The sequence below is a fragment of the Ambystoma mexicanum genome, chromosome 12 (genome assembly GCF_040938575.1).
Source record: "Ambystoma mexicanum isolate Mex_15411 chromosome 12, UKY_AmexF1_1, whole genome shotgun sequence".
NCBI lineage: Eukaryota > Metazoa > Chordata > Amphibia > Caudata > Ambystomatidae > Ambystoma > Ambystoma mexicanum.
Window position 1 is genome coordinate 1,068,033,952 of NC_090936.1, and position 576,716 is coordinate 1,068,610,667.

A 576,716-nucleotide genomic window follows, 5' to 3' on the forward strand; every position below is an offset into this window, starting at 1 on the left:
TAGAGGACTATAGGTCACGTGACAAGACACGGGAATATAATGAGATATGGGGGATACTGAAGTGAGGGAAGCTAGAGGACTATAGGTCACGTGACGACACACAGGAATATAATGAGAGATGGGGGATACTGAAGTGAGGGAAGCTAGAGGACTATAGCTCACGTGACAAGACACGGGAATATAATGAGAGATGGGGGATACTGAAGTGAGGGAAGCTAGAGGACTATAGGTCACGTGACAAGACACGGGAATATAATGAGAGATGGGGGGGATACTGAAGTGAGGGAAGCTAGAGGACTATAGGTCACGTGACTTCACCGGATGCCTGTAAACTATCCATAGGTTCCTTTAGGGGCACAGAGTTTGCACCAGGCAGGCCAGGCAGCCTCAGAGCGTGGAGGGCAATTGGCTGCATCTTCACTGCTTATAAGCACCTGCGCCCCCACACGAGCAGGGTAACAGGCAGCCTCGGTAGTGACAGTGTGTGCCTCCCCTCCCCCCCATGATCTTTCTCATACCAGGCAAGGCAGCCTCCTGCTCTTTTCCCATAGGCAGGCAGGCAGTCCAGCAATACATCAAAGGAAGGCACAGCAGGCCACAGAGTTTGCATATTTTGATATCTATTGGTCAGAGTCATTGCCCAGTTAGAAAAGGACAGCTGATAAATAGCTGAAAGGTTGACTCGACAGGATTAGGGACTTTGGAAATCACAATATTTGGCTGCATAAAACCGTTTATCTGTACAAATAGATCATGCAGATTTATGATTTGACATTTATGAAGGGTAGTTGCTGCCCCCTGGCAATTATAATAGCCTTGTTTGTTACGCCAAGCATTGCCTCCAGCCCTCTGCAACGTATCACAGCAACCAGGCATATCAAGTGTATGATTAGCACAGATCTGAACTAATCTGATGCTTGCCCCATTGTGCCCCATCTCAATCTGGATGCGACTGCTCTGGCGGCACCTCGTTTTCGTCTTTATTTCTCTGCGTATTGCAAGAGGGGTGCCACACCAAATAAACCGACACACCCTGAAATGAGAGGATTGCAAAGAGTCGAAAACACATCTGCTATTCCTATCCACACTAGCGGGCAGGTATGAAGAGTTATATGCGATGTTATCGACCTCAATTACAGAGTGGTACATTTCATCGGGGCCATAACACCGAATTTATTGCAGGTATCTTCACCTCAAAACCCTGTTTTTCGACCCTTATAATGCCACCCTGACCCCATCCCGACTGATTTTAACCCCTTACCCCACTACCCCATCCATAATTATTTCCGGTGTTATGTACCCCGCTGAAATGTACCACTCTGTTTTGTTTTTGGTAAAATGACTGGCATGATCTCATACAGGGCAATTTCTGGTGTGAACATTTAACACGCCTAATGCAGGTTCTTTGACTTGAAAGTATAAGATATTACTTTGGCATCTAATTCGTCAGTGCGCTTGTTTGATTGGCTGGAAGAACATAGTGAAGTCACAACATCTCTGATTACTGCGAACTGTTAATAAGGAAAGCTGAATATGTAAAAGTACATAGTTCTGATTGCACATTTTTTAAATAACAAAAACAGTAGTATATTCAATATAAAAATGTGTACAGGTATAAATATTTGAAGGGAGCAATTTTCATGGACGAAGTCATTCAGCTACGATGTAGTACAATGGGACAGGCAGGTGCAGGGTTCCAAGCAGGGCCGCTCGCTCTTCAGGAGTCTTTCACTTTGCGGCCAGAAGGGATTGGCGGGAGAACCGGCTTCGTATTGGAACCTGGGCGACTTGTGATGCTCAAGTGGTGAGAAGAGGCTTTTGACTTGCTTGCCCTAAGATCCGACCGGTCAGAGGAAAGGAGGCGGAGGCGGGGAGTTTCTGGGGTGCCCTCGGAGGCTTCGAACCCTGAAGGGAATCAATCAAAAGGACAGCTGTGAGAAAAGCACATGCAGAAGGGGAGCAAGACAAGAACTAGGCACCTCTCCCAAAAAAAGCATAATACATGTTTTCGCCAAAGTAATAGGTCTCCATAAAAGTAACACATTCAAAATCTCTGGAATCATAAAAAGGATGTTTTTGAAAACAACAAGGTGTCAACCCTAGATTGGTCTACAGCTTGGGTCTGGTACTCTACTTCTCTTTCCTAAGGGGGGGGCATGGTTGTTTCTCCCAACAGGCCACTTGATTCTGCCTCTTAACTACTATTTCTCTTATTTTCCTGCCCCTCTCATCTCCGAAGCCTCACCAAAGGCGTGCACCTCCAACCCTCCTCCATTCTATCAGGTGTGTGACAGGCCCGATACCCTCCTCTCTGTTTTCTTGGCCTTGCTTGGCTGACTCATCTCCTCCTTCCTCTCCGCTCATGATTTTCCACACTCCTCCTCATGTTTCTCTGCCTCGCATCCCATCTCCTCTGGCCGCCCTCCACCTCCTTCATGTCAGTCTTCTCCTTCCTTGTGTGGTGCTCCTGCACTTCTTAGTCTTTCCTCTTCTTTTTACCCTTTCCCCCCCCAACGCCTTTCTTCCCTAATCCTCGTCAGTTGTAACTTCCTGAATGACCGCCTCCTCCTGAATCACCACTCCCTCCTGACTTTCCCCCTTCATCTCTCCAGTCTCCTCTCCCCCTCCTCTGCTCTCCAGCCTCCTCTGCTCCTCTCTAGCTTCTTCGGCCCTGCACCTCCGCCTCTCTGGCAATTCGGGCTACTGCTATTATATGCCCAGGCACTCATACTATTTTACTGCGGTTACCAATAATGGGCAGTTAGTACCATTATGGCAGCACCTGGAAAATGCCCATCTCATGCCAACACAAAAGCCTCATTGCTGGGTTGTCTCTAATCCTTCCACCACATGGCACTTCCAAAGTGTTGCCTGCTGTCTCTCTGCCACCGTGTGGCTTGGCTCTGGATTCCCCCCCCCATTCACTACCTGGTTGCATGGCCAGTGGGAAGTCATCAGCTAAATTGAGCAAGAGTGAACTATTACTATGAAGGGTAGCAGGCATTCAGTAAGAGGGGTGATATAAAACGTGATAATAATATGTTTTATGGCGTGGACCACATCTCTTTGGCTTCCACTTCATGACTAGATGATGTCAGCCACTGCAGTAGTGTCTTCGAGCAGTAAACTCTAGAAGCAGAGTTTAAGTTTGTGATGAAGTAGTGTTATTTTGGAACAGAGGTTCCTTCTTTCAAGGGTCGACTACAGTGTGCTTTGGGGATTCAGACCTTCTAGTGTAATTTGCTTGCCTTAGACACATTGCCTCATTACAAGGTCCCTGGTCCTGCATTTTGTCCAGACCGAGAAAACACAAGTTTGCCAGTAGGGGCAGTGAACTACTGGCAGGCCTGACCTGCTAGGAATTCAGGACCCTACCAGCATATAATACCAGTAATTCTGGCAATCCCATCCCATGGAGACCTATGGGATTCCATGGAATGGGAACTTACCGGTGTCTCCACCACCCGTAATATCCCAGTAATACCGGAATATTATGGGTGGTGGAGACAGTAGGGCTGTTTGCCGGTATCCCGCGGGTTATTCCGGCCGGATATGGGCGGAAGGTTGTCAGGAAATTAACACTATGCAAACTGTTCAGTGTCTATTCACAGAGAATTGGTAGCCTAGCTTATGCCCCTCAGGCCATGGAAAAAACCTTTCAGCTCCATAGGCAAGGGATTATTATGCCTCTCCTGTGCGCCCTCCCCCCCTCCAATTTCCCCTCTGCCGACCACCCCCCACCTCACATGGCACACCTCCTAACGTGCCCCATTCACCCCACAAGTAGGGTACATTTTAGAAATCCCAAATAAATAGTGCAGTGAAGCTTCAATTTCAATGCATTGCGTATAAACAACTGAAAAGGGGAGACCTCTCTGAGCACCCACAGAATCCTTAATGCTTTTTTTCTTTTTTAAACAGGTATGGGCCACATTTCCTGGGGCTGGCACAAGGTGGCGGGTCATTCCATACGTGTGGGCAGGGCACTCCCACGGCACTATGGATCCCCAAGAGAATAGTAGCTCAAGGGAATTCACAGTCATGGGCAAGGGGAACAGGGGCCGAAGTCAGTGGGTCTCCGGTGGGGGAAGGGGAAACACTGACAAAGGACAGGATCCAATATGCCATGTAAATTGCTGTATTACCAGCACAGTCACGTGAGCCGTTCCCTGATGTATTGCATGTTCGTGTTATATAATAAACAGCACCAACGACAATACGGCCTGTTCACTGCTAAAGTGTTTTTGGAATGTTGTCTGTCTGGCAGTTCATTGTTTGAGACCCATTGCCCGCTTAATGACTAGTTGGAGTGACTTTTAAAGCATTAGGTAGATTAGTTCACTAAGGTCAATTGTGGGAGGGGAGCGAGTCAAAGAACTCAGAAGCCCCCTAGATCATCTTCTGTTAATGCTAGGTAGCAACATACACACATGAAAGGGGACTTAGAAACACATGGCTGCCTGGCATTAGGACAGCACTTTTTGAGCAATTAAATGCATTTTGGGAGTTGAAGTCTGGATTAACTTCAATTGCACAGCTGACACCAATGATTTATAAACTTAAAGCAAGTATAGGACAGTATCGTGCACTCATCTGGTCATGCTACCTGGAGTAGTTGTATTTTCTAATTCAAGGCTTTGTTGCAGAGAGCGGTTGTTATCAATCTTTTTTTTTTTTTACTGATTTTGCATAAAAGGATCTGTGGGTGAATTAAGCACTTTCACATTTGGCGAGTCATAGCACTGCAAGATCCAAACCAAATGTACTGCTCCACTGTAGCAACGGGATTGGTAGACATGCAAAGGATAAGGGAGGGATTGGTAGACATGCAAAGGATAAGGGTGGGGTTGGTAGACATGCAAAGGATAAGGGTGGGGTTGGTAGACATGCAAAGGATAAGGGTGGGGTTGGTAGACATGCAAAGGATAAGGGTGGGATTGGTAGACATGCAAAGGATAAGGGTGGGATTGTATGACATGTATGATCTCCCCATTTTCTCATACAACTCCTGCGGCATTCATCTGCCATAAGCAGCGGCTCTCTTATTCCAAGACGCTGCAGGCTTGTACCTTTATAACTGTCCAATCTGGCCCCGATCCCAGTCAGATCCAGTGGTTCAATGGGGACATCCTCGGCCAACTGGAAGTTGATGATTGGAGTTTGGAGAATGCGTGAGCCTTCTGCTGAGTAGGCACCAGCTGAGGAGAGCATAGATAAGCCAGAGCTAGCACGTGAATCCCTGGAACTACAAATGCAAGATATGGGTGACCAGGATCTATGAAGACCACACAGGCAATGACATAACACAAATATGACCTTGCATATATAGCTGCTGGATCATTTCATTAGGAATTCATGAAGTATGAAAATATTATGTTGAAATAAAATTCATTGGCATTTACACAGAGAAAAACTGCAGTAAAGATACAAATTTAACTAAAGAAAGGCAAACAAGAAAGAATGACCTTCTGATGGTTCAATCATGTTAGATAATCATTCAGGTACAAGGTCCATATCCTGGCGATGGCCCAAACAAACAAGGCAAACTGAACAACAAATTAAACCAACTGCTACAAACAATGGAGACCTAAAGATGTGTTCATATTTCAGAATCATTTGTAATACAGCCCCGGATAGCCCTTCTGGGGCTTGCAGTGGCCTTCCTTCAAGTCTGCTGCAGGTGAAGGAGCAGTGGGGTTAGCAGTTGGTGAAGTGCCAACGCAGTAGGAAATTGGCTCCAAGGTTTGGAAGGTGTAAACCTTGGAGGTCTTGTGGTTTCCCCCATCCCTCCAACAAAAGACAGGTGCTGCTAAATGGGGACGCTGCTGCCGGTTAAGTCAGCTAAGCGTTGATGGTTGAAGGGTATGCCACGAGACCCCCTGAGAAAAGTAAGAAAAAGTGGGGTTGTGAAACTAAACAAAAGCTAGTACTAAAAATCCACAAAGCTATTAATATGAACATTGTGACCCCAACAATGGTAAGAATAGCATTACAGGTGTTTAACAAAATGTTTCTCCACTTTATTTATGAATGCAAGATTATTTGATGTAGAAACAAATATATAGAACCATTTATGAGTTGTGTGATTCGACCAAATACGCAAATTAAATTAATTCAATCGTTTTTTTAATGAGCGCCAGTCACCTCAAGGTTTAGCACCCAGTACAGTTTCCTCCCCTTTGCTATGAATGACTTCTGTTGTCCAAGTCTTTTCTCTTCCACTCACCAGTTTGATGTTCATTTCCTCCCTCATTTCCGTACCTCGGATATCACTTTTCACTCCCCTTTTGTATGTCCTCCAACTTCTACTTCTTCCCCATTCCTGGACTCATTTCTGCTTCTTTCCCCTCCATGTGTGCGCTATTTCACTTTTTACCCTCTCATGTGCCCGATTTCCACTTCCCCCAACTTGCAATGGCTGGTTTTCCATTCTATCCGCCATGTCCAACGTTTGATTTTGGTATGTCCAACTTCACCTTTTCCCTGCTGTCTAAGATCATTGCATTCCTGCTTCATGTGCATCATTGTGGGCTATGTTCCTGATCTTGGGTATATTGTATTGTAATGGGCATTTGTATAGTGCCCTTCACCATTGGTATGGTCTCAACATGCAGTAGGAAGCCCGAGTATTGGAAATTCATCAGAGAGAAATAGAGTGCCTGTGTGCACTTAGCCAGGATAATGGTAGTTAGGATTGGCCAAGTCCCTGCTAGTCTCCCATGTTGAGCAAGGATGTGAGTGGATGCAGAGAGGTAGCCCAAATAGGTTGTGGGAGAGACATTATGTGTGCAGCTAGACCAAATGTTATCAAGGGGGATGGCTGCATTCTAGTGTTAGAGATATTGTGTAGAGTATGTGAAGCGGGACTGATACCACATGAGTAGCCAGACCGAAACCTTACCATGGGCACTGCTGCACCCTATCGTCAGAGGTTTTGAGCAAAGTCTGGGAAGGAAAGCTCAGGGGCAACGTGCTTGCCTTGGAAGCAAGACGCACGGAGCACCACAGGTTCAATCCCTGGGTCCACGTTTAGAAACCTCTGGTTATTAAGCGCATTATAAATAACCTATCATATCAAGTATGTGAAGCAGGAGACACATTATGTGAGCAGATAGAGCTAATTCTATTGTGGGGGGTGGCTATAGTCTAGTGCCAGAGTTGTTGAGCAAGGTGTGATAAGTAGGAGAGACATTATGTGAGCAACCAGATAGAATTTTATGGCAGGGATAAAAAATGAGGTTCAAACATTTAGTGCACCCAAAATGCACCCAGATTCAGGGCATCGGGTGCACCTACAGACACCCAGATTCCTACCGAATGTCATGCACCTAGATTTGGAACTTCCTTGCACCTAGATTCAGAGCATTTCATACACTTGGATTCAGCAATATAGATGTATTAGTTATGAGTGTGCTTCACGTTTGGAGCATGTGCAGAAGCTGAAATGGGTGTCCAGTCAACTGGTCGACGACAAACTGGTCGACTGCAATTTGGTCGAATGCCAAATGGTCGAATTATTTTTTTTTTTTATATATATATATATATATATATATATATATATATATATATATATATATATATATATATATATATATATATATATATATATATATATATATATATATATATATATATATATATGTATGTGTTTTGTGGGTTTTCGTGTGGGGAAAAAAAATAAAAAAGAAAAAAAAAGGGGGTTGGGGGGGGGACCCCCCCAAAAAAAACCAAAAAATGGGTAAAAAAAAAAAAAAAATTCGACCATTTGGCATTCGACCAAATGGTGTCGACCAAATTGTCTGTCGACCAAATGTTTTCGACCATTTGACTGGTAACCTCGAAAATGCACTCAGGATCAAGTATATATAGTACGTTCCCTTATCTTACCAGGCTTGTAGCAGTTTATTCTTCCAGTGTGACGCATAGTCCACCCTCAAATCCATCTAAGTGCAACCCAAGGCATTAAATGTGCTGGGGACACCCCCGCATCCCCTGCGCCCACAAATTATCCCCCCCAAAAATATTGCTCATGGCGCTCCAGACTACCATATATACGGCGATATTATTGGTGGGGATAGTATGTAGGGATACCTTCAGAAGGCATACATAGATTCTTGCAACAGGGTAACCTTCTGGACAAGCCTTACCAAACAAGGTAGCATTGGTGGCGGTCAAGACTAGGTCTCAGGAGGGGTGAGGGTGATCAAAAAGCCCACAATGAGCACATACAGTCAATGACACTACAAATTCCACTCAGTCAGGTGTATATATCAAAAATAGATATACATTTATTAAAGGCCTTTTAAATCATACACAAAGCAAATATCAGTAGTAATAACTAAACCAACACAACACTAACATTAAACATATATACAGTCACCAAAAGCCTAAAGGAATAACACGCAGTAAGGGTCCACAACCTGTAAAAAAAAGGGTGCATACAGTGCAAATATCGTTTAGGCAGTCCTTCACAATTCCAACCCTAACTGAGAGAAAGTCCAGTCCCCAAGATGAGAGGAGCCTTATGCTCAAAAGTACTTTCGGTGCAGGTGCACGCGATTATAAGGTTAAGCAAAAATGAGGCTCTTGCAGGGGCTGTAGTGACTCAGGAAGGTGGGTGAGGCAGTGAAGAATAAGTTCCCACTATTCGAGGAGGTTCTCCCCAAGAGGGCAGAATAGGATCCAAGAGTTGAAAATAGTTCGGTAGCCACAGGCTACCTCGATAAAGAAGAGTGGCCCTCACGGGGCACTCGTGCATAAAAGTGGATGGATGCGGATGCGCCAGGGGCCACTGGCAAGGGTTTCAAGTATTCACTGACCCTCTGCACACTCCGGACTAAAACTTTGGCAGTCAAGTCCACTTCGGTTGCAGGTTCAAATCCTGCAGTTGTGCGTCCCTGCATCTTTCAGGGGCTGCGTTCCAGGAATGATCCGTGGCGGGACAGTGGCGACTTCGCTGGTCCTGATGAAAGAGATCAGGCAAATTCTGCTGCAGCGAGTCTGAGGACACAAGGGGGCACAGTAGCAAGGCACCCACGAAGTTCGTCACCACAGCTGGGTGACACAGTGACCGCGTGTGCTCGGGTTCAGGCGTACTCTCCTAATTCCAGACCTAGGAATGCTAGGTGTACGAAACTTGGCGGGAGAGTGTCTTATATCCAGAGCTTACAGTCTCCAAATGCTCAAGTGTCAACTCGAGACAGTGGTGGTTCCATGGCAAATGTCCCGTGAAAGCTGGTCAGTTCACTGGGCGTACTAGGAACACTTCCGAAAAAGCTCTCTTACAGGTTAATTTGGAGGTGCGGAGAGTAGTTATCCCCACTTTTCCAATGGGTCGAAGCACCTTTGCAGACCTTCTAGGTTCGATCAGAAACAGGGGGTCCAACGGGACGACAGCGAGCTCAAGGTGCCAAACCTTCTAGTGGGTCACCAGTGGTTCCTCGGCTTGGCTTCTTGGTTTCAGGATACTTGGCTCCTTACTTAAGTTCGGTGTGAACTCAAGAGAGCGACCTGGAAGGGGTGTAAGATGTCTTCTCTTATCCAGAATCTCCTTCACGCCAAAGCAAAGATGACCCAATGAGAGATCTGCTCACATACAACCATCCCAGACATGGACCAATCACAGACCACGGTGGTCCCAGTCATTCCCAGCACACAAGACATCCTTGCAACCAGGATGTGTATTGGAACTAGACCGTCCAGCCCACGTCCTGGAGGCACACACACAAGGCCTGCAGAAGCCCACAAAAGCTTCAGGTTTCGCGGGGGTCTGCATGTCCAAATAAGGAATTTCCCGGGTCTGCTCGACCTGGGGAAGGCAAAGGGACAAGATGGCCAAAGGACAGTACAAAGGACTTTGTGGCATGGCCATTTTAGGCACTGGCCACTGTCCTGGGCCAAATGCAGTAAACGCAGTAGGGACTATAGGAAAGGGTTAAAATTATATGAAAAGTAACAGCTGCCACCAGTTCTGTTCAAGGCACTTCTATCGAAAAATCCTCTGAGGGTGTCTAGGGCCTTAAAAATGAAAGGACGACTCCAGTGCACTGTACTGTAAATTGTTGCTAAAGAATAGCAACAAAGGTGAAAGACTAAAGGAAACAAAGTCTCCCAGTACGGACCATCTTTAAGGGGATGTCAATTTCCCCATAACAAAGTGAGCAAAGCCCAGTGGTGTACAGCAGAAGGCTTGGCTCCACTGGCAAAAGTTAGGCTAGGAAGGACAGACAAAGGCAAAAAAGTTGGGGGGTTCACAACTGGAGGGAAAATTACACATGAATGGAAATATTTCCTAACATTCCTCAAACCCAACGTCATCCTTAACACGCAAAAATCCAGTTTCCACTGCCATGGTTTCCATAGTTGGTGACCTCTGCCTTACTCTCGCCATTTGCCTAGATTTGTTGGCAGAACTTCAACATCCTCCATTAACTGTGGACCGTGGCAGGGTGTCTTGCAACTCCTTTCAATGGCTCCAATGTCACCTTCAGAAACGTACTACCGAAGTTCTCTAGGAAGTATTCCTGCCTTTCCCATCTCTATCTAATTGTCATAAAATACCATATCCTATATCTCTGTACCTCCAAATCATTATTCACCCTCTAGGAGAAGTTGGGGCATTACACTTGGAAAATGCCTGAGGCCCAAGTTACAGGCAAGAGGGACATGAAGGCATTTAACAGGCCCAGCACCATTACAAACCTGTGCCACCCCCCTGGCCCCAACAACAAAGATGTTATAGCTGTTAGCACCCTGACCTGTTGCGCAGAGGCACCAAAGGCTTTTTTGAATGGCCCAGTAGCCGTTTCACAAGTTCAAAAAACTACAAAAGTAATCATCATGGAAAAAGGAAGGATGTAATGCTTTAGGAGGGAAAGCAACACGTTTGGCAGGCAGGAGAGTAGGGAATGTGGGAGGGGGAAGTGCGGCAGGAGCGGAGGTGGAGGTTTGGCAGGGTATGTAAGGAAGGCATGGTATCAACAGTAAGACAGACAAGTGACCACACTTCAAAGGTGTTTATTTAACTTCAATAAGGGTTTGGAAAACGCCCATCTAATCCTAAATCTACAGATGGGAGCAAGCTACAACCATAAAAAAATAATAATGCAGTCCTAGTGGTGTCTTGTCAAGATATAAATGCCTATACTAATAAACCTATTGCCAATTCTTACCTCTAAATACATATAGTGTGGCAAACAATGTTATGTAAAAGAAAGGAGTGTTCAAGAAAGATATGTCAGGATTTTCAGGCCGTTGGCCTCCCTTCCCCATGTTTTCAGCACAGGACAGGGTGATACACTCGAGTTTAGCACAGTCTCTGGCTTCTCTAGCACGAGGGTGGAGTTCAAACATTAGCATAAGGCCCTTCTATGCCCAAGTCTTTTTGCCTTTCAAATACTCTTCTTTCAGAGAACCTGATTCGACAAACAAACCAAGTTCCTTTCTCTTAGGTTTTCACACGTACTCAATTTCACAGGTGATTCACGATCTACCTCAGAATCCCCCTCAACCGGGCTTAGTTCTCCTTTAATACAATGTACTTACTTTTTTTTAATTTAATTGTATTACTTTTTTTTAGCAATACCACAATTCCACAATTCCAAAACTGATGCATCTAAAATATGAAAAGGAAGAAGATCTTCCCTAAAGGTTTGGCGATCCACTATCCATGAACAACTTGCAGTACCTAGGTTTAAGACTTCAGAGAACATTTCAGATAGAAATATAATAACTGCAATTACGTATTTCGTCTTGCCTCCTTCCAGCAAAGACCTGCACCAGATTTCTGAGTCTAAAATCTGGAACTCAGTCAGAATGGGTCTGAAGTGCCCCCTTAAGAGCCAGGCACATTGTTATAAGATGCTTTAAAGTTTTGACCTCAGAGTCATCTTTGCAGTAGCGACATTTGTTCCCTTGTGATAATCCACAAATTGCCAGTATCTCATTCGTAGGATGGAGAGTCGGGCGGGTTTGCAGAAATTGGTCCCTGACCTTCCTGTCAGGAACCTGTTTTAAATAGTTGCATACTGTATTTAGTTTCTGGGCTTCTGGAGGCAAAAAGGCAACAGATTGGTAACTGTCAGCCGCCTCGATGGTTGAAATCCAGTCCTGCTCTTCAAGCCCTTTCTTAATCCATGTTGGATTAGACACTAATAGGTCCAGTGAGCCTCCAATCGCTGCCAGTTGTTTCATCGTTTTCAGTTTCCAACTGTTCAGTATTGGGTTCTTTGCGACCGTAAATTCATTGTACAACATTTCCAGGATAACGAGGCGTGAGGGCATGAAACATTTCCTGAATAAGTCAAGTCTGTTCCATTCTATAGTACTTTTCAGAGATGACAGCCCTAGTTCTCTCCGGATGATCACAATAAGTGGGGATAAAGGGATACCCATCACCTTCTTCCAAAATATGCCTTTGAGGCGTGACCAAAAAGACTCAGGAATGTTAAGCATGGCTTCAGCTCCATGTATCACAGCTGGGACCACTTTTGATTTGTAAAACAGGAGTGCCGGCATTATCGAAAAGTGGCCGAACTTTGGCTCGACTGGTAAGACCTTTAGTCTTTGCTCGTAGGTGTAATACCATTGGGGCTTCCAGTCTCAAATCACTTAGCCATACACCAAGATATTTAAAAGGAGTGCAGTTGTTCGATCCCCTCTCCATCTAAATAACAGGAGAAGTATTTTTTCCCTCTATTTGAGTTACTATAACTCAAAATGTTCATTTTTTCTTCGTTAATTTCAAGACCATTTGACTTGATATAGCTTTGCAGCAAGTCCAGTTGTCTTTGTAGACCTACGGGGGTCTGGTCGATTAAGACATCATCATCCGCGTGTAATAGGCATGGTAACTGGACGCCCCCAACCTTTGCTGTGTCAATAAGATCATTCCCTCCAGACTCCTTCATATCTTCCAGGAAAAAGTTAAAAAGAGCTGGTGCTATTGGGCACTCCTGTTATACACACCTGGTGGTGCTGATTTCGTTAGATCAGAGGCGGGTCTTGTTCAGTCGCACTCTCAATGTAGTGTTGAAATACATTGCTTTGATAGGTTCAAGTAAAGATGTCGGGCACTTTTTGCTTCAAGTTTACAACGATCGATTTGGTCAAACGCCTGGACCAGATCCACAAAAGCCATGAAGATCCTGGGCTTACTGTTTCCTGGGTTTCCCCTTCAGTAGTTGAAGTAGAAGAATGTTCACTGAAGTCCCCAGTCCCTTAACAAAACCTGTTTGAAATGGGTTGGTTCAGTTGACTTGTCGACACCAACTGTGTAAGTGGTCTAGGATTATCGAGCCATAAAGCTTATCAATTACGTCCAGGAGGGCGATAACGAGATAGTTTTGGGGATTTTCCAGATCCCCTTTTTTGTGGATTGGTACCACCATCAGCCTTCCTCCATGAACTGAGGATTTGGTGAAGGTTGGTAACTTGGTTTACCAAGTTGTAAATGAAGTCAGCCCATTCTACAGAATGCTCTTTCAACATGAGGTTGGTCAACCCATCCAGCCCTGGTGCTCTCAAACAGTTCAGCCTCTGAATTGGCCTTTCAATGTCGCTGGTATCATTGGAGAATACCCAAGGTGCCGTGCCCAGAGCATCAAAGCTGCTTGATGTGTTATCCAGGTCTATGACAGAGTTTTTTGAATTGGTTAGTTCAGCTCTCTTCACTTATTGGGTTGGACTGTTCTTCCGTAGACACCATCCCCTCCGATTTTACCAGTGTCCAGAAACTCCTCGAGTCCCTGCCCGCTAAAGCCCTAAGAATTTTCTCTGAGTCGTTCTGATACAGTTGCCGTCTAATGGAAAGCAGACCGTTTTTATACCTTTGTTTTTCTGAAAGTGCAATTTCTAAGTCCTTGGGTGAATCAGATTTCCTTGCCACCCTTGACATCTTCTTGGTCTGTTTTCTTCGAGCCACTACTTCTGCATTAAAAGCATGCTGATTATTAGCAGCCGAGTTAACTTTATCAGAACGCATGACACTAAATTGTTCCAATAAAGGAGCATATTCAACTGACGGATCTTCTGCTCCAAGGTCCACAGCTAAACTACTTATCTTGTTATTAGATCCACTCAAACGTGATCCACCATTGCATACATCAATTGATGTAGACATTCTTTCCCTATTACCAGGTCTAGTGGCCATCCATTCCAGTAAGGGCAGATGGTGGTCACTGTTAGTAGTTTTAACCACTTGATACTTGTTCACCAAGGATACGAAGTTGCTAGAATCAAAGATTTCATCTAGCACAGAAGCACATCCCATGCTTTCCCACGTTGGTTGCTGTGGTATATCACCTAATGAGTTGCCGTTGAGCAAGTGCATGTCTCTGGAGTCCATCAATGAACTCTACATACCCTTCCTGATATGCCGGGGGGGGTCTAGATCCGACTTTTGACCTCGTACAATCTCTGTTAGATCTAGGATGTTTAAGTCTCCACAGATGAAGACATATCTGGTCTGTTGATATATATATATGCGTCGTCTATCTGATCAGCGATTTGATCTATGAAGGTTTCATTCGCGATCAGCACAGGATTCCAGAAAACGTTAATTATTACTAATTAAGCTGGGTTTCCTGTGCTTTGCAGTTGTTCTGGGGGCTCCCAGCCAATCACAAGTTCTTGCTCGCAGAGACTGTCTCCAATAATTTTAAGGAGCTACCTGATTCTACTGCAGTTAGAAGGCTGCCCTTTTCTTCCTTTGACAGCTGAGCTTATTGAAATTTCAAAGTCTTCAAGAATGGGGATCTTTCTTAGCCAAGTCTCTTGTAGACAAATCAAATCATAATCACCCAGGTTTGTTCCACTGGGTTTGGTCTAATGTATAAAACCTCGGGTGTTCCATGAGGCCAACCTTAGGAGGGAAGGATTATGGGGATGTTCTGTTTTATTTGATCCCCGGCACATCACAGCTGAAGCTCAGCTGGATTACTTAAGATTGTTCTGGGCTGATAATGCTCTTGACAGCCATGACCAGTCTGCTGTTTTAGTACTTGATACCTGAGAGGGTGCAATTGTGTGTTGGTACAACCCACTTGACGGGAAGATGCCTCCATTTGAAATGTAACGTTCAGCCTTAGCCCAGGGCCAGTCGGGACCCTTCCTATGGCTATGGGGTCCAAGTAACTGCCAGATGGTATTTCCATTCCGCCTGGAGAGCAGAGGCACGGACGGTGTTACAGTGACACGCCAGACAATCCTCGCCCACCGGCGAATAAGCTTCCTTACTATTATGATGAAAGGATGAGGATCATCACTCCCCGACACGGCTCCCCTCTAAATTGGCTACCACCGCCTCTGGCGACGTAGGCAACTCTTGAGATCTACAAGCAGGCAGCAGATCCACTCTGGAAGTCTGTATTTGAATACACAACTCGGCAGTACCAGCCCTGAAGAAGGATTATTCCGAAATGTGTCTGCACCACTATACAGCATTGTGGATACTGCCCCTATAATAAGCACCAAGTGTGAGACAGGAATGCAGATTTAACAAGACTGGTTACATATAGACTTAAGATAAGCACATAGTGCTTCAATCACAAACCAGATACCCTGCATGAATTACCTGTTAGCATTGAACTTTAACTTTTTGTACATTATACTGTGTTGATAAATTGTACTCCTGAAATTGATGTAAAGGCTGTAAGAATTGTGTTACGACACTTTCATCACATGTATTCAATTGCGGTTGTGCCTCTAACAGCCACTAAATTGGTTTTACCATCTTATAAAGTTTTCATTTGATTGAATTTAAAGCAAACTCCTCCAGTAATTGTTTCTTTACTTATGTTTTTACTTATATGGGTTTCTTTACCTATATAGGTCGAAGTTTTAATGATCAGTAACAATTTGATGTTATTAACAACTGAATGATCTCAAAAACGGAATAAAAGTTATTGATTGAATTTGGCGGGACATAGATCCCATAGGAGTGCAAATTGGGACTATCTGTCAGTACATGATAGTTTCTTTTGGTTTACCGTATAGTCTCTAGTGGTCTTGAGACTTGTTTCAGTCCTGTTGCACCTGAAATATGTGAATATTACATATGATGAGATTTGAGAATTTCTTTAAGAAACTGTAAATAATCCATACACGGTTGTGCCCCTTGAATCCCCCTGTCCATTTCCCATGGAGTGCCACCTCCAACTACTCTATTTCCTATGATATGAACAGTTGAGCTGTTCCTCTGTGAAACTTTCTGTGGTAGGTGAGCTGGCTCAGGGTCCCGGTCTGTGCAGCCTATAGTAATCAGGTCAAAGCCCAGCATCAGGAGGCTTTCTGATGCATTAATCAGCATGTTTTTAACAATTGGGGAGGCAATATGAAGGTAGATAGAATCCATTTGCCGCTCGTCGCCAAATTCAATGATCTTTAAGTCTTCAGATGTCAATTGCCTCAGATTTGGGACACAGTGTAGTAATTCGAGAACTGTTCTGCGGTTTAGAATGAGGTTGTGATCCTGATCCAGAACTCTCTCCAATTTGAGAGAACGAGAGTGTTGGCTTTTGGTGCCCGTCCTTCTTGGGTCTTGGCTAGTGTTGGCCCGTCTCATCTCATGACTCCTTAAGTACTCAATCTGTCTTGTTTTCTCGCCGACATCCTCAGGACGATTAAGCTGATTAGATGCGGATTCCTGACTTTTTGGATCCTTCGGTTTCATCTTTGAGGGTAAAACCTTTGTCTTAGAATCCAAGGACAGAGGTCCAGCTTCAACCTGCTCTACAAGCATATAAATAAAAAATAAACCGTAGAGCCAAGATTTGGTCCCAATGCCTGGTTGCTGTCAGTTTCACCGTTGCATTCTTGATTATTGTTTATTCTCCTTCTCTTTTCAGAGATTGTCAGGAAGGTGAAGCCAGCGGGTAACTCTGATGACCGTAGCACACCTACCTACCCTATGCCAGGTTCCTCTACCGCCGACTCTGCTCGTTGACTACCCATTGAGTCATCCATTGAGTAGGTGGATAGGTCCAGCAGTGTTTGTAGTGAGGGGCTCATTAACTCTGCAGCAGGGACTCCAGTTAGTGGTTTTCCATACTGCCAACTGACAGCCCGCTACAGAACGTGTTTATTTCTGGTCGAGCCTTCCATGGAGCTGGTTTAGGGGGACCACTCAAGATGATCTGGTGCTGAGGGTGAATCAGCTTCAAAACAATGCTTGTCGGATTTCCACATATACAATTTCTCGGGTGATTCACGATTCACCCCGGATTCCCCTTAGCCGGGCCCAGATACGTTTCAACACAATGTTCAATCAGTCTCCCTCTGCCAGGCTCAGACCAACTTTTATTCACTTTAACACAAACTTACTTTAGCCCAAAAGCTTTTTCAATTGATCTCCCTCGTTCGGGACTAATCAACTATCTCTATTTTGTCCTCAACTTGCTAGGCAGTATCAACATCAAAGACTTTCCATTGTGCATAGGATTTTGCTTGCCCGGTCGCAGGACCACTTCAATGTACAGTTCTTTGCCAATCTTTCCCCTTTCTCAATTCTCAGTTGGATACATTACAGAGACCTTCGAATAAGCATGCACACAGTGCTGGACCACTTGTTACACTCACCTGGTCTCTGCGGGGGCGTTGGGGCACGGTTGGAGCCCTCCCTTTACTTGACTCCTCGGAATCGCCTTCCCCTCCAGATAGTGGTTAGACCTGCGGCTCGGGAGATGGGTGTTGCCCCTGAGTGAAGAGGAGAGGCAATGAAAATGGAGTGGGGATATCGTGACTTCCCCCAGCCCTTTTGTGCCAAAATACGGTGTGCAAGCGCTTTCCCATATAAGCTCACCTGTAGTTCTGTAATGTTGAGCTATCCGTCCTGCTTATCCTAGCAGGGGCGTGTAGAACGGACCAAGTTGCTTCACCGACTTCGACCGTGATGGAATGCCGGTAAGAAAGAAGACTTTGGCTCCGACTGTGATGGAATGCAGGTAAGGGGAAGAGTCCGACTCTGGCCGCAATGAGTTGCAGGTAAGAAGCGCTCTCAGCGATGTAGCGGCTGGCAGCAGGTAAGATGCCCGCTCAGCGATGCAGCGGCTGGCAGCAGGTATGATGCGCGCCCAGCACTCTAGCGGCTAGCAGCAGGTAAGGAGCGCCCTCAGCGATGGAGTAGTTGGGGTGGAAGGTGCGCGCGGCGATATAGCGGTATACTGCAGGTAAGGAGCGCTCTCAGGAATATCTTCAGGATGGGGCTGCAGGAATCCAGTGATGCGCAGGTGAGCACTGCGGAGAGTGTTACGCTGCTGAAAGCAGAATAACGCGAAGCGAAGGCACGTGGATGGGCCAACCTTATATAGGCTGGCTCAGGCCCCTCCCTTCAGCCCCGCCTATTTGCTCCACCTTGCCCTTCTTTGGGACTGTAGAACGTGCCTTCCAGTTCTGTTCTATGGCCACGTCCCGCCTAGCTGAACACGCCCTTGGCATAGAGTGTGCAGAGCACACTTTTACATGAGCATGGTGCCAGAGGCGCCAGGACTGGGTCCAATGGGACCCTGGGGATGAGGAAGGACTGGACTAGTGGCCATGACACCACTCTGTCAAGGGTATTGTGTCTTGCTTTGGTTATCAAATGTGTTTCATACACTGTTGGCTTCAGCGCTCACCATACAATGTTGCCGCAACCTTGGCATCAACACAAACCGGACTGGTATCAGTCTCCCCAACTCAATGGCTGTGTTGATTTCACTGGTGCTGCTTTGTTGTAGGAGCCAAGGACAGCACCACAGCCGCAAGCGATTCTCCCCACCTTGATTAGCAAAGTGGGAGGATCCCAGGTACCTCTAACACACAATATAGGATTCTTCAGCCTGGTTTCCTGGCCTTACGCTTTCTAGTCTTGAGGGTTCATGAAAGTCATGGTTCTTTGTTGAAAAGGTCATGGACACTTCCCGCCATGTGATCCCCTTTTGCTGTCCTGCTCCTCATGTTAAACTGCCATCTTGGAACTGCTGCTTCCTCGTGTGCTTTGTCTTGCTCAGAGTGTGCTCTTGTGCTAGGCATTTTATCCGTGTGGGGCAGTGTAATGAAGTCAGGTGTGTGTAAGAGTCAGTAATTGCCTGACCCTGCCCGACTATTGACTCGGTATACAACTCGGGTATTAGTTTGTTTTCTCTCATAGCAAACTGTCCAAGAGAAAGTGTTTGTGTTGTGAAAGGGGACAGGGGGTCGAGTTCCTAAATAGCCTACCTGGCAGGATGGGGTAAAGGTGTTACAGGAAAGGAGATACCATGTCTCGCTATCCGGTGTCCCACGTCCACTCCCTGAAGACCCCTCACCCAGGTGATCCACCCGCACTGGTCCACCAACAGGAACTGGATCCAAAAGTGATGGCCATGTCCTGGCCACCTGGATGATAGATCCCCAGGGACTATCGGGTGAGACACCTTCAGGTTTCTCACAGGTACCAGGACAATTAGGGGATGGGGCCTTAGAAGGAAGATGGTGGTCTTCAGCACATCAGGGGCTAAGAGTACCTCATGGAATAGCTTGCAAAGCCCACATTCTGAGCTCCCCAATTAGCTGGGAGGCAAGCTTAGATCACCTCTGGGGTGCTAATTGTAAATATGCATGATGTTAATATGAAAAGTAAACTATACAGTGAACACCCTTACCCCATCTCAGTTATATCCGTGTTACTGTAAGCAAACAGACCCAACACACTATACTGTCCTAAGGACAGCCTCACCTGCTACAATATAAAGTTCTCTGTAAAGTGCTCATCGGAGCTAGGTCTGTGCTATGTTAAATACTTGAAACAGAATAATACAATTGAAATCTATGGTAAAAAAATGGGAGAAAGAGCCCATTCAACTATATTGGCCACCAAGGAACATTTGACTATGTACAAATCCACCTGTAACAGACTATCAACGAGCAACATCCAGATCATTCAACATGCCACAATATAAACACCTCTGGTGAATTAAAAAATCTATGGTGAAATAGGGATCTCATTCAAAGGCTGAGGGGCGGCTCTCACTTGAAATCCTTCATACTACTGTGAATGGGGACTGTGCTTGGGGTGAGGCAAGGAACCTATGATTTGAAAACAGGGTGCAGAGGCATGGGCCTCTTCTAAAACCATACACATCTGCAAAACAGATGTAGCATCAAAGGTCCTTGGATGGCCAGTTACTCACACACCACTTCATACAGGACCTTTGCTGGACGACCTCGAGGACCTAAAAGGGTGAGGCTTTTTGGAAAGCTTAAGGGAGACAGCCCCACTGCTAAGTGTGACGAGGGGCCTCTCTAGCTTCTCTGATCTTTTTACCACTGGTGGTAAACCTGTGTTTTGTTATGGAAATAAAGAACCCCTCTCATACTGGTATCGCTAAAGAGAATTGTTGTGATTAGTGATATGAATCATGAAACCAAACAACAAACACAATTGAGTCATATTGTTGCTGTTTTTCTATGGATTGTTTTTCGTAACAAAATCCCATTGAAAAAAACAATTTGAAATATAGAGGGCGTAAGGGGATACAATTAGTAGGGAGGGGTTGGGGTAGTTATAAAAATATGGTGAAAGGGGACTTCGTGGGGAAGCCCCCAAATAAAATAAAAAATGTCAATGAGTTTTTTCACTGAATGTTTTCAAAATCAAAATAACTCCTGTCAATGAAACAACATAAAACCAATGCTGGGGCTAGTTAGTAGGATTGATGCTCCATCAACAGACGTGCTAATTTGGACCTCATCACTGGCAAAGTACAGACTCACCTGGTGTCTGGGCTAGGGGGGAAAAGGCTGTTCTCCTGGGTTACCAAACTTCCACTTGGGAGCAGCGAAGGTTCAGATGAAGAGTCTGTTAGTTCTGGCTGAGGACCTAATGTTGGAGGTGCAGTCACTGTAGCTCTGAATTAAACAAAAAGACATGAACATCGTTTATATGTTTTAAAATCAATTTACTGGCAATGAGATAATTAACCAGGGCAGATTCTAATGCATCCTTACTTATGGAGTGATACCAACATAATACTGATCATTTAAATAGCATGCACCACAAACCCACTTTCCCCCTTGGTGTTTTTGTTGTTAAACTCAGTGGGACATGATTGGCCAATGAAGTATGAAAGTCTACTTCAATTAGAATTTCTGTGTGTGATCTGCACAGTGCATACATATCTCTGCAGAGGGAGACTCAACTCACAGAGCTACCTCCCTGGCTGCTGAGTTAGCCTACCAGCATACAAAGTATTCTGGTTCACGCTACGTCACTGCACTGAAGTAGTCCACTAAAACACCTGAAAGGTTTCTTTTTGCTATGTGGATTTGATTTAGAATTTGTTGGGGAGGAGGGACGATCGTCCCTGCACCCCAAAACATTTAGTTGAGGCAGAGGCCTGGAAGTGTCCAGTAGGGACTCAGGGAGGGTACCGAGGGGATGGATGTGCTGACAGGGGCTATAGTGTGCGGAGAGTGGTGTGTGTTTTTGTTTTAGTGTACACAGGGAACCAAACGCCATCTTAGATAGTGGCAGCCATATTGAAATCAAAGTCTAGTTCTGCACTGCAACGAGGGTTGCGGCTTTAGCCACACACACATGGAAATATGTGTCTGCATGCAAGAATAGGGAATAGATTGTACTGTGGGCACTGATGAGAAAGAACAGGGCTACAGAGATTCATAGAGCCATGATTGTCTTATGTTACCAGCATTCGAATTCAAATCCCAGAAGGCCACAAGGGTGTTGAGAGCTCTCTGAGAAAAGTGATCCCACGAGAAGGAGGGCATGAGCCTCCGACCTTGCATGTCCCAACTCTAAGTAATAGCACTCAGATGCCCCCATTTCGAGACCCCTAGCAGCCCAAGGTACCAGTCTGTCCCAGGCCACCAACCATAAAACTGTTAAACCTCCCCCAATCAAGATGCGACGAGCCTGGCCTTGAAACGACAACCTTTCAGAAGATGTTCTCTGATCCATCCCCAATTCAGAGAAAGCAAGCTGCTAGTGTCGAATCGTGATTGTGCCTTATAGATCAGCTCTTTCCGAGAGTTCTCCTCAAGGAGCCTTATTCTGAGGTGTCTGCACCAAAATAATAAGCCATGAGCATCATTTTAAAAGGGTTTTAAATGCTCTGACTGTTGCCATTAAGGGGTGGCAGACAGTGCACCTACAAATAATCTAATTCCCCACGTTGCTACCTATACCCATCACTGGCCATCAACCTCATCTGCGGACGAAGGGCCACCATAGCTTCCGTACTTCTATGTATGACCTTGCCACACAGTGAAGCAGCATTTCTCCTGATGGCAGTTTTCCTTATGCCCTTGTCACCAGGCACATCTCTTGGTGCCCAGATCACCATCCTCTTCTTCTAGGCCTCCTTGTTCTGGGCAGCTCACAATCGCAGAGGGCTTAAAGAGGTTTTCACAATTCCTTCAACACCATTAAAGGAATAGGCACTTTAGGTGTCATAACTCACTTTTTTCATCATGAGTGATTGTATAGTTGTACCAACAAACCTCATTTTGAACGAACTTTATTATTTCTGGATGTTTTCTTTTTTAAGCGTGCACTTGTTATTATTTTATGACATTTTGGTGTAAAGCTGTCAGAAACCCAAGGAACAGATTGGTGATATCTGAGTCAGTTGCAACTAATGGACTACACTAATCATATGGCTTCATTGACAACTCTGGTTGAGATGCATGAAGGCCATGCCACCAACTCTTGCTAAACACTTCCTGGAAGTCAAGTGTGCCTTGATCAAAGATTTGGACCAAATTCTACATTAAATCTTCAAAATGCCACGATGAAATATGTGTCCCTTTACCTCTGAAGCATCGGGTTACAGGTGCTTGGGGTCTTAACCACAAGCGCTTGGCGTGCCGCCTGCTGCCGTCGCTGAATGGATGCTTCTTCCTGCATAAAACAAAATAAGGAACACATAAGTGGTTGCATACAACATGTCCGAATAGCAACGCAAGATGAACTGCTCCTCCAGCTTAGTCGTGGTTTACATGGACAGAAGCATGAATGTTGACACATTTGTTCCCCCCTTCTAGCCCAGAAGGAGTTGGATGTGGAGACTCTGGGAGAGTTCACCCACAGCAGTAGTACCTTTACTTACATTGTGGCTTCATTGTAATACATTCTAAAATCCCATCACACTAATCACCCCCTGAGTGAGTTTGGATTGCAGTGAAACCTTCATATGTACAAGTATCTCCCTATATCATTCTGACCCAGTTGGCTTCGATGCTGCCAACAGCCCTTTTTCCTCAGTAGCAAGTACAAATAAAGAGGTGTATGAACCGACTGAACCAAAACTGAAAGGGGCAGGAAGCGAGGGCGTGAACGTTCACAGAAGAACAGTCTTAGGAGATAGAATTGTAAGAATCCAAGTCACACCTACCCTTTGATGATAGCTTTTCAGGTTGTGTTGACAGTTGAAGGCATCACCACCATAACTTGTAAACCCTGTAACTAATATGTCATACTAGTATATTTTAGAAAGTCCTGAAAACACCATTACCCACCCCCATCACACCCTTTCCCAGAACTGTCTTCTATTAGAATTGTCTTCAGTCCCACTCTCCAAAAGATCTCCCTGGCTACTGGTAATCAAAGACAAAAATGCCTAGACTGCAAGTATGCTAATGGCCTGTTCGGAAAATGAATGTCAGGATGTTTGGGGTCCTGAGTTTCACCCACACATTTGGGAAGAGCACTAGACCCCTGCAGCGTCGAACAGTGGCAGAATAGGATTCCCTGGCTGTGAAAAATGCAACAGTTTCTGTAGGTCAGTGTGAGCATACTCCATGTGGTTGGGTGCTTTGGGTCTACATTAGGCAACATATGGTACACTATAAAGCCCAGGTGAAAGACCAGGTTTCCCAGACACACTAGCACGGGAGCTGTTTTGGGAGTAACCTATAAAAAGGAGTCCTGTGGGACAGGGCCAAATTCAGGAGGCTGGTGGTTGAGGACTATGGGATCTCCCCCAAACTGGATCCCAACCCTAGTCTCATGTGCCAGATATCCCCCACTGTGCCACACACCCCAAGGGCCAAAGTGCTGTGTTTTATCTTTGGAGAGAAGGAACTTTGGAGATCCGAAATCGCAGGTCTAAAAATCCAGGGCTCCATATACTGTGTGCTGTCTTTACCCATGACTGCAGCTCGTGGGACCCAGCATGGGCTTAGCCCGTAGTGGTTCCCAGGAGCCCAGGGTCAGCCAATGGAGGGAAAAATGCATAGCGCTGAAGTTTTGCCAATGTAAACTGCAACAGGGTCTGTGTCCGATTACACGATGGAGGTTGGCCATCATAGATTCAGACCATGCAGTGGCATGACAGCCGGCTGTACAATCAAAAAGAAATGGGGAATTTGTAGTTCACACTGCCTCAGACCAATCACAAAGCCCACCCCTATCTAGTGTGCAAGTGCCACATATAACACCCTAACGTGGCCAATCACTCACACTGCTAGCCTATAAAAGGGGAACCAGTCAGAGGGGAGGTGCCAGAGATGGATTCTGGATATAGAGAGGCAGGAGTAGTAAGAGTGGTGAAAGAGAGATGGGGTGAGGCTAAAAGAGAGAAGAGGAAAGGGAGAGAGAATAGGTGGTGGAACGCAGAGAGAGCAAGGATGAGGTGGTAAAGAGGCATCAGACAAGATAGGGAGGGAAGAAAAAAATAATCAGCAGAGGGAGAGGGGAAAATGCAACGAACCTGTGGTGGAAGGGAGAGACAGAAGAGGAAAGGTGAGGAGAACACTAAAACTGGTAGCAAAGACCCAAAGTGAGGGCCAAAGCTAGGCCAGAGACAAGAGCCTAAGGCAGAGGAAAAGCTGCAATACCATGGGATCCAACTGTTGAGGCTTGGTCTGATCTTCATCGGATAATCTAGGTTTGCCGGGTGTGGGTGCTTGGTAGCAGAGTCCAGGCGGTCGAACATGTAGAGATGGAGGACCCCTGCTGCCACCAAGAAAGAAGTGTTCAGGACACTAAAGCCCAGAGACTGAGTGACTGTCTGAACATCTGGAGAGGCAGCCTTGAAACAACAGAGTGAGGGAAGGACTGAGGTCCTAAAGGAAGATAAGGCTACATTTGGGTGGCATACTGTTTATCTACCATTTCTGTTTCAATCATTCTTGCACCAGACAACCCTATTTGTGATACAAAATAAAGCTGATACATAGTCTTTTGTTGCTCACTCAGCAGTGTGAGTGTCCAGAAATGCGAGACAGACAAGTAGAGTTTTCTCACAAGTAGCCATTTTATTAAACAATAAGGGTGAGGCAAACACATAACTTTCCCTAGCCTAACAAGGGTTTCCCTACCTATCAAACCCAAAGCTAAAGGAAAATGACCTAATGTCCAAAGATTTCTGTCCCTCACACTCATACAAGAAAATCATACAGGAGTGATGTGGCTGTTCAAACTTCATAAAATAACCTTTAGAGTCAAACAGAGAAATTATAAACATAAATCCTTGTGTCCAGGGTTGAACCCCCTTCCGCTGGATCAGTTCAGGATGTTTCCAACCAAAATGCCAAAAGAAAGAAAGTTCTTTCAATAGCCAAGTTCCACTTGATGTATGACACAATGTTCTGTTCATTTCATAGGCTCTTCACTAGGCAATATAATGGTCTTATTTTCCAATAGGATTTCTCAATCTTCAAGGCAATGGTTAAGGTATCCACAAACCTTTGCTTGATAAACCAAAAAGACTTCTTCATACAACAAGACTGTATACATGCAATATTTCTAAAGATCAGTAAGTCCATCATATCACATTTCTTCTTTATAACCAACACAGTTTTGTCAGGATGAATTAATCATAGTTCAGTAAAGCACCCCAGTGGATGTATCACTTACTTTCCACCATAACCTTCTACCACATTGCAATACTTCAACTTCTCTTCTTCCTGGTCCACTCGCTTGCCAGGACTAACCACTAAGTGTCCCTTTCCTGGTGTACTCGCCTGCCAGAATAAAACTCCTACAACTACTATCAATACTTTGAGGTGAGGTTTGCTTCACACTTTCAGTGCTTCCATCCTCAGTGAGGAAAGTTAAATCAACAATCTTCGGATACTTTTTTTTTTTATTTGCTACAACCAAAGTAGGTTAATAATTTCTTCAACAATGATGCAGTAAACTTTGCACCAGGCAATGCAGATTATATTACTCTGCCCCTTGAAAACTGTCACAAGGAGAGCTTTTCTGTCTCACGGGACAGCTACTTCAACACGGTGTCTGACTTTCAAAACAGTGTCTTCGTTTTCTTCTCCCTCCGTCTTCTGCTGCTTCCACTGCTTTCTTCTAAATGCCTTCACCTGAAGGGGATTCAAATATTTAAAAGCCCCACTCAGGTGTGGATCATCAAAACCACTAGACTGCACACTACAGTTCTATACATCTGAGCCCCTCTTCCTCATCTTAGTATCCAGAGCATAATGGGACTTGAAGTCCCTAATGTTCTGATTCATTTTTTACAACTTTACACTATGTAATTAATAGGGTATGGTCTTCAGGGAAATGATTTAAAGTATTCTCCCATTCTTCCTGATCTCCCCTCATGTGATCCACCCACATAATACTGTCCCCAGGGTCAGGAACAGGTAGCAGCTGCCTTTCCCTCGCCACATGAGAAGGGGTCCGGGGCAGGGTTTCTGGAGTGATCATCTCAGATTAATCACAGCAGTAACGCACACTAGGCAGCCATGCTAATCAACATTGCTTCTAGGCATCTCCCATCCTTGACCTCCATCCAGAGAGTGTGGAATTATCTGCAGAAAAGCAGCTTTGGTACAGAAGCGTGCATATGTACAGAACGTCAGCAGAAAGATCAAGTAAGTCTGCACTGCTTGGAGAATACTTGGAAAGGTAGCTGTGTACAGGTGCACACACCTTAGATATTGCAATTGTGGCATGTTCAGAGCCCACAGTAGATGGAAAAGACTCAAAGCATAGAATTAATGAACCCAACATTGCTTATAGCAGAGATAGATATTTGCAGGGGTGAATATGGGAATGCTTCCAGCAAATACAGACTATGTGTGAAAGCATCTTCGATCTGTCCATAGATCTGACCTTGGGTTGTTAGCTTTGGTTGGGAATGTTCCCTAATGAGTGTGATGTTACATTTGTTTTAATGGGATTGCCCATAGTCACACAGCTGAGTGGGAGATGCAAACAAGCCAGATGCAGTTACTCACATCAAATGGTTATTCACACAACATATTAAAAATTGGGGAATTCCCAAAAGGAACGCCACCACCAAAAGGTCTCTGTTCGGATATAGTCTTTCTTGTTTGCTTTGTGATGGTTTATAGTGGTTCCTGAACCCTTTCGTCTAATTTCTAATCCCAGGCTTATGGGTCCTGCACCCTTCTTCTTAGATGTCTGTTATAGGTTTCTACAGGTGGTCCTGAACCATTTCCTCCAGTCCTCTCTTTACAGATACTACTGGACATGTCTCTTATTCTCCACAATCAGCCTTTGGTATAACAGGACTTTCCCTACAGAAGACAGCTGGAGTCACAAACCGTACCCTTTGACCTCCTGCTGAAGGTCTCTGATGAGGAGGCTTACTACCATCCCCTCTTGACATCCTTCTGGCCTTTCAGTCCTCAAGTTTGTTCTTTCTTCCACTTCTACAGCATTCCTTGGCAAACCTGAGCCTCTTCGTACCTACCTGATATGTTTAACTATCAGGTCTTCAAGCTCCACTCCCTCCTTATCTTCCCAGAAGCAACCTTCAGATGTTCTGACATCCTCCTGACTTGTACTCAAACCACCTGTTACCCACCTTCTCCTCACCTTCCTTCAAACCACCTTCTGATTTTCTCCTATCCTCCTCCAGCAACCACCTTCACCCCATCTAGCTGCCAACCTCTACTCTGGACTCTCCTCACTAACCTTTGTAATACTCTCCAACTAAATTTGAACGGTTGCTCCAACCTCCTTCTCTAAACTCGCATACCAACAGACTGAGCCGGTGGGTCCTGATAGTCCAGTGTCCTCCTCCTCCTGGGCCAGGTTCTTTGTGAGGGGATATACCGGTGTCTTCAAATTAGTAAAGGGCTCGGATTGGTTTACCTCACCAGTTCACTGAGGTAATACAGGGATTTAGGGGCTGGACCAAATCGTCATCTGGCTTTTCCGCCATTTCAGAACAGAGTTCCTGAATCACCTGCTCGGGAAAGACACAGCTCTCTTGCTTTCCCAACGTAGGAACAGTTGCTCTGATAATCCTCCAAGCCGCCCTGAATTCCTACCCCACTGAGTTTGTACCCTGATGTACTAGTGTGACTTTACACCCTGCGGTCCCGCAGTAATTCTGCTCTCTGGTATCAGACAGTTATTCCGCCATGCTGTGATTATGAGGCTGGTGTCCTGTTATCACTTGTGGCCAATACAGTAAATTCCTTACTATGATGTGCCCTAGTGTAATTTACTTGACTGGCTCCTAGATACTGCACCTGACCTAGCAGCATACTGAGTGGTGGTTCTTAAGAAGCCCACCTCCTCTCTCTGGAATCCCTACTCTGAAGTCTGCTGAGGAATCATTCTCACCCACTGTCTACCAGTCACTCACTGCTTCATCCTCATGTTCATTTCCCCCTCCTTGTGTTCTCCTAATCTCTCCCAGGACCGGTCTGTTAACATTGGCCACTGCCGGAGATATCTGCCCGCATGGTGCCTCAGGATTTCATCTTATCCAAAGGGAAACCTCACTGAGACTTTGCCAAAGACACATCGGATAGACACTCTAAGTTGCCCACCAGGCAATCACTCTCCTACCTAAATGTAGCTTACATGCATAAATACACTACATAAAGACCAACTCCTAAAACCTATACAATCAACCTATATACAGCCCTGGCCAATGCATCCTAGATCCACGAGCACACAAGTCTCCCCATTGGACAAAAATGCAACTATGGCAACTCTTGCTATAGAATACCTAGAAACACATCCTCACACGGAGCGCAGTGTAATTCTGCTGCACATGCAACAATACAACAGCATGGACAACTATCATGTTTCCTCCCTCACTACTAGCGAAACCATACCCCTCCGCTTATAGAGATTTTACATTTTAAAAAAAACAAAACACTACTGCGAATTCATATTTTTTTTTTTACAAAAATGCATATTAGGCCATTTATCAAAAACACCTGCGAGCACAGCCATTTGTGAAAAAACACCTGTAAAAATGGGCAGTAAAAAAAATATGCACTTTAAAAATAAAGTAACGCCAATAGTGAGAGATGGACGAAGTGAAATGGGGCATGATGGGCGAAAGTGCAGAGAGGAAGCGAAGGGATAGAGAGCCGAGAGGGAGCAAAGGGCAAGATAGAGAGTAAGTGATGGACAAGTGAGCGAGTGGTGGGCCAGAGCGAACGGTGGGCTAGAGCGAGCTGTGGGCCAGGTAAGGAGCGACTGGGTGCAAAGAGGGTGTGAGCAGCAGATTGGGAGAAAGGATGGGCAGGAGAGGGCTATAAACTGGATCCAAGCCACAGAAGAAGTGTGATTTGTGGAAAGAGTGGGGTACACACTGGGACAAAGAGAAACTGAGAAAGATTGATGGACTGAAGACTGCAAGAGGAACTGGAGAGCGTAAGATGAGAGCTGGGTGTCCCGTTGTGAGTGTGGCAGAAACTAGCACTGAGTGTTGTGACTTGGCAGTGTGACAGTGCTAGGGAATATGGGCACAACTGGCTGGCTGAGAGGTTTGGGTTTAAAAGTTGTATTTTGTATTTTATTAAGTGCCTTAAACCAAAGCACTGTACAGAGGATAAGAAACAGTACAATAAAAATTAATAAACAATAAAATTCAGAAAACAATCACTCAGGTATCTTGGAGTAAATGAGACTTCGGGGAACCACGGAATAAGAAATAGACAGAAATAGAACAGATGGAATACAGAAGCACATTCCAGTGAAGAAGGGCAAGGAGCTCAAAAGAGCGAAAGCGAGATTGAGCACAGGGAGGATGAGGGGCTACCAATAAAATCTGAGAAGAAGAGCAAAGGGGGCGAGAAGGAGTATAGGAAGATATCAAAGCAGTAAGATAACTAGGAGCAAGACCGCAGAGGGATTTGAAAACAAGACAAAGACTATGAAATTCAATTTGAGAATGAAAGGGTATCTATCCAAGAGTTGCAAGCGAAGAAGAAATAGAATCCTGAAATGAAGGAAGACACAAAAGATGGATAGAAGAATTGAATACTGATTTAAGAGGAGCAAGACAAGTACTGGGGAGCCCAAAAAGGGCAGTAGAACAGTAGAAAAGTCTAGTGAAAATGAAAGAAGAATAAGAAGTTTAGATGCTTAAAAATGAAGGAATGGGGGAGCTTTACGAACGTTGAGAAAATGGAAACGACAGGAATGGGATGTTAATGAAATATGATAAGACAAGGAAAGATTAGTGTCAAAATAAAGGGCGAGATTTTGGGCCGTGGGTGAAATTGAGAGTCTAGATGGGGGAAATAAAATAAAAGAAGGGGACGGCTGGGGAGGAAGGGTATTAGCAGGAAAACACAAGACTTCAGTCTTCCCAGCAGTGAGAGTAAGATAGTGGGAAGACATCCAAGATTTGATAGCAACTAGACAAGCAGAAAGAGTATGATGAATTTCAGGAAAAAAAGAGGAAAAGGAAAGAAACATTTGGGTATTGTCAGCATAAAATGTTGAGTAACCCAAAAGAAGAAACAATAGCAGCAAGATAAGGGGTATAAAGAGAGAATGGAAACAGGCCCAAAACTGACCCTTGGGGAACACCATGGGCCAGCGGGAAAGATTTACAAGACTTGCCAGCTAAAGAAACTGAGAATGTTCTATTGGATAGATAAGAGTGAAACCAGGACAGAACAGACCCCGTAAGACTGAAAGAAGAAAGTGAAGCCAGAAGTAAAGAGTGATCAAGTGTCAAAAGCAGCTGATAGATCTAGAAGAATAAGAAAATATGAGTGTTTAGAATATCGTGCAGAAAGAAGGGATTTAACACAGAAAGAAGAGCAGTTTCTGTGGAGTGGAAAGGATGAAAACCAGACTGGAATTGAATAGATGAATTTGAACCAAACATGGAGATCTGAGTGTAGACAAGACGTTCTAATAGTTTAGAAAGATAAGATAATAAAGAAATAGTAAAGAAATTAGAAACAGAAGATCAGCAGTGGGTTTCTTTAAGATTGGAATGATGGAAGCATGCTTAAAAGACGCAGCAAAAATAGAGTTAGAGAGACAGGGGTTGAAAAAGGAAATGAGATAAGGTCCAAGAAAAGGATATACCTTAGGAATAAGTGCAGAGGAATAGGACCAGTGGGGGATGCGGTAGGGTGAGCTTTAGCTGATAGAAGAGAAACATCAGAATTAGAAATTGGAGCAAACTGAGCAATGGAAGTGTGAGGAGTAGGGGCAGGAGGGGTAACAACTCTCGGTGAATTAGAAGCTTCAAGGGAATTGTTTCTTACCTGTAACTACATTTCTCCAGTATTGGTATCTTTCGTCAGGCTGGGCACCCTCGGTACATTTATAAAGACGTTTTCCATAGGAAAATATGTTGACACTTTTGTGTCCCATCTACGTCGTTTTGGGCTGCTTACGCCTGCCCCAATAGGACTTAGCCGTATAAATACCCCCCCCCCCCCCGCGACTCCCTTCAGATTTTTTACCCCCACAAAGTAGTCTGGTATAACTGTTTGCATAGAGGGGAGGCCGGCGGGCGCATGTGAATCCATGAAAGATACCAATGCTGGAGAAATGGAGTTACAGGTAAGAAACTATTCCCTTCTCCAGCATTGGATCTTTCATGGATTCACATGCTCAGAATAGATTGTATAGCAGTACTCCTGATTTGGAGATGTGTATGCAAACCAATACCATCATAGCCATACATGCCCTTTGCCATGGAAAAAAACTTTAGTCGTTGTATGTTAACATTAAAACACATATTAAGATACATTGATAGAAGGATATACCCCTGTATAGGGCTTACCCTACCGAAACAGATGACGTAGGACTGCTCGTCCCATCTGTATATCTTCTGCATGTTGTTGCTCGAGGCAATAAAGGCGGGTAAATGTATGTGGCACCGACCAGGATGCCACCTGACAGATATCTCCCAGCGGAATCCCAGACCACAATGCCGCCGATGACAAAGTGGATCTCGTGGAATGGGCTCTTGGACGCTTTTCTAGCGGCTTCCCCGCCTTCGAGTGGCAAAAAGCAATCGTCGACGAGACCCAGCGAGCCAGTCCTTGTTTTGAGATTGCTTTTCCCTTTGCCGAAGGGCCATAAACCACAAATAGTTGTTTTGTATCTCTAAAATCTTGAGTACGATGAAGGTAAAACGTTTTTTCGCGACAGATGAAGGAGTTGCGAAGAATGTCGGCAGTACAATAGACGAATGCTTATGAAAGACAGTTGGAACTTTTGATATGAAATTAGGGTTGGTTGCCAACACCATTTTGTCTTTTAAAAATCTCAAACATGGAGGATCAATGACTAACGCCGGTAGTTCCGATAGTCGTCGTGCGAAGTAATAGCCACCAAAAAGGCCAATTTCCATGATAAGAATTTTAAAGATGACAATGATATAGGCTTGAAAGGAGCTTCCATTAGTTCTGCCAGTATCAGGTTAAGACTCCAGTTCGGAGGAAACTTTTTAGTTGGGGGAAAGGTATGAAATAAGCCTTTCATGAAGTGTTTAACTAACTGATCACTAAACAGTGGCGTTGAATGTCTTTTACGAGTGAACCTTGAAATGGCTGCCAGATGAACCTTTATCGAGGAAAAAGACAAACCCCTTTCTGCTAAGTGTAGCAAGTATGGAAGAAGCTGTTCTGGTGCGATATTCAGGGGATCCAGTCCTGGTTGATCCTTGCACCACATGCAGAATCTCCTCCATTTACATGCATACGCAGAGTTAGTGGACGGAGCTTCCTCAGGTAGAACATTGTCATCGTATTGTCTGTCAATATTCTCACGACCGATCCTTTTATGTGTGGTAAAAAAGACTTCAGGGCCCAACGTACCACCCTCAATTCCAGCACGTTGATATGAAGGGATGACTCTTCCGACGACCACAGGCCTTGCACTTGCAGGGACTCCAGATGCGCTCCCCATCCAGTCAGAGAATTATCCGTCACTAATGTCATTTGAAACTCTGGAACCTGCAGAGGCATCCCTCTCGATAGGTTTTCGAAGAGTTGCCACCATGGCAGTGCTCGAAGAAGCCCGTTGCTGATAGGCAATTTGTCTGACCAAAGCCCCCGACTCTGGGACCATCGGTCTGCTATAAATTCTTGAATTGGTCTCAAAGAGACAACAGTTGTTTACTAAGGGAATACACGACGCCATGGTCCCTAGTAGTGACATATATTTCCTTACTGGCACCCTGGTGTTGACTTTCCACTCCTTTGCCTGTATCCTGAGTTTGTGAACTCTCTCCACAGATGGTTTCACCAATCCTGACTGCGTTTCGAACTCTGCACCCAAAAACACCAAGTTCCTTTAGGGAGTTAAGGAGGACTTCTCGAACTTGATCGGAAAGCCTAACTGTTGCAGAAGTTGCATGGTGGCCTTTAGACTTGCTTGCGCTATTATTGGAGACGACCCCTTACCAACCAATCGTCTTCTTAACCAAGCTGCTACTGGAGCCAAACACTTTGTGAACGTCCTGGGAGATGACTTTAGTCCGAATGGGAGTACTTTGAATTGATAGGGGGTTCGTCCGACTACTAACTGCAGACATTTTCTGTGTCGTCGATGCATTGGTATATGAAAATATGCGTCCTGTAGATCTAACAACGCCAGAAAATCCCCCGGCTGGATAGATCGGATAACTTCCTGAAGCGTAAGCATCTTGAACTTCAGATTTTTTAGAGTCTTGTTGAGATCTCGAAGATCTAGAATGGGGTGCCACTTGCCGTTGGTTTTTTTTGAACTCCCTGACCTCTCTCGGCCACCGGGACCAATTCTATAGCCCCTTTTTGTAGCATAAGCACCACTTCTTGTTGTAATATGTGAAGATGGGGCTGCGCCAAAAATACAGGTGGAATGTGCGGTGGCATGCTTTTGAACTGCAGAGAGTGGCCTAGTTTCACTGTGTCTAATACCCACCGGTCTGATGTTATATTCTCCCACTCGTCGACACGGCGAGACACTCTGCCTCCCAGGACATCCTAAAGCTCGTCATTGCTGGGTCTTTGACTGCTTGTCCTTCGTGGACGATGAATAACCTCCTCTTCTTCTTGAAGCTTGATAGTCTCGTCCTCTTCGAGCAGTTTGGGTAGCTCGTCTATAGCCTTGAGAGGAGTACGATGGCCTACTGAAGCCCCGTCCGGTAGATGTGGCATCGTTTAGCCCCACATACTGGAACATCTCTCTGCCGTATCTCGCCATAATAGATAGAGAGTAGGCTGCCTTTACCGTTGTTGCTCCTACCGACACTACCTTCTTGCCAAAGGCATCTTGCCTCCTGGCCTCGTTGTCCTGGGGAGGTTGTACATGTTGTGACCTCGCCTTTCTTGCAGCAGTTGCCGATACCACCGATTCCGAAGAAGGTTGAGAAGACAAACATTTGGAGTAGACTCCGGAGCTTTGAATTTTTTTTCCAGTCTACCTTTAGTCACAGGCTCCGAACACGGATGGCGCATTGTTCGTAACCCCTCTTGCCATACGTGATCTAAAATTGGGACCGAAAACACAGACATCCTCCTCTTCCCCATATGATCAAACAAGAAACAGTCTTTCTTTTCTTCCTCCTGGGCCAGGCCAAACTCGGTACATGCCTTAGCCATCATTGTGTGGAAGGAACCGATGTCATCCGGCGGTGATGGTTGAGCTGGACTTCCTGGAGCTAGATCTCAGCCTCCGACTCCCATATCGGGTCTCTTGAAGGGGATGATATGTCTGATAAAGACACTCATCGTTCCAACTCGGACTCTGGTAGTTCTCCTTCCTCCACCTGTGAGCGTGGAGGATGTTCATCAACTGAAAGGGCTGTTGGTACCTTAGCCATTGACCGGGGGACAGGACCTGGCTCGTTGTCGGCTGGCATAGCATGTACCACTGCAAGAGCATCAACTTGAGGCAACTTCGCATCCAATCAGCTCAATAAAGTCTGTAATGTGGACAATACCTCCAAGGACAACACCGCTTGGGGATTGAGTAGAGGCGTTGTAACTGGGATACTTCGTCCACTCGAGACTGTCAACGAGCTGACCCCTGTAATCCAAGCTCCGTTGGCCCAACCACCGGTTCACGGTCATCTTCTACGGTCTATGTTGCAACAGGGTCTCTGGTAAGATCGGATCGTACATCTCCGGCTGCCAGCCTTCTGGAGGGGCCACCGTCGCCGATGCCAACTTTTCAACAGTCGTCGTCGCCGTCTGAATCGACGCAGCTACTGCAGCAATGCCCTGAGTTGATGGTAATGAGGGTGTCGACGATCGGACTCCCGTTGAAGACAACGGTGGTTGTGGCGCAGAATCCTTAAGCGTTCCTGCCTTTTTTGAGATTGACTCATGATTCGACGAATCTCAACACAAGGATGACCTATGATGGTCACCTGAGGAGGTCTTTAACAGGTCTTTTCGCTCCATTTTTGATGAGGAGGAAGAAGACAAAGCTTTTGTTTTTAATGACGATTCCCTCGTAGAATGTTTCTCAGAGGAACTTTTCTTCGTCGAACGTGACTTCTTCGCCGGCAGCTCTGCAGATACAGAGCGGTGGGGGACCACCGGAGATTTAGCCTCGAGGCCAAACTATCTCGGTCTTTCAGGGTCTTCTGCGAGAAGTCTTTACAAATTTCACAATTGTCCGCCGAATGAGGAGGATGGTGACAATACATATAGTCCATAACCTTTTTTAATCCGCATGCAGCACACGGACGGAATAAAGCCTTCCCAGACATTGGGAAAGAAAACGAAAAAAATCAGCCTTGTAAAATACTAGATGACACGAGGTGATCCCACTACTTTATAAGACGGTTGAAATCTGAAGGGAGCTGCGGAAACGGGGATATTTATATGGCTACGTCCTATTGGGGCAGGCGTAAGCGGCCCAAAACGACGTAGATAGGACACAAAAGTGTCGAAATATTTTCCTATGGAAAACATCTTTATAAATGCACCGAGGGTTCCCAGCCTGACGACGGGGAATATTCTAAGCATGCGAATCCATGAAAGATACAATGCTGGAGAATGTCATTACAAAAAGAAAGGACTTTGGAGGAAAAGAATTGAGCAAAGTCAGAAGTGGATAAGATAGAATTAGCAGAATGATCCAGGGTGGGAGGAGAGAGGAGCTGAGTAAGGGTTTGAAAAAGACTCCTACGATGAGTAGACTGGGTATTGTAAGGAAGGCATGGTATCAAAGCAAGACAGACACAAGTAATCACAGTTCAAGGGTGTTTATTAAACTGTAAAAATGGGTGAGATACACCCCTAATCTAAACTTAAATATAAGATGGGAGCAAGCTACGACCATCAAATAATAATAATAATACAGTTCTAGTGGAGTCTAGTCAAATTAAAAGGGCCTATACTGAGAAAAACCTATTGCCAGTCCTTACCTCTAAATACAAAATAGTGTGGGATAATTTTCACAAAGAAAAAAGTGCTCTCAAAAGGATAAGTCAGGATGTTATAGCCTGGATCTCCCTTACCCACGTTTGAAGCGAGGCGGGACTCTCGAGCACAGCACACTTCTAGGGCTTCTCCGGCCTGATTTTCAGACCCTTTTTCTCCCATCAGGGACTTCTGTGCCCAAGTCTCTTTATGCAAAGTCTCTTGCTTCAGAGGGCCCGATGCATCACAAACAACAAACAAACAGTTCCTTCTATAGAACTTCAGGTTGGGCGACTCTTCTTAACCCGAGGATCCCCCTCAGCCAGGTTCCGATTCCTTTCGCAATATCAGCCTCCCTCAATCGGGCTCAGACCAACGTGACACTGTGAACGTCCCTCAGTCGGGTTCACATTCATTACAACAATGCAGTTCACTTTAGCTTTGCAATTCACAACGTGTCAAAGACATTTTACTGTAAATGGGGTTTGACTCAACCCTTATATGACCACATTGACATCTTTTGCTAGCATCCCATGAGCCTCTTGGTTATTGTAGTTTTCTCAGTTCAACACACCCTCCTTGTTCAGGAGCGGGGCATTCGTTAGAGTCTTTCAAATGAGGGCCCACGTGGCACCGGACATCTCTAACCCTGATACCTCGGTTGTTCACAAAATACCTTTGTTTATTATCTTCTTTTCTGTATGCAAATGTTGTTACTGCAACCATGAGCTTAACGCATTCTGGTCTACTATCAGTTTTCACTGACTCACCAGCTGCGTTGAACTCACTGGCTTTTTATCTGCTGGAGTCAAGGACGGTAACACAGTGGCAAGCTCTTTTCCCTGCCCTGGCTATCAGTGCGGGAGGGCACCATGTACCGCCAACATCTGCCACACCAATCACCAGCTGCAATTCCCGGTCTTTATTTTCCTTTATCAAAGGCTTTGCAGGTCTGGGTTGGCAATGGCAATTCCCTCCTTTTCGTCCTTTCAGTTTCCTCTGCCTTTGTCCTTCATTTGAACTGCCATTCTGGAAAAGCTGCTTCATTGTGCTTGCTGAAAGTGTACTCAAATGCTCTGCCTTTTATCCCTGTGGGGAACGGAAAGGGCCGTCAGGTGTGCGTAGTTATTGGCAGTTGCCTGAATCTGCCTGACCCTTGTGTTGGGACATGTAAGGTAAACTGCTCTGGTGCTAGTCTGTTGTCTTTCGCAGGGTGAGAAAGTGTTTGTGTAGGAAAGAGGTTTGGGGGGGTAGAGCTTTTACATATCCTACGAGGTAGGATGGGGAAAAGGTGTTATAAGGAAGGGGGTACTGCGTCTCACCCGTCACTGTCCCACTTCAACTCCCCCTAGACTCCCTCATCCAAGTTATCCTCTCACACTAGTCCGCCCCTAGGAACTGGATCCAGTAGCGATGGACGTGTCCTGGCCACCCGGATGACAGATCCACGGGGACTAGCAGGTGAGACACCTTCAAGTTTCTCACAGTATGTAAAAGATCAGAGAAATAAAGACGCTTCGCAGAAAGTAAACAGTCATCACAAAGAGTGTGATATGAAAAGTAAGATGAGTGATCGGACATTGATCTGGTCTTCAGCTGTCTTTCAAAATGACGAAGAAAATTGTGCACAGTAGAGTGTAGATGAGGGGAAAGCCAAGGTTGCAAAGGTTTACGTGCAGGATGGAAAGAGGACAGAGGATAAAGCTGGTCAAGAGAAGTGGAAAGAGATGAGGAAATAGAAGATGTAGCCTCGTTAGTGGTAAGAATTGAAAAGGAGGAAATAGGAAACAGCAGACATACAGGCAGAATTAGATAGGGAAGAGTTAAAATTGCATAGGTCACGCTGAGCGAAAGTTAATGAAAAATAAAAAGCAGTAGAACATGCAGAAGTTTGAGGAGATAATGATACAGAAAGAAGATAGTGATCAGAGAGGTGGACTGGGAGAGATGACATAGAAGCGGAGAAGGACGAGATGCAAATTAGATCAAGGGAGGAACCAGAAATATGATATGAAGGAGTAGAAAGAGGCAGAAGAAAATGGAAGTAAAGGACGAAAAGAAAAGGAATAGTAGAGTGTGTTGATGATGGGTGAAGATTTAAGTCCCCTAACAATACAACAGGGGTAGGGTTAGGTAAGATGTGAGATAAGGAACAAGTTACTTACCTGTAACTGTTGTTCTCCAGCATGGGTCTGGCATGGATTCACATGCTCATGAATATTCCCCGTCGTCAGGCTGGGAATCCTCGGTAAAGAAAAAACCAGTATCAGTTTAGTTTCTGATCTGTCTTTCGTAGTAATAACCAATCACTGATCTCTGCGTCATACTGACCACAGCCAATGACTGCCCTCTACCTAAGCCCCGCCTCTGGCAGCCATCTTCAGATTTGGAAGCACGTGAAGTGGCAGTATGACCAAGTGAAGAGCCGCAGAGGGGTAGGCGGGAGGGTTCGCATGTGAATCCATGCCAGACCCATGCTGGAGAACAACAGTTACAGGTAAGTAACTTGTTCCTTCTCCAGCATGGGGTCTGGCATGGATTCACATGCTCATGAATAAAGAATACATAGCAGTACACACATGCACAACCACGGGAGGTGGCAAAGGCTCAACATTAAGCATCACATCAAACTCAACATTAAGCATCTTACCTCCTCACCAGGCTCACCTCAGGCGAACAGGTTGCGCAGCACTGCTTGGCCGACCCTGGACTACTCCCTGGAATCCCGGTCGACGCAGTAGAATTTCGTGAAGGTGTGCGTCGACCTCCACGTAGCAGCCCTGCATATGTCCAGCAGGGGCACACCAGATAGGAACGCCGTGGTAGCTGCGATCGCTCTGGTGGAATGGGCTCTCGGACGGCCAGGCAGCGGTCGGTTTGCCAACCGGTGACAGTACGTGATACAGCCGGAGAGCCATCTGGAAATGGAAGCCTTCGAGAGAGCCTTCCCCTGATTGACAGGTCCAAAGTTCACAAAGAGTTGTGACGTCTTCCGAAAACACTTCGTGCGGTCCACGTAGAACTTCAGCGCTCTAGCCACATCCAGCGAGTGCAGAGTCCTCTCAGCCGGCGACGAAGGCGACGGGAAGAACACAGGCAACACCAAGGGTTCGTTGAGATGGAAGTCCGACGGTACCTTGGGCATGAAGGAGGGGTGCGTCCTGAGCACTACCCTCGTGTCGTGAAAAGTCAAGTACGGGGCCTTGCAGGAAAGGGCCTGGATCTCTCCCACTCGTCGTGCGGAGGTGATGGCCACAAGAAACGCTGTTTTCCACGACAGAAATTTCAACGGAGCTGAGTGCAGAGGCTCGAACGGAGGTCCCATGAGCTTGGTCAGCACCACGTTGAGCTCCCACGCCGGGGCCGGAGCCTTCACCGGCGGGAACGATCTGAACAGTCCCTTCATGAACTCTTTCACCAGACGATGAGACCACAAGGACGTCCGCCCCGTAGTTCTGGTGTATCGGGAGATCGCAGCAAGATGAATCTTGATGGACGCGTGTGCCAGTCCAGCTTTGGCCAGCGTCAGCAGGTACGGCAGTACTTGGGGGGCCGTAATCCGTAGAGGGTTAATCTTCTGTGCGTGGCACCAGACAGAGAACCTCTTCCATTTGTGTCCGTAGCATTTAAGAGTCGAGGACGCCCTGGCCTTTGCAAGAACCTCTCTGCAGTCGGCCGGTATGTCGTATCCTCCAAACTCTAGCGCTGCAGGAGCCAGGCCTGCAAGTTCAGCGATTTCGGGTCGTGGTGGAGGATGGCGCCTCCTTCTCTGGAGAGTAGATCCGCGTCCACCGGCAGCTTGATTGGCGGGGACGCTGACAAGTCCAGAAGGTCCGGGAACCATATCTGCCTCGGCCACGCAGGTGCGACGAGGATCATCCTGCACCGTGACCTCTTGAGCTGGTTGACCAGCCGGATTAGCAGTGGCAAGGGAGGGAACGCGTAGAGGAACAGGCCCTCCCAGGGGAACGAGAAAGCATCGCCCATGCTCCTCGCCTGGGGAAACCTGCTGGCGAACCTCCGGCACTTGGAGTTCGTCGCCTTCGCGAACAGGTCGATCTGGGGTGTGCCCCACCGTCGGAAGGGGCGATCCACTAGATCCTGCCGTAGCTCCCACTCGTGGCACGAGCGCAGCTCCCTGCTGAGTGAGTCGGCGATGGTGTTTTTTATCCCTGCCAGATGAAACGGCACCAGAAATATCCTTTGGGCGACGGCCCAATGCCACAGGTCCTGCGCCTCCTTGGACAGTGCTGGGGACCTGGTTCCGCCCTGTTTCCTGATGTAAAACATGGTGGTGGTGTTGTCGGTGAAGATCCTCACCACCTTGCACTTGAGGGACGGAAGGAAGGACCTGAGGGCCCAAAACACTGCACGGAGCTCCAGGACGTTGATATGTAGGGATTTCTCCGTCGGGAGCCAAAGGCCTCTTGCGTGCAGATTTTCGGTGTGCGCTCCCCACCCTTCCAGGGAGGCATCCGTGGTCACTGTCTCCTGGTGGGCTGGGGTCTGGAAGTCCATGCCCGCCGTCAGATGCGCGCGGGTGCCCCACCACCGGATCGCTCGTCCGAAACTCTCGTCGAGTGTGATCCTTTCCTCGAAGCTGCCCGTCGTTTGGATCCAGCGCGCGTCCAGGAACTCCTGCAACGGGCGCATCCGGAGCCTGCACATGGGAATGAGGTAGATGCAGGAAGACATAATTCCGAGGAGGGTCTTGATGGACCATACCTTGGCCGCGTCGGCCACCAACATCCGCTGCACCTTGCCCAGGATGGTCCTGGTCCTCTCCTCCGACGGGGAGGCCAGAAGGGACACTGTGTTGAGCCTCGCTCCCAGAAACAGAGCGTCTTGCGCGGGTACCAGGTGGGATTTGGCGTAGTTCACAGAGAATCCCAGGTCCGTGAGAAGTTGGACGGTCCTTGCCGTGTGGACCACGGCGAGCTCCTTCGTCTTGGCTAGGATGAGCCAGTCGTCCAGGTAGGGGTAGACGTGGACCCCCTCGCGGCGCAGCTGCGCCGCCACCGGTGCGAGGCACTTGGTGAATACCCTGGGAGCTGACCGTAGTCCGAAGGGGAGGGCTTTGAACTGGTAATGACGCCCTTGGACCACAAACCTGAGGAATTTTCGGTGCCCCTTTAGGATGGGAATATGGAAGTAGGCATCCTCCAAATCCAACGACGACAGGAAGTCTCCTTCCTCCAGCTGCCCCAGGACGTGCTGGAGGGTGACCATACGGAACTTCTGCGCCTTGATGAACTTGTTCAGACGTCGCAGGTCCAGTATGGGGCGCCATCCCCCCGTCTTCTTCTTCACGAGGAAGTATCTCGAGTAAACTCCGGAGCCCCGAAGCCTCTTTGGGACGAGTTCGATGGCGCCCTTCCTGAGCATTGCTTTTACCTCCAGGAGAAGTTGAGGGACGTGAAGTTCTTTCCTGGCCACGGGGGGGACGCGCGGACACTGTCTCTGGAACTCGAGCGCGTGGCCCCGGGCCAAGGCGTCCAGCACCCAACGGTCGGTGGAGATGGACTCCCACACGCTGACGAAGCTCGCCAGCCGGCCTCCCACCGGGGTGCTTCAGTGGGGGCCCGACCCCACGGCTGGATCAATCCTGCTTCGACGAGGCTTTGCCGCCTTGACCTCCTTGGCGACGACGGCGGGGTCCGCCAGACTTGCCTCGTCCTCTGTAGGCCTCCTGAGACGACGAGCGGGCCGCTTGACGGTAGGTGGAGAAACCGCCGCCGGAACCTTTGGAGGCGCCCTTGCCTCCGCTGCTCCGAAAGGGCGTCCGTCATTGTTGCAAAACTCCCAGGGCCCGGGCCGTCTCAGTGTCCGCTTTAATGGCCTGAAGGGAATCGTCGACTGTTTTCCCAAACAGGTTGTTCCCATCGAAGGGCATGTCCAGGACTCCGGTCTGAACGTCTTGACGGAAGTCTGTAGCCTTGAGCCATCCACGCCGCCTAAGGCAAACGCCGTTGCCCAACTGGCAGAACCCAGTGTCGGCGATGTCCGTCGCAACGGTAATGGCGTGGTCAGAAGTCACCTCACCTTCCTGCAGGATCTCCAGGGCCTCTGTCCTCTTGTCGTCCGGCAGGAAGTCCAGCAGGGGAGCCAGTTTGTACCAAAGCTCCCTGTTGTAGCGGGGCCACGATAGCCAAGGCGTTGGCCGCTTTAATCGTCGTCGCTGCCGACGAGATGACTCTGCGTCCCATAGCGTCCAATTTCTTTCCCTCACCGTCCGGTGGGGAAGTCGATGTGGAGGCCGCACCCCCCCCCCCGCTTTCTTCCTGGCCGCCGCGGAGACGACGGAGTCCGGGGTAGGCTGCGCCCGGAGGCACAGGGGGGCCGTGTCCGGGACCCGGTACTTCTTCTCGTACCGGTCTCTTCTAGCTGGCGTCGTGGAAGGGTTCTTGAGGAGGGTGAGGCCCTCATCCCAAATGTCGTCCAATAGAGGCACTGAGAGGACCGTCTTCCTCTTGGCCTCGCGCCGCTGATAAAGGAAACCTTCCTTCTTCTTCTCCTCAGGGCAGAGTTGGAAAAGCTCGGATGCCCTGGTGATCATGGAGTGGAACGATCCAATCTCGTCGGGCGGAGAAGCCCTGGTGGGAGGCGACGACGGTACATCCTCGTCGTATACCTCGTCGTCCGTACCCGTCGCTGCCGTGTCAGTCCCCGTATCATCCCCTCGGGTGGACGGGGAGGAGGGCTGGAAGGGGCGCGACGGCTGAAAAGGAGGTGGAGGGTGGATCCTTCTTTTCTTAGTAGGGGGAACACCAGAAGGTCCCGGTTCTGGGTCCCCAGACGGGAGAGGTTCCTCCGTCGGCAACGGTAGTCTCGTCCTTATCTCTGAGCATAAGGACCGTATAGCCAACAAAATGGCCGCCGAGTTGTCTCGCGGCGCTGGCAGAGGGGAATCCGACGAGCGAACAGGGGCCCCGTCGGTACCCTCGGCGATGTCGTCGTCACCTGCGTCGGGATCCATCCCGACGGGTCGGTCTTCTTCCACGCAGAGGCCGTGGCTTAAGACCTCGACCAGTTCCTCCTCCGAGGTTGAGGCCGAATCTACGACGACGCCCTGCCCCCCCTTTCTCTTCCCCTCGGGGGATTTCACGGGGGTCCTATCGATGGGCACAAAAGAGGACTCCCTCCGTGGTGGTAGGGAGACTCTGAGCCCCGAGGTCGCCACCACTGGTGTAGCCTGCACAGGCTGAGCCAGGGCCGCCGCGACAGTTTCGATAGAGGGCTTGGCCGGATGGATTAAGGCCTTCACCACCTTAGGTGCGCTCACCGCCTTTTCCTTGAGGGGGGGCACCGCCTCGCTCCCCCTCCCCCTGCAAGCTCGACCGGGGCCTCTCCAGGAGCTTCGCCGGGTGCTTGGCCTTCCTCTTACCCGACCCAGAGCATTGGCTCGTGGTTGATGGTGCCGGGGAGGGTGCGCCCTGCCTGGCGCCCGTAGAGCCCGACCGTTCGTCGCTCCCGGTGCCAGCGGACTCGCGGTGCTTGGCCTTATGTTGGACCCCCGTCGCCGGGGCGTCCTCAAAGGTCTTAGAAGACCGCTCGGATTTCTTCTTCTTCTTCTCGCCGGACGGGCTTTTCCCTTCTAGCCAGTTGGCGAGACGTTGATGGCGGTCCTTCATGGTCCGCTCCGACATGTTGCCGCAAAACGCACAGTCCTTCTCCACGTGCGTCTTGTCCTCATGTAGGCAGTAGAGACAAAGAGAGTGTTCGTCCTCCTTGAAGACGTTCTGAAGCTGGCATCCAGGGCAGACCCTGAACAGCTTTCCGGGCGTCGAGCTTCCCTTCTCCTGGGCCATGACCGGGCCTGAGAAACTTCTGGAGTCCTCCAAAAGCGTGGCTCGACGAATCTTCACCCTTGAGGGGCACAGACGAATCCGACACGGGTCCCCGTTGATCGGATAGAGAGTCGGTGGAGCTTGAGGCTCTTTTGACCGAAAAAACAAAGTTTTTGAGAAAAAAAAAACGTGAAAAAATAGCACTAACGCTCGAGAGCAATAGCACGAGGATCCCAACACATGAACGTGCGGTAAAAATCTGAAGATGGCTGCCAGAGGCAGGGCTTAGGTAGAGGGCAGTCATTGGCTGTGGTCAGTATGACGCAGAGATCAGTGATTGGTTATTACTACGAAAGACAGATCAGAAACGAAACTGATACTGGTTTTTTCTTTACCGAGGATTCCCAGCCTGACGAAGGGGAATATTCATGAGCATGTGAATCCATGCCAGACCCCATGCTGGAGAAAAGAAGATCAATGTGATGGGAAATTGGTGATTGTGAAGGGTGATGGCATGCGTGTGATGGGCACGGATGACTGCAGGGTTGGAGAATGCAGAAGGGGAATATTTACATCATGTGAAGTGATAAACATCAATAAAGTTAATAACATTAAATGGCCAAACACGTCCAAAAAGTAAAGCAAATCAAATACTGTTCTTTCAAGCCTGAGACACCAGGGACTCTTTTTCCATCAAATTAATAGCAAATGCAAAATACAAAAAGGTGCAATTGACAACTCACCTCTCTCAAGCCTTGCACATTCCGCCTCTTTGTTACACCCTGGTTCCCATACCTTCCAGGCCAGTCAATAAATAAATCACAGCAAAAATGCCAAAGAAAGTACAATTGTGTGCCGTAAAATGTCCTTTTTTAAGCACAGCATATTACATTTCATTATGCAGTATCCTGGAGGGCCTGCCTAACCCACCACACACATTCTGAGGTCCACTAGAGGCTCCAGAGATCATGAACACGGCAGCCAAGTGCAGTATAAATCTCAGTAACATAACATTAGAGCACACACACCCTACTAGAGACACATCATCACAGGCGTGTTGTTCAGTGTGCAATATTTTTTAGTAGGGGTCTGCAACCTTTGGCTCTTCAGATGTTTTAGACGACTCTCTTGATCCTTTAACACTCACTAAGCGGACTAGGGATGATAGGAGTTGTAGTCCAAAACATGCGGCGATCCAAAGGTTGCAGACCCCAGTTCCATAGATTCATACGTGAATAACAAAGCCTCAAGCAATGAACATCCAAAAGGAAGAGGACATTCACAATTGAGGCCTGAATTGAACAGGTTAATGAGGACGAAGTAGCTAATGTCTGTGTTTATCCTACAGTCAGCATTTTAACAGCAGCGCCCACAGAAAATATAAGATCTGACTTGGGTGTCGATGCCGTCCAAAATGTCAATGATAAATATGTCATGAAAGAGTGCAACAATTGCAAGTATCTATAGGAATCTGTAACACCAGATCTATGTGCTAGAATTAGTTACTTTGGTTTCTAAAAAGAACTCGATCCCATCCAGCAAGTGTAGAAGAAGACTACTTGGTGCAGTACTTTATAATTATACTGAACTATACATACTTATAAAGTGTAGCAAATGCCAAAAGTGCTCGACATTTCGAGCGAAGCTTGCAGATGAAATGAATGCTGAATTAGACAGAGTTATAATTTGCTTCTGACAGGAGTTAGATGCAACTGACTATAACTATCTAAAGAAATCGCCATTACCATTGCACAAGCCATTACTGGATCAAGATTGGACTATTGTAAAGTCCTCTTCTTAGGAACCTCCACAAAAAACCTGGCTAAACTACAGGTCATTCAAAATAATACCCTACGAGCAGCCCTAGGCATCCCTAAAAGACAGCACATCATAGATGCAAGGAAAGAAGCACAATGGCTTCCTATCAAAGAGTTATTTTCAAAGCCCTTGCACTGACACACAAATGTATTCACCAAACCGCTCCCACCTACCTCTCTGAAAAAGTCAGCGCTATCTTTACATATATATGGGACAGTGTCACCTAACGGTGACAATACGATTCAGACTATAAGTCAAGCAATTGAATTCACTTATAATGATGCAGCATAGAAAACACAGGAAAAAGAACAGTTTTGATTTGTGAACAGATAGTGTTTAGGTTAATATGCCACCTGCAAAATTATGTTTAAATACAAATGAGCAATCAGCAGGTAGTCAGGAATGAAAGACAAGGTCTTGAGTTTATATACAATCTTCCCTCCCCAAACAAGAGAGAAAACCATTTTTGGAAAATTACACTTTAAACTGACAGTTGAAAATTGCTTTGTAAAATAATGCAAAAGGGTGCAAAAATGCTTAAATGGATAGAAATTCTGAGGAAAGCAACACTAAACAGGTCCTAACACACATGAGCTATAATATAAACAACAGTACACACTTTAGATCAGGATGGCATGGAATAAGCACTTTGAAATGGGGAAAAGACACCTGTAAACTTTTGAGAACTGCAAATTCGCGGCACACTTTTACTATGCAATATTGGAGAAAAACGGGTCAAATACACTGTTCCGCGATGTGGGTGTAGCTAAGGGTCTTAGGTATCGTTGATAGTTGAAATTTCGTTTCTATCTTTAAAATTGAAGACGTTATAGAGGTTTTAGTGAGAGGCGTTTTTGCGAAAATAGGCACGAAATGAAAACAGGAATGCGGTTTTACAAATGACAGATCGGTTTGATTACACTATAGTAGGACTATGAAAAAGAGGAGGCCACACATGAATCTTCACAGCTACATGGCCAGCGCAACCATTGACATGGTGGCTACTCGATTTCGTTCTGGGATTTACTTTAGTTACTCAAAATCACTAAGGAGTTATGTTTTTGTAACACAGATGAGAAAAACCAGCGCAGGAAGGATTCGAACGATACTAGGGTTCTGAATTTAAAGATGGGATGGTTTGAGATTGGGATAATACAATGCAGATATACTATGGGTCACTGTTCTTTCTATTAATACTTACAGTCCTTTGTAATTAAATTGGACTGTCAGCTCTGGTCATTGGTTCGGATCAGGTCTACCGGCAGCAGGGCACCTCTGGAGGGTTTGGATCAGCGGCGCGGTTCTTGTCAATTTTGGACTGCTCCTCAGACTGGATTTTGGATGGCCCCTTCTGGTCACTGGACACGGTAGATTACAGGATGCAAGTTTCAGTGGGCAAGCCTTAATGGTAGCAAGCCAAGCTGAATCAGAATTATTCTTTTAAGTTTTGGAGGTTTTGAAATTGGGTCTAGCTAGCATGAGTTCAGCAAAGAAATCTGGACCTTCAAAGAAGTCTGGAGTCAGCTACAAGATGAAGAGTTCTGGAATAAGGTGCTACATGGAAATTTGGATGCGTTCTGGAAGCAGTGTGTCCTATGTGGAGTGAAGTTCCTATATTTATACTATCAAATGCCATCCCCCAGTTTATGCTGTGGGCAGAATTTCAAAAAACACCCCCACGGCTGTGAGTGGCTGCAGGCACGTGCTTTGTTTTCGTTGGCAGTCAGAACAGAGCTGTCCTCTTTACGATGGATGGGATTTAGGAACTCCCACATTGATTTTTATCAAAACATAACTTTTGCACACATGTACATTTCTACAATTATGTACCCTAATAAAATCGGACACATACATTTCTCATTTGATTGTCTATATTCACATTCAATCCCCATCTTTGTGCAAGCTGTCTTCTTCATTCTACAGATTTTTATCAACAACAGTTTGGATTAATGATTTCTAATTTGGTAGATCTCGGGGCGCTTATCAGTGAATCATTTACATGCAATCTTAGGTTTGTGACATTAATGGTTCTGCTACAATGGGATTGTTTTTTATAACGTTGGTTCCTTAAATGGTACAGGTTTCATCAAGGTCTTCAAATCAAAAGCCTGAAATTAGGTTAATGTCTACCAATTTTCAGATTTATTCTTCTTTCGGTTGCACAGCTAAAGAGTTTTAAACTTTAAACACAAATAAGGATTTAACATCAAAGTTCTCCTTCGTAACCTCCCCTTCCCAGGCAGCAGCTGTCCATTCCTTTGATCAGGGAGGTGTGTCCCCTTCCTGGAGAAGGAAGCTCCCCTGTAGAGATCAGTTGGGCAGCTTGCCATTGTTCTTGGCTCAGCCAGAGACGAATGTCTGATGCTCTCATTGTGCTCCTTGCTGTCAATATGTGGGAACCATTAAGCAGCCATTAGTCTTCCTGTAGCAATTGAGTGACAAGCAGAAATGTGAATCTTTCCCAGGCTGGGCTGTCAGATCAGAATTAAATAGTACATTAGCTCCAGACTGGGTTCCTTTAAATTAAAGTCTTTTCATTTCACATATAAAATATAAGCACAGTTTATAAGGGATTTGGATATTTTAAAAGAGTTAGCCCTTCACAAACATGATTTAAATAGGCAGATTTTGCAATTTTAATCAGGAAACAGAAACACTTTAAACTGGGTTTGACAGCTAATTTCCTTAAGCAGCTGTCAGGCAGGGAGGTCTGGATTCCCCTGACTGCCTGGAGAATCTTTGATTTCAGCTCACTTTTCCTTTCAATAATACACTGGGAAAATGACAGAATTTTTAAGGGCATTTTTGAATTTTAGCCCTTCTGTGGCAGGTGACTGGTGACAGGTAACAGGTGACAGCAGTGATTCCTGTTTGTACACCAACTTTGCCTCTGTGTGTCAGGGTGTGCAGCTCTTTCGTGGTTTATGAACGATGTGCAGTTTTGCAGGTTTGGTGCGCACAGGGGTTATTGCCTCCATTTTTGGCAGTTTTCTTTCCCCATTGGCAAAGGGGTTTAGTGGGGTGCATTGGCATGTGTAACAATATTCCATATGTGGGAATGCAGTTCAGGCAGCCACTGGAAAGCCAAGTATGGATCAGGTCGAGGTATGCCCGGCCCTTTTGTTGCTGGATGTCTTCTGTATTCGTGGATGTGGATTATTGGGGGCTCCCATAGGCTTAATGTAGAGGTTGTACAACATGGTTCCGTTGATGGATTTCTGTGGGACTCCATATGCAGCTGGTAAAAGTGGTTATCTAAGTAACATAACATCTAGAGGTGAGCATCTGGACAAACTGATTGCAGTCTGTAAGCGTGCAGAAGTACAAGTGACACAGTAGTGGCATGCTTGTTGGCAAAGACTTTTATTCAAAAGAAAATAAGGGGAAAAACCTACTGAGCCCCATTACTAAGAGGGGGTTAACCTATCCCAAAACAAATGCTAAGGACTGTGCCAGTACGTCTGTCAAAGTATAATGTCCACCATCCTGTGTTAAAACCTATTTTCGCCCCTTACACTAAACTTACTAAGGAAAAACTGTGCAGTGTCTTGATGCAGAGGGAGGCTTCCCTTACTCTGGACATGGGTTCAATTGTTCAGATCTTTATGAGGAAACAGTTGGAGTGATTCTTTAACGTAAAGTTCTTGCTTTTTAACTGTTCTTCCAAACGTATACAAAATACAGTTCTCAACTGTCAGACGGGAGTCCTTTCCCCTGCCCTCTCCAACTTACAAATGGCAGCGTCAAGTCTGGTTTCCTATCCTGCCAGACTTGACAGTGGATTTCCCCAAAAACATAAAACACACAGTTCTCACATATCAAGGGGGCAGGGGAGTCTCTTCCCCTGTTTTTGTCTTCAACTCCCAAACAGTGTTAACATAGTGTTAAGCATGGTTCACTATCCTGCCAGGCTTAACTGTAGAAAAACTATTTCTCAAATGTCAGAGGGGAGTCCCTTCCTCCTGCTCTTTCCAACTTACAAATTGCAGTGTCAAGTCTGGTATTTTGAAGGTAGCCCATGTTGTGAATGTGCATGGTGAGATGGGCAGAGTGGTTTCTGCATTGAGGGATCTTGACGATCTTAGCAACAAAAATGTTGATGGTTTTCTCAAGGAAGTGTGATACAGGAGGGTGGGGGAAAGGGGTTGATGCACTACTTGACTGCCTGTAACAGAGTTTTGCTTTCATTATTGGATTCGGCTATAGTGTTCTGGTAGTATGAGTCATCTGCTGTGTTGATGAATTTTATGCAAAAAGTCAGGAGTCCTTTAAGCAAGGTCAGATCATTCGGGGTTTCGAACTTGCAACATATTTGGTCTTGCACCATTATTACTCTTGTGCTGATGTCTGGTGGAAATGATCTGAGGCACAATGACCTCCTCATTCCCTGTGTTATCAGCTCTTGGCAGACTATATCAATTGCTAAAATGGTGAACCCATTGATTTGTTGCAATACTTTAACCTACATCAGACCTTACACCAGAAGCCCCAAATGTGACAATTCCCCCAAATATCTTCTGGCCCATGCTGATTGCTAATAAAGCATCCCAATTTCTATTTTACAATTTATCGTTTTTCTTCTTGATTAAATCTTTATATTCTTCTGCAACTTTCCCTAATAGTTCTGGGTTTCCGCCCTCTGAAGATTGTAGAGCTCCTTTAAGAAAACCTTTTCCCCTACATTCCCTGTTAACGCATAGATCCCTGGTCTGTATATTCTGACTAATCTTTGTAAAAGATTTTGTGGTGAATAGTTGCACTGCTCCAACAAGCTCAGAGAAAACTAAACATGCAATACAATTACTGACATTCCTAGTCAAAAATTATTTGAGGGAACAAATTAATGAACCATAATTTGTAGGAAGAAAATGCTCCCGATTAAGACAGGACCTTGTTAAACCTATTCTTGTTAAGAGTGGGACACATTTCGCAACTCATTTCCTCTATAACATGCATTCTCACTACAACAGTATGAATTTCAACCCTGGGCCTCAAAGGCTTGTGGTCACTCTCTTTCCTGGGATAAACCATCATGATACCATGCTTCTAAATTGACCAGAATATGATCCAAATGGCTACATTAAGAGTTGAACACAAAGGTCTGCTTAGCTGGCGAGTCAATGTGGAAGTGGCCATTACATGTCCTGAAACCCAATTTAGGAAAAAAAGCGCTAACTTACAGGCATTCTGGTAGGAGTGCTGCGGACTGGGGTATTAACTACAAGAATATTACATAGGGCATCTGCATGGGGGGGGGGGTTCAATGTGGGCATTGGAATGCCCATTGACATCTATAAAGCGAGTCAACGTCCATTAACCAAATATTCCCAGAGGGGATCCCTCGAACACAAGCAAAAGTAATGTAGTTATCGCGCGATAGCAGCTTGGTCTGAAGCATGTTTCTAAGGATGGACAAAGTACTCATGGGATTGCTGGCATAACAGGGGCCCCATGCTGCCCATGCCCAGCGGGGGATGAGTGGGTGAGTGGCAGTGGGGGAGTGAGGGCTCATCAGGGCTTGCAGGGGGCACCCTGCATTTTGTGTTACGCCACTGCAGGGATGACAGTTTTGTTTACCTATTTCCCTTTAATAGGACAAAAAAAGGATCATTCTGCTGTCTGAGAAGGTGTTTTGTAGTAAGTGCTAGAGTAAGCCCATGAAACCTTGCTTTTCTGCACTGGTTCAACAAACCTTTTTCCTCAGTAAGTCCAAATCTAAGGCCTCAGTAGAGTTGCAACTCTGTTATATGCCCTCTCCCCTAAGGGACCTAAAACCTTTCAGGGAAGCGGAGCACCAAGGAACTTAATGTTTCCCAGGGTGAATAATCTTGCCCAGTCACCTGTGTTGACACCACATGTTTGTGGCAGGGTTATTTTGTGGCAATGCCTTTGTAATTTACTTACAGTTCGCCAACAGAGGCCTATTCTCTGGAAGAGCCCACATTGGTGCTTGTGTTGGAAATTCTATAGAAATATTATAGTTCAACTTTAGGTTCTTCGGTGTGAAAGAAGCTAGATATTACCATCTATGGTTATGATCACTGCCCCTCAAAAGGTCTGTGGCATGGGTGGCTGGGACTAGATTTGGCCAGTGACTGAACAGCATGGCTGGATTCAAGTTCGACTCCACACTGTGTGTGCTTGCCCAGGAAGAGGCCTGGGAAGATCAAGGTTGCAGTCCCAGACGGATTTAGGGTGGGTTAAGTGTCAAATGTTTCACAGGATGCATGATGATGACTGGAGGTCGAGCTTGCACTTAGCTTCCAAAGGTCCTTCTAGGAAATCAGTGGACCTCTACCTTACCTGTATCAAAAAACTCTGCTGCAGTATCTGCCTGAGATCACACTCAGACGTTGAAGTTCTTCCTGTACCTGGATATACCGGACTTGCCTTGGCCAGAAGTAACAGTGAAGTTAGCACTCCATCCTAATGACCTGGGGGTGGGGAGGAAGTTGATGTAAAAGTCTACCGGAACCTCTGCCCAAAAAAGACACATTGCCACTCCACCATGCACAACCTGACATGAAAAGGCTGAAGCATCAGAAGACTAGAGCACCGGACATGCATACAGCCAGTGGCCTTACAAGCAGAAACTCCAAGAATATTGAACAAAGGCCCTGGAGATTGCAAGTTACACAAGTCTTACATACCCTGTGCCGATGACTCATCGTCTGCACATCCCAGTAACTAGATTTGAGACATCAGCTAGCTGACTGCTGCACTGTACTCCAGCATCTTGTGACACAATTTTCGGTCCAACATCATCTTCAGTGACTACAAAGGTGACCTACAGTGTGTAGCGGTTTTGTTGATGTAGCACTAATCTGATGATCCCAGTTGGGATGGGGGGAGTTCACCAACACGAGACAGCTCAAAATCTACATTTCATTAGGTTGCTCACTTTTTACTTCCCTACAAAGCACATACAGATATCCTTCACAAATATAGCAAAATGAAATTTTTGTCATTATGACTATTTGCACACCGATGTAGCCCTCATCATGAGGTGAAGATTTACTTTGGATCTACAATTATGATGTAACTATATACCTGGTCCTGCTCACCGGGGACTGTATTACCACACTTACTATAACTACCGCGTAGATGCCTCAGGGTTTTATGTGCTAATATACATTTGAAAATAAATATTGTGCTGACATTCTCTTACTTAATGCTAAACTATCACACTCCCCTCCTAAGACTTTAGTTTTGACTTTTTTGCTACGTTTACCTCTAGGAAAAACAGCAGGGCCTGAAGGAACCCCTATTTCCAGGTTGTGGGGACATCTTTCTCACACCCTGAACAAAGGGTTGATAAAAATACGTCCAAATAGCAAGTCTAAGAAAAAAGGCAAATTTAGGGAGTTTCTGTAAAGCAATTGTTTAGAAACCTTAAGAGAAACAGATTGGTTGAAATAAAAATCTGAAACCATTTTCATCAAAGGAAGAGACAAGCTAAGGACTAGTTTTCATGGTTCAGTCTACACCATTTGATTGTGTAGACAGATTCATACTGGGGAAGAAATCAGTGACCATTATGATACAACTGAACTTCTACCTTGAATGAAGTGTTGGATATGGGAGGGGAGGCAAAGTTACAAGCTCATTTTGTACAACCCTGGGCCAACATGTGCTGCATAAGCAGAGTCTTATTTTCTTTATGGATCAATGACCGAGAGAAACAACTAGTGGATGTGGTAGTTGATGTACACCTTTAGAGGGGAGAAGATGTATCCTTGTTCTGCTTTATCCAGATGATATTGCACGGATAGCAATCTCTCCCAATATTATAAAGTCAGCAGTAAAGTGGGTGACCCTAGAGAGCCTAGCAGAAGAGCAATATAAATCAACAAAGACAGAATAGAAGAGGTTATACATTTCAATTATGTGGCGTTCATGTTTGTTCAAATACTATCCTTGCAATTTCACAAGACTTAGCTAGTAGTTGGGGCTGCCCAATTCAAAAGGAGCATCTTACACCTTCTGAGGCAATACTAGGGCATATCCTAGATATGACACTGGATCTTTATAAAGCCATGGATAGATGCATTATAAGAACTGGCAGTGGAATCTAGGGCGGCTATGGGCCAGATAAAGACTTAGAAATACTAGAGTGTACATTTTTTAAGGCAGTATTGTTGATTACAATCTCTACCGACTTGCTATATTTGGAAACTGGGTTAGTGTCAGTAAGGTTAGAAACATCATTAGCACTGAAAAGACTGTTGGGATGAACGTCAGACATCCCACACGTGAGAGGAAATACAAACTAAGGAAACCCATGAAGCACGAGTTAGAACACATCTCAAAGGCCAAATGCCCAGGCTGCAAGCAGATTACCCTTTCATTCCCGCCATATTCCTTCACCGGGAGATAAAAATGGAAAACAGCAACACACACATGCATTAGAGGTGTAACTGTGCCAAAAGACGGCAGGCACAACAAACCAACACATATGTGCCAAGAATCAATGTGGCATGGACATAGAGATAGGTGCAAGTAAGTAGGCCCAAGAGGCAAGAAGCATGAAAGGGGATAGAGTAAACATTCATTAGATAAAGCAGGCAGTAATAGATTTAAGCTATGAACAGGACCCATCGGCAGTAGGGATAGCTCTCATTACATGAGAGGAATAGCAGCAGGCAAAACGCATATGCACAGATGGATGCATTCATAGGTAGGCTAAGCCATGAAAGGAATGGTGATGACAGAACAACACAGGGACAGATGTTAGCCCACAAACACACACATTAGCACAGGCTAGAAGAATTGAGAAAACACAGCAGGAGGTTAGGAGTGTGTGGTAGTAACATTAAGTAATCTAGAAACTCATGGAGAATCTGATTATCCCCCAACTGATCCTCCACACCGAATTGGCTGGCTGCCTCCATGATCACCAGTCAGGTTTCAGAGCATCCAGAGGCATAGAAACTGCTCTCCTGAAAACCTGTGAAGACCTGCTCTTGAACCTTGACTCCAACTCCCCCTCTGTTCTGATCCTCCTTGATCTTTCTTCTGCCTTCAACCCAGTCAACCACTCCATCCTCATAAATCATCTCCATGATACCCTTGGCATCAAGGACTGGGCACTGGTTTGGTTGACCTCCTTCCTTTTAGACTAACCCTCCCAAGTACAAATGGGTAATTTCCTCTTTTCCACCTCACTCTCTACCTCTGACGTCCCTTAGGGCTCTATTCTATGGCTCTTCAACATCTACCTAGCCCCTCTAGCCAACTTTATCTCCACCTCCTCCCCCCATTTCCAGTGTTATGCTGATGACACAGCTCTTCTTTTAGCTGCCATCCTCAACCTCTTCTACTTCCTCTGCCATACCCGACTGCCTGACTGCTATTCAGGCGTGATGCTCTGCCAATGATATCTGTCTTAATGCCAGTAAGACAGAGATCCTTCTCATTGGGACACCTGCTCCCTGCTCCCCCCCCCCCGCTCTCTGTCACACTCCTTGGGACCCCTCCCTTCACACTCTTGTGTGTCCAAAAACCTTGGGATCATCTTTGACTTCTCTATCCTTCTCTCCACACATCACAGACATTGGCAAGAAGTAAAATTTCCAGCTCCACCTCCTCAAAGGCATTTTCCCTTTCCTCACCTTCCCCCAGAAACTCAATGTCTCCAGAGCTCTAGTTCTCTCTACACTGGACTGCTGCAACAGCTTCTTCCTCAATCTGCCTCTTTCCTCCTTTCGCCCCCTTCAACTAACCCAGAAAATGGCTGCAAGACTTATCCTTGGCCTCAAGCCCAGGGACTGCACCTCTCCAGCCCTAAAATCGCTACACTGGCTCCCAGTGACCACAAGCATCACATTCAAGACCCTGTGCATCATCCACAAGGCCACCTGGGGCCTGGGACCTCTTTACATCCTGTGTTCCCTCTCTAAACACCTCCTTGCTAGAGTTCTTCGGCCCTCTAGCTCCATCTCTCTGCGGGTCAGACGTGTCTCCAAGCATAGAACGGGAGGTAGATCCCTTTCCTCGGCTGGTTCCTTCCTCTGAAACGGCCTCCCTCAGACTGGAGATTGGATCTTAAGTTCCGGAAACTCCTCAAGATTTTCCTTTTCTCATCTTCCTACCCTCTCCCCCTCCTGTGCTACTGTCCCTCTGCAGCTGCAACTGAGGCCAGGTCCCTTCTGTGTCTTACTGGGGACAGACAACCCCAAACCAGTCTCTCCCAGCATCCCTATTCAGCACTTGCCCTTGGACACCCTTCCCCGGACTAGCCCTAACCTGGTCCACCCTGCCCATTGCACTTATCGGCCCTTCCCCCTTTTGCCCCTGGCCCTCATTGCCCCCCCCTCTGCACTTCTCCCACTCCCATCCCTGGCCCCTACTCCCCCCCCTGCACTTATCACCTTTGCCTTGCACTTGCATGGTAGTTTTACTTTACTTTATAACATTTATAATGCGCAACCATAAACCCATGGGTGTGAGGGCGCAGACAAGACAGACAAAAACACAAAACAATTAAGGACCCAAGAGGCAGGAGAGAGGAGAGCTTCATCTGAGAAAGGGTAGGATTGCTACAAGGCCACTATAATCATCATTGATGTTCATTTTTTCCTATTGCTCCCTCACTCCACCCCTGCACCCCATTTTCTGTTTTGCAGCGCCTGGAAACACTTGTGTATAGGTGCCATACAAATTATGTCCAATAAATAAATAAAACCCACATCTGCATATATCGCTGCACAATGCACTGTACACAGGAGGGAAAGACTGAACATTCCCCAGTAGATGACCTAAGAGTTATTCACTGTTTGTAGTAACGTACCTTCTTCCTTCCCTGGCAATTACTATCTTCAACAATTAGCAATAGCCCCACCTTCCCCACAGGCCAGTTAAATTGTATCGTTGCTCGCTTCCTGCGTGCCCCATGCTTTGAATCCTTAAAAAGAGCTTCCCTGCAGGATACTCCTGCAGGGTGTCCAGGTGGGTCACTGTAAATAAAGGAAGTCGAAGGACAAGGGGTACAAAAGTCACCACAATGGTGGAGTAAGCTTTCAAACTCTAACCTTCAGATTTCTCAATTTCCAAACAAAAGGGAATTACAGCAGTAGTGATGATCAGCATGAGACCAAAAGAGAGGTTTCTCATGCATGCCTCTAAACATTCAGCATCTTCCTGAAGTGTTCAGATCAATGAGTAGTGGTTCCAGAAAGCATTACATATTACCTTAAAAGATGTTTGCCTTTGAAAAGTAACTTAAGCTAACTTAACACTGACAGAGAATACATGTGTCTCTTCCTGGGCAGAGCTCAGTGCCTCAAATGCAAAATGCTGCCCCTGCATCACCTTATTACCACAACTCGGTGGCTGACATTAACTGAGAGACCATGATAATGTCCAACGAACCTTGTGCTTGGACAGATCCTCACCTACTATCATTTACTATTCAAGACAGCCCACAACTCACGTGGACCAACCTCTTCGTGCCCCCGCTACTCACCAGCAATAAATGTAACATAACAGTGGACAATGTATTCCCGTTTCTCTAACCCATTACAAATCCTATGCCTGTTAGCTCAGACCCAGCAGCCCTAGTAGACTTCTACAACTCTACTATTAATCAAACTATATAAAATATTGCACCCCTAAATATGTGCAAAGGCAAACCCACAGCCCACCTTAATGCCTGGCTCACCCCCAATCTTAAAGCCTTAAGAGCAGGAAAAAAAGGAAAGGTTTTTACATCCTTGACTACTTTAATATTTTAATATCTATACCATCAATGTTAAATGATTCAAACTGGTCAATAAGTTTAAGTTTAGTTGGAGCTCCAATGAGCAGGAGTTAAATCTTTTCATCATTCAGACCAAGTCCATTTGAGGCCATCCATGCATGAATAATGAGAGATTTTATTCAGCAGGGCAGAGTCAGAGTCATAATCGTCAGACATTGGTATGAGGATCTGGGTGTCATCTGCATAGTTAGTGTAGGTGGAAAAATAATTCTGACAGCACTAAACAAGGATAATCTTTTGAAAATCGCAGCAAAATATAAATCTGTGATTCTCCAAACTAAACATGATACATACAATGACAGGATTAACAAAGCTGCTAGCTCAAGTACAAGAGAACTCTGTCATCCTAGGAGAACTTGAATCCCCCACTCCTCCAACTGACACATGCATAAAGGGCAAGACGTGGTGCAGAAATATTCAAATTGCATTGTCCAATAAAATATCTCTTCTACAAGCATAAATTGAAGTTAAAAAACAAAAATTCTCAAAGTCCCTTCTACCGCAGGGATCTCTGCCAGAACTTACTAAACTACCTAATCGATTCAAATTTTCCTCGGTTTCTATCCAGGAAGAGGAGATCATCATAACCTCCCTCAAACCTTCTGGGTACCAGGGAGACACTAGCCCGGCTTCGATAATCAAAGAAGCTGCAAGGGACCTAGCCCCATTCATCACAACGTTAATCAACTCGCATGGACTTTGTCTGAATGATGAAAAGACTGAACTCCTGCTCGTTAGAGCTCCAACTAAACTTAACAAACTTAGTAGCCAGTTTCAATCATTTAACATTGATGGTATAGATATTAAAGTAGCCAAGGATGTAAAAACGTTGGGCTTCCACTTAGACTCAGCCATGAACATACAGAGGCAAGTCAACGCCACTCCTTCGGCAGCAGCATATACATGCAAGCTAATACACGCCTGCAAACCGTTCCTCTCTACAGCTAGCTGTATTACTTTAGCTAGAGCGCTAGTTCTTTCAAAACTAGACTATTGTAATGCACTACATCTCGGTTCAAGAAAAACAAAACGTCAATAAATTACAAATACTAGAAAATAATGCTTTAAGAACTGCATTAAGTATCCCGATAATGCAACATATCTCGGAGGCTAGACGTAACACAAAGTGGTGCTCAGTTTATGATAGAATACAATTCAAAGCATTAACCCGTACCTACAAATGCCTAGCCAATTCAGCCCCTAAATACCTAGTGGATAAATTTGCTAAAAACATAACAGTAGGTCCCACCAGTTCCTTGTATTCACATTGTCTTAAGGTCCCCAGACATAATCTTAAGAAGGTAGGGGGAAGCAGCTTTCCTGTCAGGGCAGCACAGCTGTGGAACTCCATGCCCACAGCCTTAAGATCTGACCCGTCCTCCTTCAGCTTCAGAAAAAAAACGAAAGGTTGGCTTTTTGCTAGGGATCTATAACCGGCACCAGATGGCCACCTTTTGTTCTTTTAGATTACTACGTTGCTGCTGCCTGTATAGCTTTGTACATTTGTTATGTTAATCTCCGATTTAAAACCATGTAAAAAATATTCTATGTAAATACTGTCTTGTAATTGCTTTATTCATGCATCTGATACTATGTGACTTGTAACATGTAATTTTAAGTAACTTGTAACACGCCCAGATACCTCCGGGTTTGGGGCGCTATATAAATAAACAAACATCCCCATATATACCTTACCCCAATTTACCATCTGCATTTTGCTGCAAAAAAAGTGGAAACAAAAGTCGGCAAAAAAGCATTCAGCGAAACTGTAGGTCGGCAAGACTGGGCTAGACCATAGAACCCTGAAGTAAAAAGACAAAGGCCTTCATTAAGAGTTTTCTGGTATCCTGCCGATATTACCGGCGGGATACCGGCAAACTGCCCTTACCGTCTCCATCACCCGATATATCCCGGTATTACCAGGATATTATGGGCAGCAGAGAGCTGAAATGTCCCCATTCCCGTGGAGTCCCAAAAGGCCTCCATGCTATGGGATTGCCTGAATCACTGGTGCCGGTCATTCAGGCCTTTCTTTGCCATTAGGGGGCAGATCTACCAGCAGGTTACGCCTGCCTGGAGATCTGTATTTTGCCGGTCCAGAGAAAATGCCAGTGCCAGAAATACCAGCATTTTTTCTGTACCGGAAAATCAGAAATGAGGGCCAATACTATTAGAGTATGCATACTCCAATAGATCTATGGGCACCAAGTCGATGTGAGCAAGCCAATCCTAGCCTAGCTTAAGCTAAATGAATGGTTCTGGCTCGGCTCTAGGTTCCTTGGGAAACAAGAGCCAAGCCAAACATTAAATGCAATGCCCTAACGAGAGGAAGGATGTTTGAGCAGGCAGAAAAGACACATCCAGGGAGATTACTGTGAAAGAAAAGGAAGGTTGGAGGTGGTAAAGAGTGAAAATAGGGTGAAGAACACAGACGATAGACAAATGAGGCATGTGAGCAGCGACTGAGAAGATTTTGAGAACATTGAGTGAGACGCACACATTTTTTGAAAAACAAGATGAGAATGGGGAAATTGTATAGCAAGTTTCCTTAAGGTGGTGTGTGTTGCCTCTTTCAAGGCCTAAAAGGAGGACACGCACACGGAGGGATTTCTCAACACGTCTTTATTTCCGTTTCACCAAACAGTAACTGGCGCTTCTCACGCCTTACCCAGAACTCCCTTCGTTCCCCAACTGCCCATTATCAACTCCGCCTCTCCAACGGTGGGGGCTAAACATATTAACCCATTGGTGACCGGCAACACCACTCCCGAACAATATGTCCAAACATAAACTTAACATTCTTCGACAAGCCTCATAGGTCTCTTGATGGTTCGCCATGGTCTCTCGTCTTGGGCAACTGGCCCTGACGTTCCCTGAGATCCTGCTTCATGGCTTGTCCCTCCAGGATCTCCTACCGGAGGGGCTATAGGTCGTCTCGCGGCTCTCGCGGATCTGGGGAACACGGTCTCTGAGGTAGCTCCGTTCCCTCTCGTCTGACATAGTGCCTGAATTGCTGACAGTTCCTGGTGACAGCTCTGTTTTGATCTTCGGCTGTCACCATTGTACCTGTCACTGCGGTTACCCTCATGGGACTTGGGGCAAACCGCGGATCTGTCTTTCTAGGCGTTGGCTGTTGGACGAGAACTTCATCTCCTATGTGGAAATCTTTTGTCACTGCGTGGCGGCGAGTGTCGGTGTCTTGTCTTGCTCCGTCTTTGGCTTCTGCATCCCTTTGGAGTATGTCCATGTCCGCCGGTTCCTCGCTTGCCGGGTTGCGTGGTATGCGGGTTTGCACTTCGTAGCGGAGCATTAACTCGGCAGGTGTCTTGTTCGTGGCTTCATGGGGTGTGTTTCTATAGTCTCGTAGGAGTAGACACAGTGCCTGGTGGGGATTGACTGCTTCGACTCTGGCCCTCTGGATCGTCTTTTTAATTGACGCCATAAAGCGTTCCGCCATTCCGTTCGCTTGCGGGTGGCGGGGGGGTATCTTCATGTGTGTGAAGCCCAGATGCTTGGCCAGTGCCCCGAAGTCGTGGCCACAGAACGGTGGTCCATTGTCAGGCGACTGTTTTAGGGATTCCCCACTCGCTGAATACTTCCTCCACTGCCGCTGCTACTTGGGGAAACGCTGTGGTGGTAACCAGTTTGACGATTGGGAATCTGGAATGTTCGTCTATTAGCAGCAGGAGATAGTCACCCGCTTCCGTGGGCCCATAAAAGTCCATGGCTACTCGCTCCCACGGGCGATCGGGTATCTGCGTGTGCTGTAGTGGTGGTGGGTTTTCAGCCGGGGCCGTGCACTGGCAGGCATGGCAGTTCTTCATCCATTCCTCTACTGCTGCATCTAAGAAAGGGAACCAGACGTGGCACCTCAGCTGTTTTTTGGTGTTTTCGGCCCCTCTGTGTCCCTCATGGGCCGTTCGGACAACCTCGCTCCTTAGTGTGGCAGGGATGACAATCCTGCACCCTCTGAGAAGAATGTTGTTGTCCTTGACAGCCAGTTCCTTGTGTACCCTCGCTAGTCTTTCGATCTCCTGCCTGCTCACTCCCGGGTGTGCCAGCATTGCTCTGTGATGGTCTTTCCACTTGTTGGCCAACGTGAGGCTGATAGCGAGGGCTGTCGTCGGGTCAGCAGCTGATGCGGTGGCGACCATCTCAAGGGATAGGGCCGGAGGTAGCGAGTTGGATGCTACGTACTGCACATAGGCGACATCGCCTTTCCGGGTCACTGGAGATCCGACTGGATATCGCAACAGATAGTCGGCGGGTTTGAGGTCACCCCCGGGATGATGCATAATGTCAGTTGTATTCCTGTAGACGGATGCCCCACCGCTCAATCCTCGGGGGCATCTTGGTGTGCGGGTTCCCGAAAAGCGACAGCAACGCCTGGTGGTCAGTGATCAACGTGAACCGTTTCCCAATGAGGAAGTTGTGAAAATGCTCACATGCCCAGACCGCTGCCAAACTCTCCTTCTCCGCCTGGGAGTAGGCCAGTTCCGGAGTTGACAAAGCCCTGCTGGCATAAGCGACCACGTGTCTGGGGTTGATGTCTTCGCCGCTGGTTTGGGCTAAAATGGCGCCAAGGCCAACCGGGCTCGCGTCAACCACCACTTTGGTGTGCCATGCGGGATTGAAGTAGGCAGGGCGGTGGGCTTCTGTTAGGGCGTGTTTGATGCTGGTAAAAGCCTGGCGACATGCGGGAGTCCACTCAAAGGTTGAGTCTTTTTGCAGTAGTTTCCCTCAATGGGTCAGTGAGGGAGGCATAATGGGGTATGTACCTCGCACAGTATCCCACCATGCCGAGGAAGGAGCGAACATCCGCAACCTGCTGTGGTTCACCGAGGTTGCTGATTGTGTCGACCTTGTCGGGATCCGGCATCATCCCTTCACTGGAGAAGATATGTCCAAAGAATTTAAGTTTTGTCTTGCTGAATCGGCATTTGGTGATGTTGAGTGTGAGGCCCGCCTCCTGGAGCGCTGCACACGTGGCGTGTAGTGCCTTGTCGTGGGACTCTTTTGAAGACCCAAAAACGAGGATGTCGTCGCTGTAGTTCAGCGTGCCTCTTATGGGCCTGATGACCTGGCGTATGGCTTCCTGGAAAATCTCCGCGGCGGACGAGATGCCAAAATTCAGTCTCCGGTATCTGAAGAGTCCGTCGTGCGTTGCGAACGTCGTGATGGGCCTGGAGTCAGGATGCAGCTCCAGCTGGTGGTAGCCTTGGATCAGGCCGAGCTTGGAGAACATCCGGGCATTGTTTAGTTGCACAATCATGTCTTCAATGCACGGGCCCGGATGCCTCTCCCGTTGAATGGCGGTATTTGCTACCCTCATCTCCACACACAACCGGATCTTGCCTCCTTCCTTGAGCACAACCACAAGAGGGGATACCCATGGCGTTGGCCCCGTAGGCGATTCGATGATACCATCGGAAAGCAGTTGTTGGAGGGCTTCCGACACAGCCGCCTGCATGTGGAACCCAACTCTTCTGGGGTGTTGTGGCACCGCTCTCACCGAGGGGTCGATGTGGAGTCTGATGGGAGGGGCCTTGAGTTTGCCCAGCCCTGTGCATAGGTTGGGTAATGTTCTAGTGATGTCGCCTTGCGTGATGAGGTTCTGGGATTGGTAGCATGCAATAGTGCCGACAGAGTCTCTCGGATTCAGTCTGTTCGAGGTTGCGGTGATGGTATTCCCGCCTTCACGTGTATCTCAATCAGCCCGAGGCGGGATGCCGTATGATAACTGAGTAAGCATCGGCTTCTGGCAAGTGAGCGGATGATGTGAATGGTTGTGTCCACTTGCCGACCATTCAAGAGGAGCCGTTGTGTGAAACGGCCCACTGTCTGCAGGGGGGTGGCAGCTCCCCATTGAAAAATTCTCGAGTGCGATGGTTCGAGTGTCGGCGGGTTTGGTATTTTAGCGTAGTCCTGTTCGCCCATGATATTAACAGTAGCGCCTGAGTCAACCATAAATTGGAATTGGCAGTTCCCCATTTTGATCGGGATTTTGGGGGCTTCCCTGGCCTCTTCATTGTCAAGTATAAGATTGACGTATTCGTCCTGGTCGAATTGATCATATGGCGTCTTGTACGCTGCTTCCGGCTCGTCGTGGTAGAGTGTTTCAGGCCTATATTCTGTTGGTGGGTAGTCATACTCATCCGTGAAATATCTGGTTTGGTCTGCCTGGTCTAACTGTGGTGGGTACCCCTGTGCTTGGTACTCGTCAATGGCTCCGACGTATCGCCTCTGTCTTTGCCCTCGCTGGTAGTATCTGGGTTGATTGTATTGTGGGGACGGCGAGCGGAGAGGCTCCTGGCAGGCGCTTGGGGGCGCATTGGAGGAAATGGTATACCTTCTCTACATACAGAGTGAAAATGTCCCTCTCTTCCGCAGTTTGTGCATCATTGGGATAGAGCTGGGCATGACCCTGAGTGTGGGAAGGATATCCCACAGCGGTAGCATTGTCTCTGTTGGTGTGGAACCTGCGTAGCTTGGGCTCTGTATGGCGACCCTCTGTCGCCTTGACAAGGGGGATGTATGGCTGCGACAAGTTCATTGGCGTCTTGTTTAGGGTTGCCTGTGTTGCTCATGGATGATGCTTGGGCATCAACCCTCTCATGTATGCGAGCAAGCTCGCTGACTTCTGGGATGGTGAGGGTTTTTTTCAGTAGCTGTTTGAGTGCGGGGGAAGGCACCCTTCTATGACCCTCAGCCTTATCGCTTCTTCCAGGGAAAATGCGTCGAACTGACAGTTTGCTCCCTTCACTCAAGCGGGTAATGAATTCATCGACTGTCTCTTGTGGCAATTGAGTGCATTTGTTAAATAGATACCGCTCGTAATCGCGGTTGACTTCAATGATGAGGAGTTTGTCTAGAGCCCCAATCAGGTTTGTGAATGTGGTTTGTTGAGCTGCGGGAATCGTTTTCACAACTGTCTTTATCTCCCCCCCCCACCAGATTGACGAAGATGTCCCTGATATTGGGGGAGTTGCCATCACCCAACCCCCGCACGTAGTGCTGAAAGTCTTCCATCCAGTCAGTCCATCTCGGCCCCTTGGTGGCTTGGGGCGCCATGGTGAATGGCGGGGGTAACCGCAGCTGTATTGGTTTCGCCTCGCGGGCCAATTGGGGGATCCAGGATTGGACACAGGGTTGCTCATGTTGCTGGGCGGTGGGAGCCCGCAGGTGTGTAGTCAGTCCAAATGCTGCCTCAAAGTCTCTGGGCCGGAGTGGCGACCGTGCCACAGACGATGGCGTATGCTGCTGTAGGCCCAGCACGCGGGTGAGCGTGGACTTGCACTCACTTGAGGGTCCGGTTACAAGGATGGGCCCTTAGGAGAAAAGGGCTGGAGGTGCAGCTGGAGGGCGTGGGTGGGATCACCGGCACGCGTCGCTGGAGCGGACCTGGCGGACTGCCAGGACCAAATGCGCACTTCCCAGCGCTCGCACAGCTATCTGGCACGCTGTCCCAGGCGTGACGATGGAGGAGGAGAGGAGTTCGGCGTGTAAGCAAACGCCCAAGCGCATGCAGCGGATTGCCGTTGCACGTACTGGAGGAGGAGGAGGAGACTCGGCGGACATCCGAGGGAGGATATTGCTGATTGCCAAAGGAGGACTCCGTTGTGCGCACGGACAGCCTTCGTCGCCAGTGTTGCCTCTTTCAAGGCCTAAAAGGAGGACGCGCACACGGAGGGATTTCTCAACACGTCTTTATTTCCTTTTCACCAAACAGTAACTGGCACTTCTCGCGCCTTACCCAGAACTCCCTTCGTTCCCCAACTCCCCATTATCAACTCCGCCTCTCCAACGGCGGGGGCTAAACACATTAACCCATTGGTGACCGGCAACAGTGTGAGTCAATTTGTCTTGAAATGGCACTGGGTCAGTGGTGCTCTTAGCAGCAATGACGAATTTAGGTACTCATACGAACACAGAACAGCAAAGTGTTTGTGAGCCCACTAATTCCAATATTTATGTGGTGCATGAAAATAATATTTGGATGACATTCTCATTTTGAAACAGCGGTCCACTAAATGTAAACTACAGTGCAGCAAATACTGTCATCTCAGAATACAATGAGCAATCTAATTTCCCTGTGAAAAAGATTTAAAATTCTATCTAGTAAAGGCCCATTGAATACCAATAATTAGTATAAAGCACAACCTCATCAAAATGATGTCCCTGGTTTGTGCTCTGGTATGTCCAACACAAGCCCCTATTTTGCAGTGCATCAACAGCAATATCCATGTTCTTCATTTCATGAAATAGACCCGACCCTATGCTACCTGGGAAAGAAAATCCCAGGCAGCCATTTGTGGGGATTTCAAGCTGAAAGGGGTGCAACCTGTCTACTATCCACCATATCTCAGTGAAAGGCATAGTAAACGTAAACGTGTAAGGATGTTAGGATAGCTCAATGGTTTAAGTAGTCTCAAATATTTGAAACCCATCGTCATAATTGAAATCCTGACAAGGCTATTCAGCCCTTTACCCTTCTGAGATCATTAAATAAATCAAATTAAGTTGGCGAGTAACAGTCCTGATAAGTACAGCGCTTAGAAGCGGGATAAATCAGTCATGTAGTTCTATATAGAAAAGTTATATTATTCTCTTACCGAAACCCTCACCAGCCTGTGTGACTGTTGGACAGTGCTCTGTAAATGAATAACAATCTTTAATTTTACTGTTTATATAATTAAAAAGCAGCATTATTTGTTGTATAGGATGATTGTGATGGCAACTACAACATTGCCAGTCACTTCTGTTATTTAATATTTACCAGACGGGCTAATTTACACACTTGTTTTCCTATGGCTCAGCTTTCTCAGGTTTCTACATATTTCAACCAATCAAAGTTAGAATTAGGACACGCAGACCATAGTCTGCACCCCCTTTTGGAAAGTCTGATGACGATTGTTAAATAATTTTTAGTTAAATTACCCTTCAATCACTCTTTTCTTGTGTTGACCTTTTAGAATATTCCTACGACCCTTTGCCTATGGCTGGGACCTTGTGGATTACCATCACTGTGAGAATTGTCAGTGGCTGAGTGATTTCATAGACATTATGGGGTGAAATCTGGGTAGATTGCAGAGAGGCGTTAGTCAACCCTCCTCCTAACCTGGCCCACATTACGGTTTCTGGCACCCGATATCCCAGTATTAACGGAATATTACAGGCGGTGGAGACGCCGGTAAATTCCCATTCTATGGAGTCTGATAGGACTCCACGGATGGGATTGCCAGAATTACCATGAATCAAGCATTTGCCGGTATGTGGCCTGAACTCCTGGTAGATCAGGCCTGCTGGTAGATCACTGCCCCCATTGGCAAATGTTTGTTTCCCTGGTACGGATAAAATGTTGATATCGCAATTACCAGCATTTTTTCTGGCATTTTTTTACAGACCCGGGAATTTATAATGAGCCCCATAGAGTGTTTAACAATGGATGCAGTTTCCATCAACATTCTCAAAGAAGATTCCGAAGATACAACGATGCAACAAAGGCAGAAATCAAGTAATGTTCAGGTGCATTTTTAGGAAACGTTTGAGAAATTGAAAAATGTGCATCGCTGCAAACCTTCAATGTGACCAAAATCCATGGGATTCAGTTTAACCTCAAGCCCAGTACACAAATGAGCTCTATAATTGTAATATATGATGCATTTGCAGTATGGTTGCATTGTACTACTCGGTTTAATGCAAGAAGGGGGTCAGAGTTCATGAAGGCAATTTTCCCGCTAGCCTTGAATGTTTTTACAGTAAAAGTGGCTAATTGGTAATCTTGTGGGCTAATTAGTCTTGCAAGACGTTCTAGTCCAGTTTTGCTTATAGATAACAAAAGCATCATTTGTATTTACATGCTATGCTAGGGTGATGGTAAATTCAACATTTTCATTATTGCACTTCTGTTATTTATGCAATATTAAGCTATCTAATGTTGACACATTATTTCCAAGACTCGGCTCGTGATTTGGCTCTTAGGGCCCGGCCAGACCTCTGGCTCAGCTCTAGCGTGGCTCTGCTTGTAGGTTCCTTGCTTGGCCACTTCTAGCACCCAAGCAGATTACGCTCCTGATTAACGTGGCAATTGAAAATAACTTTTAAGGCGTGCTCTTTTCACTGTCTTATGCTAAACTGTAAATGGTTGGAACAGCAAGAGAGTTTGCATTTTATTTACACCATGAGCCAAGGTGATACTATTCTGCCATTGCTTTCTAGCTACCTTACTTGGTCTCACATATTGCCATCAGCTTGTTTGGTTTTGCCAACATGGCTAAAGTGTCATCTCTTTCAGCAGGCAATGAAAAAGACAACACTGCAACAGCCCCACACATCTTTAAAGCTAGCCTTTGTGGCACAGACCTCTTGCGGAAGAATGGGACCTAGTAAGATGTTTGCAACACTGATAAAACAGCTGAAAAGAAATAATGCTCTAAAACATGTGTGTAATATATTTTTGTCTTGGTTTGGTTGGAATGTGCTGTTTGTGACACAGAGTGATACTAAGGAGTGCTGGTGTCCATGTTTCATGTCAGTGTTCTAAGTCTGTCAGTTGGGGCAGTTGCCTCTAACCATCCTGTGTGTGGGATGCCAAGTCCTCTGGCTCCTCTGTTCTTCTTACCTGTCCTACCTACCTGGAATCATCTACATGCATCCTGGTTGGTCCACAATAAACCTATTTGTGATTACATGCCTGAGTCAGCGTGTTACCTGAACCACCAGGCGTTCAGACAATACTACGCCATGCAGTCCTTAAACCTCTGATTTGTGGCACATACTGACGCTTCCGGTGCCAACTGAAAGAATTGGGCTGAGGCAAACACGCCATGCATGCTCGGACATGTACAGGCAGAACGCTCTTCTGGACTCACGCATGAGGTGTTGGCACAGGTTGTGGTATTAGCCACAAGAGGGTAGTGTAACCACAAGTTGGAAACGTTGGGAGAAAGACAGTAAGCCTGTAAACTAATGTCTGACATTTTTATATGACAATTCTATTTGAACCTACCAGTGGGTTTTTCGTTGCTGAAAGTTTGGCGGAGACTCGAGCAGAGTAGGTTCTAGCAGCAGAGTCCAGAAATCCATTGGGGCCAGTAGTCTGAGTCCGGGTGCCAGACCCACTCGACAACAAGCTGTACTTCGTGTCCACCATTTTGCTAGAATCTTGGGGAACAGAGAACGTGTACAATGAGGTTCCCTCCGAGTCATGGGTAGACCCTAATGCTAAAAGGTAATTTACTACATTGAAATGCAGGGTTAATTTTATGCTAAATCATGAACTAACATATTAAAAACCTGCAGAGTACAAATAAAACATAGCATCCCCAAGAAAAAATAATACAATTCCTTCAAACGGTACAGATAATGTCATTGATGAGCGGGTACAAGACACAGCTTATGTTAATTAACAAAGTAAGGGTTAACTCACGTGCTTTATTCAACCAATCATAATCATCCACATGGCCCCATATATTGATTAATTAAATTATGCACTGGTTCCCATTTGATATGATAATTTGTATAGCACCTATAAACAATGTGTTTCAAAGTGCTTCATGACAAGGGAGGGAACAAGGGAAAATACAAAACATTCTTACAGGTCATGAACAACAAGAATGTGAACAAAAAACGATCGTACTCAGCCTGGTGACATTTCAGATAGTGCAAGAGCTAATACACAAATAGGAAGGAAATGGGAAACAGACATGCGACTACCGTTCTAGGCCTGACTACGTTTCTGGTAGAGCCGGAGAATTACAAGAGGGTAGGGAGAGGGGAGGAGAATGGGGAAGAGAAACAAAACAAGCGGCTATCGTACTAGGCCTGACGACATTTCAGATAGTGCTGGAGGGGGAGGAGGGGAATTCACAGGTAAGGAAGGGGGGTGGAGACAAACAAGTTACTATCATAATAGGTCCAGGAACCATTCAGATAGAGTAAGTGCATAGAAAAAGAAAGAGGGAGGAGGAGAGGGAGAGAAAAGAGGAAGGGAGAGTAGATGAGAACTGAGAATAAATCGGTGATAAGAGCAGAGAAGCAGAGGGGAGACCGAAAACAGTTGCAGAGGTCAGTGAGGCACATAATGTTACAAGGGAACAAAAAATGTAGGCAAGGAATTTCACGATGACAAGGGCACAGCATGATTCTGGCCCAACCTGAGTGGGGGATCCAGGGAAGGTCCAGCATGTGAGTTGAGGGGGTGAAGCCCCAAAGCACCAAGAGTCAACCCTTCATGGAGAGCCAAACACAACAGTACTCCTAGTCCAGGAGCATGTTTGATGTCCAGAAACACATGCGTCAATGCCACTTGTCTCCAAGGCAGCTCAAGAGGCAAGGCTCTGGGGGGGCACAAAAGTCAAAAGCTGCAGCCACAGCTCGCAGGACAATGATGTGTGCGTGGGCCTCCATCACAGATGTCCATTGGAAGGAGTAAATGGGTGTTGTGCCCCTCCTGTAAGCAATAGTAAGAAAATTTGGCCCAGCTCAACGACAGCGGAAGGTGGATTGCCCTTGAATGTCTTCAATAAATATCTAGGAGCCAAGCCATCCTTCTGCCGCCAGTCCCCCGTGAAGTAGTGAAGTACACCACCGGGAATGTAAACTTGGGTGATTTGCTCAGAAAAATGTATAAACAACAAACAGAAGAGCAAGTGGGGAGGTGTATGCCCAAGGAGGAATATACACACTTGAGGAGTACTAATATTAAAAGGCACACCTACATCTCATGGCATACACAACTCTGGGAACGATGGACAAATCAATAAGAACCAGGAAAATACCAAGGCATTTCAGGGTCAACTTAAACAAGATCCGACTTACTGTAATGGTTTTGGGCGTAAAATCATGTTCTCACATTCCCTGGGTCAAGATTACACACCTTGTCTTAACAGAACGAATGTTATTTTGATTCTCAATGAAATTTCAAACTTAAGAGCATTATTGCCGGACAAAGGTGATACATTGATGAAGAATAGGTTTGAGAAGAGGAGAATAGAAGATCTATGAGGAAAGAGGTACCTAAATACATGAATGATAGCCCTTAGCAAAAGAATCTTGTCCCTAAAAAGGTCGCAGCACAGACAAATTGGGCGGCAGTTATCTCCACCTTGTGGCAAACATCTTTTTGGTAATTGGTTCAACCGAGAAACAAATACCTATGTTGGTAATTACAATATCCAGGGAATTATTTGCCATGCTACTCTTGAGGATTCTATGAAACCGGTTGAAAACAAAGTGTGTTATGGTAACGTGGAATATCAGAGGTTTTAGCAAAGTGATTCGGAACATCATGGTAATAGCAATGTTAAAGGATTACCCCATAGTGTGTTTTCAAGAGACTTGTGCATTAGATGATCTTGTATGGGATGGACATGTGATCTTTCAGCAGGTAGCAATTGGATGCCATGGTGGGAGGCCTTCAGGGGCCTGTGCACAATGATTAAAAATGGCCATGGAATAATAGCAAGTGTGTTTGCGGATGAATGCAGAGGCGTGTTGGCACTAAAATTACAACTGGAGAAATCTGAATTAAATATTCTCCTGGTGAATATCTACTGGCACCCGGCCCATTGTGATCTCTCGGCCATAAGCAAAGATTGATGGACATGAACACAAGTGGAAGGAGGCTATTGGCGGTCAGCAGAAGAAAGGTAAAGGACATTAGATGGAGAAAATGTTAGCGATACTAGCTAGCTATCTTAGAAAGGTTCTAGCAGGTCAGGTTGGCCCTAGGCAAGCAAGAACGGGTGGAGGTGGAATGTGCGTGTGGCAGGGTGATTATTGCAGGGGCAGAAATTGGGTCTAAAAGTTTATAGACTAGAATTGTTTAGAGAAGGATAGAGCTGTGGAGGAGAGAGACAGACAATTAGTTAAGAAGCGGATTGCAGAGAGTGAAAGCTTGAAGTTATACCTAAGCTGACTACAGGATGGAGAAAAGGGACCAATATATAAAGCCAAAGGGATAATACATTCCTAATGAGAGTAGATGACCATCATCCCAAGCTTCCTTCCTCTACACCCTGTACTCCGGAAGCTTCCATGCTCAATATCAAAGGCCCTCAATCCCTTGATTCTCAAGACTGAGTACTTCCTGGAGTGTGATTGTATCAGGAAACCGATTAGCAGAGTTCCAATGACAGTAACAAATCGCGGGCTGTCTCTCCTAATTTCTCCTCCTTTCCCTTTTTGACCACAGATGATGTTTCTAGACAAGTCTGATCTATGAAAGTCTTGTTAAAGCAGGTTCTCCCCTGCTCATCCAGAACCATCAGGACCACATTGACACACTTGCTCCAGCCTTGGCAGATTTCTGCAATCACTCCTTTGCCACTGGAAATTTTCCCTCCCCCTTAAACACTCCCTTGTGCACCCCCTTCTAAAGGAGCCCTCTGCCAATCCTTCCTTTCCGACTAACTATTGCCCAAACTCCATCACTCCTTTCCTGGACAAACTCTTGTAAAAGCTGGCCATCTTCCAGCTTAATCTGCCCACTGAATCTGTTGGTTGTCTCCAGGACCACTAGTCTGGCTTCAGAGCTGCCAGAAGCATGGACACTGCTCTCCTGAACACTCGTGAAGGCCTGCTCTCTAACTTTGATTCTACCGTTCCTTCTGTTCTCATTCTCCTCCATCTTTCTTCTGCTTTCGATACAGTCAACCATGCCATCCTGCTCAATCGCACCTGTTATAACCTAGTTATCACTGATCAGGCCGTGACCTGGCTGACATCCTTTCTCACTGACCAACCCTCTCAGGCCCAACTGGGGTCTTTCCTCTCTATTATCTATCTCTCTCTACCTTTGGTGTTCCCCAGGGGCCTAACCTTTCTCCCTGACTTTTCAACCATTATCTGGCACCTCTTGTCCACCGCATTGCTACCTTCTGCTACAACTTTCAGTGTTATGCCGATGACACCCAGCTCTCTTTAAGGCTCCACTGAGTCACCTCTTCCCCTTCTCTCATACCAGACTGTCTCGTCACAATTCAAGGAATGGTGTGCCACCAATGATCTCTGCCTTAATGCCAGTAAGGCAGATTCTCCTGATCAGAACACAAGCTCCTGTCTTTCCTCTCTCTCTGTGGGCGCCCATTCTGGGCCCTCTTCCTGCTCCTACCTGTGAGGCTACGAACCTTGGTGTCATCATCCACTCTTTCATTCTCTCCTCTAAGAAGTCAAATTATCTGCTGCACCTCCTCAGAGGTATTCTTCCTTTCCTCACTTTTCCCCAGAAGCTCACTGTCTCCAGAGCTCTGGTCCTCTCTAGGCTGGACTACTACAACAGTCTCTTACTAAATCTGCCTGCATCTACCCTCCGACCTCTACAACATATCCAGAACATGACTGTGAGACTTGTCCTTGGTCTCAAGCCCAGGGATCATATCTCTCCAGCTCTGAAATCTCTGCACTGGCTCCCTGTGGCAGCAAGGATAAAGTTCAAGACCCTTTGCACGATCCACAAGGCTTTCCGGGGCTTGGGACCGCACTACCTCCAACTCTCTCTTCCTAAACCTCTCTGCTCATCCACTTCCAACTCTGAGGGTCAGACGGTTTTCCAAGCAGAAATTTGGGGGCAGATCTCTCTCCTCGGCTGGGGCCTCCCTCTGGAACAGCCTCCCTGCTTCTCTCAAACTTGAGCAGAACCACCTCCGGTTCCGGAAGCAACTCGAGACCTTCCTTTTCGCTTCCGCTTTCTCTCTTCCTCTCACCTGCTGATGTCCCGACTGCTCCATGCACTGGTCACCTGGCTATCCTCTGACCTCGGGCCCAGACTCCTGCATGTCCAGCTGCCCTTGCACTGCCTCTGGGCTCTCTAAGCACTTATGGTCTGCATCTGCAACTCTACAGTCCCTTCTCTCTGCACTTATGAGCCACCCCATAGCTGCAGTTACTGAGTCACCTGCACTCTTCTCCGCCCCCGGCACTTCTCCCCTTCCACTTCCCTGCACTTGCGCGATCTGAATGACACAAGGCCTAGTAAGATTGTTGTTTTTTGTCCTCCCTCTGTTTCCCCCTCCCTGTCTTGTCACGCCTAGAAACACTTGTGTACAGGCGTGTTATAAATGCCATAATCATATCATAAGAACAAAGCGACAAGGAGGAAGGAAAGAAAAGGGAATATATCCCCATCACACCTAAAACCACCAACGCCTCTGGGAGAAAGGCAAGTCCCAGAGATTGTGAAACCACACAGACCGTATCCACTTCCAGGGAGGTAAACTCTGTATCACCTGAAACCCGAGAGACATTTTGAACATTGAGTTTCTCCGAATTTTAGATTGAGACCATTGTAGTGTCAAGTACGTCTGATGTGTTAATCCCAGTCACATATGTATTACACAAAGATTTGTGGTCTTTCCTCATTGCCCACTGATACCGATGATAATGTGGTCATATGACATCACGGCAGGCCACACGATTGGGTATTAGCACCTGGGGTGGGGAGAGCAACCAATCAGGTTGCTTGGATCGCGGGCTGATGCCCAGGATCCAAGCCAACATTCCAAACAACCCAAACGGCTGCTTCCCCAGCCCACTATCGTCCACCACCCCCCCTTACCCTTCAATTTCCTGTCCCTTCCCACTTCCGCCACTCTGTCTTCCTGCTGGTTGCCATGGAAATGGAAGAGGGGCTCCGCTTGGAGCCCAGTCTTCCAGCTCTGTGGTGCCCATCTTGCGTTCGTTTTTTGTATAAATGAACGGGACCTCATGATACGTCCCGTTCATTCATATAAAAGACATTACTATCAGCACCCCAGTTTACCGGATTGGCAACACTGGGTGCTAATAGCAATAATCACGCATTCCACAGGTTGGAACGGGTGGTAACGGCACGGGGGACCCTCGTTAAAGGCCCTTGTATATTAACTCGGGACCCAGGCGATTACCACCCATTCTAGCCTGTGAAACGAGTGATTATTGCTCAATTATAAGCACTGACCAATTTGGCAGGCTTTGCAAACTCAGACAGGGGTAGGAAGGAAGGAGGGATTGTTAATTCCTTTAAATCCAAATCTGGAAGAAACAGAGAAATAATCTTAAATAACCAGGTCACACTTTCACACTATATAACAAACATTACTGCATAGCTGAAAATGTTTCTTGAAGATATACCCTTTCAAATGTGTAATGGTCACTTGCTTGCTGCGAAAACTTGGAAAACTAAGCAGAGTACCTGTATATTGCTTATCCAAGGATGGGCGCTGGCCAAGGCCAGAGCCAGCGCTCTTCTCTGTAAGGCCGAGGTATTCCTTCACCAGTAGACTCAACTTCCTGTATGCATCATCCAGATCATCTATAAGTGGAAAGTGTGGGCATTACATATTCTCAGCCAAAGGAAATCCCACAGGAAGTGAAGGAGATTAAAAAGGTATGCAGCTGTTCTGTGCATCTCCATTTGCATCCCAAATAGCAGAGGCGGGAAGACAGACTTAAAAGGAAGTCATGCATTTGTCAAAACCTATTCGCAAACATTTGCAATCACCGTCCACGTGCACACAATTGTCACGGAGAAAGTGATTTAGAAACACTATAGGTAAGATAATCCTGCCATAGCCACCCCAAGACCAATATAATGGAGATCTGGTAAGAAACTGTACCAGGTAAGAAACTGTTCAGGTTAGTTGTATTAAAGGCAGAACAATGTGCATGTTAAGTGGACCTTATCAGTCCCTTTCTCTGTTTTTAGCTACAACTACTTTGGCTAAAAAGGTGAAATCAAGTTTAAGCAAGCAATCTTTGCAGCAATGGGTCTATTACTATACAACTACCCAACAAACTGCTTTTTGTTCAACACACAGTCTCTGCAGTAATTGTCTTCAATGTTACATTTGCGTGATATATTGCTGGACTAAAGCAAGGGGTTTTATGTCATTGGTACAAGTTACACAACTTAACAGATAAACGGCAATCTCTTTAGCTACATCATTGTCACTTTACACATTGAAATTGTTACCAGTGGGGGTTTTCCCATCTATCACACTATAGATGCAACTGTGATGAGATTGGCTTTCAGCTGGGATGCTGCGACCCAGGCAATATATCATACGGCTGCACAACCTGCGCCTTCATCTTACTCATTAACTCATGAAATACAGATTGACCAATGAAAATCTGTCTTTCTCAAGCACGATGCTCTAATCATCGCCCGCAAGGCCATTAAAATAGAAAAGGGACTAAATCCCTTTTCGGATGACGGCAGCCATTTTGGAACATGTTTCTTATGTCCGTCATGACCCGAAAAAGGACCTAGTCCCTTTTCCATTTTAATGGCACTGGGCATATTTTCAATTTTTTTATTTTTCTCCAACGAGCTGAGCTCCTGTCAGACAAAAAAAACCCCAAAACTATCTGCACCCTCGGTAAATCCCAGAGTGCAAATAACTTTCACTCCCCGGCGGAAGGGGGGGGGGGCGAACATGGGCTTTAATGGCCCACAGCCCGAGCTAAGGCCTTCCTCTGTTTGCCCCTACCAAAGCTCGGGCTGGCGGGCCCTTAAAGTCCACGTCGCCTCCCTACCGGGGAGTTAACAGCTATAATCTCATCATAATGCGAGTTCTACATATGTCACGAGACAGAGTGCAGCTCCATAAACTATACTATGAATTGCTGATGTAACAACCAAATCAACTAAGCCAGTTGCCATTTTCAGCAATGTAGATCAAACTGATACAGATACACCAGGGCACTAAGAATTTGGCAGGTAATGGGCAGAGTTGCACTCTGAAATAGTAACAGGAATGATCTTGGTCAATGATCTAGTCGTTTTAAGTAGCTACCCTTCCAGATTTCTATTGCCAACAACCTATAACAGACTTAAACTTCCATGGAAATAATAAAGATGAACATGAGAATGTAACCACTTATTTCCTCTCACACGTTCAGCATTCTCAGAGACCGTAAAACCTTTCCACTCATGAACATCAGATGTATAAAACTGGCTATCATTTCGCTGTCAAATAAACGTGGCTGTGCCTGCTCATACCGGCATTGATGACGGCATCGAAGAATCCTGGGACATCCTGATTGAGCTGGATGTAGGTGTCCACCCTGGAGACCGCCAGTTCAATCTCTGGCCTGCTGAAAAGCCCCTTCCTGCGGAGAGAGCCTTCATATTTCTCCTTGTTCATTGGCACCAGGAGGATGTATCGTGGTTCGAAATAGGAATTTTTTAAGCTCCTCACACCCTGTAGGAAGAGATTGTGCAGATGGAAGCTTCGAGTTAGCAACACAAACTGTAAACAAGCATGAGTAACTGGGGTCATATTAGCCATGTTTAACTATATGCTGCACTATATCCTAGAAGCTACATCAAGGGGACAAGAGGACACATGCACAGAAGTACAGTAGCATGCTTCCATGTTGCATCAAAAGCCTACTCTGCCTTTCTGTTGAGATGACTGGCCAAGATCCGATGGTTGGTGAGATAGCGGCCATTACCAAGGGATCAACACTCAACTCAGACCCAAGGTCACATGGTTCAAATGTTTATTAAAAAAGGAAACAGAAATATGGTAAAACCTAACTGGAATTGAATACTCTACATATCATCAGAAAATCAGAATTCCAAGAAAAATGCCCCAACTCATTCCTGGCGCTTGTGCTTTTGATGCTTAACCTTAATAGAAACTTGACTGGATTCCCCTCTTCTCTTATGTGTAATTGGCCCGACCAGTCCCTGCTCTGGCCTGTCTGGATGTTGGAGAGAGATCAGAATCTTTCATGTATTGGCCAAGATCGCAGTGAACCCGTGGAGTTAACAAGCTCAACCTCATTGATGCTGGTCTCTTCCATCGCTTGTGTCTCAACCATGCAGCTAGTCCCCACCTTTTCCTCCTCAGGGTCCCTTTCCTCCTGGACACCTTGCCACCCTGCTCACCTCCCCTCTCAGCCCGCCCTTTTCCAACTCTCCTTGGCACTACTGCTGGATTTTCAGTCCAGCAGCTCTTTAGGTTTCTTGCCACCACTTCCTTGATGGTCGCTATATGCTCCACTATCTTAACTGTTGCCTCCTCCCCCTACTTGTTTCTCTTCTCACCTTCCTACACCGCATTCTGCCATATTTTTCTGGCCTCTACTTCCTACTGGTAACTCCTCTCCTCCCACTTCACCTCTGCTCCACTTTGTTTAGTCTTCACCTCCTCCTCCTCTATCACCTCCTCTCTCTGCCTCTAGCCTCTTTGCTTCATCCCCACTCTCAATCCTGCTCTCTATGGCTCAAAATCTTCACTCCCAAGCCTTTTCCAAAATTGGTCCCTTCTGTAACCCACAGGGTCCGCTCGCTTACATAGTAATAGCTTCATTACTTTCAGCTGGTGTTTCATTTTAAGCAAGTCTGTGACAGAGTGACTCACTCCTGGCCGAGAAAGTCTGCAGCTGATTGCAATTTGCATGCACACTGTGGTGTTGTACCATGCTCCGAGATTTTAATAATGCAGGGCCGTCAAGTTTGGTTGATGTGTTCGCCATCTGTGGATAACACCACTCCGTACCATTCACTTTGTCTACTGGTCGTGTGTGAGTGAGTGCATCTATGTGCTGGCTGTCCTTCAAGAGCCCTTGCAAATCTGGCATGTGAGAAGCTGCGCAGGATAGCGCGCTGAATGGTGTATGTTTTCTTTTTGCCCCTAGTCCCAGGTTTTACATTGTCCAGCTAGGGGGGACCTGCTATAGTAGTCCCGCCAGGAAAAGCAGATTGCAATTCTTATCTCGCTCTACAAGCATTTTCTCTCCTTTTCAAAGATATTATCTCCCTCTGCGATAATGTGTCAGTTAGCCTTCTAAGGTGGGCTGCCCTTGCATTCCAAACATTAGGTCTTTTAATACAGATGAGAACAACTGTCTGTGCATTACTAGGGGTCCTCTTGTGAATGGGTCGGAAGGTTCCGGTAAGCACATGGCTATTTATGATTGGTCAACTTGATGCCACATGCTCGCTGGAGTTCTGTCGGGCTATACGTTTCCTCAAACCTTCCCTCCACAGTCGCTTGGGCTGCAGATGACTTCCGAATCGGGCTTCTGACAGGCCTGAGGAGGTTTTAGATTGGCAGTCTCGGGTTTTAGCGGTTGTGGGGTCAGGCTGTATACCAGAGCTGGTTTTGTACTGAGGGACCTGCAGCATCCTCAGTGTACCTCCTCTGGAACCTGCATCATGGAATGGGTGGTGGCAACTGGCCCCGAGGGTCACCCCAGGCCCATCACCCAGCCTCCAACACGGGTCTTTGTCACATAGCACAGCAGAGGTGCTCAGTTCAGAGCGTGCAGCCTAAGGTCACAAGTATGAATACCAGCACAGCAGACCCAGGTGTTCAAACCTTTCAAGATTGTAAAAGGTACCACCGAGCTGGGAAAATTAAGAAGTATTTAAGCAGCAAGATACAATTCAGTTTGTGGTCTGAGCTTCTTAAATAGTCAATATAATTATTAATGTGAAGTACCTGTAGCAGATTACAAATGTACCACATTCCTTTAAATGTATTAATATTAACTGACATTTTAATGTATAGAGTTGTGTTCTGTTTCCCAAAATACCTAGATCTTGTGAGCACATACTAGATATATCACTACGCGTCATGCTGGTGTCTAAGTGCCAACTAACGCCTGGGCTCAGGAGGTGATGTACTTGAGTCCACTTTTGTAAATCCCCCTCCACAAGTTTGACATTTCTACATATGGCTTGAAACAAGGGTAGACTGAAGTATGTATGTTCGACAGGACTGAACAAACATCACAGTGGCAGCAATGAGATCAGCAATTTACCCTCCCACCAGCATTAGCAGAGCACGCTATAGATTAACGTAAAAAGAAATCTGTCAGTGTATCGCTGGCTCCTCATAGATCGCTGGCTTTGCCATTTAGCTGGTTATTCTTCATGAGATGCGCCTACCTCGATTTCCATGTGTGTGCAGCAGGCCAGCCCGTCTCTTGCAATGGATTCAATGGTGTCTCTGCTTAATCCGTAGTAATGGCCGCAATATTTCATCGTCAGAATAAATTTACCCTGAAAATGAAATGTGAAGAATGACGGTTTGAAAGGGAAACAAAATCGGGGAAATCAAGGGGACAGAACTTCAGCAACTCCTTCAATGTCCCTTCAATGGCATCGAGAGCCTACTTGGTTACAGGGGCTAATGGGGACAATGAGGCCATAAGGGAAGACAGATTTGCATTGTTGCTCCAAGCAAAGGCTTGTCTCAGCACTCGCCCCATAACTAATCCATTGTGGACTTCAGCATACAAAAGAAATCGACATCAAAAAGGGCTAGCAGCTCCACCTGGTCTTCCCATTTCTTTGCATCATGGTGGACTACGTTTGGTCCTGCTTAGGAGAGGCGCTGTGTATTCGTTTTGCTGAGAATGCTCAACTTGGTCCAGCACGTATTTTAACAGGAAAGTGACCGCTTCCTTGAAAAAGAAACAAAGTTAAAGAGAAAGCGAGAGGTGTCGTGAGGGAAGGAGACTAAAGTAGAGGTGGGAGAGAAAAGTATTGGAGAGAGATGAGAGTAAGGGAGGAAAGTGGAGCGAGTGTGAGCATGCTTGCGTGTCTAATGTCTGTCTCAGGGACTTATCCAGGGATTACTATACATAAATATCAAGACTTCCGATTTGAGCAGCGGAAGCTGTAATGGTCTATGACATAACTGTAAAACTAACATGGACATGCATGTGCAGCTGACTTTCCAGTGGTAAGACTGTAATAAGGCCAAAAGGTACAGAGTCTCAGTTAAAGCTCAACTGGCTGAATACAAAGGGATTGGGATGAACGTGTGAAAGTAAACTTGCAGGTCCAAGACCCTGACATTAGCCCAGGATCTTGGGGCTCTGGTTCAACTGAGAGACGGATTTCCAAAATACCTTAGAATTGAGGTTACAGGCCATGTCAGATGTGGTTTAATGAAAGTGAAATGCTGCCAGATCTCTGGTGCCAGGGGGTGGGGGGTGGGGGGGAGGAGGTGGGGAGGGGGAGTACTGCACCAAGCGATACCCAAAGGGCAGCATCAAGGAGCCGTTTTCTGAGGCAAACTGCATAAATAAAAAAAACCTGCTAGAAGTAGGGGACTGACTTAAGTCGGATCCTGGAATTCACACAGGTAGGCTGCTGGGAGCGAGAGCTGGTTTGGGCTGGCGAGGCAGAAGACCACAACAAGGACATCACACACGTGTTGGCTTGTATTGACTGATGATGGGAAACAGGAAAGAGGGTGGCCGCAGCAGGGGGTTAAAGATGAGAAACGGGGTCTGTTATGAGGGAAGCAGGGTGGTGCGGGAGAAGGATGGGCTATAGAATGGATGGAGGGGAGGAATTGCTCCAACGAAGAGAGAGAAAGGTGGAAAAGGACACAAGTAGGAAGGCAGATTACAGCCAACACAAGGGAGATTGCAAGCTTTACAGGAGTAAATGAACTCATATAGGGGTGGACCCTGGTTGCTGAAGAGGTAAGTTAGGAGGAAGGTGGCAGGGTGTGGCAGGAGGTGCATTGACTGCTCCGTGGATGAAGGGAAGCAGGGGGCTGCAGAAGGGAGGAACCGTGTAGTGCAGGAAGTACACAGAGGGTGCAGCAGGGATCTACAGGAGGAAGACAAGTAGGTTGCTGCTTTATAAACAGGATTGGGTGGATGGAGGAGAGGGCAGGGTGAGGCATATTCCTGCAGGAGGAAGAGAGACTGTAGGTTGGAGCGAATTAGTGGGGTTAGCAATAGAGTTAAGTCAATTACTTGAAACTGTGATAGTCTTACGTGTTGTGGTGCTTTCTAGCTTGATCACAATGGATATGGTGATTTACATGCTTTGTCAATGTGGACTAGTGACAAGATGAGGGAGTAGAATCGTGATGTCACTTCCCATAAGCACAAAAAAAACGAGAACTAGGAAGTCTTCCTAATGCATGATTCGCTCACGGTGTGCTCTTAAAAGGAGCAACATCAGTTATCAATCATTGTTTTCAATTGTTCTCTTTTCATAGAGTCATTTTCGACACGGACTTGCACATTTTTTCAGTAAAAGAGTTTCAAACTTTAATCAGAAAGCAATATGCATTTCCAGATCAATAGTGTGGCACAGTCAGCTAAGCATTTCTGATAGATTTCCATCATCAGGGTTTAGCGCCACATTTTCTAGATATAATAAACAATTCAACACATAGTGACACACAACACCCGTGACCAACGATATATCCACACAGTGATGTCCATAAAACTAAATTGCTGGGGATTAATACATACCCAACATGTTGTAAAATTCATATTTTGTATAAACCAGATGATAATGTAGGCAGAAAAGAACAGGAAAATGAACATACAATGGGCCTCATTCCAAGTTCGACGGTAGCCTTGCTGGTAAAACCAGCAGGCTGTCGCCGAACTTGCAAATCTTTCCAGCACCCGCGAATGGGCAATTACCGGGTCATTTCTGCCCCTCCAGACCCGGTAATTGCCAATTCACGGGCGCAGGGATAAAATGCTCCCCATTCCAAGGGCTCAATGGGAAACTGGGAGGTCGGATGCACCGGCACCCTTTGTGAATGTTGCCGGGGCATGAGACATGCTCTGCTCGCTGGTATGCCCGCCAGGTCAGACCTGGCGGGTGGGAAGGCACCCGCAAGCAGCACTTGTAGTTTGCCGGTCCGGTAACAACAGTACCGGCAAGCTTACTGGTACCGTTGTTACCGGACCGGCAAACTTATAATGAGGCCAAATGAGGGCGTGTGGTGAACAGTAATAACATAGTAACCAGGTCATGTTCTAAATTCGTTTACCTGGTGGTTAGAAACTGCAATCTGCGTTCAAAGTGGATGTAAATATAAACAGACCGGTATTAGAAAAATTGCAGGGATTCTCCTACTGTATGCATTCTGATGTGCTAAGTAAACATGATAGAGAGGCAGCTGAGCTGCTAGGTAGTACCTGTAGCACCATGTCATTCTAAAGGACATGCTGGATAGGTGCACCTCCTGGTAACAAATGGTAAGTGTTATTACAGGACTGAATTCCTGCATTCTGGTGTTCATAATGGGAGCTTGTACCATCTTGTCACTCATCTACGTCTGACGTGCATCGATCGTAGTGGCGAGTCAGTTGCAGCTAGGAGCGCAGGCTGGTTTCGTGTTGTAAATGTAAGGCAACAATAACTGGCGTTGCTAGGTGACGCCGCCGTGAGCATCGGCTGACACTCGGCGGCCTCGCATCCTGTGTGCCCATGGTGACGGAATGCCGGCCATCTTGCGGTTGGCCTAGTTACATGTACAATAACTCCAGTAATGCTCGGCCATGTTGAGGTTCGCATCCTAGCACTGTGTATTCATGTAATGCAAGTAAATACGTGGCAGCAAAGAGGCCCTCGCTCGGGGTTCCCATAACGCAATCGGGCTAGCCGATATATGTGCTAATTACAAATTACACTCAATATGTGACTTGCGTTGGGGGGTAATCAGTAAGTAGAATAAGAATTTACCATCTATATAGTGTCAACTTCTATTAAGTGGCGTACACTTATTAAATGTGTATACTGGAGTGTAGGTGGAAACAAAATTGTTAACTAAACCGGTTGTCCCCCATTCTTAATGCTGTGTAAGTTTAGTAAGGTGGCAAAGGTTTGATCGCATATGTTTAAGTGAGGTAATAACAATTGTGACAGATAGAGCAAAACATGTTTCACATGGATGAGAGAAATGCACATATTGGTCAGTATTCACATGTCCGGATTACAAGGGGGCGCCCATCAAATGTGGGTCTGGAGCGATCTACCACATGATGCCTCATGGAATCCTCCACTGATCTCTGAAATGTAGCAATGTAGATAGTTAAATTGCTGCAATATCCTACATCTAACTTAGATATAGCACATGAAGTTAATCTCTTCATTTATTCTCCCAGGTGGCATGACTTCTAGGCGGTCAATCCAATATGTTTCTTGTTGGTCAAATTTGATGCCCAGATTTTCATATGGATTGTATTTGACGATAGTCTCCACAATTTGGAATCTTATTTGGCTAATGTACGACTTTTCCATCCAATGTCTAGCAACTGTACAATTACTTTTCTTGTTTCTTATGCATGATCTATGCTCATTACAGCAGATTTTGCTTGTCGCTTTGACTGTCCCACATAGTACATGTCACAGGGGCATCTGATAGTGCATATAATGTTTGAGGTGTTGCATGTAGAAAAGTTCCTAAGTTTGATCTTTTCACCTGTTCTGGGATGGTTAATTGTGTTGCCTTTAGTTACGAATTCGCAATTGCTGCAGTTCAGGCATGGGTAGGTTCCTTTCTTCTTGGGAGTTGTTTGCGGATCAGTAGGTCGAGTTTTCACAAGCCGATCTTTCAAAATCTTACTTCGTTGGTAAGCAAAAATAGGTGCTCAACCCTAGAGCTGCAGGTCAATATGCTCCAATTTTTCTTGATATTGTTTTAATTCTTTTGACTCTGTAAGGAGTATTGTGAAACAAATACCAGTGATGCATGGGTTTTATCTTTTCTATCTAGATCCTGGACTTTACTCTTAGTTGGTTCTTTAGCCAGGTGTTCACTCGCTGCAGTGATTTCTTCTCGTCTATATCCCCATGCTAGACATTCCTCTCCCATTTTCTTGATCTCAATTTCTCTGACTTTTGAGTCACTGATAATTCTCTTAACATCTGGCTGTGGGGTAGGTTCTTTATGAGGCTCAGTTGGTGGAAACTTAGCCTATTCAGTAGATTATTGCGATCCGTCTCTTTCTGGAATATGTTTATCCTGAATTTCTCTTCCTTAACCTGAATGGCAACATCTAGAAAATTTATTTTTTCTTTGGATGAATCAAATGTGAATTGAATTATTGGGTTGATAGTATTCATGTACCTGAATAGGTCTTCCAACTCCTCCTGTGTTCCTTTCCATATCCCAAAAATATCTATGTAGCGGACCCATGAAGCGATATAGCTCTGCCACACTCCATGATCTAAAATGTAGTCTTTTTCGAATTTGTACATGAAGCAGTTCACGTATCTTGGTGCCATTGACACCCCCATAGCAGTAATGGAGACTTGTAAATGAAAGTCTTTGTTGTATTGGAACCAAGAGTTCTCCGGGATAAATTATAATAGTATGAGGATAAATTCCTTAGAGGCTTCCATTTCCACCTTCTTGTAATAGCATCCATTCGATCGCTTCAATTCACAGGTTATGGGGAATAGATGTGTATAGACTTTACGTCGATTGTGAACATGATATAATCCTGCATTCAATTGGTGTTGCACAAGTATTGAAGAACAGAGTCATTTCTTACCTGTAACTCCATTTCTCCAGCGTTGGTATCTTTCATGGATTCACATGCTGTGAATATTCCCTGTCGTCGGGCTGGGAAACCCTGGTAACTTTAATATAGCAGTTTTCCTATGGAAAAAACGTTGACACTTTGACTGTCCCATCAACGTTGTTGTGGGTGCTTTTGGCAGCACCAATGGGACGTAAAGTGTATAGCTGCGTCCCAGCACCTTCCCCTCATGTTTGCCTGAGAGGGGGAGACTGGAGGGCACATGCAAATCCATGAAAGATACCAATGCTGGAGAAACGGAGTTACAGGTAAGAAACTACCCCATACTCCAGAATTGGATCTTTCATGGATTCACATGTTGTGAATAGATTTTGTAGCAGTAGAAATGCTTGGATGTGTATATCAAGCAAACAGGAGGTAGACCTTAAGCAGACATGTACAGTAAGCAAAAGCATACATTCTTTAGGTAAAAAACTGGAACATACCCCGGAAGCCGCGGGGCTTACCTTACTCGAACAGTCGTTGGAGGACTGGCCGTCCCATTTGCACATTTTTGGCATGTTGCTGATGAAAGCAGTAGTGCCTGGTGAAATTATGGGGCACTGCCCATGTTGCCGCATGGCGAATGTCTCTGATGGGTACCCCCGACAATAGAGCAGCTGAGGCCGCTGTGGACCTCATTTAATGAGCTCTGGGAGCCGATTGTAATGGCCTGTTGGCCTTTGTGTGGCAGAAGGATATTGTAGATGCCACCCATCAGGAGATACCCTGTTTTGAAATTGATCTCCCTTTATTGGAAGGCCCAAAGGCCACAAAGAGCTGATTAGAGGATCTAAGCAATTTTGTGCAATCCAAGTAATACTTCAGTGCTCTTTTGACATCTAGAGAATACAGTATCTTTTCAGCTGGTGAAGCGGAATTTGAAAACAAGTTGTTGCATTTTTATGAAATTTTAATGGTATCTTAGGAATGAAATACAGGTTCGTAGAGAGAACCACTTTGGCCTGGAGTTCTGACACCTGTCTAGAAGATGTAATGGCCACCAGAAAAGCCACCTTCCAAGTGAGTAGCTTGATGTCGGCTGATGACATGGGTTCGAAAGGGGGTTTCATAAGTGCTGCTAGAACAAGGTTAAGGCTCCATACAGGTGGAATCCTTTTCCTTGGAGGAAAGGTTCGAAAGAGGCCCTTCAAGAAATGCTTGATTAGTCGGTCACTGTAGAGTGCGGCAGATGTTTTACATGTAAATCTGGATATCGCTGACAAGTGCAGCTGAATGGAACCCACCGCTTGACCTTCTGTAGCTAATAACAAAAGATAAGGAAGGTGTTGTTGAGGTGTTATATCTAGCAGCTCTATATTAGTTTGTTGTACACACAATTCACAAAATCTCTCCCACTTTCGGCCATATGAGATGTTGGTGGATGGAGCTCTTGCTGCCCCCAGGATGCAACGACAGTCCTGAGGGATATTCAGATTTTCGAATTCGGAATGGTCAGGAGCCATGCCGCCAATTTGAGGGAGTTTGGATTGTGTTGTAATATCATCCTGTTGTTCTGGGACAGAAGATTCGGCTGGGATCCTAGATGAATTGGATCGTCCACTGCCAGCTGTAGCAGGTCCCGAGAACCAGGTCCGCCTGGGCCAGAATAGGGCCAACAGGATTATCTTGCAAGGAGACTTGCAAATCATTTGTTTCCTTATGAGAGGAAAGGTGGGAAACACATAAGCAAACATCCCGTTCCAAGTGAAGGGGAATGAGTCTCCTAAGGAGTTCGCAAACAGCTGGCATTGCTTGTTTACGGGGCTGGCGATAAGGTCTAGAGGGGGAAGGCCCCATTTAGTGAAGATCTTTGCTACTTGGGTGCTGTGCAGTTGCCACTCATGTGTCTGGGAGGAGTCCCTGCTGAGGGTATCTGCCTGCTTGTTCTGCATCCCTGGTAGGTGGAAGGCTTGGATCTGAATGTCGTGCTGGATGGCCCAGTGCCAGATGGTTTGTGCTTCCTGGGATAAGACGTCTGAACGCGTTCCCCCTTGCTTCCGCAGGTAGAACATTGTGGTCGTGGTGTCGGTGAGGACACGCACCACCGGGTACTTGATGACGAGGAGAAAGGATTTGAGAGCCCAATGCACTGCCTGCAACTCTAGGACATTGATATGCAGTAAAGTTTCTGTGGGTGACCAGAGGCCCGTGACCTGGTGCTGGTCTAAATGAGCACCCCATCCCATTTGCGAAGCATCAGTCACAATGGTGCATTGGAAGTTTGGCTCCACCAGTGGCATTCCCTTTGTGATGTTGACTGGGTGAGTCCACCATTTCAGAGCGTCTGCCAGTGGCTGGGAGATGATTACCTTGTTCGATCAGAAGCCCTGGATTTGGGACCATATGGTTGCGAGGAATTTCTGCGCTGGGAGCAGGTGTAGGCGACAGTTGGAAATCAGAGGAATGCAAGATGACATGGTTCCCAGAAGAGCCATGTAAGAGTGGACTGTTATGGGTTTGTTCGGTGTAAATGAGCCCGTTAGAGCTAGAAGCTTTTTTACTCTTTCTGAACAGGTTTTTACCCGATTGTGGTTTGTCAGGAATTGTGCGCCCAGGAAGACCAATCTCTGAGGGAATTGAGCAGGATTTGTTGTAGTTGATGGTGAAGACCAATCATTGGAGCAGAATGTATGTCTCTTTGAGAGACGATAAAGCCTGTTAAGTAGATTCCCAAACCAACCAATCGTCCAAGTACAGGTAAACATGATGGCCCTGCCTTTGGAGGAAGGCTGCTACCGGTGCCAGGCACTTGGTGAAAGTCCTCGGTGCTGATTTTAAGACAAATAGGAGAACCCAAAATTGGAAATGGCTGTCGCACACTACAAACCTGAGGTATTTTTGGTGCTTTGGGTGAATTGGTATATGAAAATATGCGTCTTTAAGGTCTAGGGAAGCAATGAATTCTTGTGGCTGCACTCCTTGTCACCTCTTGCAATGTTACCATCTTTTTTTTTGTATGTTTTTGTTTAGTACCCGAAGCTCTTAAATCGGGCACCATTTCCATCTGTTTTTTTTTTTACCACAAAGAACCTTGAATACACGCCCTTTCCTTTTGCTGAGAGGTGTACTTTCTCAATGGCCCTTTTTGTTATTATGTGACGTACCTCGCGCAGCAAGACAACGCCTTTATGCGTGGGATTGGAAATTGTGGACGTTTTAACTAACTCCAACAAGTGGCTGAACTGGATAGCATCTAGCACCCATCTGTCCGTAGTTATAGAACAACACTTGTTGAGATGGAACGCTACATTTCCTCCTATTTGACTGTCCTTGTGGCAGTCATTGCTGTGTTTTATTTGCCGGCCTCTCTGGGAGAAGGAAAATCCACGTTTCCTTTTTTCCCTGGTACTCTCTATTGCACCGGGTAAATTGGAAGTTGCGCTTTTAATCTTGTGAATAATATGTGGCTCTATTCTAGCGTTTCTTGTCCCTAGAACCTGAAAATCTTGAGTGTCCTGAGACTCCACGAAAAAAGAACAAAAGGGGCGAAAGGATCTTCTGCTTTGCAGAGTTGTAAGTGATTTAGCTGTGTCTGAATCACCTTTCATGGCCTTCAGGGCTTCATCTACCTTCTCGCCAAAAAGACTTTCACCTTCGCATGGCATATCCACCACCTTGTGCTGCACCTCTTGGTGAAAGTCTGTACTGTGAAGCCAAGCATGGCGTCCGAGAACCACCCCATTGCCAATCTGTTTAAAGCCTGTTTCGGTCAGGTCTACAGCTAGATTTATGCTGTGATTTGACACCGCTTTCCCCTCTCGCACCAACAGCATAGCCTCCTTTCTTTGCTGTTCTGGCAGGTGGTCTAATAGAGGGGCTAAACTATGCCACATTTTAGTCGTATCATGCAACAACAGCCAGGGAGTTTGCTGCTTTCACCGTTGTTGCCCCAATGGTAAGTAACTTTTTAACAAAAGGCATCCAACTTATGTGCTGGCTTTCCGGATAGCTGCAGCCGAGATGAAAGACTCTGGCTTTGGTTGTGAAGTAAGGCATTTTGGAAAGGAATCCGGAGTCTTAAATGATTTTTACTATCGCCCTTTCACTGTCGATTCTGTAAAGGGATGCTTCATGGTCCAGAGACCTTCCTGCCACACATGATCAAGAATTGGAATAGAAAACACTGCTTTCCTCCTTTTTCCCATATGTTCAAAGGGAAAGCAATCTTTTTTCTCCTCTTCCGGAATCAGGCCAAACTCTTGGCAGGCTTTCGCATTTATGGAGTGGAAAGCTCCGATGTCGTCTGGGGGGAAAGCTGAGGTGGGCTATCTGGTGCTGTGTCCCAAAGTTCCGTTCTCTTTGGCGACGAGGAGATGGAAAGCCTATCCTGTGGGTCGGTGTCCACCAGCTCACCCTCTTCCTGTTCTCTTCGTCGGGGACTAAATGCCAGAGGAGGTGGAGGAGGCGGTCTGGGAGACTATTTCACCCTAGGGCACTAGCCCTGGTCTTGAAAATGATAAGATGTCTGTTTATGTAGAGACATAACTTGTGGGTCTCCATAGAGTGGGATTGCTGGAGCCCGAGTTAGAGGAAGTCTGGCGTCCAGCTGACCAAGCAAAGCTTGAAGTGTGGATAGGACCTGCACGGATAGCAAGGAATGAGGATTTAAGAAAGGGTACTGTGATGGAATACCTCCTATATCTGCGGATGTCGACGGCAAAGAAGGTGTTTCAGTTTGCTGTAGGCCCAATCCTGTGGATGGATATCTGGAATGAGTGCCTGTGAACCTCCTTCCTCAGGATCTGATTCGAATACTGCTTGACATTCATAAGGAGGGGCCTCGAAATATGATGCGATTTCGTGCTGCAAAATTTCTTCAGGTAATACCATTTGACACATTTTCAAACGAGACTAGTTGAGTACCGTGGGACCAGATGGGGCTTTCAATATACCTCGCGGGGACAATACCTCTGTCTCCATTCCTGAACACTATGGCCCAGTAGACTATGTACGGGTCTGTATTTCCACCAGGGATTTTTTTCTTCATCGTCTACGAGGTGGTCGTCGACGGAATGGCCGTAATCGACGATGTAGTCGAATAGGTAGGCGTCGGCGGGAGTCAAGACGTCGATGGTGGCAAGATTGTCGTCTACGTCATCGTCGTCATGGTTGACACCGTCATTGGTGAAGTAGACATCGGTTTGGACAACGATTTTGTCACCGAGTGATATTTTGAGGAAGACTCATGTCCGGAAGAAGACCTGTGCGATCCCGATGATGAGTGTTGTTTCTTAGTGCTCGAAGAAGACTTTTTCACTGACGAGGTTGAGGACGATGTTGGCCTCGATTTATGCTTATCTGTCAATGACAGATTTCCGAGATGAGTCTGCAGATCTCGAAGACTGCTGTGAGCCCTTTTCTTTTGGTCTCTCCGAAGGCGACTTTGACATAGCACTCTGAGAAGAGTGCTTAGAGACAATGTGGAATTTTTCACCTCTTGAAAGAAGTTTTTTTAGGAGGCATTGAGTGCTTGGCCTTATGGCCAGAAGACAATTTAGCCTCACCTGTCCTCTGCTTTTTCATTGCCAGTTCCTCAGATTTGGATCTCTGACGTGACAGCGATCTCTTGTCCGAGGGAGTGGTTGCCCTCCCACTACGGGACAAGCCGACCTCCGACGCCAGTTAGGCCCCTTCATTGAGCCAACAAATGAGGTGTCTATTCTGTCTCTAAGGGTCTTTTGCGAGAACCCTTGGCAGATGTCACATCCGTCGACCGAATGGTTCGGGTAAAGACAATAAAGGCCCTCCGAGTGCCTGTCTCCCTCATACACGTTCTTCAGGCCGCAGGTCTCACATGGCCTGAACAAGGACTTTTTCGGTCCTGAAGATTCCATAATGGTGTCATGCTGAGGCGTTGGAAGCTGTGGCATCGCTGGAAGTACCAGAACAGAGCAATACAGAGACCTACACTAACAACAGCAATGGTCCAGTCCTCACCCAAGATGGCTACCGGAGGTATATCAATGCACAGCCCATTAGGAACTGTGCGTTGTATCTGTCATTTTAGGAACTCGCTGTCTTGAACTACAGCCTTTGCCTGCTGCCGTGCTTATTTCCTTTCAGCTTGTAGTGGAACTTCCCATCCTTGTCTGGCCTTCTAATATTCAAGTTTTCCTGACCGTTTTACGGTAGTCCTAGTTGGTGCTTTCTGCTGGAGATTTTGCACTGCGCTCTCTTCCGCGTTCGTTCGTTCGTTCGTGCTTCCTTTCTTTCCTCTGCCTTACGGGCTGAGTTCAATTATGATTCTATTCTTTGCTTTCCGGATTGTCGGCTTTCTGATAGCCTTTCTGACTATTCTTTTTTATTCGCACCTGTGCACACTATTTCTAGATTCTGACTTGCCCTCTGATATCTCTACGCTGTGTTCGAACCGCTATGGTTCATTTTTCTAGCCTTGCTTTTAACTGTCTTTTTTCTCCTTCCGTCTTGCTGTGATTGTTTACCTACCTTTCCCTTCCTTCTTTATTCATTTCAAGCTTTGGAATCAAACGCCTTTCTGTGGAGGTAATCCCACAGTTGTCCAGTCTGCGGTGGCGTGTACTTCGGAACGCTGCTTCAATTTACCTTTGAGGGCTGGACTTGCATTCCGCAGTGGTCCAGTCTGCCGTGACGTGTACTTCAGAACGCTGCCTGAATATCCCTTTGAGAGCTGGACTTGTATAATCTAGTGGGCCAGTCCGCCGTGGCGTGTACTTTGGAACGTTGCCTGAATATAACTTTGAGAGCTGGACTTATCTTTTCTACACATTGGAGTACACAGACTCTCTACAGAGACTTGTTGGACATTAACCTTGCCTTGAGATCACAGAGGATCACTGAGGTCTCTCCTGTATTTGATACAGGATTTATCACACCATTCCTTAAGAAGAACCTCATACTTCCATCCCAGGGTTTTTAGTGTTTCAAGCGTTTCCCCTGGATTGAGAGTGGCTTCCCGGGGTTCCCGTTGGCGTGGGCTTTTATCCCAGTCAAGGTGGCCTCCGGGGGAGCCAGACCTTACTTGCACATCAAAAAGAGAAAAAGAGCAAAGAAAAGAAGACCAAGGAAGGCCAGAGGAGGAAGCTTGGGAGGGAACCCCAGATTCTGAAAAATTGAGCTGCAACAGAGCTTTTTCGGCATCAAAAGACTGGACAAAGCAAATGCGGAAGAAAACCATGTTTCTCAAATAAATGTAGATATTCTCTCAGGAGAGAAGAGTGAGGAATCCCAACGGTTTGGAAGATGGTTGAAATCTGAGGGGAAGCTGCTGGGGTGGAGCTATACACTCGCCATCCCATCAGTGCTGCCCAAAGCACCCACATCAATGTCAATGGGACACTCAAGGTATCAAAGTTTTTTCCATGGGAAAACTACTATATTAAAGTTACCGGGGTTTCCCAGCCTGACGACTGGGAATATTCACAAAATGTGAATCCACGAAAGATCCAACACTGGAGAAATTGTGATGTATCCTCGATGTAGGTGTTTGTCGTTTGTATCAAAGGTTGCAAGAAGAAGTTCATATAGATTCCTAATGGTTGTAATATGCTTTCAATGCCTGCGACGATGGGTCTTCCTGGTGGTTTGGTGGCATCTTTGTGTATTGTTGCTAATATGTAAAAGTTAGGTATTCTAGGGTTCTTTTTCAGGAGAAAACTTCTTAGTGTGTTGATTAACCAACACCGTCATTTCCAATAGTTCAATAAGATTAGATTTAATCTCAATCATCGGATCTCTGTCAAGTCTGGCATATACTGTGCTGTCACTCAGTTGCCTTATGCATTCTGTGTCGTAATCTTTGACGACCATGACGACTAGTGCTCCTCCTTTATCTGCTGCACGGATAATACTGTTCTTCCCATAAGGCAATAATAGTTTACATGCTGGCAGCAATATAGATATGTGACATGGGGATAATGGCTCACATGCGGGTGGCTATGAGGATTACTGGAATTGAGATGGTGCTTTACAAACTGATAACAATGTGGATGGCTGGTGTGGTTATAATTTACATGCAGAGACCAATGTGTACAACTTGTATGGTTATTATACCATCCATGCTAGCATCAATGTGGAACACGGCTATGGAAATAATGCTTTACATGATTAGAGCCAGTGTGGATACCGGGTATGGCAGTAATGCTTTACATGCTGAGCGCTATGTGGATTGCAGGAATTGTGACTGTAGTTAACATACTGTGGCCAATGTGTATTGCTGGCATGGCAATGGTGCTTTGCCTACGAGGGTTAGGTGGATAGCAATGTGTGCTTTATATTCCTAGGCACCATGCCACTATTAGTACTTAAATGGATGCTTGGCAACTAGAGGCATGAGCATGTAAAAGCAGTGTCCTGTGGATAATATGTAACCTGCACCAGTCAGAGGCACACTGTGAAACCACCCTAAGAAGCAGCCTAAGACAGAGAGCAGCCTTGAGTTCTTTTCTCCCCCTTGATAGGATGGCATATTGAGTAGCACCCAAGGGAGGGTGGCACATTGAGCATCATATTCTCAGTAGAGCCATGGGGTATTTGCAGCCGAGTTCAGCATATTGTAGCGATAAGCCCGGTGTACCAGGGTGGAGGAGGCAGTTAACGGCCAACCAGCCTGAGCCAGGTAGGCTGGACACAGCAAAAGCATCGCAAGCCATGGGGTGTCTATTCAAATGCTGTGAAATTCCCTTATTATCAGAGAGCCCCGGGTAAACACAGGAACACATAAAGATGGAGACAGTGTTATGCCATGCAACAAATCGCTGTTTGCAAGTTATTAGGAAAGGTCTCCCCCTCTCCCTTAAGTTTGATCTGTCAGAAAAAGTTTAGAATTCTTACCGCGCAAATCATCTCTTCAAACATCTCGGTTGACACAAAGTGGTAATCAAACCTCTTCTCTTCTCCAAAGTATGGATTTCTGGTGGTGTGGCAGGCCCTGTAAAACATGGACTCAGTCAAGGATTGTGCACTGTATTATTTGCTTAATGGAACGTATAGTTCGCACATGACATACTAGGAAATATGGAGCAACCATAATAGTGGAAACCCATTATTACCTCTACAATGGTGGAGGGAGAACCCTAAGCACCAGAATCATGGTTTGATAAATGGACACAATGGCTTGAATGAGTCTGCCTTGCTGGTGTCTGGACACTAGCTGATCATTACAATGCCCGTTTCGTCCCCTTTGGCGGTTCGAGCCAGTTCGAACCATCAGCAATGATTGTTTCGAATCAGTTATAATTGATGCTACCTGAACAATTACCAATTAATAAAATCATATCATAAGTAGTAAAAAGAGCACATGCATTCAAATGAATGTAAGGAAAACAAGAAAAGGTGCCAAATGGTTAGTTGGATCGAGCCATCGGGTACGTTTATCCATCCAAATGAGATGGGTTTTGTCTGCTGCAGGCTAGTACTCCAAGTAGGTAAAGTAAACAATGGTATTATAGTTATATTGTATTTCCCCAATCATTAAGAGCTTCAATTTGTTGACACTGTTGCTCAAATCATAAAGCCACCCATTTAGGCTGTTTATTTTCTAGTCTGTGCATTTGGACAAACTTACATCGGCAGCTGCAGCGCATTTAGAACGAAAAAGGAATGGGATGGAACAGATCTTAGTACTCCACCGGATGCTGCAACATAATGTAATTTTGTATATTTGTGCGGTACTCCTCTTTAATTTAAAACACTTACCACCTAGGCTAATGTTACCTTTGTAAGTCACCTGTTTCTCATATGTTTGGAGTTTTTTGACCTGGGTCTATGTCCAACTTTGCGCACGCCCTCAAACTGGCTCACCACTTGTTCTCATGTTTGTGCTATTCTACAGGCACTCATCACAGGAATGCCTCTGCCATCTTGAAATGTGTTATTGGATGTCATTGTATGTTATTTCTAATCCCAATTGACATCCTTGTTATTCAAGTAAATAAAAACAAACGGCAAGAATAAACAGTTCCTAGTTCCAGTCGCATATGTCTCCGCTTCATTCTCAAGCCAATTTTGCGCTCGTGGGGTATCCCTGGACTGGAGTTCCTGAATCCACAGTCCTTACTCACAGGCCTCAGAGTAAGGGTATAGGTGGAATGAGGTCAACTACTAAGATCCTTGGGGAGGAGCTTTGCAACAAAATAGGGAGGTCTCTGTACACAAAGTGTCAGGATTGTAAATTCAACTGCATTCAGAAAGGAGCCTTATTCTAACAAGCACCAAACTAGAGCCCAATCCCTTAGGCTCATTCTAAACTCCTAGGACATCTGCTCTCAGGACAGTGCCCTTCTATTAAACTACAGTCTCTGGGTTTAAAGTATCCCAGAACACGTTTTGAGCTTTGTCTTTACCTTTGCCTTGCTCCATCCTCTCCAGGATAGGCGGACAGCCTTGCAACGGTTTCCACGGCAAGCCCTGTATTGGACTCCTGTTATCCTGACAGTTTCTTTACTGTGTTACTAGAGCAAGGCCTGTACCTTTCCCAAATGTCCCCCGTGTAGTTGATCTCTCTGCCTTTAGATTAGAGGTCTCTTGACTTCCAGGGAATTTCGGGAAATGATTCTGCCAACTAGCTCTCAAAGATTGCAAGCGTTTTATGGCGGCTTTGCATCTGCCACTTGATCTGGGCTACATGCCCAAAGGTGCCTTTCCTGTAATGTGTTCAATTAAGGCCTGCTCCCACCCGCCTCGGGGCGTTAGCTCAAAGTAGGCCCTCTATACTCGCCTTTCCTTGTAGCCTGGAATGATTTTCAGTGGTGCTCAAATGGCTTTGGTACAGTCTACCTTGTGTTTTCCCTTACAAGTGACCTTTTTGACTTGGCCAATTCAGGGCCTCTCCATCTAATTCTCCTCCTTCGCTCACTCACACTCTGGGGCACTGCCATAACAACCTTACAGACATGAGGCTTGATTCTCTTTTTATAGGTGTCCTCCAGGAGTAAATTCATCAATGCGTGTTCGGATTGCTACGCCCATTACCACAACAGCACCTTAATTCCAGAGCTGTTCTTCCACTGTCTGACTTTGGCTGGAGAATGTGAGGCATCAGAAATATGAGGCAGACCACATTGCAAGGTTTTCTCAACAAATGCCAATTTATTATATTCAAAAGTTGGATGAACGCCTCACTAGCACTACCCTAACAAGGATTTCCCTGCCTAAAATAAACTAAAGCAAACACTAACGAAAGGATATCTGTCCCTCACACTTATACATATAACAAATAAATAAGGAAATGCATGGCAGCTCAAAACAACACAGATTTAACTCACAATGTAACCACAGTCTCTCTTCACAACCTGGACAAATTCCTCTTCCCCGGGTTTAAATGTGTTTCTTCTTCCCAGTTCAACAAAGGAACACAAGGAAATCCTGCTTTTCAACAAAAGTTCCAACTCTGGTTTATCCCTCTTCAACTTGTCAGCAGAAAGTTCCAACACAAAGTATAAGGCTTCTCTTCCTCCTTGAACAGGTTCTCAGTTCATCAATAGCAACAATAATTGTCTTGGTCAGGATTATTTGCCACAACAAAATAAATTCCAAAGAAGTATAGTTCCTTGGCAACAGCTTTTCTTAGCTTTTCTCTTTGCACCACATACAACATAAATAATCTCTGCCAAAACCACTTTGTAGCACGTCTTCAACTTCTACCTGGTTTACTACAATGTCAAGCCTATTTCTCCAAAGGTTTGTCATCCGGGTATACTCCCCTGCCCGAACAACGCTTCACATCAATAGTCCTTTTGTGGTTTAGTTCATTTGACAAGAGATTCACAACAACTTCACAATATTCAATACATTGTAGCTTCAGCACTTGCAACAACTCTGTAGAGTAAATAAAATTCACATTGATGCTCTTTAATATTATTGTACAAATGATGCTCCTCTCCTTCTGGATATCCCTTACCCAGAAGGACAGACTTTTTGACACTCTTCCCCACTACACCATTAACCAATGACTGCCAAGGATGGGGTTTTTTCTGCTTCTCCCTTGCCTTAGACAATGAGAGTTTACGCCAGCTTTCACAATATGTTTGGACAAAGTATGGGCAACAGGTTTCCCAGCCTGTGGACCCTTCATTAGCCCCCTTTGCTGATGGCAATGTTGACTAAATTGTGCTTGCCTAGGTGTTAGTCTTTTTTTATTTGTTAATCTTTAACATTTCAACATATAAATGACAATAAAACAAGAATAACATACATGATTAAAATATTGGTTTTAGTCTTTTTTGGCTTTCGCAATGCTTGTAGATCTTAACTTTTACCAATTTCTCCTCCTTGATTTGCTGGGCTTCCCGCAGACTCACACTTTTAACATTACAGTAATTCGCCTAGGTTCCAATGTGTTGCCTTTCACTAGTTAGAGATTCAAAATCAGTTTGTAAATCACTTTCTCTGCTAGGCGAGTGTTGTGTTTGCTACTGTTCAATAGTCGGGTATTCAAAATTTCCTTTGAACTTCTTTCACCCTGACACGAGCGTTGCTCACTCGTTGAACGCCTACCTGAGCCATGCAGGTGGGCAGAGTGCTCCGTGTCACTACAATTTGTGAATTCACCGGATAAGACAGGCACCTCCATTCCCCTCGCTGCTTGCAGGGCTTCTGATTCTGTGGCTTCTCGCTTTTCGGCAAACTGCTTTCTTTAGTCTGCCTTCGCCCACAGCACCTAAATTTGGAGCTTCTTTTGCTCCGGAGGTCTTCTGATGCATGCCAGCCACCAGGAACCTCCTCGAGACCTTTGGTTGCATGCCAGCCACCTGATTCGGCCTCCAAGGAAGGAAAGCTTCCTTTGTCTATGCTTCCCACTGCGCAGCCTCTGCAAACTTGGTCTCCAATGGGTAACCTTCTCTCCGGCATGCTTCTCTGCCCTTCAGACTCCGAAGGCAAAGACGCTCTCAGGACCTCACATGGGTCCCGGCGTCTTCTTTCTCCTCCAGCTTCAGTTTAGGCTGTCTGCATGAGTCACGCTGCTGCTGCTTCTTACTGTTACTGCTCTTCTCCTGCTCTTCCCTGGCCTGCACGCGAGGGAGCTTTTTAAGCCCCTGAATCTCACTCCGGTGTGGGTCATTTGCATTATTTGACTACTTTGCACATCTTCAGCCCTCTTCATCTTCTTAGTACCTAGGGAATTATGGGACTTGAAGTCCCTAGTGACAAAGTTAGGTTTCTGCGCTTGAGTTTCACTTTTGAACACAAGTGTAGTGCTCACAAAATTCTTTAAAGGAATTTCATAAGAATTAGTCACCAAACTTGATTGACAAGGGACAGACAATTCTTTTGGGCTGTTATTCATAGATTTTTCGTTCACTGTACCTTTGGGTGTCAGAGAGGTCTTTAGTTTTTATAAGTCTTTCACATTTTAGAAGGGTTTTGATTTCTCCCAAGATCTAGGAGTTTGTGATTATTTTCACTCCTATTTAGATGTGTTTCTTGTGAAACAGCAAGACGGTTATTACAACAAACCATTACATACTTTGGCATTGTGGAACTCTCTTGCCTAGAGGAAGACAAATGCTGTGACACAAACTGTGTCTCATCCCACTGATCCCTTGGGCCTGTTCTCCTCCCAGGTGATCCTTCCACAGAACACCACCCCCAAGGTCAGGATCAGAAAGCGTCTGCATTTCCCTGGCCACCTAGGAGGAGACTTTAGGCAGGGAATTAGTGAGGAGTCTGTATGATTCATCACACAAAGTTAGGCATAAAATAGCACCCTGTATAACAAAGACAATGTTCTGGAGCTAAAAGCTTGCATGTGGGATCATTTGCATACCCACAATGCTTTACTTGGGTGGTTCTAAACTGGATATGAACTTTAAGTGAAGGCTACTGGGTGGTGCTGTGGCATGGGTGACTTGGCTTAAATGGCTTATTCTACTTCCAAAAGTAAAAGGGCTTTTTATGTAAAGCTTATTAATACCATCATAACTTAGATAGCATTTTCTACACATGACCCAATACTCCAAACACTCCTATGTATTCTTGTTGGTTTTGGTACCAGTGGGCTTGCATTTTCCTTTGCTAGATGCTCATTGGATAGAGAAATCTAAATGTGTGTGCTTTGTGAGAGTACAAAGTGTTGTGTTAATAAATGTACATGAGAACATCTTTCCATATAGAATGAATGTATAGTTCAAATATGTGGTGGGACTTCAACTGTTCTTTAAATTGTTTAGTGTGCAAGACAAAAGAAAATAGTTTATCATATTGATTTCACATAGCCAAAGGAACACGGAATTACTGATACCAGAATAAAGTTAAAGCATTTTATTAAGCAAAAATATTGCATGGAAATTGTTTCAGGATGGCTGTAACAAAGGTTCTCGGGAAGCATAGTCTTTGAAAGCAGGATTATATGTGGAGACCAGCAACAAGAAAGACATTATGTTTAGATCTTAGTCCTTAGCCAATCTTCGGAGGACCACAAGGCCTCCTTTTGGATTTAGGGTTTCCTTTCTTTACAAAGTGTCCCAATAGTCCTCCCCTTTCACTTTCTCCCCTCTTCCAGTGCCAAGGGGCTTTCGCCCTGTACTAAACATACCCTCTTCCAAGGATCAGAGTGTGTGTGTGTGTCTCTCGTTCGTTCTTTCTTTCTCTCTTTCTGTCTCTTTCATTCTCTCTTTCTCTCTCTCTCTTTCTCCCTCACTTTCTCTCTCCCTCCCGGGTTCTCCCTCTCGTGCTCTCCTCCCCTTCACTGATGCACACCCCTTCTCTGGGTTCCAACAGGGTCTTGTCTCCAGTTACACAGTTCATCTTCTGGGGATCAAAGAGACTCTCTAACTTCTTTTCACCCGCCCCACCCCCTTGGGTAAGGGTTCTCTTCTAGTCTCAAAGAGATCCCCTCTCCCTCACTGTCCCGCACCTTTTTCTGGGTTAATTGGGCTCTCCTACCCCACCCCAAGTGGAGCACACTCCTCTCCTAGGAATAGAGGGGCTCACCTCTTCCTTACTGGAACATACCCCTTTCTGGGGCTCAGGGGTCTCGTGGCCCCCTCACTGTAGCAAAGCCCTTCCTGGTGCTCTCTAGCTTCCTCAGTAAACTCATCCCCTCGGCGCCCAGCCCAGAGACCCATTCTGGGATTCTTAACCTCAGTTTTAAAACCCTCACCATCTTCGCATTGGCTGAAGCAAATTGGTCGGATAAATTGTTACATAGTACAGGCCAGAGAAGGAGGTCTTTAAAAGGCCACCATTTTAGAATTCTTTCAGTTTGTTTCCAGTGCAGGTGTTTGTGTATGCCTGCTGCTGGGCCCCTCCCTTGACTCCTGGCTGTCCCCTGGCAGTGAAGTTAGTTTTGGGGGTTTCTGACATTTGAAAGGCCATCCTAAGCTACTGGAAAACCCCTAGTAGGTTTCCCCAACTGTGAAGAAACAGGTCTCCTTAACTGCTGCAGCTGCAGGAGAGAAAAGTGTTCTCCTTACAAGCACTGTTGTCGGGCGTGAAATGATTTAGGATTTTCCCTTCAAGAATTCACTCCTGTCTAAGGGGTCTCTCTGAATATGCTAGTGTTTTCCCATGGTGTATTTTTCTCTGAATCCCTGATAGACATTCCATAATCTGCTGCATGTTTTGGATCACTAAACATGATGCATCCTGGGAGTTACAGTCCTGAATTTTCTGTGTCTTTGGGACCTAGTAGTTACCAACTAGTTGTTCTCTCAGGGGACTCGGGAATAGTGTAGGGATGTTCCACCTAGAGAGACTCTCTGGTAGGGCGTTAGGGGAGAACACTATAGGGTTAGCTTGCAAAGGTCTACCCCCTATTCTTCCTGCATTCTTCTCCTTGCGCTGAAAAACATTGGGATGCTTACTGGTCAGATTGGAGTGTGTGACGAGGTCCTGTCCATTTTACCACCACTGAAGACAGTGGGCAGGAGACAAGGTTGGCACGGAGACTTAGTCAAATGCAACAATAGTGACTAATACAAGCAAGGATATTGATTTTACCAATTCACCATGGTCACACCAGTATTAAATAGTATTCCTATTAGGAGATTTGCTAAATTTAGTGAAGTGTTACAGACTGACAAATCAATGAAAATGGCAACAGTCATTCTTTTATTAAACATCATAAGATGGTGCAAAAGGATCTAGCCAACAACAAACCAATGTCGGATATTCCCATCACTACAGAAAATATTGACAATGGACATCATTGTGTAGCTGAAGGAGCAGTTAGAGGAGTATAAGGTGATTAAGGCTAAGTGTTTTAGATTAGGGTGAGGAAAACAGGCACTGTGGTATGTGTGGGAGATGGCCGTCTAGGGATAGGGAATTAAAGGACGACACTCTCCATCATCTAGGAGGCACCACATGATCAGGAGGGGAAAACCCCGCTCTAATCACTCTGCTTTCTCTCAGGGTGCTATGCCAGCACCACTGGTATGAACATGTCTGACTGCCCACTGGGCAATTTAGTCAGGAAATTCCATATCCAGTTCAAAAGCAGGATTCCTGGCAAGCAGCAGAACATCTGCAGTTTTACATACGCAGACATCCAGAAACTGGCTGTGGCTTAATGTAACCCAACACAATTTCACTTGACTCTGGGCATCTGGCTCCTGTCACTTTAGCTGTGTTTCCACATGAGCGACCTCATTGATTTGTTAGACAAACTTGGAATTCTGAGACCCCAATCATACAGAAGGTAGCATTAGCCATTTTTACATGAACATGGTGAGAAAATGATTGTTCTTCTGAATGTTCAGGAAGCGCAGGAGACTGTAAAGAGATTCTGTGATACAAAGAGACTGCCAGCAAGTGTTTCTACTGTGCTGGCTCCCAGAACATTTCTCTCAATTATGGGGATACACAGCAGTTTAATTGTAGAATATACACTAAACATATTTTTCAATGCACAATATTTATTGCAATGAAATTCGCCGATGGGTGGCTGGTTTGGAAAATAGGAAATTGAGTTTACACAGGTAGGGGGGGTTGGGGATTAACAGAGGGCACGGTGGCCCCATTGTATTTTTCAAGTAAATAGAACTTAAAATTCAGTAATATAAATATCGTTGGCAAAAAAAACTTTAAAAAAAACCCTGGTCAAAACATATGCAACGAATTGCAATACGCATAGGAGGTTTTACCTCGCTCATTCGTACAAAAGATGGCTAAGAGTGCGTTCATGTCTCTTCTGCCACCTTGTGTAATGGCCGTTCCATACCCTGTAACACAGATTGATACCTCTTATGAACAAAGGCAGCCTGAATCACAGAAGGGATGTCCCTATATAGGGGGAAGGCAAACACCTATCAGGTGTTGGTGGCATGAACAGGAATAAGTCCAAGGCCCATGAGAAAAAGCCAGGGGCGGAAATCCAAAGGATGATCAGAAATGCAGCATCAGCTCAGGCAAAGTCATGAATGCCACGGAAGTACTCGCCGCCATTTTAAAATTGCTTCAGAATTTGAAAGGGTCCTGTGACAAAGTCTGACACCTTGCCAGGGGCGTTGCTAGGGGGGGGCTAAGGGGGCTATAGCCCCTGATCTTTTGGTTGTAGCCCCGGATAGAATCTCAGGAGCTACAGCCAAAAGACGACCTAGCCCCCAGTCCCAACAGTTCTGACATCAGCTTAGCCCCGGGTCTTTTCCAGACCTAGCAACTCCCCTGCACCTTGCTTTGGGGACACCTAGTGTGGTGCGAATCAGGGGCTGGTTAGTAGGGTTATCTCTTGGTCCCAGCGGGAAGGGAATTGCCACATGCACCAAAGCATTGCTTCTGACCTTTTAAGGGACAGGCTTTGTATAAGCCGCAGGGGTGTTGCTAGGTCTGGAAAATATCCAGGGCTACACTAATTTTGGGACTGTCGGGACTGGGGGCTAGGTAGCCTTTTTGGTTGTAACCCCTGAGCTTCTATCCGGGGCTACAACCAAAAGACCCGGGGCTATAGCCCCCTCAACCCCCCCCTAGCAACGCCTCTACATGAAGGTTCTAGTGCTGCAAGCAAAACGTCCCCGTGCCGCGAAAGGCAACGTTTATAATTTCAATGCTCGCAGATTTTGGGCTACATTAACACACACCTGCCAGAGAGTAGTACACGTGGCACCACCTCTGAAGTTGAACACATGCGTGCATCCGCATGAACACAAGACACAGCTTTTAGAGCAATGGTCCACCCGCCAAGCCAGAAAACCATGACAACACCTGTAGCCAAGATACTATTAGGAGGGAACCAATAACAAGTTACAAAACAGCACCCAAGTGGAAACACTTGAGCAAAGCCCAACCCCAAGGGAAGGAGGTGTGGGATATATAAACCCACGAGGAAAACAGCAGAGTATGAGTTGTGTGAAGCAAGTTGATAGCAGGAGTTTTGAGTGAGAGAGAGAGAGCGAGAGAGAAGGGAGAAGGACATTAGAGGAAGAGGTGGGAGAAGGGAACACATTACGTGGCAGGAAGAGAAACTAAGGTAATGGTAGGAGGAAAGAGTAAGGTGGGGACGGGAAAACAGAATAAAGTGGTGCATGAGGCTAGCATAAGGTTGTGGCAGGGATAGGACAGAAGGAGGTGACAGAAGAAGCACTTTGAGTGGCAAAAGGAGGGGATCAGGCAGTGGAACGGAAAGACATGGTGGTAGGAAGGAACTAGCAGGAAGAGGCTGGTAAATCAGCAAAAGTATCCTTTCCAGGACTGGGGATTCCAGAACTAGTGAGTGGGAACAGGCAAGAACTAGATGGCAAGCATCGCCCAGGCCAGGGGTAGCGGTGGGGCCCAGTTTTGATCTGGTCGAGCCTATGATAGGAGGAAGAACAAGCATGTAGTTTAACTTTGAGGAGGGTCAAGATCAGAGGAGAGTCAGAAGATAGAAATATGGATTCCAGGGAAAGAAAATGATCAGCCCCTCAATAGCACCCCTATGAAAGGTGGGGCCAGAAGGCCTGTCTAGCTAGGAGTACCCCTGGAAGCTACGCCTCCTGGTCCAACTTGTGGTGGAGAGCCAGTAACATCTACGGTATGTAGAGAAGGGACAAGAGGAGATCACTCCCCAAGGCGAGTAGGTGGCAAGCCAAAGGATGTTCATCTTTGGAGAAACTCCTGGAGAGGATTGCTGTTTAGGACTTATCCTGAAAGCTTTGTGAACCTTTCTCTTGAAGACCACCTTTTTGAACTTGGACAGTGGAAGGAAAATTGTCATAATACTTTTACTTTGTTTAAATTGCCAAGTTGAAAGTTTTGATTAATTAAAAAAAAGAAATCAGTGTTTGCATCATCCTAGCATCTGGTTTCTTTATGGTTCCCAACTCGGCTATATGACAGTTCGTCCCTACTCACACTGCTGGCCACCAGCTTGGGTGATTAATGGCTTAATAGGTCTGCGATGCCCACATTCTTGATACTCCTGCAGTGGTCATGATACAATTGTGGCTGTATCAGGACCCAAAGATGCAGGTCCTCAGAGGCCAGCGAGGCAGCGTGCACTGTGGGAAGACCAGCATCAGCCCCCAAGGAGTACATCAGTGGAGCAGATCTGAGGGAGCATCGTTGGCTATGCAACCAACATGAGTAAAGCCATAGGTGTAGACAGCATGAAGGCCAAGGGGTCACCTGTCCCCTTAGTTTGTCAGCAACGGGAGCAGGAACCTCACTTTGCCCTGCAGCGACATTTACAGTTGCTAGTTTCCGGCTGTAAATAAGACTGCAGCATATCAATGTGGATAGAGATGAAACAACTTTTGCTTTCAACTCAAACATGAACAGCACTGTTGGAAATGCAGTGACTGCCGGGTGATGGAGCTCCTGGGCGGGCAAGCTATACCGCAGGAGTTTATACCACTCCACAATACGGTAGCAGGGTGATTATCGGATATATTAGCAGATGAGAGGGCATAGCAGAAGGTGTGCAAACGATGGAATGAATGGTTCTCGGATTCCAGAGACATCCTGTGTTTTCGATCTGGCGTTTCTATGAACCGGGCGACCCGATGAGGGGGAAGTAGCTCGCTTTGATCCGCACAGCAAAGACTCTGCCTTTTACTTTCAGAACACAGGATTGCCCTGCAGCCCATCATCGATTTGATAGCGGAAGAGCCAGCATGCGATAAGCATGCGATAAGGAGTTCAGAGAGCTCTGGCAGAGTGGGGGGTTGTTAGGTGCCATATGCTGTTGGCCCGGTGGTGGCACTCTCAGTTCAAAGTTGTACCCCTGCTCATCCCCATTTTTATATAACACCCCTTTCCTTGTTTACAACATTCATTTGAAACACACTTTATTTCCAAAATCAAGGAGTCCATAAACAATTACAATACCCTGTGAGAAATCTGAAGCGTCTCACCCACTAGTCCTTGGGGATCTGTCATCCAGGTGGCCAGGACACAGCCATCACTTTTGTATCTAGTCCCTGGGGGCGGACCAGTGCGGGAGGATCACCTGGATGAGGGATCTTTGGAGAGCGGGAGTGGTACACTGGATGGTGAGACACGGTATCCCCTTTCCTGTAACACCTTTTCCCCATCCTACCAGATAGGATACTTAGGAACTCACCTCCCTCCCCAAGCCCCCTTTCCCGACACAAACACTTTCTTGCAGACAGCTCACCGTGAGCGAAAACGGACTAACACCAGAGCCGTATACCTGACATGTCCCAATACAATAGTCACGCAAGGTCAGCCAATTACTGATAATTACACAAACCAGACTTCCATCACACATCACACGGATACAAGGCAGAGCACGAAAGTACACTCTGAGCAAGACAAGGCAAATGTGGAAGCAGCAGTTCCAGGATGGCAGTTTAATACGAGGAGAAAGATGGCAAGACCACAGAGGGTTGCAAGGAAGGGAAGTGTCCTTGACCTTTTCAGACCGTTACTTTCATGAGCCTTGGAAAATAAGAAACCGAAGACCTGGAATTAAAGCTGAAGAAACCTGCATTGTGTATCAGCCCGGCCTGTGAGTCGGGGAGACTGATACCAGACCGGCCTGTGCTAGAACCAAGTTTGCAAGCAACAACATCTAAAGAGAACAGTGTGTGAAGCGTATGTGACCCAAGCGTATGTGACCCAAGCGTATGTGATCAGTGACGCAAATATAATTGAAAAACAGAGGAGTGACTGAACTTTTGAACCCAAGAAAGATACCGTAAACAGAGTGGTCTGGCACCATGTGGACGCTCACTCGACGGTCTCAGTTAGGTATCCAACTGGTTGGCAAATGTGAAAAGGAATTCGAGATCGAAGTGGTCCTGCAACAAGTCAAGCTAAACCCTGTGCACATTCAAAAGTCTTTGATAGTTTAATATTGACTGAAACTGGCCCGAGCCTTGCTGAGGGAGGTATCCGGGGTGAACCGTGAGCCATCCGAGAAAGAATATTCTCTGAACATTGTAAAAAGGGATTTCAGCCTGGAAGAGGGGGATCCAAAGTAATGATCATTGTAAGAAAAGGATCTGAGCCCGGCTGTGGTGGATTCAGGGTGAAGAGTGAATCACCTGAATTGAGTATTTGTGAGAGGAAAATAACTTTTCTTTTGTTTTGTACATCAGGCCCTCTGAATCAAGAAACTTTATTATAAGTAAAGTGACTTGGGCAAGAAGGCCCTGATGCTGGTAATTGAACTGGGTCCTCGTGCCGAAGAAGCCAGAGTGTGCTACGCACGAGTGAACCGCCTTGACCCATGCTGAAAACGTGGGGAAGGGCGGGCCAACGGCCTGAACATCCTGACATATTATTTTGAACACTTCTTTCTTTTCATAACATTATTCCCTACACTATTAGTATTTATAGGTAAGGATTGGAAACCGTTTCTTTTTAGTATAGGCCCTTTTATTTTGACAAGACACCACTAGTACTGCATTATTTTTATTTGATGGTCATAGCTTGCTCCCATCTGGAGATTTAGGATTAGATAGGTGTTTACCATACCTATTTTGAAGTTCAATAAACACCCTTGAACTGTGGTCACTCATGTCTGTTTTACGGTTGATACCATGCCTTCCTTACAGAACTAATGCTCAACATTTGCGAACCTGCACAAGACAACTAGATATCTGTGTGTTACCCTACTTGTCTTCACATCAAAGAATTGTTTCACACAAGCATCTTCTGATAAAGTGTGCATGAGTGCATTCATTACACCGTTTCAGGCTTATGTGATGCAGGCATTTACTGTGGAGAATATGGAGAATGAGTTCCTTTGATGAAGAGTGCAAAATATGTATTGAATATTCCTAACGCCCCATCAGGACACACCTGATATTTTTGCCTTCAAAATGTTATCAGCTACTCACCATTCACTCCAAAGGGCTAGACAGGAATTGGAGCTTTGATGTTTAAATGTTTAACAAAACATTGTCAATAATTAGGCATGCTTTTTTCATGTCATCTCTAAGCAATTGTTTTATGTTAATATGTAGTGCCAGATGGGCATATGACCCATTTGTTTCTTTCAAAGTATTTGCCTGAAAGTGAGCTGCGACTTGTCAGGGAAAGGGGCCATTAGCACTCTCCAATTCACAGGTGTCTGCCCCAGCCCAGTAATAAAAGATAAGACATCAATGATTCGGACTTGGGGAATGACCTGTGGCCTATGAAGCCCTGCTATGGCGGTACTTCAAAGCTGTGGTTAGTGCAAACCAGCAAAACAAAAAAAACCTGTTTGTAAGGTTTACAAGGAGGCAGACCTCTGTGTTTACACTTTGAAAAAGCACCCTTTTCTGTGTTTTTGGGGACAAGGATGCGTACCACAGAGCATTTGAAGTACCAACCCCGGGGCTGTCGGCAGCGGGGCACCGGCCACCAACACCACACTTGCTGCATCAGACCCACCATAATCAATTAAGCGATCACCCTGATGGACGCAGAAATGAACCGAATGTAGTCCCTGAACGCCGGCTCCTATAGCCCGCTCACCTGAGAAACTGTCTCAGACAGTGCTGTTTGCACGTGGTACATCCACCCACATTTGTGCTGTTCCTAGTGCTTTTGGCTAAAATCGATTTTATGTAGGGATCCACCTCCATTTTGTGCTGTTTCTAGTGCTTTTGGATAAAATCGAATTTAGGTGTGGTACCAATTGTTAACTGATCTGCCTATCTGGGCATTTCCAATGTGCTCATTGATCTCTGTCTGCTTGGCCGCCTGGTGTGATTCTACTGTTGCATAGTGCTGAACACTCCTCCCCCCCCAATATCCACTGGCTCCCCCCCAGCTCCTCCTCCTCTTCTCTCACCGCATACCATAGGCATCAAAGACAGGACAATGGTGTGACTTACCTCCTTCCTTTCAAACAGACCCTCCCAAGTTCAAACAGGTCCTTTTCTCTACTCCACAACACACTCTACCTGTGGCTTCCCCCAGGGCTCCATTCTATCAGCATGGCTCTTCAACATCTACCTACCTGATCTCAACTTTCTCACCTAATTTCCAGTGTTAGGCAGACGACACACAGCTCTCCTTCAAGCTGCCATCTTCTACCTGCTTCTCCTCCTGCCTCATGCCTAACTGCTATTCAGGCATGGTGCTGTGCCAATGATCTCTGCCTTAATGCCAGTAAGACAGAGATCCTACTCATTGGGATGCCTGCTCCTTGTCCCCCCCTATCTATGGCCAGACTCCTTGGGTCCCCCATCCCCTCACCAACCTGTGAGGTAAAAAACCTTGGAATCATCTTTGATCTCTCTCCCTCTCTGCCTCCCCCTCTCCCTCCCTCTCTCTCCCTCCCTCCCTCCCTCTCTCCTTCTCACCCTCCCCCCCACATACATCATGGACATTGCCAAGAAGTCCAAATTTCAGCTCCACCTTCTCAGGGGCATTCTACCTTTCCTACCCTTCCCCCAGATGCTCAATGTCCCCAGAGCCCGGGTTCACTCTAGGCTTGACTACTGCAACAGCCACTTCCTCAATCTACCTCTTTCCTCCCTTTGCACCCTCCAACTAAATCCATCTAGGACAGCAAGGCTTATGCAGGTCGTCAAGCTCAGGGACTGCATCTCTCCTGCCCTGAAATCTCTCCACTGGCTCCCGGTGACCGCAAGCATCTAATTCAAGACCCCATGCATCATCTACAAGGCTGTCTGGGGCCTGAGATCTCTACGTCCAGCTTTCCCTCCCTAAATACCTCCTGACCACAGTCCTTCGGTCCTCTGGCTTCACCTCTCTGCAGGTCAAACGTTTCTCCGAGAAGAGAGTGGGAGGTAGATCCCTCTGTGGCTGGCTCCTCCTTCTGGAATTTATTTTTTATTTATTTTACTTATACGCGTGAGACAAAGCCCGCGGGCATGAGTGTGCCTGGACAGAACAAACAAAACAGAAGAAAAAAAATAAATAAAGGTGCTTCCTTCCCCTCTCTGACTTAAGCCACATCTTCTAAAGTTCTGCAAACCTCTCAAGACTTTCCTTTCTCCTCTTCCTTTCCTCTCCCTCTCGTGCTAACTCTCCCTCTGCTGCTACGACTGGGGACCGGTCCCTTCAGAGTCATACAGGGGCCAGACCATCCCCCACCAGTCACCCCTGCATCCTTTGGTAGCACTTGCCCTATGTCTCCCTTTCCTGGACTAGCCCAACTTGTACACCCTGCCCACTGCACTCATCGCTCCTTTTTTCCCCCCTCGCATTTGCCTTCATGGACCCCCAGCACTTCCATGGGTGCACTCCACTCCTGCTCGTCTCCCTCTGCCTCCTCACCCGCTGCACTTACCACCTTCTCAAGCCCTTGCACGGTAGGATTGTCACAAGGCCAATATAGGCATCTTTTGTTTTTTGTTGTTATTCCCTTGTCCCCATCCACCTCCGCCCACCCCTAATGGCTTGTGGCACCTGGAAACACTTGTGTATAGGCGCCACACTAATATCCAATAAATAAATAAAATAGTATCAGAGATCCCCAAAGATAGCACAGCAGGTTGAATGACGGTTGCAGAGAGACTACACGTTCATAGCTGCCAGTAAATCATTCGTTTTCTTTGGATTATTTCTCAGACATGTGCTATAAAATGCCTTGTGCCGATATGGGGAAGTTGTGCACATTCTCAGTGTGTAGATTTCATGGGAGAGAAACAGAAATCAAATGATGGCAGCCATGAGTAAGGCGACCAGGATAGGCAATGCCTAGCCCCAACCGTCCTGCAGTCTGGTCATATAAAAGTGGAAGGTGAAAGAATGAGAGCCACACACCTGTAGTGTGCTGCTTTTCCTTTCCTTTCAAATCTTCCTCACAAATGTGTAAAACTACGAACCAGAGAAAAAAAATCACTAATGTAACAGCCTTCGATGGGGCCTCATCAGCGAAAACAGTTTCTTGCACTGGTTCAGAAAATAGGCATAAGCAGACAGGCATGCCAAAATGCATCCTGGAGAAGCCTCTTGGGTGAAGCTGCAGAGGCCTCTGCACGGTACACGAGGCCTTGCTGCGCACTGGCCTGGATTTCTAAGCAGAATAACAGCAAAAAGACAAAGCAAGAGCTATAGCCTCAAGTACAGTTGTATCTGGCACAAATTAGTAGTCTGTGATGGGATCATTTGCAATAATCAGCCCGTGAAACTTCGCCCTCTCACAGATCTTAAATAAAATGGTTATTTAAATGCCTGGGGTAGGCGTCACTTCAAAGTCTTAGCTTGTGAACTGTTGGATAATGCGTTCTGTTCTGCTCTGTGTCAGCACAAGCGCTTGTAGGTTGCCAGAAGAAGCATTTAAGTGTGAAATAAGGAAATGGATATACAATAATGAGTAAAAAGAGACTATTCAGTTTATTGGCAGAACGGTCTTAGAAATCTGCTCATAACAAGTTTTGAAAACAGATTCTCACTCACAGGAGCAGGTACAAAATTAATATCGGTATTCCTTTGGCCGTAAAGCGAATCGGAAATGCCCACCTTCGTTTTTGCCTCACCTGGAGCTCCCCCAGGGCGGGGTGCAGGTTGCCAGTGTGGAGGCCGCTTTCCCAAAAGGAAGATCTTGCAGAAGGCTCCAAATAGGGGAAACCTGGGGTTGGGGGGAAGCTCTAGCCTGGGTTAGGGTGCACGATAAACGTGCAGCACCACAGGCCCTGGTACAGTCACTTGCGTAAGGAACATTGGTGGCATAAAACGAGTAGCTGTCCTCGTGAACTAAGGGAAGTCAGTTTCTGACTCTGTGAATCCTGTAGAGGAAATTCAATGATCATACCCAAAAATGGAGCTAGAGTCGCTGAAGGGAAAAACTGTGAACCTTCTTCTTCAAGTGCTTGAAATCTTAGAAGCTTGCAATGTCTACAGTATTCCAAAATGGTGGTAAGGAAGGTTAGGTGGCATTTGTATAGCGCCTGTGGCCTCGAAGCACTGTGAGGATGAATGCCCTTCAGAAGAACGTAGTCCGTGATTGAAAAGTACTGAAAATAGTGGCGAAAAGCGTGTCTGCATTTATAGCCAGAATTAAGGGAGGTAGTGAAGGGCTCGGTCTGCAACAGCAGCCCATATTACAATGGCATGAGGATGTGTGATGTGTCAAATTGTCAAAGAGTTAAGCTACGCCAACAGCTGGACCAAATTTGGCATGGGACTCCGCTGTATTCTATGGGTCGAAGCGCTTGGGGGTCGCGGCTGATGTAGGTTTAGGGTAAGGTACAGTCAAACCGCGTCTGTCTTAAAGGTATGTGGCTATGTGAACAGCTGGACCACTTTTTGTGGGATTCAGCTGTATTCTACAGGACGCAGTGCATGACAGTCTGGTGAAGAAGGACTGAAGCATATTAGTCTTAGTCATGAAATGCGTACCGTAAAGGCATGGGAAGGAGTGCTATGTTCACAACTGACTCCTCTTGTTCACCAGATTTCCTCGAGAGGGAGGGTGGGCGGCGGTTAGTGCTCGAGTTGGCCGTGAGATCCACACTAAGTGTGTGAGGATGCTGAGGGGAAGAGCCAAGCTTTGAGTGCCTTCCTGAATGCAGGGTCGTCCGCTATGCGGTTAATGGGATGGAGTTCTAGATGGTGGATGCTTAGACAGAGAAGGAGGACCCACCATACAGGCTGGTTTTGTCACTGGAATGACGAGAAGTGCTGAGCCTGATCTGAGGTTTCTGTTAGGCCTGTAGCGTGTAGGTTTATGCGGCAGGTATTCCAGTCCGTTGATGTAAAAGGCTTGATGGGTGATGCACATCGTCATCCAGCATTCAAACTCAATAACATCTTAAATCGTCCATACGGACAACTGTAACAACAATTGGTCAAAAGACAGGATGCACTTTTTGTGGCAGACACTAGTTAAAAAATGAGGACATTCAGAATCTGTCTAACGTCTCGGTTTCTTTTATCTTTCATCCTCTAACACTTCTATTACACTCCTATTACTATGATGGGGGGGGAATGAGAGTCCAGAGAAGATTAGTAGGTGGCTGAAGCCAGGCACCTGAATCTAAGAGCTCACTGGACCACTTCCTCTGTAAAACTGGTTCAATTACTTGTGGGGGGGGGGGAGGATGATGTACTTTTGAGTTATTTAAGGGAAGACTGTTCATCCCAAGGGGATACATGTACCAACACAGAACCAGAAACCTGTGAAGGGAAGTTGTGGTCATCTTGGGTGAATTCGGACGAGGCCTCATCAACCTGTTCCAGGCTGTGGCCGACTCGGATTTGTCACTCCCAGTGCCAAGCACTGTATGTATCAGCTCTAGAGATAACAAGTTGCGCAATAAAGACTGGCGAGGATAAGGGTTGAGGGATTTGGTGTCCTCAGGGGCTACTCTCAAACATGCAGGCTTAGATTGAGCCTCCGAAATGACCCAAAAGGGTCACAGAAAAGGCATGGCAGGTTTGTACTGGTATCATAAGCCTTTGTCAACTTGTTCTTTTGTACCTAGCTTTGGTCTTCTGCAGTCTGTAACAAAGGTATTGGTCTTCTGTAGCGTATGTCCCATGCCTTTTATCTGGTCTCTGCAGAAGATTGTCACAAAGGCGCTGATGCAATTCAGGCACAACCATAGAAAGAAGCCACGGGATGGCTGTTTCCCGACATAGTGACACAGACAATGCTAAAGGTATGCCAGCTACGGCACCTTTAGAATACTATGCATAGCTTAAAGGCAGACCTTAACAAAATGCCGTAATTAAGTAACTGTAGCCAAGTAAAGCAATAACTCTGGATTGGCTGTGAAAGAGAGGAAAGCCTTGCTCACTATTGTGCTGCATGGCATACCAATCGGGGATACATCACCAAGGAAACCAAAGCAAACAGGCCCCTGAAACAGGAACATGCTGGTCAAAGACCACAAATCAAGTTCAGGCTCATATCAATTAGTGGAAAACAGAGAAAAGATGGTGGCAATTTAAGATACGTAGGTGACAGCAGGATTGGCAGATGTCCAATGGATTTATATCCTCATTCAGGGTAACATATTGAGCAGCCAATAGGATCCTGAGAGACTGCTTTGGTGTTGTATTCACAAAACCCACAAGGATACTCTGCAATTACCCCCATGTACACTCTTTACAACCAATGTAATACTGGAGAGCTGAATGACTAGGAAGGAAACAGATTTGGTCCTCGACGAAGCACTACTGATGGTCTGAAATGCATTGGGCATCTGTCTTTCTTTTCCTAGTGTTGTGTCTTGATTAAAAATCAAATACCTTACGTAGATTTGAAATGTATATATACAAGTGGACACTAACATAACATTAATATTTGAACTAGGTATAAACTCAGCAGCAATTTATCCGCAAAGGAACTGACCGTATTAAAGCACTGTGTCCTTAGTCTCAGGCTTGTATATCATGTTTGATTGGCTCCAAAAACATCAACCTTGCTACTACAAGTGTTTTGGGAGACCGTCTGCGATACCTGTGTACCATTTTTAGCTCTGGCACCTGCCGCTAAGGTACACTGACTGCTATTTTGCAACTGTGCGCATTTAAATTCCCCTTTCACATTTTATTCACCTTTTCAGTGCCTTCTTATGACCCGGCGCTCTCTGTGCTTCCCCCATCTCGCTCAAGCCCACTTCCTGCATCCCTCTGTTCTTCCTGGCCCAGGACCTTCCCCCAGCCTCTGATTGGCTCCGAGATCCCATATAGAACAACCTTCCAGGGCAGCCCTTCTGCCCGGACAGTCCTCAACTAAGGGCCCGAGGCAAGGGGAGCTCCTGCAGAAGCAGCTCCAGACCGTGTTGGCCCGTGTTAGCCTGTGAGGCCTGCAGCCGTCAACCAGCAGCTACTGACAAGGAAAGTGAGATTCAGGCAACTATCACTGCTCCCCCCTAAACTGACCAACCCAATCTTATCTTAACATATGCTCGAACAGTTTATAGTCTGATACGTACAGCCCAAAGTGTGTATAGTAATCTTATCTTGCATTTAGCCAGATTGCATTAGTCAGCCATAACTTGCATTTAGCCAGATTGTATCAGTCCGCCATAATTCGCATTTAGCCAGATTGTATCATTCTGCCATATCTTGCATTTAGCCAGATTGTATCAGTCAGCCATCTCTCACATTCAGCCAGATTGTCTTGATAATCCATAAACTCCAGGTGTTACCACATTTACTGTTGCACCCCATTCTACCTCCAACCAGGTGTCCCAAATCTAGGTGCTACTGCATTTACTGTTGTACCCCCTTGTAGGCCATTCTACCTCTATCCAGGTGTGCCAAAACCTAAGTGTTTTACTGCACATACTCTTGCACTCCATTTTATGCCATTCTCCCTCTATCAAGGTATCCCAAATCTAGGGTTGCTGCACTTATTTTTGTACCCCGATTTTGGGCCCTTCTTCCTCTGTCCAGGTATCCCAAATCCAGGTGTTACTCGATTTAAAACTGGCATCTAGGCCAGTTTTAAAGCAGGTGTTTGTTAGCTATACCTTGCAGAGCCGCTGTATCCTCAATCTGAGCTTCTCACCCACCTGCTTGGTAGCCCCAAGTTAGGCATCAACGCATTTACGCTTGTGACCGCAATCCTAGGTTTTCACCCACTTACCAGGCATCCACAAGCTACTGCTGCTGTGCCTCAGCTTTGGCCCTGCCATAATACCTAAGGTACAGGTGCCCTTTTGAGTAATCACTGTCTCCAACCGAGACACCTCCACCCATTGAGGATTTCGCATAACCTAGCTCTCCCACCGAGCACAACACCCCAAATCTAGGTTGTCCCGACCCCAGCGACAGTGTCCCCATCCCAATGCCCTCTCCCGCTGCATGCAAACCACCAGGTCTTTACCACCTCAACGGCTAGCTAGCAGCACAGCCCACCCTCCCTCTACAACATCAAAAAGGAGCCCCAATACAAACACCAAAAAAAGGCAAAAAATCCCCACATCAGTTTTAGAAGTGAAATACCAGTAAATGACTGAACCGCAAGGGTTTACTAACCCTGGTACCCCAACCAAAAGGTCCTCAAGATAAACACCAAAAATCACATCGGAGCCAGAAAGGAAGTACCAGCAAACAACCTTACCGTGAAGGGTCTACAACCCTTGGTTCAACAAACCCAGTCTCACCAAAAACAATTAATCACAAACAACAAAGACTGACTCACAAGGACCAGGAAACACCAATCCAAAGAGGAGGCCCAATCAATGGAATACAACTCACAATCAAGGCACCCTGCCTCGCCACAAGCAAGACAAAGCCAGAACGGACAACAGAAATAATAAGGAATCCCCAACCGCGTGGGAAGGTGCTGACCAACTCTGCTCTGTTTTTTGAATGTGTAATCAGGCCCTCTGGCCCGTTCTTTAGCGAGTTTTTCAAAGACGGACTACATTGCTTGCTACCTCTCCACATACGATTGTATGGTCAGAGACTGACAAGCAACAACAAACTGACAGGCAATAAGCGTTACCAATACAGATCCCACCAGGACGCCACATGTAAGACGGCAATTGATAAACCACCCCAAGCCGGACTACACCGAGGACAATACTCCAACCAGAATCAGGGACAAACTGGAATCCATTACCCTCTACATGCCCTACATCACCAAAGGCAGGAAAAACGGACGGGTACCAGCACAATTCACCAACCGGAACAAAGCAAAATCAACCAACCCTGCCATCAACATTATCAGTCTACTCGACGAAGAGACTGGCCATCAAATAACTCCACCTCCCAACAGGCACAACCAGGGGAGAACCACCAGCAATGGAAACCCTATTGACAAAACACTGAACCGAACTAACAATACAAACAACATCTGAAAGGAAAATCAAATGAACTACTGTAAGGAAGGGATGGTATCAAACAGTGAAGACAGACACAAGTGATCACAGTTCAAGGGTGTTTATTGAACTTCAATGGGTTGGTTGAATGCATATCTAAGCCCAAGTCTAAGGATGGGAGGAAGCTACAACCATCAAATAATAATAGCGCAGTACTAGTGGAGTCTCTGTCAAAATAAAAGGGCCTAACTAATACACCTATTGCCAATCCTTACTTTTAAATACAAATGGTGTGGGACAATAATATATGCAAAAAGAAATGTGTTCAAGAAATAATATACCAGTATAGTTGAGCAGTTGGGCTTCCATTCCCCATGTTTTCAGCATGGTGCAAGGTGGCACGTTCGAGCTTCGCACAAACTCTGGATTCTCTGCCACATAGATACAGTTCAAAGCATAGCTATCAGGCCCAAAGCCTCTTTCCCAATTACAGTCTCTTATTGCAGAGGACCTGATGTAACTAACAAGCACCAAAGTTACTTTCTTATCAGGATTTTCACACACAAGTTCTCGCTTCCAGTGTTCATCATGGGTCTCCCTCCTTCAGGTTCAGACCCCCTTTTAGCACAATGTTCACAATTGGTCTCCCTCATTCAGACTCGGACCATGTAATCTCACTTTCTACATTTTTCTCTCTGTATCAAAAATCGAAGACTTTCGAATGAGCGATGGGTTTTGCTTAAACCGTCGCAGGACCACTTCGATTCACTTCACTTATCAATCTTCTACTTTCGTTTCTGCCACTTCTTGGCTGGATACCTTACATAGACCTTCGATTGAGAACCCCTCACAGGTGCCAGACCACTCTGTCACTGGTAATGTATCTTTTTCCATTAATGTTCAAACATGCATCAGCAATTGAGCTTTCCTCACGTCTTATCACAGACGTTACCAATTTTCGGTTTTGCGCTCTATATACAATGTTGCCACATGCAATCTTGACTTCAACACAGACTGGTCTTGCATTGGTCTCCCCAACTCACCGGCTGTGTTGATCTCTCTAGCGCTGGTTTGATCTTGGAGCCAAGTACGGTACCAAAACGGTTGCTGTTTCTCCCAGACTCGGTCAGCCATGCAGGAGGGCCCCGGGTATCTTCGACACACAATACAGGATTCTTCAGACTGGTTTCCTGGTCTTACGCTCTTTAATCTGAAGGGTTCTGCTGACGTCGGGGAAAATACTGTTCCTTCGTGTCCTTTGCCTCGCTCATAGTGTGCTCTCGTGCTCTGCCTTTTATCTGTGTGGGAAGCTTAATGGAAGTCAGGGGTCAGTTGTTGCCAGTAATTGCCCGACCATAGCAGTGGGACATGTCGGGTCCAATGCTCGGGGGTGAGTGTTTTCTCCCAGCACGGGCCGTCCGTGTGAAACTGTTTGTGTAGGGAAAGGAGGGGGTATACTTCCTAAATATCCTACCAGGCAGGATGGGGTAAAGGTGTTACAGGGAGGCGGATACCGCGTCTGACCACACTGATCAAGGACACCAAGCTTGCAGGATCCCCAACGCACCCCTGCCCCCCTGACATCTTCAAAGGAATGCTCAACCACAGAACACTGGCAACGCGCTTCCGGAACATCATGAATCTATCACTCAAAAGAGTAATAGTACCATCCGCCTTCAAATCAGCATACATCAAACCACTGATAAAAAAGGAATAAGACCCGAGCAACTACAGACCGATATCCTACAGAACAATATCCAACCTGCCCTACCCCAAAGATCCTGGAGAACCATGTATACAAGATCCTACTTAAATATGTCGAAGCAAACAGAATACTGGACTGATCACAGGTTGGTTTCAGACCAATGAGAGGAACAGAACCAGCAATCCTATTGATGTGGGACGCCTGAAAATAAACACAGATGACAACACCCAATCGCCCTTATACTACTAGACATAGCGCATTTGACACAATCAGTCACGCAACACTAATAAAAGGACTGATGGAATGTGGCATACAGTAATCCGCACTAAAGTGGCCAACCTCATTCCTAACAAACTGAACCAAAAGAATCTACCTACCACCGTTCACCTCAAACACCAAGAATATATACTGCAGAGTCCCTCAGGGATCCAGCCTCTCTCTTTTGCTTTTCAACATCTACATGTGCCCACTAATGAAAATCATCTGCACCCATGGACTTACCATGTACAACTACACAGATGACAACTGAACCAAACCCAGGAATAAAATAACCACAACAACTGCCTCAAAGACATCTACAATTGGAGGACAACAAACAACCTTAAACTGAACCAGGCAAAAACAGAACTAATGCTCTCACCCGCAGGATTTGATGGAGGGAACCCACAAATGGGCTGGCCGGCTGGCTGGGGAACACAACCGGAGCCTACCAATGTAGTAAATTACCTAGGAATACTAATGGTCAACAGACTATCTCTGGAACCGCAAGTCAACGCAATCACCAGGAAATGCTACTTCCTCCCAAGGCTACTCAGAGGATTACTCCCCTACCTCTTCTTCCCTCACAGAACCCTCACAATCATATGCCTAATACCCACAAGAATTGACTATGCAAACAGCCTCTACCTAGGAATGCCGGAAATACTCACCAGGAAACTCCAAAGGGTGCAATATACAGCTGCCAGGATCCTATTAAGACTAAGCAGAAGGAATCGCATCAAACCAGCACTGAAAAGCCTACACTGGTTACCAGTAAAAAAAGCATCAAATTCAAAGCACTCTGCATCGCCCACAAAGCCTTGCACAAACAAGGAGCAGAATTCCTCTAAGACAAGATTAGTCAGTATTGCCCAAGAAGGGACCTAAGATCCGGCAGCGACCTACAAATAGAGGAAAAACATTACGAAAAAGGAAATTCGGTAGAGAAGCATTCTCACATCTAATTGCTAACCACTGGAAAAACATGCCCAAAGACATTGGAACTACAGAAGACCACATCACCTTCAGGAAACGTCTCAAAACCTTGTTATTCACCAGACAATAACAGCCGCAAAGGGACACCAGCAGCAATAAAATCACAGATAAACAACTAGAGAGGAGGCTAGATGGGCAGACAAATGACAACCAAGGACCTGGGTACATACCATCAGGCGGCAACCAAAAAGTCACACCAGGAGCTCCAACAAACCGACAGAATTACTAAGCCACTGCCCCTTCCTGCTCCTTTGACATAACCAATGCCACTACTCCAGACCCTGGGCTAGCCACACTACACAAACAAACCAAGAATTCATTTGATGTTCACACCCACCATCTCTGAGATCTCACCTAGAGTGAATCACAGCACATAGTCGATAAAATAGTCAACACGCAAGTACACACCTAGACACCATATAGTCTAACAGCTCTGGCAACCCGTGACTCTGGATCCCTTCTAGACAATATCCAACCAGGATGCACAACCGCAACCCACCCCAACACCACCAACACAAATACAAGCACACACCAGAAGCACAGAGTCTCACCCGTACGGTTACAAAACACAGGGCCATCCGCACCAACTCTCACATGCAAAACACTCACAGACATCAGTTCCTCCTGGTTCTGGACCTATACTCTCATCCTATTCTCACTAACCTCCCCACCCCACTTCTCTTCCAGAGCCACGCAGGTCCCTGGAGACTGCACCTGGGTGCGAAGCTACCCTAATGTCCTGGTCCAAATGCATAAAATAACACAACTAATAAGGATAAAACTAATGAAATCATTACATTAACCAGAGGGGGTGCCCGCTTCCCAGTGGTAACTAAACAGAAAAGCAACTCCAGCCACTTTCCCTTACTAGGTTAAAAATACGTAGCCAAGGAACAGAAGGATATTATTTTTTTTTTTTAATTAAGTATTGAGTACAGGCTTTTGACTGACTAACAGAGTTTATTTGCTATGCCATATAAAGTGCGAGTAAGTCCACATAATTAAGACCTGATCAATAATCTGCCTCCCACACGGAGGCCAACACTCAACACCATTAAAGACACGATGAGCACTACATATTGAATGCTATCATCTAGGGGCTCTTCATCCTATCAAATTGAAAAGAAGAACCCAGCCTTCGCAGGGGCTTGGTTTGACTTACTTTACTACAGAGGTGCCCATCCAAATCCCTAACCCATGCAACCACTTTGATAAATTGCTGAGCTTGTCTAGGCACAGTCTCTACCATTCTATCAAATAACTGAAATTTGTCCATAGCGTTCGCTTCGAGGGATTTGCAACCGTTAGCACTCCAGATGTTTGGACTACAAATCGCATCTGCCCTACCCAGCATAGATGACGATGGGGGGGGATCATGTAAGTCTAATATAAAACATCTGGAGACCTGCAGGTTGTAGGCCCCTGCCTTAGGTCCTCTTCAAATCTAACATAATTTGTAGATATATCCTCAACAGAATTAAATAATTTATCAACTATCTAATGACATGAATAACTGGGTCAATACGTCTGGGAATGCAACTACTCAGTGGTTGCATAGAGCTTGAAACCATACCTTCAAAAGATCCATCATGTCACAGCATCACGAGTGACAACCAAAGGTGAACTACTAACCGGACACACGACGACGGAGTAGCTTCGCCAAACAACTGCTACACAGTCAATTGGAAAGTGACACAATATTGGCAATCCTCCTCCAGAGGCTCAAATAAGCGTTTGTTCCATTTAAATTATGATCCTTGGCTCAGCTAAACAGCCACAGGAATGTGTTTCATCCATAAGATACCAAGGATGATGTGTTGCTGCACTAATATTGGGGCAGGAGAGATTAATTTGGATGAATGCTTTAACTTCACTTTAAAGAGTTGTATGCAGCATTCACTATTTCCATGTTGCTGCGTTTACCCTGAATGAGGAGGCATTATACCTTCCAATGCTGATAAGAGACATTCCCTCCTTAAATCTTGGCCCATAACCATTGCAGCAATCTGAAATGACTGCGATCAGAGAAAGAATACCCTCAGAAATCGTTTTTTCCTTTTCAGGGATACACGAGCCCCACAGCACGACTGGCAGAGGAAAGAGGAAGGTGTGTTCATCCACACTCACATGTTGTGAGAAAGCTGGCAATGACACCAGCAAAAGAGTGCATTGGGCAGCAATTCTGGTTGTGGGCTACTGGTGCGAGAAGGATCGAGAAAGTCGAGGCTGAAGCGCTGAGCCCACTCAATGTTGAATACTGAGGATGTGTTTTCCAGTGAGAATGAGACGACAATTCAACCCAGTGTAGAGCGAACCAACGTATACTGTTGGATGAAAACCTGTGCCAAAGGGGCGAGAAGGTTGCAATACCTGCGAGCTGAACAAGCTAAACATCGATTTGCACCAATGAGAGAATGGCAAGAGGCAATGCAAGGAAACGTCACTGTTCCGCAGAGCCAGAGAGTAACGATCCAGCGAACATGATAGTGAGGTCAGAGGAGAACAATTGTAATAGGACCTGAAAGACCAAAAAAAGAGTGAGGTTGAGAGGATCTCCCCAGTGTTAAGGAGTAGAGCATAAGCCAGCAAGAGCGGATGGATAATACGGGACCAATATTCCCAAGACGGAATGCAGACTTTTTCCCTATACCCGTTCCAGCCATTTCACATGTCTCCTCGACAAGATCTCAAGGCGGTATAAAATGCTGGGCACAATACTATGGTATTGTACGTTTTGACTGTATCTAAACGGTCGCATGTACAAAAAAGGTCTAGAAAATGCTACCACCAAAGGTTCGAACACCAAAAGTTCGAACCTTTGATGGTAGCATTGCAGGTAAGTAAAAACAAAATAATAATAAAGCCTATGGGGGTGTCCCCCGCAACACCCCGCTCACTATACTGTGTGGTTAAAGGGGGCTGCAGGGGTGTCCCTCGCAACACTCTGCTCATTATACTTTACAGCATAGTGAGCAGGGGTTGTGGGGGGGGGGGAGAAACCCTGGCAGCCCCCCGTAAAAGAAAAGGACCCTGCAGCTCCAGTTCCTGCTCACGGAAGTGAAAGGGAACTGGCGCTGCAGGGACTCAGCGTGAAGAAAAAGTTACGTGGGGTTTGTTTATGTTGGGGTGTGGGTGAGGGTGTGTTGAGGGTGTGGGTGGGGAGTGTCATGGGTGTGGGTACGTACGTGTGTTTGCATGAGAAAGGTGCAAACTTTTGGTGGTTCGCACCTTTCTCATGCAAACTTTCCGGCCGCGGGCAAATCAGCCACGGTCGGATCACGTAGATCTCAATACTACTGCCATATATAGACAGCAGGCCCTCGATATTATTACCCCTTTTTTGCATGATACATTCTTTTGATTAACGCCCATCTCTTACACATTTTTGCTGTAATGTGTTTGTCGTTAAAAAGTTTTGCTCGGCTAGATTTTATCAGAAAACCTAAATAGACAGTTTGTAACCATCTCCAATGGGTGCTGATCCATTTTCCACACAATCCCACGGGTCTGCTTGCACTTATTCCCAATTATCAGCACTTTGGTTTTGCCTTTATTTATGGTTAGGTGGTTTAGCCCTGAGTAATAGATGAGAGCAGTAATTGATGGCTATAGGTGGATCGCAGTGCGATAGATAAGTACTGTATCACCGGCGTATAGCAGCCACGGCACAGCTTCATTGCCTATACATGGAGGAAAATATTCGCACTGAGCCAAGGGAGCTGTCCAAGTCTGATATTTACAGGTTGAATAGAAGGGGTGCCAAAAAGCAGCCTTGCTTCAATCCCTGGTTTGTACTACTCTCTTGAGAAAGAGCGCCCTCCTGGCTCAAGCGGACAGGCCCTTTAGTGTCACTATACAGAGACTGTATCAAGTACCCGTCTTGTGGCATTTGTACTAAGAGTATGGTATCATCCTAATATAAGGCAGATAGGTACTCCAGCCAGACTTCTTCTGCGATAGCGTTAGTTTCTGAGGCAGCTACATTCAATAGAGATTGCCTGTAGTGTGCCCAAAATATTTTGCTATTGTTCGTTTTTAAAAGAGAAAACATATATTTCCAGTTACTATTGTATTTATAATGCTTTCTCCATTTGTGCCAGTTTTTGCACTTGGCATAAGCATCAAATTAAGATGTTTTTTCTATTTGTGTCTATTGTAGAGGAAGCATGGTATCACAAGTATGACATGGACACAATAGGTACAATTTGTAAAACCTTTATTGAAGTTTCTGGGGTCTGTCCTATAACTAAGATGGGAGTAGTCTCGACCATCAAATAATAAACAAAACAGTCCTAATAGAGTCTGTCAAATCAAAATGGCCTAAGCTAACAAAACCTAATGCTTGCCCCATCTCTTGTACAAAAAAGTGTATAAGGGGGAAATGTGTGCAAAGGAAAATCAGTGTTCAAATTAATAAAGGTAGCTAAATCAGCTCTCCTCCCCATGTGAGACCACATGGAGTAAGGCAGTCCTTGTAGGCAGGGTGGCACACTCTGGCTCGGATTTTCAGTATTCTAAACAGTTCCAAAATGTGGGTCGAGGCCCGTCTGGCCTTCCACATTAAAGTCTTTTGTTCCGACCTCCAAATTATATTTCAACACAAAGTTCACATAGGTCCCCCTCTGTCGGGCTCAGACTTCTTTAGCACAAAGTTCAACAAAACTTACAAAGGGGCTCCCTCCCCCAAGTTTATTACACTTCTGGTCTCCCTCAGCCGGGCTCAGACCACTTTCGGGTATCAGAGATTTTTGAATGTGTGTGGCTTTCTTTACAAACTTCTGCAGGACCGCTTTGACTAAAAGTTCAAGATTTCAACTTCCACTCTCCCCTTCTCTAGGAGGTAATTCTGCTTACTTGGCTTTTTCACTTCATTCGCTTTATCCTTAAAAAAAATGCACCTTTCACAGAGACTTTTGAGTGGGCTGCTCCGTTATTCAGTATCGCTGATTCCACTGCTGTACTTCAAAGTTCATTCACAGGTCTGCCTTTCCTCGCTTCTCATCCACACATGTGCAGCCTACACTTGCGAAATAATGTTGCCACTTCAAACTTTATTTAACACACATCGGGTTCGGATCTCTCAGGTCACTTGCCAACTCATGGGCTGTGTGTGTTTCTTTCTTAGTTTTACAATTCCCAATTTACAAGTCAAGGGTATTATTACCACAGGCTAGGCCTCGCCTCCCCAACTCTGCCGTTCACCTTGGAGGATTGCTGGCTTTCTTGAAATACAATGCAGTCTTCACTTGAGGGATCAGGCCTTTTCCACGTGTCTTTCACTGCCTGTCTGAGGCAACGACGTCCAGTAGGGAACTGTTGGGGTTTTCGACCCGCTGCTCTCGTCCCTTGGTCCATCGCTTTGTCCAGTAGGTTTGCCTTCGCCCCGGAAGTCCTGCTCATACTAGTGTCCCGCCTTGCTCAGAGTGTCTCTTTAGGAGCTTCCTTTTATCTGTGTGAGGAGAGCCAATTGGTATCAGGTTCATGCACTTAAAGTCAAGCCCAGTACGATGTATTAGAGTTTGTTTTGTTACTTTCAGTCACCCTCTTCCTCGGCCCAGTGTTTGTCTAAAAAGGGGGGGTTGGAACCTCAGAGAGTCCTGCAAAATAGGATGGGGTAGATGAAGAAAAAAGGAGGTAATACAGCATCTAACCATAGGCTGCCTCACCCCTACTCCCCAGAGACACCACACCCAGGTGATACTCCCGCACTGGTCCACCCCCAGGGTCTGCATCCAAAGGTGATGGCCGTGCCCTGGGCACCTGAGAGAGAGATACCTGGGGACTAGCAGGTGAGACACCCTCTGGTTTCTCACACTGTGTAATTGTCGTTCTTGATCTTTGCACCTTCTTTACGGTGCAACCTTTTGCACTGTTAAATGGCTATGTCATAAACCCCTTCTCTATGGTGGTGGAGGTTCCCTCCGGGAGATTGGAGGTTAAGGCGTCGGCCCATGTGGTTAATATAAAGGCACCTAGGTCCCAGTTATCAGTGGAAAGCCAAGATTCTGAAGCGCAGTGATCTAAATGGATCAGGGCAGACATTTTTTGATGTTACCATCCAACCAACTTATGCGGTTCCCCTTCAATACTGTTGACACTCGTAGGTAAAAGGGATCCAACTGGCCACTTCTTTGGCATCCCTCTTTGCATCTTGAGAAGTAACAACTGATGCAATTGAGATATCCTTTTCCGGTAGATCGGCAGGATTTTGTTTAGCTGGACCCATAGGCTTGGAGGTCCTTTGTTTGTTGTTTCTGGGTACAGATGTCATTTATGACAAACCATTAGCTGAAAACCTAGATTAGAAATGTCTGCAAAGGAAGAACTCAGCAGATGCAAAACCGCAATTTGATCACAGCCCAGTTAGTAGGGCTGTCCATCTTGGGCAACTCAATTTGTTTAATTTCGTCTGTGGAGATGTTTTTCTGGGCCTCAATTTTGTCAAAATAACTCAAGCAGAAAACGTCTCTTGAGGAAAGGGCTGCAAGTAGTCAGATACAATTCTTCTCGTTTGACCCACTTTCCTAGTGGCCTAGTATTCTTGCTAGGTAAAGAATTCCAGGCAGCTCTTGTTGCAGTGCTGTGTTGATGTTGAAAGATAGCCGTTCTGTCTTGTGGGGTGCTATGGTCCATTGGTAGGGCAGCAGAGGGCACCATGTGACAGGAAACCTCTCGGTTTTGTGGTAGTTCACTCTGTGCTGTCTGTGGAGCAAGCTGTACCCACTTATCCATCGGGCCTTTTCGGGATATTTGCCTAGTAATGCCCTAATAATGACCTCTTCAGAAGTACTTTCAGAGGGTGCACTCTCAGATGGACCTGGGCCGTTGTTAGAAAAGCAAGTTAAGGCTGCTGGTTCAAAACTAACAGCACTAGCTGACATGATACCTAGCTTGACGATATTTGTTTTGCCATGTCTCTGTTGTTTTTTCCTATGGGTCAACGGCTTACGCAAAGTTGCAATCTGAGCACCGGGTGAATATAAATCTGCCTCAGCCATCAGCGGCAATGATGTAGGCATTCCTGCGCCCAGGCTGGGAGACCCAGCTTGTTCTGTGAGATCCTTAAAGCAGTAGATGCTTCATGCAGCAAGGCAAATTGGGGGAGCTTAGTTGCACCCAACAGGTCTATAGTTACTGGCTCGATGTTAGAGTTGGATTGAGATCCTGAGTTTGCAAGGATAACAACAACCCGGGATACAACCAGTTTAAGCTCACACTGCATGTCTGCAATTCTCAAACAGAATGAAAATAGAGCATCAACAGATGCAGCCACTACATTGAGAGTGGCAGAGGTACCCAAGACTTCATCAAGGATGGGGCTTGAGAAGCGGGCTGTACTGAGTACAAAGAATCACAAAAACGTTCATTTGAAGGAAAGTAAGCATTCCAAGTCGGGCATAGTTGAGAGCCAACCACGTTATAGTATTTGACTTAGAGGTTAGGTAATTGCCCAAATTCGGCAGATGACGTCATCTGGAGACCCATGCAAAAGGAATTATTATTGTCAATAAGGGTGGAGCCCGTGGAACCAGTATCAGATTCACATCCTGTATAGTGAGCTGGTCTTCCTGTCACGTCGTATACACGTGGCAAGAGCATTACCAACAGACGAGAACAGTCCTGAACAGAAGACCACCACCACATCATAAAATATCCGGTCAAGAAGAAAGTGATCCAAGCAGTGAAGCACCAGCAGGTGGGGAAGATAACGGAACTACAAACACACCCCTGCCAAAAGCAATCAGTCTACACACATCTCAAGAAGCTACGACATCTAACGCTCAACATACATCTTTTTCAGAAACAAGACGACGAGAAGAGGCAACAAGAAGCCTAAGATCAAAGAACAAACATAACAGCTAGTAGTTAATATATCAAAGATTCAACTAGATGTGTTGAATTTAGGATTATTATGCATTCCTACACAAAATTCCTTTATTGGAAGAGAAAGTTAATCTCCACAGACTAACACGAAAAATGAGATTGAAAGTATGTTTTGAAAGTATGTTTTGATCTCCAACCTGCAGTAGAAGAACAAATCACAACGCATGAATACCTTGAAATAAAACCGAAAAGTCAGTTCGACCCACAACTAAACAGCATGGCCATCAAAATATTTGAAAGACAAATGCTAAAAGATCTGAAGACGGTGAACTTTACGAAGACACCAAGTTATAACATCAGAAGACATCAGAGTCAGATTATAAAAGACCTAGCGGATGACCACACAACTTAAAAACCGCAGACAAAGGCAAAGCTATTGTCATCATGGACACCACATTTTACGACAACAAAATAAAGGAACTACTAGAAGATGAAAACACATATATAAAGATTGCTCAAGATCCAACACCTCAAATTACAAAAAAGACACACTGATAAAGGCACGGGACAATGATTGGATAACAGAATAAACACAACGGTACCTAACAAATGATCACCCAATAACACCAATATTTTATGGGTTACCGAAAATAAATAAGGCTCTAAACAAACCACCATTAAGACCAACAGTGGCTGGGACAGACATCTTTAATCCTACAGCAATATATGTGGATAAGGCATTGCAACCATTGGTACAAGCAACTTGCACCTACCAACTTTCTGAACTCCTTGAAGGAGCTAGTGGACATAAAGGAAAATGATCTACTGGTGTCATTTGATGAACAAAGTTTATATACCTCAATTCCACATCATGATGGATTAGAAGCATTGGAATGGTCACTACCTGGGAGAACAACTGTGAAGCCAATAAGATATTCATCCTAGAATTAAGCAAAATCATACTAGTCAACAACTATTTTTGCCACAAAACACAGTTTTATTTACAAGCTTCCGGTACATCGATGGGGTCCTCAATGGCCCCAGCGTATGAAAATCTATTTATGTTTCATCTAGAATTAACCCTTGTACTCTCAGACACAAGATGGCAAACAAACATCATAACCTGGAAAATATACATAGATGACATTGTTGTCATCTGAAGAGGAGAACGATCAACATTGGATAATTTTTGGAAGTTTTTGAATTCCATCCACAGACGTATGAAATTCACTATGGAAGTAGGAACACTGAAGTTACATTTTTTGGATGTCGAATTAGAAGTGAGAGAGAATGGGATAATAACAAACAAATTCCATAAAAGGACAGATTGTAACAACTCACTGCATTATCCAATTCATTATCCGCAACATCTGAAGAACAATCTACCGTACAGTCAATTTTTACGCCTAAAAATAATTATATCAGAGGAAAAACTAAGAGAAGAGAACCTGAAAATGTCTGAAAAGTACAGCAAAAGGGGATACACCAGGGAAGTCATAGAAAAGTCCAGGGAATAAACAAGCACCCTGAACAGGAAGGACCTCCTAGTTCCAAAAACAAAGTCTAAGGACGTACCATTCATATATGCACTCAGATACTCTAGCCAGAGTCTCCACATTACAAGACTTATAAAAAGAATTGGAGACTTATTGATTTGGATATGCAACTTCAGACACTATTCCCGAAACCACCCATCATTGCCTACAAAAGAGGACGGAACCTTAGAGATCAGCTGATCAAGGCGGAAAGGCCACAAATGGACAAAAAACAGAGGACAGGAACATTCCCTTGCCTCAACTGAAACAATGTGATGAGAGGAAGCAACATAAGACACGCAAGGAATGGAAACAAAAACAGATTGCACGATTTTGCAACTTGCAACTCAAAATCAGTTATGTATGGATTAAGTTGCCCATGTGGGATATTCTACATAGGGCAGACAGTAAGGAAAACCAAGGAACGATGGAACGAGCACAAAAGTAGCATTCAAACAAACATCAGGTCTCCAGTAGCTTAACACTTTTCTGAGCATAGACGCACAATAGCCCAATTGAAGGTTACAATATTAGAAGTGGTAAAAAAAGGCCAGAGAGGGGGGGAACCATGCAAAACGTATGGACCAGAGAGGACTTTTTTGGGGTCGAGAGATTGGGTAGTCTAGCCCCAGTTGAATGAGGAATTCAACTTGGGGGCTTTCCTGTAAGATCAGGGGGGGAGGGGGTGAACTGTCAAAAACACACATTTAAAGTAACTGTCAGCAGGTAAGGATGAATCCAATGCAAATAACAATGAGCCAAGAAGTAACATGTGTGACAACGTAGAACTGTGATAATCTGAAAAAAATCTTTATACCATTCCTTTATCTGAAGACATTATGTTATGTGTAAGCGCAACATGCCATGCATGAAGCAAGAGTGTGAGCATGACCCTGTTAATAAGCATGTGGATGGTGCTTTAATAAAAAGTAATCACTGCAGTGGATACTTCATATGACATTAACAGAGACACTAATAGAAGGTATCATCATGTCAAGTGGAAATAGCCCAGCAATATGTAGAATCATCGAAGTTCGATAAAATCACACAATTGTAAACACTGCGATGACGTCATCACATGGCGGCGTGATAACGCTAGTCAACAAAAAGCAACCATTTTAGAAATCGCTCCTTGCGGTTCGTACTCACTCGGGACTAAAGGCCCAGAGAAAAGAACACTGGTAAGCTTTAAGCTAGTAACAGTAGGCCTATATTGAGAACATGCCTCTTAATAATGTAGAAATGGATAAAGCAGATCTCAACCTGATTTCATCCATAGGGGATCTACTTGAGGATGTGCTACCACCTAGGGGAAACAGGACAATGTATTTTAGCCAATTGAAGCAGACCAAGTATAGAACCTCAGAAACCGCATTAGTGGGATCCAAATACCAAACACCATACAGGTAAGGGCCTCTTTTTAATGCCAAGATATATTTATGATACAGATCAATGGGTTAGGTTGCACTAAATTAAACTAATTATTTACCCATAGGAAGATCTCTGATAAAAAGAAGAAATCCAGAAATTGACACAAAGCAGAATCATCCAAGTGATTATTAATATAGGAATCATGACAGCCAAATTAAGTTACATAGATAAAAGTGGGATATCATAGGAAATATCTCACATCGTTATCATTATGATTATTTCTTCTGGAGATGGAACTGGAACAGAAAGAAATGAATAGACCGCTCCTGATGAAGGGAATGTTTTCCTGAAAAGCCACAAAGGATTGAACAATCATTTGTCAAAATATCCGTCTATATATGTGCAGAATAATCGCTGTTCCAAAACATTGTGATTAATGCAATTCTGGATATTGGAGAGTTCAAAAAGTTTTTTGAAAAAAAATAGCCATTTGTAAATGAATTTTTTTACTACTGTGTGGGAGTGAGGGGCCAGAAGGCCCCCCGCCTCTACACTTTCCTTTAGTACAACTTGGACCATGTGCCTCCAATGGTGGGGAATGCCCCCATCGCCCTTATGTAATACCAGCGTCGGCTGGCATTTGCGTAGATGGGGCTGTTGCGCAGGACGCGTGGCATCCATGTTGTGCCTCCTTGACTCCATCTTTGTAACTAGGCCTCACTGCGATAATACGAGAAAGCCTCTCTCCCAGCAGCGCCGTGCACACCGCGCACATGGCCCCCACCTTTTCTCTCACTGTATCTGGAAAACTTTGCAGTTCCATTCTCACACTCGAGCCGGAGGTAATTGCAACAAAAACAAATGTAACATCTCACTCTTCCTCTGAGATCACTGTCCTGCGTGTGAACCGGCTTGAGTCAGGCCCTGTAACTCATCCATCTCCACAAACCTGCTCATGCCTCCTCACCCTCGCTATTGGAAAATTACTGGCAGTATAACCCTGTGTCCTCACAAGGTATTCTCTTGATGTACCAGATATGTGACCTCGCCATGATGCCCACCCAGCATGCCCCCAGCTAACATCAGACCGCGGTCGCAGTACATTGTCTCCCACTTCTAACAACCGCCAACCTGCCTCAGCTTCTTTACGAGTCCAGACCTTCGGCGCAATCAATTTTATCATATTGGTCAAGACCCTTAACCTAATATCCCATATACGTCTCAATAAGTAATGATGTAAATACATGAATGAAGTTTATAGGTTTATAATGATTTACTCAAAGGACTTGTAATGACTATCATTTAGTGCATGTTTTATCAGGTTGCCTTATGTTAGCTTAGTTAGTGGACACCCACTTCGCAGCAACCTGACCCTCACCCCTCCTGGACGATAGCAGCCGGACCACGTAATGTTCACCCTCCCGCCAACAGAGCAACCAATCCGGATGAAGCAGTGCCTCCATGAACCTATGTATCTATAAAGTCTATCCAATCCTGCACTGATCTAGTACCCTATGTTAGTTGCGTCATCTATGACGATTTTTCACTTTATAATGTCATGTAAATGCAATGTTTGCCGGAGCGCTCTCGGGCAGCAGAGTTCTCTGGATGCCAATTATATATAAAAATCTTGAACTCTTGTAACCTCTCCTCTTAGCCTCATTCCCCGTCTGGGGTGTGTCATTTATTTGAATTGCACGTGGTAAGACGGGGAGGGCTCTCTTACTCTATTATCAACCTGTATTTGAAAAAAGGAATAATATAAAGTAAACCTTTCTTTAACAAAAATTGAATCCCTGGGATTTTGTGAATTGTTGAATAACTAAAAAGAAAAAGATATTGTTTGGTTCACAATATAAACAGGGTGTGCAGGGGACGGGAGTATTACACAAGTATGTGGACATTTGTTGATTTTCCAATTCTTCCTGTCACCTCAAATATAGGTGCTATGTTGTTTCTATTGTTATTAGGTAGGCTGCTGTGGGTGCTTGTTTTATAAAAATCAGTGATCTTTGTGTTTTCACCTACAATACGGTTTGCTGCTACCCTCTCGTTTATCAAGAGGCAATCCAAAAAAACGGCAGTATTTGCTGGGTCCACTTTCCCAGTTAGTGTGGTGGGGTTTGCAAGGGCAAAGCGCCGGAATGTTTGTTGCTTGCTTTTCAGCTTGGGCCGTGGAGCTGCACAAGCCATACATGCATGCTTTTTGACGTTTTATGGCAGAAAAAGGAAACTGTTTAGGAAGATGATGAAAGGGCAGTTAGGTACAGCGAACAGGTCTCACTTACTGTGTTCACCGCCAAAGACTTGAGCACCTATCGACGTAGGTTCAGGGAAAGCTACTGTGGTCCTCTGTAAAGAATTTGATGTCGGGCAAGTCCTCTCCAAATGCTCCTCTGGGACAATCTACTGTGCTCGCAGCACAGAACCGCTGGCTGCTAGTCACTACTTTTATCTACAGGCGCTCGCTCTACACCGCCGGCAGTCAGGGATCAGACTGTGGCACAAAACTGCTTCAATGGAAGTCACACCTGCACTTTAGTTGCTACAAACAATTCTAGGCAAGACAGGAGGCTCCTATTATGCATAACAATCTTTACTCTGACATCGCAGCAGCAAAGAAGAAAAACTTTTGTATACAACTTTTTTGAACAGAAAAACTCAGCACAGTTGTAATAATGCAATATAAAACATCCCAATCCAAAATGGGGGACAGGTCATGCCCCCAGTGTAACCAATGGGCATAGAGCCAGTTCCATAAATGTCCCTTTCTCCAACACCAACTCCTCTTTCTTTGCTGCTGACACCACAGCTAAATACACTCCTCCTAGTTCTTGCCTTAGTGTGCGTTATACAGAGTTTAGAGCGTTACTTTGTGTTCACATAGAAAGAGTACTGTGTTATTGCACTGTGATGTTGAAATTCTATTCCTTTTCTTGTATTTTCTCTGGTAGTTAATATAATTATCGCATTCGTGTTAGAACGCTTGGCCTGTCACAGTGCTACATTGTTTCTGTGTTCCGCTTGGAACGTCCACTCTGAGGGAATTACTTTCACTGTTAACGGCGTCTGCCGCCGTGTTATTTTTCATTCACCTCGCGTCGCCTGCCTCTCATGATAGGCGGCGACGCGTGAACTTAGTTTCCCCTCAGGGGAGTTTGTTTCCTTTTATATACAGAGCCGGCGCTCCGCCTGCAGGCTTGTTAGGACGTGCGCGGTGGATTAAAGAAGCTAAGCTTCTTACCGTCGCGCGTCGCCTTTGCGAGCATCATTTTCCTTTCCTGTCACACGCGTCGCGTGTGTTTGTGATTATACGCTGCTCACGTATGAAGACGGGTGCAAACAGGTTAGGCGTGTAACAACTTGCTGAGGTGTTTATGTGGAACAAGCCTAAGCGGCTGCCCTATGTTTCATCCTGCTAGGGTGATTTCATTTGGAGGATACCAAACTTTATAGCCTGCTCGGCTGCCTCCAGTCCGGTCACCCTGCTCGGGTGTGTTTGTTTACATAGCCTGCTCGGCTGCCACCTTTTTTCTGTCAACCTGTTAAGTGATATTTAATTATATAGACATTTGAATAGCCTGCTCGGCTTATTTGATTACACTTGCACCTGTTGGTCAGCCTGCTCGGCTTCTTTTGGCTGGAGTGGTGGTTGACACTCCTTGGTGGCTCTATATTGATTAAAGTTGGTCATGGATAAGGATATGGCTCCGAGTTTGGCGGATGCCAGCACTCAAGTGCGTCCTTCAAGAAAAAATGATAATGTAGACCAGTCTAGTCAGCAACCATCTGTAGCTCAGGCAATCCAGTCTTCCCTGGATTCAGCCTTGTCTGGTCTCAATGATACTCTAGCGTCAGCGTTTGATAGGCTGATCAACCGCATCGCTGATTTTCACCCCTCTCAGGGTGCTGGACCCTCTGTCAAGCCTCAGCCCCCTAAAAAATGCACCATGAAAATTAAACATATTTCAGGACAACTCAGTCCTTGCCCTGTCACATCCCCCGAGTCTTCCCCTAGCAGAGGTCAGAAGCGCAAGCAGGATGAGTCCCAGCAAGCCCTCTCCTCGACCCCTTGGCCATCGTACGCACAGTTCCCTGCAGCAGTATCCCCTATACCTATTTCCACCTCAGATACCTCTGAGGATTCAGATTCGCCCCCCAAGAGGCGCAAAAAGAAGGTGGCCCCAATCCCTGCACAAAAGGGTCCAGTGTTAGATATTAATGGTGTTCCATTCTTTGACCCTGTCCTCATATTATACCCTAGGTCGGCAGAGTGGCAACCTTCTCAGGAGATCTCTTCATTCCTAGAATATTGGATCAGGCGTCCATTACCTAAGGGGGACAGGAGTAAGTTGAGGTCTGAATGTCTGAGGCCAGTCCTTCAGGACAAGTTAGCTTGCACCCCCGAGACAGACCAGCCTATGGCAGTGTTCCTTACTCAGAAGGGTAAAGACCCCCAAGAAAGGGGTTGACAAGGCCTGGCGTAACTGTCAGGTTAAGCTGTTAGATGTTTTGGGTCCTGTAACACAAATCTTTGAAATGGCTGAGGGGGGTGCGTCCTCCGATTCCCCGGTTGATGTGAGTGTTTTAAGGGGTTGGACCCAGAGGACCGTCTGCCTGCTCGGCAATGCGAATGCCTCAATCTCCAGACAGAGGCGTAAGTCCTTGCTTATGAGACTAGATTCCAAGTTAGCGGATATGTCAGAGAGAGAAGCAGGACCTTCTGCCCAAGGAAACTTGTTTGGGGATAGTTTCTTGAAAGACCTTTCGGCATATGTACATACGTTTACAGCTTTGGATAAAGCTCAGGCCAATATTAGAAAGGTGTTTTCGCAAAAGGTTTTCCCCAAGTCCGGACGAGGCAGAGCCCGCTCTTCCAGCTGCTTCTCCCAGGGACATTCCCGTCCCCGTCAGTTTGCCTCCTGTGGAGCACATAATTCCTCCTCTGCTCGAGGAGCGAATAACCAATTTTTCCCTCAACACAACATGGGTTGGAGAGGACGTGGAGGAAGAGGTGCCAGGAGGTCCAGAGGAGCATCAGGTACTTTCTCAAATGTTAAGAATTTTTTCCCCACAGAGGCCTCGGGGGCAGACTAGCCTGGTTCCTCCCACAGTGGGAGTCCCTCACATCAGACCCCTGGGTATTGCAGACAGTCCAAGGTTATCGCATAGAATTTTATTCCCCTCCTTGCCAGCTCTCAGCTCCCCACCCAGTAGTTTTGGGTGAGGTAAAACAAGCTCTAATAGATTTGGAGGTCAAGGACCTCATCTCCAAGGGAACGGTAGTCCAGGCCTCTTACAGGGCCTCTCAGTTTCTGAGTACCGTCTTTCTAGTTCCCAAACCAGATCAAGGGTTTCGCCCAGTGATAAACCTAAAGGCCCTCAATTCCTTTGTAGTATACCAATTCAAGATGGAGGGAATCCATCTTCTCGGGGACAACCTTCTCCCAGCAGACTGGATGGTCAAGTTTGATCTCAAGGATGCTTACCTAGTAGTTCCTGTGTTCCTTCCACACCAAGAGTTTCTCCAGTTTCTGTGTGATTGGGGGGGGTCGGGTTTGGCAATTTGCCTCCCTCCCGTTTGGCCTGTCTTCAGCCCCATGGTGCTTCACCAAGTTGATGAAACCTGTGATGGCTCTTCTCAGGTCCAAGGGGATTCGAATAATTATATATCTAGATGACATGCTCCTGTTAGCCCAGAACTCTGAGAATCTGTGCTCTCACCTGGAATTTACGGTGACTCTTCTTCAGAGTCTGGGGTTTGTATTAAATGTCAAAAAGTCCATATTGAAACCTACGCAATGTATCCAGTTTCTGGGCACAGATATAGATTCAAAGCGTTGCATCCTTCTCCTCCCAGATACCAGGTTAACCAAGATAAGGAAAGAGATTTGGATCATCCTCAAGAAAAACAAAATTTCTCTCACATTGTTGGCCAGAATAGTAGGGATGTTGTCAGCATCCATTTTCCCAGCGCCCTTCACTACAGAGCGTTACAACGTCTGAAAGCTCGACATCTGCGCAGATGTCTTTCTTACTCACAGATGGTAGTGCTATCCCCAGAAGCCAGGTTGAAGCTCCTTTGGTGACTCAGACACATGGATGCATGGAATGAGAAAGCAATTTTTGGTCCCTCTCCGGATGTAGTGCTGGAATCCGATGCCAGCAGAGCGGGTTGGGGAGCAAGGCTGTGTTAGGTTTCTACAGGGGGAAAATGGTCCAAAAAGGAGAAAGAGCTCCATATCAACTGCCTGGAATTGTTAGCAGGGTCCTTTGCAGTCCAAAGTTTTCTCAAGGATCAAGGGAATTGTTGTGTTCTCCTCCGCATGGACAATGTTTCGGCAGCGAGATAGGTCAATCATCTGGGAGGGACCAGGTCCAAGGTCCTAGCGGATCTGGCAAGGGACTTTTGGCATTTTTGCCTAGACCGCAATATTGTGTTAAAGGCAGAATATCTTCCAGGGATCAGCAACGAGGTGGCGGATTGGAACTCCAGACACCTTTAGGACAAGAGCGACTGGATGTTAGACAAGGGCCTCTTTGCCAAGATAGAATTTCTATGGGGTCTGTTTTCAGTGGGTCTGTTTGCCGCGAGGCTAAACTGTCAGGTGCCCAGGTTCTACAGTTGGAGACCAGATCCTGGCACTCTAGCTACCGATGTATTCCTACAGGATTGGTCGGGTCAGAGGTTGTACGCCTTCCCTCCCTTTGCTATGATAGCCAGAGTATTGGTTCAAGTTCGCAGACAAAAGGCTATGCTAGTGATTCTAACCCCCTTTTGGCCTTCCCAAATTTGGTTCCCGGCTCTCTCAAAGTTGTTAGTAGACATTCCTCGTCTTCTTCCCCTTCATCCCCAGTTGCTAACGAACCCGGGAGGTTTTCCCCACGAGCTGGGCCTTCGGGGGCACCTCTCCCTTATGGCTTGGAAGATTTCAGCTCTTCCTGGTGCTTCCTAGGGCTTTCGCAGGACTCTATGTCAGTCATCAGGGACTCTTGTGCCCCCTCTACAAGGTTGGGATACTCTTCAGCTTGGAACTGCTGGGTTAGCTGGTGTGTGGTTAGGCACCTCGATCCCATTTCTGCCCCTCCTGTAGAGGTAGTTAATTTTCTGGTAGATCTATTTAAAGAAGGCAAAGCTTATAGAACCATTAATGGCTTCCGATCTGCTATTTCAGCGGGACACCTTTTGGTGAAAGGGGAACCTGTACGTAAACATTTTTTAGTGCGAAGGGCCCTTAAATCTATTCGTATTAAGGTCCCTCCGAAGCCTAAGTATTCAGTCCTTTGGGAAGTTAACATGGTATTAGATCTCTTCCGAGCCTGGCCCCCTAATGAGGATCTGTCCTTTCAACAGTTATTTTCCAAGCTAGCAATGTTGTTGTGCCTGATATCTATTAAGAGAGTGTCTGATATCAGAGCTTTAGATGAGGACAACAAAATGTTTACTCCTCAAGGGGTTACCTTTTTTGTTTCACGGAGGACTAAGTGTATGACTTCTTCTATATCTTATGCAGCCTTCCAGAAGACAGTAAATTATGCGTTATCACATGTTTGAAATGTTTTGAGTTAAAAACTGAAAGTCTGCAACCTCCAAATACCTCTCAGCTGCTAATTTCTTATAGGAAGCCCCATAAACCAGTATCGCCTTCCACTTTGGCCAGATGGATTAGGTGGCTCATGCGGGAGGCGGGGGTTGACACTTCCTCTTTTGGTCCCCATTCGGTTAGGGGTGCTATGGCCTCAAAAGCCACTTCCTTGGGCGGCAGCCTGGAACAGATTCTTAAAGCAGCTGATTGGTCAAGAGAGTCAACTTTCAAAATGTTTTATCATAAGCGCATTGCTCACGTAGCTGTTGATGTTCTGCAAGGGCTTTGAACGTGCATAATAGGAGCCTCCTGTCTTGTCATAGAATACAAAATCCCCCACACTAGCGTGAGATGGGGGTTTAGATTCTATTAAAGACAAGGAGGCGAATATTATCCCACCCACCCGCCCTTACTTGTTTGTTTTGGTTATTTCAGATTTCGGGTGAGAAGTCCGGGTTGAAAGGAGATTAGTTCAGGTTCGGTTTGCAGGAGAGTTCTAGTTCTGCCTGTTTTCATTGGGATCATCACTCCTCGTGCTACGTGGATGATTTCTACAGTGAGCGTCCAAGGAAGTGCAGCATCAGAAAGAGGAGTTGGTGTTAGAGAAAGGGACATTTATGGAAATGGCTCTATGCCCATTGGTTACACTGGGGGCATGACCTGTCCTGCTTTTTGGATTGGGATGTTTTATATTGCATTATTACAACTGTGCTCAGTTTTTCTGTTCAAAAAAGTTTTATTCAAACGTTTTTCTTCTTTGCTGCTGTGATGTCAGAGTAAAGATTGTTATGCATAATATTCACCTCCTTGTCTTTAATAGAATCCAAACCCCCATCACACGCTATTGTGGGGGATTTTGTATTGCCCACCACGTCCCACCATGGTCTGCCGTAACCTGTACTTTTCTCCGCACTTCACGCCAGCTGAGTCCCTGCCAGGTGCCTTTAATCATTCCTCCCTTCACACAAAATTAAAGGCGCTGTGATCCTGCCAAAGAAAAGGGAAATGCAGTCCCGGCAACCAGCAGATAAGGTCAAACACTGCTGCTATAGTCTGTATTTTTCTCCGCACGACACGCCGGCTAAGGCCCTGCCAGGTGCATTTAATCACTCCTCCCTTCACACGAAATTAAAGATGCCATGATCCTGCTGAAAAAAACTGAAATGCAATCCTGGCAACCAGCAGCTAAGGTCAAACACATCTGCCATAGTCTGTACTTTGCTCCACACTTCACGGCGGCTGAGCCCCTGCCAGGTGCTTTTAGTCACTCCTCCCTCTACACAAAATTAAAGGCGCCGTGATCCTGCTGAAGAAAAGGGAAATGCAGTCCTGCCAACCAGCAGCTAAGGTCAAGCACCTCTGCTGTATTCTGTACTTTGGGCCGGCTGAGCGCCTTCCAGGTCCTTTTAATCACTCCTCCTTTCACACAAAATTAAAGGTGCTGAGATTCTGCCAAGAAAAAAGGGAAATGCAATCTCGGCAACCAGCAGCTAAGGTCAAACAAGTCTGCTGTAGTCTGTACTTTGCTCCGTACTTCTTGTCTCACTACAGAACATACGCTGACACCTCAGACTCCCACTCTCCCACCTCCCTGCATTCTGAGATAATTGAGACCTTTATGAATGAGCCCAATTAATGCTAGATCTGTGGTAGGCAATTCAATACCAATTGCCGATCTTATATTGGAACACTGCCAGCAGTCTGCTCTTCACTGAGACTTGACTCACTGAAGATTCTGCCAACATGTTTCCACTGCTAGTTCCAAATGGCCATGGTGTGAAATGTCTAAACAGAACAGCTCAGCATGGGGTGCGTTTGTTTTGAATTCAATTTCCTGGAACAGTCAGTTCTCAATTCTATGGCAAGACAGATGGCTTCATATTATGCATTAATCTTCTTGATCTACTCATCCAGCAGCAAAGAAAAAAGACACCTAAAAAAGATTTTTAAGGGTAACATTAGCAATTTCGTAATGAAAACATAAATGGAGCTCGCCAGAAAGCCAGGGTTGTGACCCTCATAACAGCCAATCAGCAGAGTTCCAAGTCTATAAAACCCCCTGCAATCTCTCTTCCATGTTCTCTTGCTGCTCGTCACAGCAGTTAAGTACTTCGCAGTCGTAATTCTGTTTTCTCATGGCAGTTATGTGTAACACGTGCTTGATTTTTTCTTTTTAAGCCGGTCAAGTGGCCCAGTGAGTAGAGCGCTCACTTTGACATCCGTGCAGAGCCTGCTAACGCAGGTTCGAATCCCGGCGGGGCCAAAATCAGCCTTTCATCCTTCCGAGGTCGATAAATGAGCACCACACACCGTGGGTAATAATAAGCAGCGCTCAGATACCTGAGGGTTCGTAGCGCTATATAAATGCCAAATTATTATTATTATTTAATTAAGCTGCATTTTTGTACAATAGCATATTAGTTTTGTATTAGTTATGTTTATCGGAAAGCGCAATGAATTCGAATGTCCTCTGACACTGCAAAAGGGCAGTCATATTGATAAAGTTGTGGTGCCCGACAATCATTAATAAACGCTTCTCAAGTTTCCCTTTTCCTTCGTGTGTCCTCTGCAGAACTCGCCTGTTTCCGTTGGAATGGGACTCCGTTCCTTTCTCCGCAAGCCCGGGTTCAAGGGCAGAGGCCAGCCACAGGGTCTTAATCAAACCGGCGTTTTCAGGCTGGACGGTGCCCATAACGACTTCACTTTCTCCATAATTCACGCTGGTGCTCAGGCTAATGTGTTGGCAAAGCCTTGCCACTGACTCCCATCTCATTGGTTTGTCGCTGCAAAGGTAGGATGAGTTAGTAGCGGTAACGTATTAGTGGCTTTCTTGAATGATTTGTTGCTGTTTGTTCTTCACCTGCTCAGTGGATGTTTGTACAGCCTTAAAGAGGCAGTATGGTTTTTAAATGGTTGGCTTTAAGTTGCAGTTCTGTTAAATTGTCTTGACAGTCCCCCAACAGCCTAAAGGGCATTTAGATATACATTCCAGCATGCCCGTTCCTACCACAAGCTCTGTGAATTGGTAAACATCCTTACGTAGGCACTACCATTTTTAATTGATATTATTTCAATTGCTTCTGGCAAGGAAGACAATTTTGGGCAGTCTCAAATATGGACTCGGGGCGCTGCTTTATCATTGTCCAGTTATTACATACTAATTTGCACCACCTTCGTGGTGGTTGCCATTTTGAATGGTTATGAATATGTAACCGGCTGCTCGCAGATTGTTCAGTATACAGTTGTTTTGGCAGTCGCAACTATGGCTTGGGGCATTACATTCATCATTACCCAATGAAGATTACATGCCCGTCATCACCCCTGTTCAGTGGATTATTGAACAGCTTTGAAAAGGTGGTGCCATATTTACTTGCCATGTGCTTGCTGCTCGCAAGTAACAGTTTGCAGTTTGGCCACCTCCAATATGGCCTAGAGGGTATTTCGGCTCCCATGCCCGGCCCAGAGCCATCACCCTGCTCGGGTGTTTTATCTCATGCTACATATATGCAAATGCATATTTTATCGGATGTTGACCATACTAAGAATAATGGTGGTAAAAGGTGCTGTGCTTACAAGATAAGGAAAGCTACCTGCAGGATCAGCCACATGCATTTTACTCCCCAGCGAGGGAGCTTAAATTCGGCGTCCCATGGGTGGAGGAGCTGTTCGCTCCATGCTGAAATCAGGGTTTTTCTTCTCCCCTCTCCTCCACCAGTGGATTAGCCTAACATCTCCCATTATTCCACAGTAGTTTCGCAATCTAGTAGGAGTAGTGGGTTGGTAAATTTTCTTACAGCAATGTTCTGGACATTTGCATCCTTTTAGGGTAAAGTGCACAAATGATCAAAGCAATGCCACATGATTTTCACTTTCAAGGTGCTCTAGTTGGGTTTGTTCAGTTGTGCTGTTACTGCCATTCCAATAGTACAGGGGCTTTGACGCTGAAGGACAAAGAAGCTCTGAGCATAGTCATTTGCAACATGTAGTAATATGCTGGCCTCCTTACCCGGGATACATTTTTTCTTCCCCTTAATGACTTTTAAAACATAGGCTTATTAGTGACCAGCTTTCATATCCTTATTACACGTTGGCCCTATGGCCCTTTATCTGCAGTACAGACTCACAAACCTATTGGAGGTTATTTCCTGGGCAAGCTTGCCCCCATTTCTGTCATTCATTAAAGGGTATCCCCATTAATAACAAATGGCTTCAGGCTGGCAAGCTATCCAATAGTTGTTTGTTTTCACAAGTTATGGTTACCAACGTTCCTCCACTTTAACTATCTTGTCTTCAGTCAGTCTGGTCTCTCAAATGAATGTTGGGGGGGGAGGAGGGAGAGTGTCACTGTTAATATATGAGATTTATATATATATTTTTCTCAGTTCCTAGGAACAATTATTTAGTAGTTGAGTCAGTAGTTCCAAAGAACAGACAAGGTAAATGCAAACTGATATTCTTTTTTAAAAAAAAAAAAAGATTTTATTGATATATTCAAACAAAAACAATACAAACCACACACGCAGTAGGTGCATCACCAATACAAATGTTCATCGATTTGTTCTGGTCACTGCTTCCCCATCCCACCCCCCTTCCGAGCCTATTTGTTCCACATATTCTGTATCTGCCTCGCGTGGTGGGGTCTCACACTCTGTGGATCCTGTCAGGTCTTGTGCCGTCCCAAACAATTCCGCTATGAATGATCTCCATGCCATCAAGCTTCCCGCCTCCTCTTCTCCCCCTACATTACTCGCCTCTTGCCATACCATGGTTTCTGCCTCCGCCCACTTCCGCAAATCCTTCCACCACACCTCCACCCGTGGCTTATGACATGTCTTCCATCCCATGGCAATCCTTTTTGCGAGCACATATGCTAAATCCCTCAATTTACTAACATGCCTAAGTTTCTGCGATCTGGGGAACCCCCCCAGCAAGCAAGCCCAAGCTGTATTTACAACCATTGTGACCCCTTTTTCCTCCAGTTTCTGTGCCACTTCACCCCAGAAGCACTCAATTACTGGGCATGCCCAGAACACGTGCACCATGCCAGCCTTCTCTTCATCGCATTTGAGACATGCTTGTCTCCCTGTATCCTTGAACCTGGATATTCTTTCTGGTGTCATGTATGCTCTATGCGTAATATACAGCTGTATCTGTTTCAGTCTCGCATTCCTTGACACCTTCTTGTGGTATCCCAAAGCACGCTCACACATCCCATCCTCTAGCGGGGCACCCACTTCCGCTTCCCAGTCTAGTCTCAATTGTGTTAACTCCTTCCCAAACTTGGACATCATCATCTCATACAGCCTGGAGATCTCATGCCCCCCTCTGTCATATCCTATATCATGTCTACAGTAGCATCTGGTTCTTCCTCCAGTACCGTTTCGGGCCATGTTCTCCTAATTCTCTGGACCATCCTGTGATATGTAATGTACTGGCCCGTGTGTAACCCAGTCTCCTCCCGCAGCACTTCAAAGTCTGTGATGGTCACCTCCCGCCAAATATCCCCCATTGTCACCACCCCAACCGCCTCCCAATGATTCCCAAGTGTCATCCTCAACTGCTTATCTCCCCCCGCCAGCGCAACAAGTGGTACCTGCGGGGAGCATGGGAATGGGTTTTCCATCATCTGGCACACTCGGCGCCACATCTCCCACCCAAGCTTCATCATCTTGGGGCGCCTTTCCATTTCTGTCTTGGGCAGCCAGATCAATTCTTTCAGATAAAATGGGGCACAATCATGTCCAAACAAACTGGATTCAGGGGTCAGTTCATCTGAGAGCCATTTAGCTACATATTGCAGTTGTCTCGCTACATAATAGACCTCATAATTGGGCAGTTTTATTCCCCCTTTTTTGTAAAAGTTCTGCAGCTTCCACAATGCCACTCTGTTACGGGTACCATGCCAAAGGAAACCCCTACTCATGCTACACATGCTATTCAGTTTGGTGAAACATTTCTTGGGTATCAGATATGGAAATCTGCAAAATAGTGCAGGAGCCTGGGTAGGACCACCATCGTAAGCATTGCCCCTCGTCCCATCATTGCTAGAGGCAACTTCTCCCAGAATGTCATACATTTCTCAATCCTCTTGATGGCTATCTCAGTATTGTATCTGTGCTCCTCTTCCAACGTGTGTTACACATCTATCCCAAGATACCTAAATGTGCCAACCGCCTATGGTGTTTGTAGCACCGGTAATCTTCCCACAAGAATTCCCTTATAACTACCCAGCGGGAAGACACTAGATTTTTGAGGATTCACCGCTATGCCAGACAGCTCTGCATATTTATCCATCACTTCTAGTATGTACTGGAGGTTTTCCTCCGGGTACCTCAAGTACAGCAGCAAGTCATCTGCATACAAGGAGATCAGGTGTCGTTCTCCACCCACCTCGATACCTATAGTGTCATATTGTTGCCTAAGGCATATTGCTAAGGGCTCTAAGGCTAGTATATAGAGCATTGGGGACCATGGGCACCCTTGTCTAGTGCCCCTGCTTAATTGCCATCTTTCAGATATCACCAATCCTGTTCTGACCCTAGCCAAGGGTTCACTGTATAGCATCTTTGCCCACCTTATGTATCCAGGCCCCATTCCGTAGCTTGCTAAGGTGGCAAGCAGCCATGGCCATTTGACTGAATCAAATGCCTTAACCGCGCCTAGGGACACAATCGCCATTTCGCCCTCATTCTTGCTCCCCCTCTCAACCACCCGATGGAATCGTCTATGATTATGCATTTTATTTCTATTCAGGACATAGCCCGTCTGGTCGGGGTGCATTAGTTTACCAATAACTCTGCGCAGTCTCTTCGCCAGGACAGCCGTCAATATCTTGCTGTCCTGGTTCAACATTGACAAAGGTCTATAAGAGCCACAACTATGCCCAGGCTTGTTGGGTTTGGGTAGTGGTATTATGATCGCCTCCCTGAGTGACTCTGGCAGCCGTCCCACCTCAATCGCTTCATTTAACATTTCTAGCATTGGGGCAGCACTCCCTCCTTCTATACTTTATAAAATGAATGCAAACTGATATTCTGTATAGGCATCTAGTTAGAGCCTCCTGGATTTAGGGGACCTCTGCCCATTGTCTCTTTTTTCAATATTATATACGTTTGGTTTTTTTGCTGTTATATTTTGCTCATTTTAAATACAACGTTGGTAAGTATTTGCTTACACCTTATTTGGAAATATTCCTTGCGAAGGAGGTTAAATAATGCCCCCTTTTTTCTTTTGTGAACAGTGGCCAAATCTCATAATGGGCATTACGGGGTCTCTTTGTTGTCTTCAACTTGACATTTCCCATGGACAAAATTATCATCTTTTTTCCAAATGTCGACAGCATGCCTAAGAGAACATCCAAGTGGAAGTTTTCTTTTGCACGCTCTTTCCCTATCCAGTTTTTCCCCTGGGAAGACACTGTTGGCATCCATCTGCACCCTCATATGTATTCCCAGCCTCCCAAGGTCTGCTTTAGATCCCAATGTAAGCCGTTGTACACTTACCTAACAGGTTCTCATGCACCATTATCCTGACGCTTAAAAATAAGTTTGATAATGCTGTATATATTCCTGTCTATGTATCTAGTATAATACTGTAGAGGAGCAGCTGCATGCCTCTTCAGGAAAATCCGCTCCCATACTTCCTGTATGTTGGAAACCTGAGATTGTGCCATGCTTGACACCAGCAGTTGTGACCATACCAAGGCGAATATTCGAAAGGAGATACCCTCTGAGAAAACCTTACCAGATGTATTCCTGAAGAGACAATAATCTGAGGGAGGAACTCCCCAAAGGAATATGGAAAAGAGCAAAGGAGGAGCTGGTGACGTCACAAGAGACGAACGTGACACACTGAGAAGACTGATTGGCGAGAATGCATGGACCTTCTAGAAACTGATGACAAAGTTAAGAATCGAGTAAACTTTCATATGCGAGAAGAAGATTGCATGTGTGTGACGCACTGCAGAAAATCCAAGCCATTCAATAATGTACAGATGCAGCAATGCAAGTCGATTAAAAAATCTTAGAAGCTGGCTATATGTAGTGAATAGACTGTAGGCGCAGCCACCATTGTATAGAAGCTGGACATTGGTGTCATGAATTTAGTAAACCAGGGCCCATGGAGAGGAAAGGCTGAGAGCTGTGTCACAGCAAGAATTAGCTGAGATTGTGGATAGGAATGGTGAGGCTGAATGGCCTGGTGTCAAAGGTGTAGCAAGCGAAGGCTGGTTATCTATTCTCAAAGGCAGTGAACGTGAGAAGCCGAATCATCCCTTGTTAAGGTGCAAAGAAAGAACACCATGCGTGCCAAGTTTTATTAATTTAAGACATTTAAATGCTGAAAAATGATCCAAATCGTGGTCTCCTGTCACATGAGCCAAGGATAGAAATAGAGTTTAGCTTGGAGTTCTAGAACAAAGATAGTACATGCTCGCACTCCCTTATATTCCCAGGGACAGGAATACTCTGCAAGGCCAAGTTCAAAGACCATCTTCATGGCAGAAGGCATGGGTGATGAGACATTGGGCTAATTGGGTGAGGAGGTAAAGTCAAGTCCACCTCCTGGCACCTGTGTTTGAGCTTATGTGCTGCTAAGTGAACCGAATATTCCAGACATGGCATGAGCGTGCCAACCAATTATAGAGGGCCATATAATGGAGGGCTTTATAGTTTGAGAGATAATGATATACTGTGTACTTAATATTGTTGAAGATGACATGTTTTAGAGGTAGGCATAAGTTGTCCACCTGACAGTAGATAGCCAATCACAATCCCACCCCTTATAGAAAGTATACTTAGATGTTCCCGTTGAGCCTTTCACAACCCCTTGTAGATGTTTCTCATTTGCCACGTAATATGACATCACTTATGATGAATCTTTAGTATATAAATGTGTTTTTATGTAACATGTATTGGGAACGCAAGAAAATATCTGTTGATGTCCATTGTAACTCCTTGTTTTGGACAATTGATATTAAAACAGTAAACGTTGCCATATTCTTAAGTTGGTTCAATTATTTGGTGTCAGAGTTAATCTGCGTTCCCATCCATTGCATGCACGCTATGCAAAGGGCCCTAGGCTCAATACTTAGCTCTTCAGCGAGTGACAACTAAGTTCCCTATGGCTTATAGGCCCTTGGGTTCCTCAGGGGTGCATAAATGTAGGATTTAAAGAGCTTGGCTCCCAGGTCTGGCACAAAACCATGAGATAAGAGTTTCTTTATAAGTGATCGGCCCTCTCCCCTGGCTGTAAGAAGAGGTTGGTCCTCTGCAGACTGTCGCATTAGTGCAACAAGGTCCTTTCAGTAACATTTTTGTGTAGGGAATCATGCACCCCATCAAAGTCAAATATTCCTTAGATAAGGTTCAGTCGATAAGTCAATGTTGTTTGTTTCCTTTCACAATGTCTTGTTCTTTTATACTTTTGTTTAATATATATGCATGGTTTGCCTAGAGGTAACTTTTAAGGTTTCATTTTCTTTGTACCATAAACTAAGATATTTGTATTTGCTCTTCCTATGAAGAAGGAATATATATTCTTCAATTATTTGGATGTTTCTACAATGGTAATATGGCTTATCTATACCGACTATTTCCAATTTTATTATTCATAATTGACTGGATTATTGGCCAACTACAGTTCATTCCTACTTCTAAGAGAAAAGGTCTCAACACCTGTGGGAAAGATACTACGTTTCTTAAAAAGTTTCATGTTTCTTTCTGTTGTACTACATTAGATTGTTAGTACAATAGAGTAGGAAGTGGATATAGCTTCATTACTACCACATACAGACTTTGTTCTTCTCCTTCTCAGTTTTCAGAAGCTGTCGAGGTGTTACAAGAGTTTGGAGGATACACTGGGTCTTTCTATTGGATATTTTGATACTTATCTACTGAATCCTGTTTTTCATTAAAGGAATTACTGCTGTTTCTGCGTGCTAACAGAAGAAGGAAGAGAGAATGATTGCAGTTTTTTTTATAGACTTATAGACTTGGACCTGTGCTGATTGGCTGTTATGGGGTCATGACCCTGGCTTTCTGGTGAGCTCCATTCATATTCTCATTAAGACATTGCTAATGTTACTCTTAAAAATGTTTTTTAAAATCTGTTTTCTTTGCTGCTAGACGAGTAGATAAAGAAGATTAATGCATAATACTCACCTCCATGTCTTTAATAGATTCTAAACCCCCACTCACCTTAGTGAGAGGGATTAGACATTCTTCACCATCTCCCTGCAATACTATAAAGACAGTTCTTTGCTATGGCCTTCCTGGACAAGTGTAGCTATTTTCTTGATAGTTTTGAGGAATTTTATTTCTTTACAAGAGCTCAAATTAAACTACATCCTATTTGAGCTCAAGATCTGGTTTGAATGTATTGGAAATACAGATTCATCCAGATTGAACAATCTACCAACAGTACATGATTTTCACTCCCTAACATCCTCCGCTTCCCATTATAAAAGTCAATGGGCCTCATCACGAGTTGGACTGTAGCCCTTAAATGCGGTGGTAACGGTATTACAGCCGCATTTAAGGGCTGGCCCTATCACGAGTTGGGCGCTAAATGGGCTGTTTTACCTCCGGCCTTTCTCTGCAGGTGAAAATCCCCTGTTTTCGGCTGTATTACCGCCGGATGTATAAACCCGCATAATTAGCGCTGAAAATACCCCATTGAATCCAATGGACCCAATGGGGAATGGGGATTTACCGTTAACACCCAACTCGTGATCCGGCGGTAATACAGCCGGACCGGTCGGTGCTAGGGCTATTACAGTCAGCGGTATTACAGCCGGGAATACAGCCCAACTCGTGATGAGGCTCAATGTCTAGACCCGATATTCATTAGAGGTTTCAACACTAGAGTAATAGACAGTTTTCCTCTAACAGAGAGTGACCAGTTTGCTAGGATGTTTCAACTCTCTGTTGCCGAGTGTACCCCTGGGGCACTTGTGACTAGGAATCTTTGATGCCAGTTCATCTTGGTGTCAGTTATTGAAGCAGGAGAACAGTCATACATAAATACTGTGAGAAATCTGAAGGTGTCTCACCCACTTGTCCCCAGGAATTGTCATCCAGGTGGCCAGGACATGGCCATCGCGTTTGGATCTAGTTCCTGAGGGTGGACCAGTGCGCGAGGATCACCAGGATAAGGGGTCTTTGAGGAGGTGGAACTGGGACACCAGATGGCGAGACGTGGTATTCCCTTCCCTGTAACACCTTTACCCCTTCCTACCAGGTAGGATACTTAGGGATTCAACCCCCCCCCTTTTTCTGGCATGAACACTTTCCCATGGAAAACTCCATGTGAGCAAAAACGGACTAACACCAGAGCAGTATACCTGACCGGTCCCAATACAATGGTCAGGCAATTACTGATCATTACACACACCTGACATCCATCACCCTTCCCAACATGGATAAAAGTCAGAGCACGAAAGCACACTCTGAGTGAGGCAAAGCACACGAGGAAGCAGCAGTTCCAAGACGGCAAGACCGAAGAGGATTGCAAGGGGAGAAGTGCCCTTGAGCTTTTCACCAAAAGACTGCATCTTTCAGGAGTCTTTGAGAAGAGGAAACACAAGACCTGAAAATTAAAGCTGAAGAATTCTGCATTGTGTGTCGTAGGTACCCAGGGCTCTCCCATATTGATAGTGAAGGCTAGGAGAACCGTTTACCGCTGTGGTACTATTCTTGGCTCCTACAACATAGCAGCACCAGTAAAGTCAGCACAGCCAGTGAGTTCGGGAAGAGTGATACCAGACTGGGCTGTGTGGAAACCAAGGTTGCAAGTGGCAATATTGTATGTCGAAGATTATTAAAACAGCAGATGAGTGAAATAATTTTGCAGCCAAGATCCAATACTGTAGACAGAATGGTCCGGCATCACCTGGGTGCTCATTCGAAAAGTCTCTGTTAGGTATACAAGTGAAAGGGTGATAACGTTAAAAGAAAGAATGGTGAAATTGAAGTGGTCCTGCAACCGGTCAAGCCAAACCATGTGCACATTCGAAAGTCTTGGATACTTGATGTTAAATTGACATTGGTCCGAGCCCAGCCGGGGGAGACTGTGTTGAAGGGATGAAGGGATCTGAGCCTGGCGGAGGGGGATCCGGGGTGAACCGTGAGTCACCCGAAAAATAATAATCTATTAACATTGTGTGATAAAGTGCAAGGTGAAAGACAGGCTCGAGCTCGGCCAAGGGAAAACTGTGCAGAACTTTGTGCTTAAAAGGTCTGAGACCGGCTGAGTGGGATCCGGAGTGAACAGTGAATCACCTGATGTGAATACTTGTGTAGATCTAAAGAGGAAAATAACATGTCTATATGGTTCTATCAGGCCGTTTGCGTGAAGAGACTTTGAGAAGCAAGGAGACTTACGCTCCAAAGGCCCTAATGCTTATTACTGAACTGTGACCTCGTGCTAGGGAAGCCAGAGACTGTGCTGCGTTTGAGTGAACCGCCTTGTTCCGTGCTGAAAATGCTGAGAAGGGAGGCCAAAGGTCTGAACACCTGACATATCATTTTTAACACTTCTTTGTTCGTCATGAACATGATTCCCCACACTATCTGAGAGTTAATGATTGGCAATCATTTATTTTAGTATAAGCCCTTTTATTTTGACCCGACACTACTAGGACTGAGTTATTGTTTGATAGTCGTAGCTTGCTCCCATCTATAGATTTAGGATTAGATAGGCGTTTATCATACCCTTTTTGAAGTTCAATAAACACCCTTGAACTGTGGTCACTTGTGTCTGGCTTACTGTTGATGCCAAGCCTTCCTTACAATACATTGGAAAACATTCAAGAATAGTGATTCTCTTACTTCCTCTAAAGCAGTGCTACTTGCCTATAAAATATAGTCTTGAATGTGAACGCCAGGAGCAGATCGCTCAAGTTAAAATTAAACCCAATGAGATTTTCAAAATAGTCTAATCCTTCATTACAACCCTTGGGAGATCTGTTAGCCAATCAGATTGCTCAAACCCGGGCTGAATCTAACAATGCAAGCCTGGGTTCGGAGCAGCCCGAGTGCTCTGCACACTTCATCTCCACCCAGCACTGCCCGTCCCTCTCCTCCTCCGCCTCCCGCCCCCATCTCAAGCCCCTCAACACCCTCCAACCCCTTTCCTTACTTTAACAGGGCTCCTACGCCCAAGCCGCACCACTTGGCTTCCTCTTTCAATCATGGAAATGGAACAAGGGCTCAGAGCAAAGCCCCACCTTCCGTCTCCATGACAACCATGATTCTCACCCGCCGCTGCTGCGAATGAAGCAGCGCAGGAGAATTTTCTTTTTTTATAAATTGCTTTTAGCGCCTCAAGGGTTTGCCTCAGGATGGTAATGGCAATAATCACGTATTAGGGAGGCTTCACAGGCCCAGTAATGTCACTGGGGCCGGTGTTAAGTCTGGGCCTACAACTTGTGTCCTGGGCTGTTACAGGCGGGTGAAACCCGCCCGAACGCGTGATTGTCATATTAATCCCCAAGACGTTTTATAGAGCCCTCATTTCTAAAGGCTAAGATTTCAATAATTTCTTTTGTAGATGAGAAGCCAAGTGCCCCTACCGGAAGTACCGCCCCCATCCTGCCTACATGTTGGCAACCGGAAATTGCAACATGCACGAGACCAGTAATAGTACCTATATCGCAAAGAGTTCTTGAAACAAGGTATCCATTGAGAAAACTCTATATGTATCTGCAGAGAAATGACGGTCTTCTGGAGGAAGTTCCGGAAAAAGGGTGAAATGGAATGAAAGAGAAGACTGGTGACGTCACATGAAGCAGATATGACGCACCCAGAAGAGATACCAATGAAGAAAGAATATAAACCTTATAGAATCTGATAACGATGTAGTGAATTAAGAAACATTTCGGGAACAAAATGAAGAATGCACGTGCAGAGAAGCACTGAAGAAAATGCCAAACCATTTTACAATTGTACAAATGCAGTAACGCAAGTAGACGAAGTACTCATGAGGCTGGCTACATAGTAAGTAGATTGTAGGCGATGCACCAATGTATATGTATAGGAATGTATAGATAGAATCTGGATGTTTCACAACACACTTTTGCAAACTTGGACCCTGTGAATGCAAGGGCTGCAAGTGTGGCGCAGCAGAATATAACAAGATGAAGGAAGATTCGAGAAGGCTTGCCTGGCCCACTGTCAAGAGTCGGACCGCCGAGAGCCTGTCATCTACTCAAGAAGATACAATGAACGTGAAAGGCTGTTTGAGGTGTAATGGAAAAATACTAGACGTGCCAGGCTTTATTAATTTAATAATATAAAATCCAACAAAGTAGCTCAAAATGTGGTCTTGAGTCACATGGTCAGATGAAAATAGACTTTGGGGCAAGCTACACTGAGAACAGAAGATAAGACTATGCCTCGACTCCCCTTTATTCTTGTGCACAGTGAGCCTCTACAAGGGTGAGTTCAAACATATTAATTGAATTGCGGACCGCAATGAGTGATGATGGATGTTGGGCTAATTGGGTGGGGAGGCATGCCCAGGCCAACCCCCTCCGCCCCCCAGCACCTGGATACCAGCTTGCGTGCTGCTAGCGAGTGGAATATTCCAGAAGGGTACAAGCGTGCCAACCAATTATAGAGGGCCACGTAGCAAAGAGCCCTATAGTTTGAAGAGCCAATAGAACATTGTGTATTAGTCAAACAAGGAAGATGACTTGCACTTGGGGTGGGCTTAGTTGTCCACCTGACCTTAGAGACCCAATCACGATTGTATCGTTTGACTGCCTACACTGTTTCAATATTGTAAGTAATTATCCTTGTACTTAACTGCCTGTACTTTTTGTAACTTGACATGTATGTAACCTAGTCACAAGACTAAGCGCCTAGCTATCTCAGGGTTTAGCACGCTATATAAGCAAATAAAACAAACAAACGATCCCTGCCCTTATAGAAAGTATACTTGGATGTTCCTCTTGAACCAACCACAATCCCCCATATGTTTTTTGTACTTTGCCAAGTAGTACGACGTCACACGTGATGAGTTTTTGTTCTAAAAGTATAATTTTTTATGAAATGTATGGAGATCGTGCTGTGCGGCATCCGTTGATGCCCGTTGTACTCCCCGTTTTAATGAATGTTATTTAAACAGCCGAGCATTTGCCAAACTTCCTGAGTCGGTCTGGTTATTGATGTATGAGTAAGATCTGCATCCCCATCCATCGCAGATATTGTTACCTCGTCTTAAAGGGCCTGAAGGTTCACTTAGTAGCAAAGAGAGGATGGTTTCAAACACCCATCAATTAGTAGGCTTTTAAAACTTTCGGAACATTGGGTGTCCTGTCACGCTCTCGTCATCTTCTACCTCGCATCACACTCATGCTTTGCATCACACACATGCATCCACGACATCCAGGGGTTCCACTACATCCACACTACCTGTAGCCCCCCTTTCTGTCACGTGGGGAGGGGGATGCGTGATCAGCGGGTTCACCCCCGGTGCCATCGCATCTGTGTTCGAGCAAACAAGCACAGGTTCCGCTCATGCGACTCTCCATTCCTTCATTGGCATCTACCATGGCGCATGCGGGACAGCTGCTTCCGCGTCGTTCAACGCTGGACTCACGGTCACGTGTTTCCGTCGCGGAACACGTGACGCAGAAGCGTTCCATATTTAAATGCCAAGCTGCCCGCGATTCCTCGCTTCACAGCTGTTCCCAGGAGCTCTGTACGGCGATCAAGATTCATACCGGTTTTCACAGATTTACGACTCGGAACTCTTCCATGGATTTGCTTTGGTATTGCCCCTTTGTTGCATGTTACCTTGACGGATCATCAGACCTCGGATTGCTAACTCGGACTGCTTTGGATTTACCTTCTTGGACTTGGCGTTTTCTGATTTTGCTGCCTTTGGACATTCCAGGATACTGGTTCTGGTTTTTGTTGAGACTTCACTACAGGCAGGTTGGCCGGGGTTTATTCCCTAGGCTGCTACACCTCACCCATCTGTCATCGGGGAACCTGCTCACGTGCTCCTCCCACGGAATGACACCCTAAGCCCCTGGGGTTACAGCCACATCATCTCCCTTGCTAGGTAAGCTGTTAATGCTCATTCCAAGTGATCTTCTCTGTACTGTGCTCATCTGGTGCTAATTAACGCTTTCCTTTTCAGCAGTCTTGGGGTTGTCAACGTTCCGTGGTTCCAGGCTTCGAGGATCACCCACCTGTGGCCTCAATGACTGCATAGGGGGTAATCTTGTATTCTCTCTCTGCGGTACTTGTGGATGGAGGTAGTCCTACTCTTCACGACAATCAAATCCTGACATGTCCTCTGCCATTTAGCTGGAGGATCGCAAGGCTTCCTGTGGAGAACAGCAGATATAGAACTCTTGCAAGAAGATTGATACAGGTTGGACGGATCCCTCTTTCACAAAATCCCTCCGAAAGGTGAATGGTGAGTAGATTGAGGGGACTGGCAAAATATGGGAATGTGGATTGTGGTAAAAGTATAAGGTAATGGGGGTTTGGTTGGTTAATATATGATGAGGAACGTCTAGATGACTGGCGTCTGCATAGCCCAGAGTCCTAATCTCAAGGAGCTTTTAGAGGAACTAATTTTAAAACCCAAAGGGTACTTAGACGGCACAAAGATAGATCTATGAGACAAAATGATTTAAACTCCAGTTGGAGTATTTTAGTGGCAAGAGATAGAGCACTGAGGAGATATATGTTGAAGTCGACTAGTTTGTCTGCGTATTTTATGTTTTAAAAAATGATGTGTCAAAGACGGACAAAGATAGGCTGTGTTCAGTAGAGATCGAAAGCTAATATCTATCTCTTTAGTCATTGTTGGCACCGACTGAAATAGGTAGATTGGCGTAAACTGAGAAGAAGAGGTTTTGAGCGGTGACTGTTGGTGCACGCTCATATTTGTTATTTTTCTGAAACGTATTTTGTGTAAATCGATGGTAAGTATTGACAGTCAATTGAGACTTGTCATAATTGGGGATTTTACTCCACTGATGATTCTTTACAAGCAACTGCCAAACCATGCAGCCAAGCTCAAACAGCATAGTGTGGAATGGCTTAAGGGTACTGCAGATAAAATGTTCATGCCATGACCGCAAGGTGGATCGCTGTCAAAGGCGGTTTTATAACGCATGACCAATTAATTGCACGCTGCGTACACAGGGAAGAAATTGAAGAAAAAGCTAGCTAGTTTAGAGCTTTGGAAAATGTACCAGGAGGAACAAAAAGATCCGCCTCCTGAAGATTGGATGCTTAATCAATTTAGGGAGGAAGGTGTTGAGCCTTCTGCTATCCCCACCATGCCGGATGTAAATGGCGATAGTACAAAATATGAAGGATTGTAACCATTAAGGGAACTAAAAGCTGCAACAGGATATAGTAATTCGATACATGAACCGCCTGATTATAGCAGTGACAAGAGCCCAGAGAAGGATTAAAGGATAGGAGGAGATCTTAAGGCAATAAAAGACAAAGAGGAGAAAAGCGAACGACCGAATGTATCCTTAGATATAGAACAAGAGATTAAGAGCTGGAAAGGAGAAAAGGATACAGCTGACGAGGTTATGCTTGCACAGAACGAATGGATGGGTGGACAGATATTGCTCAAACTCGATGGGAAGAGTATCGAGGAAGTAAGGCAAGGGGAAGACCACCACAAACAAGATAGAAAAGACAGGGAACGTGGGAAACGATTGAAAGAGGATGAACATAAAAGGAAAGATGGACAAAGACAAGAACAACTATATCAGGAGGAGCAGCTTAGAAAGGAAGAAAGGTCAGAGGAGCAAAGGAAGTATGAGAACAGGCAGAGAGCAATCGAAGAACGAGAGGCTAGAAAAGAAGAGAGACGAGGAACAGAAATTATGAGATAAAAGAATGCAAAGATGAAGAGACGAAGCCGTGCGTAGAGCGAATGAAAGAAGGGAAGAGAAAAGACAGGAGGAGCAACTAGTTAGATGGGAAGCGAAGAAACGACAGGAATTAGACGAAGCAATGGAGCGGAAAAGGAGACAGAGGGCACGCAATATTGATTGCACTGAGAAAGAGCTGATGGAACCAAGTCCAGTAATATCATGGGGTGACAGAGGAGTTTCTCCCATTGCAGGGCGTAATGCCAGGACCATCGAGGGTAAACGTTGATGGGGATTTTGAGATAGGAAGCATCAGATAGGATCGATAAAGCTTATCGGGAGATGAGGACAAAATGTGAATTGGGAAGCAGGGGATAAGAAGATCGATCTATAGTTGCCTGGTCACAAGGCAAAGAAGGTAGCCCATTTAGTCTTGAACATAGAGCCTTGTCTTTAGACAGGCTGACATTAAATAAGGATAAAAAGGATGAAAGCCATACTAGTTGGGGACTAGATATGTCAGATGAAGACAGAGAAACATTCCATGGGGAGGAGGGAGAGAGGGAGAGAGAGAGAGAGAGAGAGAGAGAGAGAGGGAGAGAGAGAGAGAGAGAGGGAGAGAGAGAGAGAGAGAGAGAGAGAGAGAGAGAGAGAAAATGTGGTCCTGAGGGATGTCTGCAGACAGACAAGGAAGTGAGATGGTCTGATTTAGACCAACCTAAAGATAGGACGCCAGACCGGATAGCATATACAGCGCGACCTAAAGGACGATCGCATAGTGAGAGGGGGAATCGCCACCATATGTGAACAGGCTGAGGTCATTGCCAGGTAGAAGGCAATCGGGAACCATTGTCCCCAATGTGGATAGGTGACGATGAGAGCAGATTGCGGATTTGGGTTCACGCAGTTCCGCCTATTGGAGAAAGGAGGGGCAAGACTGCAGTACATCCCTTGGCCGCAGATGGACAAGGATAATTTAAGGTGTAAATTCCCTAGTTTAACAGTGGGTGCAGGAAAATTGATTTATGAGCTAGAAAAGATGACCGGAGGAAATACTCTAGCTATAGGGGAACTTAAGGGTCTCCTAGCAGCCATTCCTGGGGAAAGTGCTGATGACATTTGGACGAGAGCAGGTTATTCAAGTGTCACGGCACAGAACACAGCACATGACGGAACACCATTTATAATTGTAGGGCAGCTGTTCGGAAAGTGCTCAGGGTACAGTATCCTGATACGTCAGATATGGGTGCAATTATGGCACATAAGATGAAAGATGACAAAGATCCGCTTGTTTACATTCAAAGTATTCAGGAACGGTGGACCTTGAAAACTCTAGAGCCGTGGGGGAAATCAGTGCCAGTATTTTACCACATTTTGTGTCAGGGATTGCCAGAGCAAGTACAGAAACAGCTCAAAAAATTAGTGGGAATGGAAATTTAGTACAGAAGAAATTGTCAAAGTACGCCATAGAAGGAACAGTACTGACAAGCAGAGAAGGGTTGGGAACGCAGCAAGCAGCGGTTATGACACAGGCGAATAATCCACACCAAACAGATCAAGAAGGGAATGTGTTTTTGCCATGAGGGAGATGAATGGATTTCAGAGGAAGAGGAGGTTTCCAGAATAATCAGGGTGGCTTTCAAAATAACCAAGGCGGGTTTCAGAATATGCAGAATGACAATCAAAATATGCAAGGACGACAAATTAGAAGACTCCCTCCTGTATTTGGACATGTGGAATGACAGGGCACATTGCGCGAACATGTGGAAGCCAAGGGTATGTACAAAATGGGCAATTCTCAAGAGGGGTAACAGCTTATCCTCCAGCATATAGCTCACAAAATAGGGGTGGGTTTGCCCAAGACCAGACAGTATATCAAGCACAAGCACCGCAAATGCAACAGGCTTTGCAACCACAGAAAGCACCATTGAATCTGCTGCAAGGGCAGTCACAGCATGCACCCATGCAGATACAGCAGAATGCAAACACAGGGCAGTTATTGAAACCTAGAGTAGGGGGTGTCACTATCGTGGGAGGAAGTCCTTTTACAAGCGCGGGAATAAGCATGTACCCACAATAGGACAGCTCACATGGTGACTTGAAGTGTTCAATACTATCAGTGACACCGAATCCTCAAGAGGAACCAAGGGTTGATGGTACCATAAGAGGCAAATATTTTTCTTTTTTAGTAGATACTGTGGCAACTTGCTCATGTATACGAGAGGGAAAATATCTGGTATCAGGAAATGCCATGCATGCTCAGGTCTTCTCTGAAGCTACAATTAGAGTTCATTTTACTGATGAATTACCAGTCTCCATGGGAGAGTGTGACATGTTTGTTCCATTATTGTATTCAAGGCAGACACCAGTTAATATTCTGGGCCGAGATTTAATGACAAAGCTTAACATGGTGATTTTTTTCACTGATTAAGGCATAGTGTGTTCCACTTCAGGGATACATTATTTAAATATGGGCAAATTTATCATGACGTTTACAGGGCAAATAGCTCCGAGAGGAATGCCATTAGAGCCAGATGTCTTTTTCTATGGAGTATGCATTTTTTTGACATGGCTACCTGGTTTAGTGGGAAAGACTAGGAAGATACCTGATGACTTTTTGTTCGGCCGCACATACCTATGGATGAGGAGGGGGGGACAGATTATTCCCTTAAAGCTGCAGGCAGCCATAGTGCAAGGGAATTGGCCATTCTCAAAGGATTTTATGATGACGGCAGGCCATGGATAACAGTGATTGCCATTGGGGAAGGGTATAGATTGACTGACATCACTGACGAGGATATGTTTAGAGATGATCCGTTAGATGATGAAGTGATATTCGAGGGGTCTATTACATATTGGATCAAGATAGAGAAAAGAGAGGTCCCACAGTGCATGATGATAGTGCGGCAACGCCCAGCATTTTTTGACGAGGACTTGGAGAAAGTGCCAACCTCTTTATGGACTACAGGCACATATGACGTAGGCCTATTGAGCGGGGTGGGAGAAGTTAAGATTAAGCTTAAAGCAGGAGTAATTTTACCTTGAGCAAGGCAGTATCCGATGTCTCGAGAGGAGGATGAGGGTATTTTTAAGACTATATCAGCTATGATGGAACAGGGTATCTTAGTGACGTCAGAGACACAGTGTAATACTGCTGTGTACCCTGTGAAAATAATTGAAAGGGGGGTTGTGGAGACATGAGACAATTAACCAGATTGTAGAGGCAGAGTTTCCTCTAGTTCCGAATCCAGCAACGATTTTATGTAGTATCCCCACAGAGGTACGATATTTCACAGTGATTGACTTGAAAAATGTTTGCTCATTCCCGTTGCATAAGGACTCCCAAAACCTTACGTCATTTACGTTTCATCAGACTAGGCTGAAAAGTACCAGTTTGCCCCAGGGGTATTGTGAGTCTTCATTGAACTTTAAGAGAGCCCTGCAGATGGACCTAAGCAATATTGATTTGCCAAGTGTTATGCTACAGTACGTACATGACATTTTAGTTTGTAGCACGACACAAGAGGAGTGCAGACAAGATTCGATTCAGTTACTGACTATTCTAGCAGACAAGGGATATAAAGTAGACAAGGGGAAATTGCAATATTGTTAGGAGGTGTTGTATATAGGGCAGTTAATTTCGCATGAAGGAAAGAAAGTTACACCTGAAAGAGCTGAGGCGATTATGAAGAAAACAAAACAGCACACGATAAAGCAAATGCAGCAGTTCCTGGGATTGTGCAACTATGTTAGAGCATGGGTATTTGATTGTAGTTCATACACAAGACCCCTTTTGTAGGCTTTAAAGTAAGTTGAAGTGAACAAGGAGAGGATTGAATGGACTGAGGAAATGGAGGAAGGGTCTGAGGAATTCTGCAAGTACCTAGTGGATATCTATCTATCTAGGTTCTTATATTGCGCCACTAACCCAAAGGCCTCAGGGCGCTCACAGAAGAGAGAGAGAGCAGACAACAGACAACAATGACAAACAAGTAGCACAAAAAAGACAGTGACCAAGGAAAGGCCGTCATCACACAGGCCAATCATGATAAAGAGAAATGACAGAAGGAAAACCAGATATCAAAGTGCAGGGTCGGAAAAGTTAAGAGTGTCCTAACCTTTATCAAACAAGAAGGTCTTTATAGATGTATGATTGAAGCTGGTCCACGTACACACCCTGATGCCACTTGCGCTGAAAAGTTTCTAGTTCGAGAAGTCTTCCCTAGATGGGGAGTATGTGAGGTGCTGAGATCCAACAATGGGCCCCATGTTGTTAAGGAAGTATTCAAACTGATTAGCTTATTGCTTAGCATAAAACATGTGTTTTCTTCTGCTTATCGCCTGCAAGCAAACAGTATATGTGAGAGACTCAACAGTCTTCTCAAAGAGAGAATTAGTAAACCTACAATGTCACTGAAGAAGGGATGGCTGTACTGCCTACCCCTTGCATTGTATGCATTGAGAAATCAGCCTGGGTTGGACCAAACCTCACACTGCATGAGTTAGTAACAGGGAGGCAGATGAGAAGGCCTCTGACTCCTCCATCGAGGATTAGAAGTGATGCCCAGAAGACAGCAGAATGGTTAGGAAATGAGCTACGTGCGTATTTAACATGTGTGACCGCTAGTATCTGTGTCATTTCAGATCGACTAAAGCATAAGGGGTGTCGGTCTCATGACACAGAAGAAGACCATTCAGGAACCGGACCTAAAGAATTACCTGTACCTAAATTATTTGCTGTAGATCCCATTTTAATCCGCAACTTCACTAGAAATTGGCATGAGCCCCGTTTCAGTGGACCAAAATTGTTGAGAATGTCACACTCTCAGCAGTAAAAGTCCAAGAAAGGCGTGTCTGGATACACTTGGGCGACGTGAAGCTGTATGCTGGCGAGACTGGAACACCCCCCACCCGATTCGGAAGCAAGACAAGAAGAAGCAGTTCAGCACATGCAGACTCGGTTGATGACGAGGAAGGACGATTAAATAAATGCAAGTGAGCATTTGGACTGTGGCTTACCCCAGGCACTCTTTATAGATATTTTAGCAGGAGTGCGATAACCAACGTTCTTAATCCAAAGGAATCTCTTTTAATGGACTTTTGAAAGTGCTGGTGTGCACAAAATGCCAGACCTTGACTTCATATTTGATGATTGGAAGAGGGAGCAGTTCCCCAATTTCTTCCTCGCAGTGTTTCTCTTTGGCTAGGATTAATTGTTTTATCAAACATCGATGCCCACAGGCTAATTATTATGGTCTTTATTTATATCATTCGAGTCCAGCCTTATCTTGTTTGGCGTAACACTAATACGTGTTTCTGCGAGACCCTATAAATCGTCCTGCATTAGTCGGCTATTTGTGAAAATAATTGAGCACATTCGGCAGCTACCTGAGCATCTAACGAGGCTGCCTGATTAAAACGTTTTTTTCCTTCCTTAACAAATAGTACATAGGCATAATGTGGTCCATGATAGTTCCAAAATATGAGCAGACTCAATGGCGTGTATAGAGACGCCAGTGGTGGGGTCTCATGTATTTGTGCATAATATATGTGTGCACAGCATCTATTATTCTTTTCCTGTTTTTGCTAATGCATGCTGCTTACCTTGCTGGTCCCAGAAAGGTAGGAGTCCCCTTGATTCTTTCCACACCAGTGACCTATGCAGAATTAGATGTTGCAAGGAAACCAAGGCCATATGTGATTATCCCGACACCACTGACACATGCAAGGTCACCTATTTCTCTGACAAGTGTTCCTATGGTTCCCCCTGTAGGAAGGTCCGTTTTTGATATGCTCCATGATCATTACGAACACGCTTACTATACAAGAAAGAGACCCATGAGAAGTGCAAGAGAGGATGATTATGAGTTAAATAATTATCTAGACAGTACAGCACATTTGGGGAACAACATGTGGTATCAACACATGAACGAGGTAGGAAAGAGACCTCTAAGGAGGACTGCTATGTATGTGCTCTCCTACTTTATGCCATGGGGAAGTCCAAGGTATTCATAGCTATATAAATAGATGTCCAAACAGCTCATTGCCTGACTCTCGTTCCACTCTGCCATACAAGAAGTCAGTTCCAAGGTTGAACAGCATCCTTGGTATAGGTGACGGAATGGTCGGCCCCAGAAGAAGATGATTATGTTCAAGATTTGAAGATGAGAAAGAGCACACACCAGAGATCATGTGATAAGATACGAGCAGCCTGGAATGAAGGGAGCAGGATTCAGACATGAGATAAACAAGAATCTCAATTGCCAGGGAAAAACTGATGAAGAGATGCGAAGATGCAAGGAGACAGGACAGATGCAGATCTGGCGAACAGTACTTTCTCCAGATGGCTGGGAGGAAGGCATAGTCATATGCAGAGCTGTGGCAGTAACAGGACATAACAAACCTGTTATAGATCGTATGGAAAAAATATGCAAACCTCTATGGTCGAGGCTTGCAAAGTTGCTGACTTGGGTCGAAGACAGATAGTGCCTCTGGCCAGCACAGAGCAATGCTTTCGAAACAATGGCACAAGAAAAGTTGTAGAGAATCAGCAGTGTGGTTGAATCTTTGATGTACCAGGAATGAAGGATGGGACAGTAGTGATAATGGATCACTACTGGGCCTGTGGATCCAGAACATACATGAAGCTGCCCAGAGACTGGGACGGACTGTGTTCTATAGTGCTCGTTCATGTTCCAGCATTAGTAATTCCAAAAAGTGACCTAAATATTGGTGAGTTTCCAAAAGCAGATTCTCACCTAAGAAAGAGGAAATCAAGTGGATTCCTCAATCGAACAAGCAGGGAGAATTATTTCTCCACTAAATCGATAGAAACCTTCAATTCTATATTCCGTATGAACACAGGTTGTTCAGCCAGGCTCCAGCAGTGTTCGCAACAATCTTCATGCCAGTGATCCAGACAATGGCAAATGCCAAATGGTTACAGATAACCAGATGGGAGCTTCTGCAGAATATCAACACTATAATAAAGGGATTCAATGCTATCAAAGAAGAGCTGAGAGCCATAAGACTGATGACTCTTCAGAATAGATATGTCTCGGATATTATTACAGCTATGGGTGGTGGGTTTTGTGGCAAAATCAGAGAATCATGTTGCACATTCATACCTTCTCACGATGAAGAGAATGGGACCTTGACAGAGGCCATAACGATGTTGACAAACTTGCACGTCAAAATGGAAGATGAAGTGGAAGACATTGCTGATGACAGCTGGTTTGCATCAATCTTCTCATGGGTTCAACAATGGATGATGAATATTTTCTTGGAGCCCTGTTGGTGATGATCATGTTTGGATTCTGTGTGATCAGAATAATAATCACACAGTGCAAGAAGACGGCAAAGAAAGCAACAGGAATGAAGATCATGATTGATGTTCAGTTTGGGTTCGGACCCAAAGAGCTGACAGATGAAGAAATGAGAGACTATGCAGAGGCCATTGTTCATGCATCCGAGGGAACAACGTTCCTGTATCTGAAGAACCACAAGAAGTATGTGGGAAGATGGATCTACTGTAACCCAAATGGGCAGTGCAGTCTGATGACCTGGAGTGTTGATGAGCATATGAAATCAGCAGGATGTCTGAAAGGAGTGATCAAGGTATGGACTCCAAAGAAGCACTTCTTCAGGCGAGGAGGTCTAGACATGAAGACTGATGGGAGAGTGGTCCATAAATCAACCAGAGGGGGGATTATAGAGGAGAAGCTAAGCGCCCCTACCGGAAGTTCCGCCCCCATCCTGCCTATATGTTGGCAACCAGAAATTGCGACATGCACGAGGCCAGTAATGGTACCTATGCCGCAAAGAGTCCTTGAAACATGGTATCCATTGAGAAAACCTATATGTATCCGCAGAGAAATGACTGTCTTCTGGAGGAAGTTCCGGAAGAAGGGTGAAAGTGAATGAAAGAGAAGACTGGTGACATCACAAGAAGCAGAAATGATGCACACAGCAGAGATGCCAATGAAGAAAGCATATAGACCTTATAGAATCTGATGATGAAGTAGTGAATTAAGCAACATTTCTGGAGTGAAATGAAGATTGCACGTGCGGAGAAGTACTGAAGAAAATGCCAAACCATTTTACAATTGTACGGATGCAGTAACGCAAGTAGACAAAGTAATCATGAGACTGGCTACGTACTAAATAGATTGCAGGCAATGCCCCAATGTATATGTATAGGAATGTATAGAATCTGGATGTTCCACAATGCACTTTTGCAAACTTGGACCCCGTGAATGAAAGGGCTGGAAGTGTGGCACAGCAGAATAAAACAAGCTGAGACGAAGGAAGATTCGAGAAGGTTTGCCTGGCCCAGTGCCAAGAGTCGGGCCGATGAGAGCCTGATTATCTGCTCAAGTAGATACAATGAACGTGAGAGGCGAGCTGAGCTCCTGTTTGAGGTGTAAATGGAAAAATAATAGAAGTGCCAGGTTTACTTCATTTAATAATATAAAATGCAACAAAGGAGCTCAAAACGTGGTCTCGAGTCACATGGTCAGATAAAAATAGACTTTGGGGGGAGTTACACCGAGACCAGAAGATAAGACCATGCCTTTACTCCCTTTTATTCTCAGGCACAGTGAGCCTCTACAAGGCCAAGTTCAAACATATTAATTGAGTGGCAGACCGGAGGAGTGATGGGCTAATTGGGTGGGAAGGCATGACCAGGCCAATCTCCCCAGCACCGGGGGTACCAGCTTGCGTGCTGCTAGAGAGTGGAATATTCCAGAAGGGTACAGGCATGCCAAGCAATTATAGAGGGCCACATAGCAAAAAGCCCTATAGTTCTAGATGCCAATAGAACATTGAGCATTAGTCAAACAAGGAAGATGACTTGCACTTGGGGTGGGCTTAGTTGTCCACCTGACCTTAGAGACCCAATCACGATACCTGCCCTTATAGAAAGTATACTTAGATGTTCCCCTTGAACCACCCACAATCCCCCATAGGTTTTTGTAGTTTGCCATGTAATAGGACATCACACATGACAGTTTTTTGTCATAAAAGTATACTTTTTTCTGAAATGTATGGAGATCGTGCTGTGCGGCGTCCGTTGATGCCTGTTGTACTCCCTGTTTTAACGAATGTTATTAAAACAGCTGTGATTTTGTCAAACTTCCTTAGTCGGTTTGATTATTGATGTACAAGTAAGATCTGCATCCCCATCCATCTCAGATACTATTACCTCGTCTTAAAGGGCCTGCGGGTTAACTCTGTGTCAAAAATCTTAGATATTTAAGATGACATCAAATCTAAATTGAAAGCTACACTATCACATGACCCACTGCCTGGCAGCTCATCAGAATCATTTTTTTCCCTTCCTTTCCAATTGTTGAAACTCGTTAATTCAAACTTTGTCACTTCCCCCATCAGCTAGAAGATGCCCTCCCTACTCTCATGGCGCACCAGCATGCCAATATTCTGGATGTCCCATCATTAATAAATGTGGCCCTTGCTCAGGGAGTGGGAGTGGTTTCTCCCACCTTTATATAGGCCAATACTTCTCCCCGCTTAAAAAAACTCCTGTGATCCTACAATATTGGAAAACTATGGGCCCGATTCATGGAAGTGTTTTGTAATGCCACAATCCCATAGGAAAACGCTCCATGAATCAGGCCATATATCCGTACTTTCCTGGATGGGCACAATCTTGGAAAAGGCAGTTACCACCAAGCTGGAAGACATGTTGGAAAAATCCAAATTCTTAGTTGTGATGTAGTCAGGATTTTGGCCAAAACATGACACCGAAACACTGACTAGGGTTTAAGGTGACAATTTGGTGAACGCTAAGGGGCACCTGTCCCTATTAGTGAGGGTGGACCTTGGTTGGGCAGTCAGACTCTGCCCCCAAGTGGTTCAGCTCATTTTTAGCTGACAGATGCCAGAGAGTCTTACTGAGTGCCTTTCTATCAGAGTCCATGCCCGTGCATTGTGGGATCTCTTAGGAGTGCCCTTTGTCCACTCTTCTTCAATATTTATATTCAACCATTGACGGCCCTGTTTGCCAAGTTTAAGCTTAAAAAACATTCATAGTCCAGCAACACTCGGGCGATCCTCAAACTCTTCAACCCTAATGATGATCTATCTGGTCTGTTTTTCTCTGAGTAAGATGAGCAAGTGGATTTCTTAAGCCCTCTAAAATCTATGTACCTCTGTTAGGTCCTAGAAGCTTGGCTAGAGATCCTTCTGATATCCCAGGACCACCCACACTGTTTGACCTACATAGGTTATATTCCGAAAAAATAAAACAATTTGGCTCCATTTGTCAAACAGATTTAGGTTTAAAATGTCAAGTTAGTTTAGTTATGATGTCTGCCTATTTTAGGCTATGACTGTAGCATCAGATCCTTCTGTTGGGAGGCAGATTAATATGTCATCCATAGCTTCTGCCCTCCCCCACACCAATACCGCAAAGATGAGAGATGTTACTCATTAAGACGGCCATTCAGCCCTTATCCCCCTACATGTACAGCAGGGTTTGGAGACAACGTGAGCTGAAGATGGCCCAAGCATTCAAACTAACATTGTAATAGTAAAAGAGCATGCATTAGACAAGAAGCAAACAGGCACTCCACATGAAGAATGTGCTTTTAGAAATTAAGAATACCAACATAGTCCACAGACATGAAGTCCACTAATATGATCAATGTATAAAGTAAATGCAACATGAAGGGCACACGAATATAGCTCTTTAACATAGATGCAAGAGTGTAGTGGGGTAGCCATTTTATTCAAAATGGAAGCCGCAGCGCATCTCTAAATGAGCACAGGCCTCAAAACATCTGGAAACTTTAAAAGGCTGAATCCACCGAAATACATATGCGTGCAGAACTCAATGTGAGGGGTCAGTAATGTGAGGGAGACAGCTGTTTGAAGATTTATCAACATATGCCATTTTATTCTTAAAGAAAAGATTCAAAATACCTCACTATCCCCAATCTGCTGAGAATGACCCTGCCTAACCAAAGTTAAAGGGAAACACTCTAACACAGGATAACTGGCCCTCAAACTAAGCAACAACTACTCAAATAAAATATATGGCAATACAACAGGACAAGAACAATATTCACAGTCTCTGAATAACCTAATATCCTAGGTGATTTCCCTTCCCCAGGATTCAAGGTCAGTTCTGTTAGTGTTCAACCATTGAAGGAAATGTCTTAAATCAGTTCTTGATATTTCAAAGTAAAAGTGTGTTAACCAACGCTCCAATGATAGCAAATATCTTCTCCTTGGTGAAAAATCCACTTACCACTTCCACCAAATAGCACCAATGGTAATCCCAGCACAATGCTTTGGTCACCTCTTCAAGAAGACTTGCCACAGTTAAAAAAGAATTGCAATATCCACAACTGCCAGTAATATACAGTTCTTGGTTAACAGTTAGTATTCTCTTGGTTACAGTTTTAGACTTCACAAATGGTATATTGATCAGGATGACTTCCTAGTGCTGCCGATTCCTCTTCAACAACTTCACTTCTACTTGATACACTATGAGACCAGTCGCCTTTGTCTCACGGTACTCCAGCTTGTTTAGGCTACTACAATTTTGCATCTACTGACACTTGGCTATACATCACGGCTTCAGTACTTCGAACTACTAACACAGCTTCAGTGATGTATACTTCTAGATCGGCCTCAACAAGATACACTTTAAAGTAGTTCAACAACTTCAAGTAGGCAAGGCACTCTTCCTCTGAATAACTTTCTTCAAAAGGGGTAGCTTCTTGCCTCTCTGGTCTGTCTGCCACAACAACAACAACCTGGGCTTGCCTTTAAGACTTACTTCTGTCTCTCTTCCACAGTCTCTGGCACTACAGGTTGTGACAACTTCTAAATAGTTTCTACAAGCAGCCAGTTTCCCTTCCCCAACTTTACCTGCAGCTTTCTTCCAGTTATCAGCCCTTACCCAGAAGCCTTAGTGCCACACTCTTAGCTTCAGGTAATGCGTGCACGCTTGTATATCAGGCCAATGAACTGTTAACTTCACAGTGCAGTTAGATTGCTTTTGAACTTTGAGAAAGTTTGGTTTCCCTATTAATATGGGGGGCTCTTGGCATGGGCAATGTCTGTTCTCTTCAATAGTTTATACACTTTAACTTCTTAGAAATTAAAGGTATGCTGTGTTAAAGTAAAGAATAGAGTTCAGGCTTTCCTTAGAAATCACAAGTAGGCACACATGACCATTTCTTTATGTAGTTTGCAAGGTCTAAAAATTGGTATATAAATGTATTCCCGTGGAAAAGTGAAGGATAGAGTTCAGTCCTCCTTTAGGTATTTGGTAATGGTCTTCACAGTGTTCCCTCTCCTTAATTAGCGACACACGACCACTTCTTCAGGCAGTAACAGTCTTTTAAAATGTGAACAATGGGTTTAAACAAGGTTAGCTTCTCACACGAGTAAAAGACCTTTCACGTCACGCGAGTCATTGTTCAGGGATTTTGGTTTCAACAAACCACTTCTACCTGCGTTCACTGTTAAACGAGTTAACAGGGTGCTGGATACTGTTGCCAGCAATGCTCATGCAAAGTATTAGAATGCTGTGGTTCACTCACCAGCTTCTTTGACACTTGCTCTGCGGGTAACACTGCTTTCCTGACTTCTGCCACAACTACTGCTTCTGGCTTCTTAGTGACCCACACCCTTCCTCAGAAAAGGTCTCTCCGGTCCTGCCACACATTTCTGGAGCCCCTCTCGCTCCTGAGACCCATGGCTTGACAACTGCCCCTCGCCTCGGTTTCTAGCACGTTCTCTGCGTGGCAACCACGGCAATTGGGCTCACATGGGGAAAGACTGCTCTCCTGCACACACTCCGCTGCACAGCCTCTGCACTTCAGAGTTTGGGGGAATGGGACCCTCTCAGAACAAGCAGGTGAAATCTGCTGTCTCCATTTTCCGGCGTCCCTCTTGTTCTCGCACTTCTGCTTGTTTTACCAGCCTTGTGCCTTCTTCTGTCTGCCACTACTGTTACATCTTACATTCCCAGTTACAGTTACAGCTCCTTCCACTCCTAATTCCCTGCACCTGAGGGTGCCTTGTATGCCTCCCAGGTTCCTTTAGGTGTGGGCTGTTAGGCTTAATTGCCTGACCACTGCTACAGCATGCCTCTTCAGCCCTCTTCCTCGTCCCAGTACTCTGGGATTATGGGACTTGTAGTCCCGTTCAACAAAGTTGTTTCTTCCAACTTCTACAGTTTGGCAAACAGCCAATAAAAGTGTGTGATTACGGGGAAAGTTAAACCGAGGGGTTTCCCAGTCTTCCTGGTCTGTTTCACCCCAAAACCCCATGTGATCCTCCCACAGTACACCACCTCCAGGGTGAGGAACAGGAAGAGTCTGTCTTTTCCTGGCTACATGAGGAGGGTCCCAGACCAGGTTTCTGGGAGGAATCATCACATCAGACAGTAGCTGGAAACTAGAGCCAAGCTTAGAGTGAAATTAGGGAGGATTGCTATGACTGAAAAAAGGCACTAAATAGCAATTCCCAAGGCGCAAGCAGTATACTCCCAGATGAATTAAAGTTTTATAAGAGCACAACCACCCTCTGTTAGCCAGGTGCAGTACAGCAGAAAGCCAAAGGATTCTATGAAGAATAACTCAAGAGTGTTCCCAGTGGCAATAGAAAACATGACACGCATTAATATTAACTTAACAAACGGAGGGTAAATCTATTCCAAACTCGGTCCCATTGCACATAACCCATAATTGGAGAACACTGCCCATTCATTAGAAGCAAACACAGATAGGACACCTGCCGTACTCTCTAAATGCAAATGTAGTGACAAGCTGCCACACAAGGCCAAGTACAAAGGGATTTCCGGGTCTCACATCCTGAGAATGAGGGATGGGAAGTATTAAATGAAGGAGGAACATTCCATGGGCCTCTCTCCTCCTACTCTACGTCTGGCTCATATCCTGACATCCTGTCTAGTATCCAAGGTTGGTTAGCAATGTGCTAACCTATCAAAATCCTTAGAGGCCCATCAAGTAGTATGCCAACTAACTCCTTATCATGTAGGTAATATAGTTGACCTTTTATCAATATAGAGGTGGTAACCGGTGGAGGGATCAGATACTTGTGTAACCTAATGAACTGTTCAACCTGTATGGGATCAATATGTACCCAAATCCACTAACCTATCCCCATTCCCCATAGGTTTTGTAAACTGATATTTTATGAAATCAGTGATGACGAGTTTATAGTAGTTAAGAAATTGTTTTTTGTAAGTATGCGGAGAGCAACGAGATTTCAGTGCTTGCATGCTGTCCCGGCTTTGTTTCAATGTGAATAAAGCTGGGGTTTGCCTTGCACTTTGTCTACTCCGTCATTGAGTTTGGTTTAGATTGACTAAGAGTCCTCTGGGTCTATTTGGGATTTTGGGCCACCTTAACAATTCTTTTCTCCCTAGGAAGGATTATACGATTGTAGTTGGTGCCCTGTAAATTCCAGACTTGGTCTATGCAGGGATGCTGCAGTACCTGTAGCACAGAATTCTGCAGCGTGCTTAATTTGTAATCCCTATAAATCACTTTCAATCTCCCACGCCACAGATAATCTCTTCATTGGCTTCCTATCCAACGAAGAATTTATTTCAAATCGCTGTGCATGGTCCCCTGAACTAAGTTGAAAAAATCCCTCCACACCAACCCAATCAACCATTTAGATCTCAAAACAGTCATCTGCTGTCTTTTCCCCTCTTGAGATGCAAAACCAGAGGGAATAGGTGATTTCCTGTGGTTGGGCACCCCATCTGGAACTCATTGTTCTCTGGATTCTTTATTCTTTTTTCAAAGAGCCCCGCAGTCCTTTACGTTTTAACTCTGTTCTTATAAGGCTTCTTAATATATATAGAACCAGCACCAGGGTCCAGCCAACTGTGCAGTATGAATAATCAAACTAGCTGTTGCTAGTTCAGAGCTGTAGCACTTCATCTTGGGGAAAAGAAGTCTTAAACCACGTCCATTCACCAAAGGGAATTGTGCAGTACCAGAAACATTGTACCATGAGGAATTGAGTTTTACAGCATCCAGAAAACAACTGCACACCTTGATTAAAAAGTACCCAAGATAGATGCCGATTTGACTAAAACACAAACCTACTCTGACAACCAAAACAAACTGTTTTGATAGATGACTAAGGTAATGTTCAACATTCCATCTGACTAGTATGGTAATCTTGTTGAGTCTGTCACACTGTACTAGACGAACGAAGAAACAATCAAGGGTTGGCAGGATGGCATAGGTTTTCAACACCATGATAGGGTAGGACTCATTAGGGAACAAAGCTAGACAACAGATTATCAGCTTTTTCAGTAGAATCCTTGCACATAGGACATTCGATCTTTATAAAACATACCCATAACGGAAGAAATCCTTGAACTCCCTCACAAGTCTATTTGTCAGTTCTCGCTTCCCGCACGATTGGGGACCCGTTATTACCAGCATTGGGTACGGTGCATCCTGGCTTGGTAAAGTGCTGCAAGATAAACACAATATATACATTCTGGTTAGTGTTCACTGCACAGATTTGATGCTTTCTTTTTTTTTTTAAAGTAGACATTAAAATATCCTTATTCAAGACATTGTAAGGAGGCCAAGAGAGTTAGATTTTTTTAAATTTATTTTTGACATTATTCATCCCAGTATTCTCCTATGCACTGCTAACATTCATTCACTACATCATTTCACAAAATGTGTAATACTCTAAAAAGGGCAAACCTAGACTATAAATAAATAAATACATGGTGGGGGCATGGCCAAGATGGCGGAGCAGGCAGACATCTTCCCCTGAACCACTCCGGCCTGCTAGAATGAAGGCGAGCCTGTAGCTTGATACTGCGCCAAGGAAGCGGAATAGACACCGGAGGCTGAGGGGAAACCTTGGTGTGGTCGGTGTTGCCACGACAGCAGGCTTGGTGCCCGAGAAGCTTACACAGCTAACGGACCTGATCCACAAGATGGCGATGAAAGAGGACGGACCACGCATCCAGGAGTGCTCCCAGGCTTGAGCGGTAACAGGTGGTGGAGGCTGGGTGGGGGCTTGGCTGCCCAGTAGCGGCCACAGAGCAGCTGCAAGCAGTGGCACAGAGCAGGTGCTGACACATTGAGAAAGGGGCCAGTGGAAGAGATGAGGATGAGCGATGATGCTCCCACCAGAGTCCTTCTGTGGCAACGGAGAAGCAGCGTACAGTTCACGGGCGATGGCTCACAGCGTGGCACACCCGAAGACCCCTGCTGCAAGCCTTGAGGACCAGGATTCAAGGGTGAGCATTTCTAAGGGTAGGCCCAAAGGCACAGAGGGCTGGGACACAGGCACTCCACGCAGCTCCAAGCGAGGAACCACAACTCACACCTGAATTTTTTAATTTCCTCAATGCTCTCAATAGGGGTATTAAGGGCTTGCTACATTCAGAAGATGCAGACCTATGCAGCAAAATGCATGACTCTGCCACTGAATTCGGGAAGGATATATGGGGGCACTGGGAGACAGAATTGACCATAACGTGCTCTCCCTTACTGCACTAGTAGCCAAGATCAGAGAAGTCTGGGGAATGAAGGCAGCTTTGCAAGAAGCAGCGGAGGGTGAGAACATTGAGGGCCGTGTCTGGAGGCTCTTTTCCCAGATCACGACGCAGGCCCCTTCTCAGGTCATTAAGATGTGTGGGATATATTGACCCACTCAACAGAATTTTCCCACATCACTAAGCTGCATTTGCTCAAGAAACTGCAACCTGGCTGTGCTGGCTCCTGTGCACACCAGGACCTCAAAACTGTGTTTTTGCCGCAACAGAAAGATGGCTGCACCATCCTGCCAAGCACACTTCAGGCAGGATGGAACAAGGGGACACACTGAAGGAGCATGCCATTATGTTCTGAAACAGATAAATTGAATAAAGTGAAAAGGCAGCACTGCTTTGCTGGAAACCCAAAATTCCCCTTCAAAATTAAACTTTTCTACCCTTTAAAAATGCTGCTTTGACACTAATTCCATCTGTTCGGTCTTAAACTACTGTGATTAAAAACGCCTTGCCATGGCCAGGATATTTCATTATACCGCAGCAGAACCAGGCATAATTCCTGAATGACGGGCCCAGTCAAACCAACTCAGAGAAATCAACCAGGAACTTTACTTTTACTTGCACGGGAACACGCGTTTGTTTCTTTACAAACGTATCCAAACTCAGCAGTTCAAAGAGAATCTAACTCTATGAGCCAGGTCAGTTTCATTATATCTGTTCTTCAGACAAAACTCCTGATTTCAAGAAAATGATTATGGCTGCAAAGACAGTGTGGGAATCTAATGGAGCTGCCAAACTGAATTTAAAGAAATAAATGCTAGTAGTTTTCAACACATATGGAAATGGGCCTTTGCTGACTGAAGGAAAAAAATGGCCTGTTTAAAAATAAATTGTTGAATGAAAGCCTGCTTATTTAGCAATGTGAATGGGTTTTGTTGCTGGTGAAGATACACACATGGCTATTTTCTTTAACAGGTCTGTTTTAATTCAGGACCCAGAATAAGAAAATAAAGGTTTTAAAACACATGGGCTGAATTTGCAAGCTCTCAAAAACCAGTTATTCCAGTTTTCAGCCCTGAACCTCCCCCCCTCAGGAAGAGAGCCACACCATCAATTCTCATCAGAGGCTAACAACCCACTGATAATTACAGGGCAAGGAAGTTGGAAGTGTGAAGGGGCAATAAGACCTCCAATCAAGAGGAGAAACCCCCACCTTGCCTCGAAGGAAATAACAGTTGGTTGCAGTTGAAGAAGATCTAGTGACAATGGACTGCCTTTTGTTTCCAAAGACTTTGTAAAAATGTAGAATTTTCGCAGTGTAAAAGTGAATTTTTGGGCTTTCTTTTAAGACTTAGTAGAATTTGCTGACACCTTGGGGACAGAGATGGGAGAATATGGCGGATTACAGGAAAAGCATCCATGTTGCAAATGTGAATTTGTGTACACATCCCTGATGATCATCCACATCCATGTATAAAGTTATAGAATTTTGAGTAATATAAATCCCATTGAAAGCGTGAAAAACTGGTAAAAGGGCGAAAACAAGGTCTCACAGACTGGAGGATTGGACTGCGATTTGCTGCACAAAATATGTAACCTTTGTATATAATTTGCTAAGAGATTGCAATTGAATAAGTGTATGTTTTTGGCGAAATCGGATTTTAGTTAGAGTAACTGTGGGAGGTTTTTAGATATTGTAAAACTCAAACCATAAATCTGATATCATTTTCCTGAAATCCAAACAACTGAGAGTGAGGCGGAGACTAGCACCCTTGTCCAATCCCTTCGTCAGAGGCGTGTTTAGTTAAGCCTGCCCCAGTCATATACTTTGATGATGTCATTAGGCATTATAAATAAGAGCCACAAGACTCTAAACACACACTCTTCCTGATTTTCCTGCGCCAGCGTCCTGTTCCTATTCCATCCATCCAGACCCCAACTACAAGGCCAAGCATTGTCGACCCTACTCTAGGGCCCACTGCAAAACCCAAGCATTGCTGACCCTGTCCCAGCAAGGCCTAAATTCTGAAAACCACTAAAATACCCAAATAACCAAAGGGGAAAGCTGTGGTGTTTTTGGGAAGCATCCTGATCCCAATAACTGCATCCAGAGGTACCTGTGCCATCCAGCTAACCTCTAGTATCCAGTGACCAGAATTGCCAGTCCAAAAGTGCTATCAGGTGACCAGAACTGCCCAGCTGTGTGCCAGGCGCCTTGCCGTTAGTGACCAGAACTGTTGACTGTCCAAAATCCAAAAACTAAAAAGTGGACCTTGAGTATCAATTGCTACCCCATCTAAACCCATAGCCTATCTTATCTTTGTCCTTATCCCACTCTCTAAGTCACCCTATCCTTATCATGATACCTTGTTCAAACTGTCACAATCATTCTTGCAATCCTGCCCTTGATTCCTAGTGTTAGCGCCACGTTTCTCTTCATTTCTGTCTTGCATAGATCATAAGTCATTAGCGATATTGTGTTTAAATACATTCATTTTCCCTTAAGAAAAGGGGTACACTGTGTGAAGGGTTACAACTGCAGCATAACTTGATATTCACGGGTGGCGTTCCTCTTTTCTTAGCCATTAAATCTAGTTTAAGTAAGATTTGCCTTTCAATTTTAAAACCGATAATTCTTTTCACTGTTCTATTTTCCTAAAAATGACCCTCACTCTACCTTCCATATCTATCTCAATTTACCAGCTAGAGACTTAATTTCACTTCCATAGTGCACCTGTGATATTTATTTCACCTGTTTTTATTAAAAATCGTTTGGGTAATTTCAGGCAGGAATTGCAAGGTTTGCAAAGTTTCCAACGTGTCTTTTTGCTGTAATCTGTTTTAACCCTGCCACTCATTTCGAACTGCATGCTTTTTGTAATCTATTCTTTGTGATTGTTAGTGTATTTGCAATGTGGCTTTAGTGAGGAATTATATTTGCTTCAAGGTTTTTAACACACATTCATTATTTAATTGTCCATTTCTGAGTGCCATTTCATCAACATTGTTTAAAATCTTATTTGGGGAGGGAAGGTCAGATTGGATTCCGATTCTTGCCTATTATTGCTGATTACCAGCTGCTTCTATTTATCCATTCAGAATTAATTATTTGTGGGTTGAGGGAACATTCCATTGGGAAATCCTAACTTGGGTGCTATCTTTCCCAAACCAAAAGTGCTCCTATTCCCCTGTGCTGTTCCACTAGAAGGTTAAACCCTGTGCATTGCTCACATTCTCATTGTAATCATCACCCCATTGGTGACTGCTCCATATTAAAAAGTGTATGATATCTTTTGAATTTTAAAATAAAATAAATAAATACTGTATTTTACCAACCAGTCTGGTTCCTGGTCCATTGTGACCCAGGGTATTTGCAAAGGGGGTGTGATATGAGTGGTGTACCATCTCAATATTGAATCTAATATAAAAAGATAAGCATTTCAGTTGTGCGCCGCATACTAGGCCGAGACCAAGGTGTGCGTCACCTGATTGAAATCTTTAACAGATGGACAGGGCTCACATAGTCGGCTCGAGGAGGGGAGAGGACAAATCAACCCCCCCACGGACAACATAGTGAAATTCCATTATTATAAAGTGAAAGAAGCATCCTGAGGGCAGCGAGGAAGGCCAACAGAATACAATATCGCAACTCTGTAGTTCAAGTCTTCCAAGATGTCTCCCAGCCCACATTAACCAAACAGAGTGCTGAAACCCATCAGGGAGGAGCTACGCTGTCAGGACATTAGATACAAATGGATATACCCCATTGATCTCCAGTTCAAGTGGAAGAATTCTTTCCATACGAACTTCACGCTGGAGGCTGGCGCCCGCCTGATGTGTCTTGCTATTCGCGAAGGAGGAACATTCCAAGGAGCGGCTCGGGAGAAGGATTCCGGATCTGTAGACTCCTAACAAACGGTCCAAACAGGAAAGAAGAGAGTCAAGCGATGACACAGATGACTCCTTTTGATCTATACTTTCAGGCCTCCTGGAGGGGGACTGGACTCCTGAGAGTGGAAGGATCTTGCACTGGGGGGTACCAACAATTGCAGGAGACCCTTTGTTAGAAGCCAGAGTGTTGGTTCTGTTTAGTTCTCCATTCCGCAGTACAGAATGTGTATACAAGTTGGTTTGCCAGTTATCACACGAAAGGGAAGCAGGCTGGATTGAGTGGGGGTGGAGGGGCGCTACATCTTCTACTCCAAGTCTGGGGTGGATTGGCAGCTGCACTTGGGAATGTACAGGACTTTATATTCCACATGGGTATGTTGGGTGACTATCCTCAGAGTGGGGAACAAGAAAAAGGGGCGTTCTAAACATTGCACTATAACAGGGTGTTATACGAGTTCACCTGGAGGAAGGAGGGACCTATTGATGCAGGGGGTCCCCAGGGAGCAAAGACCGACAAACCGGGGGGATGGCGATTAATGTCGACACCTTAAACGGGTGAGGTCTTAATACCCTGGGCAAAAGCAACCGGCTCCTCAGAGAACTTCAGTGTTTACAACTACACATAGTGGGTCTGCAAGAAATGCATCTCTTACTTAAAGACCAAACTTGGCTTAAGAGCAGGCACTTCCCACACCCATTCCTTTCTTCGGCAGCCAGTAAAAGGGCAGGGGTTGCAATTCTCTTGCAGAAAGATTTGGCATTTAAGCACATTGATACCAAAAGGGACACCAGCTGCAGATACATTATGATTGGGGGCGGGATTCAGGGGTGCGGGTTCCCACTAACTATAGTTTCCTTTTATGCACTGTGAAGGCATCATGAATGATATACAGACAACAGGATAGAAGTTGAACATATAAACTATTAACTAAAAAGGAAGTTTGGGAAAATGCCTAACTTGCCCTAAGCTAAGGTGGGATTTCTTTACCTAAATGAAAAAATTATAGTCTGTGTCAGGAAGTCCAAAGCAAATGTATTCTGTGTCCAAACCCTATACTTGCCCTCACATCTAACTGAATACAATGTGTAGGGATGTCAGTATCACAAATGATAAGTGTTCCAAACAATAGTTCAGAGCTTCTTACAGCTCTTAAGGGGAAAAATGGTTTTCCCTTTTCCATGATTCAAATAGTTCACTTCACAACAAAGGGGCTCCCTTCCCATGGCGTTCAAGTCTTCCAATGTTTCAAAACAACACAATACCTTGGGATAGTTAATGTTCCAACATAACAGTCCCTTGGGATATTTCCCCAGCTCTTCCAGTTTGGTTACTTGTCACCAATTTCAAGATCAGCTCATCAATATCAGTTCACATAGGCTTTCTTGATTTAATCACAGTGTGGCTTTTCCTTAGGTGGGTGTATTCGGTCTAGGCGCAGTTGTCGGACCACATGGTCCACCCATTACAGGTCAAGCAACAGACACACCTTGCTTGATTCTGTTTCATAGGTTTCTTGCCATTGGTTCAGCTTCACAATGAGGCTTGGCTCAATGTCCTTTCATCTGCATTTGAAGCTTTATTCTCACAGATTTAAATAACATTTACTTATCCAGTAGCTTTCACTTGCAAAACCAGCAAAGGCTTCCCAGTACACACTCCTGCTAGAAAACGTGGCTGCTGTTATAGTTCAGGTTTCACAATCTGCCATTACCTTCCCAGTACACTCTCCTGCTAGTAAACATATTCTCTTACATACCAGCTTTGCTACTATTTTAGTTCTCCTGCTTAGTTATTCTTGGCTCTTGGCAATGCTTGATCATTGAACTCTTAGCAATGTTAGCTTACTTGTCGCTTATCAATACTGGCTTATTTTATTCTTGGCAATGCTTGTTTTCCATTCACTTTTCCCTTATATTCAATTCAGATATTCATTATCAACTGTCTCTTGATTGCCATTCACCTTTTCCTTATATTCAGTACAGATATTCAAAACCAAATGTCGCTGGCTTCAAAACTGCCCATCCACCGTGTCAGGGGCCTCCTTTCCACCATGGCGGACTCACCGGATTTCTTACAGTCGGATTTCCCCTTTAGGTGGCATTCTGGAGGCTCTATTCACGGTCTGCTCGCGCTGGTTCCTTCTAGCGTTTGGTGTCCTCCACGGCTTCTTCAATTCCCAGCTGCTGACTGCAGGGTTCCGGTCAGCTGCAGTCAGCGGTCCTGCACCGGCGAGCAGTCAGGAGACTCTCCAACGCTCCCAGTACTTTTGCTCTGTACCGCACTGCTTTCTCCACTCTGACTCAGCCTGCCAACGATCCTCGGTCGTTGCACCAGATTGCACATCATAAACCTCCCAGTGTCTCGGGAAGGTGCCTGCTCGCTGCAACAGCTTCTGCCCTTGAACTCTCCTTTGTGCTTGCTGTGCTTCCCCCGATGCCTCTCAACAGAGCCTGTTTTAAAGTTCCTGGCTCCAAAGTAATGAGCCCAACAACTAGACCGCTTGTGTTTCTTCGTCCAGTCTTTCTTCTGTTTCAATGGTGACCTCCTCGTATGAGTACCTAAGTGGTATGTCTTGGGAGGAGGTTTTCTAGGAAAATAGGGAAGGGATTGATAATACCCTACAAAGACCTAGGGAATATGAGGTTCATTGGAAATGGGAAACTGGGGATATCATGTCTCACCCAAGAGTGCCTCATCCCCACTCTCCAAGTCTCCTCCACCCTGTTGATCCTCCCTCACATATCCACCCCCAGGGTCAGGTTCCAAAAGCGATGGCCTTTCCCTGGCCACCTGGGGGGGAGGGTATATTGGGGGAAAAAAGTGAGGATCTGCTCACGTTCCTCACAGCACCCAACACAGGACAAGAGCTTTTATGTGGCAGGTTATGGATAAGCTAGAGCTGAGGGGACGGGGCAACCTCATAGTGGTTGTGGACATGTACCAGTCATGGACGGGGTTAAGAACAGGTCTGGGCACTAGACATATTCCATAACCAGCACAGCCTCAAAGGCACTGTGGAATTGTATCGCTGCATGTGCTCTCATTGATGCATGGCATACCCACCACCCCACCGATATTGCCTTTACTTATACATCTCACGTACACACCTCAGCATAACAAATCAACTACATTTTCATTTCCACAGGGCTGGCGCGACAGGCTGTAGCCTTGAATATTGAACCCATGACCATGACAGACCATAACATGGCATTGCTACACCTTATGGGCTGGGGGAGGTCTGGACAGCTGCATCAGTTGAGGATGCCCCTGGGCATCCTACGAGATCCGGTTTGTTTGAAGGAGCTGATAGGGACATATAGGACTACCTGAGGAAAAACCCTATGGGGAACACCAGTGAAAGTATCTTTTTTGACGCACTAAAGGTGGTGGCTAGGGGAAACATTGTGGCGAGTGCAGCAGTATTGAAGTGAACTAGGGGGCTACTGGAAAGGGAATGGATAGAGGAGGTTAGAAGGGCAGATGTGATGTGCGCTGCAGACCCGACCTTTGGAATGGGTCAAAATATCCCAATGTACCTCACTACATCACTTTACTGAAATGGTGAAAGAAACCACCCAAAATGACCCCGCTGACTCCTGTGCATGCCAAAATCTTTAAAACTGAGTTTGTGTCACAACCACAAAAGGGCTGCACACCCTGCCACACACAGTCCGGGGGGGGGTGAAAACAGAGTCCTCACTGCAGGAGCATGCCAGTGGGCTCTGCCAAAGTCACCATGGAGCAAACTAGATGAAACCGCATCAGTGTGCTGAAAACCTGAAAATGCCTTTTAAAATGACATTTTCCTAAACTTAAAAAGTGCTGTTTTTGGCACCAGATCCATTCATTTCTACTGAACCATTGAGATTAAAGAGCCCTGCAATGCCCAGGATCATCCAGTGTGGCTCAGAGGAACGGGCCTCATTGGAATGACAGCTCCTATAAAATATATCTATTAAAAAGCAACCCAGGAACCCTCATTTTCATTTTCGATGGAAAATGGCGGCTATTTCTTTGCAACAAGTATCAGAAAACAGCTGTCTAGAGAAACTCTAAACAAAGGCATGATACATGTATCCAGGCTGCAAACAACTCCAGCACTCAAGGGAAGAACTAATGCGGACTAAAATGTGTATTTGCTGCAGATGAAACTCGGATTTAAAGAAATAACTTTAATGTGTTTTTTTATGAATGAAGAGAAAAATCGCCTGTTTTTAAAGTATGTTCTTGTGTAAAGGCTTAATTCTTTAAGAATGTCAAAGGATTACTATTGTTAAAAAATCCACCTATAAACTGTTTAATTTTATATGTTTAAAGGAAAGATTTAAAAGGTGAAACTTAAAGCTGAACCCAGTCTGAGCTAATCAACTATATAAAAAAACCTGCTCTGTCAGTTCTTCGCCCTGAGAAAGGTTGACACTTCCACTGCTGGCAGGAAAAGCTAATTGCTGCTGGGAGGCCTTGATTCCTCATGACAAAGGGACTTCATTAGACATTCGTCTGTGCCCCAGGTGAAGAAAATAGCAGGCTTGGACACTCACCCTTCTAGGGGAGGGGCAGGAAGCTCCAATCTCCAGGGAGAGGCCTCTCATTCATTTTCAAAGTATTTGACATGTGCTTACACTTGGGGGGAAAAAGAAAAAAAAACTGACATGTGACTTTTGGGTTTAAAATGCTTATTTTGCCACTGAACTTCAAGACATTTAACTTGGCAGCAAGAATAAGAAAAAGGGTGAAAGGTGCATACATCTAAATCTGAATTTCTGCTATTCATTTGAAAACTTGGTAGAATTTCTTACTGCATAAGGAACAGAAGTTATAAAGAATGATCAATTGCGCAGAAACTATTAATGTTACAAATATAATAGTGTGTACGCATGTTCTAGGGGTAATTGTGCATACGTGTACAGAATTGAGAAATGTTAGGCCAAGCCTTTCATGGTTAAAATTGCCAAAATACAACAGAAAGACTAAACCAAGTCCCACAGACTTGGGAGTTGGATTTAAATGTGACCCACAAAATATGTAATTTATGCATCTGATTATCTTAGAGGGCATAACTACATAAATATGTATTTGTGGGAAAGTTAGATTTTGGTCCCAATAGCTATGGGAGGTTTCCAGATCATCCCATAAAACCGGACATCCCTTTCTGTCATTCAACTGGCAAAGAGCAAGGTGGTAACTGTGCTTTTGCCCAATCATAGCATTGTGGGTGTGGGTAGTAAGTCTGCCCCTACCATACACTTAGTGATGTCATTTGGCATGATAAATAAGAGAACCTCACAACACACAGACACACTGATTCCTGAATCCATCCTGATTTCTGCGTGGCACCCTGCTCCTGAATTCTCCATCTTTGGTCCCGATTCCAGATTTTTTTGTAAAGCTAAGGCCTCTGCATTGCTGAACTCCTTTTCAGCTACACCCAAATTCTGAAGCAATCCCAAAACTTAAGAGAAGCATTTTGATCCAGCCTGGCTTGCTACCACTAAATGCTTGCCTACTCCAAACTCGCCATCCCACTGATCTCCGGTCTCCAGTAACCAGTGTAGTAACCAGTGCAGTCTCCAGTCCGAGGTGCCAGTCCAGGTGACCAGAACCACCCAGCTGACCCAATTCCACCAGATGTGCCCTGCTGTCCTTTGTCAAACTGATCCGTGCGATGACCAGAACCCTTGATGGTCCAAAATCTCAAATTAAAGTGGACTAAGTATTAAAAGGAATCATAGTAAACCATAGCATATCTTGCCTTGCCATATCACAATCTCTCAACCATCCTATCTTTAACTTAAGAACATGTAATATTGTCAGAACCATTCTTGCAACCCCGTTTGTGATTGCTAGTGTTAGCGCCGATCTTATCTTCATTTTTGTTTGACTAGACCATAATCCATTAGTTATTTTGATTAAATAAAGTAATTCCCATAAAAAAACAGGGTATCTGCCACGTGAAGGGGTACACGCAGCCATGTAACTGTGGGTAACTGTGGAGATTCACAGGTGGCATTCTCTTTTTCTTAGCCATTAAATCTAGTTTATGTAAAATTAACCTGTCATTTTAAAACCGATATTCTGTTTTTCTCTGCTCTATTTTTCTAAAAACACCTCATTCAACCTCGCATAACTTCCTCAATTCCTTGTATTTCCCCATTTTTCTTTAAAACCATTTAGTGAATTTTAGGCGGGAAACTTCCTCAATTCCTTGTATTTCCCCATTTTTCTTTAAAACCATTTAGTGAATTTTAGGCGGGAATTCGAATTTCTGCAAAAGTGTACATGTGTGATTTTCAATTTCAATTATTTCCAAACTTCCATTATGATTCAAAGTGTGTACTGTTGCTCATACTAAAGCTTATGATTGTTGGCACCTTTCCCATGTTGCTTCCATAGAGATGTATATTGATTTAAGGACTTTTGCACACTTTTCATTGTTTTTCTAAGCCATTTTCGAATGTCATTTTAAAAGTGTACAAGTCCCAAACCGCTTCTCTCTCTAGTTTGGGGAGGGGAAGGTTATATTCAAAGCCTGTACAGTGTTCTTTATTCCTGAATACCTGCTGCTCCCTTACATCTGTGTAGAATTGCTCATTTGTGAGTTGAGAAATTTGCGGGGGGAAATCTTAAATTAAGTGCTATCTTTCAAACAAGCCAAAACTGTTCTTTTCTCTGTGCTTTATAGTTGGTGTTGCTAAAAGTGAATTTAACTGCATTACCTACTTTCTTATTTATATTGTCACCACATTGGTGATTGCTGCCCCATATATTAAAACATATGTTTGATTTGAATTTTAAATAAATAAATATTACCTTTACCAACCAGCCTGATTCCTGGTCCATTGTGACCTGGGGCTACTTTGAGAAGGGGTGTGATATGAGCAGTATATCACTCAGAATATTGAAACTATAGACATAATAAAATAAGTATTTCATGTGCGCACTGCATACTACGCTGAGGCCAGGGTGTATTGCCTGATTGAAATCCTTAACAGATTTGACACAATTTTAAGCAACTTAGTGCGGCTAAACCGAAGTGGAAACTACTGTGGGTGCAGAGGATGGAGTAGGTATTGCTGGGGTGGAGACATAGCTATTTTGAGCAGGGGAATATATCCCAGGCAAGTTGCTAGCACACCTCCTTACATAGCAAACAAGCCAGGGTTGTCCAAGTGAGACCAGAAGGAAGGAGGATGGTGGAAAACAGAGTGGAGAAAGTTTATAGCAAAGCTGAGGTATTTGCTGGTAAAAGACAGTCGAACTGGTGTGTGGGTGTGGGTGGGTGTGTGTGAGAGAGTGTCTGAGTGAGTGAAAGGAGGGTGAGTAAGGAGAAGGTGTTGTGGAGAAGTAGTGGTTTGGAGGTGGGCTGCAGACCAGCATTGGAGTAGAAAGAGGCACAGTAGTGATGGAGAGGCATAACGTCTTATAGGTGTGGGGAGCAGTAGAAAGTAAAATCGGAAGGTGGAGGTAGATTGTAGCTGAAGGAACATCAGAGGGAGTAAGAAGGTAGTAGTTAGCTGACAGATGGCGTAATCAGCAGAGGGACAGCTAATAAACAGAGAGGGAGAGTGGAAACAGAGGGGATGAAGGAAGGGAGGGGAGTAGTTAAGCAGAGAGAGCGAAAGAGTATAACACTAGGGAAAGGAGTAGAAGGGTGGGACGATCATGCTAGTGCCCAGAGTGGCTGAAGGGCACGATCCAACCCGGGGTCCCAGATAAGTGGCACCTAGATAGTTCCCAGGGGAAGACTAGATAGAGAATGCATTTGTCTTTAGGGCATTGCCTATAGATAGCTTTTAGATGGTAGGGGTTACCGATCAGTAGCACCATTCCAGAGTTGAGGGAAGTCTCAGTGAGGGTGGGTTTGCCCATCCCTACGGTTGGAGAGAGTGGGGTGGCCAACAGTCCCATTAGAAATCAAAATACAAACCCTTTAACCTCATCTGGGAGTTCGTGTGTTCTTGAGGCCATCTGTGACAGCAGCTGTAATAATATTGCAAAATGTAAAGAATGCTTCCTGCCTAATGCTTGCATTTTTGGAGTGCAGAAAATAACAGGTAGTAAGTAGCATTAGGTTAGGTCTTTCAGATACCTTGTATTTGACCTGTTTTAAGTGTTATGAACAGTTTTAAGTACTTTGATAAAATAATGATGTACCCTTTGATAAATGGGAAATTAGGTTTTAATTTGTTTGCTATCCTAAAGGAAATGATGATGTCTCTTGACTGCTGTATGGTTTATGTTGAGAATAGAAAGCGCATGAATAATCTAGTCTGACTGGGAGGGGACACTGTTCATGCAATTAATGTGTTGTGCCTAAACTTGTGAAACAATCGAGTCACAGTGATCAATTAAGAACTTTACTCTGGAAGTAGGATAGCTCGGGGGCAACGAGCTCGCCTTGGAAGCAAGACGACACTGAGCACCAGAGGTTCGATCCCGGGTCCCCACTTGGAAACCTCTGGGTATTAAGTGCAATCGTGCTGCCCTCCAAATAACTTTTATAAAACAAGGCAAGGCTTGCAAAAGGATATGTGAGGCTGCGAGTAGACATATACGTCGCAGCCACACTGTCAAGCAATGGTTTGTGCAGGTAACAGTCGGTTTAGCCTCAGGCTTCCAAGATCTCAAAATGTCACCCTTTGCAACCAGCACAGTTCTATTCGGGATACTTTGAGCTACTTTCAAAAGCATGGGGGAGGTAGTCGGCAGTGCAGATAAAGTCAAATACATTTTACGTGCCTCAATTAGAATTTACAGTGGCTATTGCACACATGGGCAACCCACCCTGTAGCCCAGGGCTCAAGTCGAGCGACCACACAGGTGGCCGCCATACGACCCACGTTTTTGAGCGAGCCCATGCCATCCTCCTGTGCTTTTAAGGAATTAAAACAAACATTTTCTTTATACATTTTAATTGTGCAGCTACGCAGCGAGGACTCGAACCCGGGTCGCGCACGACACTAATAGCCACAAGACAAGAAGAGGCCTGTATGAAGACACCATTAAGTGTCTCCTATGTTCACTTTTTGTGACATCACTTACCAAGGCGTGTCTCACCATCCCCCCCACTTGTTATTGAGGAGTCGAGCCCTGGGGTCTAGCCCAAGTTACTCCTATTGCTTCATTTACTCTCAGAATGTTCAACTTCTGATGAGTCTGATAGACAAAAGCAGGGGATGGCGCAAAGGAACAGCTCTCGTTATCCCTATTCTTCTCAATCAGCGGCCTAGGTATTAGTTATGGGAGACGAGATTTCCATGGCAAGTGCTGAGGATTTCAGTCTTGATCAAGTTGAGTTCAACTTAGATCAAAACGATCAGCCTAGAACTATCAGAGTGGATTATGGTGATACTTGACAAATGCATTCGCATAACAAACTTCATCAAAATACAAGAACACAAGCAAATGTATATGCATAAGTAAAAAGTCGGAGAAAGGTGGGTTCTAGGATCGAACACTCCTGTGCTGAGCTTAATATTTGATCTACTGGTTTGGGTAGTACTGTGCAAGGTCACAGGTAGGAAGAGGTGAACCCACACCTCTTCTAAGGAAAATATTTAGAAAATCCTGGCTACCTGCAGCGATAACGTCTCATTAGATCTTGTGACCAAATAGATTTGACGCGGATTGCCTTGTCATTTTCCATGCAGCATACCTGCACCAGTGAAGGCAACAGCCAGCAATTACAACCCATCTGCGTGATCCCTGCCACCCGGCTACAGTGAACTAGAATTTGTCATTACGATATGATCTACATCGCTAACCTTCCATGATAAAGAACCTACGGGTTGAAAACATGTTTCGGCTGACCATCTTTTACACTATTTGTCTAGCATTGGAACATTAAAAGAAAAATACACCTTGAAACAAGGCATTCAGCATGCATAAGTAATAACACCTGATGCAGTGGGCTTCAACGGCTAGTAACGGCTTGGTGCCCAAATGACAGGCTGCGCACCACAAAACCTTATCACGGACTCCAGCAACATTATCAGCCAGCAATGTCTGCAGCAGTGGATGCTATTGCTATTGGCACGCAGTGGGCAACCTCCTGAATGAGATGGTAGAACTTGGTTGGTATGAAAATGGAAGCAGGGGTCCTGCACGGAGCACCTTCATTTCCATGGCGTGAGTTGGCGCTGCAGTCTACGGTAGAGGAAGCCGGTTAGGGCACTGTGGAGGCGTCATGTGGAGAAGGTAAGAAGGTCTTTGGGAGTGGAGTAGGAGTGAGCAGGGTGTGGATCGGAGAGGGGGGCGGAGCAGGCGAAGGCAGCAGGAGACCAGGGCCACTGAGATAAGGAAGCTCGCAGAGGAAGGTACCACCATTCAGGAGCCAGCGCAGGATTGAACCAGTAGATTCAGCCTGCTTTCTCACACTTCTGATTGGCCGGCGCCCTTTCACCGGGTGACAATTTACCAATAAGACCCGATCCAGCAGCCCTTATCGGGTGTTATTACTATTAGCACCCTGGGTTGCCAATCCCGGGGTGCTGACCGCAATGTTTTTTGTATGAATGACCGGGACAAAATACTTACGCAAGATGGCCACCATAGAGCTGGAAGACGGGGTTCCGAGCGGAGCCTCTCGTCCATTTCGATGGTGGCCAGCAGGGACATGGAGCGGCAACAGCGGCGGGGGAACCGCCTCTGCTCAAGTAATCGGGTATGTGGGACTGGGGCTGGGAAAACAGAGAAAGGGGGGCCTGAGGGAGGGGGAATTGCAAGGCGGGAGAAGCAGCCATCGGGTTGCTAGGAACATGGGGTGGGATCGTGGGATTCAGCCCGTGATCCGAGCAACCCAATTGGTTGCTTCCCCACTCCTGGGCACTAATTATTAGTACAAATATGCCACTAAAAGTTAGGTTGGCTGTGGAACTGTGCTTTGAAGCACATCACGTGTGCATAGGCGCTGTATAAATAAACAAACAATGGCACACTCTATATTCATAATAATGTGTATTTATAAGTGCACGCACATGCATCTTTAACTGCTTTTAGCACACGGATATTCACTTAACATTCGATAGGTATATAGATTTTTAATGTGCGTGTCAAAATACCTTTTTACAGGGGTGGGGGGTGCACACTGCTAGCTGTGCACGTGAGAGTTTAACTTGCATCTGCAGCGAGTGCAGCTGCAAGATGGACAGATGCGAACTCCTAAACCAAGACTCTTACAGCCCAAAATAGGCCTCCTTACAATTAGGGGACTTGGAAAGAAGCTGCGTCGTTAGGCAGCCTTTGTTAACGAGTGCAGTGCGCGCTCCGCCAGCGTAAAGTTGGCACGTGACCGCCACCCAATTACTGTTCCTGGCTGCTGGCAACATTTACCGACGGCCCATATGTTTAGCCATTCCCTTTTCACTGACATGACAGAAAACTGGGCCCAGAGACCGACAGGAATGCCCACCCCTGATGGTCAATTAACACCCACTGGCAAACGGGAGTCACTTGGAGCACGCCTGTGTGCAGCAACACAGTGCTTTCAAGTGGCACTTAGTGCCCGGCCCTGTTTTACGGGGTTTACAGCCCCAGTTTAAGCAGATATGGCTCAATAAAGCAGTAGCTCGCGACATCAAAGATAATGTGTGCAATGCGAGGTTTAGTTTGGGATTGGATGGTGCAGTGCCATCTGTTTGATCTTTCTAGAATGTTTTTCTGAACTATTTTGCACATCCAAGTCAAACCAAAGTGGCAAAGCAGCTTTGTGGCAGCAGGCAGTGGCCGTTCATAAAATGCTTCAACACGTTACACGGCGCGCCGTCAAAAATAAAAACATGTTTGCAAAATGCCCAAATGTTCTCATCAAAAATGCTTTTAAAATGATTTTCAAATTGAAGGGATGAAAAAGGCCATAAAGGATGAAAAAGGAGAGAAAGAAAACGTAAAAGGTGCGGAAGATCTGATTGGTCAGAAGGAAATTGAGAAATGGCCAAAACGTCCTCCCCGATTGATCACTGTAAAGTTCACCAGGAGGGACAGCAAAACAAACAGATTACAATCTGCATCCCACCTCTCTCCATCAGCTCCCACTGAAAATCACCCTAGGGGTGATAGAGTGATAAGGGTTGCACCTGTCCTGAAAGTGAGACAATGCTCCCTTGCCTTCTTTTCTCCTTCAAATCCCTTTAAAGGCCAGAAAGGAAGCCGCCAAAGGCTTGCTCGGATATTGGTGGATTCTAAGGTTTGTATACGCAGTAACGTGTATGGTGAGCGATCGTGGGAGTAGAAGTCCAAAACATCTGGAGAGCCGCAGGATGCAAGCCCATGATACAGCCCCAGTGATCATCTTCATGTCTCAGCCATCATTTCATGTGCTTTTCCCATGACAAGAGCCCTTCCTTACTGGGAATTACACACCACACTATAAATTCCCAATCCAAACCCCAAACTGCACTCAATCTCAAAAATGGAAACGAGCACACTAAAGCATTGGATATTGTTTATATGCAACAATAGGTTGTGTGGTTTATTCGGTGACAACCCCGCATTTGCTTATCAAATAAGCATTAATCTTAGGGATCTTCTTGGTGAAAACAAGACCAGACAAAACACCTAGACGGAAAAGGAAAAAAAATAGGAACTTTTCCATGAAGGAGTTGTTGCAATTGCAACAGTATAATCAAGGGCAACATTGGCTCATGCCCAAAGACAGGAGATAAAAATCAGGCTACACTATACCACATGACGCACCAAACGTAATTTATGCTCTAAAATGCGCCTGTGGTCTCTACTATGTAGGACAGACAAGTCGAAAAGCGAAAGTCAGGTGGAATGAACAACATTCCAATATCCGACTGCATAATCCCAACTCTTCAGTAGCCATTTTGACCACGAAAGGCATCAGATCGCACAGATCCGCTTCCACATACTTGAAGCGATTAAAACGAGAAACGTGGGCATGCATGTTAACAGAAAACTTGATCAGAGAGAGACCTTTTGGATTGACAGACTGGACTCTGTCTTTCCAAATGGACTCAATGAAGAACTCAGTCTGAGCTGTTTTCTGTAAAACACCTTTAGATTTATTTGAATGCTTCTAAACCAACCCACACGAACACTGAATTTGCTTAACCTATCAGACAGATCATATTTCTATGATGTGAACTGATCTCTATTAACGGTTCAAAGTTAAAAAAGTGCTTTAAGTGGCGATTTGTGTAGTGACATGATGCTGGCCACACAGGAAACACTTGTTGGGCTAATATGAGATTGCTTATGGATATTTTGTATTGCACTTTACATGTAATTTCTTCTCTCTTGTAATATTAGCAGTTTAGATCATTTACTGATATGAATTTGTGGATGGACTCAGCACAATTTCTCTGTTTTACATCAGCAGCATACATTGTATACAAGATATAGATATTATCTGGATACAGGACATATCACGGACACACAGAATCCAGGAAAGTGATAGGTTTTCATAATAGTAACAATATTTTGTTAAATCTAATGTTTGTAACCATTTTTTCTATCGCTATCAGTGCAGAAAATCACAAACAGCAGATGCTTTATAAACTGATTGAGCATTCCATGCAATGTGCCAATCTAGTCAGCTACACATGCATCTAGTAGCATAAACAAGCACCCTTGAGATCCTTTGGTGGCAAACAGGACGAGAACTACGACGTGATGACAACAAGCGCACGTCCCGTTTTTGCCAGCAGTAATATATTTTAAATACAGATACGGCTTTCTCCAGTCTACAGACTGACCGCAGCAACACTTGAGGAGGAAAATCTGTGCAGATACATTACTGATCTGGTAACAGGATGTTTTACTTTACAGACCTGTTCTTTTAACTTCAGTACTCCACAAGACAGCGAATACGGTACATTTTCTGCACAATATTTTGTACTGATATTTAGTTTTGGCTATTAGGTGGCGCTAAAAGCGCTACCTGTAAAGCCAAAAGGATTGTCATTAAAATAAGAGATTTAACATGAGAACTTGAAATAGGGGCTTGGATGCTTTTGGGAAAGTTTGATTGATGGCCAATCTCAACAAAAGACGATAGCGGTAGTTAAGATGCTGGAGGACTGCAAGTTAGATCTGTGAAATCTTGGTAAGAGCATCCTCGGGGGTCTGGCGCGCAATATGTTTTCGTTGAGGAAGGCAAAGTTGTGGACAATTCATTCTTTTTTTTGTGGATGCAATCTTTTTTTCTTCTCTGTTTTGCCCTCTTTCCCCTCTGTTTTTTAAGAGTTGAAGGTTGAAAAAAAATTGGCTTATCTGTAATGGATTTATTCTTAAGTTTTTGGTTTTTATTCATAGTTTTAAAATGTTGTATGTTTGTGAAAGGTTATTTTTGTAACCAGATACAATAAACAAAAAAAACAAAGAAATAGGAGCTTGAATGCAGGTTTGTAATGCTTTTCAATGCAGGTTGGCATATGAGGATGATTATTATATAGTTTGGCCATGTGTCCCACCCATTTAACGCCCATCGCCATGTGAAACCTATAGGGTGTTCCCCCCATTCCCACTCAACTCTTCCCACAACACAACTCTTTTTACACTCTTTGCTGATTTTCTATTGTGTGGTGAATTTGTCAGCCATGTTTCCTTCCAAAATGGCGTCTGCAATGTTTTAATGTTATTACAAAGTTATTTAACTTGATTGATGCTTTCAAATATATTTACTGCAGCTTTGAAGCTATGTTACACATTGGAATGTATTTTGTATTTAACATAAACAAGGTACTGTACTACTTACATTTTGGCTTAAAATGGTTCTGAAAATTCCCATTTACTGATTTGTGGGGGTTGCTCTAGTGCTATGAAATGTAAGCAGTAGCTAATTGGCAGTCTAGTTTGTTAGGGATGTTACTCTTATGTGATTGGCTCTAGAGTATGTGCTTTTTTTCCCACACTGCCGCCATTTTCTTTCACCAAATCCGAGCAAGGTTCTAGGGCTGTAGCTGTTTTATTAGCAGTCTGGGGCAGTGGCGGTTGCTTATTTAGGGGGGCGCCGCCCCAAAACCCAAGGGAGTGCAGAGAAAATAGTACTGTGTGCATCAGGTCTACATGGCAGGGCCGCTATTTTGCAGCAGTGTGCAGTGATGCACACCTTGCATACCCCAGGTGCCCTGATGCCCCCTGACGTGCCTCCATAGTAAGTTCCCTTTGTGCAGTGGTTTCCATAGCCCTGGTGTCCATCTAAGGTGCCCAGCAGCTGCTGCGTCCCGCTCTCCTCGTGTTCTAACACCGCACTCAGTGCACCCTGCACTCAGTGCACCCCAGTCCGCCTTTCCCTTCCACTTCCAGTGCTGCTGCACTGCCCGGAAGGCGCACCCATCTCAAGAGCCCGCCGCTGCTCTGCCCTTTAGGAGAGAGTCAGTATGTCTATTGCCTCGCGTGAATGGGTGGCAGTCTGGCAGAGCTTTTGTTCCGTATTTCTGTTTCGAGAACTTTGCCACAAAGTCTTGAGACCCACCGACGCAGTGAAGCTGCTCGTGGGTGTAGGTCTCCCTCCTCTCTCAGTGCAGTTAAAGTGAAGTGCTGGGTTTTTCTGCTTTGGAGAATATGAGGCCTGGTGCAGCGTTTCTGGAAGGTGTCTTTATTGTAAACACAAAAAACGTGAACTGGAACCCTTCTGAGCATTGAACACGATGTTCGCAATTTCTTTAGCAGACTGACCGGCCGAGGCACGGGGATATACACCGATGGCGACGCCATCATTAGCAGCACAGCACAGTTCTGGCTGCAACCTCAACAACTTTGCCACAACACCAAGCAGGCATTGGACCAGTCCCTTGATCTGCGCCCACATAAGGATGCTTTGCCTGGGAATACGCTTTACATCGGCCGCTGTGCGTGCAGTTTACATGAAGCATCCATGTCAGTGAAGGCTGAGGGTTAATTAACTATCACTGTCATTTTGTACTGTCCCGTCACACCTTTTACTGACATTCGTAACCGCTGTGTGCCCCTGTCGCCATAATTCAGCGGTTTACAAAGTTAGGCATGCTGAGAAAAATAAAAGTTGCACCCTGGCCCCAGAACTGCTGCAATTAAATGCAGCCACTGACTCATTGTCCTCCCTTTCAAAAGAACATTGACCCCGGCAGCCAATACCACTCTACCACCATAACGTGACAGCCCCATAGTTTCAAATCCACGGCCATCAATTTGAAGCGCTATTCCCCATTCTCTGCATATTCGGCACTCTTTCTGAGGACTTTTAGTTCCGTGGTCCCTGTTCTCTTCTCGGCTTTAGTCTGTTTTCACTGGTAATGGCTTTCCCTATTCTCCCCTTTATTATAGGTATCTTAATCTACATCATTCATTTTACTACTCTGGACTATCGGCTGCTTTTGACATTTTACTCTAAAATCACGCCACTGTGCTCCCATTTGGCTCGTGAAATTGACTTTTAATCTGGAGGATGCAATGCTTTTTTTCTCCTCAATATTGGTGTGTCTTTTTGTACAGTTTGGGAGGGATTGTAACACAAACAAACCCATTCATGCAGCAACACAGTTTTCTCTGAGAGCTTTAGTTAATCTAGTGTTTCTCTTGTCCAATCAGTCCTGCAGTGCAGCACTCGGCACACTCACGGCCTAATTTACAAAAAAGTTTTGAATCGGATCGTGCCATTGTAAAATGCCTTTGTAAATCAGGGCCCCAGTCTCTACACCAGGGGTGCACAGGGCAAACAGTTCTTACTCGACAATTCTTATTTCTTCATTATTCAAAACCAAATCAGTACCATATTCTGATCGGGCCCTTGATTTGTGCGCAAACAGAACTCTGTCACAAGCAATCCCAAATCTTCTCAAAGGTTAATTTCTACCTTGTCCCACTCATGGTACAACAGGTGATTTAGACCCGACCTACTAATGCCCCCCAGAGGCATTGGGGAATCCATTAGCCTGCTTTTGAGCCCTGGTTACCCTGTTAAAATGACCGCCGCCATTTATATCTTCCTCCTGCTTGGGACCTGCTCACTCTCAGAGCCGACCCCACTCACTGCTGATTGGCTGCATTCTGTATTTTTGACCAATCACAGGGAGCTGGCAGGCAAAGCCAGCCCCCTCCTACGGCCCGCACACAAGGCCCTCATCTGCTGTCTGGCCTGTGCAACATCTAGGGTGGACGCAGGGAGTTCTGTTTGAGCACATATCAAAGGCCAGAACATTGTACTGATTTGGTTTCGAGGAAGGAAGAAATATGTATATCTATTTAAACCTTTGTGGATAAGAGCACAATAAGGTCTAGACAAACCCTTACACGAGTCTACTCTAGTGTGATCCCGGGGCTAGTGTAACATTGATGTTTAGACTTTTGCAGCTCATCATATGAAGTAGTGTCAGAGAGATTAGTTTGAACCTCGGAATAGTTTCCACTTTTTTCCAGTTTAATCTGAAAAATGCAGTTCATACCTGTGCTAATGTGTGCATGAGGTACTGTATTTTTAATTTGCCCTAAAATAAAGATGAGTGTTAGACTTAGCTCATCACTACCCAGAAGCACAACTTAAAAAAAAATGTAAACACTGGCCACCAGGGGGCGCACGGACGATGATCGCCTCCGTGTGAGCTCCTAGCCCACGGGCCCCAAAAGTGACCTGAGCCCCCCACTTTTGCCCCCCCCGGGCCCAACAAGGGCAGATTAAGTCACGGGAAGAGCCCCCCCGCCCCCTGATCGAAAACCCGACGAAAATCGGACTTGCAGGACAGAAGAAAACTCCGTTGGAACTTGTCCCCCTCTCACGAGGACACAAACTGGAGACGACGCCCGCGGCACCCGCCCACTCCCTCTGCTTCGTCCGCGGTGCCGCTGCACCAGGCCCAGGCGCCGGAGGAGGCCACGGACACCCAGCCGCCCCGACGTGATTAAAGCACCGGCCATTCCAGGCGTCCCTGTGCGCACTCCCCGCAGCTCGGGACATAGGCCCGGCGACGGGTGGGAGCGGGCCGCGGAGGTAAGTGCCCGCCCTCCCCTTAAGCGCTCCCACGCACTGCGCTTTGACAGGGGCCCCACTCCCCATCCCACGCCCTCATCGAGGGCCTGGCCTGCTACCGCCCACAGAGGGCCCCATCAAACACAAGGGCCCAGCTGGAGGTGGTCACAAACTCAGTACGGACCCGCTCACCCAAAGCAAGTCACACTCCGGCTCATCGGTAACTGTGGCACTACGTAGCTACGCAGCACCAACCCTAGGGGACCACAAAGTCGCCCGTGCCTCCTAACAGCAGGGACCCCACACAGTAACTGAAGTGCCGCTCGCACCCCGGCTACGTCTGCCCCTAGCCAGACCTAAGCAGGCAATTCCTGCGGACTACGGACACAGCAGAATACTCACTGGTGCACCGTGGCGAGACAGAGGGTTGGGCCCCCACTCCTGGGGCGAGTGCCCTCCTCTGGTGAGGCCCCGGCTCAAGACTTAAACAGGACACGGAAAAGTGGCCCACCAACGGAAAACAGCGAAATACCTGGAGGTGCCCGCCCCCCCGCCTCACCATTACGGGACTGCATTGAGACCCAGACCCCCCGGTCAAGACATTGGACCCACTGAGTGAGACAGAGCGGAGTGGAGGGTAGAGCCCCTGGAACCAGGGCGTGTGCCTCCTCCTACTCCTCCAAAAGAACTCCCGCCACCAGAACCATCACCCCGGTGCCCGCCAATATTGTCAACACACCAGGCCCGAGAAGACGGCCTAACCTGAGGCGTGCACCTCCGCGCCCGCGAGGGCTCCATGAACACTCAGAGTAAGCTTGCCAAGTACGCCTATACTCCGCTGTCACAGGCCCACGACTCCAGACCAACGATGTCAGTCGAGGCCTCCGAAACGGGGGCAGCCGCTACCAAAGGAGACATCGCTGCCCTTCTGACCGAAATTCGGAACATGGGTGCCAACCTTGGCGGTAAAATGGACAAGATGACCCAGAGGATAGACAACATCGAGGAGAGACTAGAGGGAGTTGAGAACAATCAAGCCTCAATCGACATCCTAGAGACCCAAATGGACCTAAGAATACAAAATATAGAGAAGAAAGAAGACAAGATCTGCCTAAAGATAGACGATTTAGAAAATAGAGAGAGAAGGAATAACCTTCGGTTCTTTGGAATTCCGAAGAGAGAACGGGAGACAGAAGAAGACCTCAAACAAACGATACATGATATTGTCAAAATCCTGACAGCGGAAGACATCGAACTCAAGATCGAAAGAATTCACAGAGCTGGCGGCCCCCCGGGTGGCCCGAGGTCGGTCCTCGCCAGATTCCACAGGTATCAGGACAGAACAAGGATACTGGCGAAAGCCAGATCTGGAGGCACCCTTACCCTTGGAGGGGCCCAGATTACTATCTAACAGGACCTTTCATCACTGACACTGGCCCTACGTCGCCTCTGTGGTCCTCTCACGAGATGGCTAAAAGAACAAGGCACAAGATATAGATGGGGATATCCCTTCTCTCTCGCCTTCAAGCACGGGAGCAGGAAGATCCTACTCCGCTCCGAGGAAGAGATCCGAGAATGCATCGCCGACCTCCTCGGACCGCCATCAGGTGAGGGAACCCAGAATACCCTTGCACGCGACAGATCGGGATGGGAACTTCAGGGCCCGAGAAGGAAACGAGTAAAAGGATCCAGGAAGTTCAGGCGACCCAATGACACACCGGATAGCAACAAATGACACTCTAAACCCAAGCTCTACACTCCGGCGACCATTGTTTCCACGATACCCGCAGGGGACCTATCTACACCCTGTATCACGGCACCCCTGTATCTCTGATTTCATCTTGTGACAAGTGAACTGCCTGAACCGCAAACAAGAACTGCTGAGGGACGTGGACGCCGGAAACCGCATGTATCACAATGTATAATTGCCTACAGCCTAAATTGTTGGTGTTCGACACATTACTGTTTGTTATATAATTTCTACGAGAGGGGGGGTGGGGGCTCAAAATGCTATGCTGATGTTATCAGTTGACGGGGTCGTGCGGTTACGACCCCCGCTGGTGGTCCGACAGTAGACCGGCTGTTTACATCCAGTCCAACTCGGACGCCATCACAAACAGACAGAAACCCTCATTGAAGAACCAAAGAGCAACGCAAGAGAACAGAGGGCAAGGGGTATGATGTCCAATACCTTACAGGGATGGGGGGTGGGAGGGACACAGGGGATGGCACACCCTCAGGTAAAGCCTCAGTTAAGGAGAGGCAGCTACGACATCACTTCCATCAAGGCAATTTCCAACAATGGGCGGCGTGACATTGCAAATGCTTGCTACGGAACTGTCAATGTCCCGCAGACATAACGAACCAAGTGACGGGCAGGGCATAATAGGCACGCTGAATGTTAAGGGTCTCAACTCCCCCACCAAGAGATTGTTGGTAACGAGAGAGTTCAAGAGAGCCAATCTAGACATACTTTTCTTACAAGAAAGCTGATGCAGCAAGGGAGAAGAGAGGAAGGTTTTATACGCTAAACTGGGCTCTGAATACTGGGGCTCTGGCCCACTGAAGAAGGCGGGAGTCGGCATATTAATCAACAAAAAGATCCGATTTGAACTCACAAAATCATGGATGGATGTCAGTGGTAGAGCGCTGGTCCTAGTGGGCAGGATACAAGGCACTGTCACACTGGCGGCGATATACGCCCCCAACACAGGACAAGACAGATTCCTGCAGAGGATAATCCCGAAAGTCATGAGCGAAGCAGAAGGCGACGTAATACTCGGTGGTGACCTGAACACGTGGATGGATCCGGAACACGATAGACAATCCGGACGTACCTCTATACCCCCCCCCCAGCAAGCACCAGACGCTCTCCGGTTGCAGATATGATGGCTGCCTACAATCTTACCGATGCATGGAGACATACCAATCCTAACCGAGCTGGCTTCACTTTCTTCTCAGAGCCACATGCAACCTTTTCCAGAATAGACTATATATATATATATATATATATATATCTTACTGCAGATCTCATCACAGCAATGACAGAAGCCATTATAACCCCTATCTCATGGTCAGACCATGATATGGTCACGGTCACTCTGGATCAAATAGCCCTCCCTCGCAGATGCTCCAAATGGCGCTGTAACGAGACACTGTTTAAGGACCCAATTTTTCGGGATCAACTAGAGCAGGACATCACCCAATACTTTGAAATTAACAACATAGGGGAAACCTCTATGAATACAATTTGGGAGGCAGGCAAGGCAACCTGGAGAGGGCTTCTTATTAAAGAAGGAGCAGCGAAAAAAAGAGAAAGACAGTTGATAGAAAATAGGCTGCGTAAAAAGATTACCCAACTGGACCTCATGGCACAGTCAGCTCAACAGGATAGACCACAAAAGATTAAAGAGGCCAATGATAAGAGGGAGGAACTGCGACAACTGGAGGCGGATAACATTGCACACAAGCTTCAATATCTGAAGCAGAAACACTACGAACACGGAGATAAGGCGGGCGCCTTATTAGCTGCAAGACTGCGAGGTCAACGCCAAGAGCGGTGGGTGCCCACGATCCAAACAGAAGGGAGCTCCCCCGAACCACCTCCCCCCAGTGTCCCGGAAGCCTTCGCCGACTTTTACGAAGAGTTATATACCTCTCGCGCTGCCACGCATCCAGAAGCGATAATTGAATTTATGGATAAAATTCCACTGCCCACTCTCCCATCTAATACTGTAGACACCTTGGAAGCCCCCATCACTGGAGAAGAAATTGAAGAGGCAATCAAAAGACTCCCAACGGGGAAAGCCCCCGGAAATGACGGTTACACGGCAGGGTTCTATAAGACCTTCAAGGATGCCCTTCTCCCATTCATGGTTGACCTGTTCAATAACATCCTCCAATCTGGGGTGGCACCCGAATCCTTCTCCGAGGCATTGATAACTGTCATCCCTAAGGAGGGTAAGGACCCAAAATTGTGTGCTTCCTACCGCCCAATATCCCTCCTGAATATCGATGCCAAAATCTATACGAGAGTCCTTACTGCAAGACTGGAGTCACACATGCCCGCAATAATCCACAATGACCAGGTGGGTTTCATCCTAGGCAGACACGGAGCGGACTCCACCCGGAAAACCTTGCACCTAATCCATGAGGCACGATCATCATCGAACAAACCGGCGTTACTCTCAATTGATGCCGAGAAAGCGTTCGACAGAGTCGAGTGGCATTTCCTAGAGGCCACACTAAAGAAGATAGGCCTAGGCCCCACACTCCGTCGAGGGATCAAAGCAATCTACACAGCCCCAAGAGCCTTGGTCATGGTGAATGCACATTTCTCCTGCTGGTTTCCCCTCAGCAGGGGCACGAGACAGGGATGCCCCCTCTCGGCAATACTTTTTGCACTGTCCCTGGAACCCCTAGCCGTAATGCTACGGGCAAACCCTGCAGTAGAAGGGGTATGGGTGAACGGCAAAGAATATAAGTTAGCCTTGTATGCGGACGACATTCTACTCCACGTGTCAAACCCAACATCTTCCATTCCGCGAGCAATCCAGCTGATAGAAGAATACGGCACACTCGCAGGATTCAAGATCAACAAATCCAAATCCACTCTCTTCCCACTCCATGATCCAAACCCGGAACATCAAATCGCCCTCGAGCACCTCGGGCTGATCATCGGAGGCCCAACACTGAAATACTTGGGGATCAACTTAACGCAACACCTAGATGACCTTTACGAAGCCAACTTCCCTTCACTTCTCGAAGCCCTCAAGATTGATCTCAAAAAATGGAAACCACTGACAATTTCCTGGATGGGGCGCTTAAACGCAATTAAAATGGTGACTCTCCCACGGTTCCTATACCCCTTCCAAGTCTTACCCATTACAATCCCAAAGCACTTCTTCCGACAAGTCAGGAAGGCCATATTAGACTTCCTCTGGAATGGAAAGAAACCCAGAATCCCTTACGACGTCTTAATACTACCAAAGGATTTAGGAGGAGTAGGTCTGCCGGACATAGAACGCTATTATCAAGCTACACAGCTAAGAATTCTAATCCCACACCTACGAGATAGGAAGGACCTTCAATGGGTCCAACTGGACAACAACGTTTTAGCCAACGTAACTCTGGCAGAATGGCTATGGGTACCCAGAGCGAAACTTACGAGAAAGCTGCGTGACCACCCGATACTGGGCACAATGTGGAGCATATGGAGGAAGGGGAGAGCGATGTTGGGAGTCACCACGTGGCCTTCACCTCTGAGCCATCTCTGGTCCCCCGGGATCAGAGAAGAAATCCCGGAACATGCTAGATACCAATCGTGGTTTGATGCTGGCCTCGAGAGAGTCGGCCAGCTGTGGAGAAAAGGGAAATTCATCTCAATAACAGACCTAGAAGAAACCCTCCAAATCCACCCAGTACCAGTCTTCCTGTACCTGCGATTGAAGGGCACCTTATCCAGGAAAGAATGGAAGGCCACCACACAGAGAGAACTAACGCCTTTTGAGAAGATCCTAGACACAACTACCTCCTCCAAAAGCGCAAATGTACAAAGCCTTAATTACTAAAGACGACACACCGAGCCGCCGTCTCAAAGCAAGATGGGAACGAGACTTCGCCAGAGAGTTCGATCAAAAAGCCTGGGAAAAAATTTGTGAGACGCCATCCAAAACATCAATCGCAGCCCAGTACAAATTGCACGCTATAAAACTGCTTCACAGATGGCAGTACAATCCATACAGACTGTCTAAAATGTTCCAGACCTCAAGTCCAAGATGTTGGCGACAATGTGGTACGAATGCTGACTACTGGCACATGTGGTGGGCCTGCCCCAAAGTGTGCATTTACTGGCAGGAGGTCCTGGGATGGATCAAACAACTGGACGGCATAGAGAGGGAATTGACACCCCTCCTGATCCTCTTTGGCCTCGAGGAAGATAACATGATCAGGGTAAAAGGTCTGATATACACTCTGTTACTCGCGGCAAGAGCTGCTCTAGTGATAAAATGGAAAGCCCCACGCCTACCGGATAACAAGGACTGGATACAAATAGCCACAAACATCTACATAATGGAAAAAATAACGGCTATATTACATGACAAAGCCGCAAGACAAGAGGAAGTCTGGTGCGATTTCACCGCACAGTATATCCCACGTTCAACCATTGATGACTCTACACAGCAAGGATCTTAACGGTTAACTTGCGCCCCACTGGCGGAAAGCAAGACGACCCACGGCCTATAACCCTTGCCCGTCACAGTACGTATTGGAGATCCGTGACCTAAGGACAGTTGAAGAGGAACGCCATGCAGTTTACGTCGATTCAAAGTATCGTTGCCTTGAAAGGAGGAGACTTGATAAGAGGGAGGGGGGGAGGGGGGAGGGGAAGGGGGGCAGGGCTTTCATTTTCTCTCCTCATTGGAATGATGAACACTAATGTTGTTAAATTTTGTTAAGGTGGACTTGAACTCTGACGCGAAATAATTCTCAGTGTGTAATACGTACCCACCTGTATGTTCAATCCAATGTCAAAATTAATAAAACTTAAGTGTTAAAAAAAAAAAAATGTAAACTACCTTTCAAGTATGCAATAGCTTACTTGGCTTGAGACACCATGCAAACGATGCACACATTGTAAGTCTAAAGCATCCTATTTACACAGTGTGCAAACTCCACAAGGCGCACCACAAGTATACAAAGTTGTGTAATCATGGGAATTTGTTAATTTTCCTTCCAATGGCAAAGTCGAATGTGAAAATATTGAAATGACATATGAAATGGAAATAGCTGTACCAAATAGTGAACAAAGCATTAAAGACATCCATGATATGTAGATACAAAAAAAAATCATTAGTGGTCCCTGCAAATTTGCCCCTCTCCCAAGTCTGAGTCAAGCCATGTAGAAACATGAACAAGTGGTGTCAAAGGAGCAATTCGTTTGCCTCTTTTATTCTGAATGACCAGGTCCTGTTTGGGCTTTGGCCCAATGTAGCTCTGTCCTTCATTTCCATTGCCTATACTTAACCACTCCATTGGCTACACCTTTGTATATTCAAATGGGCCTATCAGGGTTTCATCCTCCCCGTCCCCCTTTCTTGCCCACAAGGTTGCATGTTTGTGTTTGCACCAATTGGTAGTTTTGTGATTGGCTTGACAGTTGCAGGAACTAATGCGAAGAGGCAGACAAATCTGGTCTCTCTGCTTTCATGGCAACAGGGACAAGTGCCCTCCTCTGCCCTATCACTCACTCTCCTCAATTTTGCGGTCACTCCTCCTTTAAAATATTGTACATTGCTCCTGTGTACGGTTGCTGAACTAGCTTTCAGCAGACAAATCTGGTCTCTCTGCTTTCATGGCAACAGGGACAAGTGCCCTCCTCTGCCCTATCACTCACTCTCCTCAATTTTGCGGTCACTCCTCCTTTAAAATATTGTACATTGCTCCTGTGTACGGTTGCTGAACTAGCTTTCATCTTTTGGATTTTGTTATTCTCCCTAATGTTGCCATTTATTTCTTAGTGCCCCTCGTCCCCCCACAGTGCTTCCCTCACTCTCTGCATCCCCCTCATCCTGTAATTTCTTCCTGCCTGTGCTGTCATTCCCCATTCCGCCCCTCTATGCTGAACGTAAAATGCAATCAACTACAAGAGCCAAAACTGAAAACTGTTGGCTTTGCCAATGCTTGTTTGTACTGTTGTGTATACCCTGTAGTGTATAGCTATTCTGTTAATGAAAATTATTCGTACAAGCGCATTTACACTAAGAGTGAGTAAGCAACAGGCATTCTTTTTAGGTGCAATCCACTGAGAGGCCCACGTGCCACGGCAGACCGGTACGAACAGTGAGCCACATACACAGAGCTGTGCAGTATGTTTATCTCCACCAGAAACAATTGTAAGCCCCTATTTTTGTATTGCTTGTAGAGTTCGGCCCGAGGATGGACACGAAGTCCGAAATGCATTGGCTTCTGATTCTGCCGCTTCGATTGTAAAGAAGGCACAGCACAAGACATTAAAGAATGATGTCATGAAAAATGAGAAATTGAATTTAGCATTTTATGAAACTATGAATGTAATTAGTGGTTCAATTTGAGGTGCTTTTTGGTGATATCCTTAGATTTGTACTCTCGCGACCGATACTTTTGCTCCAAATCTATTTGGAAATAGGAATGTTTGAATTGGAGATTCTGTTTTGTTACCCTTCAGTTTGTCGCACAGGTGTATGCAAACATGGAGACCATGAGTTCCTCAACTCCGTTAGTAAAAATAGAAAACTTCTTTGGTTTTGCTTGCACCTTTCTTTGCGCCAGTATTTCCTCCAGCAGTATTGCTCCAAGCGTCGAGTCAGTTAGACTCGACGCTTGGAGCACGAATTGGACTTTTTTCAGCAGATGGGATTTGACCCCAATTACTAACTGGACTGCAATAAAGCCGATATCGGGACCGCGATACTTTAGGAAATGCCCGGATTTGAGAAAGGCAAAGTGTAAAGCCGAAATACATGTCATGCAAAAGGGCCTAGAATTATCACAAAAATAAAAATAATCTACACACAGACAGACTTGAATGCTTTCATTTATTCGTTGGGAATAGCATAAATCATATATGTGAAGACAGGAAATACTGGCACAAAGAAAGGTGCAAGCAAAACCAAAAATGTTTTCTATGAATGTAATTAATCACTGATGCAGTAGTATTTACTTCAAAGGTTGTCAGTAGGTCTGATGATGGACGTCATCAGAGTTTATCTCTATATCGTTACCAAGTAGTGCCAGGTTTTATGTCTTGAACCTTCAGCACCAGTTCTGTTCTTGTTCGATCAATAGAACTTTGCATTCTGGGACTTTAGTTGGGGTTATTTTCGTAAAACCGTCAGAATTGGTAGAAGGTGTCGCACATGATAGAGGGCCACTTGACAGGTATGCATTTTGCCTTTATTCTTCCATCACTGCAGAACCCATTCTTCAGGCTGTTTGAAAAGAGTTGCTGCAGTTGTCATAGTTACTTGACACATATACTCATATTTTACCTCTGTCCTTATATATGTTCAATAAACCCTGAACTCATCAGGACTAAGATTTAGGATTAGGAATGTCCCTTTACTAACTGTTCAGTAGAGGAATCACTCAAATGAGCGAGTTGGGTAGCTCAATTGGTTAATGCACCTGCTAGTGATCAAAACACACATGCAGGCACAGGCATTTCGGAATCTAGCGAGAGCACCATAAATGGTGGGATGGCCGCCATAGCTTGCATGTCCTCTTTTGACATTTTAATGCTGCCACAACCTGAACATTCCATTGAGAGAGTTTGGGTTGATGAATCTTGCATAGGGTTACGGAAAGTAACGTTTTCAAGCAAACAAGGTAAAACTTAGGCCTGACCCCAAAATATATGTCTCTAAAAATCTTTTGCATGTTCGTCAATATGTAGGGTCTATCAATGGCCTTCTGTCACCACCCCTGTGTGAGTTTCACTATTATGTGCGTTTGGCCCTGCACCTTCCTCTCTGTGACTTTCGTTGGATCTATCACCAGTTATGACCCTTCTATTCCCCTTTTCCCTAATTTTCCCCATTAGATAACTTTTTGTCAGTTCCTTTAGGGAGTGAGTGTGACAGTCAAAACACAGTCCTGTCAGACTGCACCTGCCTGAACACTCCTGTTTAAGTCTTATGCGTTCATTAATTCCTTAGTCTAAAAATTTATTAATTCTAGCAAAAGAAAAAGAAACTGAGGTTTTACAAGAAAAGAGAATTTTTTCGAAAAATCACTATACATTTCCGGTTAGGGATTGTTAATTTTTGCATTGGTTTTTCCAGATTCCAAATGTTATGCAAGTCATACCACTTTGCACTCCACAGGCACTCTTCTTTTTCTAGAACTCTAATAAGTATCCTGGAAGTGCTTTCTTGGGAAAACAAAAGGTATCATTGTTCTCGTATCTCTGTCTGAAATTACCCAGTTCTTATCTGCATACAAAACATTTCTCATTAATCTTTACCCTTTGGCAGTCCCCCACCCCCCACACACACAGGCATATAATATATATCGTTTTACACTTATGAATTCCCATAGACCCGTGAGACAGGATCGGCAATCCATCAATGAAACAAGTAATCAGCCATGACTCTCAGGCCTGTATGACACTCCATCTCGATGGAAGATAGCCGTATCCCTCCCGAAGGCACAGCCATTCACCCGCAAACATCTGCAATCACCTGCTGCTCGATCTCATATCGCACATTACCTCTGCGACTAGAATGCAGTGTGGGGTGCATTTAAGGCCCCAAACAGAAGTCCCTTTAACATGAATAGCAAGATTCTAAACACCGAAACAAAAACGGCCTGGCAATTGTTTTTGTTTTTCAAGTAAAGTTAAAGAGCCATGTGGAAAGGGGCATACCTGTCATTATCAATTAATAAGCAGCATTTGAATTTACAAAGGAAGGAGGAATCAAAGATTCCTGTCACATGGAAACAGGATTTTTAAACATTGAAAACAAAAACGGCCTGCACATGTGTGTATAAATAAAAACTGTTTTAAAAGTAAAAGTGAAAAAAATATCATTGCGCACAGGAAAATGTCAGGAAAATGAAACATGATGTATGGGTTGACCAAAAGCAATGTAAGTTTCATCTACAAATCTCCAGTGACATTTGAAGCGCCACTTTGTCTGCCCAAAGCACAACCTTTTGGTGGTTGTGGGCAAACCTTCACAAGGAAAACTCCCACTCTCAGCCTGGATGTCACATCTCCCATCGAATGACCAACCGCAATAAAAATGTCCTGCTAAAGGCGTCGAAATTCAGTGTTCTCCAGACCTGCTGGCTCTGAAAGCATGGACTTCAAGAAAAGTCACCCTTGGCTGGAACATGACTAATATGTGTGAAAATGGGGGCAACCATTTCAAAGAGCAAGCTTCCAACACAAAGGAGACTGATAAAGGAACAGGCTGACCCAGTGAAAACAAATGGCTGTAAGCAGGAGCAGGAACATTTTAACCCACATGAAGTCACAATTTAATTAAAAGGACTATCATCATTTAGGCCTTTTACTCAGCCATCATAAGGCAGATGGATTTCTTCTATGCACCATTTCTTTTGTCATTTCCAGGTGAATTGGGGGCTATACAATTCATCTTCCTGTGACTCTGGGGGCAGTTAAACTAGGTTTCTGGCTGATTTGAACATGTTCCGAATATGAGAGTTGGTGAGCGGGTGGAAAACGAAATTAGGGATATGCTTAATAATTTACATATTCGTAACTGTTGTGCTTTTTATGGAAACTGCAGAAAGGTGCCACATGGCCATGCTACATGATATGGATTTGGTGGTTGGCTTATATAATTCCTCATGATTAGTTGAAACAGAAAATATGTTTAGTCTAACAGTTGCAGTAAAATTATGAAGTTGTGATACTTAACTAGTTTTTTACCAAAAAGTTGAAAGGGTTTTTGCCAAAAAGTTGAAAGGGTTTTTGCCAAAAAGTTGAAAGGAGAACAAAGGATGATGACCAATGGGAATTGCCATATGTTGCTCCAGACTCCTAAATCAATCCTGACTCAGAGGCTGGGTTTGGGGGAGAGAGAGAAGGGTAACTGTCCAATCCTAGTGGCAGGGATTATAGCAGGGTACTGCCCCAAGATTGTAAAATGTGTGGTGTCATTGCTGCTATATAAGGGGGGCTGCAATAGGACAGGGGACAAACAGAGAAACACAGAAAAAGGAGAAAGACAGGAGGACAGAGAGAAGAGACAGACCATCAGGAAGGCTGCTGAAACTTACCATCTGACAGCTGTAAGGAGACACCAGAGGAGATTGCATCTGTGTGGAGCTGTCTATCTCTAGGAAGGCCTCAAAGCCGACTGGGTCCTATGGTGGAGAGCAGGAGGCCATCTTTGAGAGCTGAGTGACCATACCCCTGCCCTATCTTTCCAGAATGTTGCGAGATGCAACTGGCTTTGCTGAACCTTAAACAGAGGCTTGATATGCAAGTAGAACTGAACCCTGGGAAACCAAAAGATGGGGGAGTGTGCTTGCCTTGAATCTGTTCACTTTATAGTGGGTGGGGGGCAAAACTGTGTTGATCCTTAGCCTATGTAGCCAAACATATTCATTTATTAATTCCCCATTTAGCAGAACACTATGGGTGAATTTGTTGAAATTCGAAATTACCAAAGCTCACTTTCCAGTGTGGGCCGAGAACTATAGCCATTAAATGAATTGGGTAATCCTTGTTGTACAGCTGACCCCGACACAAGCCTTTCAGTAAGGGGGGCTGGAAATCCAGAATTCCCCAAAGCATTCACATTTTTCTGTCTGACTTTCCAATATAGACCAAAGCAAGGGGGGTCTAAAAAATAAAGCTATAAATCATCATGTGTTTATTTTAAATCAAAGGTGCGGGCGATATTATAATTGACATGTATTTTTCCCCATCTTTAAATCTTACTGCTACACTTAAGCCTGCAGGAAAACCAAAATCCAACAACATTACATAAGTGTCTTTGTTATTGATCAGAGTATTTATTTTGTGAAGTGAAATTTGCAGAAAGTAAGAATTGTGTCTGTGTTCTTTTTAACATACTTTTGCGATTTATTTGTGCTGAGAGAAGTGGATTGTTTTGTGCCATGGATAAAGTGGTGTTTTGAACATTTCGTGCTAATTTCTATTTCTGTTAATTTAAATAAATACCAATATTTTTCCCGTACACCTGCCTGGTTCTTGGCTCATTGTTAGCTCGGGGGAGAGGGATCCAAGGGGCATATGTGTCTGAGATAGGGCTAAAGAAAATAATCTGTTAAACAGTTTGTTGTGTCACCACTTGAGTGGGGAGGGAAGGAACTCCCTGTGTTGAGGATGGCTTCTCAAACAGTTACAGCAGCCAAGTCTCACAATAACTATGCGGTCTAGCTGGATGCATAAGCAGTCTCCTTGACTCGCATACTCTCCTGAAAGCCTTTACAGCACCCAACCACAAGCCAGTTCTACTTGGGTCGCTAGCAGGGACTTAGCCAACCCTTCCTACCTTCGTACTGGCTTAATGCACACACACATTCTTCACTCCCCAAGCTAATCTCTCATACCTCGGACTTCAAGGGCGTTCACCTACAGCGCTTTGAGGCCATACCAATGGCAATAAGCGCTATACAAATGCCATATTACATTACATTATTTCAGTGAAGATGTCGGGTATATTTTTTGACGTGTGTTGAAGTGGCCCTTATATAGTTGTGAAGACACTGTAAGTTGGTTTTACTCTTGTCAGTACTACTTTCTTATTACTCCCAACCAGGCTGATGAAAGTTTGATTTTGGGGTTGAGGGAGATGAGCTGATTAATGCTTTTTCTATCTGACCTGTGTCAGGTGGAGTCTATGCCGCCGTTTACATCATCAGAATGAAACTCTGACTTGTGGAGTGCCAGAGGGGACTCTGTGTAGTCACCTTTATTTTCTTTCTATGTTACACCCCTGTCTGAATTAATAGAGGATTTTGGGCTGAAATCTATACAGTATGCGAACAACACTCAAGTCTTTATGTGGATTAACACAAATAATCAACTTCTAATATGTTTTAGCTTTGTCTGGAGAATGCAGATAGTTGTAGGTCTACTCACTATCTGAAATTGAAATCTTGATTTCTTTTTATGCTTCCACAGTATCTTTGGAGTCTTCTTGGCCTCACTCTATGAGCCCTTACCTGCACCTGGCTGCCCCCCCTGCAGAGGCAGGGAAGAATTTGAGAGTGGTAATTGATTAATCCCTAAAATGTACAGTTCATATTTCCGCTTTGGTGTGTATGGGTCCCTCCCATCTTCACTCACTCCCTTCTCACGCCAGATAAGTTATCCCTCCCAGCACCTCGCAATACAAATCATCTGATTGTAGCTCACAGGCGTGCAATGTCTGTTCTCTTTGAACATTCAAGACTTGTTACTTTTAGGGTTGATGGTCGAAGTTCACGTGGTACCATGGAATTCAGGGATTTTGGGGCTTAGTCGGTTAAATGGACTATAACTCATGGTCACCTGGGGATGGGCCGGGTCAGGCTTAGGCCAGTGTTAGATAACATGCACACCAGACGCTGGGTTATGATCGTGGCCTTGTAGGGCACATTCTTTTTGGATAGAAAAATATCTATGCAACACTGTTAGAACAATGAATGAGCTTTATGGCGGTTGGGGGTGCGGGTTGTCCTCATGGGAGCTCGGACATGGCTGGAAGTTTCTGTCGTCTCGCAGTTAGGACCTAGTGCATAAAATGCTGCAATCGTCTCACAAGCCTTGTCTCTTAACTATGATAACTAACATCTATGCATAATGGTAGATTTGGTCGTGACCTGCACTACACTATTTGGGTGGATTATATTGGGGTGGTGTCCTACCACCGTCCCACCTGCCCCCGGGCCCATCATAGTGCTTTGAATGCAGCTTGCCTTACTCTAAAGCACTTAGGGGGTGGGAGGGGATGCCCCCTTCCCAACGCTATGAGGTTTGTGTCACGCTACCATATGCTATCTGTGCTATGCTCTGCCCTGCTTTGACATGCTATACTTTCTGAAGTCTGGTATACTACACTTTGTTATGTCATGTTAAGCTGCTGGACATATTATGTCATGTTGGGATATGAGAATCTATGTGTCTTTTGTTAATGTACACCTTTGTTTTTGCTTTCATGAGGTGTCCCATCCCTACACCCCTTAGATTTTGAATTCATGGTGTTACATGTCCGCATTAGTTCCTGTATGCGGGTTGGAGTTTGCTAACCAGCCCTCTCCAATATGTCCACCAGACTCAACCACGTGGCATGGTGACATAATGAATTCATACGCAACATGGAACTGCCGTTTGTAGGGAAACGATCTGGATCTCTGTGTCATAACGCTCCGTTAAGCCTTCCTAAGCAGATGTCCTTCCCTGTTCTTCCTTGTGCTCCTACCTCTCACTCCTTCCATGCGCATCACAATTCCTACTGGGTATTGAGTTTCTTGTATCTCTTCTGCTGTGGAGGTGCAGCCGGAGCACTAGGAGAACCGGGTGATGCAGGGGGAAGCAGAGAACAGCCACGCAAGCCGCCCGGCGCTGTAACTACGTCACAGAATGTGGCATACACCGGCACAGGGTCTGCTGGAGCCTACGCTCACCAAAGAACCCACTAAACCACCAGGGAATATTATTAATAAAAGGCTTCCAGGACGGCCTGTATCATCCACTAAACCACCAGGGACCCATGTTAGTAAAAGGCCCTAGGGAGGCCATGAAAATGTATTGCAAGCATCCACTAGTCCACCGGGAAGATATTTAGAAGGAAAGCCTACTAGGATGCTTAAAGAAATACCTGGTCCCTATGGCTCATGGCAGGAATATGATATGGCATTTATAAAGCGCCTATACACAAGTGTTTCAAGGTGCGACGAGACAAGGGAGGGGAACAGAGGGAAGACAGAGACAACTATCTTAGTAGGCCAGGTGACATTGAGATCGCGCAAGTGCAGGGGAGAGGGAGAGGGGGAAAGTGTGAGGGGAAGTGCAGTACATCGGATAGACAGTAATAAATAAAACAATAAATAAGAACAATAAATGAGAGGTGTGGCCAGCTGGTAGTAGGTGCAAAGTTAAATGCAGGCATTGGGTGTCGAGTGCTGGTAGGAGGCTGTAGGGATACAGAAACTACCAGAGTGTGCAAGGGTTGCCAGGAGGGGGTGGGGGACTGCGTGCCGGTCAGGTGGGGAAAGGACCTGGGCCAGAGAACAGAGGGTAGCCAGGTGACTAGTGTAGCTTCAGTTTCAGCCAGGAGTTCAACAGGGGAGAGGAGGAGAGAAAGCAGAAGCAAAGAGGAAAGTGCTGAGGTGCTGAGGCGCTTCCGCAACTGGATATGGTTCTCATCAATTTTCAGAGAGGCAGGGAGGCTGTTACAGAGGGAGGTCCCAGACAAAGAAAGATCTACCACCAACTTGTTGCTTGGAGAAGCGACTGACCCTGAGGGAGTTGGAGGCGGATGAGCGAAGAGCTCGAGTAGGAATTATTTAGGAAGAGAGAGTTGAAGGTATTGAGGCCCTGGGACCCAGAAGGCTTTGTGGACAATGCAGAGGGTTTTGAGCTTAATTCTCCCCGCCACTGGGAGCCAGTGCAGAGATTTCAGTCCTGAAGAGATACGATCCCTGGGCTTGAGGCCAAGGACAAGACTTGCAGTCCTGTTTTGGATGAGTTGCAGATGGTAGAGAGTAGAGGCAGGCAGATTTAGAAAAGCTGTTGTAGCAGTCCAGCCTAGAGAGAACCAGAGCTCTGGAGACAGTGAGCTTCTGGGGGAAGGAGAGGAAAGTAAGAATACCTCTGAGGAGGTGCAACTGGTAGTGTGACTTCTTAGAGACATCAGATGTGAGGAGTGTGGAGTCGAAGATGACCCCAAGGTTTTTAGCCTCACAGGTGGGAGCATGAAGAGGGCAAAGAGAGGCCGGCCAGAGAGTGACAGGAAAGGAGGGAGCAGGTGTGCCGATGAGGAGGATTTCAGTCTTACTGGCATTAAGGCAGAGATCACTGGCAGCACACCACTCCTGCAACCAACAGCATTTTGTGAGGAGAGGACAGGGCTTACAAGTCCTTATGAGCCCTAGTGAGGATTCCCAGGCCCTTCCCCAGAAGACAGATAAATGAATTTATCAGGGTAAGTTGACCAATTCTGGGAGGGGGCACAGTATTTGATTAAGTGTGTGCATGGATTCTTGTGAGTTAGTTGAGTGAGGACAGGAGTGGGAGGAGCACATCTGAGAGTCCAGAGGAGGTGAGTACGAAAAAGAGTGTGGGGGCTACTGGAGAGATGGGGGTCGGTGGAGTATTTGTGTGTGTGTGAGCAAGGAGTGTGTGGATTAGCAATAGGCTAGAAGGTAGTGGTAGTTGGGAGTAGCAGTAATGAGAATAGTAGAGTAACAGAGAGAGGGGTAGGAAGTAGTAGTAGTAGCAGCAGCAGCTGTGAAGAGTAAGACTAGAGGGAGAAGAGGTAGTATGGTAGTAGTGGTGTAAAGTGGTAATAGAAAAAGACTGGTAGCAACCATAGTAAATTGTAGTAGTAGTAGTTTGGCGGGACCAGTGAGAGGGTGTCCCGGAGTAAGGAGTGGTGGGAGGAACAGAGAGGAGATAGTAGTAGAGGAGTAATAGTGGAGGCAAGGAGGTAGCATAGGAGAAATGAGGGAGAAGAAGGTATCATCAGAGATAGCAGGGTGAGGAGGAATTGAGAACTAAGAGGAGAAATAACATCAAAGGGCAGAGGTAGGAAGGCTGAGAAGGGGGGATATCAGAGGGACAGTAGTACAGTGGGAGGGCCATCCCTTCAAGACCCTTATAGTGAAGGTCAATGTACAAGTGGGCGTGTTGGAAGTGAGAGCGCCACTGGGTGAAAGAAAGCACCATCCCTAACTCCCTAGAATATTATGGGGGGTAGGTCAGGGAAAGTTAGAAAATCCAAGAGGCTGCTTCTTAGGGAAAGCCACCACCAGAATAAGCCAGTAATAAGACAGACAGGGGTCACCAATCAAAAAGTGACTAACATCCCTGTTAAGGATGCCAGGGCTAGGGAGGGGCTAAACCGACAGGAGTGAGATGGAGAGAGACAGCCCTGGAGCCAACTTCCCCAAGACCCGGTAACCCCACTATTAAAAAATCTACAGCCATTATCTATAAAGACAGTTGGACTGTCTGAAGGCGTCAGAGTGGATATTTGTGGCGGACTCCCTGTCACACAGATTAACTCCCAGAAGAGGCCAGCCTCACCCAAAGAGGAATCCAGCCTCCCACACCACCATAACCGACCCCTTAAGGCCCCAGTCAGCCCAGTCCAGGGCATTTCTTCCAAAGCACCACAGTCCAAAGCCCATCCTCAGTTAAGAGGTCCCGCATGTCCTCCCAGAGGTCCTGTCCATGGAACATGACCGTTCTCCTTTACCTTGTGCACTATTTCAACTCACCCAACCTAACAATGGCAATCATGCGTTGCAGAAGTCCTCAAAACCTGAACATGCCGGAACCAAACACATTTTGTTTAATTGTATTACAGTGCATAAAATTGCACCTTATACACAAGATAATTTCACTGTTACAACAAAAACAATTCCTTTATAGATTACATTTTAGTTCTTGACATTGCCCTTCTAAAAATTCACCATGTAGGTGGATTAACTCTGAACCCTCTAACCTAAAATAAAATCAATACTATTCCAAAACGTAGGGCGCTCGAGAGCCTGAGCAAGATGGGCACGGGTCCTTGAAACTCTGTGCGAGACAGCTGAAGTAATATGTGAATATCCCTCTTCAGTCCCCGGAGTTTGATGGAAAATGAGAGTATTCAAAGCAGGATCGCACCAGCATAACTCTCAATAGTTTGCAGCCGCCTAGTGGGTCGCCAAGACCCTAACCGACACCACGGTCGAGAGTGGCCTATAACAGCCACGACCATGGCACTGAGAGAAGCACGGGACGATTCCCGTCCCCTACGTGGGCCCACTGGGAATGAGGAGCTGAAGTTCTCCACTAAGGCGTTTCCATCGCCAAGGCACCACACTGGCTCCCGAGCGAGATAACACAGGCAACGCTCCCGCATCACAACCTACGCATGGCATCCGGCACAAAAAGACTGGTGCCAGAGGAATGCCCCGCCGGGAGGACCCCTCGCCAGCCGCAGCCCAGAGACTGATCTAACCCTGCCAGGGCAGAGGGGCACCTTCCCGTGCACATGGGCGCTGGGCCATGGATCCGCAACAACGCTTTGGGATGTTCTGACCCACTAGTCTCTGCCCTACGACATCACTGTGTGCTGGTGGCACCAGAACCAACAGAATGGCCGCAAAAAGCCCTATGCGCGCTAAACCTCTGAAAATTGCGCAGTGAAACCGGAAAGCATGGCTTCCCATCTATTTTGCCAGTGTCAGTGGTAGAACAGGAGACCAAACTGCCAAAACCTGTCATTGGGCTGTCCACAGAGTGAAATGGAACTACCTGAAAAGGCAGTGCTGCATTGGCAGGAAAACCCAGAAGTGCTCTAAAATCAGTTTTTCCTTTGCTGTTGAAATTGCAAAATAATGGTTCCCAAACATCAGAAAAGATCCAACATCCTTGTGGGGTGTTAACCATCACCTTATCTAAGGAATCCCCATAAGCACAATGTCAGAAGAAGCAGATTTCATGACAAGAATATCCACATTCAAAAAGTTGCTTGCCTGGGAAAATCTGTCAGATATGGACGCAGTACCACTGGCCGCCTGTATCAAAGTTGTCATTTACTTACACTGGGAGTTTAAACTTGTACATTAAGATCAAATTGTGGAAAAGAAGAGAGTTGCCATCAAAAGCAATATAGGTTGCTACTATTCAATCTCTATGTTTTAAAAAGACTGGAATTAGAGATCTGTGTGTCTACTTTTTGAAAATGTAAAATTTATTTAGCAAGACAATTTTAAACAAAGTGTTTTAAAGTGAACTGATGCCAGCCACAGAACTTCAAAAGGCAAATTCCACAGTGTGCCCCAAACAAAGGTGCCTTCCATTTGCTCTCTGCCCAGGAACTCTCAGCTAGATGCTAATGAAAGGAGGAGATTTTGCTCTGCTTCTCTGGGGAGGGACAATAGGCTTCCTGGACTGAAAGGGAATGCAAATTCAAGTGTCAACAGAAACTACTGCCAGCAGGAAGAGAGGCCTGGATTGCTCTTGCCCCAGCAAAACTATGCGGGCGGGACCAGACAGATAGGTGCATCTGTAAACCACAAAAAGTATCTTTTGAAAAAGACTCACAGAGCACTGTGCAAAATGTGTAAAAATCTGTAAAATATAGGTTGTTAAATTGAAAATTCTGCTCACATTTTGAAACTACTCTGAATTCTGTGCTATGTTCACAGACAGGACTACAGAAATTGTGATTTTGTAGCAATTGTGATGATGCTAGAAATATGAACCTTCACAGGATTATGCCCGGATGTCATGCGCATATATGTAGAAAAATGTGGACAGATCTGACATTGGCTACCTAACCAAAAGTGCGAAAAACTGTCAAATCTGAACTAAACCTCTCACTAAAATGGTACTCGGATGGATACTTGCTCTACTAAATCTGTGATGTAAATATGTATTGTTAGCAAGTTGGTTATATTGTAAACATGCTTTATGTGAACAATAGATTTACTGTACAGAAACAAAGGGGAGGTACTCCCTGGACTGTAAAACACAGCATCATCATGGCACCAGAGTTCCTTCTCAAATCAGGAGAGGGGAAATACTCTAACCAATAGGATTCCTAGAGGGTGTGCCTAGTATAATTCAGCATACCCACCCCTTAGGGAAATACATAAATAGAGATAGCTTAGGACCCAGACACACACAGATTCACTGATCAACTAATTTACTGGCGAAGCACTTTGCAGGAGAAACCCATATCCAAGACTCCAGAACTTTGAAAGCAGAGAGGCCCAATTTCAAAGCTGAACCCTTCTCAGCGTGGCCTTTAAAATCTTGAAACCTGATTTTAACCCCAAGCTTCCAAGGGGCACAACAAAAAGAACAGCCTGGCTATGCTGTTTCTGCTATCACGCCAAAAACTCTTCCTAGAATCCAGAGATCCAAACCAGTAGAGCAGAGCTGTAACCTGATAGCTGCAACCCAGAACCAACCCGTCAGATCCAGTCTAGAGTGCTGTGCAGTGTCCAGAGAGCCGTGCTGAGTGCAGAACCGAGCACCCTGAATCCTGTCCGGTGGGCTAGCAGAATTCCAGTCCAGAAACCTCTGACCAGATCCTTGATGGGCACATTCCAAACAGTAGTTGTGAGAATCTATAGCATAGAATTGTCCCTAGCCAATATCTTATACATAAGTAATCCTATCCCAATCATTCTATCATATCCAGAACTGCATTATAGAAAATCTCTTGTTTTCCTAAATCTTTTCCTCATCCATATAGTCCTTTGATAATAGTAGTGATAATATCATCTTTGCGCTAATATAGTTGCTGAAGAAAGACAAGTGTCTCGGCAGGTAGAAACCATCCGGAGACGTCGCTGGATTGGTGGCTGTGCTGTCATGTAGCTTGTGGCTTCATAGTCTCCTTAGTGTAAAGGAAATCCTGTTTGTAATTCAAAAGCGCATCTTTCATTTGAAAAATTTGACTCTTTCTGAGAAAAACCTACCTCTACTAAAACCTTCATAACTTCTGTACCGTTATTTTAAGTGTCAAATTTAAGCTAACATCCTCAGCTTTCCAACAAACCCAAAACCGCATTCCAAATCCTTCTAGTTTTCTAGTTGCCGCAAATGTTTTGTTTGGCACAATTTCATCACGTGTAAAACAGCTGTTCTTTGCATCCGACCTCAGAATTCAGTGTTCAACCTGCTGGTGACTCAATAATCATTGCTAGTGTTTATCTGGAACTATACAAAGCGGCTCCCACTAGTTTTGAATCCAATTTAGTGAATTAAATCCATTTTTCAGTGTTTTTGACCATTCAGTCAAAGCCAAATTCCAAAGCATTTGACCAGTTTGCATTCATTCCGGTTTCTCTCTGAGTTTGCTGGGGGAAATTGGTATTGAAACTGTATTTGTTGAGTTGTATTCCTGAAACCTGGGTTCTCCCCTTCCATCTCTTTATCTTGCATATTGCGGGGATTGAGTAGTGTGCAGGGGTAAAGAGTGACCTTGCATTTGACTGAACCCACACAAAGTATTATTCTATGCTACATTATTTTTCCTATCCATACTCCTCCTGCTTAAAGAGATTGTTGATTGTAACATCACCCATTGGTGATCATTGTATAAATATATAAATATTGTGCAAATCCATAAAATAAATCTTTTAACTTTGCAAAACAGCCTGCTTCCTGGTTCAATGAGACAGGGGGATTCAAATAGAGGGGCGTGATATAAGGGTACATCATTCAAAAATAAAAGAACTTATAGGCAAAAATATATAATTAACGCTTTCAATATTGCATGCCACGCTAGGCATTGACTTAGGTGAAGTGCTGAGTTGAAATCACTCACAACGCCGCAGTAACACAGCGATACACAAATAAGGTGAGGAGTGGTGCAGCGGGGCTAATATCAAGCGGTGTGAGACCGCAGGTGGACCCAGGCCTGGGAGCGGGAAGCCCTGGCTCCGGTTAAGGGGAACCATAATACACACAATCAGCTGCCAACCTTCAGACCAGGAAACGGTCCCAGACACACCAGCACCCCGCCCAGCAGGACCCGCAACTCGGGCCATCCCACCCGCCGCACCCACCCAGCACCTGCCCCGAAAGGAACTAGGAGACACTCCAACATTGAGCCGCGGGCTCATGCGAAGTGCAGTCTGTTGGGGGCACTTAGGGCAGCATCCTAAAAGACATTGACGGCAACTCAACCAGCCGAATACCTGTGGGGCAGGAATCCACAGGCAACAAGGAAGGCGTCAGACATATAAGGGCCCTCCAGACCCGGAACACCTCGGGCCACCTACCAGGCCCACGCACAACCATTGTGGCCAGATGGCCTGGGACGGGCTGTGCATACCCCGCCGACGGGGCCGGGTGAGGTCCAGGGTGTGAGGCCCATCCCATAGAGTGACGCTAGGGCCGCAATCGCAGCAGCGATCACACTACGTCAAGCAAGGAGGGCAGCAGCCGCCAGGATCAGGCCGTAAGTCCCATCCTGTTGCCGGGGGCACTCCCCCATACCTCTGCACATCCCGACTCCCCGATCGGTAATCAGACCCGGAGAGGCCGGTAACACGACCACGGAGATACCCCACCTAAGGCACATAACCGCAGAGGCAGTCTCCCCCAGCACCCGGCGGGTTCCAGCTGGGTAACCTGTTTCATGGACAACATCCATAGTCACGCCTGCCATCCGTATGCTATTCCCACAGGGAGGACCAACTCACCCAGGTAGTGCTCAGCCACTGACCCCAAGACCGGAGGCACAGAGAAAGCCCATTACACGGGGTGCGGCCAGAACTATAAACACAGGGGCAGCCTCTCACTCCAACACCCTTGAAGCAGCACCAGAGCACTCCCGGCAGTGAGAAGCACACGCAGTGGGAATAAAGGGTGGCTGCTACCCCGATCGGGCCGCTGAGACCCCATCCCCACCCGAAAACAGTACCCCACAATACAGCTCTTTCGGAATCCAAGGTTGGAACGCTAGTCTGAAGTGAGACAGTGCACTAATATCGTGGCACCGCACACTGTGTCTTTAGCAGCTGGAGTGACCACCCCTACTGTTCTGCCGAACCCCATCAGACAGCGTGCCCAACAAACCACACCCACCATCCCGCTCAACCTCTGCCGAAACTGTCACAAGAAGGTCCACAAAGCCTCAAGACTCCATAGAACTTCAACATGGGTCCAGTGACCCCAAAATGATCTAATACCTAGCCTACATGCAGCACAAAGGAACCAGGGACTGACCCGCCCCCATCCGATCACTACCAGTACTGCATTATCGCCCGAGCAACACTCGCCGTGGAGTGTTCATGCATGCCACCAACGATTGGCGACGCCTGGGGGGCTATGATAAAAGAGACCATAGGTAAACAGCCATCTCTCTCAGAAGATATAGTCGCAGCAGTACCCATACCTAGACGCTCCGCCAAACGCAACACAATCATGGAGGTCCCATTGCAACTCCAAGCTATCTTAGCTGAGATGAAGCTCATCAGCCAGTGCACTCAGGAGACTAATACCACGGTCCAAGATATAAAATGGGATTTGCAGGACGTCCAGGCAAGGCTCACTATACAAGCTGAAAAGACGACTGACAACGAGCAGTGCATCAGCTCCCTCGAAGACAACCAGGATTCGACAGCCACTGTGCTGGACGGAGTCACCAAGGCGGTCCAGTGCCTCGCTGCTAAGATGGAAGACCAAGAAAATAGGTCCAGACACAACAATCTTACGATGATCGGCCTCCCGGAGAACGCAGAAGGACCGGACCTATAATCCTTTATGTACAATTTTCTGTACGACGTTCTCCACATTGAAAACCCCAGGAAACTGACTTATAGAAAGGATCCATCGTGCACCCATCCATAAGCTGGCAGCTGGCGAGCGCCCAAGGCAGAAAACGCTAAGACTATTAAATTTCCAACACAAAATGGCGATCCTAAAGGCATGCAGAGCAGTGGGGCAATTCAATTCTCGCTAAAACCGATTTGCTCTTTTTCCAGTACATTTATTGACACTCATTCATGTCTTTAATTTGGTCAATAAGATTTCACAAACATTTTGCAAGTTGCATCAAGCCATCCATCTACAATGAGTGTGATCACAATGGTTGCTTTTTTTAATGTACAAGCACCAAATTCGTCTCAAAACAATCTTTTAAAAAAGTAACAAAAACATAATCACTTCACTACAGGACTTCACACAAAAGGGCGCTACACTTTATATGGCCTATCCCCCTCTTCTTACCTTGTTTGTCTCTGTCCTCATTCACCTCTCACACAGTCCATTCTTGACTTGGCCAACCCGGGAATACAATTCTAGAGTTTGTTTGGTGGGAGAGTTTAAATGTGCACACAGGCGATTCAAGCCAACAACGTTCAAGGCTCTGCTTGAGCGAATCAGAAGCCTATCACACAGCCACACACTACTTTTAGTAACACCCATTCACCTCTATGAACTGCCCTGACAGATATCCCCTTCTCTTTCAGACACCTTCCCCATTTCTGCAGTCCTTATCTATGATCTTATTATGATGGATCAACATGCACCCAAGTTACCACAAACTCTATCCTCCCTTTAATCAGCCCTGCCCGATGGTTTCATCAGTACCCAAATTCCCACCACCACATCCTCTTTGCTTTGCAGACAACAGTCAGGATACCCAGAGCAGGGCAGAACGCACCAATCTCCAGACAAGCCTCTGCACTTTTATACCACAATACTGGTGACATGGTGCAATATAACAATTTATAAGTTACCCAAACAAAAGCTTTAATTGAAGGGCTGCCATCATAACTTGTGCCTGACGATTCCAAAATAATCTTACTTGACATATAATAGTCATTCTGAGAAACAAGCAACTGGCAGCCCTCTTTTTTAATCTACATAGATTCTGCAAATAAACACAAGGTTTCCTGGGAAGTTAAATAAATCTTGAGAAAAGCGGCTTGTTCTTTCGAAGGAAAGCTTTTCATATTGTCGCGTCTTGAAACACTTGGGTATAGGTGCGTTATAAATGCAATATCATATCATATTTTTAAATCAGTTTAATAAAACAAAAGCAATCATTAAGGAAGTATCCACATTTTGATATAGTGACTATAATGATAACCCCTAAATTGTTAATTATCTTGATTTCAATTCCATTTAATTTCTTTACAAAATTCAGTTTTAACACAGTAGTTTGGAGTGACCTGATGCCAAGATATTTGATTTCATCACTGACCAAATCCGACTAAAAGTAAATTTTGCCTGTAATACTTTAGTTTTGTTCATCCAATACCCAAGGTTAAAGACATAGGGCCTCATTATTAGTATGCCGGTCCGGTAACAACGGTACTGGTAAGCTACCGGCACCATTGTTACCGGACCGGCATACTCTGAGTTCTGCATGCGGGTGCCTTTCCGCCCGCCAGGTGTGACCTGGCGGGCGGAAATACACCCGCTCGCAGACTTTAACAGATGCACCGGCACTTTGGGGAATAACTGGGGCGTTACCGCCCTAGCGGTCCTGGTAATTCCCAGACGCCAGGCACCAGAAAATATGACACTGTTTCACAGTGCCGGTGCATCCATCCTCCCCATTCCCATTGAGTCCTATGGGACTCGAATGGGGAGTAATTTTTTCCGGCGCCTGGCGTTTGGGAATTACCAGGACTGCTGGGGCGGTTATGCCCTGGTTATTCCCCAAAGTCAGGCACCGGAAATAATGCACACCTCCGGCAGCAGCCTGCCGTTTTTACCGGCACGGCTACCGCCAAGGTTGTAATGACCCCCATAGTCCTCCTTGTCTTGAATACATTATTTGATCATTCTCAAAGTCTGCTGTGTATACCAAGAAATGGCCCCCAGACAGGGCATTCCTATGAGCCCAGCACCTGAGAGTGAGAAGGTTATAGAAAGTGGGTTGTTCAATTGACTAGCTATGGTCCAATATGTAGAGCACAGAGTACTGGGCTCAGTGGCAGCATCTCTGGTTGTCATAGGCTAGATTAACAAAGTCAGTTAATTATTAATGACTATTGTGACACTGGGTGATTGGCCCAAAGCTCAATTGATTTGAGAAAGTTTAAAGTGAATCCAATTTTACTGATCAACACTTTCTTATTTCCGACTCAAAAATCTAAAGATGAAAATATTATTTTACTTTGGCATACAGTTCCATTTTTTAGAACAATTACATGCCCCTTAGATTTAACAATCTAGCCTTTCCCCACACTACATAGTAAATGATAATTTAGCTTCACTATTTTTAGCACTGTATTAACTGAGGGATGCCTACTAACGAGTAACTATTTGATTTCCTATGGCCCTTTGTATATTTTCTTTTTTTAAAGGAAATGGCAGAGGATCAGTCGTTTTAATATTTTGTGTAAGCTTTCAAGGCTAGAACTAGTAAAGAACACTGCTAAACGTATGATGCGTAGACTAGAGAAGGGCATGGAGTCAACATCACTGCCATGCAGATGCCATTCATGAACTGACCTCCTTCAGAATAGCAAAAACAGGTTACCACTGTGGTCTAGCGGTCTGATGATTCGGTTTGTACTGGATTTCTTGGCATACATAACGATGACAACAGTTACTCTTGAAATGCCATTGGGTTGAATCTTTGATGAAGTGGGCCACCTTGTCGTTGCTGAACTCTGTTCCTTGATGTTCGATAGTAAAAGGTTTTCTGATCTGGCTGCCACACCCAGTCCTCCAGAGGATGCACTAAACTGAGATGTGCTAAAGAAGTGTAACTAATGTATTCATCCATTCCCCTCTTACAGGTTTCTGAAAGTGTTGCCCTAATTTGCCTGAAACCTTTCTCCATAAACTCTCACCCATCGTCCTCTTCTCCAGAGCCTCAAGCCAGGGTTTAGACCCGACAATGGATGGCATGACTGACCAGAAGCAATCGCACAGCCATAAACCTAAAAGGTTACAAGCCGTTTGCACTCATTGTACACAACCCTTCCGCAGGTTCCTGGAACAGTGTTAAAAAAGTCACTATTTTACGGTATGGACTTCATTAGCAGACTCTTAAAAACGCTCCAATCATCTCAAAAGGAGCCCCATATATCGGCACGGTACAGCGGTCACGCATTGAGAGCATCCTCGTTTCCACTCTCGGGGAAGAGCCACCGTTTGCATGCCAGTTTATAAAAGACATCCATTTACACTATTGTAATGTTAGGTCACTTGCTGTGTTCATTTAGGGGCACCAGTGCTGAACTCGGGGATACTGTGGCTTTTAGGATGACTGGAAAGCATGCTGTGGTTTCCCAGAATGACCGTAAGGACGTCAGCATTGGAAGTGTTGTGTTGATGCCATGAAGCTCGGTTGCTTGGGCATGTTAATCTCCTGTAGCAAAGGCATTTGTTGTGGGGGGACTGAAGCAAAGCTATGGTGCCCCCCCCAGCTCCTTGGAGGTGCCCAGCCCAGCAGATAAACAGCTCAACAGACATGTTCACTCATCAAAAGAGAAATAGTCCCTCCTCTTAATGCTTGCAATATTGTTCTTCTCTAAGTCATGTGTTTTGGCGTCCTGAATGTAGGAACAGAGCTCCAGTTATCAAGGCGAGGGTATCTGGAGACGTTCAGCATTGCAAAGGACAATGTTGCATGGACTGAGAGGGGAGTTTCAAAGACAGCATTTGTACTGATCAAGAATGACAGATCAATTCCCTGGAGACATGGTAGGAAGGCACAATGAACATCACATCCAGATCGAGGACAGCTTGAAAAGGAATTAAAGAGCCTTCAAGTGGAAATTGGCTTTAGTGTTCACTGTTAACATCACTTACATCAAGCTAATCACAATGCACTAATATCACCAATCACTTTCCCTAACAAAGAGCTGAGTGCTCGAAACACGTGTTGGCATATGAGGTGCATTACTAAAGAATGAGACACATGAGCGCTATTAGTGTGTCATAAAAGACTGATGTAGTTATATGTGTATATAAATATAATGAATACATTTATATTAATAAAAAATAAATATTTTCTCAGGCCGCAGTATCATAGTGCACAGGTCAATTTTTGGGATATAACGCGCGTTGGAGGAACTAATGTGGGGTACCCGCATTGTGAACAGATACAGCCACTGTTTTTTAGATAGGTGGCACAGGTACTAGACTGCACTACATACCCAAATTGTATAGGAAGTAAGCAGAGGTGTCAATCACTCCTCTCCCTGTCCTCTGTTTCTTGGGAAGCCCTGGTAAAGGACCCCATAGACTTAAGTGCTGATGCATGTGCATGTTTTGCATGTTTTGCACATGCACATGCACATGCACCGGCAGTAAAATCCTGGCAATAGCAGAACCTTCCAGGACCTTGTTGGGCACACAGTGCAGTCTCAAAAAAGGGACATGTCCGAGTGTGGTTGGGCGAGCTTTCGACTCTGCCAAACAAAGGCAACCGGTCACCCATGACATGTGACTAATCAGAGATCCAGCAGCACTGCTCAGCGTGCCCACTGCTACAGGGCAAGCTGCTCAGCTTCCATGCAGCAATGCCATTAGTGGCCGCACACCCAACTCTGCTTCATGTGGTGCCTCCATAATGGGTGGTGTGGCAACACCTCTTCTGCAAGCTTGGCCCAACTAGAGTTATACAAGCAGGGCTGTTGCTAGGTCTGGAAAAGATCCGGGGCTGCGCTAATGTCGGAACTGGCGGGACGGGGGCTAGCCAGCAATTGGGCTGTAGCTCCTGAGAATCTATCCGGGGCTACAACCAAAAGACCAGGGGCTATAGCCCCCTTAAACCCCACCCCCCCCAGCAACGCCTCTGTATACAAGTACCCCTTCACAGCATAGGTGAACGGCCAGCCCTGCGATGAAACCCCGGGTACCACGGATTCCAAAAAGACAGACCTTGAGCTGAGAATGAAGGCCTGCCGCCGGATAGCCAGCATTTTCTGGGGTTGCCGTGTCTAGGAATGCGAGTGGGAGTTGCCATTTCTAGGATCTGCATTGCCTGAGAAAGCGAACTCTTGCAGAGACAGAATGATTTACAAAAGACTGAACATTTGAAAAGTCTTTCTGAAAACGGTTTCCTTCAACTAAGAAAGACCCCAGAGTATACCCCATCTTCACTAGCAACTAAAAACGGTGAGGCTTCCACTCACAAATCGTATATACCATAGGGCGATGCACTCGGTGGCATCTTTTTGTGAAAAAAAACACGCCCAACAGCGGCAAGAAACAAAGATGAATTTGGCTCAGGACACCGTGTGCAACATCTCATTGGCTATTTCTCAGCCACAATGCAGTTCCCAGCAAAATTTGATGGAGGGGCTCCCACCGGGGCTATTCCATGTCCTCGGGGATGGGTGAACCCAAAGCCACATTGTTCTTCTTACCAGTGCAGAAGGTGCGGATGGCACTGACTGCTTTTAGAGCTGGGATCCATTTTGAAATATTTCGCCAAATTGCCACATTGGGGTACCTGATCCCATTGCTAAGCAGATCTGAGTTAGCTCTGTACGTCACAGGCACTGGGGGCACTACACGAACCCACATTATTGTTCTAATAATTCAGTTGTAAGGCATGACACTGATTTTAGCATTTCTAATACCCTTTCAACTTCTGCAGCAAAAACGATGCTCCCCTCAAATGCCTGGTCTGGTGCATCTGCATTTACTTTCAATTAGAACAATCTGGACCGAGTGTTAGTGTTAGCAGTGCGCGGTGGCGGCACGAGTTATGGTTGCTTATTTTACCATAACTGCCGAATTTCAGGGGTTTTTCGGTTTTACTTTGAACCATAACGTCCCTTTAACAACGTTTTTTCACTGAATTTCATAGTTTTTTAGTAGCACAACTTAACAATAGTAACTTTGACTTTATGTACATATAATATGGAACATACTGAACCCTTTCTACTGAATTTGACGGCCCGCAGACATGTTTGGACAACAGTACCACCACCTAAAAACTCTGGGGAGGTATGTGTAATAGTTATATCATAACATAGGAACATTTAACACATTCACAAAGCAGCACACATACAAAGCATATGTAGTAATACTTAAAAAATGTTACCCATATATGTAACACACTAACCATTCATGTAAATAATATATGTTTTAAAATGGAATATACCAAAAGAAGATAAAGTGGCTTCCACCATAATTACCTCACAGACGCTCCACAACCAACAGCAAGACCAGACGTATACACTACTGATTACATATCTCACCAGACATAGTAAGTGCACTTCTTTTTACTCATATATTTATAAACTTTCTATATTAGAAAAAAAAAACATTAATTTTTTGTTTTCTCACAGAAATGTGTAGTACTCTCAACTGGCTAGAGGAGCATTTCCCACGAGAGGAAATGTTAGAAAATAGTACACCTAATGGTACACACTTTACTAAATAAACCAATTAATAAATATTATTTTGTATACATTTAACATATACGTTTCTTTTATTACAGACCATACAAAAATTCCAAGCATCTCACAACAACAATCAGAGGATATCACTCTACAGCAGATTAATCAAAAAATGGATGACCTTATGCAAAATTTTATGGATTTGAAAAACTTTGTGGAAAATTATGAGAAACCCCCAACAGCACACCATTGTCCAACCTGCACTTGTCCCCCCTCACCCTATCCCACGCAGTTAACCCCAAACCCTGTCTATGGACCAAAGCGTTTCGATGAGCTTTCCTTCCCTTCTTCACCTGATCTCAGTTATCTAGAAATCCCTAATTCTCCTGTTTTTGTTTCCGTTTCTGCCCCACCTTCCCAGTCATAATTGTATATATATATGAAATAAAGTTACTTTTCTTATATTGTGTTGTAATTACTTTCAGTTCCTTGTGATAAAACCAATTTAGGTGTCCACGGACACCGCGGTTGTTCGGAAATGTTCGTAAAGAAACGAAAATGGAGGTGTCCTTAAGAACACTATCCCTATTCGTAGTCTTCGATAGCAAGCAGAAACTGTTCTAAGAACACTCGTGGTGTCCTGAATTGTTCGTAAATAAACGAAAATGGAGGTGTGCTTGAAACGCTATGTCTGTCCGTATTGTTAGCAAATAAATTAAACTGTGCTAAGAACAAACGGCTGTCCGCAACTGTTCGTTTTACATGTCACACACTTTTAATTAGTTTAGGACCCGAACACTGTCCGCAGAACATCAACACGCAGGCGCAAAACAATGTCCGTACATTGGGTGTCCTGCGGACGACCGCCACCTTAGCGAACATGCTCACAAAACAATCATGTGACCGCGCCCAGGCTCATCTCGTGCTCTAAATGCGGACACTGTTCGTGTCCCCGACCAGTTTAAAAGTACATTTCCAAGTAATCCACAATATTTCTCATTAAAAAATCACCATACCACAAATCCCACATACTAATCCTAACTTTCCACATAGTTTTTGTGACTTTTTGAACCTTTTTTTGATGTTCGATCTGTCTTGCGGACGGCGCGCATGTCCACGACCCGCGCACAAGCACCCCGATATAAAACCACGCCCTAGAGCGCATTCTCATTGTGTTTCTGACTATTCCTCAGAGCACACTGCATTTTGCTGCATACTTTGCAGATTTTGAGATTTCCATCTCCAAGCCTATAACATCCATGGCTCGACTATTACCACATGGTGCTACATCTGCCTCAGCACCACCCCCACCCCCTCCACCACCACCATTTATATAGCCGGTCAAGTGGCACAGCGAGTAGAGCGCTCTCTTTGACATCAGTGCCGAGCCTGCCGACGCAGGTTCGAATCCTGGCAGGGCCAATCTCAGCCTTTCATCCTTCAGAGGTCGATAAATGAGCACCACACACCGTGGGTAATAATAAGCAGCGCTCAGATACCTGAGGGTTCGTAGCGCTATATAAATGCGAAATTATTATTATTATTATTATTTCCCCAAGGGCCTGAAGAGGGGAACAGGAGTGAGGATACAGAGGAGGAAGAAGAGGATGACGAGAATGAGGTAGAGGAAATCCCTACTACCCGGCGTCGGCGTGAATCTTGGGTGTGGCGGTTGTTTACCGTTCATGGAAACGGTCCTAAGTCTCATGCGAACCGTGTCACCTGTAATGAGTGCAAAATGGTACTCAGTCGCGGGAAGCATGGTTCGTATAGCTTTGGGACCACTACCATGAAGCGACACCTGCGCTCATTCCACACTGGGGCCATTCGCAAGGTTGTACCTTGCGAGAAGCGTAGTAGGTTGATTGCCTCTACTTCATCCTCCGTTCCTGATCCTGTCACCACAAGGAACACCTCTGTGGGACAGCGTCTTCCTCAAGCTGCCTCACAGGCCATACAGAATTCTGATGACCCTTACCTTTCGAGGGTCACAGTTGTATGTGTGTACTGTGACACAGTACTCTGCAGCGGGGTGCGACTTCGGAGTGTTTTTGAGACGATCGTCTCAGAGCACCAGAAGACCTGCTCACTACCCAACTAAAACCCACTCTACATCTTCCTCTCTCAGCTCCCCTTTCTTATCCCTTAGGTTGGTGTCCCCCTCCCTCTACCCTCTGTTCCCTCCTCTCCTAGTGTGTCGTGTATAAAAAAGAACAAAAAAAATATAAAAATAACAAATATCAAAAAAAGAAATAAGGCTCTTTTCAGAGCCACCTTTCACAGTTAAAAAATAGAAGTGAAGATACAAAAAGCATAGCCATTTCCATTTCGTGAAAGTCCGCGGAAAACAGAAAAACAATTGCATTGCTACCCTATTGAAACCAATGCATTTTTCTCTAACAGGAAGTGGTGGCTCTGAAAAGAGCCTTTGGGAGGTGTTTGAATGTAAAACATTTTAACTACGTAAGACGTACTTCAAAACGAATGCTATATTTCTAAAAAAGGTTGCAATGCATTTTGTACATTTCTCAGAAAAATCTGATTGCCAGCATAAGTAAGATGGACTCCATCTCTGCGAAAAATGTATGTACTACGAAACAAAATATTTTCATTGTTAAAAGAAGACATGCCAAATCTCTTAGGAAGGCACAAACAGCCTTATTAACATAACGCCTTGCTTTCTCCATTTGTGGACCACATGAGAAAGAACGAAGCCACACTTGTCTCTGCGCAATCGGTGAAAAAATTATTTTAGAGTTTGGAAACATGTCTATTATCTTCTGAAGTCCTTCTTTCTGCAAAGAAATTCCAGACACATGTCCTAAACTGTTCCCTCCACAATGAATTACAATTATGTCTGGATGTTCCTCTATCTTCAAAGTTGCACAGAGAGGTAGTAAGTCCAACCACTTCATTCCACGCACTCCATGCCAGTGCACTTCCACATGTGGGAATCCAAGATCTATAGATACTCCACAGCTTTCTGCATGCACCTTCAACCAATGAATCCACGAGTCTCCCAAAATCCATACAATCTGTGTTTTGAAACACTCAGCCATAGCTATCTGTTCTTCTCTCTGCAAAAACAATATCTGAGAAAACCTCTCCTAGCACAACACACTCACTAAACTTTACTGACCAATCCCTTGCTTCACCCAATCTCATTTCCATACCTCCCCTCCCCAAATTCCCCGGATGTAATACGCGGTGTCCTAGAACTACCGCCATGTCCGCGAACGTATCGTAACATGTACAGCCCTTCTACCATTTCGATTTCACTCTCTGTGCCATTCCCTCATTGGATGTAGCTAAGCAATCACATGAGCATCTACCAATCAAATCCAATAACTCTACATGTAACTGCATCATCATAGAGCAGCACTACAAATGTACGGTGTATCTCTCGGAGTACAAGTCTCATACCATTGACAACCACGATCTACGAGAAATACTATACAAATCTCCAATATTTCTACTTGCAGCTTGGTCCATATCCATATACATGAACAGAAAGTACAGGTATGCATATTTTCTACACAGTACATGAACACATTTTCTAACCGACTTTTACCTTCTATAATCTGAAAAATGAATGGACGATCATTGTTTCATTGTCCTAAAATGACCTGTCACTTACAAACCTTTATATTGTTTAATTTCTTCATACACACACACACATGCAAATACTATTAAACTAACATTTTTGAAATAAAATATATACACGACATATAATCACACAAAATAACATACACACTCTATGATCAAATCTCACACAATAATATTTGTACAAACACATAATTGGTTTTAATTTTTTTCGTTTATATGAGTACTTGCATACATTTATATAGGACAAGCAGACTATGACATTCACTCACTGTTACGTGCAAAAGCAGGCTATGACACATAGCTCTCAACTCACACGCTTTTGGCGGGTGTCACCCGCCTTGTAAAGGACTGACTCACCCGCCAAGCCTCCTGCACGCCCATTCATTCCAATGGGCGTCTCACCCGCCAAAAACAAAATCAGGTGATTTCACCCGCCTTTGCGACACACATGGTTGAGAGCTATGATGACAATGACTCAATATTACGTGGAAAAGCTTAGTTACAAGAATAGTGGTATACGTTGTTAGATTAGGAATTCCACAAACCATAGTAAAAGGTATTTTCTTTCCTACTCTTAGTCATAATATAGTTTTAATGGTTTTCAGGAAGGCGCTGAGCATTTCAATTTAAAAAAAATCTATATCTAAAATGAAAACAGTGCTATATAGCAACCAAATTACTAATTTCTTTCTTTTACAATTGCAGTGAAGCCCATTCTCCTGAATAGAAGCAGCCGATTTTGATTTACAAAGAACAACTAAGAAGCAAACTACTCATTTTTGAAAAAAAAGTAAGTAGATTGTTACCATAATATTTGATTTATAACTCACACGCACTGTACGGTGCATTTATAGTATTTCTGTGCCTAAAAATAGAGATTCTGCACCATTCTGACCAAAAATCCCCCCCGGCTTAAACAGTGATCTCCTGTCAGAATGGCCCTCAAATTCCTATTTTTCGGCACACAAATTACCCAACTCAGCCGCTAGAATGTAGATGTTGTAGAACAAACAACTGTTTTAGTTGTATAGCTTTACCTATATTATTTATTCTTCTCCACACCACCGGCTTACTTTTTTCTGTCATCTGAACCCCAGTTTAGTAACACATTAATTGAAGAATACCCATCCCTAGTAGTTCAACTTCCCAATTCACAATCGCACACCATTACATACATCTTTATCATCTTACTCAAACAATCATGCACACAACACACATGCATTGCAGAAAACCCCAACCCATACCTTCTGTATTTTTTTCAACAGACGCTAAAGAATGCCCACCAAAAAGCAACTCCGTAGAAAGGGACACAGAAGTAGAGCAAATGAAACGAAAAGTCTCCAACATAAACACCCATCTATAGCAGAATTTGTAAAAAACGTTGAAACACAACAGCTAATACAGTCATGTTGTGAAACAGAAGAAGTTTCTAGTGCAAAAACTTTGCCTCCTCTATCACAAAATAAAACGACCCAAAAAACTATTAACAGAAAATCAACTATCACTACAAATAAAACGTCTTCTATAAATCTTGATATAGAGCAAAGTAAGCATACGAAGAAAAGTATATTAGCCAAAATGTTCTGTCACAAAGTCCTTCAAAATCTGATAAAAACAGGAGAGAAACCAGGTTCAACACTTCAAACCTATCATAGGAAAGTAATCTTAGAAGCGTTGATAGACAGTGCAATTCTTCTCAAAAGAAACTTATTTATTGTTGTGTTAAACAGAATTAAACCACTAACAAAACTAATAACTACATTTCAAAAAAGACTTCTCAATAAACGAAATGTGAACAGAAATAACTGCTTAAATATCTGTGGAGGTGAATGGAGTCACACTACAACCACAGAACCATACTTTAATGAAGAAGCGTACAAACAAAAGCAAACAAATACAATTGCCATACAAAGCAGTGGTCGAGGTTATGAAAAAGTTAATAATACCATAATGGAACAAGAAGTACTCCTTACACAAATATGCCCTGAAAACTTAGATTTACCCCTCCATTCGACTGAATCAGAACATCTAATTTACACATGGCCATGCACGTCAATGTGTAACATTGCCAAAAAAATGTTCAAATCTTTACGCCTATTTCTCAATCAATATGTGAAAAGCAAAGACAAAATCAAAATTAAAATACTGCAAAGTATGGATGCTTGTCCAGTACGCAAGCACACAGGACTGCAAGGACATTCGTTGGCCTGCATATCAGGAGCTACTTGCAAAACAACCTTCCATGATATCAAAAGGATATCAACACATCATGCAAGTATAAGAAATCTAGTTTATAAACTGTATTATGCAAAAAGTCCTGCTTTAGCACTAGCCAATTTAAATAACATTCTTCTACATGGTAACCAAAAGACCTACTAGAAGAAATCGAGTATATGCAGAAAAAGTATTTTGGAAATGAAAACCCACTTACAAGATGAATTAGCTGTCAACCAACTTTGTAACAAATCTGCACATGGCAACCTTTCACTACACACATACAAAAAAGAAATACTAAAATTTCAAAGCACTTCAGCTGAAGTACCAAACCATGTGTGTGTATGTTGCCGCAGAACGTGTTATAAAAGTAACACAAAAACTATAGACCTTTCATACAAAATAGAAGACAATGAAGATTCTAAATGGTTTGAATTAGCTCTCTACCTTATAGCAGAAAACAAATACGAAATAACTGAGCCCATAATACTTTGCAGTTACTGTACTACCAAACTTGACGACAACCAAACTCCTTCACGTGCTATCTCAAATAACTTGGAATTGCATCCACTACCAAAACTCCTTCAACAACTTAATTTATATGAGAGCATCATAATTCAAACAGTTCATCCATTTCAAGCAATAATACGCCTTCAACCAAAAACTGCAAAATTACCTCCCTCTGAATTAGTGAAAGGTATTCGTGGAAAAGTAGTGTATTTACCATTAGATCTAAAAGAAAATGTGCACACTCTAGGAGTGCAACGTCCAATGCAACAATCTTTAATTATCTTGGTAAATGGAGTACCTACAAAAGACAAAAAAATTGGCAACAACTGGTAGATTTACATAAAGTTAGAGAAGCCCTGCAATATCTCAAAGAGAATAATGATTATTACAAAGAAATTAATATCGAAGAAAACTTGAAAGATACAACTGAAATAATTCAAGACACACAAGAAACTGGTCAATTTGAGCTCCTAGATCCTGCTACAATAGCAAACACTTTAGACCATTATACAATTCACCCATTGCACTCTAATGACACTATAGAAGATGCACTGGAAACGTACCAAATGCGTCAAACAAAAGGATCACCAATCAGCATATGGGAAAAAAGTATAGAAGCATGTGCTTTTCCTCTACTCTTTCCTACTGGCAAAGGAGGAAGATACGATGATAGACCTGTTCAAATATCAGCATCAGAATATCGCTCATTACGAATGTATTCTGAAGATCCCAGATTTCGACAAAATGTGGAATACATATTCCACCTACTCTTTGAAAGTGAACTAGCAACTTTATGTTACGGAGTTGCACACATATTAAAATCAGGATCACACTTTCAAAATATTACAGCCACACAATTATTACAAAAAGTTCAACAAAAAGATGAGGTTTTACAGGCAAATCTTACAAATCTATTAGCAAATATGCGAGGTACTAAAGAGTACTGGTTTCGACGCCATGGAGATGTACGTTGTATGATCAGAAACCTTGGCCCACCCACTTGGTTTGTTACATTAAGTTGCGCAGAATATGCATGGAAAGATTTACATGCTTTCCTACGCATATCAAACGAAAACAAAACAAACATAGATATACTAACAGCTGGAGAACTTCAGGATCCTGTTAATGTTTCTAGATATTTTCAACATCGCTTCATTGCTATGCTACATTTTATTTGTAATAAAACTGTTCCTCCCCTTGGAGAAGTGCAACACTTCTTTTGGAGAAAAGAATACCAAGCCAGAGGAGCGCCACATGTCCACATGCTTTTATGGATTAAAGATGCTCCTAAATTTGGTCACGACAGTGATGCCACTGTTTTACAGTTTATTGAAAAATATGTCACTTGTGAAATTCCGTCAGAATCCACAAATCGTGATCTTCATGCAAAAATCTTACAATTCCAAAGACACAAATGTGGCAAATATTGTCATCGCAAATACAAAAACAAAGGGAAATACTACACCAAATGCCGATTTGGTTTCCCTATATAAGTTACAAATACAGGTCAAGTGAACAACTTCATGTCTTCAGTTAGACATAGTGTTAAAGGTAAGTCACCTAAAAATACATATTGCATAAAAAGAAAAGAAGAAGAAAAATATATCAATGATTACAATGCAATCATTGCCCACTTGTGGAATGCAAACAATAATGTGCAGTACATTGCAGACAATTCTACTGCAGTTGCACGATATGTCACAGCATACTTAACCAAATCAGAAAAGACAGAGCTCCAAGACCTCTGGAATGACCTGTCATCAGATAAAACAGTGTCTCCGAAATTATACAGCTTGGGCATAAAAATGCTGTCCCATAGAGAATGTGGAGCCCATGAAGCAGCTGATCGATTAACTGGTACTGCATTGTATGGTAAATCTGCAAATATAGTATGGCTAAGTCTTGGTCCAGCTAAATCTAGAAAAAGAGTTCTAAAATCATACGAAGATATAGAAACGATAGCCAAACATGATCCCAACAGCCAAGACATTTAAAAAAAAATGTATTGGACACACACTACCCAAACAGGAGTACCACTTTGGAAACCATGTGTCTATACCACATAGCCCAAAACTACACATACAAAAATGATATAAAACCTGATGAGCAAAACCGTAAATACAAAGTGACAAACTGTGATGGCAGCCAAGATCAGCCAAAATAGGGCTACTTAAGGTTAGCCACACAAGAATCAAAGCTACTGGACTTGGGAGAGCTTTTCCCACCAAAGCTATTGCACTCTGGAACGAGCTTCCAGATAACCTCAGACTGGAAAGCAGTTACTCCTTATTCAGGAAGCAGCTGAAAACGTTACTATTCCGGTAAATCGTTAATTTTTCAGCCTGGACTCCTCTGAGTAATCCTCTTTTCTTTTTACGTAGTCCTGTGACCTCTGTCTATTTGTGTTCTTGTCGTGCCCTGATGCTCGCGAGCTGCGGCGCGTTATAAATATATAAATAAAATAAATAAAATAAGTAAAACTCACCAAACCAAATTTAATTAATCATATCAAATTGTCATTAAAGACTCCTCAACATAAAGAAATATATTACATGTCCCTGCTACAACTCTTCAAACCATGGAGAAAAGAAGAAGAAATACTAGATACCCATGACTCATATGAAGACGCTTTCAAAGCCAATGAAAGCAGTATAACTGATGTAAACTTTGCACAGTACAAAACAATGTTGCACAATGAACAGCAACACGAAGAGGAACTCCAGGCCCAACTAGATAAGGACACTCCTGACAGTAGTCAACCTTCTGTCACAGGAAGCCAAGAACCACTGGGAGAACCACAAATAACAAATGAGGCAAAATTAGCTATGATAGAAGTAGAAAACACCATGTGTCACTATGAAGATAAAGAAGACTTAACTACACTACAATCAAAACTAAACAAAGAGCAACGTAGCATTTTTCAAGAAATAACAAAAGAAATTGCACATGGTGTGCAACATGAAAACAAAGAATGAACCTGCCAAAATTACAAACCTATACTATTGTAGGTCAGTGGTGAAGCTGGTTCTGGCAAAACATTCCTGATCAAAATCATCAGTAAGTTCCTTCAACAACTGACAAACAACAAACCGTCAGCTGTCGTCACTGCCCCCACAGGTTTAGCTGCCTACAACATAGGTGGTGTCACTTTACACCGATTACTACTCCTGCCAGTAGAACACCAAAACAAGTTAGATTATTACAAACCTTCTGCAGAAGCTGCAATGGAACTACGCAGAGTATTGAAACAAATGAAAATGCTACTAATAGATGAAGTGAGCATGGTGTCCAACCTAATGTTAGCTTTGATTCACCTCAGATTACAAGAAGTACTCAAAACAAACTATGAAGAGCTCTTTGCAGGAAAACACATCATTGTTTTTGGAGATCTTCTTCAATTGACACCTGTAAAAGGTGAGCCTATTTTTAAAACATTAGGACACAAACTCTGCCGTAAAACTGTTGGCAGCATTGGAAATGTCAACCTTTGGCAACATTTCCAATACAGAGAATTAACAGAAAACATGCGCCAATCTGCAGATCTCACTTATGGCAACATCTTAAAAAGTATCAGAGTTGGTATACTTTCTAGAGAAGCAGAAGCAGTATTGAAAACCCGGCACATTCATGCACTTTATGGTGATAATGCATGTGCTACAGATGTTATGGAACAATTAGCCCACAAAAATGTCAATTGTATGGCCTTAATGCCAACTCTTGCAAGCTGTTTCAAATTCAATGAAATAATGTTAAGCAAAGAAATGCAACCAATTATGGAAATTAGCGCCACAGACAAACTAGATGTACATGGAATGACACTACCCATGTGTGACCAAGCCACAACAAGACTAAATAGTTTAGAAAAATCAATCTCAAACACAGCAGGCTTGGAAAAGATATTAAAATTATCCTTAAATTGCAGAGTAATGCTTAAACGTAACCTTGACGTGGACCAAGGACTAGTTAATGGAGCACTGGGTACAGTTGTTGGCTTTCAAACATACCCACGTGACAACAAAATTCAGTTTGTCAATATTCTCTTTGACAAACTTTCAGAAGTAAAAAGAATAGGACGCTCAACCGCTCGATTTTTTCTCTTCAAAGACATGTTTGTACGCAGAGAACAATTTTCTCTAACTCTTGCATACGCAGTCACCATTCATAAATCACAAGGTCTTACTCTAGACAAAGCAATGATAGACATTGGTAACACAGTCTTTAAAGAAGGCATGAGCTACGTAGCACTGTCACGCCTACGTACAATTGACGGTCTATTTCTAATAAACTTTGATGCAAGTAAAGTAAACGCTGATATTCCTTGCATTTTAGAATACAATAGACTTCGTTCACTATACACCCCCATCTACAAACATATCCTGTTCCACAAAAAGGAAAATGTTCTAAAAGAAAACTAAATCAAACAGAAATGCAACCGGATGTCACTGCAAATCCTCCAAAGAGACTAAATGAAACTAAAACTTCATCAAGTACCACAAGCAAAAAAGAATCAATTAGGGAAAGTAAACCAGGTACTTCTTTAAAGAAGGGAGACAAACTCCAAAAAAGCAGTTAGATACAGAACTACCTGGCCATTTAAATTCTCAAATATAGTTGGTGTAAGTTGCTACGCAAATGTAGCAACGAATATTCTATTTCAATTACCACCAATTGTTGACATTTACTTACACAGTACAGACCCATTGTGTTTGCAAATGTTAGTACTTCACAGAAATGCAGCAAACAATCCTGACAACACGTATAGTGTTTTTGGAATAAGACAACAATTGGACTACTGTGCTGGAATGGTGAAATTCACTATAAACTCACAGGAAGATCCACAAGAATTTCTAATGTATTTACTATTAGTACTGGAAAACAAAAACATACCTATAAATGAAATCTTCCAGATTTCATACATGTGGAAACATACATGCACTCTCTGCAACAATGTGACACAAGAACAAATCCCCAATGAGCGCTTTGTCTATATATCAATACCTAATTGTGAATCCGTTCCATTTCAGCAACTTGTACAAAATGCAAACCATGGTAGATTATGTTCTACCTACAATTCGGATAATCGCTCCACATTACTAATACAAACACATAGTAAATACCTAATACTAATGCTTCTACGTTACAATGCAGATGGTACGAAAAACAACTGCAAGCTGACTGGATTCACACATGGTCAAATATCACTTGGTAGGAAAACCTTCACAACAATAGGTATAATCTACCACGCAGGAGCCACAACCAACTCAGGGCACTACACTGCATATATAAAAAAAAATGTGGATGGTTTGAATGTAATGATAGTACTGTTACTCTAAAGCAGAGATTACCAGCTAATCTTACAAACGCGTTTTTAATGTTCTTAAAACCAAAATTTGATAACTGAACTGTACTTAAACCTTAAGTACACTTGTAAAAAAATATAAACTGTCACAATATTTCAAAACCTAACTGCCCAAAGATTCTACAACAACTAATCAGATAAATTAATACCACTCAAATAGAACAAAAAATAGACAGTTAGAATACGCCAATTGGTATCCAACTGTCCCAAAATTTACAAATATGCAAACAGATAAATCAATACCACGAAATTATATCAAAACATAAACAGTTAGAATACGCCTACTGGTATCTAACTGGGCCAAAATTTTACAATATCCAAACAAATACCTAATATCTCACTGCTCACAAAAACTGAAACAATCCAATGCATAAAGCATTAGGCAGAAAGAACAAGTAAACGCGGAAAACAAACGAATAAATAAACAGGAGCATAACAGAAAAAGGTTTTTTTTTAATCCAACATGGATCTTTTTTTCTCCCACAGACCCAATGATTTTAGCAACAAACACAGAAGCTTTGCACAGTACTCTGGTTTGTAATCTACTAAATATGAGGGTCAATAAAAAGAAGAAAATGTTGATTGTACAATGTAATAAGTCATTATAAAATACTAATACTAACATGCTATTTTCTTTTATTATAGAAATGAACAAGAAAAACATGGACTCCCGTTACTAAACCAAATAGTACGTATAACAAGATAAATACAACCATTGCAGCATATCACACCCGGGTCGAAACACGTGTCGGCTGACCACATGGGACAATAAGAATCCCACCCTCACTATGTTTGGGTATAACCCAAGTTAATAAACAAACCTGCTACAAAGCAGCACCTTCAAAAACACAAAACTGTGTGGAATATAGATTTTTCTCATATATCCTCTAAGACAAGGTATCCGTGTCAATCCGAATTTCTACTGCAAAAGCATTAATAACAAAGCATATCCCCACAGCTACAGCAGAACAAGGGAACAAACACTAGCAAAAGCATCTATCAGCCATAGAAAACCAGAAGATACAGATGACCCGGTGATCAGATTCATTACTACATATAACTCAGGAGAAAAGATGTTAAAAGAATCCTAAGCAAATATTGGCATCTCCTTAAGAGAGTCAACTCCTCAAACCGCATGCAACTGTAACCTACAGGAAACAAGCCTCTTTGCAAACCAAATTGTCACCTAGTATGTTTGAAAGCGCACAAAGCACCACGATATGCTGCTGGCTTCCTGCGAAAACACCAGTTTTTTTTTTCCATGTACCAAATGTAAGGCATGTCGCTTTGGATTGAAAACAACAAAATACAATCATCCAAGAACAACTAAAGAAGTGTTGATAAAGAAAGAAATTAAATGCTCTACACCATTTGCTATCTACGTGATTACTTGCGCAGTGCAACCTATGGTACATCGGAAGCACGAAACAAGAAGATTGTGCATTTTACAGCATCTACGGGTAAATAAAAATGAGGACATGAATTATCCATTAGCAAAACATTTTGAGGATAATCATCATGGAAATGTCCCTTCTTTCAGATATTTTGTAATCGACACAGTTGACCCACACCCAAGAGGAGGCAACAGACTCAGAAGATTAAGACAACTAGAATCACGTTATATTGTGGATTACAACACAAACTCTGATGGGCCACAACCGAGACATAGAACTGTATGTATTCATAGGAGATTAACTGTGAGCCAACCAGTGTTTATCTGCCAACCGATGAGCGCTTTGGCTCATTCTGAGAGGAATCACATTAAAGACTACTATCCTTGCCCCAAAAGTCTCTCTGTTCTATTGTATTGATACATTGAACGAAAGCTATCCTTCCTTACCATTCTAGACCTTTAAATGAGTATCTGTTCAAGAATGCCCCACATCCAACCCTTATCTTGAATGTATATATGTCTGTTTTATAACTGCAGTACACATGTAGGTTTGAAGGATTATCTCAAGCTTTTTTTATACGAGTACTGTTTGCATTTTTGTAATTTCACTAATTAGCTTTTTGCATTCACTTTATACGTTTGTTTGTTATTCTTTCATCACATGAATTGTTTTTTTAACATGTAGCTTTTAGAGAGTAGAGGAGGTAAGCTGGTTTCACCGTGGCATAAACTCAGGGTTATAACATTACATTAAATTATTGACGGGGATGGTACGAGCAGGTCCACATTTTGAGGCACTCTAGCAGATTGCAATACAGCATTTTAGTATTTTATTGACAATTGCCAGCACTATTAATTATCATGTAACGCTATTAAGTGTTAATTCCCACTTGAAATCCATTGCTTACTATATAGCATATGAGTTCCTGTTGAATACAGTACAAGCAATTTGCACTTTAGAATTTGGCACATTTTGTGCCCTTTCAGGACAAGACTATTGGGCCACTTGGCCGACTACCCGACAAATTTCTTTCCTGGTAAGTTAAGATTTTAAATGGATTCCAAATGAGTTTCTAGGGAAACGTTACTCGCTACTTTAGTCTTCCAATGTCAGCACCTTGCACTTTACATATTATGCTACGCACTTTATGTATTGCACTTTCTCCATTCACGTTGAGTGGATTTGATTCGATCTAGTTAATTTGCTATTCTGCACATCACCTAGTGGACTCAACAACTTCGAAAGAAAGTTAGCAGTTAGCTTGATAACATCCGGATCAGCACTTTATTAAACCCTGATCCTACCATCTCCCTTTTCCATCTCCCTCATATGCCATTACCTTCTAGTACATCCTGTTGCCCACCGGTAGGTCCGATTCTTTACCCCCACATATCGCCCAATCATACCAACTGGAATATAGGTACTCATGAGATCAAAGCATTACACTTTGTATAATATTATTATAATTAATCGTTCCAAGAGATCAATTAGTGTGGTGGCACACCTCAGAAGAACCATGCACCAGTAATTTTACATGCAATCAATTGACTGGTCCTGTAACCCATCAGGGAGGACTCCTATCCAACCGGGAACCATATATATATATATATATACACGAGCACATTAAAACATTGTTCTCTCCCACTAGGGAGAACCTTTCATTTTCATTCTCATGATATATACATGCGCATTTGAGAATATACAGTGGCAGATTACTCTTTATAGCCTTGAACCAAATGCTGCAAAGACTTGCAGTTTTTCATATTGGAATGGTTTTACCTTGCATTTAACCAACAAGCATTCCTTCATGTTTTTTTTATGTTCACTACTATAGGAGTCTGAATGGACCATTGTCCTTTATTTAAAACACTGCCACATTAGAATATGCCTTTTGAAAATTATCAAATGCTTATTTGGAAAGCAATTTGGTATATGTATGTATTATATTCCAATATGCTCCTCAGAAATTACTAAGTGTGTGTTCGCAAAATGTATTGATGTACCCATGTACCAAGATGGTGACTCTGTGGGAGGAAAAGGCAAGTAGCCTTTTTTCAACAGCATCAAAGTAGGACCACATTCTTACCATATAAATGCCTAGTCCTCTCTCTACTATGTTAGACCTGACGAAGCCCGCAGGTCCGAGTGCTGGGTGTATTTAAAGCTTTTCAATTTAAAACAACAGATTAAATCTGTTAAGGTGACACCGATTGATATTCTGGTACTTCTATACTTCCCTTGACAATTAAGCTGGAATCATTATCCTTTTGCATAACATGCCGCTATAAAGTTTTGTTTTCAAATATTGTCAGGTCAGATTGTTATGTTATTTGTGTACTATCCAAGTCAGTTGTACAAAACAGGCTATTATTTTAGTTCATGAAAGTCAAACATTCACAAATATAACTGGTAAACAATGCATCATGTGCAGAAACTCCACATTTATTCAAATACCAGCTTTACCTGTCAGCCAACGTGGGTGATCCTGGGCAATTCATTTAATTGGGTAGTGACTAACCAGTCAACATTGCCTTTCTCTAAACATTTCAAGTTGCCAGCCTAAAAAAGTGATTGAAGTCTCAGGATTTGCTCTTTGAAAAAGTCTCACTCATGGTTTAACTAGCGACAGTGCTGCTTCATGGATAATAGTGGCTTTGATATATTGCACACGGCAGCCATTTGTTTCTTTGCTGACTAATATCAATACAGCTTAAAAACTATAGTTCTCTTCTAATCTTAGTCTATGTTAGCATACATGCACCTTTCTGGCAGCTTTTAATTTATATCCACTATCTCTTCTATGCAAGGGTCTGTGCACCTTTCACACTGGCTGCATGCTTGAGCATGCTTGAGCATTTTCACATTCTGCTAACGGGAGTCTGATGTGTATGCTAGGCTATGTGTTCCTTTTTATAAGGCTGCTCATCTGTGTCCTGAATCTAAAACTACACCCTCCTCTTGGCTGCTCTTTGCAGTTGTGGTTGTTAGGTGGCACCAAAGCGCCACCTAGAAGCCAAAAATATTGCACTGGAATACAGCAAGAAGGAAGAATGAGGAATACACAGCCGGTGGAGGGGGGGGTTTGATTTTTTACTCACCAATTGACCCTCCATGGCCATGCTAATCCCTGTTCCAATTTCCATCCACTACCGGCCCCCTCTTGCCCATGACACACCCTCCTAGTATCTCTAGGGGCTAGCTTTATCACGCTGTAACATCAACTACCGTGTTCTTTATTAACAGTCATCTGATAATTAATGGCGTAATTCAATTTGAAATTGTGTTACTGGTGCAATACACATGTCTTACTAAGTGTGCCTTCAGCCACCTGATTTATAAGCAGTACGCTTCACCTTCCACTGAAGGCCTGTTAAAGCAAGCATTATCAAAGCCAACAGTTTTAACTTGTGTATAGTTATTAGATGGACATTTCCCAGGCACTGCTATCATATACCCAGGCACTCGCACAGATTCCAGCTGTTGCCATCTTATGGCAAGGTGAAACCATTAACAAAACTGTTGACGTTGCCATTACTTGTTAAAATGTGTAAAATGTGTCACATACCCTGGCTGTGGACTACTACTGTTGCCCTTGAAATGCTACGTGTTTGTTATTGTGATTGCAGCAGGTGTGAAGAGGGTACGTGGACTGGAAGGGAGCACCCATGCATATTTTGATTGTTATGTATCAAGCAATGTGCTGTGATGACATGGGAGGGGGCACGGCCAGAGATACTGGATCCCTTCATTTTTTTGGTTCCGGGGCTTGGCGGGAAAGACGTGCTCCAAGCCCCAAAATTCCTTCAGATGGCCCTACCTGAAAGCCTCCCCATACTGTGCCACCAAGGGCCCTACAACCCAGCTCTGCTTGGGCCCCCTTTCAAGTAAGATGGTAGGCATGTTTAGCCTTTTTTGGCTGATTGACAACAAAGTGAGCCAATTGTTGACAACTGTTGGCGATTGTTTTTTCACGTGTGCCCTGCTACAGGGGACTCTGGATGAGGTGGCCACCAACTCACCTTAGCCCAACCCTGTAAAGGTAGCAGCAAGCATGTCCGCGTCATGCGGGGCGCCTTCAGCCAGTCCAGCTTTTTCATCAACAGCACTTTGCATTCTGAGACTGGAAGTTGCGCTTTTTCCTTTATAGGTACGTGTCTAGAATTCCCAGCATGCCAAGCGCTGTAAGCTAAAATGCCAGCTCTAGATAGAGGACTCTTTCCAGCAGGACGCAGGCACTCTAGTATCCAGGCTTCGCATTGCAAATGCCCTGTGCCGCAGTCAAGATGTACTGGGTGAATTAATTAGATGAATGTCAACCGATAATCCAACCCAGAATGTCCCATTGTGAATCCAAAATGATAAAAGATTGCCAAGTCACCTAAACAAAATTATGACATCCACAGTGTCATTATTTACAATTGTTTAATACCAACAATTTTGAAAATGGTCCAAAGCTGCCCTGAACATTAAATCTGATTTTACATCAATTCGATCCACTTAAGTAGTGAAAGAACAAGCGGAAGATTTATCAGGCAACTTTATAATCATCAATAACTATTCAGACTAGCCTCAAAAAACAAGGATCTTGTGCTGTCTCAAAGAAGCTGCCCACTAGCCACTTGCGTAGTTTAAACGTAGCTGCTTTGATTTTTAAAGCATGTTCTGCAAGCCAGCAGCGGTGGGGCTGACGATTTCACCCATGACATAGGTTCATATTACAGTGCGGGGCCGCGCGTGTTCACCGCACTCCTGTGCTTAACAGGCCGTGATATTGATAGCAAGCTCTGGGGGCTGTGCAGCTAAAACAGGGCGCAACAGAAAGCACTGCAAGAACCCAAGCAGTCGGTCTTGTTGTGTTTTATCGCCACCTTCAGGCCGTGCTCGGGGATGCAAGGACGCCTTACCTGTCAAAGACGCGCTGCAGCTGCATCATACTGTACATGATGTTGGCCATGTGGTCCTGTCCTGCGATGACTTCTGGAGGAGGGTTGTACTTGTTCACCGCTGCCACCTGTTTCCAAGACAAGATCAACCAATGAATGAAAACCAAAAGAGTGGTTCCCTGGAGCGCAGATCACAGAAACGTTGCACCATCTCAAGTGCAAAGCCGCACTGTATTAGCACTAGAGCAAAAAACATTGGGCCACATTAAAACATATTTGCACCATAACGAGTGCAATATTTCATGGTATAATTGCCCTGGTGCAAAAAAACATGTATTTTTGCACCTGGTCAAACTTTGCCCTAGAGTTAATACGGTGCGACGTTGCAGTTTCTGGAATATGGCCCCATAAGTGCAGATATTGTGCGATTTTGAGAGCGAGCCAGACATGGCATAACCATATGAAACATGGACAGTGTCAACCTTGTATATCTCGAAGCAGCCGCCCAGCATAGATGGCAGCTTTTCACAGTGGGCCCGAGGGTCACTTAAGGTTGCCCATACTCTTACGCCTCGCATTACATTTTTTGCAAAGCTTCACCCACCTCACTAAAAGGAGAATATGCTCTGTGAAGCCATTGAGGACAGCTGTATTAGAATTATAAACAAGCACAGTTCACTTATATTGACCTTTTAGTAATAATTTTAAATGTGTAGATACGTGCATTTGCCCTAGTAGGCGTGAAAGTTCCTTAGTTGACTGGGATTTTATAGTGACTTGGGTGTATTGTGTCTGTATGAGTGCAGTGGGAGGCCTTGTAGAATGTGTGGAGGTATGTGGAACTTGAGACCTAGAGGTTCCAGGAAAGTCAGTTGAGGACTGGAGTAATGACAGGGACCAGAGTGGCTCCCCTTTCCAATGCTCCCTCGCTCAAGGAAACCGGGCTAGAAATACCCGAGCAGTATGCAAAAGCGTAGCTGTGATATTTACATGCTGGAGCGTAATGGCTTCAGCATGTAAATATCACTTCCTGATGACGTTAGCACACGTAGATTGAGTCAACATCATCACGCCCCTCCTGACCCACAGGCACGGAAGGGAAAGTCCTCCCCTTCACTGACTGGGGGTCGAAGGGATACATGGAGCAGCAGCAGGGGGCGATCCGCCCCCCCCCCCCCCAACAGTAAGCAATGCAGAGGACAAGGTATCTCTTCCCCCGCACTGGAAATGTAGTGCAGAGGACAAGACACCTCGTCCTCTGCACTTAAGGGGTTAAAGTAGCACTCTAGGTTAGGAGCCATGGGCCTCATCACGAGTTGGCCGGTTTTCCAGCTGTAATACCGCCCAACTGTAATAGCTATAGTGTCCACTGGTCCGGCGGTATTACCGCCGGATCACGGGTTGAGTGCCAACGATAAATCCCCATTCCCATTGGGTCCAATGGGGCATTTTCAGTGCTAATACCATGCGCTAATACAGCCGGCGGTAATACTGCAGAAAACAGGGCGCTAAATGGGATTTTCACCGCCAGAAAAAAGCTGGCGGTAAAACAGCCCATTTAGAGCCCAACTTGTGATAGGGCTAGCCCTTAAATGTGGCGGTAATACCGTTACCGCCGCATTTAAGGGCTACAGCCAGTGGTGGAAATGGAAAAAATGTGGTGGGGGATCCCACAACACGTATGGGAGGGGGAGTTTGGGGAGCCGTTATGCCCGAGGGGGCGGGGCACATAGTGGAAAAAAAAAAAAAAAAGCCTCCCAAGCAGCATTGCCTTTTACCGCCGGCTTTGGCACTGGTGTGTAATGCACAATGCTCGCTACATCATGTACAACTGAAAAGAATCAGTATTATATGTAGTGAGCATTGTGCATTGCACACCAGAGCCAAAGCCGCGGTAAAAGGCAATGCTGCCGTCGCGGCTGCATTTTTTTTTTATTTTTGTCTTTTTTTTATGTATTCCAGTGCTGCTCATGGGTGGCTGACTCTGGCCGGATCCCGAGATCCGGCTCCATATCTGGTGCCGGATCTCGGATCCGCCGAGAGCCGGCCCAATGACCAGCACTGGCTACAGCCCAACTGGTGATGAGGCCTATAGTCAAGCAAAATGCAAGTGTGGCAAAATACAAATAGTGGTGAGATTTAAACCAGCAATCTAAACGAGGAAACCTAGTAAGTCAATGCAAGTGTGGCAAAACGCAAACACTGGCAGGATTTCAAGCAGCAATCTACACTGGGAAAAGCTAGTCAGGCAATGCAAGTGTGGCAGAGTACAAACAGTGGTGAGATTTAAAGCAGCAATCTACACTGGGAAAAGCTAGTCAGGCAATGCAAGTGTGGCAGAATGGAAAAGTGGCGATCTATAATGTAATAAACTCCCAGTTGGAACACCCTGGGAAGCACTATGTAGGTTTGGCAAAATACAGTAATAGTAAGAGTCAAGGAAGATGTCCCTTACCTGGATGTAGCTGTAGAAAAGGGAGCATGGCCTCCTGCAGGATTGGGGCGCCAGGCAAACGGGGATAGAAGGCACCCTAAGAAAGGCGGCCTTTGCATGTGCGCTTTGGCAGCAGATCGGGCAGGGCTGTCCCGAGAGTTCCTCCTAAAATGCAAGGTTCAGGGATCACCTAACCCGGGGTCAGGGCGTATGCTGGGAAAATAGAAGGGCTGAGGTGGAATGGAAGCAGGGCCTGGCGCCCCAAACAAGGAAGTGCTCAGAGAAGGACAAGAGGCAAGGGAAGGCGGAAAGTGGCAAACGGACTCAAAGCCTGGCACAAATACACTAAGAGCTACATACAGTTCTTTGTGGAGGTGAGGAGTCCTCGTCCCCCCTTGCAGCCGAAAGAGAGGGATTTCGCGGGTGCAAGGGAGGGGTACTGTGCCCTGGAGGAACACACCAATCGGGTTTCAGGGGACGGTGCAGGGGTATAGAGGAGGGGCGGGGAATGGAGGCAGGGCCTGGCGCACTAAATGAGGAAGCGCTCAAGGAGAGGGCAGGGGGAAGGTGGAAAGGTGAAAAAGGGCTAAAGGCCGGGCACAAGCACACAAAGAGATACTTCCAGGTCTTTGTAGAGGTGAGGAGTCCTCGTCCAAGCTTGCAGCAGCAAGAGAGAGAGAGAGAGATTTCTCAGGTGCACGGGAGGGTTACTGTACCGTGCCCTGGGGGAAAACAGCAATCAGGTGTGGGGGGCAGGAGGTGGTGGAATGGAGGGGGGGCCGAGGGGGACTGGAGGCAGGGCCTGGCGCACTAAATGAGGAAGCGGTCAGGGAAGGGCAGTGGCAAGTGGCGAAAGGGGCAAAAGAGCCAAAGGCCCGGGCACAAGCACACAAAGAGCTACTTCCAGTTCTTTGTAGAGGTGAGGAGTCCTCGTCCAAGCTTGCAGCAGCAAGAGAGAGAGAGAGAGATTGCTCCGGTGCACGGGAGGGTTCAGGGCCGTCACGAGGGGGGTGCAGGGGGGGGCAAACTGCCCCAGGCCTCGCGCACAGGGGGGGCCTCGCAGCCGCCTGGATGACATTTCATCTTGGGAGCTGTGAGGTGTCATTAGGATTGAAAAAAAAGGATTAAAAAAAAAAAGTTACACCACGAGCACACAGCATGATGGGGGTGGGGCGGGGAGGGCCATGGCCCACGGGGGATATAGCGGGCACTGGCAGGTGGCGCCGGCGGCACTGTACAATGTAACAGTTTGCCGGCGCCCCGTCCCAGCATCATTCTACGTGGTTTGCAAACCTTGCATTTTGCAGACGACGCAGGCGTTGGAGTCAGAGATAAAGTCGTTAAGTGAAATGACTTCAGTGCCTGGACTCCAGCGCCTGCCCAGCACTTGTGTTGGATTTCGTCGTGGCCTGGTCCAGGGGTCCTTGGATGATCACAGCAGCGCCTGTAGGGGCCAATAGGATACAGCAGCAGGTAAGGTATCCGAATTTGGTGAATGAGGGTCAAGTGCTAAAAATTAAAGAGGGAGGACTCATCAAGAAACGCAATGGGATGCGTCGCCATAAATTAACGTATGAAGGTGAAATATGCACATTTCATTAAATTGGCTTTGCATAACCACTCAAATTGCAAAAAAGAGAGGATATTTTCATCTAATGGTGTTTTTGAAAATGTTAAAAGGTGTGCACGTTTTAAACTCCAAAACCAATACAAATGTTTTCCCTGGAGTGTGCAGGACTGAAATGGGACATTTCACCTTTAGTTGTTAGTTATTTATGCAGTAGTGAAGTGTCCGGCCTGCAAACCTGGTGAGGACTTTCAAAGAGGAAATTCAATGTTTCTCATTTTAGATGGGGGGAACTGAGTCCACTCTCTTAAATAAGCGGGTGGACTCTGTCCACCCGCGTGTACCCTCAACTTGAGCCCTGGGTGAATCAATGGCAACCCGTGTGTGTGGTCAGCACCATCAGCGTGTAAACTTTAAGTCCCAGAATGCAACACAAAGATAGATATGCATATTCGTTGTCCCAAACTTCCCGCTGATAGTTACATAGCACTCAACCTTACCAAGGTGGGTGAAAACACCAGATTTCTTTTTTTTGGACGGGGTGAGAGCCCAATGAAGTGAATGGGCGTATAGAGGGCTTGGATAGTGAGGTAGATGACTGTAAGGAGGGTGACACCTATGATAACGCTAATGCGGCCTTCTGTTTTTCGAACACATTGGGTTGGTATCTATTAGATTTTGCTCGCGTTTAACACCTCTTTCAGTTTATCGACTGTAAGATCATTAGATTCACTTTTCTCATAATATGTACAATTATGTGGATCTGCCACGTGCACAGATGGTCCGTTGCCAGCTGAAAACCACCACTCGGAGCCTAGAAGGCTCACTTTTAGGCATTCCTATGGTGGAAATGAAACAAACAGCATATCTAGGTGTGCTCCATCAAGCTGCAATTGATAGACCCCTTCCGACCTTGACTTCCCTGGGGTATATAGAAGTGTTATCACCTTGTTGCCTTTTGACACCAGTTCCTCCTCATCACCCACTTGCTGACAAAGTAGGATTTAAAGATTTTCAGTGGGCATTTAGTGTTTCAGCTCCCTGCTAGCTGGCTGTCTCGCCAGGCCTTTCAGCTCTTTCAGTTGAAAATGGCTCCGGGGGACACCAGCAAATGCCCCCATGTTGCCAGTCAGCAGTTTTCTAACATGGCAATATATTCCTTTCTATATTCCTTTCGTTTTGGGGCTTAAAATGAGCGCTTTCAAATGCTGGTCTTATAGCTGCGTTTGCTGGAGCCCTTTCAGCGGTCACTTCCCTGAGGTACACAGAATTGTTATCTCCACATTGCCTTTTAACACTGGTTCCCCCACGTCAGCCAACTTCTGACAAAGGGGGATTTTAAGATTTTCAGTGGGCATTTAGTGTTTTAGCTCCCTGCTGGCTGGCCGTCTTGTGATAATTAGTGGCTATTAACTCCTGGCTGTTTTTCTTTGTCTCCATTATAATGTATGAACCCAACGGTGGCCTGAGACTGTTTTCCGCTCTAAGCAATGGGGGCCCAGAACCGTCATGTTGAAATGGGCCCCAACTCATCTTCAGCCAGGCCTAGGTAAAGAAAATATAAGTGTTGTCAGGTGGCTAGACTGGCCTACATTGAATATTGGCCAGTCTAGCCAGCAATAACACTCATGGTGCACAGCTGGTCTGTATATACGTTCCGTGTTTTTTTTACTGGCTGTGATTCCTTATATGGTAATGCTGGCCCAGATGCCTTTGGGTTCGGCGCGCTTTACAAATGCCAAATAAATAAATAAATAAATAAATAAAATATATTGATTCAGCCTGCATGGACATGTATACAAACAGCCAGCATAAACATGTTTTCATACTGGCGCATGATGTGGGCAAAGGCAGCATTAAATGCAATGGAAAAGGCTCCTGTGCATGGTTCGTGGCTTACATCTGCTGGGCTTGTCCGTGGGCTACCATATGAAACCAATCGCAAACTCTATGGCATTTCACCCGAATTTATAAACAATTTTAATTTGCTTCAAAACAATTTTGGGGGCAGGAAACCTTCTCAAGCACCCCTTGTTTGGGCTCCTCCCTCACTGTGCTCTGTCAGTCCCACATAATTGGTGCACACATTTAAGCTTCTCCAGTTCAAACATTCATCAGCTGCCAGTGAACACCATCTACCTGTCACTGGGTATGATGTGTGTTTCAATGCACACAAAGGGGCAGGGCGCTCCTCCGTAAAGCTGCGTCACACACCCCCCGCCGTCATGCCTTCCTGTATATATTTACGCACATGGCAAAGTTGTTATTCTGAAGGGGACTTGTCTTCAGTACAGAAACATCACTTTGCCGTAGTTGATTTGCTGCCATAATAATGAACAGTATTTGGGTTGCTCCACACAAACTCAATGGGAGATTTCTTGCATCTCCTGTTTGCGGCGGCAACGCTGGCCCAGTGCAAAGAATTCTAAGGGGGCCTCACCAAACGTTTTGCCCCGGGCCTCACCACACGTTGTGACAGCCCTGGGAGGGTTACTGTACCGTGCCCTGGGGGAAAACAGCAATCAGGTGTGGGGGGCAGGAGGTGGTGGAATGGAGGGGGGGCGAGGGGGAATGGAGGCAGGGCCTGGCGCACTAAATGAGGAAGCGGTCAGGGAAGGGCAGTGGCAAGTGGCGAAAGGGGCAAAAGAGCCAAAGGCCCGGGCACAAGCACACAAAGAGCTACTTCCAGTTTTATGCAGAGGCCAGGCGTCCTGGTCCACGCTTGGAGCAGCAGAGATTTGTGGTTGATCGGTACAAGAAAACCAGAGTATTTGGCAAAACACGCACCGTTATCTCTGCCAAACTACGGAACTCTGCCTGCACAAATCCACACTACCAAAGACGGCATTGCCCCTTTACTGCTCGGAAACATCATCATCAAGACTGGCTTTGTTGTAATGACACAGTCAGTCATTATTTCCTCCTCGTACATGGACTTTTCGGTGCATTTACTTCGCCTGGATTGGGTGGTAATGTATACGTTAGGGTTAGCTGTAGCGTTAAGGAGGGGATAGGGGGAAGAATATGGGTTGGAAAAGAAGGGGAGGTACTGGGGTCTCCCCCTGTAATGACGAAGTGAAACTATGATGAAGTAAATGTATGAAGACGACAATGGGCCTCATTACAAGTTTGGCAGTAGCCGCTGGCGGCAAACTTGTGGAAAATTTCGGCACCCGCGAATGGGCAATTACCGAGTCATTACGGCCCCGCTGGACCCGGTAATTGCCCATTCACAGGCACCAGAAAATATTCTTCCCCATTCCCATGGAACCGGGCGCCATGGGAATGGGGAAGCCGGGTGCACTGGCACCACTCATGAATGGGGCCGGTGCATCCGACATGCTCTGCTCACGGGTGCCGGTACACCCGCCAGGCCAGTCCTGGCGGCCGGGAAGACACCTGCGAGCAGAACTCATAGTTTGCCAGTCCGGTATCTACAGTACTGGCAAGCTTACCGGTACCGTAGTTACCGGACCGGCAAACTTGTAATGAGGGCCACTGTCAAACTAAGTCAGTGTTGGGCGAAATGAAGGGGGACGAAGGAAAGAAATACACCCCAAAGACATCCAGACTTTTAGGAAAAATTTGAAAGCATTCCTTTTATAATTCGCTCTTTCACTCCATCTTGCTCTGCATATGTGGGATGAGCCCTGGAAGACTTTTTGGGGTGGTAGCGCCTCGTCTCTCTCTCCAATAACAATAATAGTGCTGTCCTTTTTCGTCAGTAAGCCACATAGCTTGTTGGGAAAATCTGTGAATTGCAATCCCCTATATTACTAATCCCCTATATCACTGACTGGGGCCCCAGGGGCCTACAACATTTGGATCGCCAGATGTTTTGGACTGCAACTCCCATCATGCCTAGCCGGGATAGCTAATGGTGAGGGATTAAGGGAGACTGGAGTCATAATTCATAATTTGGAGAGCCCCAGGCTACAGACTCCTGGACTAGGCTACACCACCCCAGCTAACAAACCCTATGCTGGCTTCCCGGCAAAGTGCATAGAGGCGAAGGATCACTTGGTATGTAATTTACTAAAAAAGGACACTTGAAAGAACAGCAGTGTATGTGTATTTGCGACAAAAACAGGAAAGCTGGTAATACAGTGTGTGGGGAGGTGTATTCCTGCAGTTCTACCCAGGGATTTCTAAACCAAGTCATCCCTCCCAATGAATAAAGCTTCATGATGTCACGCGTAATGCACCCCTGGGAGCGCTTCCCCTTTGCTTTAAAGCGCTCTTTAATTGCATGCCAAGATCTGAGAGGACACCATTTAGCCGCATCCTCCGCCCTGCGGGGAAGGGGGCGATTAATAAACGCAACACTCGTGCGGCAGAAAGACACAGCTACCTTTTCTTCCACTGTAATCTTCTTTTCATCCAGCTCGGTTAGTCTCGGGAGCATGAAAATCACAGAAAGCCAATATCCCGGAAGCTCCTGGCGGGGAGATCAGAGAATAAGGGAGAAACGTTTAGAAGTACTTGTGATATGAGCCGTGAAATCTCTCCTTGGAAAGCCTGCGAGTTAGATACATGCGAGTTATACATTTGCCTGTCATAAGCTTCTGAGGATATATCAACCAGACATAACAAGATTTCAGAGGCTTTCCACCTCAAAGCATTAGCTAGTAGTTATGATTAATTCAAAACCTTCCATTCATCCATCACTTTTAGGTTCTAGTTTATCACCCCCCAAGTGATAAACGGTGGGCCCAGGAGAGGGTCCCTCACTCGCTGCGACATCGGGAACCAAGTCGCAGCTCACTAATAAGGCCCAACAAGGCCTGTGCAGTTTTAACAACGGCGGAGTGGCATTTGTGCCTGTGCAGAGGGTGCAGGACCTTAGGCTGAACTCCTGCCATGAGTGTAAGAATCAGGGCTGATGTTTATATGTCTTCTCCCCTTCTGTAATGGTGCAGATGGGTAAAATTGACTGTAGGGGAGGCAGTGCCGAACAATGCCAGTGGTTACGACTAATTCAAAATTCTTCCACCCACTGCTTTTTACTTTTACATTTTAGAAAACACAGACTCGTTGTTTTTAGTCATAGAATGGACCACGGTATGTACAGATCTCTTTTTAAAACCTCCAGATTGTGATATGTTTTATTTGGCAAACTGGAAAAACAAGGTTATGATGGTATGATGCAGTAGCTTTCCAAGCATGACAGAATGACTCCTAAGGGGAGACCGATTCTGTAATGTTTAAGTAGCAAATGCAATGTTATTTCCAACGCGTGCTTTTAAGCTTGTACTGCATGTTTTTATTTTTAATTCCAAACTGCTTTACATGAAAGTTATGTTTCTTCATGTGCGACAGGATCTGGAAATGGACCCCATCTAGGGGTAGCCGGGAACCCTCTCAACCTGGGGTAGAGGGCCTACCAGAGCGAAGGTCAGAGCTAGCCTTGATCCAGAGGCAGTGAGTGGAAGTTGGGGCCCTCTGTCACACGATGCCCCCCAGTACGCTTTCTGGCCAGAGTGCCCTTGTCTTTCCAGGACAGCAACTCCCAGAATGCACCTAGGCACAACCAACAAACCCCGGACAGGAGCCATGGGAATGGAATGGATTCTCTTGCCAAACAGAGATGGGACACCAAACACCCGACCGACCAACCAACTGAAGACAGACCAGAGATGAAAGGTGGAACAGTAAAGGAAATGAGAGTGAGAGGGGACTGCACAGGAGCAGGAGAGATACAAAAATGCCCCCCAAACGAAATTAGAAGACATGTCACCAGCTTTTGAAGAAACCCACAGGGAATACAAACAGCCTGAGCACATGGATGCTACCATGCAAATGGAGATAGATATGATAAATCATTTATAACACGCCTGTACACAAGTGTTTCTAGATGCGAACAGAGCTAGGTGGCTAGAAACAGGAGCATGGGTAAGATGAGTTTTTAAAGCTTAGCACCTGTGTAATCCAGCCCCTGTGGAAAAAATAGCCACAGAGTGGTCAGCAGAGTCAGGCGAGTGCTGGAAGCAATGCAAGAGAGCATAGAGGATAGCACCATGAATAGAATAGTATAACAAGATAGTTAACATGAGAGAGCAGGGCTTGTAGGGGTGAGGTCAAGAGGCATGGAGGTGGACCGCGAGACCAGGCAACGGTCAAGGGGAGTGCTGAAAATGTGATAGAGTTGGTGCAGAGTGTAGGTGAGGTATTGGTTGTGAGAGAGTGGTATCAGGTGAGTGAGTGGTATCAGGTGAGTGTAGTGTGGTTAGTGGGGGTGTAAAAGGTGAGTGAGAACGATACATCAATATATATGGGGAGAGTGGTCTAGGGGATATGAGAGAGATAAAGAGTGTATGGTGGGATGGTTTGGAGAGAGAGTGCAAGCCGGTACTGGGAGTAGAGGGGAGGGTGAAGTGAAAAAGAATGGGAGGACATAGTTGCACGAGATAGGCGGACAGAGTGTGGCACTATTAGGAAACTGTATATGGGGGAGATGAGAATGGGGGTCTGGAGAGAGGCGAGGAGAGTGGAGATGGATGTAGAGGTTGGTGTGGTGAGGAGAGGAGAGGGGTGAGGAGAGAGTACAGCCATTTAAGGTACAGCAGGGGAGACTGGAAGGGGTGAGAGAAGGTGGAGGAGGGTGAGTAGATGCACAATAAAATCGTCGTTTCCAACTGAGGAAACCAGAAGAGTATTAGGTTAGGGACCCCATAGAAGAAACCTGGGGGCAGGGTGGGGGGGTCACGTACTTACCTGATATCCCGCCTTGGTCCCAGCACTGAATGGCCCTCGGAACACCAAGCCGCTTCTTCACCCTGCGGCGCTCCTGGTGGTTGCCATGACATCTGGCAGGCACAAATCAACGTTTACGACCGGCACATCAGCGATGCAGGAGAGGGGTCACATGGCAACACTGCCGTCACGTGATTCAAGGATTTCCTAGCCTGGACGCAGTGTCATGCTATTTAAGGGACCAGCAACAGCCCTTGTTGCTTCTCAGCTGTTGTGGCGTGTGGCTTTCTTCGTTCCCTGCTTTCTCCTGATTTCCTGCACCTCAAAACCTCAGCTTTTGGACTACCTCTTTCGATTTTCCTTGGATTTTGCCGAATTGGTTTTTGTTCCCTGGATTGCTGGCTCTTGGACAGCTTACCTCTGGAACTCTTGTGGATTGCTGCTTTGTTTTTGTTGGTGACTTGGGCGTCTAGACCCTTACCGTACCTGGATATCATCTTGGAACTCTGGTGGAACCCCACCAGGCTAGCACTACCGGTCTTTGGCATCCTCATGCCGTCAGGCCACAGTTCGTTCCTTTCTTCCTCTCCTCTCCACTTGCCTATACCTATAACAAGTATGTGCGCTGTACTAAGGGGGGGGGGAATACTGCATTAATTCTGTGTTTGTGTATTGATTCTTTCTATAGCTGCTGAGTGCCATTACCAGGATTAAGTTCACCTGGGACATCTGTTTGTGACAGGGAGCTACATGGAAAAGAATGTGACCCTTAGGCCCTCATCCATAGCTAGCTTTTAGCCAGTAAGTAGGGTTTACGGATCACTAGTGTAAAACCTGGGTTTCGGGAAGACTGAGTTAGTGGGGTGGGAGCCCAGCGAAGTTCGAGATAGTAAAGCTCTCAGAGCCATGTTTACCAATTTTGAAATAAAAAATCTTGAACCATCTTTGGGGTCTGGGAGTTATTGAAACCGTCAGTGACACATTCTATGTCCTGCTTTAAGACTTTTTGTTTGAAAGATAGCTTACATTATCTTCTAGTTGGTCTCCCCTTTTCACTACCAAATGAAGTTACATTCACCCTGTTATGCTAATAGAAAGTTAATTTCTTATCCTTTCCCTCGTTTTCAATCTGTTGTGCTCATCTTCTAATGACATCTTTGGCACATAGAAAAAGTATGTGTACTCTTTTCAGTTGCTCCGGATAATGTTTTAGACTGGCCTTCCGTTATGATGCCTAAAAACCTATTCTGCTAAAAGCACTTTAGATGGAACCAGAACACGTGTCTTTCTGGCCATTTTATATGCCTGTACATACGTGTGGTAAGTGGGAGGAGGTTCTCCAAGGAAGGGTCTCCAATGATAGTCATACAATGGATTCTTCATGTAGAATTGATTATTTGTGTGTATTTGGTGCTAGCACAAAAACACTGCACACATTAGTAAAAACAGGTTGAGATGGTGAAAAATGAGGCCTAGATGGGCGATTGAAGATTTGGTAAGTCTGTGAAGAGCAAGTATTAGAGGAATGGTTGTATTGAATTCGAATGGGGGTTACAAAAATAAACTTCTTATGCCCAGCGACCGGTTTTCTTATTGTTGCTTGTGCATGTGTGAGGAACACGGAGGTCAATGCCCCTCCTCCAATAATAGCAACAACTGTTTGGTTCTCACCAAGAAGCTGCGCCACAGATTCAATTTAGCTTCAATCTCTTTAGGACATAAGGTAGTCAGTTGAGGAGCTTTGTATGCCCCCACCTAGAGGATAGCCCTAAACCTACCCGAGACTGCCAGGCAGCTGCCGACAGAGGGAGGAGTGTTCGGTGTAGTCAATGATGAATACAGGCTAATGTTGATGGAACGAAGAGAGTAGAAAAATACGTTGGAAGGATTTAACAATGAGACCAGAATTAGATCAAGGTAGCAGATAGTAATAGATAGTTCAGCAAAGGACACTTACTCAGGGTGGACCACGAAGAGAGTAGCAATGCGTAGACGCGCTCGATCCTGCAGCAGAAACACTCTCTCTGTAGCTGGGGAGTGGCCCGATCAGTACACAGAAGCTAAGCCACTAGAACGGCAGCTGGAACTCCATCCACCATGTTGCAAGGGGTGCAGGGAGCCACGGATCGGGTTGTTTTACGCTTGGATGCTGCACACCTCCGGTTAACCGGTAACAGCAATGCATGTGTTGCAGAGACTCGTGCGTTTTCCCATTCCCATAGTATTCCCCATTCTAGGAGGCCACCCCCCAGGCTTGCCCGGATGACGCCGGTGAAAGGAACGAACAAGTCGCGGTGAGTGAGCGCTGGTAGCTGGTTCCCATGTGCGTTCTGCAGGTGAGTAGCTTTCCAGTCTACCAGATATTGGAGGTTTCCTCTGTGGTAACGTGAGTAACATATCTCCTCCACCTCGTATTCTGGACCTGTCATCGTAAGAACCGGAGGGGGCCTGGTGGTTGTTTTAGGATGGAATCTGTTGCACACATCCGGCTTGAGCTGGAAGATGTGAAAGACCGGATGCATGCGGCACCATGAGTCCGGAAGACGAAAGGATGAAGAACTAATTTGCTTTAGGACATGAAAAGGTGTGAAGTATTTCGATGATAATTTGGATGGCACCAGATGACGTGGGAGAAACCGGGAGGCTAGCCACATGATCTCCTATCTCAATCCTAGGTGCCAGGGTTCTAGGCTGATCGGCGAAATGTTTTTGCAATGTTTGCTTTTTCCATAGGATGATGCTAGCCGTCTTATGGTCTGGTAGGATTCTATCCACGAGTGCGTCGATGTCCGGGAACTGTGTAGCTGGAGGAGGTGGGTGGTATCCGTAGATACAAAAGAAGGGGCTGGATTTGATGGATTTGTGGTAGGAATTGTAGGTGTATGCTGTGGTAGGTAACAGGCCTTTCCAATTGTCTTGGGCCACTGAGATATAACAATGTAGATACCCTTAGAGGGTCTGGTTCAGTCTTTCAGTCTGGCCGTTAGACTGTGGGTGATATCCAGAATTTAGGGCATGTGAAATCCCAAGAAGGGAGCGCAGTTGCTTCCAGTAGCGTGCCGTGTATTGGGGACCTCGGTCAGATATAATAACCTCTGGTAGCCCGTGAAGAAAGAAGGTCCGTTCGATGAATACCTGAGCCATCCGGACAGTGGTAGGGATTCTTGACAATGGGATGAAGTGAGCAAGTTTAGTGAAGGAATCAATTGTAACCATCACCACAGTGCAGCCTTCTGAGGGTGGTAAGTCCACGATATAATTGGTGGATAGGATCTGCCAAGGTTTTGTAGGTATTGCCATTTCCAGAAACTTACCATATGGGGCAATTGAAGAGTCTTAGATTGAAGGCAAGTGGCGCAAGAGGCGACATATTCCTTTATGTCTTTGTCCATGGACAGCCACCAGAAGTGTCTATGTGCCAGTTCCCTTGTGCTAGCAACACCCCGATGTCCTGCGAAATGGGAATCATGGCACAACTAGAGGATCTCATCTTGAAGGGCCCGGGTCGGACTGTAGACATTCTGTTTATGGAAAAAACATCTGCCTTTCTTGACCAGCTTATGCTGCTAGAGGATCGAAGGTTGTCGCGTTTCCAGCCTAGCCGATAGCCTTGTGATCCTGGACAGAATATCTGAGACCGCCTGGATCACCACAGCTTTCGGGAACATAGGCTCGGACCTGAAACGGATATCAAAGACCCGGTCCTTTCTTGACAGTGCATCTGCCCTGAAGTTATTTTTCCCTGGGATGAACGAAAACGTGATCCTGTATGGGGAGAAAAAGTGAGCCCAGCGAGCCTGCCTACTGTTCTGTGTTTGGGCATATTGAAGGGCACGAAGGTTGTGACGGTCTGTTCTCACCTCCACAGGGAATTTGGATCACAGTAATAGGTAATGCCATTCCTCAAAATCCCTTTTAATGGCTAACAGTTCCTTTTCGAGAACCGTGTAGTTTAACTCTGCCAGAGATAGAGTCTTTGAGAGATACGCCACTGTGCTTTCCTGCTCATGCGCGTATGCTTGCAGCAGAACAGCTCCTAAAGCATGATGGGATGCGTCGGATTCGATAATGAACCTGCGGTTCTGATCGGGAGTCCTAAGGATAGGAGCGGTGGGGAACAGTCCCTTAAGCTTTTCAAAGGCTATCTGTGTGTCTGATGACCAAACAAATGCAACTCCTTTCCGCAATAAGGATATCATGGGTTGCGTAACTGGAGAAATGCGGTATGAATCGAAGGTAGAAGTTGGCAAATCCTATGAAGTGATGGATGTCTTTTGCCGAGGAAGGAGTAGGCCAATAAAAGACAGTCATGATCTTCTCCGGGTCCATGGCTATACGGTCGGCAGACAGCACGTATCCAAGATAAACCACCCTGGGTTTGTCAAACACGCATTTCTCCAACTTGCAGAAGAGGTGGTTTAGCTGCAACTGTCGGAGGACCTCTGTGAAATGTTGTATATGGTCCTTGGGCGAACAGGAGACTATTAAAATGTCATCAAGATACACAATGACATAGTGAAGTAAGATGTCTGCGAATATGTGATCCATGAAACGTTGGAATAAAGTGGTTGCATTTGCTAGACCAAAGGGCATTACCCTGTATTGGTAGTGCCCGAAAAGGGTGCTGAACGCCGTCTTCCACTCATCGCCTTGTCCAATCCTGATGAGGTGATAAGCAACGGAGATCCAGCTTGGTATATATCCTGGCACCATTAACGACCTCTAGGATGTCCGGAATCAATGGCATAGGGTATCGGTCGGGCCAGTGATCTTATTCAACCAGCGGAAGTCTATGCATGGACGGAGTTCCAAGTTGTTTTTCTTTGGAACGAAAAAGAGCAATGCGGCTACTGGGGAGGTTGATTCGGTTATCAGACCGTTCTTCAGATTAGTCTTGAGGTATTCTTGGAGTACATCTTTTTCCTTAGCTGACAGAATGTACATCCGTCTGAATGGCAATGGTTGGTCAGGGACTAATTCAATGGTGCAATCCTCCCGCCTATGCGGCGGCAACTCAGTGTACTCGGCAGTTGAGAATACCTTTTGGAACTGCTGATAAGGAGCGGGTAGTCCCGATACAAAATTGAGAGTGGTGACTGTTTCTGGGGCAGAAATGCTGACACACGAGGGAACCTGCCCGCTGTTCCCTAAGCAGTGTTTCAGAAAATGCTCGCAGCCCAAGAAAATAAAAGAGTCTGCTGTCCAATTGATAAAAGGATTATGGTCCCTTAACCAGGGGCAACAAAAGTATAACAGGGTAGTGTGCGGCGTTGATGATGTCCAAAACTATGGTCTCGTGATGGGTACCTGTACCTCATGCCCAGGGGACCTGTCTGGTCACGTATTGGTCCTGAAATCAAGGGGCTGCTATCGACACTCTCTACGGGTATCGAAATGTTTTTGGTATGACGAGGGAAGCAATGTGAGGAAGCCCATTGGTCATCGACAAAGTTCCCTGTTTCTCTACGGTCAATGAGTGTGGGGATGTTTTGTACATGTGATGATCCTATAGTGAAGGAAACCAACAGAACTACCATAGTAGTGTCCGAGCAACTGGGGTTCATAGAAGAGTGAGAGATTGTTGAGGAACCATGTTCATGTGTGGGCCCCTGAACCATGGTTCCTCCTACAGTGTGCGTGTTGGAGCCACAATACATACACAGCCCAAGCGTCCTGCGTCTGGTGCGCTTTTCTGGGGAAAGGGGTCTGCGTGCGTTCCCTAACTGCATGGGTTTGTCAACTGCTGTGGTCCAGCCACTGGCCGAATAGGCTTCAGGGTTAGACGTGGTCATATATTTCGTAATTCTAGCTCTCCGTCTTTCAACTGTCTCTCCTTCATTCTATAATCTAGCTGCATAACCAGAGCGATGAGTTCCGAGAGGTTAGAGGGACGGGGCACTCGAGATACCTCGTCCTTAAGGTCTTCTGATAGACTTCTTCTGAAGATGGTTACAAAAGCGTCATCTGACCATGCAGTCTCACTAGCCATCTGCTTGAAGCGGGTGATATATGAAGGAACTTCTGATTTTCCTCTCTCAAGTCTAGGAGATGTTCCTGTGATGCCACTGTGAGTTCTTGCCTTCCAAACAGTTTTTATGCTGTTACAGAAAGCTTGGTGTGAGTCTAGGATAGGATTATTGGTGGTCACTAGGGGAGTGGCCCATGCGAGAGCCGGGACAGACATCTGTGATATCATGTAACCGACTTGGTCTGTATCGGTATGAAAATAAGCTCCTTTAAATGCGAATTGCACTGTGTAGGAATCTATGAATCCCTTAACCTTGTGTGGGTTGCTGTCAAAACGGCCTCCGGGTAGAGTCCCAGGAGGCACCTCTGAACAATGAGGCGATCGGCCAACCTGTTGTCTCAGCGCAGCATTCTCCTGCTTGAGATGCTGCACCTCAGCTGTGAGGGACTGGACAGCTGAAAATAATTGCTGTACCGGCTGATCCATTTTACTGGCCAACAGCACAGACTATTCACCAGAAACCTCCATAAAACCAGGCGTTGCTATCTGTTATGCCAGGACTGGATAAACACAAAACTAAAGCAACTAGTCAACAGCCAAGAAGCAGACAACCACCAACCTGGATCCAGAAGGAGGTCAGCTATATGTATTGGGAGCCCACCTGGCCGCCACTCCGCGTTGCCGTAAACAACGGAAACGAGGAGTGGTCCCTTGCGGGGAAGAAAACCCTTGGTGTGCTGCTAGGGAGTGGAGATTTCAGCCAATCCATGGGACAGGCTGAAAACTCTTGTGTGGATGGAAGTTTCCCAGCAGTTCAAGTTCCGAACACTAGCTGAAAGAAAGGGTCCAGGTCCCCAGAAGCCACAGACAATTGGATTGGTAAATGTAGGTATGTCTCTTACCCTAATAGCTTGTGCCCATGTTCTCAAATGAAGAAAAGGCGGATGCCGCTTTGTGCTGGAACCGTGACCTTAAAGGGTGTTAAAGGGTGTTTCTGATAAGTAACAAGCAGATTTGTGAAAGAAGAAGGGAAGGACAGGAGGTCTAGAGGGAAGAGAGAAGGAACCGTGGTCTCCTTTTGCTTACCGTTAGAAGCGGCAAGCGTCTCCAGTTATGGCGTGGGCGTGTACCTCTGATCATTGTCCACTGGCGTATGAGAAAAGCAGCAAAACCAATATGGAATGGTCGAGCGTTATTAGGGCATAAGGTAGTCGGTTGAGGAACTTCGTATGCCCCCACCTAGAGAATATCCCTAAACCTACCTGAGACTGGCAGGCAGCCGCTGACAAAGGGTGGAGTGTTCAGTGTAGTCAATGATGGATATGGGCTAATGTTGATGGAACGAAGCGAGGAGAAAAATACGTAGAAAGGATTCAATAATGAGATCAGAATTAGATCAAGGTAGCAGATAGTAATAAATAGTTCAGCAAAGGACACATAACTCAGCGTGGACCACAAAGAGAGTAGCAACGCGTATGCACATTGGATCCTGCAGCAGAAAAGCTCTCTCTGTAGCTTGGGGCGTGGCCCGATCAGTACACAGAGGCCGAGCCACTAGAACGTCAGCTGGAACACCGTCCGCCATGTTGCAAGGGGTGCAGGGAGCCGCGGATCAGGTAGGATTACGCTTGTATGCTGCACACCTCCGGTTAACTGGTAACAGCAACGCATGTGTCGCACAGAGACTCGTGCGTTTCGTGACACACACAGTGTTTGTGGATCATGCACAGGGGTCATTAGCCAGGATAGCTGTGGGTATCCGGGGTCACCTGCATGGGCGAGGTACAGGCATTAGTCACGGTGTAAGGGGTGGGTTTACACATTATCAGGGCAATGGACAACTTGTACATGCAAATGGGCCTTCTTTTCAGGTCATGTGTCCATTCTATGTGCATGGTATGTCACTCATGTCATGCATGGTTTCTGCTTCACATGCACCTTGTTCCTTTGCAGCATACGTGAGGTGTATGTTGGTGACATGTGCGCTGACATGGTGGCAGTCATGTGGCAGTGTATTTCCACTGGGCATGTGGCATGCTGGGTTTCCCATGGGCCCTCTCTGAGCATCCTCGGCCGCCGGGTCACCATTGTGGGCTGGTCGCACATGCATGCTTGGTTGTGGTACTGGCAGGGTTGTTGTTGTGTGAGGCAATGTGGTGATTTGTCAGCATTGCTTTGGCAAGTGCATGTTGCATTGTGGCATCTGTAGTCATGGTGTTTAAGTTGCTACTGTATGTGTACATCAGCTTCTCCATGCAGGCAAGTATGACATGTGCATGCTTCCTGACCTATACTATGATGTTGGTGTGGGAGGTGGTCAAGTACGGATTTCTCATTCGCTTGTCATGCCATCTTTAATGTAGTTATTTGCATCCCTCCGCTCCCCTGCCCACATTTGGGCATGAGCTTCACAGTGCATGTGTGCTGGCTTTTCTACTCACCCACTGTACAGGTCCATTGTCCTCTGTGCCTCTCCATGTATCCTGGCAATGTGACGTTCCGTAGGGCCATGGCATCGTGGGTGGAACCAGTGTGGTAGCGGGTACAGCAGTGGGTGATGTACAGGTTGGGGTCGCAGGTCACCTGCACATTCAGGGAGTGGTAGTGTTTGTGGTTACGGTTCACTATTTCGTGGGCCTGGGGAGCCACCAGTGCAACATGGGTAAAGTCCAGGGCAGCAATCCTATTTGGCATTTGGGCAACGGCATAGAACTGTGCCTTCATGGCATTGACCTGGGCTGGGGTGGTAGGCAGTGAGATGTGGCGTTGCACTTGCTGCAGGAGGGATTCAAGCACCTGACCCAACACTGCGCAGAATGTGGGCTGCGCATCATGGCCACAGCGCTGGAAGGTGCCAGTTCCAAGGAATTGTAGGACAGACACTAACTTCACAAGTGGAGCCACAGCTATCGAGGTGTTGATCCTGCTCCCTATGTCGTCCTGTATTGTAGTGAGCAGCTTGCTTTTGGTCTCCCTGTTCAGGCAGTACAGGGTGACAAACTGGCTTTTGTTGAGGGCCTACTCTGGGGATCAGTGTAGGCCTTGCATGGGCTGTCCTCCTCCTCCTCCTCCTCCTCCTCCTCCTCCTCCTCCTCAATTTCCTCCTCCTCCTCCTCCTCCTACTCCCCCCAAAGCCTCCCTGTGCCCTGGCCTGGTTGTCCTGCCTCTACTTCCAGGCGCCGCCTGTCCCAGTTCACAGTGGCTAGTGGGAGCATGGTGTTGGAAACAGTGTTTGGGGTAGGGGTGTGCCTTATGTAGCCCTCTGGAGTGGATTGGGATCACATGTGGCTTAATTTCAGGCACCTGTGTGCATTTACCTCCATCTTGAAGCTGGAGGTAACTGTGCCATGTTCTCGGCGGTATTAGCAACAGTTTTATGCGCTAATACTGCCAGTCATGGACTGGTGATGCGGTTGTGTGTGTGCCTCGTGTGGCAGGCTGCAACAGTGCCGGCTGTAATTGCGCCGCCTGTAATAGCACTGGTTGATTTTACAGGCAGCGGTATTTGCGCTGGCTCATGTTCCGGTAGAGCGGTTGTGGCAGCGCTTATTCAGTTACCACCACTTTTAAGGGTTACCACCATACTTGTGATGAGGGCCAAAGTCTTTATTTCATCATCATTTTAAAGAAAGATTTTTTGCCAGCATGGGGATGTTTAGGCATAGAAACACCTCAGCGTGTTTTGCCCAACTGTTTTGTTAAAGACACTCAGAAACCATATTAATCAGAGTTTTGTAGACCATGTTTGGAAATCCAAAAATTGGAAGTCATTTTAGAATGGTCTTTAACATTCTTCCAAATTGTGAATAAATAAATCGTTTTTTTTTTTTTACTAGCCTCCAATCCTATGTTAAAGATACTGGTGATGTTTTGAATAGATTACAAAACATTCCCTGGGAGAGCAAATTAATTATGGTGAGCTTGGATGTCACATCACTGTATGGGGTTATTCAACATGAGCAAGGCATGAGAGCAGCTTAATTCGCCTTACGTAACAGTTCGGCAACTTTTAACCGACACAATAAAATGCTTCTTGAAATGATTAATTTCGTACTCTAAAAAACGTTTTGTTTTTTTGTATTTGAAAGGCTTATAAATGTTCTGCTGAAGATTGAGTAGGGATCCTAGGACCAACCCCACCCCTCCCATCACGTTCATGACAAGTTGCTAGGCCAGAAAAGCCTGCAACCACCTATTCTATTTTGGACGTATCCCAAAGGCACCGATGATCAACAAATACACAGAGAGGTACCCTCTTAGTCAACAATACACACCGAGTGCGCTACAAATCTATCAATTTCTGAGTGAAGAGCAGACGACCATGGTCAGAGACACCTATATGGACAGCCTGGACTAAGCACCAAGAAGCCATGTTGCCGACATCATTAGAGACACCACGACGCAGCAGTGTTCGACATGAAGTACACATGCAGTCCGCACTACACCACACAAACACACACTCGAATACATGAAGAACATGAATGCACACATCTATAGTTAGAGGACAGCTACATAGACATACTGTCATTTCTTTTATTATTTTGTCATTAGCCAAGTGCACGCATGCAGAAACCGGAAGGCACAAGATATCCTGAGTGAGCTTGCTGATGCCCAAAGCCAATAACCACATGGACATATACAGGAGTATATATGGAACCTGAACAAACCATAGGGAAAGTTGCATAACATGGACAGCGTAGAAACTGCATCATAAGGTTTAGGAATTTTACAGCAGGCCTCAAATCATCGAGCAGGAGACGAGCTGAGCTGATTCAGGCTGGACAGAGAGCAAGACGCGCGAGACAGGACCCACAGCCACGGTCAAGAGATACAAAGACATTCCAATTCCCATACGACATAGGGACCAGTTTCAGGAAAATTGAATAAATCCTCATAATTAGGAGCTGCAGAGCTCGATTTGGTCTTCTCTAAACACGGGTGGGAAGAAGAAGCTAGATTGCTACAAGTGTTGCTATCATGAGCATAATTTTCTCATAAGGCAAAGGTGGTGTACACAAGTTACAATACAGACAAAATCATTTGCATTAGCTTGAAGAGGTACACCATGAGCTGAAAACTCGATCGAGTCCCAGGCCTCGGGGGGGGGGGTTTGGGAGGGGATCAGCTCTAGCCAATTACAGTTTAGTATTCCAGGGGTGGGTAACAAAGAACAATGTTATAGATAGTTAACTGGGGATAGGACAGGCCAGCCACCTGACATGCAATAGCCAGTAGAAGAACATAGGTGACCATATAGGTTATTGGATTCCTGACGGCCAATCCCACACATCGATAGGTTTTGGAGAGCGGCCCAAGTAATGACAGAGTAGTGATGTAATTTTACAATAAAACTGGCCTGCGAGTCAGGGGAAGCCGAGACGTACTGGACTCCACCTATGTTTTGGTTGGTTTTCATGTAATAAATGACAGTTTGAACTTGCCGTTGACTGGGTCATCCGTGTCCACTGGGGGAGGAAGTTTGGCTCTCCAAGTACACAGACTTCCAGCATCGCTCTGGCATACCTGGGAGTTTGTCCCCAACACTGCATTTGCCTCATGTTCACAAAAGTTTGCAAAAATATTTTAGACCTGGATATGAATGTTTGTGCAAAGAGTGGTGGGATTTTGTCAAGAGGGGGCAACATTACAGGGGCGGTCTCAACATTTTTAGATGGCTTCCAACTTTGTTGCCGTTTGACGAATGTGGATAAAGGTTTTCAGAAAGATTATACACCCAACCTTGAATGTTTGTACAAAGTCATAATGGACTTTGCCAAGTGGGGGCTAAGTTATATGACTACTATATGCATATACATTTTGACACTTTTCAAAAAATAAAACATGGGCAGATTTGCAGCAAAGTCATGTAAGGAGCATTGGCAAGGACCTGAAAGCGTGGTTTTGCAAATTAGTCCATTTTATTTTATAGACTAAGGTCATGACCCGGACAATCTGGCTACTGGTCGTGACCACTAGGGACCAGCAATGGGGTTAAAGTGGGCATGGCCAACAGGCCACTATGTGGTAACGTTTTTCGAAATTGGGATAGGTTTGAATGGGAAAAAAAAATCTTCTTGTGGGTACAGGTTGAAGTGCTACATGGGATTGCAGCAAATATGCACAAGGAGGGTCAGCAAGAACTTGAAAGCATAGTTTTGCAAATATGTCCTGTGTTTTATTTTTTTAAAGTGTGAAAATTTAAGTACACAGCACAGTGATATAACATGGTGTCTGGGCAATGGGCCTGGCCGTCAGCAAGGAGAAATGTGTACTATAATTTGCTTATTGGGGCATGCAGCATAGTCGAAGTGGTAGTTTTGAATAGGAAAAAATATTCTGCTTGCGGTTACAGCCTGAAGCGGTGGACTATATTACAACAAAATTGCACGATGAGCATAAGGCAAGTACCCGAAAGCATGTTTTTGGAAATGTCTTGTGTTTTACTTTTCCAAAGTGTAAGAATGTAAGTAGAACAACTAGTGACAAACATTTGGTGTCTGGGTAGTGGGTCTGGCCCTATGCAAGACTGTTTTCCGATTTGCTTATTGGGTAATGCGGCATGGCCGGAGCCCATGCCCCATGGATTCGGAGTCGGGCCATTGGTTAGTTTATTAGGGTATAGTGGACACTGAGCTAGGATGCAGGGTAGGTGCAGTGAATAATAGGGGTGGTTTGGTTGGGCTGCGGTCATGGTGGAGCCTTATGCCATAGGCAATTGAACGATGATTTGCATCCCCAGCATGCGCTGTTGATAACGACAGACATAAGTAGGTGTTGCAAAAATATATTTCTTAAAGGGGACTTATAGTTCTTTCATATATATGAAAAGAGGAATTATGAATAACGTATATACAGTGATGTAACACCATAAAACATCTTCACTTATAAAAAACCTATTAAATTGACAGAAAAACCTTTGTTTGTTAAAAGGGATGTTACAGTTAAGATGCATCCCCACCCTTGGGACTCCTCTGCTCCAGTAGTTAGCCAGTGGCGTCTGTGAGAAGCCCGAAGTTGTCTCACAAGTTAGTCCCCGGATACCTGCAATCCAGGTGGCCAGGACACAGCCATCGCTATTGGAACCAGTTCCTGGGTGTGGACCAGTGCGGGAGGTTCACCTAGATGAGGGGTCTTCGGGAGTAGAAATGGGACACCAAAGGGTGAGACATGGTATCCCCTTCCGTGTAACGCCTTTTCCCCTGCCTACCAAGTAGAATACCTAGAAACTCACCCCTCCTCCTCCTTTCCCGACGCAAACACTTTTTCACGGACAGGTCACTGTGAGAGAAGACTGACTAACACCCAAGCCATATACCTGACATGTCCCAACACAAGGGTCAGGTAGAGTAAGGCAATTACTGATAATTACACACACCTGACTTCCATTTGATTTCCGACATGGATAGAAGGTGGAGCATGAAAGCACACTCTGAGCAAAGCCAAACAAATGAGGAAGCCGTTTAATACGAGGAGAAAGATGGCAAGAGCAGAAAGGGTTGCAAGGAGGGAATTGCCCTTGTTCTTTTCAGAGGAAGAAAACCACTACTTACAGGAGCCCTCGAGAATAAGAAAACTAAGACTGAGAATTAAAGGTGAAGAAAGGTGCATTGTGTGTCGAAGGTACCCGGGGCTCTCCCGCATCGATAGCCGAGGCAGGAAGAGCAATTGCAGCCGTTGTATTGTCCTTGGCTCCTACAAAAAAGCAGCGCCAGTAAAGTCAGCACAGCCGGTGAGTCGGGGAGACTGATAGCAAATTGGTCTTTGTTATAACCAAGGTTGCGAACAGGAACGTTGTATGAAGAAATCTGCAAAGAATATGGTTTGAGGCGTATGTGATGAACAACGCAAATATAATTAAATATCCAAACATGGAACTTTTGAAACCAAAATAGATGCCATATACAGAGAGGTCCGGCACCCCATCAGTGCTCATTCGAAGGTCTCTGTTAGGTATCCAACTGAGAGTGTAAAATTGTGAACTGTGATTACAAAAGGCAAGTGTGAACCCGATGGAGGGATGCTGAGAGAAAGCTGCGTAAAGGAAACCCCTGCTTTCTGACGAGAGTGTAAAATTGTTTAACTGTGAAATCGAAGTGGCCCTGCAACGGGTCAAGAAAAACCATGTGCACAATCGAAAGTCTTCAATAACTAATACGTACTGCAATTGGTCTGAGTTTGGCTGAGGGAGACTAATTGTGTAAAAGGGATCTGAGCCCGGCTAAGGGGGGCCCGGGGTGAACCGTGAGTAACCCAAGAAAAGATATTCTATAAGCATTGGAAAAGAGGATCTAAGCTCAAAAGAAGGGGATCCAAACTAAAGATTGTGGCATAAAAAGGATCTGAGCCCGGCTGAGGGGGATCCAGGGTAAAGAGGGACTCACCTGATTTGAGTATTTGCAAAGGAAACTTTTGATTTGTTTTGGTACATCAGGCCCTCTGAATCAAGATACTTTGATAATGTAAGAAACTTGGGCACAGAAGGCCCTCATGTTGGTAATGGAACTGTGTCCTTATGCCGAAGAAGCCAGAGAGTGTGCTATGCTCGAGTGAACCACCTTGCACGTGCAGAAAACTTGGGGAAGGAAGGCCAACAGCCTGAACATCCCGATTTATCATTTTTTGAACAGTTCTCTCTTTTTCATGAATATTTCCCCACACTATTTGTAAATTAGCCGTAAGGATTGGCAATAGGTTTTTTTAACATAGGCTTTTAGTTTGACGAGACTCCACTAGGACTGCATTATTATTATTTGATGGTTGTAGCTTGCTCCCATCTTAGATTTAGGTTTAGATAGGCATTTATCACACCCTTGATAGAGCAATAAACAATCTTGAACTGTGGTCACTTGTTTCTGTCTTACTTTGATAACATGCCTTCCTTACATGTCCCACCTTGGCCTTTCCCTCCTTGCCCATCCGTACTGCCCCTTCTATTTATGCACTTCTATCACTGCACAATGCATGTGTGCATTTATAGGAGCACTGTGTACAATTTCTTTGTAGAAGCGAAATGCAGATGCAAAAGATTTGTAGACGATAGCTAAGTGGCAGTTGGTGTGTGGAAGCTTAATATGGTCATAGGTTTATAGGTACGGTTTCCTGAAGTTATTGGTGGGTGGTTGTGTGACTGTTTGAAAGAAGGCACTGAGGGGGCATTAAAAATATAAAATTAAAAAAGCTAGAAGGGCTGCCCTGTACAATTGTGTGCATGTGCCATCTGGGTCTTTTAATGATCTATGGCCTGGAAAGGGGACTGTGGAGACCGTGGATAGTTATAAAGGTACACCGATTATGTTCCTTATTGTATGCTAGAGAAAAATATTTGGAACAGATTTGTCATTTTATTTTTTTCTCTAGCATACAATTGTCAATTTTTCCCCATGAGCAGAACACGAAATGCTAATGGAAATGTTGGAGAATATTATTGAGTCTATCTACTTTACTGAGAAATGTAATGCAGATGGAGTCCATATGATAATTTTTTGTATTTCTATTTAACTGTGAAAGGTGGTTCCTAAAGGAACCCTTTTTTTGGTGTTTATGTTTTGTTTTTTTTTGCAGGAGAGGTCACAAAGTAAGGTGGGGAGGGAAATGAGGGAAGACACACCAATCACAAATATGCAGGGGCAGGTGAACAGGGGAAGATGTTGTGCGTGTGTTACATCTAAGGTAGGGGGCAGTGTTTCTCATGCTTCTTGATTACAGCTTCAAAAGCACTTTGAAATTGCTCCCCCCTGCAGAGTGGTGTGTCGCAATAAATACAGTGTACTATTGACTTCGAAAGATAAGGATCAACAGCCTTTGTTACTGCTTGCAAGGTAGCTGGTGGCATTTTCTGTCCCACAGAAGTAGGCTGTGTGGTTACAGTATTGGTTGAAGACGGAGGTGGAGGAAGACCGCCTACTACTTGCTAAGAAAGGAGCAGCCTTTCTAAGAGCACTGCAGTGGTTGGATTTGGTGTAGAGATGCTTGGAGGTGGTCCCGTAGGAGTACTGTCCAGGTAGTCCACGACTGAGTTGCACTCAATGCATTTCACTTTGGTAGCTTTCGCCTTTGGTACATTCCCAACAGTGGTAAAGAACTGCCACACCCATGATTCTCTCTGGGTACTAGTGGTAGGCACTTCCTCTAACTCATCTTCTTGGTCCTCTTCATTGTCTTTTGAAGTACAGTGTTTTTTTTGTTGTGTAGGTCCTCCAGCTGGTGGTGGCTCTTGGGGAGGAGGGATGGCAATAGCGGATGCCATTTTCTAGATACATAGCACTTTTGCTAATATTCTTCCAAGCATGTGCTGGATTGTCAATGGATAATGAGTAAGAATAGTTGTAGGAGCTGTGCAAGGGTACATTTTGAGCTTTAAAGTTCCTAGATCAGATGAAAATGCAGTTCCGAACTGTTCGCGAATCACGGACCCGTTCGCGAAGTGCGTTTGCGGACATGTCACCATATCGCGCGTCAGCACATGGTCACGTGACACTGTCTGAAAAGTCTGTGATGATATCAGACGTTCGTGAACACCGACGAACACAAACAGTGGAAAAAGATGCAAAAAGTGTATAGAAGTGTTAAAAATTATGCTAGAAGGTGGCAGAGTTTTAAGGTGAAACTTTGTAAATTCTACACCAATGCTGTTATATTAGGGTAAGTATGATATAAGTAAGTTGTAGGAAATTAGCGTGCACTGGTAAAAACCCATGAAATTCAGTGAAAAACGTTGTTAAAAGGGACGTTATGGTTACAAGTAAAACAGAAACTCCCCAGAAATGTGCTAGTTATGGTAAGCTAAACAACCATAACTGGCGCCACCACTGTGCACTGCTAAGACTAACACCCAGGACATGAAAGATGGTATCACAAATTAATTTTCTATTTGAGGCGTGCTTATTGCCCCATACGTGCACTATGAGCTCAGATTAAACTCCAAGGAAAGTACTTTAAGAACACATAAAAAGGTTAATGTGTAGATATATAGCACCTTTTACATTTTGGAAATTCTCATTGGTAGTAAAAACAAAAAACTAGCCTAATCATGTCAGCAATCAAAAACAAGAGGCACAGATACGTGATGTCATCAACGACATTTGTGATGTCATTGTTCATGTCCTGGGTATAAGTCTTAGTTGTGCGACGTGGTGGAGCAAGTTATGGTTGCTTAGCTTATCATAACTGGCAAGTTTCTATTATTTTTTTAGTTTTACTTGTAACCATAATGTCACTTTAACAAAGTTTTTTCAGTGAAAATAAAATATACATCTCGCGGCCCGCGGTAGCGACTGGCGACTGTGCAGCTATGGTTAAGTTGCTAAACTCATAGGAAGACCACTTTTTTGGCATCTTATAACTTCGCTCCAGCTGGACGAATCCTCACCAAACTTTGCAAAAAAGTTATATGGGGCGCTCTGAATTTGTTTGCCAAATTTGATGAAGTTTCGTGCAGGGGGAAGTTATATGCGGATCCCAAAAAATGTTTTTTCCCATAGACTGAATGGGGAATAACTTTGCGCATGGCTACAGCCCGAACGGCAGGATGGATCTTCACCAAATTTGTGGCAGGAGCGAGGGCTTGGGTAAGAAAGCATACTTTTGTGTCTTTGGTGGGAATCTGACCAGTACTAAAAAATTAGTGATATCTGGGTCTGCTCTGCGGACTCATTACCCTGTGCGGACCGAAGTGTCATTGGCTTGCGGTATGGCATGCTGTCGGAGAACTTTGGACGCGGCCGGTGGTTGGCTGGAGGGAAGCGTGCTGTGCATCAACAATTTTTTGAGAATCAACGTCATAGTGTCCCGGAGGACAGTGCGCTGGCGGAAGGGTCTGCAAAATATACCGTACGCCATGTGTTGGCCGCAAGAAGGGAGAGGAATGGTGGGGGAGTGAGACGTGGTTAATGTGACATAGGTAAATAGGTGGAAGAAGACGGAGGAGTGGCTGCAGCATTGGTGTGTATTGCTCGAATTTGCAGGTACCTAGACCGTCGACAACTTTGTGTGGTGATTTGAGGCAGCTGTCGTAATGGCACAATAGCTTCTTCTGCTGCAACCAGTTTGCGGCGACCTCTTTCCGTGGTGAGTGGTGGCAGGTGAATTTCAGAAGGGGAGTGATTTGCACATGGCTTAGGGTGGGTGGGAGCACGGGTGCCTGTGCTATGCGGATGGAATTCGGTAGTTGGGGACATGGTGGCGCGCATGAAGTTGCAGTAGGATTAGACTATTGGGTGCATGGCCAAAGGCCGTAGGCTGTAGCCCATGCTCTGAAGAGCCTAGGGCTTCAGCTCACCCACCACAGCTATGCATGTGTGACTCTGTATCCGGTAGAGGGGGGTGCGTGCATAGTGTGGTGTGTGCAGATTGGTTGGAGTAGGGCCAATGTTGACAACAGTATGTGTGTAGGTTGGCAGTGACAATACTTTGTGAATAGAAGTGGGTACATCGGTACTATGTGAATGAAAGTGCACAGGGGTGCAGGAGACCGTGTTTTGTTTCTACATTGGCACCCGGTTTGCGGTGACCTCTTTCTGTGGTGAGTGGTGGCAGGTGAATTCCAGAAGGGGAGTGAACTGCACATGGCATAGGGTGGGTGGGAGCATGGCTGCCTGTGCTATGCTGATGGATAGCGGTGGTTGGGGACATGGTGGCATGCATAGGTGCATGCAGTTGGGGTGGGTTTGTTCAAGGATTACACCAAGGCTGTACGCCAGAGGCTATGCTCTCAAGAGCCTAGGGCTTCAGCTCAACCACCGTAGCAATGCATGTGTGACTCTGTATCCGGTAGAGGGGGGGCGCTTGCATTGTGTGCTGTGTGCAGATTGATTGGATTAGGTCAGGTGACTGTTAGAACATGGTAAAGTTTTTGATGTATGGTTGGAGATGCTGCAGTGAAAAGTAACGCAGTGTAGCCACTGGGTGCAGTGTTTGCATATTGTCAGTATGGTAGAGGGTGTGGGTGAAGGGCAGCTTATATGTGCTTGGATAGTGTGCTGTGTGCAGATTGCTTGTAGTATGGGCAATGTTGTGAGCATTTTGTGGTTAGGTTGGCAGTGACAATACTTTGAGTGGAAGTGGGTATGACAATAGTATGTGAATGAAAGGGCGTAAGGGTGCCAGAGGCAGTGTAATGTGTGTACATTATGGTAACTGTTGCATTTAACACTGTGCATATGCATTGCAGTGTGGAGGTTGAGTAGAAGTGCTGGTGCCAGTGGTGGATATGTGCATTGTGGTACTTGGTGAAATGCTGGCATGAATGGTTGTATTACGTAGTGGTACTTGGTGAAATGCTGGCATGAATGGTTGCATTACGGTGCGGGGAATGTGTGCAAGGAGCACAGCCACTGTAGCAATGCCGGTTTGACAGTGCATTGGGCACAGGGTGGTGATGTTTGGGAAATGGGTGTGGAGCACATTGTAGATGTGCTACAGCAGCACAAGTGAGTTACAAAGGATGTATTGCGCGTTACATGGTTGTGGTGATAGTTGCAACATGATACAGTATTTGGTGTAAGGCAGGAGATGGTGCAGTGAGAAGTTGTGTACTGTGGCCACAGGATGCAGTGTTTATGTAATGTGAGTATGGAAGAGGGTATGGTTGAAGTGCAGTTTATATGTGCTTGGTTTCTGTGCTGTGTGCAGATTTATTTGTTGTTGGTGTATTGAAGGATTAGACTATTGGGTGCATGGCTGCAGGCCGGAGCACATGCACTCAAGAGCCTAGGGCTTCAGCTCACCCACCGCAGTAATGCATATCTGACTTTGCATCTGGTAGAGGGGGGTGCTTGCATAGTGTATTGTGTGCAAATTGGTTGGAGTAGGGCCAATGTTGCAAACAGTATGTGGGTAGGGTGCCAATGAGACAATACTTTGTGAACGGAAGTGAGTACGGCCGTAGTATGTGAATGAAAAGTGCACAGGGGCGCAGAAGACTGTGCTTTATTTTTACATTATGGTAATTGCTGCAACTTTTTCCTGCATAGCTCCATGGCAGTGCGCAGGTTAGGTAGAAGTGCTGGTGGCAGTGCTGTGTATGTGGATTGTCGTAGTTGGTGACATGGTGACACGTATTGTGGTATTACATTGCGGTGGGTGTGTGTAAGGCCTAGACTATTGGGTGTATGGCCGAAGACCGTAGGCCATGCACTCAAGAGCCTAGGCCTTCAGCTTACCCACTGCAGCAATGCATTTATGACTCTGCATTCGTAGGCCATGCACTCAAGAGCCTAGGTCTTCAGCACAACCACGGCAGTAATGCATTGTTGACTCTGCATCCGTTAGAGGGTGGTGACTTGTACAGAATGGGTGTGGAGCATATTTCAGACGCAATTGAGCAGCAGAAGACAGCTGCCATTCGTGTATGTTTGGTTTGCAAGTTAGGTGACCGTTAGAACGTGGTAAAGTTTTTGATGTGTGGTTGGAGATGCTGCAGTGAAAAGTCACGCAGTGTGGCCACTGAGTGCAGTGTTTGCATATTGTTTGTATGGTAGAGGGTATGGTTGAATGGCAGATTATATGTGCTTGGATAGTGTGCTGTGTGCAGATTGCAGTATGGGCAATGTTATGAGGATTTTTTGGTTAGGTTGGCAGTGACACAACTTTTGGAGTGGAAGTGGGTAAGACAATAGTATGTGAATGAAAGGGCGCAGGGGTGCCGGAGACAGTGTAATGTGTGTACATTACAGTAACTGTTGCATTTAACGTTGTGCATATGCATTGAGGTATGGAGGTTGAGTAGGAGTGCTGGTGCCAGTGGTTGCATTACGGTGCAGCAAATGTGTGCAAGGAGTATACCCACTGCAGCAATGCGGGTTTGACAGTGCATTAGGCACAGCGGGGTGATGTTTGGTGAGTGGGTGTGGAGCACATGGTACACATGCTAGAGCAGCACAAGCGAGTTGCAAAGCGTGTATTGTGGGTTCCACGGTTGTGGTGATAGTTGGAACATGCTACAGTATTTGGTGTACGGCAGGAGATGTTGCAGGGAGAAGATGTGTAGTGTAGACACAGGGTGCAGTGTTTATGTAATGTGAGTATGGAAGAGGGTACAGGTGAAGTGCAGCTTCTATGTGCTTGGTTACAGTGCTGTGTGCAGATTTATTGAAGTAGGCCGAATGTTGTGAAGCTGTTGTGCATAGGTTGCCAGTGACACACTCATTTGTGAATGGCAGTGGGTAGGGTTGGTGCAGGTTGTGGTATGTTTGTGGATTCTGCCAATTGTGAGACCTTTTGCTGAATGGGTGTTTTATGGTGTGGTGGAGTTGGGTAGAAGTGGCGCTATCTATATTACTTTTGTGCATAATGTTAGGTGCCCAGATGGTCGCATGCATGGATACATAGTGTTATGGCGGATGTAGAAAGGGCTGCACTGTTGTGTGCATGGCGAAAGGTGTGCTGGGTGCGCCTCAGGATCTTTGTGGATGCTCCAATCGTGCATTTTTTAGCAGAAGATTCTGGTAGAGGGGCTTTGGAATGAAACAGAACTTGTACTAAGAGTGTGTAACGGTACATATGGAGTGGTGTACAGAAATGATAGTGTGCAATGCAGAGGTTTTGTATGTGCTTGCTGCATGCATGTTTGAAAATGTGACAACACCCAAATGGGGAGGGTTGCAAAAATGCCTGTGCAAAGGGAAGAAGTATTGTGTGTGTGTGTTACTGGGCCGTGGCCCTCACTGCAGATGGGAATGCACACGTGACACATTCTGCCATTATGACCATGGAGCACATGGGAATTGAATTGTGGCCAATAGGCAAGTAGGTTTTTAGGGTGTGGTTGACAGGAAGGCGCGGTAACAATTCGTCCAAATACTGTGTCGTGAGGTTGGTCGAGATTGAGACACGCACAGTGCTTATTGTCGGTGATACCTTTGTGCTTGTATGTCGGCTTGGAAGGAGTGGATGCTTTCTGGGGCTGTCGGGGTGAATGCAGTTTCGGCAGGATGGTTCGCCTTTGCAGATATGTGGCCTCCATCACAACGTTGACTTTGTTGTTGTGCACTATAGAAGTGTACATGTGGGTTACAGGTCGTGTGGACGTTTAATAAGTCACCTCAAGAGGTTGCTGAACGCAGTGATGCAGCTTTTTGCTACTGCCAGGGTCGTTTTCTCATGCATAACAGCAAGAGGGGTATGGGCCGATGACAGTGTAATTTGTCCTCAGCCAGAGGTCGGCAGGTGTGTTATAAACAGAAGCATGTGTGAATTTATGCAGACTGCTGGCATGTTCGACCCCACTATGAGATCATGAGGTTGCAACATATGCAGTGGTTCCATAGAAATGGCATTTATTTGAGCAGCGCTGGCAATGCCGTTTTCTTTTACACTGTGCAAGAAGCATTGACTAGAACGTGGAAAAATGTGAGGAGAGCCAAACAAACGCATATAAAGAGAAAACAGAAAAGAAAAAGTTGCACGCACGCACTAAAAAAAAAAGAAAATAATCAAAAACATTTATACATCTACAATGTTAGCCCCAATCCCCTACCCAGCTTGATATTGCTTACCCCGCAACCACCCCCTCATTATCACGAAAAGTTTGTGGATTGTGTGGTAGTTTCAAGATTACACGTGCCACATCCTGGCTGTATGCAGATGGTGAAATCAGGCATACTTTTACTAAACTGAAGAGCCTATTGTAAGAATGTGAGCTGACGTTGAAAACACACATTTACGTATGAAAACCGCAAAACAAGTGTTTCTAGGGAAGCATCTTTAAAAAAAAAAACACAAAGGCTCTTAAGAGCCACCACACCTAATGACGTCCGCTCCCCTGGTTGAAAGTTATTCCCCCACTCCCGCGTGCACACAGCACGAGAGGTCAGCGAATATTGCGATTGTTGCAGGGTGGCACGCGTTACATATGCCCCTTTTGCTGAAGATGGCCATAGAAATTGGACCTTTTTTCTCGGTTTTACCTGTACCCATAACGCCCCTGTAACAATGTTTTTCCAATTAATTTCATAGGTTTTTGCTAGTGCAACTTAACCAGAACGTCGCTTCAACAATGTTTTTGTGAGTGAATATATATATATACAAAGACATACATACACATACATATCTCTCTCGTTTTCTGCACCTTTCGCTCTATCCACAACAAATGTTTATCACGATTTGTACACAAACCTAGCAGGAATCTCATTTGCCCCAAACGTGGGGCTTCAGATTGAATACCTTAATTATTGCATATGGTCTCTCTGTTACAGGTACGCTGGTATGCCCCAAAAGTTACATTGCTACCTTTAGTCGGCAGCAGGCTTTGTAAACCATCACCTTACGTAATGTTTTTTTTTTAATTCGGTTATCATGTAAAATGGGAAAGTGAAGAACCAGCCTACAACCTTAGAGGCACAGCATATGTCCATGTTAGTCTCTGCATAGCAGGTCTGTTGCCCACCTGTATTGGGTTCTTCAGAAGAGTGAGCTGTCGAAGGAGAGGCAAATCTTCAATGTAGCTGATCTCGGCAAGCTCTGCAATCTGTTTCGGGAAACAGAAATTGAAGAGATCATTGCAGCATGACTGAAAAGAAACAGGTCTTGTTTGGTATCCCGCATGCTGTGTGACTATTTGTATACACGGACATGATGAGACGGATTCCCATTCCTGGAACTGGGAATTGTATTACCCCTCAAGTTAACGTGACATACTCTTAGTAACTGGGCTTTTTGAAAGATAGATCTCAGCCAGAACTAAAAAAAACCTTTTACTTAGTTTGGAAAAATAATTGAAAACCGAAAGGTGACAACAATCTTAACAACCACTATCAATGGCTGGGTGAAAGGGTTCCCGAGTTTATAAAAAGGGAACAAGACCTCGTGTTTGGATATGAAAAGAAACACTTTACAAAAAAAGAGCAAGTCGGTGTTATATATAGTCTTGTACATTGTCACTGGCCTGAAGTGATTGCCAATAGAATGTGATGTATGATGCAGCCAGGAGAATGTTGAGTGCATCAGTGTATGAATGTTCTGAGTGAGTCAGTTGGGGGCCTGAGCTGGAGTGAGTGGATGGCCGGTGGGTCTTCTCCTTCATGTGTACTGTACTACCTATCCCTGTCCTTGTCCTGTCATCCAGACTACTGTAAATGCTTGAGAGTAACTGGAACTGTACATATTGTACTAATAAAGCATACCTGGAACAACATCAGTCTCCACAGCTGGTCTGTGTGTCCCTTGTGACTAATAAGGGACTTTATTACATTGGCGACGAGAGTTAAAGAACCCAGGAATATGGACAAATACAACTTAAAAGGACAGAGTGCAACTGAGGAGCTGCAGCTACAAAAATGTACAGTAAGGAGAGCTGTGGGGGGGGAAGCAGCCTAAGAGTGACCCACCGTTCCCCCAAAGACTCAAAAATAAACATCCTGCCAGCTCCAGGGTTGAAAATGTAGATGTGCCACTGGACTCTGGGAGGGAGGTCCCCAGCAACCAATAATTTCCCCAGAGTTCCCTCATGTAAATGCGCACAAAAAAAAAATAAAAAAAAATAAAAGAGGAACAAGCCCCAGAGATCTTATGGAGACAAAAAGGGCCCTGCTAGTTGGGAATTGACTTTTAAAGCCCCGTTCAAATTAACAAGTAAAAAGATAACTCTCAGCGTAGGGGTTGGGGGCAGTGTGTGTCAATGAAATGCAATAACTTCATGGGAGCATTTTACAGTTTCATTGACCACCCTGTACATTCTGCAAACCACCGGGTGGCGCCAGAGCTCCATGCACTCAGAATATTAACTGTGAAAATGAATACATAAAGGCAGTGTGCAACCCGTAATCAAAGACATTTTTGTTGTGCCAAGTTTTGTGTGTGTATTAAGCATGTCTCCCATGTGGAATGAACATGGATAAAGTTTGGAGTTTGATTTTATCAAAGATCCTGCCTGAATTTCAAAAAATGCTCCGTGTAATAAAGTTATATCAGAGGCCCAGCGAGGTCTGTTCTCCTCCAGCCCTTTGAGTGAATGATGACGTGTGTAAACATTCAGTGGGTGATGGTGATCCATGGAATGTGGAGCAGACAATGGAAGCCTGTGATGCGTGGCAATTTCGTTCCTTCAACTTAATATGGGTTAATGGAGAAAAAAGGTGCTGAGTTGGCCATCGTGACGTGCAAACATGTCCGGGAAATGAATAATTTCAATGATTGCCTTAAACAAACTGGTGGTATTGGGTGCAGGAAGGAACACTTGCAAGACAAAATGTGATTTTATCAACAGAACTGAAATTACAACGTGGGGGAGATAAGTAAAAGAAGCTACAAGAAAATATATTTTCTGTTGGCTCCAAAATAGTGGAGTTAATGGTTTTTGGCAAATATGCAAACACTCGCTGCCGTGTGCGTACCTTAAGAAAGCTTTAGTTTGGGGCGCTGAAAGGAACATTTTGCACGACATTTTCTTTATCATTATATACATCAATGGAACTAAAGGCACAACGTGAGCAAGCAGCATACTTGTGAAATAAGCTACGAGAACCCCTTCCCTTGGCATCATTATTTTGGATTGAATTATGTTTGGCAATAATGCAAACGTGACAATTTACATTTTTTTCTTTATTTTGATTTTTTTTTTCTTAATGAATGTGGAAAAGCCACCATGGACTTTTGCAACACTTATCAATATAAATGAAAAAACGAATTTTATTTTTTTTTAAGCACAAAGTAATAATATTTTTTTTTTTATTTTCTCAAATTTGCACCATCATCAAGAATTGTTTATATACTGAATAATGTATGTTATGGTTATGGTGTTAAGGGTCTGATATACCCTTTGGAGAGTTGTTGAACAAAACATTAGTTACATTGGATACCCTGCAATTGACTTTGGGCCATTGTCTTGCTCAGTTTGTGTGATGTTGTGGCCCACTGTTATGTGTTCCATCCCGGCCATGACACACGTGTTGTAGTTCATGGTTGCGGTGCAGGGTAGTGCTGTTAATGTGTACTAATTAATGGGTATTCCTGTTAATGTGTACTAATGAAATAGTCTTGGAGATATTTGAAGCCTGGTGAGAATTTTAAATTTCCACCAGAGCCACAAAGAAAAATGTGGCGGTATGTATACTCTTTTTTGAGGTATATGTTATATGCGTACGCTCTAATGGAGATGCTTAAGTGGCCAACCGACTGCATAAGGGTTGCGTCATGAAAGAGTTTGGCCAACTGACTGAACAAGGGTTGTGCCTAAAAAAAAGATTTTTTTTTTTATTGCCGGCAAATGTACATTCTGTATATATACAGTGCGCACTTTTGCATTAGTTACTGTTAAGCATTCACCATTGTTCCTTTAGTAATAGTTTTAAGCTTAAGACCTCCGGTGCTGCCAGGAGCACCTCATCTGTTACATGTAGTTCATCTGTGTGAGATTCTGGTTGTGTTTAGATTTATGAGTGGGCGAGTGATGTGTATTTGGCTGACCTTCCTCCACCCGAATGAAAGGATGATGTTTGTGTGTATGAACCTGATATGAAAGGGAGATGTCACGCGTGGGTACATCCGGTATGAAAGGGAGATGGTATGTTGTGGTTGAATCTGGTAAGAAAGGGAGATGTTATATATAGTCTTGTACATTGTCACTGGCCTGGAGTGATTGCCAATAGAATGTGATGTATGATGCAGCCAGGAGAATGTTGAGTGCATCAGTGTATGAATGTTCTGAGTGAGTCAGTTGGGGGCCTGAGCTGGAGTGAGTGGATGGCCGATGGGTCTTCTCCTTCATGTGTACTGTACTACCTATCCCTGTCCTTGTCCTGTCATCCAGACTACTGTAAATACCTGAGAGTAACTGGAACTGTACATATTGTACTAATAAAGCATACCTGGAACAACATCAGTCTCCACAGCTGGTCTGTGTGTCCCTTGTGACTAATAAGAGACTTTATTACAGTCGGTCACATGGTTTTGCAGAAAACAGGAGGGAGAGTCACAGCAAGGATAAAACAATGTTAAATGGGGAGGCAAAGCGTTGTGAGTGTCGGGACATTATAATGCGAGAAAGATGGTGCATGACTAGAAGATTGAAAAGGGGGAACACGACCTAGAGCAGAAAATACAGGAATGGGTGATATGGGGGTATGGGGCTACAAAGAGCAAAGCACTTCAAATAATGTTATCTGCACCAAGGACAACATATTTTCAAACTTAGATTTTCTAGCTAAGGGGCACAGCAATGCAAAGTATACAACACAAGAAAAAGGCATATTTGAGATTTAATGAGCAAACCTTAGTGTTTCAAGCTGTTAATTTTCGAAGTAAAGACCTATATTCATCATACTATCTTTGTGGAGTTCATGTCACGATATGGCATCATGCCTACAAGTTAAAAGTCTAGTTGTCCTTGGCAGTGTCTCCTTATATGCAGTGTTGCACATAGCAGAACCAGCAAAGTCTCAGTTCGTTTAGTCCACGCGTGATAATTTAGGATTTAATTTCCATGTATTTAATTACCTTCTTTCTCTCCATGCAAAGGGCAGAAGAAATGCTGGGTGCTAAAACTTATAACATTCAAGCCACATTTGCTTTTTTCACATTTTACTTCTAGGTCTAATTTTCTAGATTCTGCTTTTATCTATTGCTACCAGTTCATCTACATTTTTGTTTCTGACATGTTGATGGACTCTGGCCTCTTAGAAGGTGTAATACATCATCTAATCTTTGCCCAATTAAATCAAAGAGTTATGTACCAATCAGTAGACACCATCTTGGTAAAGGAATCCAACAGGAAATACAAAGAGACAGCTCCTCCACAGCAATATTGAAAGTTTTGAAACACTCCCCTCCCTCGCCCCCGAAATTTGGCGCCCACCAATGTCGGGATCAATGCAGCCCTTTTTTATTGGTGAAATAGAAAATATCGGTAACATATACGATTTTTAATTTAACAAAGCACCAATGACAAAAGGCCTAACCCATGCCAACCACATACCAGGCAACAATTCAGTGTCCACCACTAGCACCATGCCAATCTCCAATAACTTCTTTTCCCAAAATATCCACGCTCGTTGGAAGTTTTAAAAAGCCATCTGACAGATCTGGCTTTGCCGACTACAGAAAACAGGAATACATCATTCAAGGAGGGGATGGTCGGGGACTCTTTAAAAAATAAAATCTATTGGGCCTAACATTTGCGACAACTAATGACCCATCACTAATGAGCCTTTCCTATTAAAACCTCAGGATAAGGTAGCCACCAACGTGCTGCAATCTTTTATCAATGATCGATATACCTAGTTGGCAATGGACAGTAAGACTTTAGGCCAAAGAAACACAAAGATCGTCCTTTTGGATGTCAAGGAAAATCCGATGCGACTGGAACGCTGATGCTGCCGGATTGGTCTGATGCAGCCGACACATCGACCACCAAATCCTTCTGTATAGACTGAAGGATTTAACGGGATGGACGGCCATAGCAGATCATTGATTCAGATCCTTTCTCAGGAGGTAAAATAGTTCAGATGAAGGTGGCAGTCAAATGTGGAGTTGCAGAGAGCGCTTCCCTGTCCCAAGCATAATTTGTTGTATACATCAGGCCTCTATGTGCTGCTATGAGTGGTGTTTTACCATAATTACATGGATGATTCACAGACCCGGTTAAGACCTTCAGGAGGCACAGTGCACAATCCATGCTGCATAAAAACATCTCAACCTTACTGCAGCATAAAAAGGCAACTCGGCCCAGCCTTAATGAGACGAAGACTGGCTTCTTACTCTTAGGCTCTAAACACAACTCAACACTACACACGCAGAAGGCCACCTGGGCTACGTGGAGTTACCAATTGCAGCCAATACCATCACTATACAGACACAAGTGAAAACATTAGGGATCTCGTTTTACTTTGCCCCGTTACATCTAGACACACGTAGACGGGGCCCTGCTGCCGAATTCTGTCCATTTGCACAGTGGAGTACAAAAGTCAGCGCACAAGCGTGTACGCCACCTTTTGTCCTGAACGTTTGCACTCCGCCGTGCAAATGAAGTAAAGTTAGCCGCCATGTACACATGGCAGGCGATGATTACAATGGATCCCCATGGAGTCTGCCTGCTTTTTCCTGGTGAAAAAATCTAGCGGGCTCCATAGGGATCCCCAGCATTTGCCTCTGTCTGAAAATGTCCTGCCCCTCCTCTCCGTCATACAAATTGATGAAAACCGGGTGTGGTGCGACGAAGGCATAAAAGCCTTACACATGGCTTTTATGCCTTCCATTTATGTTGCACCCCTGAAGTAAATGGCCTCGACTCCTCTCCATTAGTATCTGCCCATACTAATAGCATCTTACGTTCGACCAACTAGCACGTTCTGCCCCTAGAGAACACACACCCTTGTTGCCGACATGATGCAGACTGATTTCCTGGTCACCCATTAGCAGCTGCCACTCCATTCTGCCCCTATAAAGGCGCTCTGGCCTCTACTGTTCCCCTGCAGATACTGAAAGCCCCTTTCTTAACCCTGTATGTCCCCTCACCCCATCCTGCGGTTATGTATTGGCTGCAATCATTTGTATCGTCCTTTGCAAAAGCTGCCACACACCGCTCTCAATCTACTGTGCTTGTCAGCACCTTGTTGTCCCTGCAAAGATTGTGCATCTCAAGTCTGTGCTCTTGCACGGATTGCAAACCCAGTGTTCTGCAGTGAAAATAGCAGACGTCTGCAAGGTAAATAAAGGGAGAAGAGAGTATTGCAGGATTCGGGGCGTTTGGGGGGAGGGTTTCAAGGATACATCATGCAAGGTAAATAACGTTGGCAGAGTACCAGGGACACACATTTTTCTACTAACCGCAGGGCCTACCAACGCCCTACTTTCCTTTGCTGGATCTGGCCAAACTACGTTTCTCCTCTTGCAAGGGTTATTAACCCATCTTCTCAACCCAGCAGGCGTTGGCAACCCGCTTTTGATGTGGCCAACTCTGGGAACAGGCGAAGACTGCAAGATGAATCAGCAGGTATAGTGGACCAGCAGAGGAGAATCGGGGCAGCAATGGGAGTTAAAAGTTCACAGCTAGGGGAAGAGATGGAATGCTAAGGACAAGCGGTAAACATTGATAGGGGCATCACTAGAGCAGTACTACTGCCGAAAACAGCGACGTGGAGGCACTCGGTAAAGTGAGCTAAGGGTTCACCACGACCCCCTGTTAAGATAAAATAACAAATATAGCTATGATTTTAGGAAGTGTTGAGCCTTGTTTAGAATTTTAACATTCACCATTTGTTATTAAACTATAATGCAAGATTGCCTTTCTAATATTAAAACACCAGAGTCCAGCTATCTGAGTTCTGTGACCAACATTTTCAGGGTTAGCTTTGCTGTTTTAAGCCTGCCCTAGGTAACTATAGCTACCACAAGGGATCGAAGCGTGTATAGTGAACATGGGGGGGGGTCCCCAACACTATCCAATAGGACTCCCAGAGGGTAGGTTGAGTGGGATCCCACAGGCTCATCACCCACACCAATGCAAATAAGCCTCTGTTATGCAGTGCAAATAGCAGACGTCTGCAAGGCGGATAAAGGGTGAATAAGGTATCGGAGGAGACGCTGTGCAAGGCAAATAATGAAGTGTGAGAAACCAGATTGTATTCTCATTCCTTTTCCCCTTCGATCCTCTATGCAGATGGCCAGAGAAAGGCCATCACTGTTGGATCCCGACCCTGTGGGTGGACAGGCAAGAAAGGACCACCTGGGTGGAGGGTTCTTGGCGATTGGTAGTGAGGCACCTTTAGGTGAGACATGGTATCCCCTTTATCCACATGATAACCAATCTAACCTCCCCCCTGACCTTTATGAACCATTATAAAAAAGTGTTCCACTTCATCCCCCCTTTAAAATACAATTAAGTACTGAGACAAAGAAGCAGCAACTGATAAAAGTACAGAGTACCTCCTCTCACCATTTTGGTACTGGGACGAAGAAGATTCATGAAGGCCAGGCATTTACTACTAATGAGAGTCAGGCAACAGTAATTGATGGAACACACCTGCAGTCCATTATAGCACAGGTGTATAAAAGGTGGAACCATGAAGCTGCAAAGAGCATTGGAAGAGGTGAGTGTGGAAGAAGGAGCTGTGCAGGAGAAGCCAAGACGTCGGAACCCCTGCCGAGTTACTGGGGAGACTGCCGGAGGAACAGTGCAAGTCAGAGAAGCCCCTGACAAAAAGGCAAACAGCTGGACCTGTCAGACTGCATTGGCTAGGCTCAGCATGATCGCCAGAGAGTGCTGCGAGGAGTGCCCAGGAAGCACGCTTTCCCGCAGAAGGGGAGAAGCAGCAATGTCCTTGTAAGTGTCAGGGACACTTTAGCCACCGGGAAGCTCTGAAAACCTGTGAACCCAGTAGCGGGGTATGGAATTAAATGAACTTACAACACAAGGAAAATAAAATGAATTACAGTTACTTCGATTGAAAACCGAACTGAATGAAACAAGTGAAAAGTAACCCACTTTACTGCTATTGAATACTGAACTTAGTGAAATAAGGAAAAGTAACCTACTGCGTTGAATGAAACAAGCAAGGAGACATTTACTTAAGCAAAGTAACCCTTATTGAATACTGAAGTGAAAGAAATAAGCAAAGATATCCTTTATTAAGGGAAAGCTGCACTTATTAGTGAAAGCAACATCTTTGGCAAACTGCACTACTTATCTGAATGCAAGAAACTTTAAAATAATGCAGAATCCAGATTAAGAAACATCAGATATAATAAAGTGGTGAAGAAGTGGCTTAAGAAACTACCTGTTTATCAAACTATTGAAATTTGAAAGAAACCTGGAGGTTCCTGGTTGTGTGACCTGTAGTGGATGGACTGTGTGTTCTAAAACTGCGCCATGACCAGAGAACTAAAATATGGGGAATACAGAACTATTGAAAGCAAATGCTAGGTTCCTGGTTGTGTGACCTGCAATGGGTGGACCGTGTGTTCTAAAACTGCGCTAGGACCAGGGAACCCCTAGAAGCTAACAAGGAAGTTTGTTGTGGTGAAAGAAGGAAAACAACAGACGGTCAACTCCAAACTTGGCGAAGGGAGCCGGAGGTATTAAGTTTTCAGAAAAACCAGTCTACAAATAAAGCTTCAAGATACTCCTTTTTGTGTTAAATTAGAACATTGAATGTGGCGAAGGAAACCCTAAGTATTGATGCCTTGGAACTGTTACACCCTGGAAGTGTATTAAACTTGGGGAAGGGCATCCTGATTCTTGCAAAAGTATGGAACTGTATTTTCTTCAAGTTCAAACTAATGTAAAATGAACATTGTGGTGAACTTTTTTACATTGGGGGAAAAGGAGCTGAAGAGTAAGCCAGAGCTGGAAAATAGCTCAGAATTGTATATATGAATCACTGCTTAGTTTATGGTTGACATCCCTACACATTGTTTTGTATTCTTTGTGAGGGAAAGCATAGGTTTTGGACACAAACAGATATTTCAGTTGAACATTCTGACACAGAGTTTTCTTAGTTTCTTTTCGTAGGGAAATCCCACCTTAGTATAGGACAAGTTAGGCCTTAGTCCATCCTGACATTTTTCTTATTAAAACATTATTGTTAACATTGAATCTGTTGTCTGCGTCTCGTTCCATGATGCCAACCTCACAAGCGGCAGAGTACTGGGAACACATACTACTCTAGTAACTGCAGGGCCTACCAACCCCCTACTTTCATTTGCAGGATCTATTCAAACTACATCTCTCCTCTTGCAAGGGTTGTTTAGCAATATTCACAACTCAACAGGCGTTGGCATCCCCCTTTTGACGTGGTTGTCTCTGGTAACAGGCGAAGACTGCAAGGTGAATCAGAAGGTATAGTGGGTGGATGAAGTGTGACCCTGCAGTCTCATCCCCACACCAATGCAAGGTATTACACCATTAAGGCTGGTTAAAACCCCACTACCTAAGGAATCCGAAAAACCTATTAATGGGGTTGTTCAAAGCTGCAGCTCTCAAACACGAGTATCAAGTCAAGACCCTGCCATGCTCTGAGCAAATAGTAACTGATTGGGAACTGTGACTATTCTTCAAATAGCGTCACTTCTCCGTAGGGGAGATCCCCTTTCCATGAGGGTAGGGAGTTGAGGCGTATACCCAATAGTCCCTCTAGGGGTGGTAACATGTGGGAGGGTCTCATAGATGGACTCCTGCGGATAAGGACGCGATTGGGAGACTGCTCCTTTAAACCCCAAGCCTGCAGTGTAATGTTAATGCCTGAACCTTCTACACATAAGCTCACGTCCAAAACCATGTGTTATTGTAAAATATTAAACAACCCTGATGTCACAGGTACTGGGACGAAGAAGAGCTTGAGAACGCTTCAATCGAGCGGGATGAAGGCTCGATCAGCTGCTGTAAATTGGACTGACATTACGATGGGGCCATCACTGCTATTTAAAATGAACAGCAAGGAAGGACAGGGAGCTCGATATCCAGAGAAGGGAGAAAGATCTCGATCTCATACGTACACACAGGAAGGTGTGGCAAAGACAAACATAGCAGAAAGTCTTGTCAGCCGACAGGGCATCTGCTCTGAGAGTTGGAGAAGTGGCCAAAAGAAAACTGGAGAAGAGAACCGAACAGGTTCCAGAAGACTAAAGAGTAAACCGGAGGTCAGTGGACCGAATGAGAGAAGAAACAGTCGGAACAGACCATTCCGGGAATTCCAAGCTGAGCAGTGTGAGGCCACATTTAGGCTGTTTGAGAAAAAGAGAAAGAGAAACCGAGAAGCACGCTTCTCACATACCGGCCGTAGGCCAACGCAGAGAATGAGTGCAACTGTGTGGTGGTTGTGTGACCTGTAATGGGTGGACTGTACAGTTTTACAACTAAGCAGTGACCGCCAAACAAAGCTTGCTGTGGAGCCGTGTAGGCAGAAGGTGGGTAAGACAGTGGCGGTGGCATGACCTGTGATGGGTAGATAAGGTGTTCCGAAACCTGCACCCGAATCACCAGCAACAAATGGCCATGAGAATAAGCAGGCCCCAACTCAAGAACGGCATTGGAGTCGATAAGAAAGAGCACCTGAGGCCCCGACATGAACTTAAGATTCAATCCCAGAACCCAGGTATCCACTTTGTGTCAAACCTGAGAGAAGCTGGAAAGCTACAAAAGACATTTATAAAAGTAAGAGACTTACAGGGAAAATTCTCCCTTGCAGGAGCACTTAACTCAAAGAGTCCAGAATCTTGGTGGTGCAGGCAAGTTCTTCCTCAAAGGACACTTCAGCTCACACCAATATGCGGGATAACCTGACGACAAATAATCCTGACGAAGTTGGCAAAGGACCCTGCTTAAGCAGAGACCACTGTTCTTTGGAAGCTCCCGATACAAAGTGGGGGAGTCTTTCTAATCCCCCTGGTTTTCCCTCATGAAGAAAAGGGATTTCTTTCTAAACAAAAGAGGGGAACAATCTATATGTTTTGTTGGAAACTACAAGGAACGTTGGGGAACTAGCTAGGAGAAGGATGTTATTCTTCTAGCCCCACGAGGAGCCTGTAGAACTGCTTGTTATGAAAAGCTTGGAACGTTTACTTTTTAGAAGACCCGTGCATTGTTGGCATCCAGGAGAAGGGAGTCATTCTCTTGGGTCACGATCAGAACCAGAACTTTAGTATTTTCTATTTTAGTGACAGGGATAGCATAGGAGCTTTTTGACTGGGACGGTGACTTTTGATTTCAAATTCCACTGGCTTCCTGACGAGCACCTGAGTTTCTTTAGTTTAGGTTGGGAAACCCCATTAGAGTTAAGGACAAATAGGTTTATCTTTTCTTTGAATACAAGTTCTACAAGTTCACAGCTAAAAGCTCATGACTTATCAAAGCATGCTTTGTCACCACAGAACACACCATTACCACCAAGATATTCACAGAGTTTGAGGAGTGCTGAAGTTACCCAATATCTGCAGCAGGTAGGCAAAAGAACTGTGACCCATGTGGTCAGATGGTCATTCTAGAGAAAGAAGCATGTCAGTCTTGTGATGAATCACTTTAACAAAATATATCTGTCCCTCACACTTATGCATACAATAACTCTGCAAGGTAATATATGGCAATTTCAAAAGTAACAAATATAACAATTGAATGCACAGTATGATAAATGTCTCTCCTTATAATCTGGGTGAATTACTCTTCGCCAGATTCAAGCAGTATTTTGTTCAACAGTTTCAAAAGATTAAAGGAAATCCTGTCTTGTTACAAAGTTTCAACACAGTGTCACATTTCCCATCTAATGACCAACCGCAACAAAATGTCCTGCTAAAGGTATCAAAATTCAGTGTTCTCCTGACCTGCTTGCTCTGAAAGCATCGACTTCAAGAAAAGTAACCTTTAAATGGAGCATGACTAATATGTGTGAAAACAGGGGCACCTACTTCAAAGAACAAGCTTCCAGCACAAAGGATACTGATAAAAAACAAACTCTGGGCACAGGCTGACCCAGTAAAACCAAATGGCCAGAAGGCAGCAGTCAGGGCCATTTGTCCCACATGAAGATTCACAATTAATTTAAAAGGACTATTATCCTTTAGGCCTTTTTCTCAGTCATCTATGAAACATTTGTTAAGTAATTTCTGGGCGATTTTGGGGATATAAAATGTATCTACCTGTGAATCTGGGCACTGTAATGGCCAGTTAAACCAGGTTTCTGGCTGATCTGAGCATGCTCCAAATATGAGTTGGTGAGCAGGTTGAAAATTAAATTAGGGCCATGCTTAATAACTTACTTATACATAATTGTTGTGCCGTTTATGAGAATGGCAGAAAGTTGCCACCTGGATGTGCTATATGGTACGAATTTGGTGATTGGCGTTTCTAATTCTCTATGATTAGCTGAATCAGAAAGTATTTTTAGTATGGCAGTTGCTAGTGAAATTATGAAGCTGTGATACATAACTAGGTTTTGCCAAAAAAGTTGAAAGGAGAACAAAGGGCGATTACAAATGGGAATTGCCATATGCTGCTCCAGACCCCTAAACCAATCCTGTCTGTTTAATCCCAGTGGCAGGAGTTATTGCAGGATACTTCCCCAAGATTGGAAAACTGGTGGTATCATCACTGTTATATAAGGGGGCCTGCACTAGGACAGGACACAGAAAAAAGAAACACAAAGACAGGACAGAGAGAAGAGACAGACCATCAGGAAAGATGCTGAAACTTACCATCTGACAGCTTTAAGGAGACACCAGAGGAGATTGCTGAGAGTGCATCTGGGTAGAGCTATCTATCTTTAGGAAGGCCTCAAAGCTGACTGGGTCCTATGGTGGAGAGCGGGAGGTCATCTTTGAAAGTGGAGTGACCAGACCCCTGCCCTATCTTTCCAGAGTGCCCCGATTGGCAGCTGGCTTTCCTGAACCTTAAACAGAGGATTGCTATGCAAGTAGAACTGAGCCCTGGGAAACCAAAAGGTGGGAGAGTCTGCGCGCATTGAATCCTTTCCCTTTATAGTGGGGGTAGGGGGACTGTGTCTATACTTAGCCTATTTAACCAAAAATATGAATTTAATTCATTCCCCATATGGCAGAACACTACAGGGTGAATTTTGTGAAAATTAAAAATTAACAAAGCTCAGTTCCCAGTGTGCGCTGGAAACAATAGTCTATAATTTAATTGGGTAATCCTTGTTGTCTAGCTGACCCTGACCCTAACCGCTTTAAGGAAGAGGAGTGTCTTTGTTCTTAAATCAGTCCAATTTTTTTATCTAGCTTACACAACCCAGGACTTACTGTGGTCTTTTTTGGGACACTGAAATCCACAACTTCCCAAAGCATTCAAATTCTTCTGTCTGACTTCCCGACATAGACCAAAGAAAAGGGGTGGGGGGTCTGAAAAACAAACCAATTAAAATCACCCTGTGTTTATTTTAAACCAAAAGTGTGGGCAAAATCATAATTACCAATCTTGAAATCGTACTGCTAGCCTTTTAAGCCTTCAGGAAAATAAAAATCACACAACATTACATGATAAGTACCTTCTTTACTGATCAGTGTAATTATTTTGTGAAGTGAAATTTGCAGAAAGTGAAGAAATGTGATTGTGTACTTTTGTGATGTATTTATGCTGCTAGAAGTCATTGTGTTGTGCCACGGATAAATTGGTGTTTAACAATTTTGTGCTAATTTCTATTAGTTTTAATTTAAATAAATACCAATATATTTCCCGTACAGCGGCCTGGTTCTTGGCTCATTGTTAGCTCAGGGGAGAGGGATCCAAGGGGCATGATATGCGTCTGAGATGGGGCTAAAGAAAAGAATCTGTTAAACAGTTTGTTACATAACCACTTGATTGGGGAGGGAAGGAACACTGCATGTTGCGGGTGGCTTCTCAATCAAACGTTACAGGCTTTCAAATGTACCCACATACATGTAATCACACCTCTTTGGTCTGATAATCAAGCTCTTATTATTCCACTTTCTCATTTCAAAGTCAGTTTGGTTTACAAAATATGGATTGATCTGCTTTCTGCCAGTTCAGTATCGAAAATTACTTCTTTTCTTGCATTTTCTTCTACATGTATTGTTCCCTGCTTTAAAGTACCTGGTCTGAGAAAGCAGGTGGTTATGGAGCGCTACGGTGTCACAATATCTTTGTGAACTTTTGTCTTACCTGCTTTCTGTAGTCCAACCACCAGCCGCTCCCAGTCTTCTGATGCCTGCGCCACTCGCACATAGACCTTTCTCAGCTCCAAAGGCTCTCCGGTGACTCGCCTGCCACCGGAGACAGCCTTAATTTGGGGAAAGTGTGTCAAACCTGGCCTTTCCACTCCGCAGTCTCGTCAAACCAAGCCGCCAGGGGGTAAGCTTCAGTCTTCGATGCTTACCACTGTGCAACCTCTGTAAGGCATAAACTCTCTCTGGACTGGCAAATGCATTCCACTCGACAGTGGTCTCTGCGTCTTCTCGCTCCTCCAGATTCGGCTCCAGCTGCGGCGTGGAGAGTTCAGAACTCTTCCACCTACGACTACTGCTCTGCTCCTTCTGCTTTCTCATGGCCTGCACCAGAGGGGCCGTTTTAAGCCTTGCAGTCTCCCTCAGGTGTGGATCATTTCCATTAACAAGCTGCACTTTGCAGTTTTGTTTCTCTTCAAACATCTTCTTCATCCCAGTACTTTGGAGATTCAGACTTGGAGATCATAATGTAAACATCAGTTTTTCTAACTGCTTTTATTTTACAATAAGCCATTAGAAGGGTGAGCTATTGGAGATAGTTGAAACATGGGATTTCCCATACCTCCTGACCTGCTTCCCTCCTCATGTGGTCCTCGCACAGAGCACCACCCCATGGTCTGGATCAAAAAGCGTCTGCCTTTCCCTGGCCACATGAGAAAGGTCCCAGGCCTTGTTTTCTAGGGGGGGGGGTGGGCAATCATCTCTGAATCATCACAATAGCCCAGCCATTCCCCATGCATTAATGACGTGTCATTTCTCCCTTAACCCACCTAGGAAAGACACCAAGGACATTATCTTTGACTCTGTACACTCATTAAATGTGGATGGGCCTTTTAACACCATTCAAAACACTCTTCTAGACTTTAAAACGAAATTGTCAAAACCAAACTACCAGTACCATAAACCCAAAAATACTGGGACAAGAAAGATGCACAGAGTAATGAGGATTACTGAAAGTCCAAAGCACATGCTGTGCTCTAGTGTTTGGGAAAGCCAACCTGAAGCTGGGAGATTTAAACCGGCAAAACAGCTGAGAAGGGGTCAATCTCACTGGCTGGAGAACGTGACCTCTCTCAATGAGGATCAGGAGACCGGAGGGCTGAAGCAGTGTCTGTGGAGCAAAGCGGCTTTCCAAAAACAGGCAGCAAGGCAAACTGCAGGCGAACGTATGTGGCACAGATGCAAGAAGCAGAAAGGGAACTTCTGGGCGTACGTCTGTACTATATGGTAGCCTCCACCGGAAACGTGAAACCAAAAAGACAGGCGCGAGAAGCCGTCAAACAGTGTGAAGCCCGCAAGAGAACGCAGAACACTTCCTAACCATCACAGGCATGCAGAGGAAGAACTGACATATGCCAGGAAAACCCGGTGAGTCCACCCTAGGTACACAGGGAACACGGGGTGTGTCAGAAAGCATGTCAAAGTACAACCAACATAGTTCAAGTAAATGAGAAAGAACTAGCACTTTCCCTAATCTAAGGTTACCCTGCCTATGAAATGAAGACTAAAGGAAAACACTCTGTAAATCAAAATATATCTCGTCCCTCACACTTATACATCCAATAAAATCATATAGGTATTCACATGGCTATTGAAATTCAACAAAAGAACAATTATATTCAAACAACTTTTATAACCAAGTAACCAAGGTAGGATCCTCTTCCCCAGATATAAAGCAGGATTTCTCCAAGCAATAGGGCCAATTAGTAAAGTTACTTTCAATATGCCAGTTCTGCTTTAAGGGCAACGCAAAGTTCCTTTCAATAGCCACATTTTGTTTGAAGCACAAAAGTTCTTATCCTCTTTGAGGTTTTGACTTGACAATTTGAATGTCCTATAATTAAACAAGGTTCATCACTCATCAGAATAAAGTGTTCTACAAGCCACAAGCCCTTATTTGTCAAACCAGAAAAGTCTTTGTCTTCACGTTTCCAGTGAGTATTTCAATATATCTTCTCCTCTTCAAGAGACAACTACTTCACATTTCTTGTTTACAAACAAGGGTTTTGTCAGAATGGTTCTTTCACAGTTCATTAAACATTTGAGTAGGCTTGCCACATTCTTTCCACCACAAAGTAGTCCTCCAATATATTCTACCTCGTCCACTAACCTGCCAGGACTACCACTAACAAATAATTTCCTGGTGTACTCGCCTGCCAGGATAAACCTCCTAACTCTACTATCAATACTATGCGGTGAGGCATACTTTAAACATCAGCAAAGTCTGAGTTTCAACTATATTGATTCACAGCTTCTTTCATAGGGATACAATACCCATTGACGTTGTTTGTTTCTACTGATTGGTTTACCACAGACAATGCAGGCTATGTCCCTCTCCCCCTTGACACTTTCACCAAAGAGGGTTTCTCTCCTGCGACTTTTGAGTTTCAACCATTACACCAGATAATTGCTGGTAATGTTTGTTGTTCAAATGTCTCTCTTTAAGAAAGTTTCTCATGTCATTCACAATGGGCTTTCTTTGGCTTAGGCAATACTAGTTGTGATCTGTTTTATATATTGCATTCTCTTGGCCCAGGTGGTTACAGTTGCAGCTCACTATTACCCCCTCTTCACTAGGGTAATGCTGGTTACAGTCCTTCTTAAATACTGCCCCTTCTATATTTGGACAGTAATAGTTACAAACTCTTCTCTCGCTTCCTTTCATTATAAGGATTGTGCCAAAAAGTATTTCTCTCTTTAGTTAGATATTCAAAATGATTATAAACAGCAAGAGGTTTTCTACAGAGTGCTGTGTGGCCACCCATCATAGACCAACTCACCGGTTACTCCCTTGCGCGTCAGTTTAACCCGCTGCTTCTGCAATGTCTTCTTCAATCGTCGTGTTCGGAGCGTCTGACAGCTCCAGTTGGATTGATGTGATCCGCACCTTTCACAACAGGAGCCTGCATTGCTCCTTGTGTTTAATGCTGCTCACCAACCGTCGGAGCGGGACATAGGATGTGGAGAGCTTCTCCCTCCCACGGGGCAGCCTGTCACAGAACCGCTTCCCGCTGCACGACCTCTGCTGTTCAGGCTCCTCACTCCTACAACACCCTCTGCACCATTATCCGCTAAACACACAGCAGTGGTCCCAGAGTCTTCCTTTCTCTGACTCAGCTGCATACAAGGTCTCCGACAACTTCTCCTACTGCTTCTCTCGGTTCACATCTGAAGGGGATTTAAATAATCAAAATTCCTGCTCAGGTGTGGATCGCCAGAAAAACTAGACTGCATACTGCAGTTCTTTGCCTCTGAGAACCTCCTCATCGTCCCAGTACCTATGACATTCTGGGACTTGAAGTCCCTAACGTCCTAAGGGTCTCTGAGGAATTAAGTGTTGCTCCTTGATTTTGTAACACAAACCCAAGGGGGATTCACACTTATGGTATTGATATTCTGATCCTTATATGTTCAGTTCTCCTGTTAACCATAAGGGTTTTTATTACTAATACTTTGGGCGTTTTGGAAAGGAGAGCCTTACTCTGACAAAAAGCAATTAGATATTCCGGCATTATGGTAAATCTTACCTTTTCGAAAGTAGATGAATACTACGTCTCTACTGAGTCATCCTATTCGCTTGGTTGCCTTCCCCTCCCAGGTGATTCACCCAGCTAATACTACCCACCGGCGTAGGATTAGGTATTAGCTGCTTTCCCCTGGCCACCTGGGAGCAGACTTCAGGCAGGGATTCTGTGGGGACTCCCAGGATTCAACACAGAAAAACAATTCACTCTACAAAAGCCTCAACTATTTGCTTCGCTACTTTTTTTCTCTTTCCAATGAAGACATCGATAATAAATATGTTACTTTTGCATTATCATTTCCATGGGATGCTGGCCATACGGTTATGTGCCTCAACATGTAACGATTACCCCTGCTTGCCAAATAGGACTGACCAATCTGAAGTTATGCACAACCAGTCCATTTGGTTTAGCACAACAATTGTGTGCACAGCAAACATGTTTTGAATCTGGCAGCTCTTAAATTAAGTGAACATAGATTTAATTCAGTTTCAGTTGGTGTTCCTCTGAGCAGAATTTACTGTGGATTTGACACGCTGAAAGCAGAACTAGGCAATCTCATGATGCTCGGCATCAGTAGAGAAAGGTGGGAACTGAGGGAGATCCTTACTGGGTACCCTCTGAGACAGGTAGATTTCCTGCCCACGGATTTTGGAAGCTCTCCATCTTTGAGAGTCTCCTTAATTCTCTGGTGGCCGAGAATATCACTGGTTAATATATTTGCAGGGTGCTGCAGGATCAAGCAGGGCATCCTCAAAGCTCAGTCTACAAACTCAGGACCTCCAGGCTTTTTAGACTACAGCTCACATGATCTTGGGCTGCACCATTGACTATTGTGAGAGTTGTAGTCAAAAACATCTCGAGAGCCAATATGTGTAGATTCAATGGGGACACAGGCAAATGATCAGGCATGAGGGATAAGACAAAGTTATCATTTGGAGTGGGTGAAGAATTCAGAAGGTGTACTCCTGCAGAAGAAAGCGATTCAATTCAATGACAGATGAAAGAGCAGCAGACTGGGAGGTTCATGAGGGGGCTGCAATAGCAGGGAGTGCCGCTATTCAGAGACAAGAAACTGCAGCAGCAAACGACTTCCATCAGAGAGGGAGAAACTGCAGCAGATAGTACACCCTTCAGAAGAAAGGTTGCAGCATGCATAAGTTATTAAAGAGCCAAACTGCTGCAACAGCATACAAGGGAATGCCCAAGAGGATGTAGCAGGCATGGATTCATTCGGGGAAAAGAGAAACCTACAGCAGCAGGCAAATTATTCCGAGATGGGAGAGAAGCGGCAACAGCAGCAGACAGGAAACCTTCAGAAGAGAAGCTGCAACAGGCAAATAGTTCTGCAGGTGCTGTACTGCAGCATCAAACAATGCTTAATTCATTAAGAAGGCGTGCTGCAGCAGACAGGGCTTCTTGCAGAGAGGGGGAAGCTGCACCAACAGAGGCACATAACACCTGAGTGAGCATCATTCAAGGAGCGGGGAGGAACTGCACAAACATATGGAATCCTCAGGGCAAGAGAAGCTGTACCGGAGACTTGCATCATTCAAAGGGGTCGGACGTTGCTATAGCAGATAGATAATCATTTAGAGAAGTAACTGCAGTAGCTTTTTGAGAGGGAGATACACTGCAGTAGTGCTGGTGAAGCACCATTCAGAGTTAAAAGGTAGAGCAATAGGCACAGTATTGTTCAGATGGGGACGGGACCTAGATCAGTACACAGGGCATCATTTAGGGAGAAAGAACAGAAGGGGTATCACTTTGGGTTATTTGCAGCACCAGAAATGGAATCATTTTGGGGAGAGCAACACAAAGGGCATCATGGGTGGCGGAGCCATAGCAGCAGAAAACGCAAACATTCTTATTGAGAACCCTCCGAGAAATGTGAATTCATTGCCCTTGGATTGTGGATTCGCTGCTTCTATAACCATATCGGTGGCGGCAGAGGATCTTGCTGGGTAATATGTGCATAAGGTTCTGCAGTATCGAGCAGGCCATCTTTCAAAGCAGGGGTCCATTGCCACCGACTGCTGGCTAGGGCAGCTGAGCTCTATGAGGAAACTGGCAAATTATCAAAAGGGGCAGAATTCTACCGCAGAAGACAGGCCATCATTTACAGTTGGAGGAGCATTGAGAAGGTGTCCTGCTGCAGAAGACATGCATTCAATTCAAAGACAGATGAAGGAGCATCAGCAGACAGCAAATAGGGGATCACATATTGGGGAGGAGCAGAAAGGGCATCATTCAGAGGGGGGGGGGCAGAGGTAGAAGTGGTTAGGAAATAATTTAGAGAGCAAAAGCTGGGGTAGTGGGCAGGGCATCATTAAAAGGGGAAGAGCCTGCAACAGCAGACAGCATCATTCAGATGGGGAGAATGCGAAAGAGCACGATTTAGTGGGGGTGTAGCTTCAGGCAAGTATCAATGAGAATGCTTTGGGCTCATGCCATGCATTTCCACCCTGAAGGTGCTATGTTGCTTTGCGTTTGGACCCATTGTGAGAAACCTAAGGGTATACTTGCTTCTTTTCTCCAGGGGTCCTCTGCGCAGGTGGTCAGGGAAAGGCTATCGCTTTAGGATCCCGACCCTGAGGCCTGCTGAGAGTAGAAGAGGTCAAGCATGTCTCCAAATGATGGTCAGGCGGGGCGAATTATACATTCATATCTGCAGCTTGTTAATGGGCTGCAGATGTATAAAAGGCCCAATCCAATGAGGTCAAAAGGGGAAGCAGAGAGAAAGGAGCCATGGCGTTGATGGAGGAGCAGCAGCAGAGAGGCCAAGAGAAGCAGCAAGGAAATGTAGGTGCATGGCAGGCCCGTGGTTCAAAGGAGTGTAGCCTAAGAGCCGGGGCTCCATAGAACCAAGCGAACACTGTAAGGTGAACCGTGCCCGGAGCCTGCCCCTTTCATAGAGTTTGCAGTGCTCATTCACCTGGGGTCAGAAGCTGACTCAGGCATGCCTGAGGGGCTTAAAGTGGAGCCCAGAGGTGGAGAATCAAAGGCTAAGAGATCTGCACTGCAGGAACGTCAAAAGACACAACCAGTGAGTTTCCATGAGAAAGGAAACCCAGTATGCAAATGTTTGAAGTTACGCAGAGGATTGCTTTGTATCGGAGTGGTCGCGTGCATGATGACCCACATTTTCGAGGGCCTCCGATGGGAATCCTCATTAACTTCTGAATAAGTTTGTAGCAGAGTGGTGGCTTCTACATAAAGACATGTTCTACATAAAGACATGTTTTTGAAAGTCTCAGAGTGCTGGGCACGTTACAAAGGCAATTTACAAAGACGTATGACAAGGGAATGAAATGAATGAAAGCTTTTTCAATTGTTACGAAAGTCTTGGAGTGCTCGGAATGTTATTATAGGCAATCTACAATGCTATATAACAACGAAGTGAATCGAGTGAGGAGCTTTAACATTATTTAAATTTGAAACCAAGTGAAAAGCATATCAAACATTTCTTCAACTGTTATCCATGAACATCGAAAATTAAAGACACCTTTAAATTCATCATGTACCAAGCTCAAAAGTGAATACAACTTTAAATGCAAGTCAAACTTATATATGTTGAATTTGCAATCAAAGCTTTGAACCCAAGAAATCAATCTTTATTGAACCTTAAAGTGAACAGAATGGCAGCCATCCAAGTGAGTCAAATATACATTGGACTCCAGAGTGAAGAGAACTTTGGAGGTGAACTTTAACAAGAGAATAAACTGCAACTTTCAATCAAAACATTCTTGTACAAAGACCAAAACAGATCTAGAGGGCACAAGTGTGGTGCAGACCTTTATAAAAGCGGAAAATTATGCTTATACATTGAAAGTGAATCTTGGGGAAGGGAACCCTGAGGTTTTACCCACTTATTGACTTTAGGACAGAGTCTCACAATATTTTATGTTTGGATCTATGTTTTGAAATTTGGGGAAGGGAATCCTGAGTATTGGTTAATTCTATATCATTTTAAATATAAGGCAATCCTGAGACTTTTTTTGGAACTGCTTTATACTTGGGGATTGGAGCTGAAAGAAAGCTGCCAGCTGGACAGAGCTCAACTTTGTGTTGAACACTGTTTTGTTGGCTGCTGACATCCTTACACATTGTATAAGATTAGTTGTGAGTGCAAGTATAGGTTTTGGGCACACACAGATTCCATATTTGACCTTTTGGACTTTGACTTTCCTTTATTTTGGTTTGGAAGTGAAATCCCACCATAGTATTGTGCAAGATAGGCATTTTTCCATTTTTCCATCTTGACTTTTGAGTTAATGAAGTTTTTATTGTTAATTCAGAATCTGTTGTCTGCGTCTTACTGCAAGATGCCTTTGCACCCAAACACAATAACAAAAATGCATCTGTAAGAGGAGATACCTAAACCAGATTGATGGATTTGAAAGAAAAATAAAATCAGTTGATTGCAATAACGAAATCTGAAAACAGATATAAATCTTCACCCAAGGGCAGTAATTAAGCAGGATAATTATGCATCAACAATTACCTTATTATTCTCAAACTTGATAGTCTCCAGAAAGTCGCGCTCCTCCAAACCTTCAAAGCTACTGATGTTGTTACTTGACAGGTCCAGTATACGGAGGGACTGCAATCCTTCCAAACCTGTAATCTTCTCAATCTGGTTAGAAGCCTGAGATGCAAAAAGAGAATACGAATGAGTGACTTGGGAAATACAGCATGATGGAATCTTCAGCAAAGGCACTGCCACTGCCCATTAGCCAGTACCAGGGAAGAACCTTCTCTGTAGCAGCCATGAGCATAGGGGAGAAATGTCATGCTGTTGCCCAGCGATTTCCCCATGCCCTAGGAATGTGAAGGAATCTTCCTGCCACACTGCAATGCCGGTACACTTTCCGCAGACATATCGAGATTTACCAATTTCTGGGTCTGCTGCACAATAGTAGGCCCTACTGCTAGATGAGGGGGTAACAAAGACAGAGCATACTTGTATTATTCATGCACTTTCACCACCACCCCCTATTCTCCAACATCCTCATGGATTTTGTGATGAGTTTCCCTACCCACAGCGTGGGACTGACAAGGTGGTGTCTCAGGGGGTTGGGTACCACCCAAAGGCAGTTGATACAGGGCCCATGTGTGTAATGGTGAGGATCCTCTGGTTACCCCACCTTGGACCCCATCCCTCCCCCCTTGGTCCCCATAGCATTGCAAGAGAATCAGAGTACTGCACCACGGGAGGTTCAGCAATTTCACCACCCCTGAGCCAATAGGATCAGTCAGTGCTGAAAACTTTGCCCCAGCCTAAACCCCTTATGAGATTCTGCTAGATAATATGGGTGCACTTCCGTACCAACTGAGAGAGCCTAAAGCTCACTCCAAGCAGACCCAAAACTACTACATGGACAAATAAAGTGTTTCGTATAAGGGAACTATCACTGAACAGCAGCAGCAAGTGTTTGGACACTGTTGCATCTTTACCAAGTGCAGTAGAGGTCTCTTCTCAGAGAGTTTGCAGAACTAGCCGTGAATTTCTCAGTTTAGCATATACAATATTGCCAGTTCATGACTTCCAGTATGCTAACAATTTCCGCACTGGATGAAGTGTTTCATAGATTTTGCTCCCCGACAAGGGATTCCCATGCCAGGGATACAATGTTACCATTTCCCAGCACTCTCAGTAAAAACAAAGTTTTCCAAAAGCTTACCCAGTCTATTCCTAGCCTCTAAACCACAGCTGGAAAAATAAAAATCCTGTCCGTCAAACCCTTCCTACACTACCATTTTGTTAGTAATAAGGATTTGGCGTATAGCACACATCTGGTGTGCAGCCATCTTCTTTATCCCAGGTGACAAAGTGAGCACCTAAGTCCCAGGATTATTCAGACATTATTTCCTAAGATTAATAACACCCCAGATAGCATTTAAAAATATTTTGGGAGCTCTGATTAACAGTTATATTGCTGAAAAGTCAAATACAGTGCAAGGTGGATGTGCGTTGTAATTGATCATAAAAATTAAAACCTGCATAGTATTTGTGTATTAGTATTAGAGGTGTGGGATCGATCTGATGAATGTGCACTATTTACCACTCTAAAAGGTAATAAGAATTCCAAAATGAAATTCAAAAATCAAGCCTAGGAAATATATGAGTGTCAGAAGGTTTCTCGTGGCACCAGGGACTTCTGCGGGCATCAGCCAGGGACATTCTGTAAGGAGATTGGACCCTACATGAACAGACGAACGCCAATATCAAGCGAGAAGCTGGAAGTGTGGGGAAGCACCTCACCGACTCCAAAAAACTTCCAAGTAAAAAGAATAGTTGTTTAAATCACACCGGAATTACTGGAGAACAGTTCAGAAGAGCTATTCACTACTGCTACAAGAGCAATTGTTTCTGATGGTCAAACTGGACCTTAAGATATTACGGCAGCAAAACCAATGGATTGGACCCTTCTGTTACTAGAGAGCCTTGAAAATGACCAGAGGGGTTGAAACACATGTCGCTGATCACAATATGAAGAATAAAATCACTAAGAATATCTGCATTGATGCAGTGATACAATCTTGATAACAGTGGACTTTATAAATCTTGGGGGGAGGGGGTCAAGAGTGCGAGATACCTTCCCAAACCAGAGAAACTATTGTCTAACTATTAGTGTATTAGGGGTTTGCTCTGAAATTTCGGAAGTCTAAAAGCTTTACACATCTCAAATTGAATGTGTAATAAAAAAAAGGTCCTGCAATTGGTGTCCGCCAGTCAATAAAGTAATTAAAATCTATTCCTTAATCAACATATTGAACTTTGGTGGTGTGAGGGTGAACCAGATTCCCTGAAAATAGTGAGTTAGGTCCCACTGTCCCAGTGTCCAAAAGCAACAGAAATCCTGAGAAACCCATGCATTTTCAATTGTCTGCAAAAATCCAACATCAAAGTAAATACTGTCGAGAAGTGCCTATGTCCAAGCTAGGAATTATAGTTTACCATAGATAGTGACGAACATTGTAGATTTCATTCAGCCAGGGAATCATTTTATGTGAAATGTAATTGAAGTTAATTGTTTTGTTTTACACTGTTTTGAGAACTGCTTGTATTTATTTCAGGATGCATGTGGGTTCAAAGTAAAACGTAAGCATCATTTTGGGGTACAATTGGGACATCAGTCAAGATTCATAAATGTATATACTGAACTGTATATACGGAGATGTAAATATCCTATATTGAGATACTGAAATATACACCATGTTATACTGAGAGGAATATGCTGTATATTGGGATATATTCATTAGATATTTAAAAAGATACACTGCATGCTCAGATACAGTCATTGTATACTGAGGGCTGTATATTGCATACTGAAATTCATATATGATATATTGAAGTATGTATGCATATGCACTGTACTCTGAGGTACTTTGGTGGCATGGTGGTCCAGGCTGGTCCATAGTGTGGCGTGGCCCCTGCCTTATTGAGTAGCTTGGGGTGCACCCGCTGCATGGCTCGTAGGGGTGAACCCAAATGTATGACACTGGCTGTTGAGTAGGGGTGTCACGGTATTAGTTTTACGATGGTACAATAACCTTCTTGCCAAATGACGGTATATCATGGTTATCGCGGTATAGCAGGTGGAGTTAACTTATCTTAACAAATATTTTCTAAAAAGTCATAAATTGTCAGATTTATCATCACAAACAAAACCAGGCATCCAGGGCCAGAATTGGGCTTTTCAACATACTTTCCACTGAAATGCCACCCCTTGCTTCCACCAAACACAAACATGTGTGGAGAAGAGGAGGGGGTGGCGGGGGGTGCCCTGCTGCGACTGGCAAAGCAAACTGAATAGTTTTTCTTAAGTGGTCATTTAGGCTTTTAGCTCCCCCACTGGCCACTGGTGAAGATGAACATGTTGCCATCTTGATAACCTGCATGCCACAGATCAATGGAGTCTGATGGTAGTATACGCTTGTGCGCATACACACACGCACACGCACTCTCTTTACGTTACAGCCTTTAGTTTACTTGCGTGCCAAAAGGTGTTCAGTAATCACGGACATGTTACCCTTTGGTATGGCAGCAGGGAATACCCACAGAGATGAGTACATTTTGCAGTGTGACTTATTATATGTAAATTCAATGATAGAACCAGGGAAATCCCCCATTGTCATATGTTTAGAAAACATCCATTATAAATATATAAACCCCAAAGCCGCCAACCCAAAGTAAACCCTTTTCCTTCTTGGCACTGTATTTATTCTTCCTATTTCTAACATAGTGATTTTGTGTCAGGCACGTGTGGTTTATGGAATGGCATTAAAAACTGCTCCAACTGAAACTACTTGGCAGACGGCACATCCAACAGTGCAAGACCAAGACTGTGCAGCACTTGCTTACTGCAGCCTTTCCAAATCAGATTGAAAAGCACACTTAACGGTATGAACGGTATACCGGTATAAACAATGTGACGGTTATTATTGTTCAATTAAGGGGTTCACAGTATCTTTAACGGTATACCGTAATACCGTTACATCCCTACTGTTGAGTCGCAATAGCGCAGTCTGATAGAAACCCCAAGCAAGGAGGAAGCAATACTTCCTTATAGGTGTCTGCGTGTGAACAATATAGTCATCAATGCAGGATGGCAAACTAGAAAAAGAGGGTAATACCTGAACATGTTACATGCCCAAAAGCAGGGGGCAGGGAGTAAGTGCTGCAGATAAAATCAAGACAGAAACTGGGTGCTAGATATTCGAGATGACTTGAAGCTAAGAAGCCTGCTCAATAGTAGTTAGGGACTCTTTGGAATATTAAGATTAACAGTGTGATCCTTGAATCAGATTGAGCCACCTACTCCTCACGCCATTAGTGCCAATATCATAGGTTGTTTATATTGGAGTTATAGTCACTCATCCCATTTTTCTAAATCCAAGTGTCAAAACCAATAAAGAAAAATACAGATTTAAGTGAAAATAGGAACCTTCCTTGAACAAAAAAAAAAGCAGTAGTTCATCCATGCAATATGCCTGAAGCTCAGTCTCTCTTCTTGAATAGGCATTGAAAACCAAAGATTTTGTTTCCAATGCAAGCATTGTCAGGCCACACTGATTCAAGGTCCAAAAGGAGACTTCTTTAGCCTTTCCAATAAATTAAGATACCAGCTTTATGATCAAAGCACTCGCTAATACCTTCTTGTTTGATCAATACAAGCATGCATATGTGATAGCTAACATTGTTCAAATCCTGTCAAAGATAAATGAGAACTTAATCTTTCGGAACTAAATTAAATGGGGCTCTGAAAATAGAATGCAGATGTCAAAACCGATAAAGAAACCCACTGTGCTTTACTGTAAGCTTCATTTCCTTGTGAAAAGTAAGGGTTTCATTTGTACTCTTAGCTGGTTGTTTCACAAGCACTGAAAAAGACACTTTCATGCCTGTTAATTTCAAGAAGACAGGACCCCTGGACAGCCTGGCTCCAAACTACCAAGGCCTTCATGGAATCAATATTGGTGGAGTCCAATCCCAGGTTCTCGGGAGCATAGCTAAACCTTGTGATGGTCACTCATTTATGTGCAATATTCTCCAACAAAAGTATAAAATGTCAGTTTTTTCGGACCATGTCTGCAGATTTATAAATATGATCCAGAGTGTTTCTGGGATTTTCAGACAAAAATATGAAGACTATTATACAAATGACTCACATATATACTCTAAAGTATAGCAACATTTTTTAATATACTAAAGATTTGAAAGATTATGGTTTCAAAATGCCACATAAGTGTAGGATACGCTGAATTTAAATCCTGCAGGATCCACCCAGCTACTTCTGGTAATAAATGCATATGAATTATTCATACTTGGTAATATTTTATTTTGTATTTAAAATGTTACATGAGCTTTCTTTGGGAATAAAGTTATGCATGTACGAAAAAGGGAACTCTTTGTATCCAAAATACATCATGTATGGCAAATGTCTGCCTTGTCTCCTTTCCTTTAAATCAGTGAGGACATTTATATTAAATTAAAAATATGTGCACTATAAGGCCCACTGCCTGCTGAGAAACAACAGTAAGAATGACAAACAAACAAGCTCTTTGTGCACCCCAGGGCAACAGACTTCAACTGTGCCCATGCTGACTATTTACAGTAACATCCTATTGTGCTGGCAACCATTTCTCCTGGCCCAAAAGAAACAGAAATTAGACACAGGCCCTTGCCACAAAGCAGCCCAGGCTAGCTGGCTAAGTCAGAATTCGTCTCAAGTCTCTGAAGGCCCAGCTACTCCCCTGAACAACGCGTGGAAAGTGAAACTAGCAAGAGAAGACCAAGCCACCCCCTCCAGTGAGCAGGACTGTAAACTATTTTCAGTAGTGTGTTTAAAAGAAAAAGACTACATGTGTAATCAGTTTCACCATGCTATATGCAAGCTTCTCAATGCAGTGTATAAAGATGCTCAATATATTTAAGTTTCAGTGATTAGCATACATATTTGAAATGCAGCGTACAAGAGGTTTCCGTTTACAGCATGTCTTATTATTTGAAGATGCATTAGAACAGGCATGTCTTGGCATATACAATAAAGCAATTTCTCATAGCATGTATGCATTTCAGAATGTTGTGTACATGAGCTATCAGAATGTAGCATGCACATCTCACTATATCATTACATGGCCTGCGGTAGTGGCCATGTATATTATGGTGAAGTTGCTAAACCCATAGGAAGAGCACTTTTTGGGTGGCTTATAACTTTGCTCTCCCTGGACGAATCCTCACCAAACTCTGCTAAAGTATATGGCTCAGTCTGAACATGTTTTAAAAGTTTGGTGAGGTTTGGTCAAGGGGGGGGGGCAAAGTTATAGGGGGTCCCAAAATTATTTTTTTTCCCATAGACATGATAGGAAAAAAGGTCTGTCGCGCCTACAGCCCAAACAGCTGGATGGATTTTCACCAAATTTGCGGCAGGAGTGGCGCTTGGTCCCGAAAGCGTGATTTTGTTAATTTGGTGTAAATCCGTCCAGTAGTTGAAAAAAATTAGTGATATCTATGTCCGCTCAGCAGACACACTTCCCTTTTCGCTCCGCGGACAGGACACCGATTGGATAATCGGCTTACGTCATGTCCGCAGACATGCGCCGTGCTCTCTGATTGGCTGGGCTGTGGCGTGAGATGCGTCAAATTGTTTCAATGCGCCCGTCATATTGGATGCTCAGACATGCACTGGAAGTGAGCATAAATCCAATTTTGGGGAGTGTGTTGGTGTGTATGAGTGCTTGGAGAGGGTGGCTGTATTTGTTTAGGTGAGAGAAGGCTGTGATGTGCTCGCGGTGTCTGCGATCACCGCAGTTGTTCGCAGACATACTAAACACTGGGCAAACATTTTAGTTTAGTATGATGTTGGTTTTGGGTCATTAGAAGAGCATTGGGTGAAGCGGGTATGTATTGAAGAGTTTGTACATTGGTTGTCATTATTTTTTAGGTGGTTAATTGAAGTGCATAGTTTTGAGGCGGATGTATTATGTTTTTGGGTTGTGGTCATTTGGTAGGTGTTTGTTTCTATGGGTGTGTTATGCTGTAGTGGTTGTGGCCAGGGCCTAAAGTCTTGGGTGCATGGCAGAAGCACCGCAGCATAACTCTACAATGCTATCAAACATTTTGATTATGGTACGTTAGCTGCTTAGGGGAAATGTTTTAAAAAATATGAGTACTGATTGGTAGTAGTGTAACAGTGTTTATAGTATAGTGAGATGATGTGTTGATTGGTGAGGGGAAGCACTTACTTTCTCGTTCGTACTTCAGTCGCTGTTAATGTAGACATGGATTTCTTTGTTTTTGCAGTAGTAGTGCTTTCTGATAACACTGCATAGCATGGACATGCACATTTATTTGCCTGTGTATTCTGTATATTTTAATTTACAATCTGTTAGTGGAATGTGCTTTAGAAATGAGTACAATTGTAAGTGCATACAGCACACCTGGCTTCGTAAGGCAGTGTTATTGAATGTTAGGAGATAGAAGAAATAATGGTATGCTTTGTTTGCTATTTTTACAGGGTAAATGGCAGGAACTTTATAGAAAAGTATGCAATGTATGTATTTGTGAAGGTGTGGGAAATAAATCAGAAGGATTTTATGGGGTCAGCAGCTTATTCAGTAGGTGATTACTAAAGCACTGGGTGATACTGGTTGATTCTGTGGTGCTTGGAGATGGGAGAGTCTGAAATAAACTAAGGGTTGCAAGGAAGGACCTGGTGCTTGTTTTGCAGACTGAAGAGAAAGGGGGGGATGTTGTATGTCTTGCTTTACAACACTGTACATAGTTGTAGATGATGTGATAGATATGACTGCTGCACCTGTGCATAGTTGGATGTGGTTGTGAAATCTAGAATGGAATGGACATCCAGCTGGAATGAGAGAGCTGTGTAGATTGGAAGAACAGTTGTAGAGGCAGTGGTGTTTTAGCTGGGAGTCTTTCAAATGATATTGGCTATCTGTGTGCATAAATAAAGATGCATGTACTCATCCTGGCTGCGTGTAATTTTATAACACACTAGAAAGACTTTTTCCATAATTATACTGTTAGTTCTCCCATCTTTTAACATGAAATGGCACTTTGTTAGATAGTTGTGTGTGTTGTGTCTGATTACTAATATAGTCATTTGTAAAGTCAGTTAAAATTATAGAATGTTTGTGAAGAATGCAGAACGTATAGAAAGGAAATTGTACGTACATCTTATGCACTATAATGCAGTAAATGCTAGCATGGTTGAAATGTGGTTAAACACGTGGCAGTGGTTACAGAAATGATAGAATGAAGAAAATAACAGTTTGCACATTGCAGTTAATAATATTGGTAAATAAAAATTTGGAGAGCAGACAACTTTGCTAGTGACAATTGACAGCACATGGGAGAAATGACTGTAAGCTTGTTTTACAGGTTACACAGGGTAAGTGGCAGTTACTCTGTTTAAATGCATTTATACAAGAGATGTACATGTACCGTACATGCCAATCCTCCCAATTCCGTCAGAAGACTCAATTTTTCTGTTAAACAATAATGTTATTTTTCACGTTCTCCTGCTGAAAATACATCTTTGTCCAATGCATTATTATGAGACAAATGTCTCCAGATTTTTCTGAGGAAATGTGCCTCCCAGGTGGGTCGGAATGTTGGCATGTATGATGTACTGTGCAAAACATATTCATACCTGTACTTTGTATTCATCCATGTGGATATGTATGAATCTGCAAGTAGAAATGTTGGAGAGTTTACTAGTAGTTGCTGTAGGTGCTTTGCAGTCACAGGTCAATTGTACTCTGAGTAATCAACAGTACATCTAAAGTGCTGAATTGTGATGATCGAGTTAGCTGTAGAGGTCTTGCATGTGATTGGTGGATGGTTGTGTGACTGCTTAACAGTAGCCGATGAGGGAATGGTGCAGAGAGTGAAGTGGAAAGGGTAGAAGGGCTGCCCTAGTGTTACTTAAGTGCTCCACAGACAACATGGCTGTTCGCAGACAGGGCATGCCACATCCAGGGCTTCCGAGCATGAAATGGGAGTGTATTTTGAGGATTAGCCAATCAGGTGTTGAGGTTCTGCTTCGTATTGAGAGAGGCTGTCTGTAGTAAAGATGGCGGAGGTGGAGAAAGTCAGGGTGGTGGTGCTTGGAGATATGTTTGTGAATGGTTTGGAGCAGTATGCTAAATTTAAGAATGTGGCTAAGCATTTTGACACAAAAAGAGTGGAAATGGTGTGGTGCAGTGTGCCTGGTTTTAATTTGCAGGCAATGCTAGAAGTTTGTCAGGATATGGCTAGGTATTATAGTCCACATATGGCTGTTCTGCACTGTGGTGGTTTGCATTTGGGCTATGTCAGTGTCCCTACTTTGTTGCAAGATCTGCAAAACTTGATTCAGGCAGTCATGAAAGTGCTTCCAAATGCAAAGGTTATTTTTTCTGCTTTGGTACCTAGGGAAGTATGGGAAAATAGTTCTGTTTTTTGTCCTCAGCAAAATGTTGGTAGGTGCTTAATCAACCGAGGCATGTTTGTTTTTATGTTTAGAGCTGGCATGTTCTTTTGGAACAATGAGAACATTGACTCTTGTAATGTTGATTACTTTAAATAAGATGACATGTCTTTATCTTTTATGGGAAATGCCATGTTGTTTTGGAACGTAAGGGTTGCTTTGGAGAAGTTAATGTGAAGATTTTTGGAGAAAAATAAGGAAAAATAAACCAAATAAAATACAAAAAAAAGGTGTTTCTGAAGCATCTGCTAAACCCCCCAAAAAAAGGCTCTTTTCAGAGCCAACCTCAAAAGGGAGGGGAAATGAGGCACACTATTTAAATGCTCAGATTTTTTGATTTGTCCGTGGACACCGCGGTTGTCCGCGGACAGCGCATATTACATACGGGGAATTTTCGGCTGAGAGGCATGCAAATGAGACTGTGCAGAGCAAGGGATTGGTCAATAGGATTTACTGGATGTGATGTGTGAGCAGAGAATGTGTCAGAAAGTCTTTTTCCTGAGAGGAGAGGAGATAGCTATGGCTGTGTGATTCAGAAAGCAGATTGTCTGGATTTTGGGAGACTTGTGGATAAATTGGTTGGAGGTGCATGCAGATCACTGTGGAGTGGCTGCACATCTTGGGTTCCCTCATGTGGAAGCGCACGGGCATGGAGTGCATGGAATGAAGTGGCTAGATTTGGTACCTCTTTGTGCTACTTTGGTGACACAGTGTCATTCAGCCATTATTATTCATTGTGGAGGGAGCAGTTTAGGACATGTCTCTGGAATCTCTTTGCAATTTGCAATGAAAGAAGGACTTGGGAAAGTCATGGGCATGTTTTCAAAGTCCCGAGTAATTTTTTCTTGTATTGCGTAGAGACAAATGTGGCTGCGTTCTTCTTCATTTGGTCCACAAATGGAGAAAGCGAGGCGCAATGTCAACAAGGCTGTTTGTGCCTTTTTGAGAGATGTTGGCATGTCCTCTTTTCACAATGAAAATATTATGTTTCGTAGCACACACATTTTTCGCAGAGATGGAGTACATCTTACTTAAGCTGTAAATCAGATTTTTCTGCGAAATGTACAAAATGCATTGCGACCCTTTTTGGAATTATACAAATCCATTTTTCAGTAGGTGTTGACCATTTGAAGTTCTCGAAACAAAAAATTACCACAAAAGACTCTTTTCAGAGCCACCACGTCCACCCAGAGAAAAGTGCAATGGTTGTTACAGGGCAGCACTGCACAGATTTTAGATGTCCGCGGACAGTCTGCGTACTTCTAAAAATGCACAGGGCCCTGCGCATTTCATTGGCACTTCTCTTTTTGAACTGTGAAAGGTGGCTCTGAAAAAGAGCCTTTTTTGGTTTTTGTTTTATATTTTATTTTGGTTTTTTTAAACATGAAACACAAGGAAAGGAAGGGAAAGGAGGGTAAGGATGGGGAACCAAGCACGGGGACATGAAAGGGCAGGTGGAGAGAGGAAGATGTAGGGTGGGCCTTATTCAGGTAGGTAGCAGTTTTTCTGCTGCTCCTTGACCACAGTCTCGAAAACACTTCAAAGGTTCTCTCCCCTGCAGAGTACTGCGTCGCAGTACATGCACAATACTGTGACCCTCGAAAGGTAAGGATCAACAGCATCATGTATGGCCTGCGAGGCAGCTGGAAGGATGCACTGTCCCACAGGAGTGTCTCTTGTGGTGGCAGGAGCGGAAAATGAGGATGCTGCAGAGGAACTCAACCTAATAAGTTTATTGCAAGTACAACCTTACGAATAGTCCCACCGTGGAACGATTCTAGGTGTCGCTTCATTGAGGTAGTACCATAGCTGTACAAACCCAGTTTCCCACGACTCAGCACCATCTTGCACTGATTGCAGGTCACCTTGTGTGCATGTGCTTTAGGTATTCCATCAACAGTGGTAAATAACATCCACACCCAAGATTCACGGTGGGAACTTGTATTAGGGACTTCCACTACCTCATCCTCGTCATCAATCTCCTCTGCATCCTGACGCCTGTTCCCCTCTGCAGGCCCTTGGGGAGGTGTTGGGGAGGTGTTGGTGGTGGTGGTTGCTGAGACAGCACTAGCACTAGCAGCAGCCATGGATACCATGAGGACAGCTGTTTCAAAGAGCAAGAGCAATCCAATGCAACTAGGAACAGTCTCTGTCCTGGAAGCCCAAAAACAGAATAAGAAGCAGCCAGGACACTTTGAACACTAAGAAAGGGCTCAAACAATTCCAAAAAGTATGCATATCACCAGGGACATAGTGTGGGAAATGTGCAAGGGTGAACTTTCCCAGGAAAATACCCTGGATTGCTTAAAAAAAATAAACACTTTAGGTGTCCGGGGGCCCGGACAGTGTTCGTTATGCTTAGCGTGGGTGCAGTCACATGATGACGTCGAGGACACACTGGTGAATAGGACGGCTGTCCATAGGACACCAGATGCGCAGGGTCGGGTCTACGCATGAGTGTGGTTGTTCTTCGGACAGTGTTCCAGTCCTCGAACTGATTAAAAGTGTGACACACGTGTGGCGGACAGTTGCGGACAGGCACGATGTTCGTAGGGGCAAGGGTGTGGTACGCATGCGCGCGGGTGTATTACGGACTGTGTTCAGGTCCCCGAACAAAACAAATGTGCAGCACAACTTTGCTGACAGGCGGACAGGCTATGTGTTCTACGGACATATTCATTCTGGTTACGGACAATGCGAACAGGGGGAATGATCTTAAGACATTTTATTTTGCATAGCTGCAAACATGCAGATGTCTTTAGTGTTCTGCGGACACCCCCATTTTGACTACAGCCAATTCGAACAGGTATATACGATCCTTGGGACACCCACATTTTGGTTAAATACGGACAGGCGGATATCTTGGGTGTCCTAACGACACTTTCATCTTGATTGAGGACAGTGCAAACAGGTATAGTGTACTTAGGACACCCCCATTTTGGTTAATTGAGGACATCCCAGACAGCCGTGCTGTCCGCGGACACCCTAACTGCCTGTTTACCAAAAATAAGACAGAGGAATATACTAACACTACATTTAATATTTTATTATTGTATAACAGTATAAAAATTACAAAAGAGAGGGGGAAGCAGAAACAAACAAATACAGGAGAATTAGGGGTTTGGACATGATGGATGGGAGGGGAGGAAGGGATGGAAGTCTCATCGTAATGTTTTTCTTGCTGGGGAGGGTTTGGGGATAGTTGGCTGGGACATGGAGAGGAGTAGCAGTTGCATGTGTGACAGTGATATTTAATGTTTTGTTTTATATGATCCTCCACAAAGTGTTTTAAAAGAATACAATTTTTCATCAACAGACCCATTTTTAGCTCCATTCGCTGCAGAGGATTTTCTAACGTCTCTCTTGGTATAGGTCTGTTAAAAAATAAAATGTTAAGTACACATAAAGTAATGGTTATTAATTGGCTTATATAGAGAAGTGTACTGTCTACCATTAGTATCACTGTCTTCACTCATTTCATCCAGAGGAACATTTTCTTCCAGCCATTCCAAAGTACTGGACATTTCTGTGTAAAAAAGAAAAATATTAGTTTTAGTGTACCTAATACGGAAAGTTTATAAATATATACAATAAATGTATTGTACTCACTAGTTTCTTGCTAAGTTTTACTGTTACTGCTGCGTAGGTGTCCTGTTGATTTTTGCTGTGCAGTTTCTGTGAGGTAATTCTTTTGGAGGCATATTTATTGTGCTTTGGTATATTCCACTATGTTGCATATGCTATGTAATTGGACTGTTAGTGTCTTACTTACACAGTTTCACTTATTTTTTATTGAATGTAATTTATGTGCTGCTTTTTGAACATGTTTAGTGTTTTTTTTGGATGGCATAACAATGTAAGATACCCCCTGAGTTATTGGATAGTGTTGATGTTGTCCGAGTCTGTCTGCGAACAGGCGCATGGTTCGCGGATATCATACGCACTAGCGCAGGTAGAGGGTTTAGTATGTTCTATGTTATATGTATATACACTAAGGGCATCCTAGTGAACGTTTATCAAATTTACATTATCTGTGATTCAGTGAAAAAAACTTTGTTACAGGAACGTTATGCTTAAGTTGCGCTACTTAAAACCTATGAAATTCATGCCCACTCATACCTGACCCTTCTCTATACTGGTCTCTAAGATGTTCTCCTCCCGCCGCACTACTGTCTCTCTGGTCTCACACTCCACCTTCCTAACTCCACCCTTAGATATTACCACTCACTATTCCTCGTCCTCCAACTACCACTCTACTACTAATAGCCGGTAAAATAGCTCAGCGGGTTGAGCGCTCGCTGCTGCAATCTGAGCGTGATCTGCAGGTCGCAGGTTGGAATCCCGGCAAGGCCAACTCAGCCTTTCATCCTTCCGAGGTCGATAAATGAGTACCATTGGCTCTGTAAAGCGCTTTGGAATTAAGGCGCTAGATAAATAACACATCATTACCATTATATCTGTTACTATCTCCTTGCTTCCTCCTCATTACAACTACACCTTCTACCCCCCACCCTGCTGTTACCAATACCTCTCTACTGTTCCTACTATCACCACTACTACTCGCACCACCTCACTCCCTCTCCTGCTATCACCTCCACTACCTCACTGACTACACCCACTACTACAAACTACCTCTCCCTACTCCTACCACAACGACCACTACCTCTACTACTACCACCACTCCCAACTACTGCTACCTTCCACTACGACTACCTTCTACTCTATCGCTACTCCACACACTTCTTACTCTTGCACACAGACTTCACAGACCCCTTCTCTCCAATAGCCTCTGCATTCCTTTCGTTCTCACCTCCTCTGGTCTCTTGGACATCCTCCACCACTTCCTGCCTTCACCCAAATAACCTACATCGCATACTCACCAGGCTTCCCTTTATATACACCATCCCCTCAGGATTGGGCACTTACCTTATCCAATAACTTACTTTGTTTGAGAGGGTGCGACAGGAGAAGGCTATGGGGAGGCCTTAAAAGGGCTTGTAAGCCCCGCCCCTCTTTCAATATGGACCATGTACTGGCCTCTCAATGAAGTCTGCAGGCTTTCCGGAGACTGTTTAGTATTTTTAAACACCTGGTGGGTCAGTGGATTATCCTGGCCTTCATGGAGGCCTTAGCATGAATTACCAGGTGGGTTAAAGGAGGTTTTTCTTGCCTACGCAGGCTCCATCTAACACTTCTGCAAGCGTCTATGAAAGCCATTACGGATTCCTTGCAGTCAACGTGACTTGAATAGTTCCTTTAGCTTGCTCAGGCTCTCCAACTTTCAATTTCCGGTGTGATGCATTGTAATGTTGTAGTCCATCAGGTAAGCTATCGCCTCAGCGGATAGGAAATTAACCACGCCATCACTTACGAGTAGGGATGGGGTACATGTCCTGTGGAATACGTCCCTGAAAACGCAATGGTTGACCTTGTTGTGATGTTCAGTAGGAATGTGAGCTCTAGCCACTTGACTGTGCAGTCCATAAGCACAATGGCAAATCTGTCAGTGATCTGTGTAGTCCATGATCCAGACGAAATATGAACTCTAAAGAAAATGTTCTTCCATGTCTCTCCTTCCCATTCCACATTCTGAAGTGCCAGTCTTGAATTAGTCACCTATCTCTTTTGCAGCAATCATGGCCAATGTTTAACTGCTTTCCTGTCCACCAGTAGTGCTCCTGTAGTATTTTCTTCATTAGGACTTTCCCCAAGTGCCCAATGTATGCCATTCGGATGAAGATTTGTTGTACCGATTCCCGCTGCACCATCTTGTTCACCCTTGAGAAGTAGTTCTGCATTTATGTGTGAATCGCTTGATAAGTTGCTGTCACTGGGCCATTCTTTCCATCTGTGCTCAATCACTTTTGCTACATTGCAGTCATTGATTGTGCACAATTTCTGCATCTTTTAACGGGCCCTATTGTCTGCAATTGGCCATCGGCAATACTTGATTTGGTAAGTTTTCTTTTTATGTATGTTGCTACTTAATCAAAGGCTACGGTTAGCCATCACAGAGAGACTATTGGTCTGTTCTACCATCCAGGAACATGTTCTATCATGAAATTGAATTCTTGCACTCTTTTCACCAATCTGTGGTCCGAAATAGGAAACGCGGTCTTGGCTCTTCATGAAATGTTGACCGATGTCTCATGGTCCGATTGCAAACACAAATCTCTGCCACACTGGTATGTGCAGAACTGGGTTGCAGCCGACAAGTGGTAGAGCATTACAACATCTACATCTCTCTTTCAATTACTGAGTAGCCTCTCTCAGGTCCTTCAATGCTTCTGAGGGAAAGACAGTTCTTCTCACGTTGCCCATTGCTTTTGCGTGAGTGCGGACTCTAACTCGTATCCGCTGGGCTCAACCGACCCTAGTGTCGGTATTGGTATGAAATGGTGCAAGCATAGGGCTTTGCCTATTCAGGCTCTTAATTTGTGGAAAGCTGCATCCCATTCTTCAGACTAGGCATCGTGGCTTAACAATGCCCTAAGACATTCCAACGTTGTGGGAAGTCTTTCGGAAAGTAACACTCAGCCGCCTTCATGAACGGTTTTGGTTGCTCATGGCAACTGGCTGCAGGGCTTCTAATAAGCACTTTACAAATCTCTGAAAAATGAAGACGGCTGAACATAAGCCCAGCGGTAGCCTTGTGTACTGAACATGCAGCTAGCAGCATTTCAATGTATCCCACTATGAAAGGGGGCTGTGGGGTAAGAGGTAGGGGTATTCACCTGCCAGTAAAAGGACTCAGAACCTGAAAAACAGCAAGTGGAGTTATGAAAGCCGGGAGGTGTTTTGATTAGTCATGCACATTTTCCTGATGATATGCACTTCTCATGTCTAATTTGTGAAATACTGTGGTCCCATTCGGGGACAACACAGTTAAGAGATGTTATGTGGTGGGAAGTTGATGCATTTAACTTCTCTATTCAGATTCTTGAGGTCTACTCTACACTTAGTTCATTGGATTCAACCTTTCTAGCGATTACAAAGGGACTCAGCCACTCAGGCTTCTACAGGTCTGTCAGCCGGTCTGGAAACACCGGTGGCAGTCAATCCTCCGCCACTGTTTCCAGACCAGCTGATTCTGAGTCCTGCAGGTGGGAGGTGTCACTCAAGCCAGGTCTGACCTTGCGGAAGTAACACCACTCACCTGCAGGCAGACATGGAAACACTGGCTCTGTCATAGACGGAACCAGTGTTTCCATGGTCCCCATTCACATGGAGTCCTATTGGACTCCATTGGAATGGGGATTTACAGAATTCCGCCTCCGGAATTACCGGGTCACCGGGGTTGTAATGCCCCTGTGATTCCGGCAATTACGGAGGTGGAATGGTATTACCGGTCCGGTGACAGCCTGACGGTTTTTCTGGCACGGCTACCGCCGGACTCGTAATGAGGCCCAAAGACTTTGTCCCTCAGGAGGTTTTTAGCCTCTTTACCAGTCGAGGCGTTAGTCACAGATACGGCTCCGACTTTGTGATTTACTAGCCTGGCTCCTTTCTTGAGTTGTATCACATGGGCACACCCGTGGGCATACCTGCTTATTGTTTGTTGAAATGCATCGTTTTGAGCTAATATTTCTGATACATTTTCGCATGTCGCTGTTACCAATTCCCTTGCACTTATGTTGAACTTGGCTTTGTGATTCCACCCTGGAACTGAGCTCCCTTTGCAGTGTGACAGAGGCACAATGCATGTCCCTTCTCCACGGTGTAAAAGGAGCCATGGGTACCAGGGATGCCCACCAGCCAGGAGAGGGGCTAGCTGGAAGCAGCCCAAGGTTCCAACATTTAAAATCTTTCATTAGGAAAGTGTCTGGTACCCTCACATGGCCACCTACCACTTCAGAAGCTCTCTCCCCTGGTTCGGCGCAACCACAATTTACCCTTGGCTGAGTGCTAGGAACATTTACTTGCAAGTCCTCTGCTTGAGGTGTTCGACATCACCTCTCGGTTCAAGATAATAACTGGAAATGTATACATCTCCCGCAAATGCCAGATCGTATGACTCCTGGAAGCGTTATGACAGTCTTCTCATAATTGGTCAGACGTACTGGTGTGTGTAACTTGTACATACCATTTTCCCCAATTTCCTTATTGCATCCCTACTGAAATGATCATTCGACCCAACTTAGTCTGCCAGCTTTCACCTCGCGCATCGCCTTTGTCCCCTTTCACTGCAGGGCTTTGCTTCTCACAAAGAACAGCATTGCTTTGCTGTGCTTTTCATGGGCGTGGACCTTATGCTACCTCTTAGATTTTGGTTTCTCTACTTTAGTCGCTCACTCAATTACTTTTTATCCCTTTAAGATGCAACTGCGCTCTGCCACTCTTATCCTTGCTCCTGTGCGGCATATTCTCCAAAGCCTGCAGACAAATAACTGCCTAGGCTCCTGTGTCATCCTCAAGGTGCTGCTACAGGAGTGTTCATGTTACTAAAAAGATACACTACGGTTCAGTATCCTGGGCTTTTTCGTCATACCTTACCTGCACATTAGGACCGGCTAGGCTGTTGGGTCCTTCTCATGGTGCTGCTATATGAATGTGCATGTTACTACAGAGATACACTCCGGTTCAGTATCATAGGCTTTTTCGTCATACTGTAGCTGCACATTAGAGGATGACCGCCTAGGCTACAGCATCATTCTTAGGGTGCTGCTATATGAATGTGCATGTTACTACAGAGATACACTCCGATTCAGTTTCCTGGGCTTTTTCCTCATACCTAAACTGCACATTAGTAGGATGACCACCTAGGCTGCTGCATCCTTCTTAGGGTGCTGGTATAGGAGTGTGCGCGTTACTACAGAGGTACATTTCAGTCAGTATCCTGGGCTTGTTCGTCTTATCATAGCAGCACAACAGAGGATGACCGCCTAGGCTGCAACATCCTTCTCATGGTGCCGCTATATGAATGTGCATGTTACTACAGAGATACACTCCGGTTCAGTATCAAGGGCTTTTTCGTCATACAGTAACTGCACATTAGAGGATGACCACCTAGGCTACAGCATCATTCTTAAGGTGCTGCTTTATGAGTTTGCGTGTTACTAAAGAGATGCACCCCGGTTCAGTATCATGGGCTTTTTGTGTATGCCTTTCCTGCAAATTAGGATCATTACCATGTTCACCACAGGAAGATTACATACCCTGACCTGTGTTGTGCAAATCAGTTTCATTGTGTTAAAATTCATTACTGCGCTATTTTGTTACAGTGTAACAGGCAAGATAGCTCATCGAGCTGAGCTCTCGCCTTCAACATCTGTGTGCAGCCTGAAGTCAAAGGTTTGATTTCTCGTAATACTGACCAAGACCTTCATTTTTCTCAGAGGTTCATAAATTGAGTACCATTAAGATGATAAACGATAACACTTATTAGCACCAGTGTCAGAACGTTGTCATTATGTTGTTAATTTCATTTGTGCACTTTTCTAGGCATAAAAATATATGCCATTACTTATAAAACACATTTCAATCATCCGTCGTTTATCCAGTAGCCTACCCAGGTTGCCTCGTTTAAAACAAAAACGCTCTTCAATTATTCCATAGACTTACCAGACTGAGCGTCTTGATTGGCAAATTGGCAAGTCCGTCAATCTTTGATACTTTATTGTGTGCCAAGTCCAGATGGGTCAAACTAATACACTTTTCCAGGCCTCCGATTTCTTGGATTTGATTATCTGGGTGGCAAGGTGAGGAAGACACTCAAGGAAAACGAAGTGAATAGTCTTTTTTTAATGAAATCTGAAAGCAAGAGATGTTAGTGCTTGCTTACATGAAGTAGCTACACATGACGATGCAGAGGTGTGCACAGATGCTGTGCGTGGAAGGCACTCTGCGTGCAAGAGAAAGCTACTGCAACCACGTTCATGATATTCACCCAGCAAGATCCAGGACACTAGCCAATGGGGTGTGGAGAATCAGAACAACATCAAGGACATTAAAGCTTTACATACACGGTTTTCAGTTTACGGTGATTTTGGGGGAAGCCATCTTTAAAACAAGAAGTAACACCCGCCATGCAAGGCACAAAAGGAAGCAACCTAGCAAACACTGTCTATTTTGAAGTATTTGGGCATTTATATCATGGCATCTCTCTGGGGAAAAACAGCTTGGATGTGGTCTACCATTCATTCTAAAAAGGAAAAAATAACTTGCACTTGAAAATAACATCTACTGTGCTGTTCTTGAGGTTCAGGTGGAAAACTTAACTTTGGCAAAGACAGGTCTCATGAGATCCTAAAACCTTCATGGGGAATGCTGAGAGCAATAGCCCAAACAGTGGCCATGCAATCAGGCCCGCCAGCACAAAGAACTCTCTTTATTTCCCAGAATAGATTTGGGTTTACATCCCTTCATGTGCCCTTATTTTCATTAGGGCATAAAGGGATCAGAACATGCAGTCAAATACCCAAACCATCAGTGTTAATTTCAGCTGTATCTGTATGCCTAATCACAAACGTTTGTGTGGGTATATCATTAGAACTGTCAATCAAACCACATCTCTGTCTTGACCATCAGCAGAGAATTCCAGTGCCTAACCATTCATCATCTTCAAAGCCAAACAAATACTTGAACTAGGCCAAGTTTAGAGACTTAATGAACAGTCCTGTGTACCTTTAACTCTCCATCACCGTACGCTGTCAAATTAGAAATCTAAGATGAAAGCCTGCCAGTTTAAACTCATGTTAACTACCAGATAGTTACACATTAATGGATTGCAGAACAAAAGGACAATATTCACAGATTGTTTTTAATGAATAGAACATCAAATTGACAAATAATGCAAATATGTTCACCTTCTATTGAGCAAAAGTTAAAAGGGTTAGTTCAAATAAGGGAATCCAAGACATGTACTGTATGGATATTAATAGGTTTGAATAGGAAGCTAGTCATGAAATCCAGCAAGAGATGATGGATCTATGTGGAGTTGGTTGGGAAACCAGCGAGTACAGACTTTCCAGACCCTTGATGTTGTTTTTGATTCCAGAGAAGGTCTCCCAGGGAATCTCACCAACTGTTGCCTGGAACTCTGACATTACACAAAGGAAACCATTCCCAATATTAAAGGATTGCAAGTCCTTTCCCAGAGACATTATCACGGTCCATATGAAGTTAAAGCAGACCGTGAAATCAATTGGAGGAGACCGGGCACAGGGCATGAGAACTAATACTGAACAGATTGAGAAAGCCTCCCTCATCTGCATGCTCATTCATGTTACGTCTCTTCTTGTTCTAAGTCTTCAGGTTCAGGTGAAACATTCACTTCTGTGAACCCTCGTAAAACAAACAAGTAAGCAAGACCAATCAGAGCCTTGGGAAAAGTCAGTAGTCTAGGCCAAACGTGTAGAAGCTCAGTACGAGCCTAAGAAATATGCTGGTTCCAGATATAGTTTCAGTGTGATAATTTTAAAAGTGGATACGTTTGGCTGAATCACTTGTGAAATTTGTTATCATGTGTTTTTGTTATGGGGTTGACCTCCCTCCTGCCCCCCCTACCTACCCTACCCCTGCATATCCATACCCCCATATATAAACATATGTATATAGTTGACACAACCAAAGTTACCATGTTCAATAAACCAAATTTAGCATATTTAATATTATCCCGGTGAAGCCACAGGATACCAAATATGCAAAGTGAACATAGGGTTTCAATTCACCTGCGGTCCTCCAGATGTTTTGGACTGCAACTCCCATGATCCCTCACCATTGACTATGCTGGCTAGGTCTGATGGGAGTTTTAGTCCAAAGCATCTGGAGAGCAAAAGACTGCAGATCCCTGAGCAAGTGCAATGTCCTGAACGGTTAGAGCCTATTTCCCATCACAGCTGGAACACTCCACCAAAAGAAGTCCTGAGGAACTCTCCGAAATCTAACTTTCTATGGACCTGCCTTTGTTCTTAAGAAAATGTCTCTACCATCATAACCTCAGAAATCCGCCCTGGGTTTGCATCCATGTGTTTTTATTGGCGTCCAGACTTTTTGTGGCCTTTGCATTGGTAACAAAGTAGTGTTTAATGTTTTTTTTTTTAAGTTTAAAAAAAAAAAAGAAATCCCCTGTCCCAAATGTGTATTCCACGTTCACTTATTTCTCTTTTTAAATTGATACTTTAAAAAGTCTGCATTTACACTGATGCAAAGACAGATTAGCGGCCTTGCACTGCTGTAAAGACAAGTCAACATAAATAGCTCCACAAGACGCACACAAATCTAGGCATTTAGCCATACTGCGAAGGTTAGCTGCGAGACATAGAACCCCCTAACCAAAAAGCTCAAAATCGATGCATACTTGACTCTCACAGAAAACTCACAACCACCTCTCGCACAGCAAGCCGCACGCACTTCACCACACCGCAACAAACACATAAACCACACCTACAGCACACAAGGACCGACATAGATCCAATACTGGCACCAAAGCTCAGCGCATGGTGTGTACGGAACTGAAGCTGCCAACAGGACACCACCTCTCCCACTATCCTACTCCCTCTTCTGCTTACTAATCCACGCCACCTTCTCGTTTGCAGATCCGCCTGAGCTCCTGGGGACCAATTCCGATGGCGACGGTGAGTGGTACAAATACCTTTAACATTTAACAAATATCGGAAATCTGACCATTAAGAGAAGCATGAAAATGGTGTGGTTTGGGGTACCGCTGTCAGGTCCCTATGCAGATCCTTGACCAATCAAAGAAATGTAAATATGCTTTCTTAGCAATAACCCATTTCACTTAAAACGGCCCATGCCAACATTATTTGTGGCAAAAGACTCAAAAGATGAATCTACCATCCTAAGGAGGTGACACATTCACAGAGAACCCGTCGCATTGGTTTCATTATATACCTTGACAGCAAGCCATCTCTTGATGTTAAGGGGGGTCCCTGTTTCAAATAGGTCACTCTCACAGGGTGAAAACAGCCTCTGTGCCAGCATCAGCCCTGGCTGGACCGATGGGCAGCCAAAACCAGTTAGGTGTGTTGGGGGAACCAAAAGGCAAGTCTTTTCACTTTTTTACTATTACTTCCGAACATGAAAACAGGAGTAGCAAACTGGCCCGGTTTCTCCGATACACTTACCAAATAATCAACAGTCGTGGCACAACAAAGCATCATTGTCTAGACAAATCAAGAACCTTGCATTTCCCATCTCGGAAAACAAATAATTCCAAGATGCAGAGCAACAGTTACTGCCATGTTACAGTATGTACGTACATAGCTGGTTTATATAGGGTGAACCTAGCTAGAAATCAATAAAGCACTGTAAACTAAATGGAGTGGAATTGGTGGGGGCGTTAACTTTGTCCGTCTATGGTCAGCATTTGTCAGTGACATGTTCCTTGACGAGCAGGGTATGCAGATCTGCTCTGCCCTGAATCCAAGGACGAAGGCAGCCAACCAGCCTAAGGTTAGCAGGAGTGTTGTTCCAGAGCATAGAAACATATCAGGAGAATGCTTGTGTACTGGTCTTCTCCTTGTATTCTGGTCTGGCAATATCATGGCTCCTGATGTTGTGTGACTTCCTGAGATTATCATTTTATGGAAGTACAATTGCTTCTTGGATATTAGAACTTTGCAGGTAATGTAGGCTGTCTTGTAGGTGATGCAAGGTTGGAGGGGTAACCTATGAAGTTCCTCGAGAGTGGGGTAAATGTGGTCTAATCTCTTCAGTCCTGGGATGAGGCACGCTAGACAGCTTTCAATGGGGCCAGAGTATTGGTTGGGACAATGGCCAGAAGGGCATTGCTACCATCCAGTTGAGAGAGCACCAGGACCTCGATGACAAATCTGAAGGGATCTATTTGGTTCAGGTGTAACAACTTAACATGCTTCCTGTGTCTTCTTGGCAATGTGTGCTTTGCAGGAGAGGTCACAATCAATGCTGAAGCTGAGGGACTTTGCATTAGGAGCGGGATGGTAGAGAAGCCATTGAGATCCATCTATGTCAGCCAGTTTTGATCTTGTGGCACCCCAGAGGAAGATGAACTCTGCTTTGGTAGGATGGAGTTTCAGGTACATCCAGACTTGAAAGGTGGAGAGGCAGTGTTTCAATTGGTGAATGTGTGAATATGGAGATCCAACGCTCATAAGGGGGGAGCACGTACAAGCTAAAGAAGTAACGCCAAAAGTAACAGGAAGGGGGATTTCATGACAGACCTATATCACACTTAGATTACACTTAGTGCGCCACACGTCAGGGAGTAGGGCACTGCACAGGGAGGTATACCCACAAGAACATAAAACTTAGATGAATTTTTAACTAGCACATAACTAGGGATAGCAAAGCACGGCTGCTACGATGAAAAGTATGTTCAGTAAAAGGAATATATGCTGAGACCACCAGGGGGCGCAGACGTAATGGACGCCTGATCCGTCGTCTCCCTCTCCGGGCTGAAGGAGCGGCGCGAAAAATGCCCATGAAGCGGGAGCAACCGGCATGAAAATGCACTCGAGTGTGGGGGAATCCACCCTGATAACCTACATGCAAGCCTTATCGTAATCGGTGCAGGATTTATGCTCGAATCTGTCCCCCGCATGAAGGCCCCCCGGTCCTCGGCCGTTGGGACGGCGCCGGAAAATGGCGCCCGCGACCGCCGCGGAACAGCAGCTGTGAGGCTGGGGATGCGGATTAAAGGAGGTGGAGCGCTGTCGGAGGCACCACGAGCCGAAGAGCTGATGCGGCGTACCCGGGAGCCTTGTGAGCGGATCCCCTGAGGCGTCCCCGCCACCGTGTCGCTGTGGCTGTGCTGGGCTCTGGGGGGAGCGGTGCCGCCGAGACCAAGTAAGTTGGAGTGCGGGCGCTCCGCTTAGCGTCGAGCGCCCGTGACCAGCCCCCCCACATCCCCCCCACCTCCGCGCAGCACACACGCGGCTCACCGACCGGGGGAGATTCAAGAAGCATATGAGCCCGGGAGCCGTTTCGGGCGCGGGCTCGGATTTGGTTGGAGACATGGGTGCTTCCTGAGACTTTGTCCTGATCACACCAGAAGCAACCAGGCGCACCGCTGCCCGCTGGCCCCCTGCGGTGTATGAGCCGCCCTCCACTATTGGGGGGGGCAGGGCTGTGATTGTGGTGCACCAGTCTTTCCTCCCGGGCCCCCCCCACATTCACCGCCCGAAGGGGCATAGGACTTGACGTTCCCCACGCATTGTTGACAACAAGCACCAAAGAACCCTCTATCCTTCTGAGCGGGGGAAGTGTCTAGCACGCTATTGGGCCCCACTGCTCGGGTGAATCCTCCGACCTCTGGGGCCATTGGACGGCGGCGGTGTCGGCGCGGCATGATGTGGAGGACCCGGCAAACAGTGCACGCTTACAGAGCAGGAGCGACATTGAAGAAGACACTCATAGCAGAAGGCTGTCCCCCTCCCTCACGAGAAGACAACTGCGCTCAAAGCTAATGGAAGGAGGAGGCTCTAGCTCGCTGCCCGCAGACCCACGCGGTGGGATAGCCAGCTTGGACTCCACACTTAACACTGGATCCACGCACCCTAGCTGCGCTGCGACGGTTTAGTCGCCCCGGTCCACCCGGGGAAATGGAGGAAGTGCAGAGCTCTTCGGACATCCCGGGTAATGATGGCGACAGTGCTACTAAGGCGGATATTCACCTCCTCCTGGGGGAGATCCGATCAATGAAAAACAGCCTCACCGAGACGGTCTCTGATCTGAGTCGAGGATTACAAAGGTTGAGGATCGCCTGTAAGCATTCGAAAACAACCAGCAATCGGTGGACGTCTACACTATACAATATGAGGCCAGACTTAGAGGCCAGACTTAGAGCAAAAAGAGCGAGACGCAGAATCCAAGATTGATGATTTAGAGAATCGGGAGCGACGATCGAATATCCGCATAATGGGCCTGGAGGAGGAGAGGGGGAGACTCCCGCCAGTTTGGAAAGCAGGGTGAAAGCTCTCATTCTATCCCTCTATGACGAAGCGTCGCCTCCGAAGCTAGAATTCGACAGAGTGAACAGGGCGGGAGCCCCATCGCAGGGACCCCGCTCCGTGCTAGCTAAGTGCCACTACTACGTCTAGAAACAGGATATCCTGCAGAAGGCCAGAGTCAAAGATATCATAGAATTCGAGGGATCTCGGGTCCGACTATACCAGGACCTATCAGCAATGACATTGGCAAAAAGGAGGGGCTGCTGCCCGCTTACAAGCTGGTTACAGGAGAAGGCGACGCGCTATCGTTGGGGGCACCCCTTTTCTCTTACGTTCAAGTATAATGAGGAGGAATTCAGGATCACTACCATTGAGGAAGCCGAACGGGCCCTACAATATCTTCAAAAGTTAACAAGTGGTTCCGAGGCAGAGGCGCGTAAGGAGCCGTCAACCCTTCGAAATGACATGAAGCGAACACCATCGCGACGTGGGAAATCGCAACAGAAGTGGAAATACAAGCGCCTGAATACCCCTTAAGTGTTTGGAAACGTGATTCCTCCTCCGTGTCTGCAGCCAGGCTTCTTTATGATGGTTCTAATGGTTGGGGACAGTTGCAGTACAGTTCAAAGGCTTGCCGAATGGTAGCCTATTTTTTTTCGGTTATGTTCAGCTAACACAATGTGGTTTCTCTCACCGGTTATAAGAAGTTACTGGCTCCTCGATGTGCTCTCCATTGGCAGGCACAGAAGTAGCGCTGCGGATCTCGGCCCGGAGAGGGGTCCATCCGTAGTGGCCCTTTTTCATTAAGGGCGTCTCATTTCCATTATTGTTCTTCTGTTTTCTTTTTCTCGTTTCCTAATTCTCTTGCTCCTTTCCTTTCTTTTTGTACAGTGAGAATGTGCTTAGCAGAAGCTCATATGGGGGGATGGAGAGGGAGGGATGGGTGGGGTTTTACCACGCAAAACATTTGGCTTTCGGCACAAAAGGATCTTACACACTCATCATGCAGTATGGTATTTGATCTGCAGCCTTACCATGGGGCAAAAGGGTCAGGCGAGCGGAGACGCAGTGTCTATCACCCTCTTTTCGGAGCATGGCTAGCTCAACCGGCATAGTCTTTGGCTCCCTTAACGTTAAGGGTTTAAACTCCCCGCAGAAGAGGTCCATGTTGGCGAGGCAGTTCACTCAGTCTAAACTGGATGTTCTCTTTATTCAGGAATCAAAGTAGGCTAGCGGTGGGGAGAGAAGAATCTTTGGTAAAGACATAGGGGATGTCATCTGGGCGTCGGGGCCACAAAAGAAGGGGGGTGTGGGCATTATGTTGCGTAAATCTCTTGGGCTACAGGTGAACCACATACACAGGGACACGCAAGGGAGATATGTGGCACTCAAAGGTAAATTGAGAACACGTATGGTAACATTGTGTGCCGCCTATGCTCCAAATCAGGGGCAGTCAATGTTTATTGAGCCCCTGCTGGAATTTATTGAAACATGGAGGGAAGGCACAGTGATATGTGGGTGTGATTTTAATGTGGTTATTGATCGTGAGTGGGACTGGCACTCGGTACGTCAACCTTCCCAGCCTCCAAGCAGCCTTCAGGGCGACAGGTTTTCGAGCCTATTGAAAGAACACCATTTGATAGAAGCCTGGCGAGTGACTCACCCTAAAGAAAAATCTTTCACCTTTTTTTCTCCCCCGCATTCCACCTTTTCTAGAATCGACTACCTCTTGGTGGGAGCGGAAAGTGAGAGCGACATCCAAGAGACCTCCATCCAGATAGTGGCTCGGTCGGATCACGATCTGTGTACCTTAGAACTAGACATGGGTCCACTCCCTACCCCAGAACGCCGGTGGAGGTGTAATGACTGGTTATGTAGGGACCCCGTTTTTTGAGAATCCCTTTCAGAGGCCATTACAGAATATTTTGAACTCAACGACGTTGAAGGCATGCCGTTAAACACGGTCTGGGAGGCGGGCAAGGCCACCATAAGGGGAATTTTAATATCGGAAGGTTCGGCTAAGAAGAGGCTTCGATTGCTTAGAGAGGGAGAATTGAAAAGGGACATCACACAACTAGAGCGCGCCCTTAGGGAGCAACCCGTAAGCGACGAGGATACCACGCTGAAACTTAGAAAAATGAGGGAAGAACTCAGGGACATATGGAGCGGGAGGGCCCTTACATAGCTTAAATACCTTAAGCAGAGATATTTTGAAAAGGGCGATAAAGCTCATACATTGCTGGCGAACAGACTTCGTAAGCAGAGGGCGGACAGAGCTGTTTATACGCACTTGGCGCCCCACTTACGAATCCCCAGGATATAGTGAACCGTTTTTCAGAATTTTATTCTGGGCTATATACTGCGGAGAACAATGCCACCGGCCCCGACAGAGGCGTACCTAACCACCCTGCCGCTCCCTCCCATATCGGAGGAACATCTAGCAATGCTAAATGCACCCGTTACTGCTATTGAAGTGCAGGGAGCTATCTCGGCACTCAGGGCGGGCTCAGCCCCGGGACAGGATGGTTTTACACCTGCCTTCTATAACAGGAACTCCAGCACACTTGCCCCCTTTCTCGCCAAATTATTTACCTCTATTCTAGAAACAGGGCACGCTCCTGAATCCTTCACCGATTCCACTATCATTGTCATCCCTAAAGAAGGAAAGGATTCAGCAGACTGTGCTTCTTATCGGCCGATTTCTTTGATAAATGTTGACGCCAAGATTTATACTAGCATATTGGCCTCCTGCCTCGCTCAGGTTCTTCCTCAACAGGTCCATCCCGACCAGGTGGGGTACGTGAAAGGGCGGCAGGGGGCGGACAATGTTAGGAAGACCCTTGATCTAATGGCGACGCTTCGCGAGGCCGGGGAGGACCCCTTTTTATTGTCGGTCGACGCCGAAAAGGCATTTGACCGGGTAGAGTGGCCATTCTTAAGAGCCGTCTTGGGCTGGGCGGGGTTGGGAGTTGCCTCGAGTCAGAGTGCAGAGGCTTTGTATCGGTCCGCCCGAGCCAAGGTCTCGATCAATGGAATTTCATCGCCCTCGTTCACTCTCACCAGGGGAACTAGGCAGGGCTGCCCACTCTCCCCTCTCATCTTTGCTCTTGTAATGGAGCCTTTTGCCCAAGCGATTCGGTCCAACCCCATGATTAGAGGGATCCCAAGGGGAGGCAAGGAATACAAGCTCGCAATGTTTGCGGACGACATTCTCTTATATCTCACTGAACCATCCATTTCTCTCCCAGCTTTCTTGCAAGAGCTATCGCGATATGGGGCCCTTTCGGGGTTTCGAATTAATTTGCAAAAAACCGCAGCTGTCCCCTTGAGAAAGAACACCCATCTGGCGCAGCGTTTGAAGGCTAACTGGAACTTCAAGGTCCACACAGATTCTGTTAGATACTTGGGAGTGAATATAACGGTGTCCCTATCTGATCGGTTTGAAGCTAACTACACCCCGTTGTGGGCCGCCATCCAAAACGATATCTTCAGGTGGCGTAAGCTCCCCTTGTCGTGGGCGGCGTGCTTTACAACCATCAAAATGAATGTTCTCCCACGCTTTTTATTCTTGTTCCAGTCTCTCCCTGTTCTAGTCCCAGAATCCTTTTTGGCAGAGGTGAAGCGCAATCTGTTAAGATTTTTATGGGCCGATAAGAAAGCTAGAATCCCATATTCGACGTTGACTCTGCCCAAGGAAGAGGGGGGTATGGGTTTCCCAGATCTAGAGGTTTATTACAGGGCAACACAACTTAGAGTTCTCCCGGATCATCTGTGGGAAAATCCTGAGAAACAGTGGGTGGCGATAGAGAATGATATTTTCGCACCGGTCACATTAGGAGAATGGCTATGGGTCCCAATGTCAGCTATGTCACAAAGAATTAAGGAACATCCCGTACTTTAGGTGCTGTGGTCTCTGTGGCGCCCGTCCAAGGCCATGCAAGGGGTGACCACCTGGCCCTCCCCTTTGAGTTGTATCTGGGATCCACCAATCAAAAATTTGTTGTACTCTGTTCAGCGGTTTCAGACATGGTATGATGCAGGCCTCAGCCGGGTTGGACAGCTGTGGAAAGAGGGGGTGTTCACCACTAGGGAGGGATTGCAAACGGATTTGCAGGGTGTAGATGTCCCTCCCATGCTTTTTCTTCAGTTACAAAGCGCCCTTCACGACACTAGGTGGGGTGACAACCTAAAACGCTCTCTCTCACAGTTTGAACGCATTTTGAGCACACCTCAGGAAACGAGGGGCCTCATATCAAAAATGTATAAATCACTCATCACAAGGGATCTTAGCCGGCGCCCTAAGTCTGAAGTGAAGTGGGAAAATGATCTGACCATAGAAGCACTACCGGCGCTGTGGAAAAGCGTATACAGAGCAGTATGGTCATTGTCAGTGTCCATGCAATACAAGATGCACAATGTTCGACTATTGATGAGGTGGCACTACACTCCCCTTAGGTTATCCAAAATGTACCCCGGGACATCTCCCTATTGCTGGAGGGGCTGCCAAGAACGTTGCGACTACTGGCATCAGTGGTGGAAATGTGACAAGGTCCAGGTGTATTGGAGGGAGGTGCTGGGGTGGATCCGCGGGGTGGATGGGGTGCACAGGGACATGACGCCTACTCTGGTACTGTTTGGAGTGGAGTCGGCAGATGAGGAAACCTATGAATCCTTGACATACTTGGCACGCAATCTTTTGCTTGCAGCGAGGGTGTGCCTTACCATTAAATGGAAATCGGCGTTTCTCCCCTCGAGAAGGGAATGGCTACTGAAGGCACATGACACATACGAAATGGAAAGCCTCACAGCAGCCGTCAATGAACTGAAAAAAAAATGTGGACGAGATATGGTTACCTTTTCTGGAGTATTACTCTGCATGTTGGGATTCCAAGGACTAATTGGGACTAATTGGTACCAATCTTTTTAGCAGTCAACACGTAGAGCTAGGGGTGATGCCCCGCACTGCTGTTCAATCTTCTACCCTAGGCAAGGAACTGTTCTTTGGTTTTTGTGCCTTATGGTACGAGAAGTGAATGGGTATCATCGCTGCAGGATACATGGTCATTGTGTGTAAGCTTATCGTTGGTTCGCTTATTAATCCAATCATTTCAGTTTAACTCACGGTAAAGAGTGGTAGGGAGGGAGAGGGGAGGGGAGGAGGGGAGGTACAGGGAGTTGGTATGATAGATTACAGTTAAGTAATGCTCTGCTATTCTTGTTGCTTTTCTCACATCCTTAGCTCTAAGTGCAGATTGGGAAAGTTTATTGTGAAGGAAGCCTACTCTTTGATATGGTCATGTTGTTATTACTTAAATGAGGAAGAAGTTTCTAATAATAAAAATAAATTTAAAAAAAAAAAAGGAATATATATTTTATTTTTAAACGTAACTTAGAAGTGTCATGAGTTTAAAGGTTAGGTATATTAATGAATAACAGTTTGGCCATAATTTAGTAGGCACAAGGTAGACTAGACAAAAGCCATTTTTTGTTTGACAGGCCACACCTCAGGTGACACACCAAGAAGCCCAGAGTATCTAATTCATTGTTGCAAAAGGAAAAGTGGCAGCTAGGGAACTGGTGCAGTGTTTGACAGCAATGCATAGGTGTCTGCTCTTGTTGAAAGATTCCGCTATGGATCCTGTGTAGTAATGTGCTTTGACTGAGGTGATGAGGATCCTGTGGGCTGAGTGAAGGCTCTTCAAGGTAAGGAGATCATCATTTTTCCCACCAGATCTTTTCTTGTTTTGTGGGTGTCAGTGAGTTCTTTTGTGTACTATGGTATGGATGGCTTGATTTTGTTGGTGGACAGTTTCAATGGGGCATAGAGTTTAAGCAGGAGTCAGAGTGCAGTTGAGCTGGTTGAGAAGGATGTTAATGTTGGTAGGAGTGAGTGAGAAAGCAAGGTTTTATTCGAAGGCTTCCAGGGAGGAGTTTTGGAATGATTGTCGAGGTGTCTGTTGGATTCAGTCGCCCTTGATAGGAGGGCTTAGAGTGATGGACCTTGATAGGTATGGCTACATGGTCAGTCCAGCTAAGTGGAATAAGTGGGAGGCAGTTGATATCTGGTGATGAGGTGAATACTAGGTCAAGAATGCTGCCTTTGGTGTGGGTGGAATCAGCAATGAGTTGTCTGCTGCAGAAGCTATCAAGGAGATAGAAGAGAACTTATTCAGTTTTCTTGTTTGCATTCCATGCAGACTGAGGTCTGATAGGAAGATGTTGATGCAATGGTAAGGTCAGAGACTTCATCCAGGAAGTTTTACCTACTCAGTGTTGGGTGGTAGTTCATGTGGAAAGTAGCAATTCCATTACAGCGTAGCAGAAAGCAATATGTCGGGAGCTCCGTGGATTTGAAGGGCTAGAGATCCTGTGGTGTACTCGTCCATGAAGTCTTGTGGATGACTGAAGAGCCCCTCCCCCCCCAGATTTGGATTGGATATTATATGTAGAGCGCAACATTCGCCCGAAGACATCTTGGTGCTCCCTGCGGGACAGTGAATGAAATAGCCTAAAAGAGAAGCGTTTTAAGAGATTTGCGAAACGTAAGGTGAACAGGGTTAGCTCTAAGTAAAGGAGGGACAGAGTTCCAAGGAATTGTGGCTGCCACTGAAAAGAATCGGCCGCCAATATGACTATACAAACCGGAGGAACAGTCAGCAGACAGGCGTTAGCTGACCGCAAAACTCGGCTCTGGGTGTAGAGCAAGAATTTATCCCTAAGGTATTCTGCCCCTTGGCCATAGAAAGCCCATTGGACCAAACAAAGCAGCTTGAACTGAATACGTTTAGTATAGTTTAGTTTAGAAAATGTATATTGCGCACCACTGACCCGGGGGCTTATGGGCGCGGACACAAAAACAGACAGGATATGGTGATACAGCATTCATATTAAGGGTTCAGGAAAGCAGGCTACCGAGAAAGAATCAGGATTCAACTAAACAGGTATGTTTTTAGTTGTTTCCTGAAAACTGGGGTTGAGGATTCCTTCCTTAAATTCACAGGTATTGAGTTCCAGACATGAGGAGCTATCGCAAAGAAGGCTCCTTTCTTGACTTGCGAAAGTTAGCAAGCTGAAATTTTCAATTGGGCAGTGTTATTGGATCTTAGGTTATGGGAGTTATGTTTCTCAACCAGAATTTCTTTTAAATATGTTGGTGCTGTGTTCTTGAGACATTTGCGAGTGATTAATAGGAGACGAAAGGTAATTGTGGCCTTCATAGGGAGATAGTGAAGTATCCTCCTTGCATCGGAAACATGGTCTCTCTTGCCGAGATCCATGATGCTCCTGACAGCTTTATTTTGTACGTTATTCTGTACGACTTGGAGCCGGTTAATCTTAGTCACAGGCAACCCAACCAACAGACTACGAGTCTGGTGGCCGTCAATACTCTAGCCAGAGTTTCTCAATTTTCTCTTGAGATGTGTGGGCGCACGTGGGCCAGGAGCTTACTATAATATGAGGCTGTAGACACAAGGCTTCTTACTTGTGCCTTTGTCAAAGATGCCAGTCAGGGGGACGACACATTGCGTGCCGTTTTGTCATAATTTGTAAATTCAATCTTACTGCTTTCCAGAAAGTCAAAAAAATGGAATAGTAAAAATGTTATAAAACACTGGGGAGAGGCATGCCCCCTGTGGTACTCCTTGCCGTGGTTCCATTGGTTTTGCTTCTGCTATTGTACTTCTAACCCTGCATTGGCGATTGCTCAAGAAGGATTTGGCCCACTGGGCTGCGTATTTTGAGAACCCTTCTACCTCTTCCAACCTGGAGATCAGCAATGCATGATCTACCAGGTCGAAGGTGGCAGAGAGATCAAGTAGCATAAGCATTGCCGTCTGTCTGTTATCCATGTGGCGGAGCAATCTAGACTTAAGATCTCAGTTCTGTGGGTCTTTCTGAACCCAGACTGCCATTTATTCTGGGACCTGAGATGTGTGAGAGCTTGAGTATATGCAACTCGATCGAGAATCTTGAGCAAGAAAGGAGAATTCTATATTGGGCGATAGTTTAGTGGGTCCATGGAACAGAGACCTGTTTTTTTCAGTGTTGGCGTAATCCAGGTATTTTTGATGATACTAGGGACACATTCCTCCCTAAATAAGGCGTTTACAAATTAGCAGAGTGTAGGAATTAGTAGCAGAGAACATGCTTTAATGGCCAAGGCAGGGTACAAGTCTCCCTTACAATTCGTAGGCTTTAGTTTTTTAATTATTAGGGAAAGTTCTAGCTCGCTCACGGGCTTAGAAGAGAATTGTTTTTCTGATTTCCACGTTTTTTGTGCGTTAGTCAGGGCTGATCGCTTTCTTCGTAGTTTTGATCTTATCTTTAATGGTGACTATCTTATCAAAGATAGCATCTTGGATTCGGGAGCACCCCTCCACGTCCTTTATTACTCCTCCTGTATTATCCTGGTTTGTATGCTTTAGCTCTCGTAACATTTTAAATAATTCTCTGGGTTGTGATTGTGCTTTCTCAATCTGGTCATCAATACTTGATTTTTTGGCTAAAATAACAGCTGTCTTAAAACTTTGCTGCAGATAGATAAAATTATTTATATATAAATATATATAAATAATTTTATCAGAATCCACCATGGAGTTGTTCAACTTAGAGTTTTTTTATTTTTTTGCTCTTAAGTTTTTGTTAACTCCGGTGTAAACCATTTATTGTTTTCCCTCTGGATGGTTTTCTTATGTTTCCAGGGGGCCAGGGCATTGACAGGTTATGCTGCAGTGGAGCAAGCCATGGACGAATGAGTTTTTTTTATATTTCTGCGTATCTCCATAGTACTGGGCAGTTTCTAATTCAAAATGTTCTTTTCACATATAATCACAGTGTATAAACCAGTGATCAGACCAGGGACAAGGACAAATATTTTGGTTGGTTAAGGCTACATTATAACCTGCCAACCAACCCAATGTATTCCCTTTATTGTGTGTGTGGCAGTTTTTACGAATTGTTCTAGGCCTAAATCTGAGAGAGCCTCCACTAGTGCTTGTGCACAAGTGTTCTGGGTATCATTCAGCCAATAGTTAAAATCTCCTAAGAGGAGAAATCTCATGTTCAAGTGAAGAGTTGACCAGTGAAGTTTACGGACGACAGGAGAAATGTGTCAACCGCGTGGGTTGGAAGTTGCTAGCCGGGCTGCAGAGTTCAGAAGAACTTGCAAGCGACAGAGAACATAAAGCAGGCTGGCCTAAGTGCAGGGAATTGCAATAGTCCAACGAAGATGTAACCAATGTAGAGGTAACGGAGGCAAGGATGTGGGCCGGAATGAAAGAAGTGACCCATTGCAGCAGCCTAAGCTGGAAGTGGCCCTGTTGACAGACAGAGCTTACCTGCAGCTCCACAGACAAGGTAGACGTAAGTTTAACCCCCCCCAGGGTCCTTGACTGTGGAGACAGGCTGAGGAAAAGGGCCCAGAGAGGCCGGCCAGTAGGCAGGCATCCAGAGAGAAGCAGCTGCAGGGGGTCCCACCACTAAGCCCTCGGTCTTATCACCTTCAGTTTAAGTCATTTATCAAGCATCCACTCCCCCACGACCTCTAGACAGGCACAAAATCTGGCAGCTGACTCCAGGCTGGAAAGATCCAGATGAACCACAATTTGTGTGTCGTCAGCAAATGAATAGTAAAGGAAGCCATGGGAGCCTGGTTAGAGGCTGAACGTAGATGTTGAATTTGACCGGCGAGATGACGGACCCCTGAGAGAGCCATAGCCGAGGAAAAGAAATGAGGAAGAGAGAATTTGCTAACAGTCGGCAAGAAAAGAAGAGAACTAAGCCAGCACGGTGCCCAAGAGGCCTGCCCCGGCCAGTCAACCGAGCAGGACATTGTGAACGATGGTAACAAAGGCGCCCAACAGTCCACCAAAATCAATGCACTGATACTGCGCCCTGGTCACGAGTCTGTGCCAGGTCGTCCATGACAGAGACTAGGGAACTCTCGGTCCCACGGCCTGAGTGGAAGCCAGACTGAGGAAAGAAAAAAAGATTCCTCAAGAAACGTGGTGAGTAGAGGGCAGACCAAAGACTCGAAGTTTCATCAGGATAGGAAGAAGAGAGAGAGTTCGAAAATTTGCAGGGACCAGTGTATACAGCGAAGGCTTCGTTAGAAGCAGGATAACTGTGGCCAACTTCAGAGGAGCAGGGATCACTCCATTCGAAAGAGACATATTAACTGCTTTCGACAGCAGATGTACAAGATGGGGAAGGATGTCCTTAATAAGATGGAGAGGGATAGGATCAAGAAGGGAGGACGACCTAAGACTAGTAACTGCTGTGGTGAACTCTGAAGCAGAAAAAGTAGGGAACACGGACCACGATGCACTAGAAGAAGGTTTAGATGACCTTGGATCAGCACCGGAAGGTAAATGAGAAGCCTCAGTGGGAGATCGAATAGAACTCATTTTGTCCATGGAAAATAAAGACAGGGAATCACATAGGGCCTGAGAGGTGGGGACCGGAGTCTTTGAGGTGACCGAAAGATTACGAACCACCTCAAGCAATTCTCTGGGATGACTCATGGAGGTTGCATTTAGGGATGCAAAATAGACACGTTTGGCGTTGATGATGGCAAGGTGATACTTGGAGGAAGTCAGGGAATAAGCAAGCTTGTCCCTTGGCACGTAGGACCGTCTCCACTTCCACTGCATCTGCCTGCATTGCATGTGAAGAGCCCGCAGCTCATCCATAAACCATTGCTGGGAGGGGCGTGAGGAGACCCAAGGGGGCGAGTCTGTCAGCGACTTTGACCATAGTAGCCGTAAGTGAACACATGTCCACGGGAGAGGACACTGGGTGATGGGCGTGTATAACAGAAACCATGTCATTTTTGGAAACTGAGTGCCACGCACACCGTAGGATCAATTTGGCCTGTGGGATGCATAGCGTGCATACTGTGTTCCAAGTAAAGGGGACCACCGAGTGGTCTGACCATGCGACTCGGAAAGTCGAGTAGACAGCGACTTCAGTACCTGATGCAAAGAGGAGGTCTAAGGTATTACCTAAAGAGTGGGTCTGCTCAATGACCAGCTTCTTGAGGGATAGCGCTTTCATAGAAGTCAGGAGGTTTTGAACCTTTGAGTTCTCTATCTTATTTACTTCAAGATTAAAATCACCCAGAATGGTGAGGTGCGCATACCTCAGCTGTAAATCTGCTGCAAAATCAAGGAAAACATCCAAGAAAAATAAAATAAGAATAAGATAAAAGTGTGCAAACAGAGTATATAAAAATAATTTCTCTGCAAGGTTGACATGTTGGATGCAGTCGTTGACAAGGTGGACAAGGGCATTCAGGACAATGGGAGGCATGAGAATGCAATGAGTGGATGTAAGAGAAGGTGTGAGTGAATGAGAAGTGATGTGATGTAATGTAATGTGTTTTTTAATGTTCCCGGGTGTGTGCCTGTCTAGAAAATGCAATGAGTGGATGGATGTGTGCCCGAGTAGAGAACGCAATGAGTGCATGTAAGTGAAGGTGTGAGGGAGTGAATGGTTAGTGAATGAGTATACATGTAGTAGTGTGTGTTTGAATGTTCTGGGTGGGGTTCGGTGTGTGTCTTTTTGGTGCATCCAGTGTGAGTGAATGCGAGAAGGGATGTATAGGTGAGTGACCGGTGGGTGAAAGGGAATGCATGTGTGCATGTGTGTAAGGCCCTGGAGACTGAGGATTACTAGAGCATTTTTGACATATCCTTTATTGACTTTGCATGTTTTGCAATTGCGTAAATCCATTAGCTCGTATGAATTATTAACTAGCGCTTCCGCATCAGCTCCGTTCTGAAAGCCATTTTGCAGTTTATATAGTGGAGAATTGCATTATCAGTGAATCCACGATCAATATATAAATTGTGACAGATTTTTTGTCAAGAATTGAAAAGCCTCAGAAAAAGAGCTCCAAGCTTGAAACACGTGTCAGGCTGATTTGCAACTAATTAAATACATGCAACTTATGCATGGACCTTTGTGATTAGTGCGCAGTGTGAATGTTGTTTTTTTTTTGGGGCGTTTGAATATTTTATTAAATACAGTTAGTATATAAGGTTCATATAACAATTGGGACAGTAAATGGAATGGTACACGTGCCACAATTGTCTATTGTAGTAGGAGTTCATGAATTGTCTTCTAAGCAACAGTGGAACCTTACATACATTGCTTGCATGTTTTATTTTCATTTTACTTATAACAACAAAACATGAAATAACAAAGAAATTCGTAGCAAAAACTATATACATAATTACAAACACATAAATACCCCCTGCCCCCCCCTTACAGATGCCAGGTACACATCATATAATATGAAATTGTCAGATTCAATACAATGTCAGAAATTTCCCCCAAATTTTCATAAACAACCCATTCTTGCCTTGTTTCCTATATATACATTTTTCCACATCCGCCAGAACAAGCATTTCTTTCAACCAGTCATTTTTTTAAAGAAATTTCGGATTTCCAATTCCTAAGGATGATTTTTTTTCCCATCATGGCTCCCCTAAATAACCACTAGTGCGCAGTGTGAATGTCATTTTTTGAACTTGCATCTCTTCACTGTGGTGAGCTTAGCAGGCAACCCACACTTCACATTCACCCGCAGCCAATCCAGATCTAATTAATCAGTACAAGCGCTGGAGCTTCGATACGTCACTTTCTGCTACACTTTCTTTAGTCCTATACAAAAACTGGTATTCTTATTATTATTACTACATCAATCATTCACGTTACGGCTCATGTTCAATCATTTCAATCAATTAGATAGGAGAGGTGGAACACAACTTGTGTTTCCACCGCCTCCCTTCCACTCTGCCACACAAATGCTCCTGCATTTGCGCAGGCAAGATTTTCATGCTGGTGCAAATGCTGCAGAGCACTATAGGGTCTGCCAGCTTTATATATCAGCATAAAGCAGGCGGACCACATACAGATCCATTGTACACGCTGCCTGCCATGCTTACATGGCAGGCAGCGTGTACAATTATAATGAATCCCTGCCCGACATGCTGGCATGTCGGGCAGGGTTTAATTGTAATTATGAGCACCTGCCGCTTGCCACCTATGGACATGTCAAAATGTAACGGCTCCCAGCCACCAAATTACGTTATTGATAAACATGAGCCCCTAGGTCTTTTGGGAAGCGGGCCTCAGAGATTTCTTTCAGAGCACCTATTAAGATCAAGTGAGGATATGGCATTTGTACCTTATGGCAGTTAATCAAACATCCGCTTCACTACTTGACACCCATAAATAGAGCTTAGAGGCACATTTTGCAAAAAAATACTGCCTTGGGCAGGAGCCCCAAATTCTAGTTATTAGAGTTCTCTTGTTGCTTAGTTTTTACCAAACACGAATTACAAATGCACAAACTTCTCATTATGAAGACAGACAATGCAGAAACATACATTACAACCTAGATCATTCAAAGTAGTTTGGCTTTAGATAGCAAATCCTCTCCGGCATGTATGCAAGGTAGGTGCATAAGGCTGCTACTGGGCGCATGCCCACTGCACATACCCAAACAAGGGTGATGATGGAACAAAGAGTTCTTATGACAACACACAATGGGCCTCATTACAGGGTTGCCGCCTACCCAGGTAGTAGGCGCGTTACCGACAACCCCATAACACCATTTCCACCGCCAGACGGTGCCACTGGGACATTACGTCAGGCGGCGGAAACGGTAAATCCCCATTCCCGTGGAGTCCGATAGGACTCCACGGGAATGGGGTCACGGAAGCACCAGCAATATTGCCAACGGTGCCGCTGCTTCAGTGAAAACGCTGCTGGTAGGGGCCTGAACACCCAGCAGGTCAGGTCTGCTGGGAGTTCCATGCGCCTACCGGCAGACTTAATTTGGCAAGGGTGCTGGTACGTTGCTGCTGGCATCCTTATTTCTGGACCACCAAACTTGCAAAGAGGCCCAATGTTATTTTCCAGAACTACCATTGGTCAAAACTTGTTAACTCTTCAGGCCATAAATGAAATCAATTTAAAAAAAACGTGGCTCGGTTGTTATGCCCCCCCCACCCCAAGAGCCATTAATTTGTAAGCATTTCTTTTTTCACCATTACACGCGCCCAAATTAAATAATTGATCATTTATATGTGCGTTTCATTAAACGGCCCAAACTGCCCATTACAATTTCCTCCATACAATTGGGGACTCGGCACACTAATATACATTTGTGCCCTTATTCGTCTATCTACGTCAACCTAAAATCCCTTGACAAATGGCAGCCCCCCCAGCACGTCGTTGCGACTCGAACACATAACTCCTGCTGCAATTTGCAAAGAATATTAGTTATGGCTATAAATGATGAAGAACAGCTTGGCGTGGGCTGCCTGCGAGCTTGGCCTGCCACAGGTTATAAACGATGGCGTGCCACCTTCTGCATTCCGTGTTTGCGTCTGAAATATTAAACAGACTTAACGACGATAGTCTGTGCTCTCTACGCCACATCACATGGCAGGTAGACCGGGATCATTCATCAGTTCCAAGACTGCTGAACTGACTTGACTGAAGCAAAGAAACTTTCCAATTGCCCTCATTCTCAAGACGAACAACCCTGGTGTGCAGCAGTTTTGGCATTAAGGTGGGGGTGAGTGGGTCTAGGTCCCTCCTTCCAGCTCTAGTGCCGGAATGGAAGGACCTTTTGGCCTCGACAGCTTGTGAATAAGCATTACAAGAAAACCACTACACTTAACTACTTGACAAGACTTCCAAAAGCAACAAAAAAAAAATCTATTTCGGTGCATATTACACATTTTGTGACTGTGCCTACTCCGCCTCACACTATCAACCACTAAACCAGCAGCAATCCCGATAATAAAAGCGAATGAAAGAAGCATTCTTTTGGTAGCGGAGGCAGAGGGCAGGCTACTTCTTCAGGAGGGATGTGAGCTGATAAATTGCAACAGTAAGAACAGAGTAAGGTGATATAAAAATATTGAAAAAGTCTGACCAAGGTTCGATAACAATAGGGGCTTTAATAAAAATAATCAATGTATATAAGTAAAGAAAATTTAAGACCTGTCCCGGCAAGAGAAACACAGCGGGCCTCATCACAAGTTGTTCGGTAGCTCTTAAATGCGGCGGTAACGCTATTACCGTTGCATTTATGGACTTGCCCTATTATGGTTTGGGCAGTAAATTGGAGTTTTACATCGAACAAAAAGCTTAGCGGTAAAAATGTCCACTTACTGCCCGTTTTTGGTGCTAAGCTTGGGAGGTAAACATTTCCACTTACTGCCCGTTTTTGGTGCCATTACCACCAGCGCAATTATCGCTGGCGGTAATAGCACTCCCAATCCCATTGGATCATGTGGACACAATGAGAATGAGCAATAACCGCCCAACGGCTACTCATGATCCGGCGCCAATAGCGCCGGACTATGTAGCGGTAACGCTATTTGCACTGGCGGTATCCTGCAGTATTACCGCCGGGATACCACCAGACTCCTGATGAGGCCCAGAAAATGAAGGCTTGATAAGAAAGGACATTCTAGGTTTATAGACAGGGGTATTCAGGCAAACGATCTCAGCAGCAATGTCAACGTTTATGTATAGGTCTCTAAAAAGGCAAGGAAGGGAGCTTAAAAGTCACTATTATCCTTTAAGGTGGACCAGGGGCACAGGGCATCTTCTAATACCTTTGTTTCTTTGTCTTGTGTGCTCAACAGTGTTGAGCCGCACTTCTAGACGCTTTCCAGTAGTCGAGCCGTGTCAAGCTGTTCGAGTCCCATTTATGCAGTGATGAGTCAGCTCTAAGACAGGACTCTCTGTAGGTTGAATCGGCACTTGAGAGGGTACGAGTCGATGGGTCTTATACAGCTCTAGTCAGGTTGAAACGATACATCTGCGGGGTCGAGTCGGAGTACAAGACCGAACGAGTTGATTGCGTCCAGCAGGTTGCAACAGCTTTCGATTTGGGTCGAGATGATGCTTCCATTGGGTCCAGTCGGCGCTTGGGATGTGGTGAGCCAGATGCTTCCACAGCGTGAGTCAAAGGTCAAGTCGCAGCGGTGATGCGCTTAACGGGGTTGAGCCACCCTCGAGATAGCACAAAGAAGCAGGTAAGCGGTTCAAATTCCTTAGAGTGTCAAAAGCAGCACTACACAGTACCAGAGATTAGACATCGCATGGGCCGCTATCGGCGAATAAGAGTATCTCGCCTGGTAGTGGCGTAGAGGAATCGTCTACTCATTTATGCACAATTAGCAATATACCCACAGTCGTCCAAAATGTAACAATTTACGTTGTCCATGTCTGTTTTTTTCCTGTGGACGCTACATCTGGGAACCACGAGTGCTTCGATTTCAAAGTAACATTTCAGTAAGACTATGCTGGATTTTTAGTAACGGGCATTTGTTGAATTTTGGACTTTGTGATTAGAAGGCTTACTTTATGAAGTGTGACACAATTCTATGAATATTGAATATTAGACCTTTTCATTTCAGACTGTTTTGTCATAGGCGCGTTCCAATCCCCACACAGTATAGTCAAGGATATTACTACTGTTTACATACAAACTTCTTTAACTAAAGAATGTCACAATAAAAAGGACAAACATCTAAGGCTGTTTTAGTTTTCCTGCTAGATTTACGTACAACTACGCATCAGGAGAACTGTTTTAAAGCCTTTCTGCAAGCAGTATTGTTTTACATGTACTCTTTAATTTAGACTTTTTCTTCTTTGTAATTTTGGCAACAGTGTTCAATGGTTACCCTTTTGTTATTTTGTGTTTTTATGGGCTTTGGGACTCACTGAAAGAGTATATTCAATGTTATATTGTCTCATGGTGTCTATTCAATTGTTATTTGATGTGGAATTGTTGCGTCACCATTGGCTTTCAGTGGTGTTTGGCTACTCATAGTGGCCCAGCAACTCACAAGAAGAGTAAAAGAAATGCAAAGACAAACATTATTGCATGTGTATAGCAGTACAACATGGAGAGACATGCATGCGTCAGAAAAGCCTCTCTGGAGTACCGGAAAGATTGTGGAACTAGCCTTTATCTCACCCTCCCCCCCAAACTGTGTCATGCACACAAAAACACACAGGCCATTAGCTCCATTTTCTATTGACATGTAGCTCTATTGCAGACTATTTCGGTTGATTTCCTGTGTTCTCCTGCCATGTTGTATTCCATTTCTTTTAGTTCCTATTAACATTGCTTTCGGTTCCATGTGGCATTAAGCCCCCGTTCCAAGGGCTGGAACGGGGCTAACAGCCTGGCAGGCCAAGTTAACGGCCTTAGCGAAGCGAGGGCAATTAACGAGTGCTCTGGGCCGTTAGTACTTTACATACATGGCGGCCTGCGGGAGGCAAGAGAAGTGAGCAGATGCTGCTGAAAAACGGTAAGTGGGGAGGGTGAAAAATGGGGGAGCCGCCCGTCAGGAGTGTGGGGGGAGAGAGAAAGAAAGTGAAAGAAAGAGAAAGATGGAGAGGAAGAGAAAGAGAGACGGAGAAAGAAAGAGAAAGCAAGAAAGAGAAAGACTGAGAAAGAGACTGAGAAAGAAAGACAAAGAAAGCAAGGGAGAGGAAGAGGGAACGAGGTAGCGAGAGAGAGATAGAGAAAGAGAGAGAAAGAGCGAAAGAGAAAAAGAGAAAGAAAAAGAAAGAGCGAAAGAGGAGAGAGAAAGAAAAATAGAAAGAAAGAGCAAGAGAAAAAGAGAGTGAGAGACTAAGAGAGAGAGACGATTGGTTGGTTTCTTGTTATGTGTACAAAAGAATGGCTCCTCCATCCTAACTCGTGTAGTTTTAGTTGGAACAGATATCAAATTGCGCAATGTCACTTTAAGTTCACACAAGAAGCAGATGTTACTTAGAATGAGCTATCTGCAAAAGTAACAAAAACATTTATAATTTTAAAAATGTGTAAGTGGGGAGGGGCTATATTTAATCTTGACAGATACAACCTTAACTCTCCCTATGAAAGCAGATACCGGTGCCCAACCGCCACAACATAGAGGGTCCATGCTTTGTTTCTTCATTCTAAGTTGGAAGAAAAAATTAACCCATAACCGAAAGGCGAGTTTCTTCCCCTGAACCCTTCTTGCTGCCGCTCCTCTGCCCCGTCCCTACTCCCAACTAGCCCGAGCGCTGGTGGGGTTTCATCCCTCCTGCTTTGGAGCTGCACGCCCCCGTTGCGCCCCTCAGCAGACACGTTTACCTGCTCCCCCCTGCCTGCGTCTTCCCTGTTCCAGGTGGCCGGGTCGCTTTCTGTTCTGGCATTTGGAATTTGCATTGCGTTTCCTAATCTGTCTTTTTAGTTTTGGTTTATAGGTAGTACTAAAGCACCACCTGTAAGCCAAAACTATTGCATTAGAGTACAGATATGGAGAAATGGCACATGAGCAAGTAAAGCTTGTAGGTGTTGTTTGGTTTGGCCACCCATTGACTTTCCATGTCCTTGCTAATCCCTAGGCCCATTCCCGCCCAGTTCCTGCAGCTCCCTGCCCAAAACACCTCCTATTGGCAACCCTCTTTGAGCTTGCTTTAAACAAGCCTTACCAACAAAGCAGTCTTCTGAGAGAGAGCGATTTAATTGGAGCTGTAAAACATTTCTTAACCAGGTGGGCCTCAGCGTCTTCAACGTATGTGTGTGATTTGACCGTGGCAGAATTCTTCACGGCGGAATGGAGCGTGGTCAATTTTGCCGCAAATACAATTTTGCCACTGCCAAATCCAGCAAAACTTTGACCCCTCCCAATACATCCCCCACTTAACTTTTGCTTCTGCGCTTCCTCCTGACCCTGCAGCGTCAGTTCCGTCCCCCTTACGTGGGTTGGATCCAATGCCGCAGTGTCTGCTTTTCTCTTTGGACACCCTGCAACCCCCGCTTCCCCATGTTCGGTATGGATTACCAAATTTGTTTGAATTTAACCGATCAAATGGTACAGGCCGAATTCGGCCAGATTTACCATACAATCAATTCAATTAGAACAAATTGGGTAATACCCCTTCAGCCACTAGATTTATAAGCATTATGCATATCCTTCACTGAAGTCCTGTTAAAAACTAGCATTGGCAAAGCCAACAGTTTTAGCTTGTGTAGACCCATTGGGTATTTGCTAGACACTGCTATTAGATGCTCAGGCACCCGCACCATTTTTGACCCGCTACCAGTGGCTGCTGCTTATTTAGGGTGGGGGGGCACCGCCTCCCCCTACCCATGCAGGGAGTGCAGAGAAAACCGTGCACATTAATTTCTAATAATCCCTGCCAATGGCAACATGCAGCGCAGCAGCATTGCTGGCTGCAAGTTTATTCAATTTAATTAATTCTCCATGGCTGCCTGGGTCGGTCTACACAGGCAGAGGGGCGCGTCTCATTTTACACCGTTTTTGATTGTATGACTGCACAGAGCTCGTAGGGCTCTGCGCAGTTACCCTAATCCACATAATATTGGAGGCTGGCAGTGTGCTAGAGCTTTGGCCCCACCAGTATTAATTTATGCACAAACAGCGTAGCAGAGACGCACAGACAGTATCTTCAGTCTGCCTAGTAACATAACTTACATTTCCTTGGCTGTTTATCAACCAGTGAAACGTGTTATATGTCTGTGTGTGTATGTGTGTGTGGGGGAGGGGGGTTGGTTGGCGCACAAGCCTTCTCATTTCATGGACGTGGAGCAGAATCCAGAAGTATTGCAGGCAGCAGAGTCACTTGCGTGTAGTGTGGCCTTCACTTGTCCCTTGTGAACTGGTAAGTAATCTCTGTGCAACTGTCCAGGCCCCAGTCTGTACCATGGCAGGCCTGGACTACTACTCCAATCAATGGACCAATAGTTCTGTCCAGCCGCGATACACCAGGCCTCCATTCCATGCAGTTTTCGATGCTCTCCGCCCCATGCCCCCCCTCATTCCCTCCTGTGACAACATGGTCATGGAGTGGGGGGGACGGAGAGTGCCTTCTAACAACTGAAGTCATGTGTCACAGCACAAGACGAGGGGTCGATGGGCAGCCCAGGGCACGAGAGATGACGGGCACAGGCCACTTGAACAGTTTATAGTAAGGAGTGTGTTGATCCTCTAGGACATTTACCATGCATTAAAGTTTAAAGTTCCAGAATTGCTGCTGGGCCCGACCGAAAGCCCTGTAAATAGCATTGTCTTTTAGGGCGAAGCTCGTTAAACGACTGTTAGGCCAGAATGGCCTGAGAAAAGAGGACGCGACACCAGAGGAAGTTATACGTTATACTTTATTGAATATCTACTGCATACTGAACTTCTCCCTCTCTCTCTCCTGCTCCCTCCAGCGTTATCACCCATGTGGTCTCCGTCCTCTTCTTAAAAGGGGCAGGCCCGGCTAACATCAACCCCGGACAAAATATCCTGATGTCCGCCTAGCACTCTTTCGACTAGAAGTGCTCTTCTGATGGACCGCTGGGGCCTTAGACTCCCCTCGCCAGTCATGGGCAGTCCCATGGCTTCTGTCAGTTCCTGTACTTGGCAACGGGTCTCCCCAAGAGAAGTCCACAGGTCATCTCTGGGCTCTTGAGGGTCAGGGTCAGGATCAGGCGGTGGAGGTCTTATGTGTTCCCGTTTGACGAAATACTTAAATTGGGAACTGTTCCTTGATACTTCTTTCTCTGAATTCTCAGCCATCTCCATGGTTCCCTTACTTGCTGTGGTGTTGAGTGGCTTTGTTGAGAATCGAGTGTCTGTCTTCTTCGAGGTTGCTTGCTGAACTAGCACTTCATCTCCAACTTGGAACTCCTTGGGCTTGGCCGCTCTTCTCATGTCTGTCTCTACTCGAGACCTCTCTTTATACTTTGTGTCCCTTCTTATGATCTCCCGATCTGCTTCCTGCCGGGTCATCGGGTGCCTCACGATGCAGGTATGCACACTGCATAATGAGCTCAGCTGGGGGTCTTGTTGGTAGCCTCGTGAGGGGCGTTTCGGTAATCTCGCAGAAGCCAGCATAGGGATTGATGGGGGTTAGCGCCTTCAATGCGGGCTGTCTGTATTGTTTTCTTCATGGAGGCCAACAACCTCTCGGCCATGCCATTGGCTTGTGGCCATCGAGGGGTAATTTTCTGATGGACGAACCCTAAGTGTTTTGCAAAGGATGCAAACTCATGGCCACTGAATGGGGGTCCATTATCAGATTTGATTGTGTCAGGTATACCCCACTCGCTCAATACTTGCTCAAAGATTTCAGCTATGTGAGCGAATGCTGTGCTCGCCGTCTTCTTCAGGATAGGGAACCTTCAGTGTTCATCTATGAATAGTAGGAGCTACTCTCCTGACTCCAGGGGTCCATAAAAGTCAACGGCTACTCTCTCCCAGGGGGTCTCGGGAATGTGCGTTGGTTGGAGTGGGACTGGAGCCTCTGCTCTGTCCGTGAATTGGCACGCTATGCAGTTCTTCACCCACCCATCGACCATCGCATCTAGGAAGGGAAACCACACGTGGCACCAAAGTTGCCTTTTTGTGTTATTCCATGGTGGCCCTTGTCTGCCGTCTTTATCACTTCAGCTCTGGGCATTGCAGGAATCACTAAGCGGCACCCCATCAGCTGCAACGCACGGTCCTTCACAGCTAGTTCTGTGTGTACCTTGGTGAGCCTTTCAATTTCGTCCCTGCACAAGCCCGGGTGGCTCGGCACGGCCCGTCGGTAGTCCTTCCACTTATTGTTCTCCGTCAGGCTGATTGCTATCGCCATGGAAGGGTTCGCAGCGGAGGCTGTCGCGACTGTCTGTAGTGAAACAGCAGGTGGGAGTGTGTTGGAGGCTACGTAATTTATATACTCTGCGTCTCCCGCTCTGGAGATCGGCAAACCCACTGGATGGCTTGACAAGTAGTCAGCTGGGCTATTTACACCCCCAGGCCTGTGTACAATCTCGAAGTCGTACTCTTGAAGCCAGATGCTCCACTGTTCTATCCTGGACAGCATCGTGGTGCGGGGGTTTCCAAATAGAGACAGAAGTGCCTGGTGATCGGTGATGAGGGTGAATCCTTTGTCTATTACGAAGTTGTGGAAGTGTTTGCAGGCCCACACGGCCGCCAGGATCTCCTTCTCAGCCTGCGAGTAGGCGTCTTGAAGCAGGGTCAGCGCTCTGCTGGCATAGGCAATGATGTGCCTGGGGTGAGAGGCGACTTTGTTGGTTTGGGCCAGGATGGCCCGTAGCCCCACCGGGCTCGCATCCACAACAATTTCAGTGTGCCAGTCGGGGGTCAAAGTAAGCCAACCGACGGACTTCCACCACGGCAGAATTGATAGTGTCAAAAGCCTCCTGACATTCTGCAGACCAGGTGAACGAGGAATCCTTCTGCAGCAGGCATCGTAGTGGATCAGTAATGGACGCGTAATGTGGGCTATAGCGAGCGAAGTAGCCTGCCATTCCTAAGAACGATCGGATGTCAGCCACTTGTGTTGGTTCACCCAGGTTGGAGATAGTGGTGACCTTGTCAGGATCTGGCGTCATGCTGTCTGTGGAAATAAATGTGGCCAATGAACTTCAATTTGGTCTTGTGGAACCGACACTTCTCAATGTTGAACGTCAGACCTGCTCCCTGAACAGCCGCACAGGCTGCCATTAAAGCAGCATTTTCCTTGCAAGTTCTTCCAAAGATGAGGATATCATTACTATCATTCAGTGTGCCACATATCGGCCTGATGACTTGTCCGATTGCCTGTTGGAAGATTTCAGGCAGCCAATGAGATGCCGAAATTGAGTCTTTTATAGCGATAGAGACCGTTATGCATAGCAAACATGCTGCTGCCCGTCGAATCTGGGTGTAATTCCATCTGGTGGTAACCCACGTGGTCGGTCCTGTAGCTGGTTCAATGATGCCACAGTTGAGTAGCTCGTTGAGCTCGTTTGAGACTGCGGCTTGTAGGTGGAAGCCTACTCTCCTGGGGAGTTGAACGGGCCGGACTGTGGTGCCGAGGTGCAGTTTGTTGGGGGGCCCTTTCATTTTCCCCAACCCTTTGCACATGAGCGGGAATTTAGCCAAGATTGTGTCTTTTGTGATGGGGCTTGTGGATCGGCGTTTGTTCGCTACTGTACAGACGTGTTCCTTCATGTCATTTGGAGGTGAATCCGTTTGGATAATGTCCTCTTCCAGGATGTGTAGGTCAATGAGTCCCAGGCAGGATGCAGTGTGGAAGCTCAGCAGGCACCGCCCTTTAGTGGGGCTCTGAATCACATGGATGACTGATGTCGTGGATAGTCCTTTATGTAGGAAGTGTCCGGTGGCGTGGAAGGGGAAGATCCGCGTCCCACTGGAAGATCTTGGACACTGTTTGAGCTAGCACTGGTCTGTCAGGGATCTGCAGAAATTATTTTTCCCCCATAATGTTGACGGTGGAACCGGAGTCGACCAGGAAGCAGAATAGCTTGTTGCCTATGTTGACTACTATTCTGGGGGCCTCTCTCACCTCTCTGTCGTCCAGGATGAGGTTAACATATTTGTCTTGCTCAAATTGGTCGTAGTTGTCGGATTTGTAGGGGGGCCCAGGCGCTAGTGGCAGGTTCTGGCCATGACGTGATGGAGGTGGTCCATCGTATTCATTGACAGGATGTAGGCTTTGTTCATATTGTTCAAACTCTTGTGGGTGGTCTTCCGAGTAGTGATCTTCAACTGCCCTCACATACCTCCTTGGTCCTTGTTGGTAGAGCTGGTTCTGATAGGACTGACTCTACGGGGTTCGGCTGTACATTCTCTGTTGTGGTTAGGGTGGCATTCGCAGAGTGGGAAATAGTCTGCCTTCCCTACAGACGGACTGAAAATGGCCTTCTCTGCCATAATTGCTGCATCTTTGGAGAGAGTGGAAAACATTCCTGAGTGGGGGAATGCCATCCCGCAGCGTTAGCACTGCCTTTGTATCCTGGGGCCAGTCTGATACCCCCCCCCAGTTCCCCTGTCACTTGGGCGTTGGCTGGCCGGGTGGACGGCCGCAATGAGTTCATTCTTGTCCAGTTTGATGTTGGCACCTCCTGACATTGAAGTCACTTGGGCATCTACTCTTTCAAAGATTCTGGCCATCTCACTGACTTTCTCAATGGGGAGTGGCTGAAGTAGTTGTTTTTTCAAGGTTTGGGACAAGCATCCTTCAATCACTCTCAATCATATTGCTTCCTCCAATGACAAGGCATGAAATTGACAGTGGGCACCTTTGACTCTCAGGAGAGTGATGAATACGTCAACTGTTTCTCCCCCCCCCCTTTGGGTGCACTGGTTAAACATGTAACGCTCGTAGTCACGATTGGACTCAATCACAAGCTTCATGTTAAGGGTGGTAATCAGCGATGCAAAATCAGGCTTTTCTTCTGAGGGAATGATCTTGATGAGCGTTATGACCTCGCTGCCAGCGATGTTGATGAACATATTATGTACATTTGGTGAATCTTCTTCACCTGACGCTTTTGTGAAGTTATTGAAATCATCTAGCCATTCTACCCATCTTGGGCCTTTGTCTGCCTGAGTAATCATGGAAAATGAAAGGTGGCATGAGCCACGCAGTGGCCGTGGGCTTTGCAGTGGGTTCGGCATGGCTGGAGGTTGCTGTGCAGGCGATGAGCTCATTGTGGCATGTGTGAAAGTTGAGGTATCCAAGGACAATTGGGTGTGTGCCCCTTACTGGCCTGTAGGCAGGTTGGCAGCGAAAGGTACACCCCCTGCGAAAAGTTCATGGGAGTGGTGCTCCTGGCGGTTGTGGGTGTTATGTGCTGCACCCACTGTCAAATGGGTAGCTGACAGTGTCAAATGAGTCCACAGTGCCTGGGCGTGCAGGGCCTGGTTGTAGGCGAGGGGCATGTGATGTGCAGAAATGAATGCTTGGGGTGTCCCCATTGAATGAGCGAGGAGGCTCGCCATGTTAATGAAAGGTGTCACCATTGGTGTGGGCTGGGTGGGCCCTGCAAATGTATTCCCGACAGAAGCGGCCTGTGTGGAGGGAGTCGCAGCCGCCGCGGATATGCCACATCTGGATGGCGGAACTGCCATTGTGGGGAAGAAGGAGGGGCCACCCACCTGGTGGTTCTGCGTGCGATTGCGTGCCTATGCAAGCAGAGACAGGCCAGCCGCTGGCGGAATGCCGTGCGGCGCATTGCTGGAGTGGTCCGTGCTGCTCCAGCAGTTCAGAGCACCTCGGAATGTGCACCGGAGCAGAGCGCTGGATGTGGAGGTGTACGCAGTGGGATCACCCGCCAGTAGGAGAGGACTCCAGGTCCTGAGGACGCGACACCAGCGGAAGCTATACGTTTTACTTTATTGAATATCTACTGAATCTTCCTCCTCCTCCTCTTGTTCTTTGTCTTAAAGGGACAGACCCAGCTAACAACGACCAAGGTTTCTGTTGTAGGTAGGCGTGCACTTAGCGCAGGCCTGTCAGGTACATTTGTTGTCAGCGGTTGCAATCAATTATGGATTAATTAAGCAATGAGCACAAACTTGCAACTGGCACACGTGCACTCTCCCGAGTCCTCGGACATAATTAACGCCATACATGGTTGGAATGCGCGGTTTACATTCTTTCAAGAAATGTTCATGAAATCAATATTTCCAATCCATGTTAGCATTCCAGAATGCATAGGTAGGTACATTCCATTCAGAACAGATGGCGATCTTTATCAAGGCCATTTACTCTGCAGAATTTGAACCATTTAGAATGGGGGAACTTCCTAATCAATGGGTGACTAGCTGGATTGAAGGATGCAGTAGGTTAATGATAGGGTCTAAAACTGGGTGGCACAAAGGGTGCCTGCAATGTGGGTGTGCGCCGATAATGTGGTGTAGGATGGATGCAGTGTAGGATTAGTGGATAGATGTAGAGTACAGTGCAGTAAAGGATGTATGGGTGCAGTATAGGGCATAAGTATGGGGTGAGAGATCCATCAACATGTGCATGTGGGTAGTGTATATGTGAAGGCCTACAGTGAAGGGTTTATGCATGGAAGAATGTAGTGATTTTTGTAGGCTGGATGGAGTGAATGACATATGTTTGTAATAGGACAGTTGAAGCTATGCAGCGTTGGTGGACACAGTGGAGGCATGCAATGAAAATGTGGGGGTCGGTGGCTGGGTCAATGCCTGCACAGTTTAGGGTAGCATTCCTTTAATTCATGGTTTTATTACACGGCACACTCCAGCCAGGGACTCCTTCCCTGGCAATGAATGTGGCGTACAATAAAGCTCTTTTTATTTTTAATACACAACAGGTTCTTTTTCTTTGAGTAGGCCTCCAACCCATCTCGCACCCAACCTCAACAAGCACCCTGTTTCAAAATTACCAGGAATCAGGTCGGTGTATATCAATAAGATATTTATTAATTTATTATTTAATGCAAAAGGAAAATCAAACAATTTCACAGCCACCAATGTTGTGGTAACACAAATGCACTATTCTCTACAGAACAATTAGGTTAAGATATCCTGTTACAATTTACACAATCTTTAATGGCAACACCAAAAAAGAACTATTTTATAAAGAGAAAACACCAACGGTTTAGCACTCCCCCCTGCAACACCCACCCCCAAACACGGAGACAAACCATTGTGTGTATTGAATTGAAAGCAAATATATGTTTTATAAAATTGCTTATAACAAATTTTACCAAGCTGACCAAAATATGAAACTTTGGGATTCTTAAAATGAAAAATTCACTCACAATTTAAGACTAAGCTGGGCGCCGTGTGATGTTCTGAGACCAAACCCCCGAATTTATTAATATTGTAGCTGCAGTGTTGTTGCTATGTAATATAGCCAGAGAGGATCTACATACATGTATCAAATTTGGGCTGAACCAATATTGGGAAACTCACTAAAAGCGCGAATATGTGGTCATTTCTGAACCCAAGCTCGTAGGAACATGGGACTTCAACAGAGACATGCCTTAATTAATCTGTGATGTGTATATGTATTATGAACAACTTGTGTATCTGGGAATATATTTTTTTGGGGAAAAATTGATTTTCTATGAAAAAGCAAAGGGGAAGGATTTCAGTTAAGCCATAAACACACCATCACTCCGACTCATTCTGACACGCTGATCCTTTCTCCAGTCAAGGGACAGGGAATCCTCTAACCTATCAAATCCTTAGCGGGTTGGGCATGTAGATTCAGCCTTCCCACCCACTTTGGAAACACATAAATAAGGACTGCTGAGGCCCAGAAAGGCCCACTCTTTCCACTCTTCAACCGATGTCTTGCAAAGCACTCTGCAGGAAGACTCCAGCTAGATCCAGACTACCGATAGAACCAAACTCGAGAACCCAAACTCTAGAACCTTGAAGCAGAGAGGCCTAAACCAAAAGCTGAATCCTTTTCAGCAGGCTTCAGAATCTTTTGCAAACCTGATTCTAACCCCTAAACTTCCACGGGGCCTAACCAAACATTTCAACAGCTTTTTAGCATGCTGTTTGCTTCTAGCTAAGAACCATGTGCTAGAACCAAGATCCAGACCCAGAAAGCAGTGCTGTATCAAGAACCCGTCAGACCCAGACAAGAGGCCGTGCTGTGAGCAGAACCCAGTGCCTGAGACCGTCCGGTGGCGAGAGTGAAGTCCAAACCCTTGACCAGATCTGTGACGAGGCCCATTCCATTCCAATGCCTAGGAGTGAGTATCTAGTCTAGAACTGTCCATAACCAATCTCTTAGTTTATAGTAATCCTCTTCCAACCATGTTAACCTGTCCAGAACTGCATTATAGAATCTTGTGTCCATCCTGTTGATTCCAACTCTGTAAAGCGCGATCTGTCATTTCTGAAATCTTGATTCTATTTCTGAAAATCTACCTTCTCAAAAGCCTCTAACTTTTGAACCGCACGTCCTAGAAGCGAAATTTAACGGTCATTTTAAAGCTAAGCTCCTAAGCTTTCCAACAACCACAAAACGACATTCATTATAGTTTTTCCATAATCGCGATTTACGCACGCGGAAAAATTGCTGCGAATTGCAATTTGGCTCAATTTCATTTTCTTCAAAATAGCTGTTTCTTGTTCTCAATTGCTGAAATTCGTTTTCAATTTGATAATCATTCATGAATCATTGCTAGTGTTGACCTGTACCAATCCAAAGTAATTCTCACTAGTGCTGAATCTTCTTTAGTGAATTAAAATCAATTTAGCATATTTTCACTTTCACTGCAATCACATTCAAAAGTATTTTTGCCCATTTTAAAATCGTACCTGTTTCTCTAAGCTTGCTGGGGAAACTGGAATTGAACTGCCTTCTTGATTGTATTCCGGACACCTGTGTGCCCTCATTTCCATCTCTTCATATTGCGGGGGGGGAGGGGGAGTGCGTAGTCACAGGGGAAAAAGTGACCATATAATCTTTTGTTGATTGAAATCATATCGAGTCTATTTATGTGTTGCATTCTTTCCCATTATTGCATTTCCTTGAATCACAAAGTATTCTCTGCTACCGTATACTCCATATTCATACTCCTAAGAGATTAAAGAGATTGTTCATTTTGTAATATTACCCATTAGTGATTACCGTCCATATTCATAAGTGTGTTATTCAAATATTTTGTTCATAAAAGTGAGATATATATTGTTTAATTCTTCAAATAAATCTTTTAATTTGCAAAACAAACCTACTTCATGGCTCAGTGAGGTCAGGGGGATTCAAAGAGAGGGGCGTTATATAAGGGTTCATCATCTGGATTTAAAGAACTTTGACATAAAAATATATAAATAAGGGCTTCCATTGGGCATCCCAGACTAGGCATTGACTTAGTTGGAGTGCTGCATTGAAGTCACTTACAGATTGGGGACTCATCTGGGATTTCTGGATTAGATCTACCCCTTATGCAGCTTAATACAGTGTGCTAACTAATAGGATACATACATCCTGTTGGGCTACCACGCTGTGTTACGCTGTAAAAGCACCCCTCAAAAAGGAACGCTCTAAGGAAAATTTGCAAAATAAAATAATAAACTTCTGTAAGTCAGGAAGGAAATCAATTTCCAGAATGGCGACATTGGTAGATATCAAGATAGCTAGAGAGCACCTTTTGCATAAGTTGTTTGTGAGAGGTGGACTGAGCAGGACCAGAATGTGTGGTTTCAGGCAATCACACAACAGATCACTGCAACTGGGTTAGATATCTGGAAAGATCAGGGTCTCTTACACGTGGCCCTGAGTGAACTATATGTGGCCCCTAAGGCCAAGGATGAGCACGACAAGATTGTCAGGATAGCGGCATATTTATATTTATATATGGGAGCCATACAGGACAAATGTTCTGAAGGCCAAGATCTGGCAAGTAGGCAACTGATGGCATTAGAGAAGGCCCAATCTGACCTGGACTCTTCTGAGCAGAGGCTGCAGAGGATCCAGGAGTCAGAAAACAAAAGTAGGCAGTATCTAATTAAAATAAAAGAGGACATGGGTATCCTGCAACAGGAAAGGGCAGACCAGGATACCAGAATTCTGGCCTTGTAGAAGGAGTACCAAGAAGGTTTGGACTCCCTACTGCAGAGCCAGAAAAAGCTGGAGCAACAACTGGATTTCAACAGGGCATGCACAGAGCAGGTAGCCACCCTGCAAAGCCATCTAGATAGAGTGAAGGCAGAGAGCAATAAGCTGATTTTGAAAGACCTGGACACCCAGGCAGAGTTTGATGAAGAGCGCCAGAAAGCGCGTGCCCTTCAAAGGCAGAGGGACGACCTGGTGGCACAGAGGCAGGCTCTTACTCAAGAAAGGGATACCTTAGGCCAGGAAGTCTGTCACTTAAAAGGGAAGCTGGAGGAAAATCACCTGGCCCTCCAGGGACTGTGTGATCTCCAAAAAGAGCATCAAAACTTCTTAGAGCACACCAGGAGGGTGGAAGATGCTCTGGCAAGAAAGTAGCAGGCCAGTAGGGACGGGACTCAGGAGGTAACCCTCCTGCAGCAAAGACTGGCCCAGTACTCCAGGACCAACCAGGAGGCACAGAGGGAAAATGAGGCTCTGTCAGCACAATGGTAGGCTCCAGCAACAGGTAGCCATGCAGGAGAGACTGATAGAGTCTAGTAAGGCCTTGATTGAGGAACTGAAAGCAAAGGCTCTTGCATGGCAACAGGGAGCAGGGGCTGATAGAGAGGAGGTTCGCTGGGAAAGGGAAACACCTGAGCATAACCTCAGGAGTCCTAGTACCAGAGGCCTTCATCTCTCCCAGTCCCTGGACTCTGCCACCCCCATGTCCCCTGGTGCACATGAGCCCAGGGCCACGGGGATGGCAGATTACTATCCAGTCAGAAATATGGGGCTCATAGGCCAGAACCTCCCAGGAATGGATGGGTGGGCATCTGGGTATGGGCACCCAAGTACAGTGCAATTTAGTGGGGAACCCCAGGAGAGCAGGCCCACTAAGGGCATCCTGAAAATCTCTGCCCAGTTAGGTCAGTGGGAGGGGTACCCATCAAATCCTGGGAGCAAGGAGGAATCAGAAGACTCCTCGGAGCGTCCCAGGACACAGGAGACTAGGTCCCCACATTATACCAGCCATTCCCAGGAAAACCTGGAAGATCAGACAGGCACCTCTGGGAGCAGTGCCTCTGAATCAGAGGATGAATGGACCGGGGTTACCCGAACCAAGAAGGCCAATAAGGCAAAAAAGGCCTTGCTTAAGGACCCCTTAAAACAGAATAAGGCAATAAGGAGTGTCATCACGCCTATCACAGAAACGCCAAGTATTCTGTGTGGGAACACTTAGAGCTCTTTGAGCAAATGATGGAGACTTTCCATTTGAAAGACAGCAGTAGCTGCATTCAGTATGCAAAATGGACATTCTCCCCAGAATACTCCAGTTTCTTTGCAGGGCTGGAGGACCAAAATCATTCAAGATGGTCCACATATAGGGCTGCCATCTTAAAGCACTTTTCCGTTCATAGAAATCCCCAAGAGGCTCGCAAGGCAGCCTACAATTTGCAATGTGGGGAGGATCAGGCCCCACAAGAATTTGTGCAGGAGTGGAAGCGTGCCTTTGCGCAGACTACCAAGAGGGTGCGCACGGACAGTAAAGAATTTGTAAATACGTTTTTCCATGCCTTACCAAATACATCATGACCCAGCTAGTGAGAGATTTTCATGAGAAAAGGTCACTAGACTGGGTCATTGAACAGGCCATCCGAATCTATGAGGTGCAGAAGCCCAAAGAAAATAAAAAATAATACTCAGAAAAACCCCAAACTGACCAGCACCTCTGCTGCTGCCAAGGTGGCAGAGGTAAAGGTTGCCCCCATTTTGGATTTGGAGATGGGGGGCATAAAAACTTGCCTGCACAGAATAATTCCAAGCCCAGAAGGCCCTCGGGCCAGCCACAGACAGGGAGTCAAGGAGGTAGTCCCACAAATGGGGTCCCTCACTCTCCTGACTATGTAAGTCCCTGCTACAAGGGAAACCGACCCATCCTGGGTTATGTGTGACTCCTCCAGCCCAAGGGGGGGGATCCAACCAAGCACCTAACCCAGGGAACTTCCCCTCCTAACTTCCCCCAGGAGGGCAGAAATTCACCAAATCCTGGGCACAACTTTTTCCCCAGGTACCCACAGAACTTCCAACCCCAAAACCATCCATCCTTCTTTCCCCAATTCACTGAGCCCAGACAACCTAATCTGGGAGAGGGCAGGCCAAGGGTGGAGGGGTGCCCAAATCTTCCCAACCCGGGGTACTACCAGAGAAGGGATAGCTACCCTTTCCGGGATCAGCCCAGGGGAGAAAACAGAACCCCGTATCAGCCTGAGCGGGTTTCACAGTTAGAGTGCCAGGTCCAAAATATGGCACAGGAACTGGGTCGCAGGCTGAGGGCTCAACAAAACCCTCAGATGAGCATGCCGGCACAGAACTGCCTCCAAAAAGGGGTGGGGGTGGCCCAGAACCGGAACCAGGGGAACTCAAAACTTCTATCTCCAGTTACCAACTTTTTCTTTCAGATTCCCAAGACTCTCCACAGAATTCTTCCCAAATCTCTTCTCTCTCCATGTCCAAAACCAGAAAATTAGCCCACCAGTTGTCCAAAAATGTGCATTATCTGTGCCCCCTTGTGGAGAAGGAGGGCAGATAATATGCCCCGGTTCAAGTACAGGGGTAGGGTACAATTTTGGCACTGGTGGACACTGGATCCCAAGCTACCCTTCTGTCCAGAAGGCCTTTGATGAACTAATTTCAGGAAGGGGGGAGAATTACCAAATTCCTCTCACCTCTCTTCCTGACAACTTCAGAACTTTGACGGGAAGGAAATTCCCATCGAGGGGACTGCGGATTTGGACATTAAAATTGGGCGACACAAAGTGAAACATCCGGTCATAGTAGTGACTCCAGAGGGCACCCCTTGTTTACTAGGGAATTACCTCCTGAGAAGGCTGTCACCCCTAATAGATTGCGTAAACAAGGTCTTCTGGACCCAGACTAGCCGACCCATAAAATTGAAACAGAGTGTCAACCATGTTAGTCTAAACGGCACATGCCACATGGTTGAACAAAAATCTGACCAAGTAGAATTTCACTTCCAGAATAACCAAATTCCAGACGTGACAGTAATAGCAGTAGGACAACAGACTGGTGATGGGGGGTCCTCTCTATTTCTGAAAATCAACCTTCCTTCCAGTTTAAGGTGGTATTCCTCACAGGAAGGAAACACTCTGAAATTCTTTACCAGCCCACAATCAGACATTCCCTCTCCAATAGTCCAGAAAAATGTGAAATCAGCCCAGAGCCTGGCTGATGTTCAGCAAATTGGAGAGCAGTTGTTCATCCCTGTTCAGTTAAATGAAAGGAAGGACTCTGTTCTCGCCCGAGTGGGTGTGAACAACGGTAAGAGCTTCATCAGCGAAGCCATGTTCCGCCAACTCCCAAAAGATCCAGCCATTCCCACATTCAAACTGATAGACAAATGGGAAATGGATCTGGAAGCACCCAATTCCAAACATCTCCTGCCAAGCAGGTGTATGCTCAAAATCTCCATAGGCAACAAGAGCATAGTTCATAATTGTTGGGTCGTGCGAGACGTCACTGCCGCCTTTTACTTAGGCAGTGACATTCTCAATCGCTTTGCCATAGTTTGGACCTAATAAACTTCAAAGCTTGGTCCCGATTAGCGGATAATCCCATGGGCTTTGATGATCCAGAGAAAGCATTTAGGTCAGCTCAACTGCTACCTTATGCAGTTGAAATTCAGATGGGAGAGGAAGTCACCATCCCAGAAAGGACCCGACAAGTCTCCCTGGAAGTGAAAGTTAAAAGAGGACAGAAATTAAAAAACCTGATGCTTATCTTCATCTAAATGCTTCTCTCCAACAGCAAGGGTTGGTGGTAAACCCAACACCATTAGTCAATATAGAACATGACACCATTCCAATAGAGATGGATAACAGCGACTTAAAGAGTATCACTCTAACCGCAGGCACCATTATTGGAATGGCGGTTGATGACCGACATTTTTCCATTGATTTAGGGAATTAACTGTTATGACCAATCCCCCCCAAGGACTGTTTTGACAGGGACAGTGATGACAACACAACACCAGACAGGATCTTTACCCGGCATGGGGGGGAACTTCCTGGTGTACACTTCCTGCCCTTATGGTAAGGAAGATGTGACTTGTGACTTCAGGAGGGATGAGGTGATTTTCCAGGTCCATGAGGGCTGCCTTTCCCACCTGAAGCCACCAGTCCAAATCAGCACTTTGACCGGGGACTTCTCCACCCAGCTGGAGGAGGCCGCTGAGATAGCAAAACCAGAAGTCTTTCCAAGCTTCAGGCAGATGGTTGAATAGATAGTCAACCTAGCTGATGCCTGTGTGACTCTGGAGCAGAAGCAAAAGTTGAAACAAGTTTTCTTGAATTTTCAAGATCTCTTTGCGGTGGACGCATATGACTGTGGTCGCACCGACATCCACACAACAATTATTCCCACAGACCCTGGTATGACTCCAGTGTTTGTGAAGCAATATCGCTTGCCTCTCGCATCAATGGAGTCCCTGACTGAAATCATTAACCACCTTGAGTCCTGTGGGATAATCCGTCCAGTCCACAGCACCTTCAATAATCCGGTGCTGGGGATATTGAAGCCAAACGGCCAGTGGAGACTCTGCACCAACCTTAGGGAGCTCAACAAACGGGTCCATACTTCCCGATGGCTTTTTCCCTAGATTGACCAAGGGCTGGCCCAGATCCTGGGGTCACAGGTATTCACGGCAATAGACCTGACCAGTGGATACTGGACTGTGCCTGTCAGTAGGGGGACCATACAATACTAAGGGAGGCTAACATCTCCGGTCTCTCAAAACCTTCTTCATTCACTCCGAGTTTGAGTGACCTTCCCCCTGAAGTAGCCATCTTTGAAAAATTGGTTCTTAAAGAAGTAGAACAGCAGATCCGCCATTACAGACACCAATCAGGACCTAACTTGGATCTACTAGAATTCCAGGCCATTAAGACACTGGCCTCCGACCCCACCATAGTCATAAAAGCTGCTGACAAAGGTGGGGGGATAGTAGTCTGGGATGCCAATAAATATGACCAAGAAGTGTTCAGACTTCTTCACATTCCAGGGCATTACACCAAAATAGCACAAGATCCATCGAAGTTGATTAAACTTAAAATACTCCAACTCACGGAAGAAGCCAGCCAAGCAGGTTTCCTCTCGGTAAAAGAAATTGAATACATTAACCACTCAGATGATCGCATTCCTCTGTTCTATATCATGCCCAAGATTCATAAAGATATTCAAAATCCCCCGGGACGTCCAAATGTTTCAGGATGCAGATCGATTCTCGAGCCACTATCGAAGTACATCGATTTTTTCATCAAACCCTTGGCCATGGCAACACCTACTTTCCTCTTAGATTCCAGAGATGTGATTAATTTGGTACAAAATCTGAACTTTGATTCCGACACAAATATTGGTCACATTAGATATTGAGGCCCTTTATACAAACATACCCCAAGAAAGAGCTATACAGAGCTTAGAAATCATACTCAATAGACGACCATATCCACATAGTGTTCCTACCAATTTTCTGTGTGAAGCTGCCAAGTTAGTTTTAACCAACAGTTTTTTTAAATTCAAGGAAGAATTTTTTCTACAAATTAAAGGGACTGCTATGGGCTGTACTTTTGCCCCAAATCTAGCCATCATCTTTATGGCTCTTCTTGAGGAAGAAAAAATCCTGGCAAACTCAAATCCGTTCCGGCAACAGATTAAGTTATACCTCCGATACATTGACGACATACTCTTAATATGGGAAGGCAATACTCAGTCTTTAATTCAATTTGTGGAATGGCTCAATATAGTAGATTCGGATATTCATTTCACGTTTCAGTACTCCACTACGAGGATTGCTTTCTTAGATTTATCTATCTTTGAACAAAGAGGTGTCTTACAAACTGAATTATTCAGAAAGACAACGGAAAGGAACACCACACTCTGTTTTGAGAGTCAACATCCCTCCAGCTTGCTACGGAACTTACCTTTCGGTATGTTCCTACGGTTACGCCGGAATTGTTCTGATATTGATAATTTTACCAAACATGCTACCATCCTAGAAAATAGACTATTAGAACGAGGCTACCCTAAAAAGCTTATCAAACACTCTAGAAAGAGAGCCCGCTATGCAAATCGAGATCTGCTACTATTACCTAAAAATGAGATCATCAAAAAAGAACAATTGGTTTGTGTCTCGACCTATTGCCAATACAGTAATACCATTAAAGGCATCATTTTAAAAAATTGGCGGGTCCTGAATGCATCCGCCATGATTTTGCCAAAACCCTTATTTGCTTTCAAGAAAGGCAAAAATCTAAAACAAAAAAAGACACGTGCAAGTAGAACCCCAGCTAAACCAACCGCGATCAGGGACACCAACTTTAACCCAGTGATAGGGCATTATCCTTGCACGTCAGTCATGTACTGCCTGCAAGTTCTCAAAAAAAACGACTTCTTTCATAATGGAAAATAAAACCTGGGATTTACGCACCTTTACAACGTGTTAAAGTAAAAACGTCATTTATGCAATTTCATGTCCTTGCAAAATGATGTATATTGGAAAAACCACAAGAGAAGTAAGTACCAGAATTAATGAGCATCGCTCAAAAATTAATACTCGGGATCTAAATGCTCCTATGGTAATTCATTTTGTTCAAATGGGCCATACTGCGGAACAAATGGAGTGGTTCTGTATTGAAAAAGTAATTGCTTCCAACGTAACCGAAATGACAAAAAAACTGGCTTACAAAGAACAATTATGGATCTTTAACCTAAAAACTTTAACTAATGGTTTGAACACACTAGAACCAGGTTTTCCATATTCCTAAAGGGGATCCACCATTGAGACGTTGACGTGGGAAACACCTTGGGTCCCGTCCATCGCGAGCCCTCTGATGCCACTGAGAACGAGAAAAACAGGCCGCCATACCATTCATAGTCCGTTTTTCACCTTGATTGACAAGTTACAGTCACGTGTGCGGTCCTTGCAGTCACGTGAGTGCTAGTATAGTATTTAAGAAGCCGCAGAAATAGTTCTTACGTCGCCAGAGGGGCGCCGTCGGGTTACGGACCAGACAGACCCTGCGAGCGAGCATATTTTCAACAGCTCGTCCTGGAATAGTAAGTAGACTCTTCCTTTTTCTTGCTAGAAAGCATTTATTATTTTTTCAGCCACGAGCTGCCCGGTATTTATTAGGCTTGCATACAGTGAGTCTTTGACCCTGTTGAATTATATATGCCTCCGGCTGTTGACACCGTTCCAATGCCGAGCACTCTCCCGTTAGTAACGTGAGCCCTGGCAATTGATTATCTTCGCTTCAGGAGTTCTACCCGAATTGTTATTGTGATTTGCGTGACTTTTGCTTTGCCCCAACTCGACCTTATCAACAGTTTTGACCTTTTTTCTCATTTATATAGGGAACGGGAGAGTTGTTAATCCCTGGTTGTACCCCTTAAGTCTATGAACATTCATATTGGAGGATTGATCCTTTCCTCCGAAATGGTGCTGCCTGCATGAAAAACAGCCACTGCAGGATTGAACCATTCCCATATCTCCAGCTGACGGTTACGCAGTACAGACGTGTTGGGACATCGCATATTGGTATAGCTGGCACTCCTGTTCTTCACATCAGGAATTTTCAGCTGTCTCTCCTTCTCTCTCTTCATTTATGAAGGTCAGTTATTAAAAATTAGACCTATAAGCGCTCGCATAGCACACTGCCTGTATAAATAGATCACGCAAGTTTAATACATGGGAATTCGCATCTTCACACTAACTTAATGGGGCCGCTTGATGGCCACAAGGGGTTGATTCTCTCTGCACTTTGGGGCATCAATGATCATGGTAGCACTGTTTATAGCATGCAAACTACCCCCCTTGGAGTTATGGTACAAGGCAGGGGGCAGGTTGTGTTTGATTTTAAATCACTTTTAATGAATATGAATTGGTTGATAATTGGGGGTTTCCCTTTGTTTTCTCTAGTGGTTCTATGATGAGGTCTCATATATGTATATCTCCCTGTCTTTTTAGAGTTGAATTGTTATTCTCCTGATGAAGGCGTAACTCAATTAAAGTTAAATACGCCGAAACCGGTTGAGAAACCAGTGATGAGGTCAACTTTGGACATCGATGTGACCCATCCTAAACTGATGACCACTTGAGCAATCTGTTGTTGTGGCTTTTCATATATATTTATTATATATCTCTTTCTCTCTATTTTTTATGAAGACAATAAGTAAATCAATTGTTATGACTTTTTTAGGATAACGTTTTACCTTACATGTATTATTGTGATGGATGTATGAATGGTTATTGGATGCCTGTGTACGAATGAGATGGTTTATATGTGAAATTATGTGTTCTTAATTCCTTTCCTGCGATGTAAAATTATTGAGTGCTATGATTAATTCTCGATTAAAATTTGATATTTAAATAATGGATCAGGTTCAATTAAATTTCTGGATTCCTTTTGTCTCCAAAATTGTATCCTCTGGTTTTCTTCCGTAATTAGTAATGTACTAATACCCTGACCCAGAGTGTGGGGTCTCCTGTGTCCTTCAGATAAATATATAAGTAGGGGGGACCAATACAAGCTGGCTTTTACCTTTGGGGGCCAGAAGTACATATGGACCCGGACTCCCTTCGGATACATCAACTCCGGCAATGAATTCAACATTTTCCTACACAAGGCCATGCCCGACCTGGGTGAGAGGGGTAACCTGGCTTATGTAGATGATGTCCTCATCAAGAGCTCAACGCGGAGATATGTTATGTTCTGACACAGTTGAGGGCCGCCGGAGCAAAACTTTCCTTTCAGAAAGCACAGTGGTGTAGAACCAGTGTTAATTTCTTGGGGCATGAGATTACTCCTCAGGGTCTCTGTCCCCAGGAAAAGAAGGTGGTAGCACTCCAGAAACCGAAAGACCCCACAACTCTGAAGGAACTAAGGAGCCTCCTTAGACTGACTAATTACAGCAGAAAGTTCGAGGGCTACGCAGAGATCACTAGACCCCTGATTCATCTTTTGAAGGGGGGGGTCAAGTGGGAATGGGGTCCAGAACAATCCGAGGCAGTAAGACAACTCAAAAGAGGCCTCTCACAAGAGTCTTGCCTAGCTTTCCCTGTCAGAAACAAGGAGTTCTTCTTGGAGACAGGGTTCTCTAATACATGCTTGACTGCAGTATTATAACAAAAGCATTACAAGGTAAATAAAGTAATCTCCTATGCAAGTAAAACTTTATCCTCTGTGGAGGAAAGATTCAACGATTGTGAGAAGGCACTCCTGGCAACGGTGTGGGCATTGAAGAATTACCGCCATTTATCCAGGGGGAACACATCATAGTGGAGACTCCACACCAGCCTCTGCAATATCTCCAAAGTGACAGAATCGGGGCCGGAAATGTGAGTAATTCCCAAATTACTTCCTGGATTCTGTCAATGCAAGGCTTTCCTGTGGAGGTCAGATATGGCCAAAAGAAGAGTCCCCTCGCGCAAGGTCTGGCTGACTTGCATGATTGTGCCAGAGAAAACTGTCTCGAGGACGAGAGTCTAAAAATCAAGGACAACATGGAGGCATACCTCAATTCCCCACACAAAGTCTTTGAAGAGGACAAGTGTGAGGGAATGCCCACTGTCTATGTGGATGGATGCTCTTACCATGTTGACAATGGGGAAAAAGAACTTGTGGCCGTCGTAGGGAATGCATGGGTGAATGCGTCGCCAGAACCCTCCGCTGGATACAAGATTGGTCCCCGAAGTAGTCAAGTGGCAGAGTTGATGGCTGTGCATCAAGCCATCCTCACTGCTGTCCAACATCATCTCCTCAAACTGGTCATAATCACAGATTCAGATTATGTACAGAACGGGTTCGTGGAGCACCTGGTTAACTGGAAAACCAGAGGCATGCTATGTGCTAATAGTAAACCCTTGAAACATGGGAAGTTAATTCAAAATATTGATGATCTGGTCACCTCGAATGGGATGACCATCTACTGGAAAAAGATCAAGGGTCATTCCAAAGTAGAGGGACCAGACAAAACTGGACATGACTTAGCTAATCAGCTGGCCAAAACCGGGGCCATCCAAGGGGATCTAATAGAGATCGAGTCCCTGTTGGGGGAAATCCAGGTCACTGCTATCACTAGGTCCCAGACAAATGCTCACAATGATCTTTCAACTGCACAACCCCTCCTTGTGGGCCCCTGCTTTTTGGCCCTCTGCCTTGGGCCCGTTACCCAATCCAGTTAGTAAAGAATTTAGGAGTTATCCTTTCCACTTCTTTGTCGATGTCTAACCGGGTCACGGCCGTGTGCCAGTCCAACCACCACCAGATTTGAATCCTCAAGAGGGTCATGCCCTTGATCCCGGAAGCCCTACGCCCCCCTGTGGTAGCGATGCGTTAGTCCTCACACGACTGGACTATTGCAATTCACTCCATCTGTCTCAACCTATCAGCCTTATACACCGCCTTCAACGTATGCAGAACCTTGCTGCTAGGCTGGCCAGTGGCTCCCCTTATGGTGCCCACATCATGCCAGTGCTTCGCCAACTGCATTGGCTCCCGGTGAACCAGCAAATTCATTTTAAATCTCTGTGCATTGTTCATCGGGCAATTCATGGTCAGGGAGCTGAATTTTCACAGCTTAAATTTACCCGATACCGTCCGGACAGGGACCTACGCTCTGCTACTTCTAACCTGCTTACTGTCTCTAGGTTTAACCGGGCAAGGCTGGGGGGCAGAGCCTTTTCTGTCACCGCGGCCAAACTTTGGAACAGCCTCCCTGTATCTCTTAGGGCCACTGTTAACCAGCTTGGATTCAGAAGAGAGTTGAAAACTAATCTGTTCTAAGCCCGACCACTCCATTGGTCTTCTTCGATTGGGTAGCTTCCTTTCCAGCGCCATGATGCCTTCGGGCGAACGTGCACTTTACAAATGTTAATAACATAACAATGGAGTAAGGAGACCCCAGATGCTGATTTGATTACAGCTCAGAAAGGGGATCCAATAATTGGTAAGTTTTATCAACACATTGAGCACCCTGAGAACTTTCCCCTGACCGATACTGATTACATTGGGAGAGAGAACCTCGGAGTGTTGATGAAATGTCCAAAAATGTTCCGAATCCAAGACGGTTTGTTGATAAGGAAATCCCAAGCTGGCCATGATCAGTGGGTGGTTCCTACCTCATTCCGAAGTCTGATGTTAAGTCACGCCCATGATGCGGCCACAGCCGGTCATAGGGGGTTTCATACAACACTTGAGATCTTAAGAGAGGTTGCATAATGGCCACACATGGGGCAGGACCTCGACCAATACTTGAAGGGGTGTCTCGTGTGTGCACAATTTCAGCCAACATCCCTCACACACCGTTCGCACCTCCAAAAGAGGGGGATGACACTGCCATGGTCAGATTTGCAAGTAGATTTCATTGGGCCTGTGATTCGCTCCTCTAGGGGGAATAAGTACATGTTGACTGTGACATGCTTATTTACTAAATGGGTGGAATGTCTCCCGGCCCCAAACTGTAAGGCAGAAACAGCAGCTGCCCTGATGATCAACTACATCTTTTTCGCGTTTTGGACTACCCCAAAGGATTGAGTCAGACAGAGGTAGCCATTTCACCAGCAAAGTAATGCCAAAGATGTGAGAGATACTTGGGGTTAAAAGGAAGCTACACATTGCTTACCGGCTAGCCTCTAGTGGTGCAGTAGAACGTTACAACAAAACCATTGTGAGCATCTTGAAAATGTTTGTGGCAGATTTGTTGGGATATCCGATTACCTCTCGTCCTAATGGCCATCAGATCTACCCCTTCATCTGGAACTAAAATGTCACCGTTTGAGTTGATGACTGGACGCAGGATGGTGCTTCCCCAGCATCTGCTTTACAGGACCCAAGAGCAGACATTGATCAATGCCTCCACAACTCATGAGTATGTTGAAAATGTAAGAAAACACCTTCAACATGCTTTTGCCTATGCTCAGTGAAATCTAGAAAGATCAGCAGATAGCATGAAGACCCACTATGACTTGAAGACTACCAGGAAAGAATACAATGTAGGAGACCGGGTCTATCTATACAATTTCCAAAGGAACCAGGCCAAACAGCGGAAATTTCTGCCTACCTGGAAGGGACCTTTTGAAATTATAGACAAGATCTCACCAGTCGCCTACAAGACCTGCATCCCCAAAGGCAGTTTGGCACAGGGGGAAGACAAGTGGGTCCATATTAATCAGCTAAAGTGTTGCCATCCTAGGCACACTCTGCAGCAACTGGAGGAGTCTTCTGGAACCCCAGAGGGGGCCGCTCCAGATCAATAAAATTCCAACTCTAAAACCATTCCACACATAGTCTATAAAATACAATAATGCAAATGTCTCCCGATTTATAAAATGTATATGCCCGCCCCACTACATTAATAGTGGTGGGGAAATGTCTACGAATATGTGTTAGCCTTTTTGCTTTGTCATCCTAGGAGAGAGAAACCAGGGAGACTGACCAAGGAGGACGACCCGGGGACTGGAAGCAAAGATCCTAGGGGCCCGGGGTATCGCTCAATACTCCCATCAGGACTGGCGAGGAGAACCAAGCGACCCACCCCTGATGGAGGAAAAGACAAATTGTGCCATTTGTGGAATCCGGAGAGATGAGGCTAACATCCCAGTCTTGCGAAGTTCCATCGATGAAAGATCAACGGCCATCGCAAGAGGGGGGGCTTGTGGGATGTACCAACCCACTGATCCAAGCCCTGCAACATCACTGTGCATTGCTAGCAGCAGAATCATCATAATGGCCACTGGAAAGCATGCTGCTCACCAGAAATCACCAGAAATTGCACAGTGAAACCCTAAAAAATAGGCCACCATCCACTTTTGCCTATCTTAGTGAGCACAGGAGACCACTGCCAAAAACCACCAGTGGGCTACCCACAAAGTAGCCTGAAACCACTTGGAAATAGCAATGCCGATTGCCAAAAGAAACAGAGCTGTTTGGGAATCTGTTTTGATTGTCAAAAATGTGCTAAATCTGCAAAAAGGAAAGGAAATTGCACACCCTATTTTGATGAGAAATCTAATTTGATATAGCTTTTAAAAGCTCCAGTGGCTTGTCACTATATTAGATGATTATATGGGGTGCCGGGGAGAAATAAATAGACCCTGGTATCGTAGGTCAGTGAAAATATGAACAAAATGGTGTTCCCATTGACAATGGGAACTCCCGTCCCCTGCACACCTCTGGGTATTGGATAAAAAATCCAAACAAAATATAATAAACTTTTTTGTTCACTTGTTGGTGATTTTAAACATTAAAGAATATCAATTAAGCCATTCTTTTGTACAAATATTGCATATACCAACATGAAATAATTTGTTTCAATGTACATAAAAAGTTTCAAAAGTCTTTATGAAGGCGTAATAGTATTTTAACACTGTTTACATAACAAAAAAGAATATTCAAGTTTAATTCACTCGAAAAGAATATACAATAATTCACTAAAAAAGGGGAAAGCCTTCCTAATTCAGAGCTCTACGCGTTTCGAGAGTATACCTCTCTTCTTCAGGAGCAACAACTTATCCATGTAAACACAGAGTTCTCTTAACTTATTATTAATTCACAGTCAACAAATAAGTTCAAAGTATAGCTATTTCAATTTTCTTGAATTTCAGAACTTCGAGCATCCCTTCTTATTGTGGAATGATGAAAACGTCATCTAGTGAAGTTGCAATCTGATGTGCTGTGAATGACAATAATATCTGTATTAACTAATGATTTAAACCGGCGATCAAAATAAATAACTATATCCGTATGGGAACCAGTATTCCTACCTGTGTTTCCTGTTTATATCCTGTATGTTTCTTAATTCAAAGATGACTGGTATCTGTGGCTTCTAATCAGACTTCGTTCTGTCCTAAATAATGATTGAATAATGTTTATCAGATTGTGGTCGTGCATCATGTTTTCGTATGATTCCTTCACTTAAATTCAAAAAGTTACCTCTTTGTACTGTAGGTAGTGTATATTGCAGTGCTGGGCCCCTCGTTGTCACGTCCCCAACTTCTCAAAGGTAACCTACGTGAAAAATATTGTGTCAATGTATGTAACTTAACTCATTTCACTAATGGATATTATAACCTCTCTCATTTCCATCTTACCTTATTGGTAATGTTCCTTCCCTCCAACACAAACGCTGCAATCTCTACCAGAGACGCGCGTGTTTTCGAACCACTCTCCCTATTTATTGTCATGTGACTTGAGGTCGTGTGTCAGTGTAGATCATGTGATCAGATTAGCATTCTGGGAGTTGTAGTGTTGGTTGCTAAATAGTGCGCGAATGCATGCTGGCCGTGTATATTTAATTTTAATAGTCATTACCCTGTAAGGTCTATTACTTATGTGTATATATCATATTTACACTGATTACCAGACTAAACTTTAAAGTGTTACCTTAATCTTGACGAGCTAAATCTAGCCCCAGTGTTTTCTGGAAACGCGTAGAGCTCTGAATTAGGAAGGCTTTCCCCTTTTTTAGTGAATTATTGTATATTCTTTTCGAGTGAATTAAACTTGAATATTCTTTTTTGTTATGTAAACAGTGTTAAACAGTGTTAAAATACTATTACGCCTTCATAAAGACTTTTGAAACTTTTTATGTACATTGAAACAAATTATTTCATGTTGGTATATGCAATATTTGTACAAAAGAATGGCTTAATTGATATTCTTTAATGTTTAAAATCACCAACAAGTGAACAAAAAAGTTTATTATATTTTGTTTGGATTTTTTATCCAATACCCAGAGGTGTGCAGGGGACGGGAGTTCCCATTGTCAATGGGAACACCATTTTGTTCATATTTTCACTGACCTACGATACCAGGGTCTATTTTTTTTTCTCCCCGGCACCCCATATAATCATCTAATATAGTGACAAGCCACTGGAGCTTTTAAAAGCTATATCAAATTAGATTTCTCATCAAAATAGGGTGTGCAATTTCCTTTCCTTTTTGCAGATTTCAGTGTGACATCCCATTCATTTGGTGTGGTATCAATACGAAATTAGCACCCCACCTTCTCTGAAATTATTACTTTTGTTTCATTTCTAAAGAATGTCATTTTCAAAAATTAATGCATTAACGAACAAACATGCAAAAACTCTAGCATTCACGGATGAAGAAGCTATATGAATATTAGGTTTAATTAAGAGTACAGGCAAATTATCTACAAATCAAGATAAACCGGATAGAATCATTAACAATCTAGAAAAACTTATTAGACGAGAAATTGCACAGAAACTGCATGCTACAACTCTAACTGAGTATTACAAATCACAAAAAATACCTAGAGGACTTCGAATGTATTTAAAACCTACACTCTGTAAGGACAATATTGAATTTGTGGCTAGGTGGGAACGAATTCTTAACAAATGTTCATTAGATCTTATTCTGTTGACAATTGAAGAATTAGCTGCATCATTATCTAAATTGGACACGGAAATAACAGAATTAAAAGAACAATTTATCTCGCTAACCTCAGTAGATGAATTAAAAAACACCTTGGCCCTGACGAATGAGAAACTGGATTCATACAAAAAGGATATAGAGCAAAGAAAGATTCGTAAATATCGTCGTGACACATTGGACTATTCAAGAGACATAGTCTACACGTGGCAAGAGTATTACCAGCAGCAAAATCAACAATTCCAGAACTTAAAACAAAGAACACCAACACAGAAAATACCGAGAAGAGGAAGTAAAAGTACAGAACCATCAAGTGACGCATCGAGCGAGGGGAGAGATTTAGCTCCAACACAACAACCATCAACATCAGGGATTATACCCATAGGATTAATCCCAAGTGTCCAGAACGAAGAAGGTTTACTAGATGCACCTGATTTTTTAGAAGACGGCGGGCACGAAGAGGGAGGAAGAAACCTAAGGAGCAAAAAGAAAATTCAAACTTGATCCTTAATATTTCGACCAAAATTCTTAATAAACAACAATTGGATTTACTGAACTTAGGCCTTTCTTTTGTACCAACAAATCAAACAAATTTATTTTCAGAAGAAGTGAACTTATTCAAATTGGTAAGGAAAATGAAGTTAAAATTATTTTTTGATGCTATACCTCCAATACAAGAAAGATCGACAACATTTGAATCACTTGAAATGAAGCCAAAAAGTACGTTCACTCCTAACGTTAAGAATTCAACATTAGATCTGTTTGAAGCAAAAATGAAGAAAGATCTGCGTTCAATAAAATTTGCTGATATGAGACAACAAAATCTCCGGAAACACCAACATAAGATACTCAAAGAGCTAGCAAACGATAGAACAATTGAGATCAAACCAGCGGACAAAGGGGGTGCAATTGTAATTATGGATGCAAATTTGTACAAACAAGGATGTCTGTCTTTACTAGAAGACACCAATACATACATGACTCTACAATATGATCCGACAAGAGAGACCCAACAGATGATTGAAGAATTAGTGAACAAAGCATCGGAAGAAGACTGGATAACAGAGAAAACTAAAGAATTCCTACTCAATAAAAATCCAATTCTCCCAGTATTCTATGGACTACCAAAAGTACACAAAAACTTAAGAAATCCCCCTTTCAGACCAATAGTTGCAGCAACTGAAAGTGTCTTTGACCCATTGTCCAAATATATAGATAAACTTCTTCAGCCCATCATCCAATCTACATCAACTTATTTAAGAGACACGACCCACTTACTTAACATATTGAACACATTCCGTGAAGTAGAAGAGAATTGGATATTATTTACCCTTGATGTACAATCCTTGTACACCTCAATTCCCCATGAGGAAGGACTGGAGGCCCTAGAGTGGCTGTTACTCCAACAAGAATTCTTTCCATCTAACAAAACATTTGTCATCCAACTTGCTAAAATGATCCTTTACAATAATTACTTCAGATTTCAAGGACAATATTATTTACAGATTGCAGGAACTTCAATGGGGGCAGCCATGGCCACAGTATATGCCAACACATTCATGTTTTATTTTGAAACTCAGTTCATCCTAGACAACCCAAGATGGTCAGAGAAATTAAAGATGTGGAAACGTTACATTGATGATGTGCTTGGCATATGGTGTGGCACAAAAGAAGAACTGGAAAACTTTCATGTATACTTAAACTCATGTAATGACAGAATTAAGTTCACACTAGAAATTGGAACACCATCAGTGCACTTCTTAGACACAAAAATCTACTCTGAAAATGGAAGATTACAAACAACAGTTTATAGGAAATCTACAGATGTGAACAACAGTTTATTTTTCACGAGTCACCATCCTCAACATTTGAAAAATAACTTGCCCTTGAGCCAATTACAGAGAATCAAACGGATAGTTTCAAAAGAGGATACCTTTATGGAAGTAGAAAAAGATCTTATGTCACGATTTGAGGAGAGAGGATTTCCTCATAACATCCTTACAGAAGCAAAAGAAAAATGTCATCAAAAGACAAGATCAGACTTGTTAATGCATAAAACCACGAAGGAAAAGGAAAATCCCCCACTGATTTATTTATCACAATACTCTACCAAAAGTACACAAATCAAAAGGATTTTGCATAAGAATTGGAAGATAACCAGATTGGACACAAAACTCAGTAGTTTATTCCCAAAACCACCATTAATGGCCTACACCAGAGGGAGAAACCTACGGGACTCATTGGTCAAGGCAGAGAGGGTAAATATGGCACAACAACAATTCTTGTCTAAAACAAAGAAAGGTACATTCCCTTGTTTGAATTGCAGTCAATGTAATAATGTTTAGAAAGGACCAACAATCAGACATCCATACACAGGCCAGAAAATTAATTTAAAAAATTTTGCTACCTGTGATAATAAATGTGTAATTTATGGAATCTTATGTCCATGTGGTAAATATTATGTGGGCCAAACACTGAGACGTGTAAAGGATCGTATCTCAGAACACAAGTCCAACATAAGAACAGGAAATTTAAAGTCACCAGTCACAAGACATTTCAAGGAGTACAAACACACAATCTCACAACTTAGATTTGTAGTTTTGGAAACAATTACACGACCAGCCAGAGGGGGCAATTTACAGCAAATTCTATCTCGTAGAGAAATGTTTTGGGTACACAAATTGGACTCTCTTGAGCCTAGAGGTATGAACGAGGAGCATTGCCTAAATGTATTCTTGTAAAAATAATGATGTTAATGTTCCCTGTACACATTGTCAACTATCTTCATAATCTCTTTGTTCTATTACTGTTACATGCAAATCGCCAGATACACTTAAAAATTTTTTGGAGTTGTCACTATAATGTATACCTGTCTCCCACTTATTAATGTGGAATGAGGAAAAGACTATCTACAGATTAGGTCCTTAATACTACAACTCCCAGAAAACACTGGGGCTAGATTTAGCTCGTCAAGATTAAGGTAACACTTTAAAGTTTAGTCTGGTAATCAGTGTAAATATGATATATACACATAAGTAATAGACCTTACAGGGTAATGACTATTAAAATTAAATATACACGGCCAGCATGCATTCGCGCACTATTTAGCAACCAACACTACAACTCCCAGAATGCTAATCTGATCACATGATCTACACCGACACACGACCTCAAGTCACATGACAATAAATAGGGAGAGTGGTTCGAAAACACGCGCGTCTCTGGTAGAGATTGCAGCGTTAGTGTTGGAGGGAAGGAACATTACCAATAAGGTAAGATGGAAATGAGAGAGGTTATAATATCCATTAGTGAAATGAGTTAAGTTACATACATTGACACAATATTTTTCACGTAGGTTACCTTTGAGAAGTTGGGGACGGGACAACGAGGGGCCCAGCACTGCAATATACACTACCTACAGTACAAAGAGGTAACTTTTTGAATTTAAGTGAAGGAATCATACGAAAACATGATGCACAACCACAATCTGATAAACATTATTCAATCATTATTTAGGACAGAACGAAGTCTGATTAGAAGCCACAGATACCAGTCATCTTTGAATTAAGAAACATACAGGATATAAACAGGAAACACAGGTAGGAATACTGGTTCCCATACGGATATAGTTATTTATTTTGATCGCCGGTTTAAATCATTAGTTAATACAGATATTATTGTCATTCACAGCACATCAGATTGCAACTTCACTAGATGACGTTTTCATCATTCCACAATAAGAAGGGATGCTCGAAGTTCTGAAATTCAAGAAAATTGAAATAGCTATACTTTGAACTTATTTGTTGACTGTGAATTAATAATAAGTTAAGAGAACTCTGTGTTTACATGGATAAGTTGTTGCTCCTGAAGAAGAGAGGTATACTCTCGAAACGCGTAGAGCTCTGAATTAGGAAGGCTTTCCCCTTTTTTAGTGAATTATTGTATATTCTTTTCGAGTGAATTAAACTTGAATATTCTTTTTTGTTATGTAAACAGTGTTAAAATACTATTACGCCTTCATAAAGACTTTTGAAACTTTTTATGTACATTGAAACAAATTATTTCATGTTGGTATATGCAATATTTGTACAAAAGAATGGCTTAATTGATATTCTTTAATGTTTAAAATCACCAACAAGTGAACAAAAAAGTTTATTATATTTTGTTTGGATTTTTTATCCAATACCCAGAGGTGTGCAGGGGACGGGAGTTCCCATTGTCAATGGGAACACCATTTTGTTCAAAAATGTGCTAAAATCATGGCTCACAAAGCACCTAAAAGATCCAACCTCTTTGTTGGGTGTTCCGCATTACTCTACTGCAAGAATCCACATCAATACAATATCAGCAAGAATCCTATGCTATCAGAGCAAAATCTCCTTTTAAAGATACTGATGGAAAGACAGCTGTCAAAAATGGGTGCAGTACCGTTACTCGCCTCTACCAAGAAGCCAGCGTTTTAAAACCATTTTGTAAAGTTAAACATGGAACCCCAAACTATGCCAAAGAAATACTTGCTATCAGAAGCCTAAGGGGTGGAGAAACTATATTCTGAAATGACTTGAAGGAAGCAATTGTTTAATGTGTGTATTAAAAATGTGGGTTATATTGTAAGAAAAGACAAATTGTAGACATTGGTTGCAGAGTTAAAAAGTTTCCCACACTGGGATCAAACAGATTCCACACCTTTTCCCTGGACAAAAGAAGCTTCCTTCTGCCCTTGGCCAAGTGATTGACAGACTGGTGTGAACAGGAACTAGCCAAGGCACCCTGGCATGTTGCTCTCAGTCAAGACAATGGATTCTTTGGGATGAATAGGAATATGCTGATTTGGGTGTGACTGGTCAACAACTCCTGGCAGGAAACAAGACATGTGACCCTCTGAGTCAGCCAGCTCTGGGGGCGGAGACAAACCATTGTGTGTATTGAATTGAAAACAAATATATGTTTTATTTAATTGCTTATAACAAATTTTACCAAGCTGACCAAAAAATGAAACTTTGGGATTCTTAAAATGAAAACTTCACTCACAATTTAAGACTAAGCTGGACGCTGTGTGATGTTCCGAGACCAAACCCCGGAATTTATTAATATTGTAGCTGCAGTGTTGTTGCTATGCACATAAGAACTTACAGTAATATGCCCAGAGAGGGTCTGCATGCATCAGATTGGTGCAGAACCAATATTGGGAAACCCACCAAAAGCGCAAATAAGTGCTCATTTCTGAACCCAAGCTCGTAGGAACATGGGACTTCAGAGACATGCCTTAATTAATCTGTGATGTGTATATGTATTATGAACAACTTGTTTATCTTGGAAATGTGTTTTTTGGGAAAAATTGATTTTCTATGAAAAAGCAAATGGGAGGGATTTCAGCTTAGACATAAACACAGCATCACTGACTCATTCTGACACGCTGATCCTTTCTACAGTCAGGGGACAGGGAATCCTCTAACCTATCAAATCCTTAGAGGGTTGGGCATGTAGAATCAGCCTTCCCACCCACTTTGGAAACACATAAATAAGGACTGGTGAGAACCAGAAAGGCCCACTCTTTCCATTCTTCAACCAATGTCTTGCAAAGCACTCTGCAGGAAGACTCCAGACTCCAGATAGATCCAGACTACCGATAGAACCAAACTCTAGAACCCAAACTCGAGAACCTTGAAGCAGAGAGGTCTAAACCAAAAGCTGAATCCTTTTCAGCAGGCTTCAGAATCATTTGCAAACCTGATTCTAGCCCCTAAACTTCCACAGGGCCTAACCAAACATTTCAACAGCCGGGTGTGCTGTTTGCTTCTAGCTAAGAACCCTGTGCTAGAACCAAGATCCAAACCCAGAAAGCAGCGCTGTATCAAGAACCCGTTGGACCCAGACCAGAGGCCGTGCTGTGAACAGAACCCAGTGCCTGAGACCGTCCTGTGGCGAGAGGGAAGTCCAAACCCTTGACGAGATCTGTGATGAGGCCCATTCCATTCCAAAGCCTAGGAGTGAGTATCTAGTCTAGAACTGTCCATAACCAATCTTTTAGTTTAAAGTAATCCTCTTCCAACCATTTTAACCTGTCCAGGACTGCATTATAGAATCTTGTGTCCATCCTGTTGATTCCAAATCTGTAAAGCGCGATCTGTCATTTCTGAAATCTTGATTCTATTTCTGAAAATCTACCTCCACAAAAGCCTCTAACTTTTGAACCGCACGTCCTAGAAGCGAAATTTAACGGTCATTTTAAAGCTAAGCTCCTAAGCTTTCCAACAACCACAAAACGACATTCATTATAGTTTTTCCATAATCGCGATTTACGCACGCGGAAAAATTGCTGCGAATTGCAATTTGGCTCAATTTCTGTCAAAATAGCTGTTTCTTGTTCTCAATTGCTGAAATTCGTTTTCAATTTGATAATCATTCATGAATCATTGCTAGTGTTGACCTGTACCAATCCAAAGTAATTCTCACTAGTGCTGAATCTTCTTTAGTGAATTAAAATCAATTTAGCATATTTTCACTTTCACTGCAATCATATTCAAAAGTATTTTTGCCTGTTTTAAAATCATTCCCGTTTCTCTAAGCTTGCTAGGGGAACTGGAATTGAACTGCCTTTTTGATTGTATTCCGGACACCTGTGTGCCCTCATTTCCATCTCTTCATATTGCAGCGGGGGCGGGGGGGTGAGTAGTCACAGGGAAAAAGGTGACCATATTATCTTTTGATTGAAATCATATCAAGTCTATTTCTGTGTTGCATTCTTTCCCATTATTGCATTTCCTTGAATCACAAAGTATTCTCTGCTACCGTATCCTCCATATTCATACTCCTAAGAGATTAAAGAGATTGTTAATTTTGTAATATAACCCATTGTTGATTACCGTCCATATTCATAAGTGTGCTATTCAAATATTATTTTGTTCATAAAAGTGTGATATATATATTGTTTAATTCTTCAAATAAATCTTTTAATTTGCAAAACAAACCTACTTTTTGGCCAGGGGGATTCAAAGAGAGGGGCGTTATATAAGGGTTCATCATCCAGTTTAAAGAACTTTGACATACAAATATATAAATAAGGGCTTCAATTGGGCATCTCAGACTAGGCATTGACTTAGTTGGAGTGCTGCATTGAAGTCACTTACATTCAGAATAAGTCTTAAGTACCCAAAAGGTTGTTAACGTTTTTAACAACCTTTTCGGTACTTATCACATGTTGATAATCGAGCCCTCGAAATTGGCCGACTGGGTGGCATGTCAGTGTGCTGTAAACTATTAAATGCAATGAATATGAATATGATTTAAAAAGAAAAGGGAAACACAGATTCACACAGATCTTTTGTGTTACGGATTATTTTCACTGTTCCGTAATTATTGATTCCACTTCCCCAAGCCGCATTCCCAGTGACGGAGCCAGGTTTTGATGCCAGCGGGGGTGAACAAAGTGCTGCTCGGAGGGCGCCGCCGCTGCCACCGGCCGGTAGGGTCAGCGAGAGGGGTGGATATGAATAGATGTATCCACCCCGCCCCTGCTATAGTTATGGCAGCGGCTCTTGAGTCAGATTGTTACTGAATAGCCCTGCGGAGGACGATGCAAGATACCTGGTCTACAATTTATAGTACTTTCATTCGGTTGGGTTATATTATTTTCTTCTCCTTCACGTGAAAGCTCAGACTGTCAATTCCGCTACAATATTCAGCTGCATCAAACGACTCGTCATTGCAGAACAAGATGTGCTTTTGGAAACACTGACCTTGCAACTTTGCAGAGGTCTTTTAATGTGAAACATGCTAAATTAAAATAATTGCTTACGTTGAAAACAGTAACAGGCAAAAATATAACATGCTGCCAGCATTAATGGTGCGCAGCCATCCTGATCATGTTTATGCTGAGGAGTGCCAGTGACTCCAAAAACAGGATAGATGCCTGAGCTGAGCTGTAACTGCTCTTTCAAGCGAGCTACTCCGAATACAAAAGTAGAGGTACATGCACAGAGGAAAGCACCACACTGACAGTCCTCATCCCGTGAGTGTATGGTGCATTTTAACTTTGGCAAAAGGATTTCACGCCCCCTTTCAGGCAAGTCTGGATCTTCTGTCTTGCAGAAAACAAAGTGTAACCCTCAGCCCTAAGAAGCCCTTGTTTCTGACTGCATACGGCCCCAAAGTACTCGGTCATTCATTCATGAACATTGTTTCAACAAAGATTCGTAGCATTGCTGATAGATGACAGTGCTCAGACTGTTTAAGTGCCTGTGGCCAAGATCTCTTTGCAACACGTGGGTCATGGCAAACGCAAAACGCATTTTAACAAGAATTAAAGTGGTCTATTTGAACGCAGAAGCTATTTTTTTGGGTAACTTGTCACCACAGCGTCTCGACTTATGCGGTATCGCTTTCCAGATTAGCTAGTTTACTGGACCCGGTCCCTGAGTGTACATTAGTCACTCTGAAATTGGCGCGTTCTGCCTGTTTATTTTTAATCGTCCCCAGTCTTGGCAGAACATTAGTAATGGATTGATTGCCGAGGATCACACAAGACAACTAAGCAAGCTGAGATTGCATTTTAGACCCTAGATCCATAGCCTAGCATGTTATCGGCTCCTTGGACGACGACGCATACCTCGGGCAGTGCCCGTGCTGCCGTTCCCGACCCTGGCTGATTCTGTTTAACAAACTCCACAAAGAGTAAGAGTTTGACATCCGTGTACTTTTCTTTCCTATCCGCGGGCACATTGATTCTCCATATAATATAAAGTGACCCTGCTGCTGGATACATTTGCTGCCCCTTGTGAGCTGCTGCTGGATGCATTTGCTGCCCCTTGTGAGCTTTGACGTATGTTGTTTTTCTGTCTGAGAGTCTGCTGGCTGCAGGGGCAATTTTCATTGTTCCCAGAGCTCACCCACCACATGCCTGGATGCACAATACATGATGGCAAGGCAGCCGGTGGTGGTGGTGGCAGCGCATATAAAAAGATCACCCGCCTGCTCAGCCTTTAGATGTCAGACCCACCAAGCTGTCAGGAGGAGCTGGCATTGCAACTTTGCTTTGGAGAATCCTGGTCTGCAGCAAGGTCCATGCAAGCCTGGGCTACGTAACGTCAGTCTCAAGCACCTGCAATTGCGTTATTTGCAATGGATGGACCCCAATGAGCCGCAAAATTCATCCTCTCCTCTCTCTGGGGTAGAGACTAGAGAGGCCTAGCTAGCATAGCTGATAACTCGTCTCATGCCACGAGGGTTGAGAGGAGTGAGTCACTCACGCTGTGAAGGAAACAAGATCATCATACAACTAGGCAAGGGGTGGTGGTGGACCACCGCACAGCATGGAGATGGACGGTGCAAGAAGGCGTCAGCAAGCATAATGTGTATCAGAGCAAACTGCAAAATTGTCCATCCATATTATTTATTTACATTACAAATTACATAAGAAAATAGGCCATTGTGCACTTGAAGCTTATTAACTAGAAAGCACATCATCACACCGTGGTAAGTGCTAAGCGCAGGGAACTACAGCAGCAGCATCAATAGTTAGTACTTACTTTAAGTATTTCAACTTGACTCTGAGTCTCGAGACTCGAGTCCGACACTGCCTCTGCTCCCTCTCGATTTTGAAATCTAGTCAAACGTTCATGGTGTCACTAGGTGAGTATAGCCGCTGGCTGGACGGGTGGGGCTGCTGCCTGGGCCTGGCCTGGGCACTGTGGCCAGCCGCAGCAAGGGCAGACTGGGCTGGCGCAGGAGTCTCCATCTCCAAGGCACTAGGGCAGGGCCAGAGAGCACCAACAAGCTGGCTGGGGTGCTACGGCAGGAGCTGCTGGCTGGAGGCAGACGTGCAGCCTGGACAGCAGTCGGAAGACTGTCTCTACTGGTCCCAATTCCAAAGCAAAGGCAAGTGCAGTTGTTTCTGGGATGCAACTAGGATTTGCTACATTTATAGGAAATGTGCCTAGTAACGGTTGGCCAGCGGCTCCAGATAATCAGGAAGCTCTCGCCTGCAGGCAGGCCTGAGTCGGGCCGGCCCCGGGGACTGGGAGAAATGGGAAACTTTCAGTGTAGCAGTGACATATCGCACCATAGTGCATTTTTATTTCATGGTGCATGCAAGCCATGAAAAGCCATGAACAACATCAGGCTGACCTGGGTGGCTGCAGCCAATGACGGCACATGCACCTGCCCCCAGGGCCCAGCCTCCACTCCAGTACTCCACCCTTCCCAGGCCGATGCCTCTCCAGCAACAGAAAACACAAACACGCCCTCCGAAATGATTCTGCGCCACATTCATTAATGATCTTATTATTTTCAATATTTGAAATGTGGTTAATTTTGCGATTGATTACGATTTGTTTTTGCAAAGCCCTGATTTGAAAAAGGCAATGAGAGTTTTTTTGCCAAAACACGCGTCAAAGGGCTAGTGTGATGTACACTCAAAACTGTCTGTTTAAATAAACACCAGTCATCTATATTGAATTCTTCTAAAGTGTGGCGCAGAATCATTTCTGAAGGCACGTTTGTGTTGTTTTTTTTTCCGAGTTCAGAGGTGGAGTCTTGACCTCTGTCCCTCCGCAGGCTGCGACATCCATACGAACAATACATCTCATACACATGGGTGCAGAGTTTCAATAGGTTGGTGCAATCACCACAGTGTTCTTTTCTCTCCAGCAACAGCAAACTCACTTCACTCTCTAGTCGTCTCCTGCATAATAAGGATCCCGTTTTGCAAAGGACGGGCGGGCGTGGGTTCATCCCGCAGGCCAGGCCTGCCCTACACAGGAACTAGGGGTGTGGGGTGCTCATGCATTGCATTGGATGTTATTGTGGAGTGGAAGCCTGAAGCCAAGGAACTGTACCATTACAGTGACTTACTAAACTAATAGTTGAAAGGCAACTTAAATTCAATCCAGTGGGCCAGCGTAGCCACCGTCAAGGTCGCGTCATGCAGGTGCACAGATTGATGATTGCCTTGCCAATGCCAACAACAACAGCACCCAGGGCCAGAGTTGCTGGTTGCTGCTGACCGGCCGGCCCACGTATATTGATTCTTTTGAATTTTAATATTGAATAAGCAGCACACAGTAGCTAGCATGATAGCACTGCTGGCCCGCCCGGTGCCGGGGCCCGCAGCTGCTGTGTGTGTGCCTGCAGTGTGAGTGCGTAGGTGACAGTGGTACGTGCCTGGGCGACGAGCGCCATGGGTGCTTTGAAAGAAACAAGCAGCCCACTGCCAAGCAGCCCAGCGAGAGTCAAGGGTGGCACACCGGGCACCAGGGTGAAGCAAGAGGGGCAAGCGCCCCCTCTCACACATCCTTCCCACTTCACCACCGTGCATTGCTAGATAAAACCGAATGCTTTTGCACCAGCATCTGATTTTGATGCTGGTGGAGAAGCACTGGATTCCTATAGAATCTGCCAGCTTAAAAGCTGGAGGATTCTATAGGAATCCATATGAATAGTAGGAGGCAATTGTTGTAAACAGAACGTGAACTCACAAGTAAACCTGGTTACTCCAGGATTAACATGTTACTCGGCCACCCTCGTTGGAAAATATTCAAAAGGGACTGCATCCAGAGGAATGCCAAAGCAGTGGTCTTCGAACTGTGGAGCTGGCCCCCCTGGGGGGCGGGTTGAAGGCAGTGCAGGGGGGGTGATACTCTTTCAAAAGAGATTACAGTGACTACTTTTAATAGAAAATATGAACTGAAATGGAATCTGGGAAGGCCCAACAGCAGTATTTTTACACAAGGGGAGGGGGGGGGGGGTCACAAAAATGTTTGAACCACTGTGCTAAAGGGTGGGTGGTCAAGGGGGGGTTTGGTGGGGGGGGTGGAGATCACAAAACATGTACAGTATGTTGAGTGCCTATGGTATTTCAACCTATTAAGACATTCACCCGGTAAACGAAAATTCACTTACATAATGCAAGTGCTCCGCCTTTGCACACACACACATTTCCTGCTTTCGAATTTCATAAAACCTGCCCACAGAGGCTTACTACTTTATGACATAAAGGAACATGGAACGATTGTGTTTAAGTAAAGCCTATTCGATAAAAAAATAACACAGCAAACGAATACGGCTCAAGCACTTCCTAATTATAGAAGCCATCGCAGACGAGGGTATAATCAAACTCCAGGTAAATCCTCTGCACTGTGTGAAGAAACATGCGTTTCCTTAATACATGCTATAATCATTTTGTAGCAAGCGAGTTAATCTTAGGAGGGACCATTTTACAGATTAAACGCACAACTAATAAAAACTCGTCAATGAAAAGAAGAACCTTGTTCTGACATTGTACCCGTAACTCGATATGAAAATGCAATTTCAAGCCCATCGACGTTGGCATAACACGAGGACCTTTACTTGAACATCAGTGTTTCATTTGCTTTTAATTATAATATGAAATCATCTGCATGCGGATTTCAATCCGCCAGGATGAAATATGCATGAGGGCTAATGTTTTAATGTGATGTATAATGTATACAGCTTTGGGAAATTAAGGTCTTAATATAATAATTCAGTTTCCTGTGCATTATTAAACACCTCTAGAGTATGTATGTGCTTGATTTTGTTCCAATTTTCTTTTTTATTTTAAATAGTTTCCCTAGGAGTTGGAACATTTCCTCAAACATGCTGAAGGTGTGAAAGGATTTGACTTTATTTGAAATCATTGGTGTCTCAATGAAGTATGCTGGCTGCACAGGTAGCATGTTCCCACTGTACGCACAAGAGTGACTGCTCGACCATCCGTTTTTGAGGGTGGTATACCGACTTTTTGAGAGGCACACACATTACTATAGATGTAAAGATGTGGCTTTAAAAAGAGTGCATCCAGATCACACATTAGTGTAGGGAAGTGTGAAAGGACTATTGAAGAAGAGGTTCTGGCAATATACAAATGAAAACAGAGGAATTACATCAACAGTCAGATTTCTGTTTCTAAAAAGCAAACATATATAGTGACGTGACATGCATGAAGAAAGAGTCATCACTGGATCATACAGAACTCAAATCCCACCCAGTCATGATGGAGGGGTGTGGGAAGGAAGCTCCGGTATGAGGGCCGAACTGTATAGCACCCACATATTAGACATCAGACCTAGGGTAGCAACCGGAGGTTACACCACCATCCAAACCAGCGCAGAGGAATAAAGCAACATATCATGCCCTGTTGCTGAGAACACCAATGTAAAAGCTGAAGGGCAGTATACTAGCCTAAGAGCCCTGAACCACCCCTGTCATTGGGTGTCAGATCTCAAACCCTCTAAAAAGGGTAAATACATAGTGCGCCTTCCCTAGGTTCATTACTGGTTGTTCCTTTCTTGATTGGGTTGCCTGGCAGGTGATAACGAGTACAGACTCATATGAAGAAAACTAGGTCCGACTCATGCACTTAGGCTATAAATCTGATGGAAGAATGATTGACTAATTAACTTTGTGTTTTAGTGGCATCACGTGAATCAACTAGGAGCGCCGCCATCCTGAAAGACACAGACAGACAACTACTGGCAACCATTAGAGGTGCTGTATATTAGCAGGGGACACTATATGCTCTTAAAAGAATTGGCACTACACAGGATCAGACCCCACCTGTGGGGTAAAATATTGCCCTGAATGCCAGAAATAAAGAGGCCAGAGTGATTTGTGGTGTCCTGTTGAAATCTAAAGCAAGCACAGAAATGGTGATGTCAGACATGAGGCCTAGTGAACTAAAGACGGGCCTGAATCTCAAATCCCAAGCAACCAAAGCTGGGCGAATACATCTAAGATGAGGAATACGTTGGAGGAACATCCAGTCGAAAGAACGTTACCAGTTGGTAAGTAACTTGTTCTTCGAATGGATTGTGTCCTCCAACGTATTCCTCATCTTAGATAGATTCCCAAAGCAGTGTAAAGGTTTTTTGGAGGAGGGAGTAGAATTTTAATATTATTTATTTATTTTTTATATAGCTGACTACAGCACTGTTTTACCAAAAGCAAGCTCTTTAGAGTGGGAAGCATCCAGATTGTAGAATTTAGAAAACGTGTGCAGCGAAGACCAAGTCGCCGCTTCACAAATAGATTTGATGGGAACACCTCTTTGAAGAGCTGTCGAAGAGGCTATGCCTCTGGTTGAATGGGCCCTCAAGCCTTCTGGTGGATCTTTGCCCGCCAATCTTTAGCATTCTGAGATGCAAAGCACAATCCAACGTGATAAGGTTTAATTTGACACCCAACTTCCTTCCAGTGTAGCCAATGAAAAGTTGATCGTCCACTAAGCTTGGAGAGCCTAGAAATGTAAAAAGCTTAGAGCTCTTCTCGTGTCCAGCCTGTGCAATCTTTCCTCCTCCTTGCTGGGATGAGGTGGAGGATAGAACGCAGGCAGAAAGATCTTCTGATTCAAATGGAAATCAGACACAACTTTAGGTAAGAATGAGGGTTTAACCCTCAATGCAACCCTGTCCTTGTGGAACACAGTATAGGTTGGCCCAGAAGACAGTGCCTGCAACTCGCTCACTCTTCGTGCAGATGTTAAAGCAGCCAAGAAAACGGTTTTCAGCGTTAGTAGTCTTAATGGACATGCGTGCAAAGGTTCAAAAGGGGCACACATCAAAAACTTTAGAACCATATTAAGGTCCCAAACTAGGACTTGGAAAGAAGGAGGAAACACATTGGTGAGTCCCTTTAAGAATTGCATTATCAAAGGAATTCTAAAATAGGGAAATTCTTCCGAAGAGCGCCTGAAAATGAAAAGCGCTGCAAGATAACCTTTAATGGTCCCAACATTGAGACCTCTATGTGCCAGAGATGAGAGGAAGGATTACACTTCTGGGATAGATCACAGAAAAGGATCAACATTCTTTTCCCTGCACCAGCTGCAAAACCTCTTCCAGCGGCAACGATACAAAGTTTTTGTTGCTGGCTTTCTTGCTGAAATTAACACCTCCATGACGTCATCTGGAAGGTTCCAATCCTTGTATCTCAGCCTTTCAGATACCAAGTATGAAAGTTGAGAGTCCTGACCTCTGGCTGGATAACCTGGCCCTCCTTTTGTGAGAGAAAGTCCTCTCTCCGAGGAAGACGTAATGGAGGGCAGATGGACATATCTAGAAGGTCCGGGTACCACGCTCTCCTGGCCCAATCTGGAGCAAATTGAGATCATGTGATTTCCGAACTGTCTTAACCTCCTGATGACTTGAGGAATGACAGGGATTGGAGAAAACGCATATAGCAGTGGGAGGTTAGATTCCACCACGAACGCATCCCCTAGGGCTCCTCTCGGGGAAAATCCCTTGAGCAATACCTTTCACACTTTCGGTTGATTTTGGTCACAAACAGGTCTACTTGAGGGGTTCCCCGAAGGGCAAAGATCTCTTGAAGGACTTCCTGAGCCAGGTCCCACTCGTGGGACACAGTACTCTGCCTGCTCAGTGTGTCTGCCGTCATATTCTTCCCCCAGACTAGATGAACTGCCGATAAGTAGATTCCTTCCTGAATTGCCCAATGCCAGAGCCACATTGCCTCTCTGCACAGACGTTGTGACTCTACACCTCCCCTTTTGTTTAGGTAATGCATGACCACTGTGTTTTCCGTCATTATCTTGACATTTTTTCCCCCCGACAGATGGCAGAAAAGCCTTCAGCGCTAGTCTGATTGCTCTGAGCTCCAAAAGGTTGATGTGTAGTTTGGACTCCGATGGAGACCAACGTCCGCGGATTGTCAGATTGTTGGCATGATCTCCCCCACCCCATGAGTGAGGCGTCCATTACTACTGTAATCTCTGGCCATGGTTGCCAAAAATGTTCTCCTTTTAGGATGTTCTCTGTGCAAGTCCAACACATAAGATCCTGCCGAACCTTGTTCGGAATGTGAAGGAGATCCGTCATTTGTCCTGAGAATTGGGACCATTGAGTCTTTAGAGCCCATTGAAGGGATCTCATCCTCAGGCGTGCTTCTGGCACTGGGAAAATGCAGGATGCCATGAGGCCAAGCAACCTCAAGAAGTCGTAGGCCTGGAGATTTTGGGCATTTTGAAATTTGGAAACCATCTGAAGAAAGTCTTGAGCCCTCGACTTGGGAGGCAAGCTCTTTCCCAAGGATCTGTCTAATACAGCCCCGATGTAGTGGAGCTGTTAGGAACGTGTCATTTGTGACTTCTTGAAATTGAGGAAGAAGCCCAGTCTGTGGAGGAAGTGGCAGGTGACTTTCAGATGAGTATGGGCTTGCTCTGCAGAACGCACCCTGATCAACCAATTGTCCAGGTAGGGGTAGAGGTGAATCCCCCCCCTCTCCTGAGTTGAGCTGCCACCACTACCATCAACTTGGTGAAGACCCTCAGGGCAGAGGTCAACCCGAATGGTAGGACTCGAAACTGATAGTGCGAGTCGCCAACCGCAAACCTCAGGTATTTTCTGTGATTGAGATGGATTGGCACATGAAAATAAGCATCCTGAAGGTCCAATGACACCAACCAATCCCGAAGTTGAAGGGCCTGAAGGATCTGAGAAAGAGTGACCATCTTGAACATGTCCTTCCTGAGGAGCTTGTTCAAGCCTCTTAAGTCCAAGATGGGTCTCATTCCTCAATCCTTTTTGGGAATCAAAAAATATGTGGAGTGCCATCCCTTGTTCCTCTCCCCTACAGGTACTGGTTGTATAGCACATTTCTCTAGCAGGGTTAAGACTTCCTGCTGTCGGAGCGGGTCTGGAAACTTCAAAGTGGATTGCTTTGAGGGTGCATTAGGAAAGGAAGGCAGTAACCTTGGGCTATTATTTCTAGAGCCCAAACATCTGAAGAAATGGCACGCCATTCTTGCAGATGCTAGGACAGTCTGCCTCCCACAGGTGTCTTGTAATGCAAGTCCTCAAAGTGGTTTTGGGGCGGATGCTGCGGCTGCTGATGGTAAGGAAGCTGGAGCTGGCTGAGCACATTTACCTCATCCACCACAAGTGTTTTTTCTCTGGCCTCTTTGACTGGCCATTCCTCTTGCCTTTCCATATGAGGAGTAATAACGATAGGATCATCCCCTCCAAGATTGTTCTGATGCACTAAAAGGATGAGGTTGCCTAATAGCAGCTCCTAAAGATTTGGCAGCCGCTTTTGAGGTCTGCAACTTCTCAAGGTTCTCGTCAGCCTTGTTGCCGAAAAGGTGAGACCCGTCAAAAGGCATGTTCAAAAGACTGTTTTCCACGTCTGGTGCGAAACCTCACTTTCGCAACCACACAAATCTGCGCATCACTGTGCTGGTGGCCATGGATCTGCTCACACCATCTGCAGTGTCCAATCCAGACTGAAGGGATTCCTGCATGGCCTCCTTTCCATCTCCAACGATGGCTAGGAATCCTTCTCTTTCTTCCCCTTCTGGTATGTGCTCCACTGCCATTGCAATGCACTCCCACAGAGTGTACAAAAATTTTGCGAAGGCACATGTGGAGTTGGCCGATTTTAATGCCATACTCCGAGCCAAAAATACCTTGCGTGCCCAACCATCCACACGCTTGCCATCGCTATCCAGCCTATCCGGAGGGATGGAAGGGTACGCCACCTTATTTGATGTAGCTGTGGCTGCCTGGACCACCAGACTCTCAGGAGTGGGGTGTTTGGACAGATAGCCGGGGTCGCTACTAGAAGGGGGTATTTTGACGTGAGGGACTTATTCACAGGAGGAATTGAGTCTGGGGTCTCTCAATTGTTGGCCACCCTATTTTGTAAGGCTACAATGAAGGGTAAAAAATCGGATCTTCGGTGGGGCCCTGATCTAATTTGTCAGTCAGATCATCCTGGATCAACTGATTTGGTGGTCTAGCCCATCCTAAATAATCCACCACCTGTCTCATCAGTTGTCTATATGAGGGACTGGCATGTTCCCCTGGTTCTGGTTTGCCAAATTCTGTCTCAGGTGACCTGTCAACTCCACTTGCATTATGCAAAGTTTCCACTAAATGCCTTATTCTGCTTTGCTCAGAAATTAGACATTCTGGGACATTAGGGGTGCCATACTCTAGGCCAAAAGGAACATCATCCTCCTCCTCAGACCTTTCTTGTTCTTCAAAAATTGAAGTCAAGGACTTAAAAAATGCTTCGAAGGCGTAGTGATGCTCTTTAAGGCACGTCCTTCGAGGTGTGTCGGGTTCCGGACGGCGTCAATGGCCTCGAGCCATCGACTCGACTGGAGCGATTTTATCAGTCGGGGTCCTGGAGGGTTCCTGATCTTTTCTCCTTCGATCACCCGGGCTAAAGGACGCCCGAGTGTCGGAATGGTAAAGCTCTCGGCCGGCTTCCGAGGAAGGCACGGGCCAAGGCTTAGCCTTTTCAAAAACCTCCATCATTTTAGTTCTAAATGCTTCCCATTCTTCAGAGGAAGAATGTTTTGTGGGGCATTTCATTTTCTTGGGTGATTCGTCAGAAGACGAGATGGAAGGGGATCGGTGGCGTCGCTTTTTTGTCAAAGACAAAGAGTGGTGGGAACCACTTCAGGACCTCGACTTATGTTTTTGCCTTTCGCGTCGAGGAGATTTCTCCTCATGGGTTCTCGACTCAACGCATGAGGCTTTTTGTCGGGTTTTCAACCTACATGTAGCTTTCCCTTCCTCTCTCGCAAGGCCTTGCACATCATAGCCTGACACTTTGCACAGGCCTCCGTGTCGTGGTTTTTGCCGAGGCACCACAGACATTCTCGGTGCAGATCCGTGATCGACATTTTGGAACCGCAGCTTTTATATTTCTTGAACCCCAAACGCGGGGTAGTCGGGGTAGACGACGAGGACATCTTGAATATCTTCACAATAACTGCGTCACAGAACTATTGAGGCGTGCCAAGTCTCCGAAAGCAACACGTACTGCAGAAAAACAGAACTGAGGCCAACGGGCGCCGTGCATGCTACTTGTATACCCGATGACGTCACCCTCGACGGAGGCCTTCAAGGGACCTCGACTCGACGACATTGACACACAGAGCCCTCTGCCAAGAAAAAATATCTGAAGCAGCCAAAGCTGGGCGAATAAATCTAAGATGAGGAATACGTTGGAGGACACAATCCATTAGAAATATATTTTATTAGATAAAAAGGACAGCATATATGTCACAATGCTCATTCCAGACTTTACATAAAAGGTGACAGTAAGCCCCTGTGAACCATCCCAAAACGATAAACATAACAGAAGTTATTAAGGAAAATTTGATTTGGGCCTTCCCCTGATTCCGAGAGATTTAAAAGTTGGTGTGAGGGTGAAGGACAAAATTAATATGGGAATTATGTGTCAGGTTCCCAGGAAGGGTCAGCGGATTCCCTTTGAGGTATCCTGTTAGGAAGAGGCTTGTGGCTTAGTTGGATTTATTTCTGGATTAAATTGGTTTGATCTGAACTTCTCCTCAACTATATAATCAGCCAGCTTCACTTGTCCCAATCCAAGATGGAGAATTACCAGCACAGTGATGATTGGTCCAAGGAATATTGTGAGGTAGTTTGGAACCTCAGCTGAGGTTCTAAACTGCCTTTCATTCAAGTTTCTTCCATGAGAGGTCACACCCAGAAGAAGCTCCAGTAAAAATAATATCAGGAGAACTTAAGTAGCCAGAGACCAGAAGTAATTCAAGAACAAATCAAAGAGCAGAAAAATCCAGTGAAAACTCAAGACTCAGATAAGTGACCATAATATACCAAAGAATGCAAGTTGTTTTGACCTATGATTGATGGAAGATAGAACCGTCGGTAAAAGAACTTTCCAACTACTGAAAAGTAATACTGAAATACGTAAGGCTGTCAAGTTAAGCCTTAATCTTCTAAAGTTTTAGTCAGTGAAGTTTCAAAATGTTATATAAATTATGGTTTATAAATACGTGCGTTTAACAGCTGTGAAGCAAGGAAACGTTTTTCATGGCTTGCGTGTGAAAAACTGTAAAGTTTATTTGTTAAGTCTGGCGTGATATCGAGTGAAATGTTTTGGAGCTCTGTATTGTGTGCGCAAGATATCCTTTCCTTCTAAATGTGCATTAGAGGAAATTACACAAAGATGCAATCCAGCGTCCTGTCAGAAGATTGAAGTATCACGTCAGGTGTTTACAACCGGAGAGAGTTGCGCAACAGGGAATCGAGGCGTCGGATCAAAGGCTTTTAGAAGTTTGTCCATTTTGTTTTGTGCCGCGTTCGCACGCAGACTTCAGGAAGAGTGCGCGCGTGTCATCTTTCAACAACAGTTTTCTCCCTCATACAGAAAAAGAGTATTTAAGAAAGGAAACATAAGCGGTAACCAGGAAATTAAGGTTCCAGTTAAAGTTGTCTAATGTCATATTTACCCAGAGCAATCTTCATATTAGTTATAAACCAAGAGACTCAATGTTTTAAGGGACTCGAGTGTTTTTCAAAAGTAATAGACTACTGGAAAAGTTTCTTTAGCAAAGGAAAGAAAGTACAAGCATCACCAGAGATACTTAGATTGCGAGCAGAGAAAGAACAAAGATGTGATTTTTTTCCTCCCTTTTCATTTTTGCCTCCACGCTACGGGCGGAGGCAGTCGGGTAACTAGGGAAGGTGGGATAAAAAAATAGGAAAGTGTGCCGATTTACTAAGATGCTTAACCATCGAAATATTTTTTGTAGGTTTCCAGAACACAGAGATCCAGGAGTAGGAGGTTCACGGAGGAGACCTGTTTTGTTGTTTTATCCACTTTCCCTTTCCCCCTGGTCTGGTCTGCTCAGTCTTCTTAAGTAATGGACTGCTGAGTGAACCGGATTAAGGGGTCTGGTGGACTATTTGTCTGCTCCTGCAGGATTTCAGTGCTGGGACCTCACACTATGAAGTGGCATATTTTTCACTAATGCGGCTCCTGGGTAAACAAAGAAAAACTATCTCTGCACAGGAAGGGCATGCTGACTTCAGATTAGCATCATCTGATTCACCTTAAAATATAGTACTTAAAAAATATATCCATACGTAAAGATTTGAAAAAGTAGGGTACTTGCCATGTTGATAGATTTTCAGAGTTTAAACATGCCAAACCCACATGTCAGTTTGTGACGACAAAGCTTTCTCCTCCCTCAGCTTTCCTAACTCACACCCCTCAACTCCTTATCCTATTAGCACACAGGTGGGAGGAGGGTGGAGAGAACAGACCAATCCCTTCCGCAGGAATCATGCCAAGTTTGAGATGTCATTTGCCCTATAAGTAGACCAGCTTGCATCAGAACTGGGCTTTTTTTAACTTTCTTCCTGGAGGTAACCTGCTGCTGAACTCTTGTGAGAAACACCCAAGCAGAGAGGCCCCAAATCTTGCACTGGAGACAGGGACCAGGAGACATAGAAGCTGACTGACACCCTTGCTGTCCCAGGGGTCTCCTGCTGTTACCCGATTCCCACCACAAGGCCTCTCCTGTAAGTAAAACTATCCCAAACCCATAGACTGTAAGCCCTGCATTTTCAAGTATTGTTTTAGTTATTTCCCCGTAGCAAAATACCCTGTCTGGCTGGCTTTGTAGATCCTGCATATTTAATTCAAGTATATCAATTAATTCCCCTATAAAAAATATATAAGAAATATCACAGGGTGTGTTTTGTTAGCATTCAGAACTACCAAAGCTCCCCCAGTGTATTTCAAGCCGGTATAGACAAAGATTTGATTGACTATTTGTGAGAAAACCCCTTACCTCGGTACAGAAAGGGGGGGTCCTGAATCTAAAAGAATTAATCCCCAAAACCCTGTTCCCAAGTGAGTGTGCAGAGTACAAAACGAAATTCCCTATTAATCCCCTTCATTTTAAATCAGAAGTATGAAGAATTGTATTTCCTTTGCATGTGTGGTGGGAAAAATGAACTTGCCCCTTTGTTCCCATTGTGCTCTGACCCAAACCACAAAGCCCTGCAATGACCCCTTTAGGTGCGGCAAAACAAATGTTCCCATTGTTTTTGGTTTTTTCGTTCCCTCATATTGCATCTGTAGTAATAAGTGAAAAAGATATTTTTCCCCTTAAATCCTTCTTTCCAAAGAGTGCATTTTTCTATCAGAACACAAAACGATTTTCCCCATTGTGTGCCCAATCTCTGCCACTTGCTTTCAATTCAGAGGTGTCAAGTCTAATTGATGTTTGGAGGGTGGGTGCTGCTTTGAGCAAAAGTATTACAACCAATTTAGCAATCACTGTGCGCCTTGCATTGTTCTATTTCTGTATTGGTGAATGATTTGAAAAGAAAGCTGCAGGAAATTGTGACTGCATATCTTATTACTATCTCTATTTTGGTACCATTACCAAAGTAATTTTTGTTCTTGTGCTGCCACAGCATTGGTGGTTGATGTTAGTCCATTTGTCAAATTTGGTTTAAATAAATTAATAAATCTATATTCTTACTACACACCGGCCTGGTTCCTAGTCCATTGTGGGACCAGGTATTTGTTGGGATTGGGTGTGAGACGGGTTGGAGGCCTTACCAAATTGAACCTTAACAAAAGAATAGTGCTATGCTGTGCGTCACCATGATTGTGGGAAAGGAACTCCCTGAGTTGAGTGACTGCATAATAAACCACGTCACTCCCTAATTTATACAAGAAAACATCTAATGTGCATAAACCCATATTTACTGTTCCTAAGAAGGTAAATACAACCTGTATAGAAAGCTTTCAATAGGTCAGACATGTATGTGGAATAAGACACTGGCCCTCATTACGACCCTGGCGGAAATCGGAAAACGATGGCGGAAATGCAATACCGCCATCGAATAGCGCTCGGTGCGACTATGACCCGTCACCGCAAAGTACGAAGCCATTAGCGACACCGTAGTGAACGCCAACGCTAACTGCACCAAGTACGCGCGCGCGCGCCATGCCAAACCGTAAATACCACCATGGCGCAAGGGTACGCTAATTCCGACCCTAGCGGACATGTACCTAACGCCATCAAGCATGGCGGAATGCACCATTCCGCCATGGTGAGAAGTACGGCATCGCGAATCACCCGTAAACGGCCCCACTGAGTGCCTGTACACCGCTCCCTGCCCACAAAGTACAACTCCCCGTAGGTGCATTGAAGTCACAACAACCAGTGAAATGTACAAGTCACCCATGCATGCCAACGAACAAAAGAAACACAAGAGGGGCCAATGGGAGCAGCAGGGCACAGATGGCACGAATACAGAAGCCAATCCAATGGACATGACCACAGTCCCCCCCCCCCCCCGAAACGCACGCAAACACAGGCACCTGTGACCAGCAATATTCCGAAATTCACATCATTCCACCAGTCCACCTGGCTGACCGGCATCTGTTACACAAAACCCAATCCCCCGCCCCTGAGCATGACAACATTCAAACAGTCATATTGGCAGCCCCCATCCCTGACCTCACTGGGCTTCGTAGGCAAACGCGCCCAGTACAGTACCACGCAACTAGACTCCGAAGCTGGAACCCAATGCAGATCTCCTCCCAATACATCGCTCCCCAAATAGGAATATGCCACATCACTTGCAAAGAAGAACGCTACACGGGCCAAATCAGAATAGAAATTTAATGCACAACAAAATCACCAAGCCCATACAGCCACTAGGCCATGAACTCCAAAACACATTTCACCATTGTGGGCTGCATCCGCAAGAAATGACCAGCCACTACTTGTGTGACGCCCTGTTCCATCATGGTACACAGAGCCATATCCACGTACGAAAAGGCAACATGGAAGCGCACAGAACCGCAGGGCCGTCCCAATGGGGAGGCACTAGTCCAGCTGAAAGGCCGAAATGTTGCTCCGAGCCACCAGTACTGCGTAAGGGCATGTGGCCCATTGGCGATCGTCCCATAAGATCGTAATGCTGCTCCACTGATTAACACGAAGCAGCAGGTGTCGGGAGTAAAAGCCATCTGCAGGAGTGGCATACAGATGGCAGTGGCAAAAGGGGAGGAGATACCTGTCAACCAAAAGAAAAGAAAAAGAACAGAATGGCAATCAGAACTACATCCGAACAACTCACTTCAATGATCACACTAAATCCACAGCCATATGCATGCTAGCCCACTCCAAAGGATCATCACCACCCCAAAACCACTTGCGACTCATAACCATCTATATCGAGGTGTAAACACCATCACAAACGAGTGTACCTGTGCATGCGTCTGTCAAAACAGAATCCATCAGATGGGAATGTTAACGTGCATGGACACAAGTGGCTGAAGGCGCGTCGAGACAGGGAGGGCTCAACAAGGCCACATAGACGATGGTCCCACTATGGCAGCCCTGCATCACATAGCGCAGGGGAGGCGGATAAATTCCAAGAAGCCCTGTACATGTCAAACTCTGTATGAAATCATCTGTCCATGCATCCATACATCATTCCCTCATCCCGTAATGCAAACGCCTGTTTCCATACTCACATAACATGTGAAATTTCCATTGAGTCTGTGCGTTATGCAGCCTGCAAAATCCACTGTGCCCCAGCCCGTAATTCCAGTGTTGTGAAGTAACATGTATTTGGGAACGTCCGGCCTCATCGCCCACGTCGCTATTGCGCATCCCAAACTATTCATATCAATCATTGCACCCTCGCCATGGCCCCTGTCTCAAGGACATAGAACAATAGAACGTTATATTTGCAGTCAGACCTGTGGGCATCTCCTCGCCGCTAGCTGAAAACCGAAAGCGCCGCCCTTCGAATTCCTCATTTGCAACATCACGTCGAAGAGGCATCTGTGGCCGTTTGAAATCACTAATTAATCCATCTAGTGCGGCTGTGTGTGAAAATGGCAACTGCCTTAACCCACAAATGGGACGCCCCGCCCGTCGTTGCAACTCGGTACAGTGATGCATGAGGGCCCACCGTTACTCGAATACTACGTTCCACTGACCCTTCACAAGTCTGTTCGCGACTGCACAGATAGTATGTGAAACAATGGGACCACAGCAGAATGAACATATCAACCAATGTTACACGGCCGTCGGGTACAAATACATGATTGCAATAGCAAGATGCCATTACTCGAATTGCAGCGTTGTGAGCTGGACGTGCTCGGCCAAAGGAGAGAGCAGTTTGCACAGGTGGGAGTAATCACCACAGGTGGAGGCCATACAGCCTGAAAACACATAAATTGCACACCCAGTCTCCTCCCACAACCACACCCACTCCGAAATGCTACCGGCAGGACTCGCGATGTTGGCCCTGGGGGACCTGATAGCACTGCAAGTACTCCAACTCCAAGAAGAAGACGAACACCAACTACAACCGGCCGCACGGAGGAGACGCAGGAGGAGGAGGAGGCCAAGGCAGGGCCAGCAAGGGCCGCCAGCACAGCCACGACCACCACGCAGGCAGCCCGCAATCCCACGCCTCCGAGCACATCCGTTCAACCTCACTGATGAGCAGATCCACACCCTCTACCGTTTGGACCGGGACACCATAGCCGCCATTGTGGACATGACACAGGCTGACCTTGTCAGCATGATAGATAGCCCAACCGCCATCCCACCCCTACTGAAGGTGGTGTCTGTACTCCACTTCCTGGCCACAGGCACCTACCAGCACACAGTCGGACAGCTGCATGGCATTTCTCAGCCACTGTTCTCACGGACACTATTGCAAGTGCTCGATGCCCTCCTGCAGCACGCAGACGACTACATCTCTCTACCACGCTCGGAGCAGGAAATTACCAACACAAAAGTGGGATTCCATGCACTTGCCGGCATACCGGGTTGCATTGGTGCCATCGACTGCACCCATGTGGAATTGGTCGTCCCACATGCCATGGAGGCCCAGTACCGCAACCGGAAACAATTTCATTCCCTGAATGTACAAATGGTGTGTGACTCCAACAGGATCATTACACATTGTTGTGCCCGATTCCCTGGATCAACCCATGATTCTATGGTCTTGAGGAACTCTACAATACCACGCTACATGGAGCGACACGCAGGGAACAGATCCTGGCTACTCGGTGAGTCTCATTTCATGCATGATGATGTGGGGTATGTGATGCGGCAATGACCTGGCAGGAAGGGGGGGGGGGTGTGCGTACATAGCAATGGCATTCCACATCATACGTTTCTCGTCCACATACAGGTGATGCTGGGTATCCACTGAAGAGATGGCTCCTCACACCAGTCCGGAACCCACGGGACCAGCATGAGGAGGACTACAACCATGCCCACTCACGTACCCGTGTAGTCATTGAACAGGCATTCGGCCTACTGAAGACCCGTTTCCGCTGCCTCAGCAGGTCTGGCGGGGCACTCCTGTACCGCCATGAGAAGGTTGCAAAGATGGTCATGGCATGTGTCATGCTCCACAACATGTGCGTACGTAGAAATGTGCCCATGCCCCCTGACGCAGAACTGCAAGCACCTGATGATGGTCATGATGAGGGTGGGGATGTGGCAGCACCTCAAGGAGTCTGCGAGGCACCGGAGGCCCGTGACATTCGTCAGCATCTCATTGATGCATGCTTCTAGCACTCACGCCTGGTGGCTGATACATGGACACGGGACTCGTGGCACTGTGTGTGTCTGGTACATGCACAATATGGACTGTACGCCTATGATGGCCTAGTACACAAAGATCAAGGTCCACACATCTCATTGGTTGATCGTGCACTGTTTATGGCATATGTGATATCATGTTGAACACCCTATCGACCCGCCACCCAAGTGAGCCCAACACACCCCCTCCACCCTCCTACCTCCCCCCCGAACACCAGTGTCCAGAGATGCTCATTGTCAGTGGGCTGTCGCTATTGCAAGCCCCCTCTGCGGGTATCAGGGGCACCCCTGCCTGTGGAGCGCAGGTTCCTCCCAGATCTACGTTGGGGGCTGCCCTGGACGGAACTTGCAGCGGATGATGTCTCTGCCTGCTCACGTCCATGCATGTCCCTAAGGGTTTGCGAGAGCTCAGTGAGCACACGGCGCACTGCGGCAAGTTCGGCACATACGTCTTTGGACGTTGCATGCAGTTCCCCCCTCAGGCTCTCGGTGCTTCTCTCCATTTGGACTCTCAGGCTCTCGGTGCTACTCTCCATTTGTGCCCTTAGTGTCTCTGTACCTCTCTCCATTTCTGCCCTAAGTGTCTCAGTTGATGTTTCTATGTCTGCCTTAGTGCCCCCACATTCATCGGCATGGTCCTTGAGGAGCGTGGCCAGTCGCTGCTGTTGCACGATTAACTGGTCGAGGGACTGTTGCCTCTGCTGGGCCATGGCCATTTGCGGGGGTGTCACAGAGGGGCTGTTGACCTCATGTTGCCTTGCCACGGGGCTTGTGGGGGATGGCCAGTCGTCGTCTTGTGGGTGCCCCTGCGTGGTATCCTCATGTTGTACGGGATGGGACAGACAGGGGGATTGGGACAGGTCATGGATGGATCTGACTTCGACATCCCCGTTTTCTGTGTCCGAGCATGCTGCCATCAATGGGGTGTCACCTATGGTGCTGCTGCCACCAGAGGCAGTGCCTTCTGTGGCATCCATTGGGGGGACCTGTGGTGGTGGTGTTGTGGGCATGCTGGCTGCTGGGGTGCCTGTTGATGTTCCCTCCTCTGTGCTGCCACCTGATTTGTGCTGCTGCCGTGTCTTGATCCGTGCAGCTGAGGTGGAGGGTCTTTGGCCGTTGGTCTTGGCCCTCTTTGCAGGTGTGCTGGTAGGGGTGTCGTGGAGCTCGTCGTTTGGATCGGACCCTGTGGTGGAGTAAAGGAGGGCGAGGGTTATTTATGGGTCTGTGGGTATTGGAATGGCATTGTATCACATGCATTGGGGTGGTACCTGAGGGTGATTTGGGTCGGGGCCTTGGAGGTGCTTTCATTTGTGTGTGGAGTGAGGGTGCAGTTGTTTGGCAGCCTGCAGTTAGGGTGTGCCTGCTGCACGTGTAGTGCGTGTTTTAGGGGTTTTTAATTATTTATGTATTTATTGTGGGTTTTAACGTGCGCTATCAGGACGATGTGTGTGGACGTTCTCCTGGACATGTGTTTCTGTTGCACTATGGGGACACATGGTGCTTCACATGGATGGACTTTGTGGTTTTGGCATTGTTTCATTAGGCCCACCTACCTGATTCTTCGGATGTCTGCACTCCTTTCTCCATCCCTCCGACTCCCTCTATGCTCTCCATTCCGATGGTGGAGGCACAGATTTCTTCCCAGGGGGTCAGCTTGATGGGTGATTCCGACCCTCCCCCGGTGGCTGTGGCAATGTTGCGGTTGGCAGAGAGTATGCTGCGGACGCGTATCCGCAGGTCGTCCCATCGCTTACGGCATTGCTGTGGGGTGCGGGGTGCGGTCCCCACCGCACTTACCCGCTGTGCCACCAGAGCCCATATGGCCTTCTTGTTTGCAAGTGCCGTCCTGGTCATTTGCGTGGAGAAGACGACGGCAGCATTCTCCTGGAGGGTCTCTGTTAGCACGGTGAGTTCCTCACGGGAGAAGTGGACCTGCCGCTTGCGGTCGCACGCTTTCTTCGCTACCTTTCCCATTTTTCTTGGTTTCGCTAGGGTGTATGACGGGTTGGGGTGTGTCTCAGGGTAGTGTTTTTGGTGGTTGTGTGGTTTTAGTGGTTTTATAGGTGTACGGCGGGATGTTTCCCGTTCCGGGCCCATGTTTTAACTTCCGTTTCCGTATATTTCCGGTCACCGTACTTTCCGGTAGGCGCACACTGCGGTGACCGCTAAGAGGGGTGGTGGTATTGCACCTAGGGCGCCGTACGGCGGCGGTGTGGGCCGTTTTGGGGTCATTTCCGCCATCGCAGACTTTGCACTTCCGCCATGGCGTGGTGCTCGTGCCCGATGGGTCGGAATGGGCCGCACTTTGCTCCTTCGTGCAATGGCGGAAACGCTATTTACGCTGTGGCGGTCCGGTCAGTCACTTTCCGCCAGGGTCGTAATGAGGGCCACTGTATGACACTAAAAACCAGAATAGTTTAAACATTTATGCGAAACAAGAGAGAACACATTCATAAATGCAATAAGTAACGAATGTAGTAGATAATTATCACCCGGACACCTTTCATATTAAAAAAGTGCATCATTCAATGTAGTCACCTTTCTGGACGATTTTCAAACCCATGAATCTAGGTTAATTATTTCTGTACTATACCTATTCGAACCTTGAGAGAGCACAAGCAAGGGCGAAACTATTGCATGTGCCTCCAATTGGGAGAAATGTCAGCACCATGTACTAATCTAGAATGAAATACCAACAAAACACAAATGCAAAGTTAATCAGTAAATTAGTCAATTATTCTTCTGTCAGACTTATAGCATGTGAGGTGCAAATACAGCCCCGCAGTGAGAGTGCCCCATGTTAGGCCCCTATTGTGAGAGTGAAGGTGGCTAATCTAGCGTCCCATGGAAGTATAAAAGCCAGTACAAATTAGTGATTTCCGACAAGGCCTAGTGAAATGAAAAGAAATGGGCCCATTTAAACTCTACTAAAATGGCCAAGCGCTCAAGTCAAAGGGAATCTACCCGAGAGCTTAAAACGGCTGGATATGCACTGTGAATGGGAAAAGACCTGTGTGGCTGGAAATGCTGTATTTGCTAAAATATGAAAAGTTACAATTTCAACTTAGAGACACAGATGGCTGCATGTGACATTGACTTCTACAGAGCACAACACAGTGATCCAGAAATCCAAAGTGAAACCAGCATTTTGCATTTGTTCATAATAAAAAAGACTTATTTCATCATATAAATCGGTGAATAATACCAAAAGTGAATTATATCTGTTTAAATATTGTATTGTAGTCATAAACAGCAGGACCAGATGCAATATAAAAGTTCATGTTGCACACATCTGTCCAATTTTTTTAATTTGTGTTATATTTAAATTCTTGTAACACGTCGCATGCCCGTAGGCCTCAGGGCACACAGAGAACAAGACAAAACTACAGTGGCAGAAAACGGTCATACCAAGAAGGTCAGCAGGGGAAAGGGAGTAGCGCATTAAACAGGACTAAGGTTGAAGAGGTGTGTTTTAATGGCTTTTTTAAATGAGGAAAGGTTGTTAAGAGATATTCCATAGAAGGGTTTCTTGAACATCAAAGCTAGTGCTGCCAAAGCGCACCAATTTAAATCCCGGGTGAACAAGTGTGGGTGCCGAGGATATGATATGATATGGCATTTGTAACGCACCTATACACAAGTGTTTCAAGGCGTGACGAGGCAGGGGGGGAAAGGGGGGGAACAAGGGGAGACAAGTCAACGATCCTACTAGGCCAGGTGTCATTCAGATTGCGCAAGTGCAAGGGTAGAGGGGAAGGGAAAAGTGCAAGGGGGGAAGGGAGAGGGGAAAAGTGCAGTCCAGGGTTAGTAGAATAACAAGATAAATACTAAGGGCCAGCTGGTGGCAAGGTAAGTGCAGACAAGTGCTGGGAAGGGGGGCTGTAAGGATACAGAGACAGTCCCGCAGTGCAGGGGTTGCCAGGGAGGCAGTGCAGGGAGAGTGGCTGGGCCAAGGACCAAGATCGGCGAGTGGCCCAGTGTCAAGATTAGTCAGGCGAGTACAAAGGCAGCGAATATGGCAAGGGAAATGTGCACCCAGGAACTACGACTCAGGTATGCTAGAACCCAGGAGTGCAAATAGAGTGTGACATCAAAACCAATATATGAAAAGGGATGTGGGGTAAGCACCTGACCGCGAGGAAAGTCGGCAAGCGCCTTACCCCCAATTGCTGTTACAGGTACTGACAGCGCTAAACCCACGTGGAGGGCAAGCAATGACAGGATCTGTGTACTAACACTCTTGATGGTATTACATAAGGGAACTTAAGAACTGTACTCACGAGGACGAGATAAACCTCTTGAATGTCAGCTAGTCCACGAATCCTGTTGAAGAAACTGGGACCCCGAAAGGCTAGTACAGCAATGGAAGGAAAACTAAATACCTAAGTGGGAATAGTGTTTACAAAATAGTGAGGAAAACATAAGCATTCACACAGGAGCTAGCTACTACCGCACACCACACCTAATAATCAAAGGGAAAATAAATGCAGAAGTGCAGTGGAAAACATGGAATGGATCCTCTAGAAAGTAAGGATCAGGAGCAGGGAAAAACGAAATAACCTATGCAAACGTCTCCCTACCCCTCCAAGGAAAAGACAGGAAACTAAACTAAGAGGAAGGCTAAGGCAAATGGGTAACAGCAGCAAAGGACAGAGTCAAAGAAATATAGAACACAGACAAACTGGGCTGCATCTAAAAGGGGAAAGCACTGAGAATTGCTGCCTGCAAACAGAGGAAGACAAAAAGGGAAATCAAGGGAGCAGAAATCAATTAGCGCATGAATCCGAAATTCAGGGCGGAGGAAACAAGAAAACAGGAACAAGGAAGTAGGTACAAAGGCAAGGAACCAGGAACTAGTCAAAAACAGGAACACTGCAAACGATGACCAGCGCTGGACTGAAGTATGACTGAGGCTTTTAAAGCTGCTTAACGAGCACACGCCTCGGGTGTGCTGATTGCTGCACCTGCCGCCACAGCTGTTACCTATCCTCCACCCAACCTTGTGTTGCAAGGGTGGAGGTGGAGCAGTGGGCCAGGCATTCTGGGAAGCATAGTCATTTGGTTAAAGAAGCATGCTGGCTGCCAAAAACCTGGAATGGATCCGGAAGGGAAGTAGCTGGGAAAATAGGGATTTAGCGCTCCCAAATCATCACAGCACTGTAGCATAAAGTTCGGAGGAAAAGTCCAGTAGGGAATAAACCTCAAATCATGCCCCCAAATGGTGGGAACGGGAGCGAAGGGAGCGAGTCGTGACAGTATACCCCCTCCTACGGCCGGCTTCGGGTGCCCGCCACCCGCACGAGACATCTTCTTTCCATGATGGGAGTGCTTTTTCTTTGGAGGTGGCACTGACGGAAATGGTGGCCTGTGGGCAAAGGCAGATGGACTTCCATGATAGGAGTGCTTTGTCTTTGGAGGTGGTACTGATGGAAACGGTGGCTTCTGGTGAGGAAGAGACTCATGGTTCGAAGAAAGGCATGAAGGACTTGCAGGACCAGAAGCAGAGTTGGAAGGTCCAGGAAGCTCAGTCACTGGGAGTGGACCCTTATAAGTCTTTGAGGAGGGAGGCAGGCTGGTGCAACATGCCTTAGGCAATGGTAGAAGCTCTGTTAGCCTTTCTGCCGAGAGTGGACATGCGGGAGGTGAGGAAAATGCTGGCTTCAGGAAAGGTTTATGCTCAGCCATTAGAGAAGGTGGTGGCTGAGGTAGAGGTTCAGATTTCCTTCTGTCATCCATCTGGGAAAAGGCTTGTGGTTGAAAGTGACTAAGGTTTGACTGCACATGTTCTATGCCTTGGAGACCTGAAAGTCCAATGGGTTGTACAAGGCTAGTACTCCTGGTGACAGTCGTGTAGCCACTTTGTTTCACGTGGGATACAACAGCAGGGATGTTTGGCATACTGATAGGAGTGATAGACGCAGTACTTGATATTTCAGGCAGACTCGCAGAAGGAGCAATAACAGACACATCTTGAACTGCAGCAGTCATTCCCTTCCTTTGGCTACTAGCACCCGACTGGTGCTTCTTGGCGGAATTCTGTTGCACAAGTCCTGTAGGTAATACGCCGGTCTGCACCACCCCTTGTGCACACCCAAGTGAGTGGTTCTGACTCACCACTTGGTCCAGCTTGATGACTCTGAAGCGGGAGCTGGCAAAAGTCTCAAACTCTGATGCTGCATCTTTAGGAGGCTCTGATGCTAAAGTGAAGCAGTTGGGAGAATCGTCTTGTGGAAAAGGCAGGCATTCTGGTGCTCCTCCTGAAGCAAAAGAAAGGCAGGCTAGACGTTCATCGACTGTAAATTGTTGGGATTCAGGAGGAATCGCTGGAGCAGAAGAAAATACAGCAGAATCTGATGGTGTAGACAGGTATACCTCTGATATTGGCAGCGAGGCTATGCAGGATACAGGCGTCTCATGAACTGAAGGCAAATACTCCGGCACTGAAGACATGCTCTTTTGATGGACTACCGGAGGCTCTAAAGCTGAAGGATGATCTGCTGTACAGTGACAGATGAGTCACTGTAGCTGAAGACAGGCAGGTCAGGGGAAACCTTGAGGCTGAAGGCATGCAAGCTGGAGCAATCTCGGTTGCTGGATACAAACATGTCCAGGTCTTTGGGACTGGCTCTTGAGTAAATGGCAGACATGGCAGCGGTTCATTGGTTGAAGGCAGGTGTGCCAAAGATGACTGCAGGGCTGTGGATTGAATCATAGAAGAGTCAATGGTTGTAGGAGGACAGACAGAAGTCTCAGAAGTTGACAGACCCATCGGTGGCTCAGGAATGAAGGGCACCTTTAGGGCAGTAGACTCCTTGGCACCAGTAACCAAAGACTGAGCTGTACCCTTGCAGTCCCTTTCTTTAGTGGGTGACACAGAGTCTTTTTCTTTGTAGAAGTCAAAATCAATCAGTGGAATCACCATAGTAAAGTCTCTGTTAATCAGGATTTCGTCTATTGTCCATTCCTCTGTTTTAGCTTCTGAAAGAGGCAGATTATCAATCAACAGTTCAGGAACCGCCTGACGGTTCTTTGGTTCAGTATACTGTGGAATGAGTCCATCAGAACATGAAATCTGTACTGTCTCTGACTGTTCGTATTGATCAGAAGTGGCAGAAGGAAGAGTGAACCCAGAGGTAACATTGTTTTCCACATCAGCTTTAACATCTACTTCAGTCTCAGCAGCTGTATCAAGAGCAGGGCCTAAGCCTACGGTAGTGACTGAATCTGTGTATGCCACCATTGTGGATTGTGTTTGGAAATCAGAAGCTTGTATGTGTGCTAGCTCGGAATTATGACAAACTGCTACACAGGGTATTTTTGGTAAAGGAGTGGCTTGTAACTCTTCAGCTAACTGCAATCCCTGATAAACAGCAGAACAATTGTTAGAACCTGTGCCTAGATTAAGCGCTGTGCTAGACGAAAGACCTTCACTCCCAATAGATCTAACATATCGACAAATATCATGGTTTACCAAAGTCTCTGCACTCAGGGGCTGAACAGTGTTCACTTCCTCCACATCAACAGATAAAGTCTGAGGTGTATTCAGTAAAGAGTGTAAGGTTTTATTTTCCTCTTGTGCAGAAATGAGTTCTTGTCTTAACTCCTCAAGTTTAGCTCTTAGCATGCCCTGCATTAACTGTACATCACTATCAGTAGGCACAGGGGGAAGCATAGTGGCATCAGGGCTGGATCCTGCACTAGCAATCTGGATGTGCATCGATTGTACATTGTCCTCTACTGCTTGCAGGTTCTGTGATTTATAGTTTATCTTTCCAACTTGGTCTGTGTTTCCCTTAAACAAACTATTGACATTAGACCTCTTGGCATTAGGGACTACAGTATGTACCTGTGCAACGGAGTATGCGTTAGACTGAGGGTAGAAAACAGAAGTTATGCAAGAAACCCCTCCATTCTTTATGTTGGTATCATGAAACTGTTCTATCTGAGGTGAAGCACAACTGGAATCATGGGGTTCAACAACAGAGGTACTGTCGTATAATAAGTCTAACAGTGTGTTGTTTTCTGCGGCTAAGGCTTGTGCTGACATAGAATCGGGATCAAAACCAAAGATAGAACTAGGATCAGGCCATGTAGGATGTGCCATCCTATGGGAAAAATACTTTGCACGTAAATGCCCATTCGTGACAAGGAGTTCATTGGAGTCAGGACTAGTGATTTGATTGTCACAGGTAAATGTAGGGGAAGCTTTCTGTACAAACTTGTTAGAGGCCTTGCTGCCTTTCTTTCTTAAACTTGCCATATTCAATGGGAATTTTGGGCTGGTCATACTGTCAAGATTAGTCAGGCGAGTACAAAGGCAGCGAATATGGCAAGGGAAATGTGCACCCAGGAACTACGACTCAGGTATGCTAGAACCCAGGAGTGCAAATAGAGTGTGACATCAAAACCAATATATGAAAAGGGATGTGGGGTAAGCACCTGACCGCGAGGAAAGTCGGCAAGCGCCTTACCCCCAATTGCTGTTACAGGTACTGACAGCGCTAAACCCACGTGGAGGGCAAGCAATGACAGGATCTGTGTACTAACACTCTTGATGGTATTACATAAGGGAACTTAAGAACTGTACTCACGAGGACGAGATAAACCTCTTGAATGTCAGCTAGTCCACGAATCCTGTTGAAGAAACTGGGACCCCGAAAGGCTAGTACAGCAATGGAAGGAAAACTAAATACCTAAGTGGGAATAGTGTTTACAAAATAGTGAGGAAAACATAAGCATTCACACAGGAGCTAGCTACTACCGCACACCACACCTAATAATCAAAGGGAAAATAAATGCAGAAGTGCAGTGGAAAACATGGAATGGATCCTCTAGAAAGTAAGGATCAGGAGCAGGGAAAAACGAAATAACCTATGCAAACGTCTCCCTACCCCTCCAAGGAAAAGACAGGAAACTAAACTAAGAGGAAGGCTAAGGCAAATGGGTAACAGCAGCAAAGGACAGAGTCAAAGAAATATAGAACACAGACAAACTGGGCTGCATCTAAAAGGGGAAAGCACTGAGAATTGCTGCCTGCAAACAGAGGAAGACAAAAAGGGAAATCAAGGGAGCAGAAATCAATTAGCGCATGAATCCGAAATTCAGGGCGGAGGAAACAAGAAAACAGGAACAAGGAAGTAGGTACAAAGGCAAGGAACCAGGAACTAGTCAAAAACAGGAACACTGCAAACGATGACCAGCGCTGGACTGAAGTAAGACTGAGGCTTTTAAAGCTGCTTAACGAGCACACGCCTCGGGTGTGCTGATTGCTGCACCTGCCACCACAGCTGTTACCTATCCTCCACCCAACCTTGTGTTGCAAGGGTGGAGGTGGAGCAGTGGGCCAGGCATTCTGGGAAGCATAGTCATTTGGTTAAAGATGCATGCTGGCTGCCAAAAACCTGGAATGGATCCGGAAGGGAAGTAGCTGGGAAAATAGGGATTTAGCGCTCCCAAATCATCACAGCACTGTAGCATAAAGTTCGGAGGAAAAGTCCAGTAGGGAATAAACCTCAAATCATGCCCCCAAATGGTGGGAACGGGAGCGAAGGGAGCGAGTCGTGACAGTCAGTTGCAGATTCAGTGCAGGTTCAGTAATTTCAGTAGGGGACGGGGAGAGAAAAAGGAAGGTTTTCAGGTGCTTCTGGAACCGAAGATGGTTCTCCTCAAGTTTCAGGGAGGCAGGAAGGCTATTCCAGAGGGAGGCCCCTGCTGCAGAGAGAGAGATCTACCCCCAACTCGTTTCTTGGAGAAGCGGCTGACCCTGAGGGAGTTGGAGGCGGATGAGCGAAGAGCTCGAGAAGGAAGATATTTAGGAAGAGAGAGTTGAAGGTATTTTGGCCCAAGTCCCAAGAAGGCCTTGTGGACAATGCAGAGGGTTTTGAACTTAATCCTCGCAGCCACTGGGAGCCAGTGTAGCAATTGCAGTCCTGGAGAGATACGATCCCTTGGCTTGAAGCCAAGGACAAGTCTCGCAGTCCTGTTCTGGATGAGTTGCAAAGGGCGGAGAGTAGAGGCAGGCAGATTTAGATAGAGGCTGTTACAGTAGTCCAGCTTCGAGAGAACCAGGGCTCTAGAGACAGTGAGCTTCTGGGGGAAGGAGAGGAAAGGACGGATTCCTCTGAGGGGGTGTAGCTGGTAGTGTGACTTCTTAGAGATGTCAGAAATGTGAGGAGAGAAAGAGTGTGTGGAGTCGAAGATGACCCCGAGGTTTTTTGCTTTGCAGGTAGGAGCAGGAAGAGGGCCAAGAGAGGCCGGCCAGAGAGCTGCAGGGAAGGAGGGACCGAAGATTTCCGGTGGGTACATTACGCTTGGCACAATCAGATAAATATGCAGGACATGAATGAGACAAGCATGTGTAGGCTAATGTTAGGATTTTGTGCGAGAGCCTTTGTTTCAGGGGAAGCCAGTGCAAGGCTTTCCTAGACATCGAAAACGTGTGCGAGGAGAAAGATCAAAAGTTGTGCGTATCGTGTTATTCTGGGTGACTTGCAGGGCTCGAATGTTAAGAGCGGTGGTACCAGCCAGCATGCTGGTACAATAGTCGGCCTGGAATGGATTAAAGCAGTAGAAAGCCAAGCGCAGTTTTCAGTGGTGACAAATGGGCGAATGTAGTGTTTGCGTTTGGTGATTAGACCGCATGTAGACTGGATATATGATACATGAGGCTTCATAGATAATTCATCATCCAAGACTACTAAAGTTTTAACCTTCTTGGAGACATGAATAGTGTGACCCGCAATTAGAAAGCTTGAGTAGTCAGATGTAAGCTTGCTCAGACTTGCTTTGGTGGAAACGATCATGAGTTTGGTCTTTTTGCAATTGAGAGCCAGAGAGTTACAGGCCATCCAGTTCTGAATGGCATTGTAGATGGTATGGAGGGCGCAGAGGTCCGGTTTGTAGTGCCCGCTGAGCTGAAGAACAACCTGGGTATCATCAGCATAGTTGGTATATTGGACTCCCAGGTTGTTCAACAAGTCAAGCAGAGGCCGGATGTAAATAATAAACAAGAGCGGGGATAAACGGGAACCCTGGGGAACACCTCATGTTTGTGTGATGGGGAAGAGTGATCATTCCCTACACAGACCTGTACAGTGCGAGGTCCCAAAAAGAGGCAACCTAATTGGATGCTTTGGTGGAGCAGTGGGCGACCTCTCCGAGCCTTGTCACTAGTAATGCATGATTGACAAAATCGAAGGCTGTAGAGAGGTTGAAGAGCATCAGCAGGGCATGATGACCTTTTTATGCCATGCCAGTCATGGTGGACTTGAGGTTAAGCATGGCAGTTTGTGTACCGTAGTCTGCTCGGTAGCCAGACTGTCACATACCCAAGATGATATGTTCCTCAAGGTGTGCCTGCAGTGGAATCGTGCCTGGAATTGATAAAAGCAGTAGAAAGCAGTGTATCTAAGGTTTTAAGGATAAATGCCACATTGGTTATGGGCCTGTAGTTGTCTACAATTAGAGGGTCCAGGTTAACCTTTTTCAACAAAGGTGTGACCCAAGCAGCCTTGAGGGGAGATGGAACAACATCCTTGTCAAAAGATAAGTTAATTAGCTTCGTAAACCAGGGAACCAATAAATCATGAGAGTCTTTAAAGATTTTAGTGGGACAGTCATCGCCAGGACATGAGGTGACTAAGGTCCTGAATGACCTTATGCATTTGTTCCTCCGAGTAGTGGCTAACGGAGAAAGATGGAATATTATTGACATTAATAGTGGACATATTGGATGTATTCTAAAATGAAGCAGAATTTAAAATGCTATTATGTTAGAATTATATATGTAGCTGGTTTTCCCCACTGAACTGAAAGGTTTGTGCCTCTGAAACTTTGACCTTAAGACCTTTGGACTGGGCCCTTCAGGAAAAGCTGGAACAGACCTTGCTGAGAAACAGATGTTCGTGTCTGGTCACAGAAGAGAAATGAAAAAGGTGGGGGCTACAAATGCAACGATTAACTCCCATGTGACGCTTTGCCATACAAAAACATTGGGCCATCGTGCCCCAGTGAGCTCATCCCAGACACACATTAAAGGGGATAAGAAGCCCATGGTACCATGTAAATACAAATCCTGTGTGATGTATATAATTTGAGTTATGAAGAAAATTATGATTCAGGCCTTTTCATAATTCCACATGGAAAGTTGGTGTGGTGATCGATGGTGAAATTAATGTTTGAATCTTGAAGTGTCAAATGTTTAACTATTTCAGATCAAGAGCAAATCGGAAAAAATGATAGCTCTTCCCATGAAGGGCGTGCCGAAATAAGATTAGTATTTGCCAACTCACCATAAAATATATAAACTCGAAAATATATATGTGCCTACAGTTATCTGAAAAATGTTGGTAGCTGCCATGTTGTGAGATTTTAAGAACATTGAAAAGGTAAACTCTCCTGTCATTTTGGGATGATGAATTTATCTCCTCAGCCTACATAATCCACACCTCCCAATTTCTTGTCCTATCAGCAGGCGGTGGCCGTATATGGTGGTGGGGGGGGGGGGAAGAGCTAGCCAATACATATCTGGATAATATGCAATTGTCATCTGCCCTATAAGAGATCAGTTTCATTCGGAGAGAGACACTGTCCCGGCTACACTAGCTTTACTATTGACGGTAACACCATACCCATCGCCAAGAGCGTAAAAACCCTCGGCTTTTACCTAGACACGAACACCAACCTAGCTAAACAAATCAACATGACTGCCTCAGCCACTGCCTACACTGGTAAATTAATTAGGGCCTGCAGACCATTGATCTCCCCTAACAACTGTCTCATCCTAGCCAGAGCACTCATTCAATCCAAACTGGATTACTGTAATAGCCTCTATGTAGGTGCCAACAAAACAGTAATCAATAAATTGCAAGTCCTACAAAACAACGCACTCCGTGCCGCCCTCAATATCCCCAGAAGAGAACACATCTCCGCCACCAGAACTGCTTGTAAATGGCTGTCCATCCAACAAAAAATAGACCTAAAAACTATATGCCTTACATACAAAGCCCTTAATCATCTTGCCCCGCCCTACCTCTCTAACAAATTTACATTAAGACAGAATACTAGAACCACCAGATCGTCTAACACATTACAACTAACAGTACCCAAATACTCCCTCAAAAGAGCCGGTGGATCCAGCTTCCCAGCTCTGCCCTCACAACTTTGGAACACTATCCCACTGGATATCAAATCCACACCCACTTTCCAACCCTTCAGAACCAAGATCATCTCCTGGTTACTTAACAAATAACCATCCTACCATATATGTATGCATTCCCAATGTCCAATTGTTTTCCTATGTTATTTGCCTATTATTATCTATGCATTAACTGCCTTCCTGTTCAACTTTCCTATGCCCTATTACTACTGTACTATTGTCCGTTACTTGTAACATGATGTTAAAGCGCACATATACCCCTGGGTCAAGAGCGCTATACAAATAAATAAACAAACAAACAAACAAACAAACATTTTACACTCTATTCCTGGAGGAAGTCTACTTCTGGACTCTTGTGAGGAACAACTAACAGAGAGACAAGGAGAACTACCAAGGACATCAGGGTAAACCTTGCCAGGAGAAAGCTGGTTACCTGGGAAGGCCTTAAACCCTGCATGGGAGACAGAGACTGGGAAATCTAGAAGCTAGCTGGGCCTGCCATTAGAGGAGCCAGAGAAGGACTGGGTGCTGGGGACAAGCCTTGACCGAAGCCTTTGACCAGATCTCTGCTGTCCTCAGAGGAGCCCTGCTGTTTCCCAGGATGCCCCATAATCAAGGCCTCGCATGTAAGTAGATCAATCCAAATGCCAAGAAAAGCCTTAAATCTCCATCTCGCAACGCGGGTAGGGGGGTGGAAGTGGGGAGACCCTTGGCACATTTTATTAAATAAAACTCAAATTAATTTGCCCATAGAAAACCACCCTAACCATTTAAATTGAATTATGTTGGGAACTGCTTGCCTCAATCCTGTCCATTAAATTGTGGGGGAGGGGGTGAAACTGTGTAGACCCTTAGCACACTTAATTAAAGTTAAATCAATTAATTCCCATATAGAAAATAAATCACAGGATGAGTGTTGTTAGAGTTCGAAACTAACAAAGTCTATGCCCAGTGTGTTAGAGCCGGTACAGACAAATCCTTGAGTGACTATTTTTCTGAAACCCCGACTTTTGTACAGAAGGGTGTGTCCTTAATCCCAAAAAGGAATAACCTTAAAACTCTACCTTTCAAGTGAATGTTAAGTGTGCAAAACACATTTTCCCATTATACTCAAATAAGAATCCTAAAGCATTGCATTTCCCTTGTAGGAGTGGTGCAAAACAAAATTTCCCCCATTTATTCTCGAACCAGAATCCTCAAAGCCTTGCATTTACTTTATTGTGTGTTGAAAAACAATGTTTCCCAGAGAGTTCATTCCCAAACCATACCTTTCAAATAAAAAGCCAAAACGATTTTTCCATAGCACTCCGATTCCATGTACCTTGCCTTCACACCAAAGGGGTCATATCTGCTTGATGCCTGGAGGTTGGGGGGTTGCTGGAAGAAAAGAGCATGGCAACAAACTCAGCAATCACTGTGTGTTTTACATGCCTCTATGGGTTCAATTGCAAAAAAATCTGATGTAAAGTGATGACTGCTCATCTCTAAATTGTACCTGTGTGTTGAAGTATCTGAAAGTCCATTAGAAATATAAGTCGGTCAATTGGTGCAAGTAATTTGAAATTGTGAAATTGTGTAGTGCCACGGCATTGGTGGCTGATGTTTTGGCGACTGTTGTATTATTCTTTGTAAAAACTTAAATATATATTCTTACTATACACCAGCCTGGTTCCCAGCTCATTGGTGATAAAGAGGGCATTTGCTGAATAGTACTACATAAGTTGGAGGTCTCATTAGAGTTGAATCTGCAAAGCGCTTTGTTGTGTGCCACCTGGCTTGTGGGGAGGAGGAGGGGAACTCCCCTAGTTCAGATTGCCCGCCCAATAAATCGTGACAAGCCTAGGCGCATGAGTCAGACTTAGTATTCTTCTTATCCAAACCTCTAAAAAGGGTGTAGCTGCATCTGGTTGCTTAAAGAAAGGTCTCTTGCACTGCAGGAAACTATTAGCCTCACTGTATACCAAAATGTTGCCTCAATCCCCCTTTTCATTACATCCTTGTAATATGTTTTAGTTCTGGCATCTTTGCTGCGTATCTCTAAATACGTAAAATAAGGAGGCAGAAGGTTCTACAAACTTACACCAAGTCCAGGGAAGCCTTGCTGGTATATTCCGAATCTAGCAAAGTCATACAATTTGCTTCAAATATTTTCCTTCTGTCACCACAGAAAGCCCTAGGTTCCAAACGTTAGCTTTCCTTGTAAGATTTGTCCATATGCCCTTTGTCTGGAGATTCACCAACAAGGCTACTGCGCGATTCTGAAAGTTTTGGAAGCCTGGGCTAGCGCCCTCTAGGACTGCCACTCTGGCATACTCCTATCCAATTTGGTTGTAGATAAGTTAAATAGTTGCAGAATGTGTCACAATAACTGAGCTCAAAGCTTTCAGCGTTGGCTCCATGCAAGTAACTGTACTCTGGATATTGCAGGTAGTGCTCTGAAGGTTACACAAAGCTAGCAAAAACAAGGAGTCCACTTGGGTCAGAGTGTGCGCTCCCAATTGCAATCTAGCTAGCATCTCACTTGTGTCCGATTCCTTAGAACAGGGGTTATTTGTTTAACTTCTTGGACATGGTCTAACAGAAAATAAGTCCACCACAACAGATAACCTGGGAAATTACACAGGATTCCATTCCAACGCACTAACAGGGAATGTCACTCCCAGGGCACAATGTAGCACACAGGACAGGATCTCTCTCAAATCAATTCAGCGGGATAGTCGACAGAGCCATAGAGGAGGAAAACCCAGCATGCCCCCCTTCTCCTGCTCCTCCACTTTCAGTTGCCAGTATCATCAAACTGCTGTGAGACTGACCTCTCCTGGGACCTCTCCTCTCAAACTGCGAATACAGGCATGAAGGACATCCTGCCTCAGTTTCTCGGTCTGCACTCCTCAGCCAGAGGCAATGCCATCTTCGAGCGCCAAGGCTCTGTGGTGCAGGGGAGCAGTACTTCAATTTTCAGTGAGCTCCTCACCCCTCGGGCAATCCGTAGTTTGAGGGGATACTGAATGCTATACCCTTACCTCCTGGGCAAGAGTTGAAGTTTTCGCTCCTTTCCCTTCGTGGTTGAAGGTCTCAAAATGAGGGCGCTCGCCAGAGCTCCCCAGAATAGAAGCCATTAGGGAGACCTGCTTGCTCTGCTCTGGATTGGGATATGCTTTTCTCATTTAATTTACACAACAAGGGCATTCCGCTGCAAACTATGCAAACTGGGGGAGCCAGGAGACTCAAAGCTGAAGCCAAAAACATAAATACAACGTGGTTGTATTTAAAAAATCCTGCGGTTTTCTTTCTACGTTTACTGAGCTCCACTGAACCGGAGGAACCCAGGAAACGTAGAAATAAAACCACAGCATTTTGGGGGAGCCCAGGAGACTCAAAGCGAACGTTCTTTCGATTGGATGTTCCTCCCACGTATTCCTCATCTTAGATATATCCTTACCTTCAGCTTGCTGCTTTGGAAAAACATTTTCTTCTCTCCACCAGAGGGCGCTCCTCTCGAGGCCGCGGCGTCGATGTCCCTCGGCGGCATCCGTCAAGCACCAACATCATCCACTGTATAAGAGCCTTGCGCGCGCCCATTGGCTTAAGTTCTGTTTTTTCATATATTGTAGCACATGGATTTTAATTAATAGCGTGCCTCTCTTGACCCAAGCCTTAAAATAATTTAGAGTGTAATTCACGTAAACTCTACTGTGGGGTTGGTTGGGAGGGTTGATGAGGAATACGTGGGAAGAACATCCAATCGAAAGAACGTTACAGTTGGTAAGTAACTTGTTCTTCGATTGGATTGTGACCTCCCACGTATTCTTCATTTTAGATAGACTCCGATAGCAGTTTTGTCTCGGAGGTGGGAGTACAGAATTTTTCTAATCGTGTACAGAATGGAGTACAGATTTAGCAAACAGACTTCCTTGAGAAGAAGTCGAGTCCAGAGCATAATGTTTTATAAAAGGTACGCATGGATGACCATGTGGCTGCTGCACAAATATCTTGTACAGGGACACCCCTTTTTGGTGCTGTTGAAGTTGCCATGCCCCTGGTTGAAAGTGCTCTCAGTCCATTGGGTGCTTCTTTCCCAGCCAATCTATATCATTCTGTTATAGAATCTAGATATGTTTGTTTAGTTACCGCACGCAAGTCCCAGTTTGCATCCAGTGTACCCCACAAAAAGTTGATCACACTGATGTACTTTTGCCAATCTTGAAATGTAGAAACTAAGAGCTCTTCTGGGATCTAGTCTATGTAGCCGCTCCTCTTCTTTGCTTGCATGAGGAGGAGGGTAAAAAGTAGGTAAAGTTATTTTCTGAGACAGATGAAAATCCCAAACAATTTTTGGCAAAAAAGATGGTTTAACTCTAAGAACTACTTTGTCCTTATAAATGATAGCGTGAGGAGGACTGCTAGAAAGCAACTGCAACTCACTTACCCTGCGGGCTGATGTCAATGCTACAAGAAGTATTGTTTTCAAAGTAAGGAGCCTTAGCGGACAAGAGTGTAAAGGCTCAAATGGAATGCATGTGAGGAATTTTAGAACCAAGTTCAAATACCATACTGGAACCTGGAAAGGTATTGGTGGAAATACATTATTTAAACCTTTTAAGAATTGAATTATTAAAAAGTTATCTTGAAGTAAGATTCTTCTTCTGAAGAGCGCTTAAAAATGGATAGCGCTGCTAAGTATCCCTTTATCGTACCAACCTGGAGTCCCAGATTAGCTAAATGTAATTGAAAAGATAAAATTATGGGGATATTGCATTGAAATGGATCCACATTTTTTTCTCTGCACCAGTTACTGAACTTGTTCCAACGACACCGATACAGAGGTTTGGTTGCTGGCCTTCTGGCCGAAAGCAACATTTCCATCACGTCATCCGGAAGATCGCAATCCTTATATCTCAACCTCTCAGAAGCCATGCGTGAAGGTTGAGTTTGTTGACCTCTGGATGGAGAACATGACCTTCCTCTTGCGAGAGAAGATCCTCTCTTCTTGGGAGAAGTATTGGAGGGCAGATGGACATATCCAGAAGGTCCGGGTACCACGTTCTCCTGGCCCAATCCGGGGCAATTAGGATCATGGTTTTCCTGAACTTTCTCAACCTCCTGATTGCTTGAGGGATCACAGGGACTGTAGGGAATGCATACAGGAGTGGAAACTCCCAGTTCACCATAAACATGTCCCCTAGAGCTCCTCTCAGGGGAAATTCCCTTGAGCAGTACCGTTCGCACTTCATTTTGTTACCGATCGCAAACAGATCCACTTGAGGGGTTCCTCAAAGGGCGAAGATCTCTTGAATGACTTCCTGAGCCATCTCCCACTCGTGGGAGACTATGCTCTGCCTGCTCAGAGCATCCACTGCTGTGGTTTGCTCTCGGGCTAGATGAATTGCTGATGGAGAGATCCCTTCTTGTATTGCCCAGAACTAGAGTTGCATCGCCTCTCTGCACAGCGGCAGTGACCCCACTCCTCCTCTCTCTGGTGAGCTAGTCTGATTGCCCTCAACTCCAAAAGGTTGATGTGAGGTTTGGACTCCGATGGAGACCAACGACTGCTGATTGTCAGATCGTTGGTATGGGCTCCCCACCCCGTGAGTGAGGCGTCCGTCTCTACTGTTATCTCCGGCTATGGTTGCCAAAAAGATTCTCCTCTGAGGATATGATGTCTGCAAGCCCACCATTGTAGATCCTGTGCTACTTGGCTGGAACCTGCAACAGATCTGACATTTCCCCTGAGAATTGGGAAGATTGAGTTCTGAGAGCGCATTGAAGGGATCTCATTCTCAATCTGGCTTCTGGCACTAGAAAAATGCAGGATGCCATTAGGCTGAGCAATCTGAGAAAATCGAAGGCTGGAAGATACTGGGCATTCTGGAATTTTGTTACCATCTGCAGAATGTGGTGAGCTCTCGCTTCGGGAGGCGAGGCTTTGCCCAAGCAAGTATTCAGGAGTAGTACTCCGATAAACGGAGTTTCTGTGATGGTATCACATTTGACTTTTCTAAATTCAGATAACACCCTAGTTTGTGAAGGAAGTGACAAGTCTTGGACAGATGATCATGGGCTTGATCTGGGGAATGTGCTCTGATAATCCAATCATCCAGATAGGGGTAGACATGAATCCCCCGCCTCCTTAGAGTCGCTGCCACCACCGCCATCAACTTGGTGAAAACTCTTGGGGCGGAGGTTAACCCGAATGGCAGAACTCGAAACTGATAGTGAGAATTGCCAATCGCAAACCTTAGGTACTTTCTGTGCTTGAGATGGAGTGGCACATGAAAGTAAGCACCCTGAAGGTCCAATGATACCAACCAATCCTGGAGTTGGAGAGCCTGAAGGATCTCAGAAAGTGTGACCATCTTGAACTTGTCCTTCCTTCCAAGATGGGTCTCAGTCCTCCGTCTTTCTTTGGGATGAGGAAATATGGGGAATACCAACCCTTGTTCCTCTCCGCTACAGGTACATGTTCTATTGCACCTTTCTGTAGCAGGGTTAAGACTTCCTGCAACAGGAGCGGATCCGGATGTTTGACAGTTGTATCCCGGGTGGTGCTTCTGAGGTTTCTTTAGAAAAGGAAGGCAGTAACCTTGGGATATTGTTTCCAGTGCCCAAGCATCTGAAGTTATGCCCCGCCATTCTCCTAGATGTTGTGAGATCCTGCCTCGCACTGGGGTCTTGTGGGTCAAAACCTCAGAGTGGTTTTGCGGCAGCTGCAGCAGCGGCTGAAAGGACAGATGCCGCTGCTGTGGCAGATCTAGCACCTTTTCCTCGCCCCCGAGGAAATTTTCTTTGACCTCTCCGACTGGCCTGTCCTCTTATTTTTCCAATTGAGGAATAAAAACGAAAAGGAAGACCCCTCCAGGAAGATGAGCCTGTGTAGGGGCGTTGCTGAGGTTGTGTTATTGCAGCACAGAGATTTTGCCGCCGCTTTGGAGGTCTGCAGCTTCTCCAAACTTTCATCCGCCTTGCTGACAAACAACCTCGAACCGTCAAAAGGCATATTAAGAAGTCTGGATTGCACATCCGGTGCAAAACCAGACTTTCTTAGCCACGCAAATCTACGTAGCACCGTGCTAGTTGCCATGGATCTACTGATACTGTCAGCTGTGTCCAAACCTGATTGAAGTCATTCTCCCGAAACCTCCTTTCCATCCCTTGTTATGGCTAGAAAGCCATCACGCTCTTCACCTTCTGGGATGTGTTCAGCTGCCGCTGACATGCAGTCCCACAGGGTATGTGAACCTTGCCAAGGTATAGGTTATATTAGTAGACTTCAAAGCCATACTCCCTAATGTAAAAATCTTCCTAGACCATGTGTCCACCTTTTTATCCTCCCTATCTGGAGGGATTGTAGGGTATGCAGCATTTCTTGTGGAAGTGGCTGCTTATACTACCAGACTTTCTGGAGTTGGGCGTTTGCTCAGGTATTCTGGATCAGAATTGCAGGGTCTATATTTAGATACAAATTTTTATTTACTGCCGGGATGGCTTCAGGGTGTTCCCAAGCAGAATTAACCCTTCTATGCAAGGCAATGTGGAATGGAAGAATGGGGTCTTCCTGAGGTGTTCCTGATAGAATATCAGTCATGTCATCAGCCTGACAGACTGGTGAACTTCTACCCCACCCCATAAATTCAGTAACTATTCATACGTTTTCTGTAACCTGCATCAGCCTGCTCTGATGGGTCTGGCTTATCAAATTCGTACTCTGGACAAGTGTCCAGACCACTTGCTGTTTGCAGACATTCTTGTAAATCTTGAATTTTTTGACTGAGGATTAATTAATTCCTCTGGAACAGATCTTGTGCCAAATTTAACACCAGCAGAGGTGACTTCTTCCTCTTCTGATGATTCTCCCTCAGATCAATGAAAAAAAAAAAAAATCATGTCTACTCTCAGGTTGAAAACCCTTTTCTGGTAATGTAGGTTTTTCCCTTATTAAAGGCTTGGGTGTCGACGAAAATGATGGCGCTGATGCAGTAACAACAGCCTTCGATGTCGTCGAAGGCACCTTCAATGACCTCCATGTAATCGTCGAGGGAGTTGTGGAAACTGTCGAAGGAGCTTTCGAAGTTATCAATAGTGAACTCGACGTAACTGCCTTCGAAAGAGTTGTCGACTCGAGAGCCTTCGAAGTCTTCCATGGCGTCGATGTTGACTTCGATAGCATATGATGTTTCGATGCCATTTTGTTTCCCTCTTCCATCGATTTATGCACCGGAAGGTCTTTTTCACAAGGTGATCGGGAAGAGTCCCTAGATGACACCCTCAACGACTTTTTGTCAGCTTTTCTTGTTTTGGACCTTCCTCTGTCACGTTTTTCGTGAGCAGGGGCATGGTCTTCTTTAGCCTTTTTTGAGGGGGTCTGAGCCGCGTTCTCAAAAATCTTTAGCATGGAAACTCGAAAGGCTTCCCATTTACTCGGGGAGTCATGCTTTGATGGGCATGCTATCACCTCCTCCGAAGACGTTGAGGAAGAAGGGGGTGATCGATGCCGTCTTTTCTTTGTCTTCTTGGATGACGAAGAAGACTTTCTCGATCTACTCATCGACCTATGTTTTTTACAATATATTTTCGAAGACTCGGCTGAGTCTTTCCCCTTCGAAGTAGACTTCGATGAACCCTCCCCCATCGCCAGTTTACCTCTGCGTTCTTTTAAGGCCTTATGGGTCATCGACTGGCACGAATCACAGTCTTCAATTCGGTGGTCGGAACCAAGGCACCAAAGACAATTCTTGTGTGGATCGGTCAAAGACATTTTCTTTCCACATTTTAGACATGTTTGAAATCCCGTCTTCGGTGAGGAAGGGTTCGATGAAGACGACAAAGCTTTTCTTTTCATGAAAGACTGAAGCGCCGTTGGAAACGATCCGAAACGAAGCTAACGGAAAAACGGAACTGAAGCCAATGGGCGCGCTCGAGGCTCTTATACAGTGGATGACGTCGGTGCTCGACAGATGCCGCCGATGGACATCGACCATGTGGCCTCAAGAGGAGCGCCCTCTGGTGGAGAGAAGAAATAAATTCCAAACCAGCAAGCTGAAGGTAAGGATATATCCAAGATGAGGAATACGTGGGAGGACACAATCCATTCGAAATATAACGTTGTTGTATTTGTAAATGCTGCGGTTTTCTCTGCATTTACAAATACAACAAGGTTGTATTTCTGACTGCGGCGGCTTTCGCTTTGAGTCTCCTGGGCACCCACGACACGGGTGAGCCCAGGAGACTCAAAGCGGAAGCCGCCGCAGTCAGAAATACAACATTGTTGTATTTATGATTTCCCTGGCTTTCTAACCACAGCAATCACAAATACAACAACGTTGTGTTTAGAATTGCTACACCTTTGCGTTTTGCCTTTCATTTTATGTTTTCTGTGCTTCCGTGGGCTTGGGGAGCACCAAAAAACGTAAAATGAAAGTGAAGCATCCGCCGCCATGTCCAGCTCTGCTCTGGCTGCACTAAGCTAAAGCTCCCAGTAGGGGGCTTTTGCTGCTTGTTTAGTGCCGCCAGGTCAGAGCTTAACATGAGCGGAGGAGGCTGCCTGAAATGGCAAAATGGATGCTCCCATGTAAACGCTTTGAGCCTCGTTTGCTCAAAAGTTTACAATGGAACTTTCTTTAAAATTATGTTTAATGCATGTTTTTGACTATTGCTCATCTTTTGTGACAATAATATTTTTGAGCGCACTATTCCTTTAAGAGTGTAGTGTAGGCGGGAGTGTGAAGCTAGTAGGTTAGACTATACTGTTTTCGGAGTATAGTGTGAGGCACATGGAATATGACACAGATGACTCAGTGATTGCCATAGACCTTTAGCAAATAACAAAGGGGTTAGAAAATGCCTCACTATCCCTAATCTAGGAGGTATTTCCCCATCTAAACCAAAAAAAAAATACAAAAAATAAAATAAATGAGGGGCACGTTGTTGTCAAGATGTCCAAAGCAAAAATGTCCTGCGTCGGAAATACTATCCTAGCCCTCTCATTCTAAAAGGAATCCTAAGGTGTTAAGGGTATTGCCTTTAGTTTGAAAAGTGCACAAATGTTCAGGTTCAACAAAAAGGTATAACTCCATAAAACTTCCAAATGGATAATGTTCACAGTTCGTGCTAATGTCTCCCTTCCCCAGGTTTTCTCTTCACCAAAACAAAAGTTCAAAAGAATAATCAAGTCCTTTGTTGCCCTAGAAGAGAACACCCTCCTCTCGGTGTTGCAATTCACTCCAGGGGAGATATCTCCCTTCCCCAGGTCATTTCCACTTTCAACAAAACTTACAATCCTAAGGGCATGAATCTTCCTTGGGTTTCTTTGACTCACAAAACACCTGGTATACTCTCCTGCCAGGTTCTCTCATGTAGTTCCTTAATATAATTTGGGTGCGGATCTAGGACTCACAAAACACCTGATATACTCCCCTGACAGGTTTTCTCCTATAGTTCCTTGAAAAATACCCAGTATACTCTCCTGACAGGTTTTCTCATATGTTCACTCATGATATAAGCCTTTCCCCAAACTCGTTTGATACATTTGAATTTCCCCCCCAAAACACAGGGTTTATGCAACTTAGTTCATGAAATAAGCTGTAGGGAATTTGCATCCCGTTCCAGTTAGGGACCAAAAATGCCTTCTCCAGCTCCCTCCCATGGCTCTGAACTTCCACTGTGGACTCACAGGCTTTGGGAGGATTCCTTGTGCTTCTCTGACCCTGCTCTGGGCCATCTCATCTCTTGCTCTGTCTCTCCAGCTCGGGCGGCGCCTCTCTGTGGTGGTCTGTGTATTGCTCCGGCTTCCACTGGCAGTGCAAAGCTCCTTGGCCTCGCGTTCCGATTTGGCATCTCTTTGGCCTGCCAGAATGCGTTGCCAGACCAGGGGTCTCCTCCCTCTTCTTTCGTGCTGTTTCTTCACTCGCGTGTCCACCTGTTACTCATAGCTTGGTGTTCCCGGGAATCGTTAACCGGTCGGATCTATCTGCAGTTCTCCCTGGCTCCATCTTTAAACTCCCACGTTTGGTGCCAATCGGATTTCTCCAACAATTAGACCATTCACTTTGGTCAAGCTGAGCGTTCTTCATTCCAGTTGCTCTCTTCCTCATGTCAATCTTTGCTCCTGATGTAACCATGTGATTTTTAAAAGTTCTATGACTAAGTGCTGGAGAGTATTGAGGGTTATTGCCACAATATGTCATGAGGGCCTGAAGTATTGAAGCAGTGTCCCTAAAAGGTCATGGGGGATTCCATGTCTCACCCAATAATGTCACTGCACCCCTTTAAGGATAGCCTCCCCCCATGTGGTCCTCCCTCAAATAGCCACTCCCAGGGTCAGGATCAGGTAGCGGCTGCCATGCACTAGCCACATGAGGAGAGGCTACCTCTGGGAAAGAAATGACGACACCACTGGATTCATCACAGTAGGCCAACTGTGTAGCAGACTAGCAGTGTGGCCAGCAGGCTAGGAGGGGGAACAGACAGTGGAGGTATCAAGGTGACAGAGTATCGATGAGGCAGGGCGTTACTACATAACCAGTGATGTTAATTGGCCTGGTTGGGCACGGCGGGTTGACCAATTTACTCCCTACAGCATCACCAAAGGCACAATCGGCATGTGAAACAAAAGTAACATGACAACGTTCAGAGTTAATGTCATAAATACCAGTACGGAGCATAAACTTAGAAATTAATAGGTCCAAAATTAGGGAAAATCAAAAGCATGCACTTACAGGATTGTGCTGTGATTCTCCATCCGTCGCCATTGAGAGGTCTGCATGGAGAGTAAGGAGTAGGGGCATAGGTAAAGACTGGTCTAGTGGAAGCAGTCAGAGCAGGGAACTTTGTCAGCGGCATGGGTTGAGAGGTCAATTTGAGGTGCCTGGCTTCTTTCCACCATATTTGGTATGGCTTATTTCATCCTGGAGGACTGCCTTCAGAACCTGTCCCAAGAGTCCCACTGCAGAACCAGCCCAGAAAATGGCAGACTAGTTCAGCCAGAACAAGTAAAGACCCCACATCCAAACTGATACTCGAATGGACCACCTAAAAAAAAAAAACACCCAGATCTTGAGGGCCCTCTGCCGATCCTCAAGGACCTCTGTTCACTCCAACATCCCCCAGAATGCACGCATGACACAAAGGAAACCATCATGCAACCTTCCTATCCTCAGAAAAAGGGGTCCTCAAGCCTCTATTCTAGCAGAGCAGTGGAGCACCGCAAGCTCAGCTCAGCTTGCTGTCACCTACCAGACAAAACCCCCATCCTAGATAGTGTAACCTTCATTGCCAAAACTAGCCCTGTGGCCTCACCTCATCAAAAGAATTGATCTGAATGCTGCAGAACCAAGGAAGGAAAGGATCCCAAAATAATGAGAAAGAGTCAAAGGTAATTTCCTTGGACCCCCAATGCCTCTTACCCTTCCATCTCTCATTTACAAAACCAAGGGATCCAGCAGGCCAATGCAGAGATGTTCCCTTTTTTTTCTTCATATTGTTTTTTTTTATTTGTTGTATTTAGTTTGCTTAACAAACTTTTACAACAATTCAGTTTACATTCAACTGATTTTTGCAACGCTTCATAAAATTTACATATATACATTCAAAATAGAAAACACCTCATTTGCAGTTGTTTCAGTTACACTTCTCGCACTTAAAATCTTTGTACTTCACAGAAGTAAAGAATGCTAACTGTATTACCAAAGTTCAGTTCTTCCATATGCCTATACAGTTAATATAATATAAAAACAATGTCTACATTACATGTTGTTTTACCACACTATTTGATAATATTAAGAACCTATACAAGTACCATATACTAAGCATACTTGCCCTTCATTTTATAATCTAGCATTAGGAACTGTTGTAATAAGTTCATCTCTTCTTCCATGCCTAAGGACAATATCCACTTTGGAGATCAATCCAATCTGATTTGTGTCCTATTCCATTGTATTATAGTCCATGTGTACAACTGACATTACAAAAAATCCTAATCAATCGAACACATTTTTACTAAGACTAGTAACTGAGTCCCAACTTCATCATATGTTTATCATGCAGAGGATCTATTGCTTTCCATAGAGATTTATTATACGGAAATATACGCGAGTACCTCTAGACCTCATGTACAACCAACAAAGTTAAATCTAGGACAGAATTTATCAAAGGATTCACCACTCAATTAAATAAAACAGATGTATCCACTTTGTATATTTTCAGGAGTTGAGTGGCATACATATAGCATAGCTGTATTTAGCTCAACAATTGGCAGGGCGAACGTACCTTTTGCTGTAGCTCTACATCAATTATATCCAGTAAATGTACCAAAGACAACACCAAAGTAACATTTGTCCTCCACATACAGCGAGTTCACAACCATTCCCTACCAGTTAACATAGAGCTAATGTTGGCCTCCCCAAATATAGTTCTCGGAGATGTCTCAAAGTATGCACAGTACACTTTTAAATGTTTTAATGATTCCTTCTGAGAAGGATTTACACTGAACCAACATGTTCCATGATTAACCTCGATAGATTCTTTACGCCAAAATTGAATTTTTTCATTAGTAGAAAACTGATTTGGTTTGAAGCGTAAATACATATCGCGGGCCATTTTGCCTGGGAAATTGTATTAAGTATCTTTGTCGGGGAATACGTTTGGTGGTAAAATGTGCAATTTCAGTGTACAGTATGTACTTTGATATAGTCTCAATGGTAACCATCCAATCATATTGAAAAAGCTTGTTTTATCACATAGGTGGGGCGTAGCCGAAGATCCCCAGTAGTCACATTGATTGTGTCTAAAAGGGCTAGCATCTCATCGTGGTATCTCTTGATAGAGCTTGGATGGTTTTCCTCTAACATATTGGCAATGTTCTCATACAGGGAATTCTGAAGGGGATTTAACATTTTTGAAAAATTGTTTAGACGCCTCCAATTGAGTCGAGCTGCGAGTGATATTATACCAAGCTCATGATGCAAAATTGCACTGGGTACTGCATTTGAAAGCCTGAGTGTATATTTCAAAATCGATTCTTGGACCTGGTTTAAATATGTGCCGATTTTCTGGCCATAAAGAACCACAGCCTCAACTTTTAGTATATAATACTCAAGTAAAGGGGTCATAGAGTATTCGCAAAATCGACTGTACATGATTTTCATTTGTGAGCATAAAGGTTTGATCTTATCCTTAATCGTTCGTTTCCACATGCACATTGACGAGATGTTACATAAATTGTACCCAAGGTACTTTACTGAGAGGGCACGTTCTATTCTTGAGTCATCTAGAGACTATTTGTATGCAACTAGTTTCTTCCAATGATTGTTAAATATAATTATATTAGATTGTGCTGGGTTCACTTTCAAATTATGATGGTAGGCATAAGAGGAAAAAAGCTCCAATTTGTGTTGCAATCCAAAGGGAGTCAGATTAAAAAGTAGAATATCGTCCGCAAATGCCATCCATTATATTTTCAGGTTACCAACCCTGGCAGGATATGTCACTTTCCCATTCCATATGTTGTCTATGTCGCACAGGTACGCATTAAACAGGGTAGCCGCTAGATTACATCCTTGTCTGAAACCGATGTAGGTGGGAGTTACATCGGTCAAGGTTCCCTGTTGGTTAATACGGACTTGTACACGTGTGTTTTCATGAAGCAAAGCTAGCATATGGAGGAGAGTTGGATCAAAACCCATGGCAGCTAGTTTGGACCACAGGAGAGTGCGAATTACTGAGTCGAAGGCTGCCGTTAGGTCTAAAGATGCCATATAGATAGGGCCACTGTCACCTTTTCTAGATTTTGCCAGGCGGTGAGATAAAATAGTGGCATTCAAAGGCATACCCATCGAGCAGCGGAACCCCACTTGAAACCGTGATAGCATGTTCTTTCGTTTCATGTGGGATTCTAATTCCCTAAGAATGAGTATCGAAAACAGTTTCTCCGATGTGTCTAACAATTCAATAGCACGATAGCTCGCTGGATCTTCTCAATTGCCTTTTTTCCATATCGGGACTACAATAGCAGTATGCCAAGATATCAGTATCCTATGTGATCTAAAGATATTGTCCAATTTTATTTTACATACGTGGGCCCAGAAACTAGGCTCCTGTTTCATAGCACATGCAGGAATGCCACCCGGGCCTGGCGCTTTTGAATGTTTCAGCTGTGATATAGTCCACTCTATGTCTGTTACCGACCAGGGGCATGTCAGGGATTTAGAGAGGACAGCATGACAACACGCGTTATTGTAGAATCTAGTGGGTAGTTGGTATTTATCTAAAAAGAAGGTTGTCCGTATAGATGCCGATATAGGGGATTCCAGACCATCTATCTTTTTATGCAAACTGAGTTGCAACATGGTCCCTATAGATCTCCTGTTGTTCGTACAAGGTTAGAAGACCATATTTTGGTTTTCTTTAATTCTCAAACCATGTTTTATGTTACGACATTTATTAGTATAATAATTACAGATTTTTTTAATGCATCAAATATTCTTCAACAGTTAGACAGATCTTCTTTAGTCTGCGACATTTTAATCTATAGATCTCATTATTACGACATGGAATTTTATTAGTACCAAAAGTATAGGGTGTGTCACCTAGTCAGAGCAGCATTGCTGCCGTCAGCTTGGTGTACTGCTTCTCGATCCTACTAATGTTGCGGTATAAATGTGGCAGTTTACCTGTAAAGTTAGCTGCCTTTTTGATCATATTGTTTAATTTGCGACATAAGTGATCATTCCATCTCAACGATATGGGTGATCGCTCAATCTCTGCCCACATTAGTGAAGGATCATTCTGTAGGATGGATCCGTTAACCCTGATGGTAGTGCTAATTATTACATGGTCTCCTAAATATACATCTGTGGTCTATATCGGAGTAGCCATTGGAGCAAGAGTATGCAAGACTACTAAATAGTCAATTCTGGAGCATTTATTTCCACGCCGCCAGGTGTAAGGTAGTACACCTGGATAAAGATGTTCCCTTTATCCAGTTACACCAGACCACCCTAGAAATGTACTCTCTCCTTACAGCCTGACCCGAAACGAGTCCATCTACACTCTAGTTATGGTAAAAGCTATGTATACGCTAGATATGTGTTGCCACTCACTGCATTTGTAACTGAGAAGAGTGCAATATATAGTACAGGTGCCAAGAAATATGAGGCCCAGCAGTTACTGCTGGCTTCCCATGGAACATTTTTATAATCATGAGTGAAGTAGAAGGTTCCTGGTGAAATGCAAGACTTTACATAGATATATGCTCTCAATTGACATTTCCAATAGTAAACCGCGATTGCAAAGCAAACGCTCTCACTGGGGAGGCGGTTGTTCAGTTCCTGATAAAAGTTGCAATGTTTTTATTTGTTTTTCTTTTTTTAATTCAAAAATCAAAACAGTACATCACAAAGGGATAATGCATAGCAGCACACCTTACGGTTTATCTACGCTCAAGTACATATCCAGCGGCGGGCAACCCGACATATCAATACACCAATACCACTAATTATTATTGGCTACCAATCTACACTTAGGTTCCACTTAGACTTCGAACTGGACACATTACCAAAAAAAAAAAAAAAAAAAAGAAGGACGACAAGGGGGAGAGGAAATAGGAAAGGAAGGAAAGAGGATGTGGAGTAGAAAAGGTTGTCAGGATGGAAGAACGTGACTTCCGCACTAACACTAGGCTCAGCAACTTTCAGACCTCCGACACTTACCCCACCACCCTTCCCTCAGACATTTGCATTGCAGTGGGAAACGTTTTAATCCTAATTTCTTACAGACAGATATGCCACCAAATACTCAGAATAGTTGCACTGTCAAATGGACAGCATCAGGTGGGATTTACGCATGTTTTAAACTGTCAAAAACATCTCAACTGTAGTAGAGGCCTCTAACAACATAGTGCAAATCATACATGCTGGATGATTGGAAACACATGTAAGTAGGAGAATCCTGGTGATGCTACAAGTCGTTAACAATTATTAATGGAACATTATGGAAACGACATTTCGAAAAACTGTGGTTAATGTAACACTACATCACCAACAAGTCCCAAATGGCCTGGGCTCAGTGAAATAAACATTTTGTTTACTTCCTCTGACTTTGGGAACACGGTTCAAGTATTAGTAGAGTGAAGGCAAGCCACTAAACAGTAGCTCAACATGGCTCTGCCAGATCATTCACCCGCATCTACTCAAGTGCCACCTTACCAAGCCGAAAAGCTGAATGATTTCCAGGGCCATTCCAGAAGCTGCAACATTGTGAGACTGAAAAATAGGAAGAGAACGGCAACAAAGAAGCCTTCTCCTGTTGCGCACCAAAGCTGCGGGCAATATCCCTCCAGATATCCATGCACCTCCAGCACTACTAATCTGTCATCAGAGAACTGAACACATTGCTGGTTTAGGAAGTTGCTTTCTGAGCTCCAGATACCATCAAGTACCTAATCTTGTGCATGCCTTCCCATCAGCCTCAGGACCAGCCATGACGTGTGGTCATTCTTATAAACTTTGATTGTGCCTTTGTACAGCCCTCCCGTAGGCCTGCTAGCTTGATTTGCGCTATACGAATTCATAGATACTTAGATACATATTCACTGGCAATTACACCAATGAAAGAATGTATGTCACTTCAAAGACAAACTCCTGAAGAAACTGGCGCACATAAGGGGCATTGTCTTATACTTAAAATTCTCTTTGAAATTTCCAAAAATGTGTAATGTACTATCTTCCAAATTGTAGATGTAATTAATAATATTCACCGAAAACAGGAAATGTCATCATTTGTTTGTGCTTTCAAACTTAAAAAAAAACGACATCAATTTTGATAACATGTTCTTAAACGTATTGCTACTCAGATTTTTTACACCCGGACTGGTATCGCTTCTTACAATATAGATTACCAGACGCACCATTTTTAGTAGGACAGAAACAATCTTTCCCTCTTATTCTAATACATTCGTGGTTTGGGTATATTGATTAAACAAACAGCAAAAAGGACAGCATTCCCTGAAATTATGGATTTCAACCAAAGGAAAACCTAGAATGCCAAGCCAGTCAATTAGAGTCATTGGTCTCGAAGCAGGACAATCCTTTTGAATATTAACACACACTGGATCAGAACATCTGCTAGGAACATGGACTTCATTTTGCATTCAAAGCACATGTTCCACCCTGACGGCTGGCCACTCTTCCCCAGGCTTCAGTTAGTGAGCCTTTCTCTCGCTGCCAATGGATCCTGCCTCAGTCCTCGGGATCCATACTCTACCCACCTCCCAGCCCTTCTACACACTATCTGTACGTCTATTGCCGCAACCTTGCTGCAGTCTCCACCTCATGATGGAAATTGGCACGGGACTCAGAGTTTTAGCTGCCATTTCCATGGCAAACTTGTATTTGTAGGTTACTTCTGGTGAGCAAGCCGGGTTTCCTCACAAAACAACAGCCCTTAGCAACCAGGTCAGCTAAAGATGGGGAGGAAGGCCATCCTCTGTGGCCCTGTCAAATTCCAGGTGACCACCTTCCCCAGAAAGCAAGGTACCCCAGGAGGATCTGCACGCTCTTCTGGAGCATCTCGAGGAGTGCCTCTGAAACCTGCAGACCTGGGATGGACAGGTCTGGCAATCTTAACAAGGGTGTCGGAAACCCTAAAAACCTAAGACCAAGTGTGGGAAAGGCTTGTGAATCCCTGGAAACTCATACTGGCGGTCTAAGGGGAAACCCATCCTCCAACATATAAGGACCTTTTGTTTGAACACTTTGCTGCCCGAGGAACACTTTTCTTTAGTTAAGTTTCCCCTAGACATACCGCGACACTGAATATCCATCCTGACTTTTTTGTTCAGTAAAAGACCAGATTTGGCATGCTGGACAACCTTTGTACCACTAACAGATTCTTAAGAGGCAAGTATAGTCTGGATAGTCATTTGATCCACGTCACAGACTTCCCGACTATCTATTATGATTTAACAGTACTCAGCACACTGAACCCATGGGTTGTGGGCACATAAGAGCAGGTATTTCGCCTGAACCTGTGGGTAATATGGCTAAATTATACAGATCATATTTTAGACAATTTGTATTGTGCATCATTTTCCGATTTCATCCAATAAGCAGCTTAGATTTTCAATATCAGAAATACACAACAGGTGAAATGTGCAATATAGTCAAGAGCAGTCACTTTGGGAGTCTAGCGACATTTACAAACTTGCTCTCTTACCATGTCACCAGAATACGTTGATGATAGTATAGAACCATTAAACAGGGTTACTCACTCCATTTCTTATAGAGATTTACATATGTATAAACAAAACTCTTTGGAGGTTACATGGAATACACATATGTTAGGAGCATCTACTGTTCAAGCACGAAGTCAGTGTCAAATGTATGTTCTAAACCAAATCCCTTTACTCAAGCACATGGTTTCTGAATACGATAGATAAGGTTGGGTCCTCACACAACAACCACGCTATTCAAGGTTCCCTTCCAATGCTTGTAAAGGATACGGCTCAATGTGAGCTCAGTTAGAGCTTTGTAGGCAGACAGATCCCCCACTTCTGTGATGCTGTTATGTGAAAAGTTCACCACCTGAGAGAAGGAAAAACAGTAATTTACAGTTTGTTTCAATGTCTTACGTAGTGCTTTGGACATGGCACCTAGGGAGTGCAACAATAAGGAACGTCAATAGACACCAACTGTATACTGTGCTGGGCATTTTGCATGATTAACAGGCTGGTTGCTACAATACAACTAGGCCACCGTTAAGCCATAGTGTTAAATGCTGAAAAATGTACAGCGATAAGAGACCATGCCAAAGAGAAACCAGAACAAAATGTAAAAGGTCACTGAAATCTAAATTTAAATTATTAATTTTAATAATTTACCTTCAGGTTTCTGGGTGGTTCAAACCCCAAGAGGGTGGTCAGTTCATTGTGAGAAGCATCAAGCCAAAGCAGGAACGGCATTTGGCCAAGGCAAGATAAGTCTATGAAATAAACAAAAGCAATTCATGTATGTTTTCCTCGTGGGCTTAAGCCTCGAAAGATAACCACCTCCAAGAACATTTAGAAAAACCCTCTATAGCTTCTTTAGCACCTCTTCAACATCAACCAACATATCAGTCACACCGACAGATACTTTATTAGCCAGGGTCCAGAGATCTGGAAAAAACCAAGGCAGAACTCAAAAATATACTAAACAACAAGCATTTAAAAAAACAAAATGAAAAAAAGATCCACTCGTAGAAGCCCAGAGCTAGGTTCTTGGCCCCTCTTCCTTCTGGAAACATCAGGAAAATACCAGGATGCACCCTCCTTGTATAGCACTTATGGCTTCTAAGAAAGGACCTATAGTGCCCCAATGGGCTGCTGGGATCTTTTAATGTTCCCCCTAACTGTCTCTTTATCAATAGCTATATTTAAAATGTACTGCATCCATCTGTGTAAATTGCTTTGTTAAATTAATGTCCCTGCATGAAATATGATGTAGCACTCTGAAGCGACTAACCTACCATATATATTTTAAATATAGATTGTGTTGGGCGTTGTATTATGTGCAGGTGTGTGGGACTAATTGTACCCAGATTACTGCCGTCTCCCTTACGAAGAGTGAAGCCAGACAGCTCTAGCCCAATATACTGGTGAGAGTTTGAATTGACTTGTTAGAAACGCCTTCACACACAATACAGGTTGATCAATCTAAATTACTCACCAGGAATATTCAGAAAAATCCCCCTACAGATCCATGAAACCTACTTTCCACCCAAGTCTCTTGATCTTGGGCAAGCTAGGTTGCAGAGGTCCAGGTTATGCTCTGGTCTATTTCCAGCATCTAGGTTGTGTTTCCTGTTGCCAAGGGTCTTCTTCACTTATAGATGAGGGTTGATTTCTTCGCCATTGGTCTCGGTTCGAATTTTTTAGGCCATTGATGCTAGTCACTTTCCTTCCTTTCCTCTTCCTTGATCTGGCCTGAATTCCTATCAAGCCCCTCTCTCTCTCGCTGCTGCTCGCCTTCCCAATTGTGCTCTTGCTATTCATCTCCAAACTCAATCAAGATCCAGACCCCTTTAAGACTTTGGGCCACAGAATAATGAATGGTTTAAGCAATCATTTGGGGCACTTGCTGGATAGTTCTGTTAGATTTGTGGACTGGTCTGAGGGGTTTGCGTATGGTCATCTTACTGATCATGTCTGGCTCACAACTCTGCAGGTCAAGGGCATAAATTGCTGGGTTGCCATCTTGGAACCAGGTAGCCTTTAATGACAGAAACTTGATACTGCCATGGCTCAGCCCATTCCCGAAACGTATGTTTCTGTTACCTCATCTCATAATTGCAGTCCAAACTGGCACATTGGTGTCAATGTTCACAGGGAAAGCAAGTCACAAACCTCTTTGCAATCCATGAGCACAGGTAGGGCCTTTTTTAAAGTTTGTTTCACCGTTGGGTCAATATATATTTGTGAGCACCTGAGGTTTTCTGCTGTATACTGAACTTCTGTCAGTCTAAAAGAGGTGGCATTTAGGTCCCTGCATAGAGGCTGGAGGTGAGCGAAAGCCCAGGCGGGATCTGCCAGGCATCAACTCAAATCGCAGAACAGATGGTCTTGCCAGGCCCCAGCTTCCACTTCTCTCCAGCTCACACCCCAAACATGGCACTTCATCCAGGAGTCTCCTCTAAAACCAAGGATTGGGATGAGAGGGAAAGAAGGAAATGTTGTAGTGCATAACACCACCTCTAACCTACTGATCTGGCTTGTGCAGCATTCTCCTGGGAATAAGAGACTGGCATGGTGCTTTACTTGTGGAGTTTTGCCTTCGGTGGGAATGGGTTGATATGGGAAGCTAATGGTACTCTCCCCTTCTTCCATTGCCTGGCCTATGGGTAAAAGGTATGCAGGATATCTATACCTGAACTTACAAAGCATGAGGGGTTACAGAGTGGGCAGGGACTCTGGTGAATCCCCTGTATACTGCCTCCCATAGCTTGTGGGCATCCCCAGGCTCCTGAATGCCCAGTATTCATATTGTAGTCCCTACCATGTGACTCCTTCACAGTTCTGATGATCAAGTGAGATCAATGTTGAGTGCTGCCTCTCAAAAAGAAGACATGTGGAGACGGTACCTCTGTACCCCTCATGTTTTACGGTCAGTACATTACACTAATGACATGCCTATTTTGAATAGCCTATGAGGTTTACACTGGGCATTTTGCTTGTATTTGTATTGGGGGTTATAGGTCAATGTACTATTGCAGCATACAGCACTTGTCCGAATAGTCATCTTCCAGTTCTACAACGCAATAAAAGAAGGCCTAGGACTTGATGGAACACTGCTAATCAAAGGAAGTGGCAGTTTTTTTTTTTTTTTTTTTAAACGTATGTATTGTGTTATGGTTTGAAATTAAACAGTCCACAAAATAATATGCATCCAGTTTAACCATCCATGATTACAAACGTTTACATAAAATAAACCACAAAAACGTTCCACTAAAAACATTAAAAACCTTTCAGTTAACCCAGCGACACACCCTAGGCAGCTCACAACTCTTTTCCTCATACCTTTTAAACTAAATAAGACTATCCATAAAACCTTTACACTAATCCAACTGTCATTTGCATTACCAACCACCCACTCAAGGCACCATAGTTAACAATAACTATTGCAGTGATTACTTCAGATAAACGAGCAATTCTCCTCTGAACAAAGCGGATAGCAGAAATTGGTACAGATAATGGAAATCCTAGAAATGCCTTTCAAATATTATCAACCAATTCCAGATTTCTAGTAGCTCCAAGACATCTAGTATGCTCAGATTTACCTTAGTCTTAAAAAAAACTCAATTCATGGGAGAAAAGAGTAACAATACTTCCCTTCAAGACCTTCATTTGATCTATACATTTGCTTGACTTTGCATCTAATGTAACCTTCACATAGGAAAACAGCTTGCAATTAGAAAGCCAAGATATGTGATGCAGTTCACTTCCTCAACTTTAGCAACATTTATGCACCATTTATGGTTTTTATGATCTTGGATTTAGAGGGGTTTACCTTCAAGTTATTTTTAGAAGCAAAGACTCTGAAATAATCCAAGGAACACTGCAATCCTATTGGGTTGGTATCCAGCAGGATTACGTCGTCTGCATATGCGAGCCAGCCAATTTGCAATGGTCCCATTTATCCTCCACAATATGACCAAATTGCTCGGTCATCCTTAAAATTGTGCCTGGCCTTCATGTAAAATAAGTCTCTATATGACAAACTAGCTTCTCAGGGGCTCTTAAAACGATCTCTCTGTGTTCTGAGTCCACACAAGGAGAAGCAACTGCCCTAGAGTCATACCTACACGTCAGAATATCATTAGGAGATATTAGGTTTTTAAGTTAAGATCTTATGGCTTCAGAAATGATGCCTTACATTTTAAGGCAAGCTTTTCCCTAATAGTGGCTAGAGAGAATCAAGCTTCACTTCGAGAACTGTGATTAATAGCAGGTCGGGGGAATGGGTAGACAGTGCATTCAGGTTGTTAGGACAGACCCAGCTAAGAGCACTGTAGGCAAACCATGGCCCTTGACCTCTATCCCAGGAAGCCTCCTCACCCATGATGGGTAGAGCAAAGACTCATCCAGTGACAGTTGTTCACGTGGATAACAAAGGGAGAAAAGGGCACCATATGGTTCGGCTGCTGGATTTGGGTCCTAGCACCATTCTTCCATCCCCCTCCCCCCATGAATTATGGAGAAAGATCCTCATTGGAACCGAGTGACAGCTTAATCCAAGCTCACCGACTACAAGATGGCTGGATGTGACATGCAGCTTTTCTTAGCCGTGTTGAAATTTACTCCAGCCTGACTGGCATTGCCATGGAAGATAACGACACAAAATCCACCATAACCAATGCCATGACTAATGGCTAGATGGCCCTGCATCTCGTGAGCAGCAGTGTGGTAAAAACAGCCAATCAATAGCTAGATAAAAGAGTCCCGCCACTGTGCAGTATGGGTGACTGGGAAACCCTGCATGACCGAGTAGAAAAGTGAGAGGAAGGGAAACAAGAGGAATGGAAAGAAGAACAAGGAACAAAGACACTAGGAGTAGAAGGAAGCAAGGTGATGAAGAGTGTGAGAGAGGAGAATAGGATGACCTATGCGAGGAATGCCTTTGCCTGGTTGTAGGGAGTCTCTAGTGGGGATGATAAAGGGGTCCGGGTGCCTCCCCAAGCCAGCAGAGGATAGGCCCAGGGATGGCATGGAGATAAACCATTGGACATCCTTCCTTTGCCCTAGTCACATGGCTCGGGAGAGTCACAGGCCGCCTAGACATTCTACTGGCCCATTAAGGACTTTCTTTGGGTCAGGGTCTCTCCATATCTATAAAGGGAATACTGAAACCACTCCCCTGTGTCCCAGTGAGAAGTCAGGACTCCATGTGGTCAATAAACACAGAGTCTTCCCCATCCCCAAAGAACAGTGATCCTGCCTTTACTAAGGCAGGGGACAGGCATAAGAGAAAGAAAGGCACTCCCCACAACCTGTTGGAAAGCACGAAGCTCCCACAAGTCAGACCCATGATCCCTGAGAGAAACTAAATTCACATAGCCTGGCCAACATTCAACTTCACAACAAAGAAGGCCATCAGACAGCCACTGTTACTGTTGCCAATAGACCTGAGACTGAGACATCCCCACTTAAAAAGTCTAGAGGTTTTCCCGAAATGTGTGCTCCAACAAGTGATACAATGCTGTCCATTCATTGTTTACCAGCAGCATTACAGAGTTAAAAAACGTCTAACCTGCATGCTGAGCAGTCAGGGAATTGTGCAGCATTTAAGCTGTGTTTTCCAGGAAACTGGAAGGTGAGGGGTGCATTCCAAGATAGGGGCAGGTAAGATAAGATGCGTTTCTGCCTCAAAACTGCAAAAGCTCTCAGGTGACCCAATAAAGGACCCCCTATATTGTCCTCAACAATTCCAGAACAGAGGTGTAGACCCTCACAGGGAGCACAGAAGAAGCGAACACAGCCCTTTAAAGAACCCAAGAGTACAGCATGACAGGGTGGGTGTTTGGAGTAAGGGGGTTGGTATTTGGAGAACTAGCCAGAGAAAAGAGTATGGATGGAGTTGGAGGAAGGAGTTTGGAGGAGTAGACAGGAGTGGTGGAGCTTGGAGGCCAGAGGGGGACATGGCACTGGGGAAGCTTAGGGATCTTGAGGAGGAGGTGGTTTGAATTACTAAGGAAGTAGTTGGGGTTACTGAGAATAGTTTGGGAAACATCAGGAGGTTGGGGGCAGAGTTAAGGAGGAGGCTGGTGAATATCAGGAGACTATGAGCATTTAAGAAAGCATATAGTGTACATGAGGAGGAAGCCGGTAAAACTAAGTTCTAGGAGGAGACAATTGGTGAGAAGGCATGTGAACACCTAAAGGAGGTGTGATAAATGGATCGGGGTTAAAAGCCAGTGACGGAAATGTTTGAGGGAGAAAAGACCAAAGATTCTTCCCTGAACAGTTCCGACTTGGCACCCCCTACATACCTTGCGCAGCACACTCCGCTGTGTGCCACCGACTCGATGTGTCCCTGCAATGCCTCTTCCTTTTCACTTCCGTGATCGGGAACCAGTGCCGCAGGGACCTTTCCTTTTTGTTTGTTTTATTTTTTTGTTTACTTTTTGGCAATCAGCTGCAGGGGACAGCCCTGCAACCTCCTCTCACAATAGAGCGAGCAAGGGTGCGGGGGACACCCCCGCAGTCCTGATCACTGAATAGGGGTTTTGGTCAAACCTTTCGGCGGTTTGGAATTTTTGAAAGGCCGAAATTCGGACAAATCTTCCATTCTGGCTTTTTTTTGTCTGGCTTTTTGGATGTTTCTGTGAGAAACCAAAAGGTGCCTCACGTGTTAGTACCTGGGGGGTCTCTCTATCAGGTGTCCAGTGCATGGCCATCAACTTTGGATCCAGACCCTGGGGGAGGACCAGTGCGGGAGGATCACCTGTGTGAGGGGTCTTCAGGGAGGGCAAGTGGGACACCTTATGGCGAGACGCAGTATCCCTCTCCCTGCAACACCTTTACCCCATCCTATCCGGTAGGATATATGGGAACTCTACCCTCCCTCCATTCACTGCACGAACACTTTCACATGGACAGCCTGCTCTGGGTGAAAGCAGACTCACACCTGAGCAGTGTACCCGAGATGTCCCACTACTATGGTCAGGCAAGGTCAGGCAATTATTGGAAACCATTCACACCCGACTTCCATTGAGCTTCCCCACATGGATAAAAGGCGGAGCACAAGAGCACACTCTGAGCGAGGCAAAGCACACAAAGGAAACGCAGTTTTGTGAGGGCAGCTGAACGAGGGAAGAAAGACGGCATACCAAGAAGGGTACACAAGAAGGAAGATACCCTTGACCTTTCCGGCAGAAAGCCGTTACTTTCAAAAAGCCTTCAGATTAAAAAGTGTGAGGTCAGGAAACCAGACAGAAGAATCCTGCGTTGTGTGTCAGAGATACCCAGAGCCCTCCTGCATGGCTAACCGAAGCAGGTAGAAGCCGCAGCCGCTGCGGTACCATCTTTGGCTCCAAGATCAAATAAAGATCACCGAACTGGGGAGACCGATACAAGACCGGTCTGTGTTGAAGTCAAGGTTGCAAGAAGCAAACTGTATAAAGAACGAGAAGATTACAGATTGAGAATGTGTGTGATGAGATGCAAGGAAAGCCTAAAGGCTACTGAACTGTAGCAAAGAAGATACAACATTCATGACAGAGTGGTCCAGCACTGCAAGTGTGCTCAATCAAAGTCTCTGTGAGGTATTCAGCCAAGAAGTGGCAGAAGCAAAAGTAAATCGACAAAGAATGAGAGATTAACTGAATCAAAGTGATCCTGCGACAGTTTAATCAAAACCCATTGCACAATCGAAAGTGTTTGGTTTTTGATACAAAGGGGTTTGAGCCCGAACAAGGGGGATCTGTAGTCCGAGCCCCCAAACGAGGGAGACCAATTGCGAACCTGTGAATGTGAAAATCCTGATATGAAAGGAACTTTGGCATTTGTCACGTCAGGCTATCTGCAATAAGAGACTTACATTGGGAAAGAGACTTTGGCAGAAGGCCCAGATACCCAAGCTTTGAACTGTTTCCTCATGGCCAAGAAGCCAGAGTGTGTGTGTGTGTGTGTGAAGCTCAAATGTGCCGCCTTGTCCCATGCTGAAAACGTGGGGAAGGGAAGCCAACTGCTCAACTATCCCGACATCATTTCTTGAACACTTTTCTTTTGGCTATATTGTTATCCCACACCATTTGTATTTAGAAGTAAGGATTGGTAATAGGTTTATTAGTATAGGCCCTTTTTTTAAAAACTTTTTATTTTTATTTGTTTTATTTTTTTTGACAGCGACTCCACTACGACTGCATTATTATTATTTGATGGTCATGTCGTGCTCATATCTTTAGATTTAGGTTTAAATAGGTGTTTAACCAACACATTTGAAGTTCAATAAACACCCTTGAACTGTGATCACTTGTGTCTGCCTTCACTGTTTGATTGATACCATGCCTTCATCATAAAGGGCATTAGTAAGCTTGAGAAGGAGGTTGGTGAGGGCAAGGTGAAATAGCCAGTAAGGTACCTCAGCAGGTTGATCACTTGCTGCTGTGATCTGTGTGTAGTCTAAAGGTTGCATGTTTGAATCCTAGCACAGCCAACTCATCCTTTCATCCTTCCGAGATGTCGATAAATGAGCAAACATGTTCTATGTAAAGTCGATTGGTGAAAGCACTATATAACTAACATATTATTAAGGTTGGTGAAGATCTGAATAAACCATTTGGGGAAATTAAAGAAAGAGCTGGTGAGATTATGGAGGAGGTTGCTCAAGATCGGAAGGAGCAGAATGGAGAAGGGGGTTGGTGGATTAGCACTTATAACAGGAGACGGGTGAAATGAAAAGCCACAGATGAATTCCCAGGAATGAAACTGGCTGTAGAGACAATGGTGGGAGAAAGGATGCAGAGAGGAGAAGGGGTTTTGAATGAAGAAAGATAGGAAGAAGCAATCCACAGAAAGCAGAAGAGAGTGAATCAAGGCAAGGAAGAGACTGAGAGAAAGCAAGGACCTAAGGTCCAAACTTTGGAAAAGGGGCATTTCAGCACTCAAGGGAGGTAAAGATCAAGAAACTCCTGAGAGGAAGTGGAAGTATTTCTGACCAAAGTCCCAGAGAGACAAGCAATCCCGAGGAGGGTATGGAGTAAGAAGACTGCCAAAAGGATGATGAATGAAGGGATCAGCTTGAAAGTGGGAGGATTGAAGCCCAGAAACAGGACAGAGAAAGAAGGTGTAAAGCCATAGAAGGAAGGGGACAGAATTGTACAGTAAGGAAGCTGGACCCAACTGACAATCTGGACTTCGCAGAGCCAATCTAATTTAGCTGGACCCACGTGTTTGTGCAGCTAGGAGGGCAAGCAAATGCATCTGGTGGAAAAGATTCCTGGGCTTTAAGAAGATGCAGGCTTCTAACCCTGCATTGACCCTAGGACAACAGAAGAAGTGGTGTTAACTACCTTGGAAAAGCAGGATTAACCTACTGACCCTACTTAGAACTCTAGGCTGTTGTTCAGGCATAATGACAATGGGTCTCATTGCGAGTTTGGCTGTAAACCAGCAGTGAATTCACGGAATGACTGCCAAACTAGTTTGCCATTACTGCCACTCAGTTCTGTGGGCTTAACATGGGATGAGTAATGGAAGGGCAGTGTAAAGCCCCATTTCTGGAGTCCAGATGTCTCCATGAGTGGTATTTCCACTGTGGTAGGTCTGCCAATTCTTTGCCTTAAAATGGAGCATGCTGGAGGTAAATCCTCCATGTTATGGTCAAACTCTGAATTCGGCGGTGTGGTATAAATGGCAGTAATGTCATTACTGCCAAAAAAGGTGCAGCAATGAAATTACCACCACTTTTTTTGCACCAACAAACTCATAACTGGGCCCAATGTGCAAACACTAAATCAGGAGGATACTGTTTCCCTGCAAGGAAAGACAAAGCAAAGTGAAGACAACATAAGAAATGTTGAAACCCGTCATCTCTCAGGAGGAAAACAAATGTCTAAAGGAGACTCATGGCGACTACATAAGGACCTGTGTTATCAATTAATTCGGTTTGTGAACAATTTACTTTGTCCGTGCTTCTGTGGAATCCTCAGTCGTGGCACAATGCTACAGGTAACTATGGCAAGCCAGCCATCTTGTTTCACAATACATGTCCATGGGACATGCTTACAGAATGAAACACATGTAAATATTTTTTAATTAAACAGAATTTATGAACTCACCTTACTATGTGATTTTCTGAAATTCATGAAATATTCACTACTTGTACAATTTATAATCAATGATGACAGGTGTGTAGACTAGTGTTAAAAGATAAAACTTTACTTTGAAAGTTTTCAATGGTAACCAGGGTTGGCCCTTATCTAGAGGGGTCGAGTTGTCACTGGTTCATAGTTGGCATTGCATGAGTGACTAGGGTGTTTGAGGAGTATGGTTATCCTATAATCAGCAAAGAGCCAATAAGTCACTTTCACAAATGCTTGAGAAGTAGGGGACTCCTGTGTTCTGCATGCCATATCTTTTAACTAAGTCAATAGTTTCTCTGGGAGAGGGACTCGCAATCTTACAATGGTCACAGAATTATTGTTTCCTTAATTCATTCTTGGAGTTAGGACTCACTATCCCAGCATGCAGCTTATCACATTATGAATGCCTTTTTAAATAGTTTTGGGGTTTAAGATTCGGATTACAAGTAAGCAGCCTGTTATTCAATGAATGCTTTCTTAATTGCTCTGAGTTAATATTTCATTTCTCATATGAAGATTTGCTCCGTTTTCTTCTCGGGTGTACAACTGCCCACATGCAATGTTCTCACGTGGCTTGTTTTAAACATTTCTGCCAAGGTGCTTTGGGACTCTTATGCCAGATCCTAATATCCGTCTTTGCCTCCTTCTTGATCTCCCTGCCTGCTGGATGACGGTGTGTATCCACAGGCCCCCTCACCCACTTAGCTCTAGTCAGACACTCATGGGTGTCCTCTTTCTTGCTCCACCCTCTCTCGTGGCCCGACAAGTTGGAGTGGACCTCGCTGATGTACTTTGCTCTGATGGTACATTGTGCCTCTTTCCCACTGTCATGGGCCTTCAGTTCCTTTCTGGTCACATGCCAATCAAAAGGGGCGCTTGTCAGGCTATCTTACTGAAATTGACTTCATCCTCTGCCCAAACTTATATTATTGTGCTAACTGACCCTACCACTAATAAAAAGGAAAACAAAACTTAGCCTACAGAAATGTCTATATTCCTGTTTTCTGGCTTGTGCTGGTTGGTGCTCGGTCCTCGGTCGGGTTACTATATTGTTCTCCTTTCTTTCTGGGTTTCGGTAACTGCTCGTGAGTAACGGTATTCAACTTCCCCTTCTCTGGATATATTTATTAATCTCTGTCCTCTATTGGCCCACCGGGCCCCTTTGGCATTTTGGCCACTTTGGCGTTTGGGCTCCCTGTCAGAGCATTAAAGAACTCAACCACCTTCCGCCCTCTCCTTCCGAAGAATCATGTACCTGCTGCTCCACAGTGTCCTTTGCTGGGGAGGTGGTCGCCCCTTCCGGGGTGGAGCCTTCTTGGGTTGTCAGTATGCCTCTACCTTTGTGCAGGTGCCCCAGTTTGGGCATGCCCGTTTTCCACTTGGGTCTGTATCATTCCTCTAGAGACCTCAGAGATTGCAGCTTCCAACGGTTCTGGGATCGGCAGTATTCCGGGGGCTCTCGGCCCAACACGTATGCATCATGGTCGTGCCTCCAGGCTGCGTCGGATCCGTGCAGCAGCAGTGGAGTCTGCTCTGTGTGGCTTCTCTCCAGCTGGTCAGCGCCCAGCAGTCGGCTCGTCCCGCTTCAGCTCCTCCCTTCCAGATAAGGGTATTTTCCTTCATAGGTCTCTCCCTGCACCGAGAGACAGACTCCCATTGGTCTTGCAGTTCAGGTCTCCAGGAGGGATCAGCAGCAGAACCAAAAACATTTAAAGAGCCCATTTCCTCAATATGGTTATCAGTTCCGATGTATGCAACAACCATTTGGGACATTGATGGTAAGGGAGATGTTACAGATTTGTTCACTTGGGAGTCCTTGTCCTTTAGGGGGGAAGTCACCCCACTGAGATCCCACTTTCTATGCAATACACTCCCTGGGGGACAGGGCGACTCATCTCCTTAGTTTCAAAGGGGGTGGCTTCCCCTTGGAAAGAGGGAACAAATTCCCCGGATTCATCACAGCTGCCAAGTAGTGCTGTTCAGGCACATGGAGCCTTGAGAGTGAGCTTCATATCTACACACGCAGGTAAAGTGTTCTATATGCAGGATATCAGACCATTTGATCACAGACTCTGATCAGCGCAGCTCTACAGAATGGATTGCGGCTCCATCAGACAGCGTCCGCCGGAGTACAAAAAAGAAGGGCAATCACTAGCCCACCAGCGATTGTTTTAAATAAAGGAAGACCATAACATCCCCACTATACCACCAGGGATGGTAATCATATCCATATACCCACGAGAAGGCCTGGAAGAAACAGGGTCACAATCCTTAGGGACTGCCCTACCGTCCATATTAGACATACAGCAGGAATAAGGAAGGGGCAGGGATTACAAGCCTTTATGAGCCCTTGTGTGGATTCCCAAGCCCTACCCCTCGCACACCCACTCCAGCCAGGTAAATTGATTGATGAGGGTAAGAAACTAATTGTTGGAGAGGGTGGGGGAGAGGATGGGATATATATAAGTGAAGCCTGGGAACAGAGTGGTGTTAGAATTAGTTGGGTGAGGACAGCAGTTGGTGAAGGACGTCCAAGAGTGGCGAAAGCGACCAGATTGTGGAAGCTACTGGAGAGGGGGGTGGAGGGGGAGGGGAGGGGGGGGTCTGTGGAGTATTTGTTAGTGAGTGGAGAGTTTGAGGAGGAGTAGCATAGTGATAGTAGTAGTGGCAGAGGTAGTAGTATTTGGAAGTGGAGATAGTGGGAGTATGGGAGTAGCAAGTGAGAGACTGGGAATACGTAGTAGTAATGGAAGTGGGAGTGAAGGATAAGCTGGAGGTTAAACAGGCAGTAGATCGTTAGTTGGTAATAGAGAGCAGCAGTGAGTGTTAATGGACTAGAAATAGCAGTAGAGGGAGAATAGTAGGAGCAACAGGGAGTGGGAGACCAGGAGTAGCTAGTGGTGAGAGTAGAGAGAGAAAATAAAGAAGAATAACAAGAGGAAAGTAAGTAGAGTGGAAGGAAGGGAACAATGGAGGTAGCGACAGTAAGAAGGGATAGAGTTAAGAAATTAGAGGCAAAGTCAGATCAAAGGGTGGGGGTGGAAAGGGAAAGGGAGCGAGAGCGAGAGCGAGAGAACCGGTACGAGAACTTCTGCAGAGACTAATATAAGTGAAGGGTCAGGTACGAGTGAGCATGAGAGAAGTAAAAGCAACACCAGGTGAAATAAGGCACAATAGTTAACTCCCTGAGACTAAGAGGGATAGGTCATGGAAAGTTAGAAGACACCAAGGGAGATTGATAACCCAAATCTTAGCCCCAGAAAGATCACAGGTGGCACTGTTCAATAGTACCAACACCCATTAAGGACACCTGAGTTAGGGAGGAGGGTAACGGCTGGGGTAGTTGAGAGAGAGAGAAAGAGAGAGGGGCGGCCCTAGCGCCAATTCCCCAAGAATCCAGTCAGGCCTGATAACGACCCGAGAACCCTTGGCCCAAGTGGTTCGTAAAGTCACAAATAAACACCCTTGGACATACCAACTGAGTCAGTGTGTTTATTTGCGGCAGACCACCCCTCACATTTGTCACAGGGGGAATAGATTCAAGGGAGAATTTGTGCTTTCAGTTTTGGATAGTGCAAGAGGCCAAAGAGGCAGAAATGTGTATTGTAATGTCCCAGGCAGGGTCAATATCAGAGGAATGCCCCAAATAATTTTGTTTTTGTTTCAAACACAAGCTAAAACATAAAATCCTCTGCACACATTTGCATCATAATGCAGCAGTCCAACAGACTCAGTGTGATTGAACACTCCATTCAGCATTATGGAACAACACTGTATTAATAGCATTAATGTACCAGTTTATAACCGCCAGACAAATACATCATTCACACCCAGGAACTCATTGTCCAGTAGTCAATACCCCCAGTTCATGGGATCCGGAATAATTAGGGTCAAGGGGATTGCAAGCGCTCCTGCTGACTCATTGCAAGGGGCATCTGTTACGGGTGCGCACTTGGACCACGAGCGTAACGGGGGAACCTGCAGCCCCCACACGGCTTGTAGGGTGGCTTCCACGTTTTGTGTTACGCCACTGACTTGGACCCGGGGTTACATATCAATTGTAGCAAACATGTTGAGCCAGCATCAATGAAAGTGAAATGTGATTGTGGGTATGAACGGCTGCGATTTCCGAAACATTAAACAATAGTAGGGCCGAGCGTCGATATTGGGTGTGCACATCTAATGCTGTGTTCCACTTGATATGCTAACAGAGGTCATTGCAACACTTGTTTCCTAACATAAGAAATTCATATGAATTAACATCTAACTCTCCCTCTATTCAACCTGTATCTTCTTTACTAGTTTGTAGCAGAGAAGAGGCTGAGCCAATTTGGGAACTTCAAAGCATTTTGTCATTGGTTTACATTTATTAGGTATACACTTCCGACTAGGTATAAACTTTCCTGCCAATCCTTTTATATACATTTTGCTAGTAAACTCATTCTACCAGCTTCTCCAGCTTACATTGTTACCTCACGGTTAATGTTTTAAGTGGAATGTATGGTGGTATCCCCATCACCATTTAAATTGCACCCTTCTTCAGAACTTTGAGAGCCCCTTCTGCTGGGGATCATTTGGTCCAGCGATAACATACTACATAACATCTGTTTAGAATGATTTCCCCCCCCCCCCCCCCCCGAGGATCATGGCAGTTCCAGTCTAGCATTACCACTAACTGTACCCCGCAGACAGAAGGGTTAAATAGCCCACAACACAGGCTGCCTGAAACACATCTGACTCAGTCTGTCTGGAACAACTACATTTGCAAATGGCAGGCCTGTGCACCATGGACCATGGTGGACACCATAAATTCTTGTACAGCAGACACGCATACGGAACTTCGAAGCATGAGAGAAGCTATGAAAGCGCAAGCAGATGGTGCTTTTGATTCCCAAGATAAAATCCAGTATACAAGACAGATTTCTGGAGCTAGAACAATTACAGCATGGGGTGACAAGTATCGTTAACTTCTGTCGAACTGGAAGACTGTAGCCGATGTGACAATGTCCTTTTTGTCAGCATTGCACACGAGTTAGAAGGTAAAAATGCATTGAAGTTCATGGAACTATGGCTTCCCAAGATGCTTAACCATACCTTCGAACCACCTCGAAAGATCCAAAGGGCCCACAGAATTGGTCTACGAAATCCCATTAACGACGTGCCCAGGGCATTTCAAGTACGGCTAGGTCAACTTAATCAGGCAAAGGAAATCATCCAATTAGCTAAGAAAAAACAATCCATTCATAGATAATAGAAAGAAATCTTTATAATCAGTGTTTTTCTAAAAATAAAAATGGAGAGAGCGAAAGCTTTCTTAAATGTACACTAGGATCCCAAAAAGTGGGACTGCAGATATGATCAAGGACCTTGTCATGTATGTTAGAAACTAAAGATGAGATAACGCCAAGGTAGATCCAAGCGACTTCAAAGAATGTCTTAGACTGCAGCATTTAGCAGCCCTGGACACATTGGTGCAAGATAAAGGAGTACATCATGTGCTGGCAGACAAGACACCTATGGATATAAATGAGAGATGGGAAAGGTTTGGATACATGCAACAAAAAGACAGGAGACTGCTTCACCTTCTAGGGCCAATTCAAGTCTGCCCCTCGTGAGGAACATCTCTGAGACAAATCTACATCAATGTTAAAGTCTGAAGAACACTGCAAACGACCCAAGGATAATTCTACTTGAACATATCTACTTACAGGTCTCGGGGGAACAGTTAAACACTTTCTTTTGGTGAGCCATGTATAATGATAGTAAACATATTTATTGTGCACCTCCTTTATGGAGAGGTCACTCTTACTGTGTGTTAATACACTACGCTAAAGCCTTGAATACAGCCTTATAGACCCAAGGAGGGGCCATTCACCTCGGGCCATAACTAGGCAGCGGGTCATTATCCCAAGCGATAATTAACCTTCTGGGGGTCTATAAGGCTGCTAGCGCATGTTGGTAGTAGCAATACATGTTTGGAATTTTGGTGATGCAGTATGTTACTTAAGAGTGAGTTAAGTAAATAGACTGAGTAAATTAAACGAGGTTTTATTTTGCAGTATTTAAATAACATGGTTGTATTAATAAATTAAGCATTTTAATGGCAATTTGCACTACAACAGATTTAAAATGTGCATGTAAGAGACGTCATGAAAAAGTAAACTGTTCCTCTAAGAGAAAGTGTAGCAATGTTCCAGCTTTCTCTTTCGTGTGTTAAAATAGCATGTTGCAGCAAAAAAAAGAAAAAAAAATGATTCACCGAGAGAGGGAGTGTCTTGTTGAAAGAAATCTTGCCTGGAAATATTGCTTGATTGATTGCAAAGCTGTGTAACATGCTTTGGGCTGTTGTGAAGTTGGGGTTCACTACCACACATGGTAATCCCTAGGGACTACACTTGGCAACCTAATGGAGTGGCTGTCCTTATTTTGGCCCCCCATTAAGAGTTCAGTGGTATTTCGGCAGATTTACCACCGGAATAACGCCAAATTCAATTACTGTTACCGCCACTTGGTCCTGTGGAGCAACACGCTGGAGGTGAATCCGCCTCTTTTTCTCTAAAATCTGGCGGGTTTACCATGCAGTAACTCTGCAGGCGGTAAATCTGCCAAAAAAATATTATTTAGGCAGATTAGAAACATGATCATGCATTGATCATGAAACCCAATAGTCATCTAAATTAGGTTAAAAAACAAGGTTCCTAAGACTTTTTTTCTAAATTAACTTTTTGAACATTGTCAAATACAGTCATTATCATTGATCTATTGCATTTTGAGTATTACATATTGACACACTTTAGACAGCCTGCATGTTATTTCTTACTTCTGACTCTACCCGAGCATAAAACATTTCTCTGCAAATTCTAGCTGATTAATGACAGAAAATTGTTCTATCTATTAGTGTGGTTTCATCTTTTTTCTTTGTGTTTAAGGTTGTTTACTGCCCCAAAACCACACGCACACCAAGGGGCTACACTATTTATGTGTACAAAAAAATATCTTTTTGCATTGTGGGAAAAGTGGCGGTAACAGAATTACTGCCACTTTTTTCCCCACACCGCCAAACTTGTAATGAAGTCCTTTGTCTTTTTTAATGAGAGGCAGGTGTACTCAAACCCTCGCTCCCTTCTTTTGTTAGTGCTGACACCTTTAGTTTCCTCCACCACACTTTGGGGATATTTTTCACAGACGATATGGTCTATTCCTCCACTGCAAAAGTCTGGTCACCAGGAATGACCTCATACCCACACCACCCCCCCTCCCCCCGACAGCCGCAGACTACTATGCTTGCCAACATGTGTATTCTAAACTTAAGGGCAAGCCCGGATATGTTGCAATCCCCCATAAGTTCGAATGGGGAACTGTAACCTTTACCTTGTAAGCAGTAATGGTCGAACTCTGGGAAGGACATCTACTATGCAAAAGAGGTAAAAGCCACCAGAACTTGGTGGCTTATAAGGGCGGCTGGGAAATTAATCAAACCTTCACTACTGAGAGCTGCAACTGGAGAGTATGGGCAGGCCTCCAGTAGGGCCTCCATGGATCCCACTTCCGTCACCCTCTGTCATGAAGCCAAGTGCACTATACAGAGGGCGCAATTCGTGGACGCCATTCAAAAAGGTTTATTTGGGCTATGTACAAGAATTAAACAACCCAAATTTAGGCTGGCAAGACAAACGGCCCCAGTAGTTGTTCCTTACAATACTGGAGCCAAAGAGGCATACTTAAAGGTGTTCAGAAAAAGGGGAACAAAGGAAAAAGTGTAAAAATATTTCCCAGGAGGTTGATCACAGGAGCATGCTCATATCCGCACATAATAGGTGAAACAGAGACTTTCTGCAGCTATCCAGAAAAAAGATCTGATGCACATTTCTCTTCCAGTCGTGTCAGGCTGATGCATATCGGAGACAATCCTGGCAGATATGCACCAAGACTCTTGATATACAGAGTGATGCCAACTTTTTACATTGTGCACCCCTGTAATAACAAAGAACTTGAGGATAACTCAACCCTGCAACACAATGGAGTACACAAATTAAACTCAAGAAATTCTCCCCCAAAACGTATTTAGTCATTCTGGCTGCATGGCTTGGTTTTATTCTACTAAACCTTTGGAATACTCAGATTTTCATTCATTTTGTCCATGTGTAAGATTGGGGAAATTAATATCTGTAAGGTCCTGTCCTCCATTTATATAAATCACTGACAAACCGCTTTTACCAGTGGTATCTACTTTGATGGGCATGGATGGATGACCATAGTTTATCCATGATATTGTCCTTATTTATTTAAATGCTTACATAGCGTACACTACAAAATGAGTTGTTACTAGACGCTAGCAGCACAGAAAGAAGGGGAAGGGAGGGGAGTACAGGGAGGGAAAAAAGAAAGGCAGACATGGAACACAATCAGCAAACAAACAGGATCATTCATTAAAGGGAGTCCACAAACATTCCATCAGGTAGGTTCCTTAGTCAGGGAATGGAAAGGAGGGAAAGGAAACAGAGCAGAACAGAAGAAGTTCCACAAACAGACTGTGGTGTGTATTATCCAGATACAGGTGGCAGCACTCTGAGGTTATATCGAAGAGTTAAATAGTCTTCTTTTAGTTTCTTCCGGAGACTCATCTGGGAGACGGGTGATCCCTGGTGGAAAGCAATGGTCACTACAGGTTAAAGGTACCTGAGAATAGAGGAGTCCTTTCCTCTAAACACCAACACCGGAAAGAGTATTATTTGGGGCAAGAGGTTTTGTTGACATGCAACCTTCTGGGATTCTAGCAGGGACGAAATGTCAGCATCAAGAAGGCCCTGTGGTGGTGGGGAGAACAATGAACAGATGCTCCAGGCTCCCTGTTGGCCCAAAGAGGAACAAGGGTATCGGGATGAACTGAGAGGAGCTCTGGAGGGGTTGGGGAGAGAACAACATCAATGGACACAGCTGCAGGAGTGCCACGGGATGCTGAAGATCAGGATTGCCATCAGGTGACCAGAGAGAGAGTATGGTGGTGAAGGCAGCATTTTGAACTTGGTGAGGGGGTGGTGGGTGGAGGAGTGGGCAGAAACAGGAAAAAGGTGGTCAAGGAGGCAGAGAGCAGAAGTTCTGCTTCCATCAGTCCATCATTTTGCTGTAGTTTGACCTCGACTTTCCTTAGACAACTGCAGTGCTGTGTTGATGTGGGCAGGAAAGTGTCAGATCACCTGAAAACGGTCCGACTCAGACTGCAGGCTTCTAGAGAAAGCACACCAAGGCAGAGGGGTCAAACGCCAAGCGCTCCGAACAATAAAACCTGATGCAAGAAAATAAACACCGATTTGAACATTGACCAGAAAACAAGCAGTGGTCTTTCCTCTAGAATCTGTATTTTAAAAAGGGAAAAGAAACATTAAAAAGGATTAATGGAACAAAGGTGAACAGAAAAACACACCCACAAAACATAGAATTTCAAATATTTAACGCGCAGAGAAAATGTCTGCAGCTTTTTGGGAATATAATGGCTGCTGAAACGAGGCATGAACTCGCAAAGCAATTGCAAGCGGCGGCCTGAGAATACTCTAAGCATCCCATTATTCTGTGTAGATTAGTGACCCTATAAAGCTCCGGAGCAGTTTCCATATGATCCGATTAATAAAAAAGCATGGCCTTGCCACTGTATCACTTTGCACACCAAGGGTTCGGGCTGATCAAGTCTTCCATACCATTAATTTTATTGTAGGAAAGATCCAGCTTCTGTAGGTGCACGTATCCGCCGAGAATGCTAATGTCACTTAAATCACGGCCCTGGGAAAAGAAAAGTTCAAAAGATGGATGTTAAACTCAGAAGAAGAACGCATAAAATGAGAGAATGCCTCCCCTGGCCGATTAGTAGCGTTTAAAGATCTGGATGTTAATGCTACTTACTGGTAGTGCCAGATCAAGGTACACCTGCCCAATGCCGAGCGCTGAACGGCCCAAGCCAGACAATCCCTCTGCGACAGCCTCCTCCTGCAACACTCCATCAAACTCTTCCTGCAACTTAAGAAGCAATGGACCGTTCAGTGCGGCTCAGACAAGGGGGTAAAAAAACGAATACGGGAAATGGAGGTGGAATGGGAAAGGTGTGGAAGGCCTCTCTCCAAGGACATTGCTTACAAGTCAGCCTCGTTAAATGTGGGATGTGCCCAAACAAGGTAGGCGAGGCCACGTAGGGCTAGGCCCCTAGCATTAGTGACCAGGGTTTCAGAAAGGATCACACTATTATATATGAAGCACAAAACACCACATTCACTGGGTCATATAGAGAGAAGACATGTATGACAAATACATTACTAATTTGAAAAACAGTGCATTCATGTTTGTAAAAAAACATATAAACATTGGCCGTATAAAGTTAAATAGTTCTTGTAAATTCCAAACCCCCTCCACCCTAAAATAATGTTTTAAAAAATACAAATAAAAAAATCTATGAAATTCAAACAAACAATAGCAGCTACCGAGTTTGTAACTTTATCGGTATGCAGTAATAAAATCGCATCAAAAATGTTGCCTTTACAAAAAAAAACGAAAATTGCAGCAAAAATACTGTGGTTTGACCCGGTAAAGGGGTACCCCATTATACCATTAAAAGGGAGCAGGGTTGTCCCCCGCATCCTTTACATGTACTGCAGCGGCAAAACCACAGCCTTTTTGCCGCAAATTTTTGTGTAAACGGCAATTTTTGCCGCAATTTTAACACATGGAACCACTTCATCTCTGCCGTGGGAAAAATGATTCTTTTCACGACGAAAATGAAAATAGATTTACCTCTGTAATTATTTTACTCGTCCATGAAAGTTCACCAAATTTGGCAAAAGAAAGTTTTGGTCAGAACAGAGATGCCAAATTTGAAGAAAGTTTTCATGGTGAAAAGGAACTTGCTTAAAAACGTTTTTTTTGTCTTAGAGTTTAACAGAACACAATACCTGCTTTCAGGACCACCATCTCTAAATGATCTGCTTCAATTTTCTAGATTTTCGTCATGAACCTAGACATTAAAACACAATTCAAATCTAAAAAAAGGAATGTGATTGGAAAGCGCAAGACTGCCATTCTTTGCCCACCTGCCGTCTTGGGCGTGCGGGTCCAAGACAAGCTCTGAAGTATGAAAAAGGGCATATAGCAGGTCTCCATATGTGCATTCTGACCCTTGCGAAGTCAAGGGCATGTCATAGATGGTTGAAAATATTCCCACTTTTAGTGAACAAAATCTCCAAATTAGGCTGCAGGCTCAATAGATCCGGGGCTAGATACATAGACCTGGGGGTTGGCGGGGTGAGTTATGCAAATGTATTCATACGGTGACTAATGTTGTAACTTCAGACCGTAGCAGATAGCAATTTTCGGGCACTTATAACTTCAGCCCTCAATGGATGGAAATGTCTGGATCTTTCTGAAGAGGATATATAGACAACCATAAATATTTTTGGAAAGCTCGTGCCCTGGCACAGTTGCCAGTGGGCTTCGGCTACGACAGAGGGAGCTTCTCCAAAAGCACCCTTGAGAGTCAGAATAATCTTGTTTGCATCCGCACTAGAGTGCTTATGCATTTCTTTATTGTTCATATTTGTACAAAGCTGAACAACAAGATACACAGCATGCTTAGCCCAAGAGGCACCATGTGAGGAATTTGACCATCCGCATGGTAGGCGTGTGCTCGCCTGAGCTTTTTTGAAATGTTTAATTAAATGGACTGATGGTAGACCAACCTCAGGAAAATATGTGGGGCTAATCCACACAAATGCTCCTATCTTTATACCAGAGTCATCATTAATGTTTATTTCAATGGAACCATCATGGGTCAGGGTCCTCAACCCAAACTTCTTCCCTTTAACAGGCTCCTCTCTCGCATCTCAAAACTCACCTCTTCCTCTGGCCAGGGTCCCTTGCCCTCTGTGACTTCCTCCTCCTCCTCCTCCTCATCCTCTGTACAGGCATCCTCACCCTGCCTTACTGTCCTGGCCCCCTTGTTGGCTTTGGCTCCTTCGCCATACTCCACTTTCCCTCTTGCCACCCTTAGGTGGGACCACTGTCCCCTGTGCCCCCCTGAGGAAGACCCTTAAAGATGGCAAGCTGCTCTATATTGCCAATCTCAACACTCGCTCTGCCATCAAACACTAGTCTGACATCCGCAACCTCCTCATACTCATGGATCTTGATGTGCTCACCATCACAAAGACCTGGTTCAAGGAAAGCTTGGTCAAAAGCTTTGACACACACTTTCCTGAAGGCTACAACATCCTGTCTGGTGGGGGAGTGGTGCTTATCTTTCCAGAATGGATACCTGTGTACCTCATCCCTACACAGGCCTACTCCTCTTTGGAGTTTCTCACTACGGCCACCTTCTATCGGCCACCAGGACAATCCACTCTCTTCCTGTTGGAATGGGCTGACCTGCACTCCTCTCTACTCTCAACTCCTCCGGATGGGTGATCTCAACATCCATCTAGACTTCCCTGACTCCTCATGACATTTCCGCAAACTTTGCCATTCTCTCTCCCCCTCCATCCTACCCTCTGGCTCCACGCACATCGCGGGCCACACCTTGGATGTTCTCATCTCCAGTGACAGCCCTCTCTCTATACCTCTTACTACCCCCCTCTCCTGGACTGGCCACTCTCTTCGCTCAACACACCGGACGCTCTCCTCTCCTCTTGCAGCAACACACCCAGCACTGCCACTCGGCTTCAAAGTCACCAGACCCATGAAGAAAGTGTCAGTGTCTGCCTTTGCCTCCACCTACTCTCCTCCTCCCATTCCTGTGACTGACTCCCACCCTGACACAGCCTTCGCTAACTTCACCCTCTCTATTTCCAACACTCTTGACATTGCCCTGCCATGAGGGTCTGACTGAAGCCTTTCAGAAAGTGCAACTCTTGGTACGACTCTGATCTGGCTGCCCTCAAACACAAACGTAGGGCAGCTGAGTGGAAAACAGGTAGACCCCTGACTCTCTAAAACCATTAAGAACAATATTGACTCCCTCGCCCCAGCCTCGGATGATCTCTGCAATCTCTCCTTCTCCACTGGAGTTTTCCCAACTGCCCTTAAGCACTCGCTTGTACACACCCTGCTCAAGAATCCCTCTGCCAACACCTCCATTCCGGCAAACTTCCACTCGATCTCCATCGCTCCTTTCCTGCGTAAACTCCTGGAGAGGTTGACTATCACTCAACTGACCCTCCACACAATCTATTGGCTGCTTCCATGACAATCAGTCTGGCTTTAGAGCATCCAGAGGCACGGAAACTGATCTTGTGAACACACGTGAAAATCTGATCTCAAATCTTGACACTAACACTTCCTCTGTCCTCATTCTCCTCTGCCTTTGACACGGTTAACCACAAGAGCCTTATTGCACGTCTCCCCGACACCCTGGGAATCACAGGTCAGGCTCTGGCGTAATTAATATCCGTTCTCTCCGAACTCAGATCATACCTCTCGACTATTGCTCTTTCAAACTGTGGGGTTCCCCAGGGATAACACCTCTCCCCCTGGTTCTTCAACATCTATATGGCTGCTTTTGCACGTGTCATTGCCACTTTCAACTCTAACTTCCAGTGTTATGCGGATGACACACAGCTATCATTCAGCCTACCCTCAGCCGTTGCTGCTTCCTCCTCCTCCTCCTCCTCTTCCTCCTCTTCCTCCTCTTCCTCCTCCTCGCTCATATCTATCTGTATGTCCGCTATTAAGTCATGGTGTGCTGCAAACGACCTCTGCCTCAACGCCAGTAAAACCGAGATCGTTCTCATTGGGACCCCTGCTCCCACTTTACCACTTTCACTCTGGCCGGCCTCCCATGGCCCTGTGCCCGCACCCACCTGCAAGGCAAAATACCTCAGGGTCATCTTCGACTCCACTCGCTCCTTCGCCTCTTACACCTCTTGCATCTCTAAAAAAAATCTAACTTTCAGCAACACCTCCTCAGAGGTACTCTACCTTTTCTCACTTTCCCCCAGCGGCTCACTGTCTCGAGAGCCTTGGTTCTCTCTAGGCTGGATTATTGCAACAGCTTCTTCCTCAACCTCCCTTTTGCCCTGCGCCCTCTACAACTCATCCATAACTGAACCTTAAGACTTATCCTTGGCTTCAAGCCCAGGGACTCTGGTGCTGAAATCCCTTCAATGGCTCCCTGTGGCTGCAAGAATCAAGTTAAAGACCCTCTGCATTGTCCACAAGGCTTTCTGGGGCCTGGGACCTACCCATTTGCAACACTGTCTACCTAAATATTGTCCCTCACGAGCCCTCTGTTCATCTACCTCCAACCTTCTGCAAGTGAGCCGGTTCTCCAAGCAGAGACTTGAGGGAGATCCTTATCCTCAGCAGGTGCCTCCCTCTGGAATAGCCTCCCTGCCACCCCCGTCTCGAGCCTGACCTTCTTAATATCTAGAAACTCCTCAAGACCTTCCTCTTCCTTCGCTCTCCCTCTCCCCTGCATCTCTCCCTCCTCTTCCTTACAGCTTACTGGCTGGCCGCTTGGTGTACCTCAGAGTCTCACCAGTCCCAGGTACCTCCGCTGGTCCTCTATCGCACTTGCCTCAGGGCCCTACACCCAGCCACCTTCACAGCACTTAAAAATAACCCAAGAGTGTGTCTATCTCTGCACTTACCCCAGTCTTCACCGACTGGGTGCACTTGGATCCCCCCCCCCTCCCTGTTACCGTCTATGCACTTGCACAATCCAAATGCAACGGGCCTGAAGATAGTCTGTCTGTTCTCCCCTTAATCGCACTGGTAAAACTGCAGAATCACCGTCAGGCCTTTTTGCTACGTCTCCACTGAATATGCATTTTAACGCACTTACTTTGTCTGTGCAGACGATTATCGTCTCAGAATTTCAAGGGCTCTGAGCAACTGTTGTGCCCCCCCCCTTGTTCCTGTGTGGGAGCGAGGAGCCAATGGGCCCCTCTCTGGCATCACTTCTCAGTACAAAACTCGGACCAAGTGCCTCTACTGGTGGGTACGCCCCTCGCCCTTATGCAATGTTAACTTTGGGTTACATTTGCGTAGATGGGACCACTGAGCAGGACACAGGGCATCCATTTTTGTACCCCCTTTCGACTCCATCTTGGTGACCAGGCCTCACTGCGATAGTACAAAATGTCTCTCTCCCTTTCCCCGCCACAGCAGATCGGAGCACATGGCCCCACCCTCGTTCCCACTCCGACTGGAAAACTCTGCAGCTCCATTCTCACGCTGAAGCCGGAGATGCTGGCAACAAATAATAAATGTAACATCTATTTTCCTCCGAGATCACTGTCCTGCATGTGAATCAACATGAGCCAAGCACATAGCTCGTCCATCTCCACAAAAGTGTCCTTGCCCTCTTACCCTCGCCAGTTGAAACTTATTGCCATTCTAACCCTGTGTCCCTGCAAGATATTCCTTTCATGTTCCAGACCGCTGACCATGCTATGAAACCCACCCAACAGACCCCCAACTAACATTAGACCCTTGCTGCAGTATATCGTGCCCAATACTGACAAATGCCACATACCTAAGATTCTTGTGAGACTAACCCCACAGTTCAATGAGAGTATTATAGTGGTCAAGACCCGTAAGCCTGTGACCTGTATAACCCAAATGTTACGCATGATATATATACCTGTGTGATTTGTACAATGACATGATAAACTACTGAGGGTCTTTTGATCAACCATTATTTAGTGCATGCATTATTTAGAATGTAATTTCTTAGCTTAGATAGTGACCACCGTGTTTCACAGCGACCTGACCTTCACACATCCGGGGCACAGATGTCTGACGTTAATCCTCTCGCCAACCAAGCAACCAACCCGGAGGAAGAGATGAGGCCCACACCTAAGACACTACCCTGGCTGACCTATCCGGGTCCAACGTAGCATCATATGTTAGATATGCCAATGTGCTTATATAAATGTGTTGTAACCTTGATGTGGTCAGAGCGCTCTCAAAGATCTAGATAAACTTTTCCTTGAACTCTCGCAGCCTGCTCTTTTGTGCCTTATTCCCTGTCCAGGGAGTGTCTGTTTTATTCATTTTTACACGTATAAGTCAGGGAGGGCACAAACATTCCCAACCCTTCTTGAGTGCTTTGAAACACTTTCCTGTGCATATGTGCTATATAAATAAATAAATACAATACAATGGCAACCACATAGACCTGTGTACTCTGGGTGGACACAGCCTACAACCACAGTCCGCCCGGTCATATTTTGTTGGAATGTGACAGCCAGGAGTGCACAATGTCATCTCCAGGAAGGGCGGGGCGGAGAGGACCAATGTCCCCCCGCCATGGCCATCCTGATTAACTAACAAAGGCTCCATAGATCCGCCCTGCTCTTTTGTTAGGCCCTGCGGATGGTGGCAGTCATTAACATACTGATAGAAGGTACTTCAAACAGGCCCACATGGGGCCTGGCTGCAGATGTTAACAAAAGGAGACCGCAACCCCAACAACCTTTCATATGTAACGGTGTCAACCTGAAGCCAGCACCTACCCTCAGTATCAATGATAGTGAACTACAATGTCTGGGACTGTTGTTTACAGTAGACCACTTGAAGGGGCAGAGAGTCTGGTCTTGCTGCAGCTTCAAGTAAGACTTGCCACTTTAACAGGGACCACAAAGAGATGACCATTAAGCAGAGAGACTATTTGAACAAAACATGCAGGAAGATAGGTGGGACATAGTAAGACAAAGGAGTGAGCCCAGAGCCATTTCTGTTGAGAGAAGGGTTCTGCAATTTTAGTTCTGGGCACACCTTGTTCCTGTTTTCACCCCTTTACCTTTCCTGTTGCACAGAACTCTGGTTATGACCTCACACATACAGAAGATTGTTGTTAAGTACACCAGGATTGGTTCATTAAGGTAGGCTTAGCCTACACCAATCACTGTGGACCACTTAGCTTTAAAGGAGGGCTGAGCCCCTCTTTTGGAAGATCATCTGAAGGCTTCACCAGAAGCAGAAAGGAGAACTCAACCTTGGGCTCTGGCTGAAGGTACAGTCTGCCTTGCATCTTCCGCCAGTGAAGGAAGGCCAGGACATCCAAAGAGCGAAGCAAGGTCCCAGGAAACAGAGGGAGATGCAGAACTCAGATGACCCTCTAGCCACACCAGAACCGGTACCCTGCCAGCACATAGCATGCCCTGCTATGTTCTGCAGCAAGCTTCCTGGATTGGAAGTTCCAGAAGGTCTCTGAACCTACAAGCAAGGACAAGGAAACTACCTGAAACACACTCCTCAGCTTTGGGATGTCCACATTAAAGGATGACAGAAGCCCATTAAAGAAGCTGGGAGAAGTACCACAACGTCCCCCTGACGATGTCTGCCTTAAAGGACATTTTAGAGCCAGTCAGGTTTCTCAATCTGCAACCGACAGCAATTCCGATTGTTGTCAAGCCGCTGTCGCTTAAAGACTTCTGACACGTCTCGGCCAGTGCTTCAGAACTGGCAAATCAGCAATTAGACAACGATTCCTGACCCCGAGTTGACATATAGGCTAGCATGCAGCCGTTCGTTCAGCTTCGATGGCTGAACCGGCCTGACGCTTGATACCCACAGTGACTCCAATCTCGAACTCTGTCACAAAAACCTGCAAAGTGCCCTGAAGCTGCCTTGACGCAGTCAAGCACCAAGAACATCTATAGCATAAGGTACATTGTGGTTCTGTCCCCCTGGTCCTTCCCAGAAGGCCCCCAGAGACATTTTACAACCCATTGCTCCATTTGTGCTAAAGCCATGAAACCTTAACAAACTGTTGTGGTTATTAACCATACCGACTTCCCTCCTGTCAGCATCCAGAGTGCATCCCTTTTCCTTTTTTGAAACTGTCTGCTCTCTGCATTCCTTTACAGGGTGGGTTGTATTTCATAGTGTTGTTAGACTGTCTGTTGTGATTAATAAAGTAGATATTTTTAATACAACCTTGACCGAACACTCCTTTTATCATTAGGAAATAATTGTATTTTCGCTGTTGCAACTAACGATCCACAACCTTTTGGCGATAAGCCTGCCGTTCCGTCCACGTTACCAAAAGAGGTTTAGAATTTGCTTGTTATTCCAATCTGTTTAGATCGCTTCTGGTGTATTAAAGTTGTGGGGCTGATTGATGGTTTACCCCTAGACCACTGGCACCCCGGAAGTTGATTTGTCACACACCATTACTGAAACAAATGTCTGCCTGCTATACCAGGGTGTTGTACCACAGGCTTGAACTAGAGGCACATGGCACAATACAATACAGCAATCCTTTATTGGCAGGAGTAAGAATCCAAGATTTGCTGTGGCTGGGTTATACATATTATGCACAGCATTGATCATATATCCATGTTGTACAATGTCTATTTAGTCATCGGGTTTGAACGCAAGCATACAGTCTTTCAGATGCCTTAAATTGTGACATGCTGACACGTATTCAGCTACTTTTTCGGCCCTTTTACTGTTCTCACCTAATAAGATTTGCATCTTTTGTTCAATGTCTAGATACGGGATGTTTCTGATTTTTGTTGCCAGTTCTTTTAAATACAGACTTCTAATGTTTTCAGATGATGAGGAAATGGGTTTCATCTTCAAAGCAGTCGTATCACATTTTTTTGTATGTCCTATCGCTTTCAATTTCCATGTCGGTTTACGTGAAAACGGCATAGGGACACAGGTTGTAACTATATATCCCTCTGGAAAAGGCTCATATCTGATCTGCCGGGGTGCACTATCAATGTCTGTAATTATGATATAGATATTATATGATATGGCATTTATACCGTGCCTATACACAAGTGTTACATTTAGAGGCCATATAATTAATAAACATGCCAAGTTGTGATAATTCACTTGTAAGATGACTATTGTGAAAAGAGTTGCCAACCAAAACTGTCAAATGTCAGTGGGCTTCATTAAGACTACAGTGGTGCAGTAAAAACGGCAGCAATTCCATTACAGCCGAATTACCGCACCACCATACTATGAGTTTGGTGGTAAGGTGGAGGGTAAACCTCCAGCAAAAAGCTGGAGGTAAATCCTCCACATTATTGCTAAAAAACTGCGGAATTGACTCCGGTGGCAATTGAACCGAATACCCCATAGAGTCCTATGGACTCCAAAAATGGGGACTTACACCACCCTACCACTACTTGTAATCCAGCAGTAAATCCGTGGGACCAAGTGCCAATAACGGTAATTGAGTACGGCAGTATTTCGGTGGATTTACTGCCTTAATACCACCACACCCGTAATGAGGCCCAGTGTTTTTTGGTGTTGCATTGTAACCGAAACACCCAGTCTCTTGCATTTTGAGGTGGGAGTATTTTACTCCCTATTTTTCAGTTAAAGTGTAGATCCCAATTCAATAGAGTAAAAATTAGTTTTCTCCTTCCCTGGGAAGTAAAATGTACCCGACATCCTTCCAATGCATATAAAAAAGTTACAATTGAACCGAAACCTTTTCCAAAACACTAGAAACAAAAACATTGTATATCAAAGTTCTGTATGGGAGGATAGGTCTGTAGGACCCCCCCAGCCTGCATTGCCCACCTATGTGAGGCTCAGGACTCGTCGGCAGCCCCCCCCCCAGGCACCTGGGCCCGGGAGGCAGGTCGGCTGCGGATCGACACGTGAGGCTGCATGGCCAGTAGTCTGGCATAACAGACACCATTTTGTAATAAGCAAGACTCCATTTTAAGTGTGCTGAACCCAGGCCCATGCAGAATAGCCGGCGTACAAAGCTGCAGCTCGGCCCCCACTTGACCGCACACGGAGAGGCCTGCACTTTCCCCAGCCTCCACCCCATGGCAGATCCGCTGAAAGCCTGTTCTCAGGAGCAACTAGACACGAACAAGTAACAGAACAAACACTGTATCATTTACCTTCTGCAGAACATCATTGCCCTAGGAGTGATGGGACTTGTAGTTGGAGTCTGGAAAAGAACAAAAACCATTCCCCTCAAACATACCCCGACCCCGCGCCTAACCCCTGCACGAGTAATATATGGTGTCCCTGACCCTCCTGACCAGTTCCCCAGATGAAGTGTTAACCGTACATACTAGACCCTCGAGTCTTTGAGCCTTATTCCTGGTGCTAAAGAATGTGTAGTAATTAATGGTAAATGTATAAATCAAACTATTTATACTAAAGCGAAGTGACCCCGCACACCCTCAAGATGCCTTCATGTTCCAAGACCCAGTGTATAACTGCTCGAATATTCACTCTGTGCCAACCAATGTTTGCTGCTATTGTAAAAAGGATAATTGAAAAAGCAATATATAAAATGCGTGTGTATGATGTAACGAAATATGTCGTATTACATGTAAGCTACATAGGGTATCGAATCAGTTTGTAGTATAATTGAAATGCTAGATTAACATGTTGCTTTCATGCTCCCGACTATATGACCCAACCTGATACTACCTCATGTTTGTTATTCGTTCGCCTTTCTCATGAATTGCATGTATTACACCGGCTAAAGTTATGTACTGCATGTGATACTGAAAAAATCTCCATTTTCATGAACTTAGTAATGTAAACATATGTAAACGGCAGAAATGTGTGTTTTCCTTAATGCTCCCAGCTTTAGCATTCGTCCCCTCCAATGGTATATTGTGCAGCCCCGTGAATAGAAAGTTGCTCAGAGTTACAAGGCCATTTCCCCCTCATCCCGCCAAGGCCCGAAGGGACTCGCGAGCAGCACAGCCTCACCTCCCAACATTCCTGCTGGACCCTCTTCAAGTATTTACCTCCCCCATGGCAGAGACCGCCATGGCCAGGCCAAATGAATTATGAGCTACCTGGTCCTAAATCCCACCGCCTTTGAGGTGCCAGCTAGGCGCCCCCTCTGACCCAATGGTATCCCAGTTCGCCCCAAATCCAACAGACCACAAAGGCAGTTATCCGTCCTTGTGCAAACATCCCCCAGAGTCATCATTTACTGCATCAAACAGAATAAAATGATGAAGATAGCCTGACGCATGCCCCCTGATAAGATGACTGGACCCCTTGCTACTGACAACTTTATGATGATGTATGGAAACAACCTCGTATTGCATAGTGTTTTCTTGTGTCCCCCACCCAAGTTTTAAATAACAACTTGGTACAGATGAGTGTGATGAATGGGTATGAAAGGCCACACGGGCAAGTTTCTAGAACCACCGTGGTGAATCTCCATTGACAGCCAGCGCCCAAGAGCTCCACCCCGATGAGCCCAGCTGACCCAAGCACATCGTGATGCCACCACGTGGATCTCCGCCAATCATGGAGCACCGAACCTATATTCTACATAGTAGCTAGACATCGCCATCCAATCCCCAAGACTGCGTGGCCCCTATAGCTTACCTCATGCATGATGTGCATTTGTAATATAACTGACTGTCTTTGCTATTGTCAGACAGAGCGCTCTCGGAGTTTGCAGAGTCCTTTGCATGCCCTATTTAATTTAGATAAAAACCTTTTAACTTTACCCGCACTTGGTCGTGGTCTTATTCCCTCCTGGGGTGTATCCTTTATTGCCTCTCAGTAAGGGGTTTTTCTGCCTTATTGGGGGATGCTTACTTTCAGTTCTCTGGATTAATACATTATATATTATTTGGCATTTGCCTACTGCCACTTGTATGGCCTCGAAGTGCTGTGGGGATGAACGCCATTTGGAAGACCATAGTTTGAGTTGAGGAGTAGCGACAGGAGTGGTAAAATGCGTGTGTGAATTTACAGTCTGGTCGAAGGTAGATAGGGAATGGCTGGGTCGCCAACAGCAGCCCAAATTATCCAGTGGAAAACAATCTACCACAGAATAATTTCAGGTGAATACGACCCATATGCACCATTATGATACGTGGACACAGGAACTCTGTTCAAACCACTACAGATACAGAACCAACGAATAGCTATTTAAATTGGTTTGTCATAAATCAAGAACTTAACTCTACCAGTATTACTTCCCTGCCACTCACTCCTTCTGTTGCCTGCCACAACTTCTGTTTCATGGCTTCTCAATCTTGTTTTTACACTCTCTCTCTCTCTCTCTCTCTCTCTCTCCTTGCCACCGCAACTCTGTCTCTCACTTTCTGTTGCTCTGCCACCCACTACTAAGTCTTGCTAGTTCACCTGTCATGGTCTGTCGATCTGTCACTCTGCCCCTCTTTGCTCTGTGTCCTAGGATTGCTGATTCCCTCATCTGCCTTGCTGTCACTTATCTGTCTCTCTCTTCCTCTGCATCTCTTATATAATTACTGTAGCTTGCTCTCCTTTCCACGTGTTCTCTGTTGCAGTCTCTGTACTGCTGATGATCTTTCTTCCACTGTCTTAGATTGTTTTCCTTCCTTTTTCTCATCTTGCTTTTTCCCCCCTCATTTCTGTCTCTCCCATCTGATGCTGATAGGTTTCTTTGTGGTCCTGCCTCTCAATTATTCTTTTGCGCTGCTTCCATCTCTCACTAACCTTGCTGTTTTTCTCGCTTAACTGTTATTTACCACTGTGTCCTTACTCTAGTTTTCTTTGTTGCTATACCTTCAGAGGCTCCTTTGTCTATTTCTTCCTGTTCTTGCTCGTCCTTAGGTTTTGGCATACTTATGTTCGCTGTTGTTCCGTCTGTCCCAACCCACTCTGTTGTCCCGTTTCTCTTATGTTTAGAGTTTCCTTTTATTTGGCTACTGTTAGAGCAATACTAAATATTGAAAAAGTTGAAAAGACATTTTCCATTTACAGATCTAGCTCAGCTGGAACATAAAGGGGTCATTTCAAATGTAGGCAACCCTGCTTTTGGGAGTTAGGCTAGATATTTGTCTCAGCAGATGCTTCACTTACTTTCATGAAGATGCTTTAGCAGCCGTGATGAGATGTGTGTTCTGAACCAATGAACGTTTAGCAGACCTGTTGATAAGTGGAAACCTAAGCCAGCTCTGCTTCAATTAATATGATATTTTATTTGTATCGCACTCGTACACAAGTGTTTCAGAGCAGGACTAGGCAAGGGAGGGGAACAGGGGAGAACACAACACAACAACGATCCTACTAGGCCCAGTGACATTGAGAACGCGCAAGTGCATGGGAAAGGGAAAAAGGGAAAAAGTGCATGGAAGGGGTAGAGTGGAAAGTGCGGAGCAGAGGCAAGCAGAATAAATAATAATAAAGGCAATAAACAGTGGTAGTGCAGCCAGCAAGTGCTGTGTTTAAGGCAGCAGACTGGGTAGAGCTGTGCGCATGCTCTGTAGATCAAGCGCAAGTCTCGGGCGCATGCTCAGAAGCAGTGCGTGCCACCCCGGCAGGGGCTCTGGCCCCTCGCAACAGCAGCTCCTGAAGGCCCCTTCCACCATCACAGGGCCACTAGGTAAGAATACTATCTATACCCCTCATTCCACTTTGTATATCAGGACTATGAATGGACATGACATGCCAATCCTTACACAGGCATACTGCTGTTGTACAGATGGACCCTGGTGTACTGATTCCCAATCTTTCACAATAGACCAGTGGATGACACCTGTTCCTTGCTGATTGAATACAGCTTTATCAGATTGAACTATCACTATAACCCTGCTTCCGGACTCAAGCTCAAGGTTGGCTTGCATTTGTTTTTAATGAGAATTCTTTTCTCTTTTAGCTATACAGTGCTGAGCCTGTATAGGCACCATTGGTACCACCTGATGGTAGAAGCCCACCGTGTGAGTTTCTAATATCCCCTTATTTTGTGTTTATTACCTATAGGGAGACCGAATCCTTTGGCCCAGAAGAAGGCACCACACCTGGAAGCCGAAACGTCCTAGGGCTCAGCTTCACCCTTGCTGGTCCTACATACATCTCTGAGAATTTCATGTTCCCGACGTAGACCGAGGATTGGTCACCAATAGATTTCAAATAAATGCACAAATATATGGGACTTGTCCTGACACTGCAAGGACAAGTGTCCTTCTCCTATATATGTTTGTGCACCACTAACTAGTGTCCACTAGACCTGCCTTCCTTTCGTTGCAGTCTAATTTTGTGTTTCATTTTTCTAAGTTGTTGAAAAGGTACTCACCCTTATGTTGTTTTTTTCTTATACTCTTCATTTTATCATCTAGGTTATGATGCTATGCAAAGGTATGTAATTTGTCACTACAATTCATGTTTTTGAAATACCTTTGCTGCAGAATACACTTGAGACACATGCTCTAATGATATCTGCTCGTTTATAAATGTACCAGGATGTTCCACTTTGTTTGTTGCTGTTCTGGTATGAGAAGCTTTATGTAATAAATTTGCACCAAAAAAAAGCTTTTTCTCTTGACAACATTGTGTATACATGTACAAAGTAATGTGCCTGTAGTCTTCACCCCATAGGGTCCCTTAGATTATATCACAAGTATAGACCACTGGTGATTCTTAGAACACCACAACTATTTGGCTTTAAATAGTAACATACAAAATCAATAGTATGTTCTAACTTTGTCTGGCGGCTATCATTTCATTTAAGGATCACCTGACATGACTGGGTCGTCCCAAGCTCTATGCCCGTGTGAACGGACTATCCAACACATACATCAGGAGATTTATGATGAGGCTGGTGCCTTTGAAATGGGGTAGGTTTTTGGCAGTCACTCACTAGTAAGACAGAGGAGGGAGAAATCATGAGAAGCACGAGATTGAGAGTCTTCTCACACTGTCCACCGATATATAATCACATTCCCTCTGGAAAATGGAGAGAAGAGCACTGTCCTTGTTTAGTTTGCGAGTTAACACATGCTGGTAATGTGCCATTACAGAAGCTCTGTTGAGAAATGTAGGTACTGCCACAAAATATAGCAGTCCTGCTGAGAACTGTGGGCACGATGCCACAAAATACGCATTAGCCGCGCTGGTAAAAGTTGACATTGTTCCATGAAAAGGGTAAAAGCAGCTTTGCTCAGAAATGTGCATACTTGGCCTAAAAGGATGGCACAACTATTTAGTACTGGTACGATCATTCCCAGCAAAAGCATATGAAGCGCTGCTGAGAAGTGCTGCTCAAGCCCATTTAAAGACGATCAGCTAGTTATGCTGGGACGGGTTTCTACTGTTGCATTTGAAGTATAAAGTTCCATCAAAGAAGTGCTAGTAGACGTTCCTCTCCTGTGCATTTTATCTGGACTGGGAGGAGAGGGAGATTTAAGGTTAAGTTCAGACCACATTACCAGCCCTTCCTTGTGCTCTCTCTCGCCCCCTCTGCTGAGACTACTAACAATATTGACTGGCCCCTTTCACAGGGGTGTACACAAACGCAAGCAATCTTTTACAAATATAGAAAACACATCTTAGTATTTAACACAAAAAGCCTGCTATGAGGCTCTAAAAACGTTGGCACATCCAAAACCTCAAGGCACTAAATGCCTAGTGAGCTTCTGAAAGAGAATGAAATGCCCGTGCAGGTTACAGCTAAAACCGGATCCTGCGTCAAATTTGCAAACTTTGACAAATTACTTTGCTGCAATGCGGCTGTCTTTTTGCTACAGTCTTCCAAATCAGGCTCAATAAAAATGGCAATTACATTATTTCCCAAAGTCTCCTAAAGCATGTGTTGTGAGGAATTCGACCATCTGCACAGTAGGTGTGGGCTCAACTGTGTTTTTTTGAAATTTTAAATGAAATTGAATGACGGTAGATCAACCTTCGGAAAATATGTGAGGCTAATCAGCACACATTTTCCTATGGTCACCGCACGACATACACATAGACCTGTGTACTCTGGGTGGGCACAGCCTACAAGCGCAGTTCCCTCGGTCATATTTAGTTGGGATCTGACAGGAGGAGTACAAGATGAATCTCCAGAAGCGGGAGGGCCAAACCTTCCCCATGCCATGGCCAGCCTAATTAACCAGCAAAGGCTCCATAGATCCGCTGTGTCACTTTGTTGAGCCCTGTAGCTGGTGGCAGCAATGTGCATACTAATCACAGAGTAATTCAGACAGGCCCACATGGGGCCTAGCTACAGAGGCTAACAAAGGAGGTAGAAAACCCCAGAAACCTTTCATATGCAACTGTGTGAACTCAATGCCTGCTCCCGCCCTCAGTATCAATTGACAGTGAAATGTCTTGTCTGGGACTGCCTGTTTATAGTAGTCATCGCCGCAGGGCGACCCCATTCAGAAAGTGCAAGTATGTGGTTTGACTGAGCCAGAAAGTCTGGTATCGCCACAACTTCAATGGAGACCACAGAGAGCCACATCAACCAGAGGGACCCTTTGATACCCTTTGGTCTCGTGCAGAAGGGGTGTGACCTAGCAGTTCGGGCTGGACTGCCCCTTTTAGGGTGGGACCAAGCCTGATTTGCATAAGGTCTTTCCCCTTCTGTAATGGCTTGGCAGGCGAAGAACGATGGTCTGGAGGGTGCCCAGAGCAATGCCAGTGGTTAAGATTCATTCTAAACCTTCCAGCCATAACCTCTTTGTTTTTGCTTTCCCTTTGATACACGACAGGAAGATGGGTGGGACTTAGTATTACATATTTTCATCCCTTTACCTTTTCTGTTGCAAAGCACTCTGGTTATGAACTCACACATACAGGAGATAGTTGGTAGGGACCCAAGATTGGTTCATTAAGGTAGGCATACCTTACACCAAACCCTGTGGTCCATTTGGCTTTAAAGGAGGGTTGGGACCCTCTTTTGGCAGATGACGGTTTCACAAGGAGTAACAAGAACTACTAAGCATTGGACTCTGGCTGAAGCATTGGACCCTGGCTGAAGGTACAATCTGCCTTACATCTTTTGCCAGTGAAGGAAGGCCAGGACCTCCAAGAGGGAAGCAAGACCCTCCCCTAAACATCTCCCAGGGAACAGAGGGATATACCAAATTCAGAGGACCCTCCAGCAGCTCCAGAGCCATTACCCAGCCAGCACAGAGAATGCCCTGCTAGGCTCCGCAGCAGGCTTCCTAGGTGCGAAGTTCCAAAGTGTCTCTGAATGCTAAACCAAATACAAGGCATCTTCCTGCAACACACGCCTCAGCTTTGGGCTGTCTGTCTTAAAGGACTGCATGAGCCCAGTGAAGAAGCTAGGAGAAGTGTATCGACAGGCATCTACCGACGTCCACCTTGAAGGATATCATCGAGCCAGTCGAGTCCCCCGAGCTGCAATGCTAACTGTTGTTATTCCGCAGTCGCTTAAAGACTTCTGAGAAGCCTCGACCAGTGCTTCAGAACCGCCAACCATCACTGAGACGATTCTTGGCCCAGAGCCGCTGTGTAGGCCATCCTGCAGACGTCCATCCAGCTACACTCCCCAAACTGTCTGCCCTATGTTACCTGCAGCTGTCTCCTGCCTTGAACTCTGTTGCAGAAGCTGCAAAGTGCTCTGAAACTGGCACCACCCTGCAGAGCACCAAGAACTCCTGCAGCACATGGTACAATGTGGTTCTGTCCCCCTGGTCCTTCTCTGAAGGCCCCTAGAGACATTCTACTACCCATTGCTTCCTTTGTGCTGAAACCAAGTATCCTTCAACTACTGCGATTATTATACTGAGCACCCTCCTGTCATTATCTAGAGTGCATCCCTTTTCCTTCTTTGAAACGGTCCTCTGCATGCCTATACAGGATGGGTTGTATTTCTTAGCTAGAACTATCTGTTGTGATAATAATAAAGTAGATATTGTTATACAACCTTGAATGGACAGTCCCTTTTATCATTGGGTAATTATTGTATTTTTGCGGTTTTACAACTAACCAACGATCCACGAACTTTTAGATTTAAGTGTGCTGTTCCGTCCACATTACAAAACATAATTGGACAAGTAGGTTTATAATTTGCTTGTGTTACCAATCTTTTCGGATCCCTTCTGGTGTACTAGAGGTGTGGGGCTGATTGATGGTTTAGAAATCCATATTCATCCATGGACCACTGTTGCCCCAGGTCGTCACATGTGTATAATGCATTTGTGTTACAAAAAGCTTCCAAAGTAAAACCATAAATGTTCTGCCAAGTCCCTCACAGAATCCGAGAGGTAGACAAACTTTACCACCACAAAGTATTTTGTACGTAGAATTATCAACAGAGAAGAGAGTTAAACAGAGCAGGACTCATCCCAGTTTGACGTCAACATTGGAGGACTCCATGATTTATGGGGCTACTGGCAAGAATAACCCACATAGATGATACACATAGAAAAAAACGTCTCTGAAGGGTTGCCAACATATCAGAGAAGTAGATACCAGGGTGTCAGAAAGTGCAGCAGATTGGATGATATCACTTTTGAGCAATCGCTATTTTCGTGTCAAAGTCAGGGGTGCCATATCCGAGTCTGCGCTAGTGTAATGAACCTCAGGGTTCGTGTATCTTTCCTTTTTTGTTCAACATCTGTAGTAAAACAATAGACGACGTACTGACAAGGCATGGTACTGTATTTCAAAACGAGCCCGATGACAATAAAAAAGGTTTAGTTTAAACTAAGGTTTTCAGTCCAGCGTCCCTCACGTTAAGATTTATTTTCAACATATTGAGAAGTGGATGTGCAACAAGTGGTAGGGACTGAATGAAGATAACACTGAGCTCCTGGTTGTGTACACCCACCAATCTTCACACATCTGCTCAGAGATTCCACTATTGGGATCACTGATTAACACCCAGCTTAAAGTTAAATCACTGTGTCCCTTACTTTCCAAAGAATATTGTGCTACTACTGCCATAGCCATTGTGGGATCTAAGTTAGGCTAGTGTACATAATTCAGCCACTTCTGGCTTTGTAGAGTTACCAGAGCATCCAGAAGGGCACACATACATTTTTAAAAGCCTTCAATGGCTCCCTATTAGAGCTGGAATTGGTTTTCAAAGTCTCAGCATTGCAGATAATGCCTTAGAAGGCAAAGCACTGCAATACTCTAAATGTCTTTTGCGACCACATAAGGACACAAACAATAACGAGTTTGATATCTCCCACTTTATGTTAACAGGTGTTCCAGGAAGCTTGTTGCTGACTTCAGCTGCCAGAGCTTGGAACTCTTCTCGAGGACACACACTGAACTAAGATCTATTATTGTTTAGAAATACGATTTAAACTCGAATTTTAGATGCAGACACTTCCCCAGCACTTTTCCTCTCCACCATTGGGACAGTTCTTGGGTGACCTTTCTGTTCGAGGCACTTAAAGTTCTTAAAGTAGAAAACAAAAACATGCGACTGATTTTGTGAACAGTAATGACCTCCTTTAGTATTATTGGTTAATAATTAAAATAATAGTTAAACAAATGATTTGTAACAGAAGGTTATTTTCTGAATACCAGTGCTTTTTCATCGAGATTACACTCTTCAGTGTTCTTGTTTTATCGATTTGAGGTGTGGAAATCATGGGAATAAGAGTCTGTCTCATCATAATTTGAACCACAAGGTTCATGAGATTGATAAAGTGATTGTACTCTCCTAAAGCAGCTACATACCCTAAGACATAAGAATGTTTCATCTCATTCACAGAGATGGCAATTTACAAAAATTATCGAGGACTTGCTGTGAGCATTCAAAGACAGCAACCAATTTAGTTCCGTTTTGATCATGGTGACTAGGTTTATGCGTGTCAAGTGATACATTGGGGTGTTTGAGGCTGAGGAAATTATGACAGGACATACATCCTCATAGAAATAAGCTTACCCGCACCATTCTGGAGCAAAGTGTTTTAAAGTCCATGTTAGTGTGCCCCGAGGCTGCTGGTGGTACCCTTTCCCACCAGCCCTGGAGGAGAACACTACACCCCAACCCTCCATCCCAGCTGAAAAGGAGACACTGTAATCTTCAATAGAAATGATTAATGTTGGTTACAAGGGTGAGTTCCTAAGGTCCCCGAAATGTCACTGGTCTGTTATGCCTCACTCTGGGCAGTTCTTGTAGATGGCTCACTGTCACTCCCATATCACCCTGAATTCTCCACCTGCATCTCAATCCATGCGTTGGGGCATGGTCGCACAGAGGCGTTACTCAGTGGCAGACATCTCTCCTCAAAGCGATGCACCAGAGCTGAACTTGCTTGGTCGGGTACACCCAACCTGCCCGCAAGTGATACCTGTGTCCTCACAGTGAGTGGGTGTTGTCTGATCCACTTTCCTGGCACTAGTCGGGTCCGACTCTGCACTCTTCCTGTGTACCACAGCACCTCAGCACCTCCAGCCCCACCCACCTCTGGAGCAGCTAATGCTGCTCACACACCAATGCTTTCCTCCACCCGCAAGGCAGGCTCAGGCCCTGTCCCCAATAGGGCTGCCCTCTTGGCACAGCTTGGCGGGATTACTTGACATCGGCCCCTCCTCCCAGGCCACTCTATGCACGAAGTGCATTCCCACTTCCCCTCGGTCAGGCCACCCTCCTCCAACCAGACTGCATAGAGGACACTGGGTCCTGGCGGCATCATGATGGGAGCAGCCACCAGGATGATGGTGCTGCAGGCGGCAGAAGCCCCCCAGAGCCTTCTCTCTCCATCTAGTAAGAAGAAATGGCAGGGCGGCAGTCCCCAAGAGTACACACAGACCCGTTTCTTGGCCAGGGCGCAGTGGGCAGCAACCCGGGGTGCAGAGCTAAAAAGCTCAGGAGCAGGGCACAGGAAGGAGCCCAACGAGAAAGCTGCTTCTGAGCTTGCAGGACAACAGATTAAGCAGCCTGCTGTGCTGGTGGGTGCTCCTCTGCAATGTTCAGCTGACTGTTCTCTGCTGACTTGTGGATGACTGCAATGCGTTCGGAATATGCAAACAAATGAGTGCATGTTCCAAACGCAGCATGTGAGATACTCTTGAGTCACACACCGTGTACTCCTCATTCTTTGTGTTGACAGCCTTTCTAGTGGACAATTTATAAGTGATGGCTCATTTAACAAGCCATTATTTTTACCAATTATGTGCTTAATATTTCAGTGTTAAGAACTGAACATGGGGCATTTGTATTCATCAGGCCAGCACAAGTATCAGTTAGCTGACCAAACATATGCATTCTTTAAAGAGAATTAACGAGCCACACAAAGTTGTAAACTATTTTCATATCTCTTTATTTGACACAACAAAACGTATTTTTATTTGTATTACTTTTTAGTTACATATGGCATATCCCTGGGAAGGTTAACTGTCATTTTCTTGCTTTAGTATTCTAGTGGCTGCTTTGGGACATCGACTAAATGCATCCGCTCAGCATCAAAGGTCTTTTAATTTTCTAAACAATCCAATGGCACCTCAATTTCACTTGGCACTTTTATTAGGAAAGCATAGTTCATTGTGTGTCATCATGCAGACAGTAGTCCACGGCAAATCAATGCAGAGATGTGTGTGCAGCAAGTCAGCACCTTGTTGGTTAATGGCGTCTATGTGGTGCTCCCGTATGTAACAGCACATATGCCCGTTTTTGTCTGAAGAGTCTAATGTCCATACAATAGCACACTGGAATGTTTTGTTTATGTGGCTCTGATAAGAATGCCAAAATGCACCCAAACTAACACATAAAGCAATCAAAGAAGTTGCCTCAAAATGAACATCCACTAGGCCAAACGCCCATTCTAAACTGCCACACCGTGATTTTTACTATCTGCATGCCATCACTAATAAGAGATGCCAGCTCTGTTAGATAAAGCATGACCTGGTGTCAAATTCAAGAGATCTGCTCAGCTGGTCCAAGGATGGTATGATGCTGAATATCGATCTTGTAAGAGGGACAATTTGGACTGTCTGAAGAAAAGTTTAGTCGTTAAGAACTTTAAGAGCAGAATATAAAGCAATGGTTGTGCCCCCCCCAAAAAAAAAAAAAATTCTACAAGGCAAGATGGGAAGCATTTTTGGAGTCAAATACTGGAAATGATAATTGTGGTTTTTGGGGGGTAGGTCTGCAGAAGATCCCCATGTGTCACATTGCAGTATAACTCAGGAGGCTTTGAGGGTTCATTTTTCCAACTTGCGTAAAATCCCTGAATCTCCAAGTAACGCATAGAAGGGGTATCGCACACACAAGGCTCAGAAGTCATAGTGAGCATGGAACAGGTAGCTGAGGCCAAGAGCCCGATTGTGTACCTGTGGATCTTTTTAAGGATGAGTTATAAATAGGGGGGCCCGGTGATGATAAGAATGTGTAATGCCGTTATTTCAACAGGCTTAGTTCCTAGTACTTGGCGGGAGACTGTAATAGTGTCAACCTTCAAAAAAGGGGTTTAAAGACCAACCGGAAAAATTACCACCCAATCTTGTTGTTAAATGGGGTGGGGTAATTATATGGCAAGGTAATTTTGGGACATCAAAGATTGGGTAAACTCGTCTGGAATAATCAATCCATTGCAGGTGGGCTTCCAACAGGGGATGGGCAATATAGCAGAGTGTCCGAGACTTTACCTACTTGTAAAAAAAATACACACGCATAAAAAACTGCAAGTTATACGTGGTATTTGCTGATTCAAAAATGGCTTTTGACTCAGTCCCCAGCGACAAATTATGGCAGGCCTTATAAGGTTATAATATTCCACCCGGCTTATTGTCAATTATTCAATCCTTGTACAGTAACAGAGCTTCTGTTAGATGGGTGGGAAGAGTGGTGAGAATACAGAGAAATTCGATATCCAGCGTGGGAATCTGTGGGCTACATTGACCCACTGAACAGAATTTCCCCAACCCCAAGCTGCATTTGCGCAGAAACAGCAAAAGGGTTGCGCTGGCTCCTGCGAGCACCAGGGCCTTCAAACTACGTTTTGGAGCAACAAAAAGAAGGCTGCACCTCTTGCCAAGCACACATTGGGCAGGATGGAACCAGGGGGACACACGGAGGGAGCATGCCAGTGTGTTCTGACATATACAAATTGAATAAAGTGAAAAGGCAGCACTGCTTTGCTGAAAACCCAAAATCCCAATTAAAAAAGAAACTTTTTCACCTTTAAAAATGCTGCTCTGACGCTATTCCCATCTGTTCTTCCTTAAACCACTGTGATTAATAAGGCCCTGCCATGCCCAGTATATTTCATTGTGCTTCAGCAAAACCAGGCATGATTCCTGAATGACAGGCCCTGTCAAAGCAACTCTGAAAAAAAAAAATCAACAAGGAACTCCACTTTTATCCGCATGGGAAAACGCGTTCATTTTCTTTACAAAGTATCAAAGCTCAGTAGTTCAAAGAAACTCCAGCTATCTGAGCCATGTCAATTTCAAGGCATCTGTGCTTCAAACAAAACTCCTGCATACAATATAGAAATAAATAGCTGCAAGACAGTGTGGGAATCCAGAGGGAGATACAAAACCGAATTTAAAAAGAAATGCCTGCTTTTCACCACACATGTAAAATGGGCTTTGCAAACTCAGGGAGAGAAGTAAACTGTTGAATGAAAGCCTGCCATTATCTAGCAATGTTCAGGGGTTTGTTGCTGGGGAAAATACACACATGGGTTATTTTAGTCAAGACCAAATATAAGAAAGTAAAACTGTTAAACTATATTGGCTGGATTTTGCAAGTTTCAAAAGGAAAATAGGTTTGAGCTTGGGGCCTCGCTCAGCAGATACTAACACCCCAGTGACAATGATTAGGTTGGATAGGATCTAGTCGAGGCTGAACCCACGGACAATGAAACTCCCAGGACAAGGAAGTGTGAAGAGGGGAAGGGGCAATAAAACTTCAATCAAGCTGTAACCCCCACCTTGCTCTGGAGGATATGACAGTTGGTGGCAGCTGAAGAAAGAAAGAAAAATGGTCCAGTGGCAGACAAAAGGACTGTCATTTGCTTCCAAAGACTATTGATGAATAGAAAAAGACTTATCTCTGCAGCAAGACTTTGTAAAAATGTAAAAATTTTGCAGTTTAAAAGTGATTTTATGGGCTTTCATTGAAGACATGGTAGAATTCACTGACCGATTGGGAACAGAAATGGCAAAGAATCAGGGATTACAAGAAAAGTATCTGTGATGCCAATGTGAATTTTTATACTTACATCCCTTATGTTAATCCACACATTTGTATAAAGTTATGGAATTTTAGGCCGAATCGCTCATACTCAAAATTACCCAAAAAGTATTAAAAGGGCGAAACAATGTTTCACGGATTTCAGAGATGGAGTGCTATGCTCTACATAAAACACGTAACCTGTGTATATAATTTTCTAAGAGATTTCAAGTGTATAAATGTACCGTTTGTGGGAAAATCAGATTTTGGTTAAAATAAATGTGGGAGGTTTTTTTGAACATTGTAAACTCACCTCATAAATCTGCACTCCTGCTTAGAAATCCAACCAGTTGAGAGTGAGGCGGAGACTAACACCCCTGACCAATCCCATGAGTTAGAGGTGTCTTTAGCTAAACCTGCCCAGCCATATACTTTGATGATGTCACTAGGCATTATAAATAAGAGTCCCTGACAAGACTCGATACACACACTCTTCCTGATTTTCCTGCGTCGGCACTCCTGTTCCATTCATCCTGCTGAGTCCAGATCCCAACAAGGCCAAAGCATTGCTGATCCTACCCCAGCAAGGCCCCAATTCTGAAATCCCACTAAAATTCCCAAATAACCAAAGGGGAAAGCTGTGGTATTCTTTAGGGAAGCATCCTAAACCAGACAGACTTGCTGGCTGGCCACTAACTGCTGCCCTCTATCTGCATCCAGAGGTATCTGTGTCATCCAGTGACCATAATTACCATCTGGTGACCCGACCTTCCCAGCTTTTTTTTGCCCAGCTGTCCTTTGACAGGTGCGCTGCCGTTTAGTGACCAGAACCATTAACGGTCCTAAATCCCAAGCTAAAAGTGGACTGCAAGTACAATCCCTACCCCATAGAAATAATAGTATACTTGTATTGCATTTGTACTTATCCCAATCTCGAAGCCATCCCATCCTTATCCTGGTAACTTGTTAAAACTGTCAGAATTCTCTGTGTTCTTGCCCTTGATCTCCAAGCTTTAGCGCCACTTTTCTCTTCATTTCTGTCTTGCATAGATCATCAGTCATTAGCGATATTGTGTTTAAATAAATTAATTTTCCCTACAGAAAAGGGGTACTCTGCGTGAAGGGTTACAACTGCAGTGTAACTTTGATATTCATGGGTGGCGTTCCTCTTTTCTTAGCCATTAATTCTAGTTTAAGTAAAATTTGCCTTTCACTTTTAACCGATTTTCTCTGCTATAGTTTCCTAAAAACGAACCTCACTCTACCTTCCATATCTCTCTCAATTCACCACCTAGAGACCTATTTTCACCTCTATGTTGTAAATGTGATATACATCTACCCCCAACCCAATAACCGCACTCCAAATCAGAGTATTTCACCCGTTTTCATTCAAAACCGTTTGGGTAATTTAAAACGGGAAATAAGAAAAATGCAACTTTTGCACGTGTCATTTGGCTGCAACCTGTTCTAAACTTTCCACTCATTTTCAAAGTGTATGCCTTTTGCTGATCCATTGCCTTGTGACTGCCAGTGACAGAAGTAAATGCTATTGTGATAAAACATATGTATATCATAATTTAACCACACATTAATTCATTATTTACCATTTCCGATTGCTATTTTAGGCCTTTGTTAAGTCTGCCTCTTATTCGTGATTATCTGCTGCTTCTTTCTATCCACTCAGAATTCGATTATTTGTGGGTTGAGGGAACATTGCAGGGGGAGATCCTAACTTGGGTGCTATCTTTCCTAAATCAAAAAGTGCTCCTATTCCATTGTGCTGTATATATGGTCTAGGGGGAAGGTTAACCAAACGCATTGCTCACAATTTCATCACCCCATTGGTGATTTCGGCCCCATATTAAAAATTGTATGATTTATTTTGAATTTTAAAATAAATAAATATTGCATTTCACCAACCAGCCTGGTTCATGGTCCATTGTGACCTGGGGTATTTGAAAAAGGGGGTGTGATACGAGTTGTGTACCATCTCAAATTGAATTTGCATAAAATAAGGAGAAAAGCATCTCAGTTGTGCGATACATACTAGGCCAAGACCAAAGTGTGTGTCGCCTGATTGAAATCCTTAACAGTTAGGCAGGGCTGTGTGCTCGCCCCTTTCTTTTCCGTATCTACATAAATAAGTTGATAGAGGCCCTGGTAATTAATGGTATGGACCCACCAAGGATTGGTACTCTTCGTTTTCCAGGTATTTTCTTCGCAGACGACACAGTTCTGCTATCAACATCGCCCATGGGCAGAAGGCATACTGCGTCAATATTTGTAAAGACCTACGATAATCCTGGCCTGGAAATTAACAAAAGTAAGGCGAAGGTACTAGTTTTCAGAGGTAGAATGGCCAGGCAAATGTGAAAGTATGTGTAGAAATAGGGGGGGGTTGTGCTAGAACAGGCTGAAACGTATGACTACTTAGGCATGTGCTCCGCAGAGAATGCCACTTGGAAAGATCTTGGTCTCATTAAGAGTCTGACGGTAACCCTGCCGGCTACCGGCGGGTTGCCACCGGACTCGTAAAATTTTACCGGCGCCTGATTTCCCATGCCACCGGGAGATTACAAGTCTAGCGGCCCGGCAGCCGGTAAAATGTAAGTCCCCAGGACTATATGGGAGTGGGGACTCGGAAGTACCGGCACCATTGCCACCGGTGCTTGCACTTCCGTGACCGGTCAGCCTACCGTGGCCGCTCCACCCAGCAGGGTCAGACCTGTCGGGTACAGCAGCTCCAGCAGGCAGACTCCTAGTTTGCCGGTCCGGAAACAAGGGTGCCGGTGAGCTTACTGGCACCGTTGTTTCCGGATCAGCAAACTTGTAATGAGGCACCAAGTCTCAAAAGCCACCACAACCTTGATTAAATATAGTGGTGGCATTAAGAGGTTTTATTACATGTATGGCAAAGGTGCCTTGACGCCAGTCCTGGAATTGAACCGGAGTAAGGCCTCATCTGCAGCATTATACGGTGCAGAGACTTGGGGTTGTGAAAAGTGCTCAAGTTTGGGGGTTGCAGAAAACAAATTGTTAACAACAATTATGTCACAACAGAGCAGTGCCCCTAATGCTACTTGCACCTAGAATGTGACATACGCCCTATAGAACATGTACTAGCTTCCAGGCTGCATATGTTCAAGGAGTTATTGGCCAATTATTTGCTCTATAAGGCAGCTGCATAACTCCCTGGTTTAGGCATGCTAAAAGCATGTGCATAACCTTGGACAACGTACAATATTGGGAGCGACCGGCATGCATTAGCCCTGACAGCAAAGATGTGATTAAAGATGCTTGCAGGGACCATTATAGAGAGGTTTTGGTGTCATCATGTACAAGGCTCTCTAGTGGACAGCTTTACCTGCAGTTAAAGGGAACATTTCGTTTGGAACGTTATTTGGATGTTATCACTCCATGCTTGGCACGCTCATTATTGTTGGATCTGAGAGCAGGTACTTTGCATGTAGCCTCCTTCACGAAAAGTTGGAATAATATAAGCTGTCCTGTTTGTCAGTGCTGTGGCGCTGAGAATGAATCTGCCCTTCACTCTATGCTGTTTTGCCCTATGTATAAAGATCTTAGGGCAATGTACGTATTGCCACTATGCAGATCAAAAGGCTTTAGGAGGGCGACAGAGGTTTTGGAATTCTACAGAGGATGTGAAGACCCTAATATGTTATATTACATTGCCAAATACATTCATAGGGTGTGGCTTAGAAGGAGGACTGTGTTGTGTAGCAGCAAGCAACTTACATAATAAGCTTCTAAAATGGTATACTTGCTGTAATTACTGCAAGGCCAAGGATTTTAGTGATTTTTTAAATATAATTTGGTCTTTTATGGAATTACCAAAAATAATGGTTATTTTAAACAGGGGCTGATTGTAATTTTACACACAACACGACTTCAGATTTAGGAACTGTTTTTCTGCTTAGTCTATGCATCTAGTGCCTTGTATCTATGTATTATTGGTCATTTGCACTGATTGATATTTCATGTATGTTGTTGCTTTTATGGTTTTATACCAAAATAAAGCTGAGAAAGAAAATAAAGCATGGGCCTGCTCTTTTTTGCCAAAATAACCCCTAATGCCTGCATAATGGTGAGGAGATAGTGGCTGAGGAACTGTGGACCCTTTACCATGTATTAGAAGCCAGTTTTGTGTATAACACTTCATCAGCTTATTATTGGTTATGCTAAGTTTGTAAGAGTTACAATCCTTTCTGTGTAGCCTTTCTGTGCATTGCTTTATTGGATATTTTGTGTACGTTATCCTGTCCGATCTATAGATATAATTCCCTAAAGATGTTTCTGTATTGGGGGTTAGGCATGTTCACTCCGACACCCAACCCTTCCTCATCTAAAATACGTTGGCTGTTCGAATGAGTATGTGTGGTTCATGGTTACAAAAATTTGAACGTTATGATGAGTGTTGTGAACCATGATGCGAGCACCAAGCAATGAGTCTGTTATGAATTTAGAGATTCCCCACATACAATCCTTTTATCACAGACTTGTTTATCAAATATATAGACCGCTGATCACTGCTATATTCCTGAAATGCTCTGTGATTTAGTGCAAAGCATACAGGAACCCTCATTGGTGCCATTGGTCCCGTTTCCCACTCATAGAGGTATTTTGAAAGAGTACAATAAAAGTGTACCAGACTGTCCATCTTCGAATGATAACTTTCTATCAGAAAATAATTCATATGGTTAATTTAGTATTGCCTCTTGGGAAATACAATTGATGTGGTAAGAACATAACACCTGCAACACAGGGCAAGTGGGCCGTCAGACCCCGGCAGGCTGGTTACACTGCACTGTGCCAGTACGGACAGTTTGAAACTGCAGTCAGGCAAGGCCTTCGCTAAAAGCAGGAAACAGAAAAACCATTTACTTGGGTAGCAACAGCTGTTCTTTCACATTAGATTTCTTCAGTAAAGTATTTGAATTACAATGTAATGAAACCAGCTTCATTTATATAGCAATTATTTATTGATATTGAGGAGGGGTTTTGTCATACGACACAAAGGTGTAGTTTGGGATTGACGTTGGCCAGTCGGGGGGAGGGTGGGTGCATTCTAGTGTTTCGCACTGGGCACCACGTTGGCTAGAAACTGCCCTTAGTACACACTCCTTTTTCAACCCCCTTCCAACCAGTGATTTTATTTTTCTTCTGCAACCATCATCCTAGACACGTCCAAACATCCAGACCACCTGGGGGTGGTCCAGCCTATTGTCCCAGCGCTGAACATTCCAAATGTCCCCTATAGAAAGGGTATTGGTTTGGCAGTAGAACATTCCAACAGTAAACAGTAGTAACTCAAAGCACCGTCATCTCCTCAAACTAAACAGCATTAAAAAAATGTCTAGATGATAAGTGTTACAGTCAGTTAGTGCTTACTGAAATCAGAGGTGGATGATCTAAATATAGTTAGTCAGTTCCAATGGGGCACGAGAGAATGATAAGGATAGTTGACTCTATTATGATATGGATATTATGTTACATTAGGTATTATACTATAATTAAAAGAAACCACAACAAACGTTATTAATTATCCCACGGATTATATTAGTAATGACACTTGGGGAAAAAGCACAAAAAATGCAATTATAAAACTAGATAAATCATTAAAATCTGATATAATACCCCTTCATACTGAGTGTTAAACTTTTAAAATAAGAATAATGATGTGGCCATTACACAATGATTACTGTGCATGCTGTGAATGGTTAGATGATAATTAGAATAACACTGGACACATTTAGTGTGATCATAAATAATGCTCACAATACTGATGAAAGTATTCTACAACTCAGTTGGCTAGGTCTATTTTAGTCGCATTTTAATTAACGTTAAATCAAATATTCATAATGGCACATTGAGAACAACAACCTCATCAACAACCCGTCCCTGACTACTGCCTACGCTGTACCGGCTCCATAGCGGGTTCTCGCCAGCTGTCCAAGCTCTCCCTGTCGGTCTCCCCGCAGCTGTCCGCACACCTCGGGCTCTGAGAGCTGCCACCTTCTACCTGTCCCCATGAGTCGGGGAGGGGCGGGAGCTCCCCAGGGAGAAGCGAAAAGGGCGTCGAGATTCGCAAGAACTCCTCACGCTGAGCCCAGCTTGGGGACAACGATACCGACGATGCTGCCATGCCTGCGGGACTTGGGGGCTCAGAAAGAGAAGGGGTGGGCTCTTGGAACCCCACCGGCCACCACTCTCAGGGGACCAGAATATTCAACACGGCGCCGCCATCTTGTGTACAGCGCGGTTGCCTAGAAACGGGCTTTAGTAGAACATAGAAAGGGGAAGGCACGGCAATCATGATCGCCATCTTGGGATGGGGAAACACCCTCCTCTGAACCAAAGCTATCATGTGAAACCATGTCATGGAGGCCATCGTTAAAGTCCAAGATATTTGTGTAGTTGAACTAGACTCCACTGTAAATTACCTTATATTTTAAAGCTTTACATTTTGTAGTGACTATAACACATTAAACAATTACGTTCTAATTCGCATTCGATGTTTTATCACACAAAATCCATTTTTATACCTTCGATTTGAATAATTGAAAATAATATCCGGGATGGTAAAATACATAAGCTTTAGAAGTCCCGTTGCCCTCTTCAGAGGCCTGGTTAAAGCAATGTAGTGGCCCCTTTCAACATGATGGTTGGGGCCACACCTCTCAACTGACACTCTTTTGGTGGGTGTAACCCACCCTGACCCAGCCAAAAACAATCGGCTGTTTTCACTTTTCACTCTTCGTGGTGCCACAAAATGTTGAGCTCTATGAAGGCCCCTTGCTTAAAGTGGAAAACAATCTGAGACACCTGTGGGGTGCATACGTTGTAATGGAGACAAAGAAATACAGCCAAGGTTAATAGCCCCAGATTATTGCGAGGCTGACAGCCAGCAAGGAGTTGAAACGTTAAAAGACAACTGAAAAGCTATGAATCTTTTTTTGTCAGCAAGTGGTTGATATGGAGAAATCAGTGTTAAACGGCAACTAGTTGATAATAACACTTCTGCAAAACACTTCCGTATACCCTGAGGAAAGTGACGGCCAGAAGGGCTCCAGCAAACTCCGTTTTTAAGGCAAGCGCTGAAAAGCACACATTTTAAACCACAGAAAATGAAGTAATATAAAAAGGAATATGTTGCTGTGTTATCAAACTGATGACTGGCAACATGGGGGCAATTGCTGAGGCTTGAGACGCCTTTCAAATGAAAAAGTTTAAAGTCCCCACTGCTATCCATGCTGCTTCATCAGATTGTGGACACGCAATAAAATAAGCAACAAAAACCACAGTGCTGGACATATACTTTTTACATAGAAAAAAGGTGGAGAAAATCTTTCATTTGACCCCCATGCACCCCTTTCCCATCCCACTACTTGACAAGATCCGATTGTTAAAGCTTTCCCAAATTCCACCCCTTCCTCCTTCTGAACCACAACTACCCCCTTTTCCATACCTGTCAAACCTTTTAGTTGCCAAGGTGATGAAAGAAGACCATTGTGTTTTTGCTGGTGAGAGCTCCATTGATGGCTATGGACGGGCAAAGTCGTTAGATGGGTGGGTTGACGGGTATGCTTTTCCCATTATGCCCTAGCGTAGCTGTCAACCTTTAAAAATGAAAATGATGGCGAAACAGTGTCTAATCCCCCACACTAGCGTGAGATGGGGGTTTAGATTCTATAAAAGACAAGGAGGCGAGTATTATGCATTACAATCTTTACTCTGAACCACAGCAGCAAAGAATAAAAAACTTTGTAAACGAAATTTTTTCAATAAACATAACGTTATAACAATGCAATGGGAAACATCCCAGTCCAATATGGTGGGCAGGTCATGCCCTGGGGGTAGCCAATAGGGAGCGAGCCAGTCCCAATATAGGTCCATTCCTTTAGTAACTCCCCCTCTTTCTGACGCTGATCTGTCTCACACGACCACCGAATTCCTTCTCCACGTGGAACGAAGAACAAACTCCCATGGAGACGCCGGGGCTGAAACCTTCTGCAACCTGGAGCTCAATCTCCCACTTCCTCCTGCATCGAAGTCATCAACTGCCCTCTGAAACAACAACCGACACCAGTAAGGGTGGGTGTGTGATATAATACTCGCCTCCTTGTCTTTTATAGAATCTAAACCCCCATCTCACGCTAGTGTGGGGGATTAGACATTCTATGGCAAGACAGGAGGCTCATATTATGCAAGTTCAAAGCCCTTGCATTACATTCACCGCTACATGGGCAATACGCTTATGGTAAAATGTCTTAAAAGTTGATTCCCTTGACCAGTCAGCTGCTTTTAGGATCTGTTCCAAACTACCCCCCAGAAAGGCTGCTTTAGAGGCCATAGCACCTCAGACTGAGTGGGGACCAAAAGAGGAAGTGTCAACCCCCGCCTCCCGCATAACCTATTTGATCCATCTGGCCAAAGTAGAAGGGGAGACCGGCTTATGGGGTTTCCTGTAGGAAATCAGCAGCTGAGAGGTATTGGGAGGTCTAAAACCTTCAGTTATAATCTCAAAACATTTCAAACAGTTGACCACACATAGTTTACAATCTTCAGGAAAAGCTGGATAGGATATCGAAGAAGTCATGCATTTAGTCCTTCGTGAGATAAAGAAAGTAACCCCTTGAGGGGTGAACATCTTATTATCCACATCAAGAGCTCTGATATCAGAGACCCTTTTAATAGACACCAGACATAGTAACATAGCAAGTTTGGCAAATAACTGCTGCAGGGACAGTTCTTCATTAAGAGGCCAGGACCTGAAGAGCTGCAGCACCACATTAACATCCCAAAGAACCGAATATTTCGGTTGTGGCGGAACCTTAATACGGATAGATTTGAGGGCCCTTCGCACTAAAAAGTGTCTACCCACTGGTTCCCCTTTAACCAAAAGATGACCGGCTGAAATAGCCGAACGAAAACCATTAACAGTTCTGTAGGCTTTCCCTTCCTTAAACAATTCTACAAGGAAATTAACCACCTCTACAGGAGGGGCAGAAACGGGATTGAGGTGCCTAGCCACACACCAGCTAACCCATCTGTTCCATGCAGTGGAATACCCTGCCTTAGTAGAGGGCGCCCAGGAGTCCCTGATGACCGCCATAGAGTCTTGCGAAAGTCCTCTGAAGCACCAGGAAGAGCTGAAATCTTCCAAGCCATAAGGGCAAGGTGTCCCTGCAAGACCAACTCGTGAGGGAGACCCTCCGGATCCACTAGCAACTGGGGATCGCGAGGGAGAAGACGGGGAATATCTATTGCCAATTCTAGAAGGGCCGGGAACCAAACTTGAGAGGGCCAAAAGGGGGCAACTAGAACCAGAGACACCGCCTGAGTGCGAACCTGGACCAGAACCCGGGCTATCATAGCAAAGGGAGGAAAGGCATACCCCAACTGACCCGACCAATCCTGGAGGAAAGCGTCGGTGGCTAGAGCTAACGGATCTGGTCTCCAACTGTAAAACCTGGGAACTTGACAATTCAGTCTGGAGGCAAACAAGTCTATCATCAGAGGACCCCAGAGGGACTCTATGCGGGCGAAAAGAGACCTGTTCAGCATCCAAACGCTCCTGTCCTGCAGGTGCCTGGAGTTCCAATCTGCAACCTCGTTGCTGACTCCTGGGAGGTATTCCGCTTTCAAGAGAATATCCCTGTCGAGGCAAAAATGCCAAAACTCTCTCGCCAAATCCGCCAAGACTTTGGACCTGGTACCCCCCAGGTGATTGATGTACCTCACCGCAGATATGTTGTCCATGCGGAGGAGAACACAACAATTCCCCTGATCCTTGAGGAGACTCCGAACAGCAAAAGACCCCGCTAACAACTCTAGGCAATTGATATGGAGTAGTTTCTCTGACTCCGACCATTTCCCTCCTGTGGAGACCTGACCCAATCTGGCTCCCCAACCCGATCTGCTCGCATCTGACTCCAGAACGACATCCGGCGATGGGCCAAATATTGCCTTGCCATTCCAGGCCTCCATGTGCCTGAGCCACCACAGAAGTTCCAACCTGGCCTCTGGCGGCAATTCCACCATTTGGGAGTAAGAGAGACACTTGCGCAAATGCCTGGCCTTTAAGCGTTGCAGTGCTCTGTAATGTAGGGGAGCAGGGAAGATAGCCTGAATGGATGCCGACAACATCCCTACAATTCTGGCCAACTGCCTGAGGGAGATCCTCCCTCTCCTGAGGAGTAGACGAATTTCCTTCTTTATCTTGGACAGTCTGCTGTCTGGGAGAAGAAGGATGCAAAGCTTTGAATCTATATTGAAGCCCAGAAATTGGATACATTGCGTAGGCTTCAATATGGATTTTTTTACATTTATCACAAAACCTAGATCCTGTAAGAGGGTCACAGTAAATTTCAGATGAGAACACAGAGTTTGACAATTCTGGGCCAGGAGCAACATGTCGTCTAGATAAACTATGATCCGAATCCCCCTGGACCTGAGAAGAGCCATCACAGGGCGCATGAGCTTGGTGAAACACCATGGGTGTCATGTCTTCGGTTCGTACCTCCGGCCATGTCCCGTCACCCGGCGCACACTCTCCTCCACCTGTCTCCCAGAACTCACGCAGGCAACCCGGTGTGGCTCGCGCGCTGGCGAAACAATCGCCATACGCCGTTCAGTCGCGCTTGCGGCCGTTTCTCCATTGGCAGTTGCCATGGAGATTAGGCAGCCGCTCGAACTCTCGTACTGTGTTGGCCCGGTCACGTGACTCGTCCATACGGTCATGTGCCCCGGGTTCACGGTCACGTGGCTCCAGTCATTGTCACGTGACCAGGAAGTAAACGGTATTTAAACTGGTCAGTACCTGTACTCCACGCTTCACAGCTGATTTCCTTGGAGACCCTGTCTGGCGAACCTTCTCGTGTGTTACTTACCCGGCTTCTTGAAACCTCGCTCTTGCTTTTTGGACTTCCTTTGGATCACGTTTGGCTGCGGCGACTCCGGCTCCTCTGTTCAACACGGCTCTTTGACCTCGGACTGAATCACAGACTCCCTCTGGATCCTGCTCTTGTTCTTCCATTTATTCGGACGGCTCTTCCTGGCTTCAGACCCATCTCTTCTACTCAACGGACTCCTCTTGGATATCCCAGATCGCCTCGCTGCAACGTGGGTCTCACCTCCCAAGTGGTGGAACGTTCTCCAGGTGGAGACTGGCGAACTACAACTGGTCCTATCCGGTCCCTTGCCTGTGTGAGTCCTGGAACCGTCCTCCCTTTCAGGTTCAACATCCTCTCCATCAAGTCCCCGGTAAGACCCCGATTGTTCTCTGTTTGAATACTTGTTGTACCCTGCTTGCTTGGATTGTAATCATTGCCTTCTTTCACAGCTGCCTTGGGGTTCCTAGTACTTCGGTTCCGGCTTCGGATCTTCACCTGTGGCCTCAAGGGTTGCACAGGGAGTGATAAGTGGTTCTCCCTGTGCGGCACTTGGGGACGGAGGTCTCCTATATCTTCACGACTCTCAACGCAGAACAATGGGGCCGAGGACAGGCCAAACGGAAGGGATGCAAACTGCCACACCCGACCCCCCCACTGAAACTGAAGATACTCCTGATGTGGGGGAAAGACGGGAACCACTAGGTAAGCGTCTTTGAGGTCCAATTTGACCATCCAGTCTGCAGGGAGAAGAGTATCCCTGAGTAAATGAATTCCCTCCATCTTGAAGTGGTGATAAACCACAAAAGAGTTGAGAGCTTTCAGGTTGATTACTGGACGAAACCCCTGGTCCGGTTTCGGAACTAGAAAAATGGTACTCTGGAACTGAGAGGCCCTGTAAGAGGCCGGGACTACCGCCCCTTTGGAGATGAGATCCCGTACCTCCCCATCTATAAGGGATTGTTTGACTTCGTCGAACACCAAAGGAAGGGGAATGGACAACTGGCAAGGAGGGGCATAGAACTCTATCTGATAACCCTGAATCGTTTGTAGCACCCAAGGATCCGAAGTGAGAGCCTCCCACTGTGGAAGGAACCTGGCTAGTCTGCCACCTAAACTTTTGAGGGAAAAAACTTTTAGCACCTCGGAAATTACATGCTGGCCCTCTTGATCTTCCGGCTCCCCTGCCGGCACGTCCTCTCCAACTGGAGTTTTGTTGCGGATAGAACTGATTATGTGCTCCTCGAGCAGAGGAGGTATGGTATGCGCCACGGGGCGCAAACTGTCGGGGGCGGGAGGAGCCCTGGGAAAAAAGGCCGGAGGAGCGGGCCCTACCTCGTCCAGCCTTGTTAAAAACCTTTGGGGCAAAAACCTTTTTTTATATTAACCTGCGCTTTGTCCAGCGCTGTAAATGTGTGAACATAAGCTGACAAATCTTTCAGGAAAGAATCCCCAAACAAATTACCCTGAGCTGCAGGGCCACCTTCCCTCTCTGACATGTCTGCCAGTTTGGAATCCAACCTCATTAATAATGATTTCCTCCTCTCCCTACATATGGAGGCATTAGCATTGCCGAGCAGGCATACTGTACGTTGGCTCCAACCCCTTAATGCGTCAACATCTATCGGGGTATTAGAGGACGCCGCCTCTTCTGCCATTTCAAAAATCTGCGTGACTGGACCCAGGATGTCCAACAGTCTGTCTTGACAACTACGCCACGCTTTATCGACCCCCTTCTTGGGGTCCTTCCCTTTCTGGGAAAGAAAAGCCGCCATAGACTGGTCTATTTCTGGCGCTAGAGCTACCTTGTCGGCGAGCAACGGTCTAGGGCATTCCGCCCGTAACTTATTACGATCCTCTTTGGCCATAGGGCGCCGGATCCAGAACTTGAGGAAAGAGGAAACCTCCTCAGAGGGTTGCCACTCAGCAGACCTGGGGTGTTGTATCAGGGCAGGATCAAAGAAAGGAACACCACTACCATCCAGCAGGGGACCCCCTTGAGGGACTACCGAGGTCACCTTCCTTTTTTGCCTCTTAGGGGGCGAATCAGAATCATCTGCACTGTCAGAGGATGAGACATCAATAGGGGGCTCCACCGGCGCGAAAGGCGCGGGGGCCGGCCAGGGGGTGGAAGAGATAGGTCGAGATTCTTCCCACCGCGCTTTAAATTACCCTTAGGGGAAGCAATAGGAGATATGGCCACTAGGGGACTGAGTTGTCCCTGGGTATGTTTAGTTTTAACCTTACATTTTCTGGGTGCCTGGGACTCCACAGATGGGACAGCGTCCTGGGAGGGATGAAAATCCGCAATGCGGGTAATTAATCTGTCAAAGGCTGACGCCAAAGTATTATTCAAATCAGATAAAGCGGAGTCCAAAGAGGACTGAATAGCTTGAGCCACTAAAGGCTGGGAATGACAGGCTTGATCCCCAATGTTTTCAAGTACCTTCTCACTTTTTTTGGCAGTGCGCACTTGAGTGCTGGCATCTGCAGAGGAGGGAAGCACTCCTTTGTCCATGACAGCACCAATTTCTTTGGTAAAATAGATATATATATATATATATATATATATATACCGTTATTTAAACACAGCCAGGTCAAAGCTGCACTCACACAAGCCGAGCAGGCTGTAAGGACTCAAGTTAATAGTGTGCCACAAACCACAGGTAAGGGCCACCAAGGCAGAACATGGGCAGTGTCTGAATTCCCACAGACAAACACGCGAGCAGCGTGTGAGGGCAAAGAAGCAAAATTTTCAAACCTACAAACAACGGTAACACTATTACTAATTTATAAAAGAAAATGGAACATATTACTAAAAAATAAAAATATTTAAATTTTTCGTGGCGGAGAGCAGGCACGAACTGCTAAACCTGCCTTTCACAAGCAGCACGCTTACCGCATGTGCCACAGAGCTCCCTAGGCTACAAAGCAACAACAATGCAAGCGAACTCCACGCTCGAATAAATCACCTCAGGCAAACGCGGGCGAGATAAACAAACGCTCCACTTGCCTGAGGAAAGTCACAGCATATACAAAGTATCAAGTAAAAGAAACGCGTTCTCCCAAACGCTGCTCCCTGAAACCAAGTGATATAATTAACACTTCAAAGCACACAGTCTAAGAGAAAACCAGAGGTGTGACTTAGCTTGTGGGTCAGCAGCAAAGAAAGAGGGGGAGTTACTAAAGGAATGGACCTATATTGGGACTGGCTCGCTCCCTATTGGCTACCCCCAGGGCATGACCTGCCCACCATATTGGACTGGGATGTTTCCCATTGCATTGTTATAACGTTATGTTTATTGAAAACATTTCGTTTACAAAGTTTTTTATTCTTTGCTGCTGTGGTTCAGAGTAAAGATTGTAATGCATAATATGAGCCTCCTGTCTTGCCATAGAATTAGATTTTAAATTTGCGGGTGTGCTACCCATGGTATTCATTGGCTGGCAAGAGGATTGGCGGTCGAGAAAACGGACTCTATTGCAGGTGTCACCCACAAAAAGCGGTATGTACTACTTAAAAATGTCGTACCTTCAGGCCGGAGCCCTGTTGCACTGTGGGGCAGTATGCTGCCACAAGGAATCCCCTAGCTGCTTGGCTTAGGCTTCCCTGGTAGAATGTTCAGTCAGTGTGTTGATCGGATCACTTTCAAGTTGAAAATGCACCTGTGCCACCCGCAGAGCAAGGAGACCAACTAGAGCAGGGACTCCTGGCAGGCCCTCTTGCGGGGTGTGGAGGAAAGCTACACTAGCATACTAAAAAGAAACGGGCTGGAGATGAGAGAACCGCAAACATACCAACCATTGCGATTTAGGCGGGAGACTTCGGATTTTTCTATAAAAATGTTGCTAGTTTTTACTTTCTCCCTCCTAAAATCATCATGACTCCAACGCAATTCAAAGGGAACATTTTATTCTCCAGCTTTCTGAGACAAAATCTCCCTCCGAGGTGATCCAAAATGTTGGTATGCATAGAACCCGGCACAGAAGAGCATGAATTCATGAACGGTCATGAGCGAAGTGCGGTCCAGGAAGAAAAGTAAATGTGCGGCTCAGACTCCAGAGGCTGAGTAGTAAAGTGGGTTGTCAGCAAGCAGCTCAGACAGCACGGTCCACACAGACAGATATGAGCATAAACACAGCACTTGCAACATTTAAGAGAGTGGGCCGGTGGAAGGCTTGAAAAGCCAGGAACCACGGTCAGGGCTACAAGCCCACTTGCAAAGTGCTTGTGACTGGTTACAAAAAGGTAGGAAAGCATGGCAGATATCTTAGGTTGGACGATCCAGCCATGAGCTTGGGAGAATCGCACCAGGGGGTAAACGTAGAAGCCGGTCAGTGACTTTGATGGGTCAGTTCTGCTACTTTGTTTCAGTCATGAGCACTGATGTATTTACACTAAGGCAGACAAGGCCTCGGCCTGGAGAGACAAATTATGAGAAGGCGACACCAAAAACGAAATAAATACTGAATGCACAATTGCTGTTTTAAGTTTTATAGCCAGATAATTTAAAACTGGATGGACATGGTCGGGGATGGGATGCCACGCGCCATGTGATGTCCGTGACGTCATAGCGCATGGCAGGATGCTTTTGAAACACATGCGTTGTATTAGAAGGAACAGAAGCTGCACCGGCTATCATCGCTGTATTTGCTTCTTCTAAAATGTTGATGCCCAGTCCGGGACCGAGTCAGATAAGTCGCTGCCACGCCCCATACCCTGTTTCCACATGAACCGTTGTACTTTTATTTGTGCATCATGCAGTGATCTGCAGAGAGTGGCGTGATTGATCGCAGCACAGCACAGCAGAAAGACACTGCTGAGGAAATCCTAGCTCTGCACTGGTTACCTGGCTACCCTCCGATTTCGGGCCCAGGTCCCCTCCCCTCCAGTTGCACACCTGCACTGCCCCCCCCAACCCTTGCACTCAGGGACTGTTCTGTATCCCTACAGCCCCTACCAGCACCTGACACCTGATGTCTGCACTTACCCCTGCACTTGCCACATGCTGGCCGCACTTTTATCTATTATTTATGGTCTTATTTATTTTACTGCTATCCTATGTACTGCACTGCCCCCCTTTCCCCTGTACTTTTACCCTCCCCCTTCTCTGCACTTGCGTGATCTCAATGTCACCTGGCCTAGTAGGATCGCTATCTCTGTCTTCCCCGTTTCCCCTCCCTTGCCTCGTTGCGCCTTGAAACACTTGTGTATAGGCGCGTTATAAATGCCATATCATATCTATCAGCTCCATGTTTGCAGGCTAATTCAATGAAAACCAATTCGTACTGAATTATGCGTCTCTGAAACAGTGCGCAGGCCTGCATGAAACACTCATGTGCTTCTGACAGTGGGCACTCACTGGTGAGGCATGTGCAGATTGGAGAATACAGGACTGCTTTCTTTAATTCATTGCCCTCGCTAAACAATTCATTTCCAGTCAGAGGGCAGGCACTGCGATGTCATGGTGGTGATGGGGAACTCTTTTGCTGTTGAATGCTCGCCAACGATAATGTACTGGCAGTTCACGGCGTGTTTAAGTACTCAGCCCTGCCCGTAGTAGGTCATTAGCGTTCTTTTGCCAAAGACATGGTGGTAGCAGAAGTGTTATCACAATAGAAAACTACAATAGGTGTAAAAGCAAACTCTGGCAGGCACAGGACTCTGAAGAGGGAGCACAGAGAACGTTCATTCCTAATGGACGCTACTATCATCAGTTCCATCTAGCCCCTCAGGATAGTGCTGATTGATGTGCGCTTGGGGGTTTGACTGATGTTCAAAAGGGGCCCCTATTTGTAGCTCTGCTCCTGTGGCTTTTTTTGAAAGCAGAGTCTCAAGACATTATGAAAGTTTAGTCACTAAGAAAGCGTATAGTTCACAGTTACACACCAAAGGGAACCCAGGAAGTGGGCAGTTGTCCCCACTGAACAACCCCCCATCTCAAAAGGCACATAACAGCACCTTTGGTTATCTGTCTAATCAGAGCGGCCAATGATTGAAGAAACACATGGGTTTCTGATGTTTGCTTCCGGTGCAAAGGTTGTATTAGGTACCCTCCCACTGTATATTGTAAAGTTTCTGCTCAATATCCCCATCTTAGGTTTCTTTATAATCTAAATGCATTACTTCTGCTTTCAATATGTCTTAAATCCTGTTTAGTTTTGACTATCGGGTGGTGCAAAAGCACCACTTATAAGCCAAATTGATTGCATAAGAGTACAGCTAGGAAGAAATTGCATATGTGGAGGGACACAAAGCTTGAAGTTCTGTTTGGTTTGACTGCCTATGGCCATGCTAATTTCTATACCCATGCCCACCCACTTCCCACCCTACCCGTTCAAAACACATCTTTATTGGATCTCTTTGAGGTAGCTTTATCAAGCTTTACCAGCTTTATCAAGCTTTACCATCAAACTGTGAGCTTGAATTGCCTGCCAGAGTTTTTTTTTAAAGCAGCCTTCTCACCCAGATAGACTGAGCAGTGCAAAAGGAAATACACCACACAGAGGTCTAGAGTCTACTTACAAGTACAGTAGTAGTCCAATTCAATGTTTTATGCATACATCTGTTTACAGTCTGGTATTTCCAGTTGGTTTATCATGTTATTTGTGTACATGTATCATGTGAAAGTCAGTCAGGTCTACAAAAGTGAGTATTATTTTAAGCAGCAAGGTTGGGCAAACATTTAAAGTTGCAAGCTACTGGTCAGCCATGGCAATTCATTTGGGACTTCAATTCTATACATGCACAGAGAGTACACCATTGCTTACTCACCAAGAGTCCATCATCACAACTACAAGCCAATGGCTAGTGTGACAGTGACTTGGTGAGTGCACATTTTGTGTCCTGATTTTATGTATTGAAGGTCAAACATTCAGAACTAATTGCAACTTGATGCAAGTGCAGGGAAGTTATGTGAATGTGGTTTAGTCTAAGAGTGTGAGCTTCAGTAACTCATGTAATCTTGTAGTACCTAGCTTTTCAAAATGTGTATAGATATTTACCTACCGTTGCTGAACTGCAGTGCCAACCGAATCCAGAGGTTTGTTTAATAATAGTCTGGGCTGGACTAGTTGCACAGAGCGAGCTGCTAGAGCAGTAACAGTACAGAGAGTGCTGGAGAGATCAGATCAGGTATTTTATTTACTTTGATGGAAAGGTTGATATGAATTATAGTTCTAGACCTGAAATAAATCTGTCTATAATCTATATTGGATGAAGTCCTATATTTTAAGAGGATATTGCAAGTCACAAAGTAGTTCCATGACCGAATAGAGGAACAAGGGCGAGGCTAACAATGAGATTTCCCTTATAAAGTCATGGCACTCCAAGATACATATAAAGACACGTAAATGTTCCTTTATATGTACATAGGGGTATTTCATTCCTTATAATAAATGGCCACAAACCACTTTAAAATATGTTTCAAACGTTTTCATTACGCACATGATGTAACTAGTGTTTTAGTTTTAGTCTGCCTAAAAAGCATAGGGAATAAAATGTTCTTTTCCACTTCAATGTCAGACATCCTTCTATATCTTTTAAGATAATCAGGGCTGAAGTGGGTGGAGTCTGGTGAAGGGGAGGAGTCTGGTAAAGGGGGAATAGTAAAGCAAAGGGTGCAAGCACTTTGTTGGGCCTAGGGCAGCTGAAATCCTAAATACGCCACTGGCCATGAGTAGCAGGAAAGTGTCTCAGGAAAGGAAGCACATGGAAGAAACATATTCCACGTATTCTTCTTCCTTATCCTCTTCTACCTCCAAGCACAGGAAGAGGAGATGGGGTAGATCCGCAAAGCAGAGAGGTAAATTATGCAACCATTTAAAAGGCATTGACAGAAGTACCCAGGAAGAAAATGAGAACATTGAGGAGGGATCCTTCTTCATCTACTAGTTCTTCCTCTTCCTGCTCTTCACCTGAATATGAATGAGATAAGGATAAGGAGGGCAGAAGGGAGCAGCTGGGAAGGGGTCCCTGGCAAGAGTGGTATCTCAGGTGCTGAGTTCTTGAGGTTCCAACAAAAAGCTGCTTCCTCTTCAAAGACACAAGAGAGAGTCCTCCCTATAAGCCGTTTTGGCGCTTAATGAAGATTGCACAATCCCTACTCCCTCAAATTAAAAGTGAAATCCTGAGAGAATTAATGTACCTGGATACAATGAATGTGCCGGAATTCATGACAAAGCTTTACCCCCTACAAGGAGAAGAGGCATCATTACTTAAAGCAGTGCGCATTGATGAGATACTACCAAGATTGGTAGGTAGATTGGCCATGGCTCCAGAAGAGCCAACAGTCAGGGACCTGTACGGGCAAAGAAAGTCAGACTCAGCATTAAAGAACGCATACTCAGGAGCGCGCCTATGTCTCATGGCCTACATATATGCGTCTTATACTCTGGAAATAGCACTCTGGATTTTCCACAGCTAGCAAAAGATAGAGGAAGGCAAAGACTTCGCCCTCATTTTGATGAACTTAAACGCTCAGTGGGAGCTTTTATCCGATCTGGCATATGATGGAGTCAAATCATGAGCCCTTACCTGGGGTGCAGTGGTGGCAGACTGACATCACTTGCATAAGAGTCTGGCACACTCACAATCATCAGAAAGCAGAAGCCTTGAAGATTCCGTTTGAAGGGCACATGCTGTTTGTAGACTGCTCAGTATACATTGTCTTGAAAGCGGAAAAACATGCTAACAAACTTGGGAGAAGGCCAGCGGGTTAATTTTCCTTCAAAACACAAATGGATAAATAGACCAGGTCCCGTCATTCAGAGAAGACAGTAGGGTCTCAAGGGCAGAGGGTAAGGCAATTGGCTCTACCCCAGCAGGGAATGCGGTTCCTCCAAGCCTCCAACCAGATGTCCGGACGCCAAGGCTTTGGGGGCGCAGCTCTTTTGGTTCCCAAAGCTATTGAGATCAACATTTCTTCCAGCAAATGGGTGAAAAACATCATTCAATTTGGATACATAATTGAATTTTCAACACACATAGCCATCGGACCAGAACGAAACAATGCTGTGGGTAGAAAAGTAGAAATGGCAGACAATGATCTCTGGGATCCAGGAGCTATGGGAAAAACGAGCAGTATCTTGGGTACATAAGGATGAAAGGAATCTCAGTTTCTATTCCATGGAATTCTACCAAAACTGAATGGCAAACTCCACTTATTCTTGGATTTAAAGAATCTAAATCAGTTTGTTTCCTCAAAGAGGTTCTACGTGAAAACAGATCATTCTGATTATCAGAGACCAGGATTTTCTGGCATCAGTAGACTGTAGGATGTGTAATTCCATGTGCCAATCCACAAAAGTCACCAGATGTTTCTGAGCTTTGCGGTAGTAGGTTGTCATTAGCAGTTCAAGATGCTTCCCGTCGGCCTAAAGACTGTGCCACGTTTGTTTGCCTAAGTCTTATTTCTGGCAGAAGCAGCAATTCACAGGGAAGGGATTCATGCATTCCCTTACCTCACCGGTTGGTTGATTCGTGCAACACCAAGAAGCTCGCTGATAGATCACAGAAAGAAGGCGTGCAGGAAGGCCATTTCTCTTCGACTGCTAACAAACCACTAGAAGTCTCAATAAGCACTCTTTCAGGACGTATAATTCATGGGAGCCAGATTCTGGATAGCAAATAATTGGTTCCATCTCCCAGCACAGAGGCAAAATCTGATGGTGGCCCTAATGGAAGGGGGTCAGTCCATGGCCAGGAGGATGTTGCAGGTGCAGGGACATACGGTGGCCTGTGCTTTTGTAATTCCCTGAGCCAGGTTCTGTATGAGAGCCCCGATGAACCATCTGCTCAGACACTGGGACTCAGCATCCCAGAACTTTGAGGCACAGATTGCCATCCTCAGGTAATCTGGGACACTCTAGGGTGGTGGTTGGACATCAAAAACCTTCTAAAGGGGTTTCCTCTCACAATTCACATAGAGATCATACTTACTACAGACGCCAATGCCATAGGATGGGGGCCCACCTTGCGGGAGGACAGTTAGCAGCACAGATAGAGTCAATAGGAGGTAGACAGTTCCAGCAATTGCAAGCAAGAAACAGCTATTTTCAGGGTCATCGAGGTTTTCTTACCTGAGGATTCTGTGCAGGAGCATCATAGTGAGAACAGACTATAGCTCTGCAGTGGAATATCTTCACAGACAGGGGGACACAGAATCCGTAAACACGGTGGCATCAGAATGGGGAAAATTGGCAGAGATTGGATTACTCTCAAGGCTGTGCATATCAAGGGGGTAGACAAGGCGGATGCATTGAGCGGGGTCTTTCCTTCATCAGCGAGGGAGTTAGAGAGATTAGTGTTTAAGAGATCTGCAGGCGATTCAGCACTTCTATCCTGGATCCTTTGCTTCCCGTCAGAATGCCCAGGTTCTATTATTCTGGTCCAGGTTCCCGATGGCGGAGCATTGCAGGTGGAACAATGGCAGTCCAATGTCCCAGCAGTCTTTTGTATGGCTCTTCCCAAATTGCTAGCCATGATCTGATAATCAGAGTCAGAGGTATTTGCGGTAACCATGGTGTGGCCAAGAAAGGGTGGCAACCTCTGATTCTGGAAATAGCCACGGCTTTGATGTTTGCTACCTTTAATCTCCAAACCGATCAGATATGTACCAGGGAAGATAAGCAGTAAGATTTCCCAGTGGAGGGTTGAGAAAATGAAAGGCAGGGGTGGCAAAGACCGGTTTCACCCCAAATTCAGCTAGGGTAGTTCAGAATGTAAGAATACCAGCTACTCAAAGGCTTACAAAAGTGTGGGAAGCATTTTGCAGATTGGTGTCAGGAAAAGTGTTCCCCTACTCTAGAGGGTCCTAATCCATGCAGTGCTTCAGATTTTCCAGTAAGAGTTCCAACTCTGTCTGGCGGTGTGTTCCCTGTGGGTACAGTGGGCAGCAATCTGATCCTTGAGGGAACCTTGGAGTCAGTTTTCAGAAGGGGAGAACATGGTAGCAAAGCTGCAAAAAAGTTTCTTTCAATCTCAGGCAGTAGTGCCAGCAGGCTTTCCTGCCTGGGATTTACCATTGGTGTTTCAGGATCTTCAGACCACTCTTTTGAACCACTTGTTGCCATTATTGCAATAGGTTATTTATAACGCGCTTAATACCCAGAAGTTCCTAAACACAGACCCGGGAATTGAACCTGTGTTGCTCAGCATCATCTTGCGTCCAAGGCAAGCGCGTTGCCCCTGAGCTATCCTCCCGACGACATTAACTTTACATTTCTTACAAATAGGGTGGTATTTTGGTGGTAATAACCTTGGCAGGCAGGTGGGAGAGATAGGGATCTTGTTGTGCAAATACCCATATCTATAGGTTTTCCTAGAATCCATAGAGTTCTTTGCTGTGACCCAGGCTTTTTACTAGAAGTAGCACAAAACTTTTCACCAGTGCCAAGACTCGGTACGCCTTGGCTTTTTTCAGAACCCAGCATTCATGGAAGAAGAGCAGTATTTCCAATTAGATGTTGTGACGGGGTCATGACCTTGTAAAGTGGGAAGGGATCCATCCCAAAGTGGGGTGAGGGAGTTGGGGGCCGCAGAAACTCCTCATCTGCCATGCATGTTGATAAGGGGACCACCCTCTGCTGCACAGTACCGCAACACCCAGTTTTCTGGCCTGTGTTCACTATATTCTCTTTCAGGACTACAGCTCCCAGAGTGCACCTGGGAGCCACCAAGAACACCTGGAACAGAGCCTGGGCAACTGAACTAAGAGCAGACAGAATGGACTAGATTTCCTCTTGTGAACCAAAAACCCAACCTACCAACCCCAGGTGGACTCCAGGTGATTGGCTGTGCAGCAGGGAATGAGCTCGGAATGAAATTAAATTGCAAGCGAACAGGATAGATACTGAAATCATCCCCAAACCAAATTTGAAACCAAACCTACAAGCACAGGAGGGAATAACAAGAAAAAATTAATTCCAGATCCACAACAAGCATAGAGACCATCTGAGACTGCAAACCAAACGGTGCTAGAAAAAGGGGAGAGACTTCTGTTATTTTTTTTTTTAAAGCTTTTCACCTATGTGACAGCGCCCCTGGGGAAGAGGCAGCAACAGATTGGGAATTAGAGTCAGGTAAGCACTGTAGCCAATGTGTGGGTGGAGGCAGATCAGAAGCTGGAGACATAGGGTATATAAAGGGAATAAATGACAGGCAGAGTGTTGGTTTCAGGGGTGAGGTAAGTAGGTGTGGAGGTGGACCTAGAGACGAGGTGGGAAAAGGAAGGTGGAGCGTGGAGTGGTGAAGAATTGGTGGCAGAATTGGAGAAGAATGTAGGTAAGGAGAGGGGGGAGAAGAGAGAGAGAGAGAAAGAGAGAGAGAGAGAGAGAGAGATACTGGTTGTGTGTAGCATAGTGTGGGGGTTTAAAAGGTGAGTCTGAAATAAGAGTGAAGTTAGAGGGAGAGGGAGTGAAAGTGTAGGGGTTATTAGAGAAAAATGGAAGTGTGTGTGTGAGAGAGGGGGGTGGAGAGAGTGCAAGGCAGTAGTGGGAGCAGTAGCGTTGAAGGTGGAGTGAATCAGGAGGGGTGTGTAAGTTTGAGGAGGGCGACCAAGGCACCATATAACTGGGAGGGTAAGCAGGGCACCATATCACTGGGAGGGTAAACAGGACACCATATCCCTGGGAGAGTGAGCAGGGCACCATATGCTGGGAGGGTGAGCAGGGCACCTTATGCCTGGGAGGGTAAGCAGGGCACCATATCACTGGGAGGGTAAACAGGACACCATATCCCTGGGAGAGTGAGCAGGATACCATATTTCTGGGAGGGTGAGCAGGGAACCATATCTCTGAGTAGGGAAGGGGTGTGATAAGAGAAGATAGAAGGAGGGGGTGAGAGTAGCAGAGTGAGCAAGAGATGAGAGTAACAGTGAGTAGGAAGGAGAGAGAAGTATTGAGATTATGGAAAGAAGAGAGCAGAATGGGCATGCATGAGAGAACAATCCAGAGTGTCTGCTACTGGCAACATAACATGATCCTGCCGGTTTAGAAAACCTGGGGAGTGTTAGGTTCTGGATCCCTTATAAGAACCTAAAGGGAGCAGGAATGATAAAGCCTTTTGCTTGTAGGCCCTCACCACTAGCTAGCATTAGATAGTAGGTGTTACCAATCACTAGCTGGTAAATCCGGGGGCTAGAGACGCCTGGGTTATGTTGGTGAGAAGCACACGGGAGACAAGAGAGGGAAGTCCATTAATCTACCATGCCGAAACAAAACATTATTTTAAGATCTTGCTAATAAAAACCCTTGAATCCCCTTTCTGAGTCCAGCCATCTGTGACAAGGAAAGCAAATAGTGTTAAAGTAAGTGGACGGAATGGACCATTTTACAAAATCGGACAACCTGTTTATAACCTTTGGGGAAACAATCCTGGCAAGCCAGCATCTGTCCTGACCATCAGCAGAGGGATTAAGTGGGCCACAGTGGAGGCAAATGCAATGGTGGCAGAGCCTTTCTTCAGATCAACCAGTGTCATGTCAGCTTCCTGGGAGAAAACCGAAGACATCCCAAGACAGGTCATTTGCAGTGCATCAACATAGGATGACCCAAATACATTGGTGAGACTTTGTTGACTGACCATTCTTCATCCTAACTCCACAATTTTTGTCATGGGGGTCTTTAGTGCCTGTAGTGGAATATGTGTCTTTTGAATACATTTTAGATGGAGTTTTTATATGTAGTCATGCTCTTATCCATCTGTGAAAGCTTTGGTATGTCTCATAAGTACTGGAATGCGTAATAGGGATGCTGTGGTAATGTGGGGATTACTTAGCAGTAATCCCCATTACTCCTACTCCTACTAGTCTTCGTCACAGTATTTATGACCTGCCTCCCCCTTCCTGGGATTCTGTATAGGTCCGTGTTGTAGTTGGAAAAATGTAACCAGTGCATCCCTGGGCAAGGGATAATTTGTACTCCAGAACGAGTAAGGGATGGGGTTTGGAAAAGCTTTAAGTAAAAGGTACATGTCATGGAGGCTGGTGCCTCACAAGTGAGTACTGTGACAAGGAAGTGTCGGACCAGGATAAATGAATATCACCAGCAAATAACCCCCACATCCGACTCCATTGACTGTAGAAACAGGTATGCATGGAATTCATTCCTTAGACCCTCATCACATACACGGTGTATACGTTTACTAGTGTAGAAGCCTGTGTACACTGGCCAAAGTGCAGGTTCGCATTAACCATCATCATCATCATCATTTTTATTCGGATTTGCATAAAATCCATAAAACTATTAAAAATACATACCATTAGATCACAATAAAAACATACCATGTCAAGAACACAAGAGAACGAACAACAAAAGCTAAAGTAAAAAAGAATTACAGATAAAGTTCATTAGACAATATATAAAAACGCATTAACGGGGTAATGTATCAAGCAATCGTTTCCTCTGAGAGAGTGCTATTTTTAAATACGAAAGCAGGGACCAGCTAACTGGTGGAGAGTTTGCCCCTAACAAGTAAGTTAGAGCTGGCCTACATTGCAGAACACCCATTTCACACAATAACAGCAGTATGAGCCATTTTCCCACCCGCACATATGCAGGGCAAAAAAGAATCAGGTGTGCCAAGTCCTCGTATGGAGCTTTACAGATTGGGCCAGATCTATCTGCACCTCCCTCCACCCCTGGCCCATGCTGCCACCACAGCCTTTAGCCGGATGCAGTTAAACCTTGCCCTGGATACATGTACACAATCCCTAGGGAATTCAGCCCATAATAAATAATGTTGAACTCCCTGAGACATGATAGTCATCAACCCTCAATGTTTGGCTTCATGATTTCACTGCCTTATCTATCCAACTGCACCGTCTCATAGAATCGAGCAGTCCAATGATTAATTTCTCGTCTAGACAACACGCTGGGGGATGGGTACAGGTGAGTGCAGTTTATCCACCTCAGTTGTTTCCTGATGTTGGCCAACCACGGGAGCATACCTCCCATGTCCTTGGCTATTAGGAAATTAATCATTTCCTGAGTGAGTATCACCCAACTATTCCCCCCCCACAGTCTGAGCCAGTGTAATACTGGTTGCAGGGAAATCATATCACCAATTGGAGTACAACTCAATTCCATCATCACTCCAAAGTTCGGCGCAGAGGTCGGAAGCCCCAAAAAATTCTTCAAAAATGTATTCCCCTGGGTCTGTACCACACTGATGCTAGAATAACCCCACACTTCATCCCAAATTTAGCAAACAATGCTGCTTTTCCTTTATACAACTGGAGCAGGAGGGCTATTGGCTTTGCTTTAAACATGTGCATAGCCCTACAAACCCCACCCAAAGCCTGCTTGCACTTCAATGCCTGTTTGTTTACATGGACCATTGCCGCCATATTTGCGGAGAATCTGACATCGAAGTGTTCAACCCTGGGAATGACAGTATTCCTGCAATACATGACCCTAAGGTTAATCCTTCGACTCCCCTTCCAACAAGACATCACTGCCGACTTGGCAGCATTCACAACCAAATATTGATCCTCCATGAAAGCAGCATACTCGAGAAGACTGCCTGCAGGGCCCTAGGAGTACGGGCCATCAATACGGAATCATCCGCATATACCAGGACTGGTAGTGGCCAGCCACCCTGCTTTGGAACATCTGGGACAGAGTTTAGTAGGTGCTTATAAAGGCCATTTATATATAAACAAAATAGAAGAGGGGTTAGGACACATCCCTGGTGCGCCCTCAATTCTACTTTGAAAGAGCTTGTGCAGCCCCCATTGACCCCAATCCTCACGCATGTTTGACAGGAGGAGTTATCCCTGCTAGCGTATCTTCTGTGTTGTCATACAAGTTATCCACCGGGCCACCCCCCAACTTTGCATTGAAATCACCTCCGAGTATCCAACACATGTTGCCCATGGGGACCTTTGCAGCAGGTTCCTCCAACGCAAGGGCTAGAACATCCAAACAGTATTTCTCGTAGAGTTTGTTGATACTACTATAAAAATTCACCACTAGGAGATCCACTAGGCTTGGTCCACCAATTTTGACAACCAATATGAAGGGTACCAGAGTTGTCAGAACCACCTGCACACTCTCCAAGTGTGTTTTAACCAATATGCATAGCCCTCCATAATTTCTTCCTCTCTTTTCTTTCTCCGCCACCCACTGATGTGAAACAAAGCCATACCCACTGATCTCTTTCCTGGACCATGTTTCTTGGAGTAGCACAATGTCTGTTTCACTGAATACACTCTGTGACACTGTGCACGCTCATCTATTTTTTATTCCAGCCACATTCCATGACAGTGTATATCCCTCATCCATATACTCCACACTGGGGCTGCCCTGGGCAGCATTTGGCGTTTTGCCGCTTTTGGTCCACCCCCGGGCACAAACAACATTCAGCATCGTCCATATCAGTGAGACAGGCAAACTGGTTCCCAGACAGTACCGGGCCTGGTGCTCTACCCTCCCGGTCAGTCACCCCCTTTCACCATACAACACACCATATGGGAGTTGAACCCATAGAGAGGGGTTCTAAAAAGGACCTAAAGACCTGTTTGGTACGCCTCAATGTCCTACCCCTTGCTTCACCCTATCTTGCGGATAGAAACATTTTAGCGACACCAACCAGGCCCTGTGATTTTGGCTAAGAGTGCCCAAATTGGATTCGACCAGATATTTGGTCACCTGAGCATTTTTGAAAGTCAATACCACACAATCCCCCGCTATTGATTTTTCCTTGGTGCCCACTGTTACACCTACTGTGCCCTTTCACTGCGGAGTCTGTGCCTCTCCAGTACATATCTTCCCACAGAATGTACGCGTTGCACACAGAACGGCTAGACCGTTCTACATACTGTGGAGACTCTTCAATATACTTCCTCATAGGCGGCATCGGCAGTGGATTCGCTGTTAGAGACCACATGTTCTTTTCTTACGGTCACGTGACTCTGTCGCACGTACTTAGCTGTACATCGATGTTTAGTCACTGCTTTGAGCTTACTGCACAAAAACCCGGACTCGCTTCAAAGTGGAAAAGGTCGCTTTAATGTGACAGGCCAAAGCTCACAAATAAACGCTAACCTGGCCCCTGGCCTTACAGACTAAATTAACCGCTTTAACATTTCGCCAAACATTAAATAATTAACTCTTTAAGCCCCCAACAATTGAATGAATATCCCCAACTTCTTCCCTACCTATCTCCAGGTCCTTACCATCCCCTAACCATCTTCTCCAGCCTTCGTCCCCGCTTTCTGCCACCCTCTCCCCGGGGCCATGCCCCTCCATCTTCCAGACCTGCGCCCCTCTCTGCACCCCCGGGGTAGCCCATTCGTGCAAACAGCACCACCCCCATCTTTTCCCACGCTATCCCCCCCATCGCTTGCCTCCCCCCTCATCCAAAGGGGCCATGCCCCCCGCCACCAAAAAAAACCCTCCCCCGAGGTGTTCTTTTCTGCCCCACCACTGAGTTGCTTAACACTTCCAACTCTTCACCATACTCTCCACCAACAACGTTAAATCCAGAAGATAGTAGCTATTACCGTAAACCGACAAATGAACTCCATCTTCCTGAAAAACCTCAAAGTTCTCATATATAATCTCCTTGTGCTCAAGAACTCGCACCGCTGCCAGGCCACAAAACTTTATCATCTCCCTGTTTATCTTCTTTCTTGTACGCTCTACCGCGCCTTCACTCACTGCACTCCTCCACACTCTCCTCGGTAACAACTTAGTCCATACCAAATTTACCTTAGGCCAAATTTCCCTAAGCCATGCCAGGTCCCTCTTCATTTTCTTCAACAAAGCTACTCCCGTATCCCGCACCAGATCATTCTCCCCAGCATGTATGATTAACACGTCCGGGGCCCCAAAACGCTCCTTCCGCTAGCATGGGCAGCAGTTGATCCCAGCGCAGCTCCCCAAGACCCGGCCACCTCACAATCCCTATTTCATAGCTGCTGCCCAACTGCATGCCAAAAACCCTCTTTTCTGCCTCTTTGCCCGCCCACTTCACAATCGAATGCCCGACAATCCAAATCTGCCGAATCTGCCCGGCCTCCTCGCCTTCTCTGAAAAAGAAATCAGTGTCACTTACGAACCTCCACCCCCACAAAGATCCCCCCTCACCATGACCCCGTTGCCCCTTCTCAACCAGACTCTTTCCCCAGCTCCCTGATACACCCCTTATACTTCCCAGACCTCCACCCACCCAAACTCTTGACCTTATCCTCCGACAACCCCAAACGGTTACCCTCAGATGCCACACCCATCCTAAATGAATGCGTACCAAAATTCTCAGGCTTTTCCCCCACCACCTCCAACGCTTTCCTCAGAACCCCAGCACATGCGCTGCCAACACCCCTGACCCCTCAGCATGTCGAAAAACCATCCCGACCTTCCCCCTGATAATTCCTTCCACGCCAAACCCACCCTCACCGGGCACAGCTCATTACTTCCCCACCCCAGCGACACCCAGCAGCCCTTCCCCTTCTGGTCAGTTTTCGACCTTCCAATCCAAATATCCACCCCCAAATCCGAAAAATTGACATTCTCCCAGTGCAACCCACCCGCACCCCCTTTCGCTCCCACAAGCTCCGACACCCTGAATGCCCCAAAAAACAACCATGTAAAGCAAGCCTGAAACATAACCTCTTCCCAACCCGACCAGCAAACTAATTCCAGGGCCTGGCTTAATCTGACCAAAAAGGTTGCTGATATCGGTCTTCTGCTATCCTTCACCCCACCTTTTTCCCTTGCCCAGCCCTGTAACATCCTGCTCGCCAACTCCCCACCATTAGGTGACAACCCCCAAAACCATTTGCCATAGAAGGCTATTCCCGCCAATTTCCCCGCTATGGTGGCCTTCGACCAACCGTTATCCATACACCACAAAAGAAAATTAACCACATCATCCCTTCTGCGTTCCTCAGCATTCTCCCAGCCCTTCCAGCTACGAGCCCCCCTCTTTAGAAATTCTCCCCACGCCCTCATGTACTCTGCCCTAGACGACGGTGCCAGAGAGCCCTCCACTAGCGACAGAGCTCTCAGCTTCCTAGCTTCCACAGCTCCTCTGTGATCCGCTTCCAAATCTGCTCTGCTCCAGGTGCCAATCCACGGAATCTCTGCCATTGAAAAAGAGATAATGCATCAGCGATGCCATTATCTTTACCCGGTACGTGCGTAGCCCTGAACAGCACATTCCATTCAAGGCATCGCAACACAAACTCCCTCAATAACCTGGCCACCCTCTGGTCCCTCGCTGACTGCCTGTTGACTCATTGTCCACATTGAAATTCACCTTCTTATTTGACAACTCCCTGCCCCACATATCCAATGCCACCAACAATGGAAAGAACTCAAGGAATGCAATATTCCTCCCCTCTTCCAGCCACCTCGACGGCCACCTCTATGCACACCATCTACCTTGCCAGAAGACTCCGAAACCCCCCGCACCTGCTGCATCCGAAAATATCTGCACCTCCCAAACTACTGGATCCCCTTGTAGCCACATGAACACCCCATTAAATCCTTCCAAGAAACGTAGCCAGATCCTGAAATCCTCCCGCACCGCCCCTGAAACCCTCACCAGATGATGTCGGCATTTAGCTCCCTCCATGGCCCTCGACATGTTCCTACAAAAGGTACGCCCCGGGGCCACCACCTTACATGCAAAATTCAAATGCCCTACCAACTGCTGCATCTCAAGCAAAGTCACCTTCCGCGCCACCACCACCACCTTCTCCAGCAAACCCACCAAACGAGTCACCTTGTCATGCGGCAAGTGTGATGTCATTGTCCTGGAATCCAGCTCAATACCCAAAAATGTCAAAACCACCGCCGGCCCTTTTGTTTTATCCTCGGCCAAAGGAACCCCCAACTCCTGCATCAATGCGTGAAAAGTCTGAAGCATGTTCCTGCGCTCAGATTCATCATCTTCCGCCGATAAACAAAAAATCGTCCAGGTAGTGCAAAACCCCCCCCGTACCTGAACTATAAGTAAAAACCCACTGTAAGAATGAACTAAAACGTTCAAACAAAGCGCAACAAATCGCACATCCCATTGGCAGAGCCTTGTCTACGTAGATGCAATCTTCAAATTGCATTCCCAGCAACCACAAATCCTCTGGGTGCACCGGCAGCAACCTGAACGCTGCCTTGATATCACACTTGGCCAAAAATGCTCCGTGACCCACCTTCCTTATCAATTCCACTGCCTGGTCCACGCTCGCATATGACACCCCACAATCTTCCGGGGCAATGAAATCATTATCTGACAAGCCCTCCGGCCATGATAAATGATGCATCAGTCTGAATTCTCCCAGCACCTTCTTGGCCACCACCCCCAACGGGGATATCACCAAATCGCCCGGTAAATCCACAAATGGACCAACCACCCGCCCGGCTGCCACTTCCTTGCACAACTTCTCCCTAACCACATCCCCCTTTTCTCTGGCCGATTTCAGGTTTTCCGCCCATCTGCGCACCCTTGGACCTTGGTACCCTAACCTGAAACCGTCCCTAAAATCATCCCCCAGGATCTTCGCCCCCTCCCTGTCCGGATAAAAACTGAGCCATCTCTCCAGAACCTCTACCTTAACCGGAGTAGAAGCCTTTCCCCACAATCCCTCGTCCCGCTCCCCGCCTCCACTCACGATCTCCTTGCTGGAAGCACTGTGTAACTGGGTGCAGACCTGCACATCTGGTGCACTCATGTCTGAACCTGCACGCTGTCCGCGTGCATCCATCCTTGTTGAAACCCCAACACACTGCTGCCTGCTGACCCCTGCCTCCTCCCACAGCCCCCTCGGGAGCGGGGTGACCAAGAAAGGGCCAGTAAGGCACGGGTAAGCCACTTGCTGTGTGCACCGTCAGCGCAGGCCTTGTCGGCGCCGTCCATTGCAGCCAGAGGTCCATATCTATTTCCCCCCAAACCGCCTGGCTATCCTCAGCCAATCTTGCCCTAAATAACTCATCATATCTCACCCACGCAAAACTTCCAAAGCTCGTGAAAGCCTTCCTAATGACATCCATATACTTCCATAGTGCTACACACCTCTCTGGGAATTTCTCGCAGTAAACACTGGTGTATATGATAAACGCTGATGTCCAATTCTCTATTGTCACCGGAACTTTCGATGCAAGGCTAACTCCCTCTCCTCTTCCTTCGAACCCTCTTTGGCTCTGACCTCCCTGTGTAAAAGCTTGAAAACGTCCACAAATTCACCAGCCCAAATCTTATCCTTTGTAGAAGCCATCAAGTGCGCTCCCAATGGTTTAGTGATGCACATATATGGCAGCTTCTTATCTTTCGTTGCCTGCAACTCGGTTGCCCCAGGCTCCATCGCCCCGTCAGTCTGGACCTCCACTGACGACACCTTTCTCTCCCCGCACAAAGCCGATGCAGCCTGCATGCCCCCATCTCTCTTCACCCCTTGCACCCCCACCCCCTCCCCACTTACCCCCGACCTCGTGTCTCCCCTCTGCCATGCAGCTGACCACTCCCTACCCCGCTCACCTCGCTCTGCCCTGCCGTCGCCCGACTGTAGCCTTGCCTCTACTCCAACACTCCTTGTCTCCCTCCTCAATGGGCTCCTGCTGCGGGAAGAAAACATATCAGAAGACTCGCCTAACCAAATGGTACCCCTGCTGCTCAGCTGCTGACCTCCGCACCTTTCCACATCCCCAACCCACCTTAACCCCTCACTCCCTCTCCCACTCCTCCTAGCCACCCTGTAACTCTCATCGCCCCATTGCCCCGCATACTCTCCTCAGGTGAACTCAGGGTGTCCGCCCCACCGCTCCTTCTCCTTCTAGGCGGGGCCATAGGAACCCCTGCCTGTTCTTCTTTTACTGGGCGAGGGGTCCTCACCTCCACCCGGTGCTCCTCCCCGCTAGGGGCCGTTCTGCACCCTCTAGGCTGCACCCCGCTATCCTGTAGAGGGGCCGTTCTCAAACCCTCTCTTGGCTGCTCCTGACAAACTGTGGGGGCCGCCCCAAACCCTCCACCCGATGCCCTCCTAAATGGGGAGGTCGTTCCGCACCTCTCCCTCTCCTTACTGCTCTCCGGTGACCGCTCCCTCCTTCTCCCCTTCACGCTCTTCTGTAGATACTTACCTCCTTTACCTCTTGGCGCCACTATCCCCCTCTGCACCACCTCTCCCCCTCTCTCTTCCTCTGCCCGCCCTGTCCCCATGTCCATTCCTCTCCTCTCCATCTCTGCCTGCATCCCCCACTTCCGCAATCCTATATGCATTACTGCCCCCCCAACCCTTCCCGCTGCTCTCCTGGGAGTCTCCCTCCTGGACCTCCTGCCCCCCACCTCCCAGGCTCCCCCTTTCCTAGCCGCAGGCCTACATGCGACTACAGCTGCAAGCGCTCCATCCACCACAGTTCACCTCTGCGGTCTACCTCCCTCCCCTTCCTTACCCCCTGTAACCTCCGACACCGCCCCTTCGAGCTGCGCTTTGGAAGCCCTGCTGATAATCGCCAAGGCCTCCCTCAGTGCCTTGGCATCAATGAGTCCCTCCTTGCTAGCCTTTTGGCCCACCATCTTCCTCGTATCACGGCGCGGCCAGCGACCCGACCAGCGACCACTGCTCACAAACCCAACCCGCAACCACCAACCCGCAACCACTAACACTACCGGGTGCTCGCCGCCCCAAGAAAGAAATGGGACCAGACCCAGCACAAATTCCTCGGCTCCAGAAAATACCACAGCCGCCGCAGCCTGACCTCGGGAAAAATTGGCCTGCCGCACCCCTGCACCAGTTATCCACAGGCGCTTCCAGGCACTTGCCCCTTACACCACCACCGCCTAATCCCACCAGCTACAAACAAATGCTCGCCAAGCACCCCTGGCACCCCAACCCCCAGCCAGTGCCACCCCAGAATCCTAAGCCACAGGGGGCCCCAAAAATCTACACAACGGCCCTGCGTATAAAGGGGGAAAATAGCCGGAAACCCAGCCAATCTGGTATCCCCAAACCCAAAAGAGAAATCACCCTGTAGGAAAATACCCTAATGTAAAATAATTAAAATAGCTTACCAATCACCCACTTATTTAAAATGGTATTTTTTTTTTTTACCCCCGCCACCTACCCAAACTCCTCAACACCACTGGCCCAATCCACACCCCCAACCGGCTCTGCGGAGTTGCAGAGCCTGAGAAAGCAGCAGCTGCTCGACAGAAATTCTGCCTCCGTCCCCGGCCCCTCCTGCTCCCAGCGGCGGTCCGCCCACACCACGCCCGCTCAGCCCCAACGTAGGAGCCGCCAAGAGGCGCAGGCCTGCCCTTGGCAACCAGCTGGAGAGGCCCACAGCTCCTCCAAAACACCCCCCCGCATCCGGCGCCTCCCAGCTGACGCGTGCCGCAAAGAGCCTGTAAGTTCACGGCCAGCCGTCGTGCACCAAGTGGGGCCGGACGGGACCGACGCCAACACAGATGAGCCCCGCACCCCAGAGCCGCCCCCACCAAGAAGCCCCCCCAGCTGCCTGACCCCGCAAGACAACCTGCTGGCTGAAGGCCCTACCTCCCCCTACAAGGTACGTCCTGGGACCGCTTTATATACAGCAAGTCCCCTATTCGTACCGAAGTTTCTGTAATTTTTATTATTTTCTTTTTTTTTTTTAATATTAAACAATTCCCTCCCAAATTACTACACTACCCTGCACCCGCCTGCCTACCTCGCCACCCAGACCTCATGCAGGGAATGCTCGAAGCCAGCGACCTGGACAAAGACTCGCCCTCAACGGTTACCTGCTCTCGAACCTTCCCTGCCCCTTAAATACCCCCCCCCAGTGGTGCGCTATGCGCAGGCCAGCTCCCTGGTCTGTGCAGCACTCAAAACCACCCCGGGGGGAAACGCTACGCGTTCCCCCCAGGGGCGGCCTTCTGATTGCTCGTTTTGGCTTAGTAAGAAGCTCCAGCTCGTTGAATCATTCCTACATTTCCAGCTCTTCTGGACATCTTTTCCATTAGCATTTGGATCGGATTTTGCTGGATTCCTGCCTCCTGCTGTCATTACAGGCGGGATGCTCATAGTAAGCGTTCATTCTGGCGGTGTCCTGTGTGCTGCCTTCTTCCTTGAACGTGTGCTCCTGATTTGATCTTCCCGAGTGGGAAACATTAAGTAAGCGTTTTCCTGGTCAATTCCTGATCGCTGCCTTTGTTGTCTGTTATGCTCGGAACGTTACTCATACAACTTATTACCCGAACTGTCAGCCGAACTTGTCTGCTCCTTCCATTCTAGTTTGGATAAACTGCTCCGATATTCTTCCACATGCAGCATTTTGGGATGTGCCTGAATCTTTGGAACTTCCTTTTCTATTCACATTGTAACATTAATTCAGATGAGGATTGGGGTTCTATTTTCTTCTGGACATTGATCTATTGGATACCCACAGTGCACATACCATTTGGGACGCTATCCAGGAGTGCCCCAACCCGGCACTAGCGTGACCCTCGTGCCGTTCAGTATTAGCTTCCACACTAACCTTACCCTTCCTAGACGTTGATTTCCAATTGGATTATCTGGAGTTCTACGTGGATGCTTTTGGACTACGCCAACTGGTTAGTGTGGGTCCAGAGGGGTTATCTTAGATTGAGACATCCTAGAACGCATACTCATAGTTTTCTTTATTTCCTACAGCTTGGTGGTTGTTCGTGTTCCTTGCCCTTTCCATTGATCACTCATTCTGCCTGTGAATTCATTATCAGACAGAGTTTTATCAATTGGAAGGTCTGATCATGACCAACTTTCCTCTCCCCATGGTAGACCATCAGCGGTCGGACACAGAATACAACAGGTTGGAATATTCTCACCACGTATCCTTTATTGAGGTCTGACCTTACAACTTGTATCCTTCAAAAGTACAGGTAGGGGTTTACCTATCCAGGGATCTGTTCATGACACCCACCCACGAAGTTCTGCGGGCCATTGAGATGATACATGGGTCTATGAATTGTCCCTCAACATGTGAGTTCAGGGTCCCACAATCTTCACTGCACCGTGCTACCAGAGTGGGAACATTTAGCATTGCAGCCACCAGCAGTAGTGCTTCCGGTAGCAACTGCAAAGGACATTGGGCTTCATTCCGAGTTCGGCAGTAACCCTGCCGGTGCTACCGGTGGGTTGCCGCTGGACTCTGAATAATTTACCGGCGCCTGACCTCTCGGTGCCACCGCGGGATTACAACCCTGGTGGCGGGGAAAGTCAAGCACTGGTAAAATGTTGTTCCCCATTCCCACACAGTCCGAGGGGACTCTGTGGGAATGGGGACCACGGAAGCATTGGCACCATTACCAACGGTGCCGGTGCTCCCGTGAAAACTCTACGAGCGAGTGCCATCCCACCCAGCAGGTGTGACCTGCTGAGTGGAATGGCACCCGCCCACAGAGTTATAGTGTACCAGTCCGGAAACAACAGTACCATTGTTTCCAGACCGGCACACTTAGAATGAGGCCCATTGTCTTAAATCTACCTTCTCCTGTTACTATGGGACAAATCTTCTAGTTATAGCTTGATATCGACCTAGAATACTTGAAGATTTCGCGCCCGGGGTAGTGGGTGGGAACATTTTAACCCATGAGTGAGCATGGATTGGCTTAAGGGTTGTCGGGGGGGAGATGTATTCCCATAGGGACCACAGCGCCTTTACCCATTACCTCTACCCCATTTAATCCCTTTTTCTTTTCTGGGGCTTCTCCCTGGTCAATCCTCCTCCCAGTCGGGTTACGCGGCAGACTTACCCGAGTCGGCAAGGCCATGCATGTGGGCCCTCTGATTTGCGATTTTCTGGACATCCGAACACACCCTGGCTCTTCCACACTGCAAGCTGTCCAACTCCAACACGAAGTGAGAAGGTGCCACATCACCTCACACATGCGCCCATCATCTGACCCTACCCACACTCATGAATGTCATTGACTGGCACACAGCCAATTAACATTCAGTTAAATTCTGTTGCTATGCTAAAATCAGATCCTACAGTAACACTGCACTGTTTGTGCACAGATGAAAGCTGGCGGGGCCAACCCCCCCAGTGCCCCGCCAGCCTCCTAGATGATCTACTAGCTAATCTGTTCCATAAAGTGCGTGGAGCTACTAGCTCCATGCAGTATACACTATAATAAATTACGTAAAATGAGACACGCCCCTTTGCAGGTCCAGCCACCAGTCAAAGCAACGCAGATTATTTATTTTGCCACCGTGCTGCTCCTAACAAAACAATGCAGAACAGAAGTGAACACACTGTTTTCTCTGTATACGCACGGGTGGGGGGGGGGTGGCACCCCCCCCGCCCTAAGTAAGCGGCCTCCACTGGACATGGCTTCCTGGATTGATAGGTAAACTGTTGAGAATACCTGACACATTTTTGTTTACACCACAAATACCTATGGATGACAAGGAAGGACAGGTTATACCCATAGAACTAGAGGCAGCAGTGGTAAGAGAGGAATGGGTGGTTGGTCATTGGACAGATGATGAGGGAAGAGCATGGAGAACAGTAATAGCTCTTGATGAAGGATACAGACTTGACAGATGAGGAGCTGTTCAGAGATGAGTATTCAGATTATGTGTTAGTATTTTTTAATAGGTCTCATTTATTGGATTAAAGTTGAGAATAGAAAAATAACACAGAGAATGGCATTGGTAAAAAAGAACCACAATTTTTCCAGGAAGATTTAGAAAAGGTGCCAAGCATCTTATCAACCAACAGTCCATATAATGTGGGTCTATTGAATGGAGTAGGAGCAGTTAAAATTAAGCTCAAACCAGGAGCAATTTTGACATGAACAAAGCACTATCCAATGTCCAAAGAAGCAGATGAGGTATATTTCAAACCATTTTCACTTTAGCACAGCAGGGAATATTGGTGCCATCAGAATCTCAATGTAACACAGATGTGTACCCACTGAAGAAATGAACATGGGGGTCATGGAGATTTTTCGGGATCTATGTCTCCATAACAATATTGTCGAAGAAGAGTTCCCTCTGGTTCCAAATCCACGATATTATGTAACATCCCAGCCTAAGCCAGATATTTTAGTTACAGATTAAAAAATGCCTTCTTTTCAATTCCCCTTCATGATGACTCACAAGATCTGACCTCATTTTTTCGTATAAGGTCAGTGCTGGAAACACACAAGATTACCTTAGGGGTACTGTGAGTCCCCAGCATTCTTTAATGGGGTCCTTCAGATGGACCTAAGTAACTTACAACTGGAGTGCACAATAATTCAGTACATAAATATATTAGTGTGCACCGAGACAGAAGAAAAATGCAGAAAAGATTCAGTTCAACTAATGACCATACTAGCAGAGAAGGGATACACAGTAGACAAAGAGAAATTACAATATTATCAGGAAGAGGTCCTGTATATAGGACAGCTAATCTATCAAGAAGGGAGAAAAGTCACACCAGAGAGAGTAGAAGCAATCATGAAGACTCCAAAACCTTAGACAGTGAGCGAAATGCACCCACTTTTAGGCCTCTGTAATTATTGTAGGGCCTGGGTTTTTGATTACAGTACAAATATCCGACCACTTTTAAAAGGACTCAAGGAAGCACAGATAGGTATAAGAGAGATAATATGGACAGATGAGATGACTGAAGGATTTGAGGAATTAAAAAGGGTGATTTGTACAGCCCCGGTGTTATGAAGAGATTGACTTATTCTTACATTCAAACGGAGAAGTAATGACAGCTGTTATCATGCAGAAGACAACATTAGGACATGGACATAAACCATTAGCCTCCTATAGTGGGATTTTAGACCCAGTATTGAAAGAACATTATCTATGTGAACAAGCATTAGCTGCTGCTGCTGCTTTCACAATTGAAAAAGCTATGAGTATTACAATGGGGTTCTCAATTACATCATTTGTTGAACATTCCTTCTTTGCCATTTTAGAGAAACCCAAAAGTACATTCACTACACAAAGAGCATTACGATACAAAGTGATTATTTTGAACCCAGGGATCAAAATTGTTAGATGTAGAATAGCGAATCCAGCGACATTTGTAGCAGAACCAGTAGGGAAGGAGGACTATGTAAGCAGGACCTGTATCCATATTTCCCATGAAGAATACAACATTGTGATTCAGAAACAAGAGCCTGACCAAAGTTGGAGAGTACAAAGAATGCAAGCAAATAATTGATGTACAAGGAATGAATGGAGGAACTGCCGTACTAATGGGACAATATTGGGTATGTGGATCCAAAGCTTATATGCAGCTACCTAAAAACTGGGGAGGAATATGCTCTATAGTGATCATACATGTTACCACATTGGTGATTCGCCACAGTGATCTTCATATTGATAGCTTTCCGAAAATGGATGCACACTAGAGGAAGAAGAGGTCGCTCAACCTCATCCGACAGAAGAGAGAGAGCTCTTTTTCAGCAAAATCAATGGAAGCCTATCACAACATTACGGTTGAGCATAAATTGTTCAGTAGAACGGCAGTGAAATTTACAGCCATATTCATGCCAGGAAATCTGACTGCAGTAAAGGCCAAGTGGTTGCAAATAACCAGGTGGCAGCTGTTACAAACAATAAATATGACAATAATAGGTTTCATTACAATTAAAGAAGAATTGACGGCCATCAGGCTCATGAACCTCCAGAACAGGTATGTCTTGGACTTAATTACAGCAATGGAAGGTGGCGTAAGTGCCAAGATCGGGCCGTCTTGCTGTAGATACACACCTGCCATTGATGGAGAGAATGGAACCCTGACAGAAGCAATAACTATGTTGTCAACCCTGCACAAGAAAATTGAGGAAGACGTAGATGAGACTGAAGATGAAGGCTGATTTTCATCCTTGTACTGGTGGGTTCCAACCTGGCTGGCGATTGCTTTCAAGTTGCTTGGAATAATTCTAGTTTTATTAATGCTGGGATTCTGTCTTGTAAGAATAATCATATGCCATTGCAAAAAGACAGCAAAGAAATGTATTGGGATGAAGTTAATGATCGACGTGAATGCTGTGACTGACTAGCACACGCAGACTGAACGTACCACCCGTCCGCACACCCATGAATTAAGTTTTATTACCCCAGGGATCATATGAACTATGTGGGACATTGGGTATTCTGTCAAACGACTGGGGAGTGTTGCCATATGACCTGGAGTGTGGATGAGCACATAAAGAATGCAGGTAACCAGGGGGGGGGGGGGGGGGTGACAAAGATATGGATTCAGAAGAAACCACAGTGTGAAGGAAAGGTGAAGACATTTGAGGAGGTGCTCAAGGACTCAACCAGAAGGGGAATGTAGAGAGGCAGATACATACGTCATCTATAGTTCCCGCCACATCACCTCCGTCATACTGGAAGAACAAGAAGACACTGTGCATGACACCAGGTATCACCCCAATACTGCGTCAAAGATATGAGAGACGTTATGTGCTCAGACAACTGTATCAAATGTACCTTCGAACTGACGTGGTAGAAGAATGTCTGAAGACACCATTGAACAGAGAAGAGCTATAAGTGAAATCTGATGAGTGTAAAGTAATGTCATAAGGAGAAGACCCAAGGACGCACTGAAACGATATGCGGATGCTTAAAGAATGAAGATGTGACTAAAGTAACAAAGTAAACATATATGCAAATACAAAGAAATCATATATATGCAGACACGCAAGGTAGATGAGAAACATAGAAGCTTGCTGCAGTAGAAAATGTAACACAGGTTAAACAGCCATGATGAGAAAATGGATGTTGACTCTGTATAAATAGTAAGTGAGAAGCCTAAATGAGAGAGACCAAGGCTGCAGAGCTAACAGGAACTGGAAAACAGCTTTGTGCAAGGAACAAAGGGTATTTGTTTGGCTCAGGATAAAGGATGCCGCAGTGAGAAGCAATTGCAAGGCACAAAAGGAGTCAAAGAGGATAAACCGCATACGCACAACATATTACTCTTAGATTAAGCAAAGGAGTGAACATTTGCAAGTTCCAAGTTTTGAACAATCAAAGATGCCAAAAGCATATGCAAGACGGAGCAACCAAGTCTCCAGGTGCCAAGAGGATTAACAGCACCCAGTATAATTGAATCAAATAGCACTAAATAGAAGGACAGGATGAACAAAATCATGGTCTCCTCACACATGGTATAAGACTAGTAAACAAGGCCTATTCATTAAGCTCCAGATGAAGATAGCAATGTACCTTCACTCCCCTTAAAGTTCAGAGGAAGAGAACAGTCAGCAAGGTCAAATGCAAAGAAGAAGCCGTGGTTTAAGGCCTAAAAGATGAGAGATGGTAGGCTAATTGGCCAAGTGGAGAGTTGTCTGACGTTATTCCACACACCTGCGTTTTGTTTTGCCTACATGCTGCTAATGAGCCGAATGTTCAAAGTTGGGAGAGAATGCCAACAACATAAGGGGCTATACAATGATGGACTATACATTGTTTCAGAAGTCAATCCGCTGCTGTTATTCTGATGTTATCTGTATTATACGCAGTTAGAGGTAGTTCAAGGTGTGCATGCCAGATAAGGAGCAGCCAATAATGATACTAGCACACTAATAAGCTATAGGTATATATGATCCCCTAACCAATCCCTCTGTCTGATAGATTTTTACTGTTTGCTAGATAGGATGACATCATAGCTGACGTACATTGAGGTATAAAGATTTTTGTGTAACTAAAATGTATTCGAGAGTGTGTGAGCTGCAATCTGTTTGTTCACCAGGTTTCCCTACTTTATTGAGCTGACAATAAAGTCGTATTTTGCCATATTCTTTGAGTCTGTCCAGTTATATGGGTCTGAGATCATTCATTGGTAATTCCACCTGGTACTTGGAATGCTCCAGGTGCTATTGCACAGGGCCATGGCGGTGCGTCCTGTGAAGAATACTGCGGATCCCTCACTGAAACCCAGACTGAAGTCACCTCCCAGGTGCCCAGGGGAAGGCAGATACTTCCTGATCACAACCTTGGGAATGGTGTACTGCAGGAGGATCACCTGGCTGGAGACAGGGCCCAGAGTAGTGAGGAGATCCTGTGGGATATGAGACAGTATTTGTCCTCTGACAGAGAGATTCATACCACTGTGTATTTGCATTTTTATTTTTATTGTATTTATAAAGCGCCTTAATCCAAAGCGCTGCACACAGTTAAAATTAAAACGGTACATCAATAGTGATAATTATATGGTCAGACAACAACAGCGCTTAGAGCTAAAAATCGGGGACAATGGAGAGGTGATTTTTCAAAGAGACCCGAAAAAGAGAGTAAACGGAGATAGACCGGAGGGAGAGATGGAGAGTGTTCCAATGCAAGGGAGCGAGAAGCTGAAAAGACCGAAAGCGGGACTCAGCACAAGGAGGGGGAAGAATATTCAGCCTAAAGAGGGAAGAAGAATGAAGGGAGCGAGAAGGAGTATAAAAAGACCCAAGTACAACAAGATAATCAGGAGCTAAACCATAAAGAGATTAAAAGACTAAGAAGAGGAATTGAAATTTAAGTTGAGAATGGAAAGGTAGCCAGCCAAGTGAGACAAGTGATGCTGTGATAGAGTCACGATAGGAGAGTGAACAGAGTACCCGAACTGAAGAATGGTAAATAGATTTTAAAGGAGCAAGGCGAGATAATGGAAAGCCAAATAGTGTAACACACAGTAAAAAAGTTGCAAAAAAATAAGAGAAGAGATAAGAGGTTTAGTAGCATGGAAAGTAAGAGAATAAAGAACGTTACGAATATTATAGAGATGATGAGATGTGAGAGAAATGTGGTGAGTAAAAGAGAGATTGGAGTCAAAATAAAGACCAAGATTATGTGCAGCAGAAGAGATAGAGTAGATGGGGGAAATGAGATGGACGATGGTGAGGGGAGAGAAGAATGAGTGTTAGCAGGGAAGAATAAGACCTCAGTCTTCCCGGCATTTCAAGTGAGAAAGTGAGACGCCATCCAGGATTTGATGGCAGGAAGGCAAGTTGTAAGGGTATGGTGTATTTCCGGAGTAAAAGATGAAAAGGACAGAAAGAGTTGCGTGTCATCAGCGTAAAGGTGATGAGAGAGCACAAGAAAGATTACGGCTTGTTGTCACTTTAATGTCTCTCAACCTTCTATTAAATCTAAGGTTGTGAACCTTAAGTGTGTAACATCAAAGCACACTATACCAAAATAAAGACACATTTTGGTATCTAAAAATAAATGCCCTCCTCAATCCAAGGGTGCCTACAAAGGATTGTGGAAATGTTGTCTTCTCTAAACCCTCTTCCTCTACAACAGTTAAAACCCACAGCCTCTCTGTTAAAATTATTAAGGGAATTAAATCTACCCTCATGAGTAATCAAGAAGCAGAGCTTTGATGAAACAAACTACATTTCCCAGAATCCTAGAGGAACTGAGATGAGGAAGAGGGCTGAAGAGGCATGCAGATGTAATAGTCGGGCAAATAACCGTAAAGACCATTGCAGGAGTCAGGCAATTGAAACTAATGGCTCACACCTGAAGACAATTGTCAAATCTGTGAGGCATAAAAGGCCCCACCATGAAAGGAGAGGCAGAAGGAGCTGGAACAGGAGTTGGAAGACTGGCAGTAGAAGTAGCAGAGTAGAAGCATGAGACAGGCAATTCACAAGGAAGTGGGTGCACAGAAGGGATGTGGGTACGCAAAGACAGCAGACATGACCTGCAAGTTCTGGGAGGGTCTCGTGTTCTCAAAACCTGTATTTCAGAGGCTATGCTGTTAGACCATACACAGAATATAGGCACAGTAACCATATACTAAATGGCACGCCAGTCGTGAGGTTTGAATTCCAAACCAATCTGGTTTATTCATAAAGTATCTCAGTCAGCCAACCGTGTCTCAAAGCCTCACAACGTGTGTTCCCAGACACCGTGAGATGAGAGAGAGCGAGCAGCGCTAAAGCAGTCATATACATAGATAATACATCATCCTTTACAATGTCATTCAGCCCGCCGTTATACATGACGAACAAGCTAGGGTTCAGTAATTGACAGCTATGCATGTAACTTCAGTCAGTCTAAACATTAGTATTCTAGCAAAGGCTGCAGAGACAGTTGTCTGTTATGGAGAACACAGGGCTCTGGCACAGAGGAAGATATCATGTTGTAGCATGGAGACATTCCAACCAACGTTATCTGTTTGCTGCGGCTCATGAGCTGAGGGTCAGACAGTTTTGAGGCAGAGAACATACCATCCTCCATGATGGAGCACCATTAGTTGCATATAATTCACATTTAACTGCCTTTTACAACAGCGCTTTCAAGACAAACCGGCACCTGGGCTACTTATTAGGTGCGGCTCTGTGCACAGCTTCAAGGCCTGCATGAGAGGAAAACAATGTATTTCTGTACGGCTCTACATTCCTGTCTACGTTAGCATTTCAGAGTTCAAGCTGTGGCCTTGCACAGTGTGGATTTGAAGCATAGAATATATTTGCAAAGCGTTACAAAAACAAAAATGGCTAGCATTTACAAAAGGGACTCCCAATGGACACATTCCGGTTTCACAGTTTGCAATGTTTGTCACATGCTGGTATTTGCTTCTGGCCAAAAATACTATTCATCTCATTCGGGCTATGTGATTTCATTTACGGTATAACAAACCCTCCTTTTGGCCTTAAGCAATAGCATCATTATCCAAACATTGCGTCTTCATCAGACCATGTGTCACTTTCCGAACTACCCATTTCGCTATCGCCATCATCATCAGAAATATTGATTGACAAACTCTTTGATTATCTCATTTTCATGTATGAGACCACCATTTATCATATGAGGTGTGGGCTTCACCATCTTTGTACTAATTGTCTGTACACATTCACTTTTAATTGTGGAACAAATAGCTGGCAAACATTGTATGCAGCAACAGCAGAATATGAGGATACTGAATATCATAACAAGAATTGTAATTAGTTTCCATCCCCAGGACCGTAACAGTTCCCAGAACCATGAACTTAAGTTTAGATTCCAGGCACCTCTGGGAACATGAACTTCAGAATTTAGGATGTGCAATTTCTTAAGTGCTTCAAATATTATAGGGGAGGAGTCACTTACAAAAACGCAGCACGCTGATCCCACATATTTTCTAGCCCGATTGCTTTTTGTTCCAGTGTCATGTTGTAAAGTATGTCAGCGCTTCCATTAATTGTTTTTTCTAACACACGGGACAGTTTTCTAATATTCCATGAGTTTATTGCTTGTCCCCAAAAGGGTATAAAGGGTATAAAGGATTTTCCTATGTCTCCAAAGATTTGCCCAGCAGTATCATCTCGTCGTGGCCGAGATTTAGATATCTTTGCTATTTCAGAAGTTTTGGCGAGGAATATACCAGGTAATAATGTCCACAAGTAACAGGTACCTTCCCAATTTCTAGGTAACCATGGATAAGCTTGATCTCCACACACAAAATAGACAGAAACTCCTATATATAATGGTTTCTCTTCGTGCTCAAGTACAGCAGTATTCATGCATCTGGTAAATGTTCCCACAGGGTGGGAACCTTTTTTCCGTAAGCAAAATGTAACAGAATGTGGACTATGATTAATAGTATAGGAGGGGGGCATGGCATCTTTGTTACCAACCAAAGCCATTTTGAAAGTAATTAGGGACTGGTAACGCCTAGAGAGTCTATCAATGGGACTGGTCGATACAGTGTCCATTTTGCTCTTATTTGTAAACACGGAACAGCCCCGCAGTGTTAATACCAATAATTCGAATTCATTTATGTTCGTTCCGTCAAAGTTTCCAGTGACACTACCATTCCATCTTCCAAAAAATAGAGCTCTTAATGATGCATAACAGGCAGTGCTAAGGGGTAGAGGATGTATATACCAACCCATTCCTCTTTCCCCATGCTGGGGTAAATGCGAGCACATCCAGAAATTGGATCTATTCAAGATAGATGGGTTTTATTCATAATCAATAATAGTGTATTGTTCTTATAACCTTTTCTGTGTTTCACTTCTCGTGACGGAAGAGTGTAGGAAAGCACATAGGCTGGGGTACTCAGTGGGAGCATTGACAGTTGGCAATATGGTGTCCATGGGATGCATAGTTTCCAAGTACCAAAACATTGGGATTAGTGCAGTTACAATACCGATAGGTATAACGATCAGGAGCAGGCTAGTCTTTGTAGACCAAGTCTTTCTTAGAGCAGATTCAATGTCTGTGTCCATGGTTCCATCAACGGCAGCATCAGTGCAGGCGGCAACAGGAGCGAATACAGGCATGATCTATAAAGCTTATGTCAAGAAAAGTTTCTCACTGGCCGTCAGAAAAGTTCTCCACGGCAACACACGTGTCGTCAGCAAAGTTCAAACAAGTTCGGTTCAGCCTGCTTAAGATGGCAGCAAGCTGGTGTTTACCTCAACAGCTCCAAAAAGGCTGGAGCAAGTATCAATTTCAATTTTTCATAGTGTCGGTACCTTTTGCCCCTGCTTGTTCACACTAGGTTGCAAAGCCCTTCACTTTCAAAGGTAGGACCAGGAAAGCGCATGTCAGAGCTCACATCTGATACAGCTCATAAACTCTCATTCCCAAGGCCTCCGTTTCCAGCTTCGTCCGTGAGCTAGAAGCAAAGGCTGCTGATCACTTCTGATTTCGTGGACATAGATTGTACCTTAAAGCTCCAGGTACAGTGTGATTGATGAACAATGCACTGTCGTCGTTTGCAGCAGATGCAGAAACAGAGCCAACCGGCGATGCAATCAGGCATGATGATTCAGTGGGTGAGCAAAGTTGAGGTAAATCTGATGTTTCCATTTTTGTTGCAATCTCCTCAGGCCCCTTCTCGGGCTTAGGAAGCAGTTCCGGCTGAATTTCGGCAATGTCCTTGTGATCGATCACAGATGGTTTTCTCTGCACATCAGGATTATCGGTCTCTTTTTCATGTAGCAAAGGAAACGGTATTCTTTTTGTGTGCATTGCGTGGATCCAATGAATTCGACCGTTCACTCGGACTGCAGTCTGCGCGGCCAGAAGCACCTGGTACAGTCCCTTCCAACGTGGTGGAAGCAAAGATTTTCTTTAAAAAATGTTCACGAGGGGCCAATCTCCAGGTTGCAGACAATGTCCTCGGCCCCTATATCTGACAGGAAGAGCCTCCTGCACCTGCTGATGAATCAGACGCAGGTTTTAAGTCAACTGTCTACAATAGTCAGTGAGTAACGGATATTCAAGATCCTTCAATTTTCTCGGACGTGGCACATTCCAGACATTGGATGGTCTCCCCATAACTATTTCATATGGTGAGAGACCAGTCCTTGCCTGCACAGATGTGCGCATACACAACAAAGCCAGTGGTAATGCATCGGGCCATTTCAAATTGTGTTCGGCACATATCTTGGCCAACTTATTTTTCAAAATACCGTTTTGGCGTTCTACCAGACCAGCACTCAGTGGGTGTCTAGCTGAATGGAATAGTTTATCGATTCGGAGCCCTGCACAAATCTGTAATATCACGGCTGCTATAAAATGTGGGCCATTATATGACCATATGACACAAGGCAGCCCGAACCTGGGAAAATACTCCTTTAACATGGATTTCGCTGTTGACAATCTTTCAGGGGGTAGGCTTCCACCCATTTACTAAATGCACAGACCACTACAGGACATATTTATAGTTGTGGCATCTTTCCATTTCTATGAAGTCAAAATGAATGACCTCAAATGGCATAGAGAGAGGACCAAAACTTCCTACTGGTGTCACTGTCCCTTTCCCGATGTTACGTTGTAAGCAAGTCATGCAATTCTCAACCAATCTCTCAGCAGTTTTCTTAATGTTGCTGTTGTACCATACAGAATCAAGGTGCTGAGACATCTTTCTCCCACATACATGTGTTGGACTATGGGCCATGGTAACCATTGCCATAACATATGCATTTGGCAACATCCATCTATTATTTTCTTTGTCCACCCAACAACCCTCGGGATCTAATTCTGCTGGACCCTCGGACCATTGTTTTATTTCCTCAGGAGTGGCTTCTGCTTGTATCTCTTTAACTGTCTCAATTCCATCCTCTATCATGCAGGATACACTCTCTGTTGTTTCAACATACATTTTTGTGTGTAAATCAGTGGCAGTTTGTTTTGCGATTCGGTCTGCAAATGTATTTCCCTTTCCTACATTACACATTATTTTTTTATGTGCATTGCATTTCATTATTGCTAACCGCTTGGAATGAGCAAGTGCTGACAAAAGTCTCACTATCAAAATGCCATGTTGAATCTTAGTTCCATGTGATGTCAGAAAGTCCCTTTCAGCCCATAATCAACCAAAATTGTGGACCGCCCCAAAAACATATTGGCTATCAGTGCATATGGTCACAGTAAGGTTTTCAGAAATTGCACATGCTCTGGTTAACGCTATTATTTTCTCAGTTTATGCTGAGTTATTTGGGATTTGTTTGCTCTCTACAATAGTTTTCAGTGTAGTAATGGCATAAGCAGCAGTTGATGTGCCATTCGGCAATTTAAAACAAGAGCCATCACAAAACAGTTCTCCATCTGGCTCATTCAGGGGTGTATCCGTTAAATCAATTCTTCCTTTTGTCTCTTGCTCAGTAATAATTAAGCAATCATGTGGTAATCATTTCTCGCTCTCTTTTTCAGTGGGAGGGGGCAATAACTCTTTAATCGTGCGGATGTGAAATTTTGCGTCTGTGTTCTATTTAAAAGAACGTCTACTGAAAGGGGTACCATCACGGTTAAAGAGTGACCTAAAACCATCCCTTCGGTTTGTTTTACTGACACAGCAGCTGCAGCAACAGCTCACAAGCAATGTGGCAAAGCACATGCAGCAGGATCCAGCATGGAAGAGAAATAACCGCATGGTCTATTTCTGTCCCGGTGTTCCTGAGTCAAAACAGCCAAAGCACATCCATCATTTTCATGTACAAATAACATAAAACACTTCTCATAATTTGGCGTACCCAAAACCGGAGCTGGGCATAACACAGCTCTGAGCAGGTCAAAAGCTTCTTGACACTCCATGTTCCATGGCAAAGGTAAAGTAACATCCCTCTTTGTCAATGCCACTATGGATTTCGCAATCATAGAAAAATTAGCAATCCACTGCCTACAATATGAAGCCATGCCAATTAAAGCCCTGACTTTATTTTGCGTGTTTGGAATAGGCATATCAGAGATGCTTTCTATGCGTTCTGGTGTCAACCTTCTTCCCTCCTTCGATAGGAGGGAACCCAAATAGGCCACCTCCTCTCAACAATACTGGAATTTCTTCAATGATGCCTTATGACCGTGTGCCGCTAAATGTGTCAATACTGCGACAGTGCTTTCTTTGCAAATGTTCTCTGAATCTGCTGCTATAAGCAGGTCGTCAATATACTGCAATAATATGCATCCTGCCGGTAATTCAAGCATATCTAGCTGTTCCTTCAGTGCTCTACTGTAAATACTTGGATTTCAGTGTAACCTTGTGGAATACGTGTAAATGTGAATGAGCGCCCTCCTAATGTAAATGCAAATAAATATCTTCTGTCTGGATGAACAAGAATAATAAAGAACGCATTTGTCAAGTCAATGACACTGAAGTGCAATCCAGAAGCTGGAATCATAGTTAAAATGGTGGTCACATCGGGGACTAATGGGAATTGGGGATCTACTACTTTGTTCACTGCACGCAAATCAATTATAAAACGATAAAGGATTTAATTCCCACCTTTCTTGTAAACTGGAAGAAACGGGCTATTGCAAGTACTACCAGGAATCTCTTCAATTAAATTTCTAGCATTTAAATCTGACACAATAGGCCTCATTACGAGTATGGAGGTAGCCATGCTGCTTTTAATGGCATGGCTACTCCCATACCAGGTACCGGGTCCGGGTACCTGGAACGGGGAATTACTGGGCTATTCCGACCTTGGAGGGCCCAGTAACTCCCTTTCCCAGGACCGGGACCCAGTACATCTCCATTCTCATTTGAGCCCCCATAGTGCTCAATGGAAATGGGGAGGATGCTAACAACGGGCCTGTTAATGATGGACCTGTTAGCATCCTGGTCTGCTAGCGGGTCCCGCTAAGGACGCCTGGTTCTACCAGACGTCCTTAGCCGGACCCACGAGCAGACCTTGTAATGAGGCAGTAGAGGGTTAACGGCACCAGCAGCTCTACCGGCGCCGTTAACCCTCTACTGCCTAAGTTCTACTGAGGCCCAATGTATTTCAGCGCTCTTTCACCTTCACTCGAAATTTTGTATTGCGGAATACGCTGTAAAGTAACTCCTTCCTTCAAAATAATTTGTACTGGTTCTACTTTCAAACATCCTACATCATTATCATTCACTGCCCATATACAAGTTGGCACTTCACTCAATTCAGTCGGTAATGGCATAGATACAAATTGCGATACATTAGTTTGTTGCAGCAAAATCGTCAAATACACTCCATCAGGAGAACAATATATTACCGCATTCAATTTCTTCAATAGATTTAACCCCAACAAATCTTTGCCGCAATATGTCGTCAAAAGAAACGGACAAGATTCAGTAAATGGACCCAGTGTGATTGGCACTGGTTGTGAAACTGTACTAATTACTGGCGTACCTGAGAACCCTACTGAGACATTTCTATGCCCTGACAGTGGTATATTTGGAACCCGCTTATGATCGATTGAACATTTCTGTGAACCTGTGTCCACTAGAAAAATGTGCTCCCTATTCCCAACCTTCATTTCTACATAGGGCCCTTTCTGGTCATCAGGAATAGGCACTGGTTCCAACCCCTGTTTCGTGCTATCGTAGGGGAACAGTACATCATCAGATGTAAAGTCTCCAGAGTAATATGCATTGGAGGGATTATCAAAAACATTTCCACCATTCATGGCGTTCTGATATTGATTCTGATTAATCTGATTATCCTGAAATTGTGGCTGTATCTGGTTTCTATTCTGGCCCGCTATTCCTGGCCGACCTCTAAACAGTCTTCTTGACATAGTCCCATTCCTATTCTGTAATTGTGGGCATTTTGCTCGCCAACGGCCTTCTTGTCTACAATAGGCACATTGGTTTATACCTATTGGACCCCCTTGCATGTTTGATGATAATGCAAATTGGACTCTAGGCAGTGCATTTCTGCCACCTCTATTATTTTTGGCTACCTGGTGCAGTAACACTCTGGTTTTCAAGTCTCCTTTCTTTCTTATTTCCTTATCCTTTTCTGAATTTACTCGGTTCTCATAATATTGGGCCATATGTAATACTTTGCGGTTATAGGTCAAAGTTTTCAAATGAAAAGGATCGAATGACAAAAGGGTCGAATCAAAAGGACCGAAAACAAAAGGGTCGATTTCTTTTTATTTTTTTTAAACTTTTTATTTTATTTTATTTTTGGGGGTCTCCCCCGAAACCCCCTTTTTGTGGTAAAAACCACTTTTTTTTTCCTATATGGAAACCCAAAAAAAAGAATATATTTAAAAAAAATTCGACCCTTTTGTTTTAGGTCCTATTGACTCGACCCTATGGCATTCGATCCTTTTGGATTTTAACCTTTGACCAGACACCATACTTCGCTTTGTGATTTTGCTTGCCATGCACTTTCAGATGTCATTATCAATGTCTGAATTTCTGGTAACAATCCTCGCACAAACCTATCAACAAATAATCTCCCCAGGTTCGGTACTTAGATCTTGACCACTAAAATCTGCAAATGCATCTTCAAACCGGTTAAAAAAATCTGTTGCTCCTTCCGATTTGCCTTGTAGACAAGCAGTCAATTTGTCCCAAACTAATCTCTTCTTAGGCACTAAAGTTTTCAATTTCCCTACTATTCGTGAAGGCAAAGTTAAAATTACTTGCAGAGGTTTCTCCCCAGCCTTTCTCTCACTATCAACTCTGATCAAAGTTTCCCATGTATCGCCTAACATCGGCGCATCATTTATACTTCTAATCTGCTTCCATATGTCCGCAGGAAGTATCACAGGGAACAATAAATCAATGTCACTCAATGCAAAAACAGATGAATTGAAAACAGATTCGATTTCCTTATAGAAACCTGCAGGACTTTTCCTAATGTCATGGACCGTCTGCTTTATAGTGTTCACTTCTTACCTAGAAAAGAGAACATGTACAACTGTGTAATATAATGGGCTTCTATTGTTTGTGCTGGAATCGCTCCATCAGCAGAAACCTCTACTTTCAGGACAAACGTGGGAGGTACCTCCAAACGTGGGAGGTAATTGCAACATAGGGAATTCTACACCTGTTCATTTATTAAGCAGCAAAACCACATCAAGGGAAAAAGCAGTTGTTCCGGTGTCAGACGAAAATGCTCTTTTATAAATCGTCATCAAATCAGCAGAACAACAAACCTTCTTTTTCATGCTTTAATCCTGTAAATACTCAACCATAACCTGCAACACCTTCCTGGTGCATTTCTGGTGTATATGGACTAAATGTATCATGCACTTCAATCGGGGAAATGGCAGCATCCGTAATCCATCTAAGCGCATTTCGTGTACAAATTCGCATCTCTTCACTAACAGGTTTCAACGGCAGAAGAAATCGTTTCTGGACATATGACATATGCGATTCATGCTTACTCATTATCTCCTTATGCAACCGATCAAATTCTTGCTTAAACACAAATATTCGCCCTACATGTTCTCGCATTTTCGCTGCATTATCTCGCAATTTGGAAAGGACAACCAAATCACACAACTCTTGCGGTACCACTGTGCTTGTCAAATCAATCCATATTTTAACAAGGTAATCTCCCATACATTCTAACAATACCTGCTGTTCATCAAGGCCTCTATGATCAGATATGGATCTTTGCACAGCCACTTCATTGCCATCAAAATACCTCTCAGCCCAATGTTTCAGTTCGTCTTTCCGTTCCTTGCTAATCGTACTACGAGTCAGTCTAATACTTCCTCTTTCTGGCCCTATTGATGCAGAACTGCCAGCTGAAGCGTATAACTCATGCTCTGTAGGAGGTGGAGGGAATTATGTCATGGGTGCAGATGGGACGGCTACTGCAGGTGCAGATGGAATCGTGGGAATAGCAACAGGAGAAGGTACATAGGGAGGCGGTGCAACTGGGTCAGTACTTGGATGATCATTTCTTCACTCATTTAGTATCTTATTTATCAGTTCGTCTGATGTATGCAAATCTTGTGAAGGATATATTTTCTGTTTGTCTAACTGAAAGGCCCTATCCATGTTCCTAATGGCTTCTGTCTACTTCTGTTGATCATGCTCTAGCGTGTTTCTCTACGTGCATGTTTCTCCCTACTTTTCAATCGTTGATTTGCTTCTTTCCTCCAGTCCCTTACAACGTCGCACGCTGCAGGTCTGCCCTTATTTCGTAGCAAAACTGATTCTAAATGTTCTATACGTGCTAGTTCGAAGCTCCCATTATTCGGCCACTGAAGGTCTTATAAATGTCTGGTATACGAATGGGGATACTCTGACGTCATCAATTCTGGGGACTACCAGTTAGTTACAGTAGGCCTAGATTTATTATGTCATGTCACATATAAGCATGAACACTCTTAATGGAGTAGGACTCATTAAATAGAGATTCAGACAAAAATAGATGTAAAAAGTACAGCTTTTGTTTTATTATGCTGTTAATGCAATAGGTAGTCTTGCATTTGTGATTTTGTGAGTAATTTTTTTAGATTCCTTTCTGAACAAGAGTACCAACTGCAACCCCATACATGTGAAAGGTACAGTGAGCAAAAGCAGATGGCTGCAAACTCTCAAAGTGGTTAACCACTGAACAGGTTATCATGCTGTGTTCTTTCGAGAGAGGGGCGCCTGCTACATTTTTTGTATTTTTGGAAGGATCTTGAGGTTGGTCACCCTAATTTACCTGGGGGCAAACAGACGTGGACTCCCCGCTCACTGTGCTCAGAGAGGCACAGCTTCACCTCACTGATGAGTCCCAACAAGGCTGAAACACGTGTATGGGGTTGCTGTTGGTACTCTTGTTCAGAAAGGAATTGCCATAGCATTTCGGTGCTGGACTGCCCATGTAGGTGGGACAAAGACTGATATGCAAATGGATATTTCCCATCTGTGAAAGGTACAGTGAGCAAAAAGCAGATGGCTGCGAACTCTCAAAGTGGTTAATAACCACTGAACAGGTTATCATGCCGTGTTCTTTCGAGAGAGGGGCGCCTGCTACCTTTTTTTAATTTATATATATATAATACATCATCCTTTACAATATCATTCAGCCTGTCCTTATACATGATGTTATGGTTCAATAATTGACAGCTATGCATGTAACTTCAGTCAGTCTAAACATTATTATTCTAGCAAAGGCTGCAGAGACAGTTTTCTGTTATGGGGAACACGGGGCACTGGTGCAGGGGAAGAAGTCATGTTCTAGCAGGGAGACATTCCAACCAACGTTATCTGTTCGCTGCAGCTCATGAGCTAAGGGTCAGACAGTTCTGAGGCAGAGAAAATACCATCCTCTGTGAAGGAGCACCGTTAGTTGCATATAATTCACATTTAACTGCCTTTTACAACAGCGCTTGCAAGACAAACCGGCACCTGGGCTACTGATTAGGTGTGGCTCTATGCAAACGTTCAAGGCTTCCATGAGAGGAAAACAATGCATTTCTGTATGTCTCTACATTCCTGTCTACGTTAGCATTTCAGAGTTCAAGCTGTGGCCTCACACTGTGTGGATTTGAAGCATAGAATATATTTGTAAAGCGTTACAAAAACAAAAATGGCCGGCATTTACAAAATAGACTCCCAATGGTCACATTCAGGTTTCACGGTTTGCAATGTTTGTCACATGATGCGATTTGCTTCTGGCCAACATACTATTCATCTCATTCAGGCTATGCGATTTCATTTACGGTAGAACAGTGCAGAGGAAGACGTGCTAGATGTGAGGTTTTCCCCATGTGAGCCGAGTCGCTGTAATTGCAGAGCCGTGACCATACAGAAGCCCAAAGCCAGATGCAGAAGGCAAGCTGAGGGTCTCGGAAGTGAGAGAGACTCCTAACTAAAGTGGCCGGACTGGAGACAACCGTGCTGGAGAGGTGTGTGGGACCCAAGTGAGCCCGAAGTAGAAGCAGAGGAAGTTTGGGAAGAAAAGCACAAACGCAGTGTCCCTGAGGCCAGTGAGTGAAGCACAGCTTTCAGAATCACTCAATAAGCCTTGCCGCTAACTGGAACCAGCTCTGAAGTAACTCACGTATTAGAAGTTGTTTGTTATTCCTAAACTGACTGTTAACAATGGTAAACAATAATAGTTTGAGAAATAATGATTGGCACAATGCAAGCCTTATATGCCCTGTGTTTTGTGTGATACTGTAACTGTAGATATCAAGAAGGGCATTATATCCCACTTTTGAGGTGTGAGAGTAATGGTCACTGCCATTTACCTGTTAACAGCGCTCATCTCCCACTGTAAATGGTCTGATTGCTGAGACTGATCAAAAGATACGATCTCAGCCAAAGGCCCTTTGCAGCGAGACTGTTTGCCTTGGAGGTGAGTGAAGCAGCGCAGGTGGGCCCTGTGGGCATGTGTCCCTTGTCTGAGTGTTCAATCCGCCTCTGGGGTGAACTCAAGGAGCAGCAAGATGCCAAGTAGGAGGGAGCTTGTACTGAGGAAGAGAGGATCCGCAGCAGTGGTCAATGTGAGCGGGAGCGGCGTTGCCCTACTTTTATTTTTTACTGTTAACAGTTCTACTATGTTTTGCAGCCATTTTCACCAATCCGGAACTGTGATTTGTGAATTTATAGCACACTTCTCCACCGGATATCAGTTACTGCTAAACCGAAATCTATTTCAACTTCATTGGCTGTTAATCAGCAATGCTGCAACCCTCATGAAAATGATTTTGCGTATTGTTCCCTCCCTGCCTACTGTGTCCACCGGCACAGTTACACTACTTTCTTTGGCACACTTCTACCACTGGACCGCAGGATTAGGGTGTGGGTGGTCAGGGGTTATTGGAAATCAAGAGGGACATGGTTGCACTGCTTCTCTTTTGTAAACTTCGACCATTACTGCATCTACTTACCCTCTCTCTATAAAGAGGCTACAGTGCTCCTTTCCTTCTTATCTGATTACCCCTGTCTCAGTCCAGGGTGAAATGTCTCCACCCCTTTCCTCCTCCCTCCCTCGTACACCTTCCTCTGCCTCTCTCCAAGGCTGCATTGAACTCACTCGCCCAATGTGTACCTTTTCCTTACCTGCTGTGGCAGGTCAGAATCAGGACTTGGACAGTCAAGCATGGTTTAAATGGTTTTATTTTTGTCATCTCCAAAATAAGCTTTCCCTAAGTCTATCACCTTGGTCTCCATTCTATAAAGGAAATACAACGGGGTGCTCGTCAGGGTATCAGTAAACTAATAACAAAGGTTCGCTGTCCTGAATGATACTCTAACCTGCTTACTTTCATTATCTCAAAAGAAAACCCAAACAACAGAACAAAGACTTGGGCAGGGATGGCTGCTGGCTCCTGGCCCAAACACTCTTCCTGTTAGTAAAGGGCTTCTCCCACAGTTTAAGTTCCAACAATAAAAGACAGTTCTTGGTGTGCCAGAAAATTATAGAGGTGTCCCAAACCAAGGGTCCCTCTGTCTCTACCCACTCTGGGATTCTTACAGATGATTCCCCTCTAGGAATCTCTCAGTCTCCATTTCCACTCTGGGGTTTTCTCAGCCTCTCCCCATTCTGGGGATCTGCTTCTTCTCACTCCCCGCTCTGGGGCTCTGCTACTCTTGCTCCCCATTCTGGGGTTTTCTGAGCCTCTCCCCATTCTGGGGATCTTCTTCTCACTCCCCGCTCTGGGGCTCTGCTACTCTTGCTCCCCATTCTGGGGTTTTCTCACCCTCTCCCCATTCTGGGGATGATCTTCTTCTCACTCCCCGCTCTGGGGCTCTGCTACTCTTGCTCCCCATTCTGGGGTTTTCTCAGCCTCTCCCCATTCTGGGGATGATCTTCTTCTCACTCCCCGCTCTGGGGCTCTGCTACTCTTGCTCCCCATTCTGGGGTTTTCTCAGCCTCTCCCCATTCTGGGGATCTGCTTCTTCTCACTCCCCGCTCTGGGGCTCTGCTACTCTTGCTCCCCATTCTGGGGATCTGCTTCTTCTCACTCCCCGCTCTGGGGCTCTGCTACTCTTGATCCCCATTCTGGGGTGTTCTCAGGCTCTCCCCAAAGCGGGGTTACTCTTGCTCCCCACACTGGGGTGCTCTCATGCTTTCCCACTGCGGGGCTCTTCCTGCTTTTCCTACCCACCCTGGGGCTTGATCAGTTTCTGTGTGTCCCGGGGCTATTCCCCTTCTCACTCCCCTGCTGCGGGGAATGCTTCTCCTTTCTTTCTCTTTAGCCGGCTTCCCTTTCCCCTGAAGCCTTTGCATACCTGGTATCTTCAAGCGTGCTCGAGTCGGCTCTAGTCTCATAACAGAGCTGTTCACGTGATTTTCATGATGATTCAACCGGGCTCCGTTTCGGCCTTGGAGGGTCTTCCCCCTTTCTCTTGTAACTTCCTGGTCTGCTCCAGCCAGCTGTCCACTTCAGCTGCTCCTCTCTGCCCCCTTCTGGTGCGGCCCGGAGTCTTCCCCCTCCTGACACTCCTCATCTGGTCGTTTTGGCGCAGTTAAACTCTGTGGGGCCCACTGAGGCTCCTCCATGATAGGTTCTCTCTGGGATGCTCCTCCAAGGGACTGGTTCATTCGCCTCTCATTCTTCAAAGGAGATTTGGAATGGCTGGGGTCAGAAGCCAAATAAGCCATTACTAAAGGGTGCAATTGGCTATTGTAAATGAATACCTAGCCCCCAGATACCCTACAAAGGTGTTAGTCTCTCTCTCTCGCTCCCTGCCTCCATCCTTCCCTTCCTCCTCCCTTGGCCCCCCTCTCTCGCTCTCCCTCCCTCCTAAGGGGGAAGTTACCACCAGAAGGATCCCGCTTACCCCGTCTCCTAAGCGTAGCAGGCTCTCCTCATTAATCCCAAAGCGGGTGGCTGCCCCTGGGGGAGCGGTGACAACCTCCCTGGATTTGTCACACTGCCCTCTTCTGCAGTCTTCTGCTGCTACAACCTTTCTCTACCCCTACATTTGTGTATTTGAACCCAGAACACCTTTTCACTATACAAAAGCCAGAGCTATTGCCGTTGCCTGTTTTACGCAGCATGCTCAGTGCACAGGCTCCCAAGGCACGCGCAGCAAGCAATACTTTTTGAATTGGCTTCAATAAATCTGAACCTGTGACTAATTGTTCTGTTGTAAGGTACAGACATGTTATTGACATTAAAAAAAAAGAACCCAAGGAACGCAATTACGCCATAAGGAACGGAAGTGTTTTCAAGAATTAATCACGCATACAGAGGCAAGGCTCTGGGGGAAGGCACTCTGTATATTTCAGGCATTCTGGCACCTGAAGTAACTAAAATTATCAATTCGCTGCATGCCAAGGAGATGCCAGCGACTTGTGACCCCGCTGGGCGAGCTCGTTTATCACGTGCTAAATGATAAAATCATACACGTTAGACGCCATTGGAGATCAGAGCCGGCAATAAAGTAGATAATTAAAATGCTTGTACTGTAAACTGGCGGGCGCATACTTCAACATTAAAAGCAGATGGAGCAGGCAGATGGCACTGCCAGGCTAATAATGACTTATGCCTTTCGAAAAGGGCATGTAATGTCTTCATGCCTATTACCCCGGGCACAACAGCCAACAACACGGCTGGTATCACAAAAAATAAAACCCAGCATGTTGCATTCTAGCTTTGCAGGGAATCTATTTATGAAAGCATGTGGGCGATTTAGTGCTATTATGGATAAAGTTTGGTGCACGGAAAACCTTGTAATCGAGTTTTAAAATGAACGTCACTAGGAACTGAAAAATGAAGACAACTTTGGCTGTTGTTTATCTCGCCACAGTCGCGGCCATTTTGCCTGAAACAAGTTGACAATAATGAAACTTGTAGTGGTGATAATTGAAGGAAGCCTGGAACTGTGATGTTATAGGGGCGGGCGAGGTGGGGAGTATGCGCATGCGCGAGGAAGCGCACGCAGACTATAGTTAATCTGTGCTGACAGGTGGACTGCAACCCCAGTCCTGCTCCTGGATTTACCGTTTATTCTTAACGCCATCTTCTAGACAGTCCTGTTTTATACCGTACCTCCTCCATTCCTTGTTCGGCGCATTTACTGAGCTGCAGCAGCATCACAGTACTACATTTGTCTCCAACAGCTTCCAGAGGCCATTTAGTTCGATGGAGAGCACCACTGTGTCACCCAGCTGGGAACAAAGACTCTGCAGCATGTGTTCACATCAGACCTTTCCACAAAAGTGTACGGACAACAGTTCAAGAAATCAGTGGCACCAGTGGAAGCAGCTGTGACGGATTAAACCCTGTGGAGGCCCCAAGGCAGTTGAAATGTCAGGGCCCCCCTCGCAAACTATCCCCTAATGCATTTTTAATATTCTGCACCACTTTATTTTTATCCGTTGTCATGCGGCTCCTAAAAGGAGTGGAGCCCATAGGCCGGCGCTTACTTCGCCTAATGAATTATGCGACACTGGGAAGAAGACTCCCTAACCACGTGAAAGTCAAGTGGTGAAGACACCACAATACTGTCCGTGCAACTCACGCATAAGAGAACAAAACCATCACACACTGTCCACTTGCATGGCAAGACCATGTCCACATGCATGGCAAGACCATTCAGGCTCAGATCTAACGGTTGTTCCGGTAAAGACTCATAAGAAAATGGTTGGCAACGACAGTGTTGCGGTTATACAAGTAGATGTAATGTCCACAGCCTATTGAGGTCCCTCTTTGGGCCCGTTAGAATATGTCAAATGCCTATTAAAATTCAAAGGATACAAAGCATCTAAATCACTGTCTCAAGCAGAACAAAATTACTCCATGATCGAGAAGGAGACGCTGGCCTGTGCATGGGGACTTCCAAACATACATTTGGGGAAATAGGTTGAAGTTGCTCAAAGATCACAAGCCCCTTGTCCAGGCGGCACCAAATAGTTCCCAGCCAGGTTGGCAGGCTGACTGCATAACTCCAAGAGTAAACATTCAGTATACAAAGGTGCCAGACTGAAAAAATAACCAAGCAGATTGCATCTCAAGAGTGCTAAAGAAGGGCATGGAAGTAGCAACATTCCAACGATATCAATACAGCGTAAACATCTTGTCAGATGCATGCACGGAATAAGTTACTCACCTGTAACTCCTGTTCTCCAGCATTGGTATCTTTCATGGATTCACATGCTCTTGAATATTCCCTGTCATCATGTTGGGAATCCTTGGTAACATTAAAGCAGTTTACCTTTACGTTTCTAAACTGCTTGTCACCTTAGTGCTCTAATAGAGTTATTTTGGGTAGTACTGCCCACAGCCCCTTAGATACACCCCTGGTGGCCATCTTCAGATTAGACAGCGCACAAAATGTGGCAGTAAGAACCAAGAAGAGCCAGATAAGGGTAGGAGGGAAAATTGCATGTGAATCCATGAAAGAGAACAATGTTGGTGAACAGGAGTTACAGGTAAGTAACCTATTCCTTCGCCAACATGGGATCTTACATGGATTCACATGCTCTTGAATAAGATGATACAGCAATACATACATACAACCAAAACAGGCAGAGGCACAGCTCAACAGTAGTAACCAATTCACCTCTGGAACACTCACCTCATGTGAACAGGTTTCGAAGCACTGCCTGGCCAACTCTGGACTCCTCCCTGGCATCCCTATCTACAGACCTCCACGTGGCTGCCCTGCAGATGTCAAGCAGTGAAACACCGGACAGGAATGCCGTAGTAGAAGCCACGGCACACATCAAGTGTGCTCTCGCTCTTCTTGGAAGGGGCTTGTTGGCAGTGGGAAATGCACACTGACAGCCATCTCGCAATGGAAGACCTAGAAAGGGCACTGCCCTTGCCGACCAGTTCGAAGGCAACAAACGATTGTGATGACTTTCGAAACTCTTTAGTGTGAGCCATATAGAATTTGAAGGCTCGGGTGAAATCTTGGTAATGTAAGGATCTTTCAGCTGGAGACAAAGGAGAGCCAAAAAACACTGGGAGAATCAAGGTGGAATGCAGAAGGGACCTTCGGCATGACACAAGGGTTCATACGAAGGACCACCTCCGACTGATGGAAAGTCAATTAAGGAGATTTGCAGGAGAGGGCTTGTAGTTCGCTCACTCATCTGGCTAAATTAATGGCAACTAGGAATGCCATCTTCCAGGAGAGAAACCTCAGAGGCTTTGTGCAGAGGATGAAAAGGAGGGCCCAGTAGCTTTAACAGGACCACGTTGAGCTTCCAGATGGAGCAGGAGCTCTGATGGGGGGAAAAGTGCAAAACAGTCCTTTGATGATTTCTTTCAACAACCTTTGTGACCAGAGCGAAGGCGTACTTGAGGCACGCGTGTAGCATTAAATGCACCTTGATAGAAAAGTGTGCTAAACCCGCATGTGCCAATGACAGGAGGTATGGCAAGACGTCAGGACCATGAGCATGGAACGGTTCTAGGTATTGAGTTGCACACTGTATCGTAAAGCGATTGCACTTGCTTCTGTCGCAGAGCAATGTAAATGGTGCTCTGTTCCTGGCCAAGATGTTTCTGCAGTTTGCAGTTTGGAGGTAACAGTATGATTCCGAATTCTAGGGCTGCAGGAGCCAAGCCATCAAGTTGAGGGATGCTGGGTCGTGGACCGTGGTGTAGGATGGACTTGCGTCTCCAAAGAGAAGGTCGGGACCGGAGGCAACCTGATGCAGGAGCCACTGACAGGTGAAGCAGGTCTGAGAACCAATTTGGCACAGGATCATCGTGCAGTGGTTCTGTTTGAGTGTACTGAAAACTCGAGGTAGCAGAGGGATCGAGAGAAAAGCGTAAAGGAACAGATCTTCCCATAGGATTTCCATTAATGGGTAATTTTCCCTCCATTTGTAAACCCCCCCCCAACATTTTGCTTTTGTCTGACCATCCTAGCTTAACTTGCCAGTGGAGCCCAGCCTTCTGCTGCACTCTGCTGGGCTTTTGCTCATTTTGTTATGGGGAAACTGACATGCCCTTCAGACTGTCAGTACTGGGAGACTTTGATTCCCTTAGTCTTTCACTTGTTGCTATTTCTTAGTAACATTTTTTCAGTGCACAATGTACTTTACAGTACAGTGTGCTGGGGTCTCTCTTTCATTTTTCAGGCCCTAGACACCCTCAAAGGATTTCTGGTGAATGTACAAGTGTGTCCAGGACAGAGCTGATGGCAGCAGTTACCTTTGAAGCATTGGTGATTCTTTTCTATGGTCCAAATCACGTTTCCCGTGTTTTGCCCAGGACAGTGGCCAGTGCCTAAAATGGCCATCCCACGAGGTCCTTTATTATGTCCTTTGGCTATTGTGTCCCTTTGCCTTCCCCAGATTGAACAGACCTGGTAAATTCCTTATTTGGTAATGCAGACCCCTGCGTAAACCGAAGCTTTTGCAGGCTTGTGCGTGTGTGCCCGGGATGTGGGCTGGAGCGGTCTAGTTCCAATATACATACTGGGTGCTAGGATGTCTGGTGTGCTAGGATGACTGAGAACACCGTTGTCTGTGATTGGTCCACATCTGGGATGGCAGAATGTGAGCAGTTCTCTTAATAGTTTTTCTTCGTTTTGGCGCAAATGAGATTTTGGATAAAAGAAGGCACCATAAACCCATTCAGGTCGATCTTCTGAGTTCACACCAAACTTGGAGCCAAGTATCCTGAACCAAAGAAGCAGATCCGTGGAACTGCTGGTGACCCGCTGGAAGGTTTGGCACCCTGACCCCGCTGTTGTCCCGTTGGAGCTCCTGGTTCTCATCGATCATAGAAGGCATGCAAGGGCGCTTCTACCCGTTGGAGAAGTGGGATTAACCACTCTCGGCACCTCCTGCTTAACCTGTAAGCGAACCTTTTCGAAGTGTTCCTGGACCACCCAGTGAACTGACCAGCTTGTACAGGACCTTTGCTCTGGAACCGCCGCTGTCTCGAGTTTCGACTTGAGCATTTGAGCACCGTAAGCTGGTGGTATAAGGCACTCTCCCGTCGAGTTTCCCAAATCTGGAATTAGGAGATTTTTCCTGAACCTGAGCCTACGCGGTTCCTGTGTCGTCCCGCTGGTGTGACGATCTTCGTGGGTGCCCTGCTGCTGTGCCCCCCTTTACCCTAAGACGAGCTGCAGTGGAACCGTCCCGATCCCTTCACCAGAAGCGCAGAAATTGCCACTGTCCCACCACGGACTGAGGTCCTGGAACGCAGCTCCTGAAAGCCACAGAGACAAGGAGCTGCAGAATTCAAACCTGCAAACGAACTGGACTTCACTGGCAAAGTTTGGCCCGGAGTGCACCTAGGGTCCGTAAGTATTTGCATCCCTTACCGGTGGCCCCTGGTGCATCCATAGACTTTTACGTACAAGTGTCCCCTGAGGGCCATTCTCCTTTGTTAAGGTAGCATGTGCTACCAAGCTATTCCCGATTCTTGGAATTCACTCTGCCCTCTTGTGGAGACCTCCTTGAATAGTGGGACCTTATTCTTCATCACCTCACCCACCTTCCTGAGCCTGTACAGCCCCGTAAGAAGACCTGTTTTGTACTTAACTGCACGATCAAGTGCTCCGGCACTGAATGTACTTTTGATCACAAGGCTCCACATTTCTTAGGGACTGGACTGCCTATTAGTCAGGGTTTGATTTGTTGAAGGACTGCCTAAAATAAATTCGCACTGTGTGACCCCTTTCTTGGCAGGTTGTGGATCTCTACTTGTGTAATATTCCTTTAGGCCAATAGTTACTGTATATATGTTTCCTAGTTAGTGTTGTGTTCGTTTTGTTAATATTGCTGAGTTTTACTTTGTGTTTGAGTTACAAGGCCTTTAATAAATGTATATGTATTTTTTATATTCAACGTTCATAGCACCTGCCCCTCTGCAGACAGAATCGGAGAGCGGGTCCCACCTTGCTTGCAAATATAGAACATGATTGCAGTGTTGTCCATGAAGATGCTCATCACCCAGTTCTGCAACCATGGCTCGAAGGACTTCAGGGCCCAGAACACTGCACTAAGCTCCAGGACATTGATATGTAGGGCTTTTTCTTTGGGTAACCAGAGGCCTCTAGCATGGAATTCTCCTGTGTCAGCTCCCTGCCCTTCTATGGAGGCATCTGTTGTAATGGTAACATGGTGTGCAGGAAGGTGAAACAGGGCTCGCTGAGTTAGGTGGAGATGCTAACCACACCATTGGAGGGCTTTTCAAAAGGAGGGCATAATGTGAAGTTTTTCCTCCCAAGATCCCAATGTTTGCTGCCAGCCGCTAGCCAGGAACTCCTGAAGCGGTCTCATTCGAAGTCTGCAGTGTGAGATCAATGGGATGCATAATGACATAAATCCCAGGAGAGACTTGAGGGAGCAGACTGACGCAATCGGTAGGCGTGACAGCTGCAAACCTCGTTCAGGATGGTATTCGCTCTCTCTTCTGAAGGTGTGTCAACACACGCGCGAGTGTTGAGGCATGTTCCTGGAAACAGCGAATTCTTAGCAGCGTGTAAGAAAGACTTTGCAAAAATCACTGAGAACCCGAGAGATGTTAGACATAGGATCATATCCTAGGTGTGTTGTATCACTAGTGGAACCGATGGGGTGCGCACCAACTAGCCATCCAAATACTGGTAAACGTGAGTGCCTGAACGTCAGACGTGGGACGCTACTGGGGCCAGGCATTTGGTGAACACTCTTAGTGCCAATTGTAGGCCAAAAGGCAGATCCTTGAATTGGTAGTGTTTTCCTGCGATCTTGAATGAGAGGAAACTTTGGTGCCGCCAATGACGGGAGACTTGTAAGTATGCAGCCTCTAGCTCTAGAGGGGAAAGGAAGTCCCCTTCTTTCAGCTTGTCCAAGGTGTGCTGACGTGTTACCATGTGGAAAGTCTGAGACTTGAGGTATTTGTTGAGTCTTCTGAGGTCTAGTATGGATCTCCAACCTCCTGACTTTTTTCATCAGAAAGTATATGGAGTATACACTGGTGCCCTGCAGGTGCGTTGGTACAACTTCAATTGCCCTTTTTTTATTTTATTTTTTTATTTATTTGTTTTTAGTAGGGTTTGCACCTTTTGTAATGACAGGAGTAGATGATTTTCTGCTTTTGGAATATAGGTTAGGGGCTCAATGAACTCCAGAGTATGGCCCTGTCGAACGATGGATAACACCCAGTTGTCAGTGGTGATGTATTTCAAATGATAGACAAAGTTGGCAAGACAACCCTCTACTGGGGTGTCAAAGCAGGTGGGTGGGCTGGGACTAGAGCCAGGTCAGGCTTGCTTCTGCGTTTGACCTCTGGAGGACATTCCTCATTGTCTAAGATTTCAGCTATAGGAAGACTGCAATCTTCCTTTATAACACTCTTGGAAGGCACCGGCGTGGGATGTCTGCAGATGGTAGGCGGATCTAAAATCCCTTGAAAACCTTGATTTTCCTGATCAAAAGGAATGGCAATGCTGTTGCAGAGTACCAAACGAGCAAGCTGTTTCGGTGTCTTCCTTGATGACCTGTAGGGTTTCATCTACTTTCTTGCCAAATAGATTGATGCCATCAAAAAGAATATCCACAACCTAGGACTGGACATCCGACCGGAAGTTGTTGGCTTTAACCTCTTAAGTGCCAAGGATGAGCTATCTCGTCCTTGACATTACCTCTGTGTTGCCAAGGACAAGATAGCTTGTCCTTTTTGGCACATCATTTTGTGCGATCCCTGCAAAGCAGGTCTCGCACAAAATTGAAATCCAACCCCCGGGCTATGTGAGGAGGAGGTTCCTCCTCACGGCACAGAGGTTGGATTTCTGTCAGTTTCACATCAGCACGCGTAATGCGTACTGATGTGAAACACAAAGTAATTTTCACTGTGGAAGCCATTTTGGCTCCCGCAGCGAAAATAAAAGGTGAGTTTCCACCTTTCTCTCCCTCGATCTGCGACACTATTGTGCCGTTCAGATCGAGGGAGATGTCGTTGGAAAGGGGAGACTCATCTAAGGAAAATCACCTACCTCTCACAAAACGTCTGGTAACCATATCAAAATATGTTTTTTTGGTTTCCACTCAAGCTGTTCTTAAAAGCCAGGAAAATGGGGAATTCAGCACAGCAAACCATTTGTTCCTAGCACTTACAAGGAAAAATCCACAGGCTTCTTTGTACATCAATTTATTGGCCTTTTTGGGAAAAAAACAAAAGTTTCTCCATTTTGGTTATTTTTTCTCACCCCACTTCAGAAAACTAGGATTCCTTGGTGGAGTTATGACCGCCTACATGTGGGGAAAAAAGGGGCCAAATTTGGCTGAGATAGCTCATGTAAAGAAAAAGTTACAAGGGATTGAATGGCGACATACCAAAATCACCAAAAAAAGCCTTGGCACTCGGGGGGTGGGGGGGGGGGGTGGGACCCATGGCAGTTAAGGGGTTAAGCCAACCTTGACATCATAACACTGTACTGTTACCCATCTGTTGGAATTCTGTATCCGCGATGTCAACAGCAATAAAGATGGCATGATCTGATGGCGCTTCCCCCTCATGCAGCAATGCGGGTGCTTCATCCAGTTTATTGTCCAGAAGAAAATCAAGGATCGGCCCGAGGTTTAACCACAACTCCTGGTCATAACGGGAGAGGATTGCAAATGAATTAGCCGCTTTGATGGTGGTAGCAGTTATACAAATGGCTCTCTTGCCAAAAGCCTCCAGTTGTTTGCCTCCCTTGTCTGGAGGTACCATACAAGGGGACGAAAGATTGGCTGAGTGCTACTGGACAGTGACTGAGACAAGGCAGGACTACGTGTGAAGACATTTGGGCGCTGAATCTGGGACCTTCTACTTTTCCCCCTGAAGCGATCCTTTATGTGTGGTGCTGAGAATGGATTCCTCATTATGAAAATAGCTGTTCTCCCAAATGTCTTCTGTGATGAATAAGAGGTGATTATACCAAAAACCCTGGCCTGGGACCCTTCTCATGTGGCCAGAGAAAGGCAGAAACTTCCCGATTCTGACCCTGGGATGGTGTTCTTCAGGAGAATCACATGAGAGGGGAATTGGGTATGGATAACTGGAAAACCCCTCTAATAACTTCCCTGGAGATCCTACAATTATAATGGCTTACTGTAGAATTGAGGTCCTTGATTAACAACATAATCAGAATATTGGTGACTACAGGTTCCACAATGCAAGATGCAGTCTGGTGGTCTAATGACCCAGACCTGGCCGAGACTTTTGAATATAAGAGGCCCCCTCATTTGCAGGCCATTAGAAGCAGGAGGTGGAGTAGTTGCAGCGACAGAGTCGCAGTTACAGCAGAAAGAAAACAGACACCGGAACCACTGCTATCTTTGAAGCGTGTGTTGTCCTGAGAGGGTCACCTACATTGATGGCCTTATTTGCAGAGGTTGCACAGTGGGAAGCATTGTTGTAGCAAGCTGTGCCCCTGGAGAGAGAGGCTCTCCTTGTTGCGTGCTGTATCCATGGGGGCTGGTGTGCACCAAGTACACAGGGTTCAAGAAACGCTCCTTTTGTGTCTGGCGGGGTCTGCAGAAAACAACCCGAAGCAGTCTGATGTGCCAGAGGCAGCAGCAGAGGCAGAACAAGCAGTGGCAGCGGATCGAGCGGACCCATGTACAGACACCAGTGAGTATACCATAGTTGGGTGATTCCGGTATGCTCCGTAATCGACTGCTGGCTACAGAGAGTAATATTCAATACCAAAGTGATATAAAGAAGCTAAGTTGCCATAACAGGATCTTCATGAAAAGAGGAGAAAAGAAAGTTTATAATCATTGCTATTAAGACCAACATAATTGCCAATACAAAGAGGGTGCAATACTGAAGCAAGCTCACCATAGCCACCATTGCCAAGTTAAAAAGGTGGCAATACTGAAGCAATCTAACCATAAACCTCATTGCCAAAGCCAAGAGAGGACAATACTGAAGCAAGCTAAGTGTAATCATTATTGCCAGAGTAAAGAAAAGGCAACAGTTGAGAAAGATATCAACAAGCATTGCCTAAACCAAGTAGAAGCAAATGTAATACACAAACATTGTCAGCAGTTGTATGATGTAAAAGTCAGAAAACAAGAGTGGCAGGCGAGAAGCTCTTCTGGTAGAAAGTATCAAGGAGGAGAGGAGAATAACCTGCTTTGCCTGTGGCAAATATAATAGTAGAACAAACAGCACCAATGTGGTTCATGTTTTCCCAAAAGAAGTTGTGAATTCCAATGTTGTTGAAAGTTGAAGACTTTTCAAAAAGGTTTTAAGTAAACCTTACCACAGAGTCCTTGTAGCAGTGTTAGGATTTTCCTGGCAGGCGAGTATACGTCCTGGCAGGTTAGTGGACCAGGAAGAAGTCATTGAAGTACTGCATTGTGGTAGAATGTTGTTGAGAAGAAGAAGTGGCAAGTCCATTAAAGTGTTTCATGAATTGCGGTGGAATCATCCTGACAAAAGCCTTGTTGTTGATACAGAAGAATTGCAAAAGTGTTTGTTTCTTACGAAGAGGCAGTCATGTTGAAATTTTGTCTATAAGAGATAAAGACTTGTCATCTGGTTGAACTGTTGCTTAAAGACCAAGTGAAAGACTCTTTGAATCAAGAAGAACTTTATGATCAGAACTTTGTTACAAAATTGAATTTTCTTATTTGAACCTTTGATTGAAATTCCTGCTTTGAATCTGGGAAAGGGAATTTGACCATGGTTACAAGGATACATAGTTATTAGATTTATTTCGAATATAACTTTTATTTCTGTTACAATTAAATTGTCATCTATTACCTTTGTGAGTTTGATATATGTATAAGTGTGAGGGACATTCCTTTTATTAGAGTGTTTATTTTATAGGCAGGGAAATCTGATTTAGGTTAGGGTGCAAGAACAAAGAAATATCGAGGCTGAGGACCACAAATGAAATACACCAATCACGGGCTGAAAAGATTTACAGATCTTTTATTCTGTACAGTTTACAAAGAACACAGATAGCTATCTGTCTCTCAACACCCCGCAACGTATACCAGCCTGACGAAGCGAGGTGAGAGAGAGCTGGACGTCTGAACATTTGTGCTTTTATACAATTTTGAATAATATTGTCCAGCCCCTCTTCACGTTAATAATCTGTGGTCTAGAGTTTGTGCCTAGTTCACATACAGCTTATACAATAATATGCAAAAGGATTACACAGGTTTGCGTTTCCATGAAGGCACAATGGTGGTGTGTGTTCTCGGATCCCGTGGTAAGCCTTGTTCTACATTTCTGCACAATGCAGTTCGGCCTGAGTGTACACTCGAGGTTTGTTCTTCATTGTCCCAACGTTTATAAAAGGATGAGTCTTATGTGCGCAGACAATACTTAGATGACAGTTCATATGGAGCGCAATGTCTCTTTACCTAGTCTAAACAGTCGGCTCTCGGACAGCCTAAACATTAACAGGACTCAAAGGTCAGGAGGCTTGGTTGCGATTTGAAAACACAGTCCACCATTTTAGAACAGAGAACCGTACGAACAGAAATCAAAATGGCTGATGAATTTTAAAATGGCGGCGAAGTCGATCCAAAATCGGAACTTTGCAACGCAGTTTTCCTCATAGAGCGACTAGGCTTAGGCCAACATTAATCACAAAGGAGGCACTTTATATTAACTGTTTCACAAGGGATAGTGAGGCGTTTGTCAAACCCTTCTTAATCAATAAAATGGCTTCTTGTAAAAAACCTTTACCAAGCTGCCCACCTCACATATCTGACCCCTCACACTTCTAACACTGGAATGGCTACCATCGACTTTCTGGCAGATGCATGCCTCTGATAAAAGAATCCCTCCTTTTTCTGCTCCTTGGGAAGGAGATCAAAGAGATTTGCTGATTGCGACATGAGGGCATTAAATGAGCCAATCTCATCAGGAGACGAATCTCTTGGAGGTAGATCTGCTGGCTCGGCGTCACCTGGTACCAGGTCTTGAAACTCATCCATAGAGTGACTGTGTGGAGAACCCTCTGTTGGATAGTAGTTGTCTGAATCTGTGAGGGTGACTGGTGGCAAAAGAGAAGCCCCTGGAGCGGGTCCAGAGGGGTGGTGGAGGAGCCAACCCTTCCTTTGCAGGAACCACACAGGGCTTAGCTGGAGAAGGCAACGGAGAAGCTAGGAGCAGTTGCTGGAGCTCCAAAAAGGATCTCCAGGAGCCTGGGGTGGAGTGGTGGAGAGCATCAACACTGGGACAGGTGCAACTGGTGAAGGTTGAGCAGGGCCTTGCTTAGGTATAGAAGGGCCTTGCTTTGGTGGTGATTGCATGTCTGAAAGAGAAGGCTGTAGCCTCGTCCTCATCGTTTGAGAATACTTTCTCGGGTGCATCCATGTCATAATCAGCACCCTGCTGCAACAGTTGTTCAGGAGGGGCCATGTTTTGACATGGAACTGCAAGTAGGCCTGGGGAGTTAAGACAACGCTGGCGGGCATCCCTGTCCACAGCAACTCCCTCTGGAAAAGAGGAAACAGAGGGCCTCAGAGCAGGCATCGTGGACCAAGAAGATGTGCTTGGTGTCAAAGTAGGTCTAGGTGACAATGAGGTATAGTTGGCATAGAGCCTTTAGACGTAGACCATGATTTGGTTGTTGATGATTTGGTTGTCGATAAGGTGGTTGATGGGACGGAAGTAATGGATGTGGGCATCGATGAGGTGGTCGATATTGTTATCGACGGGATGACGGGTGTTGTCATTGTTGACGAAGAGGACTTGGATTCCTCATCAGTCAACGGGGTCATCGACAAGGATGGAGGGGCAGTAGTCGTGGATAAGCATTGTTTCTCTGAAGAGTGCTTAGATGATGAAGCTACCGACAAAGGAGTTCTCTGCAACATAGTGATCAAGGAGGTGACTCTCGGCGTAGACGAAGATGTCAACAACATTGTTGATGAGGGGCCAGCCCGAGCATGTGATCCATGTCCCTTTTTTTTACTTCTTTCCACTGGAAGATTATTTATGGGGCCTCAACCTCTTTGATGAGGGTGTGCACTCTAGGGGTCTGCTGTGCCTGGAAGAGGCACAACTGCGAACAGAGACGAAGTCAAAGGCCCCTTCATCCAACCAAGCAAATAACATCTGGTGGCAGTCCTTGCTGGTCTTGGATGAGAACAATTAACGGATAGTACAGTAGTAGTTGAAGTCGTGGTCCGGATATAGACAGTAGAGACATTGCTCATGAAGATACTCGATATACACGTTCTTAAAGTGACAAGTTGAGCAGGCATTGAACAGGCTTTTTTTCCCGTATGTGTCATGAAGGCCTGAAAATGCGATGGAAAAAATGCAGCAACCCCGGAGGAAATGGAATGCGCCGAAACTTCACAATCTTCACAATGGCTGATGGGAAGCGACACAGCAACAAACCAGAAGATAGTATGGCAAGAATGAATGAACAATAGAGAAAATTGTCCAATAACTGAAGAGAGATTTCTCAAGGACTCCCAACACTGAATGTGCGCCAAAACATCTGAAGATGGGCACCAGGGGTGGAGCTAAGGACCTGTTTAACTGGCTGTTGGAAATATGACCCAAAATGACTAACAGAGCACTAAAGTGACAAGCAGTTCAGAAATCTAAAGGTGACTTGCTTTAACATTACTGAGGATTCCCAGCCTGACGCTAGGGAAAATTCAAGAGCATGGGAATGCATGAAGTATCCAGTGCTGGAGAATGTAAGTTACCCTGTGATTGAGGAAAATTATTGGAAAGCAGCTACAGAAGCAGACATGACCTCAGAAAGAGTGAGACCGTGCATAGTGAATAGATGGTGAGACATTCAGACGAAAGGCTTTTACCACATTAATAACAGTAATTTTGACAGCTAGCCCAAAAACTCCTAGTAACCAAGAAAGTGTTCCTCCAAGGAGAAAAGGCTATCTTGCTTTCCCAAGTCAGGCAGATGTTGCTAGAAAAGACCTATCAAGAATATTTGGATGCAATGTTAACAAAAAACTGTTCTCTAGCACCTTGAAGCGTCGCATGTTCTAGATGGAAATAACAATAACAATCTCTGACCCAAATAACTGGACAGACTCAAAGAATATAGCAAAATACTACTTTATTATTAGCATAAAATAAAGTAGGGCAATCTGGTTAAAAACAGGCAGTAGTTCACGCACTCACAACCAAATGTGATTATACAAAGGTTTTATACTTCAATATGCCTCATTTATGTCATCATCCTGCGTGGCAAACTGTAAAACCTACTGAAAGGAGGGATTGGCTAAGGGAACATATGTACCTATAGTATTTACAAGTGCTAATAACTTCATTGGCTGCCCCTTATCTAGTGGGCACGCTTTGAACCACTTCTAAATAAGTATCATACTAATTATAGCGGAACAATGGCAGTGGGTTGGTCTTTGCAATATTGTATAGCATGTTGCTACATAGACCCTCTGATTGGTTGGCATGCTTTCCCAACCTTGGACTTTCGGCTCGCTGGCAGCACAAAAACAAAACATAACTCAGGTGCCGAGAGTAACGTCATACTACTCCCCAGTTTCCCCAATTAGTCCATCATTTCTCATCAGTCAGGCTCTAAGCCAAGGCTTCTCCTTTGTAGTGGACCTCAAAGCTTGTTCTCTGTTCTGGGATATTCAAGAGAGTGCAGGCACACCATTATCTTTGTTTGGGCTTAATGATTAGCCCTTGTTTTCGACTTCTAAATCAGATGTGAGGAGACCCAAATGTGTCCACCTCAACCTTCTATTTACGGCTATTTGATTCAATTGAGCTGGCTGTCATTACCCTTCCTGACCTCTGTAGACTTGCTCACCCCATCTTGCATATGTTTTCTGCATCTTTAATTGTACAATAGTTGGCTCTTGCAGATGTTATCTTCCTTGTTTAATCTAAGACAAATATGTCTTAGGTACATGGCTTATCCTTTTGACTCCACTTGTGCCTTCCAAATATTTCTTGAAGTCGCATCCTGGATCCCAGGCCAATAGACTCCTCTTTATTCCTCACACAAAGCTGTAGCTCCAGCGTCTCCTGACTCTACAGCCTTGATCTCTCTCTGAGGTAGCTTAATTGGTTTTAATACGAGTTTGACATCCATATTTCCATCATGGCGGTCCCAGCCACGTTATGTTTTCTTCTGCAGCAAGCTTCTATTTGTCTTGTCTACCTTGCATTTCTGTGTATATACACTTATTAATCAGAAGGGTAATGTGATTTTTCTACTGCATGTTAATTTATTTGGGTTATGTATGTGCAAATAGAAACCCCTGGTTAACGTATATTATTCTGCAAATAGAAACCCCTGGTTAACGTTTATTATTCTCTTTGCATATATAATGTCTTTGTATTTGATTACATGTTTCTCTTGTTGCTTCAGTTACGTCTTTATTCATAAGTATCAGATCAATCAGAAAGGAGAGCAAGGTATGACCCAGCAATAGAACCTGGACCACCTCGTAAACATGGGCAGCAATGGACCACCGACAGTAAATAGATAGGAAGGAGCGGGAAATGATAATATAACACCACTACCTAAGCAGGGATAATGTGCGCCCTCCTAAGTGTACCAAGCTCAATAACTTAGCTGGTGGCCAGCCTCACAACTGCCCCTGAAACTAGACAGTCAGTAAAGGGAAGAATAGAATAAACCTACCCAATGGACAACCCACAGTAAATAGATAGAAAAGAGCTGGTGAATGATAATATAATACCACTATCGAATTAGGGGATAATGCTCGCTCAACCGGGGGTACTAAGCCCAATACATTTGTGAGAAACCAGCCACAGTATCGCCCAGAAACCAGGCAGTCAGTAAACTAAGCGAAAGAATATACATACCCAGTATGATAACCTGATACATATAACAAATTGCACGGAGTATGAGACATACAACCCACTAACCAAAACCTCAAATTTCTGCATACTTAATTCACACAAAAACCCACACAACCATCTCTTTCACAGCAAACCGCACAGACTTCACCACACCACAACAACAATCAACACATAGATTGCAACAACAGCACGGAGGACTCTCTTCGATCCTATATTGACACACAAGCTCAGCGCACAGTGACAACCGAACTCAAACTGCCAACAGTACACCACCTCTCACTTTCCTACACCCTCTTCACCCAAAAACCCACCCCCACCTTTCTGTTTACAGATCCACCGGAGCACCTGGAGACAAACTTCATTGATGACGGTGCGCTACATAAATACCTTTAATAGTAAGTATTTGCAAATAGTTTCAATGCGTCTCAGTATCTTTCCTCCATGATGTCACTCTGCCCAGGTTTCACTTATGATGTCCAATGGTGTGTGCTGACATCTTTCCACGCTCTCTGTGCAAGGGTACATTCAATATAGTTGTGTGAGTGCATATCGTCTCTCATACACTCGATGCAGTATCGGGATGATACCTGGTGTCTCACATATCGCTTTACTGCTGTTCCAGTATGATAGAGGTGAGGGGGCGGGAGCTAGGGGTGCCGTGTCCACTTGCACATCTACATTCCCTCCTCTGGTAGAGTCCTCGACCACCTCCTCTTCTTCAATCGTCTTCATCGTCTCTTCATACCTAGGTTTCTTTGGAATACATATTTTCCTCACCCCCCTCAGGTCACCTGCATTCTTTATATGGTCATCGAAACTCCAGGTGACGTGATAGCATTCTCCAGTTGGTTCACAGAATACCTAACATCCTACATATTTCTTGTGATTCTTAGGGTAGTAGAACTTTGTTCCTGGGGGTGCCAGGAGACTTTTCTTTATGTTCTCATGGGTGGTATCTTCAGTCTGTTGTGTATGGTGTCCATTCACATCAATAATTATCTTCATCCCAACAGCTTTCTTGGCGGTCTTCTGGCATTGTCCAAAAATGATCCTTATGAGACAGAATCCTAGCAATACCAACACTAGTATTGCTCCAAGTAGCTTGAAGGCATTTGCTAGCCAAGTTGGAATCCATGAAAACCAGTTCTTTCCTGCTGTCTCATCAACTTCGTCCTCTCCTCCATTTTTGTATGCAGGGTTGTCAGCATAGTTATTGCTTCGCTCAGGGTTCCATTTTCTCCATCATGGGAAGGTGTGAATGTACAGCAAGAAGGCCTGACCTTAGCGCACATGCCTCCTCCCATTGCTGTAATTAAGTCTAGGACATACCTGTTCTGGAAGGGCATAAGCCTAATGGCCCTCAGTTCTTCTCCGATTGCATTAAATCCTTTTACTGTTGCATTGATCATTTGCAGCTGCTCCCATCTGGTAATCTGCAGCCAATTGGCATTCACTGCAGTCTGAAATCCTGCCATAAATACAGGTGTCATTATCATTGCCATCTTGCTGAATAATTTCTGTTCATCTGGTATGCCATGATAGGATTCTATTGACTTTAATGAGAAATAGTTCTACCTCTTCAGTCGGCAGAGGTTGAGCGACCTCTTCTTTCTCTGGTGTTCATCCATTTTGGAAATTCGTCAATATTGAGATCACTTTAAGGAATCACTAATGCAGGAACATGTATGACCACAAGGGAGCATACTCCTCCACAGTTTTTAGGCAGCTGCATGTAAGCTCTGGATCCACTGGCCCACTATTGATCCACCAGCATGGCAGTTCCTCCATTCATTCCTGCTACTTCAAGCACCTGCTTAGATTCTTTATTTTCTCCAACCAGAACCAGGCCTTCATTTTTTAAACATGTTGTTGCATTTTTTACTGGTCCTGCTTCATTGTCAACTCAGGGTAGTAGCTTAGAGTACTTGGCATTTGACTCTAGACACATATCATTCACTATGTGTACTATTCTTACTGGTTCCTTCTTCACAAAATGTGCAGGACAAGATAACATTCCTTCTTCTGATCCTGTGCTTGTAGCAACTTGTCCGTACACCAATAACTGACGTCTCTCCCAGCATCCTTGAACTGCTGATCTTTCCACTATATCTGTACAGTCCATCCTCTTCATATCGACAACCTTTATTCGTTATCCAATCTGGGATGGATACATGTGTTTCTTGCTTGTCCAACCTATCGCTTTCTCCATCCTCCTAAGTATCTTCATATGGAAATGTTCCCTTGATCCCCATCGTAAAGTTGCCAATTTTCCTTCAAATTGTCCTCTAGTTGTGAATTCTGCTAGATGACTGAGGCACTTCGCATCATGTGAAGACATTTCTTTTGCAATACATTTTCTGGCTGTGTTCATGGCGTTGGGGATGAGAGAACATACGTAGCAACTTCATCTGATGTTCTCTCTCCCACCTCCATCATGTGCTGGTACCATACATTATTCTTTAAATGAGCCAAATTATCAAGGTATGTATTTATGCCTTCATGATCTTCCCCAACATCCCTTTTAAGTCAAACAATTAGTTTAGCAAAATTACGGAAGATGCTGCTTGTGCTTTTTTAGGGATCATGAAGAGTGCTTCATTGTTGCCCACTGTATCTGCATTTTTAATCATTATTCGTCTAAATGCCATAATAATAAGGAAGAAAAGACACAACATGAGACAAAATGAAATGACATTCACCATTCCAGAAAAACTCATCAACATTCTTGATGGTAGTGAGTCTATTTTATTTTGGAACCTCCCCATTTTGCTTTAATTCAATATGTAATTTATTATTCTTTATAAATCATGTTTTTTATATCAAAAACTGCAGAATAACTGCCACAATGATTCTGAAAATAATATGATTGTTTTTAGAATTACCAACAAATGTTATAATGTCCACACGTGGTCTTATCAAAGTTGGGTAAGACTGCAATGTGTAAGTGAAAACAGCATACAAGAATGTGTGCCATATTATTATGATGGGTAGCATAGAAGATGCAGTGTATTCCTCATCTTTTTGCACCAGCGCATCAACGCATTGTTACTTTTACCTATCTCAAAAAGTTCCAGGACATCTGCAAGTCCTTACCTTTCTTATCAGGTGTAAGAAATGTACATTTTTATTGCAAGGGTGTTTTTTATTACTATACAAACTATTTTTCTTTGCTCTTGGTTGCTGATCTTGTCTGCATGCATGGAACTTCTTCTCTTGCTTCATGACCAGTAGATGCAGGAAGGGTCGAGGTTTCTCCCCTGTATGGTTTGATGATGTACAGATGTAGCCAGGCTTGCCTTCCTTGTAGCTTGACAGCTGTGGGAGTAACTACTTACACCTCATAAGGTAACTCAAAGCAGGGTTTATTCCAGATGCTGACAAATTTGCACACCAGCACCTGGTCCCCTGGATGTAAGATTAGTCTGGATCAGTTGGGTGGTTTTCTTCTTCTATCTTATTTGACCGCTCCCTCCGGTTCTTAATCTGTTGAGAAATAAAAGAGACATTAGCGGTCATAGTTGCCAAATAATCATGCATCTCATCACCTAATGTATTTGCTACACTGTGGGCATCAGTTTCTAGCCTAGTTGGAGGAGCAAGAGGTGTTCTCATTTAGCGTCCAGTCACCAACTCAGGAGGAGTTAGGTAGTGATCTGAGCCAGGTTGATTTCGCAGCGCATATAGCGCGAGTTGCAGGTAATGTAGCCATGCCTTCTTTAAGGTAATTTTAATCTTGCCTATCCTCTCCTTAAATAATCAATTTCATCGTTCAAAAATCCACCTGTGGGTGATGGGCAGAAGAGAACTTGTGTTTTATCCATAATAAAAGAGTGACCTGCTTGAATAGTTCACTTACAAAATGCAGTCCATTGTCAGACCGCAAGACCTCGCACACACCCTATCTTGGGAACACCTCACGCACAAGTAACTTGGTGGTGCATGTGGCATTCGGGTGCATACATGGACCTGTCTCGATCTATCTAGAAAAGGGACATACTACAACAAGTATGCACCTATATCCACTGTATGTTTGCAACATATCTATATAATCTATATGTAGATGCGTAAATGGGCCATTGGGTCTAGGGATTGTGCCACTCACTGTTCACAAAATGTGTCCTGCAGTACATTTCTGGCACACAATGCAATTCACAATAATTTGTGCCACATGTTATAACAAATTTGGTGAAAACCAATCTTTTGCAATTGCAGCAGCATGACTCTCTCTTGAGTTGTATGTGTGGGGTAGTGAAGCTGCTCCAGCGGTAACATCAATAATGCTAGAGGCATAACTGGTTTTCCAGTGCTATCCTGCCTCCAAATTGCCTCAGTGGGGGATAAGGAACACCCCCACTTTTCCCATAGGTTTTGCTCCTCCTGTGATGCTTGACATTGTGTCTCAATTAACTGGACAATAGATAGCATGTTAAAGCCCTCCTTTACCAACATGCACTTTTCTATCATTTGTTTAACAATTCTTAGTTAGAAATCAGAAATGTTGGGGAGAAAATGCTGCCTGTTTGGCATCTAAATCTGCGGCTTCGTTGCCACAGGAAATCATGCCTGTTCTTTTAGTATATGCTGCGCAATTTACAACTGCGATAGTCAATGAGAGTCTTAATGCCACAATGAGTTTATCCAATAGGGCGGCATGTTGCACTGGTGTGCCAAATGCATAGAGGAAGCCTCTCTTTTCCAGAGTAACAAACCTGCATGTACAGTTGACGTCACATAGGCAGAGTAAGAGAACACTGTCACTTCCTCAACTTCATATGTTTGGAGTGCAGTGATAAGCACCACTAATTCTGCAGCCAGTGCTGCACAATGCAAGGGCAATCTTGCGCTTGTAAATACCTCAAATTCAGCCTCTCAGTTCAATTTTACTACTGCTGATCCAGTATGCCTTTCACCAGTTGTTTGGTCAATTTTTGAAGACCCATCAATAAAGACAACCCCCCACCCCCCTTGCCCAGGAGCATTTTCTCTAACACAGGGAATATTATCATAACATTCAGTAGACACTTTGCAGTCATGTACATGATCATCCTCCCCAACTGGTTCAACTATGAACATTGCTGGATTCGCTTCAAACAATCTTAATTGCAGGGTTTGAGATAATTACCTGTGAGGCTTGACATTGTATCTCAATTAAATGGACAGTAGATAGCATGTTAAAGCCTTCCTTTACCAACATGCACTGTCCTATCATTTGTTTAACAATTCTTAGCTAGCTCTTTGTGTGGCCAATGTACTTTTGGGTTTTTCCAAAATAGCAAATAAGGCATGTTCAATAAATCATGTCACTGAACACCCTATTGTAATGCTTGAAGCTTTCAATTGCAAATGCAGCAGCAGCTAAAACTTATTTGCAAGGGTAATGCCCTTTCATAACTGAATCTAAAATCTCACTGTAATAAGCCAATGGATTATGTCCTTTCCCTAATGTCTTTTTCTATGTAAGGACTGCTGTCACGACTTCTCCATTTGCGTGGGAAAATAGGTACAATTCTTCATGATAATCTGGAATTCCAAACACAGGGGCTGTACTGATTGCCTTTTTTAATTCCTCAAATCCTTCAGGTATTTAATCTATCCATGTTATTTTACTTATGTCCACTTGTGCTTCTTTACGCCTTTTTAAAAGTGGTTGAATATCAAAAACCCAGACCCTGCAATAATTGCATAGGCCTAAAAACTGTTGCTTTCCCCTCACTGTTTTAGGTTCTGAAGTCTTTATAATTGCTTCTGCTCTTTCGGGTGTCACTTTTCTCCCTTCTTGAGATTAATTGTCCCATATACAAGACCTCTTCCTGACGATATTGTAGCTTTTCCTTGTTTACCTTATATCCTTTCTCTACTAGTATGGTTATGAGTCGAACTGAGTCTTCTCTGCATCTTTCCTCTTTCCACACTAAAATGTCATCCACATACTGAATTATTGCACTTTGAAGCTGAACATTACCCAAATCCATCTAGCGGACCCTGCAAAAGATCAAGGGTTACTCACCGTACCCCTGGGGCAAACGAGTATGTTTCAGGTGGATATTTGTATACAAAAATGAAGTCATATCTTGTGAGTCCTCATGGAGGGAAATTGAGAAGAACACATTTTTTAAATTTATAACTGTAAAATATGTGTCCTTTGATAGGATATTACATAATATTGTAGCAGGATTTAGAACTAAAGGTAACTCTGCTTCAACAATATTCTTCAGTGGCAAAGATCCTGATTAATTCTCCACAACCCGCCAGTTGATTTCATCACTAGGTACACAGCCGTGTCACTTGAGTACTCAGATGGCACCAATATTCCTTGCTTCATTAAAGTGGAAATAGTCTGAAATATAACTTCATCTGCTTCTCTAGACATGGGATATTGATTTGCTCGTGGTAGAATTGCTCCTACTTTAAGCTTGATGTTCACTGCTCCGACTTCTTTCAATAGACCCATGTCATATGGCCTGGTGGTAGCCCAAAAAATTTGGTGCCTTCTCTAATTCATCCTGGAAAATTACAGTTTCTTTTTTACCATGGCCATTCTCTGTGTTATTAGTCTATTCTCCACTTCAATACAATAAGTGAGACTTAAAAAAAAAAACTAGTTCATCATCTGAATAGTCATCCCTAAAAAAAGCTCTTTGTCTGTCAAGTCTGTAAATCTGTATTCTTCACCGAGGGATATGACTGCTCTCCATCCTCTGCCCTCATCATCTGATCATGGACAACCACCATTTCTTCTCTGGCCACTGCTGCTTCTAACTCTAAGGGAATAGCTTGTCCTTCTTCATGATCCATAGGGATCTCTGGTCTAAGCAAAAACTGTTCAGGTATTCTCAATATCTTATCTACCAACTTGGGTAACCATGATAATAAAAACAGTTAGTCCATATAAAAATACTTCTGTATCTAAAGGGACTCCTCGCAAAGCTTTCTACTATTTAACGAATCCTCTGACATCTTCATTGTTTCGCACACGTCTCCTGAACAGGAGTTTGTTCTTTCACATGTTTGTAGCTACTCTCTGATCATTCCAGACTAGAGCGGCCTTGGCTTCTTGGGGATGATCCAGACTCACCCTTTTTGATTCACCTTTGTAATTCAGTTGCTTTTCAGCTGTGACACACTGGAAAAGCCTGCCTTTTTCTGGTCCAGCTCTGCTAAAATGCGTAGTGGAATCATCCATAGTTCACTCACTCATATATATATGTATATATATATATATATATATATAAAACATATATATGTATATATATAAAAACATATATATATATTTTTTTGTTGGCGCATGCTGCAATCTATTCACTACATAGCTAGCCTCAAGAATACTTTGTCTACTTTGCGTTTATTTGCATCTGTACACATGTAAGATAACTTGATATCTTCATCTTTTCTGTAGCATAAACATCTCCATTACAATCCCAAAATGCTGCTTTGATACTTTCTTGATGCCTATAGAATAACTATGTTCTCTTGTCTCTGCATCTCTTCTGGGTGTGTCAGTCTTGCTTCGTATGATGTCACCAATCTGCTCTTTTGCTCACTTTTTCACACTTCTTCAGGTATCTCATTAAAATGACCATCATACTTTCGAGTTTGCAGGTATGGTTTTCGCAATGGGAACCTTGCTTCCAGGATTCTCCTTGGTATTGGTTTCTTCACTGGCACTGCACGTATTTCACATCCTGGTTCCCAACATAGAGGCAACATGGATGCGATGCTGGAGGTGGGGGTACTTGGCTCCTTCTCTACAAATTTTGCATGACGTAATAACCCTTATGTCTGTCATGTCCAGGTATTAGGTCCACAAGGCTTGCCATACGGCGGCTCTGCAATTCGCAAATGGTGCCCGGTCATGGGCTGTGTTGTGGATAGTCACCTCTCGGAACCTTGCCCTCTGACAAATGTCATCGGCTGCGTCGCCCAGTATAGATACCAAGAGCCCATTGAAGTCTCCCACTGCTAGTCTGTGCCCCGCCGTCAACTTCTCCATCTCATATCCATTTCCCTGCTCCCTCACTTAATGAGGGTAACCTGTATTTGACTTTCTCCTTGTCTGTATGCTTCCATGGTACATATTGAGGTTGTCTCCCACCTCTCTCCAATAGGGGCATCTATAAGTGCACTTTCCTCTCTTCTGGAGTTCTTCGCTACTGCCTAATTTTAATGGGTCCCCGTTCGTCCTCTATGTCTGTGCATACATCTGTGGGTTCTAGTCTTGGTATGCGTTTCGTTTTGTCATGTGCTCAAGACAGTCGCCCCCCCAAGGTTGCCTCCTCCCCCCTGCGCCCTGGGAGGTCCCCCAATCTGGTGATGTATGAGGTCTGTGCAGTGTACTTGTTCTGTTCTCCGCGCTCTGCTACACTCCCATTACGTCCCTTCACCTGTCCTAGTGAGATAGAGTTTGCTGTGCCCCACTCTCTCGTCATCACTGTGTGCAAACGTCATCGTCAGACCCTTCATCCATGTCGCTACAGAACCCTTCTGAAAAATTCAACTTCCGGGTGAAAGGGTTAGGGTCGTGCTTGTCCTTGAGATTGAGGTTTGTGAATGTGCATGAGTTCTCCTCCTCCCGTACCCCCAAGCTTGTGATTCCTCTGTCTGCCGAATCTCCCCTACGGGTAGCCATGCGGCTTGGTTCTTTCCTTCTCTCTTCATCCCGCCTTTTCCTGTCCAGCTCCAGTGCTATCTGTTCACTTACTGCCCTTAATGCTCGTGCCTCCTCATCCTCACATGCTCGTTCCCTTGCCAGTCTCTCTAACGTTAACTTCCTCAGCTTTCATTCCTCACACCTACGTGTTTCCTGCTGTAATATTTTCCTACTCCACTCTCCCATTTCTGCCTCTGCCAATTCTTTCCCCTCCTTCTCCCATTCTTTCCTCTCCTTGTCCTTCCTTTTCCCTTTTCCCTTCTACCTTCTCCCTTCGCTCCATTTCCATTATCTCTGCCTCCTTCTCCCTTCTCCGCTCTCTTTCCTCAAGTTCTAACTTTGCCACTTTGTCTGTTGTTGCTCCTCCTCCACCTGCGCTGCCCAGTCACGCCTTCCTTGTTCCAATTCCAGACCCTCTATTGCCTTTGTTGCCCCTTCTGCGGACCCTGTTGTCTTCCCCTTTAATTTGAGAAGTATCTGTGCACGTATCTGTGCTGCTATCCATTCTTCCCGCCCTAATACCTCGTTTGGCTCGGTGCTGCCAGCGGTATGCTCTGTACCTCGCTGTTCGGTTTTGGTATATGGTGGTGGTTTATACATGGGGGTTGAATACCCTTCTTCGGCCCTGAGTTCCCTCAATGGGTATATTCCCTGTTTATATTCATCTAAATCATCAGATATTACAATAGGCGGGGCTGGAGGAGGTGCAGAAGGATCAGAGCTCTCCGCCTATGCCACTTGCGGGTTCATTATCCAAACCCTTTCCCCCGCTCCCTCCTGAAACATGCGCCACAGCTCGAATATGGCCATGCGGTTTGCTTATTTCTTCCCCTTGTATGTGCTCTGTAAGTGGGTCAGTAGCGATTGCAGCACATCGTTGGAGAAACTGCCATTAGGCGGCCATGAGGTTAGGCTTTTTCCCTCAGTGTCCTTTGACCACTCTATGCTATACTTAACAATTTTGTTCTTGTAAGGGGGTAATGTCTTGCACAGGAGTTGTATTGGCATTACTCCCCCGACCATCCCGATATATGGGATACATTATTACTCTTTACCTGACCTCTAATCGAGGATTTTGATAATCCGCTGTCAGATGGAAAATGGTATAATACAGTCGTTATCACATTTAATTACTACGAGCCCCAGCGGCTCTGCACCTTAGACAGTGTATTTATTTTGCATTTTTAAAGCGCTCACACAGCCAGCGGGCATCGAGGAGCTGTTACAGGAATTTTTTTTTTCTTCTTAGTTGCATAATTGTAATGTTTGTCTTAGTTGCGTATTTATAACGCGCTTAAATGCCCAGAGGTTTCTAAGCGCAGACCCGGGGATCGAACCTGTGTTGCTTCGTGCCGTCCTGCTTCCAAGGCGAACATGTTACTGCTGAGCTATCCTTCAGGTACGGCCATCCAACTCTGCCGCTCTCCGGCCCACTGTTACAATCCTGTGCATGCGCCTTCTGTGCACCGCCACTTGTTCACCTCTCTACCAATCCCCAAACCACAATACTAACTCCTCACCATCACAACACTCGGTCCTATGAACCGACCTATGGGTGACGTCACCAAACTAAAGTTCGAACAGGTAGATGGACAAGTTGCACACACAAAGAACAATGACTCGTTCTTTCAATTCCACAGATAACCCCACGAAATCCCACACCCCTACAGCTGTCTTCCTGCCTCTCCAGGACAGAGTATACCATTATTTCTTGTGACTAAATGCACCCATTGCATCACCTAACGTGTGAAACGCCTCTCTCCAGGAGACTTAACCAGATAGTGCACCTTCCGTCTTCTAGGATAGCTGCAGCTAACCCTCACGGGAATACCGACATCTATGCCTCAAGCTAAAACGACCAATTCATAGGAATACCTTATGTACATGCTTCAATACTCCAAGCCTATCAAGTCTATAGTCCTGGTTAACCACCGGTACCTTTTATTCAATGACCGAATGGTCCCTAGACATAGAAAAGGGACTTCTACCTCCGCTCCAGTTCCCTTCTCAACACACACCTACTCTTCAGGTACTACACAATACTTTAGACATTACAACAATACCTGCGACCTCCTGCACATGCAACTCCCACCCTCACACCTTCGTTGCTGATTGTCTGGACCAATACTTGCGTTCTGTGCTCCTCAACACTGGTCAGCCGCTGGCTCCTCATCAACCGCTCGCCTTGCGCTTCTTGTCTGCTTTGGACTCTTCACCGATCGCGGGCGGGATAGTTTTCCAAAAGCGGCTCCCAACAGCCTATCTCCGTTTAGCGCTATTCCGGTTTACTCACAATATCTGTGAAGGTCCCACAGAATTTTCAGGCCTGACGACGAAGGAGGCAGCTTCTGGCCTGGCTGACGCCACAAACCATCGCTCTGCTACCAACTTGTTAGGGATAAATTCCCAGGCAAGCAGGGCGGGTTTCTAGGAGTTCAAAGACATCGAACTCATGGAAGGCCTAACTCCTTCCCAATCCCAAAAGGAACATAAATCCAGACAAGTAGCAAGTTCAGCTGAGGTTTATTACAGCCAACAAACCACAGGGATCAAATGCGCGGAGGCAATTCTAGGCACAGCTCAAAGAACTCTGGCTCACATTCCAGTTTTGATAGTATGTTGCATCACAAGTGCATCACAAACGTGGGCCCTTCTCCAAAAACCTATCTCCATTCCGGATAGGATGCTGAGTGGTATATCAGCCCTTATAGAGGTTATCAGATAGGCTCTCGCAATGTCAGGTGTCAGGCCTGGTCCATCCCCGAAAACTGTTACTAAATGTTACAGTATGTGGACCCAATGATTGAGCGGTGGCCCCAGCTACCCACCCCTAGGGCACTAAATTGTGATTGGCTGAGCCGTGAGCCCACAGCTCAGACTGCACCTGTTCACGGTGCTGTGTGCAACTATGTGTCTGCGATGTAATCGTGTGTAGACCATTATTGCTGTACAAGTGCTCCTTTCCCATCGCATAACTGTAGCTTGCATGTAACAATTTTGTTTTGATCGTCGTCTGGTCCATGGGACAGCTGCGCTTCTCAGCCGCCAAGTCTTGGCTCGTTCTCGGCCTCGGCTGGGTCATGTGCCCAGAGACCATGTTCGTGAGTCTTGGAGTTCGGAATTATTCTGACTTTAAGGAGAATTATGCTTCTCTACTGTCGGTTTTACTTCAGTTCAGGGGATGGAATCTCACCTTGCAACAGTGCAACCTTCGCAGTGGCCTCGTTCCCCACTGCGGTACCTCTGCTTGCACAGCACTCAGCGGCTTCAGGTTTTCTGAGACCATTATGGCCTACTATAATTTCCTAAGTCCTGGAATGGTTTTCCCTGTGTGTGTCTTCCATATGGCATCCATAGGTTAGTGCATCATGGCTCTGTCAGGTCCCGTGGGTGTTCCTGCCATTGCATGGGGTTATTTGCATGTAATCATCTGCAAGCATGTAAACGTGATCTTCTTGCTTTTGGCATTTCTGCGTTGCTGCGATAAGCTAGTGGCAAAATAATAAACGCGCAGACAGTATATATATTTCACCATCCTCTATCTCATAGAACTGTACGTATGTATTCTTTGTGTATTTGGGTGTGTGTGCGTCCCGACTGTGGGGATGGCACATGTGCTTCATGTCTGACGCTGCCAGGTCATGTAGACTCTAGCGACTTGAGGCATGGCTTCTCAGTGTTTTAGTCGATTCTGTCCATATAGCTGTGTTTAGTTTTATTTTGCGCATCTTCATCCACCCTGGGTAGTGCTCGGACTGCTCCGGGGTTGTAAGGACGACTTAGAGGATACTTTTCATGGTACTTGTCCATCGTGGGTGCACTAGGGGTTGGAGTGAACTTGTGCAATCGGCAGCCATATTGTCTTTGGTTCTTCTTTCGGTTGGGGTGTCTCCCGGGACAGGGGGAATAGTTTGACCTCCCCTCTTCAATGATATAAACATTGGAGGCTCAAGGGCGTGTTCAGAGGGTGAGCTCCATTTAAAAACTTTCTGCATCATCACCCCCTACAAATTTGTCTGCAAAGCCTGACCTTGAAGACAGTGAATAGGCACGTGCCCGATACAGTTGATTCAAGCCTTAATAGTTCAAGATGATGACAGCATGGATGACTAACTTTAGGCCAAGCTTGAATACCATTGCAGTTACAATGGATGTTATCTTTGGCCTAAGTTCCACGCTGGCCAAAGAACAGTGAGCAATTAAGTAGATACTCGTCAGGGAAGTTGACGTGATACTATCTAATAGTATGGCCGAAAGGGCACGCCCCGGGGGAAAATAGTCAATGTGGCTATTCGAGAAGATATGGACTCGGACTCATCGATTGAGCTGAGTGTGCTCAATGCTCCGCTCTCAATTACTGATCACTCTGTTTTCTCCGGAAATGAATCAAAGCAAGGAAGCACACGAAGGGCCAGCCACCCATCCTCAAATTGCTAGTGCTTCGTCTCCTAGCAGTCAGCTATGGAATGAGTTGTGCCTGAATGCCACCAAAACTGAACTTATGCCTTTTGGCTCATCCCAGGCCAGAGCTAAATCAGACAGTCAGTATACAAGGTTCACCATCAAAAAACATCTCTTCAAGGTAGTCGGCAAGGTCAAGATACTGGGTGTGACCTTTGAAACATCTTTGAGTTCAGATGCACATATAGAGAATGTCACCAGCAAAGCCCAATATTTTCTTAGGCTTCTGAGACTGGTTAGACCCTATGTCTCATATGCTAATTGTACGACAATGGTTCGCACATTGATAATGCCAAGGACAAATAACTAATGCCCTGATACTGGGGTTAGTAAAATACAGCCTTAAGCGCCGGCAGGTACTACAAAATGACACCGTATGGATCGTCAAAAAGGTACTCAGGCATGAACTTATCTCCTTGCATAGAAGAAGCCTGCATTGGCTCACGGTGGAAGCACGTATCCATTTCAAGGCAATGACATTGGTCCATGAATGCTTATATGGCCAAGCCCCTGGTTACTTGAAAGCCTATGTCAAGGCTCATCACTCTGTAACAACCACCCAATCAAGGGAGGGGGTCTGCCTGTTGGTTCCTAGGAGTAAACGGAGGAGAGCTATGGGTAGGTCTATTACCATCCAGACTGGTATGCAATGGAATAAACGGATGAAAGCCCTGCATGCGGAAAGAAATTTGCTGAGCTTTGGAAAACAGCTTAAAAACATTATGTTTGAATAGTCAGTACTTCTCACCCTGCCCTCTTTGCTCTTGTCCAATCTTCATTTCTGCTGTACTTTCCTCTTCTTCACTTCGTCCTGATTACTGCGGGCTTCGGTGGCACATTATAAGTAAACAAATAAATAAACATAGTATGTCCTCCAGAAGATGTACATACGTATTGCAAATGAGATTTGTTTGACCTTTTTGTGCTGATAAAGCTGATGCTTCATATGGCAGGCAAAACGTCAATACAAGGAAGCCTCAGTTTCACAGGAAAGTGAGGGCCATTAAGACTAGCAAGATTTTAACCTATCAAGAAAATAAAATGGAGATTGGGATGGTGTGTACTAAACACAAGAATTGGTTACGTAGCCATACATCCAGTATTGAATCCGCTAAGTGGAAAATGGTATATGGACTGATCCACACACATGATTCTTTGAAATATTGGTAACTTTATCAAACTTATTTGGTGGCAACAGTTCCTAGGGAAATTCTCCCCATTGCAGAAGCAGACAGGAAGGTACATGTAAACGGTCTATATTGGGACCATAGTAATGTGAAACAAGAAAACCTTTTTTACAAGCACAGGAGGACAGGTCTTATTAACCTATTTAGGAATATATTGGACATCTTGGCTAGGCTAAAACTGTCCAGGGCTCCTGGACCGGACAGTTTGGCCAACATTGTATTGAAATCAAGTCCTCCATTTTGGGCTCGAATATTGTATGAAATGTATACAAAATATGCACCTTGGTATTCTTCCCCCTAGCTGGCAAAATTCAATACTGGTCCGATCTACAAAAATGGCCCCTGCACAGATCCCAATAAATACAGGTTACTAGCTATGCTAGATGCAAGTAGTAAAATCTTTGCGACAATACTATTAAAATTGCTGAATAAGTGGTCTACTGACAATCCGCTGCTTAAACCTCACCAGCTAGGATTTAGGAAGGATTATTCCATGATCCCCCGCCATGTGGACATTGTACCTGCTAATAGCTAACGTGTTGTAACGCTCACCTGGTATCCACAGGGACATCACTCAGCCTGTTCTGACCTCTTACGACCTCGAACCCTTCCCTGGAGGCTATTCGACTGGAGACTGGGCCTTGTTTTCTTGGATAGTGTGCTCTCCGTCCTGCTTTCAGCGCAGGGGCGCGTTGATTGATGCGGGCTTGTTGCTGCCTAGTTACTTCACTGGCAAGAGTCTGACAGGTAAGTATAATGAGTATTTTGAACAGTTCTCTAATTTCGTTCCTTTCCTTCCTTAGATGATGGCTGGCGTCCGGAGATGGCGGCGTGCTGCTCAGATGAGTAGCACTGAAGGTGAGTGAGAGCGCGATGCACGATGCACTCCTTTCGTATTTGCATTGAACTGAGTTCTTTTTCTGTGTCTTTTAGGTGCCACGACATTTTCAGCGTGGATGCTGGTTATGAAGAACAAATGCGGTGGGTAAGTGCGGTATGCGGCACCTCTAGATGTTTCTGCACTAACCTGGAGTGTCTTTTCCCTCTTGCAGATGGATGAGAAGTTCCAGAGACAGAGTTCCCCCAGAACGGCTGGGATTCAGGTAAGCGTTTGAAGCTCGTACAGTATTTAAAAATAAGTGAAGATTTGCAAAATGCTTACTAATGCCTTTTTTCTGTTCTTTTCCCTTTTCCTTAGGAAGCGGCGTGCCGGGATGGGAATGACACCGCTGAAGATACCCGGAGAATAGAAGGAGCGATGAATGATGGGCAGAAGCGCCGCAAGGTAAGGCTGTTCCTAACGGTGTTCTTGTTCTTGCAGGAGCTGAGCGCAGGAGAAAGATGCAGGCCTATTGGAGACCGATCCGAACACGGCGAGTGTCACGCTGCAGGTGCAGAAAACGCAAAGCATGTTTCTCAGCCTGGGTCTGGCTTAAATAGTCTCTTAGTATCCCAGTTGTGTCTGGGCTGAACCATAACCAAAAGACTAGACCGCACATGCAGTTCTGGGAACCGAAATATGTGGGGGCATCCATCTTGTCCCCATCAATGCACTACAAGTCCAATCCCCAGTGTTATCCTATGGGAGCGAGTGAGTCTGGTGCCACAAGCGCCAAGTTTGACTCCAAGTGGGTCTTTGGAGGGATGGAGAGGCCCTTGAGGGCCATGCAGGTGAACGTGACCTGGCTCCAGCCCGACATCTTGGAGGGCTGGGGACATGAGGGGCAGGAATCATGACACGTGTTAAATGGGTCGGATGGAAACCTTTATCTATGTTTTGCTGACTATACAACATCATTTGACTGTGTTGATTGGCACATTTTAAGGTCCAAATTGGAACCATGGGGCATTGATAAACATGTATTGTACTTCATAAAGGCTCTTTATACTGACACAACAGTTACTGTTTGACTTTCGCAAGAGGGGGACATTACCTTCCCCATGCCCACAAATAGGTTTGGCACCACTGTTATTTAACCTATATATAGGAGACCCCTAGCAGGCCCTAAACCTTCCCGCCTGGGATTGGTGGGGTCGAGTTTGTTTCTTTAATTGTAGCGCTCACCAGACCTGAAGGTATCAGGGCGTGGAGATAAGAATCCTTTAGGCTCAGAAGTTAGAAAGTTTCATAGACATCAAAATACCAATAAATGCGAATAAAGTAAAGATTACAGGTGCATTACAAAAATGTAGTCAGTACAGCTTTCAGGCAATAGAGGTTGGAAGTCGTTGCAGCGGGAGGCAAGGGTCCAGTAATTAGCTAGGTCAGGTAACTTGTGCAGTTATGTTATAGGTCATTTTCTTTGAGCCATTTGATCATGTTTAATCTGAAGAGTGGGTAAGATTGGTCAGTTCTTAGAGTAGGTGGGAGGGAGTTCCACAGTTGGGGCGCTTTGACGGGGAAGCTATTTCCCCCGGTTGTCGTCATTTTGAAAGGGGGGGGGCTGATAGACAACTTGTATAGGCTGTTCTAGTAGGTCTGGAAGTGACTCTTCTTTTGAATCTCTCTGTTAGGTAGCTTGGTGCCGCATTATTAAGGCATTTGAATGTTAGAGAAGCAGTTTAAGTTTAATTTTGTCAGCTGTACAGAGCCAGTTGGATTGTCTTCTGATCGTTGTTATATGTTCTCTTTTGGAGATTCCTAGTGCTGCTCTAAGGGCATTGTTTTGCAATATTTGAATTTTCTGTGTGATATATTTATTGGATCCCAAGTAGAGTTGCTGTGAATCATGTATGCCGATGACATGGTTTAACTTGATCGCACACCCCTAAGCTTGAAAAGAGCAATTGATAGGTTGGCTCAATTTGCAAAAGATAATTGATTGAAAATCAACTATACAAAGACCAAGGTCATGCATATGCAGGGAAAAGGCTATTTGTCTACCAGCTTTAATTGGTACATTAACAGTACCAGATTGGAGTAGGTTAAAACCGATGTTTATTTTGGCTTACCTTTCTTTAGTGTCCCCACATCTGCCAAATACTATGCATATATGTATTTTAAAGGTATTTATACAGCGCACTGTCACCAATAGAGTTGGGCTCCATGCGCTCAGGCGGATCTGTAAATAAAGAGGTGGGGTTGGGTTAGTGGATGAAGAGGTGTAGGAAGGTGAGAAGGTGGTGTCCTGTTGGCAGCTTCAGTTCGGTCTTTACCATGCGCTGAGCTTAGGTGTGAATATAGGATCAAAGCGATTCCACGTGTACTGTTGTTTCTATTTCATGTGTTGATCGTTTGTTGTTGTGGTGAAGTGCATGCGATTTGCTGTGAGAGAGGTGGTTGTGTGGGTTTTTGTGTGAGTTAAATATGCAGAAATGTGAGGTTTTGGTTAGTTGGTTATATGTCTCTTAATCCTTGTAGTTTGTTTATGTATCCGGTTGTCATACTAGGTAGGTATATTCTATCTCTTTCTTTTCCTGACTGTTTAGTTTCTAGGGCGATGGCATGGCTGGTTCCCAGCTAAGTTATTTGAGCTTAGTACACCAGGCTGGGCGAGCATTATCCCCTAGGTCGATAGTGTTGTTATATTATCATTCCCTGCTCCCGCTCCTTCCGATCTATTTACTGTCAGTGTTCAATCGCTGCCTATTATTACAATGTGGGCCAAGGTGTAATTGTTAAGTCATACCTTGCCTTCCTTCCAGATTGATCCAAGGGTTTTCTTTGGTATGATTGTAGGTGGTCTATCTTTCAATTGATAGGTGGATATGTGGATCGGTATATCCTTGCTTCTATTAAGGGTCGGAGGCTTGGGGAAAAGGGGATGGTTCCTCTCTCAGCCTAGTTCAGCTGTGTATGAGACCCTCTTTCTAGTTATGGGGTGGAGAGCCAGGATTCAAGGAGTTTCCTGAATTGTAGGTGATCTCTTGTGTTCCGTATGTTCTTCGGTAGTTCGCTCCAAATTTTTGGTGCGAGGTGAGAGAAACAGGATCCTCCAAGGTTTTTTTTAATGTATGATTTGGGTTCCCAACGGATGTCGCTACTGGATCTGAGTGGCCTTGTTGTGTGATGTATGTTTATTTTTCTTCTAACGAACTCAGCACCTTGTTCGTGGATTGCTCTGTTCCTTATGCGCATTGATTTGAACTTGATCCGCTATTTGATGGGTTGCCTGTGTAGCGTTTTCAGCGCTGGTGTGATGTGTTCTCTTTGAGGGTTCAGGCATGCCTAGATATAAACTATTGGCGTAGTCTAATTTGGACATGATGAGAGCAAAGACGGTAGTTGTTTTGTTGTTGAATGAGAGGAAGATTTTATTTGTGGCTATAGAGTGAGTTAATTGTCCATCAGGACTCCCAGGTTTTTTACAATCGATGATGGAGCTGGGGTTTCACCAAGTTCTGTTGGCCATGGGATGTAGAGGTTGTCTTCTCTATTTTTTGTGATGATCATTATTTCTGTTTTTCCTGGGTTCAGTTTGAGGTAGTTTGAGTTTATCCAGTTGTATATTTCACAAAGGCAGTTTTCTAGTGTTGAGTTTTCTTCTTGTGAGTCTTATATTTTATAGACTATTTGTGTGTCTTCAGCGTAGTTGTAACAGGTGAGGCCATGTTTTACGATGATTTTTATTAGTTGAGACAGGTAGATGTTGAATAGTAGTGGTGAGAAGGTTGATCCTTGTGGGACTCTGCATGACGATTCTCAGGCTTGATTTGAAAGGTTTCATCCATATTGTTTCTGTTCTGTTTTTAGGAAGGATTTGATCCATAGTAAGGCGTTGTCGATGATTCTGATTTCTTCTAACCTCGTTATGAGGATGTTGTGGTTAACAGTGTTGAATGCCGGGGAGAGGTCTAGAAGTATCAATGTGGTACTGTTGTCTGAGTCAGTGTTTGCCTTTAGATCATCCCAGATTCAGATAACTGCTGTTTCGGTTCCTCTCATCGGTCTAAAGCCTACTAGTACCTGGTTTAATAGGCGGTGTTCTTCTATGAATTCTTGGGTTGTTCTATATAAGTGTGTTTCCAGGAGTTTAGCTGGGATGTTGGAGATGGGTCTGTAATTGGAGAGGCCCTCTACGTTTCCTGCTGTATCCTTGAGGAGCAGCTTGATGTATGCTGATTTGAAGGATTGTGGCACTTTCCCTGTTGAGATTGATTGGTTGAGGACGTTCCTGTAGTATTCGATGGGTGCTCCTTATGAGAGGATTGATTTGTAAATGTCAGGAGGCAGGCATCCGCGGGGGAACCCGATTTGTTGCTTTGATTTACCAGTTGGACTAATGTCTTCACTGATATTTTGGGCAAGCTTCAGAGTTTGTTCTGGCATTCCTTGTAGCGGTGGGTGTGATGCTGGAAATGAATTGGAAATGAATCGGAGGAACAGGGCCTCCGCATCCTTGTCCTTTACTGTTTATTATCGTGTTCTGTCGTGTTTTCTGTGCAGGAGTTCATGTGGGACTCCTGGCGGTGCAGGTCTCTCTCTTGGTTTGGTGAACAGACCCATGGGATACCCGTATGGCACCCATGGGTAGGGGTGCAACCCTGTGCCCCTAGTGCATGTTTTTGGGCACCTGTGGGTGGCCCACAGAGCAGGGTACGGGCTGGTGGCAGCTCCATGCTGGAATGACTGGTGCCCTGAGCATCCTCCATTTTGGGATGCCCAGGCTCTGTCATTGGAATCAGTAGATTCCTGATGGAGACAAAATGGCCTCCATGGCCTCTTGCCTTCCATCGCCTATTACCTTGATCTTCCCGAAGTCCCGGGAAGCCCTGACTCTGTCCCTTCCCCCTGACTAGCTGTTGGGTGGAAGTTCCATATATGGTAGTGTGGGGAAGAGCCGACCAGACTGGCTGGAGCCTTCTCAACGACTGTATGTTGTGTGTACGCCCGTGGGTGGGACCTGGGTGAATGGAGTGTGACGAATACGCATTCTATGTTGTGGGTGTCTAGTATCTGGTGGTTGACACAATGGCAGAGACAGCTGTGCCCGAAACCGGTATGAATGCAGTATGAAGTGTTGACCGGCTCGGTACTTGTCCCAATACAAATAACTTGTTGTGAGCGTCTGGAGGGAAGTGAATGGCCTGAATGCGCTGTGTGCCTGATTGGTTGCCTGCCTGCATGAATGCCTTTCGTAGTGATTGGATGCTTCAGTGTGACCCAGCGGAATGAATGGGAGATCAGGGGGCATGGCTCGAGCAGCCATGGAGTAGGACGTGCTTCCCGTGGAGCTCCGTAGAATCCGACAGATGATCCGTACAAACTACCTTTAAAAGTGTGCCACTGGTTCCAGAATCGATCACACACGCATGGGAATGGATGCTTCGCTCATTGTATAAAGATCAAGAAAAATCGTAAGCGGGAGTCTGGAGAAATTGCTCGACGAACGACGGCGGCGGCTCGGTCCATTGTCACACAAGATGGCCGACAACAAAAGAAACAAAACCAGGGTACCCGAAGAGGACGAATAGAGGCGGCGGCCACGGGGAAAGAACGACAATGGCGAGGTGAAGGCGGAATACAAAAACCCCCTGTGGGCCGTAGGTCTTGAGTTGTGAAAGCTTGGGCGCAGGCCCGGATGGCAGGGGCCCCGAGGTGTGAAAATGCAGGCCACACCACGACCAGCACGAGAAGCGCTTGCTCGGCATTGAACTAGCAGTGGTGAGAGGAGGTGGCGACTGCCTGGAGACCACCGCGACAGTCGGTAAAGAGCTGGAATTGCGGCTGGGGGGACACTCGGTCGCTGAATCGTGATAGGGAGACCCAACGGTGACCAGAAAATGGCGGCGCGAGGGGCCGTGGGCAAGAATAAGACCAAACAACCCACCGTGGACATTTTTGCGAAAGCACAATTGTCTCCTGTGGCCACCTCAACCAAAGGCCCGATGGCACAGGCTGAGGGCGCGACAGCGGCTGATAATCGTCAGATTTTGGAGGCCATAAGGGAGCTGAAGGAATCTTGGGGGGTTGCGATGATGGACCTACGCACTGCCCTGGAGGCTAAAATTGAAGCAGTGGGCATCGAAGTCTCCCTGCTGAGACAGGATGTCAGGGGACTGGCGGAACGCACAAGCAGCCTGGAGGGTGCGGGTGAAATCTAATACGGACACCGGTGCCAACAATACAAAAGAGATCCATATCCTCAAGCAACAGGTGGCCAACTTGGAGTCTCGAGCAGAAGAAGCAGAAGGGAGAGCGAGGAGAAACAACATTTGCGTGGTGGCTCTGCCAGAAGGCGAGGAGGGCCAGGACCTTACTGATTATATTGAGAACCTACTCCTACAAGGAATCGGGGCTGGTACACTCTCGCAAGGATTTGTGGTCGAGCGTGCACATAGAGCCCTCATGCAGAAGCCGAGAACGGGGCCCCCTCCACGAGCGATAATTGCCAAAATACTGGACTATAAAGACCGGGAAAAAATATTGGAGTATTTTTGGAAAGGCGGTACAATTGAGGGGGCCTCGAGCACTATCACGGCATACCCGGATTACACTATGCTGGTCCAGGGACAGCGGTACAGCTATGTAACCATCAAAAGGAGGCTGCGGGCGGCTGGGATAAAATATATGCTGCTGTACCCTGCGAAATTGAAGGTTGTGTATAAGGGCAAAATGCACTTTTTTGACACTCCGGAAGAAGCAACAATGTGGTTGGATCTACAGGGCTGCCCGGATCAAGACACGGAGGAGACACAAAATGGACGTGAAAAGTGACTCAGACACGGTATGCATTTTGCTATGGCGGCGAGCGAACATCCTCGGCGAAGGCTGAGAACGATGGGCCTGGCTGTGGGAGGCTGACATTCGATAACATATTGCGGATTGTGAGAGACTTGATGGACTTGAATATAGTGGCGGTTACATATGTTTAAACTGTATAGCAATGTGTAGTTCTTTGTTGTGCTATTGGAGCGGCGGGGCGGTAGCACCCTACCCCCCGAATTGTAGTTGTAGTTATAGTAGGTTGGCCACTAGGGCAGCCTCACCCTGCGGAGCTTCGAGTACAGGCGAAAGCCGGAAAGAGCTAGATGCGGGGGTGCTTGAGATCCAGGGATGGAGCTGGGCAATAGTTGGGGGGGAGAGTGTTGGGGAAGGGTTGGGAGGCGGGGGGAGAGGGAGTGGGAAGTTTGGTGTGTTTTCGGTTAATGGGGTTTTCGAAGGGGATGCAAGCCTATGTAGATTGGAATGGAACTCAAGGTTATACTGCACCTTGGGGGGAGGGAATGGGATCATACCAGGCCATGGGGGACCTTAAAATACTCACATGGAATGTGCGGGGGCTTAATAGCCATTTAAAAAGGAACAAGGTTATGCTGTATCTACGCAGGCAGAAAATAGATATTCCATTGCTACAGGAAACCCACCTTACACGTGAGAAGATGGACAGGATTGCGGGAAAGTGGAAGGGGGTGTTGGTGGGCTCTCCGTACTCGGCCTACGCAAGAGGAGTACTTATATGGGTAGCGCCACATGTCCCGTTTCAGCGGTTGCAAGTGGTGGCTGAAACAGACGGGAGGATGGTTATGCTGAGGGGATTGGTAGAGAATAGGGAGATAAGTATTGTTAACACGTACGCCCCGAACCAGAACACGGCGGCGTACATTAGGACACTTAGTGCAAACCTGAGCGTGTGTGTGGGAAGCGCGGTGATCTGGGGAGGGGACTTCAACTGTGTATTGAACCCGAGGGTGGATAGATCGGACGGGAAATGGGATAGACCAGCCCCTGCAGCCAGGGCGCTACAGACGCTGCTTGATGACTTTGGGTTGGAAGATGCATGGAGAGTGTGGCACCCTGGGGATAGGCAATATTCTCATTATTCTGCCCCACAGCAGTTATCAACAAGGCTGGACTATGTCTTCGCATCACCAGAAATGATAGCGGAGATCGCGCACATAGAGTACAGGGGCAGGGTCCTCTCGGACCACTCGCCCCTGATTCCTGCGTGGAAATATTGCCCCCCCGAGGGCGAGGATCCCGACATGGCGCCTACGAGCGGAGGCGTTGAGAGACCCCTTCTTTAGAGAAGACTTACGGGAGGAGATAGTAAACTATTTTGAAACCAATCCTGGGAGTGTGGACTCGGCGGGGACGCTATGGGAGGCCTTTAAAGTTGTTATGAGGGGGCAGCCATAGCGAAATCCAAGGGCCTACAGGGTGGGGTTTCAACAGAACTGAGGGAGATGGAAGCAACATTGGAAGAGGCCTTAAAAGCCGGCGATGATACAGCAGAGAAACTAGATTTGATACTTAAGCTGCAGCAAAAATGTGCGGATTGTTGGGAGAGGTTGTGCAACCTTAACTATAAAAGGTATATAGAGAGACAGCATGCGGGAGGTGACAAACCGGGGAGACTTTTGGCGTGGTTATATAAGAGCGAGAACCCCCAGAGCCACAATCAGAACTATAGGAGGGGGTTAATCAAGCATTTGTGGATAACTATAAAGTGCTATATGGGGAAGACAGGGAAGGTAGCCGGGCAATGATAGAAGAAACACTTGAGGATATGGGGTTACCCAAGATAAGTGAGGAGGAAAGAGAGGAATTGGACTCCCTGATTACCCTGGAAGAACTGGGGGAGGTGGTGAGGCAGTTGCCTACTAGTAAGACTCCGGGGACAGACGGGCTCCCAAGCGAATTTTACAAGGTATATATAGAAGAGGTCCTCCCCCCCCTGCTAGAGATGATAAATGAGGCGTTCGAGATGGGCCGCCTGCCGGAGTCATTGAGAGAGGCTGTTATAGTACCTCTCCCGAAACCAAATAAACCAGGGCGCAGCTGTGGTTCCTTCAGACCTGTGTCAATGTTGAACCAAGACGGCAAGATATTAACTGCGGTCTTGGCGAATAGACTGAAAAAGGTCATTGGTAAGTTAATACATCCGGATCAAACGGGCTATGTCCCCCATAGAAACATCACCAACAATCATAGGCGAATTCAGAGGATCATTGAGTTTGGCAGCGGAAGTGAGGAGGAAATGGCAATAGTGTCCCTGGATGTGATCAAGGCTTTCGACTCCGTCAGGTGGCCATGGCTGCTGGCGGCCCTGAAACACTATGGGTTAGGGCCTGGCTATGTAAGGTGGGCAGAGATTTTGTATAGTGAATCGCTGGCCAGAGTAAAGACGGGATCTGTGATATCAGAGAGGTGGCAGCTTAGTAGGGGTACTAGACAAGGATGCCCGTGGTCCCCTCTGCTCTACATTTTGGCCCTGGAGCCTCTCGCGATCTATTTGAGGCAGCAATATGACACCATAGGCATTGAGGTGAATGGAGAGCGGCATTTGGTCTCCCTATATGCGGACGATATGTTGCTGTATGTGCGGTACCCGGAGGAGAACCTCCAGTACATTTTGGAAGTGCTTGGGAGATACGCTGGGCTGTCAGGCATAGCGGTGAACCCCCAGAAGTCTAGTCTGTTCCCGTTGGGGGTGTATATGGGGGTTCCAGCAGAGAGGCTACCGGTTTTACAGGTACCGTGGGCGGTTAGTACTTTTCGGTACCTGGGGATAGATATATATCACACCGTGGGGGAGGAGCACAGGTGTAATACAGAGGTGGCAATCCAAAAAATTGAGAAATGCATGCGGTTTTGGGCAAAGCTGCCTTTGGCGATGATGGGGCGGGGGGCGATGCTAAAGATGGTGGTCCTGCCAAGGCTCCTACATTACTTCGGAAATATTCCGTATCTGATTCCTAAAGGGTTTTTTGCCAAACTGAATAGCATGTGTAGGGACTTTCTGTGGCATGGCACGCGAAACAGAGTGGCGTTATGGAAGCTTCAGAACTTCCATGACAAAGGGGGTATAAAGCTGCCCAATTACGAGGCGTACTATGTGGCGAGCCAGTTGCAATATGTGGCCAAATGGCTATCTGATGAAGAGACCTCCAAATTCAGGCTGTTTGGGTGGGACTGGGCACCCTTTTATTTGAAAGAAGTTATGTGGGCACCCAGGGCGGAGATGGTGGGGTGCCCTAAAATGATGCTGCTGGGGTGGAAGGTGTGGCGCAGGGCATGCCAATTGATGGGGAACCCGTCCCCATGCTCGCCGCAGATGCCATTGTTTGTATTGACAGGGGCAGACGCTCAGCTGCGACTGATACTCCGGACCCACTGGGAGCCAGCTGGGGTGGCAACGATGGGGGATATTTGGCAGGGGGCTCTTGTGTTACCTTTGAGGGGCTGCGGGAGGAGGCTGGGTTGCACGAAGGCCACTACATCACGTACCACAGAATGGTACAGAGGATTAAGAGAATGTGGCCCGAAACTGTGTTGGAGGAAGAACTGGACGCCACCATAGATGTTATATATGATATAGCTGAGGGGGGCCATGAGGTCTCCAGACTGTATGAGATGTTGATGTCTAAATTGGGGAAGGAGGTCACCCAGCTGAGATTGGACTGGGAAATGGAGGTTGGGGCCCAAATGGGAGACAGGATGTGGGAACGGGTGCAAAGGTATCATAAGAAGGTGTCTAGAAACGCGAGATTGAAACAGATACAGCTTTACATAACACACAGAGCTTATATGACGCCCTGGAGGATATCGAGGTTCGAGAATGCAGGTCGGCAAGCATACCCCAAGTGCGACGAAGAGAACGCAGGCATGGTGCATATGTTTTGGTCTTGCCCGATCATAGAGAGGTTCTGGAGGGGTGTTAAAGAGAAACTAGAAGGAAGAGGGGTCAAGATAGTAGTGGACACGGTATGGGCCTGCCTGCTGGGGGGGCTCCCCAGACCACGGAAACTCAGGCATGTAAGCAAACTAAGGGACCAGGCTTATGTGCTTGCAAAGAGAAGGATTGCCAAGAAGTCATGCCATGTGCCGAGGATAGAGGTGTGGTGGAAAGACTTGCAAAAATGGGCAGAAGCTGAAACCATAGCATGGCAAGAGGCATGCAGCAATGGGGGGGGGAGAATGAGTCCCTGATGGCCTGGAAATCACTGATAGCCGGACTGTTTGGGTCCTTAGATGACCCGACTGAACCTGTTGAGGAGGAGACCGAACCACAGGGTGTGGAATCTGATGACTCAAGGTGATAGACTCGCAAGGGGGTTGGGGGGTAGTGGTTAGGGAATTTTAAAAGTGTAATGAAACTGTTGTACATGCACTGTCTGTTTGGTTTTATTGTTTGTTTGTTCAAAATTTAATAAAAACTTTTTTTTTAAAAATGAATGGGAGATCAACAGTATATCTGGGGATCTCTCACTGCTAGGAATCGTGTTCAGAAGTGTTCAGAGCTGAAGTCCAAACTACGAAGAGTAACTGGAGTGAAACTGATGCTTGACCTTGAAGCCCTGCTGGAAGAGAAGAATTGCTGTCGCTCTCCTTCGCAATCTAAAAGCTGCTGTGTCTCCAAGCACTGACCCAGAGAGGACCTGGTAAGGCGCCCTCTTCCGAGCTACGAGGGACCATCGTGCACCAGATGACCTTTGCCAAGGCTCCCTGGTGGTAGACAGACCTTCGACAGGCTGCCGACCCGATATGGGGACTGCTGTGGAACTCCAAAGAGAAGCACCCGGACTGTTGTCCGCCACTGTCGACGACCGCCGTGCTCCTGTTTGCCTAAGAACTTCATTGATCCAAGGACGCTCTCGTCCGCATCGTCGCCGCTGTATCCTGCTGGAGAAGGCCTGACCGCCGACGCGCCGAGGAGCATCCACCAGTGGGTTTCCCGCCACCCAAAGACCACAGAGACGCCGACGACTCTACGCCCTTGCTGGGCCACAGTTCTTCAAACTCTTTGCGGTCCAGAACTATCGACACTGAGGTACTCCGCACGCCTCTTTCTTGCAGGACGTTTACGCTTCCCCATCAACGAGCGCCGCTAGGAATGACAGGGCCACTTCACCGTCGTAGCTCGACATGTTCTCCGTCTGGCGTTGGACGACCCGTGACTCCTGCCTGAAAGGGAGGACACTCAAGAAGGGCCGTCGATTCCCCGACAAGGGACGCTACAACGCCAGGTACTTTGGGGTTGCAGAACTATTGGGAAGTTTAGTGTGAACAATATATGGACTGGGCTTGTGATACATCTTTGCTTTACAGGTTGCACAGGTGGGGGGGGATCTCCACACAGAACTGTGTCTAGGTAGCGGGACCAGTATTCTGCCAATTGTTCAACCATCTTGCTTTCCTTCCTCTCTCTACTGCTGGTTTCCTCTTTATTCTGATCTGTGTGTCATTCTAACCGTATGCACTTGAATGAGATCTAATAACGTTAGTGGTACCACTTTAGAACTGTATATATTTACCATTGCTGATTTTCAAAGTACAAAGTACAAAGTGAGTTATCGTGATATTGTATATAACTTTGAATATGAATTATATAAAGATTGTGTTGTAACCGATACAGTGTGTGGACATTCCTTTGTGGGTGCTTGGGGGCTACACCGTACTTAAGAACCAGCCTGCATCACCTCCTGAGAAGCTAGGCCTTGATTGCTCGACCACGTACCAATAATAGAGAATCTTGGCTGGGGTCCTCTGTGCCTCTCCTCTACCATATAGAGAGCGGAAGTACAGATACCCCCCACAGGCGTCTTTATAGTGGGTCTCTTCAATATTGTGGTTGCATGGTCTGTTTTGTATGGTCTGTTGAATGGTCATGATTTTGTTTTTGAAATGGTCTGCGAGGTCATTGGATAGTTTCTTCGATGGTATTGGAGCATTGTTGCAGCCAGGTGGGTTTTTTATTTCATTTATGATTTTAAACAGTTCTTTTTGGGTGTTTGGTGCTTTGAGTGTTCTGTTGTTTTAGTATTTCTTTTCTGCTTTTTGTATTTCCTTTTTGCATGAACGGGTATGTTGTTGAAGTTTGAATTTTTTTCTGCAGTTATGATTGATCCGCCATTCTAGTTTTTTCGTTTTCTCCTTTTAATGGCGCCTAGTAGTGGGGTGAACCATTTTGATTTTGCTCTTTTGCAAAATGGATTGAAAGGTTTTTCTTAGGCGATCTCGTTTATTGTGGTGATCCAGTTGTGAAGTATATCTATTTTAGTGTCTAGGTCAGCTTCGTCCACAGTTTGTCACGATCTGTCTCCGCCTTCCCCAACTCCTCCTCACCTGTGTTCTCCTGTACTTCTTCTGTCCTAATTACAGCCTTCTTTTTCTTGACCTTTTCTCCTTCGGCTGGCTTCTTCTCCGTTTTTTGTCGAAGGTAAGGATGCGCTCCCTCGGTAGCCTCCGTGATCTGGCTGATAACAGATCTAGGGAATACCCGAGGAGCACGTCCTCAAGAAAGGGGAAAAAAACCCTCCTGGCAAAAAACCCTATAAGTATTCAGGTATCCGTGGAATGCTGATGTCCGGCAGTTATATGGAGATTCCTGCAGCCGCTGAGCTCCGGACACGTAGGAGGAACGTCCACACCTTGCTCAACTCGTTCCCTAAGAAAGGCGGTGAGATCCGGATACTGCCTCCAGTGTTGTGCGGTCTCGATGTCTTCTGGGCTGAATTGCAATTGAAGGGAGGTCTCGGTCAGTCGGAACACCGGAGAGGCGTTACGAACGGAACAACAGAAGAAAGGAAGGCGGAAGGAAAAGAGGTAAGGAAACGGACAGAAAAGGATGAACAGCCGAAAACGCTCACAGCAAAATGCTAAAGCACCGACTGCGTGAAGAAGACGGGAAAAATACTTACAAGGAATACGCTTGGTAGTATGCGTCGTGTAAGAAAGAACAGAAGATAAGACCCTAATCACCTTACCTGAAAACACCACTAGTGCAGGGAAAGTAGGTAGGTAAGCAAAGGACCTGAACGAAAAAAGGCAATGATGGAAAGCTAGACGCTGAGTGCGACTGGCTGGGCACGTAACGAAAACGATACAACGCGCCGAGCGTTGCTATGGCCTGCTGGTTATAGATTACGTCGGCCATGTTGGAATAAACTAGACCGATAGAATGTAACCAGCCGCCATCTTAGTAGTATCTCCAACGGCTAGCAAATCTCCAGGGCTGATGCATGACACAGTTGTTGCTTGCGGTTTGGCAGTAGTTCCAGTTGGTGTTTTTTATGGTTCTCCACATTCTTTTCATGATGATCGGTAGCTTTTCCTGTTTCTTGATTATTGGGGAGGGCAGTGTGATTACGAAGGTGTTACACATTGCGGGAGGTGGTCTCTGTGGGCCCGTAATCGCTTGTGTGGTTTGCTTCACCGTACTTCTTCCAAGAGGACTGCTTATTGTGATCTCCAGGCAGAGGGTAGCAGTCTAGTTGTTCCACGTTTTCCTGAGACGCTCGTAACCGCTCATGTGATCCTTTATCCGGAACCTGAGCCAACAGCAACTTGCGTCACTTCTGTTTCCACAGACGCTCCGTGAGTTTGTTTCTATACTATCTTCTACCTTGGATTCCTTTGAACTTCTCTACTGTACTAACTCTGTGCTGTCCTATTTCTCAGATCCTGTTACCAGCTCTCCCCTTCGACTCTAGTTGCTACCTCGTTGGGAATTACATACCGATTCGGCGTCTCCTTCGGCTACGCTAATTTATTAGCTTCGACTCTGTCATTGCTTGAATACCCACTTAGAGTAAGTGCTTTCCTCTCAGGGTCTCTCCCTTATTTTCGCCATTCGGCACTTACCTGCTATTATTTCTAGGGTACCCGCCTTCCAGTTATCACACTCCCAAGACCAAAGACCAATCATCTATTGATCGAGTCCCGCCGTCTCTGGTTAGAGAACTCGATATTCTAACTACTGCTATACTATACGAATTCTATCTGTCTCTGGTATATTCTTACCTTGTCCGTTTGTGCACCTAGAAGAAGCCTTCCCGCCAGCCAACTTCTGCCACGATTTGAGGACACTTTGGCATCCTTCCTGATCCACAAGGCTCCCGGACTCCACCAGGGTTTTTTCCCTCTCAAGGGTTTCCCTGGCCGTCCTGTCCTTTCCACCGGGTACTTCCATTCCGGCCCGGAGAGGACAAGGCAGTCACAGGGGAGCTTTCACTGCAGCATTTGATTGTTTCACATTGGATCATTCGATCTGTCAAGGTGAGATTACTGAAACCTTTGTTATTTCAATCGGGTGTAATAATATCCGTAACAGAAGGGGATGATTAGGTGGTCGCTCCAGAGGCTCTGAATCAGTGGCACTGTTGTAATTAGTTTTCTATTGGCAAATATTGCATCCAGTGTATGTCCTGCCATGTGGGTTGCTCCTTTGACCAGCTGATGTAGTTGCATTGTTGTTAGTTGGCTGGTAAGAGATTTTAGTGATGGGTTGTGATTTTTTCATCGAACTAGATGTTGAAGTCTCTGAGAATAATCAGGTGGTTATGCTTGATGGCTAGGTTGATGATAGATTCTATGAAGGGGTCTACGAAGGCCACATCATACGTTGGTGGTCTGTATACCAGTATGAATTTCAGGTTTGTTCTGGGATTTGTTGATAGACGTATGATTAGGGATTCGCATTCATTGATGTTTAGTGGGTCTTCCGCTTTAATTTCCAAGTGTTCCTTGTGGATGACTGCCAGTCCACCGCCTCTTTTGGTTTACCTGTTTGCTTGGATGCACTTGAAGGTATCGGGCAGGCTGTTATTGAGGATGATGTAGTTGTCATCTAGCCATGTTTCGGTTACGAAAAGGATGTCGATGCCTCAGTTACTTAGGAGGTCGTAGATTTCAGTGGCTTATTTGGACATTGATTTACGTTAATTAGATTGCAGTGGATATTTTTGGTGCAATTTGGTTTATTTGCTGTTCCCGGTTTTGATTTGTGGGTGTTCAGTTGGGGTGCTTTTATGTTGATTCAGAGTGGTTGAGGTTCTGTGAAGGTGGCTTCTTTGTTGAATCTGTCTGTGAGATTGATAACTCGGTTGCTGACTTATATTGCTTCATCATCTCTTGTAATTTGATATGGGTATCTATAGTGCTCTTCTGTTCTTGTGATATAGAGCGTGAGGGGGTTGGCGTCATCCCATTCTCTTCGTGGTTCCACCCGTCTTTTGTTCCGATGTTCGGGTGGTTTTTTATCTGTCTGGAAGTGAATGAAGTATCTGGGTTCTTTGGTTGGTCCGAGGTACGGTGTAAAGTATAAGGATTTTTCTCTTACGGTGTTTGTTTTGTCAATAGTATTGTTTGGCGGGGTGTGTTCTGTATTGAAGGCGTCTTCTTCTGGGGGCGGTTGAGCTTGTGCATCGGTTTTATTTGTATCATGTTTCTTTTCTCTCTGTCAGCGTCCAATTCTGCGTCAGTGCATTTTTGGGTCCTTGGTGGGAGGAGTTGGTTTCAGTGTTGGGTTTATATGGGCAGTTGTCCAACTGTTGTTCCTTGTGCCAAGCTGTTACACTTCGGACTTCCCCGCGGCATCCTTGCAGAATACAACTTCTTTACAGGCTCCTCTATGGTCCAGGT

The 576,716-nt window shown here is 45.2% G+C and overlaps 1 protein-coding gene across 1 annotated transcript; it reads right to left on the bottom strand.

Annotated features, from left to right (window-relative positions):
• Positions 1-608: 608 nt before the first annotated feature.
• On the bottom strand, positions 609-477,714 carry LRGUK (leucine rich repeats and guanylate kinase domain containing). The gene is made up of 20 exons (XM_069629624.1): positions 477,386-477,714; positions 447,537-447,650; positions 447,335-447,416; positions 428,182-428,282; positions 427,804-427,885; positions 317,544-317,668; positions 298,490-298,633; positions 276,228-276,308; positions 250,535-250,621; positions 242,204-242,310; positions 170,739-170,858; positions 94,003-94,099; positions 79,784-79,897; positions 76,883-77,084; positions 75,074-75,193; positions 68,912-69,066; positions 22,788-22,876; positions 20,731-20,865; positions 5,070-5,245; positions 609-1,905 (listed from the first exon to the last, which is right to left on the bottom strand). The coding sequence occupies exons 1-20, from the start codon at positions 477,605-477,607 to the stop codon at positions 1,718-1,720; spliced, it is 2,541 nt and encodes an 846-aa protein (XP_069485725.1). The 5' UTR covers positions 477,608-477,714; the 3' UTR covers positions 609-1,717.
• Positions 477,715-576,716: the final 99,002 nt, after the last annotated feature.

Coding starts and splice junctions, on each gene's coding strand:
- LRGUK (XM_069629624.1), bottom strand. CDS start 477,607: ATGGCAGCATCGTCGGTATCGTTGTCCCCAAGCTGGGCTCAGCGTGAG. Junction 69,067..75,073: donor CTTGGATAAGCAATATACAG/GTACTCTGCTTA, acceptor CTGTTCCCCAAG/ATTCTAGCAAAATGGTGGAC. Junction 5,246..20,730: donor CCCCCTAGCCCAGACACCAG/GTGAGTCTGTAC, acceptor TTGCATTTGTAG/TTCCAGGGATTCACGTGCTA.